This window comes from Tachypleus tridentatus, chromosome 10, assembly GCF_004210375.1.
Source record: "Tachypleus tridentatus isolate NWPU-2018 chromosome 10, ASM421037v1, whole genome shotgun sequence".
Lineage (NCBI taxonomy): Eukaryota > Metazoa > Arthropoda > Merostomata > Xiphosura > Limulidae > Tachypleus > Tachypleus tridentatus.
The window spans coordinates 81,500,995-82,077,710 of NC_134834.1; the positions used below are offsets into that span (position 1 = coordinate 81,500,995).

Consider the following 576,716-nt stretch of genomic DNA (forward strand, 5'->3'; position numbering starts at 1 on the left):
CAATTTATACTTAGTAAAAAGTTCTTGGTCTTTTGGCTTTGGCGCTCGATTCGCAGTCTGCGGTTCGAGGATTCGAATTCCCTCACCGAATATCCTCACATTTCAGCTATTGGGGCGTTATAATCTGACTGTCATTTTCACTTTTGTTGGTGAAGAGTAGCCCAAGAGTTGGTGGTGGGTAATGCTAAGTAGCTGCTTTCCGTATAGTCTATCTAGGTTAAATTAGGAGTGTCTAGCGCAGATAGTCCTTGTGTAATTTTGCGTGAAATTAAAATCAAACTGAAAAGGTAGTTCATAATGTTTTATTCTTAAGAGTTCTTCACATGAAATACCCACGCTGCTGAAACCAATGTTTTCATTGTCTCTGTGATATTATGTTACTAGTTACATCTGCACCTGCAATTCTCTCAAGGTGTTTTTGGGATTCTGGTACTCATTTGAACTCAAAAATATGTATGCAGCCCACACTGACTTTGCCATATTTACAGTTGGAATAGTTTCCTTTGTAAAAGTATTCGCATACCTCCTTACAGGCTCTAGAGACTTCAGAAATTATTATCTAATCATACGCCTTGGTCCCAGCAACTTTTTGTGTAGTAGGGTACCATCTGCTGGTTTCTTGTTACCCAAATCTTAGCCTGGTAGACTGCCTGCTGGGCATGTCAAAGGAAAGCCTCCTAAAACATAATATCATGTATTTTTTACTATCTAGCATAACTAAACACTTCATGATTATATTATTGATTACTGCATGAATGAAATAAAATGCCCTTCTCACTTAAATACGTGGCAGTTTTATCATCATTTAGATATTATGGAAGACACCTATTATTGCCTCGTTAACAGATTGAGTGAACTGATTTTACATACTCGACAACATTCAGTACTCCAACCTTCTGGAAGTAATGGGAATCTGTACATAGTAGTTCAAAGGGGTGGAACGTCAGGCTCATACATATCTCTATGACCTCTTCGTAGGACTGCCAGGCAGATTTCTACCTTTACATTTGAAGTAGGTTTTTGTCGTAACTGGAATGAAAACAAAAAATGAGTGAAACAGTAATAAGACTTGGGATTTTAGTTCTCCTATACCATGAAACAGCTGTAAAAACTATCTAGTTCCATCTAGTATCTTCACATGCTTAGAAAATGTAAATAAAATTAAGGTTAATGATTACGTACAAGTGTAAACGTCATTCATTTTTCAACATGATAATGATATCACGCAATGTAAAGAATTAAAAATGACGAATGATATAAATGACGGTTCGCAGTGGATATAGAGACGGAAGCCGGCGGCATTTAACCACAACCTCCAAAATACATCACATTAAAAGTGGTAATTGCTTTAGACGTCTCGATTTATTGAAACGTGTATTCGAGTCATCGGTCTTACATAATTGTAAATACGTTGATAATTACCAACCGTTGTCTGGCCAGACAAGGCTTAACTATTGTTCGAAATGTAAAACTCCGAAATAATTTCCAAATCAAAATAACTGGTCACACTTTTTAACCAAGTCACTGCACGTCTTTCAGTTATCAAAACTCACTTTGTATCCTTAAAAAAACGCTGAATAATTACACAGTTATTAAATTTGTACTAACCCTTAATCACCCCGACCTTGCGAGGCTTGCGCGCTCCTCTTCATGGAAAATTTTCTTTAAATCATTATCACTGGCTGCTTTTAAGTGTAACTTTTGATTGGCGACTTTAGCTATGTAAAAAGCTTCAAAATCCTTGTTAAATCTACTAAAAGGGCTCAGCTTTTGGTGGCTTTTTCCATTGCGAGTTCAGAGAAATTGAGCACAGATAAATCAAAATAGATGAGAAACACAACTGTGCTGTGCCTCATGTCATGAGACGTAAGTTCATTGAATGGCGTAGTATGAAACAAGGAGATTTTGGGGGCACTTTGCTAAATGCATTTATTCGCTTTTCAAAACTTTAACGCCCAAAACGTTTAAAGTATATATATCACAATAAAAAAGAATAATAATTTATTTATTCAAAAATCTTTAAGAAGGAATGGCCTCATTTTCCTCTTCTGAGTAGCCGCTAATGAATGATAGGATGCATACAGAGACATAATTTTTTCACGTATATATGCAGTTTCGGAATTTCAGATTCATTTTGTGGCCCCCTATTTGTAGTTCCGTAGAACTCATACGAAGCTGATTTGTTGTTCATAAATGTACAATATCCATATAATAGATTTATTTAATTAAATATAATATTTGTTTCACTCAAAAACATCATAAAAAAACATAAAATACTTAATACAAATATAATCATTCTGTTTCGAAATGAAGAGCTTTAAATAAAGATTTACTCTAAATGAAATCCTTAATAAACTCCACAAAAACATCCAAGTGTTGTATAAGAAAAGAACATGACAAAAATGTAGCCATTATTGTTAATTTGGCTTACATTGTGACTTTGTAAGTAGTTGGAAAATATTTGTATATCCATAATAAAATTAATTGACTCTTCCATTTTAAACCAATTGGGCCTTCTTGAGATAGAGATTTTTCAACACGATCTTGGACTTTGGAGTCTTACACGAGTAACTAAGCTAAATTTAGGATGGTTCGTGACCAAACATTCGTAACTGGAATCCGAATGAGCCAACAGAAAGTTTTGTTGTTTTACCCAGCCGGCAACAATTGAAAAACTAGTTCATTGCTTCATTGACTGACTGACTAATTCTTGTTTAACTCGCTTTTCATACAAAATGAACTCTAAATGTTTCCTAAAGTACCCTTAACGTTGCAGACATTAAAGCCACACCTGTCACGTTACGTTAACTTCTTTTACGTATTTTGTTGTATTAATTTCAAAACTTTTAAGTCTATCTGTCGTCATCCCTAATTTTGAACTACTTACCAGAAGAAAGGCACCCAATCAGTAGCACCTACCACCTGTCATCAGTGTTAAAGATTGATCTTTGTACTTATAAAGCAGTTACAGCTTAAAGTTTAGAGAATATTCTGTAGTTTTGCACGGATTAAGATCCAGTTTGCCAACTCCAAAATCCAGAGGTTGACCACAGATCCAACCAACACCTCTCTTTTAGACAATAATATAATATAGATATACAACAGTAATAATACAAGTTTTTGAAAAGTCTAGATTAAAACAACAATAAAGAATAGAATAGGTTCAGGTGTTTAAAACAGTATTACGTTTATGTGAAGAAAAAATACGATTTATATTCAAAAACAGGAATGTGGAAAGCCAGCACGTACCACTGGGGCAAATATTCTCGCCGGATCCCCCTTTCTCTATTTTTTATCATTTTACAGAACTTATTAAAAAAAATATCCTAAATTAGGATAGCAACAAGTTCGCAAACAAGACGAAATGACTGCATCAGCTGTTTTTAGCTCACAGTATAAGTGTGAAAACATTTATACAGAAATGACAAATATATTTTATATTTATTAAATAATAAATATATATTAATTAGTATTCAGATTATTTAACGCACCAAGCGTCTATATGGAAAGATAAGCCGAAACCTATGCTTTTTAAAAATAATTAAATGAAGATATGGTCTGAAGGTGCTTTACGGCACAACCAGTTATTATTCGTCTGAGCTTCTGGGTAGTTGCCATTTTCAACTCCATGTCCCCCACTAGAACAACGGTAAGTCTTCGGATTTGCAACGTTAAAATCAGGTGAATACAGCAGATAGCCAGATGTAGCTTTGCTGTAAGAAAAAAGCACAAACACCCCCACCCCCCCGCTGGGGGACGTGCACAAAATTTATGCTACACTACGAATAAAAATGCTAAGAAAGCATTCAGGTTGGAACTGACTTCACAAATTAATTTACTTTCTTATTCTCGATTACTTTACTTTTCACATGAAACGTAAACAATAACAGGGGCGTAGATTCTGGGGGGGATGAAGGGTATACATTCCCCCTTTATTTTTAGTGGGGGGTATGGTGCATACAATCACCCCCCCCCTACAGTTTGGTCTGCTGAATTGTTTTATTGCATCACAGGCCTACAAATTGTGTGTTTGTTCTTGTGATTCTCATGTTCTTACCAATCGAATTACATAATTAGGCCTAGATGTAGGCTTTTTCAGTAGCCGAAATGTACATCTTTAGTATATGCGTGCTTCTAAGCTTTTCGATCTAAGTTACAGTTTGTAACTTCGTAAGTATCAGTCAGTAGGCCTACGTATACTTCCAAGTTCCGTGGCAACAAGGTTACTCTGTGACTGTATGTTTATAGCTTTCAGGTTCACGTAATCAAAGATTACCAATTTGCAAATTGAACAGTCCACATAAGTGGTTGCAAAAATCATCTCCCGATCGGGTGTAAAAAATCTACGTCCCTGAACAATAAACAGAATAATCTTTAAAAACCTTATTGGTTGAACATTACAAAATACAGATTTTCTTTTCTTTATCAAATTGAGTTATTAATTTTTAAATACATTATGTTTAAAGAAGAAATGAACAACAGATTAGATACAAAAAACCAAATGGTAGGCATTTTAAAGTTAATACCTAAAACTAATAACATAAGTAAAATGTGTCACGAACGTCAGATAAAACAAATATATATTTATATATGTATTATATTGTAGTTCAGGATGATAAAGTTATAAGTATGATATATGCTGTTTACGTTTCATGAAATCATTAGTACTTTTTGGTAGGATTTTTAAGGCTCGTGATACGTGTTAAAAAGTGTTGAAACAAGGGTTAGGGAAAGTGTTGCTAACGGCTAGTGCAGTGTGCTTATGGTTACTTTGTGATAACTTCATTATATTTGTATTTATACTTACATTTCCGAAATAGGTTATACAAGACACGAACGGATAACAAAAACTTGGAATATTCTTCTGTGTAAGCACAAACAATTGCACACTACCAAAATATTGCTATTAAAAATCAACAGTACAATTTAAGATTAGGCCTACACTATAAATATTAGGCTTATTGCGCCGTTGCTTCTTTCGTGACATTTCGGTTTTTAACATCATAACACTTGAGCAGTATCTTAATAATTATTTCATTTTAAGGAAATTCTTTAAATCATCAGTTAACGTTAACGTCAATAGCGCCAGAGTTTATTCTAACTAACATTTGCGTCCAAAATATATGACAGTCTTCAAGCTGCCTGAAGTATAACTTGTACAAGTGAAACAATAGAATAGCACAATTATTATAAACGGAATTATATTATTGTAGCTTGTGTTATCACTAGAAAGATCCTTTTCGGTTAAATCGTAAAATTAATGTCAAGTCCAGTCCAAGGAACGATAATGAATTAATTTATTTTTTCAATAAATGTCTGCTATAGCAAAATCCATTTCTAGGTTTAAGTTTATAAATGAACTTTTCAACCGAAACTCCGTAACTAATGCAGACCTAAAATTCACAACGTTTTCGATAAAAAAAAATCCCGAAACTGATAGTAATTACGCCTATCAGTTTCGCAAAGAAGAGATAAACAAACACGTAACTCCCCTGTATCTTGAATAATAGACATACGAAATAACTAACAATGGATAAGTTTTATTACACTGAGTTATTTTAATCAATTACTTTATCTATATTTATAATATTCTCGATCATGGCCCGGTGGTTAAGGAACTCGCCGCGTAATGCGAGGGTCGCAGGTTCGAATCCCCGTCGCACCAAACGTGCTCACCTTTTCAGCCGTGGGGGCATTATAATGTTACGATCAATCTCACTAGACGTTGGTAAAGGAGTAGCCCAAGAGTTGGCGGTGGGTGGTGATGACTAGCTGCCTTCCCTCTAGTCTTACCCTGCTAAATTAGGGATGGCTATCGGTGATAGCTCTCGTGTAGTCTTTGCGTGAAATTCAAAAAACAAACATACCTTCTTGCTTTTTAGCTTTTTCAACGTTCTAGATCCCAAAGTCAGCGAATTCACGAGCCCCTCTAACAAACATCTAAATCAAAGCATAAAATTGTAGCTTACAACAATATTAATTAAACTAGAAATTGCTGTTGAGACGAATTTGTGGTGTAGTGTCTATTTCTTATTGTTGATTTTGGCATAATGTAACAAAATATGACTCATCAAGTTTTGTTTATCTTAGCATCTCTGACAATGGCATGACATTAAACAGCTTTACGAACAAACAGAACAGAATGAAAATTATTATAACCATCTTCTTACGAGTCCGCAGTTACACAGTGCACCCTACCGCTGGTTATGTGTATTCGATTAGTAGAATGTTTATTGGTCTTTTAGTATTGTCCCACAGTGGTACAACAGTATGTCTGAAGACTTATAATACTAGAAAGAGGGTTTAAATACCAGTGGTGGGCAGATTACCGGTAGATTATTTGTGTAGCTTTTTCACCCTTCAGTTTTGGTATCCGTAGTGGACAGAGCATAGACTGCTCATTATGTTTCTTTGTGCTTAATAACAAACAAAGAAACTTTTAGTATTACTTGTATTTATCTTAAAGTGTGTGCATTCCGAAAGAAACAAGTTTGAATAAGAATCAAAATACTTTAACGTTTTTACATAAAAAACATTATAAGTAACTATCTAAGAAGTCCCCGGCTTCTCTGTCCAATCAATGGTTGATTATGAATTGGTGAAGAGTGCTGTAGGCCTTCCCTATAGTCGGTAGTTCAAAATTAGGGAGAGCGGCAGATAGTCTTAGCAACTTTGTTATAAACAAATAAACTTAATATTAGTACAGAAAACTAAAGACATGTTGTATATACAGCCATAACAACTCGCGACGAATTTATTACATATCTATTTTTATATCTTTGTTAGTTTAAGTTATATTTATATTTAGAAACGTACGTAACTTATACTATTAAATCTGTATTGCAAAATTCTTGCCTATCCAATGAAGATGTGAAAGGTTTTCAAGTGTAAGAATCAACAATATAAGTGTTTATGTAAACACTAGTGTATCGTTCATGTTGATATGCAGGCTGACATTTTAGAAGCTCTCCTCACGCTATAAATGTTACCAACAAGACGTGCCAAGAAACAGTATGTATTAAGGTTTGCTGTAGTTGGTATGGCATGAACCTTGGAAGCTATAACTGTGATGAACGCTTATTAATCGGGAACTTCAGATATGTTGTCAATGAACATTTATAGAGTTCAAATAATACAAATCTTTTTAACTCCAGCGGATTTACATCGAACATTAGTATTTTTACGAAAACGCTGTGCAATTTCATCCATGGAAAACTCGATGAAAAACGCAAAATGTTAAGTGGGTTGTACCTGTATCAACTCAGAATTAATTCGCTAATCGTGAACCCTTAACAAAAGATTCAGTTCCAGACAGATAGAAGACTCAATATTGTTTGTAACTTTGTAAAACTTTAATATAAAAATCATTATTGGTAATAACCGTCATTATAAGTGGTATTATTGTTTGTTTGCTAAAAATATACTTGTATTAAGAAACAAAACTGTGTGTGTCAATCTTGTTGGTGAGTGTTATAAATCTGATACACATTAACTTTTATTTAACTTCTAAGTCTAAATTACAATTTAACTCAGTTTCAGGCTATTTGAAATTGTAATACGTATCAAACTAGAACTACAAGTACAAATGTTATGCCTTTTTGTTGTTGCTAGCTTCGGAACAGGTTTCAAAGCTTATTGAAGACTTATTTCTTTCTTCTGTCGAAGCTCGATATCAATGGAGTTACCGACTCTTTGATCCTTTTTATGTAAGCTGATATTAATGATTCATTTCGCTTGATCAAATGGAAAAAGAAGCTGAAAGAATGCTTGCGCAAAGTAAAATGTGTTTTGTGTATCTGCAAAAGAAAGCTTTGTTAATAGTGTGCACTTCTCTAGTTTGTCGTTGATGCTATATATAGTTATTCCTTCCCTCCCCTCTTTCATTTTTTGATGGAGTGTATATTTCTGTGCAAATTGGCCCCTGTTGTTGAAGATTTGAATTATTGAATAAAAGTATCTTTAGCATTGTGTGAATAACTCGTTAATTGGTAAAGTATGTGAGAGTTTTGTATCTTTTAACAATAATATATGTTCCCATATGATTAATTTGGTTTCTGTTAAGCACAAAGCTACACAATAACCTATCTGTGCTCTCCTCACCACAGGTATCGAAACCCAAATTTCAGCATTGTAAGCTTGCAGAAAAAAGTCTGGTGGGCATTCCCAAACGAAGTCACAAACGTGACATGTTGGAAATAAATGAATAAATAAAATAGTTTCCGAAAAACTTTATAATTATATTCAAACATGTATGTCAGTTATTAATTATCCTAACGCAATATATTCTCAAGTACTTTGTCTCGTAAATTGTATTCCATAAAGCCAAGTCTCAAGAATATTAATATTTTTTAGACTATTAAAATTGTCTTAAAATTCCTTAGCACTTGTGTAATGTTCAATGTTAAAAACTCACAACGGTTTTAAAAACAACGATGGTTTTATACAAACTTATAGAAATGAGACAGTTTCCATTCTCAACATTTACAATAGAATACAAAACAATTACTGCACAATGAAAATTGGTAAAAATGTCCGATGAGATTAGAAAACAGTCTACATGTTTCGACGTATATTGATGTCATCTTGAACAGAAAGATATTTGTATTTATTGCAGGTTTGAAACTGGAAATGGTCTCATCTCTAGAATTGTGTGTTTAAATAACGGTTGTTTTAAAATGTGAGTTTTAAAGTTCAACTATTTACTTAAAAGTGAAGTTTTGAAATCCATTATAGTTATTATATCCTCTTAAATCCTCTCGTGGATTCATGGGTAGCGACTTGTGGAAAAGGAAATGTTACTTTTTACATCACTGATTTTGAAACTCAAATGAACAAATTAAAAATAAATCTGAAAAATATTGATTTTTATGTCAAAGTTCAGTCGTATTAGTTTTAGCTGTTTTGCCAGCTTTCGGCGTTTAAACCTCAACTTTGGTGTGGTGTTTCATCACATTTCTTGATTCAGAGGAATACATACACGTATTAATATGTGTGAATGTATTGTTAGTGGATGTCACAACTGATCATTTAGCACAATTAAACAATAGGTAAAACAATCGCGAAGTTTTTTATGTTTATTTAAAGAAGGATGACGTTTCGCCCTATCGCTTTTCGTCAGATCGTAGTTTTCAACCAGCTGTACGATCTGACGGAGAGCTCTAGGGCGAAACGTCACCTTTCTTTAAATAAAAATATTAACAATTTTTGGAGAATGTTCAACTTTATCACATCACACACACTACTAACAATGGTAACGCAGTAGAGTAAACTATTCAACAATATTTGTTAAATCTAGTTAATAATATAACTTAAACAATAAAAAGTATAAATAGTTGGAGAACATGACACAGGTGTAACTTTTTATAAAAACAGTTTGTTAGCCTCAAATAATAAGCTGATGTTATTTTAACATCGTAGTGTTTTTTGTTTGCTCTTTTTTTTACAGCAATCATTTCGATAAAACCCGAGGACGAAGAATTTGAACTGTAGAATAAAAGAATATTCAATTTGCCTCTCAAGTGAAAGACATCAGTATCACAACAATGATTTCTTACAGCGTTAATACGTCAATTTTATAGTGCAACTGTATTTCTAAGGTATTATTATGATTTACTTCATGGGGAGCCAGTTTTTGATAAGAAAAGAAATCGATTTTGTTATTTTTAACCAAACGTGTATTTAGTCACGTGACTTTTTCAATCTATGATTTCATTGTCTAGATGTGGCCTGACGCGTGACGGATTGTTGAGTGGCTGAAATATTTTCGATAATTAGATGAAATTAGCTTAAATAATATTTAAGTAGCTTCAATTGAAGCGGCTCGCCTGCGTCGTAACAGAAAAAATACAACAATTGAGGTCTGGAGCGAACGCACTATGATTTTCAGATGTGAAGTTATTCTAAGCGTTTGAATTCAGACCTCGTGGGTTTAAACCTTTAAAAAAGCGGTTACCATCTACAACACTGGTATACGATTAAAATATTACAAGTTGAGGAATGTGGTTAATAGTTCCCAGAAACTGTATATTAAATATTTATTAAGTTAAAGGGTTTTCACAGTTCCCTCTGGTGAAATTCTGAGGAGATGAAGATAGAATCGAACTTTGTATTTCAAACTCGTTAGATGTTCGTCCCTCACTCGTACAGCGGTAAGTCTACGGATTTAAAACGCTAAAATCAGGGGCTCGATTCCCCTCAGTGGACTCAGCAGATAGCCCGATGTGGCTTTGCTGTAAGAAAACACACACACTTTAGATGTTTTTCAAATCACTGTGGTAGCTTTATAATAATACAAAATGGACAATTGATATCAAGTGATCTCATTCATAATTAATTACAAATAGTATTTAAAACTAGATTTTATTTCATACCGTACATATATTTGGAAATTTGTGTGTGTGTGCGTTTTTCCCCATTAGACAAAGCTGTGCAAACTACTCAAAGTTACAAACAAGCGAAACCTGATAGTATATACTCCAGCGTCTATGCATCGAGTACATTTACTGTTGTTTGACTTATAACTTCTAAACACACTAGGTGAAAAATCTGTTTGTTTGAGGGTTTTGAGTTCCCCGTCCCACAAACATGCTTGCCCTTTCAGCCACTTGGACGTCATAACGTGACGGTTGTCAATCTCACTATTCAATGATAAAATAATAGCCCAAGAGTTGGTGGTTGGTGGTGATGAATATCTGTCTCCCCTGTAGTCTTTCACTAGTTAGGGACGAGGCATGTACTTCTCGTATAGTTTTGCGCGAAATTCCAAAACTGTCAGTCTAAAAATTTAATAAACTTTTATGTAAGAAAATTTAAAAGAGCGAAATTTTTATCGGAACACATGTGTGTGTGTGTGTTTTCAGTTAGCAAAGCCATCTGAGGTTATCTGCTGACTCCATCGAGGGGAATCGAACACCTGATTTTACCATTGTAAATCCGTATACTTACCTCTGAACTAGCGGGGGATTTTACCGGAACACCTCAAACTGTTTTAATAAAAACAAAATATCATTTGTTTCTTTGATTTTAAACACAAATACCCACAATGAAGTATCTTAGCTGTGTCCACCGCAGAGATCGTACTCCGAATTTATTGTTGTAAGCCCTCAAGTTTATCGGAAGACCGATAACACGAAGTATATAGTTACCATTACAAGTAGCTCATTTACTGAAAGGCATTAGCGTGTGATACCTGCTGTTATTGTGCATGAATAAAAATGTCGAACTTTTCTTATACAACAACATTGCACAAGTTCGTTAACTTTTCCGAGTTACTTTGTACATCACTGAATAATATTAGCCCATTTCTGTACGCAAAAACGTAAGCATAATTATAAGCTAACATATTTCTTTCAATGAGACTATTGTTTCATTGTTACAATCTTTACGACAGAGTATTACTGAATACGACACCGTTATTTGTTGGTATCAACCCTATCGCTTAGACTAGTATTCTGTCTCCTAGAGTTCCTCTACCAGTTACTGGAATACCCCTTTTCTGGGATCTGTCCATCAATCGTTGTCACAGTTATAGCTTTTACGATAATCGAAGTATAATAATTAATTAATAGCCTTTCATAAGAGTTAAAACTAATTGTTTGCTAATTTTATACTATTGTTCGACTGATAATTTATTACACTCTTAAGAGTAGATTTGAGAGGACATTTTGTTTTTGTCTGTGTTGGTAGTTTAATGGCAGGGATTCGATCGTGAATCTTGATGGAAGCTTGAATGTTTAACCTGTTCGGTTATTTATCAACTTTAAAGAAGTTATAAAAGTAGCCACGATAACCTCACAGGACACAATGATCAGCTGTGACGAATTCAACCACTTGATTAACGTACCAACCTCTGATAACCTACAAATACCCTGGAAACAACTTGAACATGACAGAGTTCTAAAATTCACACCCAACTGACAATATTCATGGCAATGGAATAACAGCCTGCCGTATCATAACCTGCTTTAAACATGAAAACAGATACTGCCAACAATAAGAAAGTCTAGCTAGTTATGGATAAGCTCATAACTCAATACTTCCATGTAGAATATTTCGAGATGAACGCCATATAAACCACTGTTATGCTCCCCAAGTTTTGACTCAGATATGTTGATATATATATATATATATTCGTATTATACCACACGACACAGATACAGTACAAGAATTCATGGACAACCTGAATAAATAAATACCCTAAGATACAATTTACAACGGAAATAGAAAATATAACAATCTTCCATTCTGTGACATGACATTTGCCAAGACATATGACTCATGAAACACTGGAGTTTACAGGAAACACACAGATACGGCTAAATATATCAACTACAAATCAAACCAAGTGTTTAAACATAGGCGTCATAGGCTGCCTATTTTACAGAATGGACAACATATGTAATATCAAAGAAGCTAAGCAAGTTGAAGAAAAAAGCACATTACTATAACCCTCCTTAACAATGGATGTATGGAACATTTGACAAAGAATAAGCACAGAAAAGAAATAGGGAGAAATTACAGACATAGAGCTATGTTTCCCGTACGTCAGAGATATCTTTGAAATCATGCAGAAACTCAACAACTTGTATAAAATCGGACAGTATTCATAAGACACAACACAACATGATTACAATGAGTAAACAACAAACAGAATAAAAATCCTATAGGAAGAGAAAACGTCAATCACTTACAATACAAAAAATAGTCCTTTTCAGGATGTCCCTAAAGACGACAGCATATTAGCAGTATCCTGAAAGTGGAGTAAAAACTGTTAGTAATTCGTATTTAATTATAATAAAATGTTAACACTTGTTAATTAATAATCAAAATAAATTGAATGCATAACCATGAAAACTAATACCAATACCAGTAATTTTTCACTTGCTAGGATCATACTATTTATCTTCTTTATGATTCCTTTATATTATCAAGTAATATTCATTAAACTAACAATTCCTTCTATTAAGTTTTCCTATTCATGAAGTTTCCTATCTTTGTTTTATCCTCACTTTATCGTTTTGTCTAGTTACAAATTGTATAAGAATACTTTAATGATATTTGAGTAAGGACAACATTTTTTTCCTCTAGAAAGATCAACGTTCTCAGTTTTTATACATGTAATATTTTGAAAATGATTATATAAAATTATAAACCTTTGTGGACAGGTTACAACTGTTACACTGCCAAGGGCGTTGTATGGTTTGCTTCCTTATCTTTGCTGTAAGCTTATATCTTGTCGCATTTTTCATTTATATATATATATATATATGCCATCTGATTAATATAATTATGAAAAGTTTCCCTTATACACTTGGTGTAAGATATCTGTCTTCCTTGTAGTGAAAGCTGAAAGACACTGTTCCCCGAAGACAGGTTTATTGCTACATCCTAACGAACTGAGATATGTATTTGACAGATTAATTGAAACATTAAGCAGATGTTATAACATGAATCTTATTTTTCAGTTCAAGGTATTCATTTTGAAGTCACTCAACTTTATATGTTTGACAAAAGTCAGAGCTAATTTAAATACTCGGCAGAATTTTAATCGGTGTTTGTTTTGACATACGTGGGCGAGGCAAGCATTTCTTTAGTTTGTATTCAGTTCAATAACTGATATCGAGTTGTGGTTGTCAAAACTATTTGTTTTAAATTAATTCAGTTGATGAATCTGCTAGAAATGCATTATAACTGTAACAGGGGTCCTAAAGACCTACAATCAAAATCTTAATCGTTATATGTGAGTTCTTATCAAGTAGACAAACAAACCTGTTATCAACACGTGTGTGCTAAACAACTACAAACAAAATTATATCCACCACACGTGGTTTCTTATCAACTATAGAAACAAACTTGTTATCAACACATATGTGTAATAAACAACTAAAATTAAAATTGTATAACTAATTTGAGCTTTAGGCAACTATAAATCAATTATTACAGTTGCATATGGATTCTAACACTCATAAACTCTGTTATAATTCCACAAATGCTTAAACCACCAACAATAAATATTTTATAATCATACATTAGTTTTAACCAACTACAATAAAAATGTATATAATTACACATTAGTTTTAACCAACTACAATAAAAAGTTATATAATCATACATTAGTTTTAACCAACTACAATAAAAATTTATACAATGACACATTTGTTTTAATAAACTGTAATTAGCCATTAACATTACACATGAATTCTAATCAGCTAAAACAAAAAAAATATTTTATTATCATTACATGTAAGTTCTAATATACTGCAATTCAAATTATTGTTATATATGCTTAGTAACTAATCACAGCCAGACGTATATTGTCATAAAAAATACAACAGCCTTTTCCGACGCAAAATTTTTATGCACTCACATCATAAAGATGTGTTAAAGTGTGAGATTAAGAATTTCCAAGAGGAAGATATTCCTTGTTCTTAATATCATTGGAAAAACAAAGGAACACAGATCAACTTGGGGTACGAACTCAACGAAAGATAAGTTTTAGGACTATTGTCAAGGTGCACAGTCGTCAGACAGGGCACAACCAGACGCGACGATTTTGACTTAACAGTATGGTGAGGCTTCGAAGTCGTTTTAATGTAAAGCACACAACATTCTGTGTTACCGCATTGTAAAGATTAGCACGAACTAAGTGAACGTGTTAAATTTACCTACATACATGCTTTTTAGAGAATGTATTTGTATGAGACAATACATACCCATGAAAGTACAAACTAGTACACTTTCTTTCTGATTACGTTTGTTTACGAACGCTTCTTTAATTATTGTTTCTGAAGCATCACCATATCTTCTAATTTTTGTGTGCTTTTGCCTATATTATTTTTATCATTATTTCTTTACCTTTTTTTGCTCTATTTTGTCTTTTACTAATTTTTGAACCATGTTAAAACAGGTCAGACTGATATTCGTATTTCTCACTACAAGGTCAGACTGATATTTGTATTTCTCACTACAAGGTCAGGCTGATATTTGTATTTCTCATTACAAGGTCAGACTGATATTTGTATTTCTCATTACAAGGTCAGACTGATATTTGTATTTCTCATTACAAGGTCAGACTGATATTTGTATTTCTCACTGCAAGGTCAGACTGATATTTGTATTTCTCACTACAAGGTCAGGCTGATATTTGTATTTCTCATTACAAGGTCAGATTGATATTTGTATTTCTCATTACAAGGTCAGACTGATATTCGTATTTCTCACTACAAGGTCAGACTGATATTTGTATTTCTCACTACAAGGTCAGACTGATATTTCTATTTCTCACTGCAAGGTCAGACTGATATTTGTATTTCTCACTACAAGGTCAGACTGATATTTGTATTTCTCACTACAAGGTCAGACTGATATTTCCATTTCTCACTACTACTACTTTAATTTCCAATAAATTTGTTAATGTTCTAATCACTTTTCAGAATATCATGTTTTACTGCTTTTTTATCAACCAACATTTTGTAAACTACTAGTTTTCTATTTACTGTTTATTTATTCTTACTCTAACGCCTTAATCCACCAGTGGATCAGTGGTTAGTGTACAAACTTATAATGCTACAATCCGAAATTCAGCTCTTCACTGTTGATAGAGTGCAGATAAATTATAACAAAAAGCAAAAACTCACAAAGTTATAATTTTTTCTGTGTATATATCACTTTATCATTTTCTATGGCCCGGCATGGCCAGGTGAGTTAAAGCGTTCATCTCGTAATCTGAGGGTCGCGGGTTCGAATCCCCGTCACACGAAACATGCTCTCCCTTTTAGCCGTGGGAGCGTTATAATGTGACTATCAATCCAACTATTCGTTGGTAAAAGAGTAGCCCAAGAGTTGGCGGTGGATGGTGATGACTAGCTGCCTTCCCTCTAGTCTTACACTGCTAAATTAGGAACGGCTACCGCAGATAGCCCTCGAGTTGGTTTGCGCGAAATGAAGAAAAAACAATTACCATTTTATTTATTCTGTTACCTTTTCCTTTTCCCACCAGGTGTCTTTAGAATCTCGAATCTTCTTTAAAAGTCCATGCATTTTATATTGTAATACAACCAAGACAATTAACCTAAAAGTTTTTACTACGAAAAATGGTATTACACGAAATTTCACCTACTTAAGATAACACCTATCTAAAACAAAACATACAATCTATCCAAGTCAACAATAATATGTATCGAAGACAACAATACCATCTATCCAAAACAATAAATATCACCTATCCAAGACATCAAGATTACCTATCAGAGAAAACAATATCATTGCAAAACATAATGTTTTGTAACAACAAAGGACCTATTAGTTCATCTAGACTGTTCCATCCTCTGAAATAAACTAAAACTATTAACCTTTTGCGACAGGTTACAGGTCATAGGCTATGTCATCATGTTTGTTGACTTGCATTCAAAATTTTATTGAACTACTATTCTATGAATTTATGTCAATAAGACTGGAACCAAATTGTAGATTATAAATCTAACTTTAATATTATATATGCATTATTTTTTTAATTTTTAAAGTAAACATTAAAAATACATTTAAAAATAGATTTTCGTGAGTCATTTGATATGTTGAATGCAGCAATGTTTAAAATTAGATGTTTGTGATGTCAAAATACTAAGTCTATAGTTTTGTACAAATTAGGAATTCATATTACTAATATTAATATATAAAATTAGAGCCGTGTATATTTTTCTTTTGTTGAGATGTATCTTACGTATTGAATTCAACACAGTGGTCTCCATCTTTCCATTTTGGAAACTGTTCCTCATATACATGAGGAACATGTATATAAGTGTGAAGTATATACACTTACTTCAATATACGACATGTGAATAACCAAACGACACCTTAGGATGTCCTCCTAATGGTTGTTTCAGTGATTTTAATATGTGAAAAGGCAACCACGTTCTTTCGAAGGAAGATTTCAAAACAGTAGGTTGTGTCTTTAGTTTGCTCGAAGTTTAATATTTTCTTAAAGTCTGAATACATCTTAATTAAATTATATTTAATTAAATAATTAAATTATATTTAATTAATGAGCTTAATAAATTATAGTGGAATTCTATGGTGTCAATATGGTTATTTGTGATTTTTATTATTATTAAATTGTATATATATCCTCCACGTGCGAAATTTTATGTCCAACAGCAACCGCATTAATAGGTCCTAGCGAGAGGAGATAAACTTCTTCATTTACTGTTATAGATTTAAAATAATAAGCTTAATAATCTATTTCTAAATAGTAATAATCTTTATATACGTATATAATGTACAATAACTAGTCCAATAAAACACAGTCAAGACAATAAAGGTTAAAAGTCAGTTTTATATTATTGGATACCTGACATGAGTGCATGTGCATCGCGTCGGTGCAAATTATGTAATGTTAGCTAGACATGACTAGAAGGTCAATATAATAAAAAATATATAGCGTTACGAAACTTAAGCTACTTAGACAAAACATTTGTATTTTCGTATTATAATATGTAGTCACTCTAAAATTTAAGACCCGGCATGGCTAGGTGGTTAAGGCATTCGACTCATAATCCGAGGGTCGCGGGTTCGATTTCCAGTCGCATCAAACATGCTCGCCCTTTTAGCCGTGGGAGTGTTATAATGTGAAGAACAATCCCACTATTCGTTGGTAAAATAGTAATCCAAGAGTTTAGTCTTACACTGCTAAATTAAGGACGGCTAGCGCATAGAGCCCTCGTGTAGCATTGCGCGAAATTCAAACCAACTAAACTTTAAAAAGCATTATTTATTTTCTCTTTTTATGATGGTTACGAGGTTGGTCAAGTGAGAGATTCCCATATAAGTTAGAATATAGAAAACAACATAAAATATAAAGTATTACGAAAAACAGATGTTTGAAATGTATTTAGGATATTTTAGAGATTACGCAAATGATATTTGAATTTTTTTTTGGAAAAAGAATAGTCTTAATGATAACATGAAATCACTTTGCACTCAGACTAGTGACGAAACAGACTGTAATTTCACAAACAAATCTTAAGTAAAAATATTTCATTAAAAAATCTGATTTCTTTATATACGAAATACTTAAAGACTTTACTAAAAGTTTACCAAAATATGCGAAGATACACTTGTTGTATCAAAGTTTATAATGTAAATACTTACTAAATGAAAAAGAACAACCTCAAAGCCAGTCTTTATCATTCATATAGTTATTAAGCTTCCTCTTTGAACTTACTTAAATTTATTGTTTTCTCAATATCCGAAGGTAGCCCATTTCAAAAGCCAACCACTTTGTTAAAGAAACAAAATTATCTCAGCTGGCAATGACTTCTTCCCTACCAATATTTACATTTGTGTCCTCTAGTTCTTCTATTCTCACGGTTAAGTATAAAAAATGATGCATCAACACTATCAACTCCTTTTGCAATCTTATACACCTCAAACAAATCTCCTCTGACTCTTCTTTTTTCAAGAGGAAATAATTTTGGAGATTTTAACCTCTCTTCTATAACAACCCTCCATCCCAGGAACCATTTTAGTATCTCTCCTCTTAATCCTTTTCAACGATTCAGTATTCTTCCTAATGTAAGGAATCCAAGTCTAAACTCAAAACTCTAAATGTGGCCTAACCAGTGACCTGTACAATAAAATAATAACCTCTTTAGACTTGTATTCAATATTTCCGTAAATACAACCTAAAATCCTATTTTCCTATCACTAGTAACAGCACAATGCTTGGATAGCTTACTAGAATAATGAGCAACTACTCTAAGATCCCTTTCTTTCATGGCACTGATAAGTTTATTCCCATCTAAAGTGTACTTATAATTCAAATTGTGATAGCCTATATGCATTATTTTGCATTTATTATAATCAAAACCCATTTATCATTTATTTATCCAACTCACTAAATAATATAAATCCTTTTGTAAATCAGCAGCATCCTTTTCACAGTTAAAAACACTCAAGACCTTAATATCATCAACAAATTTAACTAATTTATTGATCATTTATTCATCTATGTCATTAATGCAAATCGAAAAGGCAAAATCATAAGACTGAGCCTTGAGGCACCCCTTGTGACATTCATTCAGTTTGTCTGAGCTCCATTTATAACAACCTTTTGTTTTTTCCCATCCAACCACTCTTACATACAATTATCTACAGCGATAATTTTGAACAAGTTCTTTATGTGAGACTTTATCAAATGCTTTCTGAAAATCCAGATACACCAAATTTACACCATTACCATCATCTACATAAACAGTAGCCTTTTCAAAGTTTATCTAAAGATTTTTAAGATATGAAATATTCCCTTATCAAAACCGTGTCGACTATTCAATAAAATTCTAAAACGTTATAAAATGACTTTGCACGGCACTTTTAAATAGACTTTCCAAAAAGTTTCCCACATCTGCTGTGAGACTAATAGGTCTATAATTACTGTGACAATTTTATCACCTCCCTTGAAAAGTTACATAAGCTAAGTTGCAATCCCCTGGTACCTGACTGTTCAAGATCTGACAAAAAGTTACAGCAAATGGTTCACGTATCTAATCTTTAACTTTTTTAAAAACCCTTGGAAAAATACTATCTGGACTAAAAGCTTTGCCATTATTTAAACTTTCCTATTTTTTCTTAACAAACTGAGAATTAATGCAACCACCTTTTCCAACTCTGTTTCAACTGATCAAGATGAGAAATATTGCATAAATCTTCATCAGTAAAAACTGAAAGACCCCTAGTGGCACAATGGTATATCTGCAGACTTATGCCACAAGAAACCAGATTTTGATACTTGTGGTGGGCAGAGCACGGATAGACCTTTGTGCAGTTTTGTGGTTAATAACAAACAAATAAATAGCCAAAAAACAGAAAAAAAACATGATTTCATAACCTGACCATCTCACAATAATCACATATGAGTTTTCCTTCATTATCACTTGAAGGTACTACGCCATACTAACATTTGGTTTGCTCTTAATGTATTTAAAGAAATCCTTGCTGTTAATTTTTACATTTTCAGACAATTTTTTCACACATTCTTCTTTCTAATTTCATATTCTATTAATTTTCATGATATTCCATAACCTTCTAAACTTCCCGTCAAATCAGACAATTTTAATTTCTTAAAGTTATGATGTTTTTCTTTAATTTTACCCTTTGTGAGCCAACCTGGTGTTTTTGTGTTGTTGTTTTCTTACTTTAAGCCACTTGCCTGAAATGAAATCACCTTTAATTATGACCCCATTAACAGCTGAAATCTCAAACTCACTATAAAGTTCCCGGTAATTTCAGCAGTATCATCTGGTGGTCTGTGACTAGTAAACATAAAAAGCCTATTCCCTTTATATCCGTTAATAACAACCAAATGGTTCAGCTTCTTTGCTATAATCTTTAATATCCTCAACTTCAAAAAAGATATAACTTACATTTTACATACAAAACCACTTTTCCCCTTTCTTTAGTACTCTCTTACTATTAAATAACCTATAATCATGTATTTAAAAGAAATTTATGTCAACAAAATCATCTACGTTTAGCTACGTTTCAGTTATTCCAGTTATATCAAAATCCTTCCTTCCTTCCAGTGCTCTAAAATCATGTTTTATTTCTTATAGATCTGACATTACAAAGTAATAATAAGCCTTTCCTTAGAACTACTTCTGTACTCATTTCCTGTACTGAACCTTTTCTCTACATCTTAATTCTTGTATTTAGTTTTTCCTATCCTTCACTACTGTCTAGTCCTAGTTTAAAACTTCTCTTACAGCTGACTTAATAGCGATACCCCTAACTTATTAAAATGTAAATCGTCCATTCTATAAAAGCTCCCTTCTCCCATTAAGCTGATCTCACAAGTCCAACCAGCCAATCTGCTCATTCTTACATATTAACCTAAACCTTGAATTCAGCCCTGGTGACTTATGTATAGTTTCATTCCCAAAATTAACTCCAGACAGAATCTCTGACATAGTTAATTTATGGTCCTTTCCATTAAACGTTTTTATCAACCCCTTGTACTTATCAATTAGCTCCTATGATCTACCTTTATCTACATCATTAGTTCCTATTGCACAACAAAAGTTGCATCATTGTTAGCCACTTTATTATATCTCTTACTCTTTCAGTTATCTCCTTTACCTGTGCTCCTGGGTAGCATAACTTAATTCTTTTTTCCCAATTTACCTCACAGACTATCCTATCTATATGCATTGTCAAGGAATCAACTATAACTTCCTTAAGTTTATCATCCACGCCCTTCTCTGCCCCTTTGTTTTCCTTCCCTCTTCTTCTGCAGATGCTATGGGCTGAAATCTGTTACTCAATAGAACACGCTCATTACAATTAAATCCACTACTTTTAGCTTTAATAGTACTGTTTACAACTTCCCAAAAGTCATTGTAGCTGATATACCCCTTGCATGTAATGGCTTAAATTCCATTTACGAAGCTAAGCAGAATTCTCGTTAATTCGCCTAAAAAGACAACCAGTGAGCCTTGGCTATTAAACATTCGGAACTAACATCTAAAGAATGGCGACAGGTAAATATTTAGAAGCTGCACTTATCAAACTGATTATTAATTTTAATTGGTTCGAAGAATTTTTAGAGATATTATGCCATGTTTGTCCACTACTGTTCTTCACGTATGTCATTAGATACTGCATTACGTTCCACAGCCTTATTTTTACTTGCAGTAGGATACCGAAGATTCCAGATCATCGGATAAGAAATGCGCATGCGTAGAAGCTATATAAAATAACCAGCTTTGTCTTCTTTCATTTTAGGACATTTAGCAAATGATTCGGTATGCATAAAGCAGGTAGATGGATAGATAGATAAGGCTTATTTCATCCATTTACTGTTAATAAATTCTAAAATAATTGGGTGAAAAAATTGGACAGTAGTAATGTTGACAAAACGGAATCTAATGAAATGTATATAAAACTTTGCGAACAGGCAGTTAAAAAATCGTCAACTAGAAAACTACAGAAATGAAGAACTATTTATGAGGACCAAACATTTTATGAGGGATATAAATGAAACTACATATATAAAAACTTCAAATAACAACCTTAAAACAAAACAAATTATACAACTGAAATCCACTAAGCATTCTGACTCAGAAGTAAATATGTATAATATGTGTAAACTACTCGTTTTTTGTTGTTGTTTGTTTGTTTGTTTTTACAGTATCGGAGGTATTGAGAATTTCTAAATTTCAAATATTTATTGAACTGATGTATGTTAAGACAAAAAATAACGTCAGTCTTCAACTGACGGCAAGTTAAGAATTTTATAAACTTTGATCTTAACGACTTCAAGTTGAAGGAGTATTAGTTGAAACGTAACATTGGTCGTAACTCTCCACTTCTCTCCACATAGAGGTTGTATGTGTACATATCTCTATACTGTTGTGTGTGTGTATGACGATACAGTCGTGTGTGAGAGGTTGTATGTGTACATATCTCTATACTGTTGTGTGTCTATGACGATACAGTCGTGTGTGAGAGGTTGTATGTCTACATATCTCTATACTGTTGTGTGTGTCTATGACGATACAGTCGTGTGTGAGAGGTTGTATGTCTACATATCTCTATACTGTTGTGTGTCTATGACGATACAGTCGTGTGTGAGAGGTTGTATGTGTACATATCTCTATACTGTTGTGTGTGTGTATGACGATACAGTCGTGTGTGAGAGGTTGTATGTGTACATATCTCTATACTGTTGTGTGTGTCTATGACGATACAGTCGTGTGTGAGAGGTTGTATGTCTACATATCTTTATACTGTTGTGTGTGTGAGAGGTTGTATGTCTACATATCTCTGTACTGTTGTGTGTGTCTATGACGATACAGTCGTGTGTGAGAGGTTGTATGTCTGCATATCTCTATACTGTTGTGTGTCTATGACGATACAGTCGTGTGTGATCGGTTATATGTCTACATATCTCTGTAGTATTGGGTTCATCTATGATGATACAGTTGTGTGTGAACGGTTGTATGACGAAACTTGAGGTGTTAGCTTCTAAAGCTTGCACCTGAAACTTCAACGATCTCTGTGTCAATTTGTCTTATTTGTGGCTGTTTGTTAACGGAATGTCCTCAGATCTTCAGAAGAAATTACTTGTAACCATTTCTATTTCCCCCAAGAACTAACACACCCACAGATAAAGGACTGCCTGCAGTGTGGCAAAAGTCGCACTTTATTAACTTAGGCTGTAAGTTACAAGTTGTAATAACCGAGGACTGGAATAGCATTGTGACGTGCATGAAAAAGGAGATTAAAAAAAGAAAGAAAAGGCTTCTCCCTCACATGTGTATCTACCTAGTGTATCTCACATGTGTATCTACCTAGTTATATTATTATTATTATCCTTTCTCAGTCAATAGGGAAATTTTCGAGTCCAGTAATATGCAAATTTATAAAACAAATTTTATTACTTATCAAAGAAATCTTAAGCTTTTACTCTGTATTTTTGGGAAAATATTTAAATTAAGCTTATTCATATATAAAGACTAACGCACTACGCAAACCCAATTTATTCTACTTTCTTTGGAGACAAAATGGAAGATTATTCCCAGTTCGCGTGCTTGATAACCAGATAACGGTTGTTATTCGCGTATCAAATTAGTTCTTTCCAAGCAGTAAATAATACATACTTGATGACATGGTAAATGTGAGGGCGCACGACATCAAGAGTTCACTAAACTCTCTGCATCCTCCCTTTTTGTTTTAGGTTTGTCTGGAATTTTGCGCAAAGCTACATGAGGAATACCTGTGCCAGCCGTCCCTCATTTAACAGTGTAAAACTAGAGGGAAAACAGCTAGTCATTACCAACGGGATTGACCGTCACATTATAACGCCCCCACGGATGAAAGGGCGAGCATGTTTGGTATGACGGGATTCTAACCCGCGACCCTCTCATTACGAGTCGAATGCTTTAACCACCTGGCCATGTCAGACCTCTTTTTTGTTCTAGACTTTGTAAAATTGATAATTTTATGTGAAGATTGTTTTGAAATCATATTTTTTCTAATAATTGAGAATCACAAATGAATAGACAGAAAAAAAACAAACAACTCTCGATTTACAAGAAGAAAAAACATCTGGGGTGAGAGATACAACTGATATTTTATTCTATAAGTATTATATGAACGTCGAATAGGTTGTATATAGGTGTTTCTTTCCTTGATATTAGGTTGTATAAATATGTTTCCTTCTTTGATGTTAGATTATATATACGTGTTTTCATCCTTGATATTATTTTCTTTGCCGTTCTTACCACAAATATTGAATCTCGGTGAGATTAATGTCATCTCTTCATACGTTCATGCTTATAATTTATCTAGAGAACGCAACAAAGCCAAAACCTGATGAATTGAACATAGACATTTGCCAGTTCATTAAAAAGCAGTAATTTCGTGTAAATATTTTCACATTTTACAAAGGTAGCTGAAACAATAACATATATCCGATCCAAAATATTTTACCTATATAAAAAGAACCAGAAAAATATGTGAAATAAAGAAATTCAAACGGGTTTTTATTTAGTCATATTAAATATAGCATTATAACTGATTTACTTATTTTTATACGTTTTGTTATAGGTTTTGTTAACAGTGTACTTTAACTAGGTACCATGCCTTTTATTTTAAAGTTACATTTTGCTGTCGAAAAAATCCTATACAATAAATACATTTTACTTTATTGCGCCATCTGGCGGTTTTTGAAGTTGTATTAAAATACTGTCTTATCATTCTATGTTGCTGCTATTCATTTTTACATAGATATAAAATGTCTCTGCATTACCTCGTTGGTTTAGAATTGTATTATGAAATGACGACAAACTTGTTTAACAGTTAAGTTATTGAGTGGTAGCTATTTACAGTATCTACTGGTTGCCATCCAATTACCGTAATGGTTAGTAACTCATATTCTTGTTTATTTATATAATCGAGAATTATTAAATTGCCTTAAGTTTCAACTCGTAGCGTAGTGACACGCAGGACATTGTTTTGCTGACATTAATGGTTAACGTTATTTTTTATCACAACTGTGTAAAAATGTAACTATTCAGGAGCTGTAGATTATCAAAGCTCATTTACTGTCTTCCAAAAATATGTAATACGTTAGTGAAAGCCATGTAAAATTCATGAAAAAGCAGATTCATGTACTTTTTTAAACGTACCCTCTTTTATTTAAATTATAATGAATGCGCGCATTTGTACGTTAGCGGCTCCGACTAAATAATCACTGACTCAGAGGTTAATGTTAAGCCTAACACTCCCTCGGGACGCCAGAAATTAGATCAGAAGTTCTCGTCACAGAAACGAGATTAACATAGTTTGTTCTCTCGAGTACAAGCGTACACGTTACGTAGAACAAAATTCACCATTATACAGAACACTAATACTCAGAACAAAGCTGAATAAATAAAGTAAATATTGGATTTGTGTGTTTACGCATTAAAGAATGTTCATCACTTTACGATATCTGCGTTTCTTTTAATAATTTTTATGACATGGTAAATAATACATCGTTCCATACTTATTATATTCGATACACTATATTTATAGGCTTCTTTCCTTACGCTAGAGGGATAAATCACCGTGAAACCAAAATGTAAGATCGAATGACGAATCCGTTGGTTGTGAAAGACAAGACTAACGCATTAACAGTACTGTGAAAGGTTTTATTATAAACTATTGTTGTAACGCCTTTGAACATGTAAATTAATTAAACTTTTCGAAGCAGATTTAAAAGCATTTCATTCACTGTATTAATGGGTTTCTTAAGTCATTAGGGGGCCAGATTTGTTGTAAAACACAGGTAACACATCGAGCTAATCTGTACCCTGACCACTGCGGATATCGAAACTCGAGCTCTAGCGTGATAAGCTCATTGACTTACAGATGAACCCCTAATGTAGGGACAGGGGATCAAAGAAACGTGCTTTTTTGTTATGTTTTTAGAGACTAAACTGCAGCTATTCCATGTGACGTCTTTATATTATTCCTGTTCTGTCAAAGTCTCACTTCTACCTTTAATAGTATTTTATACTTTTTCAGTGTAAGGAACCGGAAAACAAAATAAAAAACAACTGTTTATGCATTAGTTCAAATACTCCCATCTACGTACAAGAATTTTGGAGTCACTGGTCCACCATCCACATGAGAATAGGCGTTGAGGACGCTTAGATTCTGTGACATGAAACTATAATCGAGATACGATCGTCCTTTATAAAACGTTAAGTAATATTTAGAATTTGATGTCTCCACCTGTCATTGTTGTTTAAGTTTTGTCTGCATATTCCATATTAGATTTTGTATTTTATTTTTATTGTAAAGTAAACATTAACAACAATGGTTAACTAGAATGCAGTTGAATCGAGAAAAGGTAGCAGAACCAGAAAATAAAGTATTGTATTTGATTTGTTTGTTTATTTTGAATTTCGCACAAAGCTACTCGAGGGCTATCTGTGCTAGCCATCCCTAATTTAGCAGTGTAAGACTAGAGGGAAGGCAGCTAGTCATCACCACCCACCGCCAACTGTTGGGCTACTCTTTTACCAACGAATAGTGGGATTGACCGTCACATTATAACGCCCCCACAGCTGGGAGGGCGAGCATGTTTGGCGCGACGGGGATGCGAACTCGCGACCCTCAGATTACGAGTCGCATGCCTTAACATGCTTGGCCATGCCGGGCCATTGTATTTGATTACTGATGAATTTTGAATTAGAATTCTTCATAACGCTATGGATGTCTCTGTAGAATGTATTGAAAACTGGTTACACACATAAGCTAGCAACATACACCACAGAGATGGTAGGACTGCGAGTTTCATCTGTACAAAATATGATAAGCAGGGGTGTGGCTAATACCAGTAAAAGATTAGGAGCACATCATATATGACCCTGACTCCTATGGAGTGGTAGGAGTGATTGACTATTGTAGGTCAGTATGAAGACTAATATAGCTCTCCATCGGTTTACTGACTTGCACAATAACTGACCACAGACATGTTTCACTACGTGAACGAAACTCACAGTTATAGAGCACCACATGAAGTGAATTTCAATAATTTAATAATAATAATATTCTACCACATTCAATTTTCAAATAATGATACTCTACCAGGTTGAATATAATAATAACAATATTCTATCCCGCTGAATTTAATAATAATAACATTCTAGTAGGTTGAATTAAATAATAATAATATTTCAACACATACAATTTTAAAATAATGATATTCTACCAGCTTAAATCTAATAATTACAACATTCCATCATGCTGAACTTAATAATAATGATATTCTAGTAGGTTGAATTAAATAATAATAACACTTTATCATGTTGAATTAAATAATAATAACACTTTATCATGTTGAATTTAATAATAATAATTCACCACATATAATTTTAAAATAATGATATACTACCAGGTTGAATCTAATAATAACATTCTATCATGCTGAATTTAATAATAATATTATTCTACTAAATTCAATTAAATAATAATAATATTCTACCACATTCAATTTTAAAATAATGATATTCTACCAGGTTGAATCTAATAATAACAATATTCTATCATGCTGAATATAATAATAATGATATTCTAGTAGGTTGAATTAAACAATAATAATGTTCTATCATGCTGAATTTAGTAATAATAATATTCTACCAAATTGAATTAAATAATAAATAATATTCTACCACGTAGAATTTTAAAATAATGTTATACTACCATGTTGAATCTATTAATAACAACATTCTATCATGCTGAATTTAATACTAATGATATTCTAGTAGGTTGAATTAACTAATAATAATATTCTACCACATTCAGTTTCAAAATGATGATATACTACCATGTTGAATCTATTAATAACAACATTCTATCATGCTGAATTTAATACTAATGATATTCTAGTAGGTTGAATTAACTAATAATAATATTCTACCACATTCAGTTTCAAAATAATGATATACTACCAGGTTAAATCTAATAATAACATTCTATCATGTTGAATTTAATAATAATGATATTCTAGTAGGTTGAATTGAATAATGATAATATTCTATCACATTCAGTTTTAAAATAATGATATTCTACCAGGATGAATCTAATAATAACAATTATTCTATCATGCTGAATTTAATAATAATGATATTCTAGTAGGTTGAATCTAATAATAACAGTATTTTCATGCTGAATTTAATAATAATGATATTCTACAGGGTGTTCGGAAAGTCACTGTGCACTTATATATTTATTAACATACAAACCTGCACAGTGACTTTCGAACACTCTGTAGCAGATAGACTGAATTAAATAATAATAATATTCTACCACTTTCAATTTTAAAATAATGATATTCTACCAGGTTGAATCTTATAATAACAATATTCCATGATGCTGAATTTAATAATAATGATATTCTAGTAGGTTGAATTAAATAATAATAATATTGTCTGATGCTGAATTTAATAATAATGATATTCTTGTAGGTTGAATTAAATAATAATAATATTGTCTGATGCTGAATTTAATAATAACAATATTCTACCAAATTGAATTAAAAATAATAATATTCTACCACGTTGAATTTAATAATAATAATATTCTATCAGGTTGAATTTAATTATACTAATAATAATATTCTAACACGTTTAATTTAATAATAATAATATTCTACCACGTTTAATTTAATAATAATAATATTCTACTATGTTTAATCTTAGGCTTAAGACAATTGTATTTAATGATTTTTTTATATTATTCTAGAAATCTTGAATTTGAAGAAGTACTACTGAAATGAAGATAGTAATTCGATCTTAACTGTTCTACAGCTCTCCTAGTACGAAATAAAACTACACTTGACTGAAGAGCTTACTGAAGTAATTACTAAAGCAGCTGTATCGAAAACTAACTATTACTATGAATAAGTAGATTAAACTACCAAACATTAAAATCAAGCATGACATTAACTAGTTAAATTATATCCTTATCTACTGAAAGGAACATATAGACTTTTATTAAACCGATGAAAATTGTAGTCTCTCCCTATCTATTAGTTTTCCTGTTTTCTAAGGTATCTTTTATATTGCAACTGGAAAACCCTAGAACAATCTTCAGTTTTATCAATGTTCTTTTGATAGATTTCAGTACGTCATTATTCTCGCCTTACTTTAGTTCTATTAAGACTCTTTAACAAGTTGAAGAACATGCTATTTTTTAGACACTCTAACAGCCACCATGGTAAATTCTTCTGAATGAACCCATCTTTCATACCAGCTCAGTTTTTAATCCTCGTTTTGTTGTTACCTTCTTGGGTCCATCATGTAATCGTCTGATTCATCCAAATACTACGAGATTGACGGATTTCTCTTACTTGTTCCCTATAAGGAATAAAATAGTTCTAATAAAACAAGCTTCAGGCCTTTTTCGATTAATGAATTTTTTTTTCTCGTCTTGCTCTTAATCATAGATTCTTTCTCCTGGATTACTTTCTGTCTTCTTCCTTCATGAAAACTTGTACTTCACTGAATATTTTTATACTCCCTCTGCCGTTCTTTTCATCATCAACCCGTCTCTTGTTCTCACTTAAGCCACCTGGCTACTGAGATTTTTTTATTCTCTTATATAGTATTTAGTTCTAATCAAAGCTGCGAAAGGGGTGTTTCACGTCTTTGTTGTGTGTGTGTGTTTTTCAGATGTTGATGCATACTAGCGTTTGAGATTATGTATATTACTTTCACAATGGTACGGTTATATGCCGAAATCTCTTGATAAGTATGCGGTAGAAAGGCTTCTATTCCAGAAAGTAATTGGATTCGTTGCTCGTGCCCTTGTAACAGACTAGCCGTAAATGATAGGTTCTAGTTTTTTTTCTGCTGTTATAGTAAGAAAACTGCCAAACTCATATGATTTATATGCATTCAAATGAATATTTATTCTATTTTTGTTCTAGTGCCTTTGATGTCTCTTTTAAATGAATGTCTGTTAAGACTTTTTATCAAGTTGATTAAGATTATATCGTAAGTTTACAAGCTTGTTTTCTCGTGTTTGGCATATTACACAGTTATAACTTCGGATCTATATATTATGAACTTTCGTTATGTCTTCAATCGCAAATCAGTTAATTGTCAGTTCTTGGACATTAGAACCACCAAAAGTCGCCAGAGATTTTACCAAATTTCGATCATCAGAAGTTATGGAAATGGCAGAATATTATGTTCGTCTGTGACGTGGTTACTTACGAAAGTAGCTCAGAATTCAAGTATAACGTAATAAAGTGCATAGTGTTAGTATTTATAATGTGTTTGTTTGTTGAATTTCACACAAAGCTACTCGAAAGCCGTCTGCACTAGCCGTCCCTAATTTTGAATTGATAAGATAAAGAGAAGACAGTTTATCAAAAACCACCCACCGCTAACTCTTGGTCTACTCTGTTACCAATAAATAATGGGATTACCTGTTAGTTATAAGACTCCCACAGCTGACAGGGCGAGCAATTTCGTTTATCGAATTCGAACCCATGAACCGCAGGTTATGATTTGAGTGCAAGGCCATATTCATATCGTGTTCTGTCTTCTTTTTATTGTTAAGCACAGTGCTATACAATGGAATATCTATACTGTGACCGCCACGTGTATAGAAACCAGATTTCTAGCGATATGAGCCTTCAGTGTTTTACTCTTGACTCGCAGGCGTTCTTATATTGTGTTAAATACGTTTGTGAATGTATTGCTTTTCTTTAAATAAGATTTATATATATATATATATATACTCACCGATCATATTAATAAGGCAAAAAGAAAACATTAATCTTACTAATTTGGACTAAATTATTTGTGTTTTTATTATAGCATAGCCACGTCGGCTATCTGCTGTGTTCACTGAGGGGAATAGAACCGCGTTGTAAATCCTAAGACTTACCGCTGTTCCAGCGGGGGAATACACTAAATGAAGACTGATCCCTCTATCAATACACTCGGTTGTGAGCATTTTATCGTAGTTAATATTTTATTTATGTAATTTTTTAAAATGCCTTTAGTAAAAAGCTAATATGATGAAAGTCTAATAAAAACTCTCTACGTTGAAATTGTCTTTGAAGTGGGTTTGGCTTTTCAAGCTGATAGAGATGTCCAATTTTTATATAGCTGTTTATTTTGAATTCAAAAAAAAACAAAAAAAAACAAGAACACAACGATTCACTCATGTCATCTCTAACATAAAAAACAATTACAGATTGTTTTGATTGTACACACGATAAAATTTGACGCCTCCTGGTTCGTTCACTTATTTGTTTGAAAGCAAAACCACATTGGAGGATCTTCTGTGACTACTAAACGCGTTGTAAGTACGTTGATTTATTGTTGTTCCACCAGGAGATAATTCGTACAGTTTGATGTTATTTTGTACCAAAATTTTCAGTTTATGAACTTTGGCCAAACAGATTAATCTGACTAATATTTTAAGTCTTTAAAAATCATTATTAAATATGTTGTTGTTTTATCTAATATTGAATGAACAAAGTATTATTTAGTTGGCTCAACAAAACGAAATATTTCTAATAACATCAGTTGTCTGGGCAAGAATCGTACTGAATATCGATATAGGTTCTGTACTCTCAAAGCAATCGTTTTAAAATCAATTCGGCGGCTGCTGGTACACACACACAGCTTACTCTTGAGAAGATGGTGCGACTTATGAGAGTTGGTTTATGAACTTGTCTCTCATTAACGTTATGCCTGAGTTACTTATGTACAATTGACATTTCGTCTTTTTAGCTGATGCATCATACCTCCACAAAAATATTTTACATCACTAAAAAACAAATCACATTTGTAAACAAAATCTCTGACACTGGAGGTTTTAAGGTTAAGGACTTTGTTTACAATTTTTGTTACTCCAATGTCTTCAATAAAATTATTTGTTTGTTAGAAATTAAGCACAAAAATACACAAAAGGATATTTGTGTTCTCCCCACCACGGGAAAGAAAAGCCACTTTTTAACAGCCTGAGGCCGCAGACATGCCGCTATGCCACGGGGAGGGTAATTCATTCTAAATAAATACAAAAAAATAAGTTTAATATTTATCACTAAACTATACAAATAACTTTCCGAGCCCTGTCTACAGTGGGGTCTCGACTCCCACATTTTAGAGGTGTAATTCCACATACTTACTGCTGACACACTGGGGGTACAACATATATTCCGAAATTTTGTTGTATGTTTATGACAAACCTTTAGTTCTATATTCCGCCATTCCTAATTTTGAGTTGCCGAACAGAGGGAAGGCAGACAACCGACAGCGTCTATCACCAACTCTTGAACCACTCTTTTATCAACGAATAGTACAAAGTAAGACTGACCCTCAGACTGCGAGTCAAGCGTCCTAGCCATCAAGCTATGTCAAGTCCATTTTTTAATGCTTTCGTTTGTATACAAACTAAAAATGGAATTTTTCATCTTACAAGTTACGGCGCAACATATGGGACTAAACCCTGGATTTTTTTATTATGACTGAAGATTGTTAATTTCTGAAGTCCATTCAAGAAAAATGTAATATTGAATATTGCAGAAATATTTCAAAGAAATTTAATTTTAAAGGCTGTTGATGATAATTACTGCATATGAAAGCATATATCGTGAAAGCTGTTCTGATGACACCCATAAAAGTTCTTTATAAAAATATTTGTTCTATCTTGTTTATCTATTTCTATTTTGTTAATTTTCAGTTCAATGCACAAAAACTCGACATTACAGTATAAATAATTTAACACTTAAAACCTTTACTTCTGTTTCTTACAGTAAAGTTTTACTTTTCATAGCCATTACCTATTGTAATAGCACACAATTTTGTCTGCTCTGAAATTGAATTCGCACTTTACTATCGAAATGTTCATGCGCGAGCGCTTCATTTCAACAGATCTAAACAAAAGACGGATATAAATATATTTTAGAAGACATATTAAAAGTTTATAAAAGGTTTTAGAAAGATCTAACGCTAAATTGTAGAATAATATTATAAATTTATTTATTAATAATACTAAATACAGGAAATTTGAGGATGAGGAACCCACTTTTTTACGAAAACTGAAGTTTCAACTCTTCCATCATCACATATTTGATGATGACATTAGCAACGTTGTCGAAGTTTCTTTTTCTATGAATTCAAGCTGTTTCCAAATTTTGAGTAAGGTAAAGTATAGCCCCAACTAAAACTAAACTAAAGCAAAAAACGTGAACAATTAACAGTGTTAGTTTATCTCTTTTTCAAACATCAGCGGAACAAATATTAGGCCGAAGACAAGTGGACTTGCACATTCCGGTGTATGTTATTAAAATGATTTTGTATTATTCTAGTATCACTGTATTTAAAGAAGTGTTTTTGCCGTAAAGATACTAATTTTACTGCAAATTTTTGCGGGTATCTGATAATTATTACTTCCTAATATGCTATGTTTCGTTATAAGTATGGTTACACTTTAAGTTTGTTTCTCTGTAAGTAAGCATAGAGCTACACAAGAGCTATGTATGTGTTGCCTACTACGAGTACCAAAACTTATCGCTGTGACACTGGAAGCGGGGGAGTTACAAGTAACGACCGCTCTGTCTATAAATCAACAAATGTGAAACCACAAATAAGTGACTGAGTTTCGGCAAGGAATTCAAGGCCCATTGTTCGCGTCTCGTCGATGAAAATTCGCGACCTGCACCTTTTGACCTTGGATATGATATAAGACTGACGGTAAACTCTCATTAATTGATTAGAGCATCCCAAAAGATGTCGGTAAATACTGTTGACTAGTTGACTGTTCCTTCTAATCGTTAAACTGGCAACAACTTATAACAGCGCAGGTAGTTCTTCTTAGATATGTGCGGCTCTCAAAAACAAACAAAAATAAATAAACGTATACGAGTTTTCTCTGCATCTTTAATGAGGCAAATCCTGGTTATTACCGAAACACGTAAGCTAACAACTGTAAAAGCCACAAAGCGTGAACACAACAAGACACATGTACAGTTAAATACAGTAGTATATAAAGATATATACAGCCTTAACTGTACTTGGTATTTACAACCTAAGCGGCACTTAAACCTATTCTCGGGTTAAACATTCAGGTCAGGTATAGCCATCCCCAAATTTGAACTACTGAACTTTTGGACAACTATTTATTAGTACCTTCCGCCTATACAGCTGTACTTAATGAAACAACAACATTGACTATCATTTTTACACCGTGGTTCATATCTTAAAACGTGGAGTATGTTCAGTGGCATATCACAGATTTCAATCTAGACATACCTAGCCATTCAATTCCAAATTATATCTTGTCAAGTATGGTCAGGTGGTTAGGGCGCTCGACTCGTAATCTGAGGGTCGTGGGTCAAATCCCCGTCACACCAAACATGCGCCCCTTTCAGCCGTAAAAACGTTATAATGTGACAGTTAATCCCACCATTCGTTAGTAAAAGAGTAGCTCAAAAGTTGGCGGTGGTTGGTGATGACTAGCTGCCTTTCCTCTCGTCTTACTCTGCTAAATTAGGCTAGCGCAGATAGCCCTCGTGTAGCTTTGCGCGAATTTCAAAACAAACAAACAAGTTTCCGACACGCAATCCCAACATGGTCAGTTTTGACACCATAAAAATCGTAAAAAACTCGGAAAATTTGAAAATTTCTATGTCACTACACGTGACCTACAAGAATGTATCTTTGTACCAAATCCCGTGTAAGTTCGTTGAAATACATGAATAGTTCACGAAAATCCCAGATTGAGATTTCCGTGTTAAAAAGTTGAGCAAAAGACAAGAATTCCAAAACTGTCTATATCTCTGGAACCTGAAAAGTACCTTTGTACCAAATCCCATGTGAACTGGCCGAAATGCAGCAGAGTAATGGACATAAAAACCCTTAATATTATCCTTTTTGTAGAATCTCAAACCCCTATTATTACTAAAAATGAGCACGTCCACTATGTTTGTTTCTTAATATGCGCAACCTGTAAAAAAATATCTTCGGGAAAGATGGCTTTGATTAAAGTGCCTCAATTCATGTAATCGGAAAAACCATTGAATTGAAAATCATATAATACGTCCACACTTTTATTATTGGATATAGAAGCTTGACGTTTCAAATGTGACAGTAGTTTTCTCAGTCTCTTAGTTTCTATGTATAAAAAGTCTGTTAGTATGCTGTCTACATCTTTTTGTATGTATAATAATCTATATAAAATATAAACTTAAATATACATCTTGCTATATACATTTATGTATAACGTAATACCTTGTTATGAAACTCAGATTTCCACTTCTCCTACTTTCCTTTTTTCATACCCTGCAGTGTACTTCAAACATAACCCAGAAAACTCTCATAATTAGCTACTACTACCTCAACATATAATTGATCTATTAAACTCACCCCATAAATCTTAAACAATGGATCAATTACTTTTAAAAAAATTTTTCGTGTCTATTGACTAAAAAGGGTAATCAAACGCTGGTAAAGGTTTGTAAGGGAAGGCAGCTAGTCATCACCACCCATTGCAAACTCTTGGGCTACTCTTTTACCAACGAATAGTGGGATTAACCGTAACATTATAACGCCCCCATGGCTGAAAGGGCGAGCATGTTTGGTGCGACGGGGATTCGAATCCGCGTCTCTCGGATTACGCCTTAACCCACCTGGCCTTGCTAGGCTGGCAGCCTTGCGACGGGGATTCGAATCCGCGTCTCTCGGATTACGCCTTAACCCAACTGGCCTTGCTAGGCTGGCAGCCTTTGAAGATTAGGTGAAACTTTTCTCGTTTTCAGCAGCTGTTTTTACTTGACACTTTACTCTTTGTAACATTTTTACAGACATTTTAGCTTATATTACACTCTTTTTGTGATAATTCACCTCCGTGGCATAGCGGTATGTCTGCGGAACCACATTGCGATAAACCAGGCTTTTCTCTTGTTGGGCAGAGATAGCCTAATGCTTAGCTTTGTGCTTAATTCCAAATAGACAATGATAATCAGGTTAGCTAAAAGGGAAATACGCAAACTTTAGGACTGTTAAGTATTAATGATAAATTAAACACGTTTGTAGTTTGTACTGAAAAGCTTTATTTTCACAAAAACACACTGCTATGCTAACCTGAATGTCGACTTTCCTTTTACTGCCAGACAAGAGATGGAAATACACAGCACCATGGAAACACCTGACTTATATTCTAGAGCAAAACAAAGTGTCAGATATCTCACAAGTACGCGGGTTAAATACTACAACCAGTATTTTTGTATGAAATCAGAAGCCAAACCAGACGTGCAGTCTTCTGTGTTATCAGTTAGAACAGACCACTTTCCAAGAAATCCACGCCTTCATGCCATTTTGAAACTTTATGTAAGCTTTATCTGCATAAAAGGATTAGCACACCTTTACGACCATGAGACATCTGGACAATACTCGTGGGATTAACTTCATACAAAAATTACAGGTAAACTTAGAAAAAACGCTACTTCAATATACCTGAATATACGTATCAGTAAGACAATTGTAACTAAATGATTTTCATACTATCGTTTTTTCTGAGAAGCTCCAATAATCATATTCCTATGGAAGTTGTCAAAATATCAAACTGATTGTAATACAATATTTCGTGTTAGTAATCTGATCCTGGTGAATGCAGATAGAGCGAGATGAACCACACATTGACTTCGATACGACAGTTTAAAAGCAAGTGTATTAGAGAAGGCTTATCAAAGAGGTTTAAAATTTGATATAAGCTCTATAACACACTTTAGGATTATAGGAAAGATATTCGAGACCATTTCGGATGTAGACTAGGTTAACGTACTGGGATGAGGATCGAAAGTCTCATCGCGTTCGAGCTGTCATGTCACTGAGCACGTTCCACGCTTTAAGCTGTGGGTGCGTTATAAAAATGACAGTCAATCCCACTTTTCGATTCAATGAACCAGACAAATCTTACGTGGTGTTTGGTGCTCAGTTGATGCCTTCTCTATAGCCTAAAGTTCAAATTTAAAGGCGAGTATATTTATTTCAGTTCTAAGGTTCTCTAACTTGTGATTAGCCCACACACGTGTATATTTATTTATATAAAGATGTCATTTAAGTTAAAAAGTACAATTCCATATATTTCAATTTTTTAAAATGTATCCAAGAAACTATACAAATTAGTGCAAAATTTTTTCTACATGAAAAATCCCAGAATCATCAGTTAGCAAGATAAAATCAAGCTTGCGATAAAAAACAAACAAACAGAAACGTAAGAAAGAACGTTCGAAAAATATGACTTTACTAGTTAACACTGTTGTTTAAATTATACCTGATATAGAGAAAAGTAAAGCTATTTTAAATACGTGCATACGTTTTCACAAACCTTTCATTCTGTATATATTTGTTCACACTTTTATAATAGATGTTTACTCCAACACCTAATGCAGCAATCAACGTGGAGACATTAATTCAAACTGTTAAATCTGGTAGATTTTGTGCTCCCTGTTTTAGTGTTTGTTGAATTTTACTTCATTAAAAAAAAAAAAACGAACGTCTGAATGAGCCAAACATGGTTGCACTTCTTATAGGTCTGAACCCCAGTGGCACAGCATCATTTCTGCGGACTCACAAGGCTAGAAACCTGGTTTCGATACTTCTGGTGGACAGAGCACAGATAGCTTATTGTGTAGCTTTGTGCTTATCTTTAAACAGACTTACAGACCTGCACGCATTATTTATGACGCATTATCTACGTCACGCTAGTGTTCCAGCATTCAAACACAATGAAATTAGAACGATTTCTTTTCCCGAATGGAATAATTCAGATAAAATACAATAAAAGCAGGTGTTTCTAGACTCTTTCGTTTGTCTAGTCCTGACATTACGCAACTACTTGAACAAACAATTCTACAAGTGTTTGTATGCGTAATTTTGCATAAGTACACCAAACAAGACTGAAACCATATTCATGCTCTCTTATTGTATTAATTAAAGCCATGTGTTTAGAGAAGTTTAATTCTTGTACTTTGAATGTACTAATCAAAGTAAATGTTGAAATGCATTACAGAGGTTTGGGCTTATATAAATATATAAAAAGTGTTTTTTAGAAAATTGGTATGATAGTGGAATAGATGTGATTCTAAGAACTGTTGGGAACGTAATTACTAAGATTTCCTTTGTTGAAGTGATTGTTTACAAATAGGCCTATCATTTTCTAACTTTACATTTTCTTTAAAGAAAGTTAGGACAACCGATTTGTCTGTGATAGTATAATAAGTGTGAATCTTGAGTTTCCTTCAGCAACGCTAGTTTGAAGCTTCAAAATAGAGTGAAAACAGGAGTCTTTGATTAAGAAAACAACAATCTGTGAATCAATACTGGCAAGAAGGTAATGACGAAAATTTTGATTCGTTGATTTGTTGTAATGTGAAGTGACAATCAAGCCTTTTGACTGAGTAACGTCAGTTTGTGATATAATAAATTAAAATCAGAATCAAGTCGTTAATTAATAATGTCATTTTGTGGTAGTGACGTAAATTAATACAATAAAACAATCAGCGAGACGTTAAGGATTCAACAACGACAGTCTTTGTTGATGAAACAATGTGGAAATTATTAATTTAATTTTCTGCTGTTCAAGTACAGTATATACAAAGTATTTGACTTCATAACGATAATTTGTTTTAGTAAAGTGTGGTAAAGGTTGTCTTGGGTACAATAACGTTACGGTCAATTACCCTATTCGTTGGTAAAAGAGTAACCCAAGACCTAATGGTGGGTGGTGATGACTAGCTGCCTTCCCTCTGGTGTTACACTGCTAAATTAGGGACGGCTAGCGCAGACAGCCCTCGTGTAGCTTTGCGCGAATTGCAAAACAAAGAAACAAACCATTGTAGAAATCGAGCTCACTGTTTTAACGTTATAAGCCCTTATGCTTACTGCTGAGCAACCAGAGGGCAAACAGTTAACTCAATCTTACAAAATTCGATGCAATATTACTTCTATTTAAGGTACAGTCCAACCTTTGAAACTGAAATTACAAAATTACAACCATAACAATTAAGGCACAGCCTTGATAACATAGTCACATTTCCATCTTTAGATGAAACACTGTTCGTGTTTGATGAGTTTTATACTGAATTCTTTATCAAATAAAATGTCGCTAAGATTTTTTGTAAAAAGGAGAATACGACACATTCTAGTTTTGTACTCATATTTGTGATTCAGGTTGTCTGGCAGCGTAGATAGCCCTCGTGTAGCTTTGCGCGAAATTCAAACCAAACCAAACCGGGTTGTATGGCGAAGTATTTAATTACGGTTACTTCTTTACGTATGTATGTTTTTCTTATAGGAAAGCCACATCGGGCCATGTGCTAAACCCACCGAGGGAAATCGAACCCCTGATTTTAGCGTTGTAAATCTTTAGATATACCGCTGTACCAGCGGGGGGCTACTCCTTTACTCAGATATGGGGACATTTACATTGTACCAGCAGTGTGTTGTATTATAATTTCTATCACACGCACGTTACCATCAGTATTTTAGAGATATCCCCACTTTCAGTTTGTCTGTTTATTTGCTGCTAGTAATAAAATACACCAATATATAAATAGGAATACTTTCAGGTGTTGCAAAAACTCCACAAGGTTTCCTTCATTATTATTATTACTCTCTATCAGCTTACATAAGGTTCTTCCTTTCCAGAAGAAGAGACATTTTTTATGTATGTATTTGGATGTACTAGAATGGACATGAATTATAAGTACGGTATCTTCAATTATATTTGTTATCTGTACCATAACCAGTTTCGTATTATTTTTTGTTTTTAGTCATAAATACGTCTACAACTTTTTTTTTCCACAACCAATTTCATGTTATTTCTGTGGCAAGTTATAAGAACTTTCACTATTTATTTTATAATAAATTTCGTTGTCTCAAGTTACAGTTTTATATTTATCGTCAATTATAAGGCATTGCAGTTACTCGTGTATTAAATGCGACGTGTTTACGCTCAAACACATGCATTTAATCCTTAGTAAACAACACCAATATAAATACATATCAGCAAATAATAAAATGATGTACATATATTTTATGTTATAGAAATAATTATCAAAATATAATTCCCGCTTAGATATCAATAACCATGCTTATCTGAACATTACAAAATTACGTTTATGTATTTCTTGGTACAGAAATGAGGGGCGCGGCATGGCCAGGTGGGTTAAGGCGTTCGACTCATAATCTGAGGGTCGCGGGTTCGAATCCCGGTTGCACCAAACATGCTCGCCCTTTCAGCCGTGGGACGTTATAATGTAACGGTCAATCCCACTATTCGTTGGTAAAAGAGTATCTCAAAAGTTGGCGGCGGGTGGTATTCCCTCTAGTCTTACACTGCTAAATTAAGGACGGCTAGCGCAGATAGCCCTCCAGTAGCTTTGCGCGAAATTCAAAACAAACAAACAAACAGAAATGAGGTTCAAACAATGTGGAATGAACATCCCACAAATAAAAATGCAGAATAAAAAAGATTAAGCGAGTGAACCATATTATTCATCAGGAAGGAGCGAAACCTTTGGCTAAGGTGCATTAAAGATTAGATTTAAAAACATCGAGTAGGTTGGAGGTCTATAGGTACACTTTCATGTGTTTTCTCCTAGCTATTTAGTAGCACACTGTTTCATACAGAAAATGCTAAAATTGGTCGGAGGTCTCTGCGTTACTTTTTTATTACTTTCAAGTCTACGTGAAGCTATTAATTCAATCTGCTTTTAAAATATGTTAAACTACGGGTGTGTATTTGAGATTTCCAGGACAAAAAATAAACATGTCAGAACACCTTGTAAAAATTGTTATTGTATCTAAAACATGCTATAAAATTCTACAAAACAAATAGACTTATACACGTATGGATAAATAGCATGCATGTGTATGCACCACAGTTTAAGTTGTTGTTTTTTTTTGTCCTTTGTAAAGGCATACAAGTTCCACCGACGACAGCGTTCAACCAACAAGCAGCAAGGTTAGTTCATCGGAAGTATAGTGAACAAAAAGCAGCACAGCCATAAAACTGCCTCCCCTCAATTTTTCTGGCATGGTTAGTCTCAGCAGATGTTCCATTTTGCTGCAACAAGTGCCAATTATCAACCTTTATAACGATTATAAATCAAAGAGTAATTACGTCAACTCGGAGGGAGGTCCGTTTTCGTTTTTCTCCGATCTTTTAACCATTCATCAAAAGGCATTATTGTGCGTGTATGTGTGTGTATATATAGCAAAAGGAGAATTATAGGCTATACAAGAAAACACAGAGAAACGAACATTCCTCACAATGATTAGTATTATTTTCTGTTTTTTGTAAGTTTAATCACGAACTTGTATTTTTAATGGGTTTTAAAAAGTTGTGATATACATGATAAAACCCCAGAGTTTTTCACTAGCGCCTGGACTGTGAGCCGCGAAGTAGTCAGAACCGCGTGTGGCATTTTTCGTAACGTTGTATTCCAAAGACACGATAAAACGTTGTTATACTTTTTTAAATTAAAGTTGTGATATACATGATAAAACCCCAGAGTTTTTCACTAGCGCCTGGACTGTGAGCCGCGAAGTAGTCAGAACCGCGAGTGGCATTTTTCGTAACGTTGTATTCCAAAGACACGATAAAACGTTGTTCTACTTTTTTAAATTAAAAGTTTTAATACCCATACCAGCCGTCTTGAGAATACAGATTTACTTCAAGTGGGTTTCTCGTCATCACGAATACTTAGACAGTAGACAGCATATCAAGAATTGATAGTCGAGCTTCGCAAGAGAAATGAATTTGGGGATTTACAGTCTCGTTAGAACGTGTTTCAGCTTACAGTTTGAACGACCTTTACCATTAATGTTTTAGTATTTGGCAAACAAATATAAATTATATTTTAACAGAAATGTCAACATCTATATGTTATGTTTTGTTATATCAAAATGGCTGATATGGTTGTAAACCTGAAGATGACCTAGGAAAGTTGAAACGCTGTTCTCTGCTTTATTAATAAAAGTGTTAATACCCATACCAGCCGTTCTGAAATACATTTTTATTTCAAGTGGGTTTCTCGTCATCAAGAATTTACGTTACGAACATCAGTTACGAAACGTAATTTGTAGTATCATGTAGTGAAACCTTTCTCCTGTATGATCTCTATTGTTCAGACTACTGCTCTTTCTACAGTCAGTTAAACCAGATTTGTTAGAATTATACTTTGTAGTTGACAAATCATTGCGGTTTATACTGACATTACGTAGAAGTGCCGCCTAGTGGCACAACGGTATGTCTACGGACTCAAGCCACTAGAAATCAGGTTTCTATACCCATGGTTGGCAGAGCATTGTGTAGCTTTGTGCTTAATTTCAAACAAATAACATTGCAGCTGTGTGGCTGAAGTTATGCTGTTTTGTAGTGACCAGGTCGCTTTTAGCTCATCTGTAATTATTTTGAATATGATTCCAAAAAGACATTTCACTGGTCATTAACAAACTGACCATCTTTATCGAACTGCACGCAATTCAGAACTTTGTTACATAATTAGTTCTTTAACAGAGATAAATCTCAAATCCTAAATGTATAACCAGTCGTATTCTGTAATTATCTTATCATAATTTAGAAACAATACAATAAACAACAGTACATCATGAAACAACAATACAGTTATTGTTCCATTTAATAACACTTAATTTCCTCACGTGCCGTTTACTTATATCATAAAATTTCAAGGATATTTGACCTTTTCAAACAAATAAAGAAATGATAGCGTTTCTTTATGGAATGGAACCAGGTATAACTGACTGTTTTTAGGAAGGCCCAAGGTTCGGACTGCAGCATGTCTCTCGACACCGCCGCACTCTCAGAGGTATGGAATGCTGTCACCAAAATAGTAAATTCCAGCTATTCAATTTAAGAATAGCTGTATGGAGGGTGCAGTCAAGTGTTTGCCCTCTCTGTGACCATTAGCTTCAAATTGGAGACAGCTGTGTCCAAAACTACGGAATGATATAACCAAAAGAATAAATTCCGCTGTTCGGTTATGAGTAGCCCTATAATAGAGGGTGCTGTTTATTGGTCCTTCTGACCATTAGCTTTAAATCAGGAACGGCTGTGTTTAAATCTAGGGTTCTCTGGCCTGGATGGTTGGCTCACGTGACACGTACAATGCAGTTCAAATTGTAACTACCAGTTAAGTCAAACTACAGAACATCGCAACAAATTTAAATTACAGTAGCTCTCCTTCCCTATATAAACTCGAGGAGCCTTCAGACAAGCGCTGCAGTCAATCCACACTCATTATAACCCTGAAACTCAAGTTACTGATTTCTTTTTTATGGAATACTTTTATACATTTCTCTATTGTTTCAACTTTCAGAATACAATGTGACTAAAACATTGAAATCACCGATTAATTATGTATTTTACGTATGAAATACTTGTAATAGTGACGACATTTTTCTTTGAATGATTTGTGTTGTTCGTGATATTAAAGCTTTTGTAACTAATAAAAATCAGGAACTAAATCTGTTTGGTGCAAAAGTAGTAAGAGGAAAACGTGTTTAACAAGCTGACAGTTATATTATTATATTTTTGAATAAAACTATTCATGTTCAGTCCTCAAAAAATACGTTATATACGACTATAGGTTTTTTTGTGTGCCGACTAATTGAAACTCAAGCATAGTATATTCGTATTAAAATTCTTGGAAATAAGACGTATCGCTCAACATGAATCAAACGTCTCTATACAAAGTATTAATTTTATATAATCATTTAGGACCACTAATTAAGAAACATATAATATTCGATCTCGTGTATTTTATTTTGAAAAGGCCACAAAAAGAAACAATAACTGTTGGAATTATTTGAGAAAAACAAAGGAGGGAGGAAGTAGAACTTGAATGATATTCTGAATATAAAATAGTTCCCATTTAACGATACGTAACAACAAAATTTGTATTTTAAACCTATTATTGTGTGGAAAGGAAAGCAAATAAAATAAGTATAGACAAAGAATGACTCCTTTTTATTGTTTAATTGTAAATCTTGTTGCTATGGAAAACTAAGACCGAAAAAAATGGTTTAAATTACCAATAATGTAATCAAATAACTTGAAAGAAAACTTAACAAACCCCCAATACTTAAGAAGATTTATTTGTTTTAATCTGTTGTGAAATAGTTGAAGCTACACCATGAAAAATAGCCTCATATAATAGGTTTCGTTTAATTATATTATTCTCATAACACAAACAGGACAGTTCTAGTTGTTATTTCATTATTATTTCCTTTTATTCGTAAAATAATATTTTAGAAAGTTTTAAATAGAAAGCGGTGGATCTTACTATTTTAGTTCTAGTTTGACTTCATGAAAATTACAATGCAAACACAATAACAATGACAGATATATTGCATTTCTTTGTATGTTTATTTTAAAACAGTGATAACGAAAAGCATAACACTTTTGGTACGTTTGTTTCAAACCAATAGCAATGATAAACATAACACTTTTCGTGCGTTTGTTTCAAACCGATTATATGACAACACATAACACTTTTTTGTACGTGTGATTCAAATCAATGGTAGGTCCGGTATGACCAGGTGGGTTAAGGCGTTCGACTTGTAATCTGAAGGTCGCGGGTTCGAATTCCCGTCGCACCAAACATGCTCCCTCTTCTAGCCGTGGGGACGTTATAATGTGTCTGTCAATCCAATTATTCGTTGGTAAAAGAGTAGCCCAAGAGTTAGCGGTGGGTGGTGATGACTAGTCTTACACTACTAAATTAGAGACGGCTAGCGCAGATAGCCCTTGAGTAGCTTTGCGCGAAATCCAAAAGAAACAAACAAAACAATGATAACAAACATATCACTTGTTTGTAAGTTCGTTTCAAAGATTCGACAAAGCTACGTAAGGAATATCTCTACGACGTCTCTAAATCTGAAATGATAGAGCAGAAGGAAGATGGCGGGGTCACAACAGTCGTCTTAAACTCTTGGACTGCCCTAATCACACTCCCGACCTCCATATAAAGAACACGTTTCTGTGGAAACGAGAGCCGAATCATAAACCCTCAGCTAGATGGTAAAATGTGCCTATGATCAATGAACAGGCGATAATATTCGTTGTTATTCAAAACATCTAAATCTCACCGTTTTTTTTATAATACCGTATATTATTAACCATCCCATTTCCCACCCACCTTCTAACCTTTAAGGCCTAGGTCATTAGTTGTTGGATAACCTGTTTTTTATGTTTTATTGTACAAGAGAAAATGACTTCATAAAACTATTTTGATGTCTAAATTGGAATGAAGGAGAGCACATATCTCTTCGCCTTCATTACACTAATATATCTGTATAGAGAGAGGTAAAGAAATATGTATCCGCTTAATTACCTAACCCTTACCTAGGCGATAGCAGTAAATCATCAAGACGTGAAGAATGTTAGGGGATAAATCACCCGTCTGCGAGATTCCAAATGTTCCCGTTGTTTCCGACCATACTGTAAACAATTTTGTTAAACAATCTAGAAATAATTGCCAGTCATTTGGATGGTATATTGGCATCCCTAATTCCTGGAGAAGACCTGAGATATTATGACAATAAACAAACATATTGTAAAAAATGGCACAAAAGCCTGCTCCCGATTTTAGAAGTATGACACTTTAGTTGTATGGCTCAGCTGATTCTTTTCTTGCATCCTGGAAGCTAACACTTCAGCTGCATTTTTGGAGAGACCCAAATCACGCACAAGGTCATTCAACTCTGGCTGGCTAAACTGTTGAGGAGTTAATGACTGTGGGGGTTCATAAGAAGGATCGCCAGATTCTGAAAGTATTTCTTGAGTTTCATCAGCAGTCTCTTGCTCTTGGTCACTACCCACATCTTCTGATGGAAGAAATCCTTTAAAAACTGGGATTGGGAGCTCATCAGAGTGCAGAGCAGGTCGGATTGCTGAGGGAATACTAGGATATGAAATTTTGTGTCTGTTTTTCTTGCCAATGCCCTTTGTATTGACCAAATAATTCATGTCTCTCTCACCCTCTCCCCTACACGAAATTTATCTCTTGTGTAACGTGAAACCTCTTCCTATAAGCGTTAAAATCTTTAATGTGTTTTCTTTGAAGGAAGTCACCGCGAAATGATCGTAGCCAATTCAAGTGTTTGGTTATACGCATCAGTTGACGAAAGATAATTTAGTAATGTTTTTATTGTTACATATTATTCAATTGCCTTTTTCAATATTGCCTTTTTAACTATAGAAAGCTCTTTGTTTTATGCTTTAAACCAAAACGTATACAAAGATAACTGGATTCCAAAGTTAAATGTGCATTCTCGGCTCATTGGTCAGACTACAGGCTCATGACGCTACAAATTGGAGATCAATCCATAGATTGGGTACACCACAAATAGCCGATTGTGTAGTTCGCCTTTAAACAAAATGAATTTTTAACTATGGCAGAGACGACAAAGTTTTATTTACAAACATGTTTTAGTGTTTGTTTTGAATTTCATGCAAGGCTACATTCGGGCTATATGTGCTAGCCTTCCCTACTTGGGCTAATATTTCACTCAAGTCACATTATGAGCTTCTCAAGGCTGAAAGGGAACAAACATGTTAGGTGACGGTGATTCGAATTCGCGTGAGACAAGAGCCCTAATTACAAACTCACACTATATTTGTATATTCAATTGTTTTATTTAGTAAAATGAATGTTTTCAAATACAGCCAGGTTTCTAATGCCAGAAATATATGTGCATTGGAGGTTTTTCTTATTGACTCGAATACCACTTAAATACAACTATATGGTTTACAAATATCTTGTTCTCATGTAAGGCAGACTGATACAGACAACATTTAGAATAACGCATTGCTTGGAAACGTCAGAATTTTATTGTTGCTACTTCCTACACCCTTCTAAGACGAACCAGAAGTTAATGGTATCACATCTCAGTTTAATCTGTATAAGTTGTAAAAAATGTCATGTGATAAAGTTGGAGCGTGTAAGACTATCAACTGAAAAAAAACCAGAAACATATGAATCTCTATTTGCAATAGAATTTAACGATTCTTTCTCTATTCAAAAAGTGAAGCTGGTATTACCGACTGTGACGTAGTAAAGGTTAATAACCAATATAATACATCACGACGTAACACCCCACAAAGTAAATTGTTACCTGACGTTACTGTTATCATGACATTCCATTCTGTAAACTACATTGTAAATACTGACATTATTGTTATCATGACGTTTCATTCTGTGAACTTCACTGTAAATAATAGAGAGTAGGGCATCTTTACGATTTGCGGTTAATTACCCTGTAAAGTGTGATCGGATTCATACCAAATTTCATAGACACATTAACGATCTGGCTTTTCACCACACTACAAAAATGATCTGGATTGTTAATCATTCTGGATCTGAAATGGACTCTCTGAGATTTCGAAGGTAATGTTAAACGTCATCCAATACAAACGTATGCAATCTCTAAAAGGAGTGGCAGGATGAGGCTATGGAATCTCTATGTTTAATATTGTTATGGTATGACTTATTAAGTTTTAAACATTACTTCTCAGATGTGTGTATAAAACCAACTAACTTTTAGTCCTCTAGTGTGCACTATGGGTAAAATTTAAGCGTAAATAAAATAATATAATGATAAATAATTGGTTTTAAAATATATAAATAATGTGTTGCTAATCCTTACCTTAATTCTGACATGTAAGTTACTTAAATAAACTTGATAAATGTTACACTTCGCAAACATAATATAGTCGACCCCATTACAGTCGTTACTGGTATCAACTGGTAATGTTAAATGTGTCAATGTCTGTGGTATTCTCGCCGACCTGATGACTTCTGTTGATGGACATAACTGACAGAGTGCAGTTGACATATATATATATATATTTATATTCTTCTTTAATTCATTCACAAGTTCTTGGAATTGCGTTTATGATTTTCTAAAAGGTGTATTTCTAGTTGTTATTGTTTACTTGTTTTTCAGAATGATTATATAAAGGAAAATATATAGACTTCTGGTATCCAAAGAAGATGCAGGAGCTTCGGACATCAATATTATTCTAGGATGAGGAAAATTATCTTTGTTTTAATTCCCTTGAAGGGTTTGTTTGTTGTTAAGCGCAGATTTACACAGTGTGCTGTCTGTGCTTTGCTCACTGCAGGTTTCGAAACACTACTTATAAAGTAATAAACTCTCAGATTCATGGTTGAGCTGCCGAAGAGTTTTGCTGCAAAGGCTCAAGCGTCATATTCTTCACGTGTTCCATGTTGTTTTGTAGGAGACACAAAATGAAAACACACAAAAAAAAACAACAAGAACTGCTTATTACTGTGTCTACCGACAGAAGTGACAACTCAATAACAAGATTAGTAGACATCGTTCACTGAGTAGTGTTTAGGTTCTTTGTTTTCCAATAGTTGATAGGGGTGGGGTTGGTTTGGTTTGAATTTTGCGTAAAGCTACACAGGGGCTATCTGCGCTAGCCGTCCCTAATTTAGCATTGTAAGACTAGAGGGAAGGCAGCTTGTCATCACCACCTACCGCCAACTCTTAGGCAATCCTTTTACCAGTGAATAGTGGAATTTATCGCACATTATAACGCTCCCACGGCTGAAAGGGCGAGCATGTTTGGTGCGACAGAGATTCGAACTTGCGATCCTCGGATTACGAGTCGGGTGCCTTATCCACGTGGCCAGACAACATCACATCTTGCACGCTGGCTGAACAATTACAATTGTAAATTGATTTCTAAGAGTGAATCTTATTCAGAGGCTATACCTTGAAATTTTCCAGTTGGCCAAACCGCCCCCTATATCTGGTATTTAATAATACTATGTTGTTCTGGTAATTTTGGTTTAATATAGTATACAATATTCTTTCAGCTGTGCTTTCATTCCTAAGATATTGAAATTAAATTTGTTTGTTTCGTAAAGCACAAAACTACACATTGGACAATCTGTATGGACCATAGGTATCAAAACCCTATTTTTAACATTATAAGCTCTCAGATTTACCTTACCGCTGATTCACAAGGGGCAATTTAATAACAGAGACGAACATTTTATGGAGGCAGACCTCTATCCTTCCTTTCAAATTGCTCTTTCATTGCAAAAACAAGGCTTACTGACGGTAAGTTATAGTGCCGGGTGTAGTCGGCGGTTAGTGTACTTGGGTTGCGAGTCCAGAGATTCACATTTCATTTTCTAAAAACAACAACAACAACAAAATCCCACCATTCGGTCAAAACAGTATATACTGATAGATCTAAGTGGCTGTCGTTAGCTTTCTTCCTTCTATTGTTTCTCAGTTTGAACTTAAGAATGGTTATAGGTTTGTTTGTTTTTGAATTATTTTAGCAAAGCTAGCCGTCCCTAATTTAGCATTGTAAGACTAGAGGAAAGGCAGCTAGCCATCACCACTCACTGCCAACTCTTAGGCTACTCTTTTACCAACGAATAGTGGGATTGTCCGTCGCATTATAACGTCCCCACGCCTGAAAGGGCGAGCATGTTTGGTGGGATGGGGATTCGAACCCTCGACCGTCAAATTACGAGTCGAACGTCTTAACCCGCCTGGCCATGCCAGGCCTAGTTATAGGTAGACAACCCTTGTGTAGCTTTGCGTGATAATCCTATTACAAAAGTTATAATTATTTTATCTTACTTATAACACAGTCTTTACTTATCACTGTGTATTCTTATTTCATACCTTCCGTGTTTCAACTAAGTGAAATTTTATCAAGATATAATTTCAGTCAATTAATATGCCCCCCAGTGGCATGTCTGCGGACTTACACACTAAAAACCGGGTTTCGATACCCGTGGTGAGCAGACCACAGATAGCCCAGTGTGTAGATTTGTGCTTAATTCTAAACAAACAGTCAGTTATACGTTTTAAATTTTTATTGGGATAACTTTAATAAATTTCTCGATTGGCGGTTTTCAAAATTCTTTTAGGGAAGAATTTTCTAGATTTCTATAAGTTATGAATTTTAATTGTCAAACAAGACAGTAGTATGTTACGTCGCTGTTGTTGTTTTTGAATTAAGCACAACGCTACACAATGGGCTATCTGTGCTCACCACGGGTATCGAAACCCGGTTTTTAGCGTTGTAAGTCCGCAGACATACCGCTGAGCCACTGAGGGGCAAGTTACGTCGTTAGAACACTAAAATTCGATACTCAATTTTTTTTATGGTGTACAGAATCCAGGTAGCTCCAGGTCAGTTTTGAGGTAAAAGAAAAATATAATTCATCATTTTTTGTAACTTACTTAGCTATTGGTTTTCGTCAATCAGAAAAGTTATGGTGAATATACAAATTAGAAAGTCTACGTTTTTATTAATAAAATATTTAAAAAGTTCCAGAAAATGATTTAACTTGAAGATTTTAAAATACTGCTAACAAAGTTTTCATATTCTTCATCAGCCACTGATAATGAAACTATATCAAAACAGTTTTCATCAGTGATGGGTTTATCAAATTTTATCGAATTAAAAGATTTTTTTAGCATCATAAACCTCAAACGTATCAGCAACTGGGGTTTATTTTTAGAAATTTCGAGACAACTTTTTTAAGAATTAATAAGTTACATTAAAACCAGTTTCATGAATGTCATAAATCAATGGTTTTAAAACCTTATAGAGATCACTTTAAAGTTGTTTATCTGCTGTTAAGCATTAGGCTATACAATGATCTATCTGTTCTCACCAAGGTCATCGAAATCGCGGTTTTAGCGTTAAAACCTTTCAAACTTACTTCAGAGCCACTGAGGGGCAGTACTTTAAAAGTCTTCCTTCAGTCAGATATTCAAAATATTATCGGAATAATCCATAATATTTAAATCAGTAAAATAGTATTAAGAAAAAAACGTGTATTTTAACCAGCTAGGAAAGTTAAAATGCTCCTAAGATACGTATCAGGATCTCCATGAGTTAAATATTTCATAATTCTATTAGGATAAACCTTGAGATTTTCAATAACAAGAGGCATTATCGAAATAACCTTAGAAATTTTTATCAACCAAATATGAAATGATTTTCAAGATGTTAATCGATTGTAAGTTTCATCAACGTTTAATTTGTATATTTTCTGGGTTAAACAAATTAAAGGAACAATATTTTAGGGCATGTAGTAAGCATATGCTTCAAACTCTCAACTCTGAAATGATACTAAAATTTAAATCACATAAGTAATGATCGAAGTCTATATAAGCCAGTTTCAATTACACTTTCTTTGAAGCGGTTACAAAAGTGTAGGGAGTTAGATATTGACACCATAATAAAAACAAGAAGAAAATTAGCTGACAGTCATTTATATCCATTATATTTATAACTATGTGCGTACACATACATTTCTGACATCATTAGATAGATATATTACTGTTCTGATAATGAAACCTTTATGCCATAAATCGTAGTTTTTATTTTAAAGAAAACCGGTTAGGTTGCGCTGCGTTTTATTATTTCGAAACAACTTTTATAGTAGACACGAAAAGAAAGATTTTATTGATCTATGTCGTTTATTAGTCGGCAGTTTTAGTGTAATTATCAAATGTATGTATCTTATTTCCAACATCACTTCTGAGTGTAAAATGTGTACGTGAGCAGGATATTAAAACATGATTGACTCTTGACTTAACGAAACACAGATATATTAAAAAAACTATCAAACTTTGTTTCCTGTTCCGTTTTATTCACGTTTGTTTTCAATAGAAACGAGTAATTCGTGTTGATGACTTGACCTTTTCTATAACAGGTTTGATTTGGTTTTTGAACTTCGCGCAAAGCTACACGAGGGCTGCCTGCGCTAGCCGTCCCTAATTTAGCAGTGTAAGATACAAATAGTGGGGTTGGCGGAAACATTATAATGCCCCAATGGTTGAAAGGACTATGATGTTTGGTGTGACAGGGATTTGAACCCGCGACCCTCAAATTACGAGTCAAGAGCTCTAACCACCTGGCCATGCTGGGTCTTTGTCTAACAGCCACACCACTTTAGTACAGGTAGCATTTCAAAGGCACTATTACTTATACTTTCAGAAAGGACCTCGCTTATTTCATCTGTTCGCTGGCGGTAATGGGTGACTGGCGCTTGCGCAGTATTCTTCCTCTCATCTCGTGTTACTTGAGGCTAGCAGGAGCCAACGTAACTTCTAATGTTTAATGTAGTTCTTTGTGTTCAGCGTTTTCGTTGTAATCGCTTTGACCTGGATCTGGTAGCCTACGAACGTGGACGTGCACCATGTTTTGTTTTCTATAAACGCTGTATACATCTTCGAGAAGTAGTGTCTTAAACATTAGAAAAGTTCGTTTTATAAAGTTACCGATATTCTATCAGAAATGTTAAATATGTAGTATTTTAACCTTAATATCAGAATGAACTTACATCTATCATGTTCTTTCATCAAACTATTTGTTTGTTCCTTTAAGTACACACACCTGCGAATTTAAACTTTGTAAAAGTTGGCTTTGAAAACAGAGTTTCCATAATTAAATTCAGCAATTTTCGAATATAATATTCTTTTTTTTCTTTCATGTAAGGATTGTTTACAAACGGGGAAGAAAACCTCTTACTTAGATAAAATTATTATTTTGTTTATCACAATGAGTATTTTCTATTATTGTTATTATCGATAAGACTCTCACGTCGCGTTTGGTCTAGAGAAATCTATAGCCAGTGGTTGTCACAACATTTTAGGTGTAACAAAATGTGACCCGATTTCAATGAAAATGATTCACTTATATAGAAGTACATATAACATTTTGTGAAAGATATGTAAATGATAGAGAAAAATTTATATAATTTTCGGATTCAGCGAACAAGAATTACTGTAGTATATGTAAACAGTTCTTGACAATAAAACCATCACAAGCCTGTGTTACGAGCCTCTTGGGAACCATTTGCAGCAACTGTTTGTACTTCTAAGTTCATTTGTGTGTGTAAGTTATTCTGTAATGATACAATACTTGCATAATATATTTCTGCTAAACGAAATATTAATAAATATATAATACTCTATATGTTAAAGTAAAATAACTTATACTGACCCTTCGCCATAAAACAAGAAAAGTGGAATTATTAAAATAGAAATACAATATTAAGTTGATCTTAAATCAACTAAAGATTTAAAAGCTGAAGTTCATGCGAACGTTTTACTATCTCTATTTAGTTGGGATAGAAAATGATCTAGTGGTTAGCATACTGGGCTGCATATCGCAAGGTCCAGGGCTTGATCCATGACGTGTTGCCGAATACGTTCCGCACTTTCAGCTGTGAAAGTGTTATAACTATGACAGTCAATCCTGTTATTTAGTTGAAGGTATACCTTCTACTTAACAGGTCTAAATTAAACCTTAGGGTCTCTGACGCATAAGATACCTTTAACTTAAAAAAATCAAAGGTATCAGAAAAGAAGTCTCTTCAAGTTTGTATTTGTCAAAAGGATATTGAGCTGTAGAGTAGTCATAATTATAAAGAGATAAATAAAACCACGATTTTCAAGTGGTAGAAAGGCAAAAGGACCGTTTAACAGTTAGTCTGTGAAAATGAGAAACGTCGATTAAAGGGAAATCAATCAATCACAAACACCCTAACTCTCACCTTTCACACTAAGCAACTGAACCTTTCTTTTATAATACACCCACAATGTAGAATAAATGCTTGAAAACAAATCGTGCACGTGTAGTAACATGACAGAACGTTACAGATAATGTTAATAAGGTGGTGTATTTATATTTTTAAATTTATATTCTAAGATAACGAGTCAACATCCAGCGAGTCCTACTGGAGGGTGGAATAAAGGAAAAAGATATAGGGGAATCCCAAGAATAACGCGGACAACAATTAGTGGACTGAGATAGTGAAATATGACGACGTGGTGAGAAAATCACAGAACGGACAGAAGTGAAGGATTCTGAAGAAGATGGCGCATGATGATAATGATGCTAAAATATTCCGACTATTTTTAAAAGACGACCAAGTATATATGTATGTATGTTAATGAACATTCTCTGTGTTATAGTAAATCATTTTGTATGTCGATACTGTATCTTAAGTGAATTATTTTGGATTTTAAAAATTCTATAGCAATACTCTTAAACGCAGAAAATCTCTGTGTCAGTTTCATTGCAAAGACAAAAATGTAACCGGAATCTCTATGCACTTGAACTGTTCTAGAATTGTTTCCTTTTACTTTTATTTCACCATCTTATTCTACAGCAATTTTAGGAACAGTCTTTCTTCAGAGGTATTTTAAGACTTCAAAAACCGATGCAAACAACGTTCAATATTACATATTTACAAATAGTTTACGAAAAATGAGGGAACTGTTTGTTGGTCCATGAAGCTCGTCCTATCCACTGTACTAAACTTTAAAATAAAGCACACAAAGCCAGCCAGTTATAATCATTTAAATATTTATCAAGCTTTTCCTCAAATTAACTGCATTTAACCACCACATCTGAAGACGAAGAAGACTATATTCCATGTACAAATCATATAGATTAATTAGATAGAACTACTTTGTAATTTGGTTTCAATTGTTTAGGTATCTTTTAAGCTGTCTTTCTGTAAATCCCTCTTATGTAGAACACCGAAATATGCATTCACTTTGATAATATTTTCGGTATAAGAGCTGATTACAGAGACGTTTTATGTAAAACACACCTCACAAAGACACCTTTATTCTAGTTCAAGCATGACCTTTGTTTAGGAAGCTACGACACAAGTACGTCATAAATACATCATCTCAGAGTATGCTAACATTAATGAGATAACTAGCACAGTTTAATTTAACTATAACGACAAACTCAGGGAACAGAAATTATAGAGTTGTAGCCTTCCACTCAAGAGGTTCTTCGTGAGTGGTTAAGATATCGAAATGAAAATGTTTTTAACGTTTAGAAAGTTTATTACATTTACTAAAAGTTTTGATTTTTAAAACAACCTACAAAAATATATTTCAGAATTTCTACTTTTATCTTCTTTATGAACTTGAGAAATGTAAGTGGGCCCCGAGGTCATTGTTCGAGAATTTGTGGCGTTTTGTGCTGCCTCAAAGAAATGCTACTCAGTTTGAGGTCAAGGGTGCTCAATAAGAGTGACAGCCATGAGTAAACCAAGAGTTGATAGTGAAAGCTATTGATTAACTGCATTCTTTCTATTCTATCATCTCAAAATTAGAGACGGATGCGTGCAGATAACTCTGCGCGAAAATTCTTAACCCAAAACATAAAAACTATGAACTTGATTTTCATTTCCGGTAACACCTTATTCAAAGTACATAACCTACGACTTGTAGAAATGGTAAAAGTCTGGCCACCCCTGATCTAGACAGAATGTACAACTGAAACATCCATGAACGATGTATTAACGGTAAGCTATAATTATGTTTTCAACAGTTAGAATACAACTATTGAGGGGTGTGAACATAAAAAGCAGAGCACTAAAGCCAAACTTTAAAATATCATCCAACATTAGATCAGAAGTATAAATTAAGCGTTTTAGTATTCCATGCGCGCAATTTATCGTTGACGATACAAAAACACTTGATATAACACGGTTAGAAAGTGGGGTTTCTTATAATCTAGTCCTGTTATGGTCTAGTGGTTTCGGCCCTCGATTTGCAATCTGCTTATCGTGGGATCGAAATCAGATCCCGAACATGCTCGTATTTTCAACTGTGGGGGTAGGAGGTGTATCTTCGTTGGCAAAGAAAGTACTTTAAAAATTGCCTTCTCTCTGGTCTGCAGTTGGAAATTAAAAACGGAGACAGAGAGTCTTAGCTTTATCATGAACAAATACATAAAGGAAACTTATGATTTGTTGTAGTATCTAAACTCCAGAGAGAAAGCAGTGGATTTTAACATTATTACTCGATAAAAAAAATAGCATTCACCTAATAATTTAATGTAACATTTCAAAATGGTTTGTTTAATGTTGCACACTATTTTCTCCTTTATACCGTGTTGATAAACAGTTTAATCTACATAACATCCACATTTCATAAACTGCAGTCACCTAGATAAGAAAATAATTTTACTGCATTAATTTTAGTTAAATATATACATACATACACTCTGGCACTCGATTACAAACAATATGTAGGAACTACCAAATCGAATGTTCAACCGCTTAAAGGTGGCGCCACTGTAGTGCTGTTGTCAGTCTCTAGGTGGTGGTGCAGAAACCATTGACTGCGTTATCATGTGTACTGATTGAACTCAATAAAACTGTTGAAATTACCATATATTTTATTTTGTTATTTATTCACTTAGCTGCTAAATATTACATAAAGTCTTCGTTAGGTCCATCTTTGCTGTTTGCACAAAATAACCAAGAAAAGGGTGAAGAGAAATATATTTAATTTCTGAACACTACTGATTTATTAAACCTAAATACCTATCATGATTGGATCGAATCCAATAGAGTAAATACACTAGACATAACATTTGTTTCTATTTTTTATGATGATTGATAACTGGTGTTAGTAAATATTTTAAAGATTCGGCTATAAATGAGAAAGGTTCGAGAAGTTATTTCTATTTGTTTTAAATTTACATAAACTAAATTTACTAATCTCATTAAAAACATATTTACCGTTCTAATCAATCTCTGAGATACTGCCGTAAAGTAACCAGTTCCAAATTAATTACTCAAAATCTTATTCATAAGTAGGTGAAAATGAAATTGGTTTAGCACAAAAATGCAAAACCTTATAACACGAACGCTTTCAAAAGATAAGCATTTCTTCATCAGAACCAAATTTTTATGTCAAAAACACTTCTTCAGTGTGGCTATACACAGATACACCCCAGTGGCTCAGCAGTACGTCTGCGGACTTACAACGCTAAAAACCGCGTTTCGATACCCGCGGTGGGCAGAGCACAGATAGCCCATTGTGTAGCTTTGTGCTTAATTCAAAACAACAACAACTATACAAGGATAGTGAGAAACTATGGAAGAAAAATAAAATCAGGAAGAAGAAACCGAACAATCTGTATTTACAATAACTGAAACAACGGTAACATTTTATGTTCATTATGAAAACATTTTTGCACTCCATAAACTTGGATTATTTTTATAATTTGACGCATGAATATGCTCACCTTTATGTCTGTACTAATATAAACATTGTAAAGGTTACCAATAAAAATAGACATACATATATGTTATCTTCAACCATTTCTGCTGTTAATCTCTGTACCATTGCAGTCTTCCTAGAACAGCATAACTTAATTTAAAATTTCAACCGTAGCAAACAAGATTTCATTGGCCTAAAAACGAAGGTGTCGATGATTATAAATGTTTTAACTTCAAATTAAATGTAAAATTTATACAAAAAATTAAAAATTAGGTGCAATCAGCACATTATGATCACATGTGCAAAGATATATAAACTGTGACTGGTGGGTTTTCGTGTTTTTTTTTAATCGAACCTTTTACGCATGCAATAAAAGGGATATCATTTCGCTCGTTTTTACTTACAAATATATTATGTTTTAGTGAGTTGATTAAGAACAACTTATATAAATTTATGTTACTTATAGTAGTTGAGACACTTTAGTTCAAGTTATAGCAACATCTGTATTTTATAAAATACTGTAGACCGTCCATACTTAAGAGACAAGAGAAGCCAGTATGGTAAGAAAAGAAACTGGAGGCATCATATCTATATTGTAACACCCGGAGATGAGATACCATTCTAATAAGTGGAGCATCATATCTACATAGTAACACCTGGAGATAATATACCATTCTGATAAGTGGAGCATCATATCTACGTAGTAGCACCTGGAGATAATATACCATTCTGATAAGTGGAGCATCATATCTACGTAGTAGCACCTGGAGATAATATACCATTCTGATAAGTGGAATATCATATCTACGTAGTAACACCTGGAGATAATATACCATTCTATTAAGTGGAGCATCATAACTACTGTACATAGTAACACCTGGAGATAATATACCATTCTAATAAGTGGAGCATCATAACTACTGTACATAGCAACACCTGGAGATAATATACCATTCTAATAAGTGGAGCATCATAACTACTGTACATAGTAGCACCTGGAGATAATATACCATTCTGATAAGTTGAGCATCATATTTACGCAGTAACACCAGGAGATAATATACCATTCTGATAAGTGGAACATCATATTTACGTAGTAACACCTGGAGATAATGTACCATTCTAATAAGTGGATCATTAAATCTTTGAAACATCACGTCTTCATAGTAAAACTTAGGAGATCATACTTTTCTATAATAGGTAAAAAAACCAGGTCTACATAGTAATACCTGGGACCACCATGTTTCCATAGTAACACTTTGGAGCGTCATGTCACCATAGTAATACAGAGGTTGGGCACATCATATTGAAATGATTTTGGAGCCTCATCACATAATTTCTTTTGGTTTCGCCACTTCTAGTTATGTCTTATTTCACGACCATGCATCTAGGTTTGCAACAAAGTTTTCATATCGAAAGGCTCAAACGTAAGGTTGTCATATTCAAAACACACCATTCCTCCCTTATGGCTGTTTGTAGTCCACCTAGTGTACGAAAATGACGATTTTCAGCGCCAGTTTTAATAGTCCGATCACATAGGTTTTTATTCTCACGTGTTACAAGAAGTCACACATGTTTATCGCTGCTAGGGTAAGACTTGTTTCAGATCTCCTTACGAATGGTTCTGGTGCTCCCAGTTGATCTTTATTACTATGATTTCGGATTTCTCTGTCTTGGAAACTTTAAAACATCGATCTGAACACGTATTTTATGACCTAAGTGTATGAATATTTTACATCGTAAAGAGTACTATTTCCAAAAGCGACGACATCACACTTACCTACAAACTAAAAACTTAGTCAAAATGTAGTTCTGATTCACAGCAACTTTATATTGTTTGCGGATGTTACGTGATTTGCTAGTTGCATTATCAAAGTGATTTTAATATAATGTATTCAGCCCTCTGTAGGCGTGTCTCTATGTAGGTAACGATATTTTCAGCCAACTCTGAACAAAAATGAACAGAACAATTCCTTCAGGTTACATTTCGATAGATTAGGTTATAATAGTTTTGTTGGTCAGGTGGGTTAAGGCGTTCGATTCGTGATCCGAGGGTCGCGGGCTCGAATCCCAGTCGCACCAAACATGCTCGCCCTTTCAGCCGTGGGAACATTATAATGTGACGGTCAATCCCACTATTCGTTGGTAAAAGAGTAGCCCAAGAGTTAGCGGTGAGTGGTGATAGCTAGCTGCCTTCCCTCTAGTCTTACGCTGCTAAATTAGGGACGGCTAGCGCAGATAGCCCTTGAGTAGCTTTGCGCGAAATAAAAACAAACAAACAATAGTTTTGTTAGGCTTACATTACGTTGAGCATTACTGATTTAGCAGTATAAATGATGTTACGTAACTGTTGTGTGACTTAATACTTAGTTCAGATGTTACGTAACATAAGGTTGTGTTTAATTATTATATGACTATGCATACGAAAAGTTAAAGAAGCATTTCTAATACAAGTTATTAAACCCACACAGACCGGCACAAAGGAACACTTTTGTATCTATGTTAATTATACCATTAAAAGTCTTCCCGTATGATACTTCACTATGAACTGCCAATATAATTAAAATACAATTAAATAAATGTAACGTCCCTACAATTTGATGCATACCTTTATTTCATACACTTTACACTTTACTTTTATGTATCAACATCAGGCTCAGCTCATAAGGTTTCATTTCTATACAATGAGAACAGAGTGGCTCAACAGTGCATTATTTTTATACATCAACATCAGACTGACTCGACAGTTTATTATTGTTATACATCAGTAACAAGTTGACTCGATAGTTGGTTATTGTTATACATCAAAGCAGAGTGAATCAACAGTTGATTTTGTTTGTTTGTTTTGGAATTTCGCACAAAGCTACTCGAGGGCTATCTGTGCTAGCCGTCCCAAATTTAGCAGTGTAAGACTAGAGGGAAGGCAGCTAGTCATCACCACCCACCGCCAACTCTTGGGCTACTCTTTTACCAACGAATAGTGGGATTGACCGTCACATTATAACGCCTCCACGGCTGGTAGGGCGAGAATGTTTGGCGCGACGCGGGCGCGAACCCGCGATCCTCGGATTACGAGTCCCACGCCTTACGCGCTTGGCCATGCCGGGCCCTCAACAGTTGTTACTGTTATACATCAGCGGCAGACTAACTCGACGGTTGATTATCGTTATACATCAGCAGCAGACTGACTCGACGGCTGATTATTGTACATCAAAAGCAGAGTGAATCAACAGTTCATTACTGTTATACATCAGCAGCAGACTAACTCGACAGTTTATTATTGTTATCCATCAACAGCAGTTGTTGTTGTTGTTTTGAATTAAGCATAAAGCTACACAATGGGCTATCTGTGCTCTGCCCACAACGGGTATCGAAACCCGGTTTTTAGCGTTTTAAGTCCGCAGAAATACTGCTGAGCCCCTGGGGGGCGCATCAACAGCAGACTGACTCGACGGTTGATTATCGTTATACATCAACAAGTTAACTTGATATGTTTTACTTTTGTACATCAACAGAAAACGTATTTGACAGTGCTAATATCATTATGTTTTGATTTCTAATTATTATGGAAACAAATTAAAGTTTCCACAATATATTTTTCAAAAAAACGGAACCTTATATATAGTACAAACAGAACTGAAATCATATTACGACACGAAGTTACGATCCTTGCTCTTATACGACAATAAGCTCATAGCTTTGTTTTCTTTACTTTCTAAAAGAGTTTTGTTGATCGCTTTTCCTGAAATTGTGTGACATTTGAAATTCAGACACTTTCTAAACCGATAACTCCGAACAACGATGGTTGATTTCCCAAGAGTTCGCATGTTCTTCTTGCTATTACTATGAAACCTTTACTTCATCCTCAAATTATCCAAACATTCTCAGTGTTAAAAAAGGCTTAGAAATGCTTCATATTTCTCGTCACTTCTAGAAATCCGAATAGAAAAGTTGATTTTGAAGCCATAGAGAATTTGTTCTTTTTCTTCATCTGTTCTTAGGTCTTTACAACATTTATAAATCATCTGATAAAAAATCTTTCAGAAAGAAAACACAAGTCATGAAAATGTATTTTTACGGAAACATTTTAATCTGTCATTATTAACCAGCATTTTCCCATAACAAAACATATGTTCTGAAGGAAAGGTAAAGAAGATAAAAAAGAACCAACACCAAAACACTGAACTGGTTTAACCCGCTCTAATGGAACATAAAGCTAATTTTAACATATCTTTGAAGCAGATTTCAGTATCAACGTGTGAACACTTTTTGGGAGGCATTTGTTAAGGACCGGAAAAAAACTTGTTTGTTTATTTATTTTGAATTTTGTACAAAGCTACACGAGGGCTATCTGCGCTAGTCGTCCGTAATTTAACAGTGTAACGCTAGGGGAAGGCAGCTAGTCATCACTACCCGCCGCCAAATTCTGGGCTACACTTTTACTCAATGAATAGTAGGATTGATTGATACAATGAAACATCGCATGACTGAAATGGCGACCATGTTTGGTGTGACAAGGATTCGAACCCGCGACCCTCAAATTACAATTCGAGCGCCCTAACTATCTGGCGATGCCGAGCCCTATTAGAACGACAAAGATCATTTTCACTCTCAAGACATTCATTTGTATTAACCTCACTTCTTCTACAAGAACGCATGTCTTTAAAACTATCTGGCGATGCCGAGCCCTCTCAGAACGACAAAGGTTATTTCCACTCTCAAGACATTCATTTGTATTAACCTCACTTCTTCTACAAGCACGCATGTCTTTAAAAGTTTTTCTCTCATCTCTTGCAATTTATTTTAAAGAATAACATTTTTTAAAATATTTGAAATAAAACAAACAGAATTGCGGTTATAGTGCTAGAAGTTGCGGTTTTTTGTATAAACTGTAAAGTGTTTTCTTAATTAGTTTACCTCGCTCTTCGACTGGTAATACACCACTGGTTTCAGCCATCTTTCTCCGGTAGTGTACATAAAACTTTAAATTTCCACAATATACATATATGGTTATAAAATACATAGTCCATAAATATACATATAGTAATAAATTTAATTCAATAAGTCGAATGTATTCAGTTATAATTTTTCAGTAAAATATCAACCGTACATCCACTCTCACATCATCTACAATATAACCAGAAAGTATTAACTTTATACATGTGTATAGTTTTCAGTTAAACTGATTCAATTAAGAATATTGCTAACGGCTGTGATCCATGTCACTCCGTAGGTTCCCAGGTTTGTGGCTTTTGTACAACATATTTTTTTCATTACTTGTTAAGGCTTTTATCTCAGATACCGTATTGTTCAACGGAGCTTAAAACTTTAAAAAAAGTAATTTTAGTTTGGTTTAATACCTTGATGTACGGTTTATGCTCCTAACACACATAGTTTTTATATTGTATCAGTACAAATTTTATTTTCTGTTAGAAGGGATAAACCGCAGTGAGGCAGTTTTTTCAATAATAAAATGAAAGAAAACCCACACAAGAGCAGAGCTAAGGTTAAACATTATGATGTACAACATGCAGAGACATGATTTGGAAGATTATTATCACTACCATAGTGTGCTCAGACGGATCATCCTGTCTTAAAAAGTAACATCAATAACATCCAGATGTATATTAAGTGTGACCAGACGTTGATGTATGGAAAATCTTGTTGGTTTTTTTTTTATTTTTGATCCTTTAATGTCCGAAACTTGCAGATATATTTTGTTGGTTTTCGGATATTTACGTAAAACTGATCAAGGGCTAGCAGCGCGAGTCGTCTCAAATTTCAAACTCATATACTAAAGGAAAGGCAGCTATTCAATAAGACCCCTGCTAAGGGTCAGCTACTTTTGCCCGACAGACTACTGTGGTTTCATTGTCATTCTTATAGCGCACCCACAGACATTTAATGCAGAGTACGACTACTTTCATGCTAACGAGGTGCGAACCATGGACCCGCAAACCGGTGGGAGTAGGCAGTAATCGGTCTTACATATATATACCGGGTGATCTAAATGATGTCCCCATCCTTTACGTTATTAAACTTCTATCTATTCTAAAAGTTTTTTTGTTTTTTTAGTTCAGGTGTCAAAACATAAGCTCAAAACCATGGACGAATTGACACAAATGTTTTCCATCGAATCAAAGCTGAAAATTGTGTAACAACGTGTCAAACGTAGATGCCATAGTTGTTTGAATACTGTTTCAGCCCAGCTTGAGTATCTTAAATGATGCATCCGTGCGTGAGCACGGTTAATTTGCTGTACGAAATATTAACAAAGATGCCTTGCTGGCTTGTAGGCTCATTTAATATAGTTATACGAGCATTTGAAATATGGATGCGTTTTTTGCCACCATATACATTAAGAGGCTTTGACTAAAATATTGATTTATCAATAAGTCTTATCACTGGTGTTAATTAATAAGACTATATAGAAACTACTCTTTTTATCACTGTCGGATCGCCTGTAATATTCGACCAAGACAAGATACAAAATCACCCATTTTAAACCGTACTATTGTTAGGAGTTTGTTAAAATCGGGTAAAAAAATAATAACAAAATATTTTGAAATTCTAGATGTTGCAGCTGGTGCTTAAGGTGACGGTCGTGTTACTCTAATTCACATGACAACACCTGGAAGTTAAATTTCTGAAAAAATATAAAACAACAACAACAATTTGGAAACAAGAACGAATTTAACAAGTCTGAACAGGCTCGCTGAAATGACGCAAGCCACATGAAACCGGAATAAATTTAGTAAACCTGAATAGATTCACTGAAATGACTCAACCCACATGGTAATATAATGCTTTCAGTAAACCTGAAGAGCACTTTAGTAAATATGAACAGTCACTGAAATGACCCGAACGACATAATCTCAGAACTAACCTACTAAGCCTAAACATGCTCAATGAAATTATCAAAACAGCATAATACCAGAAGAAATGTGAGCAGAGTCATTACGTTAAAATGCCATTACGAGCAAGACACTAAACTGAACCTAGTAATTTTGAACGAGTTCACTAGGGTTACCTTATTTTCGTGACACTTAACAATACTGACCGTACTCACCAAGATGACCGTACTAACCTGATACCAGACGAAAGTGATAAAGCTGGACATGCTACACGTTAACGAGCTTAGTGCTGTAGAAGCTCATTAAAGTTATCTAACTTGTATGATACTAGAAGGAACACAATAAGGCAGAGCAAACTCACGAAAGGAACTTAAGTAGCACACCACGAGAATGGGTTTTTCCAATGCTGAATGGGACTTATTTTCACATTACTATGAATAATGCAGTAATGCTGAAAAGGAGGAAAACTTGGACTAACATCCCACGAGAACAGGCTTTCCAAGACTGAACTGACCTTACTTCCCTATTACTATCAATAATACGGCAGTGGTGAAGGGGAAAAAAACACTGAATTAATGGAATATTGTAATTAATCTAGCAAAGCTAAAAAAAAACTTATTGAAGCGATTTCACTCACAACTTTACTCTTCCAGCAGACCAAGTAATAGAGAACAACCATGATATTTTTTTTATTGCGAAAGTTGCCTCCTACTTTGGTACACTAATTTTGGACTTACTTAAATGAAGCAGTGAATTATTTTCCTTGGCAATGTGTACCTGTCTTCTTCCACTGAATAGCTCTCAGGTTTGAATAATATTTAAGATATCGTCTTGACATCTGTGTCTGCCTGAAGCAGACCTTACTGCCATCTTGATTAAGCCGAAAACGTTTCTGGTTTCAAATGTCCAATCCAGCTTTCTGAAAGAATGCTTTTAGTAAGATTGTTCAAGAATGGCGTTGTACGTGCCTACTGAAATACAAATTTTCTGTTATAATTAATCAATCCCAGGAAATAATAATTCTACGTTTCGTGAGAGAAATTTTTAATAGCCTCTGTCTCATTTGTTTTGGTTTCATCATGTCAAGTCTTGTTACAATGTAGCCTAAGCGCAGTACTTCTGTCAGACAAAATTGACTTTCACCATGTTTAACTGTTAGCTGCTCTCTGCTCAAGCATTCTAGAGCACACAAGAAGGGAATTTCGTGATATCTTCACGTATCACTAAAAGAGTTAACAGTATACGGTATTTGCCCAAACATTTTTATAAATCCTTGAATTTTCTTTGTTACAGTCAAAACTATTCTAAAAGAGTTTAAACTTCAAACCAGGTAATAAAAATGTTGTCAGAATGAACATCTGGCCCTTTTACTTTACAGAGTCGGGTGTTCATTCTGTTCATGTATACTACAATTGTAAAACAAGACTTCTTAGAATGCCAGGACTTTTTGCTATGTTCTCAGATTTAGAAGTTTATGTTTATCATATTACGTGATATAGTTGAAGAGATGGAAGCGACCAAAGAAAATTACTCTTAATAACCTGAGTTGGTCAAGGTTATTATTTGAGTTGTACCCACATTTAATACACTTAAATTTGGAACAAATAATTAAAACATTATTCATATTCTAGGAGTGCTTTTATCTTCCCAGTTGGTAAGAAAAGCATCAGCTGACATCTGTCATGCGAGTCTCTAAGTGGCGTCTGTTATGTGGGTTACAGGTTCTCTCTCTCTTCAAATGCTATGAATTTGTTCTTCTTTCACAGATTATATCACATCTTACTCTTATACAACTAGACAGAATATATTATAGCCCCCCGCTAGTATAGCGTAAAGTCTACGGATTTACAACACTAAACTCAGACGTTCGATTCCCCTCGGTGGGCTCAGCAGATAGCCCGATGTGGCTTTGCTATAAGAAAGCACAAACATTGAATATATCTTTATCCGCATATATTCGAGGTTATTTTGAAATGCTGTTTTTTATGTCAATGTTCTGCATATAGTTGGCATTTCAAATTTGCGTTAATTTTTATCTTGAGTTAAAGTCGCATACCAGAGCGGTCATTCCATAAACCTTGTACTACCGTGTCCATCTTTATGTTCCCAAATTACTTTGGGATGCAGACCATACCCCAGTGCAAAGTGGTGCATATGTTTGCAGAAACTAATTTTCCATTAAATATTTACTTATATATAACGATAATTATCAATGACGTAGGTACACTAGAAATGTGGGATACCGCACTTGAAAATCTAGAATAAATACAAGTTTATATTCTCTTGACCCGTGAAGACTTGTGGTCCTTTCACTCCAACAACCATCCAGGTTTTAACAATGGTATCTGAAAAGATGGTCATTGTGACGGCAGAAACTCCACGACATCTCGGTTCCCATGAGTTTCTATACGAAATAAATATTAGTATTTCCGGTTTTGCTCTTTTGTTGGAGTTTTTACTTTTCTGTTCCACGTTTAACAAGTCTTTCCAAACCTACCATACTGCGAACCTAATATTTGCTTGTTGTATCTGGTTTTATTTCAGAATATTACACCGATAACAAATAAGTAAACGTAATTTATTCGTTTAGTTTAACTTACAAAATATCCTTATATTCACACATACACGCACAAACACAACAATAAAATAGCACTATAATTTTATACATATTTTAAGAGATTTTAACTTTTGGAACATACTTGCTGGAGGTAACATTCCACATATCTCTAGGCATATTTTTCGTCCAGTTTGTTTGGTATCTGCTGTCATGTCCAATGCTGACTATTACAGTGAATGACAATTAGAGTTTTGAACTTAGTTGACTTACCATGTAAAATATTATAAGTTATTTACGCTTTGTTCCATTAACGTAAGTTGAGTTGATGTGTATTTTGTAAGATGGAAGATGTTGTATTGTAAATGTTAAACAGTCTCTGCATCCGAAGGAAGAACTATAATAAATTGTTTATCTCTCGTAAGACGTATGCCAGAATACTGCAATCAAACAGAAAATACACTGTTTTTATGAATTCATTTTTCGATCCCATTTGTCTTAAGCCAAGTATACTAAATGTTGAATGAAAATAGAGGAGCTATGATATAAAGTACATTTTAATTACCTTTTACAGTATCAGATGCTCGTGCATTACCTACCGAGTTTTACAAATTATCCTTATTTTATTAAATGTTACAAAACCTCGTATCTTGCTATTTTCCATAGGCCCGGCATGGCCAGGTGGTTAAGACACTCGACTCGTAATCTGAAGGTCGCGGATTCGAATATCCGTCCCACTAAACGTGTTTGCTCTTTCAGCCGTGTGGGTGTTATTATGTGACAGTCAATCCCACTATTCGTTGGTAAAAGAGTAGCCCAAGAGTTGGCGGTGGGTGGTGATGATTAGCTGCCTTTCTCTAGTCTTACACTGCTAAATTAGGGACGGCTAATGCAGATAGCCCTCGTGTAGCTTTGCGCGAAATTCAAAACAAACAAAAGAAATTCAGACAGGCTCATGATGAGGATATTACTTTATTATGATTTTTGCATTGGATTTGAAGTGATCCCTAAAACAGGAGTTATTAAACCAGGATGTAACAAATGTTATCACTTAACATCACTTCATGTTTTGAGACCGTGTGCGTGTTATAAGAGTGACTGTCAAAACCTCGCTCTTCGTTTAGACAAGAATAATGTAAAAGTTGGCTATGGATAGTGTTTACCAGTTTCCTTCCTTCTGATCCATCACTTCAAAATCAAATACAAATTATGCGATGATAACTCCCTGTGCAGCATCACGCGAAAATTTGAAAACGAATAAACAAAAATTAATGGTGAACCTGACGATGACCGAAGTAGTTCGAAACGTTGTTTGCTCTTCCATATAGTGCTTTCTCTACCCATACCAGCCGTTTTTACATATCTATATAAAACTCAATGGTTTCTACTAAAAGGGAAGAAAGGCAGAAACTGGTTAGATGTTTGTCACATTACTACATTTATCCTGGAAGGACGATCTTCATAGCTTCAGTTTAAAATGTTTTCGTCTTCGGAGCCAGAATGTTACGCTGTTTCAGCTGTGATATGAAAACTCCCCTCACCTAGCTACAAATTACACGTACGTGGCGGGTGTCCTACGACAACTCATAAAGTTGACTATGATTAGACCACGTGGTTTTCAATGATTTGTGCGACTAAATGTAGCAGCCCTGATATGTGAAGTTAAAACGACCACCAGGAAAAATGGAAGAATTATTGGGAGTCTGTGTGTGTGTGTGCGTGCGTGTGTATTGTGTTGCGGAAGGTGGTTTTTCTTTAAATCCTGAAAGTTTCCGTAGAAACCAATCAGAAGAGCTAAAAAAGTTACAAATGCAAATATAAAACTTGTTCACACAGATATAAGTTCAAATTTAATACGCTCTTTTCACACGCTGTACATTAGTAATAGTGTCTGCCACATTATAGAAACTTGTATGAAAATGATTTGGCCAGTTTATTTGTTTTTAAACAAAAGCTACTACATATACTGTGTTGCCCAGCGGTATCGAAACCCAGTTTTTAGCGTCATTAGCCTTCATACTTACCACTCAACTACTACTGGGGGAAGTTGTCACTGTAGTTGAATAGATCATCCAGACAAAGAGGTTCAACAGCTCTTAGCTGTACAGATAAAAGCCCAAGAGTTAGCGGTGGGTAGTAGGCATGGATTTTCTCTTTCTTATTGATAAAAATGGATGTTATTTCGATTTGTGGTAAATTATATTTTGACTGTTTTTTAAAGAAAAATCCAAGGCTTCACAAAGTATTCGGTGATTTATTAAAAACAACGTATTTTGTCAAGTTTATGACAGACTTTCTGGCTCCTTGCCAAATAATCAATGAAAAAGATAGAAACAACTTTTAGTATAAAAACGAGTGCAACCACGACATAAACACTATATATAATTTTTCAAGACAAATAAACATTTTAGAAAGTTAACTTATTATAGATATTATTACTAAACATAAGAAGTATTTGGTATAAAAATGAGTTGACCCAGCATGGCCGGGTGGTTCAGGCACTCGACTCGTAATCTGAGGATCATGGATTTGAATCCCTGGCGCATCAAACATGCTCTCCCTTTTAACCAAGGGGGACGTTATAAAGTGACGGTCAATCCCACTATTCGTTGGTAAAAGAGTAGCCCAAGAGTTGGCGGTGGGTGGTGATGACTAGCTGCCTTCCCTCTAGTCTTACACTGCTAAATTAGGGACGGCTAGCACAGATAGTCCCTGTGTAGCTTTGCGCGAAATTAAAAACAAACAAACAAACTACTGTCCACATAAACGCTTCATGCGAGCTTTTTATAACTTTCCTAGAACGAAGACGAGGTCTTGTGATTAGAATAATGAGCTGGAGATCAAAGGGTCCCAGGTTCGAGCTGCGATATACCGCTAAACAAGCTTTACACTTTCAACTGTAGATGATTTATAATTACAATTACTGTACAGCTAATAGTGGTGATATAATTATATGCGTGGCGGGGTCTGCTGGCTAGTTGCTCTCTCTCTGGTCAGGTGTTCCAAACTGGAGGTAGCCATATTTAACAGTTGGAGTTTCCGACGTGATTGTTTAAGTCATTTCACCTAAGAGTCCAATACATCAGATAAATTTAATATAGCAGAGAATTCAGCAACTGCACGTGCACATTTCTGGGTACAGCTCTGGTTACCAGTGCACTGTTTCGTGTCCATATTTACCAACAGTTATAACTTCATTATCCGTCTTCAAGCAATCATATTTACAAAAGTGAATTACTTCACAACTATGCTTGCTGATACTTAACAAACTACACTGAAATCTACCTACGAGACAGCTTGACCATTGTCCACATTTTTTTATTGGATTACCATTTATACACTGAGTACTTAACCGATCAACTAACCGAATCGCCTTCGGCACCACAAGGTTAAAGGTAATAGTTATTTACACATACCTCTAGTTATATTTGCCTTTTCTAAACTTATTCCTGTTTTTTCTTTCTTTTAGTCCTCAGTCAATGATGACGAACTTATGGATTATCAAGTCGCTTTTTATTTTTCGGTTCCATACGAACCTCCTTTCATTGAATTTGTCAATAACATTACAATACACTAAGAACGTATATCACTTTCATCTATATTGAGTTAATAACGTGTGACACAGTACATTGGCCCAGCATGACCAGGTGGTTAAGATACTTGATTCGTAATCTGAGGGTCGCGGGTTAGAATCCCCGTTACACCAAACATACTCGCCCTTTCAGCCGTGATGGCGTTATAATGTTACGGTCAATCCCACTATTCGTTGGTAAAATAGTAGCCCAAGAGTTAGCGATGATGACTAGCTGTCTTCCCTCTAGTCTTACTGCTAAATTAGGGTCGGCTAGTGCAGATAGCCCTCGAGTAGTTTTGCGCGAAATTAAAAAAAACAAACAAACACATTACATCATTAATATTATTCATTAAAGCAGATGTATTATATACTTAATAAAGATGCACAAGTGTAAAAACGATAATTTAATTTGTTTAAACGAGGGAAGTCATTTATGAAGTAAACGGTTTATATTATATATATATATACAATGTTTATGTTTAAATACACCAGCAATTGTAAGGTCTTCTTTTAATTGCGAGGAATTTTTACGAATATTCTATTTAAACAAATAATGGAGTAATAATAAAATACGCGCATTTCACTTATTTTACAACATTCGAATGCCTAGAAATATTTACAGTGCACAGCCTATAATTATTTTTATTATAGTAGTATTTCTGAAAAGAACGTATGTAGTAACCTAGTTGTTATCGCTTATCGAAACCTGTAGTGACATTTGGGTTTTCTGCCAACTGAAATTTAAGGTTAAACATCTAACAATTTCCATTAATACAATGCGCAAGGTCATGTTCATGCGAAAAACGAAACTATTTTTTGTGCATCATACAGTTTGCATGTTGTATAACCTCTAGAACCTCCGAAATACATATCTACAGTTTTTATCACTATTCCTGTTTATTATTTCTGTATTTAATCTTCTTTACCACAAACTATTGCTAAATAAGCAATGTAGGATCAAATGAATAGTCGATGTCTCTGACATCAAATACATAATACTGTGTTAAATGACGCATTTTAAGACACAGTTTTTTACACTTATTTTAAAGCTGATAGTCAAGAACATAAGAGAATTGTTATAGAAAGGAAGTGAGATTAGAAAATTTCATTATCAGAGAAAATAATAACGTGTACACATGACACTAGATAAACCTCTAAACGTGGGTCGACTTTAATGCATAGAAATAGTGATTTTAACAGCAATTAATGTTTTTATTGGCAAACCGAAAATGGCGCCATTTTATTTACATTTTCCCTGTTCATTAAGTGATTCTTGGAACCAACTGTGCACTCATGATAAAGCTATATCATTAGTTTGTTTTAAAACCATGGTTATGAAACCTGAAACTCACGCTCTGTAATGACGCCAACGTTTGATAAATAAACGAAACGCTCAGTAAGGACCGGAAATGCATTATCTGCCAAACTTTGTTTCTTCAAATGACTTGGTTACGTAAAAAAGAACTAGCGAGATTATCACACTGAAAGCTGTTCACATTAATTAATGTGAATATTTCAATAGCGTATCTTAGAAACCTCAAAGCTCTATGTTAATAAACGAAGAACCAAACCATCCACTAACAGTTCTTACCAACGAGCTTGCAATGTAAAAGGTCTACTAGTACGTGTTATCTACTATATATATATGTTACATTAAGTTGTTCCATGCGAATGCGAAAACTTCTTACGTGTTTTTGTTCATTTGTTTTCGCGAAAAGCTACATAGTGGTCTCTATCCACTGTGGGGATTCGAACACCATATTTTGTAAGGAGTACATTTACTGCCAGACCACTGGGGATAGGGAACAGCTTCTTATGTACTCCATTGTATAATAATTACATTAGTATTTTTCGTTCAGTAAAAGTAACCACATTCCCACAAACAGTTGTAAATGGTAAATGACAGTTTTACTGTGGGGTTTTTTGGACTTAATGAATGATAATCTTACTTGTGGGACGTTTTGGGCTTACTGTTTTTTTCTGTCGCATGTGACGCTTTTGGTATATTTCTAGATCAAACTAATTTCTGATAGAGGTACCCGCCAATAACGGTAAGTAATGACTTAAGTGAGCTTTTCAAACAAGATAATTTGATTGGGTTTTCGGAGTTAGTTTGGAAACAATGTGAATAGGGGTTCAAACCTAGACATTTTAAATAAAAATATCTAAATAATTTTTATTGCAATCCAGAAACACCGAGCACTGAGGTCGTACCCACGTGCGAAACGGACAGCCCTCACTCCAAGCTATCCAACTATTATTACTGAAGATTATTTCCCACAAAATGGATTACCTTAACATTAAAATAGTGAACTAACTTCAAAAGGTCAACTTTCTGCAAAACTGATTTCAAAAAAAGCGCCTGTATTTTAAACATCATTTTTATTTTGTTGTTTTGATTATTTTTGAATTTCGCATAAAGCTGTACGAGGGTTATCTACGTTAGACGTCCCTAAGTTTTCAGTGTAAGGCTAGAGGGAAAGCAATTATCCATCATCCCCCCACCGTCAACGCTTGGGCTATTCTTTTACCACGGAATAGTAGAATTAACAGTTACTTTATAACACCTCCACGGTTAAAAGGGAGAGCATGTTTGGTGTGACGGGTATTCAAATCCACGCCCGTCGGATTACAAGTCGAGCGCTCCTAAACCACTTGGCCATGCCGGGCCTTTGTAAAATGAGTAAAGTCATCTCGTGACCTTTGTTCCCTGATAACATCGGCCAAGTATGAGATTCACTTGACGTCATACACTGGTCATCAAAAGATATACAATTCTAAGTAGTTTTCGATGTTAGAAAAATAAGCCGATTTGAAAATAAATAAAGTTAACACAATAATTCAAGACCTTACAAGTGGAGTGCTGTTGAAGAGTGGACCTTTCTTCCTCAGAGGAAAAGTAGATTTAATCCAGGCTTAAAATTCACTGAAATAACTACAGAATACGTTATTTAACAAAGGAACAAAATATGAGGTGGCTTAGAAAACGATAATATTAACAACTTAGACCACGTGTTTCTGCCATGACAGTGAGGGAACTAAATAATCAATAATTTAAACTAAACTACACCTCTGTGGATGGTAGAAGAACATGGTATGTCTGTATACTATACCACTATGCAGCTTCTACATACTCAGACACAACTTTTAGCCAGTGTATCTTACATGTGCAATGCTATTTTCTTTTAGCCTTGTTTCGAAAGATGTTATAAAACATCATGCAAGTAAGGAGATATTATTCTGACGCTTTCTTTATTTTACACGTTAAAATTGCCACAAATGGAGTGTAATTTATACACACACTCATGTATCGCATACACGTGTTGTGTTTACAATTTGAGGTCATGTTCGTATGTGACCCTTTTTACACCATGTGTTTTTTATCTCTTGTAGAATTCCAGTTAATTTAGTTTGTTCCTCGTCAAGCTGTAAAGAGTAGCTGTAACTTAAGCCTTAATATACAAGTTTCTTTAAAAAAATCATATTTTTTTACATTTTTAATCCAAACCACATGCTTTTGAATTGGAGCACTAAGATGGAGCACTAGGATGGAACACTAAGATGGAGCACTACAAAGATAATCTCAAAAGATAACTTTGGTATTAAGATCTTTCCCACAACTTTCGTTTTGGGCTTTAGCTGCTCTACTCTTGTGCTTAAGATAATTTTATCCCCCGCAAGCCCTTGTCCTTCTGCCTTCCTCGTCACGTGCTTCTAATTACGCACGCTTTTCAGAATTATTTAAATTCTACATCTGAAGTGCAACGTAAACTATTCTCTGTTTGCCTATTCGTATTGGTTTATGAGTTATTTTACAAGCCATAGCCAATTTCATAATTCTGATATGTGTATCGTTTAATTTAGCCTTCTGTTTCAACAGACCAGCATTTTAAAGCAATAATATCGAATGTGTATCCATTCACATATATGAATTACTTGTTCATATATATTTGTATATATACCGCGACATGTATGTCGATATACGTAAACACAGATATATATATATATATATGTGAAAAGTAAATAATCTAGAACTAATGAAGCAATAAAAAACTAAAAATTCTTATTTTTCTCTCCACTTAAAGCCAGCCATTGCCTGGTGGTTAGGGCTCTTAACGCAAGCTATGGGTCATGGGTTCGAATCCTGTCACCAAACAAACTCTTGTTGCCCTTTCAGCTGGAGAAGAGTTATAGTCTGATGGCCAATCCAGCTAACTATTATTTGGTAAAAGTTGGTTGGTGCTGGGTGGGGGTTGACTAAATATCTTCTCTCTAGTCTATCTTCGATTCCCGGCCGTCGCATCGTTTACTTTTGGCCCGGCATGGCCAAGCGCGTTAAGGCGTGCGACTCATAATCTGAGGGTCGCGGGTTCGCATCCCGGTCGCGCCAAACATGCTCGCCCTTTCAGCCGTGAGGGCGTTATAATGTGACGGTCAATCCCACTATTCGTTGGTAAAAGAGTAGCCCAAGAGTTGGCGGTGGGTGGTGATGACTAGCTGCCTTCCCTCTAGTCTTACGCTGCTAAATTAGGGACGGCTAGCACAGATAGCCCTCGAGTAGCTTTGTGCGAAATTCCAAAACAAAACAAAACTAGTCTATCATTTCTAAATTAGGGACGGTTTGTGCAGATATCGCTCGAGTAGGTTTGGTAGAAAAATCAACAAACAAACTCTACTTTAATCTCTTCGATATCTTTCGGATCGCGGTATATTAAGTAACTGAATGATGGATGTATTTAAAAACCGATTTAGTAGAATTTAATTCTAGAAACTATGAACAGTTACGGGTAACAGAATTAGTGAGTTTTTTACGCAAGAAATTACCAATTGAAAAGAGAAAAGGCACGAAGTGTAATAAATTAACACGTGCAAAGTATAAATACACGTGTCGTTTTTTATAGTTGCGGACGTTTAAGTAGCTGTGATTTGAAGTGCTTTATCAAAAAATGTTTATAGAGTATCTTTAAGCAAGTTCATTTTGACCGGTTCCTCATGAGAGAATTCAATAAATAAAGCTGTTTTGTTGGAGTTCCTTGAAGCGGGTCATTGAGAAAAAAGAAATAAAAAAGACTCAACATGAACAATTATACTGATGAACGTAAGTTTCAAATTAAAGTTACATAAATTAGATATTCTTTATAATTATAATGTGCACAAATTCTGTATTTAATTTAACAAATTATGAGTTTGAGAACCTGTAAAAGAACCTTGGGTTCAGGTATAGCCGTTTTCAATTTTGAACTACTTGCTAAATAAAGAGCAGATGGTCAGTAGTACCCACTTTCACAATAGCTTTGTCTGGCACTGAACTAAATAAGGAATTAACTGTTATTCTTCTAACACACCTATGACCGAAAGTACGGATACTAACCTTGGAATTTGTGTTTCTCAGTTCGGTAAGACAAGCACTGGCCACATTCAGTTTGAAGTATAAAGTTAGTCGTGTGTTAAACATGCTATGCTTTATTTGATTTTTTTTAAATCGTTCACCAAGTGTTTGCTTTATAGAGGTAATGTCAGTTATGAAACTGGTATCACTCGTCGAAGTATGTTTAAGTCTCTGCCATTTCAAGGTTTCCGAAGGTTAAAAGTTTCACTATTCTATAATTTGTTATTTCTCACTCATTAGTGCTATGATTATTTTGTATTACATCATCTCTGAGTTGTTGTTTTTTATGCAAATTTTCGGTGTTATGTTTCTATTCCATTTATTTAATATATTGTTTCTCCTCTCTTTTTTTTTAGCTGTATAAAAATCAGTCCATTCCAAACAACAAAGTACAATAATCAGTTTACAAATGGAATCGGACATTGAAAAAAATGAACAAACAGATAAACTGTCATAATTTTGTTCAAAGGATAAGGTCTATGAAATCAGTGATGACGAGAAACCCACTTGTTGAGAAATTAAAGGTCTATAATTAAAGGTTCATATAAAGGTCTATGAAAACAAGTAACATAACTATATAATTATCAAAGTTTCTTCAGCCTTTCTAAGTGATTAAGTATAACGTCAATTGGTCTCTATTTAACCTCACCTCTGTGTATTTAACACACACCTATATATTTAACACGTGCCTATATATTTAACCTCACCCCTGTATATTTAACACGTGCCTATATATTTAACCTCACCTCTGTATATTTAACGCACACCTATATATTTAACCTCACCCCTGAATATTTAACACACACCTATATATTTAACCTCACCCTTGTATATTTAATGCACACATGTATTTAACCTCACCCCTGTATATTTAATACACACCTATATATTTAACCACACACCTATATATTTAACCGCACACCTGTATATCTTTTTCGTATTGCACTTGACTTAGCTTCATTCTACTATACTGTCTTGTGTTTAGATTGAGCAAGGAAGAAGTTACAGAGAGCATTGAATAGAAAATAATACCAAGTACAAATCCATATAATATACTCTGAGTATCTTATGCTTAAACTGAGCAAGGAAAAAGATACAGAGAGCGTTGAATAGAAAATAATGCCAAGTAGAAATAAATATAATACACCCTGGGTTCTCGTGTTTAGATTGAGCAAGGAAGAAGTTACAGACAGCATTGAACAGAAAATAATACCAAGTAGAAATCCATATAATATACCATGGGTATCTTGTGCTTGGAATGCGTATGAGAGAACCTACAGAGAGCATTGAATAGAAAATTATACTAAGTAGAAATCCATATAATATACCATTGATATCTTGAATTATGAGGAGCGGGGATTTACAATTTAAGGTTGAATTCAACGACTCACAAGTGTTTATAAAAGCTACTTTTAAAATTTATATATTTTTTGAACTTGCGAAACTTTGCCTGTATATTTAAATAACACATTTATCATGTAAATTCAAAACAATAGATTCTGTTTAGTCAGGAAGGGAGGCCACCGCTACCTATATTTACTCCTAATATTTGGAATGTAACACTTGTAGCTCCAGTTCCCGCTTGACTGTTTCTAACTTCACTTTGGCTCGGATAAAGCCATGCTCCAACATATTGACACGTGTTAATTAACCTTTAGTACATTGTTTTCTAATCTCTAACATCTCTTAATGATGAAGAGATATGTCGATCTGATGAACAACAATTACCAAAACAAAGTTTTATTGTATCTAATTGTTCTGTGTTTTCTGTAGATAAATATTTGTGTATTTGTGTATTAATGTGTTTGTCGTTATTCTTGTCTAAATTTCAGTTTAGAAAGTTGTTTTCTTCCAAATTGAGCTTTTAACAGTGGTTTATTGTATTAACATATTGACACAAAGGAAGTGAAGGGACGTCGGGCCTTCGAATAAAGTAACACCTGTTTCTTCACTCTAACTAAAGTCTGTAACACCTGTTTCTTCACTCTAACTAAAGTCTGTAACACCTGTTTCTTCATTCTAACTGAAGTCTGTAACACCTGTTTCTTCACTCTAACTGAATTTGTAACACCTGCTTATTCACTCTAATTAAAGTTTGTAAAACCTGTTTTTTCACTCGAACTGAACTTTGTAACACCTGTTTCTTCGCTCTAACTAAAGTTTGTAACACCTGTTTCTTCACTGTAATTGAATTTGTAACATCTGCTTATTCACTCTAATTAAAGTTTGTAAAACCTGTTTTTTCACTCTAACTGTACTTTGTAAAACATGTTTCTCTACTTAACTAAAGTCAGTAACGCCTGTTTCTTCACTCTAACTGAACTTTGTAACACGTGTTTCTCTACTTAACTAAAGTCAGTAACGCCTGTTTTTTCACTTTAACTGAACTTTGTAACACCTGTTTCTTCACTGTAACTGAATTTGTAACACCTGTTTCTTCGCTCTAACTAAAGTTTGTAACACCTGTTTCTTCACTGTAATTAAATTTGTAACACCTGCTTATTCACTCTAATTAAAATTTGTAACACCTGTTTCTTCACTGTAATTGAATTTGTAACACCTGCTTATTCACTCTAATTAAAGTTTGTAACACCTGTTTCTTCACTGTAATTGAATTTGTAACACCTGCTTATTCACTTTAATTAAAGTTAGTAAAACCTGTTTTTTCACTCTAACTGTACTTTGTAAAACGTGTTTCTCTACTTAACTAAAGTCAGTAACGCCTGTTTCTTCACTTTAACTGAACTTTGTAACACGTGTTTCTCTACTTAACTAAAGTCAGTAACGCCTGTTTCTTCACTCTAACTGAACTTTGTAACACGTGTTTCTCTACTTAACTAAAGTCAGTAACGCCTGTTTCTTCACTCTAACTGAACTTTGTAACACGTGTTTCTCTACTTAACTAAAGTCAGTAACGCCTGTTTCTTCACTCTAACTGAACTTTGTAACACGTGTTTCTCTACTTAACTAAAGTCAGTAACGCCTGTTTCTTCACTCTAACTGAACTTTGTAACACATGTTTATTCACTTTAACTGAAGTTTGTAAAACCTGTTTCTTCACTCTAAGTAATGTCTGTAATACCTCTTTCTTCACTCGAACTGAACTTTATAACACTTGTTTTTTCACGATAATAACACAGTAATTCTTGTAAGAAACTGTTTTAAGCAGAAAGTACGAAAGCCTTTACTTTATGCTATATATGAAGTGTGAAATCTTATACTCATTATTATATCTAAAGTGTGAATGTGTGAAAGCTTATATATGAAGTGCGAAAGTCTTCACTCATTGTGATTATATAAGGATTGGTGTGGGACAAGGTCAAATAACCCCTAGTGGCACAGCGGGATGTGAAACCTTTAAATACCTCTGGTGGACAGAGTACAGGTAGAACTTCGTGTAGTTTTCTGCTTAACATTAAACAAAGAAACAAGATAACGTTAAAACTATATTTACAGGCTTAATGGCAAATAAGTATAATTTAAGTTTTATAACAGCATTTTCGAACGACTTAAATATCTGTCGGTTGTTAGTCAGCGAAACGTATACAGCTGATAATCACTTTACAATACACAGTGTCAGATATAAGTAATAAAAATCTTCTAATGTCATTGTTTACTTATAACATATACATTGCATATACTAGGAGCAAAACGACTGGATTTTGTTCTAAGGAAATGCAATGGAAACAACTGACTTTTATCGTTACATTTTGAGTAAACTTTACTAATCGATAAGACAGGAGAGTTCGCTCCTGATAAAGATATCTGAGTTACACCCACCGATACCATGCAAAGAATAACGTACTTTGTGAGTGTGGAAGTTAATTTAGATTCGTTTATAAAAGTATGTTTAAAATGTTGAAACTAGTGCGAACTTGTTAACAAAAAAAAAAAAAGTGAATAAATGAGCAAATAAGCAAAACTAAGTTAAATATTATCTTTCTTACGACACAGTAGTATTGAATCTATTAACTTTTATATTGACATAACCTTGTCTATTTCACAACGTTAGTTGGTAATGGGTTATTTTCTGAACATCAAAGGATTTACATTAGGTCATACAGTTACCCATAAAACGCACTTATTTTGATAAACAAAAAAGTGTTTTTATACGTAGAAAATTGTTAACAGTTGGATTGTATTACATTCTTTCACGCTAAAAACAAGCCAGAAAATCCCTTGACCTATCTCTAGATAATAACTTGAATCACAAGCATCGTGTATTACGTATATGGACAACGAAATCTGTATTGCAATACGTTGTGCACCATTCACTGCTCTGCACATTAATTCAGCCTGCTGGGTAACGTAGGTGTTTGAACTATTACTTGGTGATAGTAAAAATGCCTACTGTAGGAATTTTGATGATATATATTAGCTAAATTTGTTTTTCATGACACAAGATTCAAATAGACAAAAAGGGAACAAACAAAGAAATGTATCTGAATATACGCAAAGATGGATAAAACAAATAATATTTAATTTCATCATTTTTAATAGAATAGCTTTGCACGAAATTCGAAACAAACGTATTTCAGATCGATAGATAGATGTTGAGTTTTATAATAGAAGTAAGATGTTAAAACTATGTAAGCAAAAGTTTTACGTATTTTGACATCTTACATATAGACATTAGCACATCACTAGATGTGAAGTCGTATTTAAATTACGCTGTGTCTGATGATATAGAAAAATCCAATTTCACTGACCCAGCTGGTCGTTTTCGATTAATCACAGACGAATTCCAGTTTCCATCTTGTCTCGCTCCTCCTGCATAGTTTCTCACAGTTAAAGTTGCTGTTTCGCCGCCAACGTTTGTTTCCACGAAGTGAAATTGACATCAGGAACAACCGCCTCGTCACTTTCCTCACGTGCGTTCGTTTGTCTTCATTCTCGTTTCTTGCTGCGTGCACCACTTGCACGATACGAAACATATAGGATAAATTTTTGCATCCTCGATTTGTTGGCGAAAAATTAAAAAACAGCTTGAAAATTAAACTCAAACTTTTTGTTCGTGTTCTTTTTTTCTTCGTTGGAGGGCTCTTAAAAATTAACTGTACATTTAAGATTGAGAAAATATACCACAAAAGTTTAATTATATAATATAAGAACAAAACATAAATAACATAGGAGCTTGTGCGTGCAATATATATGTATATATCTTTGAACTTTAGCGTCGAGTGATTAATCATCCTGGTAGTAAAATACGAATGTTAAAATATTTTCTGGATGAGAAAAAAACATAATGGTGAATATTCAACTTCTTAGTAGCTCGAATCCAATGGAGTTGCAAATAAGATATCATGTAACCTCTACTCTATCCTATTTCTTTCAAGTACTTAGGACTGTCTATGTTCTGAAACGTATTTTATTTGCCAAACAATTTTCCTTGTTCAAGATAAATTATTTAAATACGTTCTGTGCCGTGTTTCATGCGTCAATAGAAAATATGTTTATACTAACAGCTTAGTTTAGTGTATTGTTTCCTTACGAGTTGTCAAGAGAACTGAAATAGAAATTTACAGTTCTGCGAGCATTTCCTGACAAATCGCAAGAAAACACAATAACGCAAAACTTATTTTAATTAATTAGAAAAAATGCTAAGTCTAAAAATACGCAAAACTCATTTTAATTAATTAGAAAAAATGTTAAGTCTAAAAATACGCAAAACTCATTTTAATTAATTAGAAAAAATGCTAAGTTTAAAAATAGCCCATACAAAAAACAAACAAACAATATTGTTATGATGCCAGACTTCCTTTTACCTCTTTTTTATTATAACTATTTCAGTCTATGTGCATTTATTTATAATTTTTTATACCAATTACTGAACTGTGAAAGAAATGACCAAATAGGTGGGGTAAGACCTCCTGTGCGTATTGTGTTCTAGCTATTAAATAACTAATGATTCGCTTGTGAAATAAATATTTCAGGATAGGATTGGATATTGATTCAAAACAGTTTAGCACATCATTCTCAAAAACGTGGATAGCAAATGATAATATATTCAAGCGTTAGTCACAATTCTATACGGGCAAGTTAGAATATGAACATTGTACAATGTAATGTGTTAGTCCCGAAATAATGATTGGTGTTAAATTCAGTTGATAATATAACACCCAATCCACTTTGCGCATGAGCATTATGAGCATTGACTACCTGTTGCTAACTAGCAAATAGGTATCAGAGTAATAGCGTAACTTATTGATAGTTTGCCCTTTATGAGATCGTGCAATAGTGCACTAGAATCTATTTATTTTCTAGACCCTATCTACCTAGGTATTTAGCAATCTACACTGGCTTCATACAGGTTATTGTTGGCAACATAAAGACTTGTTCCACCTTAGTTTTTGGTGAATAACTTGTAAGAACTGAACTTTGAACTTAACAATAAATATCACAAAACTGAAACCTATATTTCACTTAATTTTCATTCTTCAATTAGAAGATGAAATGGTTGAGATCTAAGTCACGTGGTTGTGTTACGTCATTATTCGTTTAAACAATGTGCTTTATATATATATGTACACAAACTATATCGGTGTGTCAGTGGGTAATAATACTTTCTACCTGAAAGACACCTTATGTGGTATATGGGCTAAAACGCCGGTCACTGACCCATCCTGGGACTCTCTCTCTCTCTCTAGGTGTTTGGGCATATACATTTTGTATACCCGGGAGGGTCAGGTGCACTAGACCTCTTCCTCCTTCCTTTTCATTGTTAGAGTGGACTTGTTAGTATATTTAAAGTAAATACATGAGGACCAGAGTGATGAGCATAACTCAGGCCCTTTTCAGGGCAACGTCCATGTATATTGTAATTTCAGATTTTCTGAGTCTAGAACATAGGTGGCCTCTTTTATTTTAGCATACATATATATTTTTATCTATTGCATTTTTAATTCTGGGACTGAGGTGTAGTCGTCTCCAATTTAAAACCACTGACTAGAGATAAAGATCCCCGTCAGTAGCACACCCTATCACAACGGCTTTGTCTGAGTTTCAGCCGAATAATCGGATCGATTAACACCCTTAAAAAGCATCTCCATTTGTAAGTGCGGGAGTTCAGCACATCGAGGCACAAACCGCGTACCTTTCGACTCACACTTTACTATCTTAACCTAGGTTATGCCTAGCCTTACTACTGTGAGTAAATAAAACTTTTATAGTGTTTACACTCTAATGCCTGAGGAGAATTAAAAACCAGGTAAGTCTGTATAGTGATCATTGTGGCTAAACAGCAGTGGTTTCTAAACAGTGTGATGTGTACCTCTGAAAGTCGCAAAAAAGTGCCTGAAATAGGGGAGAAACGCAACAAATATGCCAAATATGTAATATTCCTAAATTACTCAGAATTTATATATTATACCAAGTTTACTATTTTTAACCAAGTCGTTCTATCAACTCAGATAGACCTGTGATGGAATTAACATATTTGACCCTTTCCAACATTATCACTGTTTATTTATACCTTTACAATAATTGGCAATTAGTATAATAATCATGTAATATTCAGATGTATAGTTCTAATGAACAGTATAAAATCAATATTAGGTTAAACGGCATATGTTATCATTTTAATTCATTTGTTCACGAATTATGGTGTGGTCCATACCTTTACTCCTATCAACTTACAGACATAAAGACTGTACTATCCATGAAACAGGTGACCAAGCAAGATTCAAGTACATTGTCATTTACTGGATTTATCTGTGTTGTAGCGACCTTTTGTTACGCTTTTACCATTTTTGCAGTGTTATTAAATACGTAAACAGTTTACCATCATCAACAATTTATAGTAAAAATGTTCCATTATCTTCGACGTGTCCGATAGTGGTAAACCAGTCATGCCATACGTTTTTAGTTACCTTTGGTGTAAGAAATGTTGAATCCATTCTATCGGTGTCTCAGCAGGATATGTGTAATAAACACGTAAAGCTTCTGTACATTTTAATACTGTTAAAAATAAAACCACTTTCGTGACTGTGTGTTTCAAAAATTTGAATAAATAGACCATTAAAAACCAGTCATCTCGATAGATTTACATAATGAATGGTTACTAAGTAAGTATGCTTCGTGACCTGTATCTTTTGTAATCCCTAATTCTTAGTACTAACAATTACCTCGTGTTTTATGAAAAGTCTAATGTTTAATACAGCTGATAGTAATACTCTTTATCTGTTTCCGGCCAAGCTAAACTCAACGTACAAATTCGATTTATCGTTCGGCAGATCTGTCTGTTTAGGTGATTGATTTGTGTCTGTTGGTCGGATTTTCTATACGTTTTGGACCAGATGCCGAATTTAGATTTTTTGAAGCTTAAAAAAATAACATAATAAGAGCTTAAATCAATCAGTTTGTTATATTGTCTAATTGATGGTTACTTCTTTTAGATTTTCCTTATTAATAAGAGGAAAATATTGGCTTATGTGGTTTTTTTTTCAGAACCTGTTATTATCAATATATTTTCTATCTAGCAAAGATGATATACATCAGAGAGCGCTGGAGTAGTAATTTGAACTAAGTGTCATGTGACTGGATTGTTACTATGGTTACTTTTTAATTATCAGATAACCGTTAGGCTCTACATACATTCAACAAATATTTTGTTTTACATATTTGACATATTTCGAGTCTTAATAATTTCGTTCGAAATATATAATCGAGATCTAATGCTACCATGAGGCAGTATTTATATTTAATCTGTTTTTTTCTTCTTGCGTAGTTCTTGTTGTAGCTTTCTGACATCCTTTGAATAGTATTTTCTTTCTCTGTCGCTAGTTTTCTTCTGTCCTTTCTAACAGTTTATAGGTCTACCTGCAGTTTTATTTCCTCGTGTGCTGGTTCCAATAAAGAGAAGCGTTTCTTGAACTAGGTAGTGGACTAACCACAGACACAGTTGTTTCTTCGGTTTTTAAAACAAAGCTATATTGGGCTATTTTCAGTGTTCATCGCGGAAAATCTAACCCTGGATTTTAGACTTGTAAATTCGAAGACTTACCTCTGTTTGTTTGTTGTTGTTTTTTTTCCAGGGAAATTTACACACACATCGTAAGTTTCGAGTTGAATTATTGAATGTACATGAATATATTATTGTTGTTTCTCCTTCAGTTCTTGCAACGCTACTTTCGGCACGCGCCATGTGCGTGTGCATTTTAAAAATGTGCTTAAACTGATAATTGCCAATGTTAATGATTATATGTGTGTGTGTGTGGAAACTCTAACTGCAGAACACTGGCTATGAACAGTCGCTTTAACCAATCAAGATTTTTTTTTTTTTTCAGGCTAATCGCCTAAAGAGCAAATTTTCTTAGTCAGGAGATAAATGAGAAGTTGATGATGTTTTATTGGTAGATTCTAAATACTTTTCTAGAACGTGCTCCCCTCATCTTCTCTATACTTTCAGTAGATCTTGCTTAAGGCAGGATGGAAAAACAAAATTAATTCAAAACAATTGTCCTATTTCTTTTGATGATACTTTCAGAAAAGTTCGGAAATGAAAGTTACTTTAATATGTTTACAAAAAAAAGTTCATGTTCGAGAACGAAACAATACGAGAATATAAATACAGTTAAAAATGTTCTCTTGTCTTTTTTTCCTCGTAAAAATATGTATTACATTCCGTTGTAAAGTTGTTTGTGAAAATCTAAAAAGTTTTATTTGCAAAAATAAAATTTCTCAAACACGAAAAGTATTCATTGTTTAAAATTCAGCTGAATCCAGATTTTTTAGAAAAACTTCTTTAGCAAAGATACATTAATCTCTTCACATTTTGACAATATTAATAATAAAAAGAGAGAGTTCTTATACTCTCCTTGCTCATAAATGAGAATGTTACAAAACTAACAAACAGAACTGGTAACAAAGACATGAAAACATTGAGCTTTGACTTGTATTACTTTTTTAAAATAACGTTACTCAGTTAGACTAGTTAATGTTGGGTTGTTACAATGATTCGGTAGTTAGTTTGTAAACAGAGTTACAACTGCATAGTGAATGTGAAGTTATTCGTGAGTTAGAAATCACAGCTTGTTTTCGAAACCGTGACTACAACAGTAATGATAACAAACAATAAATAAACAAATAAGTTTCAAGTGACAAACTATGTTTAACAGACGATTACAGATTTTGTTTCTATTGATTTATAGCAGACAGAAAATGATTTTAAAGATCAGATTATATATATAATTGTTTTTGAATTTCGCACAAAGCTAGTCGAGGGCTATCTGTGCTAGCCATCCCTAATGTAGTGGTGTAAGACTAGAGGGAAGGCAGATAGTCATCACCACCCACCGCCAACTCTTGGGCTATTATTTTACCAACAGATAGAGGGATTGACCGTCATATTACAATGCCCCCACGGCTGAAAGGGCGAGCATATTTGGCGCGACGGAGATGCGAACTCGCGACCCTCAGATTACCCGTCGCATGCCTTAACACGCTTGGCCATGCCGGGTCCAGATTATATAAAAAGAAATAAACATGATAATAAAATTGAACAATGATTTATTAAATCTAAGGAAGTGTTCATTGGTTAAGAAGGATTCCTTTTATTAAACGTATAACGTAACAGATAGTTAAGATGGTGAAGCTGCTTCTTTGGTGCTGATGTATTGGGAAACAACAGATTAGTTGAATTTTCTTTTTCACTTTGTGTTGAGAAAGGGTAAGGTTGTTGGGTTATTTTACTTGTTTTAATTGACTAACTCATATGTTCATTATGCTCTTTAACTTTATGATCACCGTTAAAGGAGGGTTTAATGAGTCACATTAAACACAAGAGTGTAAATAATGTAGGTCAGAAGACAATCTTTTTTGTTAGAAAAAGAGTTCAGTCTTAAGTTAAATCTAAATCTAAGTCAACTTGCAAAAAACATTAGGTAATACCCATAATTAATTCATCTTGCGAACAACATTAGGTAATACCTGTAATTAATTCCACTTGCGAACAACATTAGGTAATACCTGTAATTAAGTCAACTTGGGAGCAATATTAGGTAATACTTGTAATTAAATCAACCTGTGAACAACATTAGGTAATACCTGTAGTTAAGTCAACTTGCGAACAACATTAGGTAATACCTGTAATTAAGTCAACTTGCGAACAACATTAGGTAATACCTGTAATTAAGTCAACTTGCAAACAACATTAGGTAATACCTATAATTAAGTCAACTTGGGAATAATATTAGGTAATACCTGTAATTAATTCCACTTGCGAACAACATTAGGTAATACCTGTAATTAAGTCAACTTGGGAGCAACATTAGGTAATACCTGTAGTTAAGTCAACTTGCGAACAACATTAGGTAATACCTGTAATTAAGTCAACTTGCGAACAACATTAGGTAATACCTGTAATTAAGTCAACTTGCAAACAACATTAGGTAATACCTGTAATTAAGTCAACTTGGGAGCAATATTAGGTAATACTTGTAATTAAATCAACCTGTGAACAACATTAGGTAATACCTGTAATTAAGTCAACTTGCGAACAACATTAGGTAATACCTGTAATTAAGTCAACTTGCGAACAACATTAGGTAATACCTGTAATTAAGTCAACTTGCAAACAACATTAGGTAATACCTATAATTAAGTCAACTTGGGAATAATATTAGGTAATACCTGTAATTAATTCCACTTGCGAACAACATTAGGTAATACCTGTAATTAAGTCAACTTGGGAGCAATATTAGGTAATACTTGTAATTAAATCAACCTGTGAACAACATTAGGTAATACCTGTAGTTAAGTCAACTTGCGAACAACATTAGGTAATACCTGTAATTAAGTCAACTTGCGAACAACATTAGGCAATACCTGCAATTAATTCAACTTGCGAACAACATTAGGTAATACCTACAATTAAGTCAACTTGCGAGCATCATTAGGTAATACCTATAATTAAGGCAACTTGCGAACAACATTAAGTAATACCTGTAATTAATTCAACTTGCGAACAACATTAGGCAATACCTGTAATTAAGTCAACTTGCAAACAACATTAGGTAATACCTATAATTAAGTCAACTTGGGAACAATATTAGGTATTACCTATAATTAAGTCAACTTGCGTATAATATTAGGTAATACCTATAATTAAGTCAACTTGCGAGCAACGTTAGGTAATACCTATAATTAAGTCAACTTGCGAATAACATTAGGTAATACCTGTTTCTTGACTTGGATTCCTGGTAGTAAAGATTTGTTTACCAAGGTAAGATGACATAGGAATATATCGGACATTTAAATAAGTTGGTTATTTTAACAAACATGTTTCTGGAAAGGCGTGGAGTACCGGACATTGAGATACGTTAGTTACTTTAGGTTCTTTAACAAGTATGTGTTTTAAAATGCGTGGAGGACCGGACGTTTATATACTTTGGGTAATTTAGTTTTTTTTAAAACAAACATGTTTTTAAAATGGCGTGGAGAACCGGGCATTTAGATAGATTAGGCATTTTATTTTACAGTAAGGTTTGGGTTGATCTTTTCTAAAATAGAAAGAGTTGAGTGCAACTAACAACAACATTTTGTTGTTGTTTTCTGCTCTACTTTATTTGAACCAAGTACTTCAAACGATGATTTATCCATTATGGCAAGTTATAGTCTCCACAACTTTTCTTATTATACATCTTGTTTTACATATTCGTGAACTCACATGAAACTATTAGTAATTAAAACTATCTTGTTCAGTCTCCACACCATAAAATTTATTTTTCATGGAAACTGAACTATATATAGCGACTTGTTAAATAATATATCTGTTGTGTCCCAGCTGGTCTGATGATCCCTGGTATAGGGCAAAATGCGTCGTAGCCACTTGATATGTCAGATGCAATATAGCTGAAATATTATAAAACATTCTTTCTTACTTTCAATCTTGGTTTTTTTTAACTAATTATATTGGTTTTGGTATTGCTTGATAATGAGAAAACAAGAGCTATTGGTTGTTTCGACAGATTTACTTACGAATCTCGTTAACCACTCATAAGAACTCTGAGAAACTTCATCAAAAGAGCATCCAATCAGCAACTACTGTATTAGGCTGTGTGTTTGTGTATCTGTGGAGCAACGCCCAGTTTGCAGGCGATTTTGTAGCTAGTTCTTATCATTCCATTTAACACACACTTGAAGACGCAGCGTGTAGTCGTTCACTTCCCAAAATGCGGATGGGCGGGATGTGTGTTTTTTCTTATAGCAAAAAGCCACATTAGGCTATCTGCTGAGTCCACCGAGGGGAATGGGACCCCTGATTCTAGCGTTGTAAATCCGTAGACTTATCGCTATACCAGAGGGATACGGGGTAAAGGAGTAAAATTCTCATGAACCCAATAAAAACCATAACTTTGTAGCGCCAGGCTTTTATACATATATATTTTTATATTTATTTATCATAAATTCTGCTGTTATTATATGAAGTGAAATACTGGTGTGATGTAAAACAGCTGTAAAAGTTCTAACACATTAGCCTAAATATTTCTTCTGAAATAATACATGAAAATTATAATATAATAATAGCACTGAAACATTTAGGCATTTACGATAATCTCTTTATTCATTATGTTCAAGTCATCTGTTTCACGAAAGCATTTCACTGAATCTTCTGCGTTCTGTTAAATAAATAAATGTTTGTGTCAGGTTCGTTTAGACAGAAAACACGTGATTATCTATTTCGGGATGAAGTTATATCACCTCAATGTTGTGTTCATATTAGGCTTAATCGTGGCCTAGTGGTTAGTATATCCGACCAGAAATCGATTGGTCTCAGGTTCGAGACGCCATGCTACCAAACACACTTTCAACTACCTGTGCGTGATAATAATGGCAACCCACATGGTTATACAGTAGTTACTTTAAGTGGCTAGTGCTGCCGACTGGTTGCCTTCCTTCTGGACCGCAGTTCATAGCTAGAATGCCCTCCAGTGGCATGATGATATGTTTTCGAACTTACACTGCTAGAAACCGTCGATCAAGTGAACAAGCACAAACGATATTATACTTGAATAATATTCACGAAAATAACCAAACTAGAAGTTTGTCCTGGGCCAATATATCTCATTATTTCTTTATAAACCGAGGAATGAAAGGCAAAAACCATCTTACCCGACAGTTACTCATTCATCCAAGTTTCATTATCTTGTAATACCAACTTTATGGATTCATGTTTGAGTTTACCCAAATCAGTGTGTACCGCATGTTCTTCATCTCCTTCAAATATAGTTTCATTTTAGCCTGTATACCTTGGTGCGTGAAACAATGCGCATTTACAATGAATTTTCCTACAATGGTGTTGAGTTTTCTGACATGTTAGCTGATGAGTACGACAGGTGTCGCGGTAGACAATGCTATGACATGTATACCACCGGATTCAGTTAACAATGAGATTTTGCTGGGAAATATTTTTCAGAGAAAACTGGATAATGAAACCAAATAATAACTCTTGTGTTTAGTGTTTTTTGGAAAAACTATTATTTGTTTTTCACTAGCATTATGATCACAGATTCGGAAATATGAAATGGAAAACATTCAGTTGTATGTGGATGTATTTAGATAACATCTGCTACAGTCACGTTGCTTATATGAATGTATATCTAGTTAAAGAGAGAACACGTGGATATATTTATGTAACACCTGCTACAGTAATATTGTTTATTTGACTGTATATCTAGTTAAAGAGAGAACATGTAGATGCATTTATGTAACACCCGCTACAGTAATATTCTTTATATGAATTTATCTTTTATACCGTTTTTATTTACCTAGAAGTTTCTAAACAATACTTGTTTATTTTGCTCATTTTAGATACACAGACAACACCCTTAAGTCGTATTTCTCGTCATAATTTTAATAATAAACTACATGCAGTTCTTACTTCTAAGTCTAAGAGGAATACAATTTATACTCTTGGTAAGATATGATGACAGGAGGACTAGAAAACAAATTCTGATTCCAATAGAACCAGCTGAATAACGCGTGTTTCGTGATTTCTGACTCGCATACCTTCACGTCTTTCTTATGGTAAGAGGGCGGACAGTTGGAACTTTTATTCCGAAAACATTCAACTGACATGCAGTCTGAAATTATGATTAGTTACTTTGTAGAGGTATGGCATAGCAGAGAGTTTTTATTAGCTTTAGAAGCAGTTGACCATATTTATTGAAAGCTGGTAAAACCATTATGCTGTTGGTTAGCAAATTTGTCACTATGCATAATCGCGTACCAGAAGTGTCAATATAGTTATAAAGTACCAGTTCGTAGCCTGCGCCAAGATTTATTTCTGAAATAAAAAATAAAGGGAAGAGAGGAAATGAGAAAGAAAAATATGCGCGAACTGACAGATTAATGGGTGTTTTGGGTTAGATGGTGTATACCCAAAAACACCCCTAAAAAAGTCGCATTGCGTCTACGTAAAACCTATTATTTGAACCATATGTATGTTCCTATACGCTTCTGTTTATAGCTTTAGTTATTTTTTATGTATTATACCTATCTCTTCGTGGCAGTTTATGCAATTATATTCTGTACCAATCTTAAAATGCTATTGTGACTAAATTTCAATACAATTCGGGCACAGGTCGGGCATGTCCAGGTAAATAAGGCACTCGACTCGTCATCCGAGAGTCGCGGGTTTGAATCCCCGTCACCTCAAACATGATTGCCCTTTCAGCCGTGTGGTCGCTATAATGTGACGGTCAATCCCACTATTCGTTGGTGAAAGAGTAGCCCGAGAGGTGGCGGTGGATAGTGATGACAAGCTGTTTTCCCTATAAATTAGGGACGGCTAGCACAGATAGCCCTTGTGTAGCTTTGCGTGAAATTCAAAAACAAACAATTCGGACAAAAAAATCGGAATTAGTGACAAATGTTAGAGTTTTGTTTTGTTGCTTTTAGTTTAAAAACTACAAGTTTATTGATTAAAACGGAATACCGTATCAATTATTCTGTTTTTCTTAGAGTGTCAATTGATGTACAGCTTTCATTATTATTATTGTACATATTGTTGCTATTATTACACCTCCAGACGTATGTGACAATGGACTGAATAAAGTGAGAGTTATACGTTCTATACAACGATAAACCCAGCTATGTTAACACTATTCAGTTCCAGTCTTATCATCTTGAGAGATAGAACCAATCAGTTTAATGATCAGGCTTTGGTGAAATGTGCAGTTTTGATCAAGCAGTGAGCAGTAATTTCACACATATACTTGAACATACACGTGTATTTTTCACAAACAGGCGCAATTTGTCTTCTTACAGAGCAGTGTCACAGCAGCACGAGAAGATCTATAGACCTGTCATAATGACAAATCGTCATTCTTGGTTTCTTATGAAATAAGGCGGCAGACAACAACACAGTATACTAGAGTCTGCACTTCGTCTTATCGTAAGGTCAAAGCAGCTTTAAAAAAACGGGTAACATTTATAATATTAATCTCATATCTTAGTTGGTAAAGTGGGTCATGTACATGTTTAAGAAATGTACTGTGAAAGTGCAAAATGTTTGGACATATAGCAAGAGCTCGCACCGACAGAGATACGAAGCCTTAACACCTCCATTATTATTAGGTATTTTAAAACATTGTAAGGTCCCTAACGTAAAATGAAGCCTTGAAATATTGTTGTGCGGATTTTAGAAATTCTTTAATTTTTAACACAATTTTTTATCATCGCATCTATCATGTGCTTTATTATCCAAATGAAGCATTATTTCAAAAGACTATTTTCTAAGTGTTGCGATGGATTAAAATCAATAAATAGTCATTTACCTTATTTAAAATGTATTTTGAAATCGTTAAGTGTTTCAGTTATTCATAAATACCTTGTTAATCCACAATGTTTGAGTGAGGAATATCTTAAATATTTTTTTTATATTGTATTAAAATGTGCAGTTAATTCATGACAAGAAAGACATATGTGTAAAAGAAAATGGCTAAAAGCAACTTCTATAAGAGAAAACGCACTAAAGTTATCAGGAAGCCACAGGAAAAGCCATTTGTAATCTAATATTTGATGATATTATGGATTAACAGTCTTAGAGGGGCTCTTGGTGAGTTGTAAATACCATCTAGACAGAAAAGGTTACATGAAAGAAAAACACTAAAGAAATATGTTACATTACACATATTATGTTTTGATGTATGTGTGTTTGTTTTTCTATTTCTATAGTCTCGAGACTGTTCGTGGCAGTTAAAGGCATCATAGATGCTGATGCATCGCCGATAATTCTGGGGCAAATGTAACTGGTGGTGCCATCACCTATTCAGGTGTCGTCCCTAATTTAGCAGTGTAAGATTAGAGGGAAGACAGCCAGTTTACAACATCCACCGCCAACTCTTGAGCTACTTACTCTTTTACCAACGAATGGTGGAACTATAAATCTCCCACGATTGAAAGTGCGAACATGTTTGGGAACAGGAATTTGAACGTGAGACCTGCAGATTGCGAGTCCAAAACCCCTAACCATCAGGCCCATAGCCGAGGTTAGGTTTTATTATAAATAAGGTTTATTCAAAAGAGTCGTGTGTTCCTCTTGTTGTTAGTTCACCAAGTGTTTTTGTTTGTTTTATATTTCAAGAGCCATTTTGTGAAATATTTCTCCCTCTGATCCACTTAACAAATATTACAGAGTGATTTAGTGTGATAAAGGTAAAAGTTTAGTAGTATTGTACTACCTTGTACTTAGACGTTGTTCCGTGAACGGTTTGAAGTTATCTAAGCTTTCATTAAATTCGATCACTCGGCCTAAAACTAATTAAATTATATATACTAAGCAGATGGGGCTAAAATATACAAGAACGTGTAAAATATGTTATTTTTTTATCTTTTCACGTTTTTCCTTATCTAGTATTAATCAAGCGATTTGTAAACGACAGTAAAATCAGGAATTGAAATTTATAGCAATCAAATGATGGTTGTTAAAAAAGAAATTCCATACATCGAGGGCCAATGACAGGGAAGCCGGCAAGGCCAGATAGTTAAGGCACTCAACTCGTAATCTTTCAGCTGTGGGGCGTTATAATGTTACGGTCAATTACACTATTCGTTAGTAATAGTGTAGCCCATGGTGAGTGGTGGTGACAACCTGCCTTTCCTCTAGTCTCACACTGCTAAATTAGAGATGGCTAGCGTAAATAGCCCTCGTGTAGCTTTGCGTGAAATTAAGAAAACAAACAAGCTAGTTAGAGGGGAGGCCAGGAAGGTCATTTGGATCAAGTCTCGAGCTCAAAAGAGATCTCAAATTTAGGCACTTGTTGTTATTTTTTGTATTTATTGAGTTTCAGGACTCGTTTTTATGTGCCTTACAATCAGATTAAAATATGACACACACTCTTAACTTAGAGTTGCAAATTATATATACAAATTAAATGCTCAAATTATTTTTCATTTTTCTGTTGAGCTAATGATTTTCTTATTTTGTTTTCATGTGACCCAGGCCTCTCTAAACGTTTACTAGGGCCTGTATCTATCGACAGTTAATAAATCATAAATAAAAAATTTAAAAGTACGTGTATTACAATTTATCTTTTCAATCCCTCAACCACTTTTGTAATGGTTCAACAGCACTGTATTACACAACACATGTGTTGTGCAATATATATATATATATATTTCTGCTTTTAAATTTTGCTTGTTTTTTTGTTTGTTTTTGAATATCACGGAAAGCTACTCGAGGGCTATCAGCGCTAGCCGTCCATAATTTAGTAGTGTAAGACTAGAGGGAAGACAGCTAGTCATCACCGCCCACCGCCAATTCTTGGGCTACTCTTTTACTCACGAAAAGTGGGATTGACCGTCACATTATAATGCACCTACGACTGAAAGGGCGAGCATGTTTGGTATGAAAGTGATTCAAACCAACGACTCCCAGATTGTGAGTCAAGCGCGCTAACCCTAAAATATACAGACATAACGCTACTATAGCTAAAAACATAAAGCGTGCTTATCCGCATATCGTGGGCTGGGACCTTGAAACGTTTGACCAACAGTCTTCATGAAGTAATCACTAGGCAACAACATGAAAGGCAATAACTATTCTTAATTATAATTAATTTAAACATGAAACGATCACAGAAATAGACATGTTGTTAGTTTGTTTAGAATAAAGCGCAAAGCAACATAATGTGCTCTCTGTGCTCTGCCCACCACAGGTACAAAATCCCGGTTTCTAGCAGTGTGAGTCCGCAAACATACCGCTATACCACTGGAAGGAGAGCAAAGCACTAAACCAGGTTTTATTATTATGACTGTTATAAACTAAATTATAAAGAATAATTAGTGGATATCAACTACGACAATGTGAAAAAAGGCAATTTGGTCGTAGGTTTCTATTGGTATTTTATTACTTAAAGTGAATTACGATTTGGAAGCTTAATACCAGGTACTGTTGTCAACGCAATAAATGTTATATGGAATGTCCAAACGTAACTTAAAAATATATATAAAAAGTTAATAGGTCGCTTATATGAAACATTTTGCAAAAACTCTTTTCACCAATAAGATTCAAAAGTAAGATATAGAGACAGGTTTCTTTGTTTTTTAAATAGTGTCCTAGAATTTTTACTGGCCATGAACTGACAGTTTGGTAGACCTTGGGATTTTTAATTTGCGAGTCGTGTTCAAATTCGCGCGATATCACAAATTATTCCACACGCTTTAAGTTGTAGATGTGTTGTAAGAATAACAATCAGTCCTTTAGCGTGAATGGTTGGTAGTAGGGAGCTGTTAACTGGCTGTCGTTCCTTCTTAGTAGAAGCTCAAAATTAGGGAAACAACTTCAGAATTTTTGCCATGGATACAAAATACATTGTTTTTTTTCTTATTATGTAAAAAAAAAAAACACTAAACGTTTCTCATGTATAATTAAATTTTATACAGATGTCAGGCATTGCATCAATTATACTTAAAAATTATATAATATGTTCTTCTAATTTATACTCAACTTTGTTGAAAATATTATTGAAAATTAGAAGTGTAGTTATGTACACGAATCAGAAAATTAAAACGAAGATATGTTTTTATAATTTGCCATCTTACGAGTGTATTACCAAGCGTTCATTTTCTTTTATTTATTTGCTTTATTGTAATGAACAATATAATATTTAAAATAACAGTTTGCCTATCAAATTTCACATAAAGCTACTCGTGAGCTGTCTGTTCTATTACTTCTTAATTTTAAAGTGACAAACAAGAGGGCAGACGGCTAATCAACACTACCTACAACTGGATTGCTTATTACCAACGAATAGTGAGATTGACCATCATGGTATAATGACCCCACGGCTAAAAGGGTGAGCATGTTCGGTGATAACGTTCTATCCCACGACCTGTCGATTGTGGGTCGAGTGTTCTAATCACATTTAACATAATGTCAGAAAAGATAATTTATTTTCAGTGATTATGCCGTAATTTCAAATTAACCTAATACTTTTTTTTCATATCTTTTAAGCCAGTGTATACTAAGATTCAAAACTGGATTGGATTCTCATGACTGTTTTTTTAATTGCTTTAATAATCTACATTTAAAAGCACTTTTGACACAGTGTTGTGTGTTAGTGAGCCATTTAGTAATTAGGGTGTTTTCTTTTGTTAATATCTCTCCAGTGACATAGTGACATGTTTGCGGACTTATAACGCCAGAAACTGTGGTGGGCAGAGTACAGATAGCCCATTGTGTAACATTGTGCTTAACTACAAACAAATAAATAAACTTTTGTTAATATTCAGAAATAAATGTATGCCATTTAGCTTTATAATAACAAAGGTTTGTTTAAGTTAGAATTTCGCGTAAAGTCCCTAATTTATCAGTATAAGACTAGAGGGAAGGCCGCTAGTTGTCACCATCCACTGCCACCTCTTGAGCGACTATTTTGCCAACGAATAGTGGGATTTGCCATTACTTTATAACGCCCCCATTGTTGAAAGGGCGAACATGTTTGGTGTGACAGAGATTCGAGTCTGCGACCTAATTTACCATGCCAGGCCTAATAACAAAGAAGCCGAAGTTAATTATATACGAATAATTGTGTTTGTACAAAGGTACCGAATTGGCTATTTGTGCTGTGCCTACCACTGGTATTGAAACCTGGTTTCCGGCTTTTTAGCGTTATAAGTCCGCAGACTGTGCCACTTGCGGAGTGGGGGACTGTGCTTATGTGGGGGACTGTGCTGATATACCGAACTATCCAAAGGTTATGGCTAGTAATTCTTCTATTACATTTTAAATGATTACGTAAGAGTTATTTTACTCTCAGAACTGGTTTACATTTCTATTCATAAGAATTTATAAAATGCTGAGCGTCAGTTGTAATCATCATATTCTTAAAAACTAAAACGACAGAAACATAACCGGTTATTGACTGTTTTATATCACGGTTTTTCATACCTATACAACAGTTAGAATGAAACTATCCTTTTAGACAAGCGACCACCATCTTGACAACAATACAACAAACGTAACAGAGTTATTCATTAAAATGTAATGTCTAAAAGACAACGGAATACGAAACCTGAAGGTTATGAGGTAAAAATTGATCAAAATAATGTCATTTTTACTTTCAAAGGTGGACAAAAAAAACACCAAAAAACATACACTTGTAGTTCTTTAATGTTAAGGTCCTGCATGACCAAGTAGTTAAGGTGCTCTACTTGTAATCTGAGGGTCGCAGGTTCGAATTTCAGTCACACCAAATATGCTCGCCCTTTCAGCCGTGGGAGCGTTATAGTGTATGGTTAATCCCACTCTTTCGTTGGTAAAAGAGTAGCCCAAGAGTTGGGGGTGGGTAATGATCAATAGCTGCCTTCCCTCTAGGCTTACACCCCTAAAATAGGGACGGCTAGCACAGATAGCCCTCGAGTAGCTATGCGCAAAATTAAAAAAACAAACAAATCTTCAATGTTACGTCTGAGAAGCAATATAATACCAACATATATCATTATGTTACTTCCTATACTTTGTTCCAGTTGTTTTTATTTACTTAATATTCATGATAACCATTAGAGAAACTCTACCTCTGAACTTAATTCCAGTGAAATGTCTTGTGATAGCAACTAAAACTCTTTACTCAAATACAATTGAATGTTAGTAAATTAATTTTTAGACTCATTTTCGGACGTAGTATTATTTAGTTGTGTGTATTTAGACATTTAGTGAACAGTAAGCATGTCATTTCCATGTCATTGTAAACATTTCAAAATTACTTTTAAGTGTTTCCCAAATACTCTTTCAATGATAAAAATTATTTTACCTTGTTTACTTCGGAATTTGAAAAACATATTTATTGAATCAAAAGAAAAGACATTTTTGTATAGTCTCTCAGAATTTGTAGTGCATATTGGAGAGATTTACACATAACCGTTATGTATATTAATACTGAAAAAGCCGAAAAAGCGAAACGTTAATGTAAATACAAATATATTATTTTATATTTATCTGGAGTATAAAGGTCGTTTTTTATACTTTTATCGAAAAAAATATTATAGGTTGAACAAATCATTCAATTGCTGAATTTTACTTATGAAAGTAACGTATAAAGTAACAAAATGTACAATTGAATTTGTGATATTTTTCATTATAAATTTTTAAGTTGTGGAATTACGAAACTTACGTGAGTAATGTTCTCACAGATCAAATATCACGGACTAGTTAATGTAAGCTATTAATTTTTGAGCAGTAAATGTTCTACTATTAAGCAATTACAAAATATTTCAGATAGCAGTTACAAGCATACGCAAAAGTTTCGGAATTGTCATGTGTAACTGGACAATCTGGAACATAGAAAGCAATGGAAAAACAACTAACATTGTATAGATAAGATACATTCTTTATGGGCCCAGCATGACTAGGTGGTTAAGGCACTCGACTCGTAATCTGAGGGTCGCGGATTTGAATCCCCGACACACCAAACATGCTCGCCCTTTCAGCCGTGGGAGCTTTATAATGGTACGGTCAATCCCACTATTCGTTGGTAAAATAGTAGCCCGAAAGTTGGCAGTGAGTGGTGATGACTGGTTGCCTGCCCTCAAGTCTTACACTGCTAAATTAGGGACAGATAGCGCAGAGAGCCCTCGTGTAGCTTTGCACAAAATTCAAAAAACCAAACCAAACAATCTGTATTTGTACAATATAATGTTTGAACCACTGTTCAGCTTCTCAATTTTGTTGTGTGACTACAACTGGCTACTAGGATAAAGAGTCGAATTAAAACAAGTGAAATTAAGACCAGAGACGTTGAAACATGGAGATTTGTTAATTTAAGGTCTAAGTACGGCATCCCACAATTCATAGGTTACCTAAATTATCAATTATTTCAAAAAAATATTCGTAGGAGATAAATCTATAGTTCGTACTAACTTGCACAAATATTTGTACCACTGCTTAAAAAGAGTAAAAGAGTAGCCCAAGAGTTGGCGGTGGGTAGTGATGACTAGCTACCTTCCATCTAGTCTTACACTACTAAATTAGGGACGGCTAGCACAGATAGCCATCGAGTAGCTTTGTGCGAAATTCACAAACAAACAAACAATTTACAAACCCAGTCACGCCTTAAATAAGGTAGCTCAAACTATAGAAACAAATGATCTTTGCTCAGCATTCGATTGTTACGTTTACTATGTGCAATATCCACCCGTATTATTAAAATGTTTGCTACTCTTTGTCAACTAGTTGTAATGTTTTAAAGTAGATCAAAAGTATTTTAAATTTTAAAGTTCATGGTAAAACAATATGCGTAAGCTGGTTCTAGACAACCAAATCTAGCAAAAAAATTTTTCCAACGTCAGTTCTCAAGTGAGATATGAACAATGTCAAAACAAATTATGTAGCTATGAGGAACATGTGTACAGAACAGGTTTAATCTCTGTTACTGCCATTCTACCCATTTTTCTTGGAATATTTATACTGGGGGTTGAAGGAAGAGCTGAGGAGCAGGCAGACTGAGGTATCTAATACCTAGAAAGTTGATAATAAAAAAAATTACGGACGAGAATCTCTTGTATATATATACTTATCTTCCAGACATTCTTTGAAAGTAAATTAGAATATATAGAGTTTTCTAAACATACACTATAAAATTTTATTAAACGTCATATTAATCGGTCTAATCACGTCATAAGGCTAAACGTAAAGTATTTTACTACTTATAATTGGTTAGAAAGAAAGCAGAAATACATTTCTGTATATTCTAAACTAATGTGAAGAATAGATAACTATTCGTGACGATATGTAAGAGTAAAGCTAAAGCAAAGTAGCACAGATATGTAACACCTTTCCTGAACCCATGGGTCTTGTTATTCAGTAACTGATAAAATAGAGAGAGGATTTCTGTTAAGTATAATAAATTGGTAGCTCGTTAGAATTGTAGAGAGACTCGTCCATCTCTGGTTCTTAGAAGCAACATTTCACATTGATACTCAAGGTCTCTGACAGGAACATGCACATGCTGTTTTACCCATCTAACTAAGATATTTCTCGTGTGCTTAAAGATAACATTTTTAACTATTAGCAAAGACCTTTGTTAAATATCTTCCTCAATAGTTTGTGAACTGTAACAAAGATCTACATTTACGGCTTGGAGAAGGGATTTAAAAGCTTTAGCATATACAATTCGCTGGTTATTTTGAATCTAGGCACAAAGCTACACAATGGGATATCCGTGCTCTGCCCACGTCGGGTATCGAAACCCCGTTTAAAGCGGTGTAAATCCGCAGACGTGTCGCTGTGCCACTGAGAAGAATATTTTTAGCAAGACTTTGGAAATGGGATTTTGAGCTTTTAGCTGAGATTTTCTTCGAGCTTTTCGAAACGTCTTCTACATGCACTTAATGAATATACAAGATTATAATTTGAAGTTTCTTTCTAAAACATTTGGTGAAGAATTGCATTTACAGCTCCGAACTGTACTCCAGATAATAGAGAAAATTTATTAAATATTTCAATCAGCTATTTATTAGTCGTTTTATGGAATAGCAAGTATAGTTATTTACTTGAGTACCTAGATAAATACAATGATAATTCTAATTAACTCTGACGCTTAATCGAAAATGGTGGTGAAATTTTCATTTTGAATTTAACAAGATTGATGTGCCAAGCTTGTATTTAAACGCCCTCTAGAGGGAAAACGAACATAAGAGTGGTAATAACAATATTTTTGTAGCAAATATGCATTTCATTAAACGTTCAGGGCTTGTCAATGATTAGTAAACATTGATACAGCAGTAAATACATCTTACACGTTATAAGACCAGACACTGACACTTCTAGTTACCTATACATACTCGTGTCTGAATCTGCATAGCAGCGAATTTATTTCTTATCAGTTAACCACCTAAGATATTTTTGTTTGAGCCAGATGTGACACAGTGGTTAGTGTGTTGGGCTCCAGATAGAATCATCCACAACTCGAGATTTGATGCCGCTGAACGCGATGCATACTACTAGCTGTGAACGAGTTATAAAAATGGCAGTAAATTCCATTACTTGTTTCCAAGAAGGGACAAAACTCTTGATGCAGTTAGCTGGCTGCCTTCTTTCTAATTAGTAGTTTAAAACCAGGAACTGCTAAAATTGAATCCTATGTGTCTCTGGCCAGTCAGTTTGACCTGTGAGCTCTGTAAGCCACCGTTCTAGTAGAATATTCAAACGTGTCGACTTTCTTTGTGCCTGTATATATCCACATATTTATCTTTTTAATCATTAAGGGGAAACACTTTCGTTATTACTTAATTCATATCTAGTCTTTTTTTTTACTTGGCACATAATTCATCTATTAAAGCCATCTAAAATCTTTTTAGACTCTTATTAAAATTCGTGTCTTGCTTGGACTAAAATGCAGTACTTCAACACTTCTATGAAATAAGGGTGAACTAAAGCTATCAACTTATGAAAATAACTTATTCACGTCTGGGGTATTTCATCTTTAACTTGTTTTATGTAACAATGTTTTATGAACAATGATAACATGAATGTGAGTAAAAGATACAAGAAAAATGTTAACATGGATGTGAGTAAAAGATACAAGAACATTGATAATATAAATGTGAGTAAAAGATACATGAACAATGATAGTATAAATGTGAGTAAAAGTTAACGAACAATGATAACATGAATGTGAGTGAAAGATATATGAAAAATGATAACATGAATGTGAGTAAAAGATAATGTTTGAACTTTCACACACATGTGAACTAGGGGCGTCCCCGTGAACTGCTTGCCTCACTGTGAATATGAGGTTTTTTGTTTTTCCTTATGTTACCACAAAAAGAACTCCGCACTCTGAAGACGTGTGAACGTTATAAAAGCAATGTCAAATCCCATTGCTCTATAAGAGTAGCCCAAGGGTTTGGCGATGGGTGCTGTCTTTCCTGTAGTATATAATTCAAACAAAATTACAACCGACTCTCTCAGATAACCCATCTGCAGTTTTTCTCGAATTTCCGAAACACAAAATGCACGTGTCATTTGCAGATGTCTTCTAGTGTTCTGTGTATTTTCGGAAACTCGTGTGTGCGTGTGACGGTGTGTATGTTTCATATGAATGACCATATGTTTTCCACCCATTAACTAGAATATACACCATTTATGTTATCTACTTTTTCTAGAAACTTTCTCGGGTTATTTATTACTTAAAATGAAAGATGTGGAGTTGAAAGAAAAGGTGACGCAAATCAGGCGGATATCCTCAATATTTATACATTTTCTGCTGTGTTACTTCTCTTATTCCATTTCGTAGTTCAGAGTTAGTACTTCTCAGTAAATATCTTTTAAGGTAAGTCGTATATATATGTGTATAATTCGATTAACTTTCAAATTGCACGATAATATACTAAAAACTAAACGCAGTTTATACGAACGATTTGAATTTGTTAAAGCAGGGACGTGTGGCAGCAGATACAATTCGTGGCGTCACGTGCGGCATCCTCATAAGCACCGATGTATATTTGTATTCACGGACAATTTTTGTCTATCTGCAGTGCGATGCAGGGAGTCATATAGCTAACCTAATGAGTCACAGACCTTTCTTTGCATGCATTCTGGTAGAGTTAGAATGTTAAATGACGTTAGAACCATAGGTTTCCAGTGAGAGTGACGTACACTGTAAGTGATATTTTTCCCTACATTTCTCTTAACATGATCATTTGGATTTAAAATCATGAGCGTGCAAAAATTCTATTTCACACCCATGTTCTGTCTTCTCAGTTCACTCACTGTCCAAGAGGTATTTCGGTCAGTACTAAAACTCGTAAGTTGGTTAGGAAAATGAGAGAACAAAGATTTCCTGAAACACCCTTAACACATGTAGCATAATAAAGAAAGATTGGTTATTACGGATTCTTGCTCGAAGCTACGAATAGATTATCTGCACTAACTGTCCCTAATTTGCAACTGATTAACTAAAGTGATGACAGTTAGACGATAATATTTACCGGCAATTCCTTTACTATAATATACAAATAGAACTAATTTTGTTTGTCTTCTAGAGCAAGCTACATTTAATTATTTATTGTATCCACTTTATGAAATAAACCCATTTTTTATCCTTAAAAGTCGGTCCAGCATGGCTAGATAGTTAAGGTACTCGACTCATTATCCGAAGGTCGCGGATTCGAATCCCCGTCACATCAAATATGCTCGCCCTTTCAGAAGTGGAGCCATTATAATGTGCGGTGTGTGGTGATGACTAACTGTCTTCCCTCTAGTCTTACCCTGTTAAATTAGGGACGATTAGCGCAGATAGCCCTCGTGTAACTTTGCGCGAAATTCAAAACAAATTTTGGAAGTCCGTAGACTTACCGCTGTCTCACAATGGCCACATTCACATGGAACATGATTTTAAACTGCGAGAACAGAGAACAAACCAAGAAACTTTACGTCAACAGTTTGGTACGCAACCCAATAGATGATGCTCCGACAAATGATTTGGAGGGAGAATTTCATTGTTCTGGTTATTGAAGTTCCAAATTAATGCATCCTTGAAATAAACTTTTCTTTGGTGTCAAACTATAATATATATTGATGTTTGAAATTCAGTAATGTGTTTAGTTTGACTTGTTTTAAATTTCTCGTAGAGCTACATGAGGGCTATCTACGCTAGCCGTCCCTAATTTAGCAGTGTAAGGCAGCTAGTCATCACCACCCACCACCAACTCTTGGGCTACTCTTTTACCAACGAATAGTGGAATTGATCATCACATTATAACGCCCACACGGATGAAAGGGCGAGCATGTTTAGAGTGACCGGTATTCGAACCCACAACCCTCAGATTAAAGTCGAGTACCTTAACCACTTGGCCACGTCAGTAATTGGATATGGGTGGTTATTCTGGCATGTAGCTATCACGTTCTTTTTCACTCAACTTGGAAAAATTTTATGCAAGATCATATGATTTCATTCTATGACATTGCTCTTTTAAAACAGTATTAAATATGGATTTTATTCCATGATATTGTTCTTTTAAAACAGTATTAAATATGTTATTTTATTCCATGAAATTGTTCTTTTAAAACAGTATTAAATATGTGATTTTATTCCATGAAATTGTTCTTTTAAAACAGTATTAAATATGTTATTTTATTCCATGACATTGCTCTTTTAAAACAGTATTAAATATGTTATTTTATTCCATGAAATTGTTCTTTTAAAACAGTATTAAATATGTGATTTTATTCCATGAAATTGTTCTTTTAAAACGGTACTAAATATGTGATTTCATTCCATGATATTTTTTTAAGACAGTATTAAGTGGGTATATATGAGGTGGGGGATAAGTCGGGATAGTTGGAAAATTAAATTAATCAACCACAGATATTGTATACGGTTGAGTGTCGGAAGGTAAATAATAATCTATGCCAAGGCTGGGCCTTCTTAAGCCTGCATATTCCACTGATAGTATTTTGTGTCAGAGTTTTTTATTGTTTTGATTTAAGGTTTGATGGCTACAAATTACATTCAACGGGGTTACGAGTAAACTATGTTTGAGACTTAAATTTGGTGTGAATTTTATAAAGCTACATGAGAGCTATCTGCGCTAGTCGTCCTTAATTTAGCAGCAAAAGTCTAGATGAAACAAAACTAGCCATCATCAATTATTGTCAACTTTTGGGCTACTATTTTACCAACGACTGACGAGAGGCTGAGAGGGCGAGCATGTTTAGTAGAGCGGGGATTCGCAGTTGCAACCCGTATATTGCAAGTCAAACGCCCTAACCACCTGTCCATGGTGGACCTGAGATTTAAGCATTTATGATGCACATTTTGAATTTTTGTTTGTTTACTGTTAAGCACAATTATACACGGTGGGCTGTATGTGCTATGTGCACAGCAGATATCGAAACTTAATTTTTAGCATTATAACTCCGATCATCCGGTCGGTGTAAACACGCATTTGGAACATAATTATACACCCTTGTGCAAATTAATTGAAACAAATGGTCATTTTACAATATTTTCAGCATGGCAGCCGGTGTAGGCTCGCTGGACCCGCTGATTTCCTTTAATAGTCATTTTTTCACACAGACGGCGTCATTAGCTGTGTTTTGGAGTACGGTCGATCTATTTTTGGGATATATGACGACATTTTGAGGAATATTACGTCATTCGAAATTGCGTTAGAAGGGAAAGGAGACCAGCCAAAAAATAACTTCTTACCAACTCAATGAAGTAAACACGGTAACAATGGGGTCTGAAATACAAGAACTGGACGCAAGAACAATGGAGGAAGGTGTTATTCAGTGACGAGACTCATTTCTTCGTACAAGGTCAAAGAAGTCTGCATGTTCGCAGATCTCCAGGTGAGAAATTTCGATAATCTTACATCAATCAGTTCGTAAAACATCCCTTGAAGAAGATGTTTTGGGGCTTCTTCAGCTACTTTGGCGTCGGAGGCTTACATATCGTAGAAGGTATGATGCGAGAACCACAGTATATCAAAGTTTTGCAGAGAAGAGTCGTTCCAGAATTGAAAAAGAGATTTACAGATGGATCTGGCATTTCTCATCAAGATCTGACTCCGTACCACACATCGAAACTTGTGAAGAATTTTATGACTACAACGCGAATAAAGGTGCTGGACTAGCCTGGAAACTCTCCGGACTTAAATCCTATTGAAACTCTTTGGGCGATTTGTAAAGAAAGACTTCGGGGTAAAGTCTGTACTACGAAAGATAAGCTAATTGAGGCCATAATTGAGGTGTGGTACCGCGACCCAAAAATTAGTAAAGATTGAACTCAACTCGTGGATTCGATTCAAAGCGGATTAATGATCTGAAAAATAAAGGCGGTCATATCATGTATTAATTTGTGAGTAATGTTTGAATTTTCAAAAAATAAAACGCAAAAAATTGAAAAAAATCGTAATTTTCCGTCTTGTTTCAATTAATTTGCACAAGGGTGTACAAGGCGTTTCTTCAAATGTTTGAATGCTGTCTTAAAAGTTTAAAAAATAAATGCAACCTTAATCACTAAAATAGCATTCGAAAACTTTCGTAAAATCAAACAAATTTTTCGTTAGTTGCGTTAGACTCGTAATTTGAGGGTCGCGGGTTCGAATCCCCGTTGCATCAAACATGCTCGCCCTTTCAGCCGTGGGGGCGTTATAATGCGACAGTCAATTACACTATTCGTTGGTAAAAGAGTAGCCCAAGAGTTGGCGGTGGGTGGTAATGACTAGCTGCCTTCCCTCTAGTTTTACACTGCTAAATTAGAGACGGCTAGCGCAGATAGCCCTCAATAGCTTTGCGCGAAATTCAAAAACCATCAAACAATAGTAAAATTATGTGTTTCATTTAATAAACGTTTTATTCATTTTTAAGAAGTTTAATAAATTGTTTGTTGTACATAAGTGATTTTACATAATGCAAAGAGTACTGGAATTTAATATAGGTGACGATCATGTAACTTGATTAATAAAAATAAAAATGTGTAAATTTATGTATAAATTTGTAAGTCTACGTATTTCTTATGTATAGAATAAGAAGTTTCAACGTATTTCATCAGGATAAATGCTGTAGACGCTCATAAGGAACGACAAGATGTTTATTGTGTGACAGTTATCAGGACCACGATTTATACCGCTGTCAAACTCACTGTCGTTACTATTAGTACTAGCTACACGAAAGCACTGTAATTAACGTGATTAGGGGCATTAGTCTTTAAGTAAACGTAGAACGTTTAAAGTGGATCATTTGTAAAGACCCGAGCACAAAAACAAAACAATGATTAGGACGAGTTTCCTTCTTTGGTAACTTGTAGAACTGTTTAAATAAAAGCACAAAAGCAATAAAACGCACTTATATCTCCATACCTTTTGTTTATGTGTTTTCGTCTAGTTCGTTTTGGACCTGATGAGCAGTTTTTTTGTTTTTTTTTGAGACATGAATATTTATTTTCATTCCAGCAAGAAAGGTCAAGTTGTATCGATTTGTTTGAATAGGAGAAGATAGTTTAAAGCCCAAGAGTTGGCGGTGGGTGGTGATGACTAGCTGCCTTCTCTCTAGCCTTACACTGTTAAATTAGGAACCGCTAGCGCAGATAAGACCCGTGTAGCTTTGCGCGAAATTAAAAACAAACTTCCAATTATATAATGTTTTTAATACTGTAATGTAAATTTCTAAAATATATATATAGCTAGGGTATCTGTTCGTCTTAATAGAAGTGGGGAAGGAAAGTGATAAACGTTCAAGAATGGATTGTTATTATCACAAGAATATGGCTTCTGTCAGGTGATTCTTCCGAATCTCTACATTCAAAAGCTACCTAGAAATAAAAATACCTTATTACTATTTTTTACAACGATGAATGAGCAAGCTTAAACACACGTACATTTCTAGATAGGTGCTTACAGGTCTTTCTTTCTCTCTTTTTTTTTTTTCAGACAGTTATGTGTGATAATTATAAAGTCAATTGCACACAGGTCTGCTATTTTTTCCTGGGTTCGTCGATCTGATTTGGTCGTCCTTTTCGTAAGAGTCTTGAGTAGACAAAAGCTTAATACCTTTTAATGATGATGAATTATGTGATTTATCATATAAGTCTAACAATTGAAATTATTGTGATTTGTCATATATGTCTAACATTTGGAATCATTGCGATTTTCACTCCTATCTGTTAGATTCAAAATTACCGTCGTATATAATAAAATAACTTAAAGCTAAAGGTTTATAACACCGCCAGTTCTCATGCTTGAGAGACTGCTACTGTCAACATAATGTCCATAGTTTATCTGTAAAAAGAATAAAGCTTATGTTAATCTTTCTGGGAGGAAGGGTGAGTGTGTGTTTGTGTATAAAAGGTGGGTGGAGTTTAGATTTTTTTTATTGTTGTTGTCTCGTGGTCTTTGAAGAGCCTCCGGGTCATTATCTTCTTATTGCTGGCAGTTATTGTTTTCACCTGATTGTCTGCTCGTCAAGTAATGATTTCTGGACATTTTAGAGCTGATGATTCAATTTCCTTAGGTCGCGCACACACACATCACATTTTGGAGAGAACTTAATATAAGTAAATATCTGCGTACGATTACACTATTAATAAGAAATTCCAAGTGAAAGTGAAGTGTATAACAATATATCAGTCACACTATACATGTTACATCCAGTGCTAAATAGGCCTCTCACTCTATATCAAACCTTTTCACATGCGATATACACAGTACCGGTTGAGACGCTTTTCACATTAGCAGATTGCTCGACAACAATTATTAGTATCAAATGGAGTTAACTTGAATCGTAATTTTTCAAATAAATAAAAGTTATTTCTGTTATAAACCTCACACATATATTTATTTGCATGTTAGAGAAGTTTAGAACCGACCAAAGCATATCATTCCCTTCCTCTAAATGTAATATTGTCAGTACGTAATTCAGGTAGCATTTCTGCGTCCCTAAATTCTGAGCCACCGACCATAGCAGGAGGGCAATCGATCAGCAGCGACCTCTTTTACTTTAAATTTATCAATTATTGTGTATTACTGTTTTATTGTAGTTATTATGATCATTTATATTTTTAACACCATGTACTCAGTGTAAGTATGACAAGTTTAGTATTACGTGTACTGCTGTCTTACACTCTGAGATTTTGACACTATCCTTGACACAGGCTAACCTCCTTCCAATATTTTGTCTGTCTTTCTTGTTATATTTTATTATTCCTTGTACGAATAGATTAAGTAGTATCTATCCTTCCCGTATATTTCTACCTCTTCCTACCAATCTTCCACGATGGCTAAGGTGACCTCTAGTCAGTCTTTTGCTATTCCCTCAGTCTACATGTTATTTGATTAAGAGCATCATTTTCATCAAATGATATGTCATTGAGGTCTGGGGAACTGGACATTATCAGATTAGCCTTTGCGTCTCTCATAGAGTTTGTTCTCTAATTATATGATGAGGTTCAGGGAGTCTGTCAAAAGTATAATTCTGTTACGATTTTCATTGTTACTGGTCAACCAGACTAGTGCAGTCTAGTATTGCTTGTTTCAAGTGCTGCTCTGAATGATCTGCCGCTGTCCATTAAATCACTAGATGTCCACCTCTCCAAACAGCTTCTGCACGTGTAGTCCCACCTTTAATGACTGATCCATCAGTTGCTATTATCAGTGCCAGTCTCTGTTTGTATATCCATCAGCCTATGACTGGCTGTGATGACAAATCTTGACCTTCCCCTTACATCTTTCTGCCGATCTTCATTCTGTTGAACTTAATTAATACCATATGCCTGGACATATACAGCAATATCGATGTTTTCCAGTAGCTGTGTCAAAAAAAAAAGTCATTTGACAAAAGAAGAGACCCTAAAAGCATCCTGAACTTAAGATGGAAGTTGTCTTGTTCTTACTACATTGAGAATATCTCCTCTACATCTTCATTCGTCTTACTGATCCAAACTTGAACTAACATCACTTTTCGTATGACTGTTTTGCCTACTCTTTCTCTTAAGTAATGATATATTGGGTGAAATGTGATTGTTGTTACGCTGTGTAGCACTTGGCTGTTTAGATTTTTAGTCTAGAAATAACGCTGCTTAAACCAGCCCAAAGCATATGGTGTTAGTTGATTATGTTGCTCATGTTACTTGCTAATCCTATAGTTTTTGCACCTTTGTAACAGGTGAATCCCATATTTCACTTTAGTCCTGACTACTGTCCGCATCAGATTAATTAAGCTCCTTTGTCTAGGTTAACGAATACTTGACAAGGGTAAGATTATTTACCGACTTCTCTCTAAAATGATGAACATGTACAGACGTTGTCTGTGATCCATTACAACACTTTAACAGAATTCTAATGTGAAAACCTTTTGTCTGTATTTGTCAGAGTGAGGAGAGAGGCGTGAGATTTTTTAGATAATACCTAATAGACTATATATAGTTAGATGGACATTTATTTTACATTTAGTCCACTGGCTCAACTGTACAGTACAGCACACAACGCTGGAAGCTGTATGCGACTGCCCCGACATTTCAGATTATGAGTCTCTGATATTTCTTGCTTCCCCTACACCCTTTTAGCCAAAAATCTCTTTCCTCAAGGTCCTGTAGGTGTATGTGATGTTACTTTTTTCTTGAGGTTTACAGACATTGTTATGAGTTTCTATACTTTCAATGTCTATTGATCTTTGAAATGTTTGGACAACATTACCATTGTACAATCTCCAAGACCTTTTTCTATTTCTCTCCTCTATCACTGATAAATTTTTATTTTATCTAGATTTGCTACCTATTTTGATATTATAGTATCTTATGTTATTTGTGCTTTAAGAAGAATCCCGCTCTGTTGTTTTAATAACTGTCTCCATTTCTTACAGTTGGCTCAATTCTGTAGTTAATTTTCTGCCATGCCTGTCTCAGAGAAGCCTGTCCACTTTCTTGTAGCTGGCTAACATGAAGACGTTACCTTTCTGTTAGTCAGTTTCAGAGCATCCACCATTCAATTCTGTGATCCCCTATGGCTAAACAACTTCCATTCATATTTCGGTCAGTGTTCAACTACTTTGGGCATTAAAGTCACCTTTAATTATGAGAACTAGTCAGATGACTAATCCATGTATTTTATCACGATGTGACTGGGGATATCAAGTTCACGTTTCTAAAAACTGTTTGATTTATCAGTCTGTTTTTCTGGGCTATTATTAAAGTTTTGTCCTTTGGTTTGTGCGCTATATTTACATTAAACACATAATGCTTATCATTTGATTTGCATAACGACGTAATAAATTTTTTGATTTACATGACAGAGGTGAAAATTGTGTAGCTGCCATTGAAAAGGTACTTGAGTAATCTTGATTTAACTGAAGATGAATAAATATCTTTTATTCTAGTGCGTTACATCAGAAAGTTTGAACAGTTGAAAGCCGATTATATATTGTCCAACTAATTAGTTGTCTTACTGATATTGTCCTTATTGATAACTTTAGCTCCTCCAGAAATATTTGATTAGACAAATTTGTTTCTTAATGACCTGCTCATTTGACTTTATTGGTTTCCAAGTAGGTTTAACTTTAATTCATTAAATTATCTGAACAACTAGATGAATTTGTTCTTGTTTTCGTTACTTGCTATATAACTTCCATTATATATCATTAATTAAAGTTCAGCTATATATAACTTGCTTTCCATGCTGATGTAAGTTACTTGTGGAATTTGCCGTAATCTGTAACGCCAAGAATTTTCGTGATAGTGTTTAAAGGTTGTGACAAGGCAATAAATTGGTAATTAGGCACACACATTAATTATACCCAACCATACCTCTTTTCAGTGGAAAGGCTCATTTAAACCAAGCTAATTCTTATCTTTTCCCTATTCTTTTTAAAGATAATTAATTTTCATATTTTAAAAGATTATTTTCTAATTTTTTTCAGCGATATCATACCTCTCGACATTCGCTCATGCTTAAACCAAACATTTTTTCCTCATTAATTGTTTATTTGTTGAATTTCCCGCAAAGCTACATAAAGGCTATCTGCGCTAGTCGTCCACAATTTATCAGTGTAAGACTAGATGGAAGGCAGCTAGTCATCACCAACCACTACCAACTCTTGGGCTACTCTTTTACCAACGAATAGTGGTATTGACGGTAACATTATAACGCCACCACGGCTGAAATGGCGAGCATGTTTTGTGTAAGAGGGATTCGAACGCGTGACCCTCAGATTAAGACTCGAGCGCCTTAACGACATGGCTATGCCGGGCTCTTTTCCTCATTAAAGCCACTTTAATTTATTTTACAAATTACTTCAAATGTAGTTAATGCCATTTCATAAATGTAACACTGAAACGTCTTGAATTTAAGAAGGAAATTTTCTTGTTCTTGTTGCAATTGAAATTTATGTATTGATTCTTAAAGTACGTACACAAAATTTTTTCTACGAGACAACTAATTTGTTGTTTTTAAAACGAACGTTTTTGTACAGAGAAAATTATATTTGTTAAAAACGGCTGGTATGGATAGAGAAAGCACTATATAGAGGAGTGAACAACGTTTCGTCCTTCTTCGATCATCGTCAGGTTCACAAAGAAAGAAAGAGGTAACTGACCGATAGCTGACCACATGTTTGAGATATTATTTGTACAGAGAAAGTTTTGATAAAGAAAACTTTTCTTAGCGCTTACCAGAAAGTTTCAGACACCTAAATGTGCTTCCTGTCTCTTCTGTTGAATGACCAACTGCTTTCTTACCTACGATAGTGTCACTCTATAAATGCGAAAGCTATCAATACTTGGTCTAAGAATGACCTACTCTGCAGTTCAAACGAAATTACTATTGATTTAGCGCTGTGTCCCTTTTTGAATATGTCAGTCCTTCAACTAATACTGTACTACCTACCGACCTTAAATTTAATTTTAAAATATTGATGAGCGTTACAAGCGAATTACTTTCCTTTTAACAGAGTGTAAAATATATTTTATAGATTGAAAGTGAAGGAATGGATGTAACAAAAAAGTGAGAAAACAAGGTAGGAATGGGCATGATGTAATACAACTTCCTCTATACAGCCTCACGTGTCCAAGATCTGGCTCATATTTACTTCGTTTATTCCTTGTATTCTGTATACAATAAGATAGGTGGACTAAACTTATCAAACTTAGTTATGTTTATCGTAAAATAACTAAAAGTTTTCATGAAACGAATTTTTGGAAACAAGGCCCGTACTGTGAACTCTGGTTTTATGACACCAGAAGAATCAAGTATTCCTGAGGACCAATAAACTTGCATGTTTTCTTTTCTTAACATCTTTTCTCTTCTTTTGTAATTGCATGAGAAGGTCACAGGATATTGTATATTAACTTTGTAGATGGATTAAAATACAAAAATAAATACATATATATCCTAAGAAGAGTATCGACGCAATGGATTTGTTATAGTTTATACAATTGTAGAAGAATTATAGAGATACTTTTGTATGTACCTGAAAGATGTAAAATATAACGAACACAGAAAAACAATGATCCTAATGTTGAACACTCCCCATGTGAGACTATACACAGGAAGTTTTATTACATCATACCAATTCTCACCTTGTTTTCTCACTTTTTGGAACACTCCCCATGTGAGATTATACACAGGAAGTTTTATTACGTCATACCCATTCTCACCTTGTTTTCTCACTTTTTGGAACACTCCCCATGTGAGATTATACACAGGAAGTTTTATTACGTCATACCCATTCTCACCTTGTTTTCTCACTTTTTGGAACATACATTCTAACACTTTCAGTTTTTAAAATATTTTTCTTACTTGTTCATGCACTTTTGTTATAGAAAAAAACTGATTTGTGAGCTAAAATAAATTATATTAAAATATATTTGATATTAAAATAAGAAAGAAGAATATACAGTCTGATCCTAGGGCAGATGATTATATTCTAGAGTTAATAAGAGAAAAGGGTAAATTATGGTACAAGTATAAATATCAAAAGAATGAAGCAAATAAAGCAGTTTACAAAGCAAAGATAAATTTTGTAACGTATTTTATAAGAAAGGCAAGAAAAAAAAATTATTATATGACAAAACCTTCTGGCATTCAGGTTAAAATTAATGAAACTAGGAAATATGCTAATGAATAACTAAATAATCATATTAATGATGAATTACTTTAAAGAACAAAGTGAAATTTTATAAGTACTACAGATTTAACAAATTATTTTATAAGTAAGAAAAATACTCTAAAACATAATTATGTGTTTGTTATTAATTTCGCGCAAAACTACACAAAGACTATCTGCGTTAGCCGTTCCTAATTTAGCAGTGTAAGACTAGAGGGAAGGCAGCTACTCATCACTACCCACCGCTAACTCTTGTGCTACTCTTTTATCAACGAATAGTGGGATTAACCGTCACATTATGGCCAGGTGGAGTAAGGCGTTCGACTCGTAATCTGAGGGCCGCGGGTTCGAATCCCCGTCGCATCAAACATCTTCGCCCTTTTAACTGTGGAAGCGTATAATGTAACCGTCAATCCCACTATTCATTGGTAAAAGAGTAGCCCAAGCGTTGGCAAGAGGTGGTGATGACTAGCTGCCTTCCCTAGTCTTACACTGCTAAATTAGGGACGGCTAATGCAGACGGCCCTCGTGTAGCTTTGCACGAAATCCCAATACAAAGAAAGAATTTCCCTCTGTCACGTACAGATTTTTCACAAAATGTCATATGTAATTTTACATAACTGAATCATTTTGATTGAAATCAGGTCACGTTTTCCTATGTTTAAAATGTTGACAACAACTGGTTGTAAATTTCTCTTGACCAATCGCGACGTAGAGTGTATCTATCGTTCTAGAACCCAAACATAATAATAAAAACAAATTATTTGTGGTAAAAGAAATAATAATTTGATCTAAGTACGAGTTTTTTCCTTTCTTATTTGTAAAAAAAAAATACGTGATAGAGAAAAAAATGAATAATAGTTTCTAAATCTGCGTAGCTGGATTATGGAAAAACTGTTATTGAAACCAAAACAACTTTTATAAATTTTAAATTCACAGGCCTGTGCTATAGATCAATTTCCATTTTTACCTGTGATTAAAACACAGGTGTGATTAAAACCAAAACAACTTTTATAAATTTTAAATTCACAGGCCTGTGCTATAGATCAATTTCCATTTTTACCTGTGATTAAAACACAGGTGTGATTAAAACCAAAACAACTTTTATAAATTTTAAATTCACAGGCCTGTGCTATAGATCAATTTCCATTTTTACCTGTGATTGAAACACAGGTGTGATTAAAACCAAAACAACTTTTATAAATTTTAAATTCACAGGCCTGTGCTATAGATCAATTTCCATTTTTACCTGTGATTGAAACACAGGTGTGATTAAAACCAAAACAACTTTTATAAATTTTAAATTCACAGGCCTGTGCTATAGATCAATTTCCATTTTTACCTGTGATTGAAACACAGGTGTGATTAAAACCAAAACAACTTTTATAAATTTTAAATTCACAGGCCTGTGCTATAGATCAATTTCCATTTTTACCTGTGATTGAAAAAATAGTAGAAACGCATGTAGAATACAGTGCAAATGTGTTACGACAAGAGAAAATTTTGTAATTATTATTTTGTGGGCTAATTCTTCCATGCCATTACAGAATGGTAATGCCTCGCTGATCCTTGTTTACAATTAGATGAGCCAGGTTGAGAATACTTATCATTCTCAAAATTCCTATATATTTGAACAAAGGGCATGTTATAATAGTTCTACTTTAATGAATAAATTCACCAAATTTAGAGTCTGAAGTAATTGTCATGGAATCCTATGCAGTGTCTTCACTATATAGAAAGAAGCTAGCAATGTATATCAATTTAAATAGCACTCCACAAATAAACATTGATAAAAATAGTGTTGAACATTATAGCTTTGTTCTCACGCCAGGGTCTGAACAAGTAGAAAAGAATTGTCAGTAGAGCAGACAGTTTACATAAAACTTTTACATGATGCTGATTGGACTTTCCCACAAATTGCTGCAGACTTTAAATGCTCCCCAAACACTGTCAATTACACCATAGATTGACACAACAAGATAGGTAAATTTGAAATTATGAAAGTAAGAAGCAGAACACCTAAACTTAATGATACTCATAAAAAGTACCTTCATTTATGCAGATTTTTGTTCATATATACATATAGTATGCGATGTTCTTATGTTTATTTGTATTCGTATATACATACTGTATTCGATGTTCATATGTTTATTTTTGTTGATATATACATTTTATGTGATTTTCATATGTTTATTTTTGTTGATATATACATATTGTATGTGACTTCCACATGTATATTTTTGTTAATATATACATATTTTATGTGATTATCATATGTTTATTTTTTGATGTATGCATATTGTATGTGATTTTCATATGTTCATTTTTGTTGATACATACATATTGTATGTGATTTTCACATCTTTATTTTTATTGATATATACGTATTGTATGCGATGTTCATACGTTTATTTTTGTTGATATATACATATTATATGTGATGTTAATATGTTTATTATTGTTGTTACATATGTATTGTATGCGTTGTTCACATGATTATTTTTGTTAACATATACATATTGTATGGTATGTCGATATGCTTATTTTTGTTCTTATGTACATATGGTATGCTATGTTGATATGTTTAATTTTGTTAATATATACATATTGTAGGCTATGTTGATATATACGTGTTGCATGTGATAAGAAAGAAAGTAAAGTATTCTTCATTTCCACCTGAAAACATTTCTGATATGATGAACATACTTGACAGTAACATAGAGCCTGGACTCCTTGAACTCTTGAAAAAAAAAGATCTCTATTATCCTAAAGCAATGGTTCTTAACCTTGTTGGAGGTACTGAGCCCCGGAAGTTTCGAACTTACATTCACTGAACCCTTCCTAATTGGAAAAATAAAATATGATTTTTTCAAATTCAAAACATAAGTAGATATCTTATTAGTGCATAAAATGAACCATGCATCAGTTGCACACAATATCACTGTGTTCAAAGAACAAAACCAACAAAACATGAATTTCACACAAAACTCAATGAATATTTATTGCAACATTTGCTGTTGACTTTCAGAGACAAGTTCAGAAATGCGCGGCTTCACCTTGGCAAGTGCCACTCTCATATCATTTTCGCAACAAAGTCTGTTCCTTTTCTTCGTTTTTATGTCTATGGATAACATTCTTAAAAAGGATTGTTCGCGAAGATACGTTGTAACAAACGGTATGAGTATCTCAAGGGCTTTCTTAGCAACAAGAGGGTACGCTACGATTTGGTGACACCAAAACGTTGAGAGTGTTGTTGTTCTGAAAAGTTGTTGTTGAACCTGGCTCTGCTGAAGTTCAATAATTTCGTTGAGGTATTCATCATTGACATCTGCTGTCGCAACACTAAACGTGAACGGCTGTCTCATCCATTCTGAAGAAGACTCTCTGGTGGGGAAGTATCCGTCGAGAGACTTTGCGAGCTCATCTAAGTGCATGGCAATTGCTTGCTTCAGTTCCCCGGATACAGAAATGTCTTCGATTTCAGACACATCTTCGATCTTACTTACACAGTCGTCCAGCAGGGGAAAGTTTGCGAAGTTATCATTCTCTGTTCGTCGTTTCCATAACGGTAGCTTTTCTTGAAAAGCTTTCAGGTTTTCTTCCGCTTCGATGATGCTGATTGCACCGCCCTACATCTGTTGATTGAGATGATTGAGAGCATTGAAGATATCGGCCATGTACACCAAAAAGAGAAATAACTAAGATTTTTTCGAAGCAATCTGCATGACAATGTTGGTGCTCTCGCAAAAACAGGGCTAATTCCATGGCAAAAACACGATTCAGCACCTTTCCCCGGGATAACCACCGAACGTTAGAATGGTACAGAAGTACCTCGAATTCAAAGCCCATTTCATTACACAGCTCTTTGAAGATGCGGTGCTTCAGGGCACTATTTCGCACAAAGTTCACATATTCCACTACAATTTTTAATACTTCTGCCAGTTTTGAAGGCAAGGTTTTTGTTGCCAACGCATGCCTGTGCAGAACACAGTGCGTAACAATGATGTGTGGTGAATCGGCTTTCACCAGCGCACCAAAACCAGAGTTTCATCCCAGCATGACTGGAGCTTCGTCCGAAACCATATCCCACGAAAGATCGTTGTCTCTGAAGAAGTCATCCACAAGTTTCTTCACGTCGGCTTCCTTAGTTGTTGTTGTAAGAGGCTTACATAATAAAACATCTACTTTTATCTCGTCGTTCTTCACATAGCGCATGAATACAACAAGCTGGCTTAGATTGGAAACGTCGGTGGTCTTATCGAGTTGAAGGCTGAATTTTGCAACCACTTGAGCCAAGATGTCATCGCTCATGTCGTCTATTCTGCTGCTGATGGTGTCATTTGAAAGAGGAATTTGGGATAACTTATTTTCAGCAGCTTTTCCCAGCATGATATTCGCCATCTTCAACGCAGCTGGTTTTACGAGTGCTTCACCAATGTTGTGTTGTTTGCCCTGCTTTGCGATCAAGTACGCAACTGAGTACGATGCTGTGAGGATCGGTTTGTCGATGGGTACAAAGCCGAGAACAGGCAAAGTAGCCTTTTCATCGAACCTGGCTCTCTTTACCTTGAATTCAGCAAGCGTTGTGTTCTTGTATTTCCCATCTCTATGCAGCTTTATGGAGTGTTCTCTTAGTTTTGCCGGTGCTAGACTAGAATTGCTTAACTTGGCATTGCAAATAATGCATTGAGGACGCTGACTCCCATCATGTTCCGTTATATACTTGAATCCATACTGTACATATTCGTCCGACCACTTTCTGTTTTTGCTTGACATAGTTAGTATGAAGAGGTTGAAAGATTAGGAAAAAATCACAAATGACGCACGATTACTACAGTCACAAGTCGACTGCTAAGCGCGCGAAGTTCCCTGCAGCACAGATATTAAGGCCAAATGATGTGACGTGATCAGCCGCAGCCAATGATGGCCAAGTGGAGCATGACGCCACGAATCATATGAGTGGGGTGAACGGAACGAACACACACAGATGTGTGTGTCTTGGTCTCCGCCGAACCCCTGGGGTTCAATTGAACCCATATTAAGAACCACTGTCCTAAAGAAAACATTCATTTCTTTATACTCAAATGTGTCGTTTGGTCCTTTTTTTCCATAATCCAGTGCTCCCCAATAGCACAGTCGTATATCTGTAGAATTACAAAGCAAAAACCGGGTTTCCATACCCACGGTGGGCTGGGCAGAGATAGCCCATTCTGTAGCTTTGTGCTTAACTTCAAACAAACAAAGCTATTATTTAAAAGCCCTTGGAGATTTTCATAAAATCATGAAGACAACCGGTTCTACATGATGACGAGAAATCCATTTGAAATGAAGATGTATCTCAGAACGGCTGGTATGGTATTAACACTTTTATTGATAAGGAGAGAACAACGTTTCGACCTTCTTAGGACATCTTTAGGCTAAGGAACACCTTTATACCTACAATCCCGTACCCGTTTATACTCTCGTCCCTAAGACATGTGTCCGTCAAAGGTGACATTCAAACTCTCTGTTTCTTTCTTAACCTGAAGATGATCTAGGAAGGTCGAAACGTTGTTCTCTCCTTATCAATAAAAATGGTAATACCCATACCAGCCGTTCTGAGATACAACCAATTCTGGTATGTTTTTGATAATTGCAAAACTTTTTGTGTGTATATGTCATACATTGTCATAAATTGTCATTTGTTACTTTTTGAGAAGTTTAACAAAGATAAAATATACTTTTAATGTTATCTTTGTTGGACTTTCTTAGAATTTGAGCAAATGTTGATGATAATCGGAAAGAAAAGAAAGAAGCTTTCTGGGGAAAACAATTTTAAGAACTTACCAAAGTCTTAAGTATGTTTGTAGCACTCAGTTACTTATTAGAAAGCCTGAGTATTTTATCTTTTGTATTTACGCTATTTATTAATTTATACATGCAAAAAAAAGGAATTCTGGGAAACAGAGTGTTATAGAAGAGAAGTTTTAAGGACTTAAATTTTCCAATAAAAATTTCACTTTTTCTCTCGAAAATGAGTATTGACGGAAAAGATGTTTAACAAGAGGTCTTATTGCTAAATTTATCTTCCCATTTAGGAACGTCTAAAATGATTGAAATCATTTGAACATCAAGGAAATGGTCAAGTAGAAGTTGGACAAATTTTAAAGGGTCATAGAGGTCAAAGAACTTTTACTGGACTTAAGAGGATAGTATAGCGAAATCTTTGATCATTTTTATTTTTCTTACAGTGGTTTTAACTTGTGTGTGTGTGTGCTTATGCTCGTGCATTTTATTATTTTGTAGCACTTTTGTGTTGTTGCTATTTTGAGGAAACAGAGAATTGATCCCGAAAATCTTTTAAGCAAAGTTCTTAAACTGTTGTAAATACTTTGAAAAAAAAAAGAAACGTAATACATTATCTTTTAATGATAGAGTTAAGGCTACACAGAAATTATTCGAATACTTTTAGTGGCAGCAGGTATAAGTTTTATAATACGGAATAAAAAACAGCTTCCACGTTCAGAAACAAGATACATCCAAGCCAGCCAATAAATAGGAAGTCTCATTTCAAACGTTTGAATACTTTTCTCTGAAATCTCAGCCAGACCCATGGCTCTCCCTCACTCTCTCATTGTGAAAAGTAGATACAGAAACAAGATTTCTTCACGAGCGTTGTAGGTAACGGAATTCGTAATTAAAATGGCTGGCATAACTTCTGTAGAAGACCTTTAGAGAGAAAATAATGTGAGTTTGTTCGAATTAAACCCAGAATGTAATCGATTTCCTTGCTTTCAACCACAGTATGTACAACCAGTATACTGAGCGTCTCAAATTGTTTCGATTTAGGAATGTGAAGTACCTGTCTCGTCTGAATGATCATTCCCTTCTACAGCCTGATTGGATAGACGAATCGGAAATATTTTTTGTGTTCATCCACACAGCAATGTTGGGCTTCCATTCATATTACGTTAGAGAAAGTGTTGCGACAACGTAAAGCAAATAGAGATGTGACAACGTTGATAATAAATGTTTAAACTTTTCTTTCTTTAGATCGTATTAAAAATAGTAAATATTGTCCACAAACCGAAACTTTAAAACAAAATAAAAAAACTCCATTAAACATTATTATCGCAATGTTTCCTTTTGATTACTCTTTACAAAGGAGTTGATACTTAAAAGAGGCATAAGTTAGCAAAAATGTGATGTTCTCTTTTAGTACTGTGGTACTTCAGTTGTTTGTGCTCTTAACTTACAGGTGAACATTTATGTCGTTGTTTTCCAAAGTTCGTGATTTGGTACAATAGGTCTACAGCTAGGACACTGAATTCAGTTCGTTGTGACAGTGTGTATGTATACGTGTGTGTTTCACGTTAAGCATTTTAATTTCTTTTTAAAGGTTTCAAAAATAAGCATTTAATCTTATGAGAGATTATTTATAAGTTGAGATATTTCAGAGTAAACGGGGATATTATGCACACGTGGGCTAACTATCGTAAATCACCTGTTCGTCTATATGTACAGGTTAATGAAACTGATTGCCACTTTTATAACACGTACAAGCTAAAAGTGCGGAGCATGTTCAACAGCACTGCCGTATTACGTATCTAAATTGCAAACCCACGTGTTAACCGCCAAGTCTACGCCCACCTCTAATGACAAATTACGTTCTAACTTTAGATTATTTCATTAATTGTAAGGATTTAAAAGTAAAAACAAAGTCGAATGTATTATAATCCGTCAAATAAACTACATCTGACACATCCACTTTTGCTTATGAAACCGGATGGATTATAATGGATATGTAGCAGTGGTATAGGCGTTATATATAGCATAAATTTTCACGAACAACGACTTTTATGGTGTAAACTAGATTAACCAAGTGAACTTTAATTTAAAAGGTAAGATATGTTAGTTTGGACAATAAAAGATGTAGGTTTCTCTCAAAATCAATTTTCAACTTTTTTAAACTTCTTACGAATTTCTTGACGTACAGCGATTATACAAACAAGAAATCTGTTTCGTGTCACTCGATGACTAAACACGTAAATTCTTCTCATATATGTTAGCTTTACGTGTTATAATCGAAAACGAACGAAAAGTTTCGATGACGATAATAGAAATTATATAAAATAATAATTTAAATTGGACATTTGGCCCGTAATTTTTCAGACCTTTTCCAAGCCCAAAAAACATAATGTAACAAAATGTTTATCAGGTACATTATATATCATAAAAATATTGAATAATTTTAACCACCGTTTTCTGATAATAATATTTTACACTTAAAACCTCAAAACAAAAGCAAGCATCTTCACTTATTAACGAAAATGTTTATAGCAAATAATAATAATACACATAACCAACAAGTTACGATGTGCCAACGATAAGTCTTCGGGTTTAAAACGCTGAAATCAGGGGACCAAATCCACTCGGTGAACATCGCAAATATCCTGATGTGATCACGAAAACTCGCTCACACACATAACTAGTTAAAAAGTGGCCATTTATGCAGAATGTTTACCAATTCATAGCACTGATGTTTGCCATTGATTTCTAATATTCTTCCATCTTAACCCAATTTTTTTATTCAAACGTCAAGTATAAATAACTACTTGAAAACTTGTGGCAAGTTCCACACTCGTTGTTTCGTGGTTCAACCCTCACTCTCCAGGGGGCTGGAGCTAACTCCACACTCACACTGTTAAACTCTTTCCCTTACTATTCTTTACCTCAGGTTCTTGTTTAGAATATAATTATTAATTTCTCTTGAAAAAAAAAAACTTTGAGGTAGACTCAGAAAATAGCCTCGAGAAACATAGTCGTCTGTTTTGTAACTGGTAATTATTTTCCTTGAGGTTCTGTACTCCAAATACAGTTATAATGTAATTAATTTTAAAAGCACTTGCAAGCAGCATTTGCATTTATATTTCTCACCATATAGTTGAAATATTATGATTCCACATCATACACTTAAATTCATATTTGTAATTCCACTTGTTTTTTTCTTTACAGAAAAGTGTTAAGGCTACATTCCGCCGTCTCTAAATCTGAGCTACGTACAAGAAGGAAGGCAGCCAAAAACCCATTGTCCACTATCGACGCTAAAGGACTGACTGCCACTCTTATAATGCATTCACAACTTAAAGTGCGTGAAATGCTTTTTAGTATTTCATGGATTCGATCCCGGATCACTAGTTCCGAAATCCATATCAAGGTAATCAAGGTGTTCTGAAATTGTGATATGTTTTCGAAAACTTAAGAAGAATTCAATGTTTTTATTTATGTGTGTGTTAAATGGCCTTTATCTAGTAAACGTTAATCTTAAATTATGATATTTTTTGTTTTTATTACTGTTTTGGAATTTTTGTGTAATTCTGACACTTTTATATATATTTTTTCATTTATCTTTGAAAATTCTAGTTTCTGTTAATTTTGTTACCTTCCATACGTATTCTACGGTTATTTATTTACAAAATTATTTTAAACTTTATTTCCAGTACACTTTAATTCATGTTCCACTTTCCTTTTTTGTTTTGTTTATTTCTATTATGTGCATTTATTATGTTACTTTATGTATATTTGTATTATGTGGGTTTATTATACTACTTTATTATTGTTTATATTTGTTTTACGTGCATTTATTATTTTAGTTTTTGTTTTGTACATTTGTATTATCTGGATTTACTTTTTAGTTTTGTATATTTGTATTATGTTGGTTTACTTTTTGGTTTTGTATATTTGTATTATGTTGGTTTACTTTTTGGTTTTGTATATTTGTATACTCTTCAAAAAAAAAAAAATTTTTTGTTATTTTAAAGAGAAATATACGTAATAACGTTACAAGCTCAGAGTATGTGATGTTACACGTGTTAAGGCACTGATTGTCAGACCAAAATAACAATAAAAGTTGTGCACTTTGAAAACGGAGGAAAAGATCGGATTTTTCGCCAAAACGCATTCGTGTCCAATAAATTTGTTTGAGAGTTTTGCATGTTCTGCAAGTGCAACATGTGCAAAATCCCTATAAAAGTGATGGGTTCTCGGTTTCCATAGCTCAGTGTTAAGCCACCGACACGCAATACAGTTACACCAAGACTGACTGAAGCACAACGCAACAACGCCATTGGTCGATAGGAAGCAGACGAATCTCGATCAGATGTTGCCAGAGCTGTGAATGTCCACCCGAGCACCACCACAAGGCTATGGAATCGTCACCAACAACATGGATCAACTTGTGACCGTCCACGATCTGGCAGACCTCGTGTGACCACGCCCGCACAAGATCGCTACATCTGGTTACGTCACCTTCGAGATAGGACCACCACTGCGACGTCTACTGCCTCAACCATACCAGGGCTGCGTAGGATTTCCGATCAGACCGTACGCAACCGTCGACGAGATTCTTAGGCCCCATGTGCAACCCATCATGGTGAACGTCAACGACGTTTTTCAACATGACAACGCCCGTCCTCACACAGCCCGACTCACCACTGTCTTTTTGAGACACCACAACATCAACGTTCTTCCCTGGCCCTCCAGATCACCAGATTAAAACCCCATCGAACATCTTTGGGACGAGTTGGACCGACGTCTGCGACGGCGACAACCTCAATCGCAGACTCTACCTTAGCTTGCAGCAGCTTTGCAGGCTGAGTGGACAGCCATTCCACAGGATGTGATTCGTCATCTCATCGCTTCCATGGGCAGGAGATGAAAAGCAGTTATTGATGCTCACGGGGGGCATACTCGTTATTGACGTTGAGTGACGTTAAACTTCAACTAGTGAGCGTGGACTTCGCCTTTACAGACTTTGGATGTTCAGCAGTGAATGTGCAAAGTTTTACACATGTCATACAGAACTACCCGTAATAAACTTGTTAACAATGTGTCTCAAATTTTGCCTTTTGCGTTTCTTTTTTTGAAGAGTATATTATGGGACTTATTAATTTGCTTTTTTTACGTTTTATGTTTTTCAATTAATTTTATACGAAACATTCTTGTTGTCGAAATAAATATTGGAATGAATATTAATCCATTTTTTACCAATTGAATATTGCTGCTACTGTGTGCAAATAAAGTAGAAGGTTTAAAACGGTAACTAAAGTTTTCCAAACAATTATTGTAATTAGAAACTGTTTTAAAAGGTAGTTTTAATTTGTATTTTAGTTTAAATGCTATATTTTTCCACCTTTTTGTGAGTTCAAGTTGATGTTTGTTAATATAAACATTTGAATTGGTACAACTGTTACTGGAACCCAGTCTAAATGAGAAGAACAAGAAACGTTTAACAAAACTTATAAATACGTGTGTATCTGATTAACTAGCCTGTTGGACTGTCAATACTAGGATCCATTCGTCCCGTTGATGCAAACTCACGCTCTGCACATTAGAGTCATGGACGTGCTAAAAGGGTGACAGTCAAGTTTCACCATTTTATCCGAGTGAGTCAAACTTGTCAATGGATGCTCTTGATTAACTGACTTCTTTCTAACTATAATTTAAAGGTAGGGACGACTACTGCAGATAGAACTTGCGTATTTTTTTTACGAATGTTAGAATCAAGTAAAATTAAATTTCAACTTACAATGGAGAGTCTTACAATATAGTTAAAGTGGTCACAAGAACCGTGTGACATTCCCAGGGATTTTTGAAAGTAATGTAAAATTACGTGCAACATCATCGAACTCAAGACTGCTTTTAGTTCATACCAATGTTCATCACACTTAATGCAGTTTAAGTATGCTCCAAGTCCAGAGTTGCCTTTAGACCCCCACTTTCTCCACAGCTGATTGGCTGTCTTCCTTTTAATGGTTACCCTCGTTGTTACCTCACATCGCAATCTCCACTACAACAGGCCCGGCAGTTAAGGCGTTCGACTCGTAATCTGAGGGTCGCGGGTTCGAATTTCCGTCACACCAAACATGCTCGTCCTTTCAGCCGTGGGGGCGTTATAAATTTATGGTCAACCCCAGTATTCGTTAGTAAAAGAATAGCTCAAGAGTTGGCGGTGAGTGGTGATGAATGTCTGCCTTCCATCGTGTCTTACACTGCTAAATTAGGGACTGCTAGCGCAGATAACCCTCGTGTAGCTTTTTACGAAACTTAAATAACAAACAAACAATGCACTATAACACGTTTCTGCAGTGAATAATATACTCAACTTTAGACTGCGCTAACAAACAATCCACAAGACCCTTCATTGTATGTGCACGATGACTTCCAAGACAATATTTTGAAGTAAGTCAAAGACATAAGAGTCCATTGAAAGTCCAACTGAAGCCTTGACAGGTACGTATGGTAGAATTGTAATGGAAAAATTGGGACTTAACTTTCCTTGTTGCTGTTGTTTTCATCCTTCTCATGAAAACAGCCAGTGAATTTGAGATGTGGCAGTTTGTCATCTTAAAATTATTGTTTGTTGTATTGTTAACAGATTCATCGTAACAGCCTTTTTGTTCGGACGGAGGAGGATGGGTGGTTCTTTTTCGTAACTTTAGCTCTCACTTAACGAATGTTTTGGATTAGGTTCAGGAAGGTATTGTCATCCTAAACACTCTGCTTTGCGAGCTTCTTTCCACTTTTATGAAAAACATTCAAAAACATTTTGTTGTTTTTAAACACTTAAGTCCATTGTCTCTGGACCAGACTTGGCTTGACGTTCAGCGTGTCTGTGTACGAAACAAACGAACTGTAAGAAATAATAAAGACTTAAAATGCAACCATAGGAAATATAGCAATATTAAAACGTTTCCTTGAGCTAAGTTTATTTCATTGGTAAGAAGTGATCAGAACGAAACGTTAGATACTTAAAGGCGAAACGGTTAAGGTGTCGTTTCCTTCCTTTGGATACTGCGGTTTTTTAAATTTTACTGCTTAAATCACATAATAATACGGAGACCTCATAGATCCCTACTGTTAAAAAAAAAACTGTATAAAGAGGTAACTCTTATGTCACTCTCCTTTTCACAATCACAATACTTTTAAAGTGTCCAACCACCTAGAGACGAATTTATCGAGTCTTCTCTCAAGCGTGTTATGGTTATTCCTTGTTTAAATATACAATACCAGTAAACTAGCTTGTCGAAACTTTTACTTTACCTCAACTAATGACCGCAAAGAAATTAACTACACGTTGTATAAAGAAAACCACACCAGTCGATCATGACTGACAGATGAAATAGACTTGAAAACAAAAGTACAAATCATGTTTAGGTATTAGAAAAATGTGGTTCTAATAAAAACGCCCAATCTTTTGGGTGACTATGACATGATTCGTCCTTTCCTTCAAGTCTTCGGCCGGCATGGCCAAGCGTGTTAAGGCGTTCGGCTTGTAATCCGAGGGTCGCGGGTTCGAATCCCGGTCGCACCAAACATGCTCGCCCTCCCAGCCGTGGGGGCGTTATAATGTTACGGTCAATCCCACTATTCGTTGGTAAAAGAGTAGCTCAAGAGTTGGCGGTGGGTGATGATGACTAGCTGCCTTCCCTTTAGTCTTACACTGCTAAGTTAGGGACGGCTAGCGCAGATAGCCCTCGAGTAGCTTTGCGCAAAATTCAAAACAAACAAACAAAACTTTCACGTCTTTCCAGGTTCACCGCTGGGATGATCGACTCTTGAGCCTGTTGACTTTCAGTCTAAAGATTAAAGCTTACATTTGTTCAAATCACGCTGTAGGGTTAAATGTGAGTAGTCCAAAGGTTAAATAAAATCCTGTTTTATCTTTCTTGTACGTATGTTTAAGATAAATGTAATTTTGATAGGTGCTATATTTTAATACGCCATTATCATTCATGAAATTTTATTTTAGTTAAAGGTTTGTATTTTTTAAATCCAACTTTTAATACTTTTGAGTTTGAATTATGTGATTTAATTATTATTACTACTTGTAAAGCTTTGCGAAATGTTCTATTTTAACAGACGTTTCAAGTTTGTGCTTTGCTTGTCCTAAGTCCGAAGTTTCATGGGGTTTTGCCTCCCCCCCCCCCCATTAGCACAACTGCATGTCTACAGGCCATAGGGTTGTTGCTTTTAATATGAATCCCAGCCTAGATTATATTAATCATGACATTAGGCGTCTGTATATTGGGGAGACAGTTTAACCTGGGGCTACCTGATTGCAACTGTCTAAGTTATAAAAATGATATCTCCCAAGAAAAGATATGTGAATTAGTGACAGTGAACGTCCGATATCAACGTAAACTACAGTCTCTTATTTCAATCTTTCGTTTAATTTATGTTTTAATTTTTTCCATGTATAACAGTTTATATTTAATTCTAACTTATATATTATGATAAAGCCTCTTTACATACATTATATCCACTCTTCCAGCTGAATTATAAAACATACGTTATCTATGAATCTAGCCATCTATGAGTGATGCATTCTTTAACCAAAACGTGACATGTGAAATATATCTATAGACTCAGTTCATGCTCAAGTTCTTGCTCCAGCTAGTTTTCATAACATTTTAGGAATGTGTGTGGCCTATTGGTGTGCGTTCCAGACAATGGATCTGCGGATCCAGTGTTCGTGTCTCATTACCGCAATTAAAAAGGTTGTTCTCTGTAGTTTGGAGCTTTTGATACGTTATAAGAGTAACAATGATATTCCACTATTCGGGAAAAAAACAATTAATCCCAAAGTTGGAAGTAGGTACTGTTATCTACCTATCTTCCCTTTAGTCTAACAGATCAGAATTAGAAATGTAGACCAAAGACTGCTCTTCAGCAGATATATGTGAATATCAAAACCAAAAAACAATGATATGTTTATATTTCTGGACGTATTAGAAAAATGTCAAAAAGAAATGTTATAGACTGTTGAAATAAAAGTCATAACACAAACACAATTATAGAGAAAAGTAGCATATACAGGGTGAGTCAAAAATGTACCCACATTTTAATTGCTCACATAACTATAACAAAGGAATTTACAAACCATTTAGAGATATCTGTTAATATTTCGTACAATAAATTAACTGTACACACACACTGCTACATAATTTGAGATACTCAAGCTGGGTTCCACCAGCACTCAAACGTTTAGTCATGACGTTTGCGACAGAGTGCCTTTAGCGATGAGTCTCTAAACGTAGATGCTAAAAATTGGGTTTGATATTGGTTACGGGCAGAACACAGATAGCCCATTGTGTGGTTTCGTACTTGATAATAAAAAAATAATTTATTTTCGCGAAAGCATGATATTACTTGTATTTAGCTTATTGGATAAATTAACTTCCAAAATGTATGAAGAAACTGAACTTGTTTTATTACTGTTTATAAAACTTTTAGTTACTACAGTCTTAGCCAAAATGCTTGCATAATGTTCAATACTGTTGTTATTGCCTACACGCATGAAGTGATTTCTCAGTAAATGTTCGAGTGGTAACAAAGAAGGTAGAGTATGATCGAACAAACATGTTGTTATTCTGGTTAATGAAAGTTGTTTTGGACATTTGTTCCTCAAAACACACAAACGGTGTGCTGTGGGTATAATATTTTTCGAAACAAACCAACACTTTGTTTAGACAATTTCTCTGTATGTGCCTGAAGTTATAGTACGTCAAAATGATCGGCTGCCCAGATATGGTATGAATCAATCGGACATTGCCGCATTGTAGTATATCCTAAAACGTCATCTGAGGGAGTACACGAAGCCTTGTTCTAGGAAAGTCTACTGGTAGACACCGAAAAACTAGTGCCCAAGATAATCATGTTAACATGCTAAGGTCGAAAGAAGTCTTGTAACACCTTATGATGATAAATGGCATAAACACGTTTGTTTCAGGGTATCCAGAACAGTGAACTACTGACCAAACAAAGTTATTTTACAAGAAGTTCTATCTGCAAACTGATATTAACCAGAATTTATCCCTGCCACTCACTGTGTTACTTGGACAAGACTGCATGCCATCTCATAGTTAGGAGACTAGCGACATGTCATCCTTTCATATGAGTCCTGTTTCCAACTTGTTAAAGCTGATGGTAGTATTCGCGTTCGTCGTTTATCTGGAGAATAGATGAAGGAAGACTACCTTTTCCAGAGGGAACAAACAAGAGGTGGTGCAGTACATGCTTAGGAAGCTATTCACCAAGATGGAGAAACTGTTCTTCCTATCCTCCAGGAAAACGTCAATAGCGTATCCTACAGAAATCACATGAAAACCATATATCTACCATATACTAGGACAAGGTTTGCCATTAACCTACTACTATTCCAGAATGACAATGCCACTAATCACAGTGCGCGCATTGTACGGGATAATCTCAACCAGGAGGAAGTTACAAAACTGTTATGGCAAGCAAAGTCTCCAGACGGTAATTCCATTGAGAATTGTTAGAAAGAACTGAGGCGGAAAAATTGCTAGCCACAACCCCACACCAGCTGCTGTAGCTGAGTTGCAGCGCCTTCTAGTGACAAGATGGGATGAAATTATGGTGGATTACATTAATAACCTCATCTATAACATATCACCTCGCCTTGAAGAGGTTACCACGAGGAGGGCCATCCTGATGTCGAATATTTAATATGACCTGATATAAGGCGACAGACACTACTTATAATAATTTAATCTTATATTTTGTCATCATATACGTTTTGGTAAGGTTTCGTTGTGATAGATGAAATACTGAATTACACATCTTTTTGGAGGTTTCTGATAAAATTGTTTTCTGTTCTTATAAATTGTTCACGATATCCATAGAACCTACCTCACATAATACAACATGTATTTCTCAGTTTGACAGCACTAAGTGTATTTCTATTTCACATTAATAAGAATGATCTTATTTTTCTTACAAAATATCCAAACATTTTGACCAAAACTGTATTCCTTTACCTCTACTACATTCGTGGCAACATGTTTTGCATACCACCCTATCAAAACCAGGTTTCTAGCGTTATAAGTCTGCCGACATGTCGCTGTGTCATTGAGAAGTGTGTTTTGTTTTTTTCTGAATTTCGTGAAAAGCTACGCGAGGGCAAGCTGCGCTAGCTATCCCTAAGTTGGCAGTGTAAAACTAGAGGTAAAGCAACTAGTCATCACCGCCCACCGCCAACTCTTGGGCTACTCTTTTACCAAAGAATAGTGGGATTGATCGTAACATTATAACTCCCCACGGCTGAAAAGGCGAGAATGTATGTTGTGACGGGGATTCGAACCCGCGACCCTCGCATTACTAGTCTAGTGCCTTGACCACCTGGCCATACCGGGCTCTGTTAAGAAGAAGAAGTAACTAAGATGCCCCAAAACACTACCTAAACCTACAATAAAATAACAAAGGAAAAGTTATCCCAAATTATTCATAGACATTAAGTTTATATATTTGACTAGAGACAGCTTCTTTTTTGTATTTTTAATGTGTATTATTTATCTGTATCTTTGTAAAACTCAGTTATATTTTTTGTTAAAAACAGTGAGAAAATGTATCTATATGTTCAAACATATGCTTGTATTTCTTTACAATAAGATTCAACTTTTTTTTTTCCTATCTCTTTTTCTGTTTAAAATCTTCGTAACCTCGTGCACAAATCTTTATAGCTTCAACCACTGCAGCTTGATTATAATGTCATGGTTTTCACGTTAATATTTCAGATTAAAAGTGTAACACTAAAGCAAACAATAACGAACATGAAATTTTCATTATCGCTGATGCTAATGCTAAGATTTGTTGAAGCTTGCGAAAGTTGTCAATAATACAGTCGAGATTTTCCTAGAGATGGCTGGGGGATATTTTAAAACACTTACTAACCCGTTTCTTTTTGTATTATAATGCTAACACTTTCTCAAGTACTACTTTAGGGGTTTTAAAATGCTCAGTTTCTGGGTTTGATTTATGTGCCTTTATGAATACGTTCTGTATAATCCTATATCTCACTCCAAAAGACTAAAGGAAGGGATTTGGTAACACAATGTAAAGGAAAGCAGTGTATCATACAGACTTTATAATGTCTGTCTCAGAGAATGGAACAAGAACTGAATAGAAATTTACATTGTAAAAGACAGCATTATATCCATTCTTATCGGATATGGCAAAAATTGAACATAATTTTTTTAAAATAATATTAAAGGACAAAAGTACATCGTGTAAGTTTAAGACAACAAGTTTTATTGGAGGTAACAAAAATAAAACAGGATTTTATATAATGATATGAAGAACAGACTTCCATCTTTATATTTAATACAACCACTGTTATTGGATGTGACAAAAACTGAATAGGAAGTGAATGGAAAAGAACAGACTTGTATCTTATAGACTTAATACAACCACTGTCATTGTATGTGCCAAAAATGAATAGGAAGTGAATGGAAAAGAACAGACTTATAGATTTAATTCAACTACTATTATTGGATGTGCCAGAATCTGAATAGGAAGTGAATGAAAAAGAACAGCATTATGCCCTACGAATTTAATATGCCCAACGCTAGGGTGTGAATAAAATAGGTTTCAGAACCCCATAAAATAAGGTATAATTCTATATTTCAATTCACTCTAGGAGGCTATATGGGTGTTGAGAAAATTGTATAGATTTACTATAAGACACATTATCCTATAAATGGCCTATAGGAAAAATGTGACTTTTAGAACTCGCATTTGATTTTATGGAAGATATCTTATAGAACGTTTATATGATTTCATGCAAGAATGCTGTAAGACAGTACTGGGAAAGTCCTACGGGACATTATGTCTGTTGTGTTTTAACTTACTTTAGGACTCACAACCCACCTGGGGAGTATTTCTAGAAACATTTTCACAAAGGTATAAATTCAAGAAATTGCACAAATATTTATTTCGCGAATATAATTCTGTTATTTGGTTGATTTAGGCGTTTCGTGAGCATGAAGTTGTTATGTAGTTATTTGATTTAAAAGTGTCGTTAATGTAATACTATTATGTGGTTAATGTGGAACTTTTGTAAATAAGATGTTATTATGTAGTTACTTGGTTTAGATTATTTGCTATTACGTAACTAGCTTAGGCCTCTCGAGAATATGTGCAGTTGTATAGTTTAGACGTTTTGAAATACGATGCTATTATGTGGGTAATTTAGATATTCCGTGAACATGACATTATTTTGTAGTTATTTGGTTTATGTGATTGGTTTAAACACTTTGTGAGTATGAAACTGTTATGTGATTGGTTTAGGTGTTTCGTATTCATTTTGTCGATTAAATCATCTATAAGATGCTGCATTATAGTCAATACTATGAGTGAATTTGAATTTTTCTTAATTTCGTGCAAAGCTACTTGAGTGCTATCTGTGCTAGCCGTCCCTAATTTAGCAGTGTAAGACTAGAGAGAAGGCAGCTAGTCATCACCATCCACCGCCAACTCTTGGGCTACTCTTTTACCAACGAATAGTGGGATTGACCATCACATTATAACGCCCCCACGGCTGAAAGAGCGAGCATGTTTGGTGCGACCGGGATTAGAACACGCGACCCTCGGATTACGAGTCGAACGCCTTAACGCGCTTGGCCATGCCGGGCCCCAATATTATGAGAAAGAATCAAAATATTGTAAAGTGTCAGAGTGTTATCTAAGCTATTGGAAGAGTTAGAAAAGAAAAGTTAATAGCAAAACTAATAAATTATGATCAGCAAAAACAAGTTGAAAGGAGAGACAACTACGTAAATATAACCAAACTTAAAACCAAAATAAGACAACATAGGTAATACTATTAAATGTATCGAATCATTACTGAAAATAAGTCATGATGAAGAAACAGGTGTCACAGTCACACATGTACAATCATAACTTAGCATAGGCAGCGGGGGGAGGCATTGGAAAGATATGTTCTCCAATTTGTACCGATAACTGTGATAAAAATTAATGTTTCACTTTTCAATTCAATGAGGTGCTCCCCCAATCAAATCATACTCTGTTGTCTTATACGACTTAGAACAAAACGAATTAACATACCTGATATACTTAAATATATACTTAAGAGAATTGTGACAGTCACACAGATACAACCAGAACTTAAAATAAAGAATTACCATTATCAGTTCTTGACTGTTTGATTATGACAACCATCTGGTTGTCTCGTCATTAGTAATGGAGATGGGAGAATACCAGAGTAAATGTTTTTAACTTTGCTCGATTTTCAACCAGATCTTGTCCAAACAAAATTATTTTATCTACTTAATTTCAGATATGTATAGTTTAGGTAAACTAAAGACTGGTTTCTGTCGGAATAGCGATTCTTCAAATTTTCTTAGAAAATGTGTCTGTTCTATCAAACGAACTTGAGTGACATCAGAAACAAACAACCCTTTTAAATAAAACAGAGAGATTTTAAGGCCAAAGATAGTTTTAAAATATTTTAAAAATCACCTTACGTTTAGAAATGTCCCTCGGTGGGACAGCGGAAACCCTGCGGACTTACAACAATAAAATACGAGGTTACAATTCATCGTGGTAAACACCACAAATAAACCAATTGGTTTTGCTTGCAAAAGAGCCAACCAACGTTTAGAAAAGCGTCCAACACCATGAGCGCTGGGAATGCGCAATTGTGAAAGGTCTGAAATAAATATATATATTTTGCAGCTCATAAATTCTTCTAAAATGGAATTTCTTTGGCAGTTTTACCGGCTGCATGTAATCTAATTAATTTGAAAATAACGCGTACATATCAACACACTCTTGGTCCACCACACATTTCACTCGCGGAATAGCGAAAACTCGTCATATCAGCAGGCCTGTACATCCTGTATGAAAATGTTAATTAAACTGTACTGCTTTTAATCCTAGTGTTCGCTGCCCGTCGAAAATGAGTAACTCACATCTGTGCTCTGGATCAGAGTTTCTGGAAAAGGTATGTATGTGTTATAGACGGGAAAACTTATTAAGGCAGACTAAAAGGACGAATGAAGGTTGCATATATATATATATCTTACTGGTTTGCCCCCAACTCTGGAGCAAAGTTCACTGACAAGTGAAGTCAATGATTCGCATGAAAACAAGGCGAAAGCCTGAGTCACCCACCGTTCATACCACTAGCGCCCACTACCATCGCACCAAAGTTTAATTCTCATAACGTTTATTACTATGTCGAGCTTTATTAGCGCAGTCGGCGTGATTTAAAGCGCGTGCACGCGGAGGGCGCGATGTGTTATGGGTTATTAGCATAGGTTTCATATAATATCCTCCCCTTTGTATTCTGTTGTATATAACTAAGACGAACTAATTAGTTTAATGGTTGAAAGGTTCGTCATCAGTTATAACGATCTATGGATTGTGTTATGGATAAATTTTCAAAATCCTTGAATGCGAGCAAAGTGTAACAAACTGGACTCCAGAGGACAGCGAAAAAGTCTAGTCTTTTTCTTGTCACTTGTCTAGTGACAAGTAATTCAGTGACGTAATTCAAGTGTTCGTATAGTAGTCGTTAATGTGTTCCATGAAAACGATTTTTTAAATCTCCATGTCAAGATGTTACTACTGTGCATTCTAATTGTAATTTGTTTGAATGATATTTATTTCTAGAGTTAGACTTTCATATGAAGTATGTGCACTTTCCATCATTAGGGTGTCGTTTCGCTGATGTAAAAATTAAAAAAAAATAAATGTTAGTTAAGGCAATTAAAACAATATTTGTTTCACTATTTTTATGAAATCAGAGTTCTATTATATATAGGGCCCGGCATGGCCAAGTGTGTTAAGGCGTTCGACTCGTAATCCGAGGGTCGCGGGTTCGCACACCTGTCTCGCCAAACATGCTCGCCCTTTCAGCCGCGGGGGCGTTATAAGTGACGGTCAATCCCACTATTCGTAGCCCAAGAGTTCGCGGTGGGTGATGATGACTAGCTGCCTTCACTCTAGTCTTACACTGCTAAATTAGGGACGGCTAGCACACCTAGTCCTCGAGTAGCTTTGTGCGAATTTCAAAAAAACAAACAAACAAACTATTATATATATATATATCGATGGGATATTTTTACACGAGTACAAAATGTTAATTAAAAATCGTAACGTGTAAGTAAGTAATTCAGTAAGCAGCCCAACGTACGACCGTGATAAGAACACCACCTAGATTCTGCTGACGGTATACTTGTATGTGTAGTGCTGCAGTGGGATGAGGTAGCTGCCATATATCTGTCCTGATACATAAAGCAGACTAATCGCATGCTTGGGTAAATAATGCCCTCGCATCCCGTGACTTACCGTTGCTCATTTCATGGTACGTAGCAGCTGACGACAAGATCCTAGCACGCGCACACCGCGGACCGGACGTTTTGTGAGACGCTTAATGTGGGCACGTGAGTCACAGACTTGCCATGCCTCCTTTGTTCGCGACTGTCGTGTTGGTCCTAAGTCCACGATTGATGGGGTATTTTAGGGTGCTATACGAGATCACAGGGACTTTACCAACACGAGTAAATAGTGTAATACCACTTTAGGTCGAATATACGTATATATTCATCATCAGTATATTAGAAAACGGCCACTGAAAAACAGAGCAAAGCATCTAAATTACAAATAGCATACATCATTGTACTTTACTTGGACTAACAACCAGCGAAGTTCAGATAAGATTAATGGAAATTAAGCCTGACGAGGCTTAGAGTTCATACTTACATCTGTTCAAGTAATAAAACCAAGTTATCAGAAAATAAAAAGTCAGACAGGACAAAAACACGTGTTTATTTCAATGAAGCATGTTATTAAATGCCAAAAGTAGTTAAGACAGTTATGCGCGTAGATTGATCGAGAGCATTCGGTTTATATTACACACGTTGTATTCTTTACTAGTGAAATCAGCATACAATTATTACCACACTTTGAAATTAGGCCTTTAAACGATAATGCTTATCTGTTTAAATCATAGAAGTAGTGAACAAAATCGTTAAGTAGGAAACTAAACTTAGTGCATTGTGTGACACTCACAGTCACTGGTGTGAAAGTTGTACCTCTGTGTTTTATTTATTTATTTCTGTTTAAACACAAAACTGCAAAATGAGCTACCTATGCGTGCACTACGCCAGGGATTGAACCTGGAGTTTTAGTATTATGATTCCTCAAGCTTATCGCACACTCGGTGCTGTGTTTTTACGTTTTAGTTTTACAGTAAATAACTGGAATTTTTATATTTATTCACACGTCTCAAATCTTGATACTTCTAGGTTTAAGTATTTTTTACAGTTTTTACATATGTTAAATAACTGCTACTCGGTCTTTTCTTGTTGATATGCTCAGTCTAGCTAGATTATATGTGTGAAATATTCATCAAGCAGAACTTTAAAGACTACAGCAAATAAGCAACTGTGAAACCAATGTAGATTTTCCAACAAAAACATTTATTCGCTCACTATTATGATGCGTCTTAGCTGACAACCGATTTTGTTTGTTTGTTTCTGAATTTCGCGCAAAGCCACACGATGGCTATCTGTGCTACCGTCCCTCATTTAGCAGTGTAAGACTAGAGGGAAGGCAGCTAGTCATCACCACCCACCGCCAACTCTTGGGCTACTCTTTTACCAACAAATGGTGGGATTGACCGTCACATTATAACGCCCCCACGGCTAGGAGGGAGAGCATGTTTGATGCGACAGGGATTCAAATCCATGATCCTCAGATTACGAGTCGAGTGCCTGAACCACCCGGCCATGCTGGGTCAACTCATTTTATACCAAATACTTCTTATGTTTAGTAATAATATCTATAATAAGTTAACTTTCTAAAATGTTTATTTGTCTTGAAAAATTATATATAGTGTTTATGTCGTGGTTGCACTCGTTTTTATACTAAAAGTTGTTTCTATCTTTTTCATTGATTATTTGGCAAGGAGCCAGAATGTCTGTCATAAACTGGACAAAATACGTTGTTTTTAATAAATCACCGAATACTTTGTGAAGCCGTGGATTTTTCTTTAAAAAAACAGTCAAAATATAATTTACCACAAATCGAAATAACGTCCATTTTTATCAATAAGAAAGAGAAAAACCCATGCCGTCTCTTTCTTGGTTTTATAATGATGATGGATAACATATAAACAATTTCTTTTTGCTTTGTGTTTTATTCCAACAATAATTCCATTAATATATATATATATATGTACATTGAAATCAGTTGTAATACAAATACAACTTATAAACAAAAAATACTTATAACTACTTCAACAGCGTTTAAGTCATAAGTTAATTAATTAATATTATTTAGCATTCGACTTAATCATATTGAACACGATCTAGCCTATAAGGTAATTTCTCATGTCACCATTTACCCAATAAAGTAATTTCCCATGTCACCATCTAGCCTATAAAGTAATTTCTCATGTCACCATCTAGCCTATGAAGTAATTTCCCATGTCACCATCTAGCCTATAAAGTAATTTCTCATGTCACCATCTAGCCTCTAAGGTAATTTCTCATGTCACCATTTACCCAATAAATTAATTTCCCATGTCACCATCTAGCCTATAAAGTAATTTCTCATGTCACCATCTAGCCTCTAAGGTAATTTCTCATGTCACCATTTACCCAATAAAGTAATTTCCCATGTCACCATCTAGCCTATAAAGTAATTTCTCATGTCATCATCTAGCCTATAAAGTAATTTACCACGTCACCATCTAGCCTATAAAGTAATTTCCCACGTCACCATCTAGCCTATAAAGCAATTTCCCATGTCACCATCTGGCCTATAAAGCAATTTCATTCAGAATTCTATAGTTTTTCTCTCTCTTTCATATTTTAAAAATTCATTTTTTCTGTTAAAAGCTTTTGATTAGTTTTAATTTCAAAAATGTTTAAATCTATCTTTATAATTTTTAAAAGGGATTTTTTTATATTCTTATATCTCTTTTATCAATTCTATTTGTCCATAGTTTTCAAAATATATATATTATATAAGGTTCTATATATTTAATTCATTTTTGTTTCTCATTTATATAAATATTTCATATTAATATCTGTACAAGCATATATTTTTTCTTAACTGATTTTTAACAAATTTTGTTTAGAAATTGGATAACCATTTCTTTTCAAAAACTCTATCAGTATTATGTAGTTTTACGACAGAGTTTGCTATAGGATATTGATCTGTTTTGAGTGTTTTTATAATTGGTACAACTGAATTTTGTTTTAAACTTTATTTTACGATTACACAATCAAAACAATAAAAAAATGATTGATTTTCCCCTGTAGCTGCTTCGCTTGTACATGATTTAAAACCGAGACGGGTCAATAAATCATTAAACTTATTAACATAATTTGATTTCTTTAACAAATCGACGTTTATATCACTATAATATTTTAGTTTTATCATCTCTTAATATAATTTCCAATATATAAAGATGTCTGATCTAGAAATAGTTATTATAAGCATATCGCTTTCTTCTAGATATATACTCAATATTTCACTTGTTAATTCTACACTATTTTTCAATTCGTTTAACGTTGATGTTGATCTCACGATAAACCACTACATGTTATATTGTTTACAGTTATAAAACAGTTGATCTCACGATAAACCACTACATGTTATATTGTTTACAGTTATAAAACAGTTGGTCTCTACGTAACTCACACCAGTTTAGTTCTCCCTTTTTTATCCTCTCAGTGTGTGTTTTCTTATAGAAAAGCTACATTGGGCTATCTGCTGAGCCCATCGAGGGGAATCGAACCCCTGAGTTTAGCGTTGTAAATCCGTAGACATACCGCTGTACTAGTGGGGGGCCGTCCTCTCAGTCAGAACCAACAAACACATCTAATCTATATTCCAGCTTACACATTACTATAAATAAATCCAACCTGCTCAAATTTATCCTTGATAATTCTCATGTGTATGTGTAATAATTTTATTAATATTCTATTAGAAATACAAAAAATCTCTCTAACGTTCTACATGGGATTTTATTTTGAAGTCCACACTTGCGAAAACAAATTAGTATCCTTTCCTTACATACCAGATCAATATGTTAATACGTATCTCAATGTGATAAAGGTTTTACATATCGCGAAACGGTTTTTCCAAGTAAACGCATTCCTTGGCTCTTACTATTCAATTTCAACTTTCTGAACGTTTTCCAGCTAAGAGTGGTGAAGAACAGGAAGTATATATATATATATCCTCTCTCCCCTGGTTAATCTGCAGACTCACAACGCTAGAAACTGGGTTTTCATAACCGAGGTAAACAGGGCACAGATAGCCAGCCCATTGTGTAGCTATGTGCTTAATTTCAAATATGCCTTCTCCCCTATAATCATTCATAAACAACAGGACAGCAGCTTTAAACATGTTAAATTAACGAGTACTGATACACAAACCATGTAGTTAAGTTACGTATGTTTAGTTGTACAATTCAACAGCGAGCGCATGTTCTGTAGAAGGTTTAGGGAGGTTTATTTGTTACTGCACTACTTAGTTGTAGTATAATTCTCTGTCAATAAACAACAATAAATTGAAAATGTTAACGTCCTAACAACTCTAGTCACTGCTTCCAAAGCGCTTACCAAACTATGTTTGTTACTATGACTTCCCTCTCATAAACAGTTCACGCTTCCTAAACGCACGTGTGACAATAGTAGAGCAGCGTTTTGATGCGCACTCGGTTTCATTGTGTTCCTTCACGGTAACAATGGATTGAGTGTAATCTGTTATTAGTTCCTCCACAGCTACGAAATCTTTTGTACACTTCTACAACCCGAAACTGTTGCGTTTATTATCTAAAGCTGTAAGGTAACGTTTCTTCTTTGTTTCCTTTACAACTACACAGCTGTCACACCCTAGTTTTTGCCTCTTTGTATCACGCTACTCTATTTGACTTAAGATGTTTTGACTGATATCAGCACAACATTCAAAGTTAACTCAGGCCTTTAAATGACTTACGTTAACAAAGCGTAGACGTTCGGAATGCTTACCAACTGGAATTAAATATAAGTAAGTGTTATTCTTGGAATATTCTTAGTCAGTTTAACACGGATCTTAAACCAAAAGTTAACTCTATATTTCAGATCTATCTTCTGACCACTAGAGGTCTCTTTTTTCCCTGTTAATTTTTTCTTTCTCCTTTTTTTTTTTTTTTTGACACTTCCAGAAATATATAAATTTATAACATGAAGTTTTTACAATATACCAAAAAAGAACAAAGACATTTCTTCACTATTTGAGTGATTATATGATACAACAGTTATGTTTTCCACTTCTCTAGCCTAAGACCTAACGAACAAAAACGTTTTTTCTATATTTTTAGTGTTCAAAATATTGAACAAAAAATACAATAATTTTTCCAGTTATATTTGAGAAAGATGTTAGTTCTTTGTTATTAAGCACACAAAGTTATATTCGTGTTTTGTCCAGCAGGGGTGTTGAAACCCGGTATCTAGTAACATAAGTCTTCAGACATACCACTGTGCCACGAGGGGGCATCTGAGTAAGAAGTACTGACAGTTTAAAATAACGTTCACAAAGGACTGATTTCACAAAATATGATGTTTTTGTTTGTTTAGGCTGAACAATATCTCAATCAATGTAATTTTAATAACAAATTCAAACTTTCAATCAATACTTTATATACTTCCATATAGGACGTTTTACAAACAAATGAAAACTGTACCTGAACTGTTTTATTTACAACCGCCACCTACTGACTTCGAACTTCCAACTCTAGAAACCGGGGTTCGATAACCACGGTGGGCGGGGCACAGTAAACCAATTGTGTTGTGTAACTTCAAATGAACAAGCATTCACATAAACCCCCTCGTGAATTTTAATATTATCTTTTTTTATTTTCAAAAGAATTAATAACGAAAATATTCAGGTTTATTTTATACGATAATGCGTGTAATATTGATTCTATCTTGTAATAAAATGATATATGATCAATATCAGGCCATAAATTCTTTAATTCACTTAAAAATACCCTAAACTTTCTTCGAGATACATTTATGCTTCTTAAAGTAATGTTATTACGAATGTTACACGTTTGTGTACTCGCAAACAAAAAAAAATTATTAGAAACGTTTTGCTTGGTTCAGAAAAATAAATTATTTATTTTTCCATTATAATTTTTCGTGAGTGTAGGTATAAGTTATAAAACAGTTGTTACGTCAAACTGGTCATTAAATATGGCAAAATGAAGATAAAGTTTTCATTTAAAAAAACCTTTCTCCCTTGTTATAAGAATATTTATATCCATTCTTAATAGCATTGTTACTCCAAAGAGGTTCAAACAAAGTACCTTCAGTCGCTTTAAGCTCTACATTACTGTCAAAATGTTACGAACTGTTTAACACATCAATTCAATAAAGATCCGTAGCTGAGCCTATAATATTTTCAACGTAAGCTAACCCTGAATAATATAAAAAATCCATATTAGTATCTGTTATTTCTTGTGGTTCAAAATAATTCCATTTATTTTATTTCCTATATAATCTTATTATTCCATGAGCATTTCAAGGTTTTTCATAAAACTTTTAACCTTTAACATTTTAAATGCATCTCTTCACCGTAACTTGTGCACAGTGAACTTTCACCAACTCAGTTAGAACAATTGACCCAAATAAACTTATAATACCTTCATTTCTTGGATAAATTTTTCTGGTGGGTTTGGTGGTACAGTTAATTCATTTACAATTATATGGATAATTAATAATTGCTGTTTTTCCTTCAACTGTTAACCGGCCCGCCATGGCGAGGTTGTTATGGCGCTCGACTCCTAATCTGAAGGGCGCAGGTTTAAATCCCTTTTCCACTAGAAACGTTTTCCCTTTCAGCGGTGGAGCTATTATAATGCCACGGTAATTTCTACTATTTGTTGGTAAAGTGTAACTGAAGAGTTGGCGGTGGGTGGTGGTGAATACCTACATTCTCTCGAGTGGTACACTGCTAAATTAGGGACGGTTAACGCAAATAGCCCTCGTATATCTTTGCGCGAAATTCGAACTAATCAACTATTAATTTTTCTATTTTGTTACCATACGTTTTCTCAATTTTTTTTTAAATCAAATATTCTAAATTCAATTCAAAATGTGTTTACTCAATAAAGAGAAATTATTTCACCTGTTCAAATTTCGTTTAACATTTAGTACTTTAGAAGTGTTAGCTGTTGAACCCATCCAAATAAACTGTCTCTTGTAAAAATTAGTTTTTGACCCTGAAATGTCAACAAATAAGGGTAAGAGTTCTAAAGTATTTTGCAGGGCAACAGCCAAAGCTTCGACGTTATTTCTTGAAATATAGCAGTAGGCTATGAAGCAATTCTGTTGATATAATAATCACCATGGGACCATACACATCTCCATGACATCGTATAAGCTTCAAATTACTGACTGCTGTAAAGGAACGACATCAAGTTGAGTTTGATCTGTCAAGAAAAAATTGTTAATAATTTGGAAAAAGAAAAAAAAAAAGTTTTATTTTGTAGATAAATAACAGGAATGTTGGTTCTCCTTGAAATTATTTAAATAATTATTTTTGATATGTTTACACACTTTAACTAATTTATTAGTCGTAAATAAACGGATTGTTTAGGAAACGGAATGTCAATGATATTCATTTTAAATGAACAATGGATAGTTTAATGTCATGACTGAATGTAGTTTGTTTTAACTGGTATTGTTCAGAAGATTGTTTCTCTCTAAGACAGGCGGTTAACAGTTCTTTTTTTTTTTCAACTAGCTGAATGCGTTGATGTTCTTGCTACAAATGTCAGCCATTGTTGCGTGACAGGCGACGTGTTTACCATCTAATATTGGGTTCATTGTAAATTCCTGAACGTTCTTTGGTGTCTCCATGATAGCAGTATGAGTCCATAGATATAAGAAGACTATCTGAAGAGAAATCTTCATGTTGTGAGGATGAGAACACAACACTTCGAAGAAGGGAACCTTCATTGCTGTTCTCTATGAAACTGGAAATCTTATTCTGCAATGTTTAGGATATCAAAGATACTTCTAAAAGTAGCTTGGAGCAACGCAACGCCCTTACCGAAGAAGTTTGACTTATCTCCCAGTGCTATTAACGTGATAATAAATAAAGATTTGAAGTTATCGAAGGACCGTACCCAAAAAGTTCACAAGATTCCATTTACACTTAAAATTCAATCGCTGTTCTCATGAGAATTATGCTAAAAAATAAACAAATCTAGAATCATAATAATACAGTTTTACCATACATACTTATAATTCCAGTCACGCCTCGAACTAAACGGTATGAGAAATATAGCTAGAGAACCTAGAACCACCATATTTCACTTTAACTATACATATTATTTTAAACATACTTTGAAAGCCACGCCTGTTCCCATAAGAAATATTGCTAACGAAGATGAAATCCCTCTCCTTGAGTCCCAAATATAAGTCTACTCCTGATACAGATTCAACTCACCTTTGTTTTTTGGTCCTCTTACATATGGTCTAATATCTTGGATATTTCTGTTGGTCAACGCTGAGTATACCTAAACATACTGCTAGGTTATTCTAACTAAGAGAAACCTCTCTACAAGAACATTTTGTATCTGCTTACTTGCTGAATCCAGAAATTCCACCCGTTACAAGTCCAAGAGTGCCTTTAGCTATAAAAGCATATCAACGTACGTCTCTCTTCTATACAACTGTACTTTACTTCGGTGGTTTTGAAACTCTCTACCTTAACTAATGTGGTTATTTTACTTAATTATCAGCAGCTCTTCTGTCTTTTTATTCATAACTATATCCCAATTTAACCATATTAACTTAACTGATCTGTTTCTCTTACCTAACGATCAACTTCTGTGTTTCTTAACAACTGTATCCTACTGAGTCAGTTGACCTTTTCTCTGCCTTTACTAAAAATCCGAACACTAATCCATCTTTGAAAATCACGTGCTCGGCAATCTCTTTACTATTTGATCTGACGCACCAAACAAATAAATGTGAATATGCACTGTTTAGTTTTGGTATTAAATGTAACTGTTCATATTTGTTTTTTGTTTGTGAACTTTAACTCCGAATCTTAATTTTTTTGCATCGATTTCTTTCTGTGTTCAATGAATTTGTACTTCATATATTGTAATAGAAATCTATTAACGAAACTGATGAATGTTTTATGTTTTATATATGTCTTGCTAGACAACTATAAACATTTCAAAAATGGTAGACTACATATGTATCCATATTCCGTCTCAGTATAAGTTGTCACGTCTCCAAGTAATTGTGATATCACTTTTGATATTTTCGCCTGAGGTTTTCTAGCAGACTGGAGCGTAGTACACATAAATCAATGTAATTGGGAGTTTGGCTTGTTCATTAATAACCTCGTGAATAGATACAGAGATGCTCGTGATGCACGTAAGGCAATGATATTTTCGTTATGATTTCCTGAAGATCTGGTACAATGGTACAATACTCTTTGGTTCCCTGATAATCTGATACAATACTCTTTGGTTCCATGAAGATCTGGTACAATACTCTTTAGTTTCCTTCTGGGTCTTTTTTTTTTTACTTCAAAGTTGATAAGGTTTATTTACTGATTGTGTGTCAATATTACGAAATCATGATCGTATCACGCACGTTTGTCTTGTTTGTTGGTAGTTTCCCAAGTCTTCACGTTGGCATCAGTAAGTAGGTACAAATTAATCACATCCAGAAGAAATGTGATTAATAAAGTAAAGTTTGAAGATTCTATGTTTATCTTCCTGTGTTGAACTTTCTCAAACTCAAAGACGTGACAAAAATGAAGGTAAACAAACGTGTTTTTTTTTCACTTTTACAAAACTTGTAATCGTATATTAACTTTTAAGGTATAGCTTTTATCATTATGATTTTAAAATCTAGCTCAGTTCAATAAGATACAGAAAAAAACAGAGTTCTTGTGACACTTGTAATTTAGCGAGTCTATGTACTGTGCCAGGCACTATAGGTATCCATCATATCATTGGTTGATTTACTGTGTTTGAAATTTGCATTCCTATTTTGGTGATAAAACTGTTGTTTTTTTAAAGTTATCTGTAGCTTAAACTTTATCTATATCAGACATTATAAGCTGTTATTTATCAGAGAAACTCGTATTAAAAGGTTGAAACTGTCAGGACACAGATGAATATAGTTGTGTGCAAAACGTTTGTTTCACTGTTTCGATATCTGCTTGCCGGGTCATGTTCCATTTGAACATCTGAATCAAATTAGCAACAGTAAAAATGACAGTTTCTATGTGCTGTAGCTAACAAAAGGTATCATTTTCCACTCACTGATACTCTTATGAGACCGCGCTCAGCTTGTCGTTTGAACAATCAATCTCGACCTCCCACCTCCCCATTTCCTCTTCTTTGTTCTGTATTTACTAAAAACTGAATATTTTTAAAAGAAATACCACATTAAGATCTGTACTATGTAATTATCTGGCTATATACATGCTCACACGTTGTAACATAAAATGCTATTTACATTGTAACAATAATCCGTAAAAAGCAATCGTCACACGAAAAATGTAACGAAAAGCTCGAAAACAATTGAATATTTTAAGTTAGTACAAAGTTTTTAAGCGTATAATTTGCTTTTAACTTTATGGAATACATTACGGTGTACTTTTAATCGTCAAAATGATTACTTATTTCAATGAGGTCTCTGAACAAGAACGGTCATAGAATGCGTTAAAATTAGTACACGTAAAGTTGATTTTAATTTTAGTACACGCACTTTCTTCCATTTCCTCTGATGTTCGATAAAACAGGAACCATTGTGTGAAATAATCGTTTTAAAGTAAACGATTATTTGTTTCGATGTTTAATTGTTTTGTGACGATTTCTTTTTCAGGTTGAATTCAATAACTATGTTATTAGGATTTTATTCAACAAGTCATAATGAATCTCATCACGTGAATAATAAAACCATTAAATGGTTAAAACAAATACTCGTTGTGCCAGTTTATTCATTAACTTCTTGATATAGAAATTTTAGTTTTTTTCGATCCTTATTAAAATTAACTATATAAACAATTTTACATGAATCTGCCAGAAAAGACAAATTAGTTAAAGATGATAAAGTTTGTTTTTCGCGCAAAGCTACACGAAGGCTATCTCCGCTAGCCGTCCCTAATTTAGCAGTGTAAGACTAGAAAGTAGGTAACTATAGTGAGATTGACCGACACATTATAACGCCCCCACGGCTGAAAGAGCGATCATTTTTGGTGTGACGGGGATTTGAACTCGCCACCCTCAGATTATGAGTCGAACGCATTTACCCACCTGGCCATGCCGGGCCAAATGATAAAAGTAAACAAACCATTGTATTAATACCAGTCAATGTACACGAAGTGAAGCTACACAGTGAAGAAGGGAAATGGAATAATTACATTAGTTAGGCCAACTTGTAGAATCACTGGATGCTTAGTCCCTACTTATACTTCGATTTTAAATTCATCGAAGAGAATGTCGTTCTGGAAAAACCCCTTGATAATGTAACATCTTTTGATAGTCATAAACATTCTAGATTGTTTCTTTATTTGTTTTGTACTTAGGCACAAAGCTGAATAAACGGTTATCTGTTCTTTGCCCATCGCGGATATCGAAACCCATTTTCTAGCAATATAAGTCCTCAGGCATACTGCTGTGCCACTGGGGTGGACCTTTCCAATAAATAAATGCAAAAAAAAAAAAAAATTAAGTTTAATCTTTAGCGCAAAATCACACAAGCCCTGTCTATAGTGGGGAATCGACTCCCACATTTTAGAGGTCTAATTCCACAAACTTATCGCTGACACACCAGGAACACAAAACATATTCCGAAGTGTTATTGTTTGTGACAAACCTTCAATTCTATATTCCGTTATTCCTAATTTTGAGTTACCGAACAGAGGGAAGGCAGACAGCGTCCACCACTAACTCTTGGTTCATTATTCTACCATGAATAGTACAAAGTAAGATTGACCCTCACACTACGAGTCAAGCGCACTGGTCATCAAGTGACCTTCTTGAAATGTGATTTCACTCATTTCATACTTTCTTCCTTTTAACAGACAGACATGTTCAGGTCGTTAGGGCGCTCGATCCGTAATCTGTGGGTCACAGGTTTGAATCTCCGTCATACCAAACACGCTCGCCCTTTCAGTAGTATGGCGTTATAATGCTACAGTCGATCCACTGTTCGTTGATAAGGGAGTAGCCCAAGAGTTAGTGGTAGGTGGTGATGAATAGCTACCTGCCCTCTAGTTTCACGCTGCTAAATTAAGGATGGCTGGGACAGATAGCCCTCGTATAGTTTTAAGCGAAATTCAAAACAAACAAACAATTACTCCTCATTACAGATACCTCCGACAAAGGATTTGTTGAATAATGTGTGCTTGGTGGGGAAGAAGTTATGAAACTAAAATTACTTTTGGTTAGGAAATATACAAATAATACACACTAAGAAGGTCTTTGTAAAATCTACTTTAAATCTCAGTAGTCACCTTAAGGTCATAACGGATGTATATTAATACATTCTTTCCAAAAATGGACTCTAAGTCACTCTATATATATCCTACTAATTAGTACAGAGGATTACTCTTTTACCAACTAATAGTAGGATTGACCGTCACTTTATAAAGCCCCCCACGGTTGAAAGTGCGAGCATTTTTGGCGTGACGGGGATTTGAATCCATGACCCTCAGATTACGAGTCGACTGCCTTAACCACCTGTTCATGCCGGGTCTGTACAGTTAAGAGCTGTTAAACCTCTTTATCTGGATGATCTATTCAGCCATAGTGACAACAACCACAGAAGTAGTTCAGCGGTAAGTATGAAGGCTAATGACGCTAAAATCTGGATTTCGATAGCGTTGGGTGACACAGCACATAGAGTAGCTTTTGTTTAAGAACAGACAAACTGGCCAAATCATCCTTTTTTATACAAGTTTCTATAAAGTGGCAGACACTATTATTGATGTACAATGTGTGAAAAGAGCGTATTAAATTTGAATTTATATTTGCATTTGTAACTTTTTTAGCCCTTCTGATTGGTTTCTAAAGAAACTTTCAGGACTAAAGGAAAATTACCCTCCGCAACACAATACACACGCACGCACACACACACACAGACTCCCAATAATTCTTCTATTTTTCCTGGTGGTCGTTTTAACTTCACATATCAGAGCTGCTACATTTAGTCGCACAAATCATTGAAAACCACGTGGTCTAATCATAGTCAACTTTATGAGTTGTCGTAGGACACCCGCCACGTACGTGTAATTTGTAGCTAGGTGAGGGGAGTTTTCATATCACAGCTGAAACGTCGTAGCTCTCTGGCTCCGACGACAGAAACATTTAACCTGAAGCTATGAAGATCGTCCTTCCAGGATAAACGTAATAATGTGATACACATCTAAAGTATTTCTGTCTTTCTTCCCCTTTTGTAGAAACCATTAAGTTTTGTTTATTTGTTTTCAAGTTTTCGCGTGATACTGCACGAGGAGTTAGCATCGCACACTTCGTACTTGATTTTGAAGTGATGGATCAGAAGGAAGGAAACTGGTAAACAGTTCCCATAGCCAACTTTTGCATTATTCTTGTCGAAACGAAAAGCGAGGTTTTGACAGCCACTCTTATAACACACACACACACACACAACTTTCCCAAATTCTCACCACAGTTTATTTTCGTTTGACATCATTATTGTAATAAAATCTCTTCTCACGCTGTATATTTAGTCATCTAAGCATGAAGCGATTTATTTATGTTAACATACGTGAACCAGGTATTTTGGGGTACACAGTCTAAGAATGTGAGACGCTTAAGTCCAGCCAGGATCGACAGGCTATTAGGTATTAGGCCCTTTAGTATTAGAGGACAAGATATGCAACCTAGAAAACAAACAAGTATATAAATATATAAGTATTTAAATACTGACCTGGAAAAATTCATTGCGAAATACTGCCTTATTTGAACTCAATGTATCATTTAACATTTATGAATGAGGTATTACCGTGGTAGCCAACACAGTGTCTTCTCCAACTTTCCCAAATTCTCACCACAGTTTATTTTCGTTTGACATCATTATTGTAATAAAATGTCTTCTCACGCTGTATATTTAGTCATCTAAGAATCGGCTCCATTATACCACTGCAGTGGTCCATGGCATTATACCATTATCATTGTCCTATTAAAATGTACTCATAGCGGAACATTTAAATTATATCACTACCGTTGTCCTGTTAGAATGCCATCACAATGGGCCATTTAAGTTATACTGTCAGAAGGTGGAACTTTCTTGTAAACCTTGACATTTTTCTGTTTCGGAGGGAGAAATCCAATGTCAGGCTTCGTCAGGTGTTTAAGGCGCTCGACTCGTAATCTGAGGGTCGCGGGTTCGAATCCCTTCCAGCCGTGGGGGCGTTATAATATGACGGTCAATTCCACTATTTGTTGGTAAAAGAGTAGCCCGAGAGTTGGTGGTGGGTGATGATGATTAGCTGCATTCTCTCCAGTCTTACACTGTTAAATTAGAGACGGCTAGCGCAGATAGCCTTCGTGTAGCTTTGCGCGAAATTCAAAAAGAACAAGAAATTCAGACAGGCTCCTGATGCAGGATATTACTTTATTATGATTTTGCGTTAGATTTGAAGTGTTCCCTAACACAAGAGTTATTAAACCAGGATATAACAGACGTTTCCACCTGGCATCTTTATTATATATATATAAAAGATCGTGCTACAAATTAATAAGACTGTGGTAGTGAAAGCTTACAATCCGTTCAAAGCAAATCTTTCGTTATTCCATTTTTCCTGTCAAAATATAAGAATTAGTATGATATCACTTCTATGTTTTAACTACTTGCTACAAGAGCATCCCCTGATATCCCTAGCTTAGTGAAAACAACAACAACAAAAATGGATGACACAACTTCTCCCTCAAAGTTAAAAATATGTTCCTACACCACGGTTTAAGTAAAATAAACCTAAAAAACTAATTAATACTAATTACTAGAATACAAAACACAAAACGTAAGCAGCGTGGAAATTTAAGTAATACGTTTAAGTAAAAAATTTGTTAATTCATCTAATAATTTTCTGACAACCACAGACCAAAGAAATAACAAAATTATCTATTTGTTTTGTTTTTTTCGTTTTCTTTCTGTCATATTATTTAAGTTATTCTATTTTCTCCTGGGTTTTTATTCAAATTATTTTTATACTTGAATTGGGGAAAGAATGAGAGAACTTAGGTGACGAGGCGCTGGTGAGGTTGAAAACGAAAATAGCGCATAAAAGATACGGAACTTGAATTTGTTGATTGTTAAACTTTTAATTTAAAGTAGAATCGTTTACCTAAGTTTTCGACATAAAATTTGTCGCATCTTCGTGTTTCTTAAAAAAATTCTTTCGCTAGCATACTATATTACTTTGTACAATATTACTATAGCATACCATATTACTTTGTACAATATTACTATAGCATACCATATTACTTTGTACAATATTACTATAGCATACCATATTACTTTGTACAATATTACTATAGCATACCATATTACTTTATACAATATTACTATAGCATACCATATTACTTTGTACAATATCCGGATTGTTTCTGAACATGAGATCCTCTTTATTATTTCATGTCAAATTAGAAAGTTTCCTGGTTAAGAATAACTCCGTGTGTATAAACTCATGAACGCGCATGACAACAAATATCTAAACTCTTAATAAACGTAAATTGGCAGCCGAGCCTTACGGTGTATAACACCGGAGCTGGCGGAGCATAAGCCTTAATGGTTCACAGGTATAATATTACATCACATTAATAACGAGATTTGACGTCTGTTAAACGCCTAATACAGTATTAGAATTAAGATTTTGCGACCCAACCGGAATGATGATCTCTGGTGTTTTACGAAAAGCCTCGTGGGAAGCGGCGTGAGCCTGAGTGCGGTACACCCAAATGCTATTACACGTTCTTCTGACTAGAAATCTATATAAGACCACTAAATAATAATGTTTAAACTATTTTTATTGTCACTGAAATGTTAGGAACATAACAACGAGGGGAGCTTATTTTCATCTGCATTTATGTGAAAAGCCTTGACCTTATTTTCCAGGAAAGAAGTCGAAGGTCAGCTGAAGGGGTCATCACATGTTTTAAATACTCGCGCCACCATATAGTAATATGTTACCTGTATGTCAGTCACTAAATACTAAATGACGTCATATAAAGAATAATTAACGTTGCAATTTGTACTGTTGTGACGTCAGTGGAACGTGCTCATGCCACGAAACAGGAGAAGAATTATAAACTCTGTGGGCTACAACACAGCCTCACATATGAACCTCAAAAGGAAGAAATAAAAATATTTATTACTTTTAACTTGAGTTTTATTTGCTCTTGAACGAGATCATTTTCTGGGACTTTCTGAAGTGCATCTAGTATTATATAATACAGAATAGCTCCTGTGTCTTTGTTGAAGGTTAGTAGTAAAATAACACAAGAAACAAATACGAGTTTTAAAAGATTATATTTATTGTACTAAAAATTCAGACGTAGCTCTTTTGGTGTCTTTGGTGTTATTCTTTTCATGAACATTATTTTTATATTACCTTACGTAATTATTTTTATATTACCATACGTAATTATTAGAAGTGGAAATAAAAGGGAATCATCGGTAGCCGCGGAACTTTAAATTATTTTCGGCAGGATTAGTGTCAATTAATATACGATACATTATTTTCCTTTCTATCAGTTATTTTCCGTGTGTCAATAATACCAAGCGTGAGGCTTACGTGCACCAGATTCCATTTTATTACTCATCAGAATATCTACGAACCGACCTTCAAATTGAAATTCTTTTAGGCAGGATTAGAGTAAACTAACCTATACAACCTTGTACGTGGTCAGATACATTTATCGAAAGGGTTGGTCTCTGAACTTACAAAACTGTAATTAGATCTCAAATCGGAAAAGATATAACGGAACTACGGGGTAAAAGTTTATGCAAGAAAAATCTCGAAGCTATTCTATGATCTGCTTAGCTATTACAAAAAAACGAAAAAGAGATTACAAACATTATTCAATACAAGGTATATCTTTTAAATCGTTGAGTTATACCATTTAATTTCATTAAAATAATTATAGGTTTTGAAAACTGTCTTCTCTTACTTGGAGACTGAAATTTGTACAAATTATTACAAAGGGAACAGTACGTTCACACAGCTTTCACCAAGAGAGGATTTTCGTTTTTCTCGTGAGAATAAATACTGCGAAAATGAAAGATAAATATATATTCAAATTAATTTATTTATTTATTAGAGTACAAGGACTGTGGTATGTCACACAGATTGTTCGAATTATTCAGGTTGATATCATGCAATTAGAGTAGACTCGTTCTTGAAAACTGTATATAGCCCGAAATTATAAAGTTCATGAGAATCTAAACATTTACTGAAAATGAAATGTTCCAATAACTTAAGTTGATATCATGGGATTAAAATAGGCTCACAACTGAAAAATGTATACAGATCAGAGTTATAAAGATAATTAGAAACCGAAACTTCTACTTGAAACGCACTGATAACTCAGACTGATATCATACGATTCAGGATCTGTTTCTTCGTAGATCGAAACACATAGTTTAAAGCATAGCCTTCTATAGAACTTTTCTACATACTGTGGTTAACAAAATACACGATGTTGAACAGATTAGAATTTAAATGCGTGTGCACGTGTTTATGGAACTTATCTCAAGCCTGACTTTAATTTACATCTAATATGTCTAAAACCTGAAGCAACTAAGTACGTATACATATATCAAATTAAGTTTTAAAATACCTGACAATTTTAGTTTTTCCTGCTGATACTTCTTTCTTTACTAATCAAATTTTCTTGGCCCAGCATGGCCAGATGGTTAAGACACTCGACTCGTAATCCGCGGGTTCAAATCCCCAGTACACAAAAGATGCTCGCTCTTTTAGCCGTGTTGGAGTTATAATGTCACGGTCAATCCCACTATTCGTTGGTAAAAGAGTAGCCCAAGAGTTGACGGTGGGTAGTGATGACTAGTTGCATTTCCTCTATTATTAAATTGCTAAATTAGGGACGGCTAGCACAGATAGCCCTCGTGTAGCTTTGCGCGAAATTCAAAAATAAACAAACAGATTTTTTTTTAAGTTAGCAATTCCCGTTTATTTAAGGTTTTTCATAACACTTATATTAGTGTTAATTTTCAAATTGGAGAAGTTAGAAATAATTTCGAAATTTCCCTTTCACATTGAATCTAGTTTATTTTTTGTTTTCTTACGTAAAATACAAATAATTTCGATATTTAATGAATCTGTTAATTTACCTCAATATCACTGACACAGTGAACGTTTTGATGCTATTTATATCGATTTTTTATACAGTAAGTTAGGTTTTAGACCGTCACAATTAAGTTCAAAATAATAAAGTGATTTAATAACTGATTTCACTTACTTTTCACTATTAGACGTATCTCAAACCTGTCTAAAATTGCTGTCATCGCATTCTTTTAAAACGAAGCCCGTGAAATCCAACGAATTGCAGCATCCGGAAATGACATCACGCATTCGAAATAAGCTGGGCGGAGCATGAGAGAGTGCTCAACGGAACATTGGAGGGGTAAATTATCAGAAGAGAAAACTGTCATATGCAGTGATGGCGTCTGCTCGAAGAGGTTCGTGGAACGTATTTTCTGTACTGGCGTTACTCGTCTGCTGCTTTAGACTTTTGGCGGGTAAACAAGGTAAGACTTTTTACCAATTTTGTACCTATGAAAGATTCTGCCCAACTGACGTTTGATTGTAAGCTGTTTTCATCATTTTAGAGGCTTTGAAAAACACGGATTCGTGGAATGCAAAGATGAGAACCAGGTAGGTATTCTAAAGGGCAGCACAGTTGTCAGGCCGAAAGAGAGCGGCTACACACTAGTTCACGTGTCTGCAGGTTGCGTCTCCTATAGCTTGTGCAGGTTTCCTATGGTTTAGAGAACAGTTTTTAAGTTAATTTTTTTAGCTTAAAAAGTTCTTGAAAACTATATTCAAATAACTCATCTTTGTAGTGATTATTTGTTGGCAGTGAAACGAACTTTATAATATTTCACTGAAATATGATAAACTACATTAAATTACCGTAACTTCCTTCGTTCGAAATAAGATAGCCACAGAAAAAGGTAATAAAGACTGGTAATGAGGATACACCAATATTGTCAACTTTAGTTTTGTCAGTAATTCTACGACCATATTTTATAAGTACTGAAAAAGGTTTATGTTCGTTTTTTAAAACAATAGTATAGTTACTTCTCAACGTTGTTTTGGATATGAATTTTGTTTTAGAGAAATAGCGATTAATGTCTAATGATTTATGTAGAAGCATATTGACATTAAAAACAAGCATTCGAAGTCGTTACCGACCATTGGCCACATACAGCGACTGTAAATTTTAACAACAGAGTAAGGTAAGTAACGAAAGCTCAAATTTTTGCATTAAATACAAAAATAATTAGTCTGTATTTTTAGAAACACTTAATAACACAGATTTAACAGTGATTTTGTTACGTTTTAGCATAATACTTAATAATAGCTAATAAAAATACTTCGTTTTTTTGTTGCTGTCACGCTTTAATTGGTATATTACGTTCAACATTGGTCGACGTTTCGTGTTGTTTGCAAGATGGGTTTAATAGTGGTTCGGCGTTTTGTGTTGTTTAAGTTTTATGAGAACTCTTTTACATTTTGATTTTTGTAACTGTGCACACGGTTTGGTTTTAACAGTAGCTCGAAGTTTTGTGTTGCTTGCCGCATGATTTTACTGGCGGTTCGACGTTTTTTATATTTAAAACTACTTGTGGCGTGGTTTTAACAGTGATTTGACTTTTTGTTATTGTTTGTATCATTACCTGCGAGATTGTTTTAACAATTGGTCAGAATTGTATCTGTTGATTAAAATATGTTTGTCCTTTTCTTTCATTTATAATAACATAATTTATTAAAGTATGTATTTTAACAAGCTGTATAGAGGTTAACTTGTACGAATATTTAGCAACCATTTTTATTGCTACCAAAGCACGTTGTTTGTTAGAATGTTTTGATTATTCTTCCATCATACGTTTGTACTAATTTCCACATAGAAAACGCTAGGGGCAGCATATCTGGTGGGAATACATTCGTAATATATTGCTGTGACGAAGTTGCAGAGAAGCTGGTGTTATAAGCAGGTAGAGGATGTCGTGTTTGAAAATTGTTGTTACATTTGTTAGAGAAGACTTCGCAATGATTTCGACATGATATCGTATTAATTTATAATCGTCTTCGTATGTGTACATATTATATTCACGTTGTTGAATAATGTTGGTATACGGTACCAGCAAAACTTTCTATGACTGTGTTGTGGTAGAGTTCAAACCTGCAAGTTCCTTAAGGGGAAATATATCCTTAGACTGAGGCAAAATACTGAAAAAAAAAAAAGAACCGTAGCTGACGTTTCCAGTTTTTGTGTACGAATGTTCCTAGCCACTCCTTACGGGTGATAGAGCGAGATCAGCGCCTCCGTCTCAGCCAAACACTCGACTAGCTAGCGAGGGCATGAAGTTAGACAAGCAGGCAAACCGGGCGTAGCCGGGAGCGATAGACAACACAGCCGTATCAGACAGAAGGTAGCTGCCGGTCGGTTGAACGTATTTCGCTATACGCAGCAAGCGTTGTTGAACCCACGTGACGAAATGATTTTGAACGCCCCTGTAATTTGGTTCAGTGGCGTAGCGTCGTAACCAATCAAGGCTTTCTGAGCATATTTTTCATGCTAACCCAAACAGGAAGCATGCAGCGAAACATCGAACGAATAATAAAGCAAGATCGTAAAAAAGCTCAGTTTTTTTAAGCGTCACGTTGTAATAAAAAGCTACATTTTGTCTCTAAAATAGAAATCGCTGAACTGTGACTTTGTAATAAGCAAATATCTTGAACCGAGTAAAATACACAAAACCCCAAGAATTACCAACAACTTAGGTGGTAGATCAGAGCAAATATTAAACCATACAGCCTTATTTCTTTTGTATAAGATGTGGATTTTGATACAGTATAAGGGGAAATATGATCTATATTACAATTCATCAGTAAAAAAACTACTAAAACTTAGGTGTATAGCAACATAGCGTCGGTCACTCATGTGCCACTTGTGTATGATTTTTGTTGTATTAGTAAATGACGTGTAAACAGGTTCCATTTTATACCACATGGTGGCGATAGTGTCCTGTTTCCTTCTACGTGTTGTAACTTGAGTATTAGAGAATGCCTTTTTACTGTAATTATCCTGTCTCAAATGAGTGACTCTTTATATTTTGTTATTTTCCACAAGTTACATTTAACAGCAAATTCTTAGTTATAGGAATTATTTCAGTTTTATATACCTGTTTGTCAGTTTCAAGGAACTGTGCTAATATATCGGAATCCTCCCTCCACCTTCTCAGTTAACTTAAGGGAAACGTGAAAGGGGTAAAGCTTAGTGTCTGTAGTCAGTACTGGGGTCAGCAGACAGAATATTGATTCTTTTTTGTGATAAAGGAAATCCTGACCCATTGAAGCAGAATTAGCAAGTTTGGCTACGATCGGAAGCTATTGTTGGGGGGTAGCAGGGAAGAGGAGCTAAACATTTTAGGAAAATGTTATTCTTACAGTTACCTCCCCCCCCCCATCAAGGGTATAAGAAAAGATTATTGCTACAGTTAAACTCCCTTCCCTTCTTCAAGGGTATTGGTTATAACAAAGTAACAATAGTGGCATTGTATTTGGCACGAATAAGGTTTATTGTTCATGGGTTCCACGACCGTTTTCTTTTCTATACTTCATCTGTATTGGCCAACGCCGATGACACCGCGATTGTCTCCTGAAAACAGCCATATGCCTAGGATGGAACAAATAGGCCAGTCAGTGATTTATATACAATAATACGGGTAGATCTCTCTCTCTCTCTGGGTTGTCGAATATAGACTGTAGTTTAAAAAAATGTGTTTTACATTGTACAGTTGTCATTACTAGTTTACAACGGGTCTTAAAGCAGAGGGCGTTGGTAAAATTATTTCACAAATTATAATGTATAAATATAGTTTCATCACAAATCTGTTTTGGAGTTAATTAGAAATTGATCACGTATTTAATATTTTCCCTCTCATCTTTTATCCAGTTTTCTTAAATCTCCCACTGTAAATTTAATGGAGTCCTGTTAGTAAATGGTATTAAAACAAGAGTCCCAGTAAATTTTAAGACAATATAATTACTGACACTGGAACCACTTGTATCACAGTTTAAAATGAACTTTTCTCTTGGGTTCTTTCACTTCAATAATAAAGTTTCCCAAAGTTTCCCATTCGATGAATATTATACTTATCCTGCGTCTTTTCTTCCACTAATGTATTGAAGTTTGTTGTTTGTAATTGGTAATATCAGTTTGTATATAGAACAGTACCGTGTACGTTGTATGTTCATCGACTTAGAATAAAATTTCATAAAAACAATGAAGTCATGGAACGGTTAAAGAATCCAGAATCAGTTTAAACTTCAGTGATTATATGTTTTGTTTAACTTTCTTTTTATCAAAATTATCTTCTATTTTCAATTTCAAATTAAATACTTGAAATTTTTCCTTACAACAGTTCTGGTTGAGGTTCCTTGTATTTTATTAAAGGTTGTTTGAAAGTTATATGTGTATAATACAAGGATAAATGTGTATCGTCTTTTCTTACTACTATTTTCTGGTTTAGGAGTCGGTCATAATGTAGTAATAGCATTGGTATAGCGAATAAAGACTTCGCATTGCTGATAAACACGTTACCAACACAAGACCGTCTTTGTAGCTACGAGAAAGTATTTCACAGGAACTATTTTGAGTCAATATTTAGTTTTGATTAGAGTGACCTGGAAAGTTTCTGTCACGGTTTAAAATATTGTACACCGATTAACATTAACAGTGCTAATTTCCAAGGGTTTCTTATTTTCTGATAGAAAGAAGGTTCCCCTCCCAAAGGAACAAACCAAAAACGTTCGAGTTATTGGGTTTCTTTTCATCTGACACGAAAAAGGAAGGTCTACCTGGCGAAAGCACCTCGTGGTATAAACGCAGTAATAACTACATTTGACAAGTGGTATTAACAAGCTACGGTTCGTTATCAAAGCCAATAAAAAAATCATTGTCTTTCGTGTCTTAAACCTGATTCTTATAGCAGATCGGTGTTTCCTCCTGGTACTGTTACAATTTAAGTTCGAACAGCGATTGTGTGTGCGTTGTTGTCAATAGCACTGTGCTCTAAACATGGGTTTTAACAGTTATTCGATGTTTGTGACGGTGTGTTTTAAGTGTGGTTCTAACAATAACACGTTGTTTGCTTTCTTCAGTCACATTTGTTTTTTTTAAGTAGTTTGAAATGCAGTTCACTGATGGTTCGTGTCTCACTGTACTTTAAACATCGTTTTGACATTTCTTGAGTGTTTGTAACACCATATTTGAATCGTGGTTTTAAACAAAAGACATGATCTGGTTTACTCGTATCGCCTTGCTGTAAGCATTACTGTAATACTGGTTCAGTGTTGTTTGTTTTAGTTGTATTGCTGTATTTGGGGGTTCGTTTAATATTAGTTCAGTGTTTTTTTGTAAAATTTTTGGTTTTTCTTCACATCGCGTATGTGTACACGAGTTTCTAGAACACCAAGTTTTGTGATGTTATATTTAGTAACTATTTCTATAAGTCTATGTTATTCAGTGGATATATGTTTAAAGCATTATGTGCTATAATAAACTGGTTTTCCAGTACAATTTGCTATCAAATATCATATACCTAAATTACAATAACTATGTAAATTTTGTTATACACACAAGATGATTATAAAGGCAGTGTGGTATTTAATAACAGTGTGTAGAGCGAAACGTGTGACATGATGGTGGTATATTCTTCACACGTGTATAAAGAAGAACGAGAAGCACATTTCTTGTATTCCTATGTCCCGGATGTAACCAGTCCTTGATGCAGGAGCTCGGTGCGTGTATAATATTTGTTCCCTCGCCCAGTTTCTCAGGTTCAGTTGTTTTGCTCTGGTGGTTATGTTACTCAGCTCACCATCTGTGGATCATGGGTTGGAATCCCCGTCATAGAACTTGTTCGCCCTTTCAGTCATGGGTCGTTATAATTTGTCAGTCGATTCCACTATTCGTTGGTAAAAGAGTTGTGGGGGACTTAATGCCTTCCTATATTATATCACTACTAAATTACGGGAAGTTATGACTGATATCCTATGCGCAGCGAAAGTAAGGAAACCAAATCAGTTGGTTTATTTATTTCCTCATATTTGTTCCTGCATTGTATTCCTCAGGTTTAAGTACCAGAATGTCTTGGGCTTAGTGGTTTTGCGTCCTTGTGTCCTATGTTGGGTTCTCTGTATCCTGTATTTAGCTTCATTTATGCTGAATGTAATTGATATCTTATCCCAGTAATCTGTTTGTTTTTTAATAATCAGGCACAACATTTGGTGAAAACCCGAATTTACAGTTATTCACAGCTTAATTCATTAGTGTATTACGTTTTTTTTCCTTTTTTCTATATTTCCAACTTAGTACATGAATACTCCTCTCATTAGTGTCTAGCTGTTCAAAATAGAGTTTTTAAATAATTAATCCAGTTATTGATCCATTGGTGTTATTTGTTTGTTCGGTGGTAGTTAGGTGGCTGATATTTAATCTGAGACAACTCTGAAATCTGTTACTTGCCATAAGGTTATTGATTTACGTCCACTCCAAGCTTGCTACGAGAGAACTGACAAGTACGTAATGACATATTCTTGTTGTTTTGTTCCAATCTATTCTATTCCAACTTGAACGTATTAACATCTCATTATTAAGTTTATATCGCACAAAGTGCACACTTTAGTTGGAAATGTTGTGAAACTTGCTTTTCCTCAAGATAATTATAGCTTCAGCTAAAGATAGGTAATATAATAACGTATTACTGCCTAATTATTTTTTACCAGCTTCGATTTAATGCAATATATTGTGACATTCAGAATGCGTATTGTTAGGTTTAAATAAGTTCACCCATAACGTAATTTTATATGAAATTGTTAAACTTCTGTAATAAATTACACTGGAAGTAATGGAAAGAAGAATTAGAGTCTGAGGAAAAAATCTACTTATGCTTTTATATATATCTACGTAAGCATAAGCAACTGATACATAGATTCAGCCCTAAATTTTGCACTCGGAACGCTTGGATTGTTCAGAAACTTACAAGAGTGGCGTATTTAGGTAGGGGCTAGCGAGAGTTTAGCCTCAGGGTCCATGGTCTTAATGAGGGCTCATTGATAATTTTATTCTATGTAAAATTACATGGGATGTAGGGCCAACTAAACCTTAAATCTATCACTGCTTAAAAATAGACGAAAATAGCGTATTTTAAACTGCAAATAATTTCTGAAAAGAGCAAACAACCACAGATTTAATTATTTTTCCGTTATCGTACTTTGAAAAAGACGTGTTTGTGTGTAGCATTTTATCAGAAGGCTGGTTTTCAGGGCGATAATCTCTGGCCAAACAGGGGCTTGAAACGACCAAGTTGTTAGTTCCAGAGTGTGGATTCGATTATCTGTGTCTTCTATCAGGTTGCCAGTGAATCGCGTTTTATTATTTACGGTCGTGGTTGCGTTATAAGAGTGACGGTCAAATCCTACTGTTAGATTAGTCGAAGAGTAGGAAGTGAGTACTGTTCACTAGCTAATTTCTCTTTAGTCTACGAATTCAACAATTAGGGACGACTTGCGCAGATATCTCGTGTAGCTTCGTGGAAATACCTGAAACGAACATTTTCTCTGTAAAAAAAAAATACGTGTATATTATTTTAAAATGGCGCCCCCTTTCATAACATTATTACTACTGCATGTAATCTGTCGAGTACAATATTCATGTTAACACGTTTTGTGTTTTAGCCAAGATATGTTTTTATAAGGACAATTTAATTTTACTTTTTGTGTGTTTGTGTATATCACAATAATACATATAACTGTCATAACATTGTATGCCTCTCAGATTCGTCTGGCTTTGTATGCCCAGGTGGTTATGGCGTTCGACTCGTATTCCGAAGGTTGTGGGTTCCAAACCCCATCCCACCAAATATGCTCGCTCTTTCAGCCGTGGGAGCTATAATGTGACGGTCAATCCCACTATTCATTGGGAAAAAGAGTAGCTGAAGAGTTAGTGGGTGGTGATGACTAGCTGTCTTCCCTCTAGTATTACACTGCTAAATTAGGGACGACTAGCGCAGATAGCCTTCGTGTATCTGTGCGTCAAATAAGAACAAACAAAAAGATTCGTGTAGGTCGAAATATTAAAATCGTGAATAATTTGCAAGATCAAAAACTATTATTCTGTCATTTACGAACATTTATTGGCACTTACTAACTTATCTCAGTCTTGCGTCGAGTTTGTTCGTCACGTTTGCATCATTAGGTTGTTTTTATTCTTGTTCTGTTCTGTGAACAGTAACGAAGTTAGTTTGTCATTTTAGAAGTTCAAGTCGTTTGTTTGTTTGTAGTTAAGCGCTAAGCTACACGATTGGCTATCTGTTCTGTTCCCACCACGGATATCGAAACTCAAGTCTTTGTTAATAGTGTGATTGGTATATGTAAAAACAAAAAATGTGCACAAACTCTATAATAAACGTGGTTTGATATTAGCAGGTCAGGTTTGTAAACGGCAGTTTCGCATTGTAAATACTTCAAAGGAAAAAAAATAATTGAGTTTTGTTTTTCACATTAATCCAAGTATTGTTTTTAGGCCTAACTGTATTTATTTATGCATAACAGATACATACGTATCATAGATTGGCAGAAGATATTGTTGTCAAACCTTAATAGACTTTCAGAACCGTACATGATATCACTAATATCACCTGACACTTTAATTATGGACTAATTTATGGTGTGATTTTATAGGTGGCTCCCCAGTGGCTCAGCGGTATGTCTGCGGACTTACAACACTAAAAACCGGTTTTCGATACCCGTGGTGGGCAGAGCACAGATAGCCCAATGAGTAGCTTTGTGCTTAATTCAACATAACTATTTTATAGGTGTATACGATACATTGTATTTGTTAAATGACAAGACCATTTCACGCATAACTGCTACTTTTGTTCAATCGTGAATAAATAGTCGAAGTTTCTAATACTTTGGCTTTCATATTCTTTAAATTTTGTTGTTAGGTTAGTATTATTGTTTGGAATAAAAGAGGTTCGATACGATTTGGTTTGTATGTAGTTAATAGCAGTAGCAGACCACTAGCATGAGTTTTGCTTTTGAGGGAGATGCTTGTCCACTGAAGTAATATAAATAAAACATTAATGGAATAGTGCTAATGAGACTATTAATATACTGAAGATAACATTTTGAAGGTCATATTGAAGATATAAAAATAGTGTGAACATGTAAAACTATAATCTTTTCTTTTGTATTCTTATATTCAAACAGAAAACCTCGAATATTTTAATATTTTTCAAAATCGTCTTTACGTTGGAATTATTCAACGGTTACCATGTCTTGGTGGCTCAGCGGTAGACATGATAACTCATAACACTGAAATTTGAAGTTCGAACTCTTTTAATGGGCACAGCTCATAGCATATTGCAAATAGCTACAAGTAAACAGCTGTTTGTTATGGGAATATAGTGGTGCTGCTGTTTTACAATGACATGTTATGATTCGTATAAGTAATAGCGTGCAAAATTTTACCAACTCGCTTTTAAGGTGTTTAAACGCTTTTAAAAAAGGCGGGTTGATGCACTGTGAACTGGAGATGGTGAGGTGGCTGGTGTAAATTTCACATTTAGTTCACAGAGAGAGAGAGAGAGACATGATTCATTCTCACCAGGTGCCATTATCGCACAAGATATAGATAAAGTAAATCAACATCAGCTGTGCTGTCAACTGTCATGCAGAACTAAACTTAGGTGTTTTGCTGTACTTATAACAGAACGAATCTTTCTTGTTTTACCAAAAACCTTTCATAATTCGTGCACATTTTCTTTTGTTCTTTTGTCTGTTTAAATGAAGAATGATAACGATATTAGACATTGGAAACTATCCTCAAATAAACACGAGATCACTCGGGTGAACGAAAAGTTTCTTCACGTGAAAGGAACATTGAATGCATATCACGTGTGGTATACAAATAGTTTAAGTTATTAGTAGATTCGGTGACTGTACCAAGCTAACGTTAATGAAAGAGCGGTACCTGATTGGGTGAGGCGAAATAGGAATGCTTCAGCCTTTCTATGCTGCTGACAGCATATGATGCAAGCATTTTTAATTTACCTCCGCTAAAATTGATAGTAGGCAGAATCACACAAGGCACGAACGATGGATTAATTCTACAAATCCCTGTTGCACTCAGAACAACCGTACCAGTTCCAGCCGTCATCCACTAATCAGTACACTGTAATATTCACACAGACAAGCGTGAAGTCTATTATAGTGTAGACTGGAGGAGAGTTATGACTCGGGACTTACATTGATAGAGGGAATGTTCTTTGTGGTCACCATGATATAATGGTGTTCTGGTCGTGTAAAATTTTCTTGTAAATTTTGATGAGTGTGAAAATTGAGAGAAACAATTTTTGTTCCTTTAGTTATCCGTGTTTTTTTTTTTAATTATTGTTAACTCAGCGTCAGTCAGAGGCTCCTCGGTGGCTGGGATCAGACATAAGAAATCCGGGATTTATCTGATTTTGGTGAAACTTGTACAACATGTATCTCACGGTGACGTATGACGAAGAGAATTTACATTTTCCAAATCGGACAAAATCTGACCGACCACATCATCAGTAGAAACCCCTTACTGCATGACACTGTTTCTTGTTGTGTAACTGACGTGAACTTGCTTCTTCTTTTCTGCTTACTGTTACTCCTGTTTCTCACACCAGAGTCCAACTGGTCTTCAGTAGATAGCTATAAACCACGCTGACTGGAACTTTGTTACTCTTTGGTGTTGAGGATGACAGTGGTGATACTGGCCTTTCTCCAGATCAAAAGTTAAGTAACAGTTTCTAACCTACAATAGACAATGAAGAAAGGTCACGAAATTGTATTTGAGTATTAAAAGAAAAGGTCATTATGAATGTGTAATCGTTGTGAGTAATGTGGTACGGTCACTCCAGAATCCCGTGTCTCTTTGACTGCTCAGTGAAGTACGTTACCACTGCATATGGATTTTGTATTTGGATACAGTTAGATTCCAGAATTTTCAGTGACGTTTCCAACACATCCAGGACACAATTACCTTGCTCTGCTACCCAAAAACACCAGAAAGAGATTTTGTGTTAACTAAGTTTGGGTGAAGTGATGCAAAAATAAAGCGCCATAGAAATGTAGATTTGAGATTTTTCATAAATAATATATAACATTTTAATAGTTTGATATCATTAAGAATTACTATGACCTTATTTTTTGGAACATACAATTAATTAACCAAAGTGAATGTATTTTTGAAAATCAAACTTTATTGATGGATTTTGACTGCTTATTCTATTTATAATTAATGTCATGAACTTGGATTTTTAGTCAGGGTGTGGTTCAGCATGAAACGAAACATACCTCGTACTTAGAACAATTCCGTATAAGAAGACACAGACGTAGCCATAGTGGTTAGAGTACCGTACTAGGAATCCTAGTAATCATGGTTCGTGTCCCGTTGCTGTAAAGTTCTGCTTCTCACTCTGTGTTCGTGAGTGCGTTATAATAGTAACGGTCAAGTCCAACTATTCAGTTTGAGTTGGCGATTAGTGTTGTTGATTATTTACCTTGTTTCTAGTCCATCGTTTCCAAATTTGGGACGGCTAGCATATATATAAGTAGATTTATGTGAAGATTAGAAACAAACATCATATGAGGTGGATAATAAAAACGTTGAATTATAAGTTGAATTCAATAAGAAGGTCTTCAGAGGCTGCTTAAAATTTTAATAAATTCACTGCACAACAATTGTTTTGAAAAGTTTTGCTTCCTGAAAAGTTTTTGCTGATTGTGACAGGTACCTGGTGGGTATGCACAAATATAGTTTTGGTTTTGTTTCATCACGTAGCAACTTTGAGAAATCGACAATTAACTGTTTACCGGCAATAACGTATTTAATTGCGTTTATGTTTCTAATACGCTATTAAGTTCCACATAATTAAAAGTGTTTTGCTCCTGATTTTTGTTTGTATTCAGTGTCCGGTGCATCACGTTGCAGTGTCCAACAGTAGTCAAACGATACCTTGATATCGTTTTTCCATTGTAGCAAAACTGAAGATTTAAATGAAACGGTACCTGATGGGCAAATTTGGATGTGATTTTCGTGATCAGCAGCCAAAAAATCTATAAGGAACATCCAACAGTGTTCAAGAAGCAAAATCTTTGTTGTGCAGTGTAATTAATGTCGTCAGAACAAATATAAAACCTTTCGTACTTGTAGGGCAAGGTGAAAGTGGAATGTTTAAAAAACGAAACGTTTTTTAATATGTGATGCCCGAAATCTTTTTTTCATTATTATTTCAAGATGGTTTTCTACTTTGGGAGTTTTAACAAACTATATATGGATATATTTTTCGTGATGAATTAATTGCACTATGTCGTCAGCAAATTATTCATTTGGATCTTTTCTCCATATGATATTCAGGATTGTAATCTGTTTGTAGCTTTAGTTTTATGGAAGGTTTGTTTGTTTTGAATTTCGCGCAAAGCTACTCCAGGGCTATCCGCGCTAGCCGTCCCTAATTTAGCATTGTAAGACTAGAGGGAAGACAGCTAGTCATCACCACCCACCGCCAACTCTTGGGCTACTCTTTTACCAACGAATAATGGGATTGACCGTCACATTATAACGCCGCCACAGCTAAAAGGGCGAGCATGTTTGGTGCTACTGGGATTCGAACCTGCGCCCCTCGGATTGTGAGTCGAACGCTTTAACACACTTGGCCATGTCGGGCTAAGTTTTATGGAAGGAGAATAAGTTATCCTTACCAGCAAGTTTCTTGTTAGGTATTTAATTATCATATTTTTAACGTTTTTTCTTTATGGCCGCGCGTTTTAACCACCATTTATAAGTAAGTGGATTACTGTATGTTGTATGGAAGCTAACTTGTGCTTGTACCCTAACTTAGTAAGAAAACACACAGGTTCGATAGACGCGTTGCCTCTTCTCTGAAGCCTTGTTTATAAAATAAAATTCATATTGAAAACCGAGATCAGATATTAGTTTTCAAAAAACTGCTTTCTGTGACACTTGCAATGAATAAAATGCACAAGTTATTGGAAACTTTTCACCTTTTGTAACTTCAAAGTCGAGTGTCACATAACGACGAGAAGGACAGAACGACAACGAAACGTTTATGGAAGTTCTATGTTTTTAAAGCGTTAGTTAAGGACTCGGTTTATATAGCAGTGTGTGTGTGTCCCCAGGAGGAACAGAGGGTAAGTCTACGGATATACAAGATCGATTCCTGGCAGTGGACACATCAAGTATATTAACGTGGCTTTGCTCTAAAAACGAAATAGACAAACAAATATTAGAGTGGAAAATGAAATACCGTTAGTAATTGAATATTTAGTTATCAGATCGGATTTTATATTAAAAAGTTGTTTTCAAATTATTATGGGTCACGCTTATCTGCTAGTTATTTTAAAGGTTTCCATATGTTTATTAAATGTGTGGTTGTATAATGAATATGGTTTTGTGCTATTGAATTTCGTGTAAATGTACTTGAATAGTGATGTTGATCGGTGCATTATAACGTCCCCATGGGTGAGTTGGTGAGTATGTTCGGTGATGGGTTTAGATCCCGCAATTACACCATAATCAATCTTGTATAATCGAGATAAAGGGTAAGTACGTGTGCTAGTTTTTTTTGTTTTTTTTTGGAGTACCGCAAAATCAAAATGCAGATGTTGCGTATATAGACATTAAAAAATAGGATATTATTATTGTCGAACATTATTTTTGTTCTGCGTTTATAGCTATAAGTGTAATTCATATAAATTTATTAAGTACATTTTTTACATGAACAAAAAGCACAATAACCGTCTATGAAACTTGTATTCCTACCTCTGCTCTCCTTCAGAAACTGCGATTATTTCGAGCACTTAAAGGACTTCTGACTAAAGTATTTCCAGTGGAAATTATAGAATATCAAGTTTTATCTTTATGGTTTATCACTTAGAAACCGCATATCTTTACCTTCGAAAAAAACGTCTTCTGGACGTTTTAGGTCATTAATATTAATTTACTTGTTTTAACACGTACTGCTGTAGAAAACAATAGCAGTAACATCGCGAGCACGCCGAACGTGCTTTGGCTAATAGAGTTTGTAGTTTCATGTGAAACCCAACTTTCTCATCTATTCCCTTGATTCTTCTGGATGTTCCCTGGTTACTTTAAACCTAACTATTTTATTCGCTTGGTTTATTCGGAGGTTCCCTGGCTACCTTAACCTTTCTTATTCACATGATATCTCAGAGCAGAGGCGTAGATTTTTTACACCCGATGGAGGGGATGATTTTTGCAACCACTTATGTGGACTGTTCAATTTGCAAATTGGTAATCTCTGATTACGTGAACCTGAAAGCTGTAAACATACAGTCACAGAGTAACCTTGTTGCCACGATACTTGGATGTATACTTAGGCCTACTGACTGATACTTACGAACTATCGCTTAGATAGAAAAGTTTAGAAGCACTCCTATATTAAAGATGTACTGAAAAAGCCTACATATAGGCCTAATTGTGTAATTTGATTGGTAAGAACACGAGAATCACAAGAACAAACACACAATTTGTGGGCATGTGATGCAATAAAACAATTCAACAGACCAAACTGTAGGGGGGAATGATTGTATGCACCATACCCCCCACTTAAAATGAAGGGGGATGTATCACCCCATGCCCCCAGGATCTACGCCCCTGCCTTAAAGTCGGTGTACTATACGTTTCGATAAAGAAGTATTCATTGCAGTACCCTCAGATAGCATAATATAGTCAGTATACCATAAGTTTTGATACACAGGTATATTTTGAGGAGTCAGTTTGGACAAATGTATTACAGGCTTGTAGTGTCGCTTGTTGCAGGGCGTAATCGAATGTAATGCCACGTTAGTAGGGCTAATAATAGAGCGTGTACTGTTAATTAAGAGAGTCTCTAGTTAATATCATGTTTACAAGACGCTGGTAACAAAGCATCAGTTAATTTGTGTAGTGCATATTGGTGTATAAAAGACATTTTAATACTAGAAATAAACGACCTTATAATACCAAAATGTTTTTCTTTATTTATACACTCTTAAAACACAAACCGAACTGACAGCGCAAATATTCCAGATTGATAACTGATATTGGAGTTTGCATGGTTTGTCTTTTGTATGGTTTACAAGTTCTTTTTTTTCATATCTTATTTTCCCATCATGAGAATTCAGTCATTTTCTGCACGACCTTCAGTTCCATGCGTTTTGTTTGGGGGCGTACTTTAACTGATGAAGAGATTCTCTGAATCTCGTATATGTAGTACGCATTTTAAGCTTGGTTAAACTGATGCTTAAACTGTTCATTGACCCTACTTTTTCAGCTTTAAAAATTTAAATTCAAAAGTGATTTTATTTTGAAAATATTTTATAGTTAAGAAGAGACTGGTTGCGCATTTCGCTCCTTTCAACCCATCTTGATGTACCAGTTTGTCTACACAGGCATTCTGTGAAAAGTTGCACCGAAGACGCGATTCAAAGTGCGCGACTTTTGTGTGTTAGACACATAACACATCCTTGTTTAGGCTACTCTGTTACTGTGTTGAGGAACATGCATTCCAGCTGAACTACTGGAGTCTTGCAAGCAGGTTGGAAATTGTTCTTCATTGTGTAAAAACTTTCTTTTTAATTTTTTTTTGTTCCAGGTCGTTGTTCGCCCTCTGTTATACATGAACCACGACACTGCAAAAAGCAGAATAAAACGTTTCAAGACAAATAGCTCCAAGGGCAACTCTAGGGGTTAAGACAACCGTTCCTTTTTCCTTTTCTAGTCTTCTGCTGATAGAAACAGCTTGAATACTGTTGGTCTTTCACTTTGACGTGCTGTGTTATAAAGTTAGATGTACCACATATATCACGTCGTCTCTTCTATTACGTTTCTGTTCCAGTGTTCATTACTTTACAAAAATGTCACAAGATCGCTCGAGATGCGAAATGTCTTTTCAGGAATCTACAGTTAGTAAGACAATAAAAAGAGCTATTGAAATATTCCTTTGAATAAAACCTAGGTTCCAACATGTCTGTAATTTTTCCTAAATTGCGAAAGAATTGGCACAAATATGCAATATCGTTTTTTTTTTCTCCAGAAAATGTTATTCTTACTACCTCGCGTTGTTATGGAAACCTATCTCCTATTATATAAGCAGTTGCCAAAGAAAGACTAAATTACATATAAAGTTTTAATTCTTCGTAATTCAGTGTATGCTAGTGTGTGTATATGTGGTTTCGTTACTGTGAAGTTATCCTCTGTGGTGGTCTGTGTAAATGAAGTAATCGATAGAAGTATACTGGACATGGGCGCTGAAGAACCAGATGAAGGAAAAGCCAGTTACTGGTACGTGGTACATTGGTATGCCATAATCAGTGGATGGCGAAGATTGCTCTTATTACCTAACTGGGGACACGCCTGTGGCAAGGGTAGTGATGTAATTTTCTACCACAACTAACATTAAAACAAACACACGAAACATTTCAGTGCATCTTAGAATACAAATATGCGACAACAACATAAAAATTACCATAAGCTAAACATAACCTTGCTTCTGTTTAATTTATAGCCACATTGTGATATGTAAAGTTTATGACAGAGGAACAAAGACTAGAACGACTTTTCAATTACACGGTCACGAAGAACACACGAGCAACAAAAAATAATATTTAAAACAATACCAAGGATATTGTTAATAATTACAGTTAGTACTGGTTGAGGTAACACCATAAATTTTTTATTAAAATAAGTGATTTCGTTTAGTTATTTCTCTTGTCAGTCCTTACAGCAAAAACATCAAACCTCTTCAGCGTGACGTAGTGAACGGTATTAAATAATTGTTTTAAGGGTCTGGCATTAGCGAGTGGGCACAAATAAAACAACCATCTCAACCCATACATTTTACGTTTTATGATTTTCAAGTAATAGTTTTACTTGAGTATATTTTATGTGAAAACTTGTGTTCCTGTCTGTTGTACCTCGCTGGTACAACTCTAGGATCAGTGGTTCGATTACCCTCGGTAACTATGCAGATAGTCCGATGTGGCTTTGCTATAAGAAAACACACACGCACACACTCCTGTCTGTCAGTAATAGTTTGTTAAATGGTAGAATATATTTGATAAATATGTATCCAAAATATGAAATATATAGGAGTGATCTTGAGCGTTATAGTATATAAGAAATATTGAAAGGATCGCCAGTTTCGAAATACTGTATTTTTGATATCTTTAGTTGGTTGAAAGCGCTACCACTGCTGTACAAAACCTAATTAAATACAATGCATAGCACTTTGTAACAAAATAACAATGCATTGTTGGGAAAGCGGTTTCAACCAAATAAAGATTTTACGGATCTTTCATGAGCTAGTGAAATACATTTTTGTTGGAAAACAAAAAACTACCCAATCCGATTTTTCGGAATCTAAACTTAAATTTTTGGACATTTTTATTGTGTAAAAGGAAGACATTCCCCATGGGGCTACGAAAAGTTATTTAAAGTGATTAAAATCTGCCAGTGCATTACGATCTTAACGGCCAAGTACAAGTAGCACAGATGAAGTCTCCAAATGGAACTGCTTAGAACCACCTTAATAGATATTGTGTATCAAGCTAAGTACAGTATTATACCTCTAGCTTTTTTCAAAGTGTTCCTGTCTGCTCATCCTTCTGCTGACTGTCATGATGATTCGACCTTCCATACCGAATAGCAGGTGAAATCGTTCGTATCTCAGTTGAAACCTACACATAAAAAGGTGATAGTAGAAACATAAAAGGTTGACATTTACTTAATTAATGATACTAAGAATGTAATTTTTTTATGTATTCGGAATTTACTTCCAGCATCTTAGTACCAGCTGGTATAGATACTTAAGAATGTTGTATTTCACATAAACGTTTGTCAATTAACAAACGAAAAGTTGTCTCGAAAAGATGCATCCAAAACGCTTTGTAAGTTTCCAGATTAACTTTTAATATTCAACAAATTGTAGTGTAAAGACACTCTTTAGCTCCTGAGGGGCGTGTTTTATTTCAGTAAATAAAAGAAATACTTTTCTTTTAAACGCAATGCAGGTCAGTACAAGTAAGTTTGGCGAAATAATTTATTATTGTTATATTGTGGTTAACTAAAATACGAAGCAGTTGTATGTGATTGTATTTCCATGTTTATTTCAAGCTAGATTAAAACATGTCTTTCTTAACTTAATGAAATATTTCTTTTTAAATCACTACTGTGATTTTTTTACTTTGAAATACTCTGAAAGAAAGAGAAAACAACTACTTTATGAAGAATGTATTCCAATAACCCATTCAGTAGGCTATTTTTCAACCACACTGCAGAATCAGGCGATAGAAGTACTTCACCTGAAGAAACTTCGACACACGACTAGTTTTAGTTTCTGTTAGTTCGTTCGTATAGAAACCAATCACTTTTGTTTTATCTTTTATGTCGCATACTTTAGATAAAGCAAAGGTTTTCGTTTATCCAAGTCTTCTAAAAGTCAGATAAAGTGTGAAAAGTAAAAAAAAAATAAAAAATGACAAGCCTTACATGCGAGCCAAGTATCAGTCTACACGAATTGTACGACGTTCTTATGATGGAGGAAGAGGTCCTAAATATTGATTGAACGAGCTAAGTGATATATTTTATAGGCCCGCCTGTGGGGCGTCCATAAAAGCAGGTTTCACGCGTTGCTTATCTATCTTCTTCCTGCTTCAGGTGTGGTGTAGGTAGACACCAGCAACTAAGAAAAACGGAAATTACTACTTTCTATGCTCTAATTTGTTCAATGTGCCGAAGTTTGTCCGCCTATCTTAACATTAGCTCTTGTTTTGTTACCGTATTGAATGAGAAATACAGGCGTGCAGTAAGAATCTTCGAAGCCTTCAAAGTTTATTTTCACCATATCTGTAATCCTTCTAATATTCTTTATAAAATATAGTTTAATATAAGAGAGAGAGATGGAGGGCCAAATGATGACGTATTCGATGAAACTTGTCACGTAAGATTAGTGGTAACGTTTGTTTCAGTTTATTAAACCTTATCGTATTAAAAAAAAACAATCACACAAAGCATAAATATTAAAATATTTAATACTCTTGGATTTTTAATACAAAACTTGATTGTAATTTTTTTTAATTGAATAAGGATTTAATTTGCGTTTCAACGTAGTATTCGTGTACTTAAGGATAAATCTTTAAACAGACTTTATTGTTTAGAGTTGACGAAATTTTATTTCTGTGCAGAATGTGACGGATTATTACTATATATCTAATCTAATGTCGATGTTTGTTAGAGTTGAATTTGTAATTAGAAATGTACATAGCTTATACTGTTAATTCTGTATTGCGAAATTCTCGCCTGTAGGAGATTCTTGAGTACAAGAATCAATGTAACCAAACACTAGTGTATCGTTAGTATTGTTGCTCAGGCTGAAATTTCTAGAAACTCTACTATCAAGTCTACAAATGTAGCTAATGACAGTCGCCAAGAGACAGTATGTCTTATTGGTTTTCTGTAGTTGGCATACTGCAACCTCGGAAGCTACAACTGTGATTAACACTTATTAACCAGGAACTTCAAATATATTGGCCAGGAAGATAATAAATTTAGAACATTACAAACCATTTAACTACAGCAGATTCACATTGGACATTAATATTTTTACGAAAACATGATAAAACTTCATCGGTAGAAAATTCGACGCAAAGCTAGCTAGCTCCGCATTAAGTTAATTGTATCTACGTCAACTCATAATTAATTCGCTCATTGTGAATCGTCGATAAAATATCCAGTTCCAGACCAAGCAGAAGACTCAGTAGTGTTTGTAAAAACTTTTGTATGTCAATTCTTATTTGTGATACTATTTATAATAACCGTTATTATAAAATGTATTATTGTTGGTATATTAATATATATTTGAATAAAAAAATTGTTGTTGGCAAATATCATACATTTGATGCGTAAATATTTATTTAACTTCTAAATTTAAATTATCATCTCAGTTTCAGACTATTTTGAACTTATAATACGTAACAACGAGCATTCGTCTGATTAAGCGTTAATATGATCTGGTTTGCTCCCTGGTGGCTGGCTCAGCAATAAGCTTGACAGCTTATAACGTTTGTTTGTTCTTATGAATTTTGCGCAAAGCTACACGAGGGCTATCTGCGCTAGCCGTTCTTAATTTAGTGGTGTAAGACTAGAGGGAAGGCAGCTAGTCATCACCACCCACTGCCAATTCTTGGATTACGCTTTTACCAACAAATAGTGGGATTGACCATAACTTTGTAACGCCCCCATGGCTGAAAGGACGAACATGTTTGGTGCGACTGGGATTCGAACACACAACCCTCAGATTACGAGTGGAGCACCTTAACCACCTGGCCATGCTAAGCCTACTTATCACGTATTGTGTATTTCTTCGCTTGGTAACAAATAACATGTCCATTCTCTGTTACTATGCGTTGCAGTGGCTCAGCGGTAAGGATTAATAATACGAAAAATCGGGTTTCGATTCCTGTAGTAGATATAAACACAGGTAATTCACTGCGTAGCTTTGCGCTTAACAACAAACACAATACGTATTTGTGCTAGGTTAGCTGTTGTAGAAATAACATTATATTACACGATCCAACGTAAAATGTGTGCGTTATGGTTTGAACTTTACAAATGTTCCAGTGACTATTTATCCGAACGTTTGTTTTTCTTTAGACAAGTTACGAAAAACGTTGAAAGATTCCTTCCCTACGAGTATCAATGTTTTTAATTTCATTACGAATAATTTTATCGACAGTAGAATAACGAAGTTTTGTAAACACCCACAAAGAAATAGGTGGTTTTCACGCGCTCTCATCTGTCATCATCGTATTCTGTGAATTAATAAAACTGATCAAACAACGTTACTGATAGATATCCATCAGTGACTAGTGTGATCGAGTTATTTTTAATTTTGTTACTCAATATTGGCCACACGTTCTTATGTTTCAATTCGTCTTCTTCTTAATGTATCCAGATAACTAAAGAGGACAGTTGTATACGATACTGGAACGACGTGAACCTTCGTTTAATCGAGGCAAGGATACAAATGGATGATTTAAAGAGTTTGCGTTTACACAAAACTGCTATCGAACATTTTTTTTCTGTCGACTGAGGTCGTGATTTAGGATTCTGAAATTTTGTTTCTTATTTACACACATTTCAAGTATAATTACTGCTTTTTTGTGGGTTTACCATTCCTTTGTTTCTAAAATAATGTAAATATTTATTTAAATTTAGAAAAAAAGAAGAAAAATCGCACACCCTTTTGGTCTTCCGACATAAAAAAGTAAGAATAATTGTACATTTGTAATTGTTAACTTGTTTGTTTTTTTCCCTGACCATTTTATCAAATTTTGAGGATATATGAGAAAATAGCTAACTTTTGTATTACTTAAATTTCTTTCAAATGAAATCGAGCATTACAAATACATTCCAGTTTGGTATTTTCAAACAAAACACGTAACCAATATATAGATATTCAAGAGTATAAAATGAATTTCTTGTTATTTTACAGTAAATTGCTCTCAACATAGTATCCGGGTATCTATTGTAGTATTTTTAATTGTATATACAGTGAAATCTACTAAGCCGAGAGCAAAACTGGTTTGGTTAATTGAAGTGTTCGAAAAACACTCGAAAGACCAACCATCCGCGCTAGGCTTTTTTGACTGTAAAGGATAACTCATGTAAGCAAAAATGTAGTATTGAAATAATGTATATAATCATTTACAATAAGCCTAAGGGTTTAGTTGCATGAGTTAATAAAGCTGCTTTATAAAGACTATAAAAATTACAATAAAACATTGTTATAACGTCTTTCCAGGTCTCCATGAAAGAAAAGTTTGCCTTTAGAAATGTGAATTTAATTTTGTAACGTAAATAAGAACGGCATGAAGCTTTCGTTATACTCACTAAACGTAAACAACCGTTAAAAAATTACGTTATATGTTGAATATCAGATACAATTCTATTTCGTGCAAAGCTACATGAGGGCTATCTGTGCCTGCCGTCCATAATTTAGCAGTGTAAAACTAGAGGGAAAGCAGCTAGTCATCACCACCTGCCCCAGCTCTTGGGCTACTTTTTTACCCACGAATAGTGTTACCCACGTAACATTATAACGCTCTCACGGCTGAAATGGCGAACATGTTTGGTGTGATGGAGATTCGAACCTGCGATCCTCGGATTACAAGTCGAGTGCCTAAACCACCTAGCCATGCCGGGCCTCCACTTGCTGTTATCTTATACAGTATTTTATTAGCTAGTTTATAATGATTCGGGAGATTAATTATGGGGAAAACTATTAATAAAATTCATTAGAAACCGATTTGAGTATAAGCTTTAAGAGAGTTCGTGAAAAAACAACAACTGAATTTTCCAATTAAACCACTAATTTTGTAAAGGAACGCAAATTTAATTAACTAGAGGAAAATTCATGAAGGATTTGAAGCCACGTTCAATATTAGCCACAGTAGTTTTCTTCTTTTGCTTCCCGTCTGCTAATATCAGTGATAATGGAGCTAACGGACAGGCTGGCTAAGAATCCTGGCTAAATTCTGTTTAATGCTTAGTATTTATTTCAAATAAAATTCATTGGAGTTAAGTATTTTTCTTTTTATGGTTGAGTGCTTCCATCGTAATCGACATTTAGAACCGTATGTACAATAGTTACTGGTTGTGCTGTATAATGACCGTGGTTATGTTTACGATATTAGGCTTACATTTTAGTTGAACAACGTTGGCGACGAAACATAACTGTAATTTGAACAGTTAAAAAATCGTGCATTTGCCACTTTTCATTTTATTTACGACATAACTGTGGTAAAATTGTGAGTCAATTATTATTATTTAGCGTAAAATTCCCTAAACTTGTTTCAAGCAAGCTATCCTAAACCCTGTAGGGTTAAGGCTTCTGGCACATTAGTGAAATACTTCATATCATGGTTGTCTATTCCATTGTTATCCATTTCACTGTTGTTGGCCAACAATATAACCATAGAAGCCGAATAAAGTGATTATTAAGTACACAGTTAAAAAGGTGTCTTGAGGGGACATTGTTTTAGGAAAGCGGGTATCGGCGAGAATATATCAGAAGAACGTGTTTTCCAGTGTTGATATGAAGGACAAGTTAACCTAGTCTAAGAACCGCGACACTGCTAATCGGGGGGCGTTGTATTTTGTACATTCACAAACGACGCTTTTAAATATATAGTTTTAGTCATTTTTTTTGTTGCATAAAGTATTTCAACATGAAATATGTTATTAAGAACTAACTCGAATCAAACGTGTTTTTTTATTATTTTAAATGTACTTGCTGACTGACTTAAGTTTAACGATAATGTATTTTAAAACAAATTGTTAAAATATTAAAGATAAACTTTTTTTTTGGCTACACAAAGTTTAAAAGGATGAAACTTTTGACTAACACGGTCTATATATCAACTGAGTTTCTTCACATCGATTCGAAAGTTAACACTTACTGACATTAAACATTATTAAACACCCCAGTATTTTGTGGTAAAAATTAATGGTGACATGTTGGCCAGTAAAATGTTTTAATTCTTAGAAAATATGGCTGTATATTTTTGGAGATTTAATTTAAAATTATTTTGCTATTGAAATATAAATTTAGTTCCTACTTTTACGAGTTTTAACGTTCTTTATTTGAGAATGTGAAACATCATTTTATAATCGAAAATTAAATGTTTGTCGAACGATTTAACATTGCTGGAAATTCACATTTTGGGGAAGAATTTGTGTTGTTTGAATTTATCGAAATACAGTTTTCTCTGTAAAACAAAAGTAGTAAACGTTTCACGTTCACATATAACAGTTGCACTGTATAGATGAAGCAACATTTGTTTCGTTTTTACCTTCTAATTGCTTAGTTTTATATGCTATATGTTTGTAGGAAAATAAATCAGGCGCCATTACTTTAAAAACAGATTGATTTTTAGCATTTCAAGTTATGGGAGAAAAAAATACTTGAAGTGACATTACTGTAGCGTATTTGTGTTTCAAATGAAGATACGAATATTCATTGAAAAACCAAAATCTACAACAAAATATAAGCTGCAAATTGCAATGACAGTAAATGTCGATGAAAACAATTTAATACTAAACAAAGGATTGCAAGACTGAAAAAAAAAACAATAGAAAAACATGGTAAAGCTTTTCACTTCGAAGTTGGCGAGACGGGTTCAGCTCTCCGTAACGCTCCAGTGTACCACCTTATTTTAAATCCTTGTGATGACGAGAAACACACTTGAAGTAAAAATGTATTCTCAAGACGGCTAATACGGGTATTAACACTTTGATTAAAATAAAGTTTTAATAACCCTACATTGTTATATGAAACCGTACCGCTGCAGTGTACCATTTTGTATGAAACCGTAATGCTGTAGTGTACCACTATTAACATTTGTTTGCGTGTAAGGTTGTTAGACGAATTACGATCTTGTGCAATATACTACTAAAATACTAGCATATAGGAGAAACAGAACTTTTAGAATCTCTATCTCGGAATAATTTCTTTAAGTTTTATAAATTATAATTTTTTACTGTAATATAACTCGTCTAATAGACGTAAGTTATTGGAATTAGAATGTTAGATCAACATTCTTTAATAAATAGTAATATGACAAATACTATGTTCCTGTTTGTACGTACAGAATTAAAGGTTTGTCTATCGATCGTGTTTTCGTTGTGCATTTCACATGTGGAAGGTACGGCTGTCATCACACAGAATTACGGATTTTGTAGCCTAAAGAAATAGTCAAGCTGTTCTATTTGGACGTCAGATTTTAAACTTTAAAGAAACGTAAGCATCGCTACTTGTGTAGTAAAAGAAAACTTACGAATGTTAAAAGTAATACAAAACATGTTATAGGCACATGATATTCTGATGTATTTTACATATCAAAATACACGAATTTTTTTATGAACTTTACCTCCATCACGAATGCGTTTTTCTTACTGTACCTTTATGACAAATGAGATTGTTACTTTACCTTTAACATAATAGTGTTTGTTACATTATCTACAAATGAGCTTACCTTTAACACAGAACTGTTTCTAACTTAACAAACGCTAGTGTGTTAAAGGTAACCGCACCTTTTAACGCGGTACTGTTTGCTTCCGTACCTTTATTACAAATGTGTTTCTTAATGAAGATCTGCGTGTTTCTAGGTTAGACGATACTAGACTGTTTGCTCTGAGTTCTTTCGAGTTAAAGAACAACTACTTGAGCGTATCTAAATACAAAGTACTTAAGTGTTCTTTGTTTTTTCATTTCTTTTACACCGGAGTTCATCCCAACATTGTTAACTTTAATACTTTAGTCTCCAATGGGCAGAATAAGTAAATCACCTAGTTTAGTAATAGTTTTCGCTCCAGTAAGAAAATCAAGGGGACTTTTTCCAAAATATGTTTATTACAATAGGATTTTTGTTTGGTTATTTGAAGTAGCGCAAAACCTAAAAGCACGAGTTCTGTGACAGTCGCTTGTTTAGCTTACTCTTTAAGGATATTGATTCCCCATTACGAAATGCTCTGAGGAAATTAGTTGGAAAACTGTAAAAGATTAAAGTAACAAGATAGGACCACCTGCTTTATTTATTTTAATTCTACTGTTCTCCATTCTTGTTCAGTGCAACTCAAACTATCGCTTTAGATTTTACCTAACAAAACAATGAAAGTTCACGTGATATGTAAACACGCGACAGCTGTCCCTTGTATTTAAAATTATTAGGTCATTTCTTACGAAATGGCCGATATTTGCTTAGTTGAAGAGTAACTGCGATTAGGACAAGTTGGACACAGTAATTTGATTATGCTATTCAGTATTGACGGGAGTGCTGTGCTTTTGATTTGTCTGTCATACCAAGTTGTATTGTAATTTTTGTGTATTTCTTTGGTACCCTATGCAAGATGTTCTCTTCAAAATAATTAATACTACTTTTTTGTATGATCTTAAATGGGGATAAAATGCAGCCGAAGCTGCTAAAAACATCAACTTGGCGTTTGGACAAGCGACTGCTTCTCAAAGGACTATTCGATTGCCCGGCATGGCCAGGTGGGTTAAGGTGTTCAACTCGTAATCCGAGGGTCGCGGGTTCGAATCTCGGTCGCATCAAACACGCTCGCCCTTTCAGCCGTTGGGGCGTTATAATGTGATGGTCAATCCCACTATTCGTTGATAAAAGAGTAGCCCATGAGTTGGCGGTGGGTGGTGATGACTAGCTGTCTTCCCTCTAGTCTTACACTGCTAAATTAGGGACGGCTAGCGCCGATATCCCTTGAGTAGCTTTGCGCGAAATTCAAAAATCAAACTAATAAACTATTCGGCGTTGGTTCCAGAAATTTGTTCTGGCGATATGAACCTCGATGGAAGCCGTCGCTCTGTTGCGAATGAAGAAAAATTAAGATCTATTGTGGAAGCTAATCCACAAACGACAGCTCGAGCACTTGCTGCAGACTTAGAAGTTTCCAGTACAAATGTTTCTTGTTCCCTGGCTGCAGTCCGAAAAGTTTAAAAATCGGACAAATGGGTACCCCACGAATTGACGGAAGGGCAGAAACTGGTTAGAAACAAGCGAATCTTTACCTGCGATGAGAAGAGATCAGAATAATGATTAGATGCAGGTGAATCTTCGAGACATGCGCCGAAATTGCCTATGCATCCAGAAAAGGTTATGGTGACAGTATAGTGGTCTGCAGAGGGAATTGTCCATTACTCCTTTCTGTAACCAGGTGAAACAATTACAACACAATTACACTGCTAACAACTTGATAAAATGCATCGAAAATAACCACCAAACAGCCATCATTGGTGAACAGACATGGGCCTATTCTGCTGCTAGATAACGCCACACCTTATACTTCGCATGTCACCATTTCAAAATTGAGAGAATTGAAATATACAATTTTGAAGCATCCATCATACTCACCTGATCTGTCTCCAACTGATTATCACCTTTACAGGCGCTTGGAGCTGTTTATCCAGAACAAAACATTTAGAAATCAGGAGACAACTGTCGAAGCCTTTGAAGAGTTTATTATCTCCAAAACAACGGAGTTTTATAAGACGGAATACTTTCATTACTTGTAGCAAATGGGCATATTTTGATTAAGAAAATTGGTGTTTGTTAAATTGTTGGGTTTTAACTTTTATATATACAATCGGTTACTTTATATGAAACGAAATAATACGTCATGGTTAACGCTACCATAAATAATCGTATTATTATACACGTAACTTAGATTTCCACATTTTCCTGTTTTTGTACATGTAGTTAGTTTTTGTTGGCCACGTTATTATATTTGAAATACAATTACTATTCTTGGTTATATTATTCATATATATATATATATATGTATGTATGATTAATATTTTGTAATACATTGTTGTAGATGTAGCCAGTCAATCGTTGTTGGTCACGTTATTATATTTGAGGTAAGAATTACCTTGATCACATTATACGATTTGTTGGAGAACCATTTTTGATCACGAGACTTGTATTCACGCAATCAACTTTTTTGTTTTTGTTTTCCACGTCATTGTTCACGTACTGTTCACTGTTGCTCTTAACTTATTTAACATTATTATAACACTGACTGTTCTTCACATTTAATAGCTTATAGATATTTTTGTTTTGCTGCTGACACATGTATGATATTTTTATTTGTTGAACAGAAAAACTAGCCATAAGTACTCACAACGGCATGAAACTCGTTTCGATGCAACTCTGCATCGCAAGTGCGTGATATGAAGCCATATACTCGAATTTCCGTAATTTGCATATGGTAGCCAATGTTTACATACGCATCACTACCATGAGAACTTGAGATCTATAAGTACTTATTTTACTTTTTTTTTTTTTTACGGAATGTCGTGTATTGTACTTTATATGTTTTTTTTTTCTTCTTTTTTTACCCATACTGTATAAATTATTCCCATATGATACACTATTAGTGTTCGGACTTGTGTCTTCTGTATATTAGAACGTTGAGGAGCACTTTCGGTTTGTATCTGTGCAAACCACAGATAATGAAACCCGATTTTCAGCGTATAGATTCTCAGGCTCACCACTGAGCCACTCGAAGGTAAATAGCACTGACGAACGTGATATTATAGCGAAGCTGTCGAGTTTTAAAATGAAGTTAATAAAGTAACCGCTAGGGAAAACAGTAAAAATTTCTCTTCTTTATGGATCTGGCAGAGGGCTGTGAATCTGAAGATTCATGGTTCACTGCCTGTTGTCGCAAAAATGCGCTCCACACTTTTAGGCCTAAGGTACGCTTTTAAAGTGATGATCAGATCTCAATTTTCAGTCAGACAAGAGCAATCCAAGAATCGAAGATAGACGTTATTGATAAGATGATTTCCTTCTAGTTTATCGGTTCAAAGTTAGAGACAGCTAAAGCAGGCAATGTTTTGTGAAACTTGGCACAAAGATTCAGCAACAAACAAACAAGTATCGCTCTAAACATGCTTTTTATTGACGGTCAACGAATTCGTTTTGTTGGCGGTGGGTGGTGATGACTAGCTGTGTCTTACACTGCTAAATTTAGCACAGATATTGAGTTGAAATTCCAAAACAAAATCTTTGTGTTTCGATTTTATTAGAATGTAAGTCTTTTTTTTTTTTTTCGTTTTCAGCTGATGTTAGTTGGGAATATATCAACTTAAGTTGTTTTATTGTGAATTTAGACATCAGTGAAACAGTTTTATTACTGTTACGCTTTTGTGAGTTGAGCGGCTTGATTTTTGTAACATTTCTTAACTACAAAGGTGAGAATTTGGCAAGGTACAAGAGTGTGGAGGTATCATAGTCAGTTGTTAACATAGCATTATATTTTTTACTGATTTTGCTGTCGCTGATCTTGTTGCAATTAGGATTACTTGCATGCTCAGTTACTAACAGAATACAAATAAAAATATGTTCATACTTTTTGGTATTTGATTTGGACTAAAATGTTTATTTCTACACATATTTAACATTGTATACTAATATACAGAGACGGTATCCATCATATATCACAGCCCGGCATGGCCAGGTGGATAAGGCACTTGACAAGTAATCTGAGGGACACGGGTGCGAATCCCTGTCACACCAAACATGCTCACTCTTTCAGCTGTGGGGGCGTTATAATGTTCGGTCAATCCCATTATTTGTCGGTAAAAGAGTAGCCCAAGAGTTGGCGATGGTTGGTGGTGACTAGCTGCCTTCCCTCTCGTCTTACACTGCAAAATTAGGGACGACTAGCGTAGATAGCCCTCGTGTAGCTTTGCGCGAAATTCAAAACAAACTAAACCAATCATGTGTCACACCCGCCTCTTTTATGTGTAATTCTATGGAATCTCGTCCACGTCCTGTGTGGACGCTGTAGTGATTAGTTTACTCCAAGTCTGAAACACGTATAAATGAAAACACATCACGTAGGCCTCAATAAAAGGTGTTACAAAGATTCAGCACATCTATGACGTATTCGTCTTCATGCCTGTCTTCCGTATTTCCAGTTAATACGTGTATACACTCAGTCTTTAAATTTCGAGCTTATGGTGCAAATGAAGTGACTCATACTTTACCCATCTTAAAATAGGCCTTCCTTGATTGTTCTTGCTTTCAGTCTAATACATGTTGAACAACAGTATTCTACTATGTGATGATGAATGTGGAATACTGGGACTGTATACCAGGCATAATTGCACGTCTTTGTACAATAAAACTTTGTGAAAGTCACTTACATATTTATTAAATGAAAAATTGAGAAATTTACTGTTTCATTGAGGAGGCGAATAAAGTTTCAAGCAGAACATCGTCAGGAGTTAACCTATTTCAACTTCACATAGCTGATGACATGCATCTAGGGGTTAAGTTTAAAATCGAATAATCATGCAAATAGCTTTACGTGTTACGTAAAAATATTAACTTTTGGACATTGAAAATTAGGTATAAGTATTAAATATAAAGGTGTTAAACAACTGACTATCAGTTCTCAGAATGATGTTAAATTACATAACTGACATTAACACTCAAGTTATTTAGATTCATAGAAGAACATGAACAATGAAGAAAGCTTTCTTATCTTAGGAATTATGCTAAATTTGGAATAACTCTGGATTAGCGACAAGTTGTGATAAAAACAAACCGACTTTATAAAATGGTATTGAAGAATATAAAACTTGTATTATAAAAATCATAAACAATTTTTTAATGACTTAATGTACCGAGTAGATACAGATGTGTATAATATTTGATATTTATAATGTACATTCTGTAGAGTTCAAGACACAGTATCAAAGAATCTGGCTGAACGTATATAGTATGCTTCACTTTTATACTGCATAGTTGAACAGCTCTGCTTTGTTTGACTGACTGAAAGTCTGTTGTAAAGAAACCATTTTATGAACTGAAACTACATTTCATGTGCCATAAACACGATACTGCCTGGTTATATAAGCTTTACGTGTTGATCTCTACATGCAAGCTTTCCGTACATAAACTACGGATATTCATGCACACTGTATATACTTAAATTTTAATGTTATAATGAAGACATTTAACAATAGTCCATCGAAATCTCGACGGTGAGCTTTAAGGACTTACAACTCTAAAATTCAGGGCTCAAAATTGCTTGGCGGACATAATGTTGCTTGGTTTTGTGCTAAAGCAAGAAGACTGAGAAACATCTAGGCTTAACTTCAACAAGCACGCCGAATGCAGTCGACTATTAAAACGTGAAAGTGTGCCGATTAAAAAGAAACTGTTAAAACTGTTGTCTGTGTTTTTCGGATTTGATCGGTTGTTTACTAAAAAAACTCGATATTTATTGCAAGCTCGGCAGTTCATAGATAAAATCAGTATTTCAGATTCTCAGATGTTGAGTGCATTTCAGGACTATAAAGGTCTTAAGACGATGTCTTCTCTCTTACTTTCTCTGTCTTTTTATTTTTCCGTTGGTTTTAACTACTTCCTTAACCCTTGTGTAACCGTATTTATAAGTCACTAGATACGGATCATTAATATCTGAGAACTTCACCTCATGTTGATACGGCGTTACTGTTCAGTGTTATGTACTGTTTCATAATTCTCACCATTAGCTGTTTAGATTGATTTTAAATCCCGAATCGTCGCGTATTCTTGGAAATCCATCGTCATCTTTGTCATACATCTCAAGTTATTTTTTCATCACTATTTTATTAGTGCAAGAACAACAGTCTCAGCCTGTCGTTATGAGATTCTTCTACGTCAGTCTTACAACAGTATGTGTGTGTATGTGCGCGCGTGAATACACTGATTTGTCACGCTGTTGAAAAGTCACTGTTTTTTCATAACCACTCTGCTTAAAATGTGTGCACTTGTAAATTATTCGCAGTCTGATGTATGTTTGAAATTAAGCACAAAGCTGTACAGTGGGCTGCCCAACACGGATATCGAAACCTGATTTCCAGTGTCATAAATCAGCAGAAATACGGTGGTCAGTGTTAAGCATCGTTTCGATAAGGTACTTACTGAACGTGTTATTGATAATTAAAGTTTGTCCTACCACTTAAAATCTGTTGTGTTGGACTTGTTACATAGTTATTTTGATGGGTAGATGGGCCTGGTATGACCTGGTGTTTAGGGCGCTCGGCTCGAAAACGGAGCTTCAATTTTGTCACCTAACATGTTCACACTTTGAGTTATGGGAGCGTTATTGTCACAATCACTTCCACTTTTCTTTGATAAAGAGTAGCTCAACAGTTAGAGGTGGATGGTGTTGACTACTTGCCTTCCTTCGAGTCTTATCACATTTAAATTAGAGACGGCTGGCGCAAAGAGTCCTCGAGTAACTGCGCAGAATTCAATAGAAGAAACTGCTGAAGGTGTTTTGTTCTGATTACTGAGATAAACTTGTTTTGAAAATACATCATGTGTAATAAAGAAGCTGCTAGAGAACAGGGTTTAGGACGTTTATTGTATTGTGTGTTAACAGCTTCATTATTATTTATAAAGATCATTTTAAAATAACTCATTACAGTTGACACGTGTCTTGTAGTCCAGTTTGGCCGTGTATAAACTTGTATATATTTTACAGATTAGATTTTCGTATTGGCCATATCGTCTTTAGTACATAATGAAGCCCTTCGCTAGTACAGCGGTATGTCTCCGGATTAACAACGCTAAAATCAGGGGTTCGATTCCCCTCGGTGGGCTGAGCAGATAGCCCTTTGTGGCTTTGCTATACGACAAACACACACACACATACATAATGAATCTTCGCAGGCGATATTTCCTGACAGGTTACTAACACGTGATCTTTTTAACAAGAAATGTTTCCTTTTTTTTCAGACTTGAAGAAAATTCTTCTGGACATTTTAGCATCAAAGCTTTTATGTTCTATTTCCCCCAAAATCTTAAAATATAAAAGACTTAACCCTACCGAACATGTAAACTGTTTAGTTACTGATTAATTTGGGAAAACTAATATTAAAAGTATATTGTGCACTATCGTTTAGAATAGAGAAGTCTTCAGAGGTTATTCTAAATCGCATCGCTTGTGTGGGGCCAGGATGTACGCTTAGGGGTGGTTTAGTGGTTGTCTAGGAAACGCATGAACATAGATACTTAGCGTTTTTTTTCTTTTGCTAGTTATTTTTTTCTCTAAGAGTCAGCACTTAACAACTGCATGGTAACCACATGTATCCTAATAGTATTTCTATCTCTCAAATTACCGATTTGTTTACTTAGCTTTCACTACCGCTGGAGTCCAAACGTTCCATCTTACCGAGTAATTATGTATTTATGCCTCTTACAACACGTGCTGTAAAAAAAAAAAAAGTAATATAATTTGGGAGAAATTGCTTATTCTTTTATGTAAAACACTCAAGAAACCTTAACAGTAATTGATGTGATTAATAACAGAGGGGGGGTGTTAACCTCTGTGTGCATGATTGTGTTACTAAGAACCACGTGACTGATAGTCAATGGACCTACAAGTATTTTGGTTCGTAAGCGGTTAAGGAAAATGTTTAACAAACCACAGGTGATTTAAGGAAAACATGCGTTATCTACTTCTTTACAGCGTTGACTTAGAATTTATTCATTCAAATCGAAGTACAGAAGTAGCTTGCGTTACGTCAGTGAGCCATTAAAATCCTCGTGGGTATCAACTGTGTGCATTAATTAATGTTTGAGGAGATTCTAAACATCATTTGACAAAAGTGTCTGGTTATGATCGGAGAACCGCTGGACCGATTGTTACTAAACTTGGTGTGAATAATCATTAGTTATTCAGTGAAAGTCGACGCTATATTTGGTCTCGGTAAGGGCGTGTTGCAAATCATCATCCCAATGTCACACTCCTGTGGCCCCTGTGCCTTCCCTCTGCATGAACGACGACTTCAACTAGTTTATACCACATTTATTCTAATCGCCAGAACCTAAGCATCCTAACATGGGAACTCCAGTATAAGAGAAATGAATAATAATAGTATTTCGGCTAAATGTAATGGCTAAATAGTATCTTGATTTCGCTTTAAAGGAAACTGTTTTAACTCCTGGAAATTATGATGGTAGACGTGTATCGGGTAAGGGTTGAAAACACACATTCGAACATGGAACTCAAACGTTTACAATTATAATTTAAAAACTCGATATGTTTGTGCAGGTGTACCTGTGACATGATCATGTATGATATTTCGGGTGAACATAACAAATGTACATTCTTCGTAAGAAAAGCGAAGACATGAAAAAGAAGGTAGGAGACGAAACATAGGAAGATTGGTTCACGTGTACTTCTCTCACGGTGGTTGTTCCTGATTTGAAGTTCGAGATTGGTTCGCTTGTACTTCTCTCCCGGTGGTTGTTCCTGATTTGAAGTTCTTTCGATTTTCTTTCGCGATATACATTGATATATAAGATAGTCACACAAGTTTTTTTTTGTCTAGACAGAACGTAGCATGATTGTAAACATCTCTGCATTATTAGGAGCCCCAGGGGCTGGACGTGCTTTATTGCATGGTAACTTTAAAAATAACAAGAAATCTCAAAGTAACTCGATGTAGTGAAATCAGTTTTGACTTTCGTCACACACAAGCCCTTACCAAATAAATGTTTATTAGGAAGGTCGGCCGTTAATTTATTGTAATGCCATTTGAGAAATGAAATTTGTTTTTTTTTAAATGAAACAATAATTGCTTCTTTATGGAATTTTACGGAACAAAATTAAACTTTCTTACTGATAGAAGACCTGAGCCATGGCAAGGTTAAGTTTGGTTTTAAACATCTCATCTGTTGAAGTGATAAAAAAAACAATTAAAAAATCCGCAACGACTTTATTGTGGGCAGCCTTGATCTCAGTTGACCTTACCAAACTTATTGTATTATACACAGTGGGAATTTCCTATCCTAAGAAATCAAATGTGATTGATTCATTACCTTCGAAATTTAACCAAACCTATGTAGTCTGCGAGCAGATGGTTCAAACGTCGTTACATAATGTTTGAACACATCTGAACTTTCAGCTGTGGGTGTGGTATCAAAGTGACAGTCAGTTTTGTTTTTTTTACTTAAAAAAAAAGCCGGACAAAGTTCTTGTTATAGCACAGCTTCAGGCTGGCTTTTTTTTCCTCAGGTAAAAATTAAGAACTTCTGTAATTGACCCCTAAGGGGTTTAGATGTGAAAGTTAACCCAACTTGTACGCTAGGTGTCGTCCAGGTTGTTAATTTCATTTATACCGACGTTGTTAAACCCGCATGGTGCTATCTACGGTAATTCTAGCTAAACGGAACCACCTGATCATAATCGAATATCACAAGTCTCGTTGCGTCAAAGTTCTTTTGTTGTTGTTGCTGTTTAACATTACAAAGGAACTAGTTAGCGGTTACTGTGGTGATAATTTCTTGTTGAAGATGCGCTTCATGTTAAAATGCAGAATACATTATGGAAAGTTAACTACCTCTGTTATTATGTTCAAACGTTACACGTTTCAATTTCAAAACTAGGAGAATTCTTCACTGCGTGTGGAGAAAGACAAGTTAATGTCTTAATGTATTGACATTAATTGCATACGTGCGTATTTACATATTTGATTTCTTTTAGTGCCTGGTCTCTGTCTAAACCAGCTGATTGTTGGAGTTGTGAGAATAATTAGCATTTACTTCTACGCTTGATGATTGTTGGGTCATATTATGACCTTAACGCACGTAAGTTTTTCTATTTAGCACCCAGGGCAACCTTCCCTCACTATCATATTGCTATTTAGATAAACAAAAATGAAGGAGTTTGTACTTGTACATCAGTGTGCATGTGTAGTTTATATTACAAAATATGGATTTAGGGAGGCTTGGAAATCGTTATCTAGCCGTCTAATACTTATTATATGTGTCTGTTTAATTTGAACTTTGTGGTTAGTTTTGGCTAACTCATTTTTCTGTCTCTCCTAACCTTTATTTTACACGTAGCTTACGTGTAAAATCACATAGATTAAATCCATTTCGGCCCCCGCTAGTACAGCGGTAAGTCTACGGGTTTACAACGCTAAAATCAGGGGTTCGATTCCCCTCGGTGGGCTCAGCAGATAGCTCGATGTGGCTTTGCTATAAGAAACGCGCACTTAAATCCATTTTATAACCTGACTAGTGGGTACCTTGGTTTTGCAAGAAGAACTTAGATTCAGTGCTGAATATATTCAAATCAAGTACATAACGTTTGATGCCAGAAACGCGTGAGCTTCAAATCGAAGAAGGAACCGTAGAATGACTAAATAAATACACACATAAGGCATACTGTTATCCACGCATAAATATTGATAATAAAAAAAAATTTAACAAATACAATCATTCGTGGTTGCTATGGTTACCTGTGTTTTGTTGCCACTATCGTTCACAATTAGAAGGCATTGAATGTAGCCATGCTTGTGTATTGGTTGCGTGTAAAGTGTGCATGCATACGTATCTGTGTGTGTGTATTAATACCTTTGTAAGGGATAGCTCAAAAATTGCATTGTCTCTATAACATTATTTATATTTTCTTTTTTATTCCAACTAACAGTTCATTTAGTTGATATTCGATATATATTAGATACATTTATAATGGAGTGATTTATGAACAAGGTGTCTTCGTTTGGTAAACTAAGACACCAAATAAACCTTTACTCTAGGTCCAACGTTAAGCAATTGAATATAGTTGTTATTATACTTTGTTCATGGGTTTTCGAGTTTCTAATCCTCATAAATATTATTGAAATTGTAATGAAAGACTGACATTTCAGCTTCTATAACCCTCCAAGTGGTATAACAAACATTTTATATAATGTTATCTTTTCTTTCGTTAAAATTGAGTTTAGAACACTGATTTATGACATATAAAAATATCTTGCCTTTGTCTAAATTCTAAAGAGTTGTCAAAGTGGTTGTTTTTAATTAGGCTTTATTATATTTGACGCCCGCTAGTGGCACAGTGGAATGTCTGTGGACTCGCATCGCTAGAATTTGGCTTTCGATACCCGTGGTGAACTGAGCACAGATACCTCCATTGTGTTGCTTTGTGCTTAATTCTAAACAAACAAACAAAAACATTACATTTGAAATGATGTACTTTAGAATACCATTCTAACACAAAGGATATAAACAAGTTTGTTACATCACTGGATACACAAGGATGTATTGCTCAGTTCATCATTGGAGATACAAGAACTAAATTGGTGTACCACACACTGTTGACAAAGGTTAACTTAGAACATCACTGGACACAAACACTCCTGTGTAAAATTGTATTCACGTTTTGAACCTGAGTGTAGTGATAGCACACTAAGTTTACCTTAAACAGTGTTGAGCTGTGCAACTTGGATATTATTTGCACCGTATTATAACATACCGGTGTTTAGTGAAAAAAAAAAAAACTACAGTAAATGTAGCAAACTATTCAGTATCAAGTCTTCTGACAGTTTGTTACTGTAGTTTTTCACTAATTGTTATATACGATTTTTTTAATACCTTTATTTTGTGTACAGCACTTGTAGCAGTTTCGTAGATCTAATGTTTTTGTTTTATACGATTAAGTCGTGTCTTCAGCTAGCACTAAAGCAGCATACTTTTAGAGAATCTTCTGACCTCTTTATCCTGTGGTACCAAAATAGTGAACATGCTTAGTCATGGTAAGTGAGACGGAGTCGCCTAATGATCCAGCTCTTGTGGCTGTCACATTAGACAACACTCCGCGTGCTACAAATCGCGGTCGGCGCTAAAATTGTTTTAAACACTGAAAGGAAAAGTCTCAACATTTCCCTCCCGCCCAGTGACGCTCAATTTGGCCAGAAAAATCTTACAGGAAACGGTTTAACTCTAGCCCCCATCCCAACCCCGTGTCTTCTCGGTATTAAAGCGGCATGTGCTTTCACACACCTCCTTGTTAATGTTAGAGCAGTCCTATCATATCCCATGCCAACCCAAAATTAACCTTCTTAATAGTCAGTTGTTGTTTTTTTTTCTCTCCAAGGTTACTAAACAGAATGTTTGGATTAACCACAGACTGATTTTTTTTTATTCTACTTTGTCTTTATTTTTTTTACTGCGCACATGAAATTTTATTTCTACATATGTGAATTTCATAAGCACATGTTTAAAACATTTCTAAACTTATGCCTCTGATGACCAACACCAAAGTATTTCTAATTACTATAGAGGCCTTCTAGAGGGAGAGAGACAAAAAGTGCTGTACTGAAGCAAATTATTGTGAATACATTCTTTGTTTTGGTCTGAAATAGCGTTATTTTTAATAACATGGTTAAAACTGTTCTTGTAAGTTTCGAAATCTTTTACTTTCAGTGTATTTTAGATACGGAAAGTCATATAATTCTACATAGGGTGTATGTGTGTACTATGGCAAAGATCTTAATGTTATGTAATGCCATCTTTTGGAATAAATCGAGTCGGAAAAGACACGTGGCTTTAATTAAAGAGCCATTTACACAGGTGCTATTTGGTGTCAGTCGTGAAACATTTCTAAAGGAACTAAAAGCTTGTAGTTCATGGGAAATAAATTATTCGACAGAAGACACTGAACTATATTTTAAATACATTTAATCTTAGCTAGTACTACGAACAACAGTCGCGAAAATATATTATCATTTTAATGTGCTCCGTATAGAATATCACGCGAAATATATTGATTACGTTTTCTCTTTAGCGTTTGTGATTGTAAACGTGTCGGGCTAAAAGACTGAAAAATTTGGGAGAACAACTAAAATAAATAACTGTGGAACCCCCTTACCATCCCCATATAACGACCCCATAAATGAGAGGGTCGCCTTCATAGACGTCGTTTGTAAGTTTTATGGAGGGTAAACTTTTTGCGGCAAACTATCAGATTTGATAATGCAAATTATACATGATTTATTTTTCTCTCTCTTTGTACATGTGTGTGTATATTAATACACTTAAAGGAAGAACGCAAATAGAGATAATGACGTGGCAGATTCTAAAGTTATCATCATTTTGCCCATAAAGATAGTTCTATGTCGTATAAAAGTGAGAGTTCTATAAATAAGTCAGTTGCTTATGTGAACAAAACCAGAACCTAATTAGCATAAGGTCTAAAATTCTAAAATATTTAACGATTTCAAAAAAAAGTAAAAGAAAAACTACTAAAGCTAAACAAGTTAAATTTCATTAAAAAATAATCTAGTGTTCCAAATAAACGAAAAGACATATATATATATAAACAATAACAAACAACTGTAACGTATTAAATTCAACAAACGTATATTGTACTTTAAATCTTAGATCTTTTATGCTCTGTATGTATAACCAGAAGTACTTAAAGAAGAATTAGAAGTAAAAAATTTAAAAAAATAATATTAAAAACTCAAACCTTTTTATATGTATGTCCAAAAAATGGCAAATTCTAGAAAACCAAAGAACGAAATAAAACGACTCAGTACATCGCGGATACAAAAGGTGTGAAAAGTTTATTTTGAAAATCACGCACCATGCCCATGTTAATTAATTATTAATCATACATCTCAGGTCGGCTGGTACGGGTATTAACACTTTTACTAATAAAGCAGAGAACAACGTTTCGACTTTCTCAAGTCATCTTCAGGTTAACAAAAGGCCGTTGTTCTCTGCTTTATTAGTAAAAGTGTTTAATACTCGTACCAGCCGTCCTGAGATATATTTTTACTTCATGTGGGTTTCTCGTCATCACGAATAATTATTAATCAGTAATATTATTCCTTTTTTTCTATATAACTTAAAGCAAAACATTTTTAGGAAACCAAATCACAATTTTGGTGACCTTTTGAACTCGGATTTCGCACGTATCCATTCTTTTCTTCCTTCCCTTTGGTAAGTTACGTACATGATAATAATTACTGAATTTTTGTTTGTTTGTTTTTGAATTTCGCACAAAGCTAGTCGAGGGCTATCTGTGCTAGCCGTCCCTAATTTAGCAGTGTAAGACTAGAGGGACGGCAGCTAGTCTTCACCACCCACCGCCAACTCGTGAGCTTCTCTTTTACCAACGAATAGTGGGATTGACCGTCACATTATAACGCCCCCACGGCTGAAAGGACGAGCATGTTTGGCGCGATAGTGATGCGAACCCGCGACCCTCAGATTACGAGTTGCACGCCTTGGCCATAATTACTGAATTACTAGGGTTCTTAAATGAGGAGTGTGTTTTCTTATAGCAAAACTACATTGGGCTATCTGCTGAGTCCACCGAGGGGAATCGAACTCCTGATTTTAACATTGTAAATCCGAAGACTTACCGCTGTTCCAGTGCAGGACTTTAAATGAAGAAGAAACTGTTTTTGTTTTTAGCCACGGCATAGCGGTTCATAGAGTAGCTCTGAGTTTTTCAAGTACACATTTTTAGCTCATAGCTCTGACTTTTCTCGATCGATTTCATATCTAATTAAGCTCCCTATGGCACAGCAGTTTGTCTGCGGACTTGCAATGCGAGAACCCGTCTTTCGATACTCTTGGTGGGAATAGTATAGATAGTTCATAGTGTTGCTTTGTACTTAATTACAAACAAACATATTTAATTACAGTTTTGGGCTCAGGAGGTCAAACCTCTTCATTTTATGTATTTGACTACGCCCAAATTCACACAGATTAGTTTACTCTAATCTTGGGTAGAAGAATTTCACTTTTAGGGTAGGTTGGTAGAGATCTTAACAAGTAACAAAAGTGAATCAGGTATACGTGGACCCCACGCTTGATATTGTACGCGCACGAAAATGTAGCTAATAAAAAAAAAAAAAGGAGAAAGGTCTCCTAGATTTTTTACTGTGAGTAAAGGCGTTCGACCTTAATCCAAGGGTCGTGGGTTCGAATCCCTGTTGCACCAAACATGCTCGCCCTTTCAGCCGTGGGAGGGCGTTATAATGTTATGGCCAATCCCACTATTCGTTGGTAAAAGAGTAGCCCAAGAGTTGGCGGTGGGTATTGATGACTGGTTGCATTTCCTTTACTCTTACTTTGCTAAATTAGAGATAGCTAGCGCAGAGAGCCCCTCGTGTAGCTTTGCGTAAAATTAAAAAACAAACAAGCCGCGGCTGTTGACGATTACCTCTTATTTTACTATATAAACCCCTTCTTTAATTATTAAACTTAAATGGTTGTATATATATATATATATGTTATAGTAAAAGAGAGTTTAGATCTCATCTTTCAGTTTGTTATTTTTATACATTTACTAATTTTTCACAAAAAAGTGTGTTACCTGTTTCGTGATTACACTATTCTTCAGTCTTTGCGAAGAGATAAAACTCGTTATTAATTCTACATTTATAGGATAGGACATTACAAATGAATGACGGCAATTTAAAATTAGGGAGTGCTATATGAGTGAGTTTAATTTTTGTTTTACGTTATTTGTTTAGCAAACACAAAGTTACCCATCGCAGGGCTCGAACCTCTAATTTAAGCAGTAAGCTCTCAAACTTACTGTTAAGCCTGGACTTCTTCACAAACGAAATTAAATCCACAGCACTTAAAAATATATTGCAAATGTAACTAATTTGTTATAATGCCAAATACATACACTGACACCCGCATCTTTTTAATAGTGCGCAGATAGCCTAGTTGCTTGATGCCATGATACGCCTTTCGGTTTGTCTTTCGTTACCCGAACGTAATTTGTGGGAATGAGAATTAGCCACTAACTGACGACTTTCTGTCATTTCTGTTGTAAAATTAGTCATTCAACCAATTCACTGATATCCGGTTAGCGAAATGTTGGTGGACGTAATGTTGGACTGTACACAAAATATTATTGCTATAGGGTTGAGCACGTTATATGAACGTGGTTTTAAATGAGCAAATTACGTGCCAGCCACAGTCGATATAAAGTCCTGGTTGAATAACGTGCGTATCAGAACTACATTTTTTATATTGTTTGGTGTGACGTAGGTACTGTGGATGGCACCTAAATTGATCGTTTTTAAGAAAGGTATGTTACAGCCCATACGATGCAAACTATGAATAGAGGCAGATCATAAAGATGTGTTCAGGTAGGGGATTTAGGGATTCCATGATAAACGTATCCCCCTTTGATATTGCAACAACTCGTACCACTCATGTGGTAAACGGAGTTCGTGTTTTGGGACAGGTAAGAATATTCGAACACGAAGTTCAGTGACGAAAGGCGTCCGCGTGTACCAGGCAACATATTGCAACTTAACCAAAAATGATCTTCGTCTGGAAAAAGGAACATAAGTCAGGCGTACGTAAATTGCTTTCATGACATATCTGTTCAACCGTTTCACGCCTCAAGCAACTGTAGAAAGAAACAAGTGTTATTCCTTTCCTATACGAGGTCGGACGCAACGCAGCGCCTCTGGATTTCTGTAGGATCGTATTGTGTTGAAACTGGTGTATGGAAAGCCAGCAGAGAATGCTGGTGTGCTTACGACGTGGCAGCCTTATGACGAAGCCTTTTGCAGTGAAAACCACGCTACAGGTCTATACTATAGTCAAGTTGCACGGTCTGACAGAGTATGACGTTGATTATAACGGCGTTTTAATATAACTACTAAAGCTCTGTAATAAGCTAGATTTAAGATTTTCCTGTTGCTTTGATGTTTACATTAAAGAAAAATCGATATTTAAGGCTCGTTTAACTGACTGGCTGAAAAGCCACTCACACAATTGATTTTGTAGCCGGAGATATTCGAACACCTCGGTAAATCAGGAACTCCTTAAAGTGCAATGACATACGATTGTAAGAAATCACGAAATATGTGAGGTTTAAGTCTTTCACCATATACCTTAATGGTGTGCACTTTTCGTCTGTTTGTTTATAATGACATCTGATAGACATTTTATTTCATTAAGTGTGAAATCGTTTGAGCGAGCCTCTAGACAGCGACAGACATGATCCCGTGAAAGTGTAGTGTAGGTATATCACACAATTCTCAAAATTGTTTTTAATAATTGAGTTTTTTTCAAATAGAAGTATTTTACAAATGGATTAAATGTGGCAGAAGCCGAAATCATTTTCAGTTCAATTTTATGACACAGTAAGATATCTTTGTACTTCAATGCATGTAAGAATTTCGTTTGCGCCTTGTTGATCTAATGCATTGTTGTGTTCCTTCATTATCCAAAGTTTACTGAAAAAAAATGTTATAAGAATGCACAGAAATTCAAGCATGTATCGTTTATTTTGCTTTAAAATGAAGAAACAAGAAGAAAATTAGTAGGATATATATTCATGCATGAACATATATAATATTCCATATGTACATTTTAAAAGGTCTGTAAATAATGATTGCTCAGTGATTTATCACACTTAAACTGGTTCTTACGATCATTGCTTCAGAGCTTCTTGAAATAAACGGTTTATACTTAAATATTCTAACCATTCCAATTATAAACACTTGTATGTATTGTTTAAGTATTTTGTGAAATGATCACTTTGTATGTTAACTGGTCTTTAATTTCGATCATTGGAGCATAAATTAAAGTGGCAGAAGTTTATAAAAGTCATCCTAGCATAATAATTGTGTATGTTTGTGTGGTGACGCTTCTGGCAGAGCATTTGTTTGTGTATGTTTGTGTGGTGACGCTTTTGGCAGTGCATTTGTTTGTGTATGTTTGTGTGGTGACGCTTTTGGCAGTGCATTTGTTTGTGTATGTTTGTGTGGTGACGCTTTTGGCAGTGCATTTGTTTGTGTATGTTTGTGTGGTGACGCTTTTGGCAGTGCATTTGTTTGTGTATGTTTGTGTGGTGACGCTTTTGGCAGTGCATTTGTTTGTGTATGTTTGTGTGGTGACGCTTTTGGCAGTGCATTTGTTTGTGTATGTTTGTGTGGTGACGCTTCTGGCAGTGCATTTGTTTGTGTATGTCTGTGTGGTGACGCTTCTGGCAGTGGATTTGTTTGTGTATGTTTGTGTGGTGACGCTTCTGGCAGTGGATTTGTTTGTGTATGTTTGTGTGGTGACGCTTCTGGCAGTGCATTTGTTTGTGTATGTTTGTGTGGTGACGCTTCTGGCAGTGCGTTTGTTTGTGTATGTTTGTGTGGTGACGCTTCTGGCAGTGCATTTGTTTGTGTATGTTTGTGTGGTGACGCTTCTGGCAGTGCGTTTGTTTGTGTATGTTTGTGTGGTGACGCTTCTGGCAGTGCATTTGTTTGTGTGGTGACGCTTCTGGCAGTGGATTTGTTTGTGTATGTTTGTGTGGTGACGCTTCTGGCAGTGCGTTTGTTTGTGTATGTTTGTGTGGTGACGCTTCTGGCAGTGCGTTTGTTTGTGTATGTTTGTGTGGTGACGCTTCTGGCAGTGGATTTGTTTGTGTATGTTTGTGTGGTGACGCTTGTGGCAGTGCATTTGTTCTATTTGATATTCAACTTTCGAAACATCATTAGTGTTTGAGTTTCAACTTGAATTTTCTAGTAAAAATAGAGGCAATGAAAGTGATGAGATAACGTGCTTTCGGAGTGAAAGTTGTAGGGAAGAAATAGTAGAAAACCTCAGAGGGAAGAGGAATAGTGAAAATAATAAAGAAAAGTGGGAAGCAAAAGAGGAGAGAGTTTTGGTAGATAATGTTTAGAGGTATTCTGTTATGATTTTGTTTCTGTTATTATAAACAGTGTTAGGCTAAAGTTGTAATAATCTACAGTGACGAGTATCTTGTGGATTAGGGTTAGCAGAGAAGCTTAAATCCGGGAATGTGCTAGTTGTGTGTTAACTTATTTTTATCAGATACAAATAATTTCTTCTCAGTAAGAAATCGATGGAATTAACGAAGATCTCTTTTTTTTTTTTTTTTTATATTAAATCTCTGTTCAACTGGATCGTCTGTTGGCTCCTTCAGGAAGAACCTAATTCATTTTATCATTATATTATAAATGGTAGACAAGATACCTTATGCTATTGTGGAAACTTGTTGATGAGGTGGACACTCAAAAGTGTTATAAAAGTGACCAAAATATACTTTTTGTACTATATGAAAGAGTATGAAAATTAATGTTTTAACTTTGGTATAAATATCTCGATACCACCAGTTCTTTTCTTTTTTCTTTGGGAAGTGTATTCAAGTTGTACCCGGCACAACCTGAACGTATTTAAGAAATTGTTGTTCTTTTAAGAATTGAAAGATTAAAATACAACAATACATATAACACAGATCGTTACGTTCTCTTATCTGTTGCGTCATTGAATATTTTGACACATTTTATAAGAAACAAGCGGAACTTAACCCTGACCTGAAACTTGCTCCGATGTCAAGTCTATTGACACAACCATGTTAACTGTACATATTGTAACGGATTTACTATTACATATTTATTTTACTATCTGTGTTTGTTTCAGTTTCATATATATTTGGAGGTGCATGTAACTTGTATTATTAGATGTGTATTGAGAAATCCCCACTTGTTCGCTAAAGTTGCAGAAGATCCTCGAGTCTAAGAACCAACAATGTACTGTGTGTGTACTACCAGTAATTGCCGGCATTGTTGTCAACTGAAATTTCTAGAAACTCCCAAGCTTATAAAAGATAATCAACGCAACGTGAAGAGACCGTATATATTGTTGGTGTGCTATAGTTAGTATACTGGAAGCCTCGAAGCTATAACTGTGATTAACATTTATTAATCGGGAAACTACAGATACTTGAGCAGGAACGTTTAAAGATTTAGAACATAAGTCGTTTGTCTTCAGTGAATTAACTTCGAACGTTAATATTTCTACAAATACATTGTGTAGCTTCAGCGGAAACCAAACTCGCGTGCGCAGGGATAACTAGCTACCTATTAAGTGTACTGGTATAATCTTAAACGTAATTCGCTCATCGTGAACCATCAATAAAATATTCAGTTCCAGACCGGATAGAAGGCTCAATATTGTAAAACTTTGTAAAACTTTTGTATATAAATATTTATTTGTAATAACTATTATTACAAATTATATTATTGTTTGTATATTAAAATTAAAATATATTTGTGTTAAGAAATAAAACTGTATATCAATCTTGCTGGCAAATATCATATATCTGATACATATTGATATTCAATTACCTTTTAAATTCTAATCGGGTAGCCCGGCGTAGCCAGGTGTTTATGGCATTTGACACGCAATCTGAGTGTCGCGCGATCGAATCTCCGTCACACTAAACATGCTGGCCTTTTCGGCCATGGGAACGTTGTAAGTTACGGTCAATCCTAGTACTTGTTGGTAAAAGAGTGGCCCAAGAGTTGGCGGTGGGTAGTGATTATTAGCTGCCTTACTTCTAGTCTTGCACTTCTAAATTAGGGACGGCAGGCGCAGGTAACCCTCCTGTAACTGTGCGTGAAATTCAAAAACAGTATTAATCGAACTGAAACCTGTGTGTTTTCGTATTTAGTATGTGTTTTGCAAATCTGTGTGTGCGACATATTAATTAAGATACCATATTTAGGAATTACTTTAGACTGGAAATGATAATGCATAACTATATCAAATTTATAATCTTAATTTTAAAAGATTTTTGGTGGTTACAAAAAACGTTTTGTCGACAATATAAATACATGACCTATCTAATAGTTGAATGAACTTCGTGTAAGTTTTATTTAAACTTCAAAAGGTAGATTCATAATTTATTTTTCAGTTTCTTTCAGTTTACTGACACATTACTTCTGTTTATACATAAGTAAAAGCTACTAGAACTCATGGTTAAAAAAGAAAAAAAAAGAAAAACTTCTTGAAGGAGATTATGGGTATTGTTTGTATTTCAAATACTCGAGAGACCTAAAGAAAATCTCTCCTATAAACCAGTGGGCTGTGTATAAGGATATTGGTTGTTTGTTAGGAGTGGGTTAGGTTTACCGAAAGTTGAATGAATAAGAGCATGTAATTCTAAAGAAAACTGTATCATATTCTAGAAATATATTTGTTTAAAGTTGGTACGACACAGACACAAACATTGGAAAATTCTTTATATAGAACTGATAAAACAACTAGAACCTAGGTTATTTGAAATTGACAGAACACACTAGAATCGCATTTACTGAATTTTAAACTGAAAAAACTGTTTGGAATCACATTTATTTGAAACTGAGAGAATAAGCTAGAATCGCGTTTGATCATTCAGTATTGCTAGAACAGACCAGAATTTTGTTTATTTAGAATTTGGTAGAACATCAGTAGGCATTGTTTCGTACCTTACTTATTATACAATATTCCGGACAATTCTCCGATTTATTTTCTTAACGTATTACGATTTCAAATAGTCGAAAATTTAAATTTATAAGTTAATTGAATGTTGATATGTATCAAATTTATATTTGCCAACAAGATTGATACACACAATTTTCTTTCTCAACACAAAAATATTTTAATATATAAACAACAATACATTTAATAGTAACAGTTGTTACAAATAGTTATTACAAACAGTGATTTATATACGAAAGTTTTACAAACTTACAACATTGAGTTTTCTGTCTGGTTTGTAACTGAATATTTCATCAATGGTACAGGTCCACCACGAGCATCTTGGTTGGTTGTCTTTTCTTGGCTGGCTTCACACTCTTACAAGCTGACTTTTTACTGACGAAGATATCTAATGCCCACGCAAAATTACTAACGTCCAAAGTTAATTTACTGAAGTTGAAGGGTTTGTAGTATTCGAAATCTATAAACGTTCCTAGTTAGATTCAGTAGTTTTCCGATTAATAAGCGTTTATCACAGTTATAGCCTCCCAGACTTATAGTATACTGACTGTAGCTGACAAATAGCAATAATTCAACACGCTAAGGGTTTCGTAAAACAAATGTTGTTGATTTTTACTCTCAAATATCTTTTACAAATTTAGAGAACAGGCGGTACCTGCGCAATACACATCCAACAATATATGTCACATGCATAAAAAAAATACTCTGAAACAAATGTAGGTATCAAAATAAATACATAACTGTAAACGGGTAACAGCATTTGTTTATTTGGATGAAACTTCTTCAAAACATTGACAAACCCTAATAGTTTTCTACTTTTTTCTTAGGCTTAATTAATGTGTGTTTTCACGAATTAGTTTTGTTATAAAATTCTAGTTGCTATGTATTTCTTTATACTTTGTTACCATTTGAGTATATATACTGAATACGTACTTAAATATCCTGAAGACGTAATTTATAAACATCACACACACACACACTATCACACTACATATTATCGTAACGGATAATGTCTGTGGTAATCTCTAAGACACTGTTCACCGATGTCAGCCTTGTCAGCCGTCATGGAAAATCATTAAAAATCATATGAGGGTATAAAGATGACTGCTTACACCCACAACGTCTCAGTTTTTACCGCTTTCACTGTCTATAGTCAGTTGTGGGAAGGCAGTTATTCTTAAATTTCTTAAAGTAGAAATGAGGCCATCCTAATATTTCTTCTAATTGAAGTCCCAAACTCCGCTTTTACAAAAAATGTATTAAATACAATTATAAAATGTTGAATATAACTTGAATTATTTCGAACTGTTATAATTTTGTGGTAAATATGAAAAAGGGCCATAAGCGAGTTTGTTGGTCAGTTTGTGATATAAATCAAAGTTTTCGTACTTGTAATCGAAGCAAACATGAAATATATTTAGACAGTTATATCTTGATGGTGAACTTCAGTTTATGTAGTCGGATACGTATTTTCAGGTTTCCCTGTGAGTCGGCTCTGAGGTTACTTACATACAAAGCTAAAATCTGATTTCGATTTCCTGTGGTGGAAAGGTCGTAGATACTCCTACTGTATTTGTAACACAACGGTGACGATGTGATATCAGTAAAACAATGGACAATCAAGACATCCAGAACTAGTTTAGTTTATTGTAATCACCAACAGCTTCGTTTTTTCTTCTTCAGTTCTGTTTTTCCATTCTGTAAGCAGAAAACTGTTTCAGAAAGAAACTAACCTATAGTTTGCCGTGAAGCCTAAATGAGGCTGATACAATAGTGAACGCACGTGTAGCAAATCACCACTAATATAGAAAATCGAAGTCCTCATCTACCAGTGTTTGTATAACTCAGGTTACACCCGTTTGCCTTAGTAAGTACTATTATCAGTCTTGTTGTCTCCAAGACAGCTAGCTCATGGGTAATCTAACATAATGTGCAGTTATATTGTGGTTTACGATTTATTTTTTTTTTACTTCGTTATATTCAGATTTTAGTTTTAAAATTCACATATAGTTGTATCGTTTATTGTCTGGTGAAAAAAACAAAAATTGTCAATTATGTAATATTTATTTTTGTTTTATTTTTTCTTGTTTTAATTGTATTTATTGTAGTCAGCCTTATTTCCTTTCCTATTAATTCTTTACAAAATCCGAAATCATTGTTTCCATACAGTCTATTCCTATTGCTCAATTCTTTTTCTATTGTTTAGACTTATTTTTTCTCCCGCCAGTCGTCTTTGTTTTTCTATCGGTTTTCCAACATTCTCTTAAAATCTTTTCTTTATAATTCGTCCTTATATGGTCGATTGTTTTGCTCTCGTTCGCTTCTATATCTATTTTCTCTCATCAGATCTTCTAACTCATTCATTACCCGCCCACAGTTTCTTTCTCTGTCTTTCTCAAAGGTAAAAACAACAAAGTTAATTGCCATTTTTCTTCCTCTATTCTTTGTATTAAGTTTTTCCCTGTCTCGCTTTTGAATTCATTAATCGGTAGAATCAATACGCAAGACATAAAAGTCCATGTAGAGAAAAACGGGAAAAAACTAAAACAAAATAACTCCGTCACAACGCTGTTTCATCAACAGTTGCTGAATGTGCATTGATTTAAAAACATTGTATTTTCATTCTAAAGTTATATCGCGTATTAGCTGACGTACGTATTCAACGCCCGGAGACAACATGAGAGTTCCCGGGATGGCATATGGAGATCAGACGCGAAAGCCGACCTCATCTAGCCATGCCACTCCCCGGGAAGGTAGGATAGCTCAGGGTTGGTTAAAATAAAATAATAAAAAAAAGGTCGAAAAAAAACATCTATACACGCACACACTTTTGTCTAGTCGTTGTTTTAATATTATGTATCACAGTTAAGAATATGTTGGTATTTAAAGCACAACTGAATGTTTAATACTAATGGTGTGTATGTTGCTAGCAATAAATATCTCGTATCTGAAGTTGTTAGGCTATGTCTAAAAATAAAATGTTGAAGTTCGCGAACATAAATAAAACAGAAGAAAATTGTTTTTATCATTCGTGTTTTCTGCGTTATTCTGTAAACCGTAAAATGCATTTCTCTTGAATAGATATAGTCTAAAGTACCTTGTCTATTTTTGGATGCCTTAATCAGCGTCTTTTCTTTGTTAATGATGTATATATACGTTGTTAATGATGTATATATATGTATCGGTTTACAATCAACTTGTTCCTACTCTTGTTTGTACACATGTTAAAGTTATGACTAGCGAAGAAACAACAAAAGCTCGTTTTGATTAAAATTGTCAGCTCTAAGTTCACGGACTTGCAACGAAAATTACGGGGTTCCATTTTCACTCCCACGGTAGACAAAACGAAGATAGTCAGTTGTGCAACTTTGATCTAAGAAAAAAACAATAAAAGAAACGGATCAAATTGTCTCATATTGATAATTTTAAATACAATAAACTCCTCATCACTCTTTTATACGAATCATATTGATGAGTTTAAATACATTCTGTGCTAGCCGCCCCTAATTTAGCAGTGTAAGACTATATAGGGTAGGCAAGCTGGTCATCACCACCCACCGTCAATTCTCGAGTTACTCTTTTATCAAATAATAGTGAGATTGATCGTGACGTTATAATGCTGTCACTACTGAAAGGGCGAGGATGTTTGGTGGAACGGGGATTCGAACCTGTGACCCTCAGATTGAGAGTCAGTCGCCTTAACCACCTGGCCATGTCGAGTTTGTTACGTATTACGATTTATCCTGGGTGAACCTCCAATTTATTTTGCTACATATTACAATTTGAAATAACCTAAGGCTAAATTAAATTGTAATTTAAATATAGAAGTGTTTAACGTCTTAATACAAATATATTTTAATATATAAATAATAATACGACTTATAATAACGGTTATTACTCGTAATGACTTTATGTACAAACATTTTACAAACGTACGAACAATACTGAGTCTTCGATCCATTCCGGAACTTCCTTGATAGCTAACGAAGGTTCACAAGAAGCGAATTAATTTCGAACTGGTAAAGGTACACTTCACTTAACCGGAGAGCTAGCTAGCTCTTCAGTGTTCATATGTGAGTTGTTTCTTAACGCTAAAGTTGTATAAAGTTTTCGTAAAAATGCCAGCGTCAGATATTAATCCGCTGAAGTTTATTTGTTTTGTTGTTGTTTTTTTTAATTTCGCGCAAAACTACACGAGGGCTATCTGAGCTAGCCGCCCCTAATTTTGCAGTGTAATACTAGAGGGAAGGCAGCTAGTCATCACCACCCTCCGCCAACTCTTGAGCTACTCTTTTACCAACGAATAGTAGGATTGACCGTACCATTATGACGTCCCCACGGCTGAAAGGGCGAGCATGTTTGGTGGAACGGGGATTCGAACACACGACCCTCAGATTACGAGTGGAACGCCTTAACCCACCTGACCATGCCGGGCCACCCGCTGAAGTTAAACGATTTATAATGTTTGAAGTCTGTAAAATTCCTGAGCAAATATTTGTAGTTTCCCGATTAATAAGCACTTATCACAGTTATCGCTTCCGAGTTTTATAGTATATCAACTGCAGTAAACCAACAATATAAACTGTCTCTTCACGTTTCGTTGGTTACCTTTTATAAGCTTGAGAAGATTTTCAAGAAATTTCAGTTAAGGCAACAATACTGGTATTTCCATATCTATATAAATTGTTGCTTGTGCTCGAGAATCTTCTACAAACTTACTGAATAGGTGGAAATTTTGAAATACACATTTGACGGAATAAATATTTAACTGAAACGAAGAACGATATTAAAAGAAATGTATAATAATAAATCCGTTACATGTCACTAAAGTTTATTAATTTCAAAGAGTGTCGAATATTTTATAAGAAGTGGACCACAAATCCATATTTTTGATTTTGAAAACGAAAAATTTATTTAAAATATTTACAATTTGCAACCAAATTAATTTGAAAAACCGGTGATGAGAGTGGTCCCTTCTTCACTTAGAGGTGATTTAAATTTTGTGATATCTAGATGCTGATTCGCACGAGGAAGATTATATTACAGTGTATTAAGTTTGATAAAAGCAACTTAGTTAGGCGTAACATTCAGATGAATTGGTAATCTGTTCTTTACAACCGTATGAATATACTTACAAAGTCAGTTGTAATTAGGGGGTACTAATTATAAACACCAAAACTGGTCATTGTGTTTGTAGTTATCCCCCCCTCCCGTAACCTGTAACGCTTCAATTCGTGATTCGACTACTGCGATAACTACACTTTAAGTAGCTTCTTTTGCAGCTTTGATAGAATCAATGTAACAGTAGTTATAAAATGTTTCTGCCTGCATTAAAAACAACAACAGCAGAAAATAATGAAATTCTTGACATTAACGTATGTAGAATTTCACTCTTCAGGAATCAAAGGAGTTGACAGTAGCTTGTGTAATATTTTTTTATGTAAATTGCGAAAATAACTTTTTCTTTAAGAGAGTAAAAACCAAAAGTGGGCACCATGTTAAGTAATAATAATATTCTGTATTAGATATTCTGTATCAGAAGTGGTCGCACTGTTAGCACCGTACGATCTTGATACCCAGCATCGTCTGAAAAGACACCAGAACAAAGAACGAGACAGCTAATGTGCAGATGAAAAGGCTTTCTTTGTGTGGCCGAGATTTTACTCACAGTTGTCCACACGTCTGTGTATCCCGTCCTTCAGTTCCTATAGGACTCGAATATCCCACAATTCCTCACTTATTTTTAATATTTTATTATGTAGACAGAAACGTAGTTTGTGAAAGGCTGGGTGAGATGTCTCGCGCCAAATTCGCGAGATAACGTGCACTGACCTCGTCGAAGAAAATTGGTAACTAAATACTTCAACTCAGATTTTTTTTCTCCAAATTCATCAACAATCTTTACTTTTCTGTAGAAGGTTACCGACACCTGATCACTAATCATTGAATAAAACGATTAATTGAAATGTGCAATAACTACTTTTTCTTTGACTAGTTTTTTACACTGACTTTAAACATTGTGATATTTCTTATTTTATTTTGTTTAAAGTACAGTGTCGCTCTTTTATATGCAAAAACGGCTCGTTTGGGTTGAGAAAATATTTTACATAGAAGAGCGAACAACGTTTCGACCTTCTTCGGTCATCGTCAGGTTCACAAAGAAAGAGGTAACTGACCGGAAGCTGACCACATGTTTGAAAGGGGTTGTGTAACTGTGTGTCGAAATGTAGAGGGCGGTATTAGATGTTTGAATATTCACACGTTTTCGAACACTGCAAGTCAAATAAACACAACATAACCATAAAAAACACTCAAATACTAAATAAAGAAACAAACATAAACAAACGCAAAATTAAAGAAGCCTTACTTATACAACAACTTAAACCCAAAATAAACCAATATAAAGGAACGTCTTTATGCCTATATTAATATAATAAAATAAATAAAATTATATATTCAAACATCTAATACCGCCCTCTACATTTCGACACACAGTTACACAACCCCTTTCAAACATGTGGTCAGCTTCCGGTCAGTTACCTCTTTCTTTGTGAACCTGACGATGACCGAAGAAGGTCGAAACGTTGTTCGCTCTTCTATGTAAAATATTTTCTCAACCCAAACGAGCCGTTTTTGCATATAAATTTCTCAACAAGTGGGTTTCTCGACATCACTGATTATTATTTCATCACGGCGATTGTACGAGAAGTATAAGTTTTTTTTGTGTTTTCTCAGTGTATTTGTACTTACCTGTTACCATTATGTCTGAACTAGCATACCGTACACCACTATTAACAGTACACGCTCACACGATCGTTAAGAAACTAAGAAATTTAAACCAACGAATTATTAATAGAAGAAATGACATTTATTTTATTCAACAATGTAGAAAAGAACAACTAACCCCTAATTTTGTAAAGGTAAAACTTTCAAAAAATTTTAATACATACACAAACATTATCCACAATTTACAGAAAAAACTACTTAAAGCCATGTTGAACACAAAATACAAAGAACTACATGACTTACAAAAACAAAAACTGAACCTAGACCATCAACTGGCATGCTGCATTAAACCAGAGATTTACGGACTTATACAACGAAACATAAACCAAATCAATACTAAGAACGACAGAGACAAAAAGATCTGCCACAACAAAAAACTAGAAAAACTAGATGCAAACAACAGAAAAGACGCCAAAACGACAAACCATTGACTAACCTCATAATTAACAGATCCGACCGTCAATTAAACACAGACGAGAAACAACTACTTAACAAAGGACTCAACTTCGCTATAGCACCTAGGTACATTCCAACCATAGAAATCAAAACATGTTTAGAAGACTTAGCCAGGAGACTTGTGATACTTTCTACAGAGAAGAAAAACAAGGAATCAACCAAACACAACCAACAGAAAAAAGACAACTTAGATAATTTTATTGACATCCAACAGCTAAACTCCCCAGGTAAAATTACAAATTTATATTTTCCAGAAACACCTAAAAACAACATCTTAAACGATTTTTTCAAAGAATTTTCTCACAAAACCATCAACATAATTTCACAAAACAGAAAACTAAAAAACAACCTTACAAAAAGAGACATTAATTCCATTAAAAACCTAAAACAAGACAAAAACATAAAAATTCTAAAAGCAGATAAAGGTAACGCTATAGTCACAATGAACACGAATGAATACATCCAAAAAATGAATAACATCCTAGCAGACACGAACAAATTTAAACAAATAAACACAAAACCAACTAAGACACACGAGACACAACTGAACAAATTACTACTACAAATGAAAAAAGCCAACACAATTTCACAAACACTTTATTCCTACCTACGTAAAACCGACTCACGCACACCGCAAATATACGGCATCCCCAAACCTCATAAACCAGATTGTCCGTTACGACCAATAATGTCCACATATGAATCGTTTAATTACAATCTTCGTAAATACATAGCATGGGCATTCTCCAAATATGTAACATCAGCCAGCTCATTCATCAAAGACTCTTTTAATTTCAAGTCTAATCTAAATCAACTTAATCATAAAGCCTTAATGGCCAGTGTCGATGTTATATCCCTCTTTACAGAAGTTCCAACCACTGAAGCCTGCAAGATAGCCTTAGAACTCTATATCCGAGACCCTAACCCAACTATAGAAATTCCCAGTAACCAGTTAGCAACCCTCATAGAATTCACCACGATAAAGACAAACTTCATGTTCAACAACCAAAACTATATACAAACAAATGGCCTAAGCATGGGCAACCCAGTATCACCAGTCCTAGCCAATATTTTTATGACACAAGTTGAAACACAAGCAATTAACACAGCATTACATCCACCACTATACTGGTACAGATATGTAGATGACACGGTTGCGGGATTCAAATCTACAGAACACATACTTAATTTTTTCAATCACATTAATTCTATACATCCCAACATTAACTTCACATGTGAACAGGAAGAAAGCAATCAAATATCATTTCTTAACCTCAAAATTACAAGAACTGACACACAATTCAAAACAGAAATCCACCGAAAAATCACCCACACTGGACAATACATTCCTTGGGACTCAGCACATGAAACAAAATAAAAACTCAACATACTAAGAAACCAAATAAACACAGCCATAAAACTATGCTCACCAGATAAAATTAACGATGAATTAGACAAAATAAAACAATACTTCATCAACATCAATAAGTTTCCTCCACAAACCGTAGGAAACATTATAAGCACACACCTGCACAGAAAGCAAAATCAACCAACTAAAGTAAATACAGCTCACGAATCAAAAAACCACGAAACCATATACTGCTGTATACCGTATATTCCTGACATCAGCAAACAAATAACCAACATTTGGCAAAAAATTAGTAACAAAATATGACATTCCAGTTAATACCAAATTTATTCAAAAACCCGGCACAAAACTGAGGTCTATACTATGTAAAAACTACACTGACAAATACCACACCAACATTATTTATAAAATACAATGTGATAACTGCCACGACTTCTATATTGGAGAAACAAGTAGAAAAATGGAAACCAGATTCAAAGAACATAAAAAGTCACCTTCACACGTTTTCGAACACTGCAAGTCAAATAAACACAACATAACCATAAAAAACACTCAAATACTAAATAAAGAAACAAACATAAACAAACGCAAAATTAAAGAAGCCTTACTTATGCAACAACTTAAACCCAAAATAAACCAATATAAAGGAACGCCTTTATACCTTTATTAATATAATAAAATAAATAAAATTATATATTCAAACATCTAATACCGCCCTCTACATTTCGACACACAGTTACACAACCCCTTTCAAACATGTGGTCAGCTTCCGGTCAGTTACCTCTTTCTTTGTGAACCTGACGATGACCGAAGAAGGTCGAAACGTTGTTCGCTCTTCTATGTAAAATATTTTCTCAACCCAAACGAGCCGTTTTTGCATATAAATTTCTCAACAAGTGGGTTTCTCGACATCACTGATTATTATTTCATCACGGCGATTGTACGAGAAGTATAAGTTTTTTTGTGTTTTTCTCAGTGTATTTGTACTTACCTGTTACCATTATGTCTGAACTAGCATACCGTACACCACTATTAACAGTACACGCTCACACGATCGTTAAGAAACTAAGAAATTTAAACCAACGAATTATTAATAGAAGAAATGACATTTATTTTATTCAACAATGTAGAAAAGAACAACTAACCCCTAATTTTGTAAAGGTAAAACTTTCAAAAAATTTTAATACATACACAAACATTATCCACAATTTACAGAAAAAACTACTTAAAGCCATGTTGAACACAAAATACAAAGAACTACATGACTTACAAAAACAAAAACTGAACCTAGACCATCAACTGGCATGCTGCATTAAACCAGAGATTTACGGACTTATACAACGAAACATAAACCAAATCAATACTAAGAACGACAGAGACAAAAAGATCTGCCACAACAAAAAACTAGAAAAACTAGATGCAAACAACAGAAAAGACGCCAAAACGACAAACCATTGACTAACCTCATAATTAACAGATCCGACCGTCAATTAAACACAGACGAGAAACAACTACTTAACAAAGGACTCAACTTCGCTATAGCACCTAGGTACATTCCAACCATAGAAATCAAAACATGTTTAGAAGACTTAGCCAGGAGACTTGTGATACTTTCTACAGAGAAGAAAAACAAGGAATCAACCAAACACAACCAACAGAAAAAAGACAACTTAGATAATTTTATTGACATCCAACAGCTAAACTTCCCAGGTAAAATTACAAATTTATATTTTCCAGAAACACCTAAAAACAACATCTTAAACGATTTTTTCAAAGAATTTTCTCACAAAACCATCAACATAATTTCACAAAACAGAAAACTAAAAAACAACCTTACAAAAAGAGACATTAATTCCATTAAAAACCTAAAACAAGACAAAAACATAAAAATTCTAAAAGCAGATAAAGGTAACGCTATAGTCACAATGAACACGCATGAATACATCCAAAAAATGAATAACATCCTAGCAGACACGAACAAATTTAAACAAATAAACACAAAACCAACTAAGACACACGAGACACAACTGAACAAATTACTACTACAAATGAAAAAAGCCAACACAATTTCACAAACACTTTATTCCTACCTACGTAAAACCGACTCACGCACACCGCAAATATACGGCATCCCCAAACCTCATAAACCAGATTGTCCGTTACGACCAATAATGTCCACATATGAATCGTTTAATTACAATCTTCGTAAATACATAGCATGGGCATTCTCCAAATATGTAACATCAGCCAGCTCATTCATCAAAGACTCTTTTAATTTCAAGTCTAATCTAAATCAACTTAATCATAAAGCCTTAATGGCCAGTGTCGATGTTATATCCCTCTTTACAGAAGTTCCAACCACTGAAGCCTGCAAGATAGCCTTAGAACTCTATATCCGAGACCCTAACCCAACTATAGAAATTCCCAGTAACCAGTTAGCAACCCTCATAGAATTCACCACGATAAAGACAAACTTCATGTTCAACAACCAAAACTATATACAAACAAATGGCCTAAGCATGGGCAACCCAGTATCACCAGTCCTAGCCAATATTTTTATGACACAAGTTGAAACACAAGCAATTAACACAGCATTACATCCACCACTATACTGGTACAGATATGTAGATGACACGGTTGCGGGATTCAAATCTACAGAACACATACTTAATTTTTTCAATCACATTAATTCTATACATCCCAACATTAACTTCACATGTGAACAGGAAGAAAGCAATCAAATATCATTTCTTAACCTCAAAATTACAAGAACTGACACACAATTCAAAACAGAAATCCACCGAAAAATCACCCACACTGGACAATACATTCCTTGGGACTCAGCACATGAAACAAAATAAAAACTCAACATACTAAGAAACCAAATAAACACAGCCATAAAACTATGCTCACCAGATAAAATTAACGATGAATTAGACAAAATAAAACAATACTTCATCAACATCAATAAGTTTCCTCCACAAACCGTAGGAAACATTATAAGCACACACCTGCACAGAAAGCAAAATCAACCAACTAAAGTAAATACAGCTCACGAATCAAAAAACCACGAAACCATATACTGCTGTATACCGTATATTCCTGACATCAGCAAACAAATAACCAACATTTGGCAAAAATTAGTAACAAAATATGACATTCCAGTTAATACCAAATTTATTCAAAAACCCGGCACAAAACTGAGGTCTATACTATGTAAAAACTACACTGACAAACACCACACCAACATTATTTATAAAATACAATGTGATAACTGCCACGACTTCTATATTGGAGAAACAAGTAGAAAAATGGAAACCAGATTCAAAGAACATAAAAAGTCACCTTCACACGTTTTCGAACACTGCAAGTCAAATAAACACAACATAACCATAAAAAACACTCAAATACTAAATAAAGAAACAAACATAAACAAACGCAAAATTAAAGAAGCCTTACTTATGCAACAACTTAAACCCAAAATAAACCAATATAAAGGAACGCCTTTATACCTTTATTAATATAATAAAATAAATAAAATTATATATTCAAACATCTAATACCGCCCTCTACATTTCGACACACAGTTACACAACCCCTTTCAAACATGTGGTCAGCTTCCGGTCAGTTACCTCTTTCTTTGTGAACCTGACGATGACCGAAGAAGGTCGAAACGTTGTTCGCTCTTCTATGTAAAATATTTTCTCAACCCAAACGAGCCGTTTTTTGCATATAAATTTCTCAACAAGTGGGTTTCTCGACATCACTGATTATTAGTGTCGCTCTTTCTCGTATACGTGTTGAGTAACGTGATTTATTTGCTCATGTCATTTTTCTTCTTCATCTTTACTTTCACGTAACATTGGAGAAGTAATTGTCGTTCCACTTTATCCTTGTACAATCACTAAAAACGACAAGCAGGTAAATTACGATTATGACAGTAACTAGATCAACGTTAAAAAAAGAGAAATTTGAAATATATGTGTGTCATAGGTCACAGCATTGGTAATTGAATCATAACAGAAATACTGAATTAGGAACTAACCCTACTGCAGTCGCTTGGATTAATAAGACGGAAGGGAACTGTTAATTTTGTTTGTATAGAGAAAACCCAGTTATAAGTGTTAAAATATTGGGTTATAATGAGCTGTCGGGTTTGTTATAAACTTGGTTCTCAGAAACCCGAACCTTATTCCCGTTTCTTCCGGATCCTAATTTGGCTGTCATAAAGACTGACTTGACAAATTTGAGTATACTAATTAACTAACTGTTAGAAACTGGATTTCGCACGCTAGATTATGTTTTCTTAATTACGTAATACACGTAGTAACGATAGTAGCCATTAATTTTTAATCACGTAGATATTCAGTGTTGTTATTTAACTTTTCTACTTTTTGTGCAAACAGTATGGTGTGTCGAAAGTATTTTAACAGCTAGTTGTTTTCTAAATAGTAAAGCAAATATACGAAGGTGTAACAAATTTGTGATAGTGAAAACGACCGACCGCGAGTGTGAATTAGGCTTAGTTCAAATAGCTTTTAAATAGTTTGCCAATTTGGAGACGTCAGTCTTAGCGCAAGATGTTTGTATAGGAAGCACTGTAAATTTAAGTAACCATCAACTACATCAGTCTTAAGTCTGGCAAACTTTTAGGTCTGTATAGTTAATTCCAGATATTATAGTTGCCATGACTTACGTGTGTAGATAATTTGTGGCTTTTTCAGTAAGTAATACTGCCGACCTAGTATAAGCAAAATACTATGGACAAGTAACATGCCATTTAAAGAAAGTTAAAGTTGAATATAAATTAAAATCGTAACTTCGTATATATGTTCTCATCTTACAACCTCTTGTGGACATATTAGGTATGATTTTGTTGTATTAGGCACTTCGTAGAAAATGTATAGTGTCTGTGAAATACTGAATAAGTTTACGTGCAATACGTTGTTTTTGTTGTTGTTTTGAATTAAGCACAAAGCTACACAATCAGCTACCTGTGCTCTGTCCACCACGGGTATCAAAACCCGGTTTTTCGTGTTGTTAGTCCGCAGACATACAGCTGAGCCACTGTGGGGACGTGCAAGACAAAGGAATACATTAAATAGCCTTACACAAGGCCTTCTAAAACTCATTCTTTGTTTTCATTTATAAGTGCTTTGTATTAGTTACGTTAAAACAAACAAAAATGTTTGAAATTGCTTCAGTGAACCAGAAATTAGTTTTAAACACTTCAAAATACTTCATTACAGCTTTACAGGCTATTAGCTTGAACTGCGTTAAGACTTAGCATAAACCTCCAGAGCGATTTCGTTCCACCTTCCAGTTTCAAGAACGATCAATTTCGAGCTCAGCAATATGTAAAAACTGTCATTTATAGAATTATAATATTCTCTTTAATCAGCTATCACGAAATTTCCTTCAGTCAGTCAAGGGGCAAAACGTAGAATGAAAAACGGCTATGAATTTCTCCGTAGCCAAACAGAATAGAACTACTTTCTCTAACTACCAAACGTAGAAACTAATTTGTTGTGAGACACGCGACACTTTGAAAACAAAATGGAAACTCAGTCTGAATTGACTAACAGTAGTGTGTCCTTATTTGTAGAACGAAATAAAATCTTTAGCTCTAAAATTCCCAATGGGGTTCATGAATCAATTGAAACTCTAAACTTGTGTCTAGACAATCTGTGCACCAAACTATTTGTTGATTGGTTAACAGTCTTAATAACTATGAAAAACACAAAACATTTATACAAACACTTTTACCATAGTAATTAATTAGCCGTATAAACTAGTGTGTGCGGATGGGGCTTTTGTGTGTTTTTTGTTAATAGAAAACAAACTATTTCACTCAGTTTTGATTTTAATTTATACCAAGTGTTATGATAACAAAATATTACTCAGTAGTATGATATATGTAGACCATTCTTAAATGAACAGTATATAAACAATTTCACCAGCCTGATTGTCAAATACAGTCCACAAATAATAATAAGAATATGTGCTGATAAATCAGAAAAATTATATTTCCTGTATTCCATCAAAATCCTCGAGGGGGAGGATACGCACACATTTAAATACAATAAGTTATACTGAATTAAAATTTTAACATATGACAAAAGAACATCAAACAATTAAAACCAGCAGCTACGTAACCTCAAGGCCAGAGAACAGACCTGTGAAATAGCATGACCTTTATGAACCCATATGTATTTAGTCCAAGTTAACAATTCTTATCTATTGTGTATGATTTGATGTACAGTTCTTTACTCATTTTATCATGATAGATAATTAATCGTGATTGTATGACATGTTATCCAAGCAACTAAAATGTTGTCAGTTATTAGTGCTGAATAAAGGGTTGCACATCAAAGCCAAACACATTGTTGACATACCATCACTACATGAGGCTTATTGTATTCAGTTATTTGCTTCGATCTTCAAAGCAGCATTAAGCTGTAAATTCAGCGAAATTGCAAGGCCAGGTGGTTAGGGCGCTACAGTCGTATTTCGAGGGTCGCAGGCTCGAGTCCCCGTCACACGAAACATGCTCACCCTTTCAGTAGTGGGGGCATTATAATGTGACGGTGAATCCCACTGCTCGTTGGTAAAAAAGTAGCGCAAGAGCTGGCGGTGGATGGTGATGACTAGTTTCCTTACATTTAGTCTTAAACTGCTAAATTAAGGATAGCTAGCGGAGATAGCTCTCGTGTAGCTTTGCGCGAAATTCGAAACCAAAGCAAACCTGTTATAGATAAGGTCAAGTCATTAAGACGAATTACTCGTTTCTATTGAAAACAAATCTGAACGAAACGGAACAGGAAACATAGTTTGATAGTTGTTTTTTTTAATATATCTGTTTCGTTAAGTCAAGAGTCAATCTTGTTTTAATATCCTGCTCACATACACATTTTACACTCAGAAGTGTTGTTGGAAATAAGATACATCCAACTGATAATTACACTAAAACTGCCGACTAATAAACAAATTTCAGATCAAGTAGTGGGTCAAAAACAGGTTAGGCCTCTACGTGATTTTTATTCGCTGAAATTCGCGTTTTGGTGGAGAGAAGAAATTAACAGAGAATCTTTCATAAGTGTTAAGGTATTGTTTAATATCTGTTATATGTATATTGTATTATTTGCCGGGAATCTTTTTCTACGCGGATAGTTACAGATGATCGTGGGAAATAATTTTTAGATTCTTTTAGCGCAAAACTACACAGTGGGCACTCTGTATTGTGTCCGACTAGGATATCGAATCCCGGATTCTAGCGTTATATACTTTATAGCTTATCAATGAGTCATCGAGGATACTTAGAAGGTAATTTGTTGACTAATAATTATTATAAATTATTATTAGTAATAATACGTTTAATGTGCTGGTTTTATCATACTTCTGCACTCAAAAGTTTATTTATTCTAAAAGTAAAATATAGGCCTAAGTTAGTATTTTATAAAATAAGGAAACCCTCGACAAATTGTTGTTTCTTCTACAACTAAACTAAAATGACTACTGCACTGTTAATTATGCTTTTTCTGCAAATCTTTTTACAGTTTGCAAGGATTTGATTATTTCATAGCAGGATAGAATTTGACTTCTGGATGGAGGAGCATGTGACTAAAATTTCACATCTTAGACGTGACACTTCTGCACATGATAAACTTTATCATAATATGTTCTGCACCTGAAGTGTAGTTTGTTTTCGCTGTTAATTACAAGCTATTATTCTGTCGGAATCATTGAACCAATGCAGGTGCGGCTGTGTAAAGGACATATTTAATATAACAGGATGAATAAATTCACATATCGTTCTTTAGTTCTCTACTTTACGCAGCTCCCCCCCCCCAGTGGCTCAGCGGAAAGCTTGAGAACTCACACGCTATAAATTGGGTTTCGATACCTATGGTGGACACAGCGCAGATAAGCCTGGTGTGTAGCATTGCACTTTACACACAAAATAAACTTCGTGCGTTAGATTAACTGACAAAATGAGGTATGTGCCCGTTTATGGGGCTCACGTTTGTTAGAACTATATAAAACTTGCACTTGATGTACGCCTTGGCATGCATCTGCCCTCACCAGTTTTTTGTTCCACACACAGCGACAAATAACGACAGTCCCCCCATCCTTTAGTGAGCCATGTTATTGTTGTTATTGTATGGAGAAACATGTATTCTACCCAAGGCGTGACGGTATCTCCTTCAGTTTCTATGATTTATCGACAAGCAGCTTTACATGGGAAAAGGAACAAGGTACAGAAATAACAAAAACTATCTTCATCCTCAAGCGACGACTATTCATTCATTAATGTCATCAGCATAGCGTTTGCTGCCTTACCAAACAGGTAAAAATTCAACGTACCCGTTCAGAGCCCGAAGCCGTCTTAACCCTGAACCTACTTATTATGTACATGGCAGTTTGTCTGTTGTTCTGACATAAGAAATGTAAAACACAGTTGCCAGTACGTAGATTTTTACGTTATGTCATTTACTTTAACACAAATGTGAATGTTTGGTAAAACATTGCTACCAGTCTGTAGGTTTAACTTGTTTACTTTCACACAAATGTGAATGTTTAGTAAATCTTAGTTACCAGTCTTTTGATTTTTTGTGTTATATTTTTTACTTTCACACAAATGTGAATGTTTAGAACAGCACGGATGAAATTTACTATGGGAGTTAATCGTTTTTCAGTATGAAAATGCTCGACGTAATCATTTTACAATAATACACTGTATTTACGTATTGGGATTTCATTAGCGTAGTAACCTCGAACAGTCGGGAAATTATCCTATGTTGAATGCTCGTTTGTTTCGGATATTCGAGCAAAGTCATACAAGGGCTATCTGTGCTAGCTGTCCCTAATTTTGAACTGATAGACTATAAGGAAAACAGCTAGTCAACATCACACAGTAGTGGGAGGGATTTGATTATCACTGTTATAACACACTTAGGATTTCATAGTGAAAGACATGAATCATAGACCCTCGAATCCATAGGCTGGTGTGCTCACTTCAAGGCCACGCCTTGTTCTTGCTAAAATGAACAGAAGCTGGATTTTAGCTTTTTAAGTTTTTAGACTTGCCGGTAGGCCACTTGAGGGCACCATAATATAATTATAAAAAATATATGTATTTTTCACATGTAATATTAGTTACAGGTGTGTTAAATATGTATTTTCAATTTTTCAAGCACTTGAACTTTTCTCCAGGAAAAATATTAAAACACATGTCCATGTATGCATTTCCATACATACATCCTCAGCATTGAGAGTCAGCGATGACCAAGTCATTATAACCCCGTACCAGTACAGTAGTGACTTTAATTAGGTGTCAAGTTCAGATATCGTAGGGTTCCGCTCAGCATATGCAACTAAGACTGCGCAAACAGCTAATATATCAAAAAGCAGAGGCCGCTGGTGTGGATTCAGAAGGAATGTTGCTTGTAAAACGTGAGGTACGTTACAATAATGGCAGAAAGTTCACGATCTGTGATTGGAATCACCAGCGTGAGCTATCTATGCCTCTCTTCATATGTGTGACTTTTGTAGTTATCAATAAATGCGTGCATTTTCATGATTCTAGCTTTCGTGTGAAGTCTACTTTAAAATGTGATCTTACGTGTGTTACCACTCGGTTTTCAGTTTAGGCTGTTTTTGTTACACGATACAGACACAAATGTTTCTGAAGTTCAGGTGTGTGAAATAATTGATTGTTCACACTGGTGTTGCTTTGATGGCTTACAAGTCCAGTTGTTCCCTATTTTTAGTTCAAACATTGGACTTGACAGACATTGGCTAACACTGGTCTCGTGGTAAAAACATCTCACTGTTAGATTAGTACCACGGCTCGGTTGCTATCGTTGTGTTTTCGTTGTTGTTGTTGTTGTTTTATGTCACAACAAATGTATTAAAGCCTTTATTTGTATGCTTATAGTTAAGCACAAAGCTAAACTATGCCCACCATAAGTATCGAAACCCATCTTTTAGCGTTGTGAGCCCTTTGTCTTACCGCTGAGCCACCTGAGAGCATATCTGAATGCACCAGTTATCTAATCATTAGAAACGACTGCCTTATTTATTTCTTCACATACATGTATCATTTAACAAAATGCCCTCTCAGACTGGCCCTATTGTCTACAACAACTGGATTTACTGTTCTTAATAAACCTACATTTTTTATAACAACACGGAAATGGCCAAATTCACAAAAAAACTACTCATTAAAAGGAGTTATTGTTTGATGTTTTTTTTAGTGATACAATGATCAAGAATGCTGGTCTAAACTCACATTATACGTATTTACTGCACTAAATTAACTAGGTTCTTTCAACTGTTGTATAGTGCTTATAATCTGCAATTAACCAGGTTTTCATCACTCTTCATACCGTTCTTATAATCTGGAATTTTCGAAAATAATTTTCTTAACGTTCGTTTAAACTGATTTTGGACATGACTGTATATTTCATGAACATTTCATTTCCAGTGAAACGTTTAGCACTAAAAGCAGGTTTACCACTGAGGGACGTTTAAAGAATTACGCAGTTGCACATCATTAACAGAAAATGAAAAACTGCACAAGTGGAAATTATTAACAAGAAATACTAAATAATTAACGAAGTATAAATAATTATGTAATGTGTTGTACAAAAACACTATCTTAACAAGTTGTGTTTTATTTACTCAAGAAGTCGAAGAGTGTGGCCAAGTGGTTAAGGCGCTCGACTCGTAATCTAAGTCGCAACATGCTCGCCCTTTCAGCCGCGGGGGCATTATTCTGTGACGGTCAATCCCACTATTCGTGGGTAAAAGAGCAGCCCAAGAGTTGGCGGTGGGTGGTGATGACTAGCTGCCTTCCCTCTAGTCTTACACTGTTAAATTACGGACGACTAGTGCAGATAGCCTTAGAGTAAGGTTTGCACGAAATTCAAAACAAAGCAAACCAGACATTTACACAAATCAGCAGTGATGTGTAAAATTGTGTGTGTGTGTGTTTGAATCGTGCGAGATCGGATCTACCGAAGAAGTAGGCTGTATCAATCACGGTTTTGACTTACTTTCAGACTTGTTCTTGGAGTTCTTGAGTAAGTAAAACACAATTTGTTAAGTGTGTTTTTGTACAATACATTACATAATTTTTATACTTTGTTAATTATTTTGTATTTCTTGTTAGTTATTTGCACTTGTGCAGTTTTTTATTTTCTCTTTATGATATGCAATTGTGTAATTATTTAAACGTCCCTCAGTGGTAAACCTACTTTCAGTGCTAAAAATTCTAATTTCGAAATATTTACGGTAAGCAAATCACAGATAGTTTTGTGCTTAAAAACAAATAAACAGTATTATTAAGTTCCTGTTGTTTATGGTGTGGAATTGGTCAGTTACAGTTCTTGTATTTTATAGGTGTGTAATTACACAAAAATACGTCAATTTTTATTGTTGAAGAATAGCAGTTATGCTCTGTTTCAAGTTATTGCAAGCTCATCTTATTCAAATTTAGTGAAAGTAATTTACATTTCATTTAGATACCAGCTTTATAAATGTATTCAGAGAATAATGGTAATTATAATGTATATTTAAATTAGAAAGAACAACGTCATAAGATACGACCTTATCAGGTGTCATGCGTCCGTCAGCTGCACGTTTCTTTGGTAGTTTATAATCTGCGTGTGATTTACGCACACACTGATAAATTTATCACTCACTAGAGGGCTGCGCTATAAGAAATGGTGTCGAAATTCTACGATCATCCTTCGACGTTCCAGAATCAGGTTCTTTTCGTGTGTATGTGTTTCCCCGTACTTTATATATTTTGCCCGAGTCGCTTTAAGTTTAATTGTGTACGCATGAATGTTCAGAGTTTTCTCATTTAATGTATTTAATCATTTGCAAATCACGAACATTAAGTTATTGTGAAGTCAGAGTTGGTTCTGCGATGGTTCGTGTAACATGTGGCAAACGTTATTTTAGGTTTTTTACCACGCTTCTTAAAGCTGCTATTTGTGTTATGTGCCAGTATTTTTTCTGGTGTTTTTACTACGTTTCTAAAAAAACTAGTGTTTTGTGTTGGATGTTTACGTATGTTGTTGGAATCATAATATAACCACTATCCCTCTCTTTAAAAAAATCTAATAACAAGTATAAACTTTATCAGCATTAGTCCCGTTTGGATTGAGATCACTGCCTGGCTAGCTGGTTAGGGCGTTCGACTCCTAATCTTAGGGTCGCGGGTTCGAATCCCCGTCGTACCAAACATGCTCGCCCTTTCAGCCATAGGGGCGTTACAGTGTTACGGTCAATCCCACCATTCGTTAGTAAAAGAGTAGCCCAAGTGGGTGGTTATGACTAGCTGCTCTCCCTCTAGTCTTACACTACTAAATTAGGGACGGCTAGCGTAGATAGCCCTCGTGTAGCTTTGCGAGAAAATTCAGAGCAACCAAAACAAAACTTATATTCGTATGTAATGAATATCGTCCCGTGTTTTCGCTGAGTGTGACCGATTTGGTTAACGTAAAGTTAATATGTGCACCTTCCACACATGTACTGAGAAACTGTTATTCAAGCACTTGAGCTATTCTAAACGATCTCGTGAGTTATTCTGAACATCCACTCACATGTAACTTCTTTGTTGAAATTTCTACCTTTATATTTTTAATGATACACAACCCCTCGACATTTCTTTGGCAACTGTTACGTTTCGATAGTTAACGGTACGCAACCCCCGACAACCACGTGAAAAATTGTAGTTGAATATTGAAAGGTACACGACGTTCAAAAGTTTTTACAAGATTTACACAAGAAAATATTTTTACGAAAATTGCGTTTGTATAAACACCAGCAGTCTTTTCTAACTAGAGTTTGTTCGTCCAGACAGACGTATTTCTCTAGATGCTGTCAAGAGATTGAAATACCCTCAAATTATGCGTTCATCCTTTTTCTTTTAGCCTTCTTGAGAGACTGTTGTACCTTCAAACTAAATCGTTGTCTCTTCTGCATTCGTGTGTATGCATATACTAATTTCATTCGTGTCTAAAACAAATAAATAACCAAGCTCATGATATTTACTCGAGTTTTAATGGAAATATTTTTATTTCCCTCTTCCCAACAACATCAGAAAATTAATGCCCGATATCAAAAGACAGGAGAGAAGCTTTAAATATACTTGTATTAATTTGGTTTTCTTAAGCACTTCGTATCTTTATCTTTTCAACTAAGTCTTATTGTGTAATTTTATCCGAAAGTATAATCATAAATGTTGGTTTGGTCTGTTTTTTCACAATGGTAGTTTGAAGGGAAAGAGGGAAAACTTGTTAGCAGAAACAAGATAGTAATTTAGTATTTATTAAGATTCCCAATGAGCCTTTTGTCCCTTCTACACTGTGAACTGAAGTGTATTATGATGTTGGATGACACATATACAGCCACAAAGTGACAACATTTATTTCTAAGCTTGAAATACGTCATCGGGTATTGTTAGCCCAATTTACATGTATTTCTTTTGTAGAATAAACGCCCGCACACGATCAAAAGCCCTTGAAATGTATCAACATGCAAAAACGAAATATTATTTGACGGCATTGTTTTCAGTTGTTATTTTGTTTACATTTGATGACTGCTTTTAAGTTCCGTTGATTTGACCCATTATGATGGAGTTTATTGAATATCTTTAATAATACGAGGAAGTTTATTAAGTTTTTACTCGTTAGCAAAACAGATGGATGTCTGTTATATAAACTGAGCTGTTAAAGGTGTGACGTTAATGGTGGATTTAATATGACGTCACATCATATGAAGCATTACAAGAAAATGACCATTCAGAGTTGTCCATCTTGTTATTACAACTTTGTACTTACTGACACTTATTTTAGCACTGAGTCCTGGCATGTTCTGTTGGTTAGGGTGCTCGACTTAGTCTATGGACCGCCCATCATAGTGCTCTCTCTCTCGCTTTTAGCCGTGGGGTGGTTATAACTTGACGGTTAATCCAATTCATTGTTTGTTGTTAGAAGAGTAGCCCAAGAATTGGCGGTGGGTGGTGTTGACCAACTGCTTTCACTCTAATTTGTCACTGCTGAATTAGGGACAGCTAGCGTAGATAACCTTCGTGTAGCTTTTGTGCAAAATTCAAAACAAACATACTTTTAGTATTGACCCCATTAAGCATTGACCCATCCCCTTTTGAAACAAGAAACAATTGTTGATATAATGCTGGTCTTTGTAGCAACATCGTTATACTTTCTGGATTCTTAGTAATTTTTATTTTATTTTTACAATATTCGAAGTATCTGACACCGTGGGGTTTTCATTTACTCTGAACCACGTCTAGGATTACTCGATACGGAATCTAGCTTCGCATTAAGAGTATAAAAGCTTAGTAACTTGAAATCATGAGGTCGGCTTGGGTGAGAATGAAGGAAAGCGTCCATCATAGTTCAGCTTTAAATCAACACCACCACCCACTCCATCTCAAACAGTAAACAGCAGTGGTCCTCCCTCCCCCCCCCATATCTCTTTTTTTTTTTTATCGTGGGCAACTAGAACTACCAACGGGGTTCAGTTTAAAAAAAATTCTAACCTTTTCGCGAATTAAACTGTTTTTACGCCCTTATATTTGGTGGTCACAAATTTCATAATACGTGAGTGGCACAACATGTATGTGTGTATGTATGTGCATATATATACACCATCATCAGGGCACACTATCGCACTAATTACTGTTGGGGTTCCTTATGTATTTTTGTGTAAACAATGAACGATTTCGTCAATTTTTGACGCGTTTCTTACACTGAATATTCTAACAAGAAAACATTATAATCACTCAATATGATTAACAGTATGTTAATCTCACCAGTGTGGAACATTATAATTTACCCTAAATTTACGGATTCATTTAAAAAATGTCCAAAGAGCTACTGCGAGAGGTAGGAGACATTTCTGAGAAACCAAGAAACATGGTGCTTGAGAAAGGATATGCAATCTCTCTCATATTTAATTAATTAAATATGTATTATTGAATATACGCAGAATTTTTTTACTGAACTATTTTAAGACAATATTTAACGTATGGTGAGCTGTAGGTAGGAAAGCAGACTTTTTGAGGCCTTTCGTGGCGCACGCACCATCTGCTGAAGAACAGGAGTATTTAGCTTATTGGCAAAAATATATATTTTTGTGTCTTATCTTAGGCTTTAAAAGGAACAGAAATTGTATTTGTTCATTTATTTTTTTATTCTTGACTTTACCTTTGTTTATAACCCACCTGTTCTTAAATATAATTAAGCAGTTATACTCTGAAAAACTTATTTGTGATGAAACCCTTGACCATTCCTTTTCATAGTCGATAGTGCTTTTCAGACGATGTTATTATGAGACGATGTAGCTGAATACGCTCTGACGTATAGGGCTGTCTGAATTTTAAAACAACTACTTTTGTATTATTCACCTAAAGGGGAGCCACTGGTAAATATTGTTTTAATATAATATTCTTTGACTTGTGTAACTTTATGTATGAATTCTTTGGTCTTATTACTGAATAGTTTGCTGGTTGGTTGGTTGTTTTGGAGCAAATCCACATTGGTCTAGTTGTGTTCACCGCGGGAATCAAACCACGGGTTTTATCGTTGTAAGTCTTTAACATTGCCGCTGTTCCACCGGGGGTGATGATTATATAATATGTTCTGACATAAGTCTGTAACTATGTAGTCTTTAGACTACTCTGTATCACTTATAGTCACAGTGAGACTTTAACGGTTCCGGAACAAAAATAAAATAGAGAAAAACAAGCAGCACCCAAAATCAGCTAGGCCTTAATCTGAGTTTATGAGGACATTTGCTGGCTTTAAACGAGAAGTAAGTTCGTACAACGTCGGTAGAGTACGAAATTTATTGACCATAACTTTTGTAAACCCATCAAGCTTCGAGGAAGCGTTTTGATCGAAGTTCATTAACATTCTTAATCTGACTTTGTATTTAATATATATTCCTACAAAACATGTCTTGTTCGATTTAGATATGTAACCAGTGGAACTTGTAGGGAGAATTGGCCTTATAATTGTGCCTTAAAAATGAATCTGAAACGTGCGCGCTGAAAAATGTTTTAGTAGGGAATGAAAATGGTGAATGTTAATAAGGTATTATTGGATATGTTTTCAAAATATTTTCGGCGAGAGTAATGTATATCCGGTTTGTGCTATATAAGCACTGAAATGTGTTTCAGTCCTTTAGCATTCCACTCTTCCTGTATTTCTGCTACATAACTTATTATAGTTTGGGGCGTCTCTTATATCTATAGACTTATCATAAAACTCTTTCATGAAATCCGAATGCACCTCCTGGAAACATGTAACGAAAATTTCACCCATTCAGTTTTTCCAGTTTCCAAGCCTATATCAGTTAAAAATTCAATTTAATATTTCAGTCATTCTGTAAAATATACATTTTCTAGTACATATGAAATCTATATTTGAATATCAGAAATGCATTTTCTTTAAAATGGATGAAATGTAAAATGTGAAAAAAATTAAATGGATAGAAAAAACTAACCGATTATTTATATTAATTAACTCACTTTTAAAATCTTTTGTTTATCGTTTGTGATAAATCTTCTCTGTGTGTGTTTCTTTAGCTGGTTGGAAAACCTTTACTTTGTAGTATTAGGCCTAAACAAAGAGTACGTTTACGCATTTTATTTACGAAGAATTTATATGACATTTTGTAACTGGTACGCGCACTATTAGCTACACTTTGACAGTGCAAACAAGCCAGTATAGTTATCAAGAGCCAGCATATGGACATACCTAACTTTTGTGCTCACAATACACGTTATTTGTAGGTATATAAACGATAGTTGTGTCAGGTACAAACGTGTAAACCATACAAACTGCACTTGAAAGTTTGAAAACGTAAAGCTTTTACTTGCTGCTCAGTTTGCTCACCATGGAAACACATTATTATTTGGTGGTTGCCAGCATTTCATTTAAAAGGCAGAAACTGAAGAAAGCGATGCTTAGTATAAACTTTGATAATTATAAATGACGTTGAAAGGTGATTGACCAATCAGTTTAGTGAATAATAAAAGCAAAGAACACAAGTAGCTCATGCTCGAAATACTGTTTATAATTCTTCTGCAATAATAAATTTGCAGACCTGGTTATTAAAAAAAAGAAAATTAAACTCAATGAGTTGTGTGCTGTTTAAAATGTAGTCTGTACGAGAAAAACAATGTTTCTTTCATTAATTTTTACCTAAACATTGTTGTTATATAAAGTACATTCAGTAAATTTTCATTAAATGTAATTTTGATCTCGTTCTTTCTGGTCATAAATTTACCATCTGCATTTGGTTCATTCAAGCTAAAGTATCTCTTGTGTGCTCCAGTCTTGTCAACCTGTTCGTTCGCCTTTCTGTATTCTAGCAGCCGCTGACAAACTCCAGGCACCAACAGTCTCGGCAGTCATCGTTTTTTTTTTTAGTCCTGACGCTCGGTAAGAACCCCTCTGGGTATCCAGCTAATGAAGCTCCCACTTCTGTCGTGTAACATAAATAATCACAGTTGAGCAGGATCTTCGAGATTCCGATTGAAAACTATGAGAATTCATTGCCTAATGCAATACTCATAGCTCATTATTTTTCTCTAGTGAAGGCAGTGTTTGTTGGAGTAATTGAAAAGGGCGGCATCTCGAAACTCATGAATCCCAAGATCTCCGTAAGAGAAACTTAGCTCATGTTTTTACTTCTGATCGGTTACAAAGGGCCTTTCCGAAAGTGAAATACGAAGGGAATGCCATCAAATCGTCATCTAGTGTTTGAGTAACGCACAAAGGCTGTTCTGTGTCACTCTAAGCCTCGTCGTGTGTCAAATATGTAACTATTAACTGCGTTTTATGGTGATTACTATTAGAAAATCGTGTATAAAATGCCACTCCAGAAAGAAATATTTATCGCGCCCTCTTGTGGTGGTTATCGGCAGCATTTATAAAGTTTTTTTTGGTTTTTTTTTAAGTACAGATTCTTTCCAAGTTGTATTGCTCTTTGCTGGCACATTTCAATGTATTCACTTAAAGGTTTCATGCTACTTTCCTAATATCGAACGTATGTGTATTTCTATTTATGCAAAGAAACATATTTTCTTACTAACATTCAATTTCATGTATTCTCTGCATTATAAAGACAGTTCGCTTAGCACACAACTACAGCAGGATCCAAGTTTAATTTCGTAAGAGTTCGTAGCTACATGCATCGATTGAACTAGATTCATAGCCTGTAGGTCGATTTAAAAGTTTATAAAATCTTATATCATTAGAATTGGAAAGACATTTACATTCTATGAAACAAGCGTTTGACGTTGTTGTTAAGGCAACGATAGCCTACCAATAATAGGACACTCGACTCGCAACCTGGGGGTTTGTTTTGTTTGGAATTTTGCATAATGCTACATGGGGGAGGGACTATCTGCGTTAGCCGCCCATAATTTAGCAGTTAAAGTCCAGAAGGAGGGCAGCTAATCGCCGCCAACTTTTGGGCTACTCTTTTTCCAACGAACAGTAGGATCGACCGTCATATTATAACACTTTCACGGTTGAAAATTGAAAAGGCAAGCGTGTTTGATGTGGCGGAGATTCGAACCCGTGACCATCCGATTAAGAGTCGATCTCCCTAACCACCTGAACATGACGAGCCACAACCTGGGGGTCTCGGGTTCGAATCTCATTTTCGAACATGTTCGTCTTTGTTAGTCGTGGGGGCGTTATAATGTGGTTGTCAATGACACTGTTTGACGAAGAGCTGTCCAAGAGTTGAGTGTTGTTAACTGCTCGCCTTCCCTCTAGTCTATCAGTTGTAAATCAGTGACAGCTAGCTTTGCGCGAAATCCAACAAATAAATAAACAGCGAGAAACAAGATGTTTATTTTTTTCATAGATATTAAACGAAATTGGCCATTACTTGAGCGTAGTATCCATAACATTATTTAAATATCAACTGATTTTGTATTTCAAATACAAGATTTTATTAGAAGAAATAGCTTTCTTTAACGTAGTTTTCAGTATTTATTCGAGATTTTTCTGTGGTATAATTTTATCTTTTTGATAAGCATGTGTAATTTATTTTTAAAGATATATGTCTTAGATGAATGTGTGGTAAAATCTGTCATATTGTCTTTTTATTACATTTCACCACACAACAATTGATACTGATAATTTGGTATTGATTTTAAAACTCAATAACCGATGAAGTTGATTTTTAATCAGTTATTCCACAAAATAATTGGATATGTGATTAGTATATAGACTATACCACAGTTAAATGAAGTTATGGGTTTTATAAATACCAAATAATAGTCGAGTGTGTTGATTTTATTACTTATTATTATATTATATAGTGCTTGAAAATACTGAGTTCGTATAAATTGTCACATGTTATTTATTGGTAACTGAGCTTATCCAGATTATTTCCTTTGTTATTAGTTGATGTTGTCCTTATATAGGTTGTTCTATACGTTATTTGTTGTTGGTTTTATACAGGTTATTACCACGCATCAGTTGAAGATATGTATTCGATAAGATTACGTTAGAAATTAATTGAAAACCAAGGATTATAGGATTATATAGGAATTGCAATGAATAAATATATCTGATTATACAATACTTCTTTGACGAACGTAACGATTCTATGCGCAAGTTTAGAAGAACAGTTGGATTCCGAATGAATGAGATTCGGAGAAATAATAAAAGCGGAACTCCACTTTCTAATATTTCTGTCGTAAACGTCTATTACACTGTAAAGCGTTTTATCTTAATATTGAAAAATTGTATTTGAACTTTATTCCCTGTCGGTCCAGCGTAAAATTTCCATCACTTAATCTGATGCGTCTGATGTCTTCTTGTTTATCTTACCACCTATGGAGGAACAAACCCTTTACACCTGTCTATGAGTCTGACAGAAGAAGCTCTAAGCATGAAAACTATAAATTTGACACACGCGCACAAAACCAGCTTAAGTACCAACTTTTGAAATACTTTTAAAGAAGAATTACTGGTGTTGTTGTACGCTGATTTAGATTTGTGACACATATAAGATTTACTAACCCTACTTAATTTTATCGTCTTTGAATTTTCAGGTATGGAAGATGTCAAGAAAAAACTAAAAAAAAGCATTTTGTTAACCGGTGTTTTAGAAATCTGATTATAAAAAATTATAGTGTCTTCTAATTGTAGAACCACACTTTTCATTGGTCCGTATCTTGGAATTAACGGGTAAATTAGAAGTCCATGTGAGAGGGAAATTCAGTAAGATTTTGTAAGAGAAGTGTGTAAGCGTGTTAAAAATATGATTGGAAGGATGAAGCACTCACTGTGTAGAGGAACACATTCATTCATCTTCACGTGACCAATTTACTGTTACTTAGCATTCGGGTACGATGCTCTGAAAACTTTGGTCATGTTGTTTTTCACAAAAGAATTATTTTGCACGACAACTGTGACATATTCTGCTGCTGATCACTTGAAAACAATGGAAATTCTGTATTCGCATGTGCATCAAGTTAGAGTTGTGTCATTTTTCTAACACACATTTGTTTTTAGTAGCACCAGACGAGTTTTTCCTTAGTTTTTCAAATCAATAAATTTACAATGATTTAGGTTTTAGGATATTTTATAATTTAATTAAAACATGTATTTCTGTAAGTAGATACCATTACGGAAATTCAGAGGCCTGGCATGGCCAGCTTGCTAAGGCACTCGAGTCGTGATCCGAGGATCGCGGGTTCGAATCCCCGTCACACCAAACGTGCTCGCCCTTTTAGCCGTGGGAGCGTTAAAATGTAACGGTCAATCTCACTATTTGTTGGTAAAAAGAGTTGGCGGTGAGTGGTGATGACTAGCTGCATTTCCTCTAGTCTTACACTGCAAAATTAGGGATGGCTAGTGCAGATAGCTCTTCTGTAGCTTTGCGCAAAATTGAAAAAAACAAACATTTTTACTTTATTAGGGTAAACGTCTAGGGTTCAGCAGCTACATTCTTTTCCAATCGGTTTTAAATACTGATATTATATTATTTGACATTTCTTATTCCATCGCTTTCTTTCGTTTTCATGTATGCCGGATACTGTGTTTTCTGTTCGTTTTTAGTAGCTGTTATTAATTTATTTTTACCTCTGTTTCTGTGTCTTGTGATCCAAAGAATATGCCGTGAAAATTTTCGGAAGAAAGTAATTGGTCAGCTCCACCGACTGCAAAGCCTAAACTACCAATACTCATCCTGGACAAGTACTGATAATGGTAATAAATGATAGAACGATACGGATTTGAAAATCGATAATGATTATTATAGTGTTTGGACTTGGGAGACGAACGAGACCGACAGGAGGTATCGCGATCAAACTTTTAACGTCTGAAGTTTTCTGTAGTTGTTGATGTCCGTTTTTATGTCGTTTTTTGTTAAGATCAATCATTGAATCTACAACTGATATAGCCAGTTTTGATTTGAAGGTAATTTATACATCTTTTAAAAGCATGGAATTTCAAATTTGTTCAGTGATAATGTCTTTTGTATCACTGTTTTACTTCCCTCTCAAGAAAGTTTGATAACGACCCTCTTAAACAGAATGTAAGTGGTCACAGCTTCGACCAAGAACTTACGATAGCTATATATATTTGTACACTGAGGAGATAAAGAACTCCTTGTCTGTGGACAGATATCAAAACTGACACGCAGTTAGTATTTTTAGTGCGCATGGAGCTCAAAACCTGCGGTGTAACAGGGTTCTCAATAAACGTCACGGAGCCAAAAAGCACATTCGACGTTCGATCAAGTTAATAATCATAAAGATGTTCCATTTTGTAAAATAAATTTTGAAGTGGAAAGTTCCCTTGCTTCCACAATTACGTCATGTCATACTAGATTTAAAGTTATCTGGAAATAGAAAGTTGCGAGAGCAACAATCGCAACCTCAGAAATTAACAGTAACTTCATGCGACTTCTTACAATATCAGTGTTAAAGTTAACGCCAAGCCCATATCGACAATTGATTCATACTGACATGTGGTACAGTATCAGTTTTAAAGTAAACGATTATTTTATTGTAAAGCGTGTGATAGAACACCACTTCTGAGGATCACAATCGATTCATACGACATGTGATACAGTACCACCTCTAAAGTTATTGGTTACTTAATAAAATCAGAGCTGTAGCTTTGGTACCTAGAACTCGATGGAAGTCACAAACTGTTCAGAAATCAGTATACTTGATACTGATATAGAAACTCATCTAGTTACAGTTACGATAGAAAGTGTTCGTTCCCCTGCGTCGTGAGTAGTTTTTTTCCTCATAACTTAAAAGATATCACGATTAGGATAATGAAAGTATACTATATTATAAATATTATACTAACACATATCTACATAAAGTTTTATGTAAATTGAACGACAAATAAACTGTTTACAAACAAATAACCAAACATAGGAGGGGCACAAAGTGTTCGTGCGTCTACTTTAATGGTCAGTTGTGTAGCTTTTCAGGTGAATTACTTGGCGCAATCACTCCTCCATGATCGTTTGACAGTACTCGACTGGTGTTTTCTTCCGTTCTTCTTTACAGAAGGCCTCCAACTCTTGCAAGTTTTTCGGATGACGCTGATGAAACCTGGTCTTCAATTCGTGCCAAACGTTTTCAATTGGAATGAGATTGAGTGACTGCGATGGCCACTCCAGAACGCTTATATGGTTCCTCTACAACCAGGATTGCACATATTTCGATGTGTGCTTAGGGTCATTGTCGTACTGGAAGATCCAACGATGCCAAAGCCGCAAGTTCCGAGCATCATTATTGATATAAGTGCGTAATATGTCAACGTACTCTTCCTTTTTCATGACTCCGTTGACGCGGTGAAGGCTGCCTACACCGGAAGAGCTGAAGGAACCCCATAGCATGATGGAACCACCTCCGTGTTTAACTGTAGGGACGGTTTTCTTGGGAAGATTTCGTTTCCCCTTTTTACGGAAAATATTGCGAACATCATTGTGGCCGAAAACCTCGATTTTAGTCTTGTCTATCCAAAGAATACTCTTCCAATAGGTAAATGGTTTATCTACAAGCTTTCTTGCATACACCTCAATCGTGCTTCTAAATGAACAGGCTTTAAATATGGAGTTCTACGAGGACGGCATGCTTTGAACCCAGAAGAGCGTAACATGTTCGTAATTGTAGAGGTGCTTACTTCAACCCCAGTTTCCCTTACCAGTTTCTTTATGTCATTACGTGTTAAACGAGGGTTTTACTAACTTCTCTGATAACCCTCCTCTTGGTTCTCTCTGGAATATTGGTGGGGCGTCCGGAACGAGGGAGGTTAGTAGTTGATCCTGTAAGCTTAAACTTGGCAATTATGTTTTGAACAGTAGATTTCGGCACATTAAGTTGTGTAGCAATACCGGAAAGAGGCACACGAGACTTGTATTTTACAATAATTCGATTTTTTTAAATCACTGGACAGTTGTTTCCTGTTCGCCATGATGACCAAGCAGATAATGACGGAGACGGCGCTAAATTGCCGGAAGTAAATGTTTTGCTGGCTAAATTCCAATAATTATGAACCCAGTGTCTAGTTCTGGAATGGTATAATGTAGTTTATTTACCAAACTAAACACAATTTTTACGTGAATATCAGTTTTTTTCACGCGTTTTTAAATGTACGAACACTTTCTGCTCCTCCTATTTTTGGTTATTTGTTTATAAACAGTTTATTTTTCGTTTAATTTACATACAAATTTAGGTAGATGTGTGTTATTATAATATTTATAATATATTACACGTATATTAGCCTAATCGTGATACTTTTTAAGTTATGAGCAAAATACTACTCGGGACGCAGGGGTACGAACACTTTCTGTCGTAACTGTAATTATGAACTTCCCCTATAAACGTTGAATCATCAGAAACTGGTCACTGATCAGTAGCTCAGATGTAAAAGTCATGAATTACATACTTTTCGTGTTTGTAAATCATCCGGACGTCTTAATGGCAAGAGATCCACATCCACCACCATGTTAATGTATAGTGACGTCCTAGTATCGCGAGCGCACTCTGAGCGTAGGTTATGTAAACCCAAACAGTTGTAGGTTACCAAGATTGTTGAATGTAATTTAAACACTAGTATGCTTTGTACCTAAAACTTCATTTTGTAAACGTTATGAAAGTAAACTTCTAAATGTGTCTTTCTTGAGGCCACGATTCTGATGCACGTTGTGAGAGTGGATGCAGCAACCACTTGAGAAATTATATAGGTTAGAAACGACCGTTAATTCGAGGTCTTTCTATCAACAGCATGAGAACGCGTGTGTGTGTTAATATTGATTTTTGTGACTCAGTATAGATAGGATGGATTAAAAGTTAACAAGGACTTGCAGGTATCGAGAAATGATTGGTTCAAGAAACAAAAATAGTTCAAGATGTATTTATTTACTTTCTCATCCCACTCAGTTAGACACCTAACGTTTGTAGTGATAACAACCTTGTAACACATGTTGAGCAGATTTTGGTTAACACTTAATGTTTTTCTCTGTACTTGGAACTTTTTAAAAAGTTTTCTTGAACTTTACAACTTTATAGGTGGTAATACAAGTCTTTAGATCAATGATTCTTTGTAACAAATAAGTAATGACAGATGTCTGATTTATAACTTTCGTAACAAATTTAAGATGACTGAAGCTAATACATGATATATGGAGAAGGTATAATGATTAATAACCACAGGTAATTTCCTCCTACTTCATAATATGTGAATACACTATTAACAGTTTTTAAAACAAATAATATTTATATGTGTTTTGAAAGAGATTTCTTTCGTTTGTGAATGTATTTTATAGATAGCGAAACTCGTATTGATTCAGTTTCCTTTCAGCTTTTCAGCTATGTTATGTCTACACAAAACAATTTGTTAAAAAAGAAATGGACTTTTAACCTTTATTATTTTTACAGCACTTGCGTGATCGCATTTCCATAGCAACAGTCATTGCCAGAGATGTCTTCTAGGGCCTTATATGACAGCCAGTTACTGATATTGTGCGTGCTGTGAAAAATGAAAATAAAAAAAAATCAGACAGTGATAGTTACATACCAATAACAGTTTCGAGCACTTCATAGTGGTCTTTATAATAACTGTATTGTGGCATATCGCTGAGTGCAGTTATATGAAGCAAGCACAAAAGGTTTTGTATGAAATTCAACAACTGTTTAAGGCCGAATTGTGGAAATATTGTTTATTTCATATTACCTCCAAAACTTACAAGCATTTTTGTATGTTATTTTACGAGCATATGAAGAAATTAACACCATGTTCGTATATGATTGATCAGGTATACACTTTGTAATGAAGATATCCGGCTATTTGCCTTATCCGCTACACATGGTAATGAACATATTTCACTATGTCACTTATCTAGTAAGCTTGGTGATGAACACGTTTTGTTACGAGTCTTATCTGGTACGCTTTACGAGGAAAATATTATAAACATCCAGACAGGTGGAATCTACCATAAGTCATAAAACATCTGCCTTTTTACAAACTGCATATATCATTATTAGTATATACCAAACAAGTAAAAGTTCCCGTCTCCAGTGACAAGAAAATTTAAGTTAATCTACCAATTTAAATTGTTTTGTGGATTTTAAAGATGTTAATTGTGTTACACTATTGGTTTCATTCGGAGCCAAAGTTCTAAGATATTCATACCGTTTACTGTGAAGAGTAATTGTTGAGCATTACAGTCATGCTAAGAACCGTTCGACAATAACAGTAAATCTACATTTTTATTATTTAGATTACGTCACAATTCGAGACAGGAATGATAGTGTGATTACTCCCTAACAATTTGATGTAGAATATTGTGTTTGTTAAATAAAATTTGGCATCAAAGTTATTAACGCCTGTTCTCCTGTCATTTTAAGATTGAATGTTGAGCTTTACCTGCGTGCGAAGCGTTTCAAGCGCGAGACAGGCGAACGCTAGGTTCGCAATATATATAAATAATTTATATGTATAGCTGGTATCTATATCGAGAACGCACAGCTAAAACAAACTGCTGTAGGACAGACATACTGTGTGTTATTAACAGGAGTGGTAGTTTAGTGATTTCCGTCTTTTGTATCACATATTTTCAGTGGATACTCCAGTGGAACCTTACTACACATACGAAATTTCAAGGCAATCTTAAAGAAATAACTGAGATATAACATTTCCAACTTCGATTGAGTTTCTTCCCATTTTAAGTACAGAAACTATATTTAATAAAAAACATACTTATCTGTTACAGGTTTGTTTTTTGTTTTTTTTTCAAATTTGGTATATTTATAGATAGACATTCCCAACCTACAATTAGGAGTCTTAAACCACATTCAAATTCATTGAACAAAAATCGCTCAGATTTGCGTACGCAAAAAGTCACGTGAGCTAACATTTTTACTGCAGATTCACCTCAGAGTAGAATTGGACCGTTTTTAGTTTGTATCATTTGAATTAAAGACGGCTGATTTAGAGCAGCAAAATTATAAGTTGAAAAGACGTGCAGATACGTAACTATTGGTTAAGCTAAGGAGACTAAATTAGCAGTTTGTGGCTCAAATTTTCAAAACAATCAAACCGGTGGACGACTATTATTCATTATTCACTTCCAACCTTTACACATAAGTTTGATAAAATTTTATGAAATTCTCCTAATTCAAGAGCGTTTAGTCACATGATATAAGCTTCAGCAAATAGCATGAATCATGATGATTGATACGGCTGTATCGATAGCATGATGGTGATGACAATAAACTGTTAATCTAAATTCCGTGGCGTTACTATAAAGAAAGCTATTAAGACTTTTAAAGAGCAAAACTACCACCATATTTTTGAACTAATATGATCAATTCTGTAAAGTAAAGATCTGCTTCCGAATAATAGAGTTGCAATGTTAAATGTGGGTTACTATCGAGTGCCACTTTCTTATTTGGTGTGGTTTGTTGGTGTTTATTGACAAAAGGTCATGATATCTAATCAAAAACACCTTAGATGTGAAAAAATGAGTGTGACCAGAAAAAAGGATTGAGTATGCGACTTAGAAGAAAGAAATTAAAATTGTTAGCTACATTTATAGCATTGGTAATTTTTACGGAAAATATTCATTCGTTAGTTAACCTAGCCTCGTATTTTGTTCTATCCGCCATCATGCCCCAAGTTAAAATTGAGTTTACAGTTTAGCCGTCAATTTTCATTCGTTTAAAACGCACACACAATCTTTTTTTTTTTTGTTCACACCTAAGGTATTTTTTTATTAGATTTAAATGAGTGGACTAACAGTGCTTAATATTTCGCTTCGAATCTTGTTCGAATATTGTCGTTAGATGAAGAAATACAGTGACAGAGAAGTATGCGAGTGTGCATAAAGAGAGAGACAGAGCTAAAGCCTTATATAACAGACACGTAAACTAAAGAAAGCGTAGAACTTTGAGTGTGGAGTTGCACTCATGAACAAGATAGTGCACAGTGTTCTTATATACTGGTCTTTCGACTACTTTTATTAATCAACTCTGTGTAATACAAATAACGTTCTAACAACTACCGTGTCTGTTATATCCAGGCCGGCCTGATAAACCCCGTATTGGGCAAAATACCTTGAATGCGTTGAATATAGGACAAATGGCATGGTTAAAATATTATAAGCTCTTCATTACGTTTACTCTTAAGTTTTTGATAGTTATAACTAATATTATAGTCTTGTCCACATTGACACTAGGGTGACTTGACCTGTTCCGGGGTCAAGAAGACAAGCTTACTAGTTCACCAGTTCTTTTGAATGATGAATAGGTTAAATTGAAGAAAATAATAATAAGTAATATAAAGTGCTGAAATGAGTACATAATATGGTGTTAAAAATCCTTATCCTAATTTTGATGTGACGTAATAAAACTGAAGTATTATACTTCATATTGTAACAGGTGATGTGAAGCAGTTTCTACGTCTGTGATATCCCAGTTAGTCAGAGTGCTGGTGTTCTCCGAAAGGCCTCGTCGTCACTGGATGTAGTAGTACAGAGTGTTAAGATATTATTTTACGTTCTTTACTTTCACACAGAAGCGATTTTTTGTTTGGTTTCTTTTTCCATTGTAGAGCACGAGGAATCGAATCTCAGATCTTATTACTGCCCCACCGGAGAATAAAAGCCCTTAAAAATAATAAACAAATATGCACAGAATGAAAATATAAACATTTTGTTTTCGGAGTCTATGGAAGGGTACTTGTGATTATAAGATACTCACGAACAAAATAAGAAATGGTACAGGTGACTTCTCTTAATTATTGATGTAGATGGTACTTTCGTCCTTCTGACCTATTTACATAAAGAAACACGCACGATGTAGACTCACGGAAACCCTGTGTTGGACTTCTTTCCATCCACATGATAAACCTAAGTTCTCGGCGAGTTCTTCCAAGCCGCTATATAATAAGTTTTTCCTTTCAGTATGAAAAAAACCCACAGATGTATGTTTCTTTGTCTGGCGTACGTCATTCCTCGTGTTATTCATCTGCGAATCAGGACAGAAAAAAACGTTGAGGACAGAAACACGTTAGGCTTAAGTTCAAAAGGCACACGTTTTAATTGTAAAACACAAACACACCATCACTTTAGTCGCACGCTTTCTTAAAATTTATAGTACATTTAAACGTGAAGAATTTATGGTTCGTTAACATTAAAATACTACAGTTTTTTTGTGTTTTTTTTGTAGAATAAACTTGTTTACTATAACGTGCCAACCGTTTTTTCCTCGCTTATTTGTATTTATTAATCAGCTTTCGTTGTTACCTTGTGAAAGAGGTTAAAAGTGAAGGGTCTGAGTGAACAATGCTCTTATAATCGTCTCTTCGGCTACTTTTCTTCATTAACTCTGTGTAATACAAACAACATTATAGCAACTACCATGTTGTAATGGTTTGATTGGCTATCGGAATGCATTGATGAAGTTTATGATTTTTTTTACTTGTAGGCCATGTCTTCATGACACAGATAAACAGACAATTTCCAATCTACGTGCTTAATAAACGTGTGCTAGTTGGAACAGAAAAATACAAAAATAAAACATTTGTTAGACCTTACATACCATGGAATATTTAATATATATAGTCTTCAATTTTGTTTTTCAAACATTTCCTGCAGGTTATGGTTCAGAGCAGTAACGAAGCATGTTGTAAAGCTGTTACTAAGCCTCGGCCGTGTACGGAAATAGAATAATAAAATGCAGTAATTCTAATAGAACTGAACATTCTAATAGAACTGAATATTCCCGAGAGAAATGTTAATTTGGAAGCTGAATTTCGCGTCCATATATAATTCATAAAGATAAAACTAATCCGTTTCTGTTATCAATTATGCATTACAATTTAGTTGTAACTTTCTTCCTAGTTTTAAGCTAATAGAACAAAGACTATATAATTGTTTTCGAAGTCTTTTTAAAAATTCGAGAAGTCCAAGTTCCAGTCTTATTCAGAGTAAGTTGGTTTTGGTTTTTTTTCATTCATTCTCATATCTTTACTATATGCTAATGACTGCGTTATACATCCAATGCTAGTAAGGCAATTACAGAAAAATAATCTATGTAAATGTTTGTATTTAGATGCTAAAATCTGACACCATTCATTGATTTTGGCTCGAGGTCTGGAGAAGTTCAAACAAACAGCAATTAGGTATTCACTCACTCGTTGGAATGCTTATCTATGTTATTAATCTGTAATTAAATTTGTAATTGTTTTCGTACTGATAAAACTTCAAGACTCGATAAGGATACGACTTTAATGCAGATTAATATGACTGACTCGCGTCACTTGCAAATTTGCATTTCAAGTTGCAGTTGGAACGGGTAAGGAAAAAAAGGAATAGCTAAGTCGCGTTTATTAGAATTCGGGGATCTGATTTATCTGAAAAATAATTTGAAAAAACTTAATTGAAAAAATCGTTAAGAGAATAATGCAAGTAGGAAAGAAAAATGAACTTCATAGAATTGCAATGAAATGACCCCCAACCTGCATTTCGAATTGTCGATCTGTGATTGACACATCATTTCTATACGATAAAGTAGGTGAAAGGACTGATTTGCGTATCTGACAGGTGCAGTCATTGTTATTGACAAATAAAGACGTTATCATGTTCGGTATTGAGGTTCAATTGTGTTGTTAAGGGTATGTGGCGAGTGAGTGAAAGCTAAAAACAAATAATCACAGTTGTAAATTGGAAAATACTGGGAGTCTCGCAAATTCTATTCCACAAGTAGCTTTCACAGTGCTCCAGACATCACAAGATTAACTTCAGACATATCTTAATTAATGAGTGATATTTAGGTACTTAGTTAAAATATTCTGATGGTATTATGCGAAAACATCGTGTAATAATATTTATCTGATCTAATTATCTTATTAAATTGGTCCTCGCCGAAGAACTCTTAATAACAGATTAAAAAATAATATTTCGTGCAGTCCTCAAAGTGACTTGTGTCAAGAGTGTAAAAAGAAATAATACGTTGCAGGTTTAGTTTTATATATAACTGTACAACTTTAAGAAATTGTTTCACTTTAAGGTTGCTCTCGCTTTTTAAATTGAAACGAAATTGATTTGAGAAAAGGTTATTGTTGTACTAACTTTTTCACTGCCACGTTTTTTGAGTGTTTAAACAACTGTTTCCATTGCTAGACTTGATTCTGAATAACAATGTGAAACAAAAAGTGTTCTATCTAAAACCTGAAACAGTTAAACGTTTGGAAGTTTGAGCAGAAACACTCAAAACTTTTAGAATATTGCAGAGAAATTGACTTTCTCCAGTGTTACTAAAGTACAAACTCGCCTGTGGTTAATGTCACACTTTTTCAGGCTAAAATAACGGTTATGTGCTGTGTTCTGTACGAATTCCCAGGGGTTGGGCAACGCGTGTTTTCAGAAGAATCTCAGGTTTTGCTTTATTAAAGTTCAAAACTTATCTATGGAAACGCTGAAGCTCAAATATTTGTTTGTTTGTAATTAATCAAAGCTACGCAATGGACTGTCTGTGCTCTGCCCACCACGGGTATCGAAATCCGGTTGGTGAGGTTGTAAGTCAGCAACCATACCACTGGAGGGCCGAGCTCAAGTAAAATAAGTGATAACTATTTGCTTTTGTAATTTCTGGAAGAAAAAGTCGAGCTTAGAGTGTGAGGCATGGACTGAAGGACCTTCAGTGAATACTGTTATTTATTACACTGAACAGAAAATTTGCATTCAGCTTGTAAGTTAGAATTTTAATTTTCAACAGTCATCTAACGTTGCATAAACTCGTGTCGTGTTTGACTAAATATTCAGTTTGGGCGTGAGTGGTTTGAGAAGAACAAGGCATGGTGAAATTATTTAACTATCTCGTACTTACAGGCGATGAATAATTCATTTTTAAATATAAATGTTAGAAGAAGATATGTTTTAGAAAACCAGAGGGAAGCTAAATAAAGTATCTACATAAATAATACGCTTGCTTTTATCTGGCCGAAACATTTTTTGCAAAATTTTTTGATCAAACGCCATAAATCTCGTATCGTTAGAAAGGCCTTTGTCGGAGAGTCCGGATTACATACTGGCTTTTACATTGAAAATAAACCTACTTGCTTTTTGCTTAGTCAAACTTTATAATGCGGTGAGTTTGGTACATGACGGCGAATTGTCAATGTCATCACGTGACGACTGACTGGCTTTCACTTGAATTTCAGTTTTCGTTTTTGAGAAGAATTTCACAACAACACTTATTCCGCGTGTAATTTCCTGAACAAAATTACCATTACACTAAATACAGTGGCTTGGTATGGGCTTTTTTGACTTGTTTAGGTCGAAAATACGTATGCACAGTTCATTCAAAACCATACGCTTATCACTCTGTGATCACTCATTCCAGACGTTTCTGCATTATTAGCTAAGTTTGCCGTCGTTACAACTTTATATTTACTTTATTTTGCAATAATGTAACTTTGGCTTGTTTCATAGATTGTTATAAATACCTTTGTTATTTTTCTCTTTATTATAAGTTTCATTCTTCATTTTTTATGAGTTTCTTTGTTTCAACTGGTAAAACCATGTAAGTTGGACATTCATAACTGTCTCATACTCTGCACACTGTTATAGATATTATTACTTTACTTATAGTTGTATTAAATAATGTTTGACCACATATATCTTCTCCCAAGTAACCAGGATTTATGGATCTACCTCATAATGCCTCTAAGAAAGCGTAGCTAAAATGCCGTACGTGGAAATAATAAATTAGGAAAATTCAAGCGAACGAAATGAAAATCACCGCTAATATTTTGCAGGTCGCGGCTATTAATAAATAATTTTGAGGTTGAAATAAAGATTTAGGAAATGTATTAAAATATTGCTAAGAAAAATTTACTATTGTAATATAATATATATATTATATTATAAAAATATTAATAATTTTTTTTGTTTTTTTTTGGAATTTCGCACAAAGCTACTCGAGGGCTATCTGTGCTAAATATTAATAAAAGAATAACATATGCAGTGACTTTTGTTTATAATTAACCGTATGCTCAGTTATAATCGTGAGATTTTATAACACTAAAATTTGGAGTTCGACGTCTGTGGTGGACACAGCACAAATGGCTATGCATTTGACAGCAATGGTACCAAACTGATGGAACATCGTATTCTGATAACTAGAAGTAAATATAGTGTGAACATCATAGTTACTAATTTTATTACTAGATATATACATTTAGTTTTGATCCATATAATTAGCTTGCTTTGATCAGAAGTCGACATTAATAGTTTAAAGCATTAAAAGACAATTTTAAAGTAATATCAAAGAGAAACATTTCATAGAAGCTAAAAATATCTAAATTACGAAACACTTAATGGATGAGAAAATATATTTTGGTTTTTATTCTTTGAATTTCGATTATGTGTATCCTCTCTATAGCTGAACTCCAGGGTTTCGTTTGCGCATGGCTAAAGTATAGATAGTCTATTGTATGGTTTTGTTCTAAAATAGCAATTCTTTAAAGTTTGTCACAGTTATTATTTTTTCAATAATCTTAACTTTAGCTGTAATAAATGGATTTCGAAAAGATCCTGCTGTGTCTAGTTGTAAACATTTTTGAAATAATTTCTGTGTAGTTTGTTATTCTTAAACACAAAAGTACACAATGGACTGTCTGAGCCATATTCACCGTGATCATCAAAACCCAGTTTTTAGCCCTATAAGTCTTCATATAGGCTCACTCCGGAGATGCTGTTGGGCAGTAAGTAGTTTAGTACTACTGTCAGTCCATTGAGGAGAGAGGCGTTTTATTGATCGTTGTGTGGTCAAGTTACCCTCTTTATTGCTTTTTAGATCTTTTGGTAGAACTGGGAGGATCAGGTTCACCTGGACCTTCTTCCTACATCTGTATTTGTTTGATTGCTACTGTAGACTACCTTTTTTGTAATTGCAACATGAGAATCTGAGGTTCTGCTAATTGCATTTGCTCTGACCCCTTTCAAGGCCATGTCCATATATTATTAGGTTGAGGAATAATTCGTGAGCGTTTTTAAATAATTTCATTCAAGCATTACATGCAAGACTATACAATACTTCAATGCATGAACACATTACACCCAAAACATTTATTATGATACTTTATTTCATGTAATACCTAGGTATACACTATGCATTGTTTTAAACGAAATTGCAAGAAATTAAATGCGAAAAGCAGATGGTTTCGAAAATGCTCGATTTTGTCCACTTGACATTCCATTTAATGAGCTGAAAATGAAAGCAAAAATTAAAGACATATGAAAATCAAACACACCATCTATTAGAGCAAAAAATTATCTACCAAATATTTTACGAAAGCGTTTCATTTATGAATATATTTTGTTAACTTGAAAAAACGCTCACGAATTATTCCTCAACCCAATATAATAATCAAGCAACTATTCAGTACAATGAACACACTTTCTCTTTGTTCATTATAGTGTAAAAGTTGCACGCATTGCAAATAGTTAGTTCCATTAAGGGGTTCAGCGGAGCCAGGTAATTAGGGCTCTTTACTCAGAATCTGATGGTCGTGGGTTCGGATTTCCTCTCACTAAACATGCTTGCCATTTCGGGCGTGGGGGTTGTTACAAAGTTACGTTCAATCCAACTAGTCGTTAGTAAAAGAGTAGCCCGAGAGTTGACGGTGGGTGATTATGACTAGCTGCCTTCCCTCTAGTCTTACAACCCTAAATTAGAGATGGTTAGCGCAGATAGCTCTCATGTGGTTTTGCACGACATTCAGAAACAAAGATTCGTAAGTATGCTGTGTAATAAGCTATTTTTAGGGTTCCCTGTATTTGAAAATTTTCACAACCAAATATTTCGTGTTTTTCTGTTGTTTACGGAGCTGTCTATGATTCCTGCGAGTCTCTTGTTTTTCAGGAGTATAATGTGAAAACCCTGGTATTATAACATTTCTTATGGTTTTTTTCACACAATTAACCATGTTGCAAAGATAAATAAATTTCTGTTTAATTCGATCATAATTTATCAAACTCTTATGACTACGTTAAATAATTTGTAGGAATGAAAATTTCATTTTTAAGGGAAATAGGAAATCTAAAAAATATTTTAACTTGAAACTTGCGTCTACTGAACAAGAAAGTCAGTTCCTGTTGGGAAAACTTTTGATATGGAGCGAAAATTACTTTAGTTTGTTTTACTTCTGAAACACATGTCACATTTTTCTTTTTTTTTTATTGTATGTCTGTATGCAACTGTCGTTCCTACCTGGTTGTATTGTAAAAATACAAATACATGTTGATATACTACACTTTTTTCTTCATCAGTTCCATGCTTTACTGCGTCGCTAAGGAATTTATAACGATACTGAAGCTTGTATTACATTGTAACAAATAATGGATAATTTTTCCTTTTTTTTGTCTGTGAAACCTGAGAAAGATGGCGCTTTACGCTTCGCTTGTCATAAACTCGTAGAGATGTAAGTTGTTGCAATAGTTCCATATGAAATAATTACACCTAAAGAATTGTATTCCATACTAGTTTGAAAAAGGCGATGAATTGGAAGATACAAACTCTACCTCGAAGAATAACTTCAAATTTCGGTTTACGTGTTGTCCGTTACTTTTTTATACCACTGCCATGTTTCAAAGTGAAAGTAGATGAATAAAAAATACATGTGGCTGCATTATAAGATTTCTGGTAGTCAACCATGACTTGTGTATTTATTAAAGTGAAGAGTAAAAAACAGGAACAGTGGTTCTTGGTGAAGGAGAAGGAGACGTCATGTTAATGCAATTATTACGTGATGCAGATTACAGACTAGGTAGCGCTGTTCTGAGAGATGCATTAGTTTACGTCGTGACGTCGGATTCCGCCGCATATAAACCAGCTTAGCATAAAACTAACCTCTAGTTAAAACCTATAGGTATGAGTATACAGCAAAAATTAGTGTCTGGCATGTATAATAAAGGTGTATGAGTGAACTGCTTATCTTTATCGTTGTAAGTTTTGATAGTAGGAAAGATTAATGGCTCGAAAACTTTCCACGAGTCAAAGTTCCAAGAATAATAGTGTAACCACAACTAACGAGGGTCGTGACTAAACGTATAAGGTCTTACACATAGTTTTGATGTGCTCATAATATTTTATTTGTTGAATCTTCAATGAATTATTATTTATTACTTGTCATCACCGTGTAATCCCCCACCTCGAACTTTGGTATTTGCTGTGTTTTTCCACCGTAGTGATGGGGGACACGTTTGTTGTTGTTAGCATAGGGAAATACATTCAAGCATCTTTGTATTTATTTTTGAGATGCAAAAATTTAAGAAACTCGCCATTTTATTACGTTATGCAGAACATTTATTTATTTTCCATCAGCGTAGGTTATAATAGAATTATGTATATTATTATATAATTACGTATATTTACGTGTGCGCATTGGAGTGGTCGCCCGGGCGTGGATAAGTCGTCGGCATGCACAGGCTGTGAATTTGAGGTTTCGTGGTCTGCGTTCCGTTGCATCAAAAACAAACAACAAATATGTTCTGCACTTTATGCCATGGTGTGTTATAAAAGTTACGCTCGAAATCCATTATTCGATTAACCTTAGATTAGTGTTAACAATGGGTATTTGTTGAGCAGCTGTAAGTGTTTGTAACTTAATAACTCGCGACTTCTATGCGTAAATGCTTTTAATGAAACTATCCGCTAAATTTCTAAACGAAGCTTAGGTACTTTCGTCAATGAACTTCCCACATTGTTTAGGTGAAACTTTGGGTTTGTGCCATGTTTTTCTTATTACATTTGCCAGGGTTTGTTATATTAAACGTAAGAAAACTAAGTATTAAAGCTACAGAATTCTCAACACACTCACGTCCGTTTTGCACATTTCACTCCAGAGCATGGTAAAGCAAATAAATCAGCCAGCCCTTATTTGCTCTACGCTTTTATTAAACTTGCAAAAACTTTCATTAGGAGTATAATGATGATGGTCATACACATCTGTTTTCTACTTGTCTGTGCCCCTGGCGACAAAAACTTCGCCTTTATGACAATAAACTCTTGTTACAAGAAAGATCAAGATTGGTAAGCATGTAATTAGATAGCGTTCATTAATGGACGGTTGCATACAATTAATATATGGTTGTATTCTCGTAGTATGTACTAGGGTGTAGTTTTAGTCAACCGAATGTTGCGTTGTAGAATTTGAAAATCACTTTTTTTAAGACACCTAAGTAACAATTAGACTCATGTTTAACTGTTTTTTTTTGTGTTTTTTTTTCTCGTGAGGGATCGTAATTAGTTTAAAATGTTTAAGATATTATTCTCAAATATTCACCACGTGTACAAAATTTCAGCTTTTCCGTATTTCAGAATGGATCGCTTATTACCCAATGTCGTGGTATTATATATAAATATATGGGTGAACCTGCTTACCTCTTCTTTCTGCCCTTCTATTTAACAGGGCAGCGTTGGCTTAGGAAAGAATTGTTGCCACGTTCCCACGATAAGTAGAAAGTGTGATACGGCAGTAAAAAACTGGAATGCTGTACACGTGTGTTTTATTACCTGTAGTTTAATCAGATATAAATACAGCCTCAGTACCGTACAAAAGACGGTTGAGTCATGAACTAAATTATTATACTGAAGTGATGTACGGTTTATCTTTCCCGTGTTCATGATGTATCGTATTGTTGAGATAGGTAGATGTGTGTGTGTGTTTACAATTATAATGTTTCCTATATTCCTGTATGAATACTTTCATTTTGGTGATTTTCTTCCTAGTGTTAAGTAATTATAAAAGTTCCCTCATGAACTCTTAACGTGGACTAGAACTATTGATAAATATATTAGTTTTTAAGTAAAATATTTTAATTGATTTTATTCAAGTTTACTGGTGCAACTTGTCCGTAAGAATATTTTATATAAAAACAATCCTCATACTTAGTGGTGTAAAATATGTAATTGTGTGTAATGTATGTATATGTACAGTGTACCTTTTAACTGTAAAATATTTTTAGATTAACTGTAGGTAATGTGTTATTGACATGCCCTCGTGAGATGGAAAATTTTAAACGAAATGTGAAAGACCAACTTTTCTGTGTAAGAGCTACAATAGAAAATAAAGTGCAAAATATTCAGACACACCAAAGAAATTATGAAGTTAATGTCATATACGAATGGCTGCTTATAATTGCTACAAAAGTTTACGTAGTGTTAACACAAATGTTAATTGCATTTCTACGGAACGATTTATATATGGTAATACAGTGACGTGCCACCACAGGTATAAGTTATAGTGGTACGGTTATGTTTAGCACTTGTATATTTGTTTAGGATAAACTGTCGAACATTCGAAAGTACAATGCCAATACTGATAATGTTATGATTAATGATCTTTGTTACAACACTTTCATGGGATGATGATTTGGATAGCGAAGTTAAAGGATTAAAGCGTAACAGTTTCACCTTGGAAACAGAGCTTTTAAGAAACAGTATGCTCCAAATCCAACCTAGAGCACCAACCTATGGTCAAGAAAGAGATTCCTCCAACCCAAAAGCCATTGCCATGAAGCTGGTTACAACTTTTTATACTTTTGAAAATATTATGAGGAAGGATTTGAAATGGTTGAAAGGTCACAAACCATAAGCTCACAAGATTTCAGCCATATCTCAAAATCAATGGCTGTTTCCCTTGAGAAAGCTGGCCGAAGAAACTGAGACCTCAGCAATATAAAACAACCATATATCTGCAAACTCTTCCAGTGTAGCTCCAAAAGAAATGTGTGTCCTTCCTTTGGTTAATTGTTGTCTTGGAAACCGACGTCTACGTTTGTCGAGATTTACGATGTCGGCCTGTAGTGCGTAATCTGATTGAGCAACGATGAACGATGTAGGAAGTAATTTCACTGGTAGCACAGGATCTGGAACATCGTTCTTGTTAAATAGGATTAGTCCTTGGTATTGTGTGTACTCTTTGTTTTTAATTCCAACACAAAATCGACAGAGCAAATAATAATATTGGGTGTTTATTGCTTGAACGCCAATTTGTTTTTTAACTGCGTGGTTCACCACCAGTTAATATTTCTTATTGATTGTAAATTTCTGTGGGTGGGTTTTTACTTACAAAGCTTGTAGAAGCTTAAATAAAGGTGGTTTTCAGTATGGATGAACATGAGAAGACTTTATAAGAGTTAGATACAGAGGGAAATGTGGTGGGTTTAAAAGCTTCCAAAAACGTCTTTTGCTCAATGTTTTTCCACTGAAAGGTCTGTGTGTACACTACTTAGAACCTGTGTGCTGTATCTTGTTTGGGTTTCGTATTTATCTGTTGTCGACACACTTATCCATGTGCCATTCTAAAACATTAACAAATAGAAATACAGGGTGTTCGGAAAGTCACTGTGCACTTATATATTTATCAACAGACATGTTTCAATATAGAATACAGGAGGTAAATATGAATAACAATTATAAACAACGTTGAAATTGACTCCCGTTGACATCAATACAGGTCTGGATCCTTCTTATTTTGTTTCTAAACACCGCTATCAGTTGCTGGCTTGAAATAGACTGAATAAAATATGACTACAAAACTGCACATAGACTTTCCGAACACTGTAGAAAACGTAAAATAATCGTGTAACTAAATTAATGGTTTTTAATGTATTTTTCTCACTGTTTGTTTGTTTTTTGAATTTCGCACAAAGCTACACGAGGGCTATTTTGCAGTGTAAGACTAGAGGGAAAGCAGCTAATCATACCCACCCCCCAACTCTTGGACCACTCTTTTACCAACTAATAGTGGGATTTACCGTCATATTATAAAGCCCCATGGCTGAAAGGGCGAGAATGTTTGGTGCAACAGGGATTCGAACCCGCGACCCTCGGACTACGAGTCGAACACCTTAACCCACCTGGCAATGCTGGGCCTTTTCTCAATGTTGAAACTGTTTCTTTGGAGAATCAGACGAGGCAACACTTAAATTCACTAGCTTAAATATATTTAAGATTTACCAAAGAAATGAAAATAAATTACTTTTTTTTCTTCTATTTCCCCACAAGTGAAGAAATAATAAAAAGAAAATTCTGATTATTTTTATTTGGACGGTTTTCCTTTTAAGTTTCTGGTAAGCGAAGCACCACAAAAGCTCTAAGAAAAAAATAACCTTCAAATTATAACGGTTATATTGATTTTTGGAAACTGTGGTTTAACGAAGCTTATATTTTACAGTGCAAAGTGTTTCAATGTTGTACAACCAAACAAAAGTGAAAAAACTGCAGCTTAAAAAGTAGTAGAAGAAAGTGATTCCAACTGTAGTTAGACAGTAGAGTTTCAAGAAAAATAATAAAAACAGGAATTAAAATCCTGCCAATAGGGGTCGTAAGAAGTAAGGAAACAAGGGCAGAGATACCATAGACGTTAGTTATTCAAACACAATCACCCTATTTTGACTCCATACTGTTACGTAGAATTACATTTGGTGGAGTGGAATTTGTAGTTTGAAAAAATAATATATACAGTATCTCCCTCCTGGTCGCGGGTTCAAATCCCCGTCGCACCAAACATGCTCGCTCTTTCAGCCGTGGGGGCGTTATATTGTGACGGTCAATCCCACTATTCGTTGGTAAAAGAGTTGTTCAAGAGTTGGGAGAGATAACTAGCTGCCTTCCCTCTAGTCTTACATTGCTAAATTAGGGACGGCTAGCGCAGATAGCCCTCTAGTAGCTTTGCGCGAGAAAAACAACAAAAACAACTCCATCTTTGTTTCCTTATTTTCCATGTTTGTTAGTTTCTTTAATTCTTAGTTGTTTTTTTAGTTAACTTTCTTTGATACTCAATTAGAGGCAAATTATTACTTGATACATTGTAATGATAATAAATATAGCTAACAGCTAGCTTATGCTGTTTCCCTTTCGTACAGAATATACGGGTTGGCTTCGTAAGACACTAATTTATAATAGTGTACAAAGCATTGAGTATCCACATCTTACCGTTTAATGTTCATCTATTATTGGCTAGTAATTTCTGCTTCACCCTGTAACTAAACTTTGTGATAGAACACCAGACACATCTAAGAATGGGTATCTTCATGGGTGACAATACTAGAATTATGGTGTTTTTTAACTTATGTAAAATATAAAAGAAACAAATTAACTTTTCAATTATCCCTACACCGTTGCAATATCTTATTTAGTATTCTACAAAAAGGCTTGGGTGTAATATACCAAGCACTGAATCACTGTGTGTGGGGGACGCTTGGAAATGAAGAATATAATTTTAAAAATATTTTATTGTTTAGTTCTTGACAGTTATTGAAATTTTAACGTATTGTTTATTAGATTTATAACAAATTTGAATTTCGGGGTTCACTCTCACACCATTTGAAAATATAGCAAAATACTTCAGAGATTTTTTCACTTAAATTGATTGCTGCTTTCAAATGGTTGACAGTTTCTTCGCCAGGGTAATACGACTACGTGGTGAGCGCCCGATTTAACGCCATCATGTGTCAAGGTTAACTTGAGAGACTAGCAGATGCGTGTTAGAGAGGACACGCAGTTACTTAATATCATTCATAGTCCTTGTTCTAACAGCATTTTAATTAAGGAGGATGCAGGGTATTTATCATATATATTTCAGTGATGGAGGATAAACCGCCTACGTTTCTGGTTTTTATCATATTAATAATTATTGATTTCTACAAGTTAGATATCCATACAGATGTATTAAATATCAAATCATTTTGTTACTTGCTTCCAGTGGTCAGTTTATTGTAATGTTTTTATATTAATTTTTATTTATTATTTTCCTTGCTTCGTTACTAGTAACAAACCTTTCTGCCACCAACGGCAGGTTAAGAAATTGACTTTTTTGCACTAACTACATTCCATATTTCCAAATAAGGTTATATTGTATTAGTTGTATTATTTGCCAGGTTAACTTGTATTTTTGTTCTATGTTAGTTTATTGAGAACCCATATATATTCCTAATTTTACTTCTGAAGCTAGAGAACAAAGGTTTATATCCTCGTAAGGGCACCGACGGCCGCTTGGGAGAGGTCATGTGTTGTAACCGAACTCACCATTATACAATAGTGTTGTCTGTCAGTGAGTCCGTAGACACTAAAGTGACATCACGTAAGGGGACGCTTACGTTGTGATTTGTTCTATCGTGACGTCAGTGAAAAATGTGCATGCCATGCATCGCGAGAAGAATTATGCTTTCTGTAGACCAGAACATAATACGACATATGAACTTTAAAAGGAAGAAATAAGAGTATCTGTTACTCTTAATTTTGGTTTTATTTACTTTTGAAACAGAACACTTTCGAGGACCTCTTTCGGAAGTACATCTAGTCCCCTTAGCTATGTTCATACTGTTTTGGTGTATACTTTTCGTACTATGGTGTATTTTATGTTTCTTACATTGTAATTCATACCTTGCTGTTATTTTGTAACTATTTCTATGAATCGGATTAAGGTTCTTGAACCTGTTGTTTGGAAATACATGCATATATTAAATTGAGAACTTTTGAGTGTTTCATAGGATAAATTTACCGAGTGCTCTGAATAGTAAGCTGAAAAACTTGATTAGTATTTGTTTACACATTTTTTTTCTCCAAATTTTATACAGTGGTGAAACGCCATTTGGATGGAAATGGCATTACCATTGTTTTCTGCTAAGATTTAATATAACACTCGCTGAAGCGTTTCGGCGTCGAAAGCACGAACTTAAAAGTATCGTTTCAAGTCGTATTTAAATAAGCACATATTTCAGTAACATATTTAAGTTTATCTATAGCCTATACTATCCACTGCCCTAAACAAAAATAAGAGGAACATATTCTAGGTCCATTTTTATCTGTTTATTATTATTTACACAAATTATCTTCTGCTTAGATTATTTTTTACTCTTGTAGTGTAGGAAGCTAATATTTAAATTGTTAATAGTGATAGTCGATGAATTCCGCTAGTTATTAAACGAACTAAACTTTAGTCCTTTTGTCGCACTTGGCATAAATCACGGTATTATTTATTCATATAACCATCATAAAAATACAAGTAAAATGACAACCATATACGCCCTGCTTAGAAAGCGATCACGTGACGTGATCAGGCATTCCAGGGAGTCACGTTATGTAGACATCTTCAAATGTTATGTAGATATCCTTATAGCTCAAGGATTAGAGGGTCTCTTAATAAAAATATTTATATGAAACACGTGCTTGAATATTTCACAGGCTTCCACAAATACACGTCACGTGCATGCGAAGATATATAATTATATTATAATGAAATTACAGCTAAAATAATTTAGAACTTCTGCCAGTTTTAAGAGGGATAAAAACAGTGTTAAGATTATTTTTACAAGATGTGGTCAGAAAATGATATATATATATATATAATTTGTCACAGGCCAATATCTCGCTCAGTTTAGTTTCGCTGTGGATTCCTTTCCCAACAGCTTAGCAAGGGTTAACACATTGCGCAACCGAATGTAAAATCACGTATGTTTAATGTTACTTCGATATTCACCCAATATATTGTAAGAACAATGTATAGTTCAAACTTGATGCATCATGTTTTATTTCATAAAGGATGAAATTACTTGCAGAGCAGGATTTCAAATAATTAAATCAATTAATAAATGCATTATACATCTTAAAAGTTGTTTTGTGAAAACGTGATAGATACAGCGTCTGGATCTCTGCTGTGCCTGTTACGTCCCAGCTGACCTGATGAGACCTGGTATTGAGCGAGAAGCTTCGTCAGCACTAGATATAGCAAATTCACTGTGATTGACGTGTATCAACATGTGGATTCTTAGAGTTACTTCTTTCTACAATGTGATAACTGCCACGACTTCTGTATTGGAGAAACAAGTAGAAAAATGGAAACCAGATTCACAGAACGCAAAGTCACCTTCACACGTTTTCGAACACTGCAAATCAAATAAACACAACATAACCATAGAAAACACCCAAATAGTAAATAAAGAAACAATATAAACAAACGCAAAATTAAAGAAGCCTTACTTATACAACAACTCAAGCCCAAAATAAACCAATACAAAGGAACACCTTTATACATATATTGATAAATATAATCAAACATCTAAGCACGCCCTCTACATTCCTACACTCAATTACACAACCGCCTTTAAACATGTGGTCAGCTATCGGTCAGTTACCTCTTTCTTTCTTTGTGAACCTGACGATGATCGAAACGTTGTTCGCTCCTCTACATAGTGTTTTTCTCTACTCATACCAGCCGTTTTTATATTTCACACATGAATTAATTGACTAGAGCCAAATATTCTTACTTTTGTCTAATCGAATCATGGAATTTCATTGTCACTTTTATAACGCACTTACGGTCCCAGTGTACAGAGCGTGTTTTTCGTTTTGTTTTTTTGTGGCAACAGTACCCGATCCTTAAATCATTGAATTCACAGTTCTAGCACGCTAACCACCAGGCCACGCATGGCCTTTCTTTATAGGAAGTATACAACTAACACGATTTCATCTTCTGTTCTAAAAGCCTCAACAATTCTATTTTTTTTACTAATTACATATATAAATGACTGAATATTATATATTTTTTCATCTAGTGTATACTTTCTCACTATGTCATCAAACTGAGTTTAAGAAGTCTTAATTTTCACAGTGAGTTATTTAATTATTAAGATAACTTATTGTAATTTCGACTTTAAATTCTGAAAAATATCTGTATTGTTATTTGAACTCATGGTGGAGTTATAAATGAGTCATTGAGCAGGTAGTTTTGTTGGGCAGAAGACGACAATGTTGATACACTAGACGGATAAAAAAAAACACTGTTGCTACATGTGTTTGTCTAACTCTCTGCCCTTGAAACATCAGAAAGGCTGTTGCTCTTCAGTGTGCCTAGGACGTGATGTACAGACTAATTTGTCTATTAATTATGTATTCGTTGAAGAGATGGACGACTAGGCGGGGAACCAGGGTGCCGAAAGAGTTCAGAGTTTCTGGCCAAGAGGTTAAAAAATACCTGTGGGGAAAGGGGCGTTAAGGGTGGTTACAACAGTTCCTGTAAGCTTCTAATACAGTAAATACAGTAATATAGTAAACAAAACACGCACATAACTTAGATACTTTAACACATTTCGATTTTCACGAGCGTAAACGTACAGAGTTGGATGATATGACACCTGAAGATCCCATAAAGATGGACTCGTTTACAGGTTGTACAACGAAGTACAGTCTTGAGTCATATGATAACTGAAGGCCCAGTAGAGATGTACCCGTTTAATAGCTGTACAACGATGTACAGACTTGGATGATACGATAACTGAAGATCCTATAAGGGTGGAACAGTTTACAGACAGACGGGTCATTCTGTTTTTTGACAACTGCTAAGCACGTGTTTTTTCTTTTATAACATTTTATTACAGTCTCGTTTGTGGTGTTTGTCTGAGATTATGTCAACAGAGAAATACCTCAAATAAATAAATAAAATCACAAAAAGTCCAGATTAGTGACTATTCCCATTACCCTGTTTGTCTTTTAGTGAGGGAACAACTGAATTAAATGGTTTAAGATATTCAAGATTCGAAAAAAATATTAAAACATATTTGAAGAGGTGAGATTATCTCGGTTGAAACGTTTCAGTCCCCGCTGACACAAATCAACGTGTATTCCATGAAAGGACAACAATATCATTTAGATTCTTGAACAATATTCAATTCCCGTTTGTGACTCATGTTTTAGATCTTGAAAACACAACATCATTTTTTTAATTTGACTGGATATTATTTTCCAGCCAAGTCGTAAAATGGTATACTGTATTTTGACATTTATTTCGCACTAATACAAAAAAAAAAAAGTATCGTTGTACCCCGGTGAGTTAGCGGTATGTCTACGGGTTAACAAAACTAAAATCCGGAGCTCGATTTCTCGCGATGGACACAGCAGATAGCTCAATGTTGCTCTGTTTTGCAATAAGCAAAGAAATACTCCTATTTATCCTATATGTCTACAGGTAAACACAAGAGCAGCGGAATCGGTGGGGTATTCGCCCCACAGGTAAGTTGTGCTAGTGAAGCTTTTTTTAAATACTTTTGTTACTGAACGATCAGTGTTACGTGCAAACTAATATACCTAAAGGTTATATATAAGAAGCACTCATAGAGGTCAAAGGTAAATTGTTTCCTCATTTTTATACATCGGCAACAACGGAAACCCGGGCAGAAGTCAACAAGAGAGAGTTGTAGTGCTACTTTTAGAATTGTCGGATTTATAAAGGGAAACTCTAGGATGTGCGTCTTGAGAACGTTTCTGATATGCACCGCAACTGGTGCATTCTGATGACATCCGAGGCAGTTTTTTGCACCATTTCAATGTGTTTTGTAGAAATGAGGAAAACAAAATAATTATATGTTTCATTTACATCATTTATTAAGACCATGGTTTTGCCAGTAAATGCATCATCAGGTTTAGTGATATATGGTTGCAATGTAGAGAACCCTCTTGTCTACGCAAGTGAACATTCTAATGGTAGACACTTGTAACTCCATATTCGTAGGTGTATTGTTACCATTTACGTCAGTAGCAAAGCATGCGCAGTAAAATATTAACTTTATAAATGTAATACTTGTGATACTTCATTTTTTTTCGATTTTAATCATATTCGGTTAGAAAACAAAATATAGATTTTTATTAATTAATTTCCATTATGTAACCAATATTAAGTTATTGCAAGACACATCTTTTGGAATATTTACACCATATGCACGTGCATAAAAAAGATTTAATAGACACGGCCATTTTACTATGGTTTCCTGCCTCATTAACATAAATTTGCTTTCGGTACCTTATAAAGGGCCCGTAGAACACTAACATTCATATAAATTTCTTCACAAATCGTGCAAAGTTTTGAGAAGGCCCGGCATGGCCAAGTGGATAAGGCACTCGACTCGTAATCTGAAGGTTACGGGATCGAATCCTCGTCACACCAATATGCTCGTCCTTTCAACTGTGGGGGCTTTATAATATTACGATCAATCCCATTATTCGTTGATAAAAGAGTAACCCAAGAGTTGACGGTGGGTGGTGATGACTAGCTGCTTTCCCTCTAGTCTTACACTGCAAAATTAGGGACGGCTAGCGCAGATAGCCCTCGTGTAGCTTTGTGCGAAATTCAAAAAAACAAACAAACAAATTTACATAAGGTCTGAATAAAACAACACATGAATCAAGATTTACATGTATTTATACTAAAGTTATACAAAAATGTTTGTAATGTAAATCACTTTCACGTATCAGACCCCAAATATAGTCTCCCATCATGTTTTCGTTATACGCTCCCAGGTCACAAAAGCAAAGTTTGAAGAGAAAACCAGGTCTTAACCATTTACTTTAGGCATAAGCAATTTGGAAATAACACTTTCTGCCCAGGAACAAGAAAAAGTAAAAATTTTGTTACATAGTGTTATCAGAGGCAACATGACATTAGAAAGTGAATACCGGCCTAATATGTGCCCTGTCGTGTTTTTTTTTCTCCACAAGTCGATCATTCAGTGTGTAATATCAAGTATTTTTAACTTATGAGCCTTGTATTTTGTTTGTTTGTTTATGAATTTCGCGCAAAACTACTTGAGAGCTATCTGCGCTAGCCGTCCCTAATTTAGCAGTGTAAGACTAGAGGGAAGACAACTAATCATCACCATCCACCGCCAACTCTTGGGATACTCTTCTACCAAAGAATAGTGGGATTGACCGTAAAATTACAACGCCCCCACGGCTGAAAGAGCGAGCATGTTTGGTGCGACTAGGATTCGAACCCGCGACCCTCAGATTACGAGTGGAACGCCTCAACCCATTTGGCCATGCCGGGCCCTCTGAGCCTTGTACATTAATGTCCTTGCTAATTTCTGACTCTGCTTTAAGTTTATTTTAACTACCTTAATGTAAACTTTGTATTCAGTCGTATATTTATATAATTGTGTCACTGTTTGACAGTAGAAAGACGATTTATGTTCCATTGTGAACCCAAATATTGCAAATAATTATTTAACAAAATATCATTTTGATATCTTATACGGCTAGGATATATAAAGTACAGAGTTCATATAATATATGATCAAACACAGCTAACTTGTGTAATCAATATTAGGCCTGTGTCGTAATTCCATACAAACTTTCACAAAAACCTGTGCGTATTATAAAGTGTAGATATTTAAACTGGTAATTATGGTGGCTCCGTTATAGTCCCCGTAAGTATTGCGAATCTTGTTACTTTTATTGTAATGTACGTTTCTCTGTAATAGTGTGGTAAGAGGGCAGGTAACTTCATTTTCGTTGTTAATCGTTAGGTGGCCTGTATAACATTGTCACGTTTTTGTTTTCTCCACGTTCCAAATTAGTGTCGTGTTTCTTTCTCTTCAGCAATTACCTTCTCTACATCTGTAGTTTAACAGCAGCAAATCCACGAGGTATTAGTGGCATGACGCGGTAGTGTGATAGGACGTACAGCATAATGTATGAAGGTAGAGATAATTAGTGTTAAAAAAAATAACGAAACAAAACCATGGTCATGCAAACCGTTTGGCCCACACATGTTGCTCGCTGGAAAATGCTAGGCTTAAAACTCAACAGACGGAGTTACGCACATAATATTTTTCCATCGAAAAAAAAGAGTTATGTAGAAAGGCATACCGTTTTGATGTCTAGTGTCTTTGCTAGTGCTTTATGAGAAGAGAACCCGTTTACCACTTTGAAGTCCTGCGAATATATTATGTGATCGATTTTACCCCACAGACTATTTTCAGTTAAACAAGAATCTTTGCGTCTAATACACTTTAGAGGAAATTAGCTTTGAAATCAGTGCCAAGAAAAACAGGGAAACGAAACGTTAGATTTTCCATTAGAAAAGTCCAATAAAATATTGTTTCTAGTTGATTTTTATCTTTATACCTGACCAAATGAACATATCGTAGAAAATATTTCCTGTAATGTTATCCAGGCACAGTTTATCCATCTGGAGAATACGCATCACTCCTTTCTTCCATCATCCTATCGTAATCAAAGATTTTGTAATTAACTCTTGCATACAAGCGAAGTCATAAGAAATTATGGTATTTTCAACCTAACAGAGAACTTAGGCGAGACGTGTGCTAGACGGCTTAATCAGAGACCCCTTAGAGTTTAAGTACCGCCGTCCTTCGTTTTGAACTACTGACCAGAAAGGCGATGATCAGTCAGCAGCACATAGCCCGTCTTTGAATCAAAGCATGGAATTGACTGTCACTTTTGTAACGCTCCTACAGCTGAATGAACGGATACAATATCAGCGGTATCTGCAGCCCAGTTTGCTAAACATAGTTTGTCGTATCTGTTATTTACTAACTCGTGTTTGTTCTCCCCCTTTACTTGTACCATGCTTCACTTGATGCGAAACAAAATTAAAATAACTTTAGTTATAAAATAAAAACAAATTCTTGACAATAAAAAAAGCCAAAGGGAAAAGTAACTAAAGATTCTGTTCTGTTCTGATAAACTGTCATTATAACACCGTAGAGTGCCCATCTTTTTTTTTTTCATCTTCTAACATATGTAAATTAATTTTAGAACTTAAAGCTGGTTAATATTTTGAATGTCCATTGGTGGGAGTGTTTTCTTTTGTATAAACGGATGAAATGTATAATTTTGTGCTAAAAAAGCACCTTTTATCATGCGCAGTAGAACTGTCGAGACGGATTCGTGTACATCCAATACAAGAAAAACTCTCCGTTTTTTGAACTTTGGCTAGGCCCAGCATGGCCAGGTTAACTCGACTCGTAATCTGAGGGTCGCGGGTTCGAATTCCAGTTACAGCAAACATGCTCGCCCTTTCAGTCGTGGGGGCGTTATAATGTCACGGGCAATCCCACTATGAGTTAGTAAAATAGTAGCCCAAGAGTTGGCGGTGGGTGGTGTTGACTAGTTGCCTTCCCTCTAGTCTTACACTGCTAAATTAGGGACGGCTAGCGCAGATAGCCCTCTTGTAGCTTTGCGCGAATTCAAAACAAACAAACATTGACTAATTTAGCATTTTGCTTTAGATTATAGCGTAAAGTTTAAATTTATTTTCTCGTCGGTTTTCGTACCTCAAATTCTCGTTATGCAAAATTAACGTGACACTAACTTTTGTTGGTTAACATGAACCAGAAATAGTTCGACACGTGTGGTGACCTGACTGCAAATTATACGGTGGAATATTCGTAGTTCAGACGTCTGTAAAAGAAGTGAAAAACGTGCATGCATTCACTCATACATATATGAACACAAAATACTTTCCTATTAACTTATTATACACGGATTTTTGTTTTCAATAGATAGTGTGACAAAATCCTATACGCGCCTGAGATTGGCATTTAAAATAAATAATTTATTAAAAATAAATTAAAGAGTGGATAAATAAAACGTTGATCAATATTTCGAAACACATATCACACTACTGGTATACCGCCCTCGCTGCGCCTCCTAATGGTCTGGATAACGAGGTATTGAGCAAACAATGTCGAACCGAAAACATCTTACTTTGTTGGGTTTATCTATACTGCGTTTGATCAATTTCTTCTGGAGTTTACTATCAGAATTTCTTCTACGCTATAAATTGAATTTCCACCTAGTTTGTTGCTAAGGTAAATTGTTTTTTAAGGTTATGGTAATACTTTTCTTGTTCTATAAGGCAAGGTTGGTTTAGTAACTGCTTAAGCATGCTTCTAAGTACGTATCGCCCACTATCATTGTTTCTTTGCTTATGTTACCTATAACTTTAAACTAATTTTGAGAACCTATAATGTTATAGAAAAGGCTTTATGTTTTACTACAACTTTCTCTAAAATAAGGGCCATGTTTATTTTTGTAAGTTGACTTGGAAAGATGTAGAAAGAGATTATGTTGAAAGTTAGATTATAAGCTTTTTACGAAGGGTTTATTTTAGGGTCATAAGTTGGCTTGTAAAGTTAAAGAAAAAAACACAAAAGATTAAAAGTTGTAGAAACACGTATTTTTATTGCTATATAAGACAAAAGGTTTTAACTTTTTTATTGACTGATAATAGTCGGAGAGTCCGTTCTCACCTTCACCCAGTAAATGGCTGAGGGTAACTCTGAAGAATTTTAACGCCAAAATCATAATATCGATACCCATGGTGGGTACAGTACAGATAGCGTTGCGCTTAACAACAAACAAAGTTAGTCAGAAAATAGTTTTTCGTCTGTGACAAGTTACGTTTTGATATATAGAATTGGAATGACTATTGTCTTTTTAATACTTCCGTACCTGTCTTTATTAATAACTTGGTTTGCTTTGTAGTACTTCCTTGTTCCTGGTTCTCTTGTTCGCCTTCACTATACGTCGTTCGTGGTGTCTCTGTTCGCCTTACAATACTTCGCTATACGTCGTTGGAAGAGTCTGTGTTCGCTTTGCAGTACTCCTCAAACGACATGTGTTTTAGTCTGTAATAATGCATTATGTTACTCAATTTGAAACTTATTTTCTATTTATTTGTAACAAATAATATTGGACTATTTTCTGTACTTATTCTGTACTGTAAAAAATAAAATAATAATAATCGCAATTTCCTTATTTACCAAAGTAACCTGCACTAAGTTCATTCGAATAATGCATCTGAAACTTTCTATGTTATAGGATTGGCCTTACTAAAACACAACAGATGGAAAAATGGGACTGTGGAGCAAACCTTTTGAAACTTTCAGATGTGTTGATGATTTTCCCTTCTTCTCGTCTAAGGCGCTCAACTCGTAATCCTAGGGTCGTGGGTTCGAATCCCCGTCACACCAAACATGCTCGCCCTTTCAACCGTGGGGGCGTTATAATGTGACGGTCAATCCCACTGTTCGTTGGTAAAAGGGTAGCTCAAGCGTTGGCGGTGGGTGGTGATGACTAGCTGCCTTTCCTTTAGTCTTACACTGTTAAGTTAGGGACGGCTAGCGCAGATAGGCCTCGTGTAGTTTTGCGCGAAATTCCAAAACAAACAATTCTACTCGTCAATAACATGTCTATGATTTTACCTGGAAAAGCCGTGAAATTTTTAAAAGTACTCCAGAACCAGTGAGAGTGCCCCCTTTTTATCCCAGAACCCACATGCACGTGGTCAGTCATTGTGTACTGTTTCACTTGATGATGACTGTTATCTAATACATTGTACTTTATGATAGGCTAGTCGAGAATTTTATTGCTACCGTTAAGTTGAAGTGTCTTTCCTTGAAGATCGTTTTGTGTAGTACTGTAACCCCACCCCCCCAATCTAATTTAAAATCTAACTTCGAAAAAAAAACCTGTTAAATCAGTTGACAAAGTTTCACAGGATGACATAAGGAAGATCGTGAGGTGTGGGGGTTGGATCCTCCCATCTAAGTTAATATTGATATAATACTTCAGTATTGGTACTTCTATACAACTTTTACTTCACAACTTTAATCTATATGTTAAGAAAATAAAGCAATTTTTTTGAACGGGTGTTTTTTCTAGTAACTGATTTAAATATACTTTTCCACTTCTATGTATTGTGATACATTGTTTCATCAATTCTGGCTGTTATAGATACTTTGTTAAGCAATGCACAAAGTTCTGTCAACTCAGGAGATTTAAGCTATTCCTAAATACGTTGATAATAATACAGAACTGTCTATAACGGTTTAACAATGAAATGGTTAAAGTAAATCTTTAAGCCACTACACAGTGTAACTTCAAACGATTGGTATCCCACAAATTTACAACGACACGTCACTGTTTAAACTGTATCTAGTTAGTATTTGTAATTTACCTTTAGTGCAACCAGTCTCTACTGTTTACGAAAGTACAAACTAATATCTTAATTGTCCATGAAGATATAACAATACTAAAATCACACGGAAGAAAACAACGAACTAAACATACTATGAGGCGTATGTAACGTTACCACTCTCGTATTAACTAACCTGTAACATTTAACAAACGTGTCCCAACCGAACTGATGAGCCCTGGTATTAGGCGAATGGCTTCGTCGGCACTTTGTTTTAAGTGTTAAGTTCTTACAAATACATAAATCTGGGTACAGGAAGTAATAAATAGAGTTAAATATTCTGTAAACCCGAAAAAGGAAAGAGATAAGACTCTGGAAGGCTCGGTAATAATAATAGTGAGACAAAAAGGAAAGTTATGTTATAAAACTCGTTAATATGGCAAAAATTAAGTATCAAAATAGACAAATGGCGTAGTGTTCGTAAACAGTGTTGAGTGCCAAGCTACGCATGTGTACTCGTGGCACAGTTTTTCTCCTTTCTTGCGTTCAGTATACGGAAAAGACGGGCAGAATCAATTATATCTACTGGTTACAAGGTGTCCAAATGTTTGGTTTTTGATTCAGGATACATGGGGCCTTTATTGATGTTAATTCGAAGTTATGGCTAGTTAAAATATCCCCCTATCTGGCAGTCTTAGAAAAATATGGAGCGTCTGAAATTGCGAATTTAAAGCGAAAAAAGAAATCTTGCATCAGGAAGGATGCTTAACACTTATCCTGTTTTATGTTTTCAGAAGTCAGTAAAACTTAACCAAGTCTAACAGTAAAGTTTAAAGTACATTTTCAGGGTAATGTAAACGGTAAATTTGAAACTTGGAAACTTTTTAGATGTCGGGGAGGATTAGGCTACAGATTATGAACAGAAGCATTAATAAATAATTTAATAATTACTTAATAAATATTAATAAATAGTTTTTTACCCGAGTAAGAAGAATAACTGTCAAATATATAAGTTTTCAATGACGTACGACATAGTGGACTGTCAAATTAGTTAACCGATAAATGTCACTTATTTAAAAGTATTTATACGTTTGAATTTTAATGGTTTGAAATACTCTGAAATTAGCATCTTGTTTAATATTTATATAACTGTGTAGTTAAAAAGAAATATATTTCTTGAATTAGTGTATAATTATATGAAAAACTATAGGCCAATCGTAGTTTAAGTGTGGGTTTCAAATGTTACAGAAACATACAGATCAAAAAAAGATAAGGAAAATACACATAGATCAAAAGATCTGACACATCGAAAAAGCAAAACAGTGGCATGGAGACACGTCATGAACAAACACATGGTTTTAATCCTCAGCAGTTGGGTTCCTGCCACAAATCAAGTCATCGATCAAATAAATCTACCCTCCAGCACTGGCTGACAGTGTCTCCCGCGGGCGTGCTACTAAGTTACATAGGAGGGGAAAGAATTAAAGGAGAGGAGACCTTTTTATGCTGTTACAGGGTGTGATAAGACTGCTTTCAAATTGTTAAGATCCTTTTCATTGATAAATATGATCCCAATTTATTTCAGTTATTTTCAATCATTTGATTTTAACGAACTCCACCCTTAGGATAATATCTGTTGATTTGTCACGTTATGTTTCCCAACCTATTCCTTTCTTGTTTGTGTTTTTTTCTGTTGGTATTTCATTTAGTTTAGTCCGCCGAATTTTTATTTCTAGATTTTTTTAAAGTTAAAGTGACGTGAATGACATTTGTATAAAAAAGACAAAAACCCACAAAACATACAAAAATTGTATATTATTTGGAGGTTCGCGCAAAAGGAACTGACGGGTTCGACAGTTGATTCTCCTTGTCTTGTGATCTCTGTTTTTACTTATACCTTAAATACCGAACAAAAAATAAAATTGTTGCGGCAAGTAAACTATGCAAACTAACTTGATGAAAACCGGAACGTTCAAAAAGCCAATGAAGAATTGAGTTGGTAACGCCCTGGGTAGGATCACCTTCACGTGATCAAAATTTGAGATCTGTGGATGCAGGATGTATGCTCGGGCAACTGTATATACCCTCAACTGTTTAGAACTTACGAGAGAAAAAAGTGTACTTTGGCCAAGTCCTTTAGTGCGTATGAAACTTCTTCAAAGCATATTATGTATGAATTTTATAAATGTGTGCCCGAAAGAATATTATTGTTATTAGAAGTTTGAGAGAACTGGAGGATCTGAGTTGAGCTGTGACGTCATATATTTAAAAGAGCCGTAATACTCTCGTTCATTTATTATCAAAATGGCGCTCACGTTAATTTTACTGAGTTTTTCTCGAGGACGTTTATATTGTGCGTAATATATTATTTATTTACTGGCGAATACGTTCAAACAACGTTTGGGTTAGCTGCTTTTCTCTATGTTTATATATTAATGTTATTTGACATAAACATCATTCTTGTTACCAATCTGACACTTACTCCGACCACCTTATATAAACGTTTGACTTAAAATAGGGTTTCATAAACTTGGAGGAGAAAAAAAGGCGTTGATTTTCGTTTGAAATATAGTTTAATGGATCACAAAAGCTGTAAGTTTAAATTAAAGTATTTATTAAAAACTGTAATTGGAACTGGCTTGTTTTCATGTTTTATCAACTTGGACTCTTGTTCGTGGTAAACTCGAAGGTTTTTTAAGTGGGCAACTACCAAGTGTGCAGAATACAAGAAAATTATCTTTATAACTTTATATGAGCGTTTACGTGTAGGAAATAATGATTATCTGCGAGTTTCTAGAATATCTCAAATGTTTAGAATGAAATAAAAAATACTTAAAAACTGTAATTAAGTGAATGTTAAAATACGCAGCTTATACGTGTGTGAAAACACATCATCAGAAAACACTTTTTGTTACCTTGTTATTATTAAAAACTATAATTTCGTGTTTAAATTCAAGGTCCCATCATAACTCTTTCGGTTGTTCAAATGTAAAGTGTTTGAAGAATACATCTTATCTTTAGTTGTAATGACCTGAATTGAGTTGGGTAACTAAAGATATAAAACGTGGTCATAAAAAAGAAATTCGAGAAACTGGAAAAGCATTAAGGATGTAGATGTGAGAATTAGGAGACTAGAGGTTCTTGGAGATACGAAAATACCAGCTTAGTAGTTTTTCCAAAAAGAGTCAAGTTGAATGTCTAACATGTGAGAAGTCGGAGCTCTTCTACAAGTCTAGAAAGCACCGAAATGAAGATATTTTGAAGGTCTAACGTTTACTAGATCAAAGTTCTTTTCTTGAATATATCCTGGTAACAGGTTTTCTGAAATCCAAAAGTTCAAAGTTAGGAGTAAATTGTATGGCGTTTGTAACATTTTAATTTTTCTTCATAGATCTAAACAAAAATTAGTTTGAAAATTCTTCAAATGTATAAAACGGTGTAAATTAATAGCGATATATTAAAGGCTGACCAGACATTTGACAGTTAGATCACTAAATATAATTAAGAAGTAATTTGTTTAAGCGAAAAGCTACACAATGGGCGTATCTGTTTGGGGCCCACCACAGATATCGAAACTCAGTTTTTAGAGCTATACGCCTTCAGAAGTACCACTGAGTCACTGGCGTGTTGAGGAACCAGTGATAATATCAAAATTCTGAACGATAAAGAGTTAAAAACACTCACGTGGAGCTAGAAAACAAGCTTTAAGTTAAATATTTCGCTTGTAATAAAGATAAGCGAATATCTATATTCTCCTTTAAAACAGACCTGATAAAAATATATCAGAAACAAAAGTGAAAAACGTGGTATGAAAATCTGGAATACCCAAAACGTTTGAAGATTTTTATTTATGTGGACTTCTGTTTTCATTTGCGGCCTACTAATCTTACATTACTCTGATACTAAATACAGTTTAGTGGAGATATTTTTCATTAAGGTAATAAGTATTTAAAACCAGTAAGTACAGCAGAAATCCACAGGAATATTTGATAGGATATTCGATGTGCTTTCCATGACGACAAGAAAGTATTTATACGCTAACCAGTAATTCTACACGTATTAGTAGAAAAAGGAAAAATAAACAAATTAAAAAACCACGTATGTTAAACAAAATCCCATGCTTTTGGGATTCTGCCATCAAAACTTTAAGATTGGGTGTCTCACATCTTGATTTTTAAAATGCAATAAAACCTAAACTTTGACGATGTTTGCCCTTTATTGGAAGATAACCCACGTTCTTATGCTTTATTCAGCATAAGTGTTTTGATATTATATATTACATAAGTAATTAAAAAGTTGTCTTTAGGTTTAGGACTTATATTTTCGGTTTGTCATAGCAATACACTACATATGTGTGCACCTGTATATAATTAGTTACTGTGATTCGCAGTGTATCGAGATATTAATTTTGTTTGTGTGTTAATATGTTTTAACCGTTTCGATACGAAGTTAGGAAAGCAAAGAAAGGCTTAAATGTTTGGTTTCATTTCGTAGGAGGTCTAGCTTCTGCATCCATGGTTATATTGACATCTCTTCATCATTAAAGTATTGAGAGCCAAGTATACGAAATATATATATTCAATATTGAACACAATGTAAGACCAAAATATGTTTTTAATAAATAATGTATAATAATGGATCTGTCTTTCGCTATGAAGATTTACTTTGCTGAAGAAAGTTACCAGTTAGTGAGATAGTTTTACTATAAACCCTTTGTAGATCTGTACTAAATAATTACAGTAAAACTTAAAATGTGCGATACATTTAAATTCAGGTATTATTGATGTTAGCGTTGGAGAGAGGTCATCTCTTGTTTCCTGCGTTTAGCATATGCCTTAAAGCGTAATATAGCCAGACATTAATTGGTTTGGTTTGTTTTAAATTTCGCGCAAAGCTAGCCGTCCCTAATTTAGCAGTGTAAGACTAGAGGGAAGGCAGCTAATCATCACCACCTACCGCCAACTCTTGGGCTACTCTTTTACCAACGAATAGTGGGATTGACCGTCACATTATAACTCTCCCCACGGCTGAAAGGGCGAGCATATTTGGCGCGACCGGGATTCGAACCCACTATCCGCAGATTACGAGTCGAATGCCTTAACCACCTGGCCATGCCGGGCCCACCAGAAATTAGTAATTGAAAAAGTGTGTCGTAGAAGCTTGTCATTCCGCTGCGTGTTTTGTCAACCATTATTCTAAACGAAGTGAAACCAAAACTTAATTTTGTACCGTAAGCCCAATATTACAGATACCCAAATGTATTTCATAGCGTGATGTAATTAAACATTTGACTTATTCGAATTTTTAGCTGATTACAAGGTGTATAATGAGAAGATATTAAGATTCATGTAATAATAATTCAAAGCAAAACTTTACTAAATTTGCGAACTTTTTGTTTTTCGGGGTGAACTTTGCGTTCGATATGTTTTTTTAACCCCATAGAAAGAGTAAGACCGTACATATTAACATGACATCATAAACGTTAGTTTAACCAAAGTTGTTATTACAAGCTGTATTGTGCCAGAGTTTGTCAGCAATTTGAAATAGCCTGGCATGGCTAGGGCGGGCTGATGACTAGTTTCCTTCCCTCTAGTCTTACACTGCTAAATTAGGGACGGCTAGTGCAGATGACCCTCGTGTAACTTTGCGCGAAATTCCAAAAACAAACAATTTGAAATTTTGGTAATTATTAACAGTGGTCTATATCTAATTTTACATGTACTTAGAGGAAACATTTTTATATTACACATGAAATTATGAAATATGTTATTTTTTCATAATTAATTAGTGCAAGTTATTAAATTCCGATTTTTTCATCTCGCTAACTGAGAATGGATTAGATTTATCAGGTAAAAACTTTAGTACGTAACAAGTTTATGCCATGCTTCATTCTGTCACCTTTAAGATATAATTTCAGAGATCATGTATCTTTACAGAGTCTTGAAGAAAGTAATAAACAAAAAAGAATTGTTGATTTTGTTTGTTTGTAGGTAAGCACTAAAGGTAAGTACGATGGGTTATCTTGTACTCTGCCCACCACGGGTATCAAAACCCGGTTTCCAGCGTTGTAAATCCGCAGACATACCACTGTGCCGCCAGGGGTCTCACAAACCTTGCACATTGCATGCTCATCAGCTCGTATGTATAATACAACAAACAAAGTCAAGCAGGATAAAAAATAGCTTATCTTTTATGCAGTTACTTAAACCGTCTGTTCATTTGTTCGACTGTATAATTTATTGCTTTAATTCAAAAACTAAACACATAAAATGCCGAGTTTCACCAGCTGTTGAATTCATGTACTTCTGAAAGTTGGCGTTTCCAACAAAGCTATTACCTTTTTTTTTTAACACTATGGGAAAAAAAAAGAAAGGAAAAAACAAACTAAATGAGAAACTACAAATCACTCTCAAAAAACTACTTAGGTATTCTTTAAGGGTACTGAACAGTCACACACGCACGTATATATATGGTCTCCGAAGTCGTAAATTAAGGATTAACATTGATAAGTGGCCCAAAGATAAACCAAGATTCTGTCGGGAGTGATGTGTTAAACCTTTACCCACCTTGTCTTGGCCACTGAATGACGAATGTGCAAACACACTCCTTTTCCTCTTTTTTTCATTTTAAACTTACTTTGCCTAATAATTTACAATTGCACCTTGTAAAAACTATCCTGAACTGCTTTTCAAACCGACATATGTCTCTTATAGTTAAGTCGAGTTAGAAGTAATACTGCGTCGCATTTTTCAAACGAAGGCTTTTTTCAGATTACTCATGGACTTTTTTAAAATCAGAATCTATATTTAATATTAATATTTGTTTTACATATCTAAGTGGCACAAGACAGTAATTATATATATCCGGATTTATTGGTCTAAACTTCACAATATCAGGTAACTTAGTTTAAACATCATTTGTGTTTATTGTGATGAGTTAATTTGACACTTATCTTTTTACATCACCCTACAACCACCAGTGGCACAGCGGAATGTCCGTGGAGTTACAATGCAAGTATCCGGTTTTCGATATCCTTGATGGGTAGAGTACAAATAGCCCATTGTGTTTTTTTTTGTACTAAACTTGAAACAACAAAATATTCAAACTGGTTTACTCTTTTTCAAAGTTATGAAAATTATAAAATACAAACCATTTCATTCTCTTGGCGAAAAATGTGAAAACGGCTAATATAAAGTCTGTTTTTTATGTATGACGTGCTTCTCTTTTAACCTAGAGATGATTCACGTAGCGCACATTATTCATTTGTCCCAGTTAATACGAGTCTCCTTAAACTGATCCGATTAATTCTGTAGTGAGAGGCCCTTTGTTGAGTAACTATCTGCTATCACTTTCTGTTCGTATTTATTTTTCCATCACTGTGTTAAAATTAAAATGCATTATAAGTTCGTATGGAAAAAACTGTCAAGCGTGAAAGTATTATGGCAGAATCTATCAAGAAGCTTATAATCTTCAGACGGTAAACTCTGAGAAAAAACAACCAAAAGGAATTCTTACGTAGTTGAGAAAGGGCGCATAGACAGGTTTTTTTTATTCACTTCCTTCCAGTATTCATTTGTCTTACGTTGTCGTTCAAAAATACCAGTATTATAGACATTCTCTATAATTTTTCGACTCGGCATGGTCAGGTGGTTAAGGCGCTCAACTCGTAATCCGAGAGTCGCGGGTTTGAATCCCCGTCACACCAAACATGCTCGCCCTTTCAGCCGTGGGGGCGTTATAATGTGACGGTCAGTCCCACTGTTCGTTGGTAAAAGAGTAGCCCAAGAGTAGGCGGTGGGTGATGATGACTAGCTGCTTTCCCTCTAGTCTTACACTGCTAAATTAGGACGGCTAGCACAGATAGATACCCATCGTGTAGCTTTTCGCGAAATTCAAAAACAAACAAACCATCGCTAACGATGGTTATCATATCAAAATATAACCTTGATTCTGGAATTAGTAACCTAAAACAGAATTTTCTTTACGTACATAAAAAGTTACGTCACATTTCTTTTACTTCAATTGCACCTGAAATATTTATTTTTATTATTCAAATTTTATTCAAACCAAACCACATTTTTTCTTACAATATTCCAGAGTAAGTAAAAACAATAGTTTCAAACAACACAAGTTACACAGGTTATATATATATGTCGTTGACTTTGGTTGACTAGGTTAACTATTTGTTTTGAATTTCGCGCAACGGAACTTTAGGGCTAGCTGCGATAATTGTTTGCTACCGCAATTGTTGGGCAATTTTTTTTCTACCAAGTATACTGCCTGTATGGCAGAAAAGACAAGCATGTTTTGGGACGAAGACTTAAACCAATGACCCTCGTATTGTGTGATGGATGCCTTTACCACCAATCTATACTGGACTTTAACTTATCGTTCAGTTTAAGTTATGAGTTCAAAGTTACTATCGCGATATTTGCGTACTACTTTGCATCAGATCTAACTAATAAAACCGCCATCCCGATACGTGATTGCCTTCGTTTTTGACATACAGTCAGCATATTTTATAATGTTACTTTATCTCCTGACTATATAAAACCACACAAGGAACGTGACGCCTGTTGAAAAACAATTAGACTGATAAATATGTCGACGATTAAAAGATATAATCTCAAAGTTATTGAAGTTTTGCAAACACCAACATTGAATCATAATGTTTCCAAATCTAATAGATGCTTGGAGCTAATTCCTCCAAATTATATCTGAATATCAAATATTTACCATTATCTGTGGTTATTTTAACTTAATGCACCACAAAAAAAAAGTAATATATAATGAAAAACAACATAACTGTAAAAAATATTGCGACAGAATTTATTTTATGGCCAAAATGATAAAAAAATACTGCCGATTAAAAGTTTATACAAATTATTTTGAATAAACACTTACAATTTGTAGAGTGCGCGTCTACTGTAAGGAGTCACGTGGGTCGCTTTTTTCTTTTTGGTCAATTCTCAGCTAAACGTGAAACAGTGGGCAATGGGACTTATTGTAGTAGGTATTCACGCTATAAATTTGTAAAAGCCTGAATGCTTCGTTGCTATAGGTTGTATAAACTTTTAATCAGTATTTTCTTATTTTGGCCGCAAACTGTGATTTCACGTCTTTCTGTTGCAATTCTTTTTGGATGCACCTTTTTTTCTAGCAATGCATTTTTTGACAAGATAATGTTTCTCGAAGATAGTGATCATTCACTGATGGGATGAGCCACAGAAAAAATTAACAGGCCAGAAGGTATAATGAAAACTTGGATATACTTTTGGAGCAAATAAAGAGCATGTTATGTGTCAACTATTCTAATAGGAGGTTTTTACCCAAACCTGGTATTGTCTTTTTATGACCATCATAACTGTAATATGACTTTTTTTTTTCCAATAAAAGGAAAGCTATAGTTGTCACGTGGATAGCTCGCGAAATGAAGCCATTTCTTGTAGTCGTTCTTTCAGAATAGTTTTTCTCAATGAGTTGTTGATATGTAACGGTTCATTGAATTTCAGTTTTGATTAGTGAGAACTTTCAGTGCATTGATTTGTTAATCACACAATCAATGATTCTAATAATATTGGCCTGGCATTTGTAGGTTGTTAGGGCGTTCGAATCCCTGTCCCACCAAAACATGCTCGCCCTTTCAGCTTTAGGGTCAGCTGTAGGGATGTTATAATGTGAAGGTCAATCCCACTATTCGTTGGTAAAAGAGTAGCCTAAAAGTTGACGGTGTGTGGTGATGACTTGCTGCCTTTCGTATAGTCTTACGCTGTTAAATTGGGGATGGCTAACGCAGATCAATTACGAGCTACGCCGCAGCTTATGCGAACTTTTAAGTTAGTTGACCGTAGAGCACGACATTAAGACCCCTGTAAGGCCTAATGGGTTATTCAGTTAATTCTACGGCATTTTTAGTTTAAATTAAACTAGTGTATTAGTTAACTCAAGCCAATCAGTTAAGTATGATTAGAGATTCTGATTCTAACATTATTGTTTTTTAAAATACATTTTATTGGTCAGTTTAGTACCGGCTATTTTATGCCCATGTTATCTAATTCTAAGTGACTATTGTAAGAGTTTATGTTCTCGCTTTACTTTTATCGGTGGAACAATGTTTCTCAGAATTGTTATTCGTGTTCCAACAAAGCTTATTAATTTCTACGAACCACAGTTTTCTCGATAAAATATGCTACTGGTTGCTTTCCGTTAGTATGCAACATTTTGACAAACCACCTGAAGAGAGCTTGAGTGGTCCAGGGACTATAAATCAAGAACTATCGTTATAGAAGGACGGGTGAGGTGTGAAAGTATAATTTAAGGAACTTATGAAGAACATGTTATAATATGTTAACCACATTACACTGGGCATATCCACTGTCGACGAGTCTTTTCGCCTAATACCAATTCTCATAATATCAGCTCAAATATAAAAGACATTTTCACAAACAAAGGGACCGGGATCGCCAGTTGGTTAAGATGCACGACTTGAAATCGGAGGGTCGCGGTTTCGAATCCTCGTCGCACCAAAACATGCTCGCCATTTCAGTCGTGGGGGCGTTATAATGTGACGGTCAATCCCACATTTCGTTAATAAAAGAGTAACCCAAGAGTTAGCGGTGGGTGGTGATGACTAGCTGCCTTCCCTCTTGTCTTGCACTACTAAATTAGGGACGGCTAGCACAGATAGCCCTCGTGTAGCTTTGCGCGAAATTCTAAAACGAACAGACACGAACAAAGACTTACGTTGTGAGTCAGATAAAGTAGATTATAGTTAATATTATCTTATTTAATCGGAATTAGCAAAACAGTACCATTTGTTTTATTTTAATTTTTAATTTTGGAAGAAGAACCAGAAGTCCAGATATCGGGGACGCAAGAATCACATCAAAATGCAAGTTATTTTTATCCTAAAATGTTGACAGGTAGCGTCTGACACTGTGAGCAAGATACATCTTTTGCATTCTATTAGTCGTGTTACTCATAGTTTTTACCCATTGACCTTACTAAATATTATTCACGCCTGGGCTGCAGTGTCGGGTTAAATGTGTCAATTTTGCTTTTGCTCTTGGGCCCAGTATGGCCAAGCGTGTTAAGGCGTGCGACTCGTAATCTGAGGGTCGCGGATTCGCATCCCGGTCGCGCCAAACATGCTCGCCCTATCAGCCGTGGGGCGTTGTAATGTGACGGTCAATCCCACTATTCGTTGGTAAAAGAGTAGCCCAAGAGTTGGCGGTGGGTGGTGATGACTAGCTGCCTTCCCTCTAGTCTTACATTGCTAAATTAGGGACGGTTAGCACAGATATCCCTCGAGTAGCTCTGTGCGAAATTTAAAAAAAACCAAAACTTTTGCTCTCCACGTTTCTAACATTAAGTCCGTATGTGTAAAGAACTACATGGTTTATAACCTCATATCTTTAAATAAAATATTATATCGGTATTCTACATTACTTATAAAAAAATGACTGTTAGCATTTATAATTCTTATTAAATCACTATTCAATTTTATTGATTGATTACTAGATATTTGTTTTTTGTGCGAAACTACACGAGTGCTATCTGCGCTCGCCGTCCCTAATTTAGAGTGCAGATAGCCCTTGAGTAGCTTTGCGCGAAATTCAAAACAAATCAAACCCTAATTTAGCAGTGTAAGACTAGAGGGAAGGCAGCTAGTGATCACTACCCACCGCCAACTCTTGGGCTACTCTTTTACCAACGAATAGTGGGATTGACCGTCACATTATAACATCCCCACGGCTGAAAGGGCGAGCATGTGAGGTGTGACGGGAATTCGAACCCAGGACCCTTAGATTACGACGGGCCTGTTACTAGATGAATAGATATTTAGTGGTATCTTTATTATAAAAAGTAGCACTACTGCTCATTTTCCAGTTTTGTTTTATATGATATATGAAGATATCTTGTTGGGTGCTTAGTGGTACCTATATAAAGGCAGTTAGAGCCAATTTTCCCGTTTTATTTTACGTAACAAAAAAAGGCGAATGTACCGTATTTTAAGTTTCTTTTGTAGGTCTAACAATATATTGAATGAGACTGTCGTAAAACTATAAATCAAATGGTCAATATTGACCTCTCTACTAATAAGTGTCAGCTTTATAAAATTTTACAACGAGATGTTTCATAAGCTATTGTGATTAAAGTTTCTATATAGATGAATTTTAAAATATTTATTGAAAAACATAAATTGTTTCTTGTATTGCAGTTATCTTGCTAGACACGACGTATGAGAGTGCACTTGATTGGACGAAATATCCATATGGTCCCCAAGCAAGAACTCCTGGAGTAAGTTTCAATTTGTTTTCTCAGCTTTTCTGTTTTTCATAATTATGATTAACACATTACATGACAGTTCAGAACTTAGATTCTTCTTTGATACAATTTACTGTGCAACCAAAAGGAAGTTTTCATTGATGCAAAAACAATCCTGTTGGTTGTTCAACACATGATGCATACCTCGGAGTGGCAAATTTTCCTGATGGTCTGCCGATTTCTGCGGAAAGTCAGCTGTGGAATTTCAACACCAAATTACGACATTTGACACTAAAATAGAAGAGAGAAAAATATTTTCAAGGGTGTTTTTATTTTCTTTAGGCACAAATACTCGAAATGTTATGATCGTTTCAAAATTGCAATTTCGACCACACTTTCTGGAAAAGTGCCACCTTTTTTTTAGACCGTTTTTTTTCCTTCGTTTTCTTCTTCATTGAAAATAAATGGCAGTTCTTTTACCATTTTCTTTGTTCTTTTGTGGATGAACACTTACGTTGATCATCCAACACATCATGAAACATCTTGGACTCCTCCTTCCAGCTGCTTGTCTGTCTTTTTCTACGTGATTTGGCCGATCTTGCTTGTCATTTTCTGCCCCTCAGGAAACTTTTGATGGGGTTCCCCTCTTTATTATCTCATACATTTTCAGAACCACTACATAGCATGCCTTTGGTGTAATATTTGCATCAAGAATATCATCAATGATATTGAAAATTACGTGTTGAAAATTCGCCACTTGCTGTTAATTTTCCTTTTGTGATGAAGGCGCTGATTTACAGTGTAGATCAAATGTAAGGGGTACTTTGTTTGCAACTTCTGAAGCTGCAATCAGGACACCCGCCTATTTTTTTTTTTGCCCCTTACATTTCCATCATTATATTATTGAAAGTCAAAGCATTTACCAATTTGAAAAACGTTTTCCTACAAATTGTTTCCCTTCAATTTTCCACATGTAATATGTATATCAGTTCTGGAATCTTTTTCCGGGTCATTGTTAGAGTGATCAATGCCCTTCCAATTTTAACGTTACATTCACCCCATGAAAGTAGTTATGTATTTGACGAGGACAAAATGAATCTGATTGCAGTTAATATAACATATCATAATCTACATTTCACTTTTTTACATTTACCAAATATTTCTCATATGCCAACGCGCTGGAATTATCCTGCATATTTGTGTACATTATTCTTCCTGGAGGTTTCTCATCTGGCAATGTATCTTTGTACAAGGCCTCTACCTGTCTCATTTGGAAATTGCGACATTACAAAGCCATCAACCTTTTTTTTTTATTGAACATCTACTCAGTGTCTTTTGCATCATTCAAATGTCATGACAAAGGTTTAAGATGGACATCATCTCACTGTTACCTGTATGTTTTTGGTAATCGATCAGCTCCACTTCCATAAGTTAATTTGGTTTGTTTTGAATTTCGCGCAAAGCTACACGAGAGCTATCTGCTCTAGCCGCCCCTAATTTAGCAGTGTAAGACTAGAGGAAAGGCATCTAGTCATCATCACCCACCGCCAACTCTTGGGCTACTCTTTTATCAACGAATAGATGGATTGATCGTCACTTTATAACGCCCCTACTGCTGAAAGGGCAAGCATGTTTGGTGTCATGGGGATTCGAACCCGCGGCTCTCGGATTGCGATTCGAGTACCTTAACCACCTTTCCATGCCTGGCGGGTTAATTTGAATTTGCTGGAAAGACAATTTTACAATTTTTTTTGCAAATACTACTGACACAAACCGTCTGCAGGTAATATGGAATATTGTTTTTTTGATATTTCTTTACCACGTGTTCCTTGTCAAACTTCGTTGCTTGGAGAAAAGGAATAATACGAAAATTCATTGGAAATGCTGTTAGTGGTTCATTCAGTTTGTGGGTCTCATACATCTGTGGCTTGCATGAGCAAATCTTGATTCCCTTAGTCATAGAATCTGGAATCTCAGCATAATTCCGTTGTGTTGCTAATCTTCTTAACTTCTATATTTTCGAACTAGTCTGACGACCCATTTTGCGTTTCGTTTTCTCTTCTACGCTTTTGCTGTCATGACTGTACCCACACGTGGAGCATTTTCCACATACTACATACTTAGCACAAAATGGCATCATTAACATGCAAATTGAAATGTTTTTCCCGAAACAAACAAATGGAAAATCCAAATCTTGTCAGAATTTGGTAGAATTTCAGTAAGTTCAAGGAAGACCCCAGATTAAGCTTCGTTACAAGAGAATCAATTCAAAAACAATTTGGTCGATTGTTTTTTTCCCCGGATTAAATAACCCCGTGAGACTGGGAACACATTTGTAGCCCCGGAGGTGTGTATTATCTGTTAAAACATACTTAAATAAGCTTAAAGTATTATAAATGCATAATTATTAAAACTTTACCAGATAAACAGAATTTCGTAGAAGTAATTGTGATGCTGTTCGATTAAATATATTTTCTTTGAGGTGTGGTTTGGCTATTTCGACATGTTCACTTTATAATATCTATTAAAGCTTGCAACACTAAATACTGTTCAAGTTTTTGGTTATTTCCTGAAATTTGAATTGACGCATCTAATAATAGTTCAAAAACAAAATTTCATACACGCAACTTTCTGATGGGGAAAAAATCGTTGAATATAATAAAGATAACGTCAATATTAATTTATTAGAATTATCAGATAAATAACATTTTTGGCTTTTGTTTGTATGAAATAATTATAATGTGAGAATAATTAATGATCTAACTAATTAAAAAAATCACATTAGCTGAAAACACTTGAAGATGTCTATTTGATTTTTTTTTTTTTGTAAAGTCTCTTCGAGGAATTTTATTAACATTCGAAAGCTTCGTAAAGTAGATGGCGCTTAAAAAGTAGTGACCTAAGATTTATGTATAGGAGATAAGATCGTTTTAGAATGAGTGTGGATATTATTACATGAGCAGCCAAAAACTAAAGAAATATCGTCTGCTACGACTGTGTGCCCAATATGAACGACCGAATTTCATTTCTGTGCAATAATTTTTGCACAAAACTTCGCAGTTTTTTTTATGAGTAGATTTGTATAGTTTGAGGCATTTATTAGAAAAAATAGTTTGTTTTTTCAAGTGCAAAGCAGTTACGAGATGCAGTTTTAAACCACGGAAATACTGAATTAATGTTGTTGCAAAGTGCTCGAGTCTGTAAGTAATACCGGAAACAGTTGCGCAGTGTGTTTTATGAAAATAAGGAACTTGGCTGTACATATGCCTGCACGTTAACTATGCTCTCTCATTAAAAATAAACCGCTTTCCCCCGTTATTAGTAATTTAGTGCTGTGTAGTTTTCTGCTGTCCTTGCCATACTCCAGCGATATAAGTTACAGCCCTCTAGTTATTCCAGTTGTATATTTACATTAACTTTTTAAAGGAGCGTTCGTAAAGTGCACTATTTAAAGACATGGAGTTATTATTTTCTTTCAGTTATTAATATTACCATTTTATTCCAAAGTTAATTCGGTTTGAACTCGCTTAAAAATTCTATTAAATGTAACAACAACGATCAAAGGCAATAGTATACACTATTCTTACATAAAGATGGATTCTTAAATTATTTTATGACCCGGCATGACCAGGTGGGTTAAAGCGTTTGACTCGTAATCTGATAGTCGCAAGTTCGAAACCCCGTCGCATCAAACATGCTCGCCTTTTCAGTCGTGGGGGCGTTATAATGTGAGGGTCAGTCTCACTATTTGTTGGTAAAAGAATAGCCCAAGAGTTGGCGGTGGGTGGTGATGACTAGCTGCCTTCCTTCTCGTCTTACACCGCTAAAATAGGGAGAGCTAGCGCAGATAGCCCTCGTGTAGCTTTGCGCGAAATTCAAAAGCAAACAAATAAATTATTTTATGCGTAATTAATTCGGTCTCATAGTATTTTAAATAAAATTATATCTATTGTTATGATAAGAGACGCATGACTTCGTGACCTTCAGTGATGGATAAAAGATCTTAACGCAGTATGACTGAATACAAGAACTTACAGGTTTGTGACAGTGTTGGTAACTTGATACCGCGTCTTTCAGTTTATCTATAAAAATTATTCATTTTTATATCAGTAAAAGATTCGTTCTTTCGTTTCTGATTTTGTTTAATTGGAATTTGTTTCTTTGTTTCTTCCTTCAGCATCTTGGGTGTTATTTTTAATTCTTTCTTCTTGAGGCTGTGGATTTGTTTGTTTTGAATTTTGCGCAAAACTACACGTGGATATATAAACCAGCCATCCCTAATTTAGATATAAGACGAGGGAGGGAAGGGAGCTACTTGTCACTATGTACCGCCAATTCTTGGGCTACTGTTTTACCAACGAAAACTGAGATTGACCACAACATTATAACGCTCTCACGGCTGAAAGAGGCTTAGATTTTTCAGCGTGGGTGCGCGGATTTCTGTTATCCTGTAATCGATTTTACTTCCAGAAAAATTTTAATAAAGCATCAATAGGAATATTGACGGCTTTTTTAATGGTTCGAGAAGTAATTGTTTGTTTTTTGGAATTTCGCACAAAGCTACTCGAGGGCTATCTGTGCTAGCCGTCCCTAATTTAGCAGTGTAAGACTAGAGGGAAGGCAGCTAGTCATCACCACCCACCGCCAACTCTTGGGCTACTCTTTTACCAACGAACAGTGGGATTGACCGAACTTTATAACGCCCCCACGGCTGAAAGGGGCGAGCATGTTTGGCGCGACAGGGATGCGAACCCGCGACTCTCAGATTACCAGTCGCACGCCTTAACACGCTTGGCCACGTACGATCTGTAAAAATCGCTTCATCCACTGTTGTGTATGAAGACCTTAATTCGCAGCATTTGTATTTGTAAAAATGAAAAAAAAAGACAAAAAATCGCGTCTTTTATTATGGGTAAAAGTTTTCTGTACAGCAGAAAAACTGGTTTAGGTATTACACTTTAATTCTGACGAATAATTTTCTGTATCAAAGTTAGTTGCTTTATTTTATGATGAATTTATTGAGAACGTGAAATCTCAAAAGTCGCTAAGGTGCACGAATAAAAAATACGAATATAATGTACTAACAAGCATAAATTACTCCGATTTACAAATTTATATTGTTTAGGGTTTAGTGGCAATATGAAATGGGTGCCCAGGTTTAGGAGGCTGTTGGAGCCTTAAGCCATTTGTATGAAATATTATTTTTCATTACAGTTTTCGTAACTGCGTGTCAGTACGTGAACACCTTTTATACAATAATGTTGAAATATTCGTCTAACAGAGATGTAGGAAGCAAATACCAAATGGGGGTGTAAGGTTTATTTGACCAAGCGAAGCGAGGGAATGAATGTGTGTGCCAAGGCGCGCCCATTATGGCTTGGGTTCAGTCAGGGCTTGCCTTAGGGCACTGGAGCTCTTGGATATTTGATTAAAGTTTGTGCATTCTCCCGCTTTTCCTGGGAGTAATTTTCCTAACTCTGAGATAATTTTAGTGGAACAGTTTGAAAGGTGCCCCTCCCACCTTGCTCCCTACACCACTGTATAAATCATACATCTAAAAGCAAAGGAAAGTTGTTGTTTTATTATTAAACTCAATGTGTTCAATATAAAATTTCTATAATAACCGTCCCCTGTATCAAATATTACAATTGTTTCTAAAAGTTTACTTTTGATATGATATAATAAAGAAATACTAAATAAATAAACTTATGAAAACGTGTAATGATCATAGCTAAACGTAAAAAACACTAACAGAAATTACGATACCCTGTCACGATAAAGTAGAATATAATATACTTATTAAGAAGATATAATTCGGCAATTACTGGCAGAAAAAACCAGGATTTTTCATAAAATATGTATTATAATAATACTCATTTTTACTGTTTTGAAAATTCCCACTTATCCTACTATTTAAATGCATATGTGTATTTTAGTATGTGTAAACAAAAGGCGGATATAAATATACGCTAGTAGAAGTTATGTACAACATATTTAAAACTCATCAAAGGTTCTGAAAATATTTAAATTTGGGTCGTAGGATAACATCATAAGTGTATTTACTGATGATATTAAGTAGAGTTTATTTAGCCCTAACTTAAGTAAAAAACGTACACAAAGTAGCTTTAATTTATCTCTTTCCAAATATAAGACGTAATTAATAAAGACTTATCTAATATTAAGCTTAATACAAGTGGACTTGTATATTTTAGTGTCTGCGATTGTAATTATTCCAAAATTCCTGTTTTGGATAAAACATGAAGATACTATTTAACCCCAAATGTTCAGCTGGTTTCTGTTACTTTAATAATGTTTTCTAATATAATATTATAACAGCGCCCTCATATTACATAGTCAAGAAATATATAATATTATTACCATTGATTTTTGATCGTTTTCACGACTTCTATAAAAACCATCAAATCTTTGGTAAAACACACAAAATCACCGAACTGAATTACTCCAGTAAGGACATCTACATGAAGAAGTTTCGTTTTTCTTATTTTAGCGTTTAGGAAAATCTCCTTAATATCCCGGCTCTGTCAATTTCTTTAAATAATTTACTTTCTTTACAAAGCAATTGCTGATCACTGAGGTGATCCTCAGCCACAGTTTCTCGTAAGCCTTTACAAGTGTTAGTTGCGAAAGACTACTAAAAGGATATGAAAGATAAAGTAGGTAGTAGCTAAAATCAGAAAACCAACTCTGTTTTTTAGGAATAGACAACATTTCCTTGATACTCTAGGCTTGTAGTATATAATTTCCACGACACATATGAAATGGGAATTCTTCAGCGATAAAATCACCTGAATATTTGTTCATAAAGGTGATTCGTTTTTGAACCAATTCTTCATCTTGGAACCCTAGCAGAGATCTAAGAAACAGGAGCTAAAAAAAATTATACTCAATTTATTTAACAACTCGAATAGGTCCGGCATGGCCAGGTGGTTAAGGTGCTCAACTCTTAATCTGAGGGTCGCGGGTTCGAATCCCCGTCACACCAGACATGCTCACCCTTACAGCCGTGGGGGTGTTTATAATGTTACGGTCAATCTAACTAGTCGTTGGTAAAAGTGTAGTCCAAGAGTTGGCGGTGGTTGGTGGTGATGATGACTAGCTGTTTTTCCTCTTGTCTTACACTGCTAAATTAGGGACGGCTAGCGCAGATAGCTTTCGTGTGGATTTGCGCCAAATTGAAAAAAAACGAGCACACTAAAATTTTCCAGTAATTTGCATCTTGGATTAGTGTGCAAAATATTGCATCTACAGTGGATTTCTGGACTTTGAAGGAGTTGTTTTATGAATATGAACAACTGATGATAAGAATGTTAGTGCATGAGTGTTAGTTGTTAGCTTTTAATAAACCTGAGTCGGAGAAAGTAAACAAAGTTGTCGAATATAATCCATTATTACTACTATTCTGAAGCTTTCTGTTTAAAGGCGAAGTAGCATTATGGCGTATTGTGTTGTTGTTTCGTTATTGTTATTAATTAGTAAAAATAAAATAATATCTTTACGCTATCTATACGTTATATCCAAGGGGTGGAGTCCAAAGTGCACATCCTAAAGTGGCGTCTGTCATAATTGTTGGGAATACAATCCAGACTAAAAATAAAAAACTGTGATGTCAGACATTTGTATTCATAAAGCAAGCAACTCTTCCCTAGGTGGCACCTTGTATAGCTGCCTTTGTAAACTGGGAGGCTTATTTTCACTAAACTGTGTAGTTTAAGTGGTACTTGTAAAGGGTACACTGTGAACATAGCACGAATTCCAACCAACTTCTAAAGTAGTATACGATGTGGTATGAACATTCCAAACCTCAACTCTGTCATCTCGTCCCTTCACCTACACAAAATGGCGTCTTATAGATGCATATTTTACTCTCTGAGCATTAGTGATTTTAATTTAATTTTTATGTAACGAATAATTTGTTTTGTTTTTGTTTGAATTTGACGCGAAGCTACACGAGGGCTATCTGCGCTTGACGTCCTTAATTTAGTAGTGTAAGACTAGAGGGAAGGCAGCTAGTCATCATCACCACCGCCACCTCTTGGGCTATTCTTTTATCAACGAATATCTGGATTGACCGTACCATTGCAACGCCCCCACGGCTGTAAGGGTGAGCATGTCTGGTGTGACGGAGATTCGAACCCGCGACTTTCAGATTAAGAGTTCAGCACTTAACCATACGGCCATATCAGCCCTATAACGAATAGACGGAAGTGTTTTTTTCTATTTTTACGTGGATAGTTTTGCAGTTTTATGTCTTACATAATATTGACTGTTACGCGCAAGTTACTCGTTTTCCACAGTTCAAATGACTAACGCTGAAGTCATTAAGTACAGTATCACGTATAGGTTTCTGTTTTGTTTTTCCTAAAGACTCCTATGTACTACTGATACACACGATGCTTAAACCGAGATAGGATATTTACGTGCCACGCAAAACCAAATAAAACGAATTTGTAAAACGTAGAATTACTTTCTACATGTTCAGAGTGGTACCAGTCAAGTACAGCTCGATATATATGTAGTGTGGTTAGGACCACACCAGTCCTTACGAGAAGGATACAGGGGCGTGGCTGCTGGAAGTACGGCGGCTACATAATATACAGTTTGCATGTCAGACTAAAGGATTTGTCAATCTGGTTAAACAAGTTAAAAATGTTATACTTAATGCACTGTATGGTTAGGTCATCCTTGTCTGCACGGAACCAACAAGGAAGGAAAATAATTACTCGGTTGTTATTACTGTTAATTGTTATATAGATGGAGAGATAGATCAGTAACGCAACAGAGTGAAAGAAAGGTAAAATAATAATGGAAAATAAAAGTAAATAATTGATTGATAAAAATGTTCATGTTGAAACAGCACAATCCGTTCCTTGCTTTATCGAATTAGACTCTGCAACAACGCGTGTATCCCACCTTGGATTAATCACAATATTAAATCGATGAGGTACCCAACCAAACTGTTGGAATCTTTCGTATTTACACTTGACTGGGCAAAATCGTCTTGTTTCCAGCAAATACAAAACTTTTCCAAATTGCACAGCTACTCGACACGTATGAAACATTGTTTTCAATAATATAAATACTTAGTCGAAATATAGAATCAAACTATTAACCCTAATTATCCAGGTATTAAACAGACGAAAGCTGAAAGTTAGTGTGTAACAAATGGCTTTGGTGAATATTAATTATACTTTGTCCAATTTACGAATTTATTTATAACATTGGCCTATAATTGTAACCCTGTAATTAAACCTCGATAACATTTCTCTTATTGTCGTTGTGGCTAACTTATCGTTGCCACTGTGCAATTTCCTTAGGTATGGATATTTATCGTTCTGAAATCCCCCACCCCAGTGGCACAGCAGTATGTCAATGAATTTTAACCGAAACCGTGGTGTATCGAGCATAGATAGCCCATTGTTTAGATGCGTTATAATGGGACGGTCACTCTCATTATTCGTTGGTAAAAGAGTAGCCCAAGAGTTGGCTGTGGGTGGTGATGACTAGCTGTCTTTCCTCTAATCTCGTACTACTAACTTAGGGACGGCTAGCGCGAAATTCAAAAAACAATCAATCATAATTCGGTCAATATTAGTCCAGTTGGGAAACTGTAAACTGTAATCAACATATTATATCTAAGTTTACCTGCCATAGAGATCCTGTGTTAAAAACAAACAATTAAACTAGTATCAAATTTCACCTGAGATCCTCTTTATAACACCATTGTTGTTTGCAGCCACATTGTTAAAATATTATACGTCATTCATTTATAGTTAGATTGTTTGACATAACCACTACAATAACCACTTAGCATGTATATACAGATGAACAGAATTGAATAAATTTCTTAAACATTACTAGAGTCGTCACAGTAATAGTCACTTAATGAAGATGTGAAACTGAAACATTGGGAACATAAAAAAACAAGTTTGTTGTCACTTGTCATAACTAACGTAAATGTGTTGTCCTTTTCGTAAATGAACTAGTGAACAACAAACATTATTAACTTATTAGTTTTGAGCCACTAATACTGATTTATTTAGTTGTGTTTTTGCACTGTCGTGTTGTACCATTCAAGCTAGATGACCATTCTGTCAATACGTATGTTATTGTTACTATCTTTATTGGATCACAGTCTCATCACATAGTACCACTACTTTGTAACACACTTCCTCATTACTTACTATAAGAGCCCAAAGTTTGCTAAAAATGGTCTCTTGTTCATATTTCCGATGAAGAAAGTGCCACTTCTGAAAGTGCTCGAGCTTTAAGATTGTTTTTGAAATTGTTTGATCACTTTAGGCTAAACTCGTATCAGATGTATTTCACAATTTTCTGTTTTAATGGAAGTAACATTGCAATGTTGTTGTACTTTCCATTGCAAATATATACATACCACTTCTGTTACATCAATTAAACTTCACTGTAGTAATACTAATACAGTTATTTAGAAGAAGATGGTTGTTTTCAGTCGAGTTTCAGAGAGGCCCGGCATGGCCAAGCGCGTTAAGGCGTGCGACTCTTAATCTGAGGGTCGCGGGTTCGCATCCCCGTCGCGCCAAACATGCTCGCCCTTTCAGCCGTGGGGGCGTTATAATGTGACGGTCAATCCCACTGTTCGTTGGTAAAAGAGTAGCCCAAGAGTTGGCAGTGGGTGGTGATGACTAGCTGCCTTCCCTCTAGTCTTACACTGTTAAATTAGGGACGGCTAGCATAGATAGCTCTCGAGTAGCTTTGTGCGAAATTAAAACAAACAAACAAACAAACAAACGAGTTTCAGAGAAGCTTAAATAAAGCAAATAAAACATCTAACATCAACTCTTAAAAATAGTAAAGTGTCGAGGCATACCCACTGCAATTACTTTTCTTTATATTAAACTTGAAATTTTTAAGCATTCAGTCATTTTTAAGCAGCGTTTACCACTATTACTCGTCATTTTGGGCCTTCAGAATTTCGTTCCCCTGTGGGTTGTTTATGTTGTCCTCCCTGAAAAGCAATCCTAATCTCAGACAAACAGACAAAAATAGTGTAAAGTACGATTTATACGTAGCTTAATGTAAATTTCATAACAACCTAATTTCGTTCCATTTACATAGTTAGAAAAATAAAATACTGTATTAATTAAAATATTGTATCAATCTTCTTTTGTCCCTTATTGGTAGAGCTGGATATCTGAGGACTCGCACTGCTGAAAACGGGGTTTCGATGCCCGTGGTAGGCAGAGTACAGGTAATCCATTGTGTCGCTTTTTTGTCCAATTCCAAATAATCAATTAATCATATTTTACTTTTCAGAAATTGGCCACTCTAGCTGTTAGTACCTTTTTTTCTTCCGTACCTGTGACCTCTATCAATAAGCATATTCGGTTTAGTTATATTTATTATATAATCATTAAAAAAAAATGAAATGAAGGACCTCCAAGTAGCTGATCCATGCCATTCTATCTCAGTTAAAACTTTCATCTTTAACCTCAAATAAGATTTAACTATACAAGGAATACAAATGGAACTGAACATTTGCAGTATTAATTAACTTTTGAACGTCCAGTCTGCAGGTTAATGACATCGAATTTGTGGGATTGGGTGAGATTTAGAGGGGTGTTACAGTTTTCAGTATTCAAATTAAAAAAAAAAACTCTTATAAAGGGCTAGATTGTTAACCTAAAAACATTACACTTTACTACCAAAAGCGTTCATCCCTCAATAATACTGGGCTATGAAAATGTGGGTTAAATGGACTGTATTTCTTACACAGAATCCTAGAAGTGCTCGTGCTCGAGTAGATACCACACTTAGTCATCTTAGATCGACAAGTAAGCTTCGTTGAGCCTTCATACGTCGTCTCTATCGTCAGAATTTGTGAAAGTCACAGAGAAAACAACACGATAGAGCTGAGGAACCAGTCTTGTATTGTGTAACGTGGGTCATTACTTTAATTTCGAGGGAGATTAAATTGAGGTATTGTTTTACCACGTCGTAAACTTGCATGAATTCAACTGCGCTGATGGGCGATTCAGATACCGGAAAACTAAAATCCTGTTTAGAATTTAACGAAAGGAAATATTGGAAATCTTTGCCTGGGAATCATTCCACCAAACATGTTTCACTGACTCGTAAACTGGATGGAAGTTTAATCACGCATAAGATGAGTTAGTCCTTTTACTTATGCTTTCCTCGGGCCGGGAATTGAACCTGGGTCCACTTACACTCCCATCGAGTGCCAAAGGGTTATTAAATGAACACTTTGTAGTAAGGCACACACATTAAAATAGTAAGATCGAACCGACTGCTAAAGTAACGATTCTGTTAGATATACACATCATATTATTCAACCCTCAGTACCACCAGTGTGAATAACTAGTAAACACAGAAGTACAAACATGTGTTTTAAAAGGTTGTAATGAGTATAAATACACCAGTAAATTAATGTGTGTGTGGTACCTTCTGTATGTAAACAACGTATTAATTAAAGCAGTATTGAATGTATTAACTACATCTTTTTCACTAAAAACTGTTCACCAATGTAACTTGTAAACTGTTGACTAACTTATCTGATTGAAGACACGTGTATTTTATGGTTACATGTGACAGAAAGATCACTTCGGTAATGAGAAAGTTCACTTTTTTCTTATCGTTTAATTACCTTCACACGCAAAAAATAGGGGCAGAGTTTCTTTAAAACTGCACTTGTGTTGTGTGTGTGTGTCTGTAAAATGCTCGTTATAAAATATCAATAGCTTTTCTGTGTCGGTTTCTCCGCCCGCCTTTGTTAAAATAATAAATGACAACCTACTCGAGTCGACCAAACGAACGGAGCAGAAATTTTGTCATAATTTGCATGAAAATGAACGGCTCATAGTTTAAGATCTTAATCGATAACACAGCTGACTTAGCCTCTCGTGTGCAGGTTGAATCAGCTTATCAGATTTTACTTAAACACGTGTGTTTTTGTGCCAGTGAAATATACGTCCAGAAACATCAGATTCAAGTACACACGTGTGTAGTTGCTTTTCGGTGGTTATTCATTTCACTTTTGTGATAGATGGATGAGTATAAGGCTAGACAAATAGATAATCAATATTAACTCCCTATCAGGGCAAACCACCTACTTTGAGCGAAAATAAAAAAAAACCAATCGTAATTAATGTATCTAATTATCAGTAAGAACATAAGAAAAGTTTACTTAAAGATTAGAATTCGTTGTTTCTCCAGGTTAGCACCCTTGATGTTAACGATATTTTCGGCCGTAATCCCAATTAGTAACTGACGAGACTCAACCACTTTAAAAGATTTAAGGTAATCCAAAATACATACATAAAGTTAACAATGCATAATAAAAGTATATTGTTAAACAATTGGTAAAAATAAATGGAAACTACTTTCTTTTGCGAATACATTTAGTTATTCAAGCATGTAAAAGTGAAATTTTATCATTTAAATCTAACGTTTGTATTGATAATATATCTGACAAAATCTTAATGATATACCAGTGTTGTGAAACAAAAATATTTGTTTACTTTTGACAAAGATGATAAAGTTCTCAACACAACCGAAGTTTGTTTATTGTAATTAATTCAAACGATAAAATTCGCTTGTATTAGTTTCTAATGTTCTGTGTTGAAGTGTTATTCAAGTATTGTTTTAATAAAGTAGCATTGACCATTGCGAAATTATAAAATTTCTTTGTTTATTAATGCTCTAAAGTGGCTCAGTAGTAGGTCTGTGGACTCGAAACGCAAAAAAGTGGGTGTCGATACCCGTGGTGGTCATAACAGACAGCTTGTTATGTATTTTTTTGCTACGTAACAAAACCATATAAACATGTTTTAATAATACTACTACTGTTGTTAACGTCGGATGAGGGTAAATTATTTACATGTAAATAAGGTTTTGCAAGTTTCAACAGTTTAGTTTGGTTTGAATTTCGCGCAAAGCTACTTGAGGGCTATCTGCGCTAGCCGTCCTTAATTTAGCAGTGTAAGACAAGAGGGAAGGCAACTAGTCATCACCACCCACTGCCAACTCTTTGGCTACTCTTTTACCAATGAATAGGGGGATTGGCAGAAACATTATAACGCCCCCACGGCTGTGAGGGCGAGCATGTTTGGTGTTATGGGGATTCGAACCCGCGACCCTCACATTACGAGTCGAGTGCCCTAACCTCCAGGCCATGCCGGGCCATTCAACGGCTTTAATAATATGTTAGCAAAGCTGGACTGTGGGCAAATGTAGTGATAAAAATGTTAGAAATAATATATAGCCAAATGAAATATCGAATTATTCTAACGTTTAAAGACATTTCTCTCTCAAGTTGCCAGTTCACTGAGACGCTATATGATTTACCTTCTACAAGGTGTTCGGAAAGTCACCGTGCGGTTTTGTAATCAGCATTCATTCAGTCTATTTCAAGTTGGCAACTGATAGCAGTGTTTATAAACAAAATTAGAAGGATCCAAGCCTGTATTGATGCCAACGGGGGTCACTTTCAACGTTATTTATAATTGTCATTCATATTTACCTCCTGTATTCTATATTGAAACATGTCTGTTAATAAATATACAAGTGCACAGTGACTTTCCGAAAACCCTGTATAATAATCGAATTACTACTGAATAGAACAAATTCTCTGGGAATAGTAGTATGCTACATGATTGATACATCCTTTAATATTGTTCATTGTTTAATTGTGGGTTAACCCAAAGAATGGTCATACACTACTCCTCTTATATTGATTATTTCATTGTAAATTCCAGCCCAATGTTTTTTAGCATGGTGTGTCGTGTTCACCACAGTTTACAGTTTTTTATATATCAGAGGTTCTCAAATTGGGGGCTGCGAACCCCAGATAGCTATAGGGAGGTGTCAGGGGAAAGCCGTAGAAGATGTACAAAATGTTAAACATTGTTAAGGTATTTCAGTTTAATGGGAATGTTTCAGTCAAGATGTGGAATGTTCTGGAAAGCCTTGTACTGAGAACATTTGGTAACCTGTAATCCTGCAACAAGATAACTTCATTAAAAATTATAGAATTAATAATTGCATCATAATATATCGTAACACGTGGAATCCAAAAATCCAGGCCTAGCTAAATTAACAAACCGTGTACCACCAAGAAACTTTCATCTACATTCTACTATGAAAAAGTAATTAGTTTGTTTGTTAAAAACATAAAAAATGTTTCATTTCGTAGTTTGCTCTAGTATTGATATTCCTTGGTTTCCGTTTCTTAAAACAAAATGCCGGCTAGCATTTTTTTTTTTTTTTTGAGGAACTCGATCCATTCGTTGTAACTGAAACTGCAAGGAACACATGAAATACAAACAACACACACATACAAAAACACGCAATATTTTTTTTCAATATAAATTAAGTTTCATATCTGCTAGAAGTTCAGTGAATTTTAATTTTTTTCCCTCGTTATTTTCAGAGGACAAAAGAATGGTTAGGACAGAAATTTCTGTAACTTCTTTGTCTGTCAGAACGTATAAAAATATCAGATGTTTAATAGTACTATTGGGTTCATGCATATTTCATGACATGGAATATGATGTTTGAAAAAAAGAAAGAAAAACATATTTTATCTGCTTATTTGTACGTCCTCAGAACAAAACTTAACGTAGACTTTTCCAAGTCGCATGGTTCATTGTATATCCTATTATATTGTTATTGTTTTAAATCTGTCTTCTGTCTGCATTTTTGATTATATCAGAATCTTTTCGCTTTATATTAATATAGATGTTGTTGTTTTTTGTAGTTGGAGTTTTATGAGCTGATACTTTGGTGTTTCTAACGCTCGTGGTGAAATTTGAAACAATTCCGAAACATCTCAGTTAAAGATGTTTGTGGTTTCTTGCGTATTTCTAACATTTATTGTAATCATGATGTTTATATGATTAAAATTGAAAACAACTCTGTTTGACTTGTTGCTTGTTTCATTGATGAGTAACAGAACATTATAAGCACGTGGATGTTATTTTTAAAGCTTTTTTCAAGAAACCTGACTCACTTTATCGCAGATGCAGCCGAGATTAGTTTAAATAAATATTTAAATTGGGTGTATAAGATACTCCATTTAGGAACATTCTATAAATGGACTCACACAGTTCACCCGGAACCTTTAAGATTCTTGTCTAATTGTCTCTTTCTTTTGTCTCCGTTTCTCTATTTTTACTCCATTTTGTTTTATAACGTTATGAACGGTATTTTCCTGATATATATTTTGTAAACGTTTTCTCCATTTTTTATATTCCAGTCTAACAAGCGTAAGCTTCACAAAATTCCACACCCACGTTGTTTATTAATTTATAATTGGGTACTACCTTTGTTATAGATATATTAAAATTTATTAATATGTTAATTTATGTATGTGTCCTAATTGTGTTTCTCTTCTGGTTTTAGTACTTCATACACTGTGACTGTTGCCGATAAATATTGAAACCATCATAGGTAATCCCAGAGCTTACATCTCAGATTGTTTCTCATCTTGTTTAAAACTCTGTCTTACTGCCACCGCTGTATGTTATGAAAGTAATGGTTTACCATGATTGTATATATATTTGTGTTTGTAACAAGCTGCTTATTTTCATTCTTACAAAATGTGTGTACTTTGTTAAGTAGTTGTTACTCGGGACCATACGAGTCTATTGATGAACTCGGCATCGAAAAGAAAAGTGATCCAGTCCTATACCTAAGAAGTTATAAAGACTTCTAATCAACCAGAGACTTTTACTCTATCCTAGCCTATGCTTCTACATCTTTTAGGGTGTAATTATTCTATAGAAGGTGTTATACTTGTAACAAATAAATAATATATATTTTAAGGACTTGGTGTGGCTCATTATCTTAAAAAATAATACTGGAGTAAAATGTTGTTTCACTGGTTTGTAAGTAATCTTGAACACATCTATCACAAACCACAGTAAAATATCAAATTGTAGACACCGTGTTGATAGTCGCATGCTGTAAGGTTTTACTTTATCACAGCAGGTGTAAGGGGATCTGATTTGAAATGGTCATCTCTGAAATATGGAATGATTCTTCAGGGGCGGTGTTTTATAATGGAAGCTTTCATTTGTTCCATTTTTAGCACTTTGTGGAATAAAGAACTTGGTCTTTCAAAACTTCGAAGATGCGAAGTGTATATGAAGATGGTGATGCATAGTTGAAGTGTATCTATACTGGAAAAAGACTCCATTTTTTACCAATTAAAAGCTTAGTGACATTACTAAGGGAGTGGTTTCCAGCACAGTTAACATTCAGAAAGGGTTTGTTTTGTCAAATTTTGCGCAAAGTTATACGAGGGCTCTCTGCATTAGCCGTCCCTAATTTAGCAGTGTAAGACTAGAGGGAAGGCAGCTAGTCATCACCATCTACCGCCAACTCTTGGACTACTCTTTTACCAACGAATAGTGGGATTAACCATAACATTATAACGCTCCCACGGCTGAAAGGGCGAGCATGTTTGGTGTGATGGGGATTTGAACCCGCGACCCTCAGATTACGAGTAGAGTGCCTTACCACCTGGCCATGCTGGACCTTTGTCCAGAAAGGGTCGTAAGGATGCGTTCGACTTCTGGTGTATTACAAACTTATCCATGGCTTCCGAGAACCACCGTTGGCATTTACCAACTCGTACTCTCGTGTACTTGGGAACACTTGTGAGACACTGGCACATCTTGTACCATCGCAAGTATAACAATGAACTGCTATAGATCGAACTTCAGTTATTGCATGTGTCGTCAAGAATTTGCTCCGGGTGTATCTGTGTCATAGTCGTCAGTATGTTGCTGATATTGATAGGAGAAGGAACAAGCAGATGCTGCACTCGTGCTAAGTTTCTACCGTTACCAAGACGTGTCTCTGCCTCCTCCAGTAAATAGTTGATTGGTTATAGTAACACACGTGATGTAGGTGACTAAATGTAGTATGTAGCTCAGCTCAGGAGTGAATAGTTGATTGGTAATAGTAACACACGTGATGCAGGTGACTGGATGTGTTATAAAAATGACAGGAATATTTGAAGTTCAGTCTCTTACATACCAGGAAAAACCCAAGTCGTTTTTATTCGGTGCAAACTGTTAGTGACACAAAAAATTTTGTTTCAAGTGAAAAAGAAAGGTATCGAACGAAGGATTGCTACCACCTTTTAAAAAATCGTGAAATACATTATAACATGTGATACAATATAATAGTTAAAATTTAACATACATAAACATAAATGGTTCTTGTGTTTGAATACGCTGTATTATTGTTCTGCTTCAATATAACGGTTATTTATTCTTAACGGCAATTTAATCGGAAAAATGACAAAACACATGAAACTCGGGATTGTTGAATATCATGTAAACTTGATGCAGCACGTACTTGAATTTTTGCTCGTTTACTTCTGTCGTAAGAACAACGATAATTAAATAGAATGATTTAAATACTTCGATTTTTTGTTTGTTTTGAATTTCGCGCAAAGCTACTCGAGGGCTATCTGCGCTAGCCGTCCTAATTTAGCAGTGTAATACTAGAGGGAAGGCAGCTAGTCATCACCACCCACCGCCAACTCTTGGGCTACTTTATTACCAACGAATAATGGGATTGACCGTCACTTTATAACGTCCCCATGGCTGAAAGGGCGAGCATATTTGATGCGACAGGGATTCGAACCCGCGACTCTCGGATTACGAGTCGAACGCTTAACACACTTGGCCATGCCGGGCCCTTAAATGCTTCGATCTGTCGTTATTTGAAAGTTAAACACCAGAAGTATACAAAATGTTGGAATACCAACAATCCCTAAATTCATATTATTATCAAAAGAAATAACTACAAGATTCCTTCCATTTCTTCTAATTTGTCTATTGCGCTACGAATTCAAAGAAGTGCAAAAAATAGCATTTCAAATGTAACCCTTTCTTTCTCCAACAAGTCGCTGCCCAGAAGTCATCATTTGGACTGGACAATGAGAGACAAAATATTTTTTGAAACGATGTTTATATAATGCAGTATGTTTTACGACTTAAACATCAAAACATCTGAGGTTTACGTGTTTTTATAACAATTTTAAGGTCTGTTAATTTCCCAATATTTTCTCGATTTGCGGCGTTTAAACAATGACTTTAAGTATTGTACTGCATATGTAAATAGCGTTTCATAGAAGCCTTTGTCGTTCATTGTCCAATCTAAATTATGTTTTTTGGTATTAAAAGAAAAGCTTACTTGGTAGTATAGGAAAAAGATAAATGTAAAATGCTATTTTATTTTTCCGTATCACTAATTGACTTGTTTTTAAATGTGTCTTACTCTTATTAAGAGAGTGTGTTAGCCGCCGTCTTGGAATGTATAATGTGTTATAATTACAATGTCATAATTTGTTTTTCATTTATTTTTATTCATTTTGTGCAAATGTTAATCTAAGTTTGATAAAGACTGTCGTAGGTTGTTACTAATTTCCATCTTGTAACTGGCTTTTTCACGACACAATAATGTACTTTGTTTAACCATGAGCTGTGAAATCCTCTTTAAGAGATCTCTTACAAGCGAGAGACCAGGAGAAAGATCTTAAACTTGTGATTTCGTAAGAATTGTAACAGTTTGTTCACTGATAGAAAAAGCCTTTTAGATTTGTGTATGTGTTTGAGAATTATTTAAGTACAACATTGACATTGGATCACTACGATTACGTTTTATTTTCATTACATAATTACAGATTTTGGGTTTTTCTTTTATGGCACAATCATATTTCTTGACGATTTCTTATTTATGTCGAGTCGGGTAGGGTTGGCATATTAAACTGTGAACCATAGGTGTCCGGGGCTCAAAATATGATTCCGTCTAACACAGTTTGCACCTCAAGTTCTGGGCGCGTTACAAAAGTGACACGCATTTGCGTTATTTGTTTTAATCAGCCAGATAAAACGCTTTGTCGGTGGGTGCTGAATATCTGGTTACTTTTCTTCTGGTCACCAGTTAAAAATTAAAAACGACTATATCGAACCCTAGGGGTCTCTGACGTTGCCGTTTAGCCCATATATCAGTATGGTACTATTCGTGTTGAAAGTTTCATTTCCAATTCGCTTTTTAGTAAGTGCGCATGACACATTCTTTCTCTTTTTATGTATTTCTGGTGTAGCATTAAACCACTTTAGGTGGCCACCAGTTAGTGAACTCCAATGTTAACTCTACGTAGCATGAAAGTTCTTTGTCTGCACAAATTTGCTCTTTAATTTTTTTGATTTAACAAGATCTCTGGAAAACTGTTTCAATTTATAGAGCTTCGTTAGGTATTATGCTTCCCCCTGTACCTGATAATTTGCCAGTCCTAACAAAACAGGTACTAATATTTAGATATAACTAGATTTGATTAACCCAGCACGCCTAGGTGTGGTGCCACAAAAAATGGTGTGGCTCTTGCCGCGTGAAACCAATCACGTGACTAAAAGCAAGGTGGTAGTGAACTACAATATCATAAACCAAAATACAATGACTGATTGGGAACTTCTGCTGTAAAAATCTGTAGACGTATATCTTAACATTTTGCTGTCCTCCACCCTATTATAATCTTCGTAAATGCATTACCTTGTTGGTAAAGTAAACCTCCCCTTCATCACTTCGTCTCTACATTGCACAGAGTGGCAGGTATTTAGTGAATGCGCATTGGGATATTGAAAATAAACGCATAGACTTGCTGGTTACAGTCAGCTCAAGGGTGTATCAACTTTCTACCACAAAAGGGAAATGTAAAAAACTATAAATGAACATGCAGTATGTGTACTAAACTAAAAATCACTGGTTGTTGTTTACAAACACGTAAAGGTTATTGCTTGTTATCTTAAAAATATTTTTCAACATTTTTCACAAGTGTAGGACAAAAAAAATATTTCAAAGACAACAAAGCAATAAGTCCGACCTATAATGTGCAGTTCGTGTTGCAACATTTCGTATGTGTACATTACTGAATGTGGAGTTCGCATTTCTTCATTTCTAGTACGTTGTGTGTAATCTAGGCTCCATCAATTTGAATCAATATATTACCTAATACAAAGTTTGCGCTTCAGCATTTTAAATCAGTATATTATCTAACACAGAGTTTGCGCTCCAGCATTTTGAATCAGTACATTACCTAACACAAGGTTTGCGCTCCAGCATTTTGAATCAGTTCATTACCTAACACAAAGTTTGTGCTCCAGCATTTTGAATCAGTACATTACCAAACACAAGGTTTGTGCTCCATCAGTTTAGATGTATTCATTGTCCAAAGTGCAGTGAAAGTTTACCATTTTGGATGTACTTTATCCAGTGTATGTTTTGGATGTGTAGATACAACAAATGTTGCTATCGGGGTGTCTTTATTAAATAGGTTTAACTGAGTTATCTCTTTCTCTGTTTTATTTTTAAATTTAAATTCAGCATTTTAATTGTATCCTCTAACCTTTTTACAGACCGGAACAGAAAACTAATAAAACAGGGCGCGACATATTTTTTTGTCCATTTGTTCCAAAATTTACAGAAGATTTCGCTTTGATTTTCTGCAAGTTTCTCTGTGTTCTTCGTTAGGTGTAGAAAACTGCATTTAGCCTTACGGGTCTAAAGTGTACGCTTCGTGCTTTCAATGCTGTGGCGTAGCCAGCACAACAGAGTGAGTGGGTGTTTTTTTTTCTAAACAAAAACACCTGAACTTTCTACACAAATGAGTTATGTGATTTACATTGAAGGTTAAATGTTTATTTTATTTTTTTAAATTAGAAAATAGTGAACCGTTTCTACTTTTTAGATTATTAGAGTGGTCGTTCGACCCCTCGCACCTCTTGCTACGCTTCTGCAATGTGCAATTGGACTAAACACTGTAACGCACCCAATGTGCGTATAATTAAATTCATTATAAACAGAAAAGATGGAACCTAGATGAAGCTGTGTAATAATTTCTCTGTGTGTTGTTTAACACTCCGATAAATGAACGTGACGATCTAGTTTCTCAGATGTAATTATCTGTGTTTGTGGTGGTGTTTGAAGACCTTCACATCTAAACTTCTTTCCGTGTTCTTTACTGTATTTTATCATAATTATAGGTGGTTTAGTAATACTGACTATTAAGAAAATTCCTGAGCTCATTGAACATTTTTATTGCGATTTATTCTTGTTTCAGTAAGCCATTCTACTTTATATAATTACATATTCTTAGATTATGCAATGTTCCCGAACAATATTAAAACCAGTTAGTCAATAAACAACACACAATGCGACAGAATTACAAATATCCAGTTATCTTTAAAAATCAATGAAGCAATTTCATACACTATACAGTGGTAAGCGTAAACATAATTATTTCTAATATGACTGACTAGTTAGATTACATTTCGCCTCTAAAATCCAATATAACTACCAAGTGATTTATGTATTATTTTTATAATTATCAGACTGTCATTTTATAATGTGACAGATTTAGTTTGGTGATGAAAATATTCAGTTTTGAATTTTTTTTGCGTGTGTAATCCTTTGAGAAATGAGTGATTTATTAAAACAACAGTTTTCTATGCATATCAGGAGTAGCATACTAGAATGTGTCGTATAGTTATAGTTAGGACAAATTTCTAATCACATTGCATTTGTCATTGAAGTCACTACACTGCAGATTAGTGTCAAGTTTATCATTAATACAATACCTGATTGTACGTAACTGTCTTTAGAAATGGTAATAGCATTTTTATTTACTTTCAGTGGGTGGAAGAAAGCTTCACGAATTTTGAACAAGGGATCAATTGGAGGTCATTTGTGGTTTGCGATGTCGCCTACACAAACGTTAACAACTGGTTATGGACTCCTTTTATCGAACGTGGCGACGCCAGTCGGATGTATATTGAAATAAAATTCAGTATGCGGGATTGCAATCTCTTTCCAGGCATGGCTTTATCATGTAAGGAAACCTTTTCTTTGCTCTACTACGAGTTTGATGCTGCAACTAAAGAGCCACCCCCATGGGAACCCGAATCTTACAAACTCGTCGATCGAATTGCAGCCGATGAAGGACGCTTTATGTCCTCCAGTGAAGTCATCATAAACACCGAAATTCGAAGTATTCCAGTTACCAAAAGGGGTGTTTATTTTGCTTTCCGCGACCAGGGGGCGTGCTTGTCCTTAATCGCCATTAAAGTTTATTATGTCATTTGCCCCAACATGACAAGAAACTTCGCCTACTTTCCGGATACATCCACAAGTGAACAAGTAACAGAGATCGTTGAAGTGGAGGGACAGTGTGTTTCTAACGCCGAAGTTGTAGAACCTCCGAAGATGCTTTGTAAAGGAGACGGAAATTGGACACTTCTTGCTGGTGGCTGCAGTTGCATGCCGGGATATGAAGCTGTCGGCCAAACTTGTGAAGGTAAGCAGTGGATTTACTGCAGAGATAATGGTTTTAATATTTGTTAGTTTACTAAGGCTTAAAGTGCCTAGCATGATAAATAGGTTCTCAGGTGAGATTATATCCGATAGAAAGAGCAAGACGCATTTCGTGTAGCTTTATTAAAACTGTATTATCGTGCCCTGTGTTTTGAATTATTTAGAATTTCGATAATATCTAATTATTGTTGGCTGAAGAAAGAAAATAAACTCGGTTATATTTGTGTACAAGCTTTAGAAAATAATTTCTTTCAGCAGGTAATAAATGATTTGGGTTTAATAACTTTATCAAATTAAAACCGTTGTTGACCGTTCCCCAGTCACCGGGCAGAGCATAGATAGCCCATTGTGTAGCTTTGTGATTAATTCAAAACAACAACCATTGTTTATCTTGTTAGTGGAACCAGGAGACATACCGAAGCTCATGATATTTTTTTATCGGAGGATTCTCTTCTTTAATCTTATCTTGCATGTCAAGGTAATGTAGCCACTATCCTTCCGTGGTAGCTGTATTGTTTAATGGTTGGGATTTCCATCATGAACCGAATGAGTAGGTGTTAAACATGCGATGCATGTACTTATTGTTTTTGTGTTGAGTTTAAATCTCTGTTTGTGTTTTGTAGATCACATCGTTTAACCTTTTTTTCTCATTGAAAGTTTGTTTTGTGCAGTAAACTAAGTTATCAGAAGAGTTTCGCAAATCTTGTGTTCAACGAATAATTTACTTATTTCCGATGGGTAATGGATTAAGTATGAACCATTGCAGTTAGATCTTGGATATATTTTGCATATATTGTTTTTGAAGCATAACTAAATCAGTATACGCCAGTTTATGTTTTGTATAAAATGGAGTCACCGTTGTTTAGATGGTGAGGTGTTAGGCCGTGCTTCTCCTGCGTTGTTTTCCAAGTAAAAAAGTACACAGTAACAACGCGACGTGCCTCATGTAGCATAAGGTTTCTTTGTTTGTTTGTGAGTTTCGCACAAAGCTACACGAGGGCTATCTGCGCTAGCTGTCCCTAATTTAGCAGTGTAAGACTAGACGGAAGGTCATCACCACCCACCTCCAACTCTTGGGTTACTCTTTTACCAACGAATAGTTAAATTGATCGTCACATTATAACGTTCTCAGGCTGAAAGTGCGAGCATGTTTGGTGCGACCGGGATTCGAACCCGCGACCCTCGGATTGCGTAACACCAAGAAAATTTTGTATCAACGTATATATATATCCAGTAAACGAAACGTTTGTTGCTCGTACACTCTTCATTATTATAGGAATACTAGACAAACAAAAGTTTTTGACATTAACACAGTCACGATTCAATGCCCTTTACAGTACAAACATATGATACATTGACAGTTGATAAATTATTTATTTATTAAAAGGGCTACTAACGAATATTAATATAAACCGTAGATTGAAGTATGTGTGACTGATTTAATTTTTACAATTTATATAACATAATTTCTCTCCTTAAACGGAAACACCGACAAACATTTACCTCAGTTAGAAACACGGTGTATAGTGTGGATCGTAGAATATCTATCGCAGTAAAATACAGCGAATTGTAAGTATCTCATGAATTGTGAGAACTCCAGTGTAACTAAAATGTTAAACTATGTTTATTGAGAAGCAAAGATAAAAATAGTAATTATACAAATACAACTTAAGAGTTGCTACAAGAAACTTATTTTACTTCCTCGGAAAGTTTGTTTGTCACTCAGAAAAAGCAGGAAGTGGATAAAAACACTTAATGCGTCAAAAGTAAAAACAGAATAAAAAATAATCATACAGTAACGGAAAGAAAAGGGCAAAGTGCTTTGAGGTTCTACTTATTCTTGGTATGGATTATTTTAAAAGCAAAGAGAAGAAAAGTAGACCTACACCATGGTCACTTCTACTAATGCGTGGTGTCCTTTTCTTCATGGTCAGTTAGGTTCGAGGAGTGGTTAGCTTGATGTTTTTCTACTCACTTAGGAGAATCCATATTCCGAAAGATATCGAGATTGTATGGCGCTGAGAATGGGAACTCTTTGTTTGCAGGAACGTATTTTTGACTGTTGGCTTCCTTTTGTACAAAAGCAATGGAACGTAACAGCGTTCTCTGGTTTATAACCAAAAAGCCTGTGCATCACCAAGGACTTACCGAGTTAAGTTTTGATGACAGAGTGAAAAAGTGTTTTCACAGTACTTAGAAGAAGCTGAATAATATCTCATCAAAGAAGACAAATGGAATAAAACTTTAACGTAAACCGTCGTTCATCTTTACTCTTACAAAAAAGTGGGTTTAAAAATGTTGCATCACAATATTATCGAAGCTCATGGGCGTGGCCTGGCCAGGTGGTTAAAGTACTCGACTAGTAATCCGAGGGCCGCGGGTTCGAATTCCAGTTACAGCAAACATGCTCGCCCTTTCAGTCGTGGGGGCGTTATAATGTTAAGGGGAATCCCACTATGAGTTAGTAAAATAGTAGCCCAAGAGTTGGCGGTGGGTGGTGTTGACTAGCTGCCTTCCCTCTAGTCTTACACTGCTAAATTAGGGACGGCTAGCGCAGATAGCCCTCGAGTAGCTTTGCGCGAAATTCAAAACAAACCAAACCAAATCGAAGATCCTTAAGCGTATTGTAATAATATTTTAACTATTTTTCGATCAGTAAAGTTGTTGCTTTATTATATATGAAGTTCAAGTTTACACCCATTGTTTTTTTCGTTGTGTGATTGAAGTAACTTTTGTTAATTAATGTGGACGCGAATAATCAATTAATTTACCTCCTCGCGTGAATTTCATCTACTGTTAATTAGTATAGTGGCGAAGCTATAATAAATCCTCATCTTTAAGACATTGTAATAGTAGTGTATATTCTTAAAGTTCTGTAGCTGTTAAATGTTACTGAGCACTTAATTGTACTTGTGGTTAAAGTTAAAACATTATAATACTGATATAAAATCGCGAAGTTTTCCACTATTCGCTGATTGTTACTCACTGATACACATTCGATGTTAACAATTTCTCGGTTGTTTAGGGCAAATGAAGAGATGTCTAATTCGAGCAGATAATTTAAAATAGCCTTTCCTGACCGATTTTTACCTGCTTGTTTAGCAGATATATATTTAATGTATTTAAGTAAAATGTACAGTATCGTGTAATTGTTTGTGTTTGTCCTTTTGCGCAGTGCTTAGCGCATCATCCGGTGTTGCAAAATTATCGGCTTGGAACAAAATGTATTGATTCCTCGCCATATTGTTCTGGTTGGCATTAAACAACACTTAGTTGCTTATTACCAGATTACTGCTTCTGTAAAACATTTATTTTACTGTGATTATAGCAGCTGGTTTTGTTTCCAAATGATTTGTTCAAATAATTATTTTCCTTGTGCTACCTGCACGAAACGAGAAAGTTTTTTAAGCACTTCATTCATTTTTTCATTAAAAAAAAACTTATCATTGCATTATAATTCAACAAAACTGGAAGTATATGTAAGAAAGTGCATATTAAAATCAAACAGGTAATACTGGCTTTACAAGTTAAATGGAAACCTTTCACTGCCTTTTATTATCATTGGGTTTTAAAAATTAGATACTGTACTGCTATCACACACACTTCAACGTAGACGGCGTAACCAGAGTTGAGGAGGGAGGGAACTGGAGTGCATCTGTTCCTAACTTATGACTCGGTTGTGTAATTAATGCCTCTGAGTGAGGAGGCTTGTTTATAATCATCAGAAAATGTTGCTGCTTTAACATAGCAAATAAGGAGCTCCCAATTGTAGGTTCCCCCCCCCAAATGCCCCTCACGTTTGCTTTAAGCTCTCCTTTATTTGCTGAATGTATATTTTAAGGAACTGTCTGTAGTTGTGTCATGTGTTGATAACCTTTAACGTAACCTTAATACACGTCTGTTGCTAGATACACTTAACTACTTCAGTTATTTCACAAATGCAGTTAAAACTTTTTTCCAGTGAAAACGTCTCCCCAAAGTTTTCTATGAGATATATTTGCAATAAGCCTTTTTCTTATATTTAAGATAACATTGTTTAAGACGTCTGTTTCATGAGGCTTAGAAATCCAAAAACAGTTCTTTTAAGCATGTTTTTATAGTGAAAAACGTGTTTGTATTTTTACTATCAACTTTTCTTTAACATTGACAAAATTTTGTTGGAAGTGGTTAATATTTCGTACAGTATTGTAGAAGAAAATAATTCAACCAGTTCTAAAGTAATATTAGTGTACCAGTCTATTAGATCTTTGCTTAATTGGTAATAGGTATCTGCTAAAATTGTTATTTTTGGTGTTATCGCTGCTTGGATTACTGGGCTGAGCGTGGCTTAATGGTTTTGGTGCTTCTACTTTGAATGTGGAGGTTCGCATGTTGCCGCGAAAACACATTTCGCACTTTGAAGCCATGAGTGTGCCTTCCTCCAGTCAAGATATCAGTTACGAGTACTGTAACTGACATTAATATTTTTCATGAGTTAGATACGAAGATAGCCGTAAGTCGTGCACTATTACAAGGCCAATGTCCAAGTCATTCATCTACAAGATTAGTCATAATTGGGTTCCCCGCTGGGAGTGTAGTAAGTCTACGAATTTACTACACTAAAATCAAGGGTTCGATTCCCTTCCATGGACACAGCTTATAGCTCGATGTGGTTTTGCTCTAAGAAAAACATACCTGACCATAATGGCATATGTATTTAACTGCTTGATCTAGCCCAAACGGGATTGGCTTGTAGAAAAGCTTGCTTGTCCAGTAATGCCCAAGAAGTACTCCGCCTTAATGTAAGATCATCTGACTAGAGCACATTCTTACGTACCTATAAATAATAGGTTGCACTGGGCACGTTTTCTCAATTAACTTTTGGCAGGTTGCTAAGCCTAATCCTTTTGCTTTGTTTGTTCAATATATGACTGCCAAGCTCTATTTGACCTTGCGACTGAACACCCTTATATACGGGTGTAATGTACTTCCGAACCCGTTAATGGTCATGATGTATACTCTTGTTACTTATACATAAGTTTTTCTGTACATTTTTACGACTTTGATTTCGTTAATACAAACACCTTTAAAATTGTAACAAAGTAATCACTAAAAGAGGAATGGTCATTTGGGTTTACAGATCAAACAGCTTACGATATTGATTTTGATAATTGTATGCAATATAAATACAAAATGGGCTGAAACTAACACAAGAAAGAAATGTGAAGTCAAGGTTTTTTTTCATTGGTTTTTTAAAGCAGGTTTTTCATGTCCCGTTTAGGAGCCATCTACTAGAAGATCGAGTGCGATTTTTAAAACGATTTTGAATATGGAGATTAGTAGGTGTTATGAGAATCACAGCCAATATAAAATATCGTTGAATTTTTTTTTATTACAATTACATTTGAACATTATTTAGCGTTACTTTGGTACGATGATGCTATCAATCATTAACCATTTTGGGGAACGGTATGTAACAATCCTTTACGACACAAAATATTCATAAATATATGTGTAGAGCAGGGATTTAGAATTTCCTGAACAATAATATCTCTTGTATTTAGTAAAATTAGAAAAAAAGAAACATGGATCAAGGTGGGAAGCCAGGACCATCCAGAAAGAGGCATGCCGTAAGTCGAAACCCAGCCGTGATAAATAAAATATAGCATTTTCTAATAGACGACACAAAATAGTCATAACTATGTGTGTAGAACAGGGATTGAGAATTTCCTGGGCGAGAATATCTCTTGCACTTAGTAAAATTAGAAAAAAGAAACATGGATGAAGTTGGGAAAGCAGGACCATCCGTGATAAATAAAGTACAGCGATTTGTAATAAGTGAGTACCCACGAATACAAAAATCAGTGGCAAAAAGCCGTTTCTCGTGTCACAGAAACGGTACGCAACATAATCAAGAAGTATCTGCGTGTGGAAAAGCTACACAATGATTAATTAAACTTCCCTCTAATCTTTATTGCTAAATTAAGGACAGCCATCGCAAATAGCCCTCGTGTAGCTATGCGCAACATTCAAAACAAACCAATGAATCCATGGTTAACAAGCTTCATTTTGGGATTGCGGACCGTGTTGTTAGAAGGCAGAGTTGGGGTTGAGTAAAATTATTTAAATGTATGCATGTGGGAATATATTGTAGTAAAGCCATTGATATTAGTTTAAAATAATTTCAGTAATATATCGTTTCTGGTATGTAGTATATGAATGAAACAAAATATCACGTGAAAGTATATTCTTGGTTATAAGGTATCGTATTTTTATGTGAAAGTGTATGAAACACGCTATCGAATTGCATAGGAATAAAAGTGAAATTTAATTCTTTTTAAATTATTATATTACTTTGTAACTAGTTAATATTTTTCAGGACTTCTTGTTGTTTCTTTTGAATAGTTCACACAGTGATGATACATAAATACCTCTAGAAGCTTTGTGTACAATAAAAATGACTAAAACATGTAAACTTTTACTGAAAACTCGCAAAACTTGTAACTATGTTTTTCATTTGCGATACTATCTGATTCGAAAATGTGGCCCGGCATGGCCAGGTGGGTTAAGGCATTCGACTCGTAATCTGAGGGTCGTGGGTTCGAATCCCCGTCGCACCAAACATGCTCGTCCTTTCAGCCGTGGGGACGTTCTAATGTGACAGTCAATCCCACTATTCGTTGGTAAAAGAGTAGCCTAAGAGTTGGCAGCGGGTAATGATGACTAGCTGCCTTCCCTCTAGTCTTACGCTGCTAAATTAGGGACGGCTAGGGCAGATAGCCCTCGTGTAGCTTTGTGCGAAATTCAAAAAAACAAAAAAAGCAGACAGACTCGAAAATGTACACTACGGGTTTGGTATGTACTCTTCAGACCTCGACCATGTCTAGTTGTTTTGATGATGTTTCACTGCAAGAGGTATTGAGGTTGAAGAGGGAAAATGGGAGGGGGTTTCGTAGTCGAACTTAAGGAGTGTTAATAGTCAGCTTTAAGTTTAAGTAGAAAAAACAGAAACAGTAACACGCGCGTGTGCTTGAATATGGGATACCGCTGTGCAATTTGTACCAAATGTGAAAATAATTGAGTGTGATTTTTTATTTTTACTTTTCTTAGTACCATTTAGTTGGCTTTCTGTTCTGTGTATGCAACAACTATTGAATGCGTTCTTGCACTTTTGTAGTGACACTAAGAGTGGTTATTTTCTGGACGGATAGGGTCGAATATGTTACATGAACGAATAGTTTTCTTTTATTTTGTACTCAGCTCGTAAATCAATACAGAGCAGTATTTTGTTACAGAAAATTGTGTATATAATGCACAGGGTACGTTTGCTATTTTAAGATATGGTTGGGCGCTGCTTTGTATCGTAGGTCGTCTACTTCACATTTATCTTGGTGAAAACGTTGTGTAGATACACCCCACTGTCGTGCAGGTTTTGTAGAGTACACGACTAGGGTAACAGATGGTTATACTATCTTATAGTTCATCATTGGACTCTTTTTATCCATCGTTTTGTGTGCTTTTGTTGTGTGTTTTTCTTATAGCAAAGCCATATCGGGCGATCTGTTGAGTCCACCGAGGGAAATCGAACCCCTGATTTTAGTAGCGTTGTGAATCCGTAGACTTACCGTTGTACCTGCTGGGGACTTTAGCGTGTTTGTGAACAGCTTGTAAAATGTGTGAATTTTCAAAGTTCGGTATAGGTAGGGAAAAAGTCAACTTAGTTGTAGAGCAACACGCACATCGTCAAACTGTAAAGAGTCAATCTTCATCAGTTTTATCTCGCAGTTCCATCTTCCACAATAACGTGGAGCCAGATCGTCGGCCTGACTTATCTGGCATACATATGGGTTCGTTTTGCTTGTGTCTTCTTCATCCGACGTTCTGAGAGCTCGACTTTGGCACCTCTGTTGATAAAATCGCTGGGCTAACATCGAGTCATTGTAGAATACCTAGCACCGCAAAGAATAAAATAAGAATAAGGGAATGTGAGTCTTACTCTGGCACACCGGATCTGTCACCAAAACGGTTACGCTTTTCAACTTGGAACACATGGCTAGCCACGAAGGAATGTTTGGAAACGCAGGTAAATCGTGCGTTGACGCTGCTATACGAAGAGATAATAATCACAATTTAAGGATTCCTAGTGAGACGAATTTTTTCCCGCCCTTCAGCGCATTTTCTATTCCAGTCGCATACTTGTTATTGTATAATAAAAAAAACAACACAGTGTTCGTTATCTGTCTGTCTGTAATCTATTTCTTCTCAACTTTTTCAACTGACTCATTAATATTTATTCTAGAAACCTTATTTGTATTGCGTGTCTATTCCCTCCTAACGTCAATAATAATATCGTTTTGTATTTCTGTCCGTCTTTTTTGCCTCCCCACTTGGACAGCAGTAAGGTTATAGACTTACAACGCCAAAATCCAGAGTTCGTTACTCTGAGGTAGAGACGTGGAAGATAGTCTACGGACGTAAATTTCGATTGTCACGTGAATTACGACATTGTTTATTTTTGGTCTTGATGTTAGCTCGTTCATACGAGAGACAAAATTATAGACCTGAAGTGGATAACATAACTCGACTTCTTCAAGTCATCGTTTATGAATTTTGTTTGTTTGTTTGTTTGTTTGTAATTAGGCACAAAACTCGGTTTCTAGCGATGCAAGTCCATGAATTTCTAGTGGAGGATCCATTTTGATATTAGTTATGGTCCATATACCTTTACTTTGTAAAAAAAACAAAAAAAAACGATTTTATGATAAAAACGATCTGCTACCATGCTCTAATGTGGGTTAACTTTTAAAGTATTATATTGCACATTCACAAACTGCGTTTCGGAGAACTGGTTGTTTCACGTCGTCCAGCCCAATTGTCACCTGTGGTATTAAACGAAGTGCTGTTGGGCACGGAGTGGCTTGTAGAAGATCATATATTGATCTCAAACGCCGTTTTCTACGCCCATCTGATTTTGAATAAAAAATGAACAAATTAAGAGGAATGGGTAAAAGCATCAGCAGTTTGATTGTTATCACACATTTTAGGCCTAGCTTTTTTATATAAGAATTTCTTTTTTCTCTTTGCATTCGCTTGGAAAGTCGTATTATATAGTACTTAAAAAAATTAACTAAATAAATGAAATATCGTCCTTGAAGTTGCTTAATGCTTTTCTAATGTTTTTATTCATATAAAGTTTCGCTTTCCGTAATATTGATTTTACCAAAACAGCTATATAGTTATTACAGTTTACCTTAGTTAACATTGCTTTCTCCCGACATCTGCTACTGACTTTCGTAATTACGTTCTATGTTAATTGGAGCTTCTTGTATAGGTTTTTAAACTCGAATGCCTGATTGTTTGAACAAAACGTGTTTTAATAATCCATAACGTTACTTTAAGCATGTTTACTATATAACAGAGAATAGACGATTTACCTATCAGTTTAAAACAGCAAAGGTTAGTGAAGTTTGATTTAAAAATCATAGTCGGGGAACAAAAATGTATATGTATATAACATGAAATAAATCCTTTTAGGTATACTAAACCTGAGAGAGGGCGCTCATAGGTTACATGTAATATGGATTAGTGAGAGAGGTTTCGAATTTATTGATGTAAATTTTGTCAAAGCGTCTATAATTTGACACAGAGCTTTTCATGCACATGCACGAAATACAATTATTGAGAATAGATGTCTACCCCAAAAATGATTTTCTGACTAAATCTTTCATTTGTTATTTGTAAATCATTTATTTTTACCGTTAAGATACAAGTAGTTTTAATAGTTAACTAATATAATCTTTAAGTTTTTAATTAAAACTTTTTGTAATTTGTTTTAACTCCAGGAATTAACAGGATTGGGGAATAATGCGTTTCTAACAAAACGACATTTTTCAATCTATTTTTGGTTTCCGTCCCACAGTGGTGAAAGTGAGAACCCTCAGAAGACATCACTACCATGCTCATCTGAAGGGAGGCCCGCCATGGCCAAGCGTGTTAAGGCGTGTGACTCGTAATCTGAAGGTCGCGGGTTCGCATCCCTATTAGTTGGTAAAAAGAGTAGCCCAACAGTTGGCGGTAGGTGGTGATGACTAGCTGCCTTCCCTCTAGTTTTACACTGCTAATTTAGGGACGGCTAGCGCAAAGATCCCTCGTGTAGCTTTTGCGCGAAATGAGAAAAAAAAACAAAATAAAAACATCCACATAAATAGCTAATTGATTTAAGACTGTATTTTACCAACTTGCAGTAATAAGATGGGTGATGGGCTATGCCCTTTATTTTTTAGTCCAAGGATCTGACACGTTTCTACAAACAATATATATTCAATGTTCTGTTCCTGACTCGATTTCTGTAGGCACATCAAGTCTTGAAACCAGTTCATTGATGAAATTAGTGCTTCAGTTTCTTCTTCCTGATTCGGATCAGTATATACTTCTGAGTATTTGATAGAATAGTTCATTACAATCACGATGTACGTATTTCCATTGTTATTTAATAGCAGAGAACCAAGCACATGGACAGTAACTCTTGAATGATGATCTTTACATGAACAATTTAATTTGCAGCGTGGTTCACACACTTTGCACGTATTTACTTCAGGTATCTGGCATTTGCTCTCTTCAATGAACTATTACCACCTAAGTGCCCTTGACCCCTGCTAGCACAACGCTAAAATCAGGGGTTCGATTCCCCTCGGTGGGGCTCAGCAGATAGCCCGATGTGGCTTTGCTATAAGAAAACACACACACACACCTAAATGTCCAACTGTTAGGAGGTTGTGAAAGTGACGTAGTTATTTGGCAAGTAAAGAACAATCTTTATGTACTAAATGTAATTATTGCTTCTGCTTACCGGTATATTTTCATTTCCGACATAACATTCCTCTTATAGGCAGTGATAATCCTACTTTTCTCAGTGCATTTTTCTGTGTGGGTTTTATGGAGGACTGTTTGCCACCAGGGTTATTTCTGCACTTTTACTCCCTAAATAATGGATGTCGAACTCGTATCTTTTGCCTAAGCATTTTTCGGTTGAGTGTTGGACCACGTTAGTCATCACATGTGGATGTCAATCTTGGATTATATTCTGGTGTATTTTAGATTTATTGTCGTCACCATTTTGTCCTCCCCTTTTTTCACAGCGTTTACATTTTTCATTAACGCTTGTTCATCAGGATAATCCATCGGCAGTTTTATTGTTCCTGTCAGGTTGATGTTATCGTATCTAACCTTCACTTCAGCCTCGTATTATCCAAAGTAATCACTATTGTACATTTACATAATAGAAGAAATAACTTAGGGCTCAAACACTTAGAATCTTTTTACTAGTATATAAGGCTCGGCATGGCCAAGTGTGTTAAGGCATTCGACTCATAATCTGAGGGTAACGGGTTCAAATCCCCGTCGCACCAAACATGCTCGTCCTTTCAGCCGTGGGGACGTTCTAATGTTACAGTCAATCCCACTATTCGTTGGTAAAAAAGTAGCTCAAGAGTTGGTTGTGGGTGGTAATGACTAGCTGCCTTCCCTCTAGTCTTACGCTGCTAAATTAGGGACGGCTAGCGCAGATAGCCCTCGTGTAGCTTTGTGCGAAATTCTTGCTATAGTAGGCAATTACGGCTGCATTTCCATATCGTACTCATGACACAAATTGTGCTTCTCTGCAAAAACATTAGCAGTTGAATATAAAATGAAATATTTCCAAATGTTTGGTATGGTTATACCGTAGTAGTGGTCAGTTAGATAAATGCTTGCTCACAATCGGTAGTCCAACACAACGTATGTAGTTTTTCAAGTAACTTGTGAGAGTGTGAGCCATGTCAAAGAATGATTTTACAAAATGACAATAGTAAGAACACAGCCCAAAAAGTCATCTTACCTCACGCAAATTATTTGATGTTGTCCAGTTTAGTCAGAGTCAGTCTTCGATGGCTCTGGACCCACTCTCCATCTGTTGACTCTATGTCCCAGAAAGCTCACCTGTTGACGAAACAGTCCACATTTCTTAGAATGCAACTTTAGGTTCTCATTCTAAAATCAGTCCAGAACTTTCTGTAGTCCATCGTAAGCATTATTAGATGTCTTATCATGCACGTTAATGTCATCCAAGTGGGTAAAGATGACGTTCGGGGTATTTCATAAGCAGCACACTCCATTAGTCGTTGAATATAATATTTACATTACATAATACAAATGGTAGTTATAAGTCTGCTCTTTACTTAATTCTACAGGCTGCATTTCATAGTATTTACTCCTAAAATCCATTGTCGAAATACATTTCAATACAGACATAGCATTCAAAGCTCAGCAATTTTACTTGTTTCGTGTTACAATTCTAAATATCCTAAAACTGAATTAAATTATAATTTAGATTTAGAAGTTCAATAAATGTTGATAAGTATCCAATTTATGATACTTGGGAACAATATTAATACACATCGTTTCTGTTTTTAATACAAATATATTTTAACATGCAATATACTTTAAAATAACGGTTATTATAAATAATGATCTATGTGCAAAAGTTTTACAAACTTACAAACAATATCGAGTCTTCTTTCTGGTCTGGATCTTCTTTAACGTATTATCGAGGATTCACGATAAGCGGTTTAATTTCGAGTTGACGTAGGCACAATTCATTCAACTCTGCGTATCACGCGAGCTTTTCGTCGCTAAATGTATACAATGTTTTCGTAAAAATTCTAATCTTCGATGTGAATCCGCTAAAGTTAAATGGGTTGTAATGTTCGAAATCTATAAACGTTTCTGGTCAAATATCTGAAGTTCCCAATTAATAAGCGTGAATCACAGTTATAGCCTCTAAGGTTTATAGTACTCCAACTGTAACAAACCAGTAACATGTACTGCCTCTTGGCGCGTCGCATTGATTACATTTATAGGTGTGAGGAGAGTTTTTAGAAATTTTAGTCTGAACACTACGATTTCTGAACACTCTCTTTCACTCGAGAATCTTCTACAAATGTAGCGAGTAGGCAGGAATTTCACAATACAGATTTAACAGTTTAAAACCTGTACGTTTCTAAATATAAATTTAACTTAAACATCAATATTAAGATACACTACATGGTCAAAAGTATGTGGTCACCCGACCATCACACCTATATGTGCTTGTTGAACACCTCTTTCCAAAACTATGGGCATTAATATGGGATTGGCCCTCCCTTTGCTGCTACAACAGCCTCCACTCTTCTGAGAAGTCTTTTTACTAGATTTTGGAACATGGCTACGAGGATTCGCTCCTATTCAGCCACAAGAGCATTAGTGAGGTCGGACGAGAAGATCTGGCTTGCAGTCGACGTTCCAATTTATCCCAAAGGTGTTCGATAGGGTTGAGGTCAGGGCTTTGTACAGACCAGTCAAGTTCTTCCACAACAATCTCGGTAAACCATGTCTTTATGGACCTCGCTTTGTGCACGGGGGCATTGTTATGCTGAAACAAAAAAGAGCCTTCCCTAAACTGTTGCCACAAATTTGGAAGCATACAATTCTCTAGGATGTCGTTGTATGCTGTAGCATTAAGATTTCTCTTCACTGGAACTAAAGAGCGTAGCCCTAACCATGAAAAACAGCCCCAGACCATTACTTCTCCTCCATAAAACTTTACAGTTGGCACTATGCATTCAGGCAGGTAGTGTTTTCCTTGCATCTGGCAAACTCAGATTTGTCCGTCAGACTGCCAAATAGTGAAGCGTGGTTCATCACTCCAGAGAACGCGCTTCAACTATTTAGAGTCCAATGGCAATGTGCTTTACACCACTCCAGCCGACGCTTGGCATTGTGCATGGTGATCTTAGGCTTGTGTGCGATTGTTCGGCCATGAAAACCCATTCGTGAAGCTCCCAACAAACAGTTTGGAACTTGGTAGTGAGTGTTTCAACTGTTGACAGGCGATTTTTACGCGCTATGCGTTTCAGCACTCGGCGGTCCAATTCTGTGAGCTTGTGTGGCCTACTGCTTCGTGGCTGAGCTGTTGTTGCTCCTAGACGTTTTAACTTTACAAAAATGGCACTTAGAGTTAATCAGGGCAGAAATTTGACAAACTGAATTGCTGGAGAGGTGGCATCCTATGACAATGCCACGTTGAAAGTCACTAAGTTCTTCAGTATGATCCATTCTACTGCCAATGTTTGTCTGTGGAGATTGCATGGTGTGTGCTTGTTTTTATGCACCTGTTAGCAATGGGTGTAGCTGAAATAGCCGAACCCACTAATTAGAAGGGGTGTCCACCTACTTTTGGCCATGTAGTGTAGATAGACAATTGGTAAATTCGTCACACCTCCATTCTTACAGAATTAAATATTTTCTTAGACAGTGATGTAGAGAAATATATAAGTAAAAACGGCTTGTTTGGGTTGATAAAATATTATACGTAGAGGAGCGAACAACGTTCGACCTTCTTCGGTCATCGTCAAGTGAACCGTTTTTACATATATATTTTGTTAGTTTTTAGCTAAGATACTATTTGTATTATATATACATTAATAACAACACAGTAAATATTATAGAACTTCGATAATCATAACAATGTATAACACAAAACTAATACCCTTATATTATGAAATTGCATAGCACATGAAAGTGCACCATTACAGATGTTATTAGCCCGTTTAGTATGGCTTATCTTCAGAATATATTCTCGTAATGGTAAATTCCAATTTAAAATTCTATTGTTTTTGCCCTTCATTTGGTTCAAAAACATCTACAGGCTATGATCAGGATAAATGACAGTAGTTTGTTATAACGCAGATACATAAACATTAAAATGTTCTAAAGTTAACAGTAAAGTCATTGTTTCTTTTTACACAGTTGAATAATTAATTTGGTGAAATTAATCTTTCCAGAAAGATAAAAGATAGGATGTTCAATACTTTTATCGTCTGATTGTAATAAAATAACATCAGCACCACAACTGCTGGCATCAACAGTTAATGCGAAAGGCTTATCAGAGTTAGGTGTCATCAATACAAGTGCACAATAAAGATTTGACCCTTTTCAAAAGTGAATTGGCATATTTCAAAAAACTTGGACTTTTTATTTTCCTTGAACACATTTTAATGGTACAGTGATGTCAGCAAAGTTTGTACGAGACTAGAAATTTCAGCCTACACAACAACATTAACAATATATTAGTGTTTACTTACACACATACATTGTTGATTCTTACGCTCGAGAATCTTTTACAACTTAGTGAATAGGCAGAAATTTCCTGACACAAGTTTAACAGTATAAGTCTTATACATTTTTAACTATAAATTTAACTTAACCATTGATATTGAAATAGGTATATAATAGTAAATCCGTTACAGACTTCATTTACCTTCCATGTCAGATATTGTGACTCTATCCTTTTTTACATATAAAAGAGGAATAGTACCTAGTTTTCTCCTTCCTTCTGCCTTCCAAATGGGAATAATCTATCTAACTGACATCTTGAGCATTAATCTTGCGAGATATTCTTTGACCTAAGCCATAAAATCCACAGGAAAGTCTTGATATTTCGTGAGCAAATTATGTAATCTATAGCATTAATCAACTGTAACACCTTCATAGCTCTAATCATACAGCTCTTGTAAACCTGGTGGTACACCGTTTTTATATGAAAATTTGACATCAGACTTCCTACATCTTGCTGAAAGGTGGTTACTTCTGATGTTTTTTTTTTATTATTACTCAGAAGTACTACATGTACAGCTTCATATTTTGCAATATTCCATCCAGATCCAGTTCTGATTTTATGGTTTGTTGTGTCCATTCCCATGATAATGACAGCTGTGTTTATCAGATCACTGAGGATAATTCAAATCATTAATCTGTCAGCACGTACTAGAGTGTTTGGTTCTATTATGGCTCAACCAATAAATAAACTTCATTTTTAATAAGTTTTAATACGAGTATGTCTTCTTGTCACTGGAAGTTAAACCTCTAGTGTAGTAATTTACATGTAGTGCACATGGAATTTCTGGTAATATATTGTAAAGCTATTTGAAAATAACCTAACTTCTCATTGGTGTGTCCACATGAAGTCAGTTCCCAATATCTACTCTTCCGCGATGTCAGTTTCCCTCGTCATGCGGTGTGAAGTAACAGTAACAATAAATCCCAACTTCCCTCTTGCGGGAATTCTGTTCACATCACTCCACTCTGTTTCATTATTGCTAGTGGCAGTTCCCACGTCTTATTATTATATTGGGTCGAACTGTTGTAGCTGTAGAATCAGTGTCGATCAACATACTGCAAGACTTCTCATCAGTAAATCCGTGGACTTGTGCACAAGTTTCCTTTTGGCAGAAGGGGTATTATCAGCTTAACGTCGCTCCAATAACTCCATCTAATTCCTGTTTTCAAATGCCTGGTTAGCATTTTGTTATTCCTTTAAGGTGGTTGGGCTTAGAGACTCACTATTGTCTCCTTGGTGTATTAACGTGTGTTGATTTCATACAATCATGGCCGCGTTTACCACATATGTAGCAGGTATATTTCACTGAAACCCCTTTGGGAAGAGTTGCTATTTTCGACGTGATATTGTCTACGGTTTCTGGCAGTGTTTTGTATATACTTGAAACATCTCTTGTCTTGTGCAACACAGTGGCTCGGCAGTTTGTCTGAAGAGATATAACGCTAAAAACTGGGTTTTAATATACGTGGTGGACACCGCTTACATAGGCCGTTGTTTAACTGCATGCTTTGCAACAACAAACGATCTATTTCCAACTGATTTATTTCATCCATTTATTCTGTGACTACATGCCTAACCAATCCTCTCAATTGTTGTACACTATTAAGAGGAGGTGATATGTTAGTACTACAGAACGTGGTATTTCTGTAACTTTCAGGTAAAATTTTAATGATTTCTAGTTCCATTGTCAACTGCAGAGCTTCATTTAAAGATGTTCCCCTACTTTACTTCTGCCTAATTCTTTTATCTTCTTCTGTTATGGCATCTTTTACACGGATCGTCCAGGTAAGATAATTGGACAAGCTTTTCTAACACTTTTTCTCTAAATTGGACTGAGATCTTTCTTTTTTATCCTGTTCCAGAACATTTCTTTGGATACTTCTTTTTATTATGTCACTCCGAACTTGTTGGATAAAGCTTAAGGCAGCTACCAATGCTTGATAGTGTTTACAGCTCCTACGTGGAAGATTTCTTAATTCGTAAAACTGGTTCATTTAATTGAGCAGCAATCTTGTTCACAATTATTCCATCTGTTCACTGTGGAAATCATTTTCAACTGAGTTTGGTATTCTTTCCATGATTTCCGTCACAGTCCATTGATTTCTCAATTGGGCGACTTTGTGTTATTGGCCAACTAAATCCTGGAATTGGATTTAGCAGTGACGTGGATGGAGTAATCCAGAAAGATTCTGTAGTAACAGGGTACACACCAGTAGGGATGACAGATGTGGACCAAGTAGTTGGTTTTATTCCATATTTTATAGTAAATGATATTTTAGGTTGGAATCTTTAGATAATGCAGAAATAGAAGAGACTGGTTTAATTTTTGCATTTTAAAATTTGTTTTCAGATGTTTCATTTTATGACTGATGCTCTTTTCTACCTCGGTGATCTTTTGTTGTTGTTTTTCTTCACTATTGTTCTTACAACTTCTCCATTGTCTGTTAATGTCTTTATGCATTTATTAATCTTATTGTTGTAATTCATCTGTATATTTCCAAAAATCTCGCTTCAGTCATCTGTAATTTCTAATCTTCATTATTGTTTAAATATTTCTTTATTTTTCTTTTAACTCCTTTCGTAAATCCCTCTCTTGTTCTTTTAACGTTGTGTCTTTCTGGTTCCTTTTCTAATTTCCTGTAATTCTTTTAGTTAACTTTTAATTTCCTCTGAGTTTATTTCTATATCACTTCCTTCTTGTTTTTTCCTTATTTCTTCTGTCTCGTTCTTTTTAGCCCCGCACTGGCATAGCGGTATGTCTGTGGACTTACAATGCTAGAAACCGCGTTTCGATACAGATAGTTCATTGTAGTTTTGTGCTTGGCTTCATTCAAAATAAACAAGCAAACATTGTTGTTACTCGTTTCATTTTCTATCTCTTTCTGTTCGTTTTTATTCCCATTGTCTTATCTCTGTCAGGTTTTCTGTCTTGCTCTGTAGACTTGTTTTTATCATCTTAATCAGTTGTATTTTAAATCCAATTAAAGTTCTAGTTTTCACCAAAATATTCTCACTTCTTTCACCAGTTACTATAACATGTTCGATCATTTTTATCGTTCTGCAGTTTCGTGTTCAAAATAATGCGACGTAACGAACTAGTTTATTTGTTTTATTACATTTTTACAGGATCCGCTCGCTTTGACAAAAGTCGTTGGTCTTAGTTTCAGAAATTAAGTTCCAACGGAAATTCCTTCTTAAGGTAATACAGCTAACACACAAATAAACTTACTTGAACAATTTCACAGCTGAACGGTCGAGATGGTTAACTAATATTTTGAATACTGTAATGTACTCTGAATCATTAAAAACTCAATGTTTTACTTATTCTCATATTTATAATGAGTTTTTTGGTTTTGCATTTCGCGCTAGCCGTCCCTAATTTAGCAGTGTGAGACTAGAGGGAAGGCAGCTAGTCATCGCCACCCACCGCCAACTCTTGGGCTACTCTTTTACCAACGAATAATGGGATTGACCGTCACATTATAACGTCCCCACGGCTGAAAGGGCGAGCATCTTTGGTGCGACGGGGATTCGAACTCGCGGCCCTCGGATTACGAGTCGAGTGCCTTAACCACCTGGCCATGCCGGGCCTTTTATAATGTGTCTTTACTTGTAGATATTCCACAAAGTCATTCGATTATTAATATTAAATTATTAAAAAATACTTTTACAAATTTTGTAAATCTAGTGTCATTATCATTATATTAATTCCTTCTTGCAAAAAAATAAAACAACTAGAACGTTGAAAATAAGTTCCTAACAGTACAGTACAAACAGTTGGATTCTTCGTGGTATAAACAAAATATTTTTGTTTACATTAATGTAAATACTTTTTTTATATTCAGAATCTCATTTGCTCTTTTAGAAATTGGAAAGTTACAGCTTATTTAAGTAAATTCGGAGATGTGTTTTAAACTCTCAGTTGCGTGAAACAAGAAAAATAACATTAACATAGCCTGATATTTATTTATGAACTTCTTATGCTCACCACAACGTGAATTTTAGTGAAGAAAAGATGATGAAGATGGTTAGATTAATCTTGGTTTGCTCCCCAACCTCTCTACGACAGACTAGTTTTGCTGAATCCACGGCTCATTAATGCTGCTTGGACCAGCGAATGAGAGTAGCGAATCAAATAATAATTACGCCTTACGTCATCACCTAGTATTGCTGATAAAAACTAAATGCTAGTGACTAGAGGATAAAATATGCAAAAATGGTTAATTAGTTAACACAATTAATCACCATTTAAATCTATTTAAAAACATAATAGAAGACTGAGTTATAAAATAATTCGATTTGCAAGGTAAACCTTGGTTCTCATTTATGATAGTTTTTCACAGATTTGGTGTCAGGTTCTGGGCTAACCAATTTGTTGAATGAGTGTCAGCTTTTGACAGCCCCTACCAACAGTCACACCATTAAAAGAAAAAAATAAACAACAAAAACTTAAATTATTCATAACGTAAGTTAATATTTTTTACATTGTGGTAATTATTATACACATTATGATTTTTTTTTATTTAAGTGGCAAATGTTAAATGTTTTATTTTATTATAGGACTTGGGATGTCTTCGGGACGCTTTTCAAATATGTTATTTGGCTTTATTTCTGTTTTAGTGCAAGGAGAGACGCTTTTCAATTACTTTATCTCTGTTTTACTGCAAGGAATAATATACTCTTGATATAAATTGGTATTTTTTCCCAAAGCATTTTCATTTTATGTATTTCTTGCCCCCACCCCCCACTGGGGGCTTATAACGCAAAAAATCTGGTTTCGATATATACAGTGGGCAGAACACAAAGAACCCACTGCATATCTTGTGCTTAACAATAAACAAAAGTGTATTTTTTAATTTTTTTGTTCGGTTATATTATTCGCAAATATATATGTGCTATTTTTGAATTTGGGGTATAATACGAAATAAAATATGGTGCTTTGGGAGTTTCAGAAAACTAGGGTAAAGGGAGTGTGTGGAACCTGATAAAAGTCAAATTGAAAAAAAATGTTTCATTAGAACGTTTTCGTCATTAGCAAGAGGCAAAATAAAGAAGAATGGAATACTAAAGCATATTTAGTAAGGTAGCAGATTTTCAGTTTGCTGACCTGTAATGTAATTGTAGGTTTGAATCATTTTAATAAATTACGTGCTACCTCTACAATGTCCATGCACTGATAGAAGTACAAATTAATAATAATACCAGGATATAAATTGAACAAAACGATGCCCTTACTATTCAGGCTGCAGTCACAAACTATAATTATACAAAAGTCCTGCGGAAATGAATGGACTTGGATTATACTACATCACCACCAGATGTCACTGTACCATCTCAAAGATCGTTTGACACGAGGACGCTTTCAGTGCACAGCGGTATCGGATGGCGGCAGACCAACAGCAGACGGGTGTGTGTATGGTCGACTGGGCTTGGTTTTTGTAGTTTTTCAATTCGTGAAACGTCCTATGACAAGACCAAGATGGATGAGCATAAGCCTATTGAAAATAGAAGTATTGTCAGCATGTATGGGCGACTGGTAGAGACATACCTTGCAGGGGTTTCCATTGCAGAGTAGCCTTGCCAATTATTATACACGTGACTATAAACTTCTTTATAACTTCTAAAAACTAACTTCTCTGATTTTAAGCTGAACTGTGTCGTGTGTGATTAGTGATAAAATGTGAAATACCGGAGCCTCTGTAAACGCCTGCGAGAAAATTGGGTGGAAATACTGACTGTAGTTTGATTGTAACAAGACTTCAGAATGTATTTCGTCTTGTGGTTTAGTTCACTTGTTTGTGCGAGTATATGTGGTTATCTCTGAATTAGTTCTTCAACGTTCTGCTTTATTTTGAAATTTAAAGTAAAATATTACTGTACACTGGAACTTTTTTATATTGACCTAGAAAGAAAGGTTTATTAGTTCAAATATTAAAAAACTTTGTATATATAACAAAACATTACATGAAGTTTCTCACTTGAGCCTGTAGTTTTTGTTTCACAAAACATTACATGAAGTTCCTCACTTGAACCTGTAGTTTTTGTGTTTCACAAAACATTACATGAAGTTTCTCACTTGAACCTATAGTTTTTATGTTTCACAAAACATTACATGAAGTTTCTCACTTGAACCTGTAGTTTTTATGTTTCACAAAACATTACATGAAGTTTCTCACCTGAACCTGTAGTTTTTATGTTTCACAAAACATTACATGAAGTTTCTCAATTGAACCTGTAGTTTTTATGTTTCACAAAACATTACATGAAGTTTCTCACTTGAACCTGTAGTTTTTATGTTTCACAAAACATTACACGAAGTTTCTCACTTGAACCTGTAGTTTTTATGTTTCACAAAACATTACATGAAGTTTCTCACTTGAACCTGTAGTTTTTATGTTTCACAAAACATTACACGAAGTTTCTCACTTGAACCTGTAGTTTTTATGTTTCACAAAACATTACACGAAGTTTCTCACTTGAACCTGTGGTTTTATGTTTCACTTCTACATTTTAATACTTCGTCCTCTCCGCCTGTCTCAAACGACCCCCCCACTTCACTCCCCTCCCCTGTTCTTTTTACACATCACAACTCTAACCATTAGCTTCTATTATCGTTTTGTCCAGATAAAGGTCATCATGTCCTTCAATGCCTCAGTTCACTCTTCATTGGTCACTCATCTTGACACAGATCATTCCTAGTACTTGTATTTTAACTGCAGTACAGCCTCTGACCCCCATCCTCTAGAGCGTCTAGGCTATTACCCATTTAAAGTTATTATTCATCTATCTGGTTAACTACACTTCTATTAAGTTTAGTGTCACGTTACTGCACAATTGTACGTCACACTTTGGGGCCGTGAGTGCATTACAAGAATGACTGTCAAATACCACTATTCGATTAGAGAAGCCCAGGCGATAACAGTGGTTACTGCTGCCTTCCCTCTTTATCTTTCAATTCTCTATTAGAGACAGATAACTATAGTGTAGCTTTGGACGAATATCGGAACGAACAAACGACCATCTCACACCATTCTATTTAAACTACAAATTCTTCACGTGTCTACCTTCCTGTTCTCTTTCTGGGGTACTGAGCTGTTCTCCTTCTGGGGGTACTGATATTCGGTTTCAGGATTTCTACCTTGCTGTTCTCCTTCTGGAGGTACTGATATTCGGTTTCAGGACTTCTACCTTGCTGTTCTCCTTCTGGGGTACTGATATTCGGTTTCAAGATTTCTAGAATTTTTTCTGAACTCTATAAACAAGTCGCATGTTTCTGTCGGCGTTCTCGTATTCTGCTCACACATTTAATTTTTCTGTCTTACACTTAAAGGAACGAGTTACAACCGAGTTACATTGCTGCTCTTCATTACTCCGATTTAATCTCCAAGCTGAAAAAAAAAAACATCTATATTCCTGGCTTCCATTTCCACCGACCTTCGTGCGGAATCAATTCACTTTTATAGCAACCATTTTAAGGCTACAATAAAAAAAAATATACTACAGATGTATTTCTACAAAATAATGTAATTTAAACAAAGCTATACGTGATAGTGTGGTTCGTATTTTTTTAATAATGCATTCTGTACTTCTATAGAGATGTGTGTCCTAATACTACTACTACTTCGGTTCTGAAACATTTACTGAAATGTAAATGCATTTTGTTACATGTGTATTTGTTTACATTGCCTGATTACGTATAGATACTCGTTAAACAGAATAACAAGAGTTTAACATAAGTATTTTTTTTAACTTGACATGCGTGGCAACAGAGAAATTTTTCGCATAGTACTCGAAACAGCGTAAGTGAACAAATTTTCTCAAGTTAAAACTCTACGACTTAGCGTATCTAGAACTTAAGTGAAGAGCTCTGATACGACTTAGCGTATCTGGAACTTAAGTGAAGAGCTCTGATACGACTTAGCGTATCTAGAACTTAAGTGAAGAGCTCTGATACGACTTAGCGTATCTGGAACTTAAGTGAAGAGCTCTGATACGACTTAGCGTATCTGGAACTTAAGTGAAGAGCTCTGATACGACTTAGCGTATCTAGAACTTAAGTGAAGAGCTCTGATGTAATAAAAAAAATCTAAAATTTAATCAATTTTTTACTGAACAAGAAGAAATATTCTAAACACTTGTAACAGTATAATTGTTCTTTTTAACAGACACAACATTACCCTAATGAACGCTTAAAATTAGAGCCGTTATATTAATTAAATTGTTATATCTCACTCCTGCACTTAAAGAAAAAAGAAAGAAAATTATAGACTTTATTTTTAAGTGCAATCCGAAATCGACAGTTATTTCCATGACGTACTTCCATTGAAATAGAAATAAACTCCAGCACGTGAAAAAGTCCCCCGCTGGTACGGCGGTAAATCTAAGGATTTACAATGCTAAAATCAAAGGTTCGATTCCCCTGGGTGGACTCAGCACATAGCCCGATGTGGTTTCGCTGTAAGAAAAACACACACACACACACACACACGTGAAGAAGAAAAGTCTTACATTCAATTGAGATTTGTAATTATTGCAAGTTTATTCTGTTTAACTAGAATTAAGATATTTATCTTGCTATAAACTTGTTATTAAGCATGTTATGATGATGAAAGTTATTTGTTACAACATATTTTGAAAACTAATGTGTATGTTAGGTTTTTACACCTAAATCATCCATTTGTTAAGTTGAATGTTTTTCAATTAATATACCAGATAATCGTTAAATATTATAGAGCTCAGATGTGATATATTTATACGAATTATTTTCTCAGGTTTTAATAAATTAAGCAACTATTGTTTTGATTATATTTTCTCTTTTAACTTGTGTTTGGATAAACCACAATTTTTGATTCCATGTGACATTTAGAATGAAAATCAAATCTCCGTGCTAAATGATATTATTTGAATTAATTTTGTATCGGACTACGTTAATCAAAATGATGTGTTTGTGCACAAATATCTCTATCAAACACTCCAAGCCTTAGAGTGAGTGTGTATAGAACACAGCTTAAGCACAAATGAATTTCGAGTCACGCCGCTGGAATCCGGGTTTCGATACCTGTGCACGGATATCTCATTGTGCATAACTTCAAACAAACTGCAGTTATTAAAAATAAAAATAGATAAACTTTTTAATTTCTAGCTTTCATTTTTGAGGAGCACAAGTGAACGGACTAGTGATAACGTGAGCATTATAACACAGAAAACTGCTACATGTGAAGTTTATCTCACATAGTAAGAATATACTTTAACATAAAGAGCGTGTGATAGTAGTAAGTTCGTAATCATAAAGCGTGTGATAGTAGTAAGTTCGTAATCAAATTTGATGAAAAGTTTTGGTTCTTTTCACCAACCAGTGTTCAAACAGAACAGAAATATGGAAAACTAAATATATTTGTGATATGATTCATTAAGAACTGGTTTTCTAGAACATCAAATCACTCCTTGCTTTGTAACGTTTACAAAATGATCACGTTTTTTTTGTTTGTTTTTTCCAATTTTCGTGGGGGTGAGGGAGAGAAACACCGATTTTTTTATCGTTTATTTTTTTTTAATGTGAGAAGCGTTACTTTGCTTAAATAATAGATACATTTTGTATTTATTTGGCATTGTTTAAACTTACGATAACTTGAGCAAAAAAATCAGAGCAGTTTTACAGATAGGTTTAAAGGTAACTAATAATAAAACACGTGTTTGATGTTTACCTTGTAAATTTACAGCACTAATTCTGTAGGAATGTATAGTGTCTATGCTGTTACAATACTCAGATACCTCATAGTTACGGACACGTTAATCTTGAAACATAAAATATCAGATATGTTTTGTTCTTCAATACACAAACATGCGTAAGGTTGTATAAATATTTTGTTTCCCCATGAGTGTTTGAAACCTTTGTTGTTTTGTGTTACAGTTAAGGTAAAAACTGAAGTTTAGCTAACTGGCGAGATTATGTTTATTTCATGTTTTACACTATTTTCAGAACGCAACATCTTCAAAACTATATATAAATCTCTCTAATTGTTTAGAGTTAAATGTCGAACTTACCATCATTGCGAAGAGACAATATTTGTAAAAGAATGAAAGGCTGTAAAACGTCTTCTCTCAGTAGCAACGTATAAAACTCGTTTTAAAAGCAACCCTAAAGGTATGTAACATTGTTGTTGTTTTATTTCCTTTCTTAGACTAGCGAGCCGGCCTGACATGGCCTAGCGCGTTAAGGCGTGCGCTTCGTAATCTGAGGGTCGCGGGTTCGCGCCCGAGTCGTGCCAAACATGCTCGCCCTCCAAGCCGTGGGGGCGTTATAATGTGACGGTCAATCCCACTATTCGTTGGTAAAAGAGTAGCCCAAGAGTTGGCGGTGGGTGGTGATGACTAGCTGCCTTCCCTCTAGTCTTACACTGCTAAATTAGGGACGGCTAGCACAGATAGCCCTCGAGTAGCTTTGTGCGAAATTCCAAAAACAACAACTAGCGAGCCCGGCATGGCCAGGTGGTTTTAGGCGCTCGACTTGAAATCGGAGGGTCGCGAGTTCGGATCCCCGTCACACCAAACATTCTCGCCCTTTCAACCGTGGGGCGTTCGTTATAAGTGACGTTCAATACCACTATTCGTTGGTAAATTAGCCCAAGAGTTGGCGGTAGGTGGTGATGATTAACTGCCTTTCTTCTAGTCTTACACTGATAAATTAGGGACGGCTAGCGCAGATAGCCCTCGAAATTCAAAACAAATAAATAAACCAGTTCTTAGACTAGCGATAGTTGTATAAATTCAAATAACGCCTGTTACTAAAGATTACCGTGGAGGGGAACATTACAAAAAATAAATTTAAAATAATAATAATAAAATAAAACAGCCACCTACGTTCTAGGCTTAAAAAATAAAAATTAAAAAAAATGAAAGAAAAATATAAATGGACATTGCCCTGAAAAGGACCAGATTTAAAGTTATGGTATTACTTCAGCCATTTTGTATTTACTCTAAATGTATTAATCAGTCCAATCCAACTGAGTAATGGAAGGAGGAAGAAGTCTAGTGTACCTGACTCTCCTGGGTATACAAACATATATATACCCAAACACCTATAGATAGATAGATAGATACTAGCAATAGGAGGAAGAGGTCTCGTGCACCTGACCCTCCTGGGTATTCAAAAATTAACAAACCCAAATACCCACACAGATGAAGCGAACTAGCGATGCTATTAATCGCTGTCTTCCTTGCAAGATTTAAAGCAGAAAAGACGATAAAACGATGTCTTTTATTCATGATGACACTCATGAAGTTCGAGCAAATTAGGCCTTAAAAAAGTCGTACAAAAGGAGGTTTTGTTTCACCATGAAAAGAGTATTTTATTTCCTTCAGATCTTTCAAAATAGTAGAAACATTTCTCTCTTTCTTTATTCACTGGAAATAAACGTAGTAAGAGAAAGAAAAGGGCTCAATACGGGACATGTTTGATTTATGTATATATTGCACACTAAAAAATAAAATTAACATCGTTCAGAAATGATAATTAAATATTTGTATATTTTGTTCTTTTTTTATAAAGTATTTAAAGATAAAAACGAATTATTTAGCTAATAGTTATTTATAAGATCTTTGTACTGTCGTTTGATTTTACAATTATTTTAAATTATTCTTCTGAAATGCTGTTAATTGGTCGACTTTGGTCTAATACCACTGTAATTGTTCTGCTTTATTTCGTTTGGGAACCTGTTTCTCGTAGAATGCTGAATTTATATCCTATATTTATTATTCGGGGGCGCGAGTTGATTCTTTGGTAGAGCCTTTCTCTAAAGAACTTGTTTGTTTTTCTTTCATTCTCTCAATAATGTGTAAAGTTTGTTAGTTAATATTTTTAATGAATGATGAAATTAGGTTACACTTAACGTGCAGTTCATCTTCAGAATGGGGGCTGTCGCATGCAGTATAACTCTGAATTTTAAAGCTGCCGAGACGGATTTGAATCCATACAATACCACAAAATATTTCTCTTACTTTAAGCTGTAGGTGCATTATAAGAGTAGCAGTCAATTCCCCCATCGTGGATGATAATGGTGGAATACTGCTGTGGCCCGGCATGGCCAGGTGGGTTAAGGTGTTTGACTCGTAATCCGAGGGTCGCGGGTTCGAATCCCCGTCGCACCAAACATGCTTGACCTTTCAGTCGTGGGGGTGTTATAATGTTACGATCAGTCCCACTATTCGTTGATAAAAAGAGTAGCCCAAGAGTTGGCGGTGGGTAATGATGGCTAGTTGCCTTCCCTCTAGTCTTACACTGCTAAATTAGGTATGGCTAGCGCAGATAGCCCTTGTGCAGCTTTGCACGAAATTGAAAAAACAAAACAAACAAAATACTGCTAACTAGCTGCCTTACCCTTTGGTTAAGTAGTTCAAAATTAGGGACGGCAGCAAGTAACCGTTGTAGTTTTACAGTGAATACAACAGGCTTTATTTATTATTGAGAAAAACTAATTGGTCGTTTCTGATATTTTTATGCTAAAGTTGTATTCACCTATATTGCTAATATAATGTCTGTTGGTCGTAAGTAATCTACACGTGACTTTTAGTCAAATGATAAAGAATAAATTGACGTGTCTAAATGGAAACATGTTCCAGTTTATTTTCTGCAACATTTTGAGCAAGTGTCACGCTACTAAATGCCCTTCACTGCATATATTTATTTATTATAATTTATATACCACAGCATATTTAGTATTTTGTGTATCAGAATAACTTTTATGTATATCTGTATGTTTATCCATAAAAAAAGAAAAAAGAAAATTGCACGAGTTCATATAATTTTTTTCGCTTATTTTAATAAGTTGTTGTTGTTGTTTTTAATTAAGCACAAAGCTATACAATGGGCTATCTGTACTCTGCCCACCACGGGTATCGAAACCCGGTTTTTAGCGTTATAAGTCCGCAGACATATCACTGAGCCACTTGGGGGCATTTTAACATGTTCCATGACTTCAGTAATATAACTTTTAATGTCTGTTATGTACCAAGTGTTTATTCTTCAAATATTTCCTGATTAAAATACAAGTTTTTCGATCTGTTGTTCAATTTTTACTATGCGTTCGCGTCGTGGTTCCCATAGCAACTAGTGAACACGTTCATCCACGAATAGGAAGATTAATGAACAAGGTTTCCCAAGTTCCGGCGCGAGAAATGGTTACAGGCTAAGAAATTCCTATTAGGAGAGCTTCTATTATCTTAACAGTGATGCATCTGCCAAAAGACGTTTTTCTAGATGTGCAAACTGGAGCAGGTCCGAACTCCGATTCAAATGCAAATATCTTTTATCTAGAGAGACTGTTGGTTGTTCTCTCTCCTCTAATACCACGAAACCAAGAAAGTGTATGAAAGGAAAAGGGATCGGAGGGGGCGATTGGCTCCCTGAACCTTTGGTTCACTACTCAAACAAAAGGAACTGCATTTGTTGTAAAGAAACAGCTGATATTGCTTTAAAATATTGACTGTATATTTAACTAGAAGTTGAAAAAAATCGTCCTTTCTTAAGGAGTATGTTATTAAATTCACCAATCGTAGACAAGGTTCGTTCAAGAAAAATGCAACTGCATAAATTAAGACCAATATATATATATATATGTTTTCTGAATAAAATCAAATGGCAGTTAAATAAACTGACGAGCAAACAAACAGAATAAAAAGATAGATGGGTGGAATAAAAATTCAGATTTTCGTTTTCAGATACCCTGATTAAATATTCTTATTTTGTGTTGGCTGGAATGAATTAACTTTAAATAATTTTAAATGCCCATCAATCATGGAAGTAAAACTAAATTTTATACGATCAAGTCACGTACAAATAAACAGTGGCTTTAAGGTTTACTGACCTTTAAAGATTCCAATTTTTGGGGGTGTGGAAAAATGTAGTTTAAGTTTTAAAATCTTTTGTGCGTTTGCATGCTAGATTAAAGAGTCTTCTTTCGATTTTGCAGGTTCTTTTTTGTAGAACTTTATGAAATCATTTTTAAGAGGTTTATGTATAAGCCATTATTGATGCCTATATATCATCGAGCTCTGGACAAAAACTGCTGGAGAAGATGAATTATCAGATGAGGCGATTTAAAACGTTTTATCAGTGTAATCCCTGTTATATTTTTGAAAGGTACATCGCTCTTGATTGCTAAAACCATTGCAAGGTTTGTATTATAAAATGAATAAGATTCAATACTTTTAGTTTCTGGCAACGTTGTGGCTGTGATAATAATTATATATTTCTACGTTCTCTGAATGACAGAGTTTTTGTTATATTAAAACTAAATATTTATTGGGTAAGTAACAGTTTTCATTTCTAATAATGAATAAGGATTTTAAGTTAAAAATTAATGGTTTTTTTTTTTTGGCTGGTGGCTATACGATAATTTTAAGGAATTAGAACTTTAAAATTCGAGGTGTGATTCTTGTGTTAGGTGCAACTAAGGTGACCCATTGTGTAATATTGTGCTTAGAACTAAATGAACAATTTTTTCCTTTTTTGTTATAAACATTACACCTTTTTTAACACTTTATTGCTATACTGAGCTAAATCTACCGAAATGGACATTTTCTTACGGTCGATTGAAGTTTTAAGTAGAACGTGGAAGATTTCTCATCAGTACCATAAGTATTATGATAGATTGGGAATGAATCATCAAACTGTACCGAAAAGACAATATAGAAAAAAAAAACTTTGTGCTAAACATACCTTTTCTGAGCATGGAAAGATTTTTCTGAAAGATTTGCAATCTTTTATTTTTAGATATATTTACGTATATACTGAGTTGATCTAAAAATATATTAATAAACATATATAATGTTCTAATATACTAAATAATCAGCTAGTGTAAAAATCCTTGCGTTATTTCTTTTGTGTGTATATATATAATTGTTTTCTTAGTATGTCCAAAAGAGACTTTTAAGTCCACAGTCGGAGATGAAAAGTGCGCTCCTTGTCCACGACACAGCAGCGCCCCTATAAAGGATCAATCGAATGTCACTGTGAAGAAAATTATTTCAGAGCATTGAAAGATCCTAAACATTTGTCATGTACTCGTAAGTATCTGTGATGCCTGTAACTTTGTTTTATGGTGTGTATTTAGTCTATAGTTATTCAGTTCCTTGCAAACATTTAAAATAACAAAAATATCTTTAATTATAAAACTGTACCACAAATAATACGTTGATACCATCAAACATTACTGTAAGTCCAGTGAAGTTGTATCAGTATTTCCAATGGTAGTATTTACATGTTATCACACGCGGAATGAACTCAAAAGATAATAAATTTGTCTTCTAAGATTTCTCACAAAATGTTTTATCCCCGTTAAATTTTATTGTGAGCGATATTTAGAAATATTGTTAAGAACCAACACCTAACATGAAAAACAACGATTTATATATTACAACTTCATTTTAATCTAACTTCTTACAGAACCGCCTTCTGCGCCTCAAAATCTGACCGTTGATTTCGTTGACCAGTCTACTGTCATATTATCCTGGCAAGCACCAAAATTCCTTGGTGGGCGAACAGATACAAACTATAGGGTAGTTTGTGATGCCTGTGGCAATGCCGTTTCGTATGTTCCAGCTCAGCAAGAATTGAACGATACAAAAGTCACAATTTCGGGGTTGAATCCCGTAACAACATACAATTTCCTAATATATGCAGAAAATGGCGTATCGAGTTTTAGTGACGCCCACAACGTTCGCGTAACGGTTACGACTGAGGCCTCAGGTGAATTTATTTTTCTGTTATTTTTTCAAGTGTAATAATAATTATTAGTAATTTTTAAATTAATTTGTTTATAGTTAGAGGTATTAATAGTTTAATAGTGAAAATGTGTTAGGTAAGACTTTGACACACTAAGAAAATTCAGCGGAGTATCTCTTTGCACTAAGCTTATGGCCCTGACCTTTACTTGAAACACCGAAACAAACGCCCCCACCCCCTCGCCCTGGTGGCACAGCGGAATGTCTGCAGACTTACTACACTAGAAACCGGGTTTCGATGTCCGTGGTTGGAAGAGCACAGATAGCCCAATGTGTAACTTGGTGCTTAATTTCAAACAAAGCGAAACAGAACAATACCTAAAAATTGTGCACCCTTCTATTATCTACCCTCTTACCTACAAAAGATGTGTGTTATCGTATGTGCATAGTGTAGGATATAACTCAGATTTAAGATCCATTCAGTAACACTGCATTAAACATTTACCCAATAGGTACGTCCTTTCTTATTATCGATGAGTTTTTTTTTTTTTTTGTACAATAAAAATATCCTCTCATATCGAAAGTATTCAGATACCGTAAAGGAACGTATAGTAGTGTCATCTATTGGGAACTATTAAAATTAAATACTTTTAAAACGGGTATAATATATTTTCATCCAAATTAAATAATTAGTGTATTTGAGTGAAGATTTTTTCCTCTTTATGCTGTAGCAGGTTAAAGGAGAGAAAGAGAAAAGGTTAGTGATTTCAATGTTTTATCAAACATTGTTCGGAATGATTACTTCATTTGTTCAATTAACTCGAAATATCCTTTATGGATAAAAAGCAGCTACTTGAAATCGTTATCTTTATAAAAACTACTAAAAGCAAGTAGTAGGTCAGCTACGTCACAAGGAAGAGTGCTTAACCCATATCATCACGTACAATTAAAATTTAGTACAGTTAGTTTCACATCACAGTAACTTAAAACTTATGTAGCACATTATCAGATCTTATAACAAACTTAAAATGTATAAATATTTGTAAAAATATAATTATTATTAATTCATTGTTTAAAAGGTTACACTGTTTGCAGGACACAATAAAATTAAATACTTTTAAAACGGGTGTAATATATTTTCATCCAAATTAGTGAAAGATGAAATAATATCAGTCTGGAAACTAACAAATTCTTACGTTTGATGATTACTAAAAAATTCATCGTTAAGAGATAATGTACAAATAACTAATAATAATTAATTGTTACAAATCTATGTATAGTTCTTTCTGAAATTAGACTTCAGTTTTAATTACAGTCAACCCACTTCAATCTATAGGCCAACAGAAAACATTGTTTAGTTTAGTGTGTCAAAAGTAGCTCTTTGTGAAAGCTCATTTAAAAGCACAATTCTTTCACATCATAATCCTGTTTTCCTCTCACTTACAAATAAGATGCAAATGCTATATAGATATTCTTTCCCAATAAAGCAAAGTACTCACAATAAGAGATCATATAGTACTTCAAAATTGTCCTTACACACAAACAAACAAGTAAAGGTAGAAAGTTAAATTCACCCTATATTTTTCAGAAAATTACCAATTCCCCTGTTAAGTCCTGCAAAAGTGTTGGCCTGTCCACCAGTACTATAGATAACAACTCATTTCAAAAGCCAGTCACCTTATAATGAAAATGAAGTTGTTTTAACTGAAATCTAACATGTTTCATCAAATTTTAAAGCTCTGTCTTCTCAACCTTAAAAATATAACCTGAACTAGTCAGAGGCCTTTATAATATTGGTCTCTCTTCTTGAGAGAAAGTAAGCAGGGATGGAACCTGGGGCTGAAGCTACACCAGAATGTTTTAGCTTTTCCCACACCAAGAAAAAAAAATGCTTATATTAATTTTTTTTTTTGACCCACTATAACACCTTTGCCATGAAGTCACTGGCAGACAACATTTGGGTAAGTTAATCCTCTAACATAATTGTTCAATTTTAGGAATTATTCAGGTGGGTTTCCTCCAAATCTTCTTCACTAATTTAACGTCTTACAAGTAGACAAACACTGTACACAGTATTTCATGAGAGATAACACTATGTGACACAACTTTTGTTCCTGGATAGTACATATTATTTCTTAATTGCTTATATTGTAAAAGTACAGAAAATGGCCATTATTCCCTTCAAACTTTGCTTTTGTGACCTGGATAATGAAATTTACAAATTAACCTATTTTATATGTAAAAACGGGCAAATTTGCACATTTTCATTTACACAAGGTCTGAATAAAACAACATATTAATCAGATTTACATGTATTTATACTAAAGTTATACAAAATGAATAAAAATTTAGTAGAAGTGAGTAGTTTTTTGAGAATTGTGATTGTAACTTTCACATATCAGCCCCCAAATATAGTCTCCCATCATGTTTTCGTTATATGCTCCCAGGTTACAAAAAACAAAGTTGAAGAGAAAAATAGGTCTTTTCCATATAAGTACACAAACCATTCATCCTTTTCTTCATCAGATTGACAGGTGATGTCCTTGAACAGAGATAACAGATAAATAAGGGAAGATGAATCCATATTGGCTTACATTTATGGTGCCATATTTCAGTAAATGATTTTATAAAGCTTTTGTAGATATAGCATGATACAAGGGCAATGGCATGTTTCCGAACAAATTGTAATATGAAAGTCTTAAATACTTTAACATCACAAGTTTTAGACAATAACAACATTAAGTTGCAGATACCATATCTTATCCACTCGAATCTTACTGTCTTGATAATGAGAAGGATTGAGATGAAGGAACATTTGGTGGTCACTATTTTCTCATGAGTACACCATTTTTTAAAAAGTAACTGTAGGAACTTTCTCCAATTCATTCTTTGAGAGTGCATATTTAAATAGTGGTGAGATGGATCCTTTTCTTGCTCAGTGGTAAGTTTACTTCTGGCAAATTGAACTTCACCAGGTGAACCAGATCCCTCATGTTCATTGTTATCACCCACCAATGAATTGTCAGTAGGATAATTATTTACAAGATCTCCATTGAATCCAAAAAATGTCTGAGATGTAACTATAATGTCATCCTCTGAAACCATGTTTATCATTTGTTTTGGGCTTAATTTCCTAGCCTGAGTTTGAGTCGCAGTGCATGGAGGAAACTTGTCTGGATCCTCCTCAACAATAACATCATCCTCAGATGACACAGTAATCAGCTTACTAATCATTTTGGGTTCAGCAACAACTTTCTCCACAGACAAATCATTTTCCAACAATAATGATACACCTTTAAATAGCAGAGGAGGTCTTACTCTAACTACAATTGGTTCCAAAACTAGGTCTGATGTTAAATAAATGTAAAGAAAAAGAGCATTAACAAAGCCACCCTGAACATTCTGAGTAATAACAGACTTACCAGTGACACAACTCAAATCTAAGGGCAATATGCCTTTTAACATCAATCACTTAATCACTCTAGTATCACATATAATACATATGGGTATGGGATTAGTTGAGCCATTTGTTAAAAACACAGGACCAACAGACATAAATGGCCTAAGTTCCTCCCTGTCTACATCATCCATATTATCAGTGACCAAATCAACAACAACAAAATAGCTGATGAAACTATGTCCATTTAGTAATACAAATGTACTGGATGTTGCCTCCTTTTCTTTTTCAAATGTCATCAATTGGGCATAACATGATCAGGTTTTTTATGAAAATGCCATATAAGTTTAACTGGCTTCCTTTTGATAACCACAACTTTTGGTACAAACTCACCTATTTTGAAAATAGCTGCTTTAACCTTATCATAATCCATAGTCTTCTTGAGGAAAAACAATATACGCTTCTTGTGATTTACAAGTTATAACATTTTGTAACAATAATAATGACAATTTTTTGCTAGGCCATTTCATGGTTTGGACAACTTTCTCAAGATGTTGGTGCTGTAATATATTGATTGAGTACAAAGTTGTATTTCAGCCTGATTTTGTTCTCAGCTTTGATACAGCCTTCTTTTTACTCTTTTTTAGATATTTATTTCTCTTTCAGCTTTGATATCAGTTTGCTCTTTCTCTTAGTTAACTTTGATATGGGCTCGTTTCTTCTCTCTTTTTTTTTTATAGCTTCACAAAGCTTGTTCAAGCTTGATTTGTTCTGAGTTTTAGCTACATTTCCAACTTATCTTTATCACTCTTCTCTGATTGGCTAATGGAGACACTAGAGTATTCCCCTAATGCTTCCTCAGACAACAAATCATCATCAACAAATATTTGAACAATACATTTTTTTGGTAAATTTTTTTTTCTCATTGATTTCTTAACCTCTAATTCTAAAATTTTGGCAATTTTGAAATATTCACTTTTGTTATATCTTTCTAGTCATTTAGGGCAGGGTGATTCAAGAAAGCCTTGATAATCAAATCTTGTTAGCACTGATAACTATCAACTGAATAAATTTTGGTTGAATTTTGTTTCTGATCCAGATCCTGGGCAAGCCATCAAATTTATCATTGTTACATACTGTATCCTGGAGAAGCTTTTGATTTACTATGTTATTTATTACAATTTTCAGTTCAAATAGCTTGAAATTTTTGTTTTAATTCAGAAGTTCATTGAATGTCGATATCTCTAAAATTTATATTTCCCAACAAGATTTATATACACAATTTTCTTTCTTAACACAAATATATTTTAATATACAAACAACAATACAATTTACAATAATGGTTATTACAAATAATGCTGAGTCTTTTATCTGATCTGGAATTTATTTTATCAATGGTTCACGATGAACAAATTAATTCTGTGTTGATACACAGGTATGCTTCACTTGAATGTCTTACTTGATACGAAGCTAGCTATCTTCTTCACGTGAGTTTTTTTCCACTGAAGCTATATGATGTCTTTGTAGAAATACTGACATCCAAAGTTAATTCTCTGAATTTAAATGGTTTGTAATGTTCAAAATCTATAAACATTCCTGATGAAATATCTGTAATTTCCTGATTGATAATCATTGATCATCCTGTAGTTTCTGAGGTTTATGGTATATCAACTGTAGCAAAACAATTTTAAACTGTTTCTTGACATATCAGTTTATAAAATTTCAGGGTAAGGTTTCTGAAAGTTCATTTGCAAAAATATTTGAAGATATGCTGGTGCTTTCGTAAAATATATATTGTCAATTCTTACACTCAAGAATCTTCAACAAATTTAGAGAATAAGCAGGACTTTCACAATACAGATTTAAAAATATACACTACATGCATTTCTAAATATATATTAAACTGCAATAAACATAGATATCAAAATAAATATACAACAGTAAGTACTTTATGTAACTGAAGCATTTATGAGGTATTAACATCAGTATCTAATAATTTAACTTGTCAAAAGACTTTTTTAAATTAAAACAGTTAAAGGCATTTTTAAGGCCCAAAAAGGCAACCACAACACAAGTGTAGATAAATAGTATATGTGTAATGAGTTTGTTACATTCAATTTGTTCAAAGCTGTTCAATTTTCTATTTCAGTAATGAAAGAAAGGAAATTCACCTTGCAGAAATTTCCAGAAGTAACAATATCATAATCAGTCTAAATCATTGTTTGTTTTGGTGTATAAATTGTGATTGAGGTCCAAATAGGTTAAGAAGTAAAACCCTGTATCATATCATAATGTTCAAGTAAAAACCTGTATCATATCATAATGTTCAAGTAAAAACCTGTATCATATCACAATGTTCAAGTAGAACCCTGTATCATATCATAATGTTCAAGAAGATCACAGTAGTGAAAGTGTTGTGACATTTCAAAAAATGTAATGTTGGAGGTGACTAAGGAATGTATCACAGTAAACACTCATGAGAATTCTTATCTCCACAGATGTTCAAAATTACTGCTGTGTAAATAAACAGAACATTGAGGAAAAGTATAATGTATCTGTCTAATGAACACACCTAACAAATTTGCAATTTATCTAACTCTGTTCTGCTATTCCATTCCACAGTAGACAGAGTACAATTATATACAGTTACTCCAAAATTTATTGTCTTGTAGCAACCAACATATGTTTATACAATTTAGTCATAATGATATAATGATAAGAGGATATGATAAGACTTTGCACTATTATTGAACAAACCATTTGCAAGTTCATTGCGAAACAAGTTATCTTTTAATATTACAGCTGTATTTTCCAGCCAACGTTGTTAATGTTTGTTGAACTTTGTTCAAAGATATTCAAAAGTTATCTGTGCTTTCCATCCCTAATTTTTCAGCAATGCACCATCACTAATGTGTGTTAAGTATCACAACTAATTTTATTTTTTGTCAATGTAACTGTTGCTTTTCTCTTCATTACAATATCCGTAATAATAAATTTTTTTCACCTGTTTCACAAATGTGTCTTCAACTGAATTTGGCTACAGAAATTTGATTTTAGCCTTTTATTTTGTTTTTCTGTACTAAAAGTTTTACAGATAACCCTAGGACTAATAAGTGCACCACATTCTTCATGAGCAACTTTTTGCATTTTCAGCATATTATATTGTTTACAATATTAAACAAATGTGTTGAGTAATGTTTTTTAATTATTCTTGACTTCCACTGTAGTGCCATCTGTTTTAACCAATGTGCAAATTCTATCAGCTAAAAGTTCTGAAATTGTGTTGGCATGGGATCCTCCAGAAGACCCTCTCACAGTTATAGAAATGTATGAGGTGCGATACTTCCCTCGAGGCAACATAAAAAATGCATCTGCCATCTTGACAAAAGGTAGAAAGACCAAGTTCACAAATTTAAGACAAAGAGTGGAATATGGATTTCAGGTAATAAATAACTTTTGACCCTACTGTGTGTAGATTACAGTTTCTGTAATAACATACTTTGTCAGATTTGTTGAAGAAAATAACACAGTTAGTATTTTACATCTGAAAGAGGACAATAGTCAAATTTATTTTATTACATAATTCTGAATGAAATACCACTAAGTGTTGATAAATGTCAAATAATTAATTTTCTTATCTTATGTTCATATTTTATAGTAAAAAGTCACACTTAAGTCAAAGCAACTGTATCTATCTTCACTTGCAGTTAAGATACTTTCTTGTACATTCAGTTATATTAAATTGAAATATTCTAGGTCAGAGCCAAGACAACTCATGGATGGGGAGAATTCAGTAAGACCATTTTTAAGTCAACGGATCAGATTATTATTGGTAGTACTGGTATGTTGCTTTTTATGACTTGTTTAATATATTATCATTTTAACACTCTTGTCTGTTACATGAATACATGGAAAATATGTATGCTATTGTGTTTTATATGGGTTATAACTCAAGTTATACTGCTAGTAACTGTAATTTAACAAATTATGGTGTGAATGTTATCATATTTGAAAATGCTACTAATTAGGCCACTTATGGTTCAGCAATACATCTAATAGTTTGTAATGCTAAAAATCAAATTTCAAAACTCACTTTGAACACAGCACAGATAGCACATTATATAACTTTGTGCATAACAACAAACAAGTTATCTATTTCATTTGGCCATGTAGGAGTGATTTGTTTGATTTTAGTTTCCAAAAAGCTTTGTACAATACTCAACCAATATATTTTATTGGTACAAAATGTTCATATGAAAGACAAATACAGAGCAGAACTACCGTGGGTTACATGTTGTAAAATGTTGATACTGAAACTTGAAACCGGTACATTCATTTTATCATTTGAGTAAAATGCATAGCTTGTATTTGATTATTTGCTTTTTTACAAATAACCAAACTATCATAATTGTAATATGCTAAATTAGTTTTGTGGCTGTTATTGGAAAATCTTTGCAATAATAGTTAAATATATAATTTTTTGATATAATGCACTATTCTGAATACTGGTTGATGTACTTTATTAAAAATATGGAAGCATTGCATGTTTACTTTTGAATAAATTAATGTTTCTAAGAATTTGAATGAGTATTTAATAAATTGTTGAAATGCAAATATTAATTTTGTGTTATATTTATATTTTCCTGCTTATTCCACTAAGGTTATATGTATTTACTTCATGTATAAAGCCTGACTTTAACTTTTCCTCTTATTTCTGATTAGCTTATGTAGAAAATGAAGATAAAGTTCAAGTTCGAATTATTGCTGGTGCAACTGTTGCTGTGGTTGTTCTTGTTGTTGTTGTCATCGTTATGATAATTCTCTACATCAGAAGGTAGGAAAAAATATCTCAACATGTGGAATATGTTGAATGCTGGAATATTTATGAAAATTTACTATGTTGCAAACTGGCAATTATGAGTATAATATATTTATATCAAACTTTTAGCATAAGATGACAGAATAAATGGGTGAGATAATATACTAATGAACTCTATAGGAACATCTTCCCTGAAGCAAAACTATACATTGAGGTCTCAAAAGAGTGTATCTTTTTAACACTTAGTATACCTGAACGTCTTCTATGTTATTTAAAACTATACATTGAGGTCTCAAAAGAGTGTATTTTTTTAACACTTAGTATACCTGAGCTTCTTCTATGTCATTTAAAACTATACATTGAGGTCTCAAAAGAGTGTATCTTTTTAACACTTAGTATACCTGAACGTCTTCTATGTTATTTAAAACTATACATTGAGGTCTCAAAAGAGTGTATTTTTTTAACACTTAGTATACCTGAGCTTCTTCTATGTTATTTAAATCTGCTTGTTTCAGAAACAGCTGGTGGAGTTCGAGTCCAAAAGTGTTTGTGATTTATTTTTACACGTAGGAGTATTTGAAGTGTAGATCACACAGGAACTGGTGTGTGAAAACTTAGATTACCATTGTTAAACCATAGGAGTATACAGTATCTAAATAACCAATATGTTAGCATTCAAAGATTGCTGTGAATGAAGTAACCTAACATGAGAAAAGTGTTGTTGGAGTTATGTGTGCATTATGTCTACCAAGTAACAACAGAAAATAAAAGTACAATAAAATAGGCTAATAAGAAATTTTACATAAAATTCTTTAGCTTTGTATAGTGTCTGATGCTTTCTTGCACATAAAGTATTTATGTAGATCACGTATTCAGCATAATCATTATATTGTCAGAGCTCTGAATTAACTTCTGATAGGTAACTAGTCAGAGCTCTGAATTAACTCCTGATAGGTAACTAGTCCAGGAATGATCAGACAAAAATGTTTTGCTGTCAAAAGAATGTGTACACAAAACATGAAGATTTATTATGTTGTGTTTATTTTCACAAGTTAATTTGGAAGTTTTATGAAACTAGGCTGCAAATGTTATTATTTCCATGGAAGTTATTAAAAAGTAAAGTTGGCAGAAAATGGAAGCATACGTTTTCAATGGGGAGGAAGGGTGGAATGTGTAAGGAGAGAAGTAAGTACCTATCAGAAATATAATATAGGAAAATTATAACTTCTAATATGGTTCCTTACCTCTGTTCACAAACATAGATAGAATCCCACATTGAATAGGTTGAGGGACTGGTGTGAGGTAATAGAGAAGCACCCTTTGAAAGTGATCAAAGAGCACCCAAAAATAGAGATTATCAAAGTAGAGGATCCTACTTGGGAGACTGCACAACATCTGTACTAGGTATACTCTACATCCAGTGTGGAAAGAGGTGTTGCAAATATGGGTGGAAAATTAGAAAGTCACATCCTAAGGGCAGATAACAGTTTTTAGATAGGGATTTAGACTACATGATATTGGAATCTCAATTGCTCTTAAGATGTATGGGTAGGAAAGAGGATCATAGCAATGGATTTTAACTGCAATCCAAAATCCAGCCACTGGTGACCAACATCTACATAGGGGTAGGAAAGAGGATCATAGTGACTTAACCTCAAGTTCAACAGACCAAAGAAAGAGATCATACCTCCCCAATTTATGAACAGGGTATATGATAAAATGTATTAATCTGGGAATCTGACATATGTCTCTGAATAGTGAAATATCTCAGTCAAAATCTATCGGAGAGGGGCTACCTCAGTATGTTAAAACCCTCAAGGTAAAGCACAAGAGGAAGGACCATGGGTAGCAGCACATTCATCCCTTGTGACCCACAGCATAGCAGTAGTGAACATAAGTTTAACTGAGTGACAGAACAGAGAGACCCATAATACATGTGTGAGGACTTGAACCAGCATCCATGTGGGGGTATGACAAGGTCTTCCAATCAAAAGGGTGAATTGTAATTTTTGATGGCTCACTCCAAAGCTACAACATTACCTTGGATAAATGCATTCAGAGAGGTTCATGAAATTGGAGGACACCTCATCAGATACACCAAAAGAATACCACTGCTCTACTGTCAGTTGAATGGATTCATTATTATTTGTATCGTATATTACTATTACTTTCAGAGGAGTTCTCCATGGTCTAACCCTCCCAGCAGCTGGAAAGTCTTAAGTACTCCTGTACTTCACTGAGGAATGTCAACACCATAGACACTACAAGAGGTAACTATGGAACCCTATTTTTAAAAGCCGACCATACCAATTTATTCAATACAAGGCATAGTAGAGATGGATATTTATTCCATTCTGCTTTAGTAAAGTCCAGAAATAGCATATTAATAAAGCAGATACATCAAGAGGAAAAACCCACGAGTGACCTTGTGGAACATCTCATCTGAACAGTGTGTGTTTAGTGGCCATGGAAATTATAATCATAAAGTGCATATTTGATAACTTTTAAAAAAGTATACCTGGACACATACCATTTGCAACAGGGCAGAATCCTTAAAGAAAAGAAGAGACATGCCCTGAAAAATAAGAGGTGTACAAACAGACGGACAGAAAGAGAGAGACAAATGGTAGCTTACCCTGTCGCAGCCTCATCGAAGAATGAAGGATGGTGACAGGTAAAAGATGGTACTTGAAGCCTTTGTAATTGTACAGGAAGTAAATATCGCTTTCAAGGTGAAAACATAAATTTTGATGAAAATGGAAAAATGTGAAGGACAATAAAGGTACATATTCGTTTAAAACTGTTAGAGTGAAGTAAAAAAAATTCCACTTTGTTTAAAATTTAAAAGAAAATGAAGGAAGAGGCCACAAACAAAAATCATCTAGATAATAGCACTGCCAAAGGAGAAGTGACAATTTGGCAGAATTTCATAAAGGGATACACATCCATAAAATAGGGTGTGTTGCATTCCCGTTGGTGGGGGATTGTTACATAATGATTTACATGCAAGATACAGTTGACCCACATTGATCTTGAGGTATGTAGGAGCTCAAGGCTTGCGGCAGGCAAAATCATTTTTGCACATACAGTGTAACATTGAACAAGAATAGCCATATCTGTGATGGAGGTCAGGTACTGTATTAGAAATACAAAAGTCAATGAAACTGAAGTATGTTTAATGTGTTGTGCAACTTTGTGTGTTTACAGATTGCATCTCTTTAAAGTTTTAATATGAACTATAATATGTAAAAATGTTTGTTTAATTGCTTATATATTTGAGATTGCATTCCTAAATATAAATAACTATTAACAGTATAAGTATAGTCTTATGCTCTTTTTGGTTTTATCTGGAACTTCTAAGGTTCAAAGAGACAGCTGATGCATTAAGCTTCCATGTTCTCACAGTAATAAGCTAACAAATAATTTTTTACCATTGATTTGTCTTGTTTTCATAGAAGTTCAGAGGAGTGTAATAAAAAGCAACCAAGTGACTGCGATACTTTAGAGTATCGAAACGGGGAAGGTAACAAGTGTAAAGGTTGGTATTTTATTTTATAACCTGTTTTATGTATTTGTAAGTTTTTAGTCGACACAATATATGGTTTTAAAAACTGAGTAGAAGCTTTAAAACAATACTTTTATAAGACGTTTAATTGCCACCTGGTGCATGAGAAGAGTTAATTGAAAATTATGATGCATTTATATTTCCTCATAATGACTTCTTTAAATAATTTTATTACGCATTTTTGATAATATCTGGTTTGAATGATTTTACTGAGAGATTAAATAAGTGTAAATATCATTAGCCATAGTTTTATTATGAGTTATTTTACAAGTCATCACTGACATTAATTTAAAGTGTAAAGGTTGCTTTATGTGTAGTCACTGGTGGCAAATTATTTCTAAACTATACATGTGAATTTTACAACTGCAATTTGGATGAAATAACAAGTGAGAATTTAATATTTTGTTTTCCCATTACAGTAATTTTCACAGGTTTTATTTAACATAATTCTTAGATTTGTGCATAATAATGTCACGTTTTGAAAATTTTTTCTTTAATTTTTAACACTTGTCTCCTCATACTTTATAACAAGCTGTTTAGATTAAGAAAAAAGGTACTAGAAGTTTATATTATCAACAAAATATAAAAGTGTGAAATATCTATTTTTTTATGTAAAATACAATGTCAGAAAAGTAAGGGCAAATGTCTTTTGAAAGTAAATTATTTAAATTTCTGAACTAATAGTAATGCCTTCCTTGGATCACCCTCCTATTGTTCCTACTGCTCTGAGTAAGTACTTACAACCTTTTTCTATATGCTTGTAACTTTATGGTCTTTTGCAATAATTTTCTTTCTTTTCCTGCTTATCTACGTCAAAACTCTATGTCTATTTCTAATGCAATTTATTCCACTCTTTAAAAGTGTTTGAGGATAGAACATACAATTCTGAAAAAAATTTGATAATGTATTAAAATTGCTCTTACATAGGGGTTTATAATGTGTGCATAATTGGTTTTGCTGCATCTTTATTCACTCGGTACTTCTGTGGTCAGCTAGAATAACTTAGGATTTGGCAGAATTGTATTGTCATTAGATACTATATTAATACAGTTAAAACACCTTATTTCGTGTATTAAATAATATGTGCATCTATAGAAAGAGAGAGAGAGAAATAATCTCTATATCTTATATCACACAATTGGTCAAGAGTTAATGAAGTTCGTAATTATTGAGTTTAGATTGACGTAGTATGTGAGATAAACTGTTTTTCCTTAATATAAAATTAATTAAAATTCCAATTCATGTTGTGTTACAAAACTGTTTAGATATAATATCTGTCACATTTTATGGAGCCAAAATGAGAATTCAAACATTCTCAGGTATAATGATTTATTAGAATATTGTGTAATAATAAAATACAGTTATATAGTTGCTTTTGAAAAGCTAAAATTATTTTATACCACTTATATATTAAAATGTTCAAACAGTGTTGAAATAACATTCCAACTCCAGTTAATCATAGATTTTAACACATTTGGAATGCGATAAAGAACGTAAAAATAACAGCTTATAATTTCCAATGAGTATCGTCTGTTCCGGACGATGTTTATCTGATTTTGTTCATTACTTAACAGTTACCACACCACTCTTCACCCACTGTGGAACAACAAGAAGCTACATTGATCCTCACACATATGAAGACCCTAACCAAGCAGTAAGGGAATTTGCCAAGGAAATAGATGCTCTTCACATAAGTATTGAAGCTATAATTGGTGGAGGTATGTCACTGATCTAGATTTTGTTGCTTCAGGGCAGTTATATTAATGGTACAGTTTGCTGCAGTCTCTATTAACCTTTCATGAAAGTAACTGTAATACTTTCTCTTGTGTTTAAATATTTATTGTGAATAATATTTTAATTATTAACTTGTTCAGTGTAGAACTAAGATATTCGTTTTCTTAAATCTATGACCAGTTATAGTTCTCACTTCCAAAATTATCACTGTATGCTCATCAGTCAGTTCTTTCTATGTCTGATGTCTCTAAAATAGTTTATAATTTAGTGACTTTATAGTAAACTAGATCATAACCTAGTATAGGAAACCATTAATTATTTTCATCCCAGTAGCAGTTTTATAAAAATGGTAACCTTGTAACATATTCAGATGAAATCAATTAATTTGAGAATAGTATTAGATAAGTATGTTAAACAGGAAAATCGTTCTGAAATTCAGTATTGTAAAGCAATTCTAAAATTATTTCTGACCAAGTTTAAGCTGTGTAACAAACACGTGGACACATGTAGAATATAAAATAAATTCCCTCTTTTTACGTTGACAAAAATACTATGCTTATTCCTGCTTACCTTATGGTTTACAGCATTTTCTTCAAATGCTCTTGGATCACAATCATCCATTACACTGCCTGAATGCAAAGTTTTACTATTTTCAATACTTTCAGCTAGAAATAAAACGTATAAAACATTATAAATATGACAGGTATGTTTCATGATGTTAATGAGTTTCCTCTAGAAGAAGCTTAGATATTTCTACTCACAAAATAAATATTACATTGTGGAGAAGGAACAAAAGTCAAAGTTACAATAATGAGTTGTTTTTTTCCAAATGTTAATAAATCTTTTATCAAAACAGAATTCTAAATCTTAATGTTTCATTTTCTAAAGTATTTGAAGGTAGAAATCAGAATTTGTAAAAAAAAAAAAATTTGTATTGGTATGTATTTTCATAAAAATGGAACTAGAGTTTTTGTTTACAGAACTAAATTTTTATTTCTATCTTATAAATTTCATAAGTGCTGAAATTATTTATATTCATTTTTGCTTCACCCCATGCTCATTGTTATTACTAGTTTCTTCATGATTGCTTGACAATTGTTGTAAAGTTTGTTTAAAAAACAAATTAATATTACCTCATTTTAATTTACTGTAAAAAATAGTTATATTATGGTGTTTTGTAGCCAGGATTTGTATAAGGGGTTTTTAATTAATGTATTACTATACTAGGTGTAAGTGATTGTTTGGTCTTACCTTATCTTATTACCTTACCTTTTGCTTGGAAGCATATCAGTTGGCATATAATATCTTTTCAATTCCCAAATTTGATCAAAAATCCATATTTTTTCATCTCTGTGCTCAAGGCATTTTGGCTCTTTCTTGGTACGAAGATCAAATTCAGTGCAATTGACATTCAAACCTATGATGCTTCATGTATCTCACTTTTAATATTAACAATACTGTAATTTGACTCCAGCTTCAGTGTTCCTACCTTGCAACAAGTTAGACTAAATAAACAAAAGATCAATAAAACATACCAAATAAATATTTAAACTTTCAAAATGTTATCTGTTACCTTAAACTAATTAAACTGGTTAAGAATAATAGACCCATTGAACAGGCTACATCACACTACATCAGTGCGAGACCATACTTGAGTTAGAACTAGACAAATTGCATAAAAAAAAAACTTATGTAAATAGGAGTAGAAGGAGAAAAATGTAGTTTAAAGGGTTACAGCCTAATTATATGAAATGTTTTCTAAATACATATAAATATATATATATAATGTTACAAGTATTTCAAATTCTACCTTGATCTTCAACATTGATGAAAAATATGTTGACAAAATATGAGTTAGAAAAAAGAGTAAATATAGATGAAGAAGTGACATAAAACATATAGACTGTATCAAGGTAACACAATAGTAATTTATTTCATTGATTTAAGATAATTTATTCTAGTCTTAAAGGAGTTGACTGTTAACTTTTCCTGTAATCAACATCCATTTAGTGCTAAGATCTTAATCTTTAAACAACTGTAGAAGTTATCTTTTTGTACTTAAAATACATATTATTAACCTGATTCAATTTACAATTTAGATTGTTTTCTTTCTGCTCTATGAAGTAGGACTATTTAAATATATAAAAATTGTAAAACAATCACAATTTCTACTTTAAAATAACTAAACCTGTTTGCTTATTGTTGGTTAATATACTATGTTAAAGGATACTTTACAACAAATAACATCTTTTTCTATCATTCAGGTGAGTTTGGAGATGTGTGTAAAGGTAAACTTAAAGCCCCAGGCCGACCTGAGATTACAGTGGCTATTAAAACCCTTAAACCAGGCTCTCCTGACAAGGCTCGAATGGACTTCCTCACTGAGGCCAGCATCATGGGACAGTTTGACCATCCTAATGTTATCTACCTTCAGGGTGTTGTCACAAAAAGTAACCCAGTTATGATTATCACCGAGTATATGGAGAATGGATCACTGGATACTTTCTTAAGAGCAAGTTTTAGATTTCTTAAAATATTAAGTTTACAAAATTAAGAAATAATTTTAATAAACCATTCTGCACTATATAAAACTTGATTCATGTTTGCAAAGGTCATGCCTAATATACAGTATGGCCTAGAAAGTATTATTCTGAAATGACATCTTTAATGTTTATTCATATACCTACTTAAGATCTTAATTTTCAAACAACTGTAGAAGTTATCTTTTTTGTACTTAAAATACATATTATTAATCTTATTCAATTTACGATTTAGATTGTTTACTTTCTCCTCTATGAAGTAGGACTGTCTAAGTATGACATCTTTAATATTTATTCATATACCTACAGAAGCAAATGATAACATTGGTTAATATTTCAGTCACCCTAGAAACAGTGAATCACCACAAACTTCAGCTCAGTACATAGTTTTTACTTATGTTCACTGCAGAAGAAAAATGTGCTCTGTGTAAAACAGAGTAATCCCCATCCTTATTTGTTTGTTTTTTTGGCCACCCCATAATATCCGTTCAGCATATTAAGGGCATTTCAGAAACAATATGCTTTTGGTTTTCCAGTAATATCTCTGTTATTTATTGTATGAACTTAAAGCTAGAAAAAATTAATCTTTGTTTGGCTTTGTGAAAGTTTTTTACTTTTTCTTGTTTAATCTTGTATCCTCTATATGTAAATAAACCATTAATATTTTGAAACAAACAAATTATAACTTAATTATTTTAACACAGTGTTGTTATTATATCTTTTGCTCTGTGTGTCTAGGCAAATGATGGAAAGTTCCAGGTTATTCAGTTGGTTGGAATGTTGCGAGGAATTGCAGCAGGAATGCAGTACCTATCAGAGATGAGCTATGTCCACAGGGTAGGTAGTATATAAAAATACTGACTAAAAATCAGTCAGTTATTTTATCAACGAACTGTAGCACTACATGAGACCCAGTTCTAGAATATTGCATTGTTACACACTGATGAATTTTATGCCAAAACTTGACAAATTAGATATTACATAAAGTTCATATAGTGACTTAGTTTCCACTAGTGTTAGTAATTTTGATTATTAGGAGAAAAAAAAAGCGGTTGTGATGTATTTTTGGTGGACTGAAACTCCAGACTTTACTTGGATTTCTCCATGACTCATTTACATGCCTTAGATATATCTTCATCTTCTAAATTATAGGAATTTGTTTTTGCATATTCCATTATTGAGTAGTTGAGACTTGTTTTTATAATAAGAATGATATTGTTTACTTGAAATTTTCTTTACACCAAATGTTGTTGCCTTGGCTAGTTGACTTAAATAAAGTTTCTAAGTTCTTTTATTATTATAATTCTAGGATCTTGCTGCTCGTAATGTTTTAGTCAATTCAAGCTTGGTATGTAAGATTGCAGACTTTGGACTTTCCAGAGAAATTGAAAGTGCAACAGAAGGAGCATATACTACAAGAGTAAGTTTAGAGGGGTTTCTTTTACACACAAAAAAACAATCACTAAGAAAGATTTTGCATTCTGATTTGTTCACTGACTGTTAATATTTCTCCAACTCTATTAGAATAACTAGCTGGGATGCCCATACTCTGGATGAAATTATGTAGATTTATAATTAATGAAAAGTTATCTTTAGACATGAAAAGTTGTTTTACTTTATATACAATTTTAAAAAAACCAAAAACATCCATTAAAACAGCAAAACACAAAATGTGAAACTGTAAATCTGAATGTATCTCCTCAATGGCCCAACAAACCTTCATGCCAAATTTGGTGGAGATCCATCAAGAGAGGCAAAGTTGTGGTAAAAGAACCCAACAGGAAACACTTATTTAAAAAAAAAATGCAAAATTGAAAATTTGTATTTTCCCATGGACCTAATGAACCTCCATACCAATTTTGGTGAAGGTCCATCCATACCCTGTGATGTATTTACAAGACATACAACAGACAGTACAATTATATTTATAATATTGTATTCATGTGATGTATTCATGATGTCATATCTGCACCCTGAGAATGGAGAAAAATAGTTTCTGTGATAGGAAACGCAGCTGAAATGCCAAAATTGTGATCACAATTGCAAATCTGTATGTACACAAGATAAAAATTTTGCACAACTCATAATGAAAAAGGTTTTCCAATATCATTCAAGCAAGAGTTTCATTATAGTATGATACTGTTACAAAAGCTTTTAATCTACAGAGTTTAAAGATTCTATCCAATTGTATAATTCTAAAATTAAGCCATAAGGTTTCATATAGTTTCATACTAATATTGCAAAAATTATATGGATCTTGTGACAGGCTTTATCTTGGCTGCAGGTTGATGGTCCATATTTTCAGTTAAGATTGCATTATGGTGGCAATGGATACTGCTGATTGATTGCTAACCCTCTAAGCAGCAGTTCAATAATTAGAGATAGTTACACTTGAACCCAAGTGTGGATAAAGTTGAAAATTCTGATTGTAATCATTGTACTGTGTTTTGCTGAAATATGTTTTCATGCTGATGTCGCCTGCCTCAGTCAGAATTAAAAGCACTTGTTCAGTTGAAACAAAAAAATATACATTTTTAGCATATTTCTTCTTTGATCTATTGGTATGTCAAATATTGAAGAGAACGTAAGTCCCCCAAAATATTTTCTAATATAAAAAGTATGTTTTCTAATTAATGCCTCACATTTACTGAAAAACAATTTTCTGCAATTTTCTAGGGAGGAAAGATTCCAGTTAGGTGGACAGCCCCTGAAGCTATTGCTTTCAGAAAGTTTACTTCAGCTAGTGATGTCTGGAGTTTTGGAATTGTCTCTTGGGAGGTTTTATCTTATGGAGAGCGACCATACTGGAACTGGCCTAATCAGGATGTTATCAAGAGTATTGAAAAAGGCTACAGACTTCCTCCACCAATGGCAAGTTATTATAATAAATAATAATGTTCGTAGTTTTTTCATTAAATTTTTCTATATTATACTGTAATTTATAAAACTGTACCTTATTATGTTGAAACGAAATCTTATGTCATAAATTAAATACTTACAAAACCAATCAGATGTTTAATTAAAAAAAAAGTTATACAAGGTTATTTCACACAAATATCTTCTGCTCTGTATAAAGTTGGCCTTAATGGACTTGCCTGTGTTTAGAGTGGGATAGCATTTTGGCTTGAAGCAGACCATTAAAGCCAAATCTTTGCTGTGTCCACAGTGCATAAAATACAGTTGAAATGAGTCGTCTGCTACATATTGAGAGATGTTTTCTAAACGAACTAATTGTTGTATATTAGAATGTTAGTTTTTGTTTATAAACTGCTGAAAATTGAGAAATCACACTTCATTTGTGTGTGTGTGTATGATACATTGTGGCTGTTACAAGTATGAATTTCTTTTCTTGGTGAAGTCCATTTTGAGAGTCTTTGTTCTTTCCACTAGGATTGTCCAGAAGCTGTGTATCAACTTATGTTAGATTGTTGGCAGAAAGATCGATCCCACAGGCTAACTTTTGCAACCATTGTGAAAACCCTTGACAAACTGCTCAAATGTCCTGAAAGCCTTCGAAAAATTGCACAAAACAGGTAAACCATGTATGTGTAAAAAGAAAGAGCACTGTTAATAAAATATTTATGATCTGATTCTTATTCAGTCATGATATGATCATTGTAGGAAGTTACAATATGTTATTAATCTTGTATTAAATGTATTTCAGTGTTAAAAAAAAAGATTTAGTGACCTTTATAGTATGTTTATATAAATTTCACTTCTATTGAGCTTCTTGTATCTGTAAAATAATACCTTTTTTTCATCAATAAATATATGGTTTTAAAAATTAAAAAATGCTTAACACCTAGATTAATTGATTTAAAAACAAATACTTAAATATAATCCTACATTTTTCACCAATGCCTTAGTTGACCTTTGATATCATCTATTAAATGTATACATTTATTAGTATGTTTTAAAAAACTAATTAAAAATAACCACAAAAATTATTCATAATTATTCACTAATTAATTATAAAATTAACACTGAATCTACACAATAATAGATAAGCAGTGTCAAACTTAAATAGAATTCTATCTTTCTTTTTAATCCATACATCAAATGAAAAGAACAAAAATTATTTGGTAATTTCTCTATGTCAAATAGAATTATATTTAAATTTGAAAGGTGAAAAAAAACTTTAGTTAAAGCAATATTTAAAAAAAAACATGGGCTGTCACTTAATTAAAAATCTCACTATTCTGCAGTTTAATGTAAAATTAAATTGATTTCTTTGTGATATGTTGTAATTTAATAAATACTGGTAATTGTAAGTACTGTAAACAAGCTTTATTTTTTAAATCAGACAAAATCCACTAGATCCCAATGCCCCAGATCTGACCCAGTACAAGACTGTAGAAGAGTGGCTAAGCAGTATCAAGATGATGAGGTATCATGAAAACTTCCAGCAGGCAGGAATCACTTCAATGAAGTCAGTAGCACAGCTAACCCTTGCTGATATTACTTCTCTTGGTGTGACACTTGTAGGCCATCAGAAAAAGATTATTAGTAGCATTCAGACACTTAGGGTTCAACTGAATGCCAACATGTCAGAAGGGCTATTGGTGTAGAAGGACTGAAAGTAAGCAGTGTAAGTGCTTGTGTTTATTTTTGGACTTAATAGCACTTGGGATTTTTGCATCCCCACACTGCCAGTATTTGCCAAGAGGCCAAGCTGGATAGGTGGGTCCCTAGAAAAACTAAAATATCTGTGATGCACTTTACAGAAGAATTGTGTTCAGGATACCATCTACTTTTTCTGTAGCTAGATCATGTGCTCTCACATGCAAGGAAATGTGTTGTTTGTGAGAAACAGCTGTGGAGGTATAGTAACAAAAAAGTTCCTTCTGGTATAAGTAGGATGAAAATCTTGTCAGCATTCTAGGACAGTCACAAGTTTAGAAACGTCTGTGTTTACTATCTTGCTGTTTTACAAAACTGAGGCAATTTGTGGAGGGAGAAAGCATTACAGCTCAAGTATATTGAAAAAAAGGCTACTAATTAATTTCCTCAACTTATATAAAATTTAGACATATCAAACTGTCTTACATGCAGTATAAACATTCAGCATGACCATATCAACTGTTCAGGTGGTAAGATATGTACATCAGGTACTTTAATACACTGCTGCTTTTAATAATTTGTACTGACACAGTTAATGGTTGCCATTTATCAAGAAAATGTATACCAATATTTGAAGTATCAATGGTGGTTTGGACAAGTTTTATGAACCCCATTATAAAGAAAAAAAAAGTAATACATAAATGAGTATGAATATTGATTAACCTTTCTAACAGGCTTGGTTGGATTACATCAGAATTGATATTAATATTTCTCTCAAATTACCAAAACCAAAATTACTCTGCTAAATAGTTCTAGAAATCACATTTTTAAGAATACTTGGATAGTTTCAGTTCAGTAGTTATAATGTCAGTGTTTCTCTGATTGGCTGTCAAAAGAATTAACTGGCGCTTATTGGATTGTAGGGTCACATATATATTCTGAACTTTTGTTCATAAGCATCTTTATTTACTTCCATGGAAAGGCTTTAAGAGTACATTTGAAGTTGTCAGCATAAAATTTAAAATGTTAATTTTTCAAAGTAAAATGTTTAAATAAATCTGTTTTGTTATATGTTTAAATGTTTTACATTTAAAAAGTTTTAGTTGACCACATGTTTGGATCATGAATTATTTTTTATTTCTCTTAAATATTTAAGATAATGAATTTACATTTTAAAATTTTATGAAAACTAAAATTCTTAAATTGTTTCTGTGTGATATTGTAGTGTATAATAGGCTTCATTAAATCCCAACAGTAGTAATTGTTTTGGCAAACTTTTTCTTTAATCTTGAATTTTGTAAACAAAAAACATTTTCTTGTTTGCTGATAAAACGCAAGACAACGAAACCACAAAATTAGGATAATCAGCAAATCTTGAGTAGAAACAGATGTTTCAAAATAACTGTGGTTAATTTATTGTGCAAGTTTCTTGATTGAATATGGTTAAAAGTTTGTGATGTAGAGTGATAACATTGTAAAATATTTCTTGTAAAAAAATATTGTAAGTTGATGTTACTGCCACAATACACAAATTTAACTACTTTTTTTTTATTAAACATATACACATTCTTATTTTGGCATTATTATTATCATACAGGTGTATATATATATATATATTTGGGTTGCAGAGTTAATTGGCATAAGGTTACAGTTACACATTTAATATACTAACTTCAGTGTGTGTGGCATGTAGAGGGCTAGTCATTGTTTTTTTTTTTTTTCTTTTTACAGTAAGGTTATGGCAAGTTAATATTACAGTAACATTTCATGCCATTCAAAGCTAATCACTTGCCTGTTTGAAATAAAAAGGTAGGGTTATTAACTGTATGCTAATGTGACATCCCTAGTATATATGTTTAATTTCATTTGCTCTTTTAAAGCACATATGTACATCTGCAATAGTATGTAGTGAAAATTAAGAAATAATATCACACATATTCACTGGCTAATATTTTAAGACCAAAATCGAAAGTCAAACAGTTTTGTTTTTTGTTAAAAAAATGTTTTTTTTCATTTGTGTTATTTTTTCGTGTTTTTTTTAATACATATCTACAGTTAAAAGTGAAGTATCTTTATATTTCACCTTGTTCCTTTTGAAATGTTTATAACGTGGTGCATTATTATATTCATAAGTTGTATCCCAGAGTTTAAATTATTTCTAGAAATATTATCTATAATTTGCTTCTTTTATCATTACCATTTGTTCATTTATTTTATTAATATGTTCCTTATCTAAAAGCAACCAGATTTTCAGGAATTGCATTCTACTAAATTTCAAGTTGTAAGTATTCACTATGAACACTAGACCTTCAATAGTTTTTTTTTATCTTGGGAATTTTTAAACTGTGTTCTTTTAACTATGGTTATCCATTATTTTCAGTAGTGAAATAATTTTGAAGATCTCTATAGGCTTGGATCGGAGAAGAATTTGCAGTAAGAAAAAAAAAAGTACAACTAGAACTATTAGTTAAGGCTGGCTTAATTTTATGTTCAAATGTATGATAGCCAGAATATATTGTTTACTGTAGTGTACCCTTGTACAAATATTCGACAGTTCATTTGTTTTTGTTTAATCTACACAACCTACTGATATAAAGTTCAATTAACAATTAATAAGCTTAATATTTTTCAATATCAATAAAGAAGTCCTAATGGATAAAAGATAAAATAAGGCTGTAAAGAAAAAGTAAAAAAAAACAAACCCATAAGGCAATGCACATGTGCCAAAACTGAAACCTAACATAATGTACCTGTTAATCAGTTTATTCAATTAGGTGGGGACTTATTCTAGTATTTCTGGCACTAGTATCATCTTCTAACTTCCATGGAAAATTAACTGGTTCATCTTTCTGATAAAGGTTTTACAAAAGGGGTAACCACATCTTACTAAATACAAAATTATGTCTTTAAAATGCTGGAGTAAGGCCTCATGTGTGTGAACAAGTTGACTACTGTATTCGTCATACTAGGATATCACCTGTGCATAAGAATTTCTTATTGTATGTGTACGCTGCCTATGTACTTTACAAATTTCTTTTTCTTCACAATATTTTGTCCATTAGGAATTTTGTATTGATTATTGATTTCTTGTTACTTTTGACGTGATGTATCTATTAACCTATTTTCTCTTTATAACAAAAGAAAATAAAAGAAATACTAGAAATGATTCTAATTACAATTTTAAACATTTATATCAATTTATCAACAATCACTTTCTCAACCACTAGGCACTTAATGGCCTGCACTTTGATCACTGTAACTGGTCACATTTGACTCCTAGTGGTTTTAATCAGCTAAAGATTGAGAGATGTTGCAACAACAACAAGAAGGATTGGAAATAAACTAAAATGTGTTAAACCTTATCTTATTAATTGAAGTGCTATTTTACAACAAGCATATGAATGTAGATTTTTATGGCATCACATAACCTTTTAAACAAAATTTGATTTGAGTGTTATGATGCACTACTGTGTGTTCTCAACCTTTTCAGTACACTTGTGGTAGTCAGGTCTACTGATATTCAGTTGGTATGTTTAAAAACATCTGCAAAAACCCAGATTCTAGAAAAGTTATACAAAGGATATATTGAATAGAAATAATTGTTCCAAAAAAACTAGTGTTTGAGTGAGAGGTAAGATGAAGAACAACTTAAAGTCAAGTCTGCAGAAGACATTTCACTTTTACTGCCTAAATTCTAACAAAGACTTTAAAGTGCACTATATTTTATTGACTATTCCAAATAACATTTATAAGCAAAAAATAACTCCTAACTCATACCAATTTGTACAAGTAGCTATACCACATCTTGACATGAGCTGACCCTTCCATCTGGGAATCAAAAACAGGGCTATGTGATAGAGTTTTTAACCCTTTTAATATGCAAGCTGTAGCTAAGTGAAAGTATTACCTACTTGTATACCCTTTGGACATTTGATTAACACAAATATCATACTACATGCAGAATTACTGGCTAAAGATATAAAGAAATTTACTTGAATGCAAATGATAAAGTATGTTCTGAACTAGTCATGGAAGGGTTAAATTAACAATTATTTTCATTCATAGCTTTCCTGTTTTTCTTGGTTTGTCTTGAAAACTATATTTGATATATTTATAAGTTGTTTTTTTTATTCTGTAATACATAACCAACTTGAAAGAGATATTCCTTAACACTTGGAGAAAAACTTTTAACCCTGACAGGTTAAAATTCTTCATCTATTAATTATTCATTAGTTCCATGATCAAGTTGTACTAATTATGGTTTTGGTAAATTCTACCGTTAACTTTCAAACAAGTAATCATAAATTAATTAGCTTGAAAGTTTATTAAGTTAATTACATTTTAATACAAAATTAAAGGTGGGCAATTAGTGGAATTTATCAGTTGATTATTTTCATGAGACTTAAACAGAATAATTCAAACTATTAATCCAAAGCAGTAATTTTGATTAGTTGATTATTTTCGTGACATTAATTAATTCTGTTGTGCTTTTGATTAATAAATTAACTGAGTTAATTATATAACTCTGTACTGATTGAAGTATTTCTTTGCTTCCAAGAGATGATCTGCATTTTTTTGATGAAATTCCTTTAGACTGGCTACAGATCTTATCATAACTCACTTTGTCAGCTTTCAGAGTAATTTTATAAAAATGTGTCTTAAGTTTAACAGTATTATTTATTAGCCAAAAATCAGCAAGGAAACAATTTGTAAAGACCTTCATCAATAATTTTTAATTTTAAAAGTGTAATTAAGGGACTTTATTATTTCTAACTTCATTTACTGAAACTTTATACTGACAACGTTTGTTTTCCACCTTTAATTAAATGAACCTCAGAATAATAAAAATAATTGCCAATGCTATGTCAGCTGTATTTTAGAGGTTACTGTTAAAAAATGCAAAATATAATTTTGTAATAGTCAATTCCTGTTCTGTCCTTTACATTCATGAATTTTTTTTTTATTATTTCTACTCATGGAATTATACACAAAGAATGGATCATAATATTCTTAATCAAATATCTTCATTAGTTTATTTACTGTATAGGTATTCTCAACTGCTAAGGATATTGTGCTGTTTTAGTAGAATGAGTGTAGATCCATGTTCCAAAATGCATTAGCAGTCTGCCATCCATGCAATTTGCTTGACCCTTAAATAAAAAAAAAAAAAGTATAGTGATTGTGTATGTGTGTTGGCATTTTTTGCTTCTGGTCCTTAACCTGTAATAATTATGTTGTTGTTGTTCAAGAGGACCCTATAATGATTGCATTCTGTTATTGAAAGGCTTTTGAATAATCTAATAAAAATGAATTTGTAAAATATACCACTTTGTTGTTTTAAATAGTATTTTGTAAAAAACAAAAGTAAGTTCTGGTACTAGTAAAATGGTTTACTTTTTACCATTATGATATGTTGATGCATCATATTCAGGAGGAGCTGAATTAGATAGTCAAGAATTATATTGCTAAAAAATCTAAGCAAAATTTTTAAGTATTCCACATTTCGTTTTCTAGCTTAGAATAAATATTTCCAAACATCACATGGTAATGAGTATGATTCTAAAGAGAAAACTCAACTTCTCAAATAAAATAATACCAAGTACAAGTATACAAATTGTTCTTTTTAGTTTAGGCCTAAATGTTTTTATTTTTTCCAGTAATGCAACTGACCCATTTTTTAATGAAAATCAAATGTTTATAACTTTTCTTTCACAATAAACAAAAAGAACTCTAGAGTGAAATCATGGAGGAATAAAATTGTTAATCTGATAAGTCCATTTTTATTGTCTGTTGTTTGCCATTAATTGTGTGTTATTCACAAAATCAAGTGAAATGAAGCATGATTTAGGCATCCATCTGGTGTGCACAATATAATACTGATTACATGCTTTGCACTGATCAAATAAATTTGGCTCTTAAATCAATATTCCCAGAAAACTCTGGATTCCCTAACACCAATATATTGTCTAGCTAGATATATGCATGCACAACCTAATACAAAAATGTAAACAAGTATCAACATCAGTTCCAGAGAGGGAGAGGGGAAAATAGCTTCACATGTTTTGTTTTAAAAAAAAGCACTTTTGTTGAAGTTTGCCAAGAAATTTGCACCCTCCAGGAAGAACCATATAACTTGTCATTTACACAGATTCTGACAAAACCAACCAAAGTGGCACAAAGTAGAAGACCAATGCATGTGGCTTAAAACATACACAAAAGAAATACTTAGTTTAACATGTTATGAATATAAGTTGTCTTTTGATTGAATTAAATTATTTCTGCATGTTATTCAGTGCTCAGAAACATTAAACTTTATATTGCTATAATATAGAAATTCTGAAATAAAACTCTCATTTTCTTGAGTTGGCCTTCTTCAAGCATTCTAGTACCACCAGTAATAGTAACTGAACGACTATGGTATAGTCAAGACCTGAATGTCTGTATAACAAACAATAACTATGATTAGTATTGATATTTTATATCTTTCAATCTCAGTGAAAATACAAGTTATGGTGTAACAATTGTATGTTTCATGTCAAAGAAAAACATCCCAATGAGATAACACACAAGCTGGTTTTGGTGTGAAATTCCCACTTCAAAAAAATGTATACCTACTGACTGATCTCTAACTGAATCCCACAACTGTTACAGAAAACAAGTTTTTTTCATGATGACAAGAAACCAACTTGAAGTAAAGATATATTCTCAAGATGGCTGATATGGATATCAGAACATTAATTACAATAAAGTACAGAAGCTCAAAAAAGTTCTCTACACTTTATTTTAATTAAAGTGTTAATACCCATACCAACCATCTTGAGAATACAAGTTTTTTTTCAGCCTTAGGGCTTTATTGAAGGAATGTTCAATTTTTTTTTTGCGCTCTCTCTGTACTTGTAGAGAGTAGAGAAAATTTAAATGGTTAATGGGAAAATTTGACTCAGCCATGATTTGAGCCCAGGGTCTCAATTAACTGAGCTATGTAGTTAAACACTTTTTTGTAATTTTGTGACAACTCAAAGAACTACACTTTTTCTTCCAGTCTAATTTCAGAGTCTTGGGGCAACTACAAACTGGTCACCAATATGATAATCTTTTAAATACATTGACGTCAAGTCTAAAACAGAAAACGAGGGGAAAATTTCATACGTGTGTGTGTTGTATATCATGATTTTCCACCATCAGTCAATCTGAGAGCAACACATTACTTCAATGCAAATTAGCTTAAAAAATGTTACTGACAGATTAATGATAAATATAATAATGTCTGACTTGGTTAAAGGTGGAGCAGTCTGTATTAATCTTTCTAACAAATGCTTGTTTCAGTAAAATATTTTTTATTTTAAAAGGCACCTATTATTTTTTAATTTTTAGAAATTTATTATTAGTTAGGGTATGAGATAGTAAGTAAATGCTTACTTTTAAATTAAAAGTGCACAAGTTATAAACATATTATATATAACAGTAAACTAACTCAAATGCCATGTTACAAGTTCAATTACTGGTAATAGTTCAATAATATGTTCTTTCAAGAACACATATATTAATTTTGTTTGACTACTGTGAAACATTGGCTGTAGTGGTTTTTCAAATAGGTCGTAGCAATAACTTATTGATGTAATATTCCTCTAAAATAAAAATTTACAGAGAACACCTTTACTCATCTTATTGGTAGATGAAATCCAGTTAATATTTTTATACAAATTCTTCTAATACAGGACTTCTTAGTAAAGTATCAATTTGTTCTTTATTAATGTTGAACTTCTGCACATGTACTAGTTGTCATAGTGTTTCAACATGGCTTGCACAGTTTTACAAACAGGTGGCAGTAGCATCACTCCATAAAAAAGGAGGCCTGGCATGGCCAAGCGTGTTAAGGCATGCGATTCATAATCTGAGGGTCACGGGTTCGCATCCCCGTCGCACCAAACATGCTTGCCCTCCCAGCCGTGGGGGTGTTATAATGTTACGGTCAATCCCACTATTCGTTGGTAAAAGAGTAGCCCAAGAGTTGGCGGTGGGTGATGATGACTAGCTGCCTTCCCTCTAATGTTACACTACTAAATTAGGGACGGCTAGCACAGATAGCCCTCGGGTAGCTTTGTGCGAAATTCAAAAAACAAACAAACAATAGACGTGCAGAGTTCTTTCAGATGTGATGAGAGTGCTGTCACAGTGCAAAGAAACACTCAATAAACAATCTGTAAAATAATACTAACAAATATAAAAGACATTTTATTTTATAATATTATTGTCACATTTTAATATTATGATTGGTCATGGCAGTGCATTACTTGCCAGCCCCGACTTCATGTTGCTAAACTGTGATAAATTTACCGATTTAAATTTCTAGTACAAAATTTATTTTCCATATACACATTTTTAAAGGTTGTATGTGCATAAGTTAACAATGTTTTGTGAAACAACACTGTACAACTTGCATTTATAACTGAAAAGAGGACTTCTGACCTTTACAGTATATTCTATTATGATGAAGAGATATGCTTCAAGTATCAGTGTTCAGTAACATTTTATACAAACTAATATTTGCAGTATCACTGTATTCTAGGATCTATAGTGTAATTACATACAGTACATTATGAGAATGTTATTTCTCTCCATAAGTCTTTTAAATATGAATTTTTATCTTTTTTTTAAATTGTTAGTAACATAAATTTATCTTCTGCTCCAAACAAAGTCAGTGATAAATCACTAAAAGAAATAAGATAAAAAAAATACCATACACTAACAACATTCAAAATACACAAGATAATAAAGAAAAAATTAGCTCACACATAGGAAACTGAGGAAAATAGCTAAAAACATGAAAAAACTCATAAAAAAATACAAATATAATGATATTGAAACAAAACTCAGAAAAACCTGGGCAAAAAAATATGACTTACTTACTAACAACTAGATGAATGGGTTTATCTATCATATTAAATTTGAATACATATATATATACACATACATATGTATGTACTGATGAAACTAGTATAAATTGGTAAACAAAATTTAATGAGCACTTAAAAGGACCATCACATGTAATAAAATGTGATCATAAAAACATCAATACTGACTAATAAATAAGATTTACACAACAGAAAAATTAGGGGACCATTACTAACAACAGTATAGAAACCTAACACCAATATTTATAAAGGTTCTCTCCTTTAACTTTAGTTAGTGACCTGTATAACACGTGATTGCTGTTTAAACAATTTAAATGCCAACAATGATTCAATTCTATAATTTGCAAATGTATTAAAGCAAACAGGCATAGATTATGATTGTGATGATACTGCTTGTTGCATCAGACTTAAATATAATGGTTTTATGCAAAATATGTAGACTATAACATGTGTAATATAGTCTATCAGACACTAAATCTGACCCTTGAGTTCATGTGGCTATAGTTTCAACTTCATGAGAGATAGTAACATGTAATTAACTTGTCAGACCTCAGTTGCTAGTTTGTTACATGAACAAATAAGACCTGTATAGCTGAAGGTGAACTCATTCTACAATTTTTGGATTTAAGTCTTCAACTTGGCTACTTCAAACCTTAGAGGAAAAAGAAAAAATGTGTAGGTGATACATAAACTATACTTATAAAGGTACGTCACTGTAAAACACTATGGGTGTAATTTATTTTCTTGGCACTGGTTTGAAATAAATTCTCTTTTTCTCAGCCAGAAATGAACATGTCAGTTGCTGACAATTACAGGAACATTCTGAAGAATAAAAATTTCAAAATGTTCCTGTAGTTTTCTTTATCTGATGGGCTTGTTTCTGGCTGGAAAAAAAGCTTGAAATGTCATGAAGAAAATATATGACAGCCATAATTTTTTAAAGAGATGTATCGCCAAAAGTCTTATTACAAACCTGATATTTAACAACTTCTGCTTCAAAAGTTATACCCTGTATTTTGGTGTAACAATTGGTTGTGAAGTCTTAATCATTGTGAATGCACTTGTGGTTGTTTACTGATTTTACAAATAAGTACAGAAAATTCGTGTAAAATAATAGTCATTAAATATTTACCAGTATTAACAATACTGAATATACTCATGAATAATTTCCTAAGTAAGGAACTTGCACCTACACATCTGCAAAGATATGTTTTTTAATAAGGTTTTCAAATCTAAACAATACTTGTACAGATAGATAAATGGTTTGTTTCCTTTCTTTTTATCTTTAAACTGTGATAGTTAAACAGTTTTACAGCTTTGTCTTATCTTCTCAAGACAGTTGGTATGGATATTAAAACTTTTAATTAAAATAAAGTACAGAACAATGTTTCAACTCTTTTGGATCATCTTCAGGTTAACAATGAGAGTTTGTAGCAGTTACAATAGCTTCCTAAAAGTCAAGATGAACAATTTTAACTAAGCTGTTCTTTATTCAAAAAGTAGAAGCCCTAAAAACTCTAAACTGATATGACAAAAGAACCCTTATCTCTAACTCTACAAAATTGTTATAGCAAACCCAACATAAATTTCCAAATGCCTTGCTAAAAATAAAAATTAAACTAATATTAAAAAAAACAAAAAACATTATATCACCATTCTACCATGCATCAGGAAAAAAAAATCAATAGATTAAGGGTCTTTTGATAAACTTGATAAAGGTCAAAGCCTTCATTAAATGTTTACTAAGTTTTTTAATATTTGTTCTATAACTTGAGAATTAATGATCATATTTTTCATGATAGCATTTATAAGAATGAAAAGTAAACCAGTGAATTAAATCATACAATATCACAAAGTCATTTGTTTATTTTTTGATGGAATACAAAGTATTCACAAACAACAATAGTGCAATAAAAGATCCATCATATTTAAAACTTAAAATAGTTATTTTTTCAATCTAGTGAAATACATCAGAAGTTTATAACACTCTTATCCATGCTCAGTATCATTTACCATTAGTGTTACTTACAGTTGACAATTCTGCCATTTTATTTTTTACGCTCACATAAACGTCACTCTTTATATAAAATCTCAGGGGTTTATCAGCCCAATCTTTCCCTGCTCCATCAATTCCAATTCGTTTGCACTGAACAATGTCAGATTCAGAGATACTTGTGCCTTTCTCTAACCATAGCACATTGCTATTTGTTAGGTCTTCAGTATTAAGTTCATTTTTATTAATTTGAAATGCCTGACATAATTTTGATGGTCCATTACAGAGATCTTTCAATTTCAACAATTGTCCTTTATCTTGTCGTTTAAAGCCCCGGAATTTTTTCATCAAATCAATTCCTTCTAAGGGTTCTAGTGCTCTTACTAAAACAGCTGCTCCATCACCATCACTGGAAATATTAAAGCAGTAGTACATACCATAAATAGAATAAACATATGCTGTTCCAGGTTTCATAAACATTGCTGCATTCCTTATAGTGCGTTTTCCTTGACAAGAATGAGAAGCTTTATCATCTCCTCCAAGATAACTTTCTGTTTCTACAATTCTTCCTCGTAAAATCACACCATTGGATAAACGCCTTACCATAATTTGACCAAGAAGCCGTTTTGCCAAGTCGATACACGAAGAATTAAAGAAGGAACTTCCTAACTTCTCAACTTTTTCATTCTTAAAAGTAGAATTCGAACAACGTAAAGACTCTGCTTTAACTAGATTATTACAAGTAGATGGTGATGATTCATAATGAAAGTACTCACTTCTTAGAAATTCAGGCTTCTTTAGATTTAAATGCATTGATTGATCTTCTTTCAGTTTCATACCATCACGATCATCATTATTGTTTTGTTGCCTAAATGTAAAGTCTGCCTTACCATCTTCTAAATTGGAAAAGTACTTACGTTTTCTTGTCAACATTTTCCCATTTAAGAGGGCACTTCACTAGTATAATAGAAGACTCGTAGGTTAATTACTTTAAAAATTAATAGACCTAAAATTAATGTCAATAACAATAATGCAAGCCCCTATCGGTAAAAAGTAAAGATGTTATTTTGTTACGGTGTGTACGCTTTTAATAAATTGGCGAAAACTGTATATATTTATTTATAGCTGTCGTAAGACATTAGTATTAGGTCTGTTACATTTTAAAACATTACTTTAAAATCTTTAGTCCTTTAAAGTTTTTCGAAAATTTGAAGATTGTATAATAATAGCGTCCAACCAACACGATCAATCTCACAATTCGTTGGTTGTGATGACTAGCTGCCCTTCCTGCAGACTTACACCGCAAAATCAGGGACGGCTAGCGCAGACAGCCCTCGTGTAGCTTTGCGCGAAATTTAGAAAAAAAAAAAAAAAACGCCATTATGTCATCCATTATCGACGACTTGTTTCGCCCATTTAGACTTCTTCAACCTGACTGTGATGCAACAAATACATCAGTGGTCGGAACACCATTTCTTTAGGGGGTTAATAAAGAGAGCAGTGTTTAAAAATGTAATATGCCAAAAACTAATGCCTACTGACAGATATGGTTGTAAACAAGTAATTTTACTTAGATATTATCTCCAAAAAGATACTGGGCACGTTTGATTTTGTGTCACAACCTAGTGCACTGGCACATGAAATTGGAGCTGAGTTCCGACAATTAAAAAAAACTATAAATACATACTTAAAAAATAAATGTTCAGTTTAAATCCGAAACTAAGAGACATTCGTACCCAAAATCTCAGAAAGCAGAGAATATCAGCTATTTGTGATCCCCCGTGTCCACTAGAGGAGCTCTCTCAGACGGCCCAGCACACGTTTTGTCATTTACCTTCAACAAGCAGGTGTCCGACACCATACAACCACTTTGGTTCAAAAGCAGATGTTAAATAATTAAAATAGGAAAATGCTTTTTGTTATTGTTTTTGTTATACTTTAAATTATTGTTAAGACATATGAATATAATATCAAAATGCATTTTAAAAGTCTTATTACTTATATGATATGCAGTTAAGGTAGCTTTTTAACTTATCGTGTTGATATAATAAAGCGTGTGAAAAGTATTATAAAAGCGAAAGTTGTCAATACTGCTTTCACGCTGTTGTTGCTAAGACCGAACCCGAAGGAGAATATAAGTACTTACTTTTTCTTTGTTCTTCCTACTTTAATTAAAAAGAAGTTTAAATCCCATTGTTTCTTTTTAAAAGAACTTTACACTATGAAATTCTTTAAAAAACGACCAGTGTTTCGATTTCACTGTGTCAACGTGTTGAACAATTCTTTCATTGCTGTTCATAGAGCATTTGTTTTAAAAAGACAAAAACAAACATACAATCTTTGGGTATCCTATGTTGTAACACTGTCTTATAGTTGGGCGGGCTTGTTTTTATTATTTAAAAATAACGCAAATTCCAGCCTACCAATCAAAGAAGAAAGTATTTTATTTCTTTAACTGAACGTTTGAGGCTTAAAAATATCTGTTTTGAGCTTATTTAACGTCTAAAATGAGCCAAACAATAAATCATTTTGCAGGTGTTGTTCCTCAAAAATTTATGCGGAAACAGAAAAGTTTAGCCCTACAAAAATAGAAAATTCGCAGACGTTTTTGCAAGTTTGTTTTTCGTTATTCAATTCGACTTCTCAGTAGCCAGATATAAAACTTTGAATTGTCAAGAATTTTCCAACACATAAAAACTTCATCTGTTTGCAGCAGGGTAAAGGCATTAGTGTGAATTTCTACAGTCAGACATCTAAAATCAACTCAAAGTCTTGGAGCACCTTTCTTCTTTTTGACAATCACGACTGGATATGACCAAGCATTCTTCTAAGGAAAACCTGCCGTATCTCATTACTGACCATTTCCCTAGTTTTTGAAGGAACTTGGTGCCCATTTGCTTTATTAGGCATGTAGTTGGCGTATCTATGTTACAGCAAATCTCGTTTTTCTACTAAATAGTCCATCTAGTCTTCAAAATGCATCAGCAAACGTAACCAACACGAAATTGAATTGCTTTCCTTCCATTTTCTCTGAACTGCTCGGACAATACTCAACCAATAAATTCAGCCATTTATTTACTTTTTATGCTGTGTAATAGGTGTAGTCCTAGCATTATTATTAGTCTGTTTTTTCTACTTTGCTTGCTACACACATGATCATTCCAACATAAATGTGGATAGCGAATCTTTCATATTTATGACACTAAATTTCATTTTTTCGTAAACAGATAACTATCTGACCTAATGCTGCCTACTTTCTGGACAGGATAGACATTTTTTCAAATGTAGCATCTATAACTTTAGTATATTGTACTGATACACTAGACTTCATTCATAGTAAACCAATAAACAAATCTTTTGGGGCAGCATGTCTACTCTGCCAAGATTGGATTCCATTAGTTTTCTGGATCTGTGATGGTATCATTCACTGCTTTCGTTTTGTTCCCATAGACTTGCTGAAATATTGGCCAAAACCATTATATTTTCTCACCCTTCTTCTCAATATCGTAAGTTAGCTGTTGGTTCTCTTGTACATGCTGAACTATCACCCAAAACTAATAGTCTTGCCTACATTGCTATTTAGTAAAAATGTATATGCTTTGTTCCTCTCTTCGAGAAAAATGTCTGGGCAGAAACATTATTAACATAGGCTGTGCCATAAAAACCATGAATGAGGTAGTCCTAGCCATTCATAGGAAACCATTACAACATCATTAGATCCGAGTTGCTAGTTAAGCTTTAGCATGTGTATAGCTCGACATAGTGAAAGTACCATGATAAAACAGTCTGTCCAAGAAGTAGCCACAGCAGTTACTGCTGCGGGCCTCTTCCTCCCTTGCATTTGGTTCAAAATTATCACTCTTTAAGGAACTACCTGTAACACCCAAGGAATCTCTTATTATGTTGCCTGGAATATCCTAAACATTCTTATCCATCAAGATATCATCTCAATCTGTTGAAACTATTGCAAAGTATTATTTACCATAGTTCACGTAAGTTGCCACACTAAAACTGACACCTCTGTTCTAAGCCTTGAACTTAGCTTGCTGAATTGTTCATTTTCTATTGGATTGCATTCTTGATGCAATTCTACTGTGAACGTACTTCATTATTTCAGCTTTGTATCAGTTACGTTCTCACTGAATATGCTTGACCATATACTCACAGGATAAGGTACTCATCTACCTGCTCCTGAAACCAGTCATTTAAAATGTTTTAAGCAAAATAGAGAGTGCAAATATTTCTTTGCAATTTTGAACATCAGAGATGAAATCTGCTTGGCCTCATTTGTAGAGTCCTGTTATTATGTTCAAAGCCTCTTTATTGCAGATTTTAAAATAATACTTGGCTGAAATGCTGTTAGTGTTGTAAATATGACACAATCAGTGTACTCAAGAAACCTGATCCTGAAATAAACAGTCACTGGTACAAGGTGGCAAAGTAACAGTTTGTCTTAGCAGCTTGTCCATCAGCTCTACACAACAATAGGTTGTTTTTTCTTTTTTCACAATCCATGGACACCCTGACAAGATACTTTCCAACTTAAAGAAGCTTTCCTCCACACCCTGATTTGAGGTCTTCACCATATGATGTCCCCATTGACTGTTCTGCCAGAGAAAGAGGTCTAACTGGGGCTTTGTTAGTACTTCCAGTCCTGGGTCAGTTTCAGGTATCAGAGTTATGGTTGTCTGTAATTTAATTATGCTAAAATCGATTTTATGAGGTAACACCTCATCTGCTATTTTGTGCACTATACACCAACTGATCTTCCTTACTCTAAGTGCTGTAAAGTTAAAAAAGTAGATTACCTTTCTTCCACCCAACAACTGTCTCATAAAACTCTCATCTGTTACTAACTACTTCAAGGTTAGACACTGTTGCTGTGAACATGCTTTGTAGTCACTATAAGAAAAAACTACTTACACACTTACATAATTACAAAGCATGTATACACTAAGTTATGTTTAATACTTTTGATTGTGATATAGGTCCAGCTTATCTTTATTTGTTTAACTTATGTTCAGGGTTACTGGTGAAGAGTGAAATTCTCCAACATTAGTATAACACAATAGCACACATTGATCCAAGAGCAGATTGAATTGTACCTTTGAACTCAGATTTTGAGATTAAACATTTTTTTTTGGAATACTAAGCTTATTTCTTACTTCTCGATCATAAGTACTTTTACCCATAGAAAACGTCATTCATTAGACAATAATGTTTTTTTTTAAAACTGAATATATAAGAGTGGAAGTACAATATGCAGAAAACTACACAACATCATCTTGTGGTCATGGCACTAAAATGTTCTCCTTCCTACCTAGTCTGTGTTTGGTATGTTCAAGTAAAACTTACTCTCCCCTCCCCAAGAATGAATAAAATAGATCAACTATACAATGGGGGTTAAGCAAGCTATACTATCAAGTTCCACTAAAACTAATAAAATCTGTGCTAAGAAATAAATGGCTGAACACATATGTGCAAGACAGAATGAAGGAATCTTTATTCAAGCTTACAAACACGAAAATGTATATAAAGCACCATTGAATGATGTACAGTTTCCTTTACTTGAAAAGCAGATTGATGGGAGAAGTGTTATTCCTCGAGACTTACTTCACCTGATGAAAATGCTGCACCAGGGTGACTAAACCTCAATTTACATGGTATAATCACATTTATCCAGACCAACCAGTACTAATCAAATGAAAATTAGAAAGGTTCTAACCTAAAAATATAACCTGACTTACAGTTGCATGATGCTATTGTCTATATTCAATAGACACATTACGTTTTATCTCAAGAGTATGACAAACAAAAGAGAATTAGGATGAATGCTACTTAATAATTTACTTGGTTATATTATACAAAAACTGTACATACCTAAAATAAATGGTATATTTGCACACAACAGTATCATCATACCTCCACAAAACCGTTTTTTAATCACAGTGCAATAATTCAAGTGAAATATAAAATGATAAAGAAAAATTTACACAAACAAGAAAATAAACATAAGAGCTGTACTTGTGGGACCTGTTCACAAATATTTATTTTCTACCAACAATATATCACTAAGCTAAGTTTTATTACTTTGTTCCAATGCCATATCAACTTCATACAGTTCAAAGTAATGGAAACATATTGTGTTCATTATGGATTTAGAAATTTTATCACTGAATAAATACAATTACAGTTGTCTTGAAACTAAATGGCTCAAATTAGTACCATTTTTTTATTCTCCTTCTAAGAGTGGCACATAATGCTCAGAAAAATTAAAGAAATTCACAAACACTATTTCTTGCTTTATGATTATACTGGAACCAACTCAAAATATAAATTTTATTTATTAAATCCAGTAAAACTTTTTTTTTTTTTTTACAAAATGAACTTCAACTCCAAAGAATTGTTTTAAAAAGTGTGAACAAATGACTACCAATTTAATTTTTTATCATTTTTTAAATTCAGTGATGCACCCATTCAGGTGAGATAAAGTTAAAGATGCACACCTACTGTGCTTTAACCTGATTCACATATTCTCATCCATTATGGTATCTGTGAACTGGAAACGTCCTTCCAAATCCATTGTTTCACATACAGCATAAAATCAACAAGCTTGTGTACTTAACTGTGGAACTTTCAGGCATGTTGTTACAATTTTTTTGAATTAGTCAATAAATAACCAGATAGTTACCTCTTTCTTTCTTTGTGAACCTGACAATGACCAAAGAAGGTCGAAACGTTGTTCGCTCCTCCACGTAAAATATTTCCTCAACCCAAATGAGCCGTTTTTACATATATTTTTCTCTACAAGTGGATTTTCTCGACATCACTGATTACAAGTTCTTACTCATTAATAAAACTTGCTTGTCAGTCAGAAAATTTCTACTAAAAACATAGCACATAACTAGAGTTATGGTTGGAATATTATATTTGTACTTATCATACATCTTGCTGGTAATTTGTTTTTCTCTCAACAAACAGATAAAATGTGAGTTATTATATAAACAGAAATATTTAATAAAACTTTAAGACTAGGATTTCATTGTTCAAGTCAGTACTCTTATAGAATTATATGAAAATGTGATACTTATTGTTTCTTTTTACTTACAGTAACTATTTAAAGTGCTAATAAATTCTTATCGGTTTCATTTATTGGTTTGTTTTAAAGCAATCATTTCTATCCAAAGTTTACACTTTAAACTGAACACCTTTTATTCACCAAAGAAAACGATTTTGTGGAATGCCTTAGTATTTTTTTGTGATAGACATAGATGAAGCTTTATGTACGTGTTTTAGTTCAGTTAGTAAAAACATATTTTGTTTGGTTACTTAAATAAAGAAATATAAAGATCCATAAAAACCTGGTGAAGAAAAGTTCATGAAGAAATTCGAGAGAAACAAGAATATCACTAATTACTTTAGAAAACCAGTATAGAGTGCTGCACATAAACTATGCATCTAACTGGCTGTACTGTTTTTTGAGTACTAAGTGCTGTGCATAATATTACTCATATAGATTAATATCTTCAAATTTATTACTTACAGATACATTTGTTGTCAGAAACTTTTTACTTACAAAGTTTCAAGCTGTCAAATATTAAATGTTAAACTACTTTTAAATGTATTATTGTTGCTTCCTCCAAAAAATTAAGTTTAAGAATAAAAACATTTATGGCACAGAAAATACAATAATGTGCAGTAACATTATGCAGTGTCTACAAATTTTTCACAATGTATATAAATATATATCATACAATAACTTGTACCTGCAAAAAAAATTTGTAACAACCTTTTTTTGTTTCAGTTCTTTAAAATTATAAAAACAATCACCATGAACACATTAATCAAAAAAGAAAGTATCAGTTCCTTTAAAGTAATTCAAATCTATTGAGAATTTTTTTTCAATTACATTCTTCTAACTCATTTGAATGGTAATATTAATGCAACTATATATTTGAAAATAGTTTTAACATGTTATCTACTTTTTAATAGTAATTTGGAAAACACACTGATAATTCTATATTCATTCATATATTTTATGAAATATATTGTCAAATAATACAAAATATTCAAAATTGTTAAATTTTTTAACAATACTATTTTGAAATAATACTAAAAAATGCATAGGTCTTGAATCAAATATAATATGCTAGAAACATAACAAATGTATTAGATTGTGAGCGTGCACAAAAGTAAAAACTAAAGGATCACAAATAATGCATGCCTAATATTTAACTGGTAATAACCAGTAATTTATAAAGGTGTAAGACCTTTCATTTCCAAATTGTAATTTAGCTCTTCAGTCATTAACTTAGCAATTCAAGTAACTACTGTTATTCTAATTGTATCAATACTTACACCAGGGATCTTTACATGCTCTGTTTAAAACTACTTTGCATTACAACATACCAATATTTCCAAAAACATCCAATGTTACAGTAGTAAATGGATAATTTTTAATTCTTATGTTTTTGTGTGTTCTATAATTGACACAGTTCTTTATGGAAACAGAATTTTACTGCACAGAGAACCATGAGCATACTTCACTAACATTGGCATAAAAAAATACAAGAGAAGGAAAAGGCATCCTTGTAACAATGTATCAAAAAGGTTTGGTTTTTTCCTAACTTCTTACTTCTGGAGCAATCTCTCTAAATCACACTGTTAAATTTGCCTCAAGATTTCTCAACACTTTCCTTTACATTGGAAAATTTCACAGGACACTAAATTGTTAAAAGGGCAATGTGATGGAGAAGACAAGAATAGCAAACAATCCATGTTCCTGGTTAAAATAAATATAACTGTCAGTAATATATGTTTTAAACCAAAATTACAGAAGAATAACTTAAAAGTAATATTTTGAAGTCATTGTAAAAGAAATCATTATTCTGTCACAAAAAAATATTTTATGAAATCATGAAAAAACGTAATGGTTAAAATGGGAAAAAAGAATTAAATGTACTATTTTAAACTATTATGATGCTCATTATGGATCATATGCAGCTTTCAAAAGGATGAACTAAAAAAACTGCACAATGACACTTTAAAACTGTATGTTTGTGACATATCAAAACTGGTAACGATGCATTGCCTTAAAACTCAAATAACATCATGTGTTCTAAAAAAAATGTCTGAAGTAATTATTCACATTTTCAAGTCTTGCTGGTGGTCATTTGGAAGTGTAAACCATTCAGTATTTAAAAACATTTTTGATATAAGCCAAACGAGAATAAATGATTGGCAATATGGTGTTTTTATTAGAACATGGAAAATGAATTGATGCAATAAATCAAGTATTTTCCATTAAATATTCTGTGTTTCAAAATTTTTGGAAAATATTAATTCAACAGGATTATAAAATATACTATTATTTTGCACATTACTGTATTTATAATGAAATAATACATATACTACTTTCATTATACATTTTCATCATGATTTTTGCTTTCACATACTTTGGTTTTTAATAGACCTTCAGGTAAATAATTTAAAGATCTTACACTTATTAACCAATACTTTTTATTATTTGAAAGTCTATTAGTGCTTCAGGGGAAATTTGGATGTTAACTGAGGCTATGTTGCTTTAAAAATCAAAATACAGCAAAGGCATATCTTTTACATACTTCCTTTTAAAAGTATTTATATTAACTACTGCATTAACATTATTCTTGTTTTTACAATAACCACATCAAATAATTAGAATGTTTCAGTTTTTACCAACATTTGACACAGGTTAGGTTTTAAAAACAAGGAATTTAGTGAATAATTATAACAATTGCATGAAAGATCAAATGATGTCTTATCCTTTTACTTTCCTATATTTATGTATAAATGTTATAAGTCTTCTAGGATATTCATTTTGTTTTCATGTTTAGACACCCTCATATTTAGGCTTTTTTAGGTAATAAAAAACAATTGTTTTACAACTACAGTTATCACCGTACACTATTTTAAAATAACACACAAGCATAAAATTTTCTTAATCAAACATTATATACAAATCAAAAAGTTTTTCATGTCAATCTTTTATCTACATAAATTAATTTCTATTAGGACAGTGCAGTTAAATATTCAATGCCACTATGCATTTGTTATTAAATGTAAATTAAATTTATACCATGAAATGTATATAAAAAAAATTTATACATCATAAGATTTGGAAGAAATATTTATCTATCTGATAATTTAAATTATTACACAAACAGTAATATTACCTCTAAGGATAAGAAATTCAAGATATGAAACAGATACTGATCATAAACTGATTTACCCTTAAAAGTATTCCCACAATTTGACAAATACTTGCCCTTAATCTTTCTTGGTAGATTCTCTTAACACACCGGCATCAACAGACTCATAAGTCATAAAAATGGTTTCAAATAAAATGTGCTCCTTGCATCCTCAGGTTTTATCTAAAAATTAGCCATATACACAGAATATGTCTGTTAGCTAGTGCTTCTCATATTGTGTCCTTGGGTTGAAAAACTTGATCAAGTTATACGGTGCAACAGGAAGAGGAGAAAATATTTATACTATTTCCTCATAATTATGCTTGTGCACTTTCTCCATCATTTGAATAATTCTGTGCCATTATTAACTGTTTCATTTTGGTCTCTCAGTTTTTCCTTCATCAAACTTGTTATAATTTTAGTACTTTTACCTTGGGACTACCATCACCCCTACATCCTGATTTTTATCATGTCCAGCAGGAACCTGGTTAGCTTCATCATCTTCATTGTTTTGTAACTGCAGTGAAAGAAAATACCAAGAAATTAAATGTGTCAAATAACTTCAAGTAAATCCTGTGAAGATTTAACAGTTGCAAAAATAAAATTCTGCATCATATAAAGGTTGTTGAGTCAATATTAAATTGAACAATATTTTGTTAGCTGAATGTTTTTATATCCTACTGATCAAAAGTTCATACTTTGAGTTACAAACCTCTATTCTAAAGGCAATAAAACATATGTCTAAGTATAAACAGAGCAGATAAAGAAAAGTTATTCATCTGTTTATTTATAAACATGCTTAGCACCAGCCAAAATATAGAATCTCCATCATCCATTTTTTTTACATAAAAATTATATTTTCACAATAAAACTATAGGATCAAAATCATTTTCATTTATACAAAAGATTTCACCCATAAAGGATTTTGTTTGCAAAATCTCTACACCCACAAAAAGCAAGTATGATAAATTTTTATTTTGCTGAAATAAAGATGCAAGAACAAGAAATAAAGTTACGACAACTGTGGAGTGAACAGTACATTCTGTAAACAAAAGGAAAACAAGGTTTTTGTTCTTCAGCATTACGCACTAGAAGTTAGTACAAGTACACTTAACAACCAGGATATAATAGACCTACACATATGTAAATATCTTAGTAAATAGAGGCTGCCTGAATATACCTGCTTCATGTAATAAAAAAAACAGTGGTTTAATTCATACTTTATAACATTGTTTACGTGCCATAGTTTTATAATAATACATGTGTGAAAACAAAGTTGTGTGTCTTACATCACGTAATTTGTCACGCATTCAAAAACAACTTGCAGAGAAACCTTCATATGGTCTTGTAGGATTTCACAGAACAAAACTGACTGTTGTATAACATGAATTCAGTTATTTCAAAAGATGCAGTAATATTAAACATAAGCAAGAAAAATCATGTAAAAACAAACTGTAATAAAATCATTTCAAGATAAGTCAGTGCAAGCATAAGTCGACACAATTTTAACAGTGGTTCTACAATTATATAAGAAGTGGTTTATGTCATTACACTGATTATGATGTGTTTAAAAGCTGCAAAACAGATTTTGACAATGTTTCATTCATTAATATAAGAAAGTACAAATAACTGATGCATCCTTCACTGTATGTAAATCATATGATAAAACAGAATATATAACTAAATGACATACAGAAACATAGATGAAACTTCGTAGAGCGGATGACAATTGCCTGTTGTAGAGACACAAGTGTAGAGGGTGACGTTTCAAAAGTCTTCCACCTTCTACCTTTCGTCTTCAAGGTGGAAGACTTTGAAACGTCACCCTCTACACTTGCGTCTCCACAACAGGCAGTTGTCATCCATTCTATGAAGCTTCATCATGAATACTTTGCCTAAACAATCTATCAAAGAAACATAGATGGTTCAATACTTGCAAATAATTTGTCAATGATAGTGAATGTTTATTCATAATAATTGTAAAATAATGATAAGTATTATGTTGTTTGCATCACAGTATTCTTAAGAAACAATTTTTCATTTGAAATGGAGAAAGACTTTGCTTTATGATTTGCATATTTTATATAAATGAATTTCAACATTATTAAAATTAGTGGTGGTACAAGTTGCTTTTTCTATAATTATTCATTTTAAAATGTGGTGTTCTATATGCTGTAGTTTTTCTTTAAATTAATTAAAAAATATTTATTTTAAGATGTGTTTTTGGGCAAGCTATTATCCAGGGAATTTAACAGTAAGAAACTGTTCACTGGAGCAACACCAGTTAACATGTAGTTGTGTAATGTAAACCTTTAGGTAGATGTATGCTCACACAGTATATCTCAAAAAATAAATTAATTAAAAAAAAACATCAACAAGACTATCAAGTTTTTCAAGAATGTTGTTTAGTCTGGGATTGTTTAAGACAACGTATAAGCAGAATGGCATTATCCTTAAAAGAAATTTGCAGTTCATGTGTCCTTAGAAGATACATTTCAAACAAGTTACTGATTCAGAGAGTATGTACCAAACACACTCATTTCTGAAAAGTAAGGTTTCCATACTTGTTGAATACTTAAAATATTATTTTAGTATTTACTATTTATTCTAAATTTACCAAAAGCAACTTTTTTATTGAGCTCAAAATATGTAATCCTGATTTCAAATGCATTTGTAACACCTGCAAGAAATCTTGCATATAAAAATGTGCTTACACACACACACACAGTCCAAGTTTATTACTAATTCCTATAAACACTCAAGCATTTTACTTTTAATATTAAAAGAAAACTACAAAGATCCATTCAAATATAATAGCAATATACCTATTTTTATATGACAATGTATAATATTTAACTTAAGTTCTACCACGATAACTAATTACTGTTCCTAAACACATGAACATTTAATAGTTTATTTCTATTTGCTTAGAGTTGTGTGTTACAAATTACAGAAAAAGGTTTTGTTGCCAAACTGAAAGAAAAAACCAATTACAATGTAGTTTATATATAAATACTTCACAACTCTAATAGTTCTGTTCAAAATGTTACAATGAAGTACAATTTTGTTTTCCAAATATTTGTTAACATTTCTAACAAATTTTAACTTGCTGATATAGTTTTTATGTGCCTACAAACTTATGAAACACAACTGTTTTCAGTTTGTATTAGAAAACAGAAGTATAATCCAAGAGAGGATATAAAAAGGATGGATTTTAATAAGATTTTACTATAAAAAAAGACTGAGTTTTCTATTATTTTTTTTAGTTTACCTGGTCATCAAAATCAGCATCTTGGAATACTTTTCCATGTCCAAGTTCATTCTGATTATCAGCTATTAAATGATCATCTTCATTTCCACCATCTAGATCCTGGTCATCACCATCATCTCCATCTTCTGAAAAAGAATGGTTTATTTTCAACATCAGAGGAATTTTACTGGGTGTCCTTGGAATTTTTATATTTTGTTGAATCATTTTCTGTATCTGTGCCAATAAGCAAATCACATAAAATACCTCTAAAGCACAAAACTTAGTAATTACTGAAAAAAATTAGAAACTTAAAGCAAAAATTAAAAGAACACACACACACACAGATTTATCATTTAATTTACTTTGTACATTAAAATGAGATTAAAATAAAAACAGATGCTTAGGCACAGAATGGGTGCCACATAAAATAAACTGTTCAACAAAACTGAAATAACTGTACATAAGCAGAGCTTCCACAGGCCAGGCATCAAGGATTTGGACTGTATGACAAACCTTAATATACATCATAACTCTGGAATGAGCTAAAATTACATTTTTAACCTTTTTAGTTTGAGCTGAAATTCCATGCAAAGTTTAAAAAAAAAAAAGCAAGTTTTTGACTCCCATAGTACAGAGTATTAAACTCATAAGATGTATACGTGGTGTGGTGTTGGCTTACCCCTACTTGGCCTCTTGGCTAAGATTAAGCATAGTTTGTTGTGTTCTTGGCCATTTGTTACTGTTCTTTGTTTTCAGAGTTGATAATTCAGTGGGATAACTCTCATCACCTTGATCAGTGGTACTCTACTGCTTTCAGTGCAGCTTGCTTACAATAAATAACTCTGAACAGATTGTACCATGTGTTCTAGCTGAAACCCAGACTTCAATCGATGAAAGTGCCATCTAACTGTTTCAAAAGCTTGTTCTTCAGTCTTCAAATTCTCTTTTACTTCTTTGAATGCCATTCCCTAACACAGCAGTGAAAGTATAACTTTTCTTTGAATACATTTCTCTGGCAAAACTTGTGGCACATCATTGGCAGATCAGAATAGTTTTGTATCATCAGGTTGCTTACAAATGTCATTTTCACTCACATTCATAACACCATCTGTACTTCCTGGGAGTAACATGGTGCATAGAATCCTTAACACAGTCATGAAGAATGCAAGCAATCAACTGTTTTTGTCAAGAGCACTGAAACTTAATGCCTTCTGTCAAGCTTCTTCATATGGAAAGTTTGATGTCACTGTGGATTCAATACCAAAGAACCAACAAACTGAATAGACACTATTCCCAAGCCCTGTTGGAGTATGCAATAACGTCTTGCTTCTACACTTCAGTTTCTGGATGATCCATGCCATTTCTTTGGTGTCACAAAATCAAAGGGATCCTAGCAATGTCGCTAGACATTTCATCTTCATCATTCTTCAGTAGAATAGCATAATCAATCCTTCTTCTTTTTTCTTTGTGCCTTTAATTCACTCTGTAACCATTTCCTATCTGCTTTTTGTGCCATTTTCACCTCTTGGTCTAAACTGTTGCATCTACCTTGAAATTGAGGGTATTTTCCACAAGTACCCCACACGCACATTTTGCACTCACAAGCCATTTTCTTCTTTTCTTGTATTAATGTTGCTTCATGAATACAAGATCAATACATTTACTCACTGAATGTTGATAACTGTTCTTACTAGCTGCAGATCCAGTTTTCTCAAAGGGTACAACAATTGCCTGCTTTTTGCCCAATCAGGTTTGGGTAAAAAATCCAATAAAAAAATGACCTGGAATGATTAGAAAAATTAGGTTCTATAAATTCCTGGGTGCCTGCCCATGGAAGCACGATTAAAATAAATTAATCATTAAAGGCTTGTTGAGGAATGGGTTAAAAGAATCATAAAAAAAATTAAATGCAGTCAAAAATGTATTCTGTTATTAAATAAATATTATGTAATAATTGTATTTATATTTACTACACAGAAAACTATTTTATCTATTTTACACCATACCATTATAATCATAGTCATGGTCTCCATCTTTGTTTCTTTGTGGATTTTGCTTCACATTGGGCATTTTCAGGTTTTCTTTCTGTGATTCGTCTTTGTTGTATGGCCTTTCAAGCAAACCAGCATTCTGACCAAAACCTGCCCTCCATCTGTGACTCAAGTCGCCTGCAGGAAATAGATGATCTCTGTTCATGCCTGCCTTTTCCTGAAGATTACCATCAAGCTTTCCATTATATTCTGCATTATTTTCTGCCATCTGAGGTGCTGGTTTATGATTGGAAACCAAATCGTTTTCATTAAAGTTAAGATTTTGATACTGAGGTTTTAGTGGAAGAGGTTTAGGAATAACATTGAACTGGTAATCACTGCCAACTCTGTTGTTATCCACAGGATGTAGTGGGAACATATACCGGTGAGAGAGGTCATTGACTGGAGAAAGATGTGGTGGTTCCATCTGGTGTCTATCTCCTCCATCCTTGTGCTAAGAGAATGTAGAAATTAACTGTCATATCACTCAGAAAAGTATTACTTTATTCAGTATTTTTTTAAGCTTTATCTTAAGCATGTGTACATATATTTAACTATCTTTCAACTTCACCTTTTTTGTCTCCCGTCATTAAAAAAAAATATTTAACTATCTGCAACATTGCATAACAGTATGAGAAACATACTAAAGTTTTCAAAACTTTCACAAATATTTCAAAGCATTTTGTTCCCTCAGGGACACCCTTCAAAATTTATATTAGTTGATGTTCTTATTTGTGCACACAGTTTGTCCATGAATTTATGTTCTAATAATTCTCCCCTTTGCAAAGAAAACAAATCTGTTAACTTAGAAATGTTTAACTCTTTCAGTATGGGACTGGCCCCTAATACCAACCTCATAATCACTTCATGCTTGTTATCATGTTCATTCTATTATTTTAAAATTAGTAAGGAAGCATATGTTCAGGAAATTTCGCATATTATCAGTACACATTACAAGGCTTTCATACACAGATTTTCTTTTATTAAGTCTTAAGGTTTGTTAAACAATGTTCTTCTCATGCCTTTTCTATTTTTGCACATTGCCCATCTGATGTACAAAGTAATTTTAATTGTAAGATTAAATATACTTTTACGGATCAGAACATTTTTTCAAATGTCATATGCAAAATCCTTATTAAGTCCAGATAGTTTCACCAAATGTTTCTTAAGAAAAAAAAAACTTTGTATTTTATGTTATTTTCACTAACAAATCTCTGTATGGGTTCACTTGATTTGACCAATCTGGTAAAACCAACATATAAAATTAAGAAATGAAAATAAATTATGCCTTTTTCATTCTAGAATGACTACATATTATAAAACTAAAATATAAATGTTTGGACTAAATAAATCTCATAACATTATATTTTGGTATATATATTTATTAATTTTATTATATGACCTTTCAGCTATACAAAAGTTACAATGATCAGACGCGCAAGTCCTCTCACACTACCATATCCAATAATATGAAACTTACTTTTAGTTTTTACAATGTGACTTCTCTTGGGTGTGTTTTAATGGACTAGCATTTGTTAAAATACAGTCAGATTTCACTAATTATAAACTGTATGCGTATATAGATCATTATTATTTACAAACAGGTTCTTAAACTTTCTTAAGACACAGTAAAGAAATAAAGCACAGAATTACTTCTTCTAGTTATAACCTTTGTACTCATTGCTGCTTGTCTTTGGTTGCTAAACCTTAAAAAATTTCACACACAGGAGATATGAAACAAAATTTGTTTAGGTTTTATATACAGATATGAATAACAAAAACCATTGATACCATATAATTTATCAAATTTAATAACTAATCTGTATTCGAATCTAAAAAAAAATATAAAATCACAAGGATACCATTATATTTTAAGATGGCTGAGAAAATCATTAAGACAACATTCTGAGCTTCAGATTGGTTATTCAAAAATCATATACAGTGGAGCGCCATTAAGCCGCAGTATTTGGGGGTCAACCTGCTTAACCGCGGCTTAAACCTTTGTGACTGAAAAGCCGAAGTTGCCAACAGTTCCGCCAAGGAGCCTCATCTGGGCCATTGCGTGAGCATTATATCAGATTATCGAATTAAAAATAATACTTTAATTATTGATCACTTTTTTCATGGATTTACCACGGATTAACTTTAATGTATGGAGAGGTGTGATTTGGTAACAATAGCGGCCTCCATAAAGCTGACAGAGAGCGGATAAGGTAGATTAATGGTCGATTTCTATTGTAATATATTTTATTTATTTCCCAAATTAAAGCAAATCCTTTTTAAATATCCCCTTGAAATTATAAAGCCAGGATTAAATTTGTAAGCCGCATTTTTACACATTCTTAAATTAGCGGTGAGCCACGATAATCCTCGCTCACAAGACTTGCTACAACTGCTTAAGCGATTTCGCGGTTTACTGGTCCGCGGCTTAATGAAGCTCCACTGTATAAATATACACACACACACTAAATATAGTGTAGCTCAACAAATAGAGAAGGTAATAAGTTTTTATTTTATATTCTCGCTTGTCACTATTGGTAATGTTAGTTTAAAATTTGTACAAAAATACAGACATTGTAAATTTGACATCACAAACATTTAATTTGAACCAGTGCTGCATTCACCACACAATGCGATACATTAAAATAGATGTTTAGGTGTGTTTATTTAATATTAACTTTTAAATTAAGAAATTAAATAATGTATAATATGAAAATCTGATTTATAATTGAGGCACAATCTTTTTTACATTCTATAATAAGCCTGATTTTTTATGAAAAACTTAATTTTGATGCATAATGTCATTCAGATCAACTGTTCACAAGTGTTGTGATATTAAATTATCATTTTTAGCCTGATGTTATTAAGACTAGGTAATTGCATAGATTTTTTTATACCAACTAATGTAGTTGGGCACAACAATGTGAAAAAATCACCTGTATGCTTTGATGTTACCAAGATACAAATCACCCCATTCCTCCTGTTCTTTTAATTCTAGAGTACATAAAACAGATTACACAATATTCAATTTTCTGTAGACTGTGCTTACACTTTTTTTTGAATATCTAATATTTTAAACTCATAATGAACTCAACAGTAACATATTTATTGTTATCTAAACTTCTTATCTCACCTGACCATTGGCTAACTTTTCTACAGGAAGATTGGGATTTTCTGCCTGAGGTCTAGGCTGTGGAAAATGAAGAGGGTTGTGATCAAACTGCCCATCTCTTACTTCATTACCTTGTTCTTCAGGTCCAGCTACTCTTGGTCGTTCAAGGATAGCAACATCACTGTTAGAAATGACTTTAGAGTCCCGAATATCTTCAGCAGGTCTGTTTGGTAAAGGGAAATTCATTTTTCCAGATTTCCCTGCACCTTGATAAAGTGAATGATCTATACCATTATGAATGTTTTCATTTCTACTATTCCCAAGAAGACCTAGAGATTGGTCCACCAGTCCTTGATTCGCATACTGTATTGGTAAGTCCAGGGGTTTGTTGTCTAATTTCTGTTTGGGAAAAAAACAAAGGAAAATAAAACATTATAAATGCAGAAAGTCAAGTATCAATACCACTATGTCAAAGATAATTACAAAAAATATTTTGTATTACAATAAAGAAGGTTTTCAATGCAATATCAGAATATCACATCATTTTTTTATTAATCAGATGTCTATTATACACATTAATAAATTGGTTGATGTATAAATGATCTTTATATGTCAACATTTTTTTTTTTTTTTACATGCTTGGCTTGAGAGTCAACGATGGTTGCATTATTAAATTGTTACAAAAAGAATGGAAAATATGTCAATACTTTAAAATCCAAGCAACTAAATTACTTTATTATTAATAAAAATAAACACAACTATACCTGCTCAGCTCTTGGCATATAACCAAATGATGAAAGGGCTTCTCCTTCACTGTTTTTTATCCTGTTGTCAACACCATCCCCAGCTTTGTTCTTCTTATTTAAGACATCATTCACATCATAAGCTGGCTGGTTTCCAACATACATACTATTATCAGCAACTTTATGATCACCAACAGAATTGTAAGCTACACTGTTTTGTTTTAAAACTTCAGGAAATGGATACTTAATAAGTTTATTTGCTTGCTTATATTCAGCTGGTTCTATTTTTCTTTCTTTGTTGTCTATTTCAAATGATAATTTCTTACTTTCTGCAACATCACCAAGCTGATTTTCTGGGAAATGTTTGTTGTCTTCTTTAGAAGTCAAATTTTGTTGACTTCCTCCAAGGTTCACCTGAAATTAGAAACATATAATTGTTTTCTTAAAAAAAACTCTCTTGTATTCTATGGTGAAATGCCATTCAAATATCTTTGCTCATCCAAAATATACAATACTTCAAACGCATTTTATCATAAACATGTTTCCAAACATTGCTTGACTGAATAGTGAAAAAAACCTTATGACATAAAACCTTATATTCACTCTTTGCTATGTACATGAAATATTTATATCATATATTATCTTTTGTAAAAATAGAGAACAGAGTTATTCTCTCTTTCAGATCACATTATGTTTTCACTTCAACACAATCAGTGAATTTGAATACATCTTTACCACAGTTCTGCCTGATATTCAGCCTAGTTATAAAATCATTTCATAGTTATTAAATGAATTAATCAGTTTTATTAATATATACACTGCAAAGTCATGGAATTTATTTAATTAACAGTATCAGAAAACACTACAATAAAATAAGTTTATATATTTATAAAGCTGTTATATATGTTGTCATCTTCATTACTGTAAAGTTTTTACTTATCACTGTTAAAATAAAGCTTTTTTCTATCATCTTCATGATAACTTAATAAATATCCTGTATACCTCTTGTATTTTCTCTTTGTTTTTGGTATTATGCACAAAGCTACACAAAGGGCTATCTGTCCTCTGCCCACCACAGGTATCAAAACCCCGTGTCAAGCAGTGCAAGTCCACAGACATACTGCTGTGCCACTGGTGAGCATACCTCTAGTGATTCACCATTTAAACAAATGTTGAAATATCCTAAAATTAAAGTTTCATCAACAGAAACAAATCAATTGATAATAAAAAATTAAAAGATACCAGTTTAAAAAAAAGAGAAACAGCAGCATTACTTTTTGAAATGAATTAACCATGTTTGAGTAAATTTTATTTCAGAATAATATATTAACTTTTTAATCTAAGTACTTGCAAATTTTTTTTACTGGCAGTGACTTGGGGGTATAAAGCTTGTTTTTTTCACCTTATTATATGAATACTGGTTTGAATACCAGTTGTTTTTTTTAATCAACTTGGTTACTACAGAAACAGTACTCATTACAAAATTAACAACATTTTGTTACACTCAAGAATGAGTTATTTAGAAATAATAACAGTAAGCATGTAATCCGAGCTGTTAAAAGAGCATCTTACCAGCAGTCGCTAATGATCAGTCCTATCTTTAATTCATGTGGAAACATATTACTTTTTCTTTTTTTCATCACTTAGTTGAACAAAGAAGTGAAGTGTACACAAAAAAAATTTAAATTAAAATTTACTCTGCAAATCTTTTAAAGTGAAATTCTAAAAACAATTTTGTGTTTCAGCTAAACAAAATGTTGTCAAAGTAAGAAACCATAAAAAATATACTCTTCAAAACAAGAAATGCAAAAGGAATATTTTTTTTTATTTTAAAGAGAAACATATGTAATAATGTTACAAGCTCAGAGTATGTGATGTTACACGTGTTAAGGCACTGATTGTCAGACCAAAATGACAATAAAAGTTGTGCACTTTGAAAACGGAGGAAAACATGGGATTTTTCGCCAAAACGCATGCGTGTCCAATAAATTTGTTTGAAAGATCTGCATGTTCTGCAAGTGCAACATGTGCAAAATCCCTATAAAAGTGACGGGTTCTCAGTTTCCATAGCTCAGTGTTAAGCCACCGACACGCAACACAGTTACGCCAAGACTGACTGAAGCACAACGCAACAATGCCATTGGTCGCTTGGAAGCAGGCAAATGTCGATCAGATGTTGCCAAAGCTGTGAATGTCCATCCAAGCACCATCACAAGGCTATGGAATCGTCACCAACAACATGGATCAACTTGTGACCGTCCACAATCTGGCAGACCTCGTGTGACCACGCCCACACAAGATCGCTACATCTGGTTATGTCACCATCAGGATAAAACCACCACTGCGATGTCTACTGCCTCAACCATACCAGGGCTGCGTAAAATTTCTGATCAGACCGTACGCAACTATCTACGAGATGCAGGAATCCGACCTCGACGTCCAGTCAGAGGTGTCATCCTCACCCAGCAACATCGTCAAGCATGGCTGCAGTGGACTCGGGCACATCGGGTATGGCCTCATCAACGATGGAGGCATGTTTGGTTTAGCGATGAATCATGTTTTATGCTTCGTAGGCAGGATGAAAGGACCCGTGTTTACCGTCGCCGAGGTGAACATTTTGCAGCAAACTGTGTGCAGGATGTTGACAGATATGGTGGTGAGTGTCATGATGTGGGCTGCCATCACCTACAATGCCAGAACAGACCTTTTGCACATTCAAGGGAATCTTACGGCTCAACGATACGTCGACGAGATTCTTGGCCCCACGTGCAACCCATCATGGTGAACATCAACGACATTTTTCAACATGACAACGCCCGTCCTCACACAGTCTGACTCACCATTGTCTTCTTGAGACACCACAATGTCAACATTCTTCCCTGGCCCTCCAGATCACCAGATTTAAACCCCATCAAACATCTTTGGGACGAGTTGGACCAACGTCTGCGACAACCTCAACTGCAGACTCTACCTCAGCTTGCAGCAGCTTTGCAGGCTGAGTGGACAGCCATTCCACAGGATGTGATTCATCATCTCGTTGCTTCCATGGGCAGGAGATGCCAAGCTTAGTGAGCGTGGACTTTGCTTTTGCAGACTTTGGATGTTCAGCAGTGAATGTGCAAAGTTTCACACATGTCATACAGAACTACCCGGAATAAACTTGTTAACAATTTGTCTCATATTTTGACTTTTGTGTTTCTTTTTTTGAAGAGTATATATTTATATACCACTGGGTTTCAAATCCCTTGATCCACATATTACAAACTGAGCACCTAACAAGCTAGTTTGGAATGAATTGGGCCTTTTGGAGTTGACAGTTAAATCTGATATCCAGATTTATATACCCCAGACATTAACATTTACCTTTATCTATTTCTGATATATACTTACGACTACATACAATCAACTATTTTCCTCACATATACACCCAAGAGATTTGTATGCTAATCTCTTCTCCCAATTTCATGTGAACTAACATGAATAACACTACTGAATGATGACACAATTATGCAGCAAAGCCCTTCACCAAAAGGAGGGTGAAACACCTTCATGGTAAATAACTCCCCCATTCACCTTCACTCAATAAATTCATTCTTTGGTGACATAAGGAGTTTAAAGTGCACCAGAAGAGAGGAGGATGGGTGGGAATAAATCCACGTATTTTCAAGTAAGAAAAATGTTAACTTCTGAAACAATACCACACCTCTTCACACAGCCAAGTAGCATCTCATACTGAAGTGGTGGAGGGGCATTTACCATAGTTGGGGCTCATTTAGACTGTACACTCATCTCAACTCTGATGCCATGTGGTGTGGCATGTGCACATTTTGACTTAAACACACATCAGCCACAGAAGGAGAGCACAGAATAGTAGTGGATGTTTGCCTCAAATGTACTGAACAATTGTATTCTGAAGAATCAGAGAACAATATTGTAATAAGTGCTTACCTCAGCTCTACTACTGAATACTTTGGTTGCAGGAAGGAACTCATCTCAACAGACTCAGACCAGAGGAGAAGGACACAAGTGGCAAGTGTTATAGGTATAGCTATTAGAGTGGTGACCTGTACTACACTAACAGTGTCATCAACATCCCATTTTCTACTGTACTAGTACACAGTTGTATTTCATACAATCTCATTAGTCTAATTGCTGAAGAATTTCCACATTCAACTGTCCTACCAGCTGAGAAATGTGCTCCACTTAATGAAAAAGTGGAATGAAAAGGATTCATGGTGGTGAGACTCACATAAGTTGCCCACTCAATTCTTCAATCCAAAGAGGTATTTTACTGGAGACAGTGCAACAGATGATTGTGAAATTCTATTTCAAAAAGGGAGCAAACAGGTAGAACAAATCCTTGGTGCTGGGATTTTCCATGATAATTTGTGGAATAGGTATGGTTTGGACTGGACAAAAAGTTAAATATATAGATATACCACAAGGATACCTACAGTGATCTTGCAGACCACCCCATCTTACAGTGGGCATATATGAAGCAAGGTGGATGGTATGAGAGCATTTTCCATCATACTGACTTGACACATGTTTTGGGAAGTAACATACTCTTGGATGCACCACCAACCAACTGGCAAAATGCTGAGAATATAAAAGGGGTTCTGAAAGAGATATAGTACACATTCTTCATCAAGATGGTAAGATGATAGAAGCATGTTGACCTGATGGAGAAAAAAACTCATTAGGAAATAAACCAATCAGAAGGTGTAGAAGAAATAAATGTGCAGAGCAGAGTAAATCCACAGGGCCAGCAAAGAATAGTAGAAAGATCAGCCTACTGGTATAACAGATTGAGCAAATACAATGTGCATGAAGAAGGGAAGATAACCCTCACTGAAAGGATGCACAAATGTGAAGTAGGAGAAGGAAAGATTGAAGAAAGAAGGAGGGGTTAAAATGTCAATGGACCAAAGCCGAATTAAACAAGGAGACATTAACAATAGGACTCAAGAAGGAAAATGTCTAAAGAAAAGGATTAGAAAGAGTAGATGAAGAGAAAAATAGACATGTACAAAAATGGAATACCAGGCTGTAAAGGAAAAAAGCCTAGAACTGTGAATGGTGCAAAATGTATCGATGAATGGTATGCCCAACCAAGGGCAAATGCCCAAAGGCAAAAGAACCTGAAACAGGAGTCTCATGGATGGTTAGTGCAAGAAATAGTCGTGTAAAAAAACTTGGTGGAACAAAACCAAGTGATTCACCAGGATGGACAGGAATATATCAGAAATCTTGCCTCCAACATAGAAAAAGAATTAAAGGGAGAAATTCTGTTTGACTAGGCAAGTGCAGGAAATATTCCAGGCTATATTTAATCATCAAAACAATGCCCAAATCAGATGCTCACAAAAGGGAAAATGGACCTCAAAAATGAAAACAATGGTTCCATAAGGTCCATGGAATTAGTGTTTTCCCAAATGTATGAAGGGTTCTAGGAAACCAGTCTTAAAAGGCAAAACAACCTCTCATGTAGGAAGCAAATAAATACTGTAAAACCTAGTGGCCAAATATTTCATTATTTGCAAGTGAAAAAAGATAGGCCGAATTTAGTTGAGATAAGAAAAGACGAAAAATATGAAATATTGAATGGGGGTGAGACTCCCCAACCAAATAGCCATAAGAAAGAAATGAAGATAGGAAACATTTAAGAATGGACTAGCAGAAGGATACAGTCCAAAAAAGAAACACCATCCTTGGACAATAAATGTGGTAACCAATGGACCACAATGTGTCAAGAAATATAAAGGGGGCCAATGCTGGGTCAAGGGAAAGAGCAAGGAAAACTGGAAGACAAAAGAAGGAGAAACAAGAAAAAACAAAAACAGGACAGGCCACGAATAATGTGAAGGAAGGTGTCAGACACAATGGCCACTGCCAACTACAGACCCAGTGAAAAAAGATTGTAGATGAAGTTGGACAGAGGTGAAAAAAAAAGGGAAGACAAGCAAGTAGAGAAACAACTACAAGACCAATAACAGGAAAAGAGATAGATAGCTAAAGAACTGTACATGTGTGACAGTCGCTGATATGGGGAATGCCAAACTAACTACTGTTAGAAGGAAGATAACAAAAAAGTAGAAATTAAAGACCTAGAATCCAAAATGGGAAAGTAAGAAGGAAAAATATTTAGATGAGGAATAAGAGTAAAGGGGAAGGACAGAAAGAAAAAAAGGAGGGGAACAAAACCTGAGAAAATAATGATGGCAGAAATTTTATGACATCAGTCCAAGTAACCAAAGGGAAAGGAACACTAAAGAAAACACCTGAACAAAGAAGGGGAACCAGATAAAAAACAGAACACAAGGATAAGGAATGGGTACAGGAAAGAGGAAAACACTACCTCATCAAAGAAGTCTTCACAAAATGAGAACAAAGTATAGAAGGACAAACCATAAGTGGAAGAAGCCAAACAGAGATGGGAACAAATGCCTAGAAAACCATTAACAAATACTTCAGACAAAATATGGAGAAAGGAGAGGGAAAACAAAAGTGTAGTGAGAAATATGCAAAAAAATTAAAAAGAAGAACTAAAAGGTGAAATAGAAGGTAAACAGCTCAATCCACATGCTGGTCACATGAGAAAACAGTCTGCACATCAAGACAAATGCAAGAGATAATTTACTTGAGCTTGAGAAAGGACCTGTTAGATAAAGAGAGTGTGAAACCTAATAATGTGCAAGGTGAAAAGATAAAACAAAAAATCATGCATCAGAAAGGTAGAAAACATAAAATAGAGAAAATGGACAAAAGACAAATAAAGGAACATACCCCAAAATGAAATGCAAGACAAGACTGAAAGGTTAAGGATATTTCATGATTGGGATACCAATTAGGCTAGGTACCAGCCAAAGCAAATCAGATGAAGATCTAATAGATCATTCTCATTTGTAGAAAAACAAATACGGCTGACAAGATGGGAGTACGAATTCCACAAGACATAGAACAGTGGCTGCAACAACCCCAATAGTTAGTGAGTTTCCAAAAACTACAGCAGAAAAACAATACAAGTGTAAAAAACACCCAACATTCACGACAAATTATAAATTACCACAATTTTGGAATTCATGATAAAATATAAAGCTTTTGAAACAAAGCTAAAAAAAACAATGCAAGTGTCAATAAACTGAACACAGGAGAAATTTAAATACATCTATCAAACACAATGCTGAGAAAATGAGTTTCTCAAATATAAATGCATAAGAGTAGTTACTGTACACAAAGACATGTGGTTCTCCTACTGATAGATGGCAGTGCAATTCATGTTAGATCATGGTAAATTAAATGAAGGTTGTCTCAAGGCTAGTGGAATGTAATTCTCTTTAGCAGACAAATGAAACAGAAAGATGATTGTGTACAGATGTGTGATATCTTAGAATTAACAGCTTTGCTAATGTAAACAACAGTTTAAATGATTTTTTTTAGAAAAGTCTTCTCATAAAACACTGAAATGGTGAGGTAAAAAAGGCCACCAAATTATAAAGGAACTGGAGTTTGGAAATTATGTTACATTGTTTCTTTAGAATCAAACTTTAGGATACCTTTAATTAATTATGTTATTCCTTTAAATAACTAACTTTTGTTAAACAACTCCATTAACACCCAAATAGTAAGCAATCCTTCATATCATTTTCCAAGAAATTATAACAAGCTTTTTGATCATATTTAAATGGTTTTATGAAAATAATTAGCTTACAAAGCAATTCCTTACAATACCAATATACTGACTTAATTATAAATAATGTATACTGTACTTGTCACTGAACATTTCAAATTATTTTACTCCTTGTTATCTAGTGTTTTATATGTGTGTATATTACCTTTATGGATTGAAATGCTGAATAAAACATTTACAAGATAAAACAGAATATTCATTTGGAATTGCTACTCTTTTCTTCAAGTACTAAAACTCACTATGCAATTGGTTATTTAACCCTTATTTTCCCACAGTGACACCGTATATTGGATCTTACGTGATGGTACTGCATCATGCCAGATGTTTCTATTATTATTAGTTATAGTAAAAGTGTTCGTGTCACATATAAAATTCATTGTAATTAATCATACATAAAAAGACAAAACCAGTAATCTAACTTAAATAAATGTTACCTTTATAAAAATACTAACATGTTTAAGTAGTGCATTCATAACATTTTCTTGAACTAGTATACAATATACAGGCCAGTGTCTGGGGCATTGCATTTAGTGTTTCTCCAGTAGCCCTAGTTTTCACTGATCAATTGGGATTAACTGAGATCAAGGAAAAAATTCTGCTGGTAATTTAAAATTATACAGCTAAGTAAATGTTCTTTTGTAATTTTAAAGAGAGAACAACTTCTTTTGTAGAAGACAGTACCAAGTTTTGTTACTTTTATTTTTCTTAAAAAATTAAAATAAGTTATTTGTAAGATTAGTCAACAAAGAAATAAACTTATCTTTAAGTTAACTCTGTTATGATTTACAAATAATAACAAAATATCTTCTTAAAAACGAAGATTAAATTAAAACTTCTCAATAAAAGCTGCATACAAAATATATCCATTTCAAATAAGTACACACAAGTATAGCAACTGTGATCAAAAAGTTTAAAGCTGGTTGATCACGGCCTTTAAAAATTTCATGAGAAAAAACTATACGAGAATAATTACTACACATTAGAAGTTTTACAGTATGACTTATGAGAATATAGGATTTTCACTTATTAAACTTTTTACTTTACTTTGAAAGAACAATAATTTCAAAATTATAACTAAAACACAAAGGACAGCAAGTTTTGTTTGTTGTTTAAGTTACACAATGGATTATTTGTGCTATTCCCACCATGAATGCCAAAACCTTAGTCTACAGACTTACAGGTGAGCTGCTGGCAGGCAAGACACCAGTAAAACTGCATAGTATGAATACAAGAGGAATTTTTAAGAAAATATGCCAAGAATACTGAAAACATTGGTCAGGTTTTTATTTCACACTGAAGCTTCCTATACCAGTTCGAAAATTTTGCAGTAGTTTTAATTTAGAGTAAAGAAGAAAAAATGCATCAAGATTTAAAAATAATAATAAAATAAAATTTTGAAACAATATCTGATCTAATATTTATTTCAGTAAAATAATTTTTGGTTAACGAAATAATTGATGTCAGTTAGGAAAAATTAAAAGATGTGTCAGATGGTTTTAATGCATGCACTAGTACAAACAAAAAACAGAAATTACTCATGCCAAACAGAAGAACTTTATTAAACAAAAAAATTACAAAACTGGAAACACTGCACTAATAGTATTATCACAAATCATTAAATGCAACTGTCTTAGAATAAACAGTAATTTTGTAGTGTTATTTATCCATACAGTTACATATTGGTTCATTACACCAAATTTTCCAAAATAATAAACAATAGCTATCTAAAAAAAGTAATGAAAAGAATTTTATATAAATATTTAACTGTACAGAAGTATTTCAGTTTTACCATTTAAAAACTGATATAAAAATGATTAGGAAATATGTAAGTGTTAATTAGTTAAAGAAAATCAAATATGCTTGGAATAAATGTTTGTTTAGCTCATTTTATTGTAGCATAAAAATACAATCAAATGACAGTGCTTGATATTTTGCTTATGCAACAGCCAGAAAAAGAATGAGCAAATTTGACAGAAAAATCCACAACCAAGTTATAACACATTCACTACCCTGATTTAACTTAGAAAATCAAACACTTAGAATTAAACAGCCACAGAAACATGCAGTGAAATGACTAAAAACATTTGTTTCAAAACAACAAAAAATCCTAAATAATCTATTATCAAAATATGGAAGAAAAACAATATGCTACTACAGATAACGGTGCTTTTAGTGCAGTTTTATGTATACAAGTGTATTATTGTTAAAAGAATTACCAAGAACTGTATTTTATAGTAAGATAAGTAACCAGTAGCTAGGAATGAATGATAAAACAAGAGCTTCTTTAGCTCTTACAACATATTTATCACTATCATTTGTTTAATAAAACATATGTAAACTAAGTTTATCTTTTGTTCTTTAAGTTTACATCCAAATGGATGAGATATTGGATTGGTAACAAAATGGAAGCCTACTTTTGTGGATCCTGAAAGGAAAATCTGAGCATGTGTTGTTCTTCTGACTGATGGGATGAAGCTGGAAAAAGCCTCTCATACATATAATGATGCATGTACAGGCCCAAGGAATGCAGGTGATAAGAAAAGACATAAGGTGTTGATGCAAGATCAAATAGATGAGTCCAAAGCTATAGCACCTGTTCCTTGTGCACAAACTTGAGAAACCTAGTTGCTGTGGGAATATGGAGATAAGCATTAACACTAAGCTTAGTCATCCACAGCCCTGGTGAAAAGTGCCATTGTAGGGTAAGAACAGATTCCACACTGAAGCAAGGAGTATCTACAAACTTGTTGAGATAGGTATATGATTGGATACCAATCTCCTGTCTTCTTGGGTACCATGAAAAATCATGAATAAAATTCTGGAAGAGTAGAATCGACTCTCTCTATTGCCTGTTTGACTAACAACTCTCTTATGACCTAGAAACAGAGGTTTAATCATTGTGGATCTGTTTGCAGTAAAAAGGCAACAGGATGAACAAACAGTGGTGGAGGTTCACCAGAACTAAAGATACTTGAGAATAAGGATGGACCATATTATGGGAACCAACAAACCTGGGAACTGAAGGAGGGAGTTGGGGATAACTGCATGCTGGCACCCTAAATTAAAGCCAAAGATGATAAAGAATGTAAACAGACAGCATCAACTCAGAATTTTAACATTTTTGGAATTACAGCAAATAACATGGGATGGAAAAAAGGTGCTTCTTGTAACTCTCCAAGAGCAGAAGACAATATCAGAGTCCTTTCTAATAAAGTGTTTCTGTCTAATAAATCTCAACAACAAATCAGCCAGGAAACCAATGGGAAAATGGATGAAAATAAGTTGACTAAGGTAGACTTCAGCAAAATCCCCAATTCATCTTCAAATTGTTGATGAAAATGGTGATACATTTCAGACAAATGTTGGAATGAAGATAAATACTTCAGGACAGTAAGATGAATAAAAGAAAACAATGATTTACTTAAAGTGATCACAGGTTCCAATATAGACCTCCATAGGTCCAAAACAATGGTCATTAGCTAAAGTATGCTAATCAGATAAATATAGGGGACAAAGCATAACTATCCTGTCGCATGAATGAGTGGGAAACCTCCCAGCATGAACAGCAACATTAAGAGAAGGAGGAAAACCAAGTATCTAATAGCATCTGCCTACAAGGAAGGAGTAGAATCAAATGCAATAGGAGTGATCCTTGAAACCTCACAAACCCAAATAATCAAATTAAGAAAAGGGACTGAAGGTGGCTGTTCAAAATAATCTGCTGTTGAGGTTGACCTAGTAAAAGAAGGAGACAGAAAAAGAGTCTAAATTCTCACCAGTTTTCCCATGGTTATTTGCAAAAGCCTCTCCAGAACCCCCCCCCCCAAGACACATCTTCAGTCTGCATAAGTCTCCATTTCTCAACAATTCATATCAAACATACAGCTTCAACTGAGCATGATCCCTCCTCTTACTGTTGACAAACAGTAGACTGCAGAGGTGGAAGAGAAAAGGTTTGGTTGGTTTCTATGGGAGAAACATCAACTCAGGAATTCATACCACTTGGTAATTATTTTTGATTAAATAATGTATAATTATAAATGAAAAAATAACTGCAGGAACCTCAAACAACTTCAAATTCATACCATAAATAGTAAATAATCACAACACTCTTGTTGATGGAAAACTGTGGCAAATGCTTTATCAAGAAAAAGTGATTATAATATCAGGATGAGGTGCTTATACACAATATCTAGACAGAGAAGGTATTAAAGTTGGTGGAAAATTTTGCAAATTATAATCTTTCTAAGGCATGTGAGTGGGGTATAAAGACTGGAGCAAGCACTCTTAATGCTTACATGAGCAAAGAGTAGAAACCCTGGAGACTGAGAAATAGCTATAGTGTCAGCAGATGGTAAGTGTGTTTTGGAATTAATGTTTTACTACAAATAAAATAAGAATTGGTTTGTAACTCAGTTACACTTTGCATATCAAAACACAATTCTTAATAACTATAGAAAAAAGCAACTAAATATAACTTCTCTTAAGGCTGCACAAGTATAAAAAACTAAACAAACACAAACAAATATATAATTTTTCAACACTATTTAATTTTGCAAGTATGATATTTAGAATTTCAGTTTAAAAATTCTAATCATAAGAGTTACTGTGTTATGTCCCACCTAAAAACTGTTAGAAAAACACAGGGATACTGAATTTGACTATTTTATTAATCTAAGCATGTCTCATTTCCTAAAAGTAGTATTTAGTCATTTAAGATTTCTAATGATCTGTGCAGATGAAACTGCAAGTGGTAGAGACCACACTAAAACACAAACATTTTATTTTAATTGTACTAGTAAGGCACATAAGATAAGCAGAAGTACAAGATCTTCAAACAAAACTGATTTGTAGAAGTAAAAAAGATCATTCATTAATGCTTTAGTTGACTTGCAATTTCCCAATTCAGTTCTTTTATTTATAAAACAAACATTATATTTACATGCCTATGTAGACAATACTATTCTCACATAAAAAAACAAACTATCAACATGTTGTCATTGTGAAATTTCCACAAAAAATTCCAATAAAACATATTTCAAGGTTAATGACATTTTGGAAAAGTAATATTTTAAAAGAATCAGTTGTTTTGCAGAAATAAATAATTGTGGTTTAAAAGACATGTTACTTATATTAAATAAATGCCACAAGATATCAGAGTGAATCAATTAAGTCTCCAAAAGTACATATGATACTAGTTTCTTCCAGAGCAACATTGTAAGACAGTATTGTTAAAATTAAATTATCACACAAAAATATATGTAAAAGGAAGCAACAAATTTTTTCATACCACTTTGATGTTTGACGTTTTAATTATGGTATTACTTTGTAATTAAAATATTTTAGTTAAGATTTAAACAAAGAAATCTCAAAGGTTGTTTTAGTATTGTTGTCCTCTTAAAAAACTTTTGAAAGAATAAGACATAATCAAGGTAAAGCATTATATTCTTCAAACTGTGCAACTTTTGTTTTAACAATCTAAAAAACTAATTAGTCATTCACTTCAATAATATACAATAGTCAAATTTTTTCTGCCCAGTGAAAAATCTGAACAAGTTAAATTTAATGTCATCTTTCGTTGTTCTATATTCTAAGTATTATACTCATAAAAATTGATTAAAACTAGCTTATAATACTTCCAGAAATTAGAATAGTCTAATGAATCCTTACTTTTTAAATGTCACAGTTTTACACTTTTTTAATAAATGGTGCTTAACTTTACAATTAATTATATAAAGTTGCTCAAATTTCTTCAAACAAGAGAAAATGACAGACAAAAAAGTGCTACAAAATAATTATTTTTACACTCATAAACTCTTATTATACAACAGACAGTAACTGGATCACACAAGAACAAAACAAATTGTGTCAAATATTTTAGTTTTCACTTCAAAATGCTCTTACAAATACGTTTTCTTATTTAACTCTGAGATCTAAAATACTTCTCTCTAAAAATAGAAAAAATAATGGCTGGTTCTGCAAAATGCATTTTTTTTACCATTGTAGTATAAAAACTGATAACGTGTTTCATAAATATACAAACAAAATATAATTCTAATAAAATTTATTTTCATGCAATTTATTAATAATACTTGAATGAAATAATTAGGTTAAGCTTTTCTTGTGAGTTTTAAGTCTTGTCATACTACAGTTTCTAGTTTAGAAAAATTTGCTCTTTATCCATGGATTTCAAGAAACTTAAGGTTTTTCTCCATGTAGGTCTTATTTTTATTTCTTTTGAAAATGAAATCACATGGCTAATCAGTAATTAGGAAATTGAATTCAGACAGCAAGAAACATGGCAGGCAAACCTAATGATTAACACATTAAAAACATTCTTTGCCAATTACATTAATATTCTAATTAACTTTTTTTTCACAATATGTGATCTTTACAGTGATTTATTTTATTTGGCAGCACTTGTATTAATACCACTGACTTATTTCTACTTTCTTTGTAAAACTATTACAAACTATAGGTTTCCTTCTTTTTAACATACTTAGAATTTTTATATTTTTTATGATTCATTATAATTTTTTTCCAAATATTTACTCTAGTTCTTAATTTTCTATTCAATACTTCCAAGAACTGAGTCATGCTTTTAAATCCTGGGGTTTATTTGAGACCCATTAACCTTCCTACCGTCATTGTTTTTATCATATTTCTGCAAATTCTTATCCTTATGTATTTGATAATTATGAATCCCATTTTGACTGAAACCACCCACCTTGTCTTCTTTATCCTTTCTATCTTGAGCACCTTCATTTATCCTACTGACTACTTTTACTGCACCTTCTTTATCATAATTATCAACAGGAAGAGCAGCATCAGCATTAATGTTGTCATTATCATGACCTATCTTTTCACCATCTTTGATATGAGCTCGAATTATCTGCAACTGTTCAGACGCATGTTGAAGTTGACTCTCCAAATCTTTATAGTTTTTCTTCCAATGTTCAATTTCTTCCTATTCAATAAACCATTTTCTTCAACTTATTTCCATATATGTACATTCAAATGTATGTTAATATAAGGTATATCATATTTTAAATTTTATTAAAACTTAGATCACAAGTTCATTTTGCTTAATAACTTAGTGTTATAAATGTGTACCACCTTTTTGAAAACCTTATATTCCAGCATTTAACCATGTAAAACTCTAATCTTTGCATACATGTACTACTTGGACTACAAATTTTCTAACTGTACCCAGATGTAATATAAATCAGTGACACTACATTTTAACTATTCAAAAACTTTCTTAGATCATAGAGAATACTGAATTAGTTAATAATTTTTAGTATATCAAAATATGTATTAATTCTCTCAATGTTACAATCTATATTATATTTTTCAAATATATTTTAACTACATAAAGCTTTTTCAAAGTTGTGGAGATATAATATTGTAAGAGTAAAATATATTGAGATTTCATCTAAGTTGTCCCTTCAAAAACAGTTTACAAGTTGTACATATCTGACATGTCATTTTTCCAAACAAAGAAAATTACAATTTCTTCATTGTTTTTCAATAAATATATGAACATGGGATTACCCAGTTAATTTTACCAATACAGAATACTTCTGTTTAAGTTACCCAACACAGAAACATAAACACGCATTACCTAAATTTGTTACATAAATATAACTATGTGATGTGCTACTGTCTATATTATACAATATTTCTAAAATTAATATTTATCAAGTTGATTTCATAGCTTATAATCCCTACTGTACACAAAAGACTATTGATGAACTATCAAATGTAAATGTCTTTTTTTGTTTCATAGTGACTATCACTTTATGTATCTTCTCCTTAGCATACAAAACTGTTAACAAATATTTAATCCAGAATGAGATAGTGTTAGGATTACTTACTGCAGTCAATAGTACCTTTGAAATATTTTTCATTTTTGATATATTCACTTGAAGAAATCTCTCACCCCAGTTTTAGAAAACAAGTTTGTATTAGTGAGATAAAAAACATTAACAGTAATCCTGATAGAACATATTAATGGTCTTTTGTAATAAAATTGCCTTATGAAGTAAATTTTTGAAATGTTTTTTTTTAAAGAACTTACAGCCTGATTTTGTAATTTCCAAGCCTGGTTCAAGTTGCTCTGGGTTAAGTCTTCTTTATTTCTTTTGAGTTCTCTGATGATTTCTGTAGCAAAAAAGTATATGGAAAGAAAGGTTTCAGTTATATATTTCTAATTTGTTAGTACTAATTAAACAACTTCCATGCAGAAATATCTTTATTTTGTACTTTTAATTCCATAAAACCTTTGAGTGTAAAATACTTAACAGAAATATTCATATTCATAATTTTCATCATTTCACTAAATTATTTGGTTTACGTAAAATAATTTCTTTTTCACACGAGTAACGATTTGACCTCTTTGTTATGATGAAAAATTACATAAAAAAATATGCAATTTTTAATTTTCAAATAAGTCAAAGTTTAACATTACATCACAATAACTTTATTTTAGATTTTCAATATTTCACAGTTTGAAAACAAGGATTACATTAATCAAACATTAATCTTTAACTAATATGAAAATAAAAATTGTTCAGAATTTTTTTATACACTGCTTAATGGCACTTCCATTAGTAGTTACCATAGTAGTCATAAACAACACAGTACAGTGTCATCTGAATAACCTAGAAAAAGATTTTAAAAATTATCCAAGTATTTTATGAAAATAAAGCAGCTTTTAACTATGAAAAAAAAAATATGTAATTGAAACAAATGAACTACATATTCTTTACTTCCTATACTGTAAGATTTAAAATACTTCTTAAGTATGTATCATTGAATCACTTTGTGGTAATATGAGTTACTTCATATTTAATTTACATAAATAGGTTCCTATGCTCTGTTTTACTGAGGTAGATACAATAAAAGTTAAAATTTTCTTACTCTGAAAATGTATTTCTGATAAATACTTACCTCATCTCACCCAAAGCTATCTCAGTCCTGCTTGTGCTCTAAGCATTGCTAAAAAAACATTTGCTACATTGCACCAGTTTTTATACACCATCAGCATTTTGCCATAATGTAACATGTGCTGATCATGTAACTACTTTCCATCAATCATACTGTGCCATCTATACTGGTACAGTTCCCTCTACTATTCTAGAACAATTCTCACTTTGAAGAATTGAAAGGCTCAAACCATAAACACTGACATCTCAGTGAAAAGGAAGAGTAGGAAGTAGCTGAGAGGAGGTAATTACCTATTAGAAATACTCCCAAAGCTAGAATCATGCATTGCCATGGTGGAAGGGCCGGGGAGAACTGGTTGGGTCGAATTAGAGACTAGCTACTAGATTCGTAATGCTGGGAATATTGTAAAGTGGTCATTGGTTTAGTGAATGAGATCCCGAGTCTGAAAAATAGAAATCTGGATTTGATTTCCCCTTATTGGTGATACAGCCAAAGACAGTGGAATAGTTAGGATGAACCATAATTGCATGCTCTCTTGGTAGTAGAAGGAAGTGATACAGAACCCAACAAATTGACAAACATTTCAGGATGTTGAAAATTGAGTAGCTTCCTTGGTGGATCATTGACCAGAAATATATTGGGAATTGAGGAATGTTCCTAACCCACCAAAAAAGCATTAATAAAAAGATGAGACTCCAGACAGGGTGAGCGATGGGAACCCCCATCATGGTCAGTTCCCTGTTGAGCCACCAAGCAAGTTTTAACTCTGATCCCAGATGAAACAATAATGACATGGTCCAAGAAATTGTGGAAGAAGTTCTATTGGTTCAGAAGCATTCACTGAAAATTAACCTAGAAAATTAGAGCTTCCAAGTAAGCTCAAATCCCCACAAGAGACAAAACCCTTGTGTAGTGAGAAAAAGAGAGGGTAAGGCTATTGAGACTGCCTGTTCCATATTCCTGAGCCAACAAACAAAAAATAATGGGCAAAAGAAAGTACCACTCAATAAAACATAAGGTTTGGTTTATTTTGAATTTTACACAAAGCTACACAAGAGCTATCTGCACTAGCTACCCCTAATTTGGCAGTGAAATACTAGAGGGAAGGCAGCTAGTCATTACCACTCACTGCTAACTCTTGGGCTAATCTTTTTCCAATGAATAGTAGGATTGACCATCACATTATAACACCCACGTGACTGAAAGGGAAAGTATGTTTGATGGGATGGTGATTTGAACCAGCGACTCTCAGTTTGCAAGTCTTGTTCCCTAACCACCTGGCACTGTAAGACCCAAAACACACAGAGCCAAAGGACTGAATTGCAGCAACTGGAACTAGAAGACATGACTCCTGCAGATGAACTAAAGGCAGGTGCCAGTAATAGCAATTTACCCATCCAGAGTCCCAGAGAAAAAAAAACTTGAATATGAGCCACAAAGCAAAGTGGCTTCAGAAAATTGTTCAAGTGGGACTCATCTATGACAGGTTTTCAATTTCCTTTCCTTTAAGATTAAGTTATGTTAAAAAGGAATAAAACCCTAATTGAGTGGGTATTGCATGTTTAACAGCACCTTTGTGTAGAAGGTCTTGAACAAACTAGGCAAGACAATTGTAAGAGACATGACCCTGGAGAAGAGAAGAGAAGAGAAGAGAAGAGGAGAGAAGAGAAGAGAAGACCTGGGAAATGGAAAGGTGGCATAGAACTGATGGCGGAAAGTTTACGACAGAACCTGTAGAGCCCATGGAGCTGTCATGAAACATAAAAAAAAAAAAAAAAAACACACACAGAGAAAGTACTGATTACAAACAAACAATACCTGAAAATTTGTAATCTACAAACTACAGAAAAATAACAAACTTCCAAACTATGATATTCAAACTAAAACATTAAACCATAAGCAATACCTGAAGCACAATAAAAGATAAAAGACACAAATATATAAACTTGTAAGTCCACTCAAAGAACCATTAAAATAAAGGACATGAAAACAAAACCTACTCCAAAGAAAGTTAGAATGAAAAAAGATCCTGTTAACAATAATAAAAAAAAAAAAAAAAACCTCAAATTTAACCTCTAGTTAGATGTGATTAGTAACAAAGGAAAAGGAACTAATAAACTAGCATAAATGATATAAAGAAATATAAATAATGAACAAACACACCTACAAAATTGGCCAAAGTTACAATTATCCAAACAGTAACTATAGTGCAAAACCAATATGTATACAAAAACTGAACCAAAACAGTAATAAACACACTCTAAATGCAAATTCAAACTAAAGTTTACTTCAATGGCAAAATACTATATAATTCTGAAATACCAAATACTGAGCATAGAAGAAATGAAAGACCTATTTTATCATGTGAGGAAATTAGATCAATCCACAAAAGCTCACATAAATTCAGTATACATTGGCATACTTACAGGACGTGAAGAATACATGCTGAAAAACTTACTGCAGATCTCCTGGAAAAAAGAGCAATAACTAATCCAGGAAGTTACACAGAAGATATCAGAGAAAAAAAAAATCCAATCAGTGGTTATATCCTTCCTTCCAAAAACTTGGAATATGAAAGGAAAAAACTGTGAGTTGAATGTAAGAGAAAAACTTTCCATGAAAAAAGGCCTGTACTTTGTCAACCCTGAGACCTGGGGTTTATATAAGAACCACTGTTGATTGTCTTGGGAATTTCATCATCTCCTATATTACATCTTGAATTCATATAACATATTAGAAATTCGAAAAGAAATCAGAAATATTTCTAAACCAAATGAGTACAAACAATGGAAATCAAACACAAAATGTTGAAACTGATATAAATTTGTGATCAAACACAATCAAAATTTTGTGATCACATGGAGAGAAAATTAAAATATGTCTACACAAAAAGTGAGGATTATTCTAGAGTATGATTGGTGAAGAGTAGTCATGTGATCAGCACATTCTGAAATGGTGAAAAACTGATTGGGTATAAAGATTGGTGTATTGTAGCAAAAGTTTCCTTCACAATACTCAAACCAGGATTGGTATAGTTTTGGGTGAGAGGTGGTAGTTCAGTTTTTGAAATACATCTTTTAATCTGTTACTTCACATTCCATAAATGTATTTGTCTTTCAGACACATTGTTTCACTGCATAAGTGACACCTATAGTTTATATAGTTTATAAAGTGCTTATGCTTTCTTACACTTAATTTTAGTAAATGTTTTAACTCTCTTGTCCTGCATATCTTTTACTGCATGACACAAAGTTTTAATGTAAGACACTAAAACTTTATTATTCTACTTTTTGTTTATGTTATACCAATTCATATAGCATAAAATATTTTAACAGTATACAAGTTTTAAGTTTGTAACATTACATGGCAATATTTTAAAAAATCTTGAATTTCTCTCAGTGTGACACATTTTTCCATACACATCGTCTTGAAGAAAAATGCAAAATTAGGCACTATAAAATCATCAATGCTCAAACAAACACAATTTTAATAGCCTTCAATTCTGTTTTAGAGCTATCAACTAGAAAATTGGACACTTCCTGCCACACCTACCTGTCACATCCTTTTATTCTCTCTCTTATATTTAATTATGTATTACCTATAACCAATAGAGTGTCGAGGTTTACACCAATAAAATGATGTATTTTATTACCTTATGTTCTGAATAGAGGTGCCACTTTCACTTGTAATGTAGCTTTGTTTCCCATGAAAATCACAACAGCTAGCTTAGATGAAATTGTAATGGTTCTTGTCACATAGTTAGAAAGCCAGAAAAATTGTAATTGTTATAGAAATTTGTCTGCTTTTTGTGTTATTAGTCTATGTTCTTCAGTGAATTATTCAATGCATTACTACCACTGGAATAAAAAAAATAGGTTTAAATGTCCTACAAAAAATAGACGTGTTTCGATTATTGACAATAAGAAAAAAAATGGGTACGTACTTTATTTCTTGTTTTTCATATTTATTTTTTATTATTATAAAAGTAACTAAAATGTAAAAATATGGTTAGTTAAAGATAAGATTAGGTAAAGTAAATAATAATACAATAAAAGTGTTTCACATGGCATGCACCAAACCAGTTGAGTAACGTAATACAATAGCATAATGTCAGTTGCATGTGCCCCAAGAGATTTATAACTTATAATGACACTGACAGTAGTTAGACATGGTTCGAAGAACAATGAAAAGGGCAATGAAACAATAAATTTAATCATAAATAGATGTATAGTATTATGAGTTTAAAGCTATAAAGGGTAAATGATTATTGTTTCAGGTTTCCAAAAACAAAGGGGAGAAAAAATTTAAAGCAATTTGTTTTTTTTTTGGTGGTTAAGAGTTTGGTGAAATTGACTGATCCCCTTTTGAGATAGGGTTGAGAAAATAACAGGTAAAAATACAATGTTTTACTGGATAAAAACAAAAACGTTTGAAATGTATTTAAGAGTTTCAGGGAAGAAAGGTATTTTCAATCTTAAGAATAAAATGTTTTGCACATGGACTATTTAAAAGAAATATTCAGTATATTCATAGACAAAGCTTTATTTTAGTTTATTAAAAATACTTCACTAAAAGCGATGATTTTTCTTGAATGTGAAAGACTTAATGTTAACTAAAAAAACAAAGTATGTAAAGATATAAACACTATATTCATAGTTAAAAAGTATTAAATCCATACAGACTTTAAATGAGTACACAGAGGTCATGTGGTTGTTCAAATTGACTGAACCTGATTTCACAAAGTCATTTTTACTGTAATTTTTACATGCAAATTTATTAGTCAAAACTAAAATTAATTTTTTTTCGCATTTCCTACATTTACTTGGAAAATTCCTGATGGTTTATTATTATTTCAAACTCTGAACTTTGATTACTGTTATTGTTTCTACCTTCCAGTTTACCAATGTGTTCATCCTTCTGCTGTCTAATAATCTGTAGCTGATTGCTGAGACCTGACTGTATCTTCATTTTAGCCTCTTCCATATATGACAAGTTCTGCTTTGACTGGGCTACGACATTCATCAGCAGGTTAAGTTTTTTCTCAGACTCGTCAAACTTCTCCTAAAATTGATTGTCAAATACAAAAGCAACTTCATGTAGATTTACAAAGCGTAATAAATAGAGATTTTGGTAATACAAAAGTGTACCTTTACCTCAAAAAAAAAACAACAACAATGTCCTGTAAGAAGTGTAATACAGAAGAAAAAACAAATCCTGCACACATCATTTATCACATAACATATTTTGCTTTTCCAACAAACATACAAAATATACATATAATACAACTACTATTTATCAGAAAAACACTGATTTATTCTACAGTATTGGAAGTTGAGAAATGGTGACACCACATTTGTTGCATACTTAGGATTACTGTTATTGTAGAATAGGCTTCCTTCTGAAGGAAGTGACACAAGGGATAACAATTTGCTTGTACCCCAGCAGTCAGAATACCACGAACTTTATGTTCATCTCCAACAGGATTTCTAGCCCCAAGCAGTAGTTGTGAATATGATGCACTAGTATTTTGTGTTTACTTTAAACAGAGTAGTGCCTACTGTTTTTTCTACCATCAGTTTATTACTGTATTTTTGTGAAATATAATTCCATAGATGCTTTAATATTCCTCAGAATTAAATTTGGTAAGTTCAAACACATCCTTAACAGTGTTTACACTGAAACTTTGTGCAGGTCAAGTCATGGTTGTGAGTGTTCAGTTAAATTCTTATATCTTTTAGACATGGGGTCACCAACATTTGTTGCATACTTAGGAATACTGTTGCACTAAACTAGGTTTATTTCCAAAAAGAATGACATGATGGATAACAGTTTGTTTGTACCTCAACTGTCAGCATGCCACCAACTTAGTGCTTATTTCCAACACCAATGGCTGACATGCAGCACTCATAGCATGTTTCATGGTACATGTATGTTTACCATGATTAATTCTCCTTTCTCTCATCAAACAACCATTGACTGCCACTAAACAATTCTAATTTGTTTTATATCTCATTGTTTGAAGTACAATACTCATTTTAGCCTTTTGGTTTGGCTATCTCTCGCTCAAGTAGTGGTTTTGAACAGCTAAGTATCCATTAAGACAAATCACACTAATATACATATATTATTATTATTATAGAAGTAGCATTCATACTTGTACTTATGTCTAGATTATTGGTAACACCTTCAAGGAATTATTTGCTTTACAAAAAGAGCATACTCTTTAGTTAACATCACTTATGCAGAGTTTGGGTTGACTTTCTGCCTTGGCCACTTCTGTTATCACTCATGAACCCTTTTCAGTTTCCATACATTGAATTGTCTTCTCTAGCCAAAAATTTCATTTCTAAACCCTTGCAATGTAGCATTTTTTGTTTCAGGTGGGCCATAAGTACATTCACCTTTTTTCTGGGAATAGTTTAATGGTCCATACTTTTTACATGCAGCACACAGTCTGACACTATTCAATTTGATTAGATAACAGCCAATCACAACAAAGCTAAAGATATGATTGTACTCTGGTGCAATTCCTTTTCACACAACAACAGAAAAAGAAACAAACCCATAATACATGCATCATTGTATACCCGTTTTATTTATAGTTTCTATAAATAGTTTCAATACACAACAATTAAGTACAAATTATAATATAAATACCAAATACACACATCTGAATATAAAGTCTGAACACAGCACCATCAGTAATACACAAAAAAAATATATTCAGTATGTTAACTATGTCTCTTAGCTAGTAATGTATTGAAACACTTCTAATTAATTGTACCTCCTCAGAGCAAACTGAATTTTCTGTTATAAATAGTTACATATACTCAACTTTGTATGTTAATAAAAAGGATATATTCACACACACACACATATATATTCTAAATTTACCTCCAGTTCCTGTTTTTCATTGGTTAAATATTCCAGTTTTTCTTGTGCTAATCTCTGAAAAAAGATGCCAATTGAAGACTTATTATATTTCTAAATGGTACAGAAATTGTAAAATGTGCTCTGTTTTCTCAAATAGAAGACAAAGATTTCAAGTCATAGTTTTAAGACATTTATATTATATCCATTTTTCATCTCCTAATTTCTTATAAGTACTTGTTATATACTTCCTGCAATACTGAAAGTTAATATTTTAATAAGTTTTAAATACAGCATGGCTAAAAGTTCTTTATGTTTAATAAATACCTTCCTAGTTATGAAGCAGTCAAGTCTAACAAAGAGCATCTATATAAGGTTATCTTCAATTTAAATTGATTTTACTGGAGTTCAGGTGAATTTATTAACTGTTATTTACATGCAAATTTGCTATAAAAAAACAGTAAGATAAATCACCTAAAAATCAACTACTTTAAAGCATTAACTGAATCAAAACATTTTATAATCCTCATAACATGTTAAGGTATATAAATAAATGATCAGTTGCTCTTCTTTCTCAAACAGAAAATACAATAATTATTATTTCAAAACAATTGGACCACCTGTACACATTTAATTACTTGTGAACTACAACTGCTCTTTTCAAAGAATCATACAATCTTTTGCCTTTACTTAACTTATAGGGGTCTTTTTACCTGTTTATTTGTGCAAGCTTCCGAGACCCCTCCACACACACACACACCACACATATATATAATTCAAGAAAAAAGTTTGAATTTCACTATTTCAATTTCACACTTTTAGAAATATCTTTATACTCTATGAAAACAAAATTTGTTTTCCAGAGTTTTCAAATTAAGTTCTCATAAATAACATGTAATCAGTTTAATATTCTAAGTAGTATTAAGTTTGACTAAAAATTGTTCTTACTACAATGTTACTGAAAAGAAATTTACATTGATAAGTCATTCATAAAACATAAAATACGGGAAGACTCACGACATAATGTACATTTATTTTCCTACCTTTTCTGTTGCCAACTGGTTTTGAATGGCATTATACTTCTGTTGTGTTTCTGGCAAGAAAGAATACATTAGTACACACAAGTGAACAAAATCATTTTCTTTCAACATGGTTCAATAATGAATACAAATACTAAATATCTATTTATGTGCACAGTTTTAACATTTTAAATATGTTTGCTCATGGCATTAATTCTACTCTAATGAAATATTCACAGAACTTTCTTCTTTTCTGTTACTGATACAACAATGTAATTTTATTACACAATTTACTGAAAAATACCCACGCATACATATATAGTGCTAGCCATAACAAAATTCTTCATCAGCTGTGGAAGTAAACAGAAAGATAAAGCCAGTGTTAGTGTCTATGTAATAAGTCCAAATATCAAAAGTCATGTACACAGCTTTTAACAAAACTAGCATTAGTTTAATGTTATGAAATAAAATCCAGGCTTAAGAAGTTCACCTGTCACATAATCAACTGTACTTAAAGTAATTTTAATATTTCATGATTCAACAGTCTTACTGTTTTTCCATTTTGTTTTTTGCACATTAAAATATTTCTTTTTGAAACAGAGTGTATTTCTGGTTGTTGAGGTGAGACAAAACTTCCATTCCTAAAAATATTTTTATTAAAATACACAAAATATGACACATTCATAATACCAAAGTCCTTAAATAAATCTCCACATGATTAGTTTTATGAGTAAATAAGATTACCCTTGAATTTTAGTCTTAAAATGACAATGAAGATATGGCAAAATACTTGGAAATCTGGTAAGAGCTAGGTTAGCCACTGATAAGCATTTTCTTGCATTAGACACTCACTATTTAAATAAACACCTACTTTTACACATATACTATTACATATTCCTTACAGTAATAATTAATCTAAACATTATTTATTTAAATATAAATAAATTAAACACAAATGGCAATGTACACACACACACACACGTCAAACATTAAAATATTGCAAATGTGATATATTAAATTAAAAAAAATAAATTAGTTTTACACCAAGTTTTCTGATATGTTATTTTTAACCTTTCACAAATGCACTTGCATTTACAACTTTTCTTCTAGTCTCTGGCAAGTCTCAGTATTACGGCCTTTTTTTTTTTTTTTTTGGTTTATACCAATGACATAACTCAAGGAGAGATAAACAGATCATTTAAACTTGTTGATGACATTAAAGTTTTGGTTGTTGCTGGCTGTAAAGAGGATACTACTGCCTTACAGAAAAGTTTAATTGATTTGGTGAGTTGGGCAAAAAAATGGCAGATGATTTTTAGTTGTAACAAATCTAAGGTAATGTATGTGGGGTATCCCAATTTGAATTATGAGTATAATTATGATTAAAATAACCTCAACAATGTGATGGAAAATATCTCAGTGTTCTGACTAATCAGTCTCTTAAGCCATTTAAGCAATGTGCTCTTGCTAGAAGCAGGGAAAACAGGATTGTAGGTTCTATCTACAGAAATATTAAATACACATCTAAAGAGATTATAGTATAATTGGTTAGGCCATATATGGAGTAATGTTCAGAAAGAACACTGAACTGTTGGAAAGGGTTCAGAGGAGGGGTACTATGATGATATTGCAAATGAAAAGGTTGTCACATGAGGACAGGTTAAAATTTGTATAAATCAAAATAATAATTGATTCAATGCCTAGACAGTAAATTATATAAAATGGAAATAAAAACTGTAGCTTTAATTTAATTAAAGTTGTCTGGCCCAGTGATATTAAGAACACAATATAATGCCAAATCTTATGATAATGCTTGTTTGTTTCATGCTTTAAAAATGTATAATGGATTTAAGATAAAAAGTACATAAGTGACTATGATTAGATGCCATACTCAGTTCTCTTTTTTGTCGTCCAGTACTAAAAAATGTATGACGAAAGATTGCTGATCAAAATTAATTTCAAGACATAAAATACTCAAAAAATATAGCACCTATTATTGTGTTAGCATTAATGTTATAATGTTAATTGTGCTAATAAATGTTATTTGTCGAGCACTTGTTTCATCAATTACACAAAATCAACTCACAATAATGCTAAGTTAATGATTTCATATGCAACACATGGGTGTCTCATCAAGAATTTTCAGTTTTTTTTTCTTAAATCAGTAACACAATTAAGCCTAAGCAAGCCAGAAATCAGTAGCAAAAGTCCAGTAAATAACCCACATCAAGGTTGATGTCACATTGGAGAAAAATTTGAGCAAAGAAAAAATATACAATTATAATACCATGTTTGACTATTTTTGGAGCACTAGATTTAATTTTCCATGACTGTCAAAATTCAAAATCAGGATTGTACACTTGGTCACCCTGCCTTAGTGATGCTTATTTAGTATGTCCCTTTATTCTTTACTTAAATTCTACCCACTGCAGTAAAATATTTTTTCTAGAGTAATGTTTAAAAAAAGCACTTGTAAGCATGAATGCATACACAGAATAAAAGATTTTCTTTTTCTTATAGGTATTGTTTTCATTCCATATAAAATAGTACTTCATTCATGCTTTTGTTAACATCACTTTGAGGTTCTTTCCAATTAGACATAGGAAATATGTGAAATAAAACATACTTAACAAGCATGCAAACTTGCTTCATTCATTTAACACTTCTGACCAATATCCATACACATAAACATTTCTCAAGGTTTTACAAGCAGTGCACGTGCTATGAAAAGAATGTCCATTTTCTCTATAAACATTTCTTTTTATGTTAAGTATATAACAAGTAAAAGAAATAGCTGTGGAGTGAATGAAAACCAACCTACCAAGTCTAAAATTTTTATGAGATGCTTTCTCTTCCTGTAGAGATTTTTCCAGTCGACTCTTGTGTTCATAAACAACTAAATTCCAAAGAAATAATGAAAATGAAAAAAATAAAAAGGTGCATTTCAAATCAAATAAACATGAAACATTAAACTAATTTTATGCAAAAGAAAAGTGCATATCCAACAAAGATACATTAATATAACCCCACAACTCTTCCGGTAATAAGGAAATGATTATGGCTCACCCATATGTTATAACATGATCAATAATCTACATTCATAAAGCACCTGTTTCTGACCTGCATGTATGTGAACTAAGTTTTAACATTAATTTTTAATACAAGTAAAATGTTGATAAATAAAAAAAGATTTCAAATATGTGGAATGATATTATATTCCTTCTTTAATAGTTAACTATTAATAACTTTAATTAGTAGCCTTATATCATTAATATTTTAGCATATTTAATAACCTTCAAATTTTACATTCTTTTTACTATTAATTTGTTTTTGGTTTTCTATTCTTAGAAGTTACTAGCTAAACATGAATCATGAACTTCAGAAGTAGCAAACATAAGTGATTTCTAATTAATGAAGTAGAAGTATTGATGTACTGTTAACATCAATATGTTGCTTGGCATCTGTGGAAGATTATCTAATTTCAGATGCGAGTCTTAGACTATTGTTCTGGTATGTTTATACTGTATTTGGTTTTCTTTCTTTAACTTAAAACAGTTGGTAAACTGTTATTGGTACTGAGTCATGTGAGATGTTGGTATTTGTGTATTCTCACTTTAACTGATTTTATAATTTAATCAGTACATTTATTACCACATTCACATTGAATACTGTAGATTATATTTTTTCATTTTAATGAGCCTGGATAATGTTTTATGAATACAAGTTGGGATCTAACGTTATTACATATTTTGAAATTAGTCATAACATATTTCAGGTATGGACAAGTCACAGTGGTCATTTCTGTTCAATCTTTGAAGTTATAGTTTGAGGAAAATTTAAACTACAACATTCCATGTGGATATGGCAATGAATGCACTGGCAAAATTCTAAGGTCAGTTAATGCAAGAACATAAACAAAAATCAATACCAAACAAAATGACTCAAGAACACTAAAAATTCAACAGCTTTACTAGAATGTAAGTATTTAATATGTCAAACCACATCTGAAGGAAATGAGAAGCTTAAAAAATACATCCACCTAGTAAAGAAACCTATTTAAACTAAACAGTGAAGCCACCATCATCAGATAACAGTACGATACAGTTGAAGGTATTTCCCTACCAGTTCTTAAGATTCTAGGTTTGAATCACACAAATAAGCCCTCAGGACTAAACACTTGAAAACAGCAGGACATTAACAGTCACAATATAATGCAAATTACTAAGAGATTATTAGTTTGAATATTATTAAGCATATATTTGAGGGAAAAAAAGAACAATTAATAAAAACAATGCAATTATAATCCACTTATACCTTGTTTGTACATGCCAAGAATATTAAGTCTATTGGTTGCTCTACCTAATTATAAGGTGATAATCATAGGGAAAGCAATCTACCCAGCTCTTGGACAAATTTTTATCAATGAATAGTGGGATTAACTTTGACATTCAAATATTCCCAACAGCTGAAAGAGTAAGCATATTCACTGCCATTTTTCTTACCTGTGACTCACATATTGCAAGTACAGTGCAATAACCAACCACCAGGCTAACTGATGTATACAATTACATAGCAAATACTAATTTCTAGTACACAAGTATCACAAAAGTGACAAATTGAAAATTAAAATATTGCATACATTTTTAACTTTCTATTTTGATAGATCTTCCTGAAGTGGATTAATGTAAATATAAAATAAATGTCAGTAAAGACTAAAAAGAACAATATATGATTTAACTAAGATATCAGGGAAGCAATAAAAGGTTAACTTTGGTCCTCACTAATGGAAATTTACAAGTTCAATGCATGCTTTATTATTCTGCAAGATCTTTAAAAGTAACAATAACATAGAAACAGATGGTTGGTTGGTTGATTTAATATTTTATGGCACAAAGCAGCTAGGCTACCTGCATCAAATGTCCAGTAAAAAGATAAAACTAAAGTAAATGTAGTAAAATTCATAAAAGGAGATGAAGGTAAAACAAAACAGCATTTAAAAACATAAATAGCATAAAAGCAATGTTGACATCTATTCTACAATGTTAAGAGAGAAACCACAGCAAGAGAAGTTGTAAAGGACTTTCTGTAGCATAATGGTAATTATCATAACCCACCAGGAAGACTAACAGGTAAGTACAAGAACCACCATCAGTCACCTGAAGTTGGCCTTTCCAGTTCTGGTTCAGGATTATGCATCATTACAGCAATTAACATAAAGTAAAGTAATAAAAAAGTTTTAAAAGACATGCAGCAAAATTGTAATAACTCGCCAGGATGATTAAAGGGTAGTTCAAATAGCAGCGTTAGTCACCTGAAGTTGGCCTTTCCAGTCCTGGTGTCGAGTTATTTAATGTTACGACCATTTTCTAATTTCAAATCAAACTAGGGAGATTGTGATTCTTAAAAGGGAACCACAATAAAAAAGGTTTAATGAATAAATATAAAACACTTAAATGACATTAAAAAGATTAATGGTCTTTAAAAAAACTAAAAACTTTATCTAGGTGAACAGTGTCACCGTCACCAATAACATTGTATAATGTTATGGACAAATCTTAGGACAGAACACGTTTAAAATAGTACTGTCATTGAGAGTTGTAACGATGGCAAGAAAGTAAAATGTGGCTTATTGTGTTTTGAGTGTTACATAAACGACACACTGGTGCAACAGTTTCAGATAAAAGAAAACGATGAGTTAAAAACCTGTGACCAATGCATAGTCTAATTAGAAACACTTCCTCCTTCCGATCCTTACAGAAGCAAGATGGCAAAAGTTCAATATAGAGTTTTATTTGGAAAAGCTGAGTCTTGAATACAGGACCATAGTCCATGTATGGAACAGGCACAGTGGTGATGGTGTTACAGCAAATAGATTTTGCTGCGGCGTCGGTGAGCTAGTTCCCATGAATACCAAAGATAATCAGGCCAGTTGGTTTTGAATATCAGCGCGAACAGGGTGTGAACTAACGTGAAGCAATTCCAGGGCCAGTAGAGAATGAAGCAAGTCACTATAAATAGTACAGTTTAAGTACTGTTTAGTTTCTTTGTGATCCAGGGCAAGAGAAAAGGTGTACAATTCAGCAGTGAACACAGAAGCTATAGAGGGGATTCTGTACACAACCACTGAACCACATCAGACCATGGTTGAGCCCACACAGTCACCTGATTTTGAACCATCTGTATAAATAGGAGTAGAAAGATGGTTTGAAAGATGTTCAGCAAATAACAGACAGTATTTCCAATCAGGAGTGTCTGATTTTCTTAGATGACTTAAAAATAGGCCACATTTGGGGACCATAAGAAGCCATGGTGAGAGGGGCTGACCAGTGGATACAGCAATGTTATCCAAAGACAGACCTAATTCATCCAACTGCGTCTCGATATGAAGTCCAAAAGGAGCCTGTTTTTAAGCCTTCCATGCCATGTGGCAGGCAGGATTCCACCACGGATGAGGATATAGTAGAAAATGTGTCGAGGATTTAGGAATACACTGAGCAGCTGCTTGTACAATACACACAGTTACTGCTGCCACACAGTCGTCTATTGATAACTGAGAGACAATGCAGGATCAAGTTCTGCAAGAGCAGTGAAAGTGGACCATCTGCTTGATCCAGCTTCCACCGGGGCATGTGGGTTGGGTGGCATCGACCATGGCCAGTATCTCTCAAAGTTATAGGAAAATGATCACTGCCTCATGGATTATTGTCAACCATCCATGAAAAATGGGAAAATAATGAAGGGGAGCAAACTGAGAGATCAATAGCAGTATAGGACTGACTAGGTGCATCAAAATAAGTGGAAGAACCAGTACTGAAAAGAGAAAGGTTGTGATCAGAGAGCATATGCTCTACAGATCGACCCCTCCTATCAATAACAGCACTTCCCCAGAGGGGATGATGTCCATTAAAGTCCCCCAGAATTAGAAGAGGAGACAGCAACTGTTCAATGATAGCATCAAGGTCTGATTGATCAAATGTCTCTCCAGGTGACAGGTAGAGAGAACAAACAGTAATGGTATGACCCAAGGAAACACGGATGGCTACGGCCTCCAAGGGTGTGTTGAGTGACAAAGACAGGGTGGGCACATGCTGATCAACCTACAGTGCCACCCCTCCACCACACAGCTTGAAATTTTTTTACAGAGAAAATTGCCGAAAGGTGACTGTATTGGCAGGTTTCAGAAATGTTTCCTCTAAGGAAAGACATACAGGATGGTAGGAAGCAATCAGTGTTTTGATGTCATCCAGATTAGATCGTAAACCTCGACAGTTCCATTGTATCAAGGTGGCCATTTTTAATGACGTGTTGGCGAATTGGCTGTAGAACCCTACTATTTATGACCACGTCTTTTTTCTTTACTATCCTTATTCGAGGGAGGTCTATTGACCTCCATGAATCCAGCCCTGGGTCGATTGGGCAGGTCTTTGTTGTTGGAAAGGGATTCCAGTGACTGAGGATGTAAACGAATGACTGTTTTGCATCTTGGGGTGAGAGAAAACGATGTATCCAAACAAATGCCTGTATCTGGAACCAAAGGATATGGATCTTGGGGTTTGTTGGAATGTGTGGGAGGAACAGAGATGGGTGTAGAAGTTGATTCATCAACTTTCTTAACCATGGAGGTCAAAAGGCTTTTCATTTGTTTTGAGAACGATTCTCTTGGAGGCACAGAGAGATCTGTCTGCACTCTTACTGTAGTTGTAAAATGAAGTGCAGCAGCATATGTCCGAGATGAAGTGGTGGACAGCAATTTTCGAGCCTCAGGATAAGTAATGTTACGAGTCATTTTCAAATGCTGCACCTCTCTTTCCTCCAACTATTTAGGGCAAGAACAAAAGTAGGAAGGGTGAAAACCATTGCAATTGATACAATGTGGGTCTGTTTTACACTCATAAGCATCGTTGTCCCTGCCACCACAACGAGCACATGTCAGGGAACCACAATATGACATCTTTGAGTGACCAAACCTCTGACACTGGAAACATTAGAGAGGGTTTGAAATGTTCAGTCATACCCTGCAATTAAGATAACCTGCCTTGATGGTGGCAGGTGCACGTGGTGATGTAAATGTCTAAACGAGGATATTTGTCGGCAGTGTAACTCCATCTTTGCAAGTGGAGAAATGCCTCACTGCAGAATCTCTTTGAGTGGAGAAACCAGCAAGAATCTCTGACTCAGGGATGTCCTTCAAATCCCTCTCAACAATAACTCCTCATGATGAATTAAAAGTAGCATGAGGTGTAACCTCAATAGGTATATCCCCAATTGCTTTTGAATTCAAGAGGAGTTCTCTGTGTTGGAATGTGGATGTTTCAACCAATATGTCTCCAGATCGAAGCTTCTTTATTGACTTTGGAGAGCCAGCATGTCCCTCCAGTCCCTTCTGAATAAAAAAGGGGGACATTTGCCCTAAAAGTTTCTCTGAAAGAGAATGTAGAATCAGAAAATGATGTACAACCGGTGGTACAGATGTTGAAGATTGCTGATCAGAGTCTTCAAGACGTGGTCATTTACCTCTTGACTGTTTTTTCACTATTTTATTTATATCTTTATTAAGAGGATCCATAAGAAAAAGAAACTTTCGGTGCCCACTGACTCCACCCACCATGGAGCCCTACGAAGGGACACACTACAATGATAAGCAAGGACACTGCAGCAACGCCAGGGTTTCATAAGCACTATACCCAAACATCAGCATCAGATAAAATGCCCACAACACCCGTTGAGAACTTCCAACACTGGTACTTGGTTGACTCTAGCCCAAGTGGACCAGCCGATTGACCCAAAGGGGACCACTCAAAGGCCGCCCGTCTACAGGAATTCAAGGCCAAATTGATGTATTAGGGTTGAACCCCTCAACCACCAGGATCCTCTCTTCCCCTTCAAGGGTCGCCAAGCACGGCAAACACGTGGGTGGATGTTTAGGTCCCAGAGGAGGTAACCTGAAAGAAAGGAACCTTCCCTAGGAGGTCCCCTCACCACGTACAAGAATCCACACCAAGGGGAGAGAAACAGATAGAATAAATAAGGTAAATCTTCTATGTATATGTATATCATACCAATTTCTATTTTCTGACTGAAATAGTCTTGAAAATGAAATTAAACTATTTGCTATAAAACATCATTATTCACAATTTCATATAAGAAAGGAATGTACTACAGTGAAATTAAAAAATTACTTACAAAAGCATAAAAATTACTGAGTGTGTGTTTTTCTTATAGCAAAATCACATGAGACTATCTGCTGAGTCCACCAATGGTAATCAAACCCCTGATTTTAGCATTGTAAATCTGTAGGCTTACCGTTGTACCAAAGGGGGACAAAAATTATTGAAGAACATATGGTAACATGCATGGTAAAATTCAAGACCTTAGTATTTAGACTGAAAAATATTAATAATTTATAAATTTATTTAGAGAATGATCATTAACAGTATACCTCTCAAAACAATTATCTCTATAAATAACAACATTTTGCAGGTATCTGCATTAAGGAGAAATCTGTAAAAGCACTCAATACAAATTTCAATTACACATAAATATCTTGCACAAGGGTGGTCAAGTCTTCATTGAAACTTGGTTATATATTAGTAGGAATAAAACCGACATTTAAGAGTCTATCACCATCAAGCATAAAACTCTGAGGTACATAGCAAGTAAACTTTAATGAAGGATCATTAGGGGCTAAATTATAAATACATTAACTTATTTTTAATCTCAGTTTAATTCTTGAAATCATTAATTATTTGACTTACCACCTTTTAGTTACATATATTTGACTGATATGTATCTTTTTATACATCATGTTTTAAAGTTAGGTATAAGGTCATACAAACAAAGTGTCCTTACAGCTGTTCAAAATTACTGGCTAAAGATATCATGACATGCCACTCAGGTTGCAGCTCATTGTCACACACATACAAGATTAGCAGCATTAAAGCCATTTATCATAACAAGAGAAAAATAAACACAGTGAAACACAAATATGCCTCAGAAAAGTCAGGTGAACATAAGACTTGGAAACATGATAGCAATACAAAACTTACGCTTCTAAATTTCAAATAAATATAAATCTGATAAAATTCAACAACTCATCTGTACTGTACATTAAAATATGAATTTCAACGAGTTTTTTAATTTTTTATAACACATTTCATCATTTGGTGATTCAACAAATGCTTCCAGTTAGAAGAAAGAGAACAATGATATTGTACTATATTTACTGGAAATCTGTACTGGGTAAGTTGGCACTGAAATAATAATATTAATAGCATCTAATGTGTGATTTTAATTACATATTATATATTAAAAGCATGTGTATTGTATGCTTAGTTTCACTTAATCCTATTTGCACTAAATTTCTTTAATTTTGAAGTGACAGACTAGAGGGAAAACAGTTATTGAACACCATCTACTGTCAATTTGTACACTGAACAAATAGTTTCATTTGATTATTTCTCTTATCATGCACCCAAAGTGTAGAGATCAATTTATTTTGTTTTTTTTGTGGTAATGTGGTACAAACCATGAAAGCTCAGATGTACATTCTGACATGCTAGCCAATGGGCTACACTTAGCTCAATTACACTTTATAAAATTCTACACAGATTATTGCTTGATTGATTATTGCATTATATAACCATAGATTTGCTGCACCTGAAATTCTATAATGCACAATTAAAAATAAACGTATAAAAAACATGATGAGAGCATACACAGATACACTAGTAAAAATTAATATTATGCTAAATCATTATGCATTTTAGATTTTATTTAGAAAATTAGGTTAATTTTTACACCCTAGTTTTTAAGATGAATTTTGAAAATAACATGCTTTATTAAAAATCAATATATGCTATTTTTGTTTTTACCTTACACACGGTAACTTAACTCTCAAATAGTCAAGTTTCATAACAATTTTTAAATTTTCTTTACATGTGAATTAACTTTCAAATTCATGTACCTGAATAGAGAGAGAAAAAAAAACATTCAATGCAATCTCAACAGACTTATGACATGCTTGTTACTTAAAATAGTTTGAGACTGCTGTATGGTTCTCTGGTACATAGAACACCTGGCATGAGCTGCAAAACAAAATACTGTATTCCTGAAACGTAGTGTACATGATAAATTCAAAATCACATACACCTTGAAAGTTCATATTTTTTTCTGTAAAACTTTCCAAACTAAAAGTGAAACTAAATGATGCATGATGATAAATATCTCACTCAATTACAATCATGAAAACATATGAGGACAGATACACACCTTCATGTTCTTGAAAACAGTTTTAACAAATTTCACAGTGAACTGTATGTGTGGTACACATCAAATCCGTTACGTTTTTATAAAATATCTAAATTCTAGAAACATTTGTCAAAAATCAGTGTTTACTGTTTAACTGGTGCATACAAACAATAAAAAAGCATTTTTAAATGAGATAATAAATTATATCAAAAACAAAATATGGAGCTTTGTTATATCAGTGTCTTATATTTCAATGATCTATGAAACAGCAACTTTCTCTTTTAATCTTTAAATAAATAAACCCAATAACATATTCACTTTTCTGTCTTATGTACACACATTATGAATTTGAATCAATATCTTTCATTTTTATGTCTTTTTCACTATATAAATAAAAACATTTAAAAATAAGTTTAACTTTTCATACCCTTCAAAAACAAAGTAAAAAAGAAGTCATAATACTAGTATTCCCAATTTAATATTTAGAGGTACATATTAAGAATTCTACAAGTAGAAAATATATTTAAAAAAGTTCTGGAAGTTGTCTTGTTAATGAGAAAAAGAAAATTACTTCATTCAGATATATACGTTTTTCATTTATTGGGATATCAGATTGATCAATTAAAACTAGCAGAAAATACCTATGATGATACTTTTAGCTCCAAGTTACCACAACCTATAAATTTTATATAGTGACACACACTACATGAACACATCATATATGAATTCACCACGACTACCCCAGGACTGGAAATAAAGAGTCTTTGTTCCTATATTCCACATTGGTGGCTAGGGAAGTTCATCACAATGTTAGATACAGATACACATGAGACTGAATCCCAACTTGTAGCCAAGGAATAAAGAATTCAAAACCACTGGAATCACTGAAAGTGGACAAATTTCTTCTTATCCTGAAGAAGTCTGAAATACAATGCCCTAGGCTCAGAATGACAGGATTGTGTATGTCTTACTTGACCAAAGGAGCAGAACTTATCCAGTCTGGAATTACGAAAATTCATCTTAACTCCCAAACCATGTGGACAAAGAGAATTTCACTTGCCCTTGAAATTACAGAGAAGATGTGGAACACTGTGCTCAACCAAGAAGCCAGGGATGAAACTCATTTGCATTCAGAATTTAGGAGATAGTGGGCTCCCTGCCATCATGAACAATATCCTAAACTGACACTGACAAAAAAGCACCCCCCAACCAGATAACTTCACATCAAACTTGAACTATTATTACTAATAGGTTCCTGCGTCGGCTGGTGCCATTGCTACCAGACGTCTACAAAATAACATCCAAAGCCTCCAACTTCACCATCTTTTGCAATAGTGGAGAAAACTCACTAAAACACTCTGAAATGAAAGCCTCTGTCACTCCCAGTAACTGAAAACTGGGTGTGATAAGTACTCTCTTGTTCCACTTGCAGGATCTGGAAAGGGGAGGCTAATGCACATTGGGGTAGTCCTGAGAAACAGTGTAATGAGTGAGCCAAATTCCCTAAAATTTTAAAAGCAAACTGATCCCAACCTATTTGATCAGATGACTGGCATGGATGCTCAAGATCTCCTTTCGCTTTACTCATGAATGCTTACAAATGGCAGTCCAGCAAAAATTGGTGATACCATCCAGTGAGCTCCTAAATTGTCTTATAAAACACCTCATATATATGGATGCTGTTGCAACCAGTAGCAAGTATAGTTAAGTATGTTTGCTAGTGTGGAATTAAACTGATAAAGGCACATCTGTCTGAGCAACATTTGCTACAGGGTGGGATCCAGTGAGAGAAAGAGTAGGTAATAAACTATGGAAAGGAAAGACACAAGAAGAGAAGAAGCAAAAAGCACCCACCCTTCTTATAATCTTGTGAATGTAATCAAACAGTTGAAAATCATAAAAAAAAACTGATAGATTATGTTAAATAATGTCAGAGAAAAGTATCTGGAGAAATCCACATACTGGCCCACAAAGTGCCCTCCAGTGGGCAATTTAATCTAGAAGCTGAAGACCTAGAAATATGATGAATCTAATATGAGATTTTCAGAAGTGAAGTTTCTTCATGTGTAAAGAAAGTCCACTACAGGCACATGGATCAATTTTTGAAGCCACCTTGTTAAAGTAATTGGGAATAAGTATCAGGAAACTGAAGGATCCCAATGAGGAAAGTGTCAACTTTTAAGCCCATGAAAGAAGTCAGCTTGAGTCGCATAATACCCAAGATATCTGACAGGATATAATAAACGATCTGGATCAGATTGGTTATAAATGTGAGAAACAGCTAGTGAATGAATTCATGAAAAGGGTTTATTCCCTTTCCTGGCTGTCAGAGTCTTAAGATGAAAGGATTTATCAAGGTATGGCAGTACATAAGTGTAGTAATAAAGAATTCTGAGTGCATGTAGGGCAAAAAACTCTGTTCTACAAATACTCACATGCTAACAGTAATAGAAAATACACTTTGAGGAAAATGTGATACATGGTACATGAGGCTAATGGCTCAATATGTTGAGACAAAACATGTAAAACTACCTTAATATTGCAGCTGGGTAATTGAAACAGCCATTTGGGATGAAGAACTGTACAAGATTTGAGAACGATGGATAGCACAGGGAATCCAAAAACCTTCTGATGTTTAGAAAAACAAAAAGTAATAAATAAAGCTGTCTTATATGAACCGACAGTATATAAAAAAAAAGCCAGATCATAGAACAGTAAATGGTGGACACTTTTAGGTGAAGAGGAATTCAATTTCTTTGCAAAACACCACTGGTGAGAAAGGTATCATTTCTGCTAATAAACGGTCATTGTGGGTCAATGAATAGATTGAGACAAATGAAGGCAACTTCAGCTATTAAATCCCAATATTGGATGAAGGACTGCATAACTCTCAAACATGAAATCTGTGTTTGGGAATGTTGGGATGTGGACTGCCAAATGAGGGTGCTTCAACAGAGATGACCAAAAAGAAAGCATCAGAGATGGACACTCTTAAAAATACTCTAGAAGAGGAAACCACAGTTGGACTAACAAACTGAAGCTACCAGTTATAACTGACAGGTGATCTACTGTTAAAATCATCATCCAAGAAACATGGCAAGCCCAGTAGGAAGGGAGCCCAGTAAAGAACATCCAAAGTTCTAAAACAAAGCTCCCAAGAATGTGTGTCCTCTTGACAGGAAGTATAAGAGACCATGATGGAATTGTCTCAATAATTCAAGATTACATTCTCCTTTCACAAATCTGGCTCTTTAACAACATCCTACTGGACAGCAGGAAGTTCGAGAATACTGATATGAAAGAATGATTCATCATCTGTCCACAAACCCAAGAATTCCTGAACATTCAAATATACACTCCATCCCTGAAATGAAGCAGCTGTGAAGAGGTGTATCATAGAACAAGGGGGTAGTATATAGGAATACTGATAGCAGTATTGTTATGATCCAACCACTACTCAAGATCTAAAATGCTGTTCCTGATTACGAGAACTGTGGATTGCAGTTCATGATCCATTGGTCGCACAGCAACCACTTAAGGGATTGCATGTGAGTTTATACCAAAGGAATCAGATTTGATGTATGCCCAAATCCCCAAAAGAGATAGAACCGTCTGCACAATAGAAAGAGATACAAGTAAGAATTTGACAACCTGTTTCATGGCCTGGAGCCAGATGAAAGTCGGCTACACTCAGCTTAAAACATATTATGAAAGACACTCAGATAGACAATATATTTAATTGTTAAAAGAACAGACTTCCTGGCCTCAATAAGAAAAGCAGCCTTTGTGGCTTCTGTTGGAAAAATCTGGGTGTGTTGATCTGTCAACAGATGAAATGGTGCCATAAGTAGCCAATTGTCCATATAATGGCGAGTGCACAGACCCAAAGCACGAAGATGATGAGAAAATGTTCTTACCACACTGAAGAAGAAATATGCTGCAGATGCTAGTCCAAAGGGCAGAGTCCTAAACTGCAAAACCTGACCCTTGTGCACAAAACTTAGATATCAGCAGGATGACTCTGATACTGAAATGTGGAGATAGGCAATGGCAGAATCATACTTGGTTATCCACAAACCTGGTAAAAAATACCAATATACATAAAGAAAGGATTCCATCTTGAACCTGAGAGGACATAAGAATACTATTCATTAACAAAGGGTTTGTAAAGATATGTTTTACAAGTTTCAGTAAATATACAGTAAGCTTTAAAAATGATTAAAACTCAAACACATTTTTATGATATGTCTTTGGTGTTATATCAACTAAAAAAGCAAGGGCATACTTCAGAGATGATAGCTACTAATGGAAGTTCTATTAAAAAAATTTCTATGAGCTCTACTAAATGTACGGCAAGCTTTAAGTCAATGCCACGTTCACTAACAAACTGTGATGTTTTAAGATTACTCGTGGAGTTTAAAGAAAACATGTTTACCTGTAATAAAAACAAAACAAAAAACTGACAACTAATGTTAGTGTAAACACATTAAATAAAAATTACACAAAAATCATTTGGTATTTATAAAGAATTTTTACTGAACACATCCTAGTAAATTATTTTAACTAAATAGTTACATCTTGAGGATTATTTTTTACATTTTGTTTACTGTATGTGTGAATTTACTGATACATGAATCCATAAAAGGACAAAATGTATATAACACACACATATAAAACACTCTCACTGTAATGCTTACACTTTGCATGTGTGTAATAAGCAGGTCGCACATCTCCAATCATTCTGCTAGTAATACTGACTTGAGAAAACTCAAAACATTTCTTTTATTTAAGTATATTTAAAATAAGCAACATTATCTGTTCTTTAATCATATAAGATGAGTATCATTACTTGGCTTTCAAGAACCACATAAGGTAATAAATATTTACAGGATACATTCTTATTTATCTAGCAATGATATTTTTCAGTTGATTTGCTGACAATAAATTTTCTTCACTGGTTGCAAAAACATTATTCTGAATACTCAGAAACGTGTATTTTATGGCAAAAGGACTTGTGCAGTGAGTTAAGTCAATGTTCCAAACTAAGTGCATTTTAGAAAATTTAAACCTTAACATTAATAAATTATGATAAAGATATTAAAAAAAAAAAGCAGAGAAAAACTTAGTCAGTTATTTCCTGTATTTCTTTATGACGAGAAATCCGCTTCAAACAAAAACGTATCTAGGAAGGTCAAAACGTTGTTCTTTGTTTATCAATAACCATACCAGCCGTTCTGAGATACAGTTTTATTTCTTGTATTATATATGAATAAACTGGTATAAATAAAAAAAATTCAATTAAAACTTCAATGTTTATTGAATAATGATAGCATACTAAGAAACAAAAATTATTTGTGTAAATATTCTATTATGGTTTATTTATCTACATGTGACGTTGAGACACAAGTGTAGTCGTGACATTATTTACAGTTTGGTTCCAAGATTCAGAAAAACATTTGATTTTATTTTTATTTTTACATATAAATGGTAATTATGTGGTGCTTAGTTCAACCCACCATCTTTATAACATCAAAAAATAAAATGTTAAACTTATTACACATTAATGAAACAATAGTGTAAAAAAGAACAAAAATTATAACACACACACATTTCTTTAAGTAATTGCATAAATGTTACAGTGACAAATCTGAACCTTTGAATCAATGATGCTTCATTAGGTTATACAAGTAGTGACATTTTTTAAAAACTCAATCTGATGTAAGCTCCAACTTCATTTAACTCAATACAGTTGAAATACAATAACAAAGGTGAGGAAATTTAATCCAAAATTATAAATTCTATATTTAGTAACATTTTACAAAGAAATTATACATCCTTAACCTTTTCCCAAAGTTAAGAATTGTATATGGAAGACTTTAGACTTTTTATGTAAATTTATATATTTATTAACACTCAAACATTCACTGAATCTAACTATAAGAGTTTTCATTTTTTAAATGCTGTTCAATTATCTGCTATATAAATCACAAAAAAACCACCACAATTAGCACCAAGAAAATCTTTATCCTTTTAACCAAAAATCACAATTTCTACAAACATTATTTCCAAAGTTCTAATAATGAGAAATTACTTGTATAGCCCTTCATTACTAACCTTGTAATTGTGCTGATAATGAATCTCGTTGCTGAACACATTTATCTTGTGATCTCTCTACAACTTTCAGTTGTGAATGAGTTCTGCTAAGAAGGTATACAGTCAAACACATGGCACATATCACAAGACCATACAGAAAACTCCTTGCTTTAGAATTCCTCATAGTCACACCACTACTCATATCGCTTTAAAATCTGATGAAGAGGGAGAAAAAAACACCTCTTGTATCTATTAAAACACTTTAAATAAAACCTGAATAAAGAATATATTCAAAAAGTGTACATAAAATGCTGAAGAAGTAATTAAAAGTATATGGATGAACTTTAACACTCAACAAAATAAGCTTTAAATTTCAAAAATCAAACATTCCTGTAAGCCAATCATTGGTCCTTAACAGTGAATATGACTATATTAAAAACAACTATGATGCTGGTAGTTAAATCATACTAATAGAAATTATACAAATAGTAATAAATTACTTTGCTCACATTAACCACACAGCAAGTTTGTCTAGTGCATGTTTATAGTTAAAAATATGATTTTGTATGTTGTTTACAACTACTGCTTGCATGAAATTGAACTCTTAACTCTGATAAAAATACAAAAAAATCAAGACAGAGTTGAATCTGACATATCATTAAAACTGGGAAAAATGTACCACATATTCTTCACCTCAATCAGTTAAACAACACTATCTATCCTATTAACAAGTGTTAAAAAAATAATTTTTTGCAACTATATTGTTTTTTTTTTAAATTAGGCATGGATGGTACATTACTTTAAGAAGTTTTCAAGCAAAATATGGGCAGTGAGCCTGAAACATTTGAGAATCATTGCTTGGTCTAGAACATATGCTAGACAACAAACTGTTCTATGAATAGATACCAGATTTATAGAACTTACATCATGTTTATTTTAATTAGCAGACATATTAATGTAATGCTCTTTACTAATATTATTAAAATATCTAATTTTTCCAAAACCTTAAATAGCAAAAGTATTGAACACTGCTGCTTTTATTTTTCCCCTAATGTTAGACTTGTTTGCTTGAATGTAGTATGTACTGACTTCTAGTCATAGCAAACAAACTACTTTGAGCAAAACTGAAAATAAATCTGAGCATAGCCAATTAAATAGTTTCCTGGTGTTCTTGTAAGCTAATACTAACTTTTGATCAAACAAGTTGTGCATAGAAAAAGTACAAATCAATCTGGTAATCAATACAGCTAATTAAATAAAATTTTCTTACTTATAATGATTAGAATGGATTGTTTCATTACTTAAGTATTCATATTGTTAATATTTTCAGTCATAATTACAAATACTTAGAAAAATTATACTTTCATGGCTTAATGTATTTTTAATCCTGTAACATTTATGTAATTTCAATTTTTTCTAAAATAAAATATTGGCAACAAGAAAAACCACTGAATGCTGTAAATAAAATAATATTTTTATTGTATTCCAAAAATTGCAATGGAAATACAGTAGCATAGCTGTGGTATGCATATTGTAGCAACAAGCCTCCAAGTCAAAACAATTGAGAGAGTAATGTATATAGATTAAAACTTTCTTTTTGATTTTAAATATTAAAAACAAAACATGAAGTACTGCTAACTCTACACAGCAAGTAAAACTCTTATAAGATAAGCCAATCTACTAGTGACTAACATACATTTTACTGAATAAATATATTTTAACAAATAATACTTTTCCAAAAAAAAAAGATAACTCAAAATTCATACAGATTTTGAAAGAGGTGAAAGTATATTATAAAACAAAGGCTTTTATTTTAATAAAATAATGAAACTAACTAGTTCTTTTCAATTAACAAATGTTGGTATTATATTTAAATTTTAAGTACCTACGTTCAGTAACATAATTGAAACTTGTATTATAGAGCGGTTCCGATATAATTTATTTACGCAAATTTAATAAACCGTGTGTAATCCTTCCAAATTTTCAGTATTTTTTTTCTTCCCCACTCTATTTTAACATATCCGATATACATAACTGTAACAGAATATTTTTTCAACTGCTTTGGTTTAAGATTCCTTCTTCAAATTCACTGCAACTTAATCACATAAATCATTTTATATATACATATAATTGAGACAAATATACACGGCTAAAAAACGGGTGGCATCTTTTCACCCAAAATGGTAAAATTGTAGTTACTTTCACTTACTGTAGTTTTGGAGAATAAGCTTAAAGCTGTTTGTTTTAGAGTCTCTCTAATGATCAAGATGTTGCGGTTTCAAAGTACACAAATTATAATACCTTTTTGTTAGGCTTAAGTGGAGTATATGACTACTAGTACTTGTATAAAGTATCCGCACATTCTACGGATTCAGCGCGACAGAGCAACAACAACAACGTCGATAAGATAAAACTTCGATCGACTGGGACTTGAAACTCATGGATAGCTTAACCGAAATCTCACTCTGTCTCTATTTACTCTATACTTTAGGTCAACTTAAAAATTACCTGTAAAAGAACAAAAATACATAGTAAGATAAAAAATTGCTTTATTTTTCTCAAAACCAGTGAAAATTTACTCACCACTCCATAAGTAAACTGTAACTTATTTTATATATAAATTTTAAATCATTGATCTTAATTACAAACCTAAATAAATTATTTTCGGCCCCCTAGTATCAGAGATATGATTTATCTGACGTTGCTTTAAACGTCATCGAGTATCTTCGATTTCACACGTGGCATACTTTGGCTATTTTGTAAAGTTTATAATTAAAGTCACAAAACTTCATAATGATATAATAAATGCAGGTTACTATCATTGTTATCATGCAATACTGAAAAAGAAACAGTACTTAGTGCAGATTTGTGCACAAAACTATATTGCATTTTTCATCAACCAGTTATAGCATTCTAAGCTATTTTTGTAGTGTCATTTATTTGGTTGGTTGGGGAAACTGCGAGTCGCAAATGATGAGATAAAATAGGCTGCTTAGAAAACTTGAAATCTGACAGCAAGTTTTGTCATTGTAAATTCGAACATTGGTAATAAATAGGAGATAGTTGAGTAGTGTCTGAAATTATCTAAAACAGATAGTTAATCAGTTATTGTGTGTTACTTTTTACATATAAACTAATTTGTTTTACATTTACCATCATTTATCACATAGGCATACAACAATGTAAAATTACCCAAGTTTGTAGCAACATTAACATTCCTACGAAAAGACGTTTCTAGTCCTGATTTCTCCAAGCCCGTTCCCCTGGCTGTGGTTTCGCTAGATAGTAGATAGGGACAGTGGGAATCTCGTTAATCCATTCATTAATGAATTTAAATGGCAATTTCATTTAAATACAAAATTAGTAGCCTAATATTAATAACCTTTCAAGTTGCTCTGGGGCCTATGAGGCCCCACTTTTCGTAGGAGTGTTAAAGAATAAAATGAAGTAATATATTATTTTTACAGGAACTGAACGTTGAGATGTTTTGTTGTTGTTTTTTTCCAAAACAGTCCCAAAGAACCTTCCAACAGGGAAATTATGCTGTATATTTGTATCAGAAGGGTGATATTATTTTGGTCAAAAATAAAATAGAACTTTACTAAACTTTAGCAGTTGAAGACTACTAATTGAGGTAAAAGAATGAGAGCGAAGCGTTCCTTGAGATGAAGATTTCCACAAAATAAACGAAGATCAAAAAGAAAGAGACAGAAAAATGAAGAAAGACCAAGAAGAAATTTATTGAAAATCAAAATATCAAAAAGAAATTGAAATTTATAAGAAAGATTTGTATTATTTGTAAATGAAGTAAAAACAGAAAAGTCTGATTGAAGACGAGATCGATTAAATTATATAGGACAGGGGTGTGCAACATTTTTCGTCGGTGGGCCATATAACCAACTTCATCAATCAAGCGGGGCCACTTAAAAAACAAGCTTATTCGTGTACATGCACAATAAATTAAAAAAAAATTCTCAAAATGCAAGCAATAATATTTTATATTTTTGCATGAGTGATCATTTTAGTGCGACACTTGAAATTTAGAGTCCTTGCAGAGCTTGTCAATATCAGCTTTGACAGAAGTGGTTGCCACTCTTAACTGACTGGTCAAATGTTCATCAGTCAGCTGACTTCTACATTTGGTTTTGATGAGCTTCATTTTGGAGAAAAATTGCTCACAGCAGTAGGTGCTACCAAAAAGGGAGGCAATTCTTTGTGCATGACGGGACAAATTGGGAAACTTTTCACGTACACAGAGTTTGTAAAAGTCTAGCAAACTGTTTTCAGAGAATTTCCTTTTAGTGTCCATGTCAGCCTGCAGTTCAATGAGTTCCATTTGGCAATCATCAGGACTGTCTTCCACTGCCAAATCAAAAGGTTGAGCGAACAATTTCAATCTAATTTCAGTTTGTCTGAAATCTGGAAATCTGTTTGCAAACTCATCACGCAGCTTTTGTACACTGGTTCCATATTTGGTGCAATCCAGATTAGGAAATTCCAGTTTCCTGGTTGCAAGACATGTAAAATGGGTCAATATGGCTCTTCTCAACTGAACCTGGAAAAGTTCCAATTTCTTCTCAAAAGCACAAATATGCTCAAACAACTTATTCACAAGTTGACTTTTCCCTTGTAGTTTTAAGTTTAAATCAGACAGATGCTGTGTAATGTCTGTGAGGAATGCTAAGTCATTCAGCCAGTTCTCATTGCTCAAGAAGTCCACATTCTGACGTTTGCTCTCCATAAAGAACTTAATCTCCTCTCGCAGATTCCAGAATCTCTTCAAAGTAGCAGCTCTACTAAGCCAACGTACAGCAGAGAAGTACAAAACATCTGAATGCTCACTGTCCAGCTCATCTAAAAAAGTTTTAAATTGTCGATGATTTAATCCTCGTGTTCGAATATAATTTACGCATTGGACGACATTTTTCATGACTTCTGCAAAATCCAGAACTTTGGTGCACAAGCTCTCTTGGTGAATAATGCAATGGCTTACAACTACGTCTTGTGCTCCAATTGCAGTTAGAAATTTCTTGGTGAATCCATTTGTCCTACCTGTCATGGAAGGAGCACCATCTGTTGTAACACCACATAATTTATAAGGATTCAGTTCAAACTTTTCTACAACCTTAAGCACTTGTTCACAAATATCCTGTCCTGTGGTTGTGGAGGAAAGGCTTGCCATATCTAAAAACTCTTCGAAAACATCAAAGCCTGCAGTAACAGCTCTGATGAAAATGACAAGTTGGGATGTGTCATTGATATCAGTGCTTTCATCCAAAGCCAGACTGAAAGCTTCACACGAATTCAATCTCTCTTTCAAAGTTTCTTTGATGTCCTCTGAAAGATCTTTTGTCCTGCGTGAGACAGTAAAGGGAAAGGCTAGTTTGCTCCACCAAATATTTTTCTCTGGACATGCATATTCTGTGAATATTGTTAAACAATTTTAATAAATTCTCCATCACTGAAAGGCTTTCCCTTTTCTGCCATACATTCACAAAGCTTAAAACTCAGTTTTGTCACCAGTTCTGAATTTTTCTTGAAAGTGGTAAAACACCTTGTTGCTTTTCAATGGATGTTTTAAATGTTCAATTTTGTCCTTTCGTGCCTGACTAACAATTTCATCAAACTGGGAGGAGTGCTTAGTTGCGTAATGTCGCTTAATATTGTACTCTTTCATGACTGCAATTGTAGTTTGACAGACGAGGCAGACAACACCTTGATTATGTGGGACAACAAGATATTTTGTGCACCATTCACTGTTGAATAACCTTCCCTCATCATCAATTTTTCGTTTCTTAACTGCTGACATTTTACTAGCCCTGAAATCAAAACAAAAATTATTCTCACGAAAATAGCAAAGTAGAAAAAACATAGAATTTATTTACACATGGAACCTCTTATGGACAGAAACACATGTTTCTAAATTGGCATCCCGATCATAGCCTTCCGGTACTTAAATTAATTGAGAATAGCAAAATACAGTGTGACCTCGCCTATTCGCGGTTCGCCATTCGCGGCCCCGCATATTCGCGGGTTATGCGCGAACTGCGTTTTTGTAGGTCACAGAGACTGAAAGGGCTTTTCGAGGAGATTTCTGTTGTATTTACTCAATCAAGCCGTTTTTATCAATTGTCGTCTTCACCAAACAAGATTGACTGCTATTGGCTGACTGCCTCAGCTTCCCCAACAACGCAAACGGCAAAGCACAGCCCGGTAACGCACGGTATAATTTAGTGAAATACATAACAGTATGCAATATTGCTACATTATTACTGCATCAATGAGTATAAGTATCATTAGTGTTTTGGAAGCATTTCATATAGTATATAATCGCATACATATACGTTTTAAAACTGCGTCCAATATTCGCGGTTTTTCGCTATTCGCGGGAGGGTAAAGAACGTAACCCCCGCGAATAACGAGGTCACACTGTACATAGAATCAGATGCATCTGAAAGCAAAAATTTTAATAAATTCAGTAAAGTCACAACAATATGCTAAATAATAATCAATTTACCTTCAATCTCTTGTAGTAACTGTAAAAGGTAATAACATTTTCCCCAATAATGAATGACGGACAGCAGAGGTTAGGGAAAATTGTCGCCAGCGGGCGAAGGCGAGGTTCAGGACATGACGTTGAGTCGTAGACAATAGTGCTAGTGCACGTCACCTATTCATGCCCTAAGGAGGCCGACCAATCGAATTCGGCCTGCTCCTCTCTAGCAAAGATAATTTTAGAAGTTTGTCGAGTCGAAGCCTGGGAATCCCGTAGGATCGATGCTTTTAAAAATATTCCATTTGCGTTGGATTACAGATCAGGCCACATGGTTAGATTACAACAACTAGGGCCACACTAAATGGCTTGGCGGGCCGGGTTGTGGCCCACGGGCCGCCTGTTGCACACCCCTGATATAGGACATACAAAGGAATTACGACACCAAATTTCACGACATTCAGGACATTGTACAGAAACACTGTGATGATAAAAATGAACATGCACAAAAAGATATAAATGCAGTAGAGAAAGGCATCAGTATTGTAGAAAATAGCATCATTGAGGTTTAAAAGAACACTGATGGCAGATTAAAACATATGGAAAAGGAATTAGTAATTCCAAAGATTAAATCAGGAGCACATTTTTCTGCATTGACTCAGCCTGGAATGCCACCTGGTACAAAATATAAAATAGGATAACTTATTTGGTATACACTTATTTCCACTGCTGCAGTACCATCTAGTACTGAAGGATTTTCCTATACTACTGCATCCATGACACAACCAAATCCAGGTCCACAAGCTAGCTATTCAACTCAACATCACCAATAGAGAAGCCAACAAACTATATAGAAATGTACTTTGGGAGTCATGTATGACTCATTTTAAAATATTAGGTTGTCCAGAAATAAATGTCATTTTTGAACTGCGAAGTTTGAAAAAGTATAAACCAGTGTTGTAAAACATGCTTCAATCAAACAAAGTACCATTTGCTTTAACACACTTTTGCCAACGTGCAACGATGCTGTTTATGCCCCTACTGTATAAATCAGAGTTTCTATGGTCAATGAACTCCTGAAAGTTTCTTCAAAGTGCGTGAATAAATAAAAATCTGTAGGGGAAATGTCTGGGAAATAAGGTGCATGAGGCAGAATCTCGATTCCAAATTCGTTCAATTTTTGGAGCGTCATCCTTGACAAGTATCATAACGCCGATTTTATTGAGCTTCAATCAGCTCATGCGGAATCAACTTATCCAACTTTTTCGTCTTTCCAATCGCACTCAGGAATGCTTGATTTGCTTGTGAGAAATCTGTACGTTCAGTAACAGATCCATGGCCGAATACCCTGTTGATGTTCCGTGTAGTTTCAGTAGCTTTTCATCCAAGTTTGAAGTCGTAGAGAAAAATTAGACGAAAGTTCTTCTTGTCCATGCTGCCTTGGGGGTTGCGAAATTTACTCTAAGTGGAGTTGAAATAGCAGACAATTAAGGCACCTCGTAAGCGACAAACGTTGGATTAAATCAACCAACCAACGATAAGTTACTCACTATTCAGCTACTAATGTCATCGTGAAAATTCCGATATTTATTTCTGAACAACCTAATAATTTCCAGGGTAAACAGGTGAAATAATGAACACAAGCCATCCATATTATTGCACATTTAAAAACACTAGCTTTTATAACATAAGGTAACCTTTCAGCTGAGAGCTGAAATAACTAATAAGCATTGGAATCCACCTTGTTTACTAAGCTTGAAATGTCACACCATGAAGAAGTATCCAGAGCAATGTTTTATAACAAGTATGGTCAAAAGAAGGTACCTGAGATGAATATTTGAAAAGACATGCCCGGTTATCTTGTCCGAATATTTGTCGATAAGTGATGGATTTGTTGACATGCTATCAATTTACAGAAGCCACAATAAAGTCACAGATAAAATGATAAAGACGTCATTTAGAAGTTACAGGTATATAAGATCTTACAGCATTAAAATGTCAACTTTCCCTAAGAATGATCTAGGCAAACTGGAAGGATTAGTTATACAGAACAGAGGAAATAAATCACAATATAACAGATGTTTCAAGTGTAAATTACGGGTAATATTTAAATATATTACTAAGAACTGTAGACAAATGCACATCACATTTTCAGCTATGGAAGCGTTAGAATGTGCCAGATCATTCCACTAATCGTTGATAAAAGAATAGCCCAAAACTGAATTATATATAGTATTTCACTACTAAATTGTCAAAGGATATCACATATAACCCTTGTGTAGCTTTGCGCGAAATTCAAAACAAGCAAAAACATTGTTTAATTATATATATAAATACACTTTAATAGACTGATTATAAATGTTCCTTTTTTTCTTTTTCACAAAAACATGCCTTTGGCAAGAAGCAACCTAAAACCAAAGTAATTGACTGTATTCTGTTTTTTTAAATATTTTTTGCTATAAATATATTGTCTGCAGGAAACCTATCAAACATAAAAGGTATACAAAGAAAATTTATTAATTTAGCTTATGGTCCGGCATGGCCACATGGATAAGGCACTCGAATCGTAATCTTAGGGTCGCGAGTTCGAATTCCCGTCACACCAAACATGCTAGCCCTATCAGCCGTAGGGGCGTTATAATGTAACGGTCAATCCTACTATTCGTTGGTAATAGAGTAGCCCAAGAGTTGGCGGTGGGTGACGATGACTAGCTGCCTTCCCTCTAATTTTACACTGCTAAATTAGGGACGACTAGTACCTACAGCCCTCGAGTAGCTTTGCGCGAAATTCAAAAGAAACAAACCAATTTAGCTTATTTGTTAACTGATAGTGTTGTACTCTCCGAATTGCTTGCGTAGTAAATGTGTGAATAAAATGATCACATTTAACACACACACATATTTATAAGTGTGTGTGTGTGTGTTTTCTTAATTTCGTGCAAAACTACACGAGGGCTATCTGCGCTAGCCGTCCATAATTTTGCAGTGTAAGACTAGAAGGAAGGCAGCTAGTCATCACCATTCATCGCCAACTCTTGGGCTACCCATTTACCAACAGATAGTGGAATTGACCGTCACATTATAACGCCACCAGGACTGAAAGGGCGAGCATGTTTGGTGCAACGGAGATTCGAACCCTTGACCCTCAGATGACAAGTCGAGCACCTTAACCACTTGGCCATGCTGGACCTATGTGAGTGGGGGGGCTGTAATTTGGCCGGAAAGACTTAATATCAGCATTTAATTTTAATCAGGGAATTTTTTATATATAATAGAAAATGTGTTTTTGTTTATTACTGAGACAAGTTAATAGACTTTACATCTGGCCTGCTTCATTACTGAGGTTTGTAATTTCAATAACTTATTCTCTTTGCATGTACACTTCTGTACTGAATGTGAGGCCACGTACACTTTGAAAAGCAACAAGCTAAACAAATACTAAAATATTGTTGAATTACTTTGCTCAATTAGCCAACTTCTTATCGGTAATTTACCATTTCTGCACCTCTGTCTACCACTTCATTCAAATCGAGGATTGTAAAAACATCTTTTTCTGTTTCCACTTGCATTCCAAGTGCTCCTGGAACACTTTCTTTAGTCATTACTTAATGAATTTCGAAGTGGAGACATTTTTGTCACAGACAACTTGTTTGAAAGTGGGAGTAGACAAAAGGTTGTAGGCTAAGCTAATTACCTTATGAACATCAGTCAAAACATTGTTTCGCGATATAACTTGACAGCAACAAATAGCACATGTTGAGAATGGTTTGCAATCAACTCCATTTTTAATTCTTCATCATACTTCTTACTTTTACTTTTCATTAGTGTTTCTTTTGCCATTCTGACCACATCTGCTTCTGAAGCTGATGTCTTCAGCTAGTCCCAGTGTAAAGCTACATTGATTAATTTCCATCGTAAAATTTCCATTGTGGTTCTTTCGTCACTGTTAAACAATCATTTGTTGAATTCTTTCAGTACAAATTTATGAAATCCATAATGTCTTATGCCAGAAATATTTCAAGGATCCAGCCGAGCAAAGTCAGTATAGACTGCTGGAAAGAAAATATCGATACACATTATGGACTTGAAGTTCACAGCTGTAACAGTGTTAGATATTAGTTCATCATGAGCGAATTTGCCTACTATGGATCTCTTCTTCTCTACGCTCTTTTCAGGTTTAATCAGCTGTTCACAATCTTGTTGTTTTTCCCACTTTAAAAAATTGTTTACTGTTAAAATACCTACGAATCGTTTTGAAGCTCGCCTTTATTCCAGTCATAATTTGATTAGCTTTTAAAAGATCTGTTCTGCTTCTTTGACAGCTTTGGAGTCAATTCAAATATGTGCATGAAAATTTGAATTGTGACAACTGTTTCTTATTTATTAGTGATGTCGATAAAACCCACTTGTAGAGAAATATATATGTCTAAGAACGTCTCAACCCAAAAGAGCCGTTTTTACATATATATATGTTTTTTATTTAAGTGTCTTTTTAATAAGCTGTCACCCTTTCGCGCACATTAGATTAGATTTCCAATTGTTTTAAATCCTTTATGATGTGATAGTAAGGTCAACGTATAAAAAATAATTTGATTTTGAAAATAAACCATATATTATTCTCAATTCTATATTGTTAGAGCACCAGCACATTTTGACAATCATGGAGAGTCTTTGATGGTGAATATCCTGACTAATATTTTTCAAATAGTTCTCCGTTACAAAGACTCCCTGATAAACACTGCAATGTCATTCAGCAAACTGAATCGATGCGTTTGTAATTACAACCTTTGTAGTAGAAAAGAAGACAGCAGATAGATTCGCCAGTAATTTCCATTAGCCCGGAGTTATTAGAGATATGAGCAGATTCTGCATGTCATGTGACATCTTTCAAAGGGCAATACCCAAAGGTCTCATGAAAAGGAGATTCAGCAGAGTAACTGTGGTCTTGATTGGAACACAAGTATTTGTTTCTCACAACGGCATCAATATGTGCTGACAGTAGTCAACTATGCGACGTGTTATCCAGAAGCCATAACACTGCTGAAGATAGAGACAAAGAGAGAGGATAGAAGCTCTACTAGAAGGGTATTGAATAGTAGGCTTTCCAAAAAAGTCCTGAGTGACAGAGGGGCCTAGTTTACTTTAAAACTGATGCAGGAAGTGAGCAAACACATCAGTATACTATGCAGCTCTTAACCACCCTGTACAATCCTAAATATAATTGACTATGCAGCTCTTAACCACCCTGTACAATCCTAGATATAATTGACTATGCAGCTCTTAACCACCCTGTATAATCCTAGATATAATTGACTATCTGAGAGAGTAAATCGAGTCTTGAAGAGCATGCTGAAGATGTGCCACGAGAGACCTCGTGACTGGGATAGGTACCTGCAGCTAGTATTATTTACTTATCTAGATTTCCTATAAGCAAGTACAGAATTTCGTCTTTTTTTTGTGTGTTATTGTATGGAAGAACAGCATGAGGTTGATTCAGATATTGAAAGAGCTAGGAACATAAGAACAAGTGTGACGGATGAGCTGAGTAGAAAAGGAGGATTATCCATTGGAGTTTCGACTAATTCTATCAGTCACACTTTTTATTTATATTAATTGAGGAATGCAGTAGGCGAGTGGAGCACACAAGCACTAACTCGAGGTTCTTACAGTTAAAATAAAGAATCCGACTCTGAGACTAAGGCTCACACAAATAAACACTTTTAATATGTTTTCAAAATATCATATGTTCAACATCAATGTCGAATATTTTAATTAAACTAACATAACTCTAAACTCTTTTAATGTAAACTTGCAAACCGTTCTTTAAGAATACGTTAGTGAATGACAATAAGTTAATTATAGCGAGTTTAGGCGAGAAACGTTTGGTAAACTCATCATCGTAGGAGTCATGACTGTTCTTCAAAGATTTAGCTGATGATGGCTGCGACTTACTTCAGCTCAAGGAGAACGTGTTTCGAGCACAAGAATAACTTACTTCGAGTTCAGGAGAATTGCTTTTTGAGCTTCAAACACAAGTTTTTATACAAACTCTTTCTGGTATCCTTATGATCTTCCAAATAGTGTATGCAACTACCCATGAGTAGATCTGACACATAATTGGTTAGCTTCTCTTGATTGTTTTGCAACACTTAACAACAAAAACAGAAATACTTGTTCATTTGTTGGAGTTAAAGTCGGTAAACTGGTAGCCTTTTCACTCGTACCTACATACACACATTTTTGACATAGATACTACAACAAAGTCCCTACTCACTTCCTTTTTGGCAGTTTTATGCATGATAATGTAAATATTCGCCGTAGCTTCTCCCATGGTGTGATGACCCCAGTCTGTCGAGGACAACCTCAATTTCTAATCAGTATTTCGTAACTCTTCTTATGACCTTGATAGCGTCGCTTGTAGTTACCATAAACAGACAAGTATGAACGTTTCTCATCATGTCTCTCTTCTTGGGAAATCGTCGTTATATAATCAATTTTTATACCTTTGTGAATGTACGATATGTTTCTCCTTAATACATATAACTTCTCAATATTTGAAGCATTTGAAATGCCCAAAATGCTTCAGAAGAGACAGAAGTAAGAAACACAAAGTAGATTTGTTGGAACTCAGAAACGGACTGGAAAAGACCTGTCAACTCGCTCTAGACAGCTTGTATGCAGCTCAACTCACTCAGAAACACTTCTATGGCAAGAAGGTCAAGGATCGACAGAACATCTTAGTTTTGCTGACCACAGACAATAAAAACTCACCATGCAGTAGAACGACCTTCTCAGGTACAGGAATTTCTGTACAGAATGGACAATAACGTAACTGTAAACGAGAAGATCAAGATATACCATACCAATTTGTTAAAAAGGTACTTTGAGAGAGAAGAAGACCATAACCAGTGATTCAGTCAAAGTGAAGCCCTATCAGATGGCTTATGTAAAGAGAGACCTGATAAAGCAGGAAGTTGAGGTAATGTTAAAATTTGAAATCATTGAACCTTCAAAGTTAGCCTAATGTTCACTGTTGCTAATTGTGGAGAGGAATGGATCACACTGCCTCTGCATAGACTTTTAAACCTCGTGGCAAAGTTCTACTTCGAACCTTTAAGCAACCCAAAGGTTATCATAGCAAAACTAGATGGGGCCAGGTTCTTTTCAAGGATCGAGCTTAGTATAGGTTATTAGCAGATTCCAATGAAGACAAGATCTAAAGAGAAAATAGCATTTGTGATAACAGACAAATGCCATCAAGTTAAAAGGATGTATTTGGAGTTAGTCATCTCAGTGTCAACATTCAACAACATGATGAGGAGGATGTGGCACCACACCACCAACATCAAGCACTCTGCAGATGACATTCTGACACACACTACAGGATGGGAAGATCACATGGGAAAACATAGATGTTCAAACAAGTTAGGGCAGCCGGTCTGGCCAACAGACCCTCTAAATGCTACATTAGCTATTCTGTACTAGAGTTTATTAAACACAAGACAGGGAATTGATAGATATCCATGGAAAAGAAGAAGGTGACCTGCATACAAGATTTATCAGCTCCGACGACAAAAAAATAACTCAGATCCTTCCTGTGATTAGTAGGATGCTACAGGTAGTTCATCTCAAACTATGGTGAGGTTGTTGCTCTATTAATCAACCTGTCCAAAAAAGGCCTGCCAAACAAGGTAAGGTGGGAATAGCCATAAGAGATGCCATTCCAGAAGTTAAAGAGCGTGCTGGGGAGTTACCCAATTGTTAAAATGCCAGGCTGCAGCAAACCATTCATTATTCAGACTGATGCTCCAGTCATTGGAATTGGGAGTGCACTCTTACAATAACATGAGAACGAACTGTTTCCTGTACTCTATGTAAATAAACAAAAACTGTAATTGAATGAGAGTGTCTGCTCATCATATTTGCCATTCGAAAGTTCAATGAATACCTTTACAGGCAGACGTTCATCATCCAGACAGACCATCAACCACTTGCACAGATTCATAGGTGCAAAATCGACAGTGCAAGGATTATAAGGTGGGCGTTGTGTTTTCAGTCTATATGTTCTGTATTGAAGCCATCAAGGGGATTGCAAGTATTGGTGCAGACTGTACGAATATATTTTTGTTGCAAAAGTGAAAAAGGTCTTTGAATATAGTGTAAAAATTATATTGGAAATATTTTTCTTGAAGGGGCTTTTTGTTGGATATGCAAGACTGTTTAGTGTAGGTCTTATTATTTAATTTATTTTGTGAGTTCGTATTTCATGACAGTTTAGTCTTAAACATTTGTAAAGGAGATTGTTATGTTAAGTTTGACTGTAAAACTCTAAGATTCGTACATTGTGTGTGCGGTTCAATTGTTGATACCAAATAACTCGAACAATCAGTATTTTTTTCAATGCCGTAAGTGAGTATTGTTGTTATAACACCGTTCCCGTAGTTCAGAGAAAGTTCGAAGGCCTCAGTTGCGCAAACATAAATATAGGCAACCAAGCAAGTGCAAGTGAAATGAACTGAAGAAAGAAGTGCAGTTCAGTCTGAAAATTAATTAGTGAAAGAAAGTGTGAAGTTAGTTGGCATGTAAGTGATTAGCCATAGTAAGCGATATTTTAAAGTGAGTTTCATAATTTAACGGAGATAAAGAGAATAATTTGTCTTGTCAGAGTGTATATCAAGACGACTGTTATAAGCATTAAAACTTTTAATAAGGTAATGTAGAGAACAATGTTTCGACCTTTTTAGGTCGTCTTCGGGTTAACAAAGAGAGTTTTCAACTGGACACACATCTTAGGGACTAGAGTGTAAACGGATACAGGTTTGTAGAGGGCGTTGCTGTTTTGTTAGGTTATTAAATAGTGTAGGTATAAAGGTGTTCCTTTATGCTGTTTTAATTTTGGTTTTAATTGTTGTATAAGTAGAGCCAGTGGCAGCGCCAGGGGGGATTGGGGGACTTGAACCCCCAATGAACCAAGCCCCACAATATTGTTACCTACATATATTCATAAAATATGGAAAACACAATCGTCCTTGTTACTTAACAATTAACATCAAAGAGACAATGTCCACAGAACTACTGAATCAAAGGGCCTATGCATCCTCCTAGATCAGCAATTCATAACCAGTCTAGTGGCCATAGGAAAACTACTGCTGATGACAAAACAGCTATCAAACCACCTCCAATCACCTGACCTGCAGCTGGCCTCTGCAGAGGACCTGGTACAATCTGTCATCTTTGGTCTCTCAGAAATGAGAACTGAAGCAACATGGAAAGACCTGGAAGAATCTGCTGAGGATATATGTATGAAAGTGAGAATACGCACTGAGACGGTGCGTCAAAGTGGACAGCGATCTGCCCCCAAACATATGGACCAATTCATAATCACATCAAGTACTGGCAGTGTTCAAAAAACGTGTAAAGGTGGGTTTTTTTTCTGTTTCTTGAATCTGGTTTCCATTTTCCTGTTGTTGTTTTTTTTCATTATAGAAGTCGTGGCAGTTGTTGCATTGTATTTTATAAATAATGTTGGTGTTGCGTTGTCAATGTAGTTTTTACATAATATGGATTTTAGTTCTGTATCTAGTTTTGAATAAATTTGGTGTCTAGTGGAATGCTATATTTTATTATAAGTTTTTTTCAAATCTGGATGTCTGGAACATATGGTATGCAGCAGTATAAGGTTTTGTAGTTTGTTGTATCTTTTGATTTATTATTATTTGTTTGTTGTTGGTCTATGTGTGTGTGTGTGTGTAATTTTTAGACTGTTTTTTGAGGAAATTTATTGATGTTGATGAAATGTTGTTTTATTTTATTGATTGCATCATTAATTTTATCGGATGAGAATATTTTTTGGCTGTTTTATTTAATTTTTTAACACGTTTAGTTTTTGTTTCTTTATGTGTTGAGTTCCAGGGAATGTACAGTCCAGTATGGGTGATTTTTCTGTTATTTCTGTTTTGATATTTGTATTGGTTCTCGTAATTTTGAGATCCTTAAGTTGCGAAATTATTTTAATAAAAGTTTTAATACCCATACCAGCTGTCTTGAGATACATTTTTACTTTAAGTAGGTTTCTCCTCATCACGAATTACTTGTCAAATGGTGTTCTAAAGTAATTAAACCAGTCTGTGTGGGCTTTGACGAAAATGAGACAATTGTTTAAAGTTCAAGATACAACTGTGGTAACCCGGGGGTAGCATAAGTAAATTATTTACTGCTACTTTTGTGATAAGAGTAAAGAAAAATATTTCGTCTTGTCAATTGGATTATAAAGTAATTGAATTAGTCTAAGCGGACTTCTGACAACAAAAGAAAATTATTTAGAGTTTGAGATAAATTGTGATGTTCATTGTATAAAGCGTGTGTTTGTGTGTGTGTTTTTCTTTTAGCAAAGCCACAAAGGCTATCTGCTCAGCTCACCGAGGGAATCGAACCCCCTTGTATAAAGCATGTTTGTACATACTTTGACTTGTTTTGAATATATTATTTTAAAACATATGAGTGGAGTGTGTGTTTTTTGTTTATTGTCGAATCCATGGCTAACAAGCTAAAGACACCTACTGTAGAAGAATCCTTATCCCACATAAAACTCTGACACCATGGGTTTTGTAACGTAATGCGTTGTTTGAAATATTTTTTTATTTGATGGATTTACATAGAAAACCGTATGTAACTATCCCATAGTTAATTATTTTACTTGTTTTTAGTAGTTTCTTTAGGAGGTCTGACCCACTAAGTATTGAAAGAATAGATCACTTTGGCATTTTTCAAAACTACTTAATGGCTTGTCTGAGCCTGCTTACAAGATACACAAAAATCCACTAGAGATCTAAAATGAAGCATGGTAAGTACACAGCAAAAGTGTAGGAAGCATATCAACCAATGGTGCTAAAAATCTAAAAGAATATTTTAACCACCACATAATTCTTTCAGGAATAAACTCTGTTAGGCAGTCAATCATATTCTAAAAAGGCAGTGGCCAATACAAGAAAGTAGCAAATGTAGTTTCATGATTCATAGCAAGAAAAAGAGGCCAATGATATTCGTAATCGTGGAATAGCTTGCAAAAAGTTCTGAACTAAATGTTATTAAGACTGTATAGATTTAAGTGAAAACAGAGCAGGTCAAATGGTAACCAAAAAACGTGCCCGACCTCAGAGGAATAACTCAAGAAGTTTAAACAATATTATATGATGATACGACACTTTTACAAACTTATGATTGCATATAAAAAGATTTTCTGCTCTGTTTCAAAAATTAATACAAAATACTAGTTTTATATAACTAATTTACTTTTTATATTTTGTCATAAGTGCATAATTTGTTTCCCTAATGGTAATTGGAGCATTTAACTGTAATTATTCATTGTTTGTGATCCTCTCTCTCCCTGCATAAATATACACATTCAGTGGCCACTTTATAAGGTAAACCTATCTAGAACCAAGTAGGACACCATTTTGCCTCCAAAACAGCCTGAATTCTTCGCGACATGGATCCAAAAGGGGCTGGAAAGGAGCAATTCCTGCAGATTTGTCGGCCCATATTCATGCTGCGAACCTCCCGTTACACCTCATCCCAAAGGTACTTTACTGAGGATCGCGCACGCCATTGAAGTACAGTGAATTCACTGTCATGTTCATGGAACCGGCTTGAGACGATGCATGCTTCGTGATATGGCGCATTATCCTGCTGGAAGTAGCCAATGGAAGATGGGTAGACTATGGCTGTAAATGGATGCATTGTCAACAACAATGCTCAGGTACCTGTGACATGCAAATGATGCTTAATTAATATTGAGGGGCTTAATGTGTGCCAATAAAACATTTCTTACATCATTACACCACCACCAACAACAAGTACAGGTGACACAAGGCAGGATGAATCCAAGGATTCATAGCATGCCTACAGACTTACCACACTATAAACCGTGGTTCGATACCTGTGGTAGACAGAGCACTGACTGTCCACTGTGCTACTTTCTACTTAACTACAAACAACCAAATCTCCACTGGAACATAAACTATCGTTTCTCATAATTTTCATAAATCGTTTCTAATTTAGTAGGGAAAGACTCGAGGGAAAGCAGTTAGTCAACACGCCCCCTCCGCTGACTCTTGAGCTACTTTTTTTTTTTTTTTACCAACGAATAGGTTTGAATGTAACATTATAACAATCTTACTATTAAAAGGGCAAGAATGTTTAGGAGGAAAGAAATTCAAACCCTCGACTCGCAGAGTGCGAATCAAGAGCCCTAACCATCTGGCCAATAAAGAACACTATATAATAGTATGTAAATAGTCATAAGATATTCTGAACTGAACATCATCTGAATTTTCTAATTTATTTACTTTGGTTCTTAAATTTGCCTTGTGATTGTATATTATGCTGATTTTCCTTGATTATGAATGATAAGAAATCTGCTCTATAAAAAAAAATAAATTAGGAGCATATTAGAAACTATTATTTTTATTTTTCCGGTTAATATTCTGCAAGATGAAATTTGTTGTTTTGCTTTTGGGTTAGAGTGAAAAAGAGCACAATGAATATATTTCAGTGCTGGTTTTTTTTGGCTGAGTTCTACAACAGGTATGACAATATATTCGCGTTGAGGGAATTCTGAACTTTATTTGTGATTGTGTTGTTAGGCCTAGGTTTTCAATTATTCTTGTTAACTTTTTTTTGGTATCACGTTAAAATACAGACAAGCGCACTTCAAGTTTGTTTTCAATTTTAAACAATAACTTGGCTTAAGAATTTAGGAGATATTAACTTAAAACTGACAACGTTAAAGATTTGTGTTAACGTGACGAATAAAATTATAGATCCTGTCACCAAAACAGTAAAATATGCCAATTTTATTTTCGCGAATGAAAACTAGGTTTTATCATTCTATTCATAATTTTAATAACGTTCCACAATTTTAATAAACTTATCTTTGTGAATCTGTGCCTTTATAAGACAAGATGAGTTATTATCTGAATAATTCTTTACATTATTCAATGTAATGTCGAGTTGAAGTGTAATTTAGTTTCATTAAAAGCAGTTGTTTAAAGATATAATATTAATTTATACTTGTAGACCTATTGGCTGAATATTGAAAATGATTTACTTTTTACATGGAATAAGTTTATCTGGTGTTATTTATGGACGTAAAATTATTTGTCAGAGTGTATGGACTTTACAGCATAATTGGATGAAATGTTCCACAAGTACTATTTATGCACTGTCAACTCCTCCTGGAAGAGCTGCTGTTGCAGTTATCAGAGTATCTGGACCTCAGGTTATTATGGTGTTGAAACGTCTTGCAAGGTTTAAAAAAATACCAGAACCTCGTAAGTTGTTTCTTAAGAAAATTTTTGATCCAGTTAATAATAAAATACTCGATCAAAGTTTAGTTGTATGGTTTCCAAAACCAAAGAGTTTCACAGGAGAAGATTGTTGTGAGCTACATGTTCATAGTGGAACAGCTGTAATTACTTCTGTTCTTCAAGCTTTAGGTAAACTTCCTAAAACTAGGCCTGCTGAACCTGGTGAGTTCACAAAAAGAGCATTTTTAAATGATAAGTTAGATCTAACTGAAGTAGAAGGTATGGCAGACCTTCTAAATGCAGAAACAGAGGCCCAACAGCAACAAGCTCTTTCACAAATGGAGGGTTGCTTATATAACTTGTATTCTGGTTGGAAAGACAGGCTAAAGACATGTTTAGCTCATGTTGAAGCATTCATTGACTTTAGTGAGGATGAAAACATTGAAGATGGTATAATGGATGTAACATTAAAATCAGTACAGTCTATATTCAATGAAATTCAAAACCACCTTGCAGACAATAGACGTGGAGAGCGTTTGCGAAGTGGTGTTAAGGTGGTTATTGTAGGAGAGCCTAATGTTGGAAAAAGTAGCCTTTTAAATTTAATTTGCCAAAGAGAAGTAGCCATTGTATCACCACGTTCAGGAACAACTCGTGACGTCATTGAAGCAGCTCTAAACATTGGTGGTTATCCTGTATTGTTTTGTGACACAGCTGGTTTTCAGGAAACTGAAGACCTGGTTGAACAGGAAGGAGTAAAAAGAGCTTTTCACAGATTGCAGCAAGCTGATTTAATCATACATGTGAAGCATTGTTTGGAGCTCATAGAACAGAGGAACATAGGTGAACTTGTAAATAATATATATAAACCAGCATTTTTATCTGCATTTGACACAGGTAATGTTGATAGTCAAAATAATTTAAGAAGTGAGCATGCAGAACCTTTGAAGAATTCGGAAGTAATTGTAGCAATAAACAAGTCTGATCTTTTACCAGAAGAGATAATAAAGGAAAACCTGAAGGAAAAACTTGATAAAGAATGTGTCATTTCATGCTGTTTAATTTCTTGTAAGACAGGGTATGGTTTAAACGCTTTCCTAAGTCTTCTGCAAAACAAAATTAAAAACCTCTGTGGTGATTCTGGAACATTCAAATCATCTCTTACTCGGGACCGCCATCGCTTCCATTTGATTAAGTGTCAGAAATATTTGAAAGATTATGTAAGTGAAGAGGAGACTGATATAGCAATAAAAGCTGAAAAGTTAAGAAAAGGTTTAATAGAGTTGGGCATGATCACAGGCCATGTTTGTACTGAAGAAGTCTTGGATGTTATTTTTAAAGATTTTTGTATTGGAAAATAGGAATATTTTAATTAGATGAATTAAATGTGTAAAAATAAAGGAATTTAAATGTTTATAAAGTTTAGAGTTATTTCTTCTGATCTTTAATTTCAAAATTATTAACCAACACATTTATTCACAAAATTGTTTAACAATCAAACATAATACATTTATTTTGGAGAAAAGAGAAAATAATCTAGGCAATGCAAATAAAACCTAAAGGCCCTGTAATGAATATTTAGCTATGGTGGTAAAAAGGGAAAATATGATTTCTATTCATAATAATTTTAAATTTACAATGATAGTAGCCTTTGAAGTACACTATGCAATTTTGTTTCTGTTAATAAAAGAATGAAATTAGTTACTTATAAAGTATACAAAGGTTGGCTACTAAACCATTTAAGCTGTGAGAAAAAATGTAGTGTTTGAGTGTGTATTGAAATGTAAAATAATTTAAATGACAGGACTGAATCATTGAACCATCCCTCAGTGAAACAAGAACACTAAAACACTAATGTTAAAAGCTTTCTGTTTTAAAATCAGAATTGTAAACAAACTTAATATCAATATTTCTAACCAATAAAATGTTAAAATAATTCAAACAAAACAAACCCTTTATATTCAAGCTTTTATTTCTAAGATCTTTATTCTACTGCTGAGACATTTAATAGAAAGACTGTTAAATCATTTAAAGTACTTGAATCAAGTTTTTTTTCCTTCTATGGTTTAAAGAAAGTCCACAATGTTCCAAAGTAAAAATTAGATTATACAAGGGATTATTTCAGAAATCAGTCTGTGCACTCTTTCCAACATGTTGTTGAAAAGGAGACAAAAACTGCAAATGGTGCTCCAAATCAAGCTTCATCAAAGTTTTGTTTAAGGCTGTCATAACCATCATTTTCTTTCAAACCCATTCAAATAGGATCAGTAACTCTACTCTTTTCAGCAGTAAAAATAAAAGCTTGTAAATAATTTTTTTTTATTTTGTACAACAATAGTGCCTCTCATGCAGAAATTTAAATCACATTCCACATTTTACAGTCTGTTTAATGTGATTATCAAAACTGTTTTAGAAATATTCACAACAGAATTGGCTCTTCCCAGTATGTGCATCAGAAAATCTAGAAATACTACTGGCTGAGATGCCTTTCAAATTTATAAGATAAGTAATGTATATCACAAAACAGATTTAAAAATTACTGCAAAAATTGCATAATGATCATTACTATTTATAGAAATCAAATTCCATTATACTCCTTGAATATTATACCAATTTTACAAGCATCAGACTTATTAATCTTTGGTGAGTTTGTTTTTTTAATTTTGAGCAAAGCTACTCGAGAGCTATCTGTGCTAGCTGTCCCTAATTTAGCACATTATTAGAGAAGACAACATTACAAATCTTATTCTTCCCAATGTGCATTATCATTGGTACCACTTCATAGGTGCCTTTATCATCAGACACCATTTTGTTAGTAATTTTTTGTTTCTTTAAACTTGACACATTCCATTTATTAGAAGTTTAATTTTTGTATATATGTCCAGGAAAGAAATTATTTTTTGTTGGAACTTAAACATTTGTTAAGAATATGTGCCTTCTATTTTATTATATTTATTGAACTATGAAAAATGCTCCAAGTTTCACTAATTTTCTCCTTATTAGGAATAGCCATCAATATTTTTTTTGTTGTTTAAATATATTCTGAAGTTTTTGAGTGAAGAAGTTTCCATAAAAGTGAAACTGTCATCTTGTTTGTGTTGGTAGTATAACTAATATATTTGTACATTCTCCTGTATGTATCAGCATTCTTATTAGGGAGCTATATAAAAAAATGTCAATAAGCAATCCCTTTGTGTTTTGGAAACCTTAAATGAACTCTCCTCATTTATTTTAAATGGCATGATATCATGTATCTCTAATGCCTTCAGCTCAACTGTAAGATGGAAAATATCCCCTCAACCTCTTTCATTCAACCACTTTTATAGAAAAACTAAAATTCTCTGAAATATGTCTTCATAATATTAATTAAACAATATTGAATGATACCAGTCATATCTAAGATGCATATTCAATAAGCTCATTACAAAGACTTCTACTATTTGGAATGTATAAAAGAAAATAAGTTTATATTCCAGAACTTTAATATTATTAATTAATAATATATTAACTAATTTATCCTCTAATATCTAAGGTCCATATGTTATAGTTTTTTAGCATCTAAGAAGTTCCTTTATCATTATTTAAAGTTAGGTTAAATAATCTAATAAAGTAATTTATAGCTTTCTTAAACACCTTCCTAACCTAATTAGTTGGAGTCCACACTTGCACCCACCCACTCTGAAACCTATTTTACAAATCTTATCAGTTTATTCAGATATATCATCAAAAATATCTCATTTAGTATTTGAAGTTTCTTCTTTGCACATGATGTAAGGAAAAGCTCTTAAGAGAATTTCTCTTAACTTATATTTTAATGTTCTTTTGTACTTGGTTAATAATTCTTCAGGTCTCCCATTATTAAGATCATTAGCTCCAATAATTACTTTTTACCTGGAATATTCCTTAGTTCCTATAACTAATCCATACACTTTTTCTACAACAATCCGAATTTTAGGATCTGGTAAGTCAACTCTAGTCTGAGCTTCATGTATTTGCACCACAAATAGACCTTTCAGAGAAACTGTTATAAATGCTCCCCTCCCCTCCCTTCATCTAATACTAAAGGTTCAAGAATGTTTGAAATAATTTATTGTGAATGACTTGGACCTGGTTTCTTGATAATTTTGTCCACAAATATACCATGAATCCACCTTCTTATATTAGTGTATTATTTCTTGTACAGTCTAGTAAATAAATTTAGCCAGATAAACTGAACATCGAAAATCCTGTAAAAAAAGATTGGTTTGTATGAATTAAACAAGTGCACACACTGTGTTTGTGTTTTACCTGTTACATGATAAAGGTTATTCCTTTCACGTTTCTCTTTGTATTTATTACATTGACTCAGAGATATAACTTCATGATTAATGTCTTCAGCAAATATCCTGTTATTAAGCTGACCTGCCCAACTGTTTTACCTTGATATTCCATGAAGTGAATATGAAGAAGAAAATTTTGGTGTTGTGACTGCAAAATATCATACTGTAGAGTCTGCTATTTCTGCTTAACTGTGTACTACTCTTTATGTGAACTATTAGACTTAGTATTCAAGGAAATAGCAGTTTGCATAACTAGAAGGACCAAGAGGGAGAAAAGTTGTCAGGTTAGTGTTGCTGTAAAAGTTCATGAATTTTATATTGCCACAGCTGAGTTGATGCTTACTGCATATAGGATGACAGTCCATTTCTTCCCCTGAGGGTTGACCCCAATGTGGGGGCAATATAGATGACTGAGGATTGCTGAGGTGGTGTGGTATCTTGAGGCAGTCTATGTAGGTTTCTCAAGCTTAAATAGGTGAGAGTAATCTAACCCTGGCTCTTGGCAAAGTAACACAAGAACACTTGAAAGATATTGAAGGTGTCTTTAGTGGATGATGTTCACCAGCAGGAGTTATCAGACGAGATGTTAGACACCAAATGGTGAGATGAATGGACATAGAGGCAGTAATGAAACTATTTAAGCTGGGAAGTATACTACCAACATAACCACATATCACAAAAAGGCCTCGGGTTTTGCAAAGCTGATGAATGAGCTGCCAAGTGTATCTCATCTTAGAGCAAGATCTATCACTTGTCTAGGTGTAAGAGACCCTGAAACTGCATTCAACACTGCATTTATGATATCAAGGATACCTTGGTCTGGTGTTAGTTAGAATGTGACAAAGGAAAGGTTCTAGCCACTATCATGGTTCTCCATGAGTGAGGGAAAAAAGGCTACAGCATTGATATTCAAGTGTACAGTGAAGGAGTATTTTTATTATTTAATGAGGCATTTCAGGCAGGTAACTGGAACAGGCTATACAGTGTCTGGTTCTAAATTTATGTCTTGCACTCCATTGAGAATTTGACCTAGAGGAAACATCCATTGTATGAAGTTCAAGGCTAAGAAAAGCAATATCAAGTAAAAACCAACCACCCATCCTGACGTTACAATAAAAATACACTTACATATAATAGATGGGCAGAGCTATCCTCATCCTCACAAAATTTATATGTTGAAACTTACTCTACTGATAGCTCCATTAAGGTATTACTATGAAAGATAGGTGTGAAGTGTCAGTTTTGCATGTGGAATGTTGGGTCACAACTGAATGAGCTGTTTAGATTTTGCAAAGCAATAATGTAGGGAAGGTCAATGAAGAAACAGTTACAAGACAGCCAACACTAGGTTGTAAATACTCTTGTAACAGCACTGGGAGACTGCAGGTTTCAGAAGTTTGGCCTGGCCACTCAGTTACAGGCCTGATAGAAGATTCAATATTATTTGTAAGTTTATAAAACTTTTGTATCTAAATTATTACTTGTAATAACCGTTATTATAAACTGTATTATTGATTATATATTAAAGTATATTGTATTAAGAAATTGTATCAACCTTGTTGGCAAATATAATGAATTTAATACATATCGATATTTAACCAACTTCTAAATGGAAATTATTATTTAACTCAGTTTCATGCTATTTCAAATTCTAATATGTAACACATTCGACTTATTACTTGTATGACATTTATCATTGGCTTGCCAATGATACAAAAATAAACTCTTTTTGTGACTGTGTTTCCCCCTCTCAAAAAAAAAAAGAAAAAGTTACGCGTCGCTCATGCAAAAATGAGATTAAGGATTAGTTTTCCTTTGGTTCATCTGTTTGTGTGGTGTAATAAGAAAAACTTAATCACTAGAGGTAATAGACTGCAGCTCGGTCAGCATAGATAGGGTTTATTTTTGGATAAAACTAAAATTTATTGAGTGGTTTATTGTGTTAATTTGACCTCCTATAAGAGTGTTTTGATAGTTATATAGGAGAAAACTATATTTCTCTTTGTTCATAAAATTAAAATACACGAAGTCGATGACGGTTTAATATTTCCGTTCTTGGTTATTATTGTTGTGTTATTTTTTGTGATTAATTATTTTATTTCTAAGTATTTAATTTACTGACCATATTACTATTGATTTTAGCGTTCACATTATTACTGGGAATACTGGGCAATAGAAAACTTAATGTACGTTGCATCTTCAGGCCTGTTCTCAGAGTAGAAGTTTCATCCACAGATATCGTGTAACTTGCAGATCTTGTATACGAGCGTTTAATTCTCGACGGGTGTGACAGTTGAACTACAAAGAATAGTACAGGATATTTATTTACAGAATGAATATATATTTAGCAAGATCTTCATAGTTGACAAAGCAAGAAGCAATACTTACAACATACGTTCCCACTCGGGTTTCAGCACAACAATAACAAAAAAGAAGAATTAATTTTTCAAATCCTAAAGTAGCACAATGTTTATACACACATATATTCTGTTGTTTACTGAACCTATGAGCACTGTTACAGCTCCTGCATATTTAAAAATTAAAGTATACTTCAGAATTACAAGACACCCATGAATTTCTCTGTTAGTATTGTTTTGGCTAAATTATTGGTCTGTAACTTTGGGATATCACGAGGATATGTCAGATTTTTTTATATCATTACCAGTGAAGCTGTTTTTTCAAGTTGTTGGTATATCCAAAAAGTTGGATGAAAGTAAAAATATTAGTTAACTATCAAAAAAGATGATTTGTTCCTTATTTAAAACAAGTGTTGAAGATGTGTTTTCTCAGAGATTTGTTTTTGTTTAGTGATTTTACGGTGTTTACTCTATCCGAAGTAATTATATAATTTCATTCTGGTGTTTCTAAAGCTTGTATTTGTGTTATGTGAGTGCTAGCTGGAACTTTGTTAGCAAAAGTAATTATGTTTTCTAAAACTAGGCCTAGCGCGTTAAGGCGTGCGCTTCGTAATCTGAGGGTCGCGGGTTCGCGCCTGAATTGCGCCAATCATGCTCGCCTTCCCAGCCGTGGAGGCGTTATAATGTTACAATCAATCCCACTTTTCGTTGGTAAAACAGTAGCCCAAGAGTTGGCGGTGGGTGGTGATGACTAGCTGCCTTCTCTCTCGTCTTACACTGCTAAATTAGGGACGGCTAGCACAGATAGCCCTCGAGTAGCTTTGTGCGAAATTCCAAAACAAACAAACAAAAGTTTTCTAAAACTTATTTTTCGATTGATTGTTTTAAAATGATATTGAATGTACTATGGTCTGGAAGAGAGAAAGTATTCTATCGATAAAATCTGTTTCTAATGTTAATTTTTCCTGTTGTACTTGTGGTTTGTTGCCTTTAAAATGTTACTTTGTTTTTAGCAGTAAACCTGGGGCTTATTATTAATGCTAAACATTGGATTTGGATACCCCTAGTAGGTACAGTATAGAGAGCTAAGTACGTAGCTTTGTGCTTAACAAAAATTAAAAAAAAAAATTAAGAAACTATATTGTTTGTGGGACTGCGATGTGTACTTACTGTAATGGATTTACCATTATAAGTTTATTTTAATACTTACGTTTGTTTCAATTTTATGCATGTGTCATATGTTGTTGGATGTGTATTGCGCAAGCTCCATCTGTTCTCCAAATTTGTAGAAGATTCTATAGAGTAAAAATCAACAGTACTTGTGTTACAAAAACGCTAGCGTGTTTCCGAACATTGTTGAACGTTCGAGAATTTCGCATGATTGGTATACAAAACCGACACGCCAAGAGACAGACAGAATATTATTGATCAGCTACAGTCAATATACTGTAAGCCTTCGAAGCTATAATTGTGATTAACGCTTATTAATCGGGAAACTACAGAATTTGACCAGAAACGTTTATAGATTTCGAACATTTTGAAATGTTCAACTTTAGAGAGTTAACTTTGGACGTTAATATTTCTTCTAGGACATGAAACATTTTCGTCGGTTTAAAAAGAGCTTGTAAATTGTGTTAAGCCAAACAAGAATAGAGCTAGCTAGCATTTTCGTCAAGTGAAGTAATTTATGCCACCTGGACTGTTCATAAATTATTCAATTCTAGACCAGATGAAAGACTGAATATTGTTTGTGAATTTGTAAAATATTTGTATTGGCCATTTGTAATAATCGTTACTATAAATTATATTGTTTTATGTTTTGCATATTAAAATTTACTTATGTTGAGAAAGAAATTGTATTTATTAATCTTATTGGCAAATATATAAATGTAATACATATTAACATTTAATTAGCTTCTAAATTTACATTCAAATTTCTAGCTGTTTGGAATGGTAATATGTTACCTAAGTAACATAATAAATCGGAGACTTATCCGAGATAAATCATAATACATAACAATAAAGAATTGTTTATAAAATGTTATGAACTAGAAGTAATTCATAAAATGTGGAAAATATAAGTGGTTATACTTCAGCTGTGTTATTTCTAAATAGAGTTGATACTGTTTAAAACTAATATCCAAACGTCAAAATTGTACTTGAAAGAAACATAAATATTTTTGAAACAAAAATAAATAAAAACTCAAATTCTAAATAAATTACACGTAGTTCCAATTAGTTTTCTACGCTGTTATGTGACAAATTAAATACTTAGACAGAATGTTAATTTTCTGAGCATCTTTCATACCATGCAGGAAGCATCTGACTGCCAAAGTAAAACTTGGTAGAAATGATGATGATTTAAAAAATTCAAAATATTAATGAGAAAAATTAAAAATTAATCGATTACAGATCCATATATTTAACTACTATTGATGTAATTTTATTATTTATTGAAGACCCAAAATATTTCAATTATCTATAGTAAACTTGAAGCAAACACAACATTATCATAGGAAACCAATATAAATCAATGTTCAATTACGACGATCTTCCAAACTTGTCTAATTCTTGTTTTAATTGGAAAGGGGATGCTTGTCAAATGGCTGATGGAACAGCCGTGAGATTTCTTTTAACACCTATGGTACAGGGTGGCCCATAAGTCCCTTCCCATCCATATATCTTATGTATCCAGTGTATCTATGTGCTGTCTCTCATTCTCGCTGCATAATATTATGCGACGCCATGTTCTTCAGTGTAAATGGGCTTACATCGGCCATATTTCTCTGTAAAAAAAAAAAAACAAATGTATAATACATGCGTAATTTAATATAACACAATAACATATGGATGGGTAGGAACTTACGGGCCACCCTGTATGTGAACTTTTTGTGTAACAACTGGAAAACCGTGCATTATCATCTGATGTCTATAAACCTCTTAAATTGTTTTGGTATGTGGAATATGTTTTTATTTTTGGTGTTAGGAAAGAAACAAACTGAATGAGCATTTCAAACATTTTTTTTTAACCATTGCTCGTTGATTCATTTCACACCACAGGAATAAGATAGTAGAAAACTATCACTTCCTGATGTATTCGTAATTACAGGTGGGCATCATTTCCTGACAAAGATCTGCAAAAGAAAAACACCTTCAAGTTATGCTTAATATTGTTGTAATGTGTTTTATCATTTAATAGGTTGTTTTGTATTAATTGGTAGAATAGTGCGAAATCCTGTTAACATAACGATTAAAATTTAATTTATTTCTTGAATAATCAAATAATGTTTGTTACATTCGACGTTTATTTGCAGACCTAACTATAAGTACAACGTTTTAAAATAACTTCCAAAAGCTGTCATATGCCTAAATAACAAATACAAAACTTACTTCTGGAGTTTCAACTACAGATTTACATACACACACTGTCAACGTGACACTGTGTATCTCACAACTTCATTTTAGCTCTATTTATCTTGTTGTAACGTATTCTATTGTTCAATGACTTCTTGTAAGATCCTTTCCTGATTAGTGATTACCCGTATTATAAACAATCTACTTACGTATGTGGATGCAGCCCAAAATTACTAGGTTCTTGAAGTCGCCGTAAATTTTCTATATGTTCTAGGACTACTTCTATGAACTTCGTTAAACTTTACGCCATGCACCCTCTATAGAGTTAACAATCTTCTAAATTCAGCCATGTACCCCAGGACTTTTCAAAACCTCCTGGGTACGGTGTGGAGATTAATAACTAATTGTTTTTATGCTACTTATTAACATCAGAGAATTTACATAAATAAATAACTTGGTTTTTTCAAAGTGTTAGTGTTCTTTCTCCCTTCAAACCCATTCACCTTAGTTATCTTTTCTTTTCACTCCTATTAAATTGATATACCTTTTGTTGTTGTACAATATTACTCGATGGACGTGTTAATTCATTTCTTTTACATTGTTGCCAGGTTCTGATCTAAATTTCCTTTTTTTTTTTTTTGGTTTACTTAGACGATTAACCGTATTTATATATTTAATATTATAATGTTACTTTCCTTAACTCATTTGTAGATTCAGGAACATGTTCTCGAGCCTTCAAATCACGTGCTATTTGTACCTCAGAACGGGTGGTATAGATGTATGTGTTTTCTTAGAGCAAAGCCACATGGGACTATCTGGTGAACCCACCGAGGGGAATCAAACCACTGATTTTAGCGTTGTAAATCTGGAGACTTACCGCTGTACAAGCGGGGAGCAGGTGGTATAGGTATTAAGACTTTTATTAGTAAAGCAGAGAACAACGTTTCGAGGCCCGGCACGGCCAGGGGATTAAGGTACCCGACTCATAATCCGAAGGTTGCGGGTTCGAATCCTCGTTACATCATATATGCCCGCCCTTTCAGACGTGAGGGTGTTATAATGTTACGGTCATTGGTAAAAGAGTAGCCCAAGAGTAGGCGGTGGATGGTAATGACTAGTTGTCTTTTCTCTAGTCTTACACTGTTAAATTAGGGACGGCTAACGCAGATACCCCTCGAGTAGTTTCAAACAAACCAAAGCAAAGAATATTTCGACCTTCCTAGGTCATCTTCAGGTTAACAAAAAATTACATTTCCAAGTGTTATTTGTTCTCTAAACGTAAACCTTATACTAACAGTTTTATTGCCACTGGTAATCTTACGAAGGGCTTTTGTCCAAAACGTATTTGTCTTGGTTTATTAATAAAGTTATTTTAATTTGGCGAATTTCTCATCACTACTTTATATTTTAAATTAAAACAGAAAATATAACTTACAACAATGCATCAAATTATCAAGCCTGTCACTCATTTAATATGAAATAAGGAAACACAAACAACCTAACAGTGTATCTGTTGAAAGTAAATTATTCAAACTTCACTGATGTTACAACGAAACGTATAAGGCCAGTTTCCTGAGAAATGATTATTCGTTGCAAAGGGTCTGTTACCAACAAAACACTTGTACAGAGAAATATCATAATGCATCAAAGATAAAAACTGTGGTCCAGAAAATGGCATCAAATATAATTACGAAAGAAATAAAGTTATGTGGTTGTTAAGCCCATTTCTAAAATTTTGCCATCTTCGTTCAACAATTTCCCAGATTTTGCTGCGGTGTTCAAAAAACATTATATTATCAACATAATCTTTCTTTAAACATCTCGAAATATGGTTAGTTGTAGTGTGTATACGAAACACATGGTTTTCAACATTTGTTTTCACGATTTATAATATGTGAATTGGTACTATATATTAATTTGACGTTTAATATTAATTTCTTTAACCTATTTACGTTTCTGTTTCTGTTATTTTGGTGTGTAAACATACTGTGCGTTTACTATCTACTTGTATTAATATAGATTTTTTTTCAAAATGTTTAATTTATTCAGATGTATGTTTACTTTAACTTGTTATTCTCCCCCCTTGTGGTATGTCTGCGAACGTACACCATCATAGACTGGGTTTCGTTATCCGTATTAGGCAGAACATAGGTAGCCTAATGTGAAGCTTTGTGCTTATACAAACAAACAATAAAGTCATAAAGCTCGTTTTATTCTACCTCTCTATTGTTCTGTGTTATTTACTAGAGTTACCATCTTGTTTCCCTGTAGAGTTTATTTTTTTTTTAATTTTGTGCAAAGCTACACAAGGGCTATCTGCGCTAGCCGTCCATAATTTAGCAGAGTAAAACTAAAGGGAAGGCAGCTAGTCATCACCCCCCAACCGTCAACTCTTGGGCTACTCTTTTACCAACGAATAGTGGGATTGACCGTCACATTATAACGCCCCCACGGCTGAAAGGGCAAGCATGTTTCTCCACTGATACGTCAGGTGATATCCAGAGATAACAACATTCTAACTGGAATAACCAAGTAAATGGGTAACATAAGTCATTACGAGGAATGTATAATGTTATAGTTTTAAATATATAACTCTTTTTTAACCAGACAGGACCAATAGACTTATAGATAATTCCATGTGAAACAAACTATGCTAGACTGAATAAGTCTCAGATTTCAGTCCTCCAGTAAAAGTGACTACTGTCCATTGTGTTAACTACATATACAATGTTGTTCGTAATTTTAATAAAGTGTTTATTTATATTTTTACATTCGTGGTCAGTTTCTTTCTTGTAAGGGTTTAGTTTAACCATAAAATTCAAAATTATTGTATAACAAATATTATTTTAATGTCCTGTTATTATTCAGGGCTGTCATATGCACTCTTGGGGGAAAAATTACCTGAAAATACCACATGATACCTATGATGGAGTAACTGTTTGAGCTGTGACCATAGGATATATTAGCGTGGAGTTTTCTGTATTCTTCTGACTTGTGCATTACTCTTTTACTTGTACTTTTGCGTTGCCAAATTTGAAAAGGTTTCTTCCTTGAAAAAAAAAATGGAAATTTACGTCATTATTTCAAAAAACTTATGAACATGAGAAAGAGTAAGCTGTTGAAAGTAACACTCAATCATTTAAAACTTTTACATTTTTATTTCAGAACCAGTATTTTAGTATTTATTGTACGATGCAGGTATTCATAACTTCTTATTTATTATTTTGTGTCTTTGTAAACACTGCATTTTGGTTGCACTCCTAGTAATATCCTGCTATTTGACTCCAAACATAGACAGTAGCATGTGCCTGTAATAATTAGATGCCACATTCTTCTAACGTTAGACTGTATAGCTGTTTAATAGGTTTTATTTGGGCACAAGATGTTTCTTGGGTGAACTTTTCTTATACTCTGTTAGTTTAACAAACGTTAAATTTGCGACAAACTTAAAAAAAACTAACAGCTAGTTTATACAGTATTCACTATTGTATGCTCTTAAGTATGGTATACAGTATTGACTATTTATTGTTGCTTTAATTAATAATATTGAATATATTATTTAGTATATTGAATGCCATAAGTTTGCATTTTTGCTATTTTTAATCTATTCCTTCATTATGAAAACTAGTTTACATCGTTCGATTAATATATGTATTTAGGAATAACTGTATTTCCTCAGCTGGCCAGGGGTATAAGGCACTCGATTCGTAATCTGAGGGTCGCGGGTTCAGATTCCCGTCAAACTAAACATGCTCGCCTTTTCAACCTTATAATGTGACAACCAGCCCACCTGGTCTTACGCGGAAAAATTAGGGACGGTTAGAGCAGATAGCCCTCGTGTAGCTTTGCGTGAAATTCAAGCCAATCCTTGTAAGCTATTATTAGGATTACAATAAAAAATATCGTTCACAGCAAGGGGACCCAACTCATGAAACAGTGCATTATAAGCGTAAAAACAAGATATTCTATTTAACTATACTGATTGTCAAGCTGGTTTTTAGTTTTGCTTTGAGAAAGTAGTCTGCTCTGATCAGAGTTTAATAACCATATTAAGTCGACATCAGTCAAATAATTATGAGACGCAATAGATCCAACCTAAGTAAGAATGCAAGAAAAGTAGACTAATTAGCTATACTCATTAACAGGGTGATATTTAGTTTTGCTATAAGTAGGTAGTTCACAATAAGTACGATCAAAAGTTAATATTAATTCTACCAAGTTTGGTCAGAATTAGTCAAATAATTGTAACGCCCAGTCAGTTTAACCACGAAAGAATATGTGATATTCTCTCTAATACTTGGAAGAAGAGAAGTGTGATTTCCTTTGACTACACAAGTGATCGGCAAACTATGACCAACTAAACAAATTATACTCTTTTGGGAAAAGTCAGGTATTTGAAAATTTGTTTCCATTGTAAATGAGTGTCATTTTTTTGTTTTGTTTTTTATTTAACAGTTATGTCAAATGAAAGAAGTGGAGTTTTATGTGTGTATGTCTTGTGCGAAAATTAAAAAGGAATAATATTTTAATATAATAAGACAAATTGAAGAGTTATGTGGACTGCCTCCAATGTTCGGCACTATGAAAAGTATTGACACCTTGGACACAGTCCAAGAATTTTTCAAGTTTGAAAATGGAAACGTTTGAAGAAAAAAATATTTTCAGTGACAACAAATAGTGCACAAGCCATGTTAGGAAAAATGTTGACTTTGTTAAGCTATTAGAAGAAGAAGTTGGAAGACCTGTACTTTCATTTCACTGTATTATTCATGAAGAAAACTTGTGTGGAAAAGCATCCTAGAAACAGTTAAAAGATGTGATGTGTGTTGTGGTTAAAATTCCTAATATAATTATCGTACATTCATCCTTAATTCATATAAAGTTTTTTTTTTTTAAGAGGAAGTAGAATGTTAACACAAGGATATATTGATGTACACCGACGTTCACTAGTTAAGCAGAGGTAAGTTTTGAATAGATTTTTGGCCTGCATCGATACTATACAATTTTGTTTTTAATGAATTTGTCAAGAGTTTCCCTCATTTTAAGGAGAAGGATTGGATTTCACAATAAAAGATCTTAACAAATATTACAAATAATTTCAATGATTTTAGTTTTCGACTCCAAAGTAAAAAAAAACATACTATTCTTAAACTTTACGAGGAAAGGTAAAGTTTTTTTTGTTTTGTTTTTACAAAATTGCTTATTTCATGATGATATACATGAAAGGACATTCAAATACTTTCCTTCACTAAAGACGCATGAAAAAATTAGTTATGCCAATTTGGATATGCTTATAAGCGACATTCATGCCACTAAAATGGAGTTGGAATCAAGCTTTAAAAATGTTTGACTTTATCATAAAGCCAGATGAAATAGATTAGAATTTGCTAGGTTTAAAATATTTCAACTTCCTTGGAACTGAGGATGGAGCTAATTGACTTTAGAAGTTGGTCTTTATGGAGATATAAATTAAAAAAACTTAAGAACGAGCCTTGATAAAACAGAAAAAAAAAACTATCTATGATATCTACACAGTGGGCATTTCTTCCATCCTAGTTTTCTTCTCTTAATAAAATAGTTTTTTCTCTTCTTGGAACATTTAGATCAAATTATACATCTGAATAAGTATTTTCACAAATGAAATTCATAAAAAATCATCAAGGAAAAGATTCACTGCAGAAAACTCAACTTCGTATGTCTTACTAAAAACATTACACTATTCCCCGAATATTTTGAAGCTTTCAAAGGCTCGGGAGGAGTTTATGTTTTTCTTATACCAGAGCCCCATCAGACTATCTGCTGTCTTTACCCCTAATTTTAGCCTTGTAAATTCGAAGACTTACCACTGTGCCAGTGGGGAACGTTTTCAAAAGAAATGAATTAGTGCCATAAAAGCCATTGATTTAGTTCAGTTCGGTTTTTACATTAATTTTTATTTTATTAAATGTTTGTTCTGGTTTATTTCACTTTAATTCATGTACGTATACAAAACCTTATAACTTGTAAGAAAATATAAAAAATTAGCAATAGTAGTAAACAAAATTAAACACTGATCATTTACTTGATAACACAAATGACAGAAGATATAAGTAACCAATCAAGAAAAAAGGTTGCCGTTTTCTGGACAACACAATTTTCAACTACGATAACTATCAGAGTCATCGTTTTATTATGACAATCAGAAAGTTTGAAAGATATGGTACTCTTGCGGTTGTAGGATAAGGTAGTTTGAGTTAAAATACCCGGATAAACGACATCACTTTCCAATCAGCGGTAGCCACAACGTCAGCAAATATCGTCTTGTATTTGATTTGATAAGTAATACTTTAAATATATAACAACAATGTAAGTCTTTGGAGTATAATTTTCAGCACACAGCTTTGAATGTGCACATAAGTTTATAATAATATAATGCATTAGCATTAAGTGTTATTATTTTAGTTTCAAAATATTAGATATTAAAGTAAGTAAACTACATTTAACTGGACATTAGTCGAAACTGCTCTGGATGAAATCAGTAGTATAACTAAGGAGTAGTGTTAGCTAAGCCTAGTATCTAGGCCTATTTTGGGAACCTATGTTTTAATTCTGTATCAGAATTTTACTATGATTTGAAATTGAACTCCATAATGTTAAGCCTGATGTAAAAATGTTTGCAGCAGAACTTTACTATATTTGCTTATAGCTCGTACAGCAACCTTATTTAAGAGCATTTGTTTGGTATAAAATGAGATCATTGGTTTGATGCCCAGGCAAGTTATGTTTATAATTCTAGAAATTATAAGTTTTGAAATGAATGATTTTATTTGGTTTTGATTTATCACGATGTTTATCAGTTGTGAAATCTGAAAATTCATTTAATCAAAATTTTTAGACATGCCTTTGTACAAAATGTTTCAGCTTTATTGTAAATAATTAAATCATGATCAAATAAAGCAAGAAAGACATTTTATACATCGTTAGTGGCTTGAATAGATCACGTTTTGGGGGTGGATCAGAATAATTAAACTTAACTTGAAGTGAGTCAGGGTAATTAAACTTATCTTTAGGTAGGTCAACTTAAAGGATAAAAAGTACTGTTAATGTACTGCAATTTTAGATGGAACATTACACTTAACAGTTTATAATATTTCAGTTTTATGATTGGCGAGTGATTCGCTGTGGACTGATGAAATATCAGTTATTTTTCACCAGTCATATTTAGTCCTAAGGATGTTTAAGAGTAGACTTGAATTTACTGTAAGCAGAAAACCTATGAAAGTGTAGGTATATGAATACATATATCTAGTAAAAATCAAACAAATAAGAACAAAATTGTTGGAGCTAGTTAAATAATCTTTGGTGAATTCTCCTTGTGATTTTTCAGACTGTAAAGTGTATTTTGAATATCATTTGGAAAATGGATTATACAAAAGTAGTTTCAAGAGCAGTTTCCTAAAATCAGATATGCCCTAAGGCATACTCAACTATTTGATTGCTTTTGTTTGTCATAGGTAAATTAGGAAATTGCATATGGTGTTAATAGTAATGCTCTTCTAGGGTGATATTCTGAAATACCAAGGGATGTGAGGCAACTGAACGTACTTCTGGAAAAATTATATAGAAATTATGTAGTGTTAATACTTTTGAAAAAGAGATAAATTTTGTATTAAAATAGTTTTAGCTTCAAACCAGAGTTTAGACTGAGATGTGAATATCTTTTTTTTACTTTTAAAATGAACTAATAATATTATAAAACACAAGAGAAATTTGAAGAATTCACAGAACTTTAGGATAAATATGCTTATTAAATTTCTATGATGTTATTATGTGGAAACCATTGTTGTTGTTAAACTGTAGTTTATTTTATGATTGATATCATGCTTACAAAGCAAATAGCAAGCTACATTTTTAACCAACCCACAGAATGAATTGTAGTATTGCCTTATTAAACATCACTACCTTTTCTGAAATGGCTATTATTAATCAAACTTGTATTTCAGTTTTATAATGGACAGGCTTTGCTCAAGTATTTTGTAAATTAGGTTCCAAATTTTGAGTTTGATGTAGCTGGATGTGTTATAGAAGACAGTTGATCTTGTCATTTAGTTTGAAGAGCCAGACAAAGCCCATATGGGTAGGATGGTTGCCTTGGTTATCTTCCTTCGTGTCAGTAATTTGAAATTAGGAACATGTTTAATCCTCATGCATATATGGTACCTTTAATGTTGAAAAATCCAGTTGTAGTTTGATGGTAATTAAATCATGTTCAACTTTTAATAAGTATTTCTTTAAAATAAATGAGCATTTTTGTTGCATTTGCAGACATGATTTCACTGGTGCTATTGTGTGAAACAAGTTAAAGATAATGATTTTTTAAAATTTGCATTATACTGATGATTTGTGTAATTTGTTTTAACTCCAAATATGAAATAGAGCTGTAAGATGTATGTGTGAGATAGTAAAAGTAAAAATTGGATTGTGTAAATATTTATATTATCCAATCTGTCATTTGAGTCACCAACTGTCACTGAGTTATACTGGTTTTAATTACTCACCTTCTGAAGAATCTCTGTACAAGAGTAAACTTAAAAAGATAAAGGTTTCTTATAGTTTGAAGTGTACATTGTATACAAATGGTATGTTTTTCTTTCATTCATCACAGTTACTCGTGAAGTGATATCACTCGGTGACAAATGGTGAATATAAAAACAGGTTGGGTGTCATATCTATTCTAAGAATATTAAATATCTTGTCTGCTGAATAATTTAAAAGGATAAATCAGTAGCATCAATCCTTTATGTTCTTCAAACCTCTTATAAATACTAGTTTACTGGTGAGTAAAAGACAAAAACAATAAATGGATAAAAAGTGGATTGTTTATTTTCTATATTCGTCCTTTACTGTAGAAGTGAGATCTGTATAACCTAACTTGGTGTAATAAGGCTCCAACTTTTATTTTCATTGACATTTCATACATAATAATTATTTATCATGGATTTTATTATCTTGTGGAACAATGTAGGTCTCAGGATGGAGGGGCAGGTGGAGCCCAAGGGGCAGATAGAGTAGGACAACCTAACCCTCAACACCAAGCAGCTTCAAAACGAGTTCAACAGACACAAGCTCAAGTTGATGAGGTACATAAAGCTAACAAATTGTTTAAAACAGATGTGTTATGATAACACACACACACACACACACACACACACACACACACACACACATATAGATCTTACTCTGATTCAAATCATGGATGATTATGTGAAATGAAACTTTGAAAAAAACTTGAATATTTGAAGAATAATTAATTCTGTGAAGGATATCCAGAGATAATGCAGGCTAAGAAAAAATAATTTTTTATCACATTTTCTAAAATAATTATGAGAAAAGAAACATGATACTAAATCATTAATTTTATTTAAAGTAGTAATTTTAAACTTCTCAATTATCTTGAAGATAATACTAAGTGATCTAATTTTGTGACACTTAATTCGTGTAGTGAAAGAAGAAATACAATATTTTTAAGGTACGTTGAGCTTCAAAACATTAGTTGCAAAAAAGTTTAATTTTTAAAGTTATAAGATTTTCATATACCAAATTTTAATCAAAAACCACAATCATGGTTTACATTTTGTGACAAATGTTTTTTCAAATGTCTGGTGAAGATTTTAACGGTAAGATAAGGTGTGCACTGAATGGGTCTGTTTTAAAAGGGAATGCAGTTTATTAAACCTTTATATTTAAGTTAAAAAAATATCAGTTGGTTCTATCACAAGTTATGATTGTTAATATATGCAGGCTATTTAAAAGTGTGAAATATTCTTATGTGATGACTTAATATTTTTACACTTTATAAAGGTATAAACTAATAGTATTCAGTTTGCATAAGTATCTTGGATAGTGCCATATACGTAACCAAATTCATTTGGAAAATTTTATTTTCATTAGTGTTTTAGTATATGGCTGAATTATCTAGTTATATTAAAATTCATGTGACTTTAAAGAAATAAATTTTGTATTCATGTGTCAGGTCTTCCTTATTGTTATATGTTCTGATACATTAACCAATGATTAAAAACTTGTTTTTGCTCCTTGTCTCAAAAATTAGATTGTTATGGATGTTTTATTTTCTAAAACATGATATAAAAATGTGATTTAGCTTATGAAGAAGTTAAAACAAATTTGGATTTTACTTAATTTTTGTCTAACACAAACACTTTTTTTCTTGTTAATACTAATGAAATAGACAGTCATATCTTTAGAAATCTAGTACTTTAAAGGAAAGTGCACACATTGTTATACAAACACTCTTTTGAAAATAACAAATTTTCTGTTTTTTTCTAATGTTACCAATAAACTTTTTATATGATGAGTTATTACAGAATTGAATTTGTGATTTTAAATTCTTAGATTCATTATATATTTTAAAAAAGTTCATATATCTGAGTTTTGAGCTAGGTGTTGCATGTTTCAAATGCACTGAAATAAATTTACAAAAGTTTATTATATTGTTGTCAAAATCTGTTGTATCAATTGCATTTCTGGTAATTAAATTTCTTGTGAGATGGCATAAGGGACAAATACTTTAAAATTATTTGTGAGAAAAACTTAAGTATATGTATTGCTTTGTGTATTTATATACCTGCTATTTCCTTGTTCCAGTTTTGTCTTTGATAACTTCATTTGGTATTGTACAGGTATTGAAATGCCAAAGGCACTGTTCCTTATTGTAGATTTTTTTTTTTTAAATCAGTGTCAAAATACTTCTCATAAATCTTAAAGTACACAATTTTGAAATTTGTGTTAAAGGTTGGTATGAAAGCAAGATCTTTATAATCTTGACAAAAAATGTCTCTTGAAGATGGCTTTCTTAAAAGAAAAATGTTCACTAGTTATGTGTTAATGTGACTGATAATTGCAAAACTTCACCCATACCTCTTATCTAGATCTACCTCTAGCATATATATCCAGGCTCCTATGGGAAAGGGAACTGTAGCAGCATGTTTGTAACAAGTGTTTTCTTCTCACTGTTACATTGACTCATCTTCATTGTATAGTGTTAGATTTTGAAAATCATAGTTTTCTTTCAGCTTATCTTTGTTGATAGTAGTTTTCAGCACTTGGTTTTGACTTTGCATTTACAGCCCCTCACAACAGGCAGTTGAGTTCCTATTTTATTGCAATAGCAGGTTGCCCAAAACAAACTTTGTCTTTTGCCTTACATGAAAGTTGAGAGAATACACTAGGCAAAAATTGTCTTGAAAAACACTGATAGTTAAAATGTTTCTTTTAATTTAGAATTCTGATCTTGTTTTATTAATGCTAAAACTATAATAACATGTTTTAAACTATACATGTTAAACATTTTAATATGTACAAAATTTAGTAATATTTTCACTTGTTTAAAGTTTAACAGAATGCATGGAAGGAAGTAGTTCAGCTTAAGGTCTATAAAGTTAAATGTGAAGCTGTCATTCTTTATTCACTATCACACTACTAGTATTAATAATAATGTTATGTATTTTAAACCATGTTTTTTTTATGATTCATGCAGATATGTTTCATATATAATGTAGAGGCTTACATGTTTTATTGACTTTGAGAGAAGTTTGGCTGAATCTGTTTCCTCATAAATATTTCCTGCTAAATATTTCTTTACTACCTGAGCTTTCCTTTGCAAAGGAGAGAAGTATTCATGATTCTAACTTCTGTTGTGTGCTACGATTATTGTTAATTAAATTACCTGTATGAAATATATTCCAATGAGGTCTGAAGTTTAAAAGTAAAGGTTATAAAATCTTTACCCTGAAAGAATGATAGGCTTTTTTCATTTTATAAGTTATATATTGATTTAATTTGTTTGTGCTTAATAAGCAATTACTAAGCAGTATAAAGTATAGCTTCCAATAAGGTCCACAGCTCACTAGGATAAGGTTTAAGATGTTATGGCGTCTCAATACGTATTGAGCTGTTTACTCTTCTCAATTAATGTTATTAAAGCTTTTATCTTATCATAAGAATCAGGAATGGTGTTGAAAAAGTGATACCGAATTATGAAAAAATTATGTGAAAAATAGAGATCAGTTTTTAACTAATTAGCTTGAACAGTTGTAGTTTCAGTAGTGTTGCTATCCTAGGTGGTGGGTATAATGCGTGTGAATGTAGAGAAGGTACTGGAACGTGACCAGAAGCTTTCAGAACTGGATGATCGAGCAGGTGAGATGCTTACAAGTCAGGCTGTGGTGTGGTAGTGTAACAAAAAAAAAAACCAGGCTTTATGAATGTGGTTCAGATTGAAATAGCAATGTTTGAGTATAAAATAAACAAGTAAATACCTTAATTGTTTAAGTGATAAAGATTTTAAAAATTAAAAATTCAAGTCATTTTTGTACTTCCTGTCTGTATTCTCCAGTTGTGTAACTGTTTCTAGAATTAAAATTTAATTAATTTATTTAATCATTCAAATACTAAAACAATGATTTATGTAATATAGTATAATTTAATAATTCATTTTGAGACTTGCATAATTCTTAAACACTATTTTTTGTTATAGTAGTTCATCTTATTTTGTATATCATATTGTGTTGTAGTATAATTTCGAGTAAGATTTTTGTTTTGATTACTTATTTTAGAAACCCAGGTGCCATTGTTTCTTTTGGAAACCTTCCATTTTTTTAGTTGTTTTACCTTAAAACATTGTGAAAGCATGAGTAAGAAGTACTTGTAAACAAATTCTATAATATGCATGTGATTAAACTGTTTTACATACCAGTGTGGCATCCTTATATTTGAAATATTAGGCATTTTGAGTTATTATAATATATGTTTTAAAATTATGAGAAGGTTTCTTGCTAAGCAGTGGCTTGCAAAATATGTCTAAAACAAAACATTCATTAAAAGTTCTTATTTTGTTCATAAACTCATTTATTTTGTAAATATTATTCATCCTAAAACACTTGAACTGTAGCAAATATTTATTTTGAATTTATATATAGATAATATATTTTTCTTTCCGTGGTTATGCTTATATTTTATTACCACACTAAGAGAATATTTACATATTTTGAACCTGAGAAAAATAGTTGTAGCTGAAAGTAAAGTAATTTTGTGTAAATGATGAATAACAGAGTAGATGCTCAGTGACAAATTATATCTGTGAATAATAGAGTAGATGCTCAGTGACAGATTATATCTGTGACAGTTGTGAGGAAGATAAGATACAATACCTGTGATTTAGTGTGCTAGAGATGTAGGATAAATACTAAAAATTTAATAAAGTTGAATAACCAAATTTTCAGATCTAGAATAGGTGATATATTTATTTAATCATTTTCATTAGTTTTGTAGGACACTAAAAGCTACAGGAAATATAGGTAATGTAAAACAGTAAATACATTTTGAGAAAACAAATAACAGACTGAGCAGGATGCAATAAAAATATTTTAACAATGGATTATTTCTTGTGAATAGTCTTATTGTAGTTTGGCACACTTATGACTATCACTAACACTTTTATACACAGGGAAAATAGTTTTATGATGAGTCGGGTTTTATCTGGATATATAGTGTCCTTTAATGAATACAAGTTGTAACATCTTTCAGCAGTAATCAGTAAACAGGACATGTAGAGATCTGTTGATTATAGTCTACCTTTTATCTGATTTCAGTGGTTATTGCTGTCAGTGGCATTAAGAATGGTTCACTGTTAACACCTCTATACTCTGTAATTATTATGAATCATTTAAAATATAATGAAAGTGAGGTTCAAATTATATAAACTTCACTTGGTGACAGAGAAAAACTTATTTTTACTACAGTGCACAAACACCTTAAAAGTAAGCAAGCTCAAGACTAAAAGAGTTTGCAACAACTTTTAAAATCTAATTGATCTGGTATTGAATACGATAGTGTGGCCTCAAATTCTAGGGTATTTAACAAACAGATCATTCATTAGTATAACCAACAGAACAACTCTGGGATGTTTATGATTGTCATATTAAATATCGTAATGTAGTCAGTCCAATGAGTGCATCAGGTAGAGTAATAGCAACTAGATGGTGAATTTATTAATGGTACAAAATATCTTGGAAAATGCAAAAGAAGAGTGAGTGAGTTAAGGAGTTGGCAGATAGTGGTGTTTGCTAATGGATTAACTGATTGCTCCATTAATTGATTAGTATGGTATTCTTGAAACTATGGTATGTGTCAGAAAAAAGATTGGCAGCAAGTGCTGCCAGCCAGTTGCCTTTGCTGTAGCCAGATGTTCAAAGTTAATGACAATGGCAGACAGCTTTAGCAGTTCTACTGTAATGAAGATAGGGTGAACAAGTTTGATGGCAAAGGAAATTGACCCTGAGACCCTTGAGAAGTTGGAATAATCTAAAATAGTAATAATTGGAAAACTTTATTTGAATTAGTTGATTATTTACATGACATTCAGTATCAGAATTTTGATTGACTGATTGTTTCATAATACTATGTAACACAAATTTTGTTCCTGGATGGTATGTTTTATTTCTCAATTACTTATGTTGTAAAAGTACATAAAATGGCCATTATTCCCTTCAAACTTTGCTTTTGTGACCTGGACAATGAAATTTAGAAATTAACCTATTTTCTATGTAAAAACAGGCAAATTTGCACATTTTCATTTACATAAGGTCTGAATAAAACAACATATGAATCAAGATTTACATGTATTTATACTAAAGTTATACAAAAATGTTTAGAAGTGAGTAATTTTTTGAGATTTATGACTGTAATATAAATCACTTTCACATATCATCCCCCATATATAGTCTCCCATCATGTTTTCATTATACACTTCCAGGCCACAAAAGCAAAGTTTGAAGAGAAAAATAGGCCTTTTCCATTTACTTTAGACATAAGCAATTGGGAAATAACACTTTATGCCTAGGAACAAGAAAAAGTAAAAATTTTGTTACATAGTGCAATTAGAAATGTTAATTTTGATTAATCAGTTGTTGGAATAATCTAATACAGTAATAATTTGAAATGGTAATTTCAGTTAATCAGTTTTTTTATGTGACACTAATTGATGTAACAACTGCTAATAGGTAATTGATTAGTTGTCCAACTTTTTGTGAATTGTACAAAGCAAAAGCAGTTTGTGTAAACCCTTTGCCTTAATAGGAGGACTACACCTTGTTCCATGTTGCTATATAATTCTTTTACACATGATTATGGAATGCTATTTCAAATGCCGTACATTACTCCCCACAATTCAACCAATTTGTTTGGTTGCATTTAAACTTTATTAGTTTTAAAATAAACTTGTATTGTTTTAATAATGTTTGTGTTGGGAATTTGTATAATTTAAGCTGTAGTTTTAAGTTTTCCCTTATATATATTGTTTCATAACATTTATTGTAGGCTTGAGTTCAATGTATTGTTGGAAGATGAATTTTTACCTATTGAGTTGTGTTCTTGAGGGAATGGAGTGATGGATGAGAATGTACTTATTAACAGTCAGGGTGTTATCAGTGTTGTGTAGTTAACCAACACCATTTGTTGAATTGCAGCCCCAAACATTAACTGATTCTCCTCACCATTCTATGCTGTAGGCTGTAACATTGTCTGTAATACTGTTATTTTCACTGCTGTGGAATGAATTGTTAATTCAAACTTGAATTCATCTATAGACAGAAACATCTCTGGTTTTGCTCATTACACATTTTCTTACCTGATGCTAACTTCAACTTTTTGGTTTCGTTACCTTCACTCATTAGTAATTTTTCAAACAGTTTCATGTCCTGGGACCTTTTCATGCAAATACATATTATACTGCTTGCTATAACATTCACTCATTTTTACATTAAAATCATTAGCAAAATCTGTAGAGAGCTGTTGTGTATCATGCAAAGTTTATATGCTAAGTTATTACATACATGATTCTTTTAGTTATCTTGCCACAGTGAACCGTATTTATGAATAATTTGATAAGAATAAGTAGCATATGTTTTAGTAACTCATTAGTAACTCAAAGGACAAACTGTATGAAACCATGTCCATCATTTGATTTACCATTTTTTTTTAAGCTGATTGGATAACAGTTAATTGTAATGTTAATTTATCAACAGGTCACTATTTTCTGATACAGGTAATTTTCACATGAGAAAGAGTGGCATTTCATAACATCTGCTATTTATACTTTTTTTTTTTTGATACTATATAAGAAAGATCCATGGATCTAGTTAATGATAAGATTTCTAATGTTGGTACTATTTCTGTAACACCAGATACATAGTAATCTCAACAACAAATAACATTTTACTGGTTTCATAGAACATGTGAATGTACGACATGCTGTTATTAAGGTGAAACTTTTTCGTTAGTGATGCAATTAAGAATATGTTGTAAGACCTAATAAATATTTGAGAAATAACAAATAAAAATATTCATGCCCTAATAAGATTTAATGAAGAAAATATGAAAGGTTATAATGATATCGGATTGTCAAGTGGATCATTTTTCCTTTGTATATTAAACTACATATGAGGTGTGATCAAAACGTTCTTAGACTTCACTTTTATTCCAAAGAATGTACATATATCAGTATTATATGCTATCCCCTTCAAAGTAATCTCCTCCAGCTGATACACACTTGTTTCAACGATCCTGCTATTTTTGGAAGCCATGCTGGAAGTCTTCAACTGTTATGTGACTAAGTTCTACTCTCACATTATTATAGATGGTTTTGGTTTTTGGAAACAGAAAAAAATCACATGGGGCAAGATTGGGAGAATACGGGGGGGGGTGTGATATCACAGGAATGTTTATTTCTGCCAAAATTTCTTGAACAGACACAGCAGTGTGTGAAGGTGCATTGTCATGATGAAGACACATGCAGAGTCTTTCAGTTAAAACATCTGACACAATCTAACGAAAATGTCCAGTTCATCAGCAATTTCGCAGATAGTTAATCATTAGTCACTTCAAATGTTTTTCTTTACTTTAGCAACTGTTTCATCAGTGGACAATGTTGATGGTTACCCAGAACATGGGTCATCTTGGACAGATTCCCAGCCATCTTGTAAGTGTTTAATCCACTGATAAACAACAGCCTTACTTAAGCAGTCATCACCCAAGGCAGTTCTTAATATTTTGAGAATTTCTGTTCCTCCTTTACAATTTTTAACACAAAACTTGATGCAAACATGCTGATCTTCTTTTCTGTCCATTTTTATTATGACGGGGGCAAGAGATATGTCTGTCTTTGAACACAATTTTTGTAACACAGGTATAAGGTTTGAAGAAATGGCTTGTTCATAAGGTAAACCACTATTTGCACTTTGTACACACCTCAGTGAAGCTCACTGCCTTTGTACTGGCACCTATAACAGAAGTCTTAGAAATTTTTGATTGGGCCTCGTATGTCTACAAATTCTCTGATCTTTCAGTGAGATACAGTTAATCTCATTACATTCAGTTGAAAAGTTGTTACATATTTCAAACATTCATTTTTTTAGTATGTTTCGAATTAATGGTTGTGCAAACTGGTTTAAATATGCTTCAGTATAAACTGGTTCAAGATATACAGACAAGATGAAATTAAGATATCCATGAAAGGATTTTAAAATGAGAAAGCAATATGTCTTGAGGTAACTGATGTCAACGACCTTAGTAATAACCCATATTGGAAGGGTATTTGAAGAAGTTTCAAAGAAATGTTAGCTTCATGGACCCGTTAATTTGAGAAATTATTCCAACTGACTATTCTTCATTGCTGTCTTTTAAAAGATAATACAGGCCACTGTGGAAAATGGACAATGAAATCATTCTTCACAAAAAGACTTGACACTTTACCTGTTCTTCATTGTTATGTACTGAAGGATAAACAGCATACCTTGCACTAGAACAATGAAAAGCTTAAAATGGATTTCATGAGATACAAAGAAGAACCAAATTTTGCCTTATCTATTTTGTTGATTCCTTGTTTTAAATTAGCATTTTTTGAAAGGGCAGCTGTATTTATAGAAAGTACAGTTTATAAGAAACATGAATAAAATTGTTTCTATATCAGGTTTATGTAACATTTGTGAAAATATTTAAATTCTGGCATCACAGTACAATTTATTAAACAGTGACAAAGTTTTGTATTTAGGATTTGTAATTTTGGAAAAGGAGAATAGTATTTGCACTTTCAATTTATTTAATTAATGTGAAGTTTTAATTGAATGATTGTTGTTTGAAATCTTCCTCTCTATCCATACAGGAGCTTTATTTTTCTCTTGTACTTTTTGTTGGGTTTTAAATACATAATTGAGTTGAAATGTGAGAGAAAAATACCTCTTCCAATTCTTGTTTATGGTTTTTTAAGTATTGTTTTTATTGATTTACTTATTTTGCATCTTCATTAGTTTCAAGGCTTGAATTGTATTTACTTTGTTTATCACTATTATTCGGGACCAAAGAAATTCTGGTTTGTTAATAAACATGATTTTTCTGCCTGTGAGAGGTACCCTGGTAGGAAAAGAAGTGACTAATATTGTGTTATGCATGAGAAGCTTGTGTAATTGATTAATATATTGTATATCTAATTATTAACCTTTGTTTTTATGAAAGATTCTAGGGGTTGTTATTATTATTATTGAAATAATATTGTTTACCATCTTCACAAAGCCTGGCTTTCTTCCCTATTGATGCTAACTTAACCCAATTAACCCAGTATTTTATCTTCTGCATCTGTGTTTGTTTGACTGATTCTAATAACCTAACCCCTAATCAGGTTGTGGATATTATGAAAACCAACGTTGAGAAAGTCTTGGAGCGGGACCAGAAACTGTCCGAGTTGGATGATCGTGCAGGTAATAATGGCTTTTACTGGTTGGCTTATTTGCATTTTGGGCTTTGAGTTGCATGCCTAAAGATTTAAATGAATGTATGCATATATATAATTTGTTATCTTTAAATACCAAATGTGTAAAAACACAACTAGAAAGCTAATAGAGCTGGACAACTAATGGAATTTGTTAATGAATAATTTTCATGAAAATTAGTTTGTTACTTTAAACTATTATTTTGTTCTCATTAGATGGATAAAAAAAATGAACATAATGCCAAAACTTAGATTTTAGTTAGCAAAGCACAGATCGTCCATTTTGTAGCTTTGTGCTTAACAACAAACAAAAATAGAGCAACACTGTGATTATCTGGATAGTTGTAATAATAAAAGAATAGTAATATTAATTTGAATCTGTAATATTAATTAGTGGTTTATTTATGTCAGTCATGTCACTAATTAGTTAAATTGACCAAGCTTGACTGAATGAAAAATCATAATGGCAATATTTCAGTTTCTACTTGGAATAATTGGAAACTAGTTTTGATTAGTTGATTATATTTATGATTATAATTGATATAATCATAATTTTGATTAATCTTTATTTTATGTGGCATTGTAATTGATACTTGTAGGCAATAAAGTCATTTGCCTGGTTTCATGACCAGATTAATATAGTTTTAGTATTTTGTAGTATGTATGCTGTTATCAAAGGTTAATCATTTAAATTGAAAATTGTAAGACTAAGTAACTTTTAGAACTGATCACTTTCCAGTTATACATGTCTTGTTCACAGATGTAAACTGAATGCTAGAGGTGATAACTTGTATTTTTTATAGAAGAAAAAAGCAATGTAAATCAGTTCTCCAGTTCTATTTGTTGTATGTCATTTATGTTTTCTCAAATGTTAGTTATCTGTGAGAGTCTGAACCCTCAAATATATTTCATTATAATATTGTAAGTTAATGCTTATTTGTTTTCTTCAACCCTTTATCACTGTGTGTGTGTGTGTGTGTGTGTGTGTGTGTGTGTACATATTAATCTGTATGTATATATGTACATATAAAAGATGTTTTGGAATTTTTGCCCAAGTTTATATTTAAGTGTACAAGTTAAGGTGGCAACAACTTGAAATTAAAAATTAAATATAGAGAGCAAATCAGCAATATATATATTCAATGCATAAAAAACATAAATAATTTTATAAGTCATTATCAAACTAATATTAAAATTTATGAAAAGTTTGAGATTCATCCAGTATTCAAACATTTAAACAAATGTATTGTACAGTGATTTTATTTTTTGTGTTTGTAGTGTATTGTTTGTTTCTAACTCAGAAAAAAATTACAAGTTTGCATCAGCATTTACATATACTGTTTTGGCATTATACTGGAACATTGCACATTTTGACTTGCTATTAGAAAATTTTATAAATTATCCACACAGACTATTCTGAACTACAGTATTACTTATGAGGTTATAATTTATCTAAGTGCAATAAATGTACTTAAAATTGTAAACTCTAAAAAGAACATCAGCTATAATTAATATTAGTGACATTTAAAAAAAATGTCAAAAATCTACTTAAGTGATAAAAAGAAATGTGTATTTAAAGCTTTGGTTTTGTTGGTTCTTTATTTTTTTAAAAACCAGAAGGTAATATATTAGATTATACAAAAATAGTGTATTTCATGTTATGAAATATAAGTAAACGCTACTTTTAAAATCAGATGCACTTCAGCAAGGAGCTTCACAATTTGAACAACAAGCTGGTAAGCTGAAGAGAAAATTCTGGTGGAAAAATTGTAAAGTAAGTTTTATTTTTTTGGTATTAGTGAAAGCTGTAAGACTTAAAAACAGTATAGTGCTTAATGATTGTAATCCTTCAGATTACACTTATGTTAATTGTATTCTCAGGAGTTTTAAGACAGTTTGCTAGTTTTTCGTATCTGGCATACAGTTTTGGAGTTTTTAGGCTAAAATGGAAAAGGTTGATAATGGTTATAATTTTAGATTTATGGAACAGAAATGACAGTATAGAGACTATTCAGGCATAAAATAGTTTTTTTTTTTTGAAAGATTGATAAAAAGTGTTAGATGTTTGATTATATGGATATACTTCTTTTTGTACTTTGATCTCTAATGATAAAATATTTACAGTTTTAATGTAATATTAGTGTTAGTTACTTGACTGGAAACAAAATTTAATGATATTAAGTGGGTTTATGCTAACACATAATGATAATGGAACAGAAATCAAATATGCAAAAATTTTGTGACTTTACATTAAGTGAATATTCAGGACCACATATACATTTTAATGCCTTAATTCTTACTTTCTGGATAATTAACAATATAACATGACTAATGTTTCTTAATTTATTTTAAAATTAACCAGAAAATAATTCGTATCCACACTTAGTAAAACTATTAAAGCATCAGTTGACTTAACCCTTGGCAAACATAATTTCATTTTGCATAATGACCAAAGAAATGTCTTCTTTCAGATGATTGCTATAATGGTTGGAATTGGTGTAGTAATTATTGTCATTATAGTAGGTAAGTATCTTTTTCTCTGGTGGTGTGTGAAAGGCTTCTTTTTTTACCCTTTGACAGTTATTTCATTTTAAACTAATTTCAATGGATTGAAATTTTGTTACATTATTTTTAACCTTTGGACTGTTGAATTTTTCAAACAACAAATGAAATCAGCAAAGATTCAGAATTGACAAAATTGTAACTTGTTGAACATAATCTTCCATCAGTAAAAATATATTAATTTGCCATTATCTGAACACAAGTATATTTTCATACATGCAATATCTACTGAAGAAATAGTGAAAGATAGATTTATAGGAATTAGCTTGATATAGTCTTCTTCAAAATTAACAAAGTTAAAATATTGTCCTGGTATGAAATATGTCCATGAAATTAATCTTTTGAAAATTTGTCAGCATTTCATATTGAGAAATACTGAGATATTTAGAAATCTAGATCTGTTGTCAAGTGCTGCTATTTTGCATATTATAAAAATTTAATGTACAAAATGGATTGAAGTTTACTCCCTAGTCACTAGTAGTGTTTTGCTTTTAGACAAAATCTTGGAAGAGTTGAGAGTGATATTTCTTGAATATTCTCACATATAAGCAGTTTTTAAATGATAATTTTCCTGAGCTGAATCGTCATATGATAATCAGTGTATCCAAGTGCTTTTAGGTTCTTCATAGTCAATCAGAAAGAAGTTTACAGATTTATGATGCTGAGATCCAGCGTTCATTTCCCAATAGTTGGAGTATCACAAGTTGCCCAGTATGTAGCTTTGCACCAAAAAAACAGTTTTTCTTGAGAATCTACACAGCACAAGTGTAATAAACTCTTTTTGTCTGGTTATTTATCTAGTGATTTATCTGTTGTTTGAAAATTATAGTCAGTATCAAATTATCTATATTATTTATTTCAGTCCATTGAAATAAAGGTTACATGAATCTTTATTTATCTTTATTTCTGTTAATCCCAGCATCTTTTTATTTGCAGATGTGGGCCATAATTATAGGAATTATTCTCATTATTATTATTATAATTATTGGTGAGTTTATTTTTTTAAGAATTTTTTTTGAAAACTGTTTTTTTTGTTTTTCATATATAATTTTGTTTGAAAATAACTGTTTTGTTTATTTTTCATATTTAATTTTGTTTTGAAAATATGTTGGTTTAATTGTTTACATTCATTGCCTTTTTATCTTGGGTAATGTAAAAACATAATTTTATGATAACTTACAAATTGATTGTGATCAACCTTATATTGGCTAGTTAGTGATGTAAACATCTTTTCTGTAATAATGTTTTATTCTCTGTTAATGTGTTAAAAATTTGAAGAATACAAAATAGTGACTAATGGATTAACTTAGAGAAAGATGTAACTTTTAGAAGATTAAAATGGCTTTGGAGGGAATACATGCCTGTTAAAGTTATAGAAGGTTGAGTTATGAAACGTTTGAGAAGTGGATCAGTGTTGGGATTTCTTTGCAGTAGATAAGATAAAAGCAAATATTTGGTATTTCTTTTGCAATTGAATAGCGTTTTAGTAAAAATAAGTTATACTTTATATAGAGCAGTAAAAATTTCATTTACATGATAGAATGATCAACATAAAGCATATTAGATTTAATTATCAAGTTTTCATTATAGTTTCAAAAGGAGACAGCTTTTTTATTTGGATGGATGTTCTTTCACTTAACATTTTGTAAAATGAATGAGCACAAAATGTGAAGCAAATTTTTAAAGCTTTTATTTTGAAATACTGAGTGATTTGTATCAGCAAGGTTGTTGTATAATTTGTTTTTGTTTTCATGACATATGTCTTAAGTGTCTTAATAAGCCCAAGTTTCCTTGCAATTTACACACACACACACACACACACACACACTCACACATGGGTGAGTGTATGTCATTATTTCTTCTTGTAATAAGCACATCTATAAGTCATTATGAAAATATAGTAATTTTCTATGCATTATCTCCACAGCAGAAAATCAGGCTATTTACTGTTAACACTTGACCCCCATGTCTGATTTATCATTAACTGTCAGAATTGAGGTTATTTTAGACCCTCTGATTACTTTTATAAAAAATCCAATTTTCTGAAACAATTCAGTTGTAGAAGCAGTTAGTTGGTGTCACAGTTACTTTCAATTCTGTTACACACACAACTAGTTAGTGTAGTACACAAGCAGTTTAAACTGTGTGATCACTTGCCACAAGAAATTTATGTGTTCGTAAATTCTGCTTGCTAAGAGAAATGCCATCTGATTTCTCTTTAAACATTTTATTGAAATAGTGTTTGTAGTTTTCTCTTTATTAGATGTCATGAAAAAATGTACATTTTTCCATACTTTATCAAATTTGATAGAATGACAAAATCTCATCCTTGTACTTGTCTTCTCACCAGTTATCTGTGTACATTTCTTTTATAAAGAATCCAAGTTACTGTGCATTCACTCTATTCATGTATGTTGAATGTGAAGTTACTTTAAAGCTCATAACATTTAAAGTTTATTATTTTATTAATATTATCAATCTGTTCCAATCCATAAAATATTTGTACAAGTCAAGTTACATTTATGTAGTGCTGTCAGCTAAAGCTATGTTTCCTGTTGCTAACTGAATAATTTTGTGGTCATAATGTTTGGAGAAGTTTTAGTAGCAGTAATATTAAATTAGATAGATTTAACTTCTAGCTGTAGATATGTCTTTTATTTCTCTTTTGAGATCTACTAACAGTCTTGTACTTTCTTTGCCTGCTGCTTGCACTTATGATCATGGGTAACCTTGAAGCCTGGGTCTATAGTGGCTGACGACCTACTTGCCTGTCCTTCCTCTTGATACTGAAGCCCATGGACAAGTACAGAATCATTATCCACTGGGCAACTATGATCGGGAGTTGGGAATAAGTACATTATGGAAACAAATTCATTTCACATGTATTACTTTACTACTTTCTTTTGCTTGTACATTCATTATAAGTATTTGAAGTCCAGACCATTCTTATACAGTTTGTTCTTAATGCAGTTTGAGGACTTCTTGTGTTTGAATTAGTTTGCTATTGAGTTTAATAGCTGACTTATTGACATTTTATTCAGAGAATGTATCTACCAAGTAAGAGTACCTGAGAACTAAACCAAACTAACTGGGTAATTTTATGCACTAGTTTCCAGATATTTTTTTGCTTTTTGTAGAATTTGTTTCCATAATCTAAACTATTTAAATGAATTTATAATTTGAATATATGATTAGGAACTGATAGCTAAATCACTTGTTACTTCTATGTTCGTGTTTCATAACTTCTTTAATTAGAGCAAATGAATTCATTCCTTTGTGTGGAATGTAGAGAGATTTGGAGTTGAACAATGTTTGATCAGTCATTCTGCAGCTTTACTAAAATTACATTCTGGCTTTGTTTTCTATATCTTAGTGCTGTCATCTTTGCCTTAAATGTAGTGTGATTTTGTATTTTTTCATGTTGTATTAAAGCTTCTCATATCCTTATTCCTTCCCAGTGAAACCTTACGTCTCAATTGATGAACTATATACCTATATGTATCCACACACATACAATGCATCATCTGAATTGTATCACTTCAATAACCTTTTATGGTACGAGGAGATAAAACTAAAATTTGTGAATACATGTTTTAAGTTTAACTCTACCCATCAAGACATGTACAATAGCTATGATTGTGTTTTAAATAAAAGATAAAACACAAAGTATAGAATTATAAGACTTGTGTTACTTCTATTGAAAAAAAAGTAAAATTTTGAGTTTGTTTTTCAGATTAGTCATAGGTGTTTTGTTTTGTGAAATTGAACTGTCATAAATTATAGTACACAAACGTTGTAAGTAGCTGTAACTTTGTCAAATTTAGTAAATTCAAGATAGAAATGTAAGGAGTTTATATGCTTGTTTTAGTTTCTTACATTCACCAAGCTAAGAATGGATACATAGCTGCAAGTAGCTTTAACATTTCTTAAGACATACGCTACAAGTCACATTGCAGATTTATCGATAAAACTGAGAAACTGTTATGTAAGTAAAAAACAGACTGTTTTGTATCAAAAACAAGAATATATCTAAAACATGTTTGATTAATCATAAAATGACAATGAATTTTTTTAGAAGAAATGAAGTAAGCTGGTGCATAATAGGCTCATATCAAAATAAAAGTTAGAAAGTGAAAGTGGGAGTACGGGAAAACAAAATATGTACTGTAATACCTCTAGACTGCTGCTGAAATTGTAACCAAGCAGCTTGTTAATGAATTTACAAAAAGTTAAAAACATTATGAGGCTTAGTCAATATTTGTACTTCTAGCATTTACTTATAGTTATCAGTTATTGTTAAAAACTGTATCCTTATTGTTTGTAATGCAAATTAAGAATTTTTTTGTTTTTCAATTCATGACATCCATAATTCTAACCAATACTTTAAAATATCTGATCGGTGAAGCAGTAATTACTATGGAAGGCTATGCATGTCCATGCTTCAAAATGCTATGTTCAAACAAACAATAATAGAAAAAAACATCAAAGTGTAACTTGTTTGGTAATTGACACTTCTAATAAAACTCAGTTCTGTTTCTTTCTCTTATTATTTATCTACAGTTCATATTATGTTCATATTTTTGTTATAATTTTATTAAGGTTTTATTTATTGTGACTTAATTTAACAGTTAACTGTTCTGTTAATTTTTATGTTTGTTTGAGATTATTTGCATGACTTTAATTTCATACTTTTTTTAACATTATTATATGTTTATATTTTCTGTAGTGTATGCTGTCACAAAGGAAAAGAACAAAGAGGAAAGTTAGATTGCTTTTTAACTTCCATGCTTAGTTTATGTAAATATGCCACAGTTGTAAATCTGTCTCAGAGTACTGAAAACAAACAATTTATTAAAGATATGTAATTTTGTATATATAGTCTTTTTTTTTTCATAGCTAGTCAACAGGTAACTAATAATCTTCTGTGACATTTTTTTAACTACTAATTGGGTAGTAAAAAAGAAATATATATACTTTACAACTGTTTTTTTCCCCCTTCAATTTTGCATTCATACTGTAGTATTTTTTAAGACAAATTTATAGGGTTGGGAAAATGTAGATTATTAGTATTAATGTTCTTTGTATTTTGGTATTTAAGTGAATTTTTATTTGTATTAAATTTTGAGAGAATTTGAAAGAAATATTAATGGAGAATTCAACTGTTTTTGTTCTGTTTGTAGATGTTTTTCTTTTTGATAGGTATGTTGTAATTATTCCAGAAAAGAGGCAGATGCAACTTTGATGAATTTTCTTTTGAAATTAGCTTCCTTAAACTATTAACTGTCACAAGACCATGAGACCAAACAGTACTATTTGTTTTATGCATGTATAAAGATGTTTATTGTATTGGAAAGTAAGAGTTAGATTGATAATATTAAAATACATGAAAAGTGAATGTTTGAATTGTTTATTTATATGGAACAGAGCTATAGTTAAATTTCTTTACTTTTTAAATTATTTTGTATTCTACAACAGATGGCACTGTAGTTTATCTTAAATTTTGGGTGGGAATTTTAATTTAGTCACAAAATTTTAATTTTTGATAGATGTTTTATTTTTTGTTCTCTAAAATTATCCAGTGTAACAAGTACTTATAATGTGATTTTAATGTGTTTCTTATCTTCAGAATATCACTATCTGTAAGTCTAATATATAATTACCGTTATATGTTACGTGTTAAATTGATGAATTTGTGTTATTTCTAAATTAGAATGTTTTACAATCAATTTTACATATCTGCCAAGAGTAGAACAGCTTTTGATGTTTGTGTTTTAGAATGATTTATACAGTAAAAAAAATAGCATTTGTTTCAGTCTGATTGAAAATCTTGTTGGTATGTAGTCCACTGGAAGTCGTTTTACACAATTGCACATTAAAATTTTGTTAACCAATGGTCACTGGGCAACATTTATAGTAGCATGTGAAAGAAAGCAAGTTTCTTGTTACATTTTTTTTTGTTACATTTCCTTATAGTGCACAAGATGTGGGAAACTTGTTAAACATTTATAATTGTATTTATACAGGGTGTTCGAAAAGTCACCGTGCACTTATATATTTATTAACAGACGTATTTCAATATAGAATACAGGAGGTAAATATGAATGACAATTATAAATAATGCTGAAAGTGACCCCCGTTGGCATCAATGTAGGCTTGGATCCTTCTTATTTTGTTTCTAAACACTGCTATCAGTTGCTGGCTTGTAATAAATAGACATGATTACAAAACTGAACAGTGACTTTCCGAACACCCTGTATATACACTACATGAGGCTTATGAATTGATTTCTGTGCTTTTTACAGTGATATAAAATATTTTGATTGTAAAAATAATGATGAAACAAATTTTTCTCTTAACCATTATAAATATTTAATTGTAAATCTTTTATTCTATTGACATTTAGGTGTAATTTCTGCTCATACCAATTCCCATTGTTTTATTGTATAAATCCTTTTGAGTATTGTCAAAATTTGATATAATACCTTCATTACTTTTAGGCGTAACTTAATATTTTATGCTAGTGGTAAAATAAATTGTCACTCCACAATAAATGTTTAAATTACTCTTTCATAGTTTGGTGTTCATAGCAAATGGTAGTAGACTGGATGTCATTAAACATTGAAAGAAATGGGATACACCTCAACACGTGAAGGTTCATTACCATTAGTTTCATTAAAATATACCTCCAGAAAAGTAAACTGTTTAAAAAAGTTTGCTACTTTATCTTTATTTGCAAGATTATAATTTGCCCATTAAAAACACAAGCACCAACATATGTTTTTCTGTATTCCATTTTCTCCATTATAAGTTCCCATATTTTCACCGAGTTGTTAATATTTGATTCCTACTTACTGTGCATGTATATTCATATTTTCAATAGGATTTGTTGTTAAAGATGACATTTGTTTCTCTCTATCTGTTTAAAACTGTACATACATGACTTCAGCTATATGAACATTATGATAAAGGATTTGATCTTCATTATGTTTTCTTCAGATAAAATGAAGTAGAAATTTTATGATAAATACAAAAATCCACACTTAATGTCAACATGTGAATAAGTACACAACACGTTGTGTTGTATCTTTTTATAAACAAAAGTATTTGTTTATGTGCAAATTACACTTCATTCACTAACAATGTAGCAAATGTTGTTTTCATAATTGCTTTTTGTCTTTTCTGTATTTTAATAACTTTTCATGTACTGTATAATAGACACAGTTATACTTTGCACTGTTGAAACGTGTTAAATCATGTTCATTTGAGTTTGCAAGTGCAAATATAACTTTCAGAATATTTCTAATATGTCATTTAAGCGCCACCCAGTGGTTAGCTTGACAAACTGTCGAGCTGATATTCCGTGTTTCACACCCTGTTAACCTTCTCCCTTCAAAGAATAATTGTTCCCTGCTTTTTTGTGTGTTATAAGAGTGGTAGTGAAATCACACACTTTAGTCCGATAAGAGTTATTGGTGGATCATGTTAACTATCTGCCTTCCCTTAATAATTAAAAGACAACTCTCGTAGATACCTCTTGGGTAGTTTTGCGCGAAATGCAATAAAACATGTCACTGTGTTAAGTTCGTGGTGCAGTGGAAGACCGAATATCTAGATGTATGTAAAAGAGAAATATTTGTTTAATTGTTAGACAGTAGCAGATGTACATAATAGTTGCAAGATAAAACTTTTAGATTTTCGAAACTGATTTTCTTAAATATTGAAAACTGGAGTATTACGTGTTATGCAATTTGTGACAATTTTAGAAATATTTCGAAAAATATAATAATGTTGCATTGTATGTAGTCATAACATTTATGTAAAAAGATTGAATTTTAAAACTACATGAAAACACCTAAACATAAAATTATGTATAACATATGAAACAAAATTTATAGAACAATTCAACCATCATTTTCCTGACACTTAAAAATCTTATATTACTAGTGTTGAAATAAGTGGATTTATTTACTATTACTTCTTACGTACTTTTTTTTAAAATCACATATGAACACTTAATAGTATAGAGCTGTTTCAAAGTGTAAAATAAACATACAAGTTATGACCAGTGTTTTGGGTGAGAAAGGTATATTTTGAATATCTATATATGTGTATTGGGTATGTAAGGCAAGTGAAGCAAGTACATGATGTAATAGAACTTTTGCTTTCGTGGTATGTTATAGTAATAAATATTACGTTGAGAGAGCAGTGAGTTTGTGGTTATATTTTTTATGATAATATAACAATCGAGTTTCATCACTCGCATCATGACAGAGGGGAACAGGCAAGATTAGAATTTATATATAAACTTTTGCTAAAACCTCATAAGCATACGAATAAAACTACCAAAGTTTATATATCTGAGAAATATATTCAAGCAAAAGTATTCCTCATAAATAGTACTCATCCAAGAGCAGTTTATGTTGCAAGTTTTAAAAACCGGCATACATTTAGACCATAGATCCTTTGAAAACAAAACGTTTTTATCAAGTTACGATCCTAAGTACTCGTGTTCTTGGTAAGGATGAAGTGTTGTGACGACATGTCCTTTTCTAAATATCAGCCCAATAAGAATCGCTTAACTCATAAATATGCCACAACGATTTTACAATACGATGTAGAAACATATATTCTCGACAGGTACTAATTGTTCTTTCTCCATTAAAATGTGATAAATTGTTTGTGGTGTATGTTTACTCAAATATTCCTTGATTGGGCTTATGTGTTTAGTTTCAATTTCTTTTTTTATGAAAATGAATTTAAAACAGAGCCTTAAATATACAGATCAGTTTAATATGTATATGCTTTTGTTCTTTATGTAATTTCTTTTAAATAAGTTGTGATGTTGTGATAGGTGGTAAATAAATTTGAGCATTTTGTTTACCGAAATCCAATAGATTTTGCGTAATTGTACAGATAAAGTATGACAAGATTCTAGAAATTATTTCTGACTAATTGATAATAGTTTATATAGAAGTATCATTATTTATCAAATATACCAGTTGTAATAAATCGTACCTTTTATTTGATAACTAACCAACTAAACAATTCTCGAAAATGCATTTTTCAAATAATTTAAAAGTATAATGATCAGAAAGACGAAAAAAATGTTTACACCAATTTTTTTATACGTAATTTTAATATCAAGCCTTAAAGCACTCTCCTAAGTGATTACCCAGTTCATTAGTTCGCAAAGTAGGATACAAAGTGAGTAGCACGTGGTGACAAGTTCTGAAAACCAATTGCAAATTCTACGATACTGGTACACTGTAAATAATATAGTACAACAGACTTGAAAACTGAACCGTATTTTTTTTAGATATTATAAAACCTAAATTAAAATCTTTGAAATATATCAGACGCTACTAATACGAATTACGTATTAGGTAACTGTTTAATAATGATAAATTCCAAACCCTGTTGTGACTGAATTTGAGGATGCTCTATTTTTCTACAACAATACCCGTCAAATTTTTCAATTCATCATTTTTTGACATCTGAGCACATACATTTTCCTGATGCAAAATGCGATGGAAAGGTGGCAGCGTGGATTTCACGTTATTCTTAATTAAATGCTGTTTCAAAAGAGAAACAAATCCTAATTTCGCCCCAGTGACTCATATCTGTTGTGAGAGAAACCAGTTTTTAAAGTCCAGATTGAATTTTTTGGACATTTCAAGAAATTTGTTTTAAATGTTTTTTCCACATGCTCAGTCTCGTAATCCACAAAGGCCAAGCATTTCTTCCTTCATTTGAAGATCTGAAGTTACATATCGAACCCAAAATATCAACTGTGCAGTGTGACTAACATCTGTTGACTCATCTAGTGCTAAAGAAAATACAAACAGTCTTTTAGTTGTTCAAACAACTGATTTTCTGTCTTTCGCCAACTCTAGCTTTCCGTGGGCAATTGTTCTTTGACTTAAATGCAAATTATCTACCTTTTGAAGAACATCATCTTTTATTTTTGAATCGTAATTTTCCAACATAGTTTCAATGACCACAATCAACATTTATTTTACTAGTTTAGCATCAGAAAATTATTTCTTTTTTTTTTAACTAGAATCCAAGCTACTTTATAGCTAGCTAACCTATTTCTTTTTAGGTTAATCTTTTTAGGCTTCCCTTTTGTTCATGAAGTTGTGCTTTCAGACGGTTAATTTCATTTATACGATTTTTCCTGGCTCGGCATGGTGGGTTAAAGTGTTCGACTCGTAATCTGAGTGTTAGTGTGACTAACATCTGTTGACTCATCTAGTGCTAAAGAAAATACAAACAGTCTTTTAGTTGTTCAAACAACTGATTTTCTGTCTTTCGCCAACTCTAGCATTCCGTGGGCAATTGTTCTTTGACTTAAATGCAAATTATCTACCTTTTGAAGAACATCATCTTTTATTTTTGAATCGTAATTTTCCAACATAGTTTCAATGACCACAATCAACATTTATTTTACTAGTTTAGCATCAGAAAATTATTTCTTTTTTTTTAACTAGAATCCAAGCTACTTTATAGCTAGCTAACCTATTTCTTTTTAGGTTAATCTTTTTAGGCTTACCTTTTGTTCATGAAGTTGTGCTTTCAGACGGTTAATTTCATTTATACGATTTTTCCTGGCTCGGCATGGTGGGTTAAAGTGTTCGACTCGTAATCTGAGGGTCGCGGGTTTGATTCCCCGTCGCACCAAACATGCTCGCCCTTTCAGCTGTGGGGGCGTTATTATGTGACGGTCAATCCAATTATTCGCTGGTGAAAGAGTTGGCGGTTGTGGTGATGACTAGCTGCCTTCCCTCTAGTCTTACACTGCTGAATTAGGGACGGCTAGCACAGACAGCCCTCGAGTAACTTTGCGCGAAATTAAAAACAAGCAAACGATTTTTGCTATCGAGTGGAAATTTTACATCAAATTCGTTGGGAAATTTGTTAAGGTGTTACTTAAGGTTGTGTACTTTATTATTCCTAAAACCTTTGTTACACAAAAGACACACTGGTTTATTATTTACTTCAATCACTGCAAATTTCAACTTTCATTAAATTCTTGTTTCACATTTTTCCAGTCACGCGTCATTTTCTTTTCGTCAGTAATGCCAGAATCAATTAACTTGTCTTTATTTTCTGAGTGTTCACCATCATCTGGATTCTTTCGTTATCGAATTATCCACTTATCTATATTATGGGATTGAAAACAAAATATATTTAAGCACTTGAAAGTCGCATAATGAAAATATGTTTGCAAGCGCATGCAAAACAACGCACACTCGATAACAAACATCTAAACCAGACTGACGTTACAAAATGGGCGGAGTCTGTGGCAGTGATGAAGCGATATTAGCGATGACGTAAGGCTGTGCAGTTGCTGATTACCAAATTTGCGATAAAAAATAAATGATGGAAAAAAGTTTGTTCCTAAGCTCGAGCTAGCCACAATTGTGCTAGCCAGTGGCCATAGAGTTGCTAACCCTGATCTGAAGAATCTTAAGTTTCTTTGAATGAGTTTGGTAAATGCATCTCGTTCTTTTTATGGTATGTTTTTTTATTGTGATTCCTCGTCCAACATCGTTGCTGATATATTTATATATAAATATAGATATACACACAAAAATAAAAAGTTCATCTCCCGTGTCTGGTTTGTGATCTTTCATTAGTTGGTTTAACTCAACCCATAATTTTTCAGTCGAATTAATATCAGGTGATTGACTTGGTCATTCCGTAACATCAGTTATAAGATATCTTTTAACGATTTCTCGATTCCAGAGAAACTTGTTTGATCATCTTGTAAGCTAATTAGAATGAGAATATATAAAAACTCGCAGCAGATTAACAACATTTCTTAAAATCATGAAAAGTTCAAATATTTACGAAAGACTGTGTTAAAATTAGGAGTTGAGGTTATATTTGAACGGCCCAGCATTACAAGTTGATTAAGGCACTAAAATTCTACTCCAAGGTTCGCAGGTTCGAATCCCCGTCCCATCAAACATGCTTGCTCTTTTACCGTGGGGGCGTTATAACAGTCAGTCCCACTATTCGTTGATAAAAGAGTAACCCAAGAATTGCTTTCCCTCCAGTCTTACACTGCTAAATTAGGAATGGCTAGCACAGATAGTCCTCGTGTAGCTTTGCGCGAAATAAAAAGAAAACCATATTTGAGTAGATTTCATCGAGTGCATTCTAAAAACAGTTTCACGTATTCTTCTATTATTTAATAAAAGATGTAACAAGCTAATAACATTTTCAAAGGGCCACTTTTTTGTTCACCTCCTGTAACATCCACGTTAAAACAGTTTTGTTTTTTTTATAAAGCAAACAAATGAGAGAAAAAGATACTAATTTCAAATAAATATACACAGAAATAGGTATTAGAGATAAATATGCGCAGACTGAATCAATAATATATCAGTTGGAATATAAGGTAAACATATCGAACCTGAGTGAGATTAGGATAAAAATTAGTTAAATTCGTGTCGGTTAAATGAGTATAAGTTATATAGTATAACAGAACTGGAAAGAGTAATTGTTTAAGTTAAGATCAACATACAAGTTAAATAAATTGAAAAAAATAATCAAATATTAGCACGAGAAACTTTGATTATATATATACACAGGCGAAAATGACATAATTTATAGATCACACAGCTTTACAACATATTAATTTCTAAATTAATTGGAAGTTGATTTAAGAGAGAAAATTAAATATATAATTAGTGCTGATAATGACACTGATTTGCTAAATGAAGCAAATTACGTTATTGATAGTGAGGACGTAATAATAGCTTTTGGTTTTGGACCATACATGTAAATGAAGAAACCAGAGAGATAAACCACTTAATTTCATATTTGAAAGACAAATTACAGAACAAAATGTATGTAGCCATTTTAAAAATAATAAAATATACCATAATATTAACAGTAAATATTGCTGGAAATTATATATTACAGATAGTTTATGAAAAAACGATCTAATTTTAAAACAAAATTTTACTGAAACAAATAATACAGCATATTAATATCGCATATCAACCATTTATAAAAAAAATCAAACTGTTATTAACATTGTAAAACATACAGATTTAGAAAACAATGGACCACCAAAAATATTGGATCTGGTCAAAATAATATAATGTGTAAAAAAATAATAAGTCTGAAGAATTATAATGCCAAAAATTGTGCGCCCGCGTCGCGCTAAACATGCTCGCCCTCCCAGCCGTGGGGGTGTATAATGTGACGGTCAATCCCACTATTCGTTGGTAAAAGAGTAGCCCAAGAGTTGGCGGTGGGTGGTGATGACTAGCTGCCTTCCCTCTAGTCTTACACTGCTAAATTAGTGACGGCTAGCACAGATAGCTCTCGAGTAGCTTTGTGCGAAATTCCAAAACAAACAAACAAACAAAGCCAAAAATTGTGGATCAATTCGTGTTGAAAAGGTCACCGACCGGTAGCACATTATGTTGCTGTGTGCTTGAAAATAAGAAAGCAAAAAGTTAAGAACAGAAAACAACTATGAAATGAATCTTTGAAATGTGAAACCAATGAAATTTTTATATGCTAATTAATATAGAAAATAAGGAAATAATATTACCTGATTATGCAGATAGTGATAGAAAAAATATAATGAAGAAATCAGATATTTAGCAAATCGGCCTAATAAATACATGACAAGAAGTTTAAAATTCAAATTCATAGTGAACCATGTAACGTAAACAGGCACAATTATTTCGTGTATTTATTTTCTACGTGTAATGAGATACTGGAAACTATAGTTATTAGTATAAAATCAGAAAAATTGAGGGCATAATGGAATTTCAGTAAGAATGGTAAAATAATGCATACATTTTATCTGAGAGACACTGGTATACACATATGTATATAAATGTTTTTCTATTATAGTAAGCACGTTTCCAGTGAAGCTCAAAATGTTATTGTATTTCCAAGTGGTATAAAAAATTACAGAAATAACTGTACAAATCATAGCCCTATTTCATAACTATGGTTATTTTCTAAAATATTAAAGAAAAATAGTGAAAATCAGGCTGACTAAATTTTTAAGAAAACTCAATTTTTTCCTCTAAAAATCAATGTCCTTATTGTAGCAGGATAACTTCAAAATCCGGGGTTCGATTCCTTGCAGTAGACAAAGCAGATAGCCCATTGTGGCTTTGTTCTCAGGCAAACAACCAACTAACTAAAACTCAATGTTAATAAGAATTGTGGTACTTTTATGTGAATCTGAACTTTCTGATACGTATCTTATATACGTAACTCGTAAATAACAGCAGAAATAAGGGGACCATTCTGTACTTGACAGATTGACTGAATTTTGCGTGTGTGAAGAAATAAGGTGATTGAACAGGTTTGAAAGAGAGTGAAGATAATCTACATTTAAGAACAACACCAAACAGTATTGTACATAACTGTGTAGATAAAGATCATATTGCATCTGTTGGATCAATGAACAAATCTTCAGCTTTTCATCCATTGAGTTGAATCACTGCAAGACTAGTCACGATACAAAAACGAAGAAGTGAACAAAGAAAACGTGCCTAATTCAACAGGTAAACTCAGTTTCTATGTCCAGTCATGTACTTTTTCTTAAAACAACAAAATGCAAAAATAGAAGATAAAACAACTTGTGCTAACCTTTTGTCAATGAAACATGCTTGTGCATGTTAACGGGACGACACACGTCAAATTTTCGAACCATACACGTACTCTAAGCACAAAAAAAGAGGAAATTATTTATCAAAAGAGTAAAAATTTCAGAATCCTTGCTATTTCACACGCAATTGCTCAGATGAAAAAACAATCAGAAAATATTAATACAAAAATGTGATTAAAACCGAAGATACATACCCACACAAAACTAACAAAAAAACAACTGCCAAACCATTGTTCTTGACATGTAATCATGAGCGTTAAAGGTACAAAACACCAAAGTAAAATGCAAAATATACGTAACTCAGAAAGTGGTCGAGGATTCATTCATCTTAACCCCACAAGCAAAACCTTCAGTGTTACCACTGCCTTTTATTTAGCAGTCTTTGGGGCCTTAAGGTCTGCGCAGACTGTCACCAGGTTCTGCTTATCTTCAGCTAGTCTATATTGCAGGTGCCAGTAATTTTTCTGTAATTATGATGGGTGAGTGACACTTTATCTCCGTTGATATTTTTCCTGGTTGTAAAGGGTCAAGGTCTCTTTCATCCATTTGACTGTTTCCTGGAAATGGCTCTTGAGCACTAGAATCTGATCAAAGGTTTATTTATCCTAAAGCATAGGTTAAAAGGGGTCAGTACACTTGGTTACGACCATGAACTAGGTGCTGTTCAAACTTCATGTTTATAGACTCAATATGTGTTCACGGCGATTATATTCATAAAATATTTGCTGAAAGAACATGTTAACTTTCGAATTCTCTCCCTAGTTTCTTTGTGTTTATATTCAACCGATACCTGTAGCCATGTTGCCCTCTGTCGTCCTTGTTAGACAATGGGAACAAACTCTTCAACCTAACTTTATCTTGAGCCTCCCATCTGGTTACCACATTGACATAGCCTGATTACAGTAAGAAGGAGTGGGGTCGAGGCTTTTCCGGGTCACACACAGTCAAGTTGTCTCAGTTTATGTGCCATTAATCTCATTTTTAACCATTAGTCTTTGCTTACATTTTCGTTATATTTCTTTACGGAATTTCTTCCATATAAATTGTGTAATACTTAAGGTACGAATTAAAAGGTTTCACTGTACAGGTGAAAATTTTCGTCTCCCCTGTTACACTTAATACTAGTAACAAATATATTAATAGACGGACGCCAAAGTCCAAATTAAAAAATGTTTATATACGTGTTTCATATGTTATGAAACATGCATATGACATATATTATTTTATTATTGTTTATTTTCGTTACAAAACAAACGACGTATGTACTTTAACAAATCATCTCAGTTCATATTGTCATGTGGCCTGGCATGGCCAAGCGCGTAAGGCGTGCGACTCGTAATCCGAGGGTCGCGGGTTCGCGCCCGAGTCGCGCTAAACATGCTCGCCCTCCCAGCCGTGGGGGCGTATAATGTGACGGTCAATCCCACTATTCGTTGGTAAAAGAGTAGCCCAAGAGTTGGCGGTGGGTGGTGATGATTAGCTGCCTTCCCTCTAGTCTTACACTGCTAAATTAGGGACGGCTAGCGCAGATAGCCCTCGAGTAGCTTTGTGCGAAATTAAAAAAAAAAAACAAACATATTGTCATACCTAAACCATTTCACTTCTGATAAATGAATTGTCATTAACTGAAACATCTCAATATTGTTTATTTTCCATTCCCTATACCAAATTTAAAAGCATCCTTTGGGTAGCTTAAAATTTAATATCTTTGAAAGAGCGAAATTTTGTACTTCTACTATTACTGAATGATTCAAAATTTATTTTCACATCTTAATTCTTCATATACAACACCAAGATTGTCAACTCCTTCGGATTCGCTGGGAGTATTCAGAGATCATATATATATTCTCCAGGATTCCTGAAGGTTTGTCAAATATCCCGGCTTCTCTAAAATCAAATTGGTTGCAAATCAAAACACTGTCATCTCATAAAATAAATAAATAATTACAGAAAAAGAATACATTACGCAGATAAACTAAAATGATTTCTAAAAAATTATACTACACATAGTTCATATCCATTTAATACATTATTAGTTAGTCGTATAAACCATTATGAATTATCTAAATGATTATGTTGAAAGTAATGCTAGCGATAGGGACCCAAACTTGAGGTTACACTTGTGGCAGACATCAAAATTACTAAATCCGTTACTGCTTATTGCGAGGCATTTTTAATGCTTGTTTATTTCTTGAATTTAAAGTAAACCTACACGAGGGCTATTTGCGCTAGCCGTCCCTAATTTAGCAATGTAAGACTAGAGGGAAGGCAGCTAGTCATCACCACCCACCGCCAATTCTTAGGCTACTCTTTCACCAACGAATAGTAGGATTGGCCGTAATCTTATAACGCCCCACGGCTGAAAGGGCGAGCATGATGGGGATTTGAACCCGCGACCTTTAGATTACGAGTCGAAAGCCTTAATTACCTGGCCATTGTTTTTAATTTTGCGAGGGCAAACATGACATCCTGACAAGCCATCCTATAACTAAACTGACAGCTTCAACTCATTCTAAAGAAGAAGAAGAAAAGATCTAATACTACTTTTACAATACCCAAGATACTTTAATCTTTGATGATATGCGGATTGTATCACTGTATGATACATTATTTAATTTTTATAGTGCACATAATAAACAGCACATTGGTGCATAAAAAACATTTTAAGGCTGTTTGTTATTAGTATTAAAAACTAATATTTGTTTGAATACATAATACTTGTATTGACACTTAGCAGTTAGCATTATGAAAGTAGTTAGAGTTTGTTGCTTGTAGTTTAGTATAATATCGACAGATGGCGATATATTATATCACGTTTAATTTATATCTTTTAATTAAACCAGTCAGATGTAATACAGTTCATTGATATACGTAAATATCAAAAGCTCAAACTACGTGATCTTTAAATAAGCGGACACTTTTTGTTTTATGTGTATTTTAAGAGCGAACTATTAACAAAACAACAACAACAACAAATAGTTGAGTATTTCGCGAACGTACAGGCGATTGACCTCACAAAACTTTTTTTTCTGTGTGTGCGATTCTTGTTTCTCTCGAAGCATGCCCCCCGCTAGTACAGTGGTATGTCTCCGGAATTACAACATTAAAATCTGGGATTCGATTCCCCTTGCTGGGCGGAGCAGTTAGCCCGATGTTGCTTTGCTGTAGGAAACACACACACACACACTCGAAGCATGTGTTCCCATCAAACAATTCTTTAAAATTACTGTTCGCTCAACGAACGAACAGAAAGATAAACAAGCGTTTCTAATGAAAGTTTCTATTACATTGAGTTGAAGCTGGTATTTAGTCATTCCTAAAGAAACAAACAGCAGTAACAGAGTTTTGTCATAATTGTTTGTTTTTGAATTTCGCGCAAAGCTACTCGAGGGCTATCTGCGCTAGCCGTCCCTAATTTAGCAGTGCAAGACTAGAGGGAAGGCAGCTAGTCATCACCACCCACCGCCAACTCTTGGGCTACTCTTTTACCAACGAATAGTGGGATTGACCGTCACATTATAACGCACCCACGGCTGGGAGGGCGAGCATGTTTGGTGCGACCGGAATTCGAACCCGGGACCCTCGGATTACGAGTCGAACGCTTTAACACACTTGCCGGGCTGTTTTTGTCATGAAAAACATCGTTTCCCAATTTATCATTTAGATTTGCCTCAGCAGAACAACTCATTAGCTTTTATGGCCACCTTTAAACTAATCTGTTTACTATTGCTATTTAAAGATCCAAAGTTACTTGTAATAGAAGCAGAATCATTGTCATGACTAAAATGGCGAAAGAAACTCGATTGATTTTTTTATAATAAACTTTAGATTACATGAATCTCTTGCGAATTCTATTATAGAAAGTTTTATGATAACACCTCTAACTCCTTCAAACGTATTGCAAATTTGTGGTTAATATTTAATTTATACTTTGAGCTAAGGTTTTCAATAAAATAAAATGTGTTGCATTTTCTTATCACTTCGAGATTCTCCCAGCAGCCTCCTGGTGGCAGAGCGGTATGCCTGCAGGCTCGCACCGTTAGAAACCAGGTTTCGATACTCGTGGTGGGGTGGGCAAAGCACAGATAGCTGGTTGTGTAGCTTTGTGTTTACTAACAACAAATATACTACTTAATAGAGGAACTTCATGAATATATATACATATATGATAAATGAAAATAGTGTTAATTGTATTTCTCTTCTCATATGTAAATATACAGTAAACTTAATCACCTCACCTCACTTGTGAGTCATTACTTAAATTAACATTTGATAATAACTTTGTATAAAAGAAACATTAAGAACAAAATAAAAACCAACTTTAAAAATGGTTGATGGAGATAATAAATGACACAGTGAGGATCAGTACAATTGTTGGTGAACGCACGTGCATCCACTGGGGTTGAGTCAGTCAGTAAAGTCTCACCTCCCTGCACGTGATTTTTTTTCAAGAAAGGGGACAAAACTGATAATGGTTTGAACAAATTAGAGCAATAGTAATAAATATGCAAATGAACTGAGTTTCTAATAAATCAACGTTGTGGTCAATGGAATGACTGGATGCTGTGGTCAATTTTGACAACTTATGTGGTGCTCTTTGAACGTATGAGTCATGTGACATCAATTTTAAGCCCTTGTACTACACAAGTTTTTGTTTCTTTGGAATTTCGCACCAAGCTCCATGAGGGCTTTCTGCACCAACTATTTCTAATTTGGCAGTGAAAAATTAGAGGAAAGACAGCTAGTGATCACTTTCAACTGCCAGCTCTTGATCTATTCTTTTATCAACGCCGAGTGGAATTGACCGTCATATTATAGCGCCCAAACGGACATGTATGGTAGAATGAGGTTTCGAACCCACGACCCTCAGAGTGCGAGAAAGGATAGAGTAATGTTTGTCCACGGGCCTTTGGAGTGAAACGGACCTGCCAGCAGGAAGGGTGAAGTAAAGTTTGTCGACATATTCTACCAAAACATAATGGAGTTGTTCGTAGCATTATAACTCCCCGATGGCTGAAAGGGCGAGCATGTTTGGTGGGATGGAGATTCAAACCCGAGACCTTTACATTGCAAGTCGAGCGCCCTAACCACCTGGTCATGCCGGGTTCCAGAATGGGATAAAAATAGAAAGTGTATTTTAGTATGTATTAAATCAAAAGACGTCAATTCCGTTTTCTTAGCCACTTGTACAACAGTAAAAACATAGATTTTGATATAAGAAGCTTTGGCAGCGAATTTTTAACTATAGAAATGGCGCCTCCCACTAGTACAGCGGTAAGTCTATGGATTCACAACGCTAAAATCAGAGGTTTGATTCCCCTCGGTGGGTTCAGCAGATAGCCCGATGTGGCTTTGCTATAAGAAAAAACACAACTACAGAAATGTCTCTTCATCGTGTAAGAATTGGTCATCACACGGACAGGACGTTTGTTTACTGATATTTACCATATACCTCTCTCACTGCCATGTACTATTATCAAGTTAAACATTTTGTTTGCCCACATTTCACTTACGTCTATCTGTCCATAACCATCCGTTACTGCACACATCCACAGACATGTTTCACCGGAACCAGATGGAACAGATGCTATGTTACACATGGACTCCTGCTACCTTTGCTATTGTTTTCAGAGATTTTATTAACAATAAACATTATCGCTGATGGCTTAACGATTATGTTCGCTGTTCTGACTTTTGGGGTAACGATCAAGAGGTGAGGTCAACATGGACGTCAATGTTGAGCATAGTGACCCTTCCAGGTGTTTTATTACAGCCGTTCGTGAAAATTGGCTCCTGAACTTTGAATTTCTGAAATACGTCACGTGCGGTTCTCGTAAATATCATACAAAGAAAGTGCGGTTACCTTGGTTACATGTTAGCTTTGTTTGCTACTGAAAGTAAGCGCTTTCGAACACTGCCTCGTGCTGCCGACATGATCATTATTCAATCAGTTATACGACTTTTGCACTAGCTGGTGTCACACCGATTTTTTTTTAATTCGTACCCAGAGAACAGAAAAACTAATGAAATTTAAATTCACTCGCCATGTCTATATTTTTATGTGAGATGGGAATCATTCTGTTACAATAATAATTTTAACTCACTGTTTAGCTTTTAAATTGTTATGTGTTAATTTTCGTCCAATAATATCACACTTTAAGAAATCCCAATTTGTGAATTTTGTTAATTATTATTCTTAGATATGTTTACAACTGATGTTATAACAAATCCAGTGCAATGTTTGTCATGTTACAGAATTCCCTCCACTTCCACCTCGTGGGAAACAGTTAAGCCTATGGGCTTATAATACCTAAAACCGGGTTTCAAAATATGTGATAAGCACAGCACAAATACCTTATTGTGTAGCTTTGCGCTAAACGACAAACAAATAATAACAAGAACAAAAACATTAAAAGACAAACTTAAGAGACTGCCATTTGTTTTTGTTTTCTTCTGGTGAAGGTTTATTAGTTTATACATGTATAATTAAAAATTGTTTGTACACACACAAAAAAAATATATAATATCCAAATTACGTCTGTACAAATCAATAAACCTTACCCAGTAGACAAAACATTGACAACCATCTTTAAAGGTTGTATGATTTTATATAAAAATTATTTGTAAGTTTTGGTCAAGACTAGGCAGTTTTATTCTTTTCACAATTTCCTACCGAATTTGAAGATACGTCATATGAGATCTGAAAACGACAACTAATATTTCACATTTATTAATGTTTTTAACTTGGACAGAGATGTTTTAAAACTTTAAATAAATATCATAATGTTGTCTGAGTGAATTAAAATATACACTAATATTCTTTGGAGATCATTTATTAGTATATCTTACTTGTAGAATTAGTAGATGAGAGATAAATTGTAACAGAATATCTGACCAAGTGTGCTTTCTTTTAATGCATTACACCAAATATAACCTATCCATTAACCTCGGTTACCTGCAACATAAAATAAGACCAAAACAGGACTGGCGCTAGGGGGGATGCTTGTTTGTTTTTTAATTTCGCGCAAAGCTAGCCGTCCCTAATTTAGCAGTGTGAGACTAGAGGGAAGCCAGCCAGTCATTACCACCCACCGCCAACTCTTTGACTACTCTTTTACCAATGAATAGTGGGATTGACCGTAACATTATAACACCCTCACGGCTGAAAGGGAGAGTATATTTGGTGTGACGGGGATTCGAACACGTGACCCTCAGATTACGAGTCGAATGCCTTAACCACCTGGCCATGTCGGGCCAGAGGAATGCTATGGTGGGTGGTAAACCCTCCAAATTGCAAACTGGTTCACCCAAGTTTATTTTCCTTGGCGGTTTAAAAACTTATATCACCAATAAAAACATCTGAGGATTTGTTAAATCGCTATAAATGGTTAACAAAAGCTTCCCTACCTCTCTGTCCCCAAGGGAAAGGAGCTGGTACCAGGCCTAAACTAAAATGTTTTGCAAAAAATTACAGTTCTGGCTCTAATGATTTTCTAACAAGCTGTACACGCTAACCTTATTTAATGTCTTCTTAATCATTATTTTAAAAGCAGAAAGCTACACAATGGATTATATGTGCTCTTCTCACCACAGGTATCAAAACCCGATTCTAGTGTTGTAAGTCTTAAAGCATATTTTACGATGTTTCTTTTCTTAGTCTTAAAATCCATGTTTCGTCGTGTAATTATTCAAAATTTCAGTTTGTTAATCATTCGTTTGAGTTGTATTAATTAGATTGGAACTCGAATGTAAGTGACTCTTTAGGTTTTGGTGAATATGGTGCAATTCTAAAAACCCATGGACGAAAATAAAGGAGAATATGTTATAATATATCACCCATACCAATTCTGCCATATTATCCAGTGTTGACATGGCCTTTCTACCGAAAACGAGGCTAATCAGACCAGCTGGGTACCACAGACATAGTAGTTTTCTCGGGACTATTCACATTAAGTTTCATGAATAATAAAGTGCACACAAGAAATTTGTAATTATCATGAATTTTAATCAAGTTATTTATAACTGAGAGTTCTGTGGTTAAAAATTAATAACACACGATTATTTATTTTATTGTAGCACTATTTATTTTTAGCTGTACTTGTTTATTTACTTAAATTAACCTGACATTTACTCACAAGAAATAGCGAACCAGCAATCCAGTTTTCTTGTCAATTATAAAATTGCGAAAAAAGTAAATTTTACACTCTCTCACTATCTCCGTCCCACTGAACATGCTCGCCCTTTCAGCAGTAATAATGTTATGGTCAATCCCACTATTCGTTGGTAAAAGAGTAGCCCAAGAGTTGACGCTAGGTGGTGTTGACTAGCTGTTTTAATTACCCATAGTCCATTCCAAAATTAAGGAAGGTTAGCGTAGATAGCTTTCAAGTAGCTTTGTGCAAAACTGAACAAACAAACAAACAAACAAACAAACAAACAAACAGGTAATATAAAAAGTTCCTAAACTTTTTTCCTCAGGACCATTACCGCCCCATGACCCAACTCAATGGCGAATTGGATTAACTTGCTTTTGTTTAGATTACGATAACCTATTTTGTCGTTCTTACAATCACTCCTTACTGTTCTATTGGTACATATCGTTAACGTATACCTTTTTAAAATGTCAAGGATATTTGGAATGGAATGATTGTCTAATGGGCCGTTTACAACCGTATTTCGTCATTGATGGGATGTACTTCAGTAAGGAAAACTGCACTGTTTTTGTTTGTAAGGAGACTGATTGAAATGCATTGTTGATAAAAGGGCGAGCATTTTTGGTGTGACGGGAATTCGAACTCGATTAGGAGTCGAGTGCCTTAACCACCTGGTTATGCTGGCCCTTTCGTTGAGGAGCTTCTAGCCTAGTATATGCAACAACGTTGTGTAAATGTACCTATTTTCTATGAATTATTATTTAACAAACAATGTGTGTCTGTTAAGTGTTAGAAACATCTATTGGGGAAAAAATCCAATAATTTCAACTGAAGAAGATAGGTCCTCCTTTCGAAACAGATCGACTTATAGGACTTCTCAAATTTTATATTAAGACTTCTTGAACCTACATTCTTTCCTGACATATATTTATCTGCATAGGCAGTTGATCTAGTTAAGGTCTAAAAAACACCACACGAGAAACATAATACAAACTGTAACTGATCCCAACAGGAATCTTAGGATGGGCTGAGTTGTGTAAGTTATATGTTACTGTTCTGCATCGTCCAAAGTAGCACGAACACTTATTATCTTTCGATTGTACCTTATTTAGTTTGTTTTTCTTAGACACAAATTACGTTGAGAAGAAAAAAAAAAAAATCAGCAGAGAATTATACAAATATAAATTTAGAAAATTAACCAACATTAAGTGCAAAAGGATTTATTTGGTGTTTGGATCAGTAGATAGATAATTAATCTTTTAATTATTGATGATTCCGTATATAACGACAGACTGGTTTTCACTTCTGTTAGTCCAGCTATCATTATTAACACTGATCTACAAAGAACGAATAGACTTTCACCGCAGGAAGTATGGGGCCTTGTAGCATGATTACTACTCTTTTCTTACTGTCTACTACAACACCAGGTGTAAAACAACAATGATTCAGTCACTGAAGCGGCGAGACAGGTGGCCAGATTAACATAACTATTTTAAACACCAATCAGTAGGAAAGTTTTGATAGTGTGAGGTTAAAAAAAGCGAAAGGGAGACTTCAGTGACGCGTCACGTTTATATAAAAGATGTATTTGGATAGCCGTGCGTGCTCATAATGCCTATCTTTCTAACTATTACAGCTCCATTGAGCTGGATATCGTTTAAAAATTATTTTCTTTATTTTGTCCTGACTATGAATCCAAGGATTCATGGTTCGCTACCGTTGCCTCGAATACGTCGTGAGTGCTCTATAAGAGTGGGGTTCAAATCTCATTAGATGGTCAAACAAAACTAGCGTAGGAGAGCAGATTATGGACTAAAAAGTTTTCCTCTTGTCTCTCAATTAAAGATTAAGTATCTGCGAAGATATTTTTATGTAACTTAATGTGAAATATCTAAAAAATAGTAACAACTGGCATTGTCAAGAAAAATTAACATTAGAAAATAAGAGTGGTTCTAAACGTAAACAGCTTCAAACCGTCTTTATTTTAAACTTAAACAGATATGTCATTGAAACCAAGGGGAATCTGTTCCATAACACAGCCTGATATCTAATATCAGCAGCTGTTAATGCAGATGTGTTACAAAACATAATGTGAAGTTTAGCAGCAGCAGCTGTTAAAGGATAATCCATTACGTTACACAACCTGAGGCTTAATATCACCAGCTGTTAAAGGATAATCCTTCAAGTAACACAACCTGAGATTTATTATCGGCAGCTGTTAAAGGGGAACCTGTTCCATAACACAACCTGAGATTACATATAGCCAGCTGTTGAAGGAGAATCTCTTACATAATTTATAAAGTCTGAGACTTAATATCTGCAGCTGTTATAGAGGAATATTTTAAATATCTGCAACTACTCTATTCGAGCCATCAAGTAATAGTAAAAAGGTATTTAAGAGTGAACGAAGTTACTTTATTGAGAAATATTCCAGTATTCTTATCCTGGCTCATTTAAATATCAACAGGGATCAGCGAAACATTACCATACGTTTAAGTTTTACATTCTGTAATGACATGGAAGAATTAGCCCCTGAAAATACAGTGAACGTCAACATATTCTCGTGTCCTAATAGTTTTGCAAAATACTAAATTTCGTTGCGAGAAATATTTTTCAGCAAGTATCTTCAACATTTGTGTGGCTTAGTTTTTCAAATGTTTCTATATACAATGTCGCTACTTAGGCCAGTCATGGCCAGGTGTTAAGGCACTCAACTCGTAATCTGAGGGTCGTGGGTTCAAATTCCCGTCGCACCAATCATGCTCGCCCTTTCAGCCGTGGGAGCGTTATAATGTGACGGTCAATCCCACTATTCGTTGGTAAAAGAGTAGCCCAACAATTGGCGGTGGGTGGTGATGACTAGTTGTCTTCCCTCTAGTCTTACACTACTAAATTAGGGACAGATAGCCATCGTGCAGCTTTGCGCGCATTTCAAAAACTAACAGAAAGCAGTTGTCATTTGAGACACTTAAATAGCATTAAAATAAATACGTTGTTTCTGTCAATAAACAAATATAATAACTATCGTCAGTCAAGCCTCGATCTATCTTTCTGTTGTCGTGATGTAATTAACTTCGTGGAACTATTACTTACAACCGTTATTGACAGCAATAAACTATTTTACTGTAAAATAAAAACGATAACGCACGCTTCTTAAACCTCAATTAAACTTTAATTTCGACTTGTAACATGAAAAGACGGTGTTTTTATGTCGAACGTGTCTGTTCAAGTCCGCCACTGTAAATGTGAAACTTTACAATTAAGTTTTATATAACTTACGAATGTTTAATTATTTCAAATCTATAAAGAAGTTCAAATATAAAAGCTTTGTTTGTTTTTGAATTTCGCGCAAACCTACACGAGGGCTATCTGCGTTAGTCGTCCCTAATTCAGCATTGTAAGACTAGAGGGAAGGTAGCTAGCCATCACCAACCACCGCCAACCTTTGGCCTACTTTTTTACCAACAAAAAGTTGATCGTCACATTATAACCCCCCACGGATGAAAGGGGCAGCATGGTTGATGTAACGGTTATTCGAACCCGCAAACCTCAGATAACGAGCCGAATGCCCATAACCACCTGGACCATGCCAGGCCAATATAAAACATAACCGAAACGTGTACTTTTAAAGACGGCTCTCTTTAGATGTGTATTCGCAACAGTGCAGCCAGTCTTAATTCTGAGGATTCATGAGTGAAAGCAAGAGAGAATATGTTATAACCTGTCAATCACACTACGTCCAGCATATTCAGTGACAACGAGGCCTATTGTTCAATACCAGAACTCATCAAGCCTGTTGGGATATGAGAAACATAGTGGTGAAAGTAATGAATTTAGTAAAGCTAAACAAAAGATTCAAGATTTTAATACTTAAATAAAAAGGACAGCAAATGAAATTATATATATTTAACTTTATTATCTATTATTAAATTTCCAACTATCACGATTTACGAATACTTATTTTACACTTTACACTGCTGACGAGAGTAGCTGGGCACACGAATGATGGTATGATAGGGAAATTTATTATACTGGCTACAAAGAAACAAGCGACAGTCTTTAATATTTATATTTTGTACTTAACCTCTATTTGTCCACCTCATATTAGTGACGTCGGTTATTTTTGTTTTATTCGACTGACCATGTAAGAATTTTTGATAAATAAACATATTATGAGAAAAAAATGATTTATCAGCAACGATCGATTTAATTCTAGGTAGCTGAGTCTGGTAGACTATACAGGGTGGTAACATGTGAGACAAACAGGCGCACAGTTAGTTTTTCTACGAAAGAATCGATGTCATGCGTGCTTGACCAGACTTTCACTGGCGGTCACATTTAATGCTTGACTACTGATGTTAATTAGTCTGCCTTTTGTATCGTAACTAACAAAAACAGTGGATGTATCTTTGTAAGTTATCGAAGTGTGTCAAGTGGGGTCAGCCTTAGTGGAAAAGACCACACGTTACTTTTAGTTTACTTTGTTAACTCACAAAAATCAAGAATTAATTTAGATCTAAAACCATAAAATATATTTAGAAAATTAAAGGCTTAACACTGTTTTCTTACGTCCGTGTCTTCTCAGAGCTAAAACACGTTATAGAGATACGAAATTAAGTAGTCGATGGTGAACTGGTCACATACTAAATGAGACCGTATCCTGTTGGAAAAGTGTTTCAGTAAAGACAGAGAGAGAAAAGGACAGGATAACATACCGCTCATTGACTTCATAACGGTCCTGGTGAGCTATTGTAAGGTTGCAGGTGAGGAAGACAACGAGTATGTAACACAGCTGTCTCTTGTATTTCGATGTCCGTTTCGTTTTAAACGTCATAAGCTACGTTTAAATCAGTGAGCTTCAAGCTTTCTATTGTTTTAAACATTATTACATACAACGTTGAGAGTCAGTCAGCTCTAAGTTTTGTGTGGCTTTAAACACTATTATATACAACGTTGTGAGTCAGTCAGCTTCAAGTTTTGTGTGGCTTTAAACACTATTATATACAACGCTGTGAGTCAGTCAGCTCTAAGTTTTGTGTGGCTTTAAACACTATTATATACAACGTTGTGAGTCAGTCAGCTTCAAGTTTTGTGTGGCTTTAAACACTATTATATACAACGTTGTGAGTCAGTCAGCTTCAAGTTTTGTGTGGCTTTAAACATTATTATATACAACGTTGTGAGTCAGTCAGCTTCAAGTTTTGTGTGGCTTTAAACACTATTATATACAACGTTGTGAGTCAGTCAGCTTCAAGTTTTGTGTGGCTTTAAACACTATTATATACAACGTTGTGAGTCAGTCAGCTTCAAGTTTTGTGTGGTTTTAAACATTATTATATACAACGTTGTGAGTCAGTCAGCTTCAAGTTTTGTGTGGCTTTAAACACTATTATATACAACGTTGTGAGTCAGTCAGCTCTAAGTTTTGTGTGGCTTTAAACACTATTATATACAACGTTGTGAGTCAGTCAGCTTTAAGTTTTGTGTGGCTTTAAACACTATTATATACAACGTTGTGAGTCAGTCAGCTTCAAGTTTTGTGTGGCTTTAAACATTATTATACAACATTATGAGTCAATAAGCTTTACGTTTTGTGTGGCTTTAAACACTATTATATACAACGTTGTGAGTCAGTCAGCTTCAAGTTTTGTGTGGCTTTAAACATTATTATACAACATTATGAGTCAATAAGCTTTACGTTTTGTGTGGCTTTAAACATTATTATATACAACGTTGTGAGTCAGTCAGCTTCAAGTTTTGTGTGGTTTTAAACATTATTATATACAATGTTGTGAGTCAGTCAGCTTCAAGTTTTGTGTGGCTTTAAACACTATTATATACAACGTTGTGAGTCAGTCAGCTTCAAGTTTTGTGTGGCTTTAAACATTATTATATACAACGTTGTGAGTCAGTCAGCTTCAAGTTTTGTGTGGTTTTAAACATTATTATATACAATGTTGTGAATCAGTCAGCTTCAAGTTTTGTGTGGCTTTAAACACTATTATATACAACGTTGTGAGTCAGTCAGCTTCAAGTTTTGTGTGGTTTTAAACATTATTATATACAACGTTGTGAGTCAGTCAGCTTCAAGTTTTGTGTGGCTTTAAACATTATTATACAACATTATGAGTCAATAAGCTTTACGTTTTGTAAAGTTTTAAACATTATTATAAACATTATTGCGAGCCAGTGAACCCCAAGTTTTGTATGGTTTTAAACATTATTATAAACATTATTGCGAGCCAGTGAGCCCCAAGTTTTGTATGGTTTTAAACATCATTATACACATCATTGCAAGCCAGTGAGCCCCAAGTTTTGTATGGTTTTAAACATTACTATACACATCATTGCGAGCCAGTGAACCCCAAGTTTTGTATTGATTTAATTACCGTTAAAAAAAAAAAAAGTTGCCTGCAATGTAGTCTAACCATTTGTGTTCTTTCGAATACTTAAAAATATAGCGGGAGAACTAGCGAAATCTAAAGTTCATTGTCGTTTCAAACACAGTTTTCAAATGAATTGGTGTTGTAGCAGCGCTATAAACACCTAAATTGCATCACGTAAATATATATTATATGCCACCAAAATTTAATGGTAAAGCACTTAATGTAGTCTGCGAAATTATGCTAAAATCTACATGTTATTATTGTATACGTTCTGTTATGTGAAGGCACAGCTGTTACATTTTACACCTGTTATCCGCTCTGGAAGAACCACATGTCTGGTTCTACTTCAAAATGATCGTTTGCAAGTGCTCTGTTTTGATTATAGCCTCAATTATGGTTATTCTTTCCGTGTAATTGTGTGCCAGAGTTGCCCAATGGTTGGAAAGTTAGACTGTCAGAACTGTTTAAGTGTTGGATGGCTATGTGCAATAGCTTTCGTTAATTCTGAAGAGCTATGGATCATAGAAAAGGCACCCATTCAATACCACCCACAGACAACTCTTGGGATAATCTTTTAACAACGACTAATGGGATTGACCATAACTTTATAACGCTCTCACGGCTCAAAAGACGAGCATCTTTAGTGAAGGTGTTCCAACCTGCGAGCTGCAGTTTGCGAGTTGAATAACCTATCCATGCCAGATCTACATATAGTCGAATATCACTGTTTCTTTACGATTCAGTTATGATATTAAGGGGCATCACATATTATTGTTCTTACATGGGCCGTGTTATTACTAACGAAATATTAGCTATTATTGAATCCAACTTCTATCTATGGTCTTATGTGAGTGTAATTGGAATATATTTTGTTTCGTTGTAGGTTATCCCACGAACAACAACAACATATACAGGATTCTGGTCTACATTCTATATAGCATTTCTAGGATTTCATTAGGCTGTATGTACGCCAATTCTTTAACTCATCACACACTGTGAAAAAGCTTCGATTTTCACTGAATGTGGATCTACTATAATATCCTCTGCTGACTGATCATAGACTGTGGTCTATTCCAGTTGCTCATATCTGGCAATGAAGACCCTTTTTTACCAAATGAAAAAGTCTCAAACAAGTTCACTCAGTCAGGTCTTGACCTGTGAACTTAAGAATACTTATGTTTCATAAGTAATATCGAGTGAAACATTTTAAAATATTTTGGTTCATTAATTGCAAAGAGTGGATTGTAGTGTTTCTGGCTACGTGTTACAATTTCAGATCTGTCATTCGTGTGATTGAAAAACTATTTAACTTAAACTGTATCTCTTTACTATTTTGTTTCAGAAAATTTTTATTTCTTGTGAAATAATTTTTGAAGGTGATTTAAAAATAATGAATGAATACGCAAAACAACAATTGTGCCTAACTGTGAAACATAAGAAATGAAAACATTTCTTATCTGGAGATGAATTCTTATGAGATAGGATTCCATTAATGATATTCTTCTTATAACAGAAAACAAATAAAACTATTCCCATATTCTGATAGTGTGTAGATCGCTATCTTGAGTGATATAAAGACTAGAAATGATTTCAATTACAACTGAAGTTTCATGTGTTATAAACCCAGCTTTTCTGATGAGCCTCGTCGTCATCGGTGTACAACACGCAAAGTGTGCATTTCGAAAACTATTATGTATTTTCGTCTGGAAACATGTACTGAACCAGTAAAGAAATACGTGATTGAATATTATCTTTAGTTTTACAAATATAATTATTTCTTCTAACTACTCTACACCAAACTAAATTTAATTTTTGACACTTATTAACGGGTCACTGGATAACTTTCGAATTTTCAAAAAAAATAATCAGGTTTGTTGAAGCACAACTTGGAAAAATAGTTTTTTACTATATTACATGTAAAATTGCAACAGAACGTCGCATCACGTTTATCTGGAGTAATTATTCCTTGCGTATTATGCTATAGATTGCCTCGGATTCATCAAAACGTTGCAGGTATCCTCTGAGCACACTTAAACATGAAACAACAGTGAATCTAACTAATCAGACACTAGTTACGCGTATGCAGCAGCAATATGGGCCTGGTGGTTCAAGCTCTAGTCATATATATTTATATATATATGTGTGTGTGTGTGGAACAACAGTGAATCTAACTGATCAGACACTAGTAAGTTCAGGCTCTAGTCATACATACAGAGTGACAATGGATCTGCCACGTAAGAACACACTGTATTTATGTAACAGTAAGTCTGCAAATCATACAGAAAGCTGTGAAATTCCATTAAGCCTGCAGGGCAGGTATAGGTAGCATCTGTGAAGTAACAGTGTGTGACGTGAGTCTACAGTAAGATTAACGTTGTATCCGTGAAGTTGTGTTCAGCTTATTATGTATAGTCTAACTCACTGGTTCACAATCTATGGTCTCTTACCCCCGGAGTCCGCGAAGATAACACCACTTCATTAAACAAGTAAGTTTATTTAATACTGCTGTTTTTAATTGCGCACTCAGTTATATATATGTTTTTATGTGATAATGAAAATAGGAAAACGATTTAATTGTTAATTAATAAAAGCAGTTTGTTGGGTCGACTGAATCTTTAAAAAACATGTAGTTCGTTGGAATAAAAAGTAATAAGAAGAACTGTTTGTTTTTTAATTTCACGCAAAGCTACACGAGGGTTATCTGCGCTAGCCGTCCCTAATTTAGAAGTGTAAGACTAGAGGGAAGCCAACTCTTGGGCTACTCTTTTACGAACGAATAGTGGGATTGACCGTCACATTATAACGCCCTTACAGCTGAAAGGGCGAGCATGTTTGGTGTAACGGGAATTCGAACCCGCGAACTTCAGTGTACGAGTCGAACGCCTTAATCCACCTGGCCTTTCCGGGCCAATAATAAGAAAGGTGGTGAAAGGTTTGAAAAACATTGATCTAGGTTATATGTAACTCTTTCAAATGCTCATTGAACTTATCATACGTTTGTATAAACTTAAAGAAAAAATAATACGGTAAAGTTTTGGTTAGGTAGACAGACAAGAAATAATTCTTTATTGTATACAAACCGCTTGTTTTATATATAACACGATTTGATATAAAAGACGATTGTACACATCAAAATTCAATAATAAGTGATTCACTTTGATTTTTACGAACTTATAATATAATCCATGTTTGTCGAGTTATTCGAATATAAAGTAATTTTATATCCTAAACACTTGACGACACTAAACTGTTCAAGACGTCTGATTAGGAAATCTATCAGTGGTTTGATAACAATTGGTTGTTTACGTATTTAAAACTTTTAGAATAAAGATGTGTTTTAGGGATTTCCATTTTACTAAATTCTCTTAAACTTTCATCCCTTGAGTACACTGAGTTTCATAAAATGCATCATGTAGCAAGATTTGTTTTTTTTTAAATTCATACCACGAATTTAATTTAACGAGTTAAAGAATTAGAACCAAATCTTGGAAATAAATATAACTTATCTCTCTTCTACTTAACAAAGCAGAAAATGAAATTATACGTAAGTCAGTAACATTTTGTTTATTTGTTTTTGAATTTCGCACAAAGCTACTCGAGGGCTATCTGTGCTAGCCGTCCCTAATTTAGCAGTGTAAGACTAGAGGGAAGGCAGATAGTCATCACAACCCACCGCCAACTCTTGGGCTACTCTTTTACCAACGAATAGTGGGATTGACCGTCACATTATAACGCCCCACGGCAAAAGGGGCGAGCATGTTTGGCGCGACCGGGATGCGAACCCGTGACCCTCAGATTACGAGTCGCACGCCTTAACACGCTTGGCCATGCCGGGCCACGTCAGTGACATGAACACAAACTTGTCTAATAGTGGAATTTTGAAACGTTTTCAGGTAATTAAAAGATCATACTATTTATATAAACACAATAGTTATGTGAACAATTTACATTTGTAAACAACCGAAGAGAGTGTATCATTATTCTTGTTTAATTTTAAATTCAGTTAATACACAATTTAAAAACGGTAATTTCCTTCTTTGTAGCAAAAAATCTGATAGGCTAGGAGGAATATATTTTAAAAGGCTTCTACGTTATATGCACGTTTTATGGATGTGGGTGGAACTTCTCGCTTATAAACACTGCTTCCCAGATTTTTCAGAACCAATCATAACCTGCGATACAGGTCGATTCGGAAGCACGTGTAAACATATTAGCATATCCCAGCGTTAGTTTATATGGAATTGTACTACTATATAATACATGTTTCAAATTTTAAATTGGCTGGCTAAGTTATAAAAACCAAGCCTGTGGTAAACCAACAGCATCTTCTGGAAAATACACGAAATAATTACGCTGTTTAAAATGTGTAAAACACGAATGAAGTTACTTTCTGTCATGTTCCTCATAAATCTTTTTACTGATGTGAGGACATTTTAAAGCTACATAATCGCATTACAGACTAAAGACATGCGTTAGCGTTTTTGTACTTTTTACACAGCTCGTGACGTATTGGGATAGTGTTTTGAATGTAGCTACAACTTGAAGTCAAAATGAAAACGTGAAGAAAAAAATGAAGTAAATATAGAAATTCGTGTACAGACAGAATATTTGTTACGTTAGCTGTAACTCTTTTCAGTGGCACAACAGCATGGCTGCGGATTTACAAGTTTGTTTGGTTTTGAACTTCACGCAAAGCTACACGAGGGCTATTTAGCAATGTGAAATTAGAGGGCTCGCTTTGGTTTGTTTTGAATTTCGCGCAAAGCTACTCGAGGGCTATCTGTACTAGCAGTCCCTAATTTAGCAGTGTAAGACTAAAGGGAAGGCGGCTAGTCATCACCACCCACCGTCAACTCTTAGGTTACTCTTTTATCAACGAATAATGGGATTGATCGTAATATTATAACGCCGCCATGACTGAAAGGACGAGCATGTTTGGTTGACGTGGATTCAAACCCGCGACCCTTAGGTTACGAGTCGAGCATCTTAAGCGGACTTACAACGCTAGAAACCGGATTTCGATAACCGTGGTGGGCAGAGCACAGATAACCCATTGTGTAGTTTTGTGGTTAGGTAGAAAGAAACAAATATTTGGCACGTGTATAAAAATCCATGCAAAATACAGTACAAAAAAGCATCAAAATCCAACAGTAAGTGATGCACTTTGATTTTTACGAACTTAGAATATAATCCATGTGTGTCGAGCCATTCGAATATAGTTATTTTATATCCTAAACACTTGACGACACTAAACTGTTTAAGACGTCTGAATATGAAATCCATCAGTGGTTTGATAAAAATTGGTTGTTTACGTATTTAAAACTTTTAGAATGAAGATGTGTTTTAGGAATTTCAATTTTACTAAATGCACTTAAACTTCCATCCCTTGACCAATAAGTGTTTTCTAATAAGGTTTAATCTAATCGTCTAGTCTTAAAAAAGTAGTAGATTTTTTCTTTTATATTTTTTCGATTCTAAGGTTTTTACCTATCATTCAGCTTCAAACATACAAAAGAAAATTGTATAAGTTAAGTGTGTGTGTTTTCTTATAGAAAAGCCACATCCGGCTATCTGCTGAGTCCACCGAGGGAAACCGCACTCCTGATTTTAGCGTTGTAAATTCGTAGACTTACTGTAATAGCTGTACTAGCGAGGGGCCATAAGTTGAGAAGAAACTATAAACAAGAGATATTATAAACACTCATAAAGTGGATTAAAATAATAAAAACACCTCAAAGAGTTATTATTGAAAATTATAAAAAACAAAAAAAAATATCAGAGTGATAGGATATAGAAAAAGATCTGTTACAACATTTCTACAACACTAAGATACAAAACAAGAACAGGTTTAAAATGATTTAAAACAAACATGAATTCAGTAAAATGCTTGAAAATAGTGATGAAGTACAACATACTACTGCATGTTCTGAGAAATGAATATATAAATTTATTTAAAAATGGGAAATAAATTAACTAGTGAAACAGTTTTGAATACAGAAACTTAAAACAATAAATATATCAAACAAAAATCATGAAACGAACCTAAGGTTAATACATAGAAGTAAGTTATGTTTGAAAATAAGAAGAGCGTTGTTAATAAAACCAGGCCAGGTGGTTAAGGTGCTCGACTCGTAATATGAAGGTCACGGGTTCGAATCCTCCCCCCCCCGTTACCCCAAGCATGCTCGTCCTTTCAGCCCTGAGGCTTTATAATGTTACAGTCAATCCCCATATGCATTGGTAAAAGAGTAGCCCAAGAGCTACCTTCCCTCTAGACTTACACTGCTAAATTAAGGACGGCTAGCGCAGATAGCTTTTATGTAGCTTGGGCGACATTCAATAAGAGACAATCTGGAGAACAAGTAGGTAAACGGGAAATCTACTCTGGGCCAGTTGATGATTACATTTCTTGGTTAAAAGCTGACAGTCTTAAGTTATTACAGTGAAGTAAATATTTCTTTCCAATTCGAAATTGTTATTAAAAAGGTTTTAATTCGGTAATTTATATTCGGAACAAAAATAACGAAAAACAATTTGACAGAATACTTCGAAATTCGATGACTGAACCAATAGATAAGTTACGTTACGGAAATAACTGAACATACACAGTAACGCTTTCTGTTTTCAACAGCATAAACACTTTTAAAATAATTTTGCCATTGTTACAGTCCAGAAAATTTCGATTCATTGGAAGTGGACTAGACCAATTTACTAGAGTACTGGTTCAATGAGTTTCAGTATTTTGACGATAAAAAGTAAAAAAAAAAAAAAGAGTGGAAAGACCAAACATGAAATTTATAAAATGGGTAAATCTGCCAAAACGAGATAATGTTCCAGATTGTATTTCAAAGAGAGGAACACTGAATAATTACAATTATTGGACAAGTGTATAGTGAATAATAATAACAATTCTTGGACAGGTGTACACTTAATAATTTCATGATTCTTGGAGTACTGAATACTGAAAAACTCAATATGATAACCTGGTAACCTGACGGTTAACGAAATGACGAGATAATGTTCCAGATTGTATTTCAAAGAGAGGAACACTGAATAATTACAATTATTGGACAAGTGTATAGTGAATAATAATAACAATTCTTGGACAGGTGTACACTTAATAATTTCATGATTCTTGGAGTACTGAATACTGAAAAACTCAATATGATAACCTGGTAACCTGACGGTTAACGAAATGACTAAATTTTGGACTATAAAAAGGGGCCAGATTCTCCGTACACTTCTATGGATATATTTTATATTTGCGAAATACTCAGCTAATGATACTGAGAATAATGTTCGAGTTGTGATTTCAAATAGCCATCTTTGATACACAAAACAAAATCTCACTTCTCTGAAAGATCAACATCAGTGACGAAAGTTTGAAGTTTTGCTTCAATGACGATCACATTCTCTCGTCATCACGGATTATCCCGTAAATCGTTTCTCTGTTGTTTTTATTTCATTGTTTCCCTTTTTGTCTTTCAAACTTTTAACTGTCGCTTGAGAACTTCAATAAAAGAAACTAAGTTCTACGAATATTTAATATTGGCTAAATATACTGAGAAACAGACATATTGAAATAGTTCGAAGGTATAATTTTAATTGTGACTGAAAATCATGGGAGAGGATCATTGATCGGCTGTAACATTAGAGAAAATACAAGAAAAGGGGTAATTTCCTCATTTCAAGGTTAACCAGCTCGTCAGAGATAAAATAGCAACTGTCAAGGTCATCATTAGTTGCAGTTCTGATGGCGAATTAGTTGTAAGAAAGTGGTATAACACTATATCTAAGAACGTAATCCCTGACAGTAAATAAAAAGGTGTACAACTAATGCAGAGCTGAAATAAATACGAAATTCAGGAGCGAAAATGGTTAGAATAATAGTAAATTACACTAGGCTTAGCACACAATATTTTACCTTGCAACAATAAAATTTGTTGAAAGCATTAATATATCTACATCAACCAGAATAATCAAAGTGCTTAATTCCCATATGAGTAAAAAATTAGTAACTATAAAGTACTGAGGAAGAAGAATATAACTGTAAACGTATTTGTTTGTTGATAAGTGCAACGCTGTACAATGAATTATTTGCCTCTGTACTTACTGCAGGGATCGAATCCAGAGTTTTAGCGTTATAAGCCTGCTGAGCCAACGGGGGGCGTTTAATAATTGAGAGAAGTGTATAATTCATGACTACACAAACAAAGCATCAAATTTGGATGCTTTATTAACTAATTAGATAGAACAATTTATATGTTAATCAAAATGATTATGTTTAACCATCTTGAATTGAACCTATGCAAATATCAAAGGTCCATCAATGACAGTTACACGTGTGCGTTGATAAACTCACTTTTTTAACAACTTGAAGTTTATAAAACTATTATTGTAAATGGTACAAGGTAAGGCCAAAACTAATAGAAAAATGGCGACATCGCAGATTCCCTCTAGGGAGAGCACTGACGAAATTAAAGAATGCACGTGCGTGTTCCCAATCGGTGTAAATAGAAATGCACCAGTGAGCAAATTACTACTGAAGTGTTGGTTTTCGGGGCAGTAAATAAATCACCCCATTTAACAACAGCGAACCGCCTACCTGGCTACCTTTCAAAATCTGTCTTAAATATGTAGAATAGTTCTTCGTTAAAAAAAATAAATAAATAAAAAATTGGGTCATTCTGACACCAATATTTTACAGGAAAGGTCATCAGATTTAACAGGTACAACTGGGACTGGTCAAAACGTTTTGTCAGAATTGTGTATGTTTTAAAGGTCACTGATGTGGAATAAATATTTAATTGGAATTTCGACGCTCAGGTTACCTAGAATCGCAATATCGCTTCTTTGGGAACTTTGTTGCGTACTCAGTCCCACACGGAATTATCGTGAATACTTCAATTTCAGTCACTGACAAGCAATTAATGTTAGTGTTTACGTTAATGGGCGCGGTTGTATTTCATATCCTGTTTTCCAATCAACTAGAATAAATACAATACTTCGAAATGGATGTTACATATATCAATTTTTATAAAGCTACTGTGAGAAAACCGTTAGTTTTTCAAGTGTTTTAAAATGTTATATATAAATGTTTACACCTAAGCTAAATTTTGGATACTATGTATATTAAAAAACTAAATAGGTTTTGGACACTTTTTATAACATTAAGATGTATATATAATTTGGCCTTTAGACGCTAGGGGTACAAAGCAATAAGTACGTTATATCAAAACAATTTTAATATTTCATTTAGCGAGTCTCATGACATTTACAACCAATCTAAAGTCGAGGTGAAACAAAATGCATCATAACTACATTTAGCCATTTTTTGTTGTTTTGTAGGTAAAGTAATGCTATAAAAAATTGACCACTTTTGAGAATGGTACGTAACGGATCTTTTAGACACAAAATAATCATACGTTCTTACCATAAAGGAGTGTTTAGTTCGAAGATTTAGAATTTCCACAGCGAGAATATTCCTTGACGGCACTGGAAAACAAACATCATCTCAAGGATTCAGGACTACCGCGAATGAAACCTGCAATAAGTCTTATCTCAGCCGTGGTGCCCCCCGCTAGTACAGCGGTATGTCTACGGATTTACACCGCTACAATTAGGGGTTCGATTCCCCTCGGTGGGCTCAGCAGGTAGCCCTATGTGGCTTTGCTATAAGAAAATACGCAAATACGTACTCAGCCGTGGTAAGCAAAGATGCGACTTCCTGTAAGAAGGTGTGAAAACACAAACACAGATGACAATGACAAAAGTCGTTCACGTGCCCAAAAAAACATTGTGCAATGCAATCAAGAAGTACCTCCGTCTGAAAAAATCACGTGCACCATTATTACCATGTGTCTGTAGGAAATGTGGTAATAGTTTAGTGAAGTATACAACCCAGATGTGTTAAAAGAATGTGCTTATTTAGTACACGCCTACGAATTGATGATGTCAGTCTGAACTACACTCTAACAAGTTAGAATGCTTGTTTGTTTGTTTCTTGAATTTCACGCAAAGCTACACGAGGGCTATCTGCGCTAGCCGTTCCTAATTTAGTAGTGTAAGACTAGAAGGAAGGCAGCTAGTCGTCACCACCAACCACCAACTCTTGGGCTACTCTTTTACCAGCGAATAGTAGGATTGACATATAACATCCCCACGGCTGAAAGGGTAAGCATGTTTGGTGTTACGGAGATTCCAACCCGGGACCTGCAGTTTGCCATTCGAGCGTTCTAACCACCTGGCCATGCTGGGCCCAGTTAGAATATAAGGTAATGCTCTTGTGAAGAATAAAAATAATTTGTGTACGTCATACAGATCGCATATTGCATTTACATTACTATCAGGACCTTCAAAACGCATATCTCTGATTTTTTCACTATCTTGTATATTATTCAACTGTTGCATATCTCAAGCAACTAGAGAATGATACAGATATTCACACTATTCCATAAGAAGATACATTGGTGAAATCGGCAAACATAAAACTTATGGATTTTTAAGCGATGAACCTGTTAAGATGGGGGCTGGAAAGCTGTCGTCCTCGTGCATTAGATGAAATATGGAAACCCTGTAGGAACGAAGAGTGTGCTTTCAACATGACAGCCTTACAACAGAGCCTTTTGCAACAGAAACTACGTTGCGGGACTATTGTCAAGAGGCACAGCCTTCGTGTATAGCATGATCCGATGTGGCGACATAGATTGTAACAACGTAGTGAGTCTTAAAGATCGTTTTGATATAATGCACTCATTCAACCTTTGTATGAAAATCTTTTGGACACTGTATGTACATAAGTTGTTGTTTTTTGGGTGGGGAAGAGTTGTGTACATAAACAATAATATCTTCGTGGACGATACGTACAACTCATTACTTATTTGAACCATATGTTTACACACATACATATATGGGTGTGTGTGACCACAATGGACGCTGTATGTATATAAAAATTATATTTTGAATACTATATACCATATATAAATATACGATTAGAATGCTGTGTCTGTAAAAACATAAACACTTCCTTGCATTCTGTGCATATACAAAAAAAATATCATGGCCGGTAAATATACAGAAATTACTTTTTCATGTGTATAAGCTATTGCTTTTGTGTTGTGAATGTAAAACAAAGAGTCACTTTCTGAGTGTTGTGTATGTAAAACAAAGAGTCACTTTCTGAGTGTTGTGTATATAAAACAAAGAGTCACTTTCTGAGTTATGTGTATATAAAACAAAGAGTCACTTTCTGAGTGTTGTGTATGTAAAACAAAGAGTCACTTTCTGAGTGTTGTGAATGTAAAACAAAGAGTCACTTTCTGAGTGTTGTGTATATAAAACAGAGTCACTTTCTGAGTGTTGTGAATGTAAAACAAGAATCACTTTCTGAGTGTTGTGAATGTAAAACAAAGAGTCACTTTCTGAGTGTTGTGTATATAAAACAAAGAGTCACTTTCTGAGTGTTGTGTATATAAAAATTGCTTTTTTATGTTGTGTATATACAAAGTATTTCTCAGTTGATGCTAGGTACCAAACATTATTTTGTACTGTATATATATATATACACACACACACACACTACGAGCCAAATATATTTGGCTCATGAATATGATCACAAACATATTAGTAAGTGTCTTATGGAAAAGTGTCGTACTCTTCAAGAACTGCGCTTTTTTTCAAACATTTTTGCTTTGATATTCTTGTGAAAAACTAAGAGATTATTTTATTAATAAATTTAAAATCACGTTAAATGTTACATAGTATAACACACAAAGGAAGTCTCAAACACATATATAGAGCTTTAAGGTAAAAAAAATGCGTGAAGAGATTTTGTTGTTTAAATGTGTTATTTTTGAAACTGAAAATAACGTTTGAAAACACAGAACAGGTACTTACGCTTTCATACACGTCTTTGGTTATTTGTTTTAAACGAACAATAACAAACAGCTTTTAAATATTTTCATACTGTTTCATGTATATATCTTTATATAGAATACAAAAAAAATATGTATGTTATGACACTAACAAAACTTATGTTCATCACCAATTCATGTCATTACCCTTAAATTCAAAACCGAAAATGTTTATGGGCATACCATCCAAAGTCATTGGGGATTCTACCTATCAAACATGATCAAACGCAAATGTTAAACTAAGTAGCAGTTACTGTCGTTAAAGGCAGTCACCCCTGTTGTCATGATACGAACTACCTTATAGTAAAAATAACGTATATTTAAAAAAAAAAAAAACAACTTTTGATATGGTGTATACAGAATTGGATGCTTTGTACATATAAAGGACTTTTTAGACGTTATGTACACAAAAAATACTTTTGAACTTTTTATGTATGCATATAAATATATAAAAAACTGCAATATCTGTTATTTACTATTATCGAATACACGTGATGTAAATTAAACGTACCTTCAGTATCAGAGATCCCTTAGAAGACAACCTCGATTTGATAAAAGTCCTAAAAATACCCCCTAAGGGATAAACATACTTCATCTGAACAAACATGTAGTGAAAGTTCTGTATAAATACGCACGTGTATGTTTTATAAGTACCAAAATATTTAATATTTTACAAAGTGAGACTATTTATTTGAGCTATTCGCCGATTATATAAAAAAAAGAAAACGTTTAGTGCTAATAGAAGAGGCACGGTGCCCTTAGATTTATATCAGACAAAATTTGTGATTATTATATTAATTACACTGTGCGCAAGATGTCCGTGTTACGTGCCTTTATAGTCTTATAAACTGTAGGTCAACTAAATTTTTGTTTACACATTGACGCTGGAACAATGTTTTTAGTGGAGTGTGAGTGTACTGAAAATTGTGTAAAAATCGAAATCTGTTTGTATGTTTCGAACCACACATGCGTAACAAGCCCCTATTTTAAATTCGAGTGGGGAGGGTAATGCTGCAGCTTCAGAGCCCCTAGTTTTCTCATCCTTGTTCTTACGTTATGTAGCCTAACCAAAGCTGGAACATATTGTGAACTGTTAATATCACTAGTATCCAAAAGTAATTCATGTTATATTTATTACCATTTAATCGGTTGTAATAAGGTTTGGATTTGTTGGTTGTTGTTTTTTAATTTCGCGAAAAGCTACACGAAGGCTATCCGCGCTAGCCGTCTCTAATTTAACAGTGTAAGATTAGAGGAAAGGCAGCTAATTATTACCACTCACCGCCAACTTTTGGGCTACTTTTTTACCAACGAATAGAGGGATTGACCGTCAAATTATAACGCCCCCACGGCTGAAAGGGCGAGCATGTTTACTATGACGGGGATTTGAACTACAAGGTTTGGATTAAGTGTAATCTAGTAAATCTGTATCGTAATGAAGAGTTACTTCTAAAAGTCGTTTTTGAAATCAATTTGCTGATAGATAATACATTGTTAGTTTATATGTTTCTGAAGAATGAATTACAAGAACTTGAGAGTAAAATTAAAGAATAATGTGTAATAACAGGTCAACCAGCTATGGGCTCATACAGTTGAAATTCAACCATCCACTGTTTGACAGTAGTTGAGTTTCAAATGTACAACTAAGCCTAATGAAAAGGATGCTTCTGTCAACCGAGTCGCGAAATTTAAATGAATCGATTTTGTTCTCATTCTGAAACATTACCATGTCTACTGAGAAACGAAGTACAGTTCGTATCTGTGCGTAACATCACACTCAGCGATGCGTGATTTATTCGGGTAAATATTTTTTTTTGTGGTATAAACTGAGAAAGTTACAATTAAACAGTATTAAGTTAATTATTTGGACTATGGCTATGTGTTGTTTTTGTAAAATTTTATAAATTAATGCACAAGCTTTCGTCTCAATTACCTGAGCCTTCTACAGGTTTAAGACGTTTCGCCAGTGCCTTAACGGTAAGTCCGAAGGCTTATAACACCAAACACCAGGTTTAGATATCCTTGATGGTCACAGCACACATAACCCACCGAGTAACTTTGTGCTTAACTTCAAACAACCACAAATAAAATTCGGTTAATAGTTTAACTAGATAATAGATATGCCGATATCTATTCTGTCCATTATAGTATTAAGAGTAAGATGTTCAGAAACAGTTCTAGTTGTAGCGCAAACTTAAATAGTATTGTCCAAATATTGTTGTTGTTGTTTATTGAATTACTCACAAAGCTACACTATGGGTATGGAAACCCGGTTTTTAGCGGTGTGAGTCCGCAGACATAATGAAAATATACTCGCAAACAGAAGATGTGAGCGTGAGAAAGAAATATTGCTATCATATCAAAAGTAAAAGTACCACATTTATTTATATTCTTTACTTGAAAAGTGATTAAAAATTGCCCCTCGCTAGTACATCGCTATGTCTACGGATTTACATTGCTAAAATGAGGGATTCCATTCCCCTTGGGCTCAGTAGATAGCCCGATGTGGCTTTGCTATAGAAAAACACAAACTGATTAAAAATTATAATATATTTACGAAATGAAGGTAAAGTTACGTCAGTAGGTGGCGCTTTCAAGAAAAGTGTAAAAAAAAGTTAAATTTGCTTAATATTATAATTCAGGCGTGACTCAATGCTTCGCCTACTGGTGGGTAAATCTGAGGTTAATGGTTCGCGCACCGTTAAAGCAAAATAATAGTAGACCTTTGGGGCCATGGATGCGTTATAAAAGTGACGGTCAAATCTTCCTGTTCGATGAGAGTAGCTCAAGAGTTATTGTTGACTAGCCTTGTATTTAAATCAAATCTGATTGTAGCGAAAAAATTTCTATATTATGATAAAAAAATTGCAAAGTTACATAATTAAAATCTGGTAAATGTGTGCATATGTTTTTGTTTTCAATAGTGTTACTCAAGTGTCACTTAATAGTCAGAATCACAGTACAATCGAACACTAAAATCAGTCTTCTAATACTTCAAATCAACAATTCAAAAGGAGAGAAAATATAATACAGTAGTAATAAACTTCCAACATTAGATAACAGTGGCGCCAGGAGTGAATTCCACTCTGTTATAAACTCGTAGATCTAGTCGAAAGAATAGAAAATAAAAGAAAAGAAACATGTGGTAAAGGAAAGCATGTGATACGTGTACTAATGTGAGAGATATATGCAGGTTTAAAATATGGAACACAGAGGGCGTGTCGTCATTTTCCAATAATGGTTGTATTCAGAACGGCTAGCCTGTTGATCTTTGCCATTCATAATAGTGAACAGTTTACAGAAGAAAAAAATCTAGTGAAACCTGTACTTTTTTATATAATCTATTTTCTAATTGTTTTACAAATTTCCACTTGAGGTGAATTAACAAGACGGAGTGGATGAAAATGCGGGTGATGAAAGTTGATGTTTTAGTGAGGTTACTTACTGTTACTCTTTGTACCCGGTTTCGATTGGAATAAATTTTGTTTTTTTAGTATCTACCTATCATTACGCAATGTGCGCAGTCACGAAATTACCACTTTCAGTTTGTTAACTGTTAAATTAGCTGGGCGTATTCTTATATGAAAAAACATACAAGCGCAATTTATAATTCGGCCATATACGTAGTTCGTGTCACGAAAAGGCCACGAGTTCCTAAGTGTATTGGTATTCATAGAAAGTTTGAGTTGTTTTTTTTCTAAAAGCATATCCCATGTCCACTCTGTAACGATAATTATAAAATAGGAATACTCCCCCAATAGAAAATATTACGCATGTGAAGACAATAAACGTTATTACACACTGAATGTTTACAAATTACTGTTACAATTAAACTTCTGCATGGGAATCGCGAAGAGTGTTAACTCACGTTAGGAATTCAGTCGGTTACGTAATGTATTGTATATCGTGCTCTTAATAGTAATTGATCTGATATGGAAACGTGGAAAGCAAATTTATGAACGAAAGGTATCATATAACACGTTTATCTCAACTGTTTCGAAAAACACCTGAAATCAGACGCACCTGGTACAATGACCTCCCACATTCCGCTCTGGGATAAAAAAGTGAGGACAGTGTGAATAGATATAAATAAGACTAATTATATATATAAATAGTTATTAGAGCAATAAAAATATTTATTCTATCGCTGTTTTTGTTACAATTAGTATTTTGTAAAGTATTCTGTCACAGAAAGAAAGAATTATTTCTTGGGTTGAATAATATTGCTTAAAGCAAAAATGTCTACATATTATACAACAACGGTTCAAGTAAAGTAAAGCAACACGTTTAGACCAGTATCGTTAATTTTCCCTTGAAGATCATGCCTTTGAAGACAACTGTTGAACACATTTCAGAGCCAACTTAGTGCTACTCTTGCTATAACGAATAACAGGACTTGATCATCACTTTCATAGCACACTTACGACTTCAAAGTGCGGAGTGTAATTTTTGCGCCTGAAATGGGACGCGAATCATAGAGCTAAGGTCAATATTTCAGCAAGCTAATCGCTAGACCAAGGGAAGCAGCACGCGTGTATAAAATCTGGTTACATAACTTTTAGCATGTGTAATCGCACGAGTTTTCGTCTTGATGCAGCGTGCCTGTTGTCATTTTGCTAGATTACATTGAAAAAAATAAATGAATAAAAACGAAAAATGTTATGGACTGGGCAGCCAGAAATCCCACAGAAAACTTCTAGTGTTTCGTGAAACGCCAGCTACGCCGATGCCTCATTTAACGTTTTCTTTGACTCTCAAAGACATTGTGTAAATTCACGCTTTTTTGTCGTTGAATTTTACGCAAAGCTACTCGAAGGCTGTCTGAGCTAATATCCACCCTCTAATTTTGAAGCGATAGGCTAAAGAAAGGGCAGCTGGATTACTCTTTACCAAAAGAGTAGCATTGACTGCAATATTATAACGCCCCCACGGCTGAGAGGACGAGCATGTTCGAGAACGGATTTCAAACCTGCAGATTACGAGTAAGATGTTATAACCACTAGGTCTTGAAAGACATAATCCAGCACGTGGCATAATAGAGCTTGTCATCTTATTAAGTGACAAAACATTAAGACTTCCCCTAAAAAAAAAAGTCCGTTGAAAAACTAAAAATATGTGTTATAAATTCAGATACTGTATTGATTCCAGAGAGTACATATTGTTCCAAAATGGAATTTGTTGGTAATCTGATACCTTCAGACAAGTTGATCCACCTATATCCCAACACTGACTACTTGGAATGTGATGACATATGAATACCATTCTACTGTATGCAGAAAACAAGCAATGCTTTTAGAAACGTACCATATTTTCAAGCTACTTGTTCATTTGGTTCATTTAAATATAAAAACCTTGTGATTTTAACCTTTGAAATAGTTTTCAATGAACTTTAATTGTGTTTTGGTTCTTACCATGTGGTAGTACAAGTTCAATGGACCCGAAGAAGTGCAAAATGGACTTCTAGATATGTGAGTATGCCCACGAATGAATTGGTTGGTAATATTTACAGTCAATTTCGCATGAAAAGAGAACATGTGACAGTTTGATAAAGTCATTCGATCATACATTGTATCACTCAACTTTTCAAATTTTTTTTTTCGTTTTTACTTCTTGGGTTTGTTTGGTATTAAGCAAAAAGTTGCACAATGGGCTATCTGTGCTCTGCCCACCATGGGTATCAAAACCATGTTTTTAGCGGTGTAAGTCTGCAGACATTCCGCTGTGCCACTGAGGGGGTGAGTACGTCTGGGTAAAATTGTTCATACTTGAAAAACGATTAATGTGTAAATCAGGTTTGCTGTATTCAGATTTTCCTAACACTAAGGCTGATCTTCCACTTCTCTTGGTAACAATTTTTCTTTCGGATTATATATGTTCGTCACTTATCCTCTAATGTCGTTAGCGATCGATTGATGTTTATGCAGTTAAAGACGTTTTGTGTTTTATGTATTTGTTCTTTTTTTGTTAAGCATCCATGTTGTATAGAATTTCTAATATAAAAATAATTACAATAGTACTATGTTTGTCCTTATATTTTAACATAAAGTTTTTGTGGATGTCCTTATGTATACGAGCAAAATACCAGTCTACCTATTTATGTCAAAAACGCTTACAACTGGAACAGCCGATATATAAAATGTGGTTATTACAAGTCACATGTTCTCTTTAACCAATGTGTTATCCTTTACACGTTTACTATACTAACATTCCGATCCTAAGAACATTTGTTTTTTACTTTATTTTAGAATGAGTAGTCTGCGTAAAACAAAAACATTTCAGCGAATTATCAAGCATTCACAAGCAATAAGTGGGAAATGTACACCAGGGGGCTTATGTTTCTGTCACGCAGAATGTGTCTATCTGTCAGTAAATGATATATACTAAGAAAGTGTTCTGGTGTCAAGTGGCATAAGAAATATAAACCAAAGATTACTTTAAACGAGTGAATATTCAAAATAGCTAAACCTATGGGATCAAAGGAAGTTGGAAACGTTCAAGTCACTCATGAAATGGACAGTTTTTTGTTTGTTTTACGAAAAAAATATTCGTTTCATCTGAAACAATGTAAAACAGGTAATCTTGAATAAACCTTAAAATAACCTGTGCATATGGAAACTTTTAAAGTGTAAAACATATTCTGATTTAAGGGTGTTACTGAGCAACGCCATTGCAGAATCAAGTTGGGGTGAGAGGGAAACATTTCTAAGCCCCCTTGACGGATCTTGGAATTTTCTAAACTAAAAATGCAACAGTATGTGACCTGGCATTGAACTGCACAATAGCTTTATAGAAGGTACATGGTGAAAGCATAAAACTAATGCTTTATTGTTAAAATATTCTGTGGGGGGAGGGGTTATTATCCCACTTTCTCCCAACAATTTGGGCATCTGTCTGTTATTTGCCAAACTACGTTTTCCAATCAATTCCGCGTTTCAGTTTTTGTATTAATATGTGGATGTGTTGCATTCGAGCTTAGTTTCATGATGCAGTTATTAACTTTTAAATAGTTAATTAAAGATTTCACGGCCTTGCATGGTCAGGTGGCTAGGGCGCTCGACTCGTAATTTAAGGGTCATGGATTCGAATCTCCGTCATACCAAACATGCTCATCTTTCTAGCCGTGGAAGAATTTTAATGTTACAATCAATCCTACTATTCGTTGGTAAAAGAGTAGTCCAAGAATTGACGGTAGTTGGAGATGACTATCTTCCTTCCCTTCAGTCTTACACCGCTAAATTAGGGACGACTAGCGCAGATAGCCCTCGTGTAGCTTTGCGCAAAATGCAAAACAAACAAATAAAGATTTTACAATCTGTACCCATTTTCATGTTTCTACTAGATAAATGGATAGTGCACGGAAAAACTTCCTGTAGACTGTTTCTTTCTCTGCTTGCTAAGACATAACATTTGGAAACGACAGTCTTACAATAAGTAGATTAGTACAGTTGAAATAGATTATTGAAGGCTTAGGGTTTGTTTTCTGTACTGAATGATCACGTCATTCACTAAGCAGATTAACTTTGAAAAAATTGAGGCTGATCTCATACTTCCTGATCTGCATTCGCGTGAGTCGCATGTACTCAGATCAGTCAGGTTTACAAGTACAGTACATTAAACTTAACAGGATGCTCACTGCCTTTAAATTTTCTACGTACGTTGCTACGTAGAATTTGTTACCATAACATACACTAAGGCACATTTTATTACATTTAAGTATGATGACAATTTTTGTCCATGAGAGAATTCTGAAAAGCGCTTGAGTGAGTTTCGTCAGTCCTCTGAACTGATTTCGCTGGGTAACTTTGTGAGAAACCGAACATTCTGATAATAGTGTTTCATTTATTGCAAAGTATATAATATTTAGCGTTTTATAAATATGTTTTCAACTTCCTCTTTCTTCCTTCAACGAGTGTAAAAATGGACGTTTGTACTAATATATCACGTCATCATGTTAACTGATTAGTTTACTTTTTAACTAGATTTATTAAGTACCATCGCGTCCTGACACTGCTAGTTACTAAGTTTCATATCTTCTCTTATATACATACCCACATAAGTATGCAACCAGAGATAACGTGTTACACTGATATCAGATTAGAAGTAACCTTTTACTCTAATAATGCTATTTCAACTATTTGAAATTAAAACATTAGTTAAAGTAGTTGAGCCGACAAAAACTAACTCTTTGAAGCCACAATCATAACTAAATTTTTTAAAGTCTGTAATGTTAGTCAAACTCCTTGAACTAATACGTTAAACAAGCTAACTGAGCTTGTGATAATTGTCAAACTATCTGATTCTCGGATACTGGTTCATATTTTTAATTTGCAGTACTAGTTAGCTTGATTGAATCTGTAAAATTATACATGCTAGATAGCTTTAAATAATATTACGTATCAGACTTATTTGTTTCTATAACTTTAGCCAAAGTATTTATGCGTTAGTAATAACATTATAATAAAAACTCTCTGCCGTCATTCTGTTGGGTAAATTCCATCTGAAAAGAGTTCTAAAGCTTTTCATAACAAACAGGTTATTTAAGCCGATTTAGTTTTCTAATCGCTATATAATCTCACTCCACGAACTTTAATTCCCAGAACAAAATATTTACTTCCGTATTTACTGTAATGTTTTTGTTTGTTATGAAATCTCGAACAACATTTCCTGTTTATTTTTATTACAGCAAAAGCCTTATCACAGCATAGAGATCGTTTGCCCAAACTGTTAAGTGACTTTGACTAACAGCAAAGATACCTTAGCTCTGTGGGTACGATCAGAAATATACTTATGCAAGTAAACTGGGAACTTATTTGAAAAGATCGTGTCTCTAAATTTGGAAGTTAATAACAAAAGTCCAACGTTGTAGTTTGGGGGTACAGAAGGGCATTTGATCCTGGGTGTCAGGTTCGGGGTGGAGAGCAAATTTAACAGCTAATTTACCTAGAACATTAGCTGTCCCCATAACATTTAGGCTCATTTTGTTTCAAATACCAGTTAATCTTAAAACTATGGTGAGATACAGCACCGTAGTAGGTAGAGTTGCCATTTGAGGTTTGATGTTAGAAAGTAAGAGTGCAAAGGGTGGGTGAAGTTGGGATTATTTTTTTTGTGGGGGAGGGAGTGGGCGCCAAATTATATTCTGCTCACGGGCACCAAACAAGCTCAACATGCCACTGACCAAAACATAATTCTTTAACCATTTAAACGCGAAAAGCCTTCTTCCGTTGTAAAGTTTTAACAAGTTTGATAAATCCTGCTTTGTCTTAATCATACAGAGTGATACCCGACATACTGTGGTCAGTAACCGGTCATATGTATTACGACATATTGCAGAAAGAAAGAATGATACCATTTGCGTAATTTTCACAGGAAAATGTCCCCAACACTTTCTAAAAAAAAAAAAAAAAAAATTTGATAGACTACCCTCATGTATGCCCAAATTACACAACCATAAGAGACTAACTGAAGGAATACGTCTAGTCAACTAAGTAGATAACACTTAATGGACCAGGAAAGCTCTGTTTCAACTATATTTATGGGTTTTGTTTTCCGGTTTCAACCGACAAAACTCTCCCTTACAGAAAACAAACAAAAATAAATCAATGTTTATCGGGAACACAGTGGAAGTGGTTATTTTATACTGATGGTTCCACTTCTCAATAACACTCTGTAAGACAAATTTTGTTCCTGGATAGTATGTGTTATTTCTTAATTATGTTGTAAAAGTACATAAAATGGCCATTATTCCTTTCAAACTTTGCTTTTGTGACCTGGATAATGAAATTTAGTTGTTGTTTTTTTTTTAAATTTCGCACAAAGATACTCGAGGGCTATTTGTCCCTAATTTAGCAGTGTAAGATAAGACTAGAGGGAAGGCAGCTAGTTATCATCATGCTTGGCGCGACCGGGATGCGAACCCGCGACCTTCAGATTACGAGTCGCATGCGTTAACACCCTTGGCCATACCGATCCGATTAAATTTAGAAATTAACCTATTTTCTATGTAAAAACGGGCAAATTTGCATATTTTCATTTACATAAGATCTGAATAAAACAACATATGAATCAAGATTTACATGTATTTATACTAAAGTTATACACAAATGAAAGAAAAAAGAAGTGAGTAGTTTTTTGAGATTTGCGACTGTAATGTAAACACTTTCACGTATCAACCTCCGAATATAGTCTCCCATCATGTTTTCATTATACGCTCCCAGATCACAAAAGCAAAGTTTGAAGAGAAAAATAGGTCTTTTCTATTTACTTCACGTATAAGCAATTGGGAAATAACACTTTCTGCCCAGGAACAAGAAAAAGTAAAAATTTTGTTATATAGTGTTATATCTGTATACTTATTACGATATTAAAAGTGATAACACCGAAACAAAGACCGTTTTTAAAGTATCTACATGAAATTATAAATGAAAATCCTGATTTTAAAATGTCTAAATTAAACCGTGGGGGCGTTATAAGTTACGGTCAATCCCATTATTCGTTGGTAAAAGAGTAGCCCAAGAGTTGGTGGTAGGTGGTGATGACTAGCTGTCTTCCCTGTAGTCTTACACTGCAAAATTGGGAACGGCTAGCGCAGATAGTCCTCGTGTAGCGTTACGCAAAATTCAAAAAACAAACAAACAAAACACTTTGGAACAAGTACCTAAACATAGAAGTCATGGATATATTAATCATTTCTTCCAATCGGCCAGCAATTATATCTAATTCCCCAAATCCCCCATCTTTGCATTGCAGACAGTACAGTACTGTCTGAACAGAACAGATTACTTTAGGTTTTCATCTTTTTAATATCACATAAGCAAAGCATTTTCTGTATTAACTTATCGTATTATGAAACGCAAAAAAAAAAAATCAATAAATCTATTTTGCTATCCATCTTTGAAAGTTTTATAAGACAGGAAGAGAAATAGCTAGTGATTTCACATGTTAGTTACTCTACGTATTCAAACATTCACACGTGTGTAGCATTCATCGAATCACACTTTCACATGTATGCACTCACCCTCTCTGTTTTACCAAATTGTGTTTAACCTTTCGTTGCGTGTCACATGTAGCACGTGAAAGAACAAAAAAAAAACGACTTCTACAGGAAGAACTGCAGTAGCTGTTAAGAAGACCACTGAAGCGTAATGAAATGAAACTGGTCAGTGAGGGTCAGAACAAATTACCTAAACTACGAATGTTTAATTTACGAATAGTTTGTGTTTGTGTTGCAGATCATTCCGCCTTGTAATAGGCAAAAAAATGTTATAGGAGCACTTACAAAATTAGGTTGTATTTTAAAATATACAAAACATGTTTTTTTACCCATGCATGATTGTGTTTTTACTTAAATAACACAAGGTATATAAGTTCTAAAGTGATATGCTCTTATACTTCAATGAGACATATTTCGTAATCTACAGAATACAAGTTCCATATTCTTACACGGATTGTTTTTATACCAGTCTAGATGTATAGATCCTCCCTGATATGTTAACAAAATTCCTTTTAATCTGAGAGTAGGTTCTTTTGTATCATGTAAAAAAAATCACTTAATGCGCGTGTGTTTTATTATAACCAAACCACCGCGGGCTATCTGCTGAGTTTACCAAAGGGAATCGAACCGCTGAGTTTATCGTTGTAAATGCGTAGTCTTACCGCTGTACCAGCGAGGGACGCATCAGTGAAGTGGTTAGCAGAACTGTTTGTTTGTTTTATTTGTTATTATTTTTGTGTGTAAATTCTTTCAAACTTAATTCAGTTAATATTATTAACAAAAACAGGAAGAATGAAAGTAGACGTTAGTAAGCATAACTTTAATATTTGAACAACTTCTGTTTCTTTCCACACGTCGAACAAGTTTTTATAAAACATTTTTTTCTTTAGCGTGATTTTTATTCTTCTTTTTTTCCTATGTTTTTGCGTCTTCGCACACAGTTTTTTCTCTGCTTAGTTTTTACAAAAGATTTTTTTCGTTAGCGTGTTTTTATTCTTTTTTTCCCTATGTTTTTTACGTCTTCGCACACAGTCTTTTCTCTGCTTAGTTTAAGAAACATGGATTCATTGTTTAACTCTCAGCAATACTATAATACGTTTATTCCTGCTTCTATCATTTGCTGATTTATAATATTATAATACAGACTTTATTTATGAGGCCGAGAGTGGCTCAGTGGTTAACGTGTTCGGACTGCAAATCCAGGAATTAGAAGTTAGGAATCCGTTGCTCGTCGCATTTTGGGACTCTGCGTGGATTATGAAAGTGAATGTCAAGCATCTTATCTTCGACTAAATGTCATTGTCCAAGAGTTGACACTAATTGCTTTCTCTATAGTTTGTCACTCCGAAAATAGGAACGACTAACGCAGACGGTTAGCACAAAATTCAATCCACGACTTCCGCTGGTGTTATAGCGGTAAGTTTACGGACATGGACAGGAAAGGGTCACTCGTGCGTGCGGGAAACTACGGACATTCGTATGGCACATGCGGTGGCTCCATAAACCCCAAAACAGCAATTTAGTACGTAGCAAAAACGGAGTTTTCGAATATCTTCAAATCTCGCGGAGGAAATAAAAGGTCCAGTGAACTCCTGACCCTTGCATGTAGTACGAACAAAATAATGTCCACGATTATTCAATGTATTATATATAATTATATATTATATACTGTGTTACACATTCATTTCCATCTTCTTGCATTATTTTACAATATTGCACATTTGATTTTTTTATTGTTTGATTTGTTACAATATTACGATTTCTGTTTCTGTTTTATTATAATGGCGTATTGGCTACTCTGTTTGATTTTATTGTTATTTTGCTGTTATATCATTGTACTACTGCAATATTATTTCTATTTTTTTACAATAACTCCCATATATGTTACTCTTCTAAGTTATACAAATATCCTTACTTTTCTATTTAACCTGTAACACCGTACTTAATCTGCAACACCTCACCTTTGGTGTAAGGACATTATTTTTCCTCTTAATATAGTTTTCGGTTTCTCTTTGTTTTTCTAAATATATTTTGTTTTACTTTCTCTTTTTCCAACTCTTTCTGTTTCAGGGAAAGTTTATCACCTTTGATTTGTTGAATTTATAAACATGGCCATTCTGTTGTACTATGTATATAACAGGCATTGCTCTATTGTTTATAGAAGAGTATTTTCCTTTGAATTATCAAAATTATCTGTAGAAGCTAGCAAATAAAACCCTCCGAAAAGAGGCGATGGATTATATTGTTATCTTTAAACCTTAATATATATTTCACATAAGAACATATGCTTAATTTAAGGTATTAAAAGGTATATAAAGAGCTTGAATTTAGCTCTAACTACATTAGAACAAATCGCAAATGAGGAAATGCTGTTATAGGTATAAGTAATTTTATTCTTCGTAATTACTGTTTGTAAAATGTCCAATAGATGGAGTTGTATTCTAAAAAAATATGCGATTAAGACTTTTTTCACTTACAACTGGTTTTTTTCTTTACTGAACAATTTAGACTGAGAATATTTAAACTACCCAATTTATCAGTAGTACAGCACACTCTAGTATCAGTAATGAATAAATATAATTATTTATCTTCTTCACACTATTTCTGTGTTGTATGATTCGTTTGTTTCGAATTTCGCGCAAAGCCACACGAGGGCTATCTGTGCTAGCCATCCCTAATTTAGTATGGTAAAACTGGAGAGAAGGCAGTTAGTCATCACCACCCATCGCCAACTGTTGGACTACTCTTTTTACCAATAAATAGTGCGATTGACCATCACATAACAACGCCCTTACGACTGAAAGGGCGAGCAAGTTTGGTGCGACGGGGATTCGAACCCGAATCGAGTGCCTTATAGTAAAGCCACATTGAGCTATTTGCTGAGTCCACCGAGCGGAATCGAACCTTTGATTTTAGCGTTGTAAATGCGCAGACTTACCACTGTACTAGCGGGGAACAAAGTATTATGAATTGACAAAACTACAAATCTCAAAGAAAATAATTTACAAACAAACATGCAACGCTTTATAAAGCAAACTTATTATGAACATTCGAAAATTTATTATTAATCAGGATATATCGAGAAGACGAAAAGTTTATTTTTATATTAAACAATAACGAGAAAGACATTTTTTTTTTTTTACTTTTTAAAGTTTTTCAGTATTGACTGAACGATATTATGTATTTGGTAATAGCAAAGCCACAACGAACTATCAGCTGCGTCCACCAAGGGGAATCAATTCCCTGGCTTTGAAGTTGTAAATACGAAGACTTACTGCTATCCCACAGTAGACCCGAAGGATGGAAATCATATTCAACAAAGAGACAAACCACTTCAGACAAATACTTTTTGTTTTGCTCTTTATTCTACTTGACGTTTCGGCGCACGCCCTTTTCAAAGTTCATTGACCTCAAAGAATCTCGACAAAGCCGTAAGTCGAAGCGTCGAGTATAATTTAAAAAAGAAAAAAGCTTGTCAAAAGTTATTTGTCGTCTTTCTTGAATATGACACATATTCTGATATTTGTTATTGAAACCTAGCTTGTCAAGGCTATTGAAGTGAAAGATTCCAGCATCAGGTTGGGCTGTGAAGCGAAATATCTTTATGCAGCAACATCACCACAATACGGAAAACTTAAAACTATATTTGTATTAAGAAACCGTCAGGGCAGTATTTTCTGAAGATCTGAAGTCAATCACGGGAATGAATATCTTGAACCAGATCCCAAACTAAGGCTGTTGCTCCATCCACTCTAGCACTTGGCTTAGACTGTCTGTCTCCGTTACTAGGGATCTTTATGCCGTAATCGACCCATTTCATGTCTTCTCGTTAGAAAGATAGCCTGACTGTCAGGCTTCTCGAATCTTCACCCAAGGCCATACAAGATATCTGTTAAAAACAGATTTGCTAGCGAGAAGGCAGTTAGTTAATAGCACTCACCGCCAATTCGTGGGCCATTCTTGGATGATCAAATAGTGGGATTTGATCGTTATAATTATAACGTACTCGTGACCCTATAACAAGGCATGTGACTTTTTGCCGACGGGACGCGAACCGTTAATCCTAAGATTCACAGTACGGTGACATAACTGTTATTCTACATACTTTTAGGCCCGGTATGGCCAAATGGGTTAAGGCGTTCGACTCGTAATCTGAGGGTCGCGGGCTCGAATCCCATTGCACCAAACATGCTCGCCGTTTCAGCCGTGGGAGGCGTTATAATGCGACGGTCAATCCCGCTATTCGTTGGTAAAAAAGTAGCCCAAGAGTTGGCGGTGGATAATGATGACTAGTTGCCTTTCTTCTAGTCTTACACTGCTAAATTATGGACGGCTAGTGCAGATAACCATCATGTAGCTTTGCGCGAAATTCAAAGACAAACAAACAAACAAATCTACTTACTTTTTAAAAGTAAATGGTCGAAATCACATCGGATGTTAATATCACTGTATTCTAATAGACCTTCTTCGTTTAATCTTTGTAAATAATATTATAAATTAATCTCATACACGAGTAAATACACTGTTTGTTTTTGACTTTGAATTCACAAAAAGCTACACGAGGGATATAGGTACTAGCCATCCCTAATTTAGCACTGTGAGACTGGACGGAAGGCAGCTAGTTATCACCACCAATAGCAACTCTTGGGCTACTACTTTACTAATGAATAGTGGAATTCACCATCACATTGTAACGCCCCCACGGCTCAAAGGGCGAGCACATGTTTGGTGTGTTGGGGATTCGAACCCGCGATCCTCAGATTACGAGTCGAGCGCCCTAACCACCTGGCCATGCCGGGCCTAAGTAAAGACAAATGAGCGATAGATAGATAGCCCAGTTAACCAACTAGAAATAAAGTTGGAGAGAATATGAAACACAGAAACCGTTCCTGTGTGGGCTTCAAAATCGAATCTTCAGAAAACCCGTACATCAGCGGTGGATCTAAAATGCAGTGCCATTACTGACAAGATGTTTATGCTTGAAAAACTGTGACTTCTCGTCGAAGTAAGTCACTTGTGATTCAGACAGACATGTGAGATAAAGAATCAGAAAATATGAGAAACAAGTTAAAATATATTGCCAATGTTTTATTATTAGAAATTATTATATCATAGTGTATATAAAAACTTGAATATAACTATCTGATTCACACATGAAATGACGAGCGATAGAATTACGTAGCGAAAAGCAAATATGGTATATATGTATAATAGTGGCCCTAAAGTAGGCCTAATTTTTGTTTTCCTGTATACACGTCTGCTCTCATAAACAGTCGTCACCTTTGAGACATATTTAGGTGTTATTCATTTTAAAGTGCAAAGCTGAATAATGGGTTACCCGCGTTGTGCTCAAAGCGTGTTTTGAACCCCATTCATTTAGCATTAAAAACAAGCAAGCTTACCGTTGAACCACCATATTATAATTGGTACTGGAACACCACCTATCATGGAGATCAAAGGCTATGTAAAATAAAAATCACAGAAACACGATTCTTCCAATGTCTTTCTCATTCTTATTTCTTTTATTATTAAATAAGATTTAGTCTTCCAAAAATTCACCGAGTTTTTGTAGTGTTTTTCCTGAGTGTGAGAACCATTCGGTACTTCTCATTCAAACACACCTTCCATAAGATTTAGTCTTCCAAAAATTCACCGAGTTTTTGTAGTTTTTCCTGAGTGTGAGAACCATTCGGTACTTCTCATTCAAACACACCTTCCATAAGATTTAGTCTTCCAAAATTCACCGAGTTTTTTGTAGTGTTTTCCTGAGTGTGAGAACCATTCGGTACTTCTCATTCAAACACACCTTCCATAAGATTTAGTCTTCCAAAATTCACCGAGTTTTGTAGTTTTTCCTGAGTGTGAGAACCATTCGGTACTTCTCATTCAAACACACCTTCCATAAGATTTAGTCTTCCAAAAATTCACCGAGTTTTTGTAGTGTTTTTCCTGAGTGTGAGAACCATTCGGTACTTCTCATTCAAACACACCTTCCATAAGATTTAGTCTTCCAAAAATTCACCGAGTTTTTGTAGTTTTTCCTGAGTGTGAGAACCATTCGGTACTTCTCATTCAAACACACCTTCCATAAGATTTAGTCTTCCAAAATTCACCGAGTTTTTGTAGTGTTTTCCTGAGTGTGAGAACCATTCGGTACTTCTCATTCAAACACACCTTCCATAAGATTTAGTCTTCCAAAAATTCACCGAGTTTTTGTAGTTTTTCCTGAGTGTGAGAACCATTCGGTACTTCTCATTCAAACACACCTTCCATAAGATTTAGTCTTCCAAAAATTCACCGAGTTTTTGTAGTGTTTTTCCTGAGTGTGAGAACCATTCGGTACTTCTCATTCAAACACACCTTCCATAAGATTTAGTCTTCCAAAATTCACCGAGTTTTTGTAGTGTTTTCCTGAGTGTGAGAACCATTCGGTACTTCTCATTCAAACACACCTTCCATAAGATTTAGTCTTCCAAAATTCACCGAGTTTTTTGTAGTGTTTTTCCTGAGTGTGAGAACCATTCGGTACTTCTCATTCAAACACACCTTCCATAAGATTTAGTCTTCCAAAAATTCACCGAGTTTTTGTAGTTTTTCCTGAGTGTGAGAACCATTCGGTACTTCTCATTCAAACACACCTTCCATAAGATTTAGTCTTCCAAAATTCACCGAGTTTTGTAGTTTTCCTGAGTGTGAGAACCATTCGGTACTTCTCATTCAAACACACCTTCCATAAGATTTAGTCTTCCAAAAATTCACCGAGTTTTTGTAGTGTTTTTCCTGAGTGTGAGAACCATTCAGTACTTCTCATTCAAACATACCTTTCAGTTTTAAATTTAACAACTTTTTTTTTGTACAAATTATGATATATTACGTCGTTTGAGTAATAATGTTTTTTTATCATCAATGTTGAAGTGTTATGGATACGTCACCACATGTCTAACATTAAGAACCTTTAGTGTATAAAAAGAAAGACGTCGTTTATGGGATTTCCTGATCACAAGAAGCGGATCTAGTTTTTGTTCCTATTCCAGGACTCGTGGGCTTTTCCATTACAAGATGAATAATCATAAGGCGGCAGCAGAGTTTTGAAGGTCAAAAGAGTTCTCCAAAACACATGTAATTTTCGCAACATACACCACCTTTATTGGATGTTATTGTAACTTTGGTGTTAAAGATCAGAAGACACTTCCCCCCTTACGGTGCAACATGTCAAAGGAACTGTAATTGGTTGAAACTGGAGCACTGTCATCTCACACAGACAAAACTGCAATTTCTATTGGCTGCTTTACTTCCATTGTCAACGTTTGTGCGTAATTTTAGGACCGTGATAGTTACCGACACGCGCAGGTTTACCCCACCTTCAAAGCAGGAACGTGCTCCCCATCTATCCTGCATCCTGACACACCACCGCCTGAGGGACAGGTGTGAGGGAGGGGGTACTGGGGGAGGAAGAGGGAACAATAAAATTTTCGTCAGGAGTTTGTGGTGATCAATACCTGTGACGAGGCGCTACCATTGGGCGTTGGTCGAGCGTATTTGCATTTCATGCATTAAAAGCAGGTCACAAGGAGAAGAGAGCGGCATGCCTGACGCGCAATTCGTTTAGATCACAATAAGCAGTGGATCAGAAACCCTAACGCGCGTGTGAAAACTACCGAATAGTTTGTAAGCACATGGCTCGAGCTATATACCTTGTTCTACACTCTATGGACTTTGTAATGAATGTACAATCACGGTCTAACAGCTTTAAGTAATTACATTCGAATAAGTGAATCTGTTCAATACAAGTCCGATGATAAAAACGTAAGTATGGCTTGAATGATATCTAATTAGTTGTGTATCTTGCCCATTGCCTGTAATTCCATTAGAGATTTGTAGGTAGTTATACCCAACCTAAAACATTAACACTTAAAGAAAACAATTTTACTGTTTATCAGTTGGCACATAATTAAGCAACTTATATATATCAAAGCTTTTAAACTAAGATTTCTTTTAATGATTGAAATAAAGGGTCATAATTTTAATATTGCAATTTTTAAGTGAAATTACCCCGAGGTCACAAAAATGGGGGGTGGTTTTATCAAGAATATTTTAGATTTTATTAACGTGCAAACACGATCAAGAATGTAATTAATAAGGAAAAGTTAAATAAAAGAACAGCGCAAATAACGAGAAACAGCGTGGAAGAAACAAGTTAAAATTTAATTTAAAGTAACGTAAAACAATCTTAGCAGGAATGATAACTATGACTTTAACGGTGACAAGAAAACCTTATGAGCGATAAGAACAAAGTATGATACGAGCTTAAATCTAAATAAAGATATTATGAACGAGAATAACAAAAAATTCACTGAAAGAATAATAAAAACTATTGAAAGTAAAGAAAATAAACTCGCTAGGGTTAACTTTAAGAAGATAGAATATAAAAAGAATAACAACCCTAAACTCGAAAGACTTAAATTTAAAGGATCTCGTAGTAACTAGCGGGGAAACATCGATGTGTTATGTAACAGCCCCTAGTTACACATCAAGGTGAATCACACTCTGCTTCTCAGAACAACTCCTCAGGATAATCTGAAAGGTCCTAAGCTTATACGGGTAACCACAACATTTTCTTTCAGAAGTTGTACAGCTCATTCAGGTGACTTTAAAATAAATGAAGACCAAAATCACACAGTAAGCCTATTAAAGCAGTAAAATGAATGGATTTTCAACCCATGATTACGTCAGTACAACAACAAATAAAATGTTAACGTCCTAGAGGGACGTATACAGAAATATGATATATTTAAATTATTTATTCAGTTTCATACGAGTTTTAAAACAAGGTACAAAGTATAGGTTTGACAGTCGTATAAATTATCTTATTAGAACGATTGAATTAGGGTGAAAAGACTTAATCTTATTAACAAGAAACAATTCAACTGTACATCAGATAATTCTGGCATATCCTTTTGTTTCGTTACACGTTAGTTGTGCACGTTTCTTACATGCAGTCGTTTACACTCGCTCCTGGCCCGGCATGGCCAGATTGTTAAGGCACTCGACTCCTAATCTGAGGGGCGCGGGTTCGAATCCCTGTCGCACCAAACATGTTCGCCCTTTCAGCCGTGGGGCCGTTACAAAGTGATGGTCAATCACACTATTCGTTGGTAAAATAGTAGCCCAAGAATTGGTAGTGGTTGGTGATGACTAGCTGCCTTCCCTCTTGTTTTACACTACGAAATTAGGGACGTCTAACGCAGACAGTCCTCGTGTAGCTTCGCGCGAAATTCAAAACCAAACAAGCAGTCGCTCAAAGTTATACTACCACTAAATTTGAACTTTCTGTAGTTATCTTGTTATTCAGACTAGTGGTTATTTAAATTTCACATACACAAAAGAAACGAAAACCGAAAAAAAATGGTAAGTACGTGTTAGATAAGTTGTTGTTTGAGCACAAAGCTACGTAATTGGTTATATGCACTCTATACACCACGGGTAATCGAATCCCCGGTTTCTAGCGTTTTAAGTCCGTAAATATATACATATGCTCTTCGTTTTGTCTTCTTATTGATGTATCTTTAGTTCAATGTGTGATGTTTTTCATTTGAAATAAAATGTTTAATATGTTCTACTGGATCCTTTTTATAGTGCAAACATGATTATATAGGATAAGATTGCTTCAGGAGGAGAATCGATTCGAAAGTTCTTAAATAAAGAATTGTTAAATTTATTTGGTAAGAGCTCATTATTTCATCAGCGTTATATTTAGTCCTAAGAAATTACTGACAACTGATTTGAAAGGCCTAAACAACCTCTAAATTGCACAAACATTTATTAGTGAAAAATTATGCTGTGTTGTAACCGCTTGAGATTAAGACCAGGTTAGCAGAATGATAACATTTCACAATTTACTGTATAATCTAATTGTCATAAGAAGAAAAATTGTTGATTACATGGCAATTCCTTTTCTGTTTAATTTTTCAGTTTGGTAATGCATTTGTAACCTAAGCATGAGTAGTTAAGAGAAAAAAAAATTAAAAATCATGTCTTAAGTTTTATTGTCTTGTGTTTTGAAAATCGGTGTAATAATTTTAGCAATGTTCTTCTTGTTTAAATGCCTGTGTATTCAGAAAACGAAGTGTGTGAAACAAAATGAAAATGACACGATAACCATAGGGATAATAAATAATCAATAATAAAGTGTATTTCACTGAATGTGAAGTTCACAAGTTAAAAATATTTTATATTATTTACCACTACATAACAGGTCCGAGGGAAGTTATTCTGTAGTATAAAGTGTGTGGGGTGTGTGTTTTCTTATAGCAAAGCCACATTGGGTTGTCTGTTATATTCACCGCGGGAAATAGAACCCCTGATTTTAACCTTGTAAATCCGTAAACGTACCGCTGTTCCAGCTGGGGACCTGTCGTATTGAATAAACACACACATCTTTAATATTAAAATAATGCCCCTCGCTCTGTCCTTTCTTACTGACGTATCTTTAGTTCGATACGTGATGTTTTCGTTTGAAAAAATGTGATTAATATGTTCTATTTTAACTCCAGTTTCTGGTTAGTAAATGATCATTTTATGGTACATTGTTTCGTGTTTGTTACATAGTTATTACTATTTATTGCGTTGAAAATATTACACTGATCTTGTTTATACATTTTATACACTGTTATAACAACAATATTGTTACCTATAACCATATTGTATCCATTATCTACGTAATGTTTTATAAATACAGTATTGTTGTTAACTACGACGGTAATCTAATTTTTACTTCTGTAACATTGTTATTCAACAGCATTGTTGTAACCTGACTTTTTTGTTGTTGCTGTTGTTTTTGAATTAAGCACAAAGCTACACTATGGGCTATGTTCTACCCACCACGGGCATCAAAACTCGGTTTTTAGCACTCTAAGTCCACAGACATATTGCTGTGCTACTGGAGGCCTTTCTTTCTGTAATATTTCTATATACAAATTGGTTAACGAATAAAGTATTGCTGATACTTATTGCGTAAGTTCTATCGATCGTATCACTCTCTGTATTATTATGATACTAAACTATCGGTGTCATCTTAAACTAACTCTATTACAATTGTACCGAATTTCAGCAATATGTAATATTGATTTTAGTAACATTTGTTTTTGGTTTTGAATTTCGCAAAGCACAAGGGCTATCTGCACTACCCGTCCCTAATTTAGCAGTGTAAGACCACAGGAACGACAGTTAGTCATCACGACTCACCGTCACTCTTGGGCTACTCTTTTACCAACTAACAGTGGGATTGACCGTAAAATTATAACGCCCCCACGGCTGATAGGGCGAGCATATTTGGTGTGACTGGGATTCGAACCCGTAGTAACATTTTATTAGTCCAGACGAGAGGTTTGAAACGACCGTACGACAAATGTAGTTCAAAATTTAAGTAGATAATTTTAAATTATCTCCAGAGTCTAAGGTAATGTTTCATCACGTTTTTTTACGGTCCAAGCCTTTCCATTCTTTATTAGTTTTTATATTATATTTATTTTTATTTTATTTAAAGAAGGCTCGAGGTAAAAAATACCGTTTTCATATTTTTTAAAAAGGACAACGAACATAATGTGATAGTTATTGTCGACAAAAATAGGTCATAGCAAAACACAAAAACTAACAAACGATTGTTTTAGATAGATATCAAACACCTGTCGAAGACAAACTTATCTTTATGCGTAAGCTTAAGACGGTAAGAACGGTTTTGTTTTTGCTGCCTCCAGGCTGTTATTGGTTACAATGAGGATTTGAAATGTAGCCTCGAAAGAAAACCCGATTTTTACTGCGTATCTGTCTCATGGTGATACAAATAGGCCTACATTTAAAAGCCCGAAGTGGTACTAGATGTGATATCTCTTGCTCAGAGTGCATTTATGGTGAGAACTGATTAAAACGTTTGTAGCTCCAGTAATACGATCATCATATAGTTTATATATAGCGAGATAATTAAAGAAAATTAAAGCTAGTAAGACAATCATTCGTTGAATATGAATTTTGGAAAGTAACCTGTAATTAAAAATCAAGCAATAGGCGAGTGTGAATTGAATGAGACGATTGCGTACGAGTCATCGTATACATATTGTAAATGTAGTTTTTCTTGTTAGATATAGCTTTTGTATACTTTTTACTTGTTATATTTTTAGCAATTAATTTCTAAAGCCTGAAGAAGTCGTAAGAGGGCATTCCAAGTATTAAAAAAAAATTAAAGCATTTCAATACGTAACAAATAAATTCACTTAACCAAAATTTATCACTTTAAACATTAATTACAAATAATAAATATATAATTCAACTACTTCACAGGTCTAAGCTTTTAAGGACCATACTATATCTGTTTCCTAAATCCTCAGCACCAAGACAAGCAAACTGCTGATCCTTTTGTTTTTAATTCAAAATATATGCACGAGCGCACACACGCTCACGTATACCAGTGACCAGCAATAATTATATATAAAGGCGTTAAAATAAAACTCACTAAGCTTTATATTTTATTTTATGCAACAAAATTTTTAAATTGAATACATCTCAAGAGAAAGTTCATGTTTTGAACATACATACAATATACTTGGTACTTCATAAAGGGAAGACTCGTGTGAAAAGCCACCTAGCGGTGAAGATAATTTTTAGATTTCGATCGTTGAACGATGAGTATGCTACGAACTCACTGTTTATAAAAAAGAAAGAAAGAAAGATGCTTTTGTGGTATTCGATTCGATGGTCAGTCATTTTTGTTCGCAGAATTTTTGTTTTGTAATGGCGGACACCTCCAATTCTTTGTCGTTGTTGTTTACATCTCTCGTGTGTTTAAGACTCCCCTCCAGTATCATAGTCCATTGTGTAGCTTTATTCTTAATTACAGACAAACAAATTCATGTGTTCAAAGAACCTTCTCTTGAGGTTTAGGATGTATTTAATTTGAAAACTTTGTTGCATAACACGAAATATAAATTTGAGTAGGTTTTACTTTAACGCGTTTAGGCCCGGCATGGCCAGGTGGGTTAAGGCGGTCGACTCGTAATCCGAGGGTCGCGGGTTCGAATCCTCGTCACACCAAACATGCTTGCCGTAGGGGCGTTATAATGTGACGATAAATCACACTATTCGTTGGTAAAAGAATAGCCCAAGAGTTGACGGTGGGTAGTGATGACTACCTGCCTTCCCTCTAGTCTTACACTGCTAAATTAGGGACGGCTAGTGCAGATAGCCCTTGAGTAGCTTTGCGCGAAATTCAAAAAACAAAACAAACAAACAAATTAACGAGTTTAAATATAATTTTTGTTGATTGCTGGTATATGTGTGTGCGTGTGCGCGCATATAATTTGTATTTGCAAAGATAGAAACAGCAGTTTGCTTGCCTTAGTGCTGAAGTTTTAGCAAATATATGTAGTATTGTCGTTAAGACCTCTGGCCTGTAAAATTAAGCTATTTTTGACACATTAGATCCGACATTATTATCACTGTGTCCGATTCAAAATTCAATTTTTGAGGAAAAATGTATATCCAAACTACTTAATTACCCTATTCCACATAGGTTATTAAAGTTTGCCACAAATGGGGGAGCAGATTTCAAAAATGAAGATGGCGCCCAATACCGATGAGGCTTTGGATGTTTATAGACTTCCAAAGCTTGACCCCGAAAATGTACTGACCAGACATCTTTGAGGTCATCGACATACCAAATTGATCCAATTATTTTCGATTTTACGTACTTAGTTCAGACAACTAAGGTGTTTTTTTTTCTTTCTGTACGTTGTTTGGTCGCCATATTATATCACTAGGGAATCTAAACTACAAATAATAACACCAAAATATGTGTCCGATAGAACTATATCCTTACTAATTGTATATTCAGTATACCCTCAGCCACTACATAACCCTCTTCATTGCGTTAGTTTAGTTTATTTCAATTAAAGAAAAAGCGGAAGTTTCAGGTTTTAGAAATGGAACACCATTGCAGAAGTTATGTTTCTTTAGTAATTGCAACCATTGAAAGAACATTTATAGCTTTTAAGCCTAGTTTCCACTGCCTGGTTCATTACAAGAAAGTTTCTCTGATTATTTCGCTTTTGTAATGAGCTACAGCAATTTTGTTTAACAAAACGCATCCAAGAGATTAGATGTTTCAAAGTGAATCCAGTCAAGTGATACAACAAAGACATAAGAAGCCAAGATTTTCTACGAATGTTCAAAAGACCAGTCTTCTTTTCAGTTGTTTCAACTAAAACCCAGACTACAGAAGTCCAGCACTGCCCTACTTACTCCCTTTATTTGAGCAACCTGTCCTCTTTGGTTCCTATGGAGTTACGAAGACGAGTTACGTTACTCGTAACATTCGTTTTCTGCACTTTGGCTTTTCTTTGGTTTCGTAACTTTGTTACAATAATTTTTTCAAGAGATTTTTAAAAGTAAGATAGACATTGTTTCCATAAACTGACATTTATGTTTTACAGTTTTGATAGTATTCATGATTTTCATACCTCTCATATCCAAAACTAGTTCTATATTTTAGAGGATGGGAGAAATATGTAATAAAAAAAGTCTTCAGCTAATCTGCATACAAAATAGTTCCACAGAGAAGATTTTTGCATATGTTATAGAGCACAAAATTCCGGTTTTAAACAATGCCAAATACAACTTGGTACTTTTTTTTTTTTGAGTAGGCCCTGTTTTTAAGGTTCAACGACCACACTCAGAGCAAACACAGACAAATGATAGTATCCTGAAATAACACAATGTTAGCCAAGGCTATGTAGAAACTATATGGACAGTGAACCAATGTAAACCTAGAAAATGTGCGATTTTCAAACTGTGTTTTGAAACCAACACCAAAAGCAATTTACAGTGCAGGATAGAATTAGCTTTTAAAAATAAAAAAGGCGAATCATTTTCGTGCAGTATTTAAACTGTTTTTACTGTGAAAGTTGTTTACAATGTGTAAAATTAACTTTTATTAGCATCGTTCACTCATTTGGATTAAGAGCCTTCTATAACCTGAACTACTGTAAAATGCCGATCTACGATACCTTACTGATAGGTTATGTATCTCATTCAACAAAATTTCATTTTGTTGTATTATTAAAGGGGAATGGAGGGAGGCGTAGACTTTCTTTTATACTTACTTAAGAATCGGTATTTGCATATCATTAAAAATACATTTCTGGTCTGGTTTCTATTTCTGTGTAGAAATACTGGGGTCGATACGATAAGGCAATGTGCTACTTTATAATGTTATATGAATAGAGCAACTCAAAATATCAGAATACAACTATTTATTAAATGGATTATAAAGTTGTACGCTATCGTATACTAGTTTTTTTCTTTGGAATAATTTGGTTAGCATTCTATTGAGTTCACAGTTTTCAGAAATAGCAAACTAGCTTACTTTTTTTGATAGACCTGAAGACGAAAGGCGGAAGACTTTCGAAACGTTATCCTCTACATTTGCGTCTCCACCACAGGCAGTTCCGTCCATTCCACAGTTTCATCATACCTCACTTTCATTTTAGACAAGTATTGCTCAGAAGTCTTTACATGAATACAAAACTTCTTGTGATTTGCAAGTTTAACGTTACAACTTCGCTTACTGATCAGTACCTATCACAATATCAGGAACCGACTTACTGAACTGAGACACAGCAATTAACCGACGAGCACTCAAAATAGATGAAACTATTCTGTTTTCTACATACAGTTAACGCAATGAAAATGCATAACTTTTCACAAATCAACCATCTCACAGTGGTATTAGTTGAAATAAGTTTCTGAAATGTGTGTATAACATGATATATTGGTTGTTGTTGTTTTTTATTAAGAACAAAGCCACACATTGGGCTATCTGTGGTCTGCCTACTGTGAGTATCGAGACATGATTCTAGCGTCGGAAGCCTGTAGTGTTACTGCTACATTTAAGAATAGTTTATAGTTAATCGACCATTACTAAGATACAGTTCGTTTCCCATGATTCATGATATTTGTTTAATTATTCAGTCGATTAGAAACAAAATACTTTAGGTATAGTAATGCAATCTTCTAAAATATATTTTATAAATACTATATAAAATACAACATTATATGCTGTTTAACTTTTATAAACAATATGCAAAGATCTGTAACTTATGGGATACGTTATTAACACATTGCACATCTACACGATATTTTTTCTCCATTTTAGTCTCCAGCTTCCCTGAAATATCTTAAAACCACTTTAAACTATTTTTTTCTAATGTTTTCGTTTTCTTGGAATTTTTAATTTAAAATATTGAGTTTAGTGAACAGCCTGAAGATATATATGTATAACTGTGAGTGCGACTTAAAGTTGCTTGTATTTTTATGTACGTTTTGTTTTGTGGATTGTTAAGAATCATGAAACAAATTAATTTAGTAAATTTTCTCACTTTTAATTTTTTGAATTATTTTATATTTTTCGACCTTGAACAATACAAGTTTCCATTCTCTAAAAATAAGACTGTGACAAGGAATTTCTAAACTTGGGTATTATACATTAACAGCCGCGAGATGGCCAAGAGTGTCTCTAATATTTTGTTATTTTATTTTCTTTCACAAACATTCAAAACTACCTATTTCTCGATACTACTTTTGTTGAAATAATAGAAAGTAGGTACAAATGAAGTTAATGTTTACGCTAGCATTTACTTTATCTAATTGCTTTACTTTTTTATTTCAGAATAATTGGAGAAAAGAAAGAAAAATAATCTGAAAATTACACGAACACAGTTTTCTAAGTGTGATATCATCAACTATTGCAATAATTTGGTCTTGCGGTTGTTACATGCTGTCACCCTTTATTTTGTTACGTTCTTCAGACACTGTTGAATTCGGCGAATGTTTCAGACTGTTGAACTTTTCGGGATGCTGAATGGATGGCAAGCTTTAGTTGACACACGAAGTCGCAGTTTCTAGAAAACTACTCGTTTCGTAACAGAGAAAGGGTTTCTACACTAGCATCATATTAGTTTCAGTCTCTCACTTTTATATGTCTGTTATAGGCAATACAATGATGTTACCAATGCCTCCTTTAAATGGAATGGACATACCATTCGATCTTTCGCAAAACAAAGCCAAGCAGACAGCCGAGAACTGTCTAGAATACAGACCAAACTTCAAGAACGACGCTGCGGTCAACGAACCTCTTGATCTCCGTATTTCATACAAAAAGAAGTTAATGTTTGTGGAGCGAGAAGCTGATCAGAAGCAGTTGTTTGGATCTGTAGAGAAATTTAGGAAAGTCCATAAGTCGCGCCTGTTTAGGTCTTTTGATAGGCCTAATGAGCCTTGGCAGAAACACTTATTTCGGTCTTTTGATAGGCCTAATGAATCTTGGAAGAAACACTTACTTGGATCTGTAGACATGCCTAGTGAAGCTTATAAGCCACACCTGTTTGTATCTGTAGACAAGTCCAAACCTCTAAACTTTCATTCAGAAGAAACGCTTGACCTCCAGTCAACCCTATCAGATGTAACATACCCACATGCCATTCATCCTGCGTACCAAACTGCGCATCACAATGCGCTCTTCAAAGGCGTACCAAACAGTATGATTTCTTCCTTTCTACCACGCCACCCGTTTCTGGGATCACTCTTCAACAATCCTTCGTCGATCGAATTTGTTAGAGCACACATGGAAAATCTGGAGAATCCCATTCCAGATCTGTTGCAGCCCCATTCCAATAAAGTTAAAGAGCGTTATACCTGTAAGTATTGTGGAAAGCTGTTTCCTCGATCTGCAAACCTAACTCGCCATCTTCGTACTCATACAGGAGAACAGCCGTACAAGTGCAATTACTGTGAGCGATCTTTTAGCATCTCTTCGAACCTTCAACGTCACGTCCGTAACATTCACAATAAAGAAAAGCCATTCAAGTGTTCGCTATGTGACCGTTGTTTTGGGCAACAGACTAACCTGGATCGCCACCTTAAGAAGCATGAATCAGATGGTCCAACAATCCTGGATGATTTCCCCAAAACACGTAACGTGCAGCAAAAGAATGAGAAATATTTCGCGGAAATTCGTAATTTTGCCGGGAAAGTAGCGGAAAACACTTCTGAAAAAGCAGGGAACGTGACGTCATTACAATCTACTTTTAGTATAGTAAACCAGTTGAACAGAAAGACGGCTTCATCATCTTCAACGGACAATAACTCGACTTCTCAGCTGCAGCTACCACCAGGAGGGGACAGTCTGTGTGCGGAAACTTCAGTGAAGAAAACAAGGCTAGATTCTGGAGGCGATTCCCCCTTATCAACAATGACTTCATCATCAAAGAATTCAGTTTCAACAGCATGCGAATTAGAAAACGATAGAGAGATTGTCTCGGAGAGACAGAACAAAACATTGACTGGTCCAGCTACTCTACGTTTGAAGATAGTCTCTCAAGCTCAAAACACTGACAATAATGATTCGAAAAGTAGCAAAGAAGCCGAATATCAAGAGGATAATGACAGAAAGAGAGAAACAACAAAATAATTTCATTGGTTATCGTAGAGTGACGTTGCTCAATTCATTATTCTTCTATGCTCAGAAATAGCCATAGAGTCTAGTCAGACCATTTCTGTAATTGATCTGATCGAAAAACCTTTGACAGGAGTTAAATATTTTTAACGTGACGTTCTTTAACATTTATTAACGATTTCAGTATGGAATGTTACATGATCTCATTCCAAACTGTCGCGATTATAGAAAGATGTTTAGGTAACTCTTTCAGCGCAAATACAATCTAGTCAAAAACATGGTAAAGAAAACTTGCGTATAAAACTAAAAAAATAATCCATTTGTGATGGTACATTAAAGAATATATCAAAATATATTATAATAAAAGTTTTATACATTTTTAATATGAAATTTAGATATGCTATTTCTATATATAAACAAATCAAATGTGAATTACTCAGCATACAAATAGATCGTGTATATTTCCTTAAACTATTTTAAACAAAAGTATGTCAAAAATGGACTAGTTACATACGCACATAAATGTTGGGGCTTGCCAAGATTACATTGTATTGAAATTATCTGAAATAGGATTGATGAGGCACTTTTAATATATCTGAAATAGGATTGATGAGGCACTTTTAATATAGAAGACGACTTTACCTTGGTCATTTTTGGTCAGTGGTTAGCTTGCACGGAATATCAATCTGAGGGTTCTTGGCTTGCATTCCACTGTTGCAAAACCACCTCCTCATTTTGAGTTCGTAGGTGCGTTATAAGAGTAACTATCAAATTCCACTATTTGATCAGACTAGAATAATCCAAAAACCGGCAGCGGATGCTGCCTTCTTTTCTAGTCTATCTATTGAAAATTGGGTATGGTTATGCGCAGATAACGCTTTGTGTGCCTTTGGGCAGGAAAGACAGACACAAAAACTAACATTTTATTTTATATCATTAGTATTGATTTCTGATTATTTTTATAACATTTATTTCCCGTGACCGGTATATGTTTTTCCGGTTTGTTTATGTAAGTCGAAAGAAAATCTTATCTCTATGTTAACTAGAACGATGTATGCTAGGTTTTATTTGTGGAGTAATTATAGCGTATGCTATATCATGGATAGAATATGTAGGCTTAACGCACGTGCGTATAGCTCACAACCAATCAAAGTTTGGATGCAATATTTAAAGGTCAATTTTCTTATAATTAACAGTTATGTGTATGATTTTTCTACCTTTAACGTTTGGGTAGGAAAAAAAACCAAAACGGCCTACTAACCAGCACGTGCACTGGAGTGTTTGTTGCAACGGAAGCTTTGTTCTTTATCAATGCGTAGGCTTATAATTTTCATGATAATTTCTAAAAGTTATCCATGACAATATGTATAAAGTACTCATGAGCATTTATATAAGGTATCCATGACAAATTTTTCAAATATCTCTATTATATTTTGTAGGTTTAATATTCTACTCAGGGAATTGTCCCATGACTTTTTTCCATGTTATATGACGATTAACTGATTCTTCAGTAATACGCAAGGTAGGAATTTATTTACTACAAAAACTGAGTTAATAAGACGACCGCGTAAGCTTCTGTGTATTTGTCTCAAAGATATGTTTTTTACAACTGTATAGACTGTCATACACAAAAATGTAATGATTATGCTAGAACTAGCAGCATCGATGTCAAGTTTAGGGGAAGCAAAAGTATTTGGAAAAAAAAATCCACAAATTATAGAAGAGATTAAAGGATAAGATGGAAGACCGCGAGAACAGATGGACATTAAAAGAGTTAGAAATAAGGAAAATAAACAAAGAAAAGGAACTGATAAAGTGGGAGAGCAAAAAACATTAAGAAAAAAATTATACACTGAGTAACAGAGATACGGGAAGAATGATTGAAACTGGAAAATGCAGTTAATGGTCAATAGAAAGTGAAGGTGATTGGGGTTGGAGAGTAAGTCTACAAATCTGTCGCTACATTTGAGGAAAGACTCGTGCTGTAAATATGTCGAAAAAAAACTTTTCTTAGCCTAAAGCGATATAAAGTTGTTTTTTTATCATTAGCAAATGAAATTTTGTGTTAGTGGCTATAATTGAGGTTCATCTTCCTTTCGCTATCATTTATCTACATATCCAGTGTAAAGAAAATTATTTACGTGAGTGCTGTGTTAACAGTGGATAACACTCGTATACTGAATCAAGGCTTTGGTATTCATGTCAAAGTTACTTTGAGATTCAACTGCATAGCAGTCGGAGTTGAACAGAAGTACAGGAATATTTTGCTAGTATTTAAGCTACTTGTTTTTGAATGTTTTTGAGTGTAGTGTGACTGCTGTTGCTCATCTCTGCAATACTAAATACGATATGAAGTTGACCCTTTGAGGGTTTCGTTTATAATGAAATATACATATACGATACCATTACTTTCAAAATTGCATCTTTTCTTAATTGAACGTATGTTGTAAAGTATGCTATACAACACCTCTATTTAGAATTTTCAGTTTTGTTATTGAGATAAGTAAATTTTTACCATGACTCATAAGTTTTATGAAATTATATAATAAGTATACTGATTACTATTGCATACATTTTGTTACTTTGGATAACAATTGAAAGGTTTTTTTTTTTAATTTGCGTAATTATTAAGGTAAAATTTAGAAATATAAAAATTAAACATTCCAATTTCCTATTAAAAACTTAACAACTCTTAAATGTGTGAACTTGTTGAAACATGAGAAGCAGAGGAAAACATGACAATGTGAAATTTGTGCCTTAAACTCTCATTATTTTCTTGGTAATAAATTTTCAGTGGTTTCTACAAAGTCGTCTCCCAATGTTATTTTATTAGAAAAATAACCGTCCTACCTACCTTGTTTATATGATAAACATGAATGATGATTATAAAAGTGTTGTTTGATAATTGTAACATGATCTTGAGTATTTTGGTAGGAATAATTAAGTGGAAGTGTTCTGACAGAAGAACATTTATTTATATGACTTTATATTCACACTGGACAGACACGTCTTCAAGAATTAACCTAATTTTATTATATTAAAGAAACAGTGCAAAAGTAATGAGACGAATGTGAAAGTTAATGTATATTTTTATAGTTTTTCTATAAATATAAAGTTTGAAGGTTTTCATTTATGTATTTGTCGCAAATAAGGCAAACAATTCTTTCAGAATAGCGTACAAGATAATGTAAGTAGATAGATACACACAAAGTAACATAACTAAGTGCATAGCTAAAGTTACACAAGTAGGTAGGTACACAAGAACTAAGACAACTAAGTACATAGATGAAGTAATTCAGGTAGGTGTTTGGAAATAAGCTTCATTTTTTACACATCCATATAGTTCTAATATTTATTCGAATGTCTACAACGTTAATAGATGTTCCTCTTCCAACGTCCTACACACCTGTCGCATCATGTTGAATATCCCTACTGACCGACTGGTTATACACCATATCTTATCGTCTGTTCTTTGTCACACCACTTTACAAAACATTTAATAATAAAATCATTACATCTGTTAATATTTATTCATCTATTGCAAATAATTATATATTTCAGAATACTATATGACTTATATTTTGTCACCCAGTAATCTATCAGATGCCATTTTTTAATCCACTAGTCATTCACATATTTCGTCTTCTAGTTATACTCTCCAATGACATCTTGCTAGTTCCCATCACTTATCCATTCTTTATCACTAATCTATAACTTTAATACGTTGTATTACATTATGTAGCAAAATCTGTATATTTTCTTGTTCCTGGGCAGAGAGTTTTATTTCCCAATTGCTTATGGCTAAAGTAAATGAAAAAAACACTTATTTTTCTCTTTAAAGTTTGATTTTGTGACCTGGGTAATGAAATTTTAAAATTTACCCATTTTCCAGAACATTCCAGTGCTGAGTAGCTCAGAGAATTTTCAAGAACTTTCTAGAATATTATAGAACTTACGAGAATTTTCAAGAACTTTTAGAAATTTCTAGAACTTTCCATAGTAATATATATATATATATATATAAACAGTAGTTCGCCACTCACCACTTCAGTTTAGTTCTAGCTGCCAAACTGAACAAAAAAAACCTATCTTATTTTATCAGAGATGGCATCAAGAAGCTCTAAGCATTTTGCAGACACATTCTGCTATGTATGGGACTAATTTATCAAAACAAGAGCGATAAAGTACTCTGTGACAGCATCTGCTAAAACGTGTGAAGCCCACAAGGCATATTTCGGCATACCTGTCGGAGATCAAGACAAACCCTGGGCACCTCATTTTACCTGCGAGCACTGAAAAACAAACCTCCAGAAGGTAAGACGGACAATCTTGTTTGAATAGTAAGATTTTATATTATGCAAATTTTAGGCCTTTTAAAGTTTAAATAATTTTCGATGCACCTCAAAGAGAAATACAACAGCGTCAAGACCTTGCTAGAAGCCTTTAAGTATGATAAGTATGGCTGGGAGGTTATCGGAGACTTCAAAATGGTAGCATTCCTGATGAGTCTCCAAGGAGACTTTACCAAGTTTCCCTGTTTTCTTTGCCTTTGGGACAGCAGGGACACCGCAGTGCACTACAACAGGAAGCACTGGCCACAACAGACCGAGTTCTCTGCGGGGAGGCACAATGTCAAGTGTGAGCCACTAGTGGACCTACAGAAGGTATTGTTCCCACCATTACACATATAATTGGGTCTTATGAAATAATCTGTCACAGCTCTTGATAAGGAGCCTGCAGTCTTCAAGTACCTTCGAGACTTCTTCTCTAAGCTGGTGCCTTCGTTCGACCACAAATAAAGAAGATCCTGGAGTGCACAGAATTCCCTAAGAAGCTCAGTAGGAAGGAAAAACAGTTCGGGGCAGCTTTGTCGCAGTGGTTTGGGGCTTCTTGGGCAATCACAAGGCCTAAAATTATGTGGAACTGGTTGAGGCTCTGGTGAAGAACTACGGCAAAATAGGCTCCAAGATGTCCCTGAAAGTCCATATCCTTGACACTCATCTTGATAAATTCAAGGAGAACATGGGAGCATACTCAGAGGAGCAAGGCAAGCGCTTCCACCAAGATATAATGGACTTTCAAGAGCATAACGAAAACATGATGGGAGACTATATTTGGGGGCTGATACGTGAAAGTGATTTACATTACAGTCGCAAATCTCAAAAAACTACTCACTTCTAAACATTTTTGTTCATTTTTGGAATAACTTTAGTATAAATACATGTATATCTTGATTCATATGTTGTTTTATTCAGGTCTTACGTAAATTTGTTTGTTTGTTTTGTTTTTGAATTTCGCGCAAATTGTTTTTTTTGTTTTTTAAAATTTCGCGCAAAGCTACTCGAGGGCTATCTGTACTAGCGTCCCTAATTTAGCAGTGTAAGACTAGAGGGAAGGCAGCTAGTCATCACCACCCACTGCCAGCTCTTGTGCTACTTTATTACTAATGAATAGTGGGATTGACCATAACATTATATTGTCCCCACGGCTGAAAGGGCGAGCATGTTTGGTGCGAAGGGGAATCGAACTCACGGCCCTCAGATTGCGATTCGAACGCCTTAACCCACCTGGCTATGCCGGGTCTCCATATGTAAATGCAAATGTCTAAATTTGCCAGTTTTTACAGAGAAAATAGGTTAATTTCTAAATTTCATTATCCAGGTCACCAAAGCAAAATTTGAAGGGAATAATGGACAGTTTCTGTACTTTTACAACATAAGCAATTAAGAAATAACACATACTATCCAGGAACAAAATTTGTGTTACATAGTGTTATTAATTAAACCAATATGGTTTATTACAGATAGAATACTCTTCAAGAATACTTTTCTTTATTGGATCTGGTATATCCTGATAATTTGGGCGCTCGACTTAGAACCTGTGGACGCTCTTCACCGAACATGTTCGCCCTTTCAGCTATGGGTGTATTATAAAGTGATTGTCAATCCCGAAAAAGTAGTCCTGGAGCTGACAGTGGGTAGTGTTGTATAACTGTTTTCCTTCTACAGTACTTTAAAACTATAGACCGTTGGAGTATGTAACGCTGAAGCAGGTTTTGTGCAAACTGCAATAAACAAGTAAACAATTAAATTATAAATTCTTATGTTCTTCTCTTTCATTCATTGTCGAAATATCATCCCGAAACCCGTTCTCACCAATTCATTGAACATATCTTCATCTGTTAATGGCCCAACCCATTAACCAATCCTATCATTAGCAGACCTCAAATTCTTATTCCCTATGAAACCAAATCATTAACCTATGAACTTACCAACCACGTTCTTAATATTCCATCTAATTTAAAACGCATCAGCGAAAGTGAAAAACACGTAAGCAAATCAAAGCAATTATTACTGTTAAGAACACGTAAATCCCTGGTTTATTTTACGCCATTATTTGAATAGAATAGATTTGTTACATGCATTATAAATATTGCACTTTTTCACTGCGTAAAACACATATCTGTAATATTCATCTTCTATGTAAGAGCTGTAATCTATATAATACGTACTTCAAAGAATGTAGCAATCACCTTTCACCTCGTTGGACCGGGTTTTGGTATCCTGATGTCTAACATTAATAAGGATTTGTACACCTCATAAGCCTAGATTTACACGTTGTATTTTTGTGTTTCATTGTGTTTTGTGGGACGAAGTGTGAAGATAAAAAGTACTAATCTCCAGTGTTTTGTAGCTCATTACACTAAATGTTGGCATGACAAGATTCACTAAATGAAATTCTGCTGAAACATTCATAACTCTGGATAAAATATAAAAAATTATTCCTTGTTGAGTTGAAGATGTTTTATTTCATGAGAATGGTTTTATTTATGCATTTTTTTCTATACAGTGACAATATAAGAAATATCATAATTTATTTAAGTAAAATATATAAATGTCAAATCAGCTGTTAAGAGACATTTTGTATCTGAGTTTGTGAATCTATTTCACATTATTAGCATCATATATGAATAACTTTGTGTGTGTTTTCAAAGCTAAATTAATGTATTTTACACACATGTCATTTTTGGTTTGCTTATAACGAAGATGTTCTAATATATAAACCGTGGTTTCTTTTCTAAACTATTACAATTGTATGATAATTAATTTCTAATAACACACGGTAGGCTACACGTGATTCTATCAAACTCTTACATATTGGTAAGAATCCAAGATTGAAACTTTCAAAAGTAAAATACTTTGTATTGCTTTTATAAACATGGTTAACAGTAACATTACGGGATAAATTTTATCCGAAGCGTAAAAGTAAAAAAATTAAGAGACAGAAAGAAAAAAAGAATACTTAACATTATAACCAATATGTCAACCACATTATATCTCCTATATCCAGTGCCGACAAGGCCTTTTGTTTAACACCACTGATCATTAGTCCAAATGACATACGACAGACTGAGGTGCTACTTACATGGTTAATTTATATATAACAACATTTGTTTTTGTGTAAACTAGATTAAACTGGTGAAATATAATTATTATCAATTTTATTTTAGACATTTACTAGATAGGATTGTGGTAAGAATTAATAATTATTAACTTACTTCCTCTTTTCTTCTTCGATTACAAAATTAACTTGATTTTCGGTTTGTAATATTTGTCCACGGCCCTACAATGGTTATCTCAGACTAGAAGTCCTTAGTTTAAAAACTGAAAGACGAGAAGAAAAGCACCTATAGTCAAAAGCATCTACCACCAACTTTTGGGTTACTCTACTCTACTGTAACTTTTATATTCACGACCCAAAATATGAAACTTTTTTTTTGCTTTTAGATAACGAGAGACGGAGACACTTTGATCTACAACCCAGCATGTTAATCATTAGGTAAGAGAGAAGGAATACTGACACTTTGATCTACAACCCAGCATGTTAATCATTAGGTAAGAGAGAAGGAATACTGACACTCTGATCTACAACCCAGCATGTTAATCATTAGGTAAGAGAGAAGGAATACTGACACTCTGATCTACAACCCAGCATGTTAATCATTAGGTAAGAGAGAAGGAATACTGACACTCTGATCTACAACCCAGCATGTTAATCATTAGGTAAGAGAGAAGGAATACTGACACTTTGATCTACAACCCAGCATGTTAATCATTAGGTAAGAGAGAAGGAATACTGACACTCTGATCTACAACCCAGCATGTTAATCATTAGGTAAGAGAGAAGGAATACTGACACTCTGATCTACAACCCAGCATGTTAATCATTAGGTAAGAGAGAAGGAATACTGACACTCTGATCTACAACCCAGCATGTTAATCATTAGGTAAGAGAGAAGGAATACTGACACTCTGATCTACAACCCAGCATGTTAATCATTAGGTAAGAGAGAAGGAATACTGACACTTTGATCTACAACCCAGCATGTTAATCATTAGGTAAGAGAGAAGGAATACTGACACTTTGATCTACAACCCAGCATGTTAATCATTAGGTAAGAGAGAAGGAATACTGACACTCTGATCTACAACCCAGCATGTTAATCATTAGGTAAGAGAGAAGGAATACTGACACTCTGATCTACAACCCAGCATGTTAATCATTAGGTAAGAGAGAAGGAATACTGACACTCTGATCTACAACCCAGCATGTTAATCATTAGGTAAGAGAGAAGGAATACTGACACTCTGATCTACAACCCAGCATGTTAATCATTAGGTAAGAGAGAAGGAATACTGACACTTTGATCTACAACCCAGCATGTTAATCATTAGGTAAGAGAGAAGGAATACTGACACTCTGATCTACAACCCAGCATGTTAATCATTAGGTAAGAGAGAAGGAATACTGACACCCTGATCTACAACCCAGCATGTTAATCATTAGGTAAGAGAGAAGGAATACTGACACTCTGATCTACAACCCAGCATGTTAATCATTAGGTAAGAGAGAAGGAATACTGACACTCTGATCTACAACCCAGCATGTTAATCATTAGGTAAGAGAGAAGGAATACTGACACTCTGATCTACAACCCAGCATGTTAATCATTAGGTAAGAGAGAAGGAATACTGACACTCTGATCTACAACCCAGCATGTTAATCATTAGGTAAGAGAGAAGGAATACTGACACTTTGATCTACAACCCAGCATGTTAATCATTAGGTAAGAGAGAAGGAATACTGACACTCTAATTAACAACCCAGCATGTTAATCATTAGGTAAGAGAGAAGGAATACTGACACTCTGATCTATAATCCGGCATGTTAATTACTAGGTAAAAAAAGAAGGAAACACTAACACTCTGATTAACAACCACCCAGCATGTTAATTACTAAGTAAAAGAGAATGAAACACTGACACTCTGATCTATAACCCGGCATGTTAATAGCTAGATAAGAGAGAAGGAATACTGACACTCTGTTCACAACTCGGCATGTTAATCACTAGGTTAGAGAAAACAAACACTGACACTTTGTTCACAACCAGTTTCGGGTTATGATCAGTGTTCCTTCTTTCTTACCTAGTGATTAACATGCCTGGTTGTGAACAAAGTGTCAGTGTTTGTTTTCTCTAACCTAGTGATTAACATGCCGAGTTGTGAACAGAGTGTCAGTATTCCTTCTCTCTTATCTAGCTATTAACATACCAGGTTGTTAATCAGAGTGTAGAAGTGCTGATAGAAAAGCTGAAGCCACTATGATTCAAGATTTGCATGATTTCATATGCAAGGACAGAAATAATTATATTTTTTGTGAAGAATACCATTGTATACAATAGTTACTCAGTACAGCAACATGGTTGCTTTCCTTTGTCTAACTCTGCAACGTAACACTAACCTTAGCTAAAAACCAGTGTATTGATTATGGTGGAGATCTGTGTAGTTGTTTAGTACAATTTGAGGATTCATATTTAATACTTTATTCAGCAACGTGACACCAACTTTTATCTCACAAACGTACTAAAATACGCTCGATGTACGCAGACATAAAGGCGAAACGGAAAGGCAACAGCGTTGAAAGTTGAGAAATGTCACTTGGGTTTTTATCTGGACTGAACTAAGATCTTTACACCCTGAAGACTGGTATGAGCTCGTAACACACAATGATGAACAAGCAACTGCTAAAGAACAAAAGAAATTATGCTTTTCAGCTTCAGCTAATCAAATGTGGGAAACCTGATTAAGAATCTAGGAAGGTAAATTTTCAAGAGATTGCAGCCAATGGCATTATCAGAATATTGAGCTAGCCTAAGATAAGGAGTTTCCAGAGAAATGTTACGGACTCAAAATTGAAAATATGAATTTTGAACATTCCAGAAAATAAGTTAGAGAAAGGTAATTTTGATCACTATGATTGTCATCTACACGAGTCAAGTTTGCAAGTTTATATGCGAAGGCTGATTAAATAAAATTTAAGAAAAAATCAACAACTAGATTTTTCTTTCTAAGACACTAGATGTGAGTAACTTGTATCCAAGGAATAATCGTTTCAATTAATTGATCAAACCCCATCTTCCACTAGTAAATCCATATTATGTGTTCCCACAACAGGTAGCGTTCAGCGAACTGCAAATAACAATAATTTTGAACAATTTTCTATAGCCAATTGACAGCCTAAATACATTCCTCATACACTCCTAGCCCGACATACTATGGTTTCCATATTTTTGGTCCTTTCAATTTCAGTCTGTGTAAAAGGCTTCCAGATTAACAGCGTATTAAAAGCAGCTGTAAGCAACTGGATTCGCAATAGCAACTCGAATTTCACCGAACTGATATGATGAAGTTTATAAAAGCACAGTAGCAGTGTATTGTATTCAAGGTGAACAGTATAGCAATGTATTGTATTCAAGGTGAACAGTATAGCAATGTATTGTATTCAAGGTGAACAGTATAGCAATGTATTGTATTCAAGGTGAACAGTATAGCAATGTATTGTATTCAAGGTGAACAGTATTGAAAAGTGAAGAATGTTTGTGTCATTTAATACTAATGATGTGTAATTAATTAGGATTTATATAGTACTAATGATGTGTAATTAATTAGGATTGATATATATATATAGAAAATAAAACCCTCGCATATTTGTTTTTTAATCGTATTTTTACACACGAATATAACAACATTATACGAAAATGTTCCCTGTTATACATTAATTCCTAGAATTGGAAATCTGATAAAATCGTAATTATACAGATTAAAACACACACACACATTAATGTTGTTTTTACTTAACCTTTACTTGAAAGTTAAAAGCTTAAGATGAATAACACCATGAAATATGTTATAGCACAACTTTAACAGAACGATCAACTAAAGTATGTTTTGGATGCACGTGAAGGGTTACTCAGAAATACTTTTTAGCTTTGTTTCATAGGAATCTGCATTTAGCAGTTAGTGCCACTTGTTTATTGTTAAATCGAGTCTCGAATTTTAGCCTTATAATCTCTCAAGCGTCGGGGGCTATTTGTGCAGCTTTACTGTCAGCGAAGAAACTCATTGTGGACAGATGCACAATTAACGCAATAAAGAGAAAATAGAGCGTTGTTGGTTCCCAACTGTAGCTTCTACTGGATTACTGAAGAGATTTTCCACATTCTGAATCGTCGAGGATTCAATGAAGATTCTGAATCGTTGAGGCTTGAATTAACTGTGAATCTATAACATTTTGTTGATCTTGGTGTTAACACCAAGACGGGCCCTTGAAAGCTACAAAATTCTTTGAAAGTTCTCACAAAAGGCACGATGAAAAAAACAAAAAAATTCTATCCAGCTTGCACTTACAATGTCGTTGAGTAAAATATTATAATTATAAAAACCGAAAACATTATTGTACCCATAGATACGCAAAAGTCGAAACACTGACATTGCTCAATAGGTTTTCAGAAACTTATAATTATATACAAAACGCTGTTATTTAAAAGATAAAAGAAATGTATGGTTGGTAAAAAAAAAAAAGATTGCTCAGTCGTCAGTAAGACTACTTAGAGTCAAGTAGCTGACGGAAGTCGTTACCAAGTCCTTGCAAGCTCGATAATCAGACATAAAAACATAAGTTTTTTTTAAGATCTCCTATTTATCTGTAACCTTAGGAAGTAACGAATGTTGGCACGAGTATTTATTCTATCAATTTAAGAATATTTCTAACGTATGATGCTGAAATAAAGTTTACTGTCTCTTTTTCTATCGATTTATTAATCCATACATCTGTGTAGTCAGTTAACAGATTTTTTTATCTATTAATGGACGAGCTGTTTTGTAGCTAACTACTAAACGACAGGGACAAAGAATAACCCATTACGCTGGATTAGGAATTCAAAAGTTAGTGATTCGCGGATCGTGGTAAATAAAATACGATTCGCATTTTAGACCGTTATGAGAGTAATAGTAAAATCCGAGACAATAACAACCCAAGAGCTGACAGTGGTTATTATTGTCTTGGATTTTACTATTATTAAAAGAAAATAAATTATTTAAAGAAAAGCAATTAATATAGGAATGTAACATGCAAATCAGGATATTGCTAATATTATACCAAGAATAGAATTAAAAACATGTTGCCGTTATATGGTTATTTATGAGAAAGAGTGTCTGTGTGTGTTTTCTTATAGCAAAGCCACATCGGGCTATCTGCTCAGCCCACCGAGGGGAATCGAACCCCTGATTGTAGCGTTGTAATTATAAGAAAGAAGTGGAAAATTTAAGTTTGAGATCAGCTATACGACAGTCTCTGGGAACAATAGTGACCTGATGAAGTAGTGAGAATTTGTTTTTGTTAATAGTAAAATCCGAGACAGTAACAACCCAAGAGCTGACAGTGGTTGTACTGTCAAATGTCTTTCCTCCAGTCTATTAGTTCAGAATTACAGATGGTCACGTGCATCTTTGCACGATAATTCTAAAACAAACAAAAGTTAAACGCCAACTTTTCTCTTTCTTTGTTTCGCAGTTTAAACTTAAAGTCTTCGCTTTGTTTACAGTTCGTACTTGTTTATTTGACAAATAGTGAAATGTATTTATGTGATTCATTTTATCGAGAGTATTCCATTTCTTAAAACATTTTATCTACAGAAGAAGTCATACAATTGATATTTCAAACGGACTGGCCATAACTAGTTCAAAGACTTTAATAAAATTTAAAACATTACAGAAAATTTATTTCTCTTTCTGAGGTGTAACTTAACCCCACTCTTAACATACCTACGAGTACTTCGCGATTTCATAATTTAGGATACTTTATTTCTAAAAAGCAAAACTTGCAATTAATTTATATATTGAGGCTTTTAACATTAGCGATAAATTAATTACGATTGCAATTGCATGATAAAGGACCTGATATATTAATCACATACTTAAAATAACCAATAACAGCACAGGTGGCAGCACTATCATTTTTGTGCTTGGAATAAAAAGGAAACCTTTTTTTTTTAACTTGGTCAAACATTCCTGTTAAACTAATTTACATTTTATTAATTTAACTAAAAGTTAGTTTTGGAATGTATTGACAGTGTACAGTTGACTATTCCTTCCTTATATGTTGTGTGTGTGCATATATACATACAAAACTCTTTTCTGTAATTATTCGAATAAATCTCACGTCGTTCATTACGTTTTCAGTAATTGTTCAACACAGTTAACTAGCTATTTAAGTACGCATTTTATGGTGTTTGAAACCTAAATATTTGGTACTTTATATGTATTTGCTTACTTTTACCGAAGCTGCATATATAATTTGATTTAATGGCATTTTGTTAAACTAATAATTAACTAATTATTTCTCTTTCTAATCCGTATGAAGAATAATGTGTGTTTTCTCAGAACAAATCCACATCATGTTATCTGCTTTATCCACCAAGGGTAATCGTATCCATGTAAGTAGACGTGTAAATGTTGTACTTATCTTTTCTTGGATTAATTAATAATGATGTTCAGTCTTTCTTAAACAGTGTTATTAATGCTTGAACGTTATTGACAAATGATCTGTAAATAGCGAAACGTGCCCAATGCCATGTAAATATTAGTATTTTCTTATGAATATTTAAAAATGGCCAAAGCTTAGCTTTTATTTTCGTAAAACGTTTTTGTATCTTCTAAATAATCAATTATTTGATAAAGCGAGATCTATCTGAATGTATTTGCTACAGTATGAATTTCGCACAAAGCTACTCCAGGGCTATCTGCGCTAGCTGTCCATAATTTAGCAGTGTAAGACCGGAGGGGAGGCAGCTAGTCATTACCATCCACCGCCAACTCTTGGGCTATTCTTTTACCGACGAATAGTGAATTGACCATTACATTATAAGCCCCCACCGGCTGAAAGGGCGAGCATGTTTCGTGTGACGGGGATTCGAACCCGCGAGCCGCAGATTACGAGTCGAGTGCCCTAACCACCTGGCCATTTGCTATGGTTGGTAAACAATAAGAAAAAAGCATAGTATGTGTGTTGTAGTTAGTTTTTCTATATATATTTGTCTGTTAGTTATCTACGTTTGGTAAATGGTTTTACTTTCACTTCTAAACTTCTACACGGGTCAGTATGATTATGTCAACTTTGCAAGTCGTACTAGAAAGTAAGATTCCCCTCGGTGGATCCAGTAGATAGTCCGATGTGGCTTTGCTATAAGAAAAGACACACACGCACTCACTAAAAACGCTGAATCGTATATATTTCAAAAACGTTAAAGCGTTCCGGAACGTACTGCTGGTCGCTTAACGACCGCAATAAGTGGTTCGGAGAGAACCATTCTTTGAACATTCTTACCTTAGCAGACATTTTATTTACTGTTTGATTGCGAAATGAAATGAAATGAAATCTAATTCAATGATGGGAGAATCCACATTTACTGCTGGCATATTTTGGCATATACATATTTTTCTCGAGCACTTTCAGTCGCTAGTATATAAGAAAATAGTGATATGGTTTTAAACGATATGATTATACGTTACGTCACATTAGGTACGTGTACAATCGCCATAAACTTGTCATTTCGAAAAGCGAGCGTGGTGATCTGGAACGAACATTTATGAATCCTCGTGAGAAATGTTGTTACTGAAACTGTTCAATCACTCTATTTTTCAAGTGTAAAACATTGTTAGGTAAATTCTTTTCACTTTTGAGATTTATGGATTTAAACACCAAGTAGACGCATAGTTACGCACATAAAGAAATCATACTTGAGTGCTCAAAATTGATTTAAAAACAACGTGCTATTTTAAAACCTTTTCCATGCAACTGAGATAAATATGGGTTGATTCGTGTTTCTTTACCTTTAACGATATCGTAAAAAAAATGTTTCTTTACCGCAGCTACTGAGTCAATTATACCTGAAAATGAGGACAGTTTTTAAAAATAAAAATATCTGTTTTCAATTTGTTAAAACCTGTTATTACAGGTAACAAAACAAAAGCTACACAAGAAATGATGTCAAGTATTTTTCAAAAAGTTACTCTTACAACAGAAGTACATTTTATGAAAGTATCTGATCAGTTCTCATGAACTTCAAATAATAAAAAAATCTATATTTTACAGTGTCACTTTTATAAAAAAAAAAGAACAAAATTTAAGTATTAGAGTTAGATCACACTGCTCTCTAGTAGCACAGCGACGAGTCTATATGTTTACACTGCTGAAATTCGGGTTTTAATACCCATAGGGGTAGAGTACAAACGAGGCATTGTGTAAATTTGCACTTAACAACAAAACAAAATGCAGTCTTAACCGAAATGTTTGCGTAACATTTAATAACAAATAAGATCTAATAACTAATAACAAATAATATCATTATTCTTAAGGTGGAATATAAATACACTTAGTGCTGTCAAACTGAGAAATACATGTTACATTATAAAAGGTAGGTTCTGTGGATATCATGACAATTTATTAGAACAGAAAACAATTTTGTCAGACATATATAGAAAGATACGTAATTCAGTATTTCACCTATCACAACAAAATCTTACCAAAACATATATAATTACAAAATATAACTCAAAAGTATTATAAGTAGCGCCTGTAACCTTACACCAGTTCATATTAAACAGTCAGTACTTGATTGGTCCTCTTCGTACTCTAATAACCTTCAGAAGGCAACGTTAGATGCTGTCGATAAGGTTATTGATGTAATCCACTGTGATTTCATCCCAACTTATCACTAGAAGGTGCTGCAACTCAGCTGCTGTAGCTGGTTTAGGATTGTGGTTAGCAATTTTCGGGCTCACTTCTGTCTAACAGTTATCAATGGAATTACAATCAGAATAATTTGATGGGCCATGGTAATCTTGTTACGTTCTCCTGATCGAGATAAGCTTTTATAATACGCGCACTGTGGACAGTGGCATTGTCATCCTACAACACAAAGTTATTGCCAAACCTTGCCCTAAGTTGTTTGTTGTTCAAAATTTGTAGTGCACATTTGAGGAATTTACAATTTTGTTAAAAAAATTAGTAAAAACAAAGTTATATGTTCATACATATCAATAAAATAGTTGTTCAATAAAATTTGAATGTCTGTATACAAATGCGATTACATGGCCTTTGACCCGTGTCCATAAAAAGACCCGTAGAGATAAGGTTAAGCTATAACTCTCATTAAAATTAAAATGAAGAAATTATATTAAAAAGCCCCCTGCAGGCGCAGCGGTAAGTGTGGGGCTTATAATGCTAAAAATTAAGTTTTGATACTCGCGATGGACACAGCATGGATAACCCATTTGTGTAGTTTTGCGTTTAACAACATATAAACCAAAATACTTTTTAAAACTGAGGGCTTCCTACCTAAGGATAGCCAAGAGCTGTCATATCTTAAATGGACTTAATTTTTGTTGCTTATATATTTAAATCAACCTTGATTGATAATTCAAAGAATAAAGGATTGTCCAAATTAAATGTTATTTTTCTAGTTATCTTCGGTTAGTGTTAAAGGCACATTGGCTTCCTACCTAAGGATAGCCAAGAGCTGTCATATCTTAAATGGACTTAATTTTTGTTGCTTATATATTTAAATCAACCTTGATTGATAATTCAAAGAATAAAGGATTGTCCAAATTAAATGTTATTTTTCTAGTTATCTTCGGTTAGTGTTAAAGGCACATTAATGTTCAGGTTGTTCTATGTGTTTTCTTACAGCAAAGCCGCATCGTGCTATCTGCTGTGTCCGTCGAGGGGAATTAAACCCCTATTGTTGGCGTTGTAAACCCGTAGACTTATCTCTGTCCCAGCGGGGTACCAGATTATTCTACGAAATCGGGTCATCGGGTCTTCTCATGCCAAAAAAAAGATGTCACTTTAAAAAATAATTAATACTTTTTAGTAATTACTGTAGTAACTTGAGAAAACTTGTACTATTTATAACAAGTAAAATTAATATTATGATTGTGGATGAACCAGCAAACGATTATCTGTAACTAGCGCCTTGCGGACAAAGTAAGAAACACAAACAAGATTTTTGAGGTGTAAAGTGAATAATTACCCGAGCAGAAGAATTCCAGCTAAGTAGGAATAGACTTTGTCTGACAACTTTCTGTAATTTTCAGGTGTTGTTCATAACAGCTTTCGAAAATCAGTCTTTAATTCTTTGGCAAAAGCTTATGAACAGGGTTCTTGTGTCACTGGAAACCTAAATTCGTACGAATTACTTCACTTACAGTTTCAAAGGAGGTTCGTAAAATCACTCATTGGCTCAATTTTAAAAAATGAGGAGGCGGGGATGCCATATTTATTAAAGGGAACGTGGATGACAGTGGAAAACACTGGTGTGAAGACTGTAGGTGAAACATTCTGTTACCTGTAATTTCTAAAACAATTTTATTAAAAGAAACATTTATGTTCTTTTACTTTTACAAGGCATAATATTTTTTTGCAAGCTACGTAAGTTTTCTAGAGAAGAATCTATATATCTATCTATAGAGAAGAATGTATATATATATACATAAACGAGTTACAAACAGGCGGCAAAAAGCACGCACAACGTGATAATATATGCTGCTTTCCTCTAAGATATATTAAAGCTTGAGTAAAAACAAACCAGAAGTAGAGCACGTGAAATAAAGACGAGGGGGGGGGAAGTCGTCCGAAGACCAGTGGACGGGGCGGAGATCGGTCCTCCGGTAAATTTAGGTCAACAATATAACTTTGTTAATAATTTGTGCCTATCGTGACGAGGTACCAAGGATCTATTCTCAGATGCGTGTGTTACGTAAAGTATAGGTTACCATAATGTTCTGGATTATTGCTTGAGGCTCTTTGTTAATGTCGGATCAGAATAAGAACTTTTAGGCTAGTTTCTGACACAAAAATTCGAAAGAGACAATTTAATTACTTGTTTCATAAATGTTATTTGCGCATAGCCGTCCCTGATTTTGAGTTAATATACCAGAGAGAAGACAGCTCATCAACAACACTCAACGTCAACTTTTGGGCTATGCTTGCTTGGTCAAATAATGTACTTTGATCGTCACTGTTTTTGTTGTGTCGTGCTTTATCAGCAACAGGTCGCAAACCTTAGCTAGTAGTTGACCAGAGGAAACAATAATGAATTTATTGACTCGTCCTGTTTTATGAACTAGTGTTTCATCTGCTTTAATCGGTCATCTCCTAGATCTCACGTCTGCCACTACCACATAAAACTTGTTACGTGACTGTAATTGTAAATCAGTTTGTTATATCGCCTTTTAATGTTAAAACAAATTATATTGTCTAGCCCGCATTATACGCCCTTCTTTTACTCCAATTCCTTATTTCGATGTCCTTGTACTAAGGCTTACTTGATTTAACAAAATACAAAACATGAGTTCTTCTTGAATTAGCAATGTTTCTTCACATGTGTGTTTAACAAACGTGAGTGTATAAAGCAAAAGCAATGTGGACTGAAAGCTCATAAAAATATTAACCCTTCTACAGTGTCTCATATCTAGGGAAGGAGAGGAAGATACCAAATCCCTGTGGACAGTGGAAGGTGGGAGTTAATTGCTGAAAACTATTTGAAAGTTGTATTAAGTCTACTATTTGGAATGGAGTTGGTGATGTTCTTTACCCCACCAGTCAAAAATATACTGACAACACAATCGAGGAAGTCTTGAAATTAATTAGCTTTTCCACCTTTACATAAAAAAAAAATTAAAAAAAAACAACCAAACAGGTTAGATATCCGGCAGAAGTTAAACACTGCCCTACTATAAACAGCACGTGAAAGGTTAGGTTAAAGGAAAGGAAAATCCTTGTGTTAATCGAGGCTGGGAAAATAAATCAAAATTCACGTAACGTAATCGCAGATTGCGTGCAGTTTATCAATAATACTAAAATACGAATGGATGACCATAATAACAAAAACACTGTCATTAATAATTTGACCGTAACCTTTAGGTTGTCAATTTAAAACATATAAATGTTGTAGGTTTGTTTGTTTTTAATTTCACGCAAAGCTACTCAATGGCTATCTGCGCTATCCGTCCCTAATTTAGCAGTGTAAGACTAGAGGGAAGGCAGCTAGTTATCACCACCCACCGCAGACTCTTGGGTTATTCTTTTACCAACGAATAGTGGGATTGACCGTAACATTATAATGCCCCCACGGCCGAAAGGGCGAGCATGTTTGGTGCGACCGGGATTCGAACCCGCGACCCTAGGATTACGAGTCGAACGCCTTAACCAACCTGGCCATGCCGGGCCTAAATGTTGTAGGATCTGACTAGTAAAACGATGCTATTTTTCTCGTTACAAGTTATTTATTTCTTATTCGACGGCCCGGTATGGTCAGGTGGTCAAGGTTTATTAAGGCATGGTCAGGTGGTTAAGGTTTATTAAGGCATGGTCAGGTGGTTAAGGTTTATTAAGGCATGGTCAGGTGGTCAAGGTTTATTAAGGTATGGTCAGGTGGTTAAGGTTTATTAAGTTTATTTATCACACAGACACTACACTTACTCCAACATTTAAAACACCCCTGATTTTGTGAACAAAAAACGTCATAATCTGAGTGTAAAAAGAGGTGTAAAAATATACCCATGTGCAATGTCGTGATTTTAAAGACTACCTAAATTATTTGATTCGGTATAAGACCACGTAAACTGTAGAAACCAGTCTATAGTAAGTAATCACAGTTAATATAATCTTAACTGAGTTGTTGACTATTCTATTGCACTTTACATACATAACTAGAAACAGTCAATTACTGGAACCTATTCAGATTTCATTCACTGTTTGAAATCGGTGATTCACTTGTCTTTGGTTGTTTGACGCGTAATGTTGTTACCATTTTAATACTGAAATTTCTAACAGTTGTTATAAAAAATGCAAGTTCCCTTCGGGCTATGATTTTAATCTTCTTCATGAACCAACAAATTATTAAGGGTGAAACGGCCTTAGATGTGGAACCCGTTGATGGAAAATGAATAGACCAATGAATGTGTATGCATTAACTGATTAAAGATGCCTGCTGGCTACGCTACAGAATAATGAATAATTATTTGTAACACATCGGACGATGGGACACTTGAAGAAATAAATATCAGTTTTACCCATAAAACAGGTTGTAACAGTGAACAAACTGAGAGATTCCTTGTGTTTCGCCACGTAAAAATGAGTACAATGACACAGTAAGTAACACAAATCCGTCTGTTAATTCAACTATGAAATTATAAGAGTAAGAACTGTAAAACGGTTTAAAGGCAGCAAACCATCCTGAATTGTTAGTATTATTTTGCAGAAAGGAATACAATAGGCAGATGTTTCAGTCCAGCTTTCCTCAAGGCCAGGCATTACCAGGTGATTATGACGCTCGAATCGCAATCTGAGGGCCGTGAGTTCAAATCTCTGTCAAGCCAAACATACGCGCCCTTTCAGACATGGGGCGTTATTACGTTCGGCTAAGCCCACTATTCGTCAGTAAAACAGTAGCAGAAGGGTTGGTGTTGAGTAGTTATGACTAGTTATCTTTCCTGTAGTCTTACACTGCTAAATTAGGGATGTCTAGTGCAGATAGCCCTCGTGTAGCTTTGAGCAAAATTCAAAACAAATAAACAAACTCTCCTCAATTCATTGGTCGTGATCCAAAACTGAGACGTCAGAATGAGTAAAAAAATCGCGAACACATTTTGAAAATAGTTAACAGGTTGTTTGTTCACTAAGTAAATTGACTTTCCTTTTTATTTCACTAAAGTATTTACGATGCTGCAACTAGTCATCGAAGTTTGCAAATAGGTCCTGAGCAACAAAATAAAAAAAAAGTTGAGAACCACTCTTTCTGTCAACTATGCGACTGAACCTAAGAAAACAGACAAGGTAAAGTTACAGGTTCGAATGCCGCCATGTTTCAGTCTTATCTCCTTACGTAAAGAAAGTGCTCTGGGAAGTTAGAAGACAAATATGGCACTTTAAGTTTCGGTTTTGTTGTTAGTTTGTATCATAAGCGACATGGGTAAAGAGATAAAAATAACTCAGAGTGAATTTAGGTTATCCTTCCTTGTACTTCATGGTAGCGTTGTCATCCAACAGTTTGCAGAGTGTTTCACTTATTAATAGTTATTGTATTCTGAGGAAACAGCTGAGACATTTAAACGTTTTTAACGTTAATATTTTGGTGCGATTTTTTGTTGTGCGTTAAACATTATTATTTATTAGTTCTTAACTCATAAAGTCCCCAGTGTACTTACAACATTAGATTTCTTATTTGTTTTTAGACTTAGCGGAAAGCTACACGAGGGCTAACTGCGCTAGTCGTCCATAATTTAGCAGTGTAAGACTAGAGTGAAGCAGCTAGTCATCACCACCCACTGCCAACTCTTAGGCTACTCTTTTACCAAGGAATAGTGGGATAGATCGCCACAATATGATGACCCCCATGGCTGAAAGGGTCAGCATATTTGGTGTGACGGGGATTCGAACCCGCGACCCTCAAATTATAAGTCAAACGCCCTGACCACCTGGTCATGCCAGGCCGTACAACATTAGAAACTGGTTTTGATACCTGTGGTGGGCAGGGCGTTGATGGATCATTGTGTAGCTTTGTGCTTAAGTTCAAACAATACAGTACTTTGTGCAGAAGAAATCAGTCTAATTATATAGGGCGTTCGGAAAGTCACTGTGCACTTATATATTTATTAACAGATATGTTTCAATATAAAATACAGGAGGTAAACATGAATGACAATTATAAAAAATGTTGAAAATGACCCCCGTTGGCATCAATACAGGCCTGAATCCTTCTTGTTTTGTTTCTAAACACCGCTATCAGTTGCTGGCTTGAAATAGACTGAATACAAAACTGAACAGTCACTTTCCGAACACCCTGCAGTTTTTGCGAAATTCGTTATTCATGTGATTTAAGTCTCCAATCTAGTGTGTGTGGGGGGAGGGAGAAAAATTAAAATAAAAGCAATGGTAACTTGCACAAAGAACGACTCATGTATACACTATAGTGTTGGTTTTAAACACAAAGAACGACTCATGTATACACTATAGTGTTGGTTTTAAACACTGAAGAGGCCCGGCATGGCCAGGCCCTAGAGCACTCGACTTCTAATCCGAGGGTCGCGGGTTTGAATCCCCGTCACACCAAACATGCTCGCCCTTTCACCTATGGGGGCATTATGATGTGACTCTCATCCCACTATTCGTTAGTGAAAGAGTAGCCCAAAAGTAGGCGGTGGGTGGTGATAAGTAGCTGCTTTCGCTCTAGTCTTATACTGCTAAATTAAGGATAGCTAGTGCAGATTTGCGCGAAAATAAAAAAGACTAGACCCGAACTTACGTGATTAAAATATACAACTTTCAAAGTGCTACTGTTGAATTGTTTTCTCCTAGAGCTCGTAATTTTAAAAATATAATAACTTTAAATTCGTGGTTTTTCATTATTAATTACTCTGTATACTTATGTGTATGTGTGCTTGAGACTGTTTGTACAAATTTTTAGTGCACTAGAATAACGCTATTTCACGTGTATTCACGCCATGTGCACCCGTATTTCTATATATATACATATGAATCTATCAGATTCGAGAATTTCGTTTCTATTGTATAATTACATACTTTATTAGGACACAAAGATTCCGGAGTTAACAATATGCCAAGGAACTGTTTATCATTATTAAATGAAAATTTTTACCTTTTCAAAACCGTAAAACTATATGAGATTATCAGTGTATACGATTTATTAAATAGACATAACCTACATACTTTTACACAACGGCACAACATCAAAGGTATAACAATTACAGCAAACAGTCGTATACAATATACACATATAACGAAGGAACATTACTTTCATACAAAGTGAATAATTTCTATTTACTTGTTCCTAAATCTGCACGACCCTGAACTACTTGTGGTATTTTTGAAACAGTAATATGTGACACACCTAACGGACAGAGGTGGAGAAGAGAAATCAAACCTGTATTCTAATAAAATTTTAATAGCTTTAAAATTTAGGGAACAGAGAGGGAAAGAACCTGTGTCAGAGAGTAGAATTAATGCAAACAACTGATATAAAAAGATTGATTTAGGTGGTCGCACAGAGTAATAACTATTAAGCCCCCCGCTACATACAGCGGTATGCCTCCGGATTTACAACGCTAAAATTAGGGGTTCGATTCCCCTCGGTGGGCTGCGCAGATAGCCCGATGTGGCTTTGCTATAAGAAAAACACACACACACAAATAACTGTTAAAACAATTGATATTTCACCTCTATAAAAAAAATTGATTACAAAATTAATTGTACAACTAGCTGATCCGTGATGTGCTCTTCTCTGGGATCGAACCAGGAATTATGGAGTTAAATTCATGTGTTTTTGTTTTGTAATTAAGCAAAAAGTCACATGAAGGGGGAGGTATCTGTGCTCTTCCCACCACGGGTATTGAAACTCTGTTTTAGCGTTGTAGATCCGTAGACAATCCGCTGTGCTACTGAGGAGAGGCCTTATAATTCGTCAAGTTTATCACTTAATAACGTGGGGGAGGCGTGAAATACTTAAATATTGTTCTCTAGTTTCTTGATAATTAATCCGAAGTTATACGCGTTGGAATAATGTAATGTAGACATGATTTTATAAAGACGAGTCAACTGACTTGAGCAGTTTTAGAATATAACCTTCGTACTATGTAATACGTAGCTCAGTTATATAAGTTCATACTACGAAGTACTGACATTTGATATGTTGTAAAAAGCGTACAGTCTGTATCTTCTATCATTTTCAAGACACCAAGGCAAAAACAAATTCACTAGAGGTCATAAGGCCACAGTACACATTACATTAATGTTAATTAAAGACATGAATTTCCCAATTAGTTTAGTAAATATGGCAGTAAATGTTTTTCCTGAACAGGGTTATATTTAATTCACTCAAGTTTCGTTAAACTGACTTCAGAAGTTTATGGTAGTTTTTCTCATTATACAGAAATTAATCTGAATTAATCAACTAGTTGTTGAATGACACTGTGGGTTTTGCATAAATAAAATTAACATGATGACAAAAACCTTTCTAGCAATAGGGAAATAAGTCGCATTCTTATTAACATATGCTGAGAGATTAAAGATGATGTTCGTGGAATCGTGACAGCAGCCAAAAGAACCTGACTAGTCATGATCGTTGCTGGTTAAAACATATCAAGGTCGACTGGGCGTTTTATAAGAGTCATTTCAAACCATGATAGAGATAAAATCCTGGACCAATTACCCTTACTTTTGTTATTGATATAAATCAGAAAGTGTGTATATAGCTTGAAGAGGCAGCTTCTTCAGCCAGGATTTACTTTGTCTGATTAAGATGCAGTCTTGCTAACAGTAACTCATAAAAACAAATCATAGACGTCTAACTAATAGGGGGCAGAGGAGGCAATTACCTCCCCACTTTGTAAATTTTGTTAGCAAAAAATATCCTCGCCTTGTTTGCTCGCCATTTCTCCCTTACACTTACCCTCCCTCTTTTAACAAAGTCAAGCGCACGTGCAGAGGTTAACAATTCGCCAATCAAAAGAAATCTTATCCAGCGTCCTCACTAACCGTAATTTTAATTAGCTCCTATATTAACATAATTTTTATACATTGATTATATATACTAACTAAATCGTGTTCATCATTGAACTGTATAATTATCAAACACCCATACTAATTAAACATTATTCAGGACCTATATTAACCATGTATTTCACAACCCATACTAATCAAACCTTATTCAGAACCTATATTAACCATGTATTTCACAATCCATACTAATCAAACCTTATTCAGAACCTATATTAACCATGTATTTCACAATCCATACTAATCAAACCTTATTCAGAACCTATATTAACTAATTCTCTCAGAGCCCGTACTAATCAAAACTTATTCAGAACCTATATTAACCATGTATTTCACAATCCATACTAATCAAACCTTATTCAGAACCTATATTAACCATGTATTTCACAATCCATACTAATCAAACCTTATTCAGAACCTATATTAACTAATTCTCTCAGAGCCCGTACTAATCAAAACTTATTCAGAACCTATATTAACCATGTATTTCACAATCCATACTAATCAAACCTTATTCAGAACCTATATTAACCATGTATTTCACAATCCATACTAATCAAACCTTATTCAGAACCTATATTAACCATGTATTTCACAATCCATACTAATCAAACCTTATTCAGAACCTATATTAACTAATTCTCTCAGAGCCCGTACTAATCAAAACTTATTCAGAACCTATATTAACCAATTCTATCAGAGCCGTACTAATCAAAACTTATTCAGAACCCATAGTAATCGAATCCTTTTCATCGTTAATGCCGGCCAAATCTTATTTAAAACCATATTAACCGAATATTATTCAGAAACTATAATAACCAAAAGTTATTTAGCACCTATAGTAACCAAATCTTATTCAGAATTTGTACTAATGAAGAAATATTCAGATCCTATAATAACCAAATGTTATTCAGAACTCATAGTATTCAGATTGAATTCAGAACCCATAGTGGTCAGATGTTATTCGGAAGTCATAATGGCCAGTTGTTATTTAACATTCACAGTAACTGAATCTTATTCAGTATCCATACAAACTAAATGCTATTCAATACTCGTACTAGCCAAATCTTATTTGGGCACAACATTCAACTGTTAACAGCCCAGTTATATTCAGCAACCATAATAAACGAATGTTGTTGTTTGTTTGTTTGCTTGTTTTTGAATTTCGCGCAAAGCTACACGAAAGTTACCTGCACTAGCCGTCCCTAATTTAGCAGTGTAAAACTAGAGGGAAGGCAGCTCGTCAGCACCAGCCAACTCTTGGGCTGCTCTTTTACCAACGAATAGTGGGATTGACTGAATGGACGAGCATGTTTGGTGTGACGGGGATCCGAACCTGCGACCCTCGGATCACAAGTCGAGTGCCTTAACCACCTGGTCATGCCGGGTTACGAATATTATTCAGCACACAAATTAACAAAGATATATAATTTACTCGCAGAAGTTCTAACGCACGATGTTAATTCACCAAAGTTTGTAACGTTCGAAATCTATAATGTTCCTGGTCAAATATCTGTAGTTTTTCGATTAATAGGCGTTCATTAGAATTATAGCTTCCAAGGTTATACATGTTTATAGTATACTGACTGTAGCAGACCAAAACAATATTAATAAACTCTCTCTTGGCGCGTCGGTTTATAAGCTTTTAGGAGAGGTTCTCTGAAGTTCAGTTCACAAAAATACTGGCAATCACTGGTATTTTACATACATTGTCGATTCTTACTCTCGAGAATCTTCTAAAAATTTAGAAAACGGGAGAGACTTACGCAATATAAATGTAACAATATAAGTTACATGTATTAAACTTAAACAAACGTATATATTAAAATAAAAATATAACAGTAAATACGTTACATTAAACATTGCCCGTATTTGATTAGTACTTCTAGTCAATTCAATTGCCTAATACACAACAGATAACTCTGGTCGTATTCCTCAACATTTGTTGTCTTTTGTAAATTCGCCTTATTCCTATTATTCATATGCAATAAAACATCAAACCTAATTGAACAACAATCACTTGTACCCAAATATTTTCCAGCGTGAATCAATTTAACCACTTGTTGTTGTTTCTCAAACTAAATAATAAATTTAAAATAACACTGTTCCTAGTAGGTTCTCCAACATATCGATTAAGAAAATCATTCTAAATGGTTCAAAAACTAGTGTCTCTTATGTGTATTAAATTAAAATTCCCCCTCTTCATAATTATGACCTCAAATCAACACTTGAAATCTTAATCTCACTGTTAAGTTTCTCAATATTAAGTCTAATAGTACCGAGTTTGTTAGTGCTCAGTAAGGACGCGCCCCAAGACGGTTGGTATGGGTATCAAAACTTTTATTAAAATAAATAAGAGAACAACATATCGACTTTCTCAGATCACTTTCAGGCCAACAAAAGTTATCCTGAAGACGACCTAAGAAAATCGAAACGTTGTTCTCTGCTTTATTTCAATAAAAGTTTTAATACCCATACCAACCGCCTTGAGATACGTTTTTACTTAAAGTGGGTTTTTTGTCATCACGAAGGAGGTACATCCCTTGATCTGCCAGTAGTTAATAAATGACATGGAGGTTGGAAACGAAAGGACTTTAAAACTTATTAATTCCATCAGTTTCATCTAGAAGCCAATAACGAATTTCAACTAAAAGCCTTTGCCTTCTAGATCCATCTACAGAAAGTCATTTAGATAAATATCCTTGCTATTATTATCTTTGTTATCTTAAACTTCAGAAAGATGTAACTCACGTCATACACATAAATTATTCCTACCTCAGTGTTATACTCTATTAAATAACGTACAAGCTTGTACTCCAACAAAAGTAATGTGATCGACATTGCCTACTCTTAATCAGTTTTCTGTTACTTCCATTAGATTATAACTTAGAGGTTATAGCGCTCGACTTGCAACCTTCAGGTTGCAGGTTAGACATTACCGAACATACCCCTCTTTCAGCCACAGTGGCATTATAATATGACGTAGCCTAAGAGTTGGCGGTTGGTAATGTTGAGTGCCTTCCCTTTAGTCTATCATGTCTCAATTGGATCAGGTTAGTGCAGATAGCCTCAAGTAACATTGCTCGAAATTAAACAAAAAAATAAATCCATTATATCAAAAATGTCCATTCCGAAGTGTGTTCTAATATATATATATTTATAAAATTTCTTGTATTACAGCAGTAACAGTTTTATCCTACCCTTAAATATAATGTTGTGCTGTGTTCTTACACTGCAAAATTTCTCTGCATTTCACTTCTTTTGCATTTAAAAGATTAGTGGTCACTAGAATATTTTAAAGTTAAGACTCAAATTGTTTTTTAAATGGGAAATGATGATTTGAAAATGTTATTATAAATCCAACGGATATTTTGAACATTTGACACAAATTATCTTGTACAAAATGATAACTGTTAAAGTAATATAGTAAATGAAACTGTAACTCAAAGCGAAAGATTGAAATACAGATAATATTTCCTGAAACGTTAGACTAGTGTAATGAAATGTGTATTCTTATTAAAAATTTTTATAAAACATTTAAACATTTTCCACCACTAAAGGGCTTCGAAAACATAAAACAACTTAAATTTGTTTCTTTGTTAAGTACAAAGCTATACAATGGGTTATCTGTGCTTGTTAGATACCCATCATGGGTGTCGAAACCTAGTTTTTAGGGTTATAAGCTTTCAGGTTTACTTCTGAGCCTCTGGTGGCACAATTTTAGAAAAAATCTGTCTTTTATCGGTCTTACATTGATAATTTCTAGTGTCAACATAAGAATTCAATTCACGGTGGCAACAGTAAAAAAAAACGTATGTGCACTTACTCACTATAAAGGTTAGTTAAATGAATGACATAAACTTACTCACTATAAGGGTTAGTTAAATGAATGACATAAACTTACTCACTATAAGGGTTAGTTAAATGAATGACATAATTCTTCTGTTTATTTTTTAATTCCGTGGACTATTAAATTTTCTGACAAATTAATAATTTTGTGTGTAAGTAACTTTGTGCCAAAGCTGGCCGACTGCACACCAATAAATGTTAATTCATAAGTCAGAGAACATGTGAATGTGTTGAAAATTAATTATATTATTAAAAGTTTATGAAACAACTAAGTATAATACTCACACAATACCAAATCACGTGACATTCAAAATTGCAAAAGTCTGTGTAGAATGAAACACAAAGATACACAATGGACTTTTGGTAATCTGTCCACTACTGGTATCGAAATTCGGTTTTTAGCAGTGTGAATACACAAACATACCTTTATGCTACCAGGAGGCAATTTGCTAAGGTAGTTTTGTTTTTGAATTTCGCGCAAAGCTACTCGAGTGTTATTTGCGCTAGCCGTTCCTAATTTAGTAGTGTAAGACTAGAGGGAAGGCAGCTAGTCATCACCACCCACCGCCAACGCTTGGGCTACTCTTTTATCAACGAATAGTGGGATTGGCCTTCACATTATAACGCCCCCACAGCTGAAATGGCGAGCATGTTTGCTGTGACGGGGATTTGAACGCCTTAACCCACCTGGCCATACTAAGGTAGTAATTACTATTATTATTTTGCTCTTTTAACATATAGATTTCTATAAGTTTATAATCTGCATTAAATAATTCGCCGTGTGAGCGACATAAGACAGAAGTTCTTAAAGTTGTAACTACGTATGTCTACTTGTTAACTCAAGAGTGAATACTTTTTCAAAATTTATATTGTATATCATAAAGTCACGGAAAAAATTAAAAAAAACAAATAATATGGACTATAATTTTGAATAAAAAAAACACTTCCACGAAGTGTATTTGTTTAAAACTGTATATGCTGTAAAACAGTACGCTAAAATGTAAATCAAAACAAGAGACGCATGTATATTTATAAGGTGCTTTATTAAACTCTTAAGCCTAATGCGTCACGAAAATGGCAATAAAATAAGAAATGGTGTTAACATACCAAACTTTCTAGTGAAGGGGCTAATGTGACCATCTCATTTAAACTATTTATGCTTCAAATAAGGAATGGGTGTTAGTGGTTTGATAAGGGTGACCAAGAAAGGAGATGATGAATTGTCCAGTTCGTATGCAGGAAGAGTTTTGATAAGAGTACGTTCGAGGCTTCGCTAGAATAGATAACATTTTTAAACACTGTATTAAATGAATTGAAAATACAAAGTAAAGTAACGTACATAAGGTTGAACTTGATAAATAAATTATTTTCATTTTTCTACTTTAGTAAATGTGAAAACAGGTTATTCTTGCTCTAAAATAAATTTACGCTAACTGCTGCACGTGAGTGTGTGTTTTTTATGATTACGTAAAAGGTTAAAGAAAATTACTTACGGTCCAATCGTGGATGGTCTACAAAAAAAAAAAAAAAAAACAAGAACAGAAACGTTTGAAAATTTTGTCTCTGATGAAGAGATAAGAACCAACATACATTACTCCAAACCTTCATAAACCACGGACTTTGCAATAATTTGTTGAAAGATAAAAGGCCTTGATTCGGTATACTTATCACATCTGTTTGCTTTTTCCACATCTACTTATATTTTAGATAAAGTAACAGACGGACCGACTTCAAAACGAGAAACACATAAAGTAAATTAAAGAAAAAAATAATAACGACACAACGTGCTCCGCCAAATTTTAATCGATGCTCTTTGTTTGTTTTATAGTAAACTAACATTGAGTTATCTCCTGTATCTACCGCGGTGAATCGAACCCCGGATTTTAACATTGCAAGTCTGTAGACTTACCGCCTATCACCGGGGGACAAAGCGACACTCTGTTCAAGTTGTACCGATTGCTATTTATAGTGTACGGAAATAAACTCCAATTAGTTGTCGTTTCTGTGCAAATGTCTGAGTTGTTATAGAATTACGTGATACATGTGCTATTTGTAATTACATAAAATGTATGCATCTGTTAGTAATATGAAAACAAACTGTGTTGACCTAGCTCGCAAAACTTTAAAATTTGATCTAATGTTGGGCACGTGGCCTTTCATCGAAAGTTAGTAATACTCGCACAACGAGTCTGTTAAACAACGTAGAGACAATAAGAAAAACAAATGGAAGAAGTTAGGCAATAAAATGCTCTGTGCAAGCAGGAAATCTCGACCCCGACATGGCCAGGTGGTTAAGGCAATCGGCTCGTAATCCGAGGGTCGCAGGTTCGAATCCCTGTCCCACCAAACATGCTCGCCCTTTCGTTAGTAAAAAAAGTAGCCCAAATGTTGGCGGTGGGTGGTGATGACTAGCTGCCTTCCCTCTAGTCTTACACTGCTAAATTATGGACGCTAGGACAGATGGTCCTCAAAACAGGAAAAGTAACACTGTAGAGACCAAATATCTCCTTAGCCACACCTAAGTTAAGGCTACGGTTGCGAAAGAGTTCTTTTCGACCCAAAAAGCCACTGCAATTCAACTGCGCATGCTTCATTGTATCTTTAACTAGAACACATGGAAGGATATTAAACTGACGAAGGCTCTCAAAACTCTACTAATGTTTGCTGAAATCTCGCAATCAACTTTGTTTTTACAGTCATTCCACTTGATTCCATCTTGTTAAGTATCCTGGTTGAATCCAGTTGTGTTTTTTTTTTATACCTTAGATATGATTAAGTATGTGTTAGAAGTTATGTTCAAGTACGACAATAACGAAATTATTGTTCTCTAAAAAAAAAAAAGTCTGATTTCGCGGAAACATTTAGCGAGGCCATTGTTAAGTAGAGAATAAGAAACAGAAATAAAGAACATGATCAGTGGAGGAAAGCTGTAAGCTGTCTGTACACTCATAACTGTCTTTAATACTGAACTGATAAGACTAAAAGAACTGTAACTAGTCAACAGCCCACACTTTGAATATTCTTGTCTGACCGAGGGCCTGGCATGGCCTAGCGCTTTAAGGCGTGCGCTTCGTAATCTGAGGGTCGCGGGTTCGCGCCCGAGTCGCGCCAAACATGCTCGCCCTCCCAGCCGTGGGGGCGTTATAATGTGACGGTCAATCACACTATTCGTTGGTAAAAGAGTAGCCCAAGAGTTGGCGGTGGGTGGTGATGACTAGCTGCCTTCCCTCTAGTCTTACACTGCTAAATTAGGGAACGGCTAGCACAGATAGCCCTCGAGTAGCTTTGTGAGAAATTCCAAAACAAACAAACAAACAAACTTGTCTGACCGAATAGAAGAACTTTATTCGTTACTTATGGCGAGTACTCATAGTCCTCAATCCAGGGGATTTTTGCGGCAACGGATTGTAAATCACGAATTCGTCTTGGATTTACAGTCCGAGCACGGTAACCATTTTTCCATACCTAGTTCATTAGTGTATTGACGGTCAACGTCCTTTACTATATAAACAGTGAAAATATGTTACTGCCGTTAAAGGTGGTGTAATATTAAATTTCATCTGCATAGATACAGTTCACATTATCTTGGTATTGATTTTCAATATTTAAAATTTTCACCCTGCGAGTCGCAGGACTGAAAATCATCACTGTACCAAGAGTTGTCGGTGGATGTGACTGGCGAGCTACCTTCTCTCTGGCTTGCGAGTTACGAATCACGATGAACTAGCGCAGACTGTCCTCGAATAGCTAAGTGTGAAATTCGACAAAACGACACAAACTGTTGTTGTTGTTGTTTTGAATTAAGCACAAAGCTACACAATAGGCTATCTGTGCTCTACCCACTACGGGTATCGAAACCCGGTTTTTAGCGTTGTAAGTCCGCAGACATACCACTGAGCCACTGGGGGACACGACACAAACTCATTACCGAGTTTGGAGGACTACAATGACGATACAGTTTTGTTTTATACGTGTAGCAATAACATACTGTGGTAACAGCCGTCAAACGATAAAAACCGTGAAGCACACTGCTGCGATAATATATGAGCTCGTGTAGAACGGGTTAATGTCTGTGCAACATGAAATGAAATAATTTCTTGCATTTTAAAACTTCAGCAACATTCACCTTTTCGGCCTGGATGTGAAATGACCCATAAAGTAAAACTTAAAGAGTCCAACCTCAGAATAGTCGTTAGTGGTAGCACTTTTTATTTTTTTAGTTATTACCTAATATCTTTAACACTTTGAATTAGAAAAAAAATATTTATTTATTTATAGATATAAATCATTAGGATTATACACGTCCCTAATTAAACTGGGATTTTTCCATTTAAACCGAAAATGGCAAAAGCTTTAAGTCACATAGAAACAGTTCTGTAGATAGATTAATGTAAAATTTTGTGTTTTCCTTATAGCAAAGCCACATCAGGCTATCTGCTGAATCCTCCCAAGGAAATCGAACCCTTGATTTTAGCGTTGTAAGTCCATAGACTTACCGCTGTGCCAGCGAGGGTCTAATGTAAAAGTAATAGATTTGTTTGTTCGTTTTTGAATTTCGTGCAAAGCTACACGAGGGCTATCTGTGCTAGCTGTCCATAATTTAGCAGTGTAAAACCAGAGGAAAGACAGTTAGTCATCACTACCTACTGCCAACTGTTGGGCTACTATTTTACTAACGAACAGTGAGATTCACAGCACATTATAACATCCCCACTGCTAAAAGTGTGAGGATGTTTGATGGAACGGGGATTCGAACCCGCGACTCTTAGATCGGAAGTCGAGCGCTCTAACCATTTGGCTGAAATATTACTAAAAACTCCCCGGGAAGAACAGTTCTCAGCAAACAACAAATGACCGGAGACTTTGAATATTTTCAGTGATTTATTTCCTTCAAGTTGACCACAAATCTAAGTTGTTACACGATAAAATCAGTGAAATGTCTTTCTCTGACGCCGTTAGCTCGTCTTTTGTAAATTCATGATGTGGGTAAACTTATTAGAATTAATATTAATTCAGGCGGGTTTTTATCTTCTCATTCAAGGTTTTAAATTCTCTCTTTCAAATTGTCCTGTGATGTAAATGTAGTTACAATATTCACGGAAAAATGTATTATAAATATTACAAAAAAGTTAGTGTAATAATTATCTGTGTGGCCCTTCTTGCAATGATAAAGATGACGTTTCATTTTTGTACCGTTTACACTCTAACGTTTTTATTTCACACTTAACTCTGTACCACTTAGACTTACCGCTTAAAGTTACTTCCTATACATTACTCTACGCCGTTTCGACTTATGCATAAACTCCGTCTCTTCGTTACTTAGTTGGTATATCACATTGTACTGTTACAACATACTTGATACATTTTAAGAACTATTTCTATTAACGTGGTACATTACACTGTACCGTTTCGCTGATGTGGTACATATTGCGTTT

The 576,716-nt window shown here is 34.0% G+C and overlaps 5 protein-coding genes, 3 long non-coding RNA genes and 1 pseudogene across 28 annotated transcripts; 5 read left to right on the forward strand and 4 right to left on the reverse strand.

The window, feature by feature from the left end:
• Positions 1-286: 286 nt before the first annotated feature.
• LOC143229705 (uncharacterized) lies at positions 287-64,427 on the reverse strand. Of its 3 annotated transcripts, none has more exons than XR_013016007.1 (4): positions 64,222-64,427; positions 12,690-12,748; positions 871-1,029; positions 287-677 (listed from the first exon to the last, which is right to left on the reverse strand). It is a non-coding gene; the product is annotated as an uncharacterized LOC143229705 (long non-coding RNA). The 3 variants fall into 3 exon arrangements; XR_013016009.1 differs by lacking the exon at positions 64,222-64,427 and adding an exon at positions 36,144-36,473; XR_013016008.1 differs by lacking the exon at positions 12,690-12,748 and having other exon boundaries at positions 64,222-64,419.
• LOC143229706 (uncharacterized) lies at positions 24,774-54,094 on the forward strand. Its single transcript, XR_013016010.1, has 2 exons — positions 24,774-24,910; positions 53,809-54,094. It is a non-coding gene; the product is annotated as an uncharacterized LOC143229706 (long non-coding RNA).
• An 89,498-nt stretch (positions 64,428-153,925) lies between the features above and the next one.
• On the forward strand, positions 153,926-353,831 carry LOC143229707 (ephrin type-A receptor 4-like; annotated as a pseudogene). Its single transcript, XR_013016011.1, has 17 exons — positions 153,926-154,174; positions 273,556-273,635; positions 296,325-296,985; positions 327,083-327,237; positions 327,617-327,919; positions 334,519-334,733; positions 335,048-335,132; positions 336,014-336,125; positions 339,566-339,648; positions 340,360-340,404; positions 341,250-341,393; positions 343,674-343,921; positions 344,688-344,786; positions 345,259-345,369; positions 346,626-346,820; positions 347,340-347,482; positions 348,253-353,831. The product of XR_013016011.1 is annotated as an ephrin type-A receptor 4-like (transcript).
• A 2,893-nt stretch (positions 353,832-356,724) lies between these two features.
• LOC143229710 (uncharacterized) lies at positions 356,725-361,779 on the reverse strand. Its single transcript, XR_013016012.1, has 2 exons — positions 361,154-361,779; positions 356,725-358,076 (listed from the first exon to the last, which is right to left on the reverse strand). It is a non-coding gene; the product is annotated as an uncharacterized LOC143229710 (long non-coding RNA).
• LOC143229709 (uncharacterized) lies at positions 358,623-360,740 on the reverse strand. Its single transcript, XM_076462422.1, has one exon. It carries the CDS (start codon positions 360,348-360,350, stop codon positions 359,430-359,432), a length of 921 nt encoding a protein of 306 aa, XP_076318537.1. The 5' UTR covers positions 360,351-360,740; the 3' UTR covers positions 358,623-359,429.
• A 3,117-nt stretch (positions 361,780-364,896) lies between the features above and the next one.
• Positions 364,897-423,362, reverse strand: LOC143229711 (uncharacterized). 5 transcript variants are annotated; one of them, XM_076462427.1, is made up of 13 exons: positions 423,299-423,362; positions 420,671-420,864; positions 406,131-406,205; positions 403,334-403,383; positions 402,315-402,368; positions 400,310-400,481; positions 394,552-394,634; positions 393,199-393,438; positions 378,803-379,195; positions 378,060-378,437; positions 374,903-375,380; positions 372,918-373,042; positions 364,897-370,163 (listed from the first exon to the last, which is right to left on the reverse strand). In XM_076462427.1, the coding sequence occupies exons 2-13, from the start codon at positions 420,849-420,851 to the stop codon at positions 370,074-370,076; spliced, it is 2,319 nt and encodes a 772-aa protein (XP_076318542.1). In that variant the 5' UTR covers positions 420,852-420,864; positions 423,299-423,362; the 3' UTR covers positions 364,897-370,073. The 5 variants fall into 5 exon arrangements, with proteins under 5 accessions (XP_076318542.1, XP_076318539.1, XP_076318541.1 ...); XM_076462424.1 differs by having other exon boundaries at positions 423,233-423,322; XM_076462426.1 differs by lacking the exon at positions 423,299-423,362 and adding an exon at positions 422,951-423,079.
• Positions 423,363-439,478: 16,116 nt separating this feature from the next.
• Positions 439,479-441,863, forward strand: LOC143229712 (5-taurinomethyluridine-[tRNA] synthase subunit GTPB3, mitochondrial). Its single transcript, XM_076462429.1, has one exon. The coding sequence runs from the start codon at positions 440,242-440,244 to the stop codon at positions 441,808-441,810; it is 1,569 nt and encodes a 522-aa protein (XP_076318544.1). The 5' UTR covers positions 439,479-440,241; the 3' UTR covers positions 441,811-441,863.
• Positions 441,864-456,590: 14,727 nt separating this feature from the next.
• Positions 456,591-480,066, forward strand: LOC143229713 (vesicle-associated membrane protein 3-like). Of its 13 annotated transcripts, none has more exons than XR_013016018.1 (7): positions 456,591-456,824; positions 459,484-459,598; positions 462,599-462,677; positions 470,994-471,073; positions 472,798-472,849; positions 474,598-474,743; positions 476,588-480,066. XR_013016018.1 is itself a non-coding variant. In XM_076462433.1 (6 exons), coding segments are annotated over exons 1-6 (369 nt in total). In that variant the 5' UTR covers positions 456,686-456,822; the 3' UTR covers positions 476,629-480,066. The 13 variants fall into 13 exon arrangements, 6 of the variants coding, with proteins under 6 accessions (XP_076318548.1, XP_076318547.1, XP_076318546.1 ...); XR_013016017.1 differs by lacking the exon at positions 472,798-472,849 and adding an exon at positions 471,771-471,822 and having other exon boundaries at positions 456,686-456,824; XR_013016014.1 differs by having other exon boundaries at positions 456,686-456,824; positions 474,532-474,743.
• A 51,141-nt stretch (positions 480,067-531,207) lies between these two features.
• LOC143229714 (uncharacterized) lies at positions 531,208-546,222 on the forward strand. Of its 2 annotated transcripts, XR_013016020.1 has the most exons (3): positions 531,208-531,761; positions 540,673-543,037; positions 543,072-546,222. XR_013016020.1 is itself a non-coding variant. In XM_076462437.1 (2 exons), the coding sequence occupies exon 2, from the start codon at positions 540,982-540,984 to the stop codon at positions 542,470-542,472; it is 1,491 nt and encodes a 496-aa protein (XP_076318552.1). In that variant the 5' UTR covers positions 531,208-531,761; positions 540,673-540,981; the 3' UTR covers positions 542,473-546,222. The 2 variants fall into 2 exon arrangements, 1 of the variants encoding a protein (XP_076318552.1); XM_076462437.1 differs by having other exon boundaries at positions 540,673-546,222.
• The last annotated feature ends 30,494 nt before the right edge of the window (positions 546,223-576,716 follow it).

What these genes read in the sequence shown, in the direction of transcription:
- LOC143229714 (XM_076462437.1), top strand. Translation starts at nt 540,982, where the DNA reads ATGTCTGTTATAGGCAATACAATGATGTTACCAATGCCTCCTTTAAAT.
- LOC143229712 (XM_076462429.1), top strand. Translation starts at nt 440,242, where the DNA reads ATGATTTACTTTTTACATGGAATAAGTTTATCTGGTGTTATTTATGGA.
- LOC143229711 (XM_076462427.1), bottom strand. Translation starts at nt 420,851, where the DNA reads ATGAGTAGTGGTGTGACTATGAGGAATTCTAAAGCAAGGAGTTTTCTG. An exon ending in ATGAAAAACAGGAACTGGAG is followed by an intron (nt 400,482 to 402,314) that starts GTAAATTTAGAA and finishes AATCAATTTTAG; the next exon opens with GAGAAGTTTGACGAGTCTGA. An exon ending in ATGCTGATTTTGATGACCAG is followed by an intron (nt 370,164 to 372,917) that starts GTAAACTAAAAA and finishes CTTTCACTGCAG; the next exon opens with TTACAAAACAATGAAGATGA.
- LOC143229713 (XM_076462433.1), top strand. An exon ending in CACAAGCTCAAGTTGATGAG is followed by an intron (nt 459,599 to 462,598) that starts GTACATAAAGCT and finishes TTGCTATCCTAG; the next exon opens with GTGGTGGGTATAATGCGTGT. An exon ending in TCTGGTGGAAAAATTGTAAA is followed by an intron (nt 471,074 to 471,770) that starts GTAAGTTTTATT and finishes GTCTTCTTTCAG; the next exon opens with ATGATTGCTATAATGGTTGG.
- LOC143229709 (XM_076462422.1), bottom strand. Translation starts at nt 360,350, where the DNA reads ATGTTGACAAGAAAACGTAAGTACTTTTCCAATTTAGAAGATGGTAAG.